Source organism: Schistocerca gregaria, chromosome 3 (genome assembly GCF_023897955.1).
Source record: "Schistocerca gregaria isolate iqSchGreg1 chromosome 3, iqSchGreg1.2, whole genome shotgun sequence".
Lineage (NCBI taxonomy): Eukaryota > Metazoa > Arthropoda > Insecta > Orthoptera > Acrididae > Schistocerca > Schistocerca gregaria.
The window spans coordinates 249,620,223-250,116,916 of NC_064922.1; the positions used below are offsets into that span (position 1 = coordinate 249,620,223).

The 496,694-nt window shown below is 41.2% G+C and overlaps 2 protein-coding genes, 1 non-coding gene and 2 pseudogenes across 5 annotated transcripts in view; 3 read left to right on the forward strand and 2 right to left on the reverse strand.

The window, feature by feature from the left end:
- The window catches only part of LOC126353806 (uncharacterized), a 155,212-nt gene extending 84,514 nt beyond the window's left edge, over positions 1 to 70,698 (forward strand). Inside the window, exons 6-10 of one of the 2 annotated variants that reach the window (XM_050002903.1) lie at positions 6,389 to 6,510; positions 26,925 to 27,049; positions 49,033 to 49,319; positions 53,386 to 53,568; positions 70,108 to 70,698. In XM_050002903.1, the coding sequence (XP_049858860.1) occupies positions 6,389 to 6,510; positions 26,925 to 27,049; positions 49,033 to 49,319; positions 53,386 to 53,568; positions 70,108 to 70,167 (777 nt within the window). In that variant the 3' untranslated portion in view covers positions 70,168 to 70,698. Of the gene's footprint in view, positions 1 to 6,388; positions 6,511 to 26,924; positions 27,050 to 49,032; positions 49,320 to 53,385; positions 53,569 to 70,107 lie in introns of those variants that run through there. The other variant, XR_007565208.1, reaches the window with a different exon arrangement.
- A 48,241-nt stretch (positions 70,699 to 118,939) lies between these two features.
- LOC126353808 (uncharacterized) lies at positions 118,940 to 460,672 on the reverse strand. 2 transcript variants are annotated; one of them, XM_050002905.1, is made up of 15 exons: positions 460,453 to 460,672; positions 409,704 to 409,894; positions 381,422 to 381,590; positions 323,534 to 323,785; positions 292,558 to 292,682; positions 259,858 to 260,071; positions 236,948 to 237,223; positions 199,455 to 199,772; positions 189,478 to 189,801; positions 174,226 to 174,486; positions 156,089 to 156,406; positions 142,272 to 142,550; positions 121,569 to 121,883; positions 121,322 to 121,482; positions 118,940 to 119,632 (listed from the first exon to the last, which is right to left on the reverse strand). In XM_050002905.1, the coding sequence occupies exons 2-15, from the start codon at positions 409,764 to 409,766 to the stop codon at positions 119,552 to 119,554; spliced, it is 3,156 nt and encodes a 1,051-aa protein (XP_049858862.1). In that variant the 5' UTR covers positions 409,767 to 409,894; positions 460,453 to 460,672; the 3' UTR covers positions 118,940 to 119,551. The 2 variants fall into 2 exon arrangements, with proteins under 2 accessions (XP_049858862.1, XP_049858863.1); XM_050002906.1 differs by lacking the exon at positions 409,704 to 409,894 and having other exon boundaries at positions 119,050 to 119,632; positions 460,453 to 460,596.
- On the forward strand, positions 127,046 to 127,163 carry LOC126357208 (5S ribosomal RNA; annotated as a pseudogene).
- On the reverse strand, positions 202,810 to 202,886 carry Trnas-cga (transfer RNA serine (anticodon CGA)). The gene has a single exon. It is a non-coding gene; the product is annotated as a tRNA-Ser (tRNA).
- On the forward strand, positions 301,100 to 301,217 carry LOC126357026 (5S ribosomal RNA; annotated as a pseudogene).
- Positions 460,673 to 496,694: the final 36,022 nt, after the last annotated feature.

Consider the following 496,694-nt stretch of genomic DNA (forward strand, 5'->3'; position numbering starts at 1 on the left):
AAGTGAGCATAGTGTGAGGCCTGTTTTATAATTAAGTGCCATTTTGAAATACAAATAAAACAAGTAGACTTTTCTTAGCAATGTTATTTTTACATGAAAGGGTGTATTTAAATTAATTTTCCACCAATATTCAGAATGTTTATATTTGTGTGCAAGTATTTGAAATGACTCCTTCAAATGAGAATTCTGCTGACTGTGAAATGCACCCTGTGATTCATTTTCTTATTGCTGAAGGCATAAAAGTCGCTGAAATTCATCATCAGATCAGTGAAGTGTATGGAGATAATGTTATGAGCTATGGGATGGTGTGGGAATGGATGAGAGCTTGTAAAGATAATCATACAAGTGTGCATGATGAGGAGCAAAGTGGCAACCTTCAGTTATTAACAATAATGTAGTGCAGAAAATTAATGAAAAAATGACAGAGAACAGATGCTTTACAGTTTCAGTGTCGTGACGAGTTTCCTCAAGTGTCAAGAAGTATGTTTTTGCAGTTGTTGCCTAATCAGGTGGCAGATTTCTATGAGGATGGTATTTAAAAGCTGGTTGTATGATATGAAAAGTATATTAACGTACAGGCTTTCATGTAAAAATTGCCAAAGTATATTAACATACAGACTTTCATGTAAAAATTACCAAGAAAAGTCTTCTTGTTAAATTTTTATTTCAAAATGGTACTTACTTAAGAAACATGCCTCATATTTGTTGGATGCCTAATGAATACCGCCATTCCAGACAGAAAAAAGTGTGTGGATAGGCAGCTCACATTGTCTTTATTTCAAAGTCTAGTAATAATGTAGGTTGATAGAAATATGCCTTCGACCATGGCCTAAAGCTCATGAAACGAAAATCAGACAGATGCAGGATGTTATGAAGTGCAATACATTTGATTCTCAGATTTTTCTGTTGTGATGATAGATAAATGAGGACCCTAATGGATTTCAGCACTGTTAAACATACGCTACAATATTCCAACACCACACATCACCTTACTCATTAGATTCTGTTCGATGTACCAAGCTGTGGAGTGCATGCTTCCCTCCTCCCCCCCAAAAAAGGTTCCCTTCTCCCATGCACGATTTTATACAACACTTGCAGCATGTATCACTTGTGAAAACATGGTGGAGCTCAGTGCTGCGTGATGGGGCAGAAACTAATCTTCCTGTCTCTCTGTGCAGCCAGATTAATCTGACCACTTCGTATAAAGAAGTTGGTGATGTCACTTTAACCTCACAATCTATTTGTGAGTTTGTACTCCTAATGGAAATGGTAATTGCATGAGCTTCAGCTTCCTCAATTAGTACAAAATTTTATTCTGTATCTGGTCCCAGTAGATATGCACGGCACAAAACGAACCATATCCAGTCAGCAAAAGCCTCACAGTCCCCACCTGGTTTTTGCCATAATGTGGACAGACAGTCCCTGTACTAAGTAGCTCCTCTCTTATGTGAATATTACTCTGCTAACTCTCATTCAGAAACTTTGATCTTTCTGCATGTCTCAAGGTATCTACAGATTCGAAATATGTACAGGCATCCCCTGACAACTTCAACCTGGCTACATTTAATAAGAATCTGTCCAGGCAGGAACAAGTACTTCCCACATCATGGACACTTTGCAAAAAGTTAGTTACATTTTCATTTATCTTCCCCGGAAATAATAGTCACAGTAGGAAAAGTGCTTACAGTAGTAGGAAGAGAGGTCATTGAATTTTTCTAAGATTGAGTCTGTTAATTTCTTGATTCAAAGAAGCAACAGGATCCATGACCATTTCCACCTGCAGCAAGTTCCAGTATTTCTTGTTGTCAGGAATGTAAGTCAGGCGTGTTTACAAATCAGGGAAAGACAGTTACTTAATGATCACTTGAAATACCTTTACAGAGGAAGGTGATGTCAATACAGAAAACAAAATTTATTCCTGTCCACAATGACACTCAAAGGGTGCTCGTGGCAAGGTGACAGCAGAGGATAAGTGCACATTGCTAATGAAACTTACAGTAATTTCAATGTGTGGAGACAATGGTGAATGTGTGGAGATGGTGGTGGTGGCTGCGGTGATGGTGTGGTGTGCCAGTGGCATCTGTAGCAACGGTAGCACATTGACAGCAGGTGTGACACTCAGGACCCATATTGAACAGCTGGTAGGCAATGTGATGCCAACACCCGATGATGGCATGAAGTCCCTTCCAGTTCTGGCAGCAATGACAATTGGCATAGGCTGCAATCCATCAGGTGGTGAGGCGGTGTGGCATGCAGCTTGGACAGCATCCTTTCAGTGATTGTTTGGCTCTAAGAATCTGCCAGGGACATAGGGAAGGGCCAAGTGTGGCTGAACGCATCTCAGCACAGGTGGCACTGCAACCCATGTGTGTATTCACACAGTCTGAGGCACAAAAGCACATCTTATGCCAGGAACAGAAGGGAAAATATTTCATGGGAAAGTCAGGTCCCAATCCGTTGCACTAACTGTAGCAACCAAGTTTAACTGCAGGCTAAAATGATGTGCAGACAGTAGCTCTCAGCTGAGGATTTTTATGCTGCAACAATCTGGAACAAGTGAATAGTCTGAGTACCAGTTCAAACTGTGCAAACTATCCCACTTCTGACAACAGTTGTGCAAGTTGGTCAATGAAAACGTGGTCATGATCTCTGGGGATTCGTTTGTAAGAATGATTGGATAAAAACAAATGTATCCATTGCAAAACTACTCATTTCTCCAGCCTTATTCCTAACAATTAAGGGATACATCAGTGCCTAGGGAGGCCACTGAAAAAGTGAATATACATGATGTCCAAGAGGTTAGGAAATGGGTGTCTATTCAGGTGAAGAGCTGGCTGGTAAGGAAGGTAGAGCTATAGCCTCCAATACACTCCCCAGTCTGCACCCAGACCTCATATGACCATTTCCTACACTTTGATTGCTGGACTGCTTCTACCAACGCTTGTTCTGGGAGTGTTACCCTTGTAAGCATTGCTTAGGCAATGCACCACCTTGTCATATCGCCGATTGTGCTAGTGGAGTTTGCCCAGATACGTGAACAAGATGTAGATTGGTGCTGGCATCTGGCAAGTATCCTGTAGCAGCCAGCCCAAGTCAGTCATGCCTGACAAGGAAACATAATTGCTCCCAACGATGAATAAAAATTTTGTTTAAAAAACACGCAGTATGTACTGTTGTTACTGGGTGATCTGTATGGGAAATATGAATAGATTCTATTGGTCATTACCATCTGGGACACATTCTATGTATGATGTGTTCCATTTGTTGGTATCAGAATCTCTGTTTTATTGAGTATGGTTTCCTCTGTGTCAATTCTCTACTGAATATTAATTTAATTGCTTATGAAGTCACAACTACTGGTCTCAGTGTTGTACGAGGGTTGAATGAAAAGTAATGCCTCCACCTTCTTTAATTGGGTTTGGATGGGAATATTTTAATAAATTGTGATGCTTAATTACCAATATTCACTTTTCCACTTAATCACCAGCCAATTGGATACATATTTGCCACCGACGAACAAGTTTTCTGAAGCTGTCATGGAAGAAGTCGACACACTGTTTCTGCAACCACAGTCTCACAGTTCTCTCAACGTCTTCATCAGAAGCATTATGATGTCCCCATGGATTGTCTTTCATTATCGAGAACTTGCAATTTCTCTCTGAGTGTTGCGACACTCATCCTAAATCAATCTCTCAACATTTTGCTTGTGAAACTCTGTGTTGCTGTCACAGGACATCCAACTCGTTGTTTGACATGCAGGTCAGATTTTCCCACCTCAACATCTTTAAACTTACTCACCCAATGACACACAATACTCACATCAACACAATCACCATAAATGGTTTTCATTCTCTGATGAATCTCCTTTGGGGTGACACCTTCTGCTTAAATCACATTGACCGACTGTCTGCACAGGGTTCTGTGCTTTACACTGTAAGAACACAACCGTTCAATGATAAGGCTTCCTACCAACTGGAGGTGTAGAGAAGAGGTTATGGAACAACCCAATACCTGCCACATACCAATGGTGCCAACTGTTGAAGAGATAGGAAGGTGGAGGCATTACTTATCAGTCGACCCTCACATACAACTGTTCAATATAAATATCCTGCATCCAATTTATTTCAGGAGCAACGAAAATTTTACTCCGGGTAGGTGACAAGTCAGTATAACAACTCAGAAATATTGTTACAGCACTTGGAATAGAATTGCAGTTTGGGAGGGTCTTTGTGCTTGGCTCCTGTTTGAGCTAGAAACATGTATTAGAAAGTGGTTTACCCAGACTAGTAGCCATTTGTATAGCAATTCGAACACTTGTCTTACTATAGGTGTTTTACAGTACATTAAGCAAGACTTGAACAACAAACCGGAGCTGGTTCCCAGGTAAGTTGTGCAAATGGATTACTTCATTTTGTAAAAGATTGTAAGTGGGCTGAAATTAATGTTCAGCTAATGGCACCAGAGTGGCTCATTAACATTTTACATGCAAAGACAGTCACCCTCATTTTGATTCTGCGTGCAGAAACAGTCACCCTTAAATAACTCCAGACTGTAGTGAGACGAATGGTTCAAATTTCGTACAGTGGTGTATCAGACCTTGGTCTAAGATAACTTTTAAGTGTTTGAAAAATTCTGTACTTTAAACTTGTACAAATCAGCTCAAACTTCACATTAAGGTAGATAAATGGATGAAGTCAAAACGATTTTTATTTTATCCAATAATCTTTATCTGTTGCAATAATCTCTATCTGTTGTCAAGATACAATGGTTTAATGTTTTTCTGGAGTTTTAGAAGTGTGCCACTTCAATACATTAAACTTATATGAATCAGTTCAAACTTTGCACGATGATAGATATACGGATAATGTCAAAACAATTTTTTTTTATCTTAATACATTATTGAGATGTAGTAGTTTAAAGTCAAGCTAATTGTAGCACATAAAATTTATTATTATATGAAATGAATGCACGCCTTTTTTTTTTTTACACACGCGCCACTTCTATGTTACAGACGTGTGGAAATCGCTTCAAATTTTGTAAGAAGGTCAACAAATACATTTAATTAATTGCCACCCTGTTGTTTTGTGAAAGGTTTATCCATTGTCACGATATAAGCAACATGGTTCAAAAGACAGTAAAAAAAAACCTATAGAAGATCAGCCATCATACGAATCAACAGAAATGTACATAAGTTGCCAATTGATGGCAATCTAATATCAAAACTATGGTAGAGTGAAAGTTGAGAACCAGAATGAAAAATGCTCTTTTCATAGGACAAAAATTGGTGAATATGTCTTGGGGAGAGTTAGGAATCTAAAAGAAGGGAAATAGCTTTTTGACTTACGTGGCAGCTTCAAAGACATTTAAACCAAAACATCTTTACATATTTGCATCCTTTTGTGATTTAACCCTACTTCTTCAGCACAGTGAGCCATTTTAGACCCACAGCCTGGTACATATATGGTGAGTGTAAGAACAAATAGACACAAATTTGTGTGTTTCTACAGAGTGGGATGCATTTACAATAGGAAGTTTCTGAGAAAGGGGGTGCATCAGTAATAGGAAGTATCCCAGGGAGATGCATCCATCCTAAACTTTAATGCCACATTGTGTCATATTGCGTTACATGACAAATGTGCTATTGGATAACATGATGGCATGTGTTGTGTCATATGACACTCATCATCTTACTTTATTTCACATGATGCATAATATTACATGATGTGGGTACTAATATTATCAAGTAAAAAAAGTGCGAATATGTCAATATATTTTGATTTAAACGTCTTTGAAGCTGTCAGAAAAGTCGAAAAGCTAGTTCTGTTCCCTTCCTTTACATCCGCGCGCGCGCGTGTGTGTGTGTGTGTGTGTGTGTGTGTGTGTTGGTAATTAATTTTCTTATTGCTTGTTCCTCCTCCCTGCCCCAAGAATTTGGAACCCAAAGCTTGAAATTTAAAATATCTAATATTTGAGAAAGATTATATAAATGGTATGCATTTCTTATGGTGACGATGTATAATTTGGAATAATTTATTCTACGTATTCATTTATAAATATGAAATTACATACATTAAGTGAATTTTAGGATTAAACTGTCAGTCTAAATTGTTGCCTGGAACTATAAAGAAAACATGAACCCTTTCGGTATCAGTTTAATCATTAGTGTTAAATGATGTTTGAATTCACACTACAAAGTAGATATACATTACAACTTGGTTTTAATATACATGGAACAATAGCATCAGATCAAAAGCAATTTGAGTCTGTAAATTTTGCTTGTTTGTGTGTGTTACTTTTCATAACTGAAGTACCATTATTAACTGAGTAGACAGTGTTTTTGCAAGTGCAGAAGGATGAATCATTTCCTTTTTTTCTTTTTTTACTGCAGTATACAAGCTGGAGTCCACAAAACAGGCACATCTACCAACAAGTTGCTGTGCGATTTGTAGTGCAAAATAATTTTGAAACAGTTGTTGAGTTGCAGAAGAACAGCATATGTGATGACCATCAGTGAGTAGCATATGTTTTTTGTTTGTAAAAATTGTCTCATCTTTAGTTTGTTTTAATATGTTACTTTTACTCAATGGAAGATAAAATGTTTAATGGTTTAAATCAGTAAGATATGACATATTACATGCTGTATGAAACATCTGTTTATAGGGTGTCAGTAGGTAAATACACATAAACTAAGCAAAAGATCTTCTCTAGCTTCCAGGACTTGGTAGGAGCTATTATGACAAAAGTTAGGAAAAAGGTAAAAGAAGTAGATAGAAATGATTCTAGGATAATAGCATAAAGAATACATCTACATCTGCAGCCATACTCCTCAAGCCACAGTGTGGTGTGTGGCAGATGGTATCCCGCAATATTATAGAACCCGTCACATACGTGATTTGTAAGAAACCTCCTTTGTAGACTGATTGCACTTCACCAGTATTCTACTAATAAGCCAAAGTCTACCAGTTGCTTTCCCATGACTGAACCTATGTGATCATTCCATTTCATATCCCTACAGTGTTACACCCAGGTATTTGTATGAGTTGGCTAATTCCAACAGTGACTCATTTATATTATAGTCAAATGATACTAAATTTTCTGAAGTGCAAAGTTTTATATTTAGGAACATTTAGAGGAAGTTGCCAACCTCTGCACCACATTGAAATCTTATCAAGATCTGACTGAATATTTATGGAGCTTCTTTCAGATAGTACTTCATTTCTAGATAACTGCACCACCTGCAAAAAGCCTGATTTTACTATTAATACTGTCTGCAAGGTCATTAATACACAACATGAGCAGCTAGGATCCCAACACACTTCTCTGATACACACTCAAAGTTACTTCTACATCTGATGATGACTCTCCATTCAGTATTACATGCTGTATCCTTCGTACTAAGGAGTCCTCAATCCAGTCACAAATTTCACTTGATACCCCAGATGATCATACTTTTGACAATAAGTGTAAGTGTGGCACTAAGTCAAATAACTTTTGGAAACTAAGAAATACTGCACGTACCTGATTGCCATGATCCAAAGCTTTCATTATGTTGTGAGGAAAGTGCAAGTTGGGTTTCACATGATAGATGTTTTTGAAATCCATGCTGGTTGGCATTGAGGAGCTAATCCTGTTCAAGATGTCTCATCATATTTGAGCTCAGAATTTGTTCTAAGATTCTACAACAAATCAATGGTAACAATATTGGACAGTAGTTTTGTAGATCACTTCTACTACCCTTCTTGTAGATGGGTATGACCTGTGCCTTTTTCCAAGAAGTGGGCATTGTTTTTTGTTTGAGGGATCTATGATAGACTGTAGTAGGAAAATAGGGTTAACTCAACTGGAAATCCTGTTTAGAATCTGACAGTGATTTCTTCAGGGCCTGGATATTTGTTCAGTTTCAGTGATTTCAGCTGTTTCTCAACACCACTGACACTAATACCTATTTCATTCATCTTTTCAGTGGTATTAGGATTAAATTGGTGCAGTTATCCTAGGTTCTCCTTTGTAAAGGAGCATTTGAAAACTGAATGAAAAATTTCAGCTTTTGCTTTGCTACCCTCAGTTTCAGTTCTTGTATCATTAACTAACTTTCGTGCCATTAGCAGTGTTTACATATGACCAGTGTTTCGTTGGAATTTGTGAAATGTCATTTGATGATGTTCTGCAATGGTAGTCATTGAAGGCATAACACATTGCTCTCTTGATGTCCAAATGTATTTCATTCAGCATCTCTCTCTCTATTGATAGCCATAAGCTTTGTTTTACACATATTACGCCATACTCTGTTTCTTTAGCAGTTTTTTTACAGTGACTGTATACCGTAGAGGTTCCCTCCCATTATGGCGTTCTGATGGGAACATATCTATCCAGTGTGTGGTCAACAATTTTTTCAAACTTCGGCCAGAGTTCCTCTGTGTGCTACTGACCTGTGCTGAAAGTTTCAAGTTCCTGATTGAGACATGACAGTACTGATTTTTTATGTAGTTTACTGAACATATATATCTTTCTGCTAGTTTTAGTTGTCCTTTGTACTTTGCTAATCATTGTTGCTACAACCACATCATGGTCAATGATGCCAGTTTCGATGTTGAAAGCCTCAAAGAGTTCAGGTCTATTTGTTGCCATTAGATACAATATATTTCCATAATGAGTGGGATTACTAACCATCTGTTCTAGGTAGTTTTCAGAGAAGGCATTTAGTAAAATTTCATAGGATCGGTTACATCAGGAGGTGAGTCTGGTGGATGTCAGAGGGATCTAGTTGTTTTATGCCCACCCCTGATACTGAGTCTTGCCCAAACAATCTCACATGCACCTTAAATTTTTATCTTGCTAGATTTGTGTTTCTTGTCTACTGTGTCAAATACACCACTTCCATTGCCCATTTGCCCATCCTTTCAATATACACTTATATTTTCCCCAAAAACCTCACTTCCATCTATTTCAGCTTTCAACCAGCTTTCTGTACCTAATATGATGTGAGCGTCACTTCTTTTCATGAGCCCTTTAAACTCAGGCACTTTTTTGTTAATGCTTCAGCAGTTTACCATTAGGATTTCAATACTGCCACCTATGGGAGGCATTTCTGTCAATCTTACACTGACGCTTCTGGGTTTCCTACAGCTATCGTTATCTGGATAGGATAAAGAGTTGTCTAATCTAAAAATATCCTCTTGTGCACCCCACAAACACAGTCAGCTACCATAGTAGCAGCCTGTGATGTGCAGTGCACACCTGACCTATTTAGGGCAACTCTACAGTTCTCAACCCTATGGTGCAGGGCCAGGAAGTCTCAGCCGAGCTTGTCACAGAACCTTCGAGGTCTGTGGTCCAATCCTTCTACTTGACTCAGAACCAAAGGGCTATGACAAGTTCTAGGGGCAATGCTGCAAATTGTGAGCTTCATTGAAAGTCCATACACAAGGCTGGTCTTCTTAACCTTCTCTGGTATGACCAAAGAATGTCCTCAGATTCCAGATGACAGGCATCATTTCTTCCAATGTGCACCACAGTCTACAAGCATTTGCACACTGTTCCCTCGGTGGCTGCCAGAATAGCCTCTTGTACAAGTTGAATGAGGCCCCCAGGCATACACACTGAGTGCACCTGGTGTACTTTCATGTCCCTTGCTGCCATTTCCCTAAGGGGTACCATCGTTCGCCATACATCAAACTGCGGATAATTTATAGACCCCTGCCCTTTTGTGTTTGCCTCCTCCTGACACCAGACAAAACAGGTGAAATGAGTCCCAATGGCACAGTTTCTGTTTTAATGAAAGACAGCACTTCAAACTTGTTCATTAGGGGGATCGGTACAATGCATCGAGTCTTCCCTAGCCCCAACCACACTGTACAGGATGCCACTCGCAATCAAGAGGATGAGTAATGAGATCCTGTACTTTCTGCAAAGGAGACAGGAACCACAGGAGAGGATAGTACTTGAGGTACCTCTGGTACAGGTATCACAGTCTGTAAAACACAGGTTGGCTAATCTTGTGTGTTGGCTGGCTGCTATCTGTAGGTGGTGACTGCCGCGGGGGTGGAGCAAATGGAAGAGCATACGATGGCATCACCCAAGTAGCAATTCTTTGGGCAAAGGGCTGTTGTGGAACTGGGAGTGATAAGTGGACACAAAGCAAAGCAAGGCTTGTTAGCATGGATGATGCAAGCTAAGTTTGTCCATTTGCCTCACCATTTGATTGTGGTATAATCGTGCTGATGTGAGATGGTGTATGCTGTTTGCTGTACAGAAGTCTTCAAATTCTGCGGAGACAAATATAGGTCCATTGTCCATGACAAGAAATTCAGGCAGACCTTCGATGCAGAATATGGACTAAAGTGCTTGCAAAGTGGAACAAGATGTTGATGACATGGGAACAACAAAGGGGAATTTACAATATGCATCAACAATTATTAACCAGCGTGTGTTCCAGTAAGGGCCAGTAAAGTCTATGTGCACACACCACCAAGTGCTTCTGCCTTGGGCCACTCAAAAGAACATTGTGAAGGGGCAGTCTGATGTTTCACACATACTTGACACAGTTCAGACATCTTTTCTATTTGCACATCCATGCCAAACCACTTGCAATGTCTGTGCGCTAATTGTTTGTTTGGACAACACCTCAATGACCTTGATGCAAAAGCTGAGTGCACGTGTCGTTGAAGCACTTTTGGTATCACCAAACGTGAATTTCCTGACTCTGTGTGAAGCAAAATGACACAACGGGCAACGGAAAGATCATGTGGATGTGCAAAATATCAATTCACAATGGAGCTTAACAATGTGCTTGATAAAAGAAAGCCATCTGGTATGAATGTATCTGAGAATAAGTGGCTTGTGCTACTTTGCAGTAATCCAGGGGAAACTGTTCGACAGTGTCAGTTTCTTGTGCATCAGTTTGGAAGCACACTATTTAACAAGTGTCGATGTCAGCATCAGGCCCATTAGGTAGATGTGAGAGAGTGTCTGCATTTGCGTGCTTAGAAGTGGACTGCTAAATGATCTTGCACTGGTAGTGGGAGAGAAGAAGAGCCCAGTGTTGCAATTTCTGAGCAGCACAAATAGGAATTGGTTTGACCAGATTGAAGAGTGACTGCAAAGACTTATAAGAACTGGTGAAATTTAATCACACCAAAGATGATAGTGAGAGCTTCCTTTTCTATTTGGGAATAGTTATGCTGTGCTTTGCTCAGAAGCTTGGAAATGATGGTAATAGGTCTGCCTAACAAACCAATCTAGTATGATGAAACAGCAGCAATTTTTTAGGACGAAGTGTCTGTGACAGATTTTTTTGGACTGAAATGATCACTGAGCAAAGACACTTTCAGTTTCTGAAAGGTTGTGTCATAATCTTGGGACCAAATGAAAGGAATATGTTCGCAGTGAAGGCAGTGCAAGGGAGCCGCTATATGTGCTGTGTTAGGGATGAAGTGAATGTAATAATTGAGCTTCCCTAAGGTAGATTGCAATTCTTTGACATTCGGGGGCAAATTGTGATCACATATTGCTTACAAATGTGCCTGTGTTACATGAACACTGCGAGAATTGATAACATGACCTAAATATTCTATTCAGATTTGGAAAAAGACACACTCTTCTTTATTACATTTGAGTCCAGCCTCAGACAAAACTTGAAATAAAGTGCACAAGTTGGCAAAAAGTTCTTCTGATGTGCGGCCAGCAACTACAATATTGTCCAGGTAATTTTTACATGAAGGCACAGAAATAGTCAGCTGTTCTTGGTAGCATTGGAAAATGCAGGTGTTGATGCACTACCGAAAGGCAAAAAAAGGAACTCGAAAAGTTCTAAATGTGTATTGATGACAAACGGATTTTGCAAAGATTCATCAGGAGGAATCTGAAAGTAGGCATTGTGAAGGTCAGTTTTTGAAAAATAGCAACGTGCACCTAAGTGATCCATTGGTTCATCAGGGCAAGGCAGTGGATAAGTATGCACAACTGTCTGTGGATTGGCAGTGGCTTTGAAATCAGCACAAATCCTAATTTTTCCTTGTTGTTTGCGATCATAAACAACGGGGGAGGATCACTGACTTGCAGAGATTGGTGCAGTTATGCCATTTTATTGCCGGTGAGCCAGTTCTTTTGCAACCTGCTCACAATGTGCAATAGGCACTGCATATCCTTTGAAAAAGTGTGGCTGCACATTGTCTTTAAGCGTAAGGTGCACTACAAAGTTATTGGCTTTACCTATGGCAAGAGCAAACAGTTCTTGAAGTTTGTCACAGAGCTTAGCAACTCTGTCACTTGAATTGAAATGAGATGCAGCTAGCACATTGGCCACAGTGTTTAGCCTAAGCAAGTCAAGACAAAAAATAATAACTGATTGTCTACTTTGTAGCACTTGAAAGGAAACTGTCTATTGCAGATTCTGATACATGGCTGCAGTGTTAAGTGTTCCTATCACTGGAATGTTCTGGCCATTGTTTGCTGTAAGTGTATTTGTAGATTGACACAGTTTTGGTTTGCCTAACAGTTCATTTCATAGTTTAACAAGGAAATTCATGCACCTGTATGTAACTGAAGTTTTACTGTATGCTCGGCAATCACTAAAGGTACATAGAATTTATTAGAGAGATGTTGAACAGGGGAAATAGTGTTGTGAATAACTGCACACGACTGTTCTGTGGGAGCAAGTTAACCTTGCACTTGGATAGCAGGGTGCAATTGTTTCACGCTGTGACCTGGGGACATCTGTCTTTTTGAACAAACACTTTGTACATGTCCAGTTCAGTGGCAGGAGTAGTAAGTGGTTTGACATGATGGGCAATGTTCACATTTACATGTCATATAGCATCAGGGGTATGATTTGGTACCACACTGTTGGTGAGCAAAGTGTGGCTTGTGCTTAAGATGCTGATCTGTTACAGCGTTTGTGTGCCATTAAGTGTGGCTGTTTATGAGACCGCGTAGCACTAGAACTATTTCTGCCTTTCCATTCTGCAGCACAAATGTCACCAAACTCCTGGAAACTGTGTACAGCAAACTCATAAGAGTCTTGGTAATCAGTGATCTGCAATACCTGCTCAAGAGTAGGATTAGAATATTTCAGGACCTGATCCTATTGTCTGTCACATTCTGTGTGATTGCATCACTGATCATATAGTCACTGCTGTATTGTCCACATGCACAGCGGTACTTGCATTTCCTTGTTAAACCTTGTAACTCAGTCACCCCCTGGCTGCTTCTTTAAATGAAAAATCTTAAAACTGGCAGCCACAATGTTTTTATGGTCTACATAGTATTTATTTAATGCACTGACTAATGTCTGAAAGGGGACAACTTCAGGCCGTGATACAGAGAAGAATTTTGCAAGAGTCCTATGCATTGATACACAAAAAATGGGAAGGAAGTAAGCCTGTGTCACAGTACCTGATAATTTGGTGGGCTGCTAGGTGGGCACTGTATTGTGCAGTATACTCCATACAGACTTCTATATTTTTGTCGAAGGCACGATACAGTGGCAGTGACTGTGGCATGGAAGCTGAAGGTGCGGCTGCTTACTGTTTGAGCTGTGTGATGAATTGTATCATGATTTCAGTCAGCTTCTGAAGCTTCTGCTTCTGAAAATGAAGGAGCTTATTAAGATCCTGTGGTGATTGGACATCCACATTACATAATGTTTTGGTAGTGCAATTGGCAGATCCTGTGGATTTGGAGCCGGAGTCGGTGCAGACATAGGTTGCGGGATAATGAATTATAAATTGTAGTTGGGTAATGGGTGGGGCTGACATCATAACTAGTTAGTCAATAGCAATGACACAAAAGTAAAAGGTGTGACGTGCATGACGTGCTCCCACAACTGAAACAAAACATGTCACTAATTTGCAGTGTTGGATTAGGAGAAACAAAGCAAATAATAACACTTTAAATTCAAAGCAAAAGTGATGCTAGCCATTGTTGCCACTGCTTCAGGCTTGGGAAGCCACCACCTCATCGCCAGTTTTGTAAACCCTCTTTACCAATTTTCTAAAGGCCTCATTGCTACTGCTGTGCAGCTGGAATTGTCACTGTAGTTACGGTAGGCTGAGCTTGTGGGTTCATGCAATGGCTTCTGGTGCAGTATATCACTAAGACAGTTTCTCCCTGCCACTATTACACACCTGTGCCCCAGGGTCAGGTAACAGGATAGCAGAACGAAGGTTCTACAACACTCCAACAAATTAGCAACTGAGTCACACAAATGAGTTAAAAAGGTTTGCTTAGCTTTGTTACTAGTTGAAATATGAATTCTGCAACACTACTTGTAATGTAACACAAAAAAGGCCCTCAGTGGCGAAGTGCAAATAATTGTAGGTGAACTTCACTGCACATAGCAAATGCAATTTACAATAACTTTCTGTCCACTTCTAAGTGTTCACTAAACAATGTTCCCTGTCAAAGTCAGCCTTGGATGATGATATATAACCAAGAGGGCAAGAGCTGCTTTTCTATCTTCCGAGTAGGCTTCTGTCTGATGTCGTCCAGTCATTAATGGATTGCACTCTGCTGGCAATTGGCCAAAGTGAAGTAGATATCTTCACCCTCAACGCCACCCGTGGCACTGATGGAACTCACACAAGTTGCGAGTCTCTATTGCACTGGTACCAGCTCGCATTTTTGCGCCTGTTGTGCTTTTAGCCCAGTTGTGTCTTGTTTGGACGACACAGCAGTTAGCAAACCCAAAAATAAAGTTAATTTATGATTAATGCATATAATATATAGGGCTACTTCTCTTTAAAGGAAAACTATATGTAACACAATATGTTAGCTAGAAAATGTGCTACAGTAACTAAATCACAAACACTGATTCACTACTGATTTCTCATAGTTTACGCAAAGGACAATGGTAGTGTCTGAAAATTCTCAAAAATTCACATTTAATTGCATTGATGTACAGTGAAATTTAGAAGTGATATATCCTTTGGCTGAACTGTGAACCAAAAACACTGATTTGCTACGAAATAAATTACGTATCCAATACACTCGTGCTGGTAATTCATGAAAATGTAGTTTCATAAGTGTCCGAAAATTCTCAAACTAACCTATTTCTCACATAAATGTAAAATGAAATTAGAGAACATTTTTTTGAATGTGGTTAGGCCTACTATTCTCAAAAATTTTAAAAGAGTACAGTTTAGTTTAAGCCTATAATTGACGATAACAGTACTAGTTTATCGCGGCATCCGCGAATGTTTGAAATTTCCCAATGTGTCACAATACAAATGGGTTTGATACAATCAATACAATTGTGTCCTCTTGGGTAAAATATTCCGGAGGTAAAATAGTCCCCCATTCGGATCTCCGGGCGGGGACTACTCAGGAGGACGTCGTTATCAGGAGAAAGAAAACTGGCATTCTACGGATCGGAGCGTGGAATGTCAGATCCCTTAATCGGGCAGGTAGGTTAGAAAATTTAAAAAGAGAAATGGATAGGTTAAAGTTAGATATAGTGGGAATTAGTGAAGTTCGGTGGCAGGAGGAACAAGATTTTTGGTCAGGTGGATACAGGGTTATAAATACAAAATCAAATAGGGGTAATGCAGGAGTATGTTTAATAATGAATAAAAAAAATAGGAGTGCGGGTAAGCTACTGCAAACAGCATAGTGAACGCATTATTGTGGCCAAGATAGACACAAAGCCCATGCCTACTACAGTAGTACAAGTTTATATGCCAACTAGCTCTGCAGATGATGAAGAAATTGATGAAATGTATGATGAGATAAAAGAAATTATTCAGGTAGTGAAGGGAGATGAAAATTTAATAGTAATGGGTGACTGGAATTCGTCAGTAGGAAAAGGGAGAGAAGGAAACATAGTAGGTGATTATGGATTGGGGCTAAGAAATGAAAGAGGAAGCCGTCTGGTAGAATTTTGCACAGAGCATAACTTAATAATAGCTAACACTTGGTTCAAGAATCATAAAAGAAAGTTGTATACATGGAAGAATCCTGGAGATACTAAAAGGTATCAGATAAATTATATAATGGTAAGACAGAGATTTAGGAATCAGGTTTTAAACTGTAGGACATTTTCAGGGGCAGATGCGGACTCTGACCTGTAGGTTAAAACTGAAGAAACTGCAAAAAGGAGGGAATTTAAGGAGATGGGACCTGGATAAACTGAAAGAACCATAGGTTTTACAGAGTTTCAAGGAGAGCATAAGGGAACAATTGACAGGAATGGGGGAAAGAAATGCAGTAGAAGAAGAATGGGTAGCTTTGAGGGATGAAATAGTGAAGGCAGCAGAGGATCAAGTAGGTAAAAAGACGAGGGCTAGTAGAAATCCTTGGGTAACAGAACAGATACTGAAATTAACTGATGAAACGAGAAAATACAAAAATGCAGTAAATGAAGCAGGCAAAAAGGAATACAAACTTCTCGAAACTGAGATCGACAGGAAGTGCAAAATGCCTAAGCAGGGGTGGCTAGAGGACAAGTGTAAGGATGTAGAGGTTTATCTCATGAGGAGTAAGATAGATACTGTCTACAGGAATATTAAAGAGACCTTTGGAGAGAAGAGAACCATGTGTATGAATATCAAGAGCTCAGATGGCAACCCAGTTCTAAGCAAAGAAGGTAAGGCAGAAAGGTGGAAGGAGTATATAAAGGGTCTATACAAGGGCGATGTACTTAAGGACAATATTATGGAAATGGAAGAGGATGTAGATGAGGACGAAATGGGAGATGAGATACTGCGTGAAGAGTTTGACAGAGCACTGAAAGACCTGAGTCGAAACAAGGCCCCCGGAGTAGACAACATTCCATTAGAACTACTGACGGCCTTGGGAGAGCCAGTCCTGACAAAACTCTACCAGCTGGTGAGCAAGATGTATGAGACAGGCGAAATACCCTCAGACTTCAAGAAGAATATAATGATTCCAATCCCAAAGAAAGCAGGTGCTGACAGATGTGAAAATTACCGAACTATCAGCTTAATAAGTCACAGCTGCAAAATACTAACGAGAATACTTTACAGACGAATGGAAAAACTGGTAGATGCGGAACTCGGGGAGGATCAGTTTGGATTTCGTAGAAATGTTGGAACACGTGAGGCAATACTGACCTTACGACTTAGAAGAAAGATTAAGAAAAGGCAAACCTACGTTCCTAGCATTTGTAGACTTAGAGAAAGCTTTTGACAATGTTGACTGGAATGCTCTCTGTCAAATTCTGAAGGTGGCAGGGCTAAAATACAGGGATCGAAAGGCTATTTACAATTTGTACAGAAACCAGATGGCAGTTATAAGAGTCGAGGGGCATGAAAGGGAAGCAGTGGTTGGGAAAGAAGAGAGACAGGGTTGTAGCCTCTCCCCGATGTTATTCAGTCTGTATATTGAGCAAGCAGTAAGGGAAACAAAAGAAAAATTTGGAGTAGGTATTAAAATTCATGGAGAAGAAGTAAAAACTTTGAGCTTCGCCGATGACATTGTAATTCTGTCAGAGACGGCAAATGACTTGGAAGAGCAGTTGAACGGAATGGACAGTGTCTTGAAAGGAGGATATAAGATGGACATCAACAAAAGCAAATCGAGGATAATGGAATGTAGTCAAATTAAATCGGGTGATGCTGAGGTAATTAGACTAGGAAATGAGACACTTAAGAGTAGTAAAGGAGTTTTGCTATTTAGGAAGTAAAATAACTGATGATGGTCAAAGTAGAGAGGATATAAAATGTAGACTGGCAATGGCAAGGAAAGCGTTTCTGAAGAAGAGAAATTTGTTAACATTGAATATAGATTTATGTATCAGGAAGTCGTTTCTGAAAGTATTTGTGTGGAGTGTAGCCATGTATGGAAGTGAAACATGGAAGATAACTAGTTTAGACAAGAAGAGAATAGAAGCTTTCGAAATGTGGTGCTGCAGAAGAATGCTGAAGATAAGCTGGATAGATCATGTAACTAATGAGGAGGTATTGAATAGGATTGGGGAGAAGAGAAGTTTGTGGCACAACTTGACTAGAAGAAGGGATCGGTTGGTAGGACATGTTTTGAGGAATCAAGGGATCACAAATTTAGCATTGGAGGGCAGCCTGGAGGGTAAAAATCGTAGAGGGAGACCAAGAGATAAATACACTAAGCAGATACAGAAGGATGTAGGTTGCAGAAGGTACTGGGAGATGAAGAGGCTTGCACAGGATAGAGTAGCATGGAGAGCTGCATCAAACCAGTCTCAGGACTGAAGAGAACAACACAATCAATGAAAGAGCAACATGAACACTAAAATATGTGACTTTAGAACTTTTAAATTCACACACGATCTTATACACACAATCTTCAACAAGGGAAAATTCCTGGTTCAGATTTTATACATAAACAAACACACCAAAGAAGAAGACTGCAGCGTAAGTCTATCTCAATCAGCAAACAACTGCGTGTCTGCCAGATCACTTATCGATATAGAAAATAATAGTGGTCCTATCACATGTCGCTGGCCATTCTCGATGATACCCTTATCTTTGATGAATACTCACCATTGAGGACAACGTATTGAGTTCTATTAATTATGAGGTCTTTGAGTCACTCACCTATTTAGGAAATATTCTGTATGCTTGTACCTTTGCTAACAGTCTTCAGTGTCGTACCATGTCAAATGGAAATCTAGAAATATGGAAACTGCCCATTGCTCTTCATCCATTGTTGTTGTTGTGGTCTTCAGTCCTGAGACTGGTTTGATGCAGCTTTCCATGCTAATCTATTTTGCGCAAGCTTCTTCATCTCCCAGTACCTACTGCAACCTACATCCTTCTGAATCTGCTTAGTGTATTTATCTCTTGGTCTCCCTCTACGATTTTTACCCTCCACGCTACCCTCCAATACTAAATTGGTGATCCCTTGATGCCTCAGAACATGTCCTACTAACTGATCCCTTCTTCTGGTCAAGTTGTGCCACAAACTTCTCTTCTCCCCAATCCTATTCAATACTTCCTCATTAGTTATGTGATCTACCCATCTAATCTTCAGCATTCTTCTGTAGCACCATATTTCGAAAGCTTCTATTCTCTTCTTGTCCAAGCTGTTTATCGTCCATGTTTCACTACCATACATGGCTACATTCAATACATATACTTTCAGAAATGACTTTCTGACTCTTAAATCTATAGTCGATGTTAACAAATTTTTCTTCTTCAGAAACGCTTTCCTTGCCATTGCCAGTCTACATTTTATATCCCCTCTACTTCAACCATAATCAGTTATTTTGTTCCCCAAATAGCAAAACTCCTTTAGTACTTTAAGTGTCTCGTTTCCTAATCTAATTCCCTCAGCATCACCCGATTTAATTCGACTACATTCCATTATCCTCGTTTTGCTTTTGTTTATGTTCATCTTATATCCTCCTTTCAAGACACTGTCCATTCCTTTCAACTGCTCTTCCAAGTCCTTTGCTGTCTCTGAGAGAATTACAATATCATCGGCGAACCTCAAAGTTTTTATTTCTTCTCCATGAATTTTAATACCTACTCCGAATTTTTATTTTGTTTCTTTTAAAGCTTGCTCAATATCCAGATGAATAACATCGGGGAGAGGCTACAACCCTGTCTTACTCTCTTCCCAACCACTGCTTCCCTTTCATGTCCCTCCACTCTTATAACTGCCATCTGGTTTCTGTACAAATTGTAAATAGCCTTTCGCTCCCTGTACTTAACCCCTGCCATGTTTAGAATTTGAAAGAGAGTATTCCAGTCAACTCTTCATCCATAGTGTGTATATATCATGTGAGAAAATGATATGCTGAGTTTCATACGAGTGGTTGTTTCATGAATAAGCTTTTTGGTGTCTAGGAAATTTATTATATTCAGACTGAGAATATGTTCTAGAATTCTGCAGCAAACCATTGTTAAGGACTTTGGTTTTGCGAGTCTGTTCTTTTACCCTTCTTGAATACACTGAAGAGTCAAAAAAAAAAAAAAAAAAAAAAAAAAAAAAGTACAAAACTGGTATACCTGCGTAATATCATGTAGACCCCACACGTGCACGCAGAAGTGCCGCAACGTGGCATGGCACGGACTTGACAAATATTTGATGTTGTACTGGAGCTGATTGACACCATGAATGCTGCAGAGCGAGGGGTGGAGATCCCTTCTGAACAGTACATTGCAAGGCATTCCTGATATGCTCAATAATATTCATGTCTGGTGAGTTTGGTGAACAGCGGAAGTGTTTAAACTCAGAAGAATTTTCTTGGAGCCAGTCTGTAGCAATTATGGATGTGTGAGGGGTTGCATTGTCTTGCTGGAATTACCCAAGCCCATCAAAATGCACAGTGGACATGAATGGATTCAGGTGATCAGACAGGATGCTTACATACATGTCACCTGTCAGTGTCATATCTAGCTGTATCAAGGGTCACATATCACTCCAACTGCACATGCCTCACACCATTACAGAGCCTCCACCAGCTTGAACAGTCCCCTATTGACATGATTCTCTTCAGTCATCATTGGTTCAGTTCTTGCAGCATCTTTTTCTGGCTGCAGCCATGTCGGACATGTGATGTTTTACTGGATTCCTGATATTCACAGTAAACTCGTGAAGTGGCCATATGGTAAAATCCCCACTTTCTTGCTACCTTGGAGATGCTGTTTCATATCACTTGCGCGCCGACTATATCACCATGTCACTTAAACCTTGATAACCTGCCATTGCAGCACCAGTAATCGATCTAACAACTGTACCAGACACTTGTTATCTTGTGTAGGCATTGCCGACTGCAGTGCCGTATTCTGCCTGTATACATGTCTCTGCATTTGAACACACATGCCTATACTTGGTGTTACAGTGTACATAAGTTACATGCACTTTTTTTCCAATCCCTTGAGACTTTGTCCTGGGTGAGAGGTTTGCGATAAATGCAAGCTAAGTAAGGGGCCGAAGCTGTAGAGTACTGTTTATAAAACCAAATTGTCTCCATGTTTTAATTATTAGCATATTACGATTGAACGCAGAACACAGAATCATACCGACAATCCTTTCCACGAACAATACAAGACTGGAATAGAAGGGAGAACCGATAGATACTCAGGGTACCCTCCGCCACACACCGTCAGGTGGCTTGCGGAGTATGGATGTAGATGTAGAACTTGACTACACCACCATTTGTGAGCTTTAAGAGTTGGCAATTGGCTCACTAATGGTGTCTTTCTAATCTTAAATAACACCATGCTCTTACATGACCATTCTGTACCATAACTTTATTTTCATTCATTCGCTGTTGATTTTCTATTTTCTCTATCCTTTTCTCAATCAGTTTCTTCTACTTTTTGAAAATATATTCTTTTTATTCATTTTCTTTTTGCTCCAAATGCCTATTTTTGCTCTCACTTTTTATTTTCCAAACTTAATTGTTTCTTAATCTTTCACTTCTTTTACATCTTGTGAGAACCATGTGGGGTGGCAGGAAAAACGGGACTATTGATCATGGCAGTACAGGTTTATCAAATTAAACAGGGATATTGCAGGAGTAGGCCTAATAATGAATAAGAAAGTAGGAATGCAAGTAAGTTACTTTGAACAACACAATTTACAGATTATTGTAGCCAAATAGACATGAAGCCAACACTCACTAAAGTATTTTATGTTTATAAACTAACTAGCTCTGCAGATGATGAAGAAATTGAAATAATGCTTGCTGAGATAAAGGAAATTATTTATATAGTTTAGGGTGACAACAATTTAATTGTGTTGGGTGACTGGAATGTGCTAGTAGGAAAATCAAGGGAACTAAAAACAATAGCAGGACATTGATTGGGAGAAAGGAGTGAAACAGGAGGTCATTTGGCAGAACATTGTACAGAGAATAATTTAATCATAGCTAACACCTGGTTCAAATGGCTCTGAGCACTATGGGACTTAACATCTTAGGTCATCAGTCCCTTAGAACTACTTAAATCTAACTAACCTAAGGACATCACACACACATCCATGCCCAAGACAGGATTCGAACCTGCAACCGTAGTGGTCGCGCGGTTCCAGACTGAAGCACCTAGAACTGCTCGGCCACACTGGCCGGCTAACACCTGGTTTAAGAATCATGAAAGAAGGTTTTATGTGGGAAAGAGACCTGGGTATACTGGAAGGTCATAGATTGGGTTAAAATAACAGTCTAGATCACAAAAATATCTTAATAATGAGCATCTTCAGAAAATGAGGACTATCTGCTGCTGGTGGCTTCTTGGATGTTCACATGGCAACATGGTTGTAAACTGCTATGATTGTGTTGCCACTTAAGTATCTGAAGAGCTGTCAGCAGCAGCCAGATGGTGGTCATTTTTTGAAGATGGCTTCTACATGAAATCAAAACAGGTCATTAATAAAATATTATTGCATTCTAGACTGTTGTTTTAACCCATTTGTATCACCAGATCACTGTTACCCCTCTGAACTGTGTTGACCAAATTTATGAGGTTCCACATTGATTACATAATGGTAGGACAGAAAATTTCAGACCAGGATTTAAATTGTCAGACATTTCCTGGGGCATATGTGAAATCTGACCATAATTTATTGGTTATCTACAGATTGAGACTAATGATGGCCTCTCTCTCACTAATGAGTATGATTGTGTTCTTCAGAACTCAGTTTCTATGGGATCCTAAGTGACTGTAGTAACCAATCCTGGAGATACAGATTTTTCCACATTGTTGATGCACATTTGTTCTGCTGGATGCATAGTGTTACATATCTTCAGGAACTCCCATTGTTTCCTAGAATTACGCTTGTTAGTTTCTGCTTTCTGCCTCAGTTGTTTCAAGCACTGAATTCCTTCCCAAACATTACAATGCCATGCTGAATGATTAAGTGTAGTGGTTTTCCAGTTATCAGTTTCAGTTTGACATCTTTTCATGTTGTCCTTTAATACATCTTTGTACCATTTTTGTGATCTTCTTAGTTTTCATGGAGCATTCTTTAGCAGGGAATACATTATTTGTTTTGGTACACAGGATTTAGAGGCACAAACTAAGTTGCCTATCCAGTGGAGTTGATGCTCGATGATGATGTCTTCAATGCAAGTAGTGTTCGCTTCTTCCAGAATACTAATGTTAGTGCACTTAGTGTCCTTCTCAGCAGCATATATGGTATATTTCCTGAAATATATACTTTGGTTTTAATGTTGATGTTATGGGTATCAAAGATGTACATATACCTGAAGGTGACCAAAAGCTGTACTGGCACATTGGGGGTGGTGTTTGATTTTAGCAACAATATTTACATTTGCTTAAAGGTGGCTGCCAAGGTATGGAAAGTGTTCTATGTTTTGCAGGGCTTTGCCTTGGACTGTGATTGTTGGGCATACAGTGATAAGAGTTAGATTCAGGTTGATGTAGGACCTGCATCTTCTGAACATTAAGGCTTAGCATGATGCTCATGCATACTTCATCAGATGCATTTAGGATTTCTTGTAGATCTTCTTCAGTGTTGGCAAGAATTACATTATTATCTGCATATGGAAGTTCAGTGATGGTTGTAGTAGATACTTTAGACCTGGTTCATAGTCTACTGAGATTGGACAAATTAAGACCAAGCAATAAGACTAAAGGAATTGCTAAAAGATAGTAAATTAAGTAGATGGGACTTGGATGAATTGAAAGAAGCAAAGGTTGTGGAGACTTTCAGAGGGGTCATTAAGCAATGTAAGAAGAAACAGGGGAAATGAATACAATAGAAAGTGAATGAGTATTTAGAGACGAGATAGGTAAAAAAAAAAAAAGTCTGTTGATAACAGAATGAAATTTGATTTAATTGATAGAAGGAAAAAAATATAAAAATGCAGCAAATAAATCAGATGAAGTGAAAGTGAATGTAGATGTCTAAACAATGTTAGAAGAACAGGGGAAAGTAATACAATAGAAGGTGGATGGATAGTTAGAAAGACAAAGTAGGAAAGACAGCAGAGGATTATGTAAGTCAAAAGACAAAGCCTAGTAGAAGTCACTCTGTTACACAGAGAAACTGAATTCAGCTGACAGGAGGAGAACGTATAAAAATGCCGCAAATGAAGCAGGTGAAAGTGAAGACAGATGTCTAAAAATGTGATTGACAGAAAGTGCAAACTGCTTAAACAGAAATGACTAGACAGTAAATGCAAGGATGTAGAAGCATTCATAGCTACAGGAAACAGATGACACCTGTAGAGAAATTTGAGACATATTTGGAGAAAAGAAAAGCAACTGTATGAACATCGAGAGCCAAGATAGCAAGTCACTAATCAGCAAAGAAGGGAAGGCTGAAAGTGGAAAGGAATATAGAGAGTCCGTCACTGCACTATAAGGCACTGCTGGCCGCACATCAGTGTGCTTGTGGCCAGGTGCAGATTGGGTAGACTAACTACAAGGTGGCCCTATTGTACACTTTCTGTGCATATACTAGCCACTTGGCCATGCCTGTCCACTGCTGTGTGCTGTAGTGTGATCACTTACACTACAGTCTGGACACCTCAAGTCATTCATATCAGCTATTTGCCCACCCTGCCCGTGGGTGCTCACTGCCTGCTGGTGGTCATGTGAGCTGCTACAGCATTATGTAGAGAGTCCATATTAGGGAAACAAACTTGACAATGTTATAGAAAAAGAAGAAGAAATAAGTGGAGATGAGGTATGAGATAATACTACTGCAAGAAGAATTTGACAGAGCACTGACAGACCTAAGTGGAAACAAGTCCCTGGGAGCAGACAGCATTCCCTCACAATTATGTAACTCTTAGGTGAGACAGCAGTTACAAAACTATTCCACCTAGTGTACTTGATGTATGAGATAGGCAAGATACATTACAGCTCCCCCCCTCCCCCCTCTCCTCCCCCCTCCCCCCTTCCCAGGTTTTGTGTGTCTCGATGACTGAGATCATTAACACATGCTTCTGCAGAGGTGCTCCACCTGGTGACAAGCCAGTTCAAATCGTGATGGTGGAAATAATTTTCACTGGTAGTACTTGGCCAGCAAGGGGAAGAGAGGTTGTGGTGTAGAATACCTGATCACTAGATTTTCTGCTAATGTCCTGGTTTAAATACCAAACCTCTCTACAGTGTCTCATGAAGTGAGGGCATGTGACACTGTTGACAGTGATCTGTCTGTTGGATGGGGATGTTAAACTTGGTGGCCTCCATAGTGCTATTCGCAAGGAGTAGGCTATGAGCCGGCACTGTGTTTCATCCTCTCCCTTCTTTCATTGAAGAATGTAATAATTCCAGTTCCAAAGCAGCCAGTTGCTTGCAGGTGTGAATACTATTAAATCATCACATTAATAAATTATGATTGCAAAGTAGTGACATGAAACAGTAAAGGACTTGAAAGAGCGGTTGAACATAATGGAGAGCCTCTGGAAAATAGCCTATAAGATGATATCAACAAAAGTAAAGCAAAGGCAATGGAATGCACTCAGATTAAATCAGCCAATGCTGAAGGAATTAAATTAGAAAAATGGGACACAATAGGTAGTAGATGAATTCTAACATTTCAGCAGGAAAATAACTGACAGTGCTGAAGTACACTGGGTGTGAAATGCAGACTGGCTATAGTGAGAAAAACGTTTCTGAAAAAGAGGAATTTGTTAACATTGAATATAAATGTAGATGTTAGGAAGTCTTTTCTGAAGGTGTTTGTCTGGAGTGTGATCTTATATGGAACAGACACATGGGCAACAAACAGTTCATACAGGAAGAGAATAGAAATTTTAGAAATGTAGTTCTATAAAATAATGTTGAAACTTGGATGGGAAGATCAAATACAAATGAGGATCCACACAACTGAATCAAGGAAAAAAGAAATTTATGACAATGTGACTAAAATAAGGGATCAGTTGATAGGACACATCATGAGGCATAAAGGAATTTTGAATTTGGAAGTGGGAGGAAGTATGGAAGTTAAAAATTGTTGGAGAGGTCAAGGCCCCGCGTTAAGCAGGTTCAAACGGTGTAGCATGGAAACTGCATCAGACCAGTCTGCAGATGGAAGACCAGAACAAAAATGACATATTGTGACTATTTTAATTTAGCCTTCATTTTGTCAAATAGTTGGAACCCATTATTAGTTCTTTGGGTCTTGAATTAATACAGTTACTTTATTGTTTTGTCTAATTACAGTCCCGCATCTTTGATGTCCCCTGATTTGAAACTGAGACTAACATTGTCTCCAACAACTGTACACTGTAACCTTTTTCTGCTCCCAATTCCTTCTAGTAACTTGACCTTTAAACTCCATCTTAAATCTTGTTATTACCAGACTTTTTTTCAACTCTCTTGACAAATTATCTTACTCCCTGTTTATTTTTGTTGTTATTGTACAATTTAAAATGAATTTAAGTTTATAACAAGCTTAGTGTGAAGCTTGTTTAAAATTTTTGTGTCTTTAACTATTTCTGCTAAGTTTACAAAGTTTTGTGTAACCTTTTTTTCAAGATTGTGGACATTCTAACACTAATACTCAATCACATACACTGCCTAAATGGATTGTTAGTTAATAACATAGGTATGTCAGAAGGAACTGCAGCAGCCACTCAATGTTTTGCACTTTGGGTGTCGTTTCCTTAACCATTGTACTCAAAATATTTGCAGTATTCTGGTGCTTCATGTTTCACATGACTACCAACAGAAAAGCAAAACATAAGCCGCAAAACTCAGAATTTCAAATCTGAGTTGAGAGATATTCATCTTGTGGTTGAAGCTCACTTTATGCCATATTTACTTTCAAATATGTACTTAACTGAAATATGGTTCCGTCTTGAGCAAACAGAAATTATTCTTTTTAACAAAAGCCTTATGTATGACACAATCCTCATATTCTGTTCATTGTGTTCTCTCTTATTTAATATTTAAATCTATATAGCATGAAAAACCTTTCCTAAAACATGAATTCAGTGAACTGTGTATGCTGTGACTTAGCCTAGATTTTCTTGTAGAATCTGAAATTAAAATATGAAATAACTATTCCAGATCACTGGTTGAACAGTCAATAACAGAAACAGCCAAATACTACAACAGCTTTGAAGTTTACATCCAGACATTAATATCTCAGGCATTGGATTCAAATTTCCTGACTGAAGTTCTGCGGGAACATGGTAAGTTTTACTGTGAATCAGTAGTGACATTAAATTGAAAGATATAATTATGATTGTCATGATGCACAAGTACAGTTTTATATATTCATTATCTCCTCTGCAGCTTTGTGATATGTCAAACAATTGAAAACCAGGTTGGAATATCAACAATATCAGAAAAATGTTAGATTGCTACTGACCACAAAGATGACACATTGAGTTGCAGACAGGCACAGCACATTTAGCTTTCAGCCAAAGCCTTCTTCAGAAAAGAAAATGTGTACATACATTCACTCAAGCAAAGATACCACACACATGCATAACCATTATCTCTGGCTGCTCAGATGAGAATGCAGCTGTCACACTGGACAAAAGCAGCAGATTATAGTCATGTGTACATGAGGTGCGCTTGCCTGTGTGAATGTGTATGTGTTTGCTTTTCTGAAGAAGGCTTTGGATAAAAGCTTTGTGAGATATATTTTATTGGACTGCCATAACTATGTGCTCTTACACATTATTTTAATTTGGTATAGGACAAAACTGGGGAAGAAATACAATGCGCATGATTGACCTTGTACTGGAAAACAACAGATTTTCTCTATGTATTGGAACTGTCACTAAGGCCTTGAAATGATATTTTTTAGTACTCTGAACACCACTGAGATGTTTTCTGTACCCGACCCCATTTCAAAGCATCTGAGGATCTTACTCCACAGGATAAAGGTCCTGTTGATACCCCTAGCCTTATGTTGTCAAGTTGACCATGGAACTACACTCTGCTCACAATGAAAATACAAACACAACTGATTCAAAGCTTAATACACTGCTTACTATTATCTTTGATCACATGTCCGACTTAAGCAGGGAGCATTCTTTCGCCATGCAGACTGCGCAGTTCAAATCTTGATGCCCATTTTAGATTGCTCACTTTTTCTCGTTTCACTTTCTGTTTTCTCGGTTGTACTTAACTTTTGGACAGTAGTAGCATCTTGTAAGGGCATTTTTGCCTTTGAATATTGAGCAATTCTTAGGGTTTAACATGCACTGAGCTTATTGACATCAGCATTTCTTTATCAGATGGAAAGATGCTGTTTTGTTTTTGCGTATACCAATGTAAGGTAAATGGTCTTGTCTCCAATCTTTAATTTTTTTCTAGTAAGCTTTTAGGTTCAATTAGTCTGTGTACTTTGTTTTATTTCCTGATTTAAGAGTCGTAGTTAGACTCATATTTTGTGTATTGTGAGTTACTCATTTAAAAAAATATATGAAAACAGCCACCCAAAGGAAAATCATTCACATATATCTGACCTATTTGTTAATTTATATTCTTGTAAGATCCCTTTTGAACTGTAATTACTGATGAATATAATTTTCCATAAAGTTCATATTAATATACAGTGATGAAAATTATATTGCCTGAAACTTCTGTAAAATATGAGTAGCTTCCAGAAAGTATTCTGTGAAGGAACTATATTGTGTGATTGTAGCATAGAGTGCTGTGAGAAGTATAGCATACATACGTAATTGTTCCACACTGATATTTGTACTAACTAAAGCTGTCATTAACCTAAAGATGTATTTGTCTGTCAAGGTGCTCTTTGAAATGACCATCCAGGTATAAGAGGTTTTAAAGTGTAAGATGAACCCTAAACAACACTGCAGCTTGGCATTTTTCGTAGGGCAGATCATTCCAAGAGGTGGGGGTGATGTGGTATGACTGACTGAGGATTGAATCACAAACATTTTGATTTGGAACCTGATACTTATCAATTAGCAGCCAGCTCACATTGTTCAGTAATTTAAAGTCATAAATGGTATTCTGATTGGTAGGGACACCAAGAGTGGCAAAACCAATACTGGAAAACTTTTAAAATTTTATTTTTGTGGGTATGCGCAGCCTCGATGTGTTTTGAGGATGAAAATATGCTCCAAGTGGGCTTAATCTGTTTATTATCTATGTAACTAGCAGTTTTAACGATGGATCATTTTCAAGCAAAATAGTGAAATCGGTTTATACATTAATTGTCTGCAAGTTCTCGCATTATTTATAGTTCATAAACAAAGTTACTTACATTTTTTAAGCTTCAGTTAACTTCACATTTTACTACATCACTGCTACATGTAGACAGGTATACATTGAATGTCTGTGCATATGTGGTACAAAAACAATACAATAGTGCACATGATTAGGTACAGTAGACAACAAATATAGAAAACTAACATATTGTGGTATAGGCACAGCTGTTATGGTATGACCAAAGTTATTTAGACCATGTCTGTAGGTGGTCAATAACATTAAGTAAGCTACTGGTGCAATACTCACTGGCATATTGTGTTTGTTGTTCTCACATGTGCTGTCTTATTAAAAGTAGAAGATCGAAACTCATACATCATATGTCATGCCATATGTACTCCTTGAATTTATAGAACAAAGTAATAACTACAAAAGATTATGTTGGGCTTCTTAATGAGGCATGCCAATCACTTCATAGTATTGGCCATCACTGGCCCCTATTTTCTCCCATCTTTTGGGCAACATATGAACCCTCGAGTAAAAGAACTGTGTGTCTTTTGAGGATATACATGAATCAATCCCATGTTGCTTTTGTTCATATGACCAGAGGTGCCGATGAGCCAGGTGATGTGCCACTGATTGAAAAAAGTGGTACTAGGGAGGAGCAAAGTCTGGAGAATATGGTGGGTGGGGTAGAACCTCCCATTTTGTTCCCAGTGCATTTTGATGGGCTGTATGTCATAGGGTTGAGCACTGTCATGCTGAAAAATCACCTTTTCATGTCTATCACTGTATTGTGGCCATTTGTCTTTCAATGCGTGGTTCAAACGCATCATTTACTTTCGATAAGAAGGTCCTGTGATCATTTCCGTTGGTTTCAGCAGCTTCAAACGCCTTCTCTCTTCCATCGCCATGCCAGCCTTCAACGTCAGATTACTGTTCTTGAAGCATTGACATCATTCTCTGTACATTCTTTCACTAATAGGTGCCGCACTATAGGTGTTACCCAGTATTTTATGAGCCTCAGTTCTTCATGTTAAAACAGAAGATTAAAATTTCCCACAAATGACAAGACCTGGGCTCATAGGTTGACATATTCAATTGGGAATGACTTTACGATGCAATCACAATTCAACTAATGTGTCGAAGGCATTATGTTTACAAATGCATAACCTTGTTGTATCAAACAATGGAAAATCCAGGATGGAATGTAACAATACCAGAGAAGGAAAGTTGCTACTCACCATATAGCGGAGATGCTGAGCCGCGATAGGCACAATAAAAAGATTCACACAATTAAGGCTTTCGGCCATTAAGGCCTTTGTCAGCAGCAGGCGCGCACACACACACACACACACACACACACACACACACACACACACACACACACACACACACAGTCTCCTCTAGTACTGTAACCTTGTTGTATGTCACTTGTGCCCTGCCACCTGCACCACCATTTAGCACTACTGTCATCTATTGCTAAATAGTAGAAGAAATATATTGCAGTAAAGATGTTGGAACCTACAGGTGTGATGTGAAGGAGACTGAGCCTGTTTTGGATTTTCTGTATGGTCTCTCTAAATTCCTGTACAACTTGATGTGGTATAGATATAGTAGCTACAGTTTTGAGGACAATAGCCTGATTTAAAACTCACAATTTTTAAGTTTTATAGTACTAGCAAAATCACAGTTCGTACATCATAATGTTATGGTACACGTAGAGTTGAAACATTTGTTGTCATGCTAGAAAACTAAAAATATGCCAGCCTTCTTCATGGACAGCTCAATGCAGTCTCGAAGTTGGAGCTATAGTTTTGAGCAAAATGCCTCATTCAGATCTCATACTTTTTAAATCTTACAGTGCTAGTGGATTCACAGCTCATACACCATGTGTCTCCTTGCTTATTTAATTGTAACATTCATTGTCATGTTAAGACCTCTAAAAACATGACAGACTTGTTCCTGAAGCATATTTGCCAGTCTATAAACTGACTCTTTGTTAGTGACTTATTAACCGGGCAAACAGAATACTTTAAATTGTATTGTTTTTGTGCCACATACACACAGAAATACAATGTATACTTGTCCACATGTCTCGGTAATGTAGAAAAATAGGAAATGAAGTGGTGAAGCTTAAAATATGTAACTTGGGATACGAAATATATTTAGATGCGAAATCTTGTTGACAGTTAACGTATAAACCAGTGTCACCATTGTACGAATGTATCACAGGTGCATAAAAATGACTGACTGTCAAAATTGGCTAATTGCACAGTTAATAAGCAGATTACATTCCAATCGGACCATGTTTTCATTTTCACAGTATTGGAAAAAAAAGAGTATTACTAAGTATTTCGTTAGATCATTGAAACTTAAACACTATGAATGTTACAGATGTTTGACTTGCATTTAAACAATGTAAGTCCAGTTGCACATGTCTGCTTATAATGAATAATCACTTTTGAGAATATTCAAAATATTAATAAATAATTTTCACAGGAAATCTTCTTATATTTGGTCAACTTGCTATGTACCATTATAGTTTCTTGACTTATTTTCCATTTCTATTCACAATACTGGTTACAAACAGTCCAGTTAAGAGAAAGATTACATACCCAAAATCAAGAGACAAGTTGAGTTTCTGATTGAGCCAGTTTGAATATGGTTTCATATAATTTCCATATTTGGCTTCAGCTACAAGTCAGTATGACTTTTGTCATAACCGTAGATGATTTCTTACCCTGTGATCATTAAAAATAAGGAAGTCTTCTGTCTGCAAATAGAACAGAAGACTTTAAGCAAACAAAATCTAATAATTAATGTTAAAAACTTCCGCTTTTTGCAGTCATGATTCTGCATTTATGTAGTACATCTATATCTACATAGATACATATTTTGCAAGTTGCCATATGGTGCTTGGTGGAGGATAGCTTGTACCACTACTAGTCATTTCCTTTCCTTTTCCAGTCACAAATAGAGTAAGGGAGAAACAGCTGTACAAATGCCTCTGTACAAGCCCTAATTTTCATCACCTTATCTTCGTGGTCCTTAGCATGCAATGTATGTTGGTAGCAGTAGAATCATTCTGCAATCAGATTATATGCCAGTTCTCTAAATTTTCTTAACCGTCTTTCACAAAAAGAACATCATGTTTCCTTCAGGGAATCCCATTTGAGTTCATGAAACATCTCTATAATACTTGGGTGTTGATCGGACCTACCAGTAACAAATGTAGCAGCCAGCCCTTAAATTGCTTTGATGTCTTCTTTTAATCCTACCCAGTAAGGGAACATTACTGAAGAATAGTTTGTGTTAGTGTTCTGTATGTGGACTCCTTTAGAGATGAACCATGCTTTCGTAAAATATTCCAAATAAAATATAGTTAACCATCCCCCATCTGTTTTTCATACTGTTTTGCAAAGTTATGTTTAGATGTTTAATTGACATGACTGTGTAACGCAGCATACTACTAATGCTGTATTTGAATGAAATGAGATTGTCTTTCTTACTCATCTGCAATAACTTGCATTTTTCTACATTTAGAGCAAGCTGCCATTCAACACACCAACTAGAAATTTTGCCTAAGTCATCTTGTATCATCCTACAGTCACTCAACAACACCACCTTCCCATTCTCCACAGCATCATCAGGAAACAGTCATATATCTACGTGTTTTCAATGTTATATTAAAAACAAAGATTCCAAGGCTTACCAAGCGGGAAAGCGCCGGTAGATAGGCACAATGAATAAAACACACACACAGAATTTCGAGCTTTCGCAACCGGCGGCTGCTTCGTCAGGAAAGAGGGAAGGAAAAGGATGTGGGTTTTAAGGGAGAGGGTAAGGAGTCATTCCAATCCCGGGAGCGGAAAGACTTACCTTAGGGGGAAAAAAGGATAGGTATATACTCGCACGCACACACACACACACACACACACACACACACACACACACACACACAAGCAGACATATTTAAAGGCAAAGAGTTTATGTGATACGTGCAGTGAATACATATGATACCAATATAATTCATCTTACTTTTATTCCATTCATAGATCATGACCAGTTAGGATGGCCACTTGTATGTCACATGACACACAATTTCTCTAGTATATGGTCATGCCCATACCAAGTGTGTATGTGGAATGATTAACCATATGCTTTCAGTCACTCTTGGTGAGAGAGTCTCAGAATTTTATGGGAAATCCTTTTCATGATTTCGACCATTCTGCTTGAACAGTGTCTCCTGTGGAGTTTTCATTTGAAGACCTCTATGTAGTGGTCAACATTACTTTATATCTGTGAGGAACTGCTTCCTTTCCTAATATATAATTCTTTTATAGTCATAAAACATTTTTGTTTTCTTTTAACTGTCCTTGCTTACAATTTAAATTTTTGTTTCTTTCAAGCCACTGATTCAACCTCATTTGGGATACGATTCAGTTATGGATATTATTGCTTCTTGAATGGGAGAAGTTCAACTGTAACGATGTTGATTTATATTGCGCAAACGCCACTCTTGAAGTTTCATAATGGATAATAAATATGGCATGTCAGTCACAATTCCATTACTTCCTAGTAGGATTCACTGTGATATTACTATTTTATATATGAACAACTTGGAAAAATCTGGAAGCCAAACTCCATCTAGTACAAATGAGTAAGAAATCAAGTCTACATTGGAGACAGTTTGGAACTACCATGCACTGAAAGGGGATATATAGTACAGCAGGGCAGCTTAACATTGTGTTTTGGTGGATGGGGCTCTTCATGTGGAAATGGAAGGGATTGTTACTGGTGCTCTCTGTTACTGCAGGATGTGATGTATTGAAAACGTGGTTTCACATGCATGGCCTTGTGCAGCTTTCGCTAATAGTACACTGTCACATGCTAACATCAATGGCATGCTTCTACTGGCGCATTCTGGGAGCAACCCTTGAACATTTGTGACATGCTTGGAATGCTGCACTACCTTAATGGCAGAGGCTAAATCTCCAATATTGACACTCACTTGAGTGTGTACCAACATGAACACAACAAGATATAATAACAATGGAAATAATGAATTATTGATAATATAATGTAAATGCCGGCAGACAGGCACATGAACAAAACACACAAACACACACACAGAATTACAAGCTTTCGCAACTGGCAGTTGCTTCGTCAGGAAAGAGGGAAGGAGAGGGAAAAATGAAAGGATGTGGGTTTTAAGGGAGAGGGTAAGGAGTCATTCCAATCCCGGGAGCGGAAAGACTTCCCTTAGGGGAAAAAAAGGACAGGTGTACACTCGCACACACACACACATATCCATCCGCACATACACAGACACAAGCAGACATATTTAAAGGCAAAGAGTTAAGGGCAGAGATGTCATTCGAGGCGGAAGTACAGAGGCAAAGAAGTTGTTGAAAGACAGGTGAGGTATGAGCGGCGGCAACTTGAAATTAGCGGAGGTTGAGGCCTGGCGGATATCGAGAAGAGAGGATATACTGAAGGGCGAGTTCCCATCTCCGGAGTTCGGATAGGTTGGTGTTGGTGGGAAGTATCCAGATAACTCGGACGGTGTAACACTGTGCCAAGATGTGCTGGCCGTGCATCAAGGCATGTTTAGCCACAGGGTGATCCTCATTACCAACAAACACTGTCTGTCTGTGTCCATTCATGCGAATGGACAGTTTGTTGCTGGTCATTCCCACATAGAAAGCATCACAGTGCAGGCAGGTCAGTTGGTAAATCACGTGGGTGCTTTCACATGTGGCTCTCCCTTTGATCGTGTACACCTTCCGGGTTACAGGACTGGAGTAGGTGGTGGTGGGAGGGTGCATAGGACAGGTTTTACACCGGGGGCGGTTGCAAGGGTAGGAGCCAGAGGGTAGGGGAGGTGGTTTGGGGATTTCATATTATCCCTATGAAATCCCCAAACCACCTCCCCTACCCTCTGGCTCCTACCCTTGCAACCGCCCCCGGTGTAAAACCTGTCCTATGCACCCTCCCACCACCACCTACTCCAGTCCTGTAACCCGGAAGGTGTACACGATCAAAGGGAGAGCCACATGTGAAAGCACCCACGTGATTTACCAACTGACCTGCCTGCACTGTGATGCTTTCTATGTGGGAATGACCAGCAACAAACTGTCCATTCGCATGAATGGACACAGACAGACAGTGTTTGTTGGTAATGAGGATCACCCTGTGGCTAAACATGCCTTGATGCACGGCCAGCACATCTTGGCACAGTGTTACACCGTCCGAGTTATCTGGATACTTCCCACCAACACCAACCTATCCGAACTCCGGAGATGGGAACTCGCCCTTCAGTATATCCTCTCTTCTCGATATCCGCCAGGCCTCAACCTCCGCTAATTTCAAGTTGCCGCCGCTCATACCTCACCTGTCTTTCAACAACTTCTTTGCCTCTGTACTTCCGCCTCGAATGACATCTCTGCCCTTAACTCTTTGCCTTTAAATATGTCTGCTTGTGTCTGTGTATGTGCGGATGGATATGTGTGTGTGTGTGCGAGTGTACACCTGTCCTTTTTTTCCCCTAAGGGAAGTCTTTCCGCTCCCGGGATTGGAATGACTCCTTACCCTCTCCCTTAAAACCCACATCCTTTCATTTTTCCCTCTCCTTCCCTCTTTCCTGACGAAGCAACTGCCAGTTGCGAAAGCTTGTAATTCTGTGTGTGTGTTTGTGTGTTTTGTTCATGTGCCTGTCTGCCGGCGCTTTCCCGCTTGGTAAGTCTTGGAATCTTTGTTTTTAATATATTTTTCCCATGTGGAAGTTTCTTTCTGTTTTATTTATATAATGTAAATGAATAGATAAAAAATCTACTCACCAAGCGGCAGCAGAAGAGTTGAAGGGGAAGGAAGATGGATAAAGGAAAAGGACTGGAGAGCTTTAGGGAAAGGGTTACAGTTCAGAAAAGTCATCCAGAATGACGGGTTGGGGGAGACTTACCAGACGGTAAGTACATTTCTGTGTAACAAGGCATGTAACAAGTGGGCCAATGTGGCGGCCATTCTCGGCATTAATTTATGAGAGTACACCACTTCCTAGGAAGGCCAGAAGCTCCTTCATGGACAAGGGGTGAGACATGTACGTAACAGCACAGATGTGATCTGGCACAGGGCGAACCTCACCCTGTGAGACATTGAACCCAAATAAACAATAGAAGGTTTAAAAAACTGAGATTTCATGAGTTTACACTGTAAGGCTACGAACTGTATGACAAAAAACAAAGTGTGCAAATGTTTCAAGTGATCAGCCATGATGGTGAGGCAACAGTATCATCCCGGTAATTAATGCAACCTGTGACAGGCACAGCCAATTGCTCTAAAAATCATTGGAAAATAGCAGAGACACTAAGCATACCAAAAAGGAAGGCACAAATATTGATAGAGACCAAAAGTCATATTCAAAACCAGAACTCACTGAGACTCTCTGTTATCAGGGGCCTGCAGACAAATCAATTTTTGAAAAGTACTGGCCATCTGACATTTTGGCCAACAGTTCCTCCTGGCATGGGAAAGGATGTGTACCCACAATCGGCTGTGCATTAACTGTAGTACTGAAGTTTTTGTGATGGCTTCTGAACTACAGCTAGCCGTAACAGGTTGCAACCACCCCCAGAGACTGAAGTGTGTCCAGTTCTGCTTTCACTAGATCTTTCAGGGAAACAGGAATAAAATGCTCACAACAAAATCAGGCTGAGCTGTGAATTTCAAAGAAATACGAGCACACCCTATACCTTCGTAAAATAAGTCCAAAAACTCCTCACACAGTGTTTCCAATTGAGAATATGTCACCTAATTGGACACAAGGAGAACTACATCGCTTATAGAAAATCCAAATGACTGCAATGCATCCATCCTGAACAAGTTCACATCACCAGCATCACCAGCCACCAAAAATGTAATGGAACAAACCACTGGCATAACAGACAGATGCTGGGCCTGCATGTTTACCTCCGCTACTGCCACCTACTTATGCAAGCTTTCTGTCATCCTAGAGGGCACACCGTGTGTTACTATGCCATATTGCCTGATGCATCAGTTTGGTCAATTGCTGCCTGAGAAACTTCAAAAGATTATGCTTTTTGCATAACTTCTGCTAGTGTGCGGTTTTCACAGAGTAAATCCTTACCCTTCCTTGTCTAGAGTTAAACAGATAATTGCGTTGCACACCATAGAGTTGTTATGGGCACCAGTAACGAATTGACTCTTATGGCTAAGGTCGTGAAGTCCAGCTGCCCAGGCCCTATACGACTGGTTTGGTTTCTTATGGCATTGGTAGAACTGAACTTGTGTTGCTATTACATGCAATGGTAGTTGGACAATAAACTGCACATGTGATCAAAAGTAAGAGCTGCTGGTTCTTGTAAAGGGGCAACTCTGACACAGTAATTGATACATCTTAATAATAAGGATTTGCGCAAATTAAGTCTGTCAAACCAAAAGCCAAAAAATGATGCCCGAGTTTTTTTCGCCAGCATCCCAATCCTTGGTTGAATAATCATACAGAGGAAAAGTGGGTGGATAGACTGGCAGAACATTACTCTGTCTGTTAATGGAAGCCAACAAAATGGTTACTGCCAAAGTAAGCTGTTCAGTCAGGGCTGGTAGCACAGCGACCATAATGACTAAACTTGATGAAACCACACTTAAAGACTGCACAAGCAGAAACCATCCCATCCTCATTGCCAGTTGTGTCATAACCAAGTAATATATGAAACCAATTTAAGTAACACAAATATGGCTTGTTTCATAAACTCTGAACAACATCAGAAATAAACATCTTGTGATTCTACACGTAACAAGACAAAAGAATCATACAGAAAGTGCAACATAAGCAATACACAGAACAACTGATTTATCAGTACAAACCAAAAGAACATAGTGAGCACAAGTCAGCACTGCTGCAAGTGTATATAGGTGCAAATCAACAGCAGACAGCACACAGAGACTGTGCCGTGTCACACTTTCTACTGGTGGCCTCTAGTGGCTGGTGTGCACTGAACCAGTTGGCAGTTGATTTATCACACATGTGTGATGACACTACACTTGGACACTCACAACTCAGGCGCACTAGTACCAGGACACAACACATCCAATCTTTATGATGGTTAACAGAATCCTTGCTTTGTGCCCAGTGATTATCATTTTGCCTGTTTATATCATTTCAGTTACTTCTCTGTTGTTGGTTTCTAATTTTGTATTGGTACAGTATTCTCATTGTGATGGTTCTGCCTTTAGAGTCTTCATTCTGAAAAATTACCTTGCTTCCGTTCTTCAGTTCTCTCAACCACTAAATAAACTTTCTCTGTAGTATATAAAAGCCAGCTTTTCCTGTACAACTAGTGGAATTTGTTTGAATTAATGTGGCTGCAAGTTCATATATTTTTTTTTACTGAGTCATCAAGACAAATTTGTTAAAATACAAATATTTCAGCAAATTATCTGTATCAATCCAATCACTTCATGATAAGGCTTTTTTAAATTTTCTAATGAATTCGCCTTGATGAAATCATGGCTTGTCTTAAATTCATGAAACTGGCATGTGTTCATTCCATTATCCACAATAGAGGTTAAAAATGTGAAAAATAAAATTGTGGTAACTTGTTCCTGTAACTGTTGTTTTTTGACTGCAAGTGAACTGATTTCAACATAACAGTGAAAACCCCCTTTTACACTTTTCAGCACCCTGACCCAAGAAAGTGTAAAACACTGGAAAGTGTAAAATACAGGAAAGTATAGGAAACACAACAATCAGAAATGAATAAATCACTCTTACTGTCATTCTCATTGTATTGTTAAAAATATGAGATTAAAACCATTTAAATTTGGCTATTTAAAAAATCTGAAATAATTAATTATTTTTGTTTCTATCTAACAGCAGTTAGCTCTGTTTGTTTCTCCCCAGTATAAAAAGCATCAGATCTATTATCATCACCTGATGCTCTGCCAATGTAGTGCCTCAAAATGCTAATACTTCCGTAGCTTCTCTAATGCTTGACACAACTGGTTCTTGGTCATCATCATCATCATCATCATCATCATCATCATCATCATCATCTTTACCAGTCACATCTCTCTTCCCTTCTTCAAAATGTTTGGTATTGATGCTATCAACTGTATCACCTCTGAAGCAATGACTCAAACGTAGATGATTTGCCTGTCACAGAAAAATCTTGGACTGTGGTGGTTCCTGAATGTTTTCTGTGAACTTAAATCCTGCTTTCATGAAACAATCAGAAATAGTTCAAAGGAGTCAAATTTGTCTGTACTGTGGCTACATAATACATATCATCCAAAAGTGATATGGTCATAGATTTTGGGTGCATACCATTATTGTGTTAAATACAGCCTTCTGGACAAGAATTTTTCTATATTTCTATTTAAATGAATGAATGATTTCCAGATCTAACAGTTGGAACTCAGTCATACAATTAAGAGGCAGGGACACTTAACTTATTATTCATGAGCTACAGTTGTTAGGATGTGCTGAGACATCTGTCAAGTAGCAGCATTATATTCCTGTTTTTGGTTCTATTTTAGCATTTAGTTGATGTGAAGATAGAATTGGCCGTCCATGCATTGCTGTTGGGATCATAATTAGTGGCCATAGTTCTCACATTTTTGTAACACCTTTCCTTCTGAAATTTAACTGTTATCAGAGGAACTAATTTTTCAGACCAGACAGCGTTGACCATAAGTAAAATGGTTGTCGTCTGCTTACTCGGTTTCCCACCGTGGCATTTCTCACCATTGAAACTCTAGATCTTACTTGATAATGTGTTGTAAAAGGGACCAGTTTCATCAACATTAAAGCTATTTTGCAGTTCTTTTTTTCCATTGGTTCACAGTTCCAGTATTAACACTTACACTTTCACCACACAGTTTGTTGTAAACAATTTTAAAATGGGCTTTTAAATTGATCTAGCTAGCCTTTCGATGCTGTGAAGTTGGCAATACCCATTTTTGCAGTAAACTGAAGTACCTCTTCTCACAATATGTTGGTATCAAGTGGAACTCTCAATGCTCTTACACTAACAAATCCCTCAACAATGAGTTTATCCAAATGATCATATGCTGATGGCTGAATGCATGCACATTTTTTTGTCATGGAACCAGACTGTCTCACAGTGGCTTTGATGTTGGGCTGATTTCTCACAATCATGTTCAGGGTGGAAGCGAAAATTCCTAGGTCCTTTGCTAATGAAGTTCATGATCTGATACATTTCTTTTCTAATTTTTTCACTTGTAGGCAATGGTTCAAGCTACTACAGAACGCAATTTTTACACTACTGTTTGTTTGCTTACTATTACCAATATGGTACTATCTTTTTGGGACGACTGTTAGAATTACAGCTTCGTTTTTGCATTTAGAAAAGCAGTCACTATATGGAAAAGATAGAATATAAATTTTACTGGCTACTATTAGTGAAACTTAATGTATTTGCATATTTTGTTTCAGAATTCATAATTAAATGTGTGGTAATCATTTTTATTTTTAGTGACAAGAAGATTTCTTGTCTAGTTCTTTTTGTGACACATTGGTATGATTTGGACATTTCCTGTCAACTGGCTTCTGTTTTCAGTTATGACAACTTAAACAATTTGACTGTAATGACTCTGGCAGAAACCTTCATTCTGTTTATTGCCTTGTGATACAACAGCTTTAATTTAATTTCATAGTCATTTATACAAATAAACACTAATCTTGAAGACAACCATGTCTGTAATGAATCGTCGTTACTTACGCATGAAATACGTTAATCTGTACTGGGTGTGCAGACTTAGTTTGGTATGAACTGATGTTAGATGTAAACATTCATCCTCAAGATGCTTTGTAACATGAGGACTGTTTCTACCCTCTTTCTCATACGGGACATCCCAGAGCCGAGTGGCCTCCTTGTTGGCAACAAGCTGTAGATTTTATGCCTATTGTTCTCTGTTTAAGAAGACTGTCAAATTGTAGTGTTTTAACCAGTAATGTGTTGCAAGTTTTATTTACTGTAATTTTATAATTATTGTCAATAATAAGTCTCACTTTGAAACATGAATATCTTTTTAATGTGGTTTCACAAAAGATTTCTGCTTCTGTGTTTTATTTTCACCACTGGACGTGATTGGAACAAAGGAAAAAATGCACTGTTGTTTTTGTTAGCACTTAGCCACTGTTCTTGTGTTAATCACAAAGGCAGTGGCTGAGTAATGACACACGCAAACATGCATGCAGGTTTCACTCTTCTTTCCGATCATGTCCAGTGGTTTAAATAAAACAAAGACACAAAAGTCTTTCATGGAACCACATTAGAAAGATATTCATGTTTTATGTGAGATTTATTATTGATAATCATTATAGAAGTATGGCAAATAAAACTTGTAACACACTATTCATTAAAACACTAAAGTTGACAGTCTTTGTAAACAGAGAACAATAGGCACAAAATGTAAAGCTTTTTTGTGGCAAGGAGGTCACTTGATTCAGTGATGTCCTAGGTGAGAAAGAGGGTAGAAATTGTCATCATGTTAAAGAACATCTCGAGTAGGAATGTTTACTCCTGACATCAGTTCGTACCAACCTAAGATTGCATGCCTAGTATGAATTAGCGTAACTCACGTGGAGGTAACAGTGATTTGTGAAAGCCTATTATAAAGGCCACTGTCTTCAAAAATGTATTTATTTGTATAAATGACTGTGAAATTAAATTAAAGCTGTTGTCTCACAGCGGAATGAGCAGAAGGAAGGTTCGTACTAGAATCACTGTCATCAGATAGTGATTATTATTAAGGCAGTGACTCAGCATACTTTCCCACCCTTCCAAAACCATGAACCTGTTATGCAGGTGGCCATTGCCCCAGCTCGCTGATAATGAAAATCTTACTTACTGTGCTAATGCTACATTACATGATCAATAACTTTGCACATTCTGCATTTTTTGCTTTGTTCCAAGGCTGACTTTGAGCAAGAATATGATGCAGTTTTTGCAGAAATCTTTATGAAAATTAGTGTTAACAGTTGTGATAGTGTGAAAGAAAACTTAAAATGTAGGATATGTTCTGACATGGAGTCATTAATGATGGGAAAGCATTCTGTGCAGAGAACAGAACTTCTGTTGGGTCCGACAAGAATGAATGTGAAAATCAAGAAAAGGTAAAATGCAGGAATGTAAAAATGGGATTTTACTGTATTTATTTTCAAGCTCTCTATGTTGTTCTTGTAGTCCAATGACTAATTTATCAGTATGTCTTTATTTATATTACAAATTAGTCATAATGTTGATGTTCTTTTTCTATACTTGACCAACCCCTTCGTCAACATATTTTTGCAGATGAATAGCAAAACTTTTATTTTTATTTGCTTTTTTTTAATTTTCTCATAGTTTGCTGGAACTTCTGACATCATTTTATTTTGCTTAGAAGTAAGTGGGTCTCTGATTCCCATTTTTGTGTTGGCTAACACTTCCTGCAATTTTTTAATATGATTCTTTTGATCCTCAAAATGATTTTCACCATTCAGGGAATTAGTTTCAGCTGCAAATTTCTGTTCCTGACTGTTAGCTTCAATTGACTTCAGAATTCTAAGTAACATATTGTCATTGACCAATCTATTATTCAGTGGTGTGCAGTGACCATGCAGATAGTCAAAGCACTGAATGTTATAATTATACTGTTAATTATCATTGTATTAGCACTGAATATTATAATTATACTATTAATTATTAGTAATTAATTAATTTTTAATATTTGTATTATAAGTTTAGCAGCTCTTGATCTGTAAAAAAAAAAAAAAAAAAATTCTGATACTTTGACCTTCTGGGGAAAGTTTCTGAAATCTAGACCTCTCAAAACATTTTAGAGGTGTCTATACAACATTTGTGTTACATTGCTTGAATCACAGCAGAAGGTCGGTCACATCACATGGGGGGAGGGGGGGGGGGGGGGGGGGGGGGAAGAAGGTTCAAATGGCTCTGAGCACTATGGGACTTAACTTATGAGGTCATCAGTCCCCTAGAACTTAGAACTGCTTAAACCTAACTAACCTGAGGACAACATACACATCCATGCCCGAGGCAGGATTCGAACCTGCGACCATAGCGCTCGCGTGGATCCAGACTCTAGCGCCTAGAACCGCTCGGCCACTCCGGCCGGCTGTCATATCAAATCTCAAAATCTGTAGTGATGATATTTTTCTCCCATCAGAGGTACAGTACAGCATACCAGTACGTACCATCACAAATCAAGCACTAAGTAAGTAAACAGTAGTAAATCAAGAGCTAGTCTTCCCTTGACAACACTCAAAACTGGTAATCTTTTAAATTAAAATAATAAATATTGAAGACTGAAATCAGAACTGTTGATAATTTAAATTGAAAGAATAGATACTGCAATAATTAGACCTGTTATCAGTTTATATTACTGTGAGCAATCTTTAATACAAAACTTGTTTCTGGCTTTAAACCTACCCCTGACACTTCGACAGATCATCTCTGCAAGAAAAAACAACTGAAATTCCATTCTTTGGCTTTAGCAGGCAAGCTTCAATGAAAATAATTCCAAGGTGAGAGGGGTCTCTCTTCTCCAGTAGAATTTTGAGAATAGCTTTTGATTATCTTCGATGCTGAAAATTTCTTTTCTACCGAAGACATAATCACAAAAATTTGTATACAGTAATGGCACTAACATATTACACTGCTGGAAATATTTGTTTAGCATTGAATTGGTGCTCAGTAGTTCTGCGAGTTCACTCATTGCTGTATTTATAAACTATTTTTCCATTAAATAATGTTGAAGAACTTTCCATGTGCATTTTATAGAGTTTGGAAGCAGCTTTTGGGAAACTGGTTAGAATATTGCTCGCAGTTTTCATGTAATGATAAATTTAAAATTTTCTGTTTGGAATAATCTTGAAATTTTAAATCCAGATCGGTATCAGAGTTATCAAACATTTCATTATAGAGGCAATTATAGTTGATATTTTTCCTCTTTGAAGGTTTTCGTACCTGAGACAAGATTTCTTGGAAAACTTATTCACAATAGTCATGTAGCATGGCAGTGGAGTGGCAAGTGTCTTGGATTCTCTGTTCACAATGCAAAATATCTCTTGCTTGGGTCTAAAGGACCTCGGTGAAGGTAGATATTTTTCTTGAATGTCTCCAAGAGAGAAACAAGTTTCAAGTCTTATAAAATTGCCAACAAGCCATTAATGGGGGTTCTGAAATATTGTAATTTCTTCTCTATGTTTTAGCATGACACTAAACACATCACAAACTTTAGTTCTGTTTCTGGACACAGTGTTTACCAGTCTTTATGAGGAATTCCATCATGTTGGACAGGCAAATGGAAGACAACATTGCAAAAATGTAATTCATTTAAGAGCTTATGGGGGAGGGGGAGAAAAAGCTGTAAGTCCATTAAGTGAACTAAAAGGCATTTTACCCTCTGGTATTAGTCTGGTATTTTGAGACAAAAGGAGGTTCATTACATGGGCACAGTGGTGAAAAAGTGGGCCTTGTGACCTCAGGGTGTGTGACTGATTAATGCTTCTACCCGAATCAGATTCCCACCATAGTTACTGCACTGTCAAATGTTTGTGCAGTCAGTTTTTCAGTACATCTGATTTTGATAAGAAATGATAGATAAGTTCTGCAGTAACTAGGCATGTTTGTCACTATTTGTATGACAGAACCCCAAGAATTATTATTTTATCACTCTTTCATATACATAACACTGTGCAATAGAAAGCTGTGCATTATTTTTCACATCTGAAGTTTTACCAGCCATGATGGCTACAAAACAACATCCACAATTTCCCACTTCATAGCTGATAAAATAGTTGAATTCAGCTTGTATTACATCATTTTAGAATTCAATTAGAAATTCCTTTAAACACAGTGGAGGTTTACTATGTGTTCCACTAAAAGAGGATAATAGTCTGCTGTGTACTTCACTTCGGCAGTTTCACATGATTTGCTCCAACAGAATTTTAGGATGTCCTGTTCCACTTGACTGTGTAGAGATTTTCTTTTTTAAGGTGTTCATCAACTGCTGTTTGTATTTTATCTTCCTCGAAAGTGGCTCTAGTAACAGATGATCATAGACAGTCAGAAGAGCATTTGTGCTTAGTTATTGACTTCTCTAGATTTCCCAAATGTATGTACTCAGTTTTGGTGCAACTAATATTTCTTTCCTTTCCAAACAACAGACAATACCAGCAAAACAACACACTTCGGTTACTGCTACCAGCTAACCAGTCACATCTGGTATACATTTCACACTGTTGAACCAAGTCCGATAGTACTGGTGTTGGCCATACATTTTTAATTATTTCCTTTTTTCCTTAGAATTGTATATTATATTACAAGATACTTTCAGACAGCTTCACATAGTTTTGTACACACTTGCCAAATCCATAAACTGAGCAAAGCAATATGGTACTATTGTTGATACACTTTGTCTCTGTGTTATATGCCCATCCAAAGCAAGCATAGGCTGTGGCAGAAAAGCACACACATTGGCTGTGGCAGAAAAGCACACACATTGCCTGTGACAAAGAGGTGCAAGTGCAACTTTCTAGTTGCTCAGCTAAGATACATGGATATTGCTTTGGCTCACAATGGTGTATAAATGAACTTAATAGTTCTGTGTGTTAATAAAAAGTAACAATTTTATCTAGATGTTGTTGAATAACCTTGTGATTATAATTATATTATAGTGTTACAACTGTTGTTACTGAAGCAGTGCTTCAGTTGCTTCCCCTCAATGCACACCACTACTATTACTAGTAGTTGGAGTAATAATCAACATTACTGGTTCCCCAACATTACACTAATGTTTGAAAGTCCTGATTCCTCACTCAATTCTACAGTCTTTATATTGTCTGTAGGTACTTCTTCCCTGTCAAGTTCATCAGCTGCATTTCAATCTTCCTAACAATAGTCATTTTCAAATTGGTAATGTGTAACTGTGTTCCAGTTTATCACATAAAATTTACAGTTAACTGTTTATTAAAATATGCTTTTACTCAATGTTAGCTACACTTAAATAATGAGCCACTATTTGAGTGCTGCAACTCTTACTGAATATTTGAAGTAGGCTTTCTTGTAATCATCACTTTAAGGCCAGTGGCATTTGTTGAGCACAAATAATCTTCTGTACCAACGGATTTGAATTGTCTATTGGTCCACAGAACTGAACAATAATAGTTCTTGATGAATTTAATATAAGCCATAGTTATTTATATTTGCCTGTGATTGAAGTTCACACAACTGGCCTGTGATTTTGGCAGTGTTATGTAAATTCTTTGGTGAAAATTGCACCTTTTTTGCTACACTGCCACAACATTGTGTGGCTGATGTACAGAGAGCATATACCATCTTCCACATAAGAATATAGCTCTAATACCATTCTTCTTGCACTGTGAGTAACTTTTATACCTTTAAACTATTTTCTGTGCCACATTTATAGATACTGTGGATAATTAAGTTAATTATAAGCACTGCATGTCACAACCTGCTGCAGGTGCCTTCTCTGGATGTGGATAAAGTTACACTTGTTGGTAAGTCCATATCTTCCATTTGCACACATTTTGTGGTTACTGAAGGTCTTGTCAGTCAGCTCAGATAACTGGCCTCATCTTCCAGTTATGGAGGTAGGTCATCATTTTGTATGGCTGCAACAGCAACAGCTGTGAGCATCCACCCTGTGTCCATAGCTAATTATTCCTAGCTAAAGTGCAGTACCGAGTTCATTTTGCAGGATCATAACAATTTTCTGTGCACTCTCAAACATTCTGTTGTATAAAATGAAAATGCTCCTTAGAAAAACAAAGCATGCAATGAAAATGACGCCAAGCTGTTACATTACTAACAACTATTCTCCACAGCTGTCTCTCATAACTGATACCTTAGGTAGGAAAGTGATATGAATGATGAATAGAAAAGAATGTGTGACCTAACTCATTATGTAATTGGTTGTTGTTGGAATCTATAAGCAACTATCGGTCAACCACTTTGTTATTGTGATCCAGCTATAACTTCACTCATGATGCCTCATAATTTTCTGTTGATCTGCAGTCCGTTTGTAAAACATACAGGATTCTCTAATTTAGAGTGTGATGAAGGGCCTAAACCAGAGACTTTATCAGTTCTCTGATGCTCTTAGCTGCAGTTACCTTAGCCCTTGATGCAGACTAGAGATTTGTATGGTCAGCTGTGCACTTTCTGGTGGAAACAGGCACAAAAAAGACAGAAAATACTTCATCCACTATGTGTTTCAATGGTTACACTATCATCATGATTGTCATGAGGAAAGAGAGTTATACGCAACTCTTCATAGTGGCAAGCATCAGCAGGATCTGTGGCGGCCAAGAGTTAAGCTGTGACTTGCACTGCTTATAGTTAACTTAATTAACCACAATGTCTATAGATGTATTGTATAAAATACTTTAAAGATATAAAACAATATAAGGAAAAGATAAGTTGCTACTTACCATAAAGATACACATTAAGTTGCAGACAGGCACAATTAAAAGACACTTACAAACAAGCTTCTAGCCACAGCCATCATCAGTAAAAGAAAGAGAAACACACACGTTCATTCACACAAGCAAGCACACCTTACACACACAACCGTCATCTCTGGCTGCTCGGAACAGAATTCTTTTAAGTGCGCCTGTCTGCAACTAAGCATGTCATCTTTATGGTAAGTAGCAATCTACCTTTTCTTTATATTGTTGATATTCCAACCTGGAGAGTCCAGTGTTTAATGATATGAAAGTTACTTGCAGTGCAAGATGACCAGTATTTGTGCTGCATTCTGTTATGGAAAATGTAGTATTCTCACTGTATATCAGTTACACAATGTTGTGGTTGTATAGCAAAAAAATTTACGTAACACATTCATAGCAAACAGAAGATGGATTAGAACACTTACATACATTTCCTGTTTTATTGCGGTTCAGAGGCAGTGAGGATTGTGAATTATATATTTAACAACAGCAGGAACTAGAATGAGATTTTCACTCTGCAGCGGAGTGTGCACTGATATGAAACTTCCTGGCACATTAAAACTGTCTGCTGGACTGAGACTCTAACTCAGGACCTTTGCCTTTTGCAGGCAAGTGCTCTACCATCTGAGCTACCCAAGCACGACTCACGACCCATCCTCACAGCTTCAGTTCTGCCAGTACCTCATCTCCTACTTTCCAAACTTCACAGAAGCTTTTCCTTTCTTCCAGGAGTGCTAGTTCTGTGTGGTTTGCAGAAGAGCTTCTGTGAAGTTTGGAAGGGAGGAGACGAGGTACTGGCAGAATTGAAGCTGTGAGGACGGGTCATGAATTGTGCTTGGGTAGTTCAGATGGTAGAGTACTTGTCTGCAAAAGGCAAAGTTCCTGAGTTCGAGTCATGGTCAGGCACACAGTTTTAATGTGCCAGGAAGTTTCACAAGCAGGAACTGATGAAACTACTTCTAAATGTCACACAATTTCTCTCTGTTACAAAATTTGGCCTGAAAGGAAAGATTAAAAGAATTCGGAGATACTTTGTGTAGAATCACCAATGACTGGTAGATAGAAATTTTAAAGGTGAATCCATGGAGAAAAGATAAAATATTTCTTATGAACAGTTCTCATCTAAATGACTCTATCAATACTGCTACTGAATGTTGCAAGAGGTGTGGCCCACTTCACACACCACTGTCAGCCCCATTGGCTACGATACTCATAGTTTGCAGTTTCAAAGGGCTCCTATTCTGTGTCTCTGTCAATCTCCAAGGATGTAGCAATATTATTCTAGCTAGCGAGTGTAATGTTGGCAAGAAATGTATTTACATGTTTTCATATTATCAGTTCTCTAGTTGATGTAGCTTTTTATACTTACTGGTTAATTAATAATTGCTTCCAATTTTGTTGAGCAACAGTGCATTGTTGAATTGTATACAAGAAACTTGAGGAAAAAAGTCATTTTCTTCTGTCTCTCTGTAGATGATTACTTTTTAACAAACTTAAAGACAGTTGATGAAGTAACAGAAGAGAGAATGGAACATCTCTTAAGGATTGCCAAGTGGCCAAACACTCTAAGAACTAGTGTTGGAACTTGGCCGTGTTTCAATGTAATTGATGAGCCAACAGATGGTGATGGGGAAGGTGCAATGCCCTGCATTGCCTGTGAACACAGTAGTGCCACAGCCCGTGTTCAAATGTATGGCCAGCCATATGACAGAACAACTCTTGAGGGCTGTCCTCCAGACCCCAAGTTGGCATCACAGAAGGTAAGGAGATACGGTGTAAAACTTCTATGTTACAGCCTTGGTGCCCATTGGTGCTTCGTATGCAGTGGAGTGCAGGATTAGCCAAATATGCTTATGTCATTATCAGTGCCTTTAAAAATATGCAGCATCCTGCGCATTTAGTCCAGAAACAGATTTCCTGTATTATCTGTTCTAACACCAACAAACCTGTCACCACTGTGAACCAGTCACTCATCAGCACTCCTATTATGATCCAGTTCCATTGCTGAAGCTGCAGCTACGTGTTATAGTGCCCTGAGATGAGAGGTGTTGTACCCAAAATCCCTCTCATCATCAACCAAAGTACTACATTATCCACCAAACATACACAATATCTTAATCCACCCCAATGCTTTCTCTGCTCCTAGTAATTCATTTCACTGTGGCCGACCCAGGCACAGACCTAAAGTATACCATACACCAGTTCCCGACACAATCAGCATTTCCTGTCTAAGTAAAGGCAGGGCTTCATGTATAGTAACCACATTGTATGCAAACTGTGCTGCAATTACTGTGCATCATTCTGTATGAAGAGAACTAATCAGCTACCTACTCACTTTAATAGGCACTGCAAAACTGTGGCTAATGGCAAAATTGACAGTTCAGTTGCTTAAAATGCTGTACAACACAACACCAGTGACTTAAGGGGACCACACCTTGGTTCAGGTCGAAAAAAATCAATTTTCAGTTTTCATCATATTTCAATAGTTTAAATAGATCAAGGTTTTATTTAAGTACTATGAAAAGGATTTTGCTGAAAAAAATTTTCAAGCATTTAAAGAGCATTTTCCTATCACGTGTGTTTATGTGCCATGCCCACTTTTCTGTCACCCACTTTTCTGCATATATTTTAGATCTTTATACCCCCTACATTGCACATTAGGGATTTTTTTGTTTTTACTCCCAAGTGTGTTGGCGATCCTTGGAATGCAACAGTTGGTACCCTTTTGTTTCTGCTGTTTGTAAGCAACACGCTTTCAAACATGTGGTTAGTTTTGTTCAAGTGTGATTGCGAGTAGTTGTTATACTTACGTTTGCAGTGCTTATTTACGTGTGTTTTGGCATGTTTATTGAAGATGACAAAACGTAAAGGCAATTTCAAGAAATGACCATTTAGAGGAAACGAGTTTAGAAAGCTTTCTGTACAAGAGATTATTCGCCTGGCAACAATGTTTCTATTGTAATTCTTCAACAAGTGCATCATCAAAGAAGCTCTCACCATTTCAAGAGAGTTACAACAAATTTACTGTAAGTGACAAGGGGTGCAGTAACATTATTATAAATTTGAGAATATTATCAGATGTAATTTCTAAATTTGTAGTACAATGTAGACAGTGGTGAGTCACAGTGTGTGAAAATTTGTGAGTGCCAGTTGGAGAAAAGGCCTAGCAATTGCATTGGATTGGATTTAATTAGCTGCAAATGCTCAACTGTGATTTCATTTATGAGTTCTTCAAAACCTGATGCAAGTGACCCTTATGAAATCAATACTAGATCAGTTTATGCCTTACGATCCATTGGCAAGGTCATGGCTGCAGGGAAAACATTTTGTTCAGTGATGAACTTACATCAACCACCAAATAAATTTCAAAAACTGACTGCAATATTAGAGAAAGCTGTACATGAGGTCAATGAGGAAAGCATGAAACTTGCTGCTAGGGAAGCAATAGAAGAAAATTATAGATTTTCAGATATTGCAGTTGCACTTTATGGAAGTTGGCAGAAAAGAGGACATACTTCTCTGAATGAATGGAGTAGTGACTGCCACTAGTGTAGACACTCGTAAAGTGTTGGATTAGGAGATATCATTATCATCATCATCATCATCATCATCATTTAAGACTGATTATGCCTTTCAGCGTTCAGTCTGGAGCATAGCCCCCTTATAAAATTCCTCCATGATCCCTATTCAGTGCTAACATTTGTGCCTCTTCTATAATATCTAAATATGGCAAATGTTGTAAAGTCAATGAACATAAAGAACACAACTGTGTGGCTAATTTTAGAGGAACAAGTGATGGTGTGGAAGTTCATGGAGTACAACAAATATTTCATTGCTCCGTAGAAACAAGAGGCATATGATACACCAAATATTTGGGCGATGGTGACAGTAAGGCATACGACAATGTGGTGGACTCTTAAGCCATATGGAGATGCCATTATTAGCAAAATAGAATGTGTAGGCCATGTTCAAAAACATTTGGGCCATATTCTTCCATAAGTCTTCCACTGATGATAAGCCATGTCATGGATTGTGTCCATCAGGAGAAAATTCGTGGTGCAAATACAATAGGGCTCAGGCAACTGGAGAATCTTATCCTCACCAGCATTCTCTTCCTGCTGCTGTTATTACAGCAATTAAACCTATTTTCAGAGACTTGGCTCATCCTGACCTAAGGAAATGTCTGCATGGGCAGACACAGAATGCAAATGAATGTTTCAACAGCATAATTTGGAACCGCCTTCCTAAAACTGTATTTGTGGGGGTGCATACAATGAAACTAGGATTCATGATGCTGTTATTACATTCAGTTGTGCTAATATTGGAAAGTGTTGGGTGCTGAAAAAGCTGGGAATTAATCCTGGTTAAAATATCATCACTGGGCTGCAATATTGCGATAAAATGAGGATAGCCGATGCAGAAAGGTCTGCATCTAATATGGCCAAGAAAGCAAGACAAACATCCAGGAAGGTGAAAAAGAAGCTGGAAGACCTGCTAGAGGCCAAAGAAGGGCCATCATATGCAGCAGAACAGTTTTATTATCTGTAAGTAACAAATCTCAAGAGTTTTTTTTTCTTTAACTAAAATTTTCAGTACATATGCCCCATTACATCAGAAACTATCGTAGATAAATGAATGAAATTTTCACAGACTCTGCATAAAATAAGAAGCCACCTCTGGTTCTACATTCATTAATATTCCCTCAGTAGGAAGTTAACCCCCCCCCCAAAAAAAAAAATGTTTCCAAAAAACTTAATATTTTTTGTTAATAAATTTAAAAATGTATTTCCTAAAAACTGAAATGGATAAAGTAGATTTTTGTACAGTTGACTCTATTAGCATCATGTAACATACAGTAAAAATATTAAGGTCCTGCATCAAATAGATTTTTCAGAAATGCGTCAAATACTTGCCTAAATTAACATGGGTTAGATAGGCAGGGTGTGGTCCCCTTAAAGAACTATTTAATAACCTTGGCAGTTTGATTCCTTGCTATGCGCCCTCACATCTCTTTGCCTATTGTAAATCTATGAAAATTCCCAACCCATGCAATAGCTGTATCCTCTCTTTCTCTCCTGTCACTTTCCACACCATATCTCTCTTGACCAAACCTTTCTCCCCAAACCTCCCCTCCCTCTCAGTCTTGTGAATGTGTATTAACCTCCCTATGAGCTCCTTACCCAGTAAATCTTATTCTCTCTCAGTTGCTACACACCTTCACTCAATCCAGTCAGCTCGAACAATCACTCCGACAACCAGTCCCTCCATAGGTGGATGCTCTATTGTGTCACTGTCACTGTCACTGTCACTGTGTGTGTGTGTGTGTGTGTGTGTGTGTGTGTGTGTGTGTGTGTGTGTGTGTGTGTGTGTAATCTAAAAAAAAGTTGTAGCTTGAAATCTAGTGCCATCTCTATGCTGTTTTGTGTTTCTGTGTACCATGAATCAGTCAGTTACCAATGAATGGCTGAATTTCATCAGCATTTTTGTTTCCCCTTTGTTTTTATCTGGAATTTCTGTTATTGTAAAATTAGTATGGGAGTCTGTATTTAATGCTGCAGATTCATAATATGTGCTCTTGACCTTTTGTAAAAGACATTATTTGCTTTAAAAGTCTCCATGTCTTTAGCAACCTGTTATATTTTTATGGAATATGGAATTTTGAAAATACCAAACATCAGGCTAGGGAGCCACTTCAATAATTAATGTATAGAAAAATCTGTTAACTCCCCTCAGACAACTGTGCAACAGTGAATGTGGTTTACATTTATCAATTAAATGTAATCTAAAATGTGTTAGAATTTACTTACATAATTTTGGCCTTTACAGGATTTCCTCCTTTGCAAAGTGTGTGTGTCACGTGTTGAGCTGTATAATAAGGTAGCTCACCAAAAATACCATATGTATGTAGAGTGTGCAAAGAGAGTTGCAGACAAGCGCTCTTCCAACCCAAGCAAAGACAGTATGGAAATCCTCAATGAGCTACTAGCTGACGAGCTGTGGTTAAGAGAGGTAATTATTTATGCTTTTAATCTGTGGAAATGCACTGTATGTCAGGTTTATTTGTGAATGCTGGAGAAGTTATGATGTCTGCTTATTAGTTTTAGTGTTTTGCTGTGTGTTAGTGATCCGTGGAAAAACTGAAGAAACTTTTCATAGTAAGGAAGACTCTGTATGTAATGAATATAGTACAATGAACTGTGGGTGATGTATCTCTAGCAAGCAGGAGATTAAAAATGTTGTCTTGACATTTTACCTGCTTATGACAGTGTCGTGTGCTGCACAATTACTTTGCAAACAAATATATAATGTCGAACTGTTCTGCTATGAATAATTTCAGTTATGAAATAATCAGCTGAAATGATAACACTTATTGTATGTGTTTGAGAGCCAGTGAAGCAATTAAAGGCAGAGCCATAAGTAACTGTAGTTATAACACTTATTGTATTTGTTCAAGGTCCAATGTAACAGTTAAAGACAGAGCCATTATTCAAATTTGAAGGTAAATACACACCACCAAAACAATCATGTCCACTAAAGCTTGCTGGCATTCAGACAAGTCTCCATGTTGACAATTCTTTTACTGTACTTATTATTTTTCTTGATTTTCTTCAGTTAGTGGCAGCCATGTAATTTGTGATTGAATCTCACACACTGAACTATTGGATATTGTTTTTGCTGTGGCCCATAGAACATTTACAATGATGCTGCTATCACTGTAACTATAAACATGCATAAATGAAGTACTTGTAAATTATATGTGGTCCAGTTACTTATATGTGACCTCTTGTCAAAAGATTGTCTATCCGCCTTTTGCAGTGGTTACCTCTGTGAGAAGTGCAGGAAGATAGTGAGTGAGGTACTGGTAGATGTGGACCCATGCTGACTCCAGTGCCGTGGCAAACTGTGCTAGGTTTCTCAGCTTAGGATCTATGGCATGAACAGCTCGATCATAGTGGTTGCCGATTGGGTTTGAATCTGGGGAGGGAGGGGGGTATGGTGTAAACTCTCCTGGTGCTCTTCGAGCTATGCGAGCTGTGTTGTCCTGCACAGGTAAGTGCCATTGTGCCGAAGGAAAACAAACTGCATAAAAGGGTGGACATGGTCCCCAAGAATAGATGCATACCTTGTTGATCTATTGTGTCTTTCAGTGCCACAAAAACAAATTCCCCACACCATAATGCTCTGTCCTCTGGTCTGAACACTCCTGGCAATCATTGCAAGAGGATTGCTTTCAGACATTTCATGCCATACATCGTCTGTCATCTGAAAGTGTCACCTGTCACCACTCAGTGGACATTCAGTTGCAGCACTGGCATACAAATGCCAGCTTTCATTGTTGATGAACCGCATTCAGCATGGGTGCGCGAACCAGGCACCTGCTGCAGAGGCCCATATGCAGCAATATTCGTTGAATGGTCATTGAGGAGACACTGTTGGTAGTCCCTTGTTTCTTCTGGGAGGTCTGTTGCTTAACAGTTACATGTCTATTCATCTGTACACATCTCTGCAGCCATCACCCCTGTTATCTATGATTCATGGTGCACTACATTGTGCAGACTTCGAATAGCAACATTTTGCCATGAATGGTATACTTTAAACAAAGCAGCATGCAAATAGTCTTTTTGAAAATGCTTCCACCCTTGGCCTGGAAGCCAATGGTCATGCTCTGCTCTAATGACAACGACTGCACTGTTTCTGCAACCCTGCCCCTCTTCCTCACAGGCTAGACACTTCATATACCCACCAGTGCTAGTGTTGCCACCTGTTGTCTGTGAGTGGTTATTGCATGTGGACCTTGGACATGGGTTGTGTCTTACGGGACATTAAAATTATGAGAGGCATATAAATAAAAAGTTTCCCTGTTACCACCTCAGAAACTACTCAAACTTAGGTACACAGCCTTACAACCAAAGTTTCTAGCTCAGTAGTGAGAAATAATGTGAGAATCTTAAAAATTGTGGAGCCATGTAGGAGTGAACATTTTGAATATTTGCAAGAAAATGGAAATATATTGACAAAAGCACCTTCTCACAGAATTCCTACAACCTGTGTACAAGGAGTATTCAGAAATAATTTACAATAGTATTTCACATGTTAAACATTTTGCAGCTGAGATGTCTTAATATACTTTCCATGAATTTCAGTGCAAAGTTGTGACTGGCATTTTGCCTTCATTGCCATTTCATAGTGCTGTTCTTTAATGGCAGTGCTGAAACACTCATAGCTGACCACAGGGTTTATCACAGTCTGGGAATCTTTGACTGTATAGTTTAGCAAATCTCATTAACATTGTCCGCTACAACATTGCTGAATATTTCATAATAATTGCTGCCTCTGTTAGTAGTATACATGGAAAGTCCCAAAAGATACTATCCATGCAAGTGCCTCTGTACACCTTGAACAGCACAAAATTTCTTTAACTGTGTGAAGTTACTGCATGTGCTTCAGAATTTCTTCTCCCCTTTAATGTAATAATTCACAAAAAGTCATCAGTATCTCAAAAAATCTAGATTTTGCAGAAATATTCACAGTATTTAATATATGTTTCTTAGCAAGGTTTGTTGGTGTTACATTAAATTCTAAACTTACTTTCTTTTTTTCTGTGACCCATCAAGTCCCACGGCCCTGAACCTGTACTCATATTTTGAGAATGTATTTGATATTTGCATTATCTTGAGTGTTATTTATTCTACAATCATAGTAAAAACTGCTCAGTAGAATAATGTAGAGTGATCCAGAATCAAAGTCCATGTATAATCTGTAATACAAGCACTGCCCATAATAGCAACAGCAGTTGAGGAATTTAATACTACTCTGTAATTGCAGTCACTAGTCATGTGGTCTTTGCTGCAATACCACCAGGATTGTCATCTTCATTGCTACATGATTGGTTTTGTCATTATCTATCAATATAGCATAGTTCCCCACTGAAATGGACACACAGCATAATATAATGCCTTGGTTTGTGCTGGGTTTCATTGAAGAAGCAGTGTTGAGCTGTCAGTCCATTGATGAGATGGGATTTTGTTGGTCATGGTGACTGTAGTGTAACTGTTCAAACAATTACTTTTGTTTAATAAGGATAGAAGCTGAAGTAAAGAAATAAAATTGGGGCCAAGGCTGGTGCTTGAACCCAGGCATCCTGCTTACAAGGCAGATGTGCTAACCACTGCACCATCATGCCATTGTGGCTCACACAGCTGTACAGATTACCCTAGTCCAATGCTCTCCCTAACACAAACATCAATTTATGCACTCTGCCCATTTGGCATTAGCACAAATTTTAATTTATTACTTCAGCTTCTATCCATATCAAAGATAAAGTTGATTCTCGTATGTTTCCAGGAAAATGTAATTTCATCAAACCAATGACTTTTGTATAAGTTGGCTTTAGCAGCATCTTGATCTTGATCTTGATTCCAATGATAGGCCAACCTATGGGTGGGAGTTACAGAAGCATGAACATACAGGGTTTTCATAAGGTTGTTCAGGCATGGGAGTAAGTTAAGCAGTTGTAAAGTTAAGGTGCTGTTGGCTGTCCGTGTACAATGAATAGGAGTGGTGTCATTGGTGCTGTATTTTTGGCCGTGTCAACTGGTCATTCCCTGTTGGTGGCAGGGATGGCGGTTGGCAGGACCAACATGGGTGGATCTGTTTCCAGTTTCATTGAAGGGTGACCTTGCTCGCGGACACTGGTGTTCAGATGTTCCTCAAGAGACATCTGTAAGGATGCTGGCATCTAGGCATGGCACCTTCCGAACAATGTGGCTTAGAATGCTGTTCGTTGATGGAAGCAAGGTCTATGATTTGTCCTTCACTGATGGCTGTGTGGTAACTCCTCTATACATTTTTTGTGGTATGGCACAGTTCTGTAGGAGTTAATAAAAATACTTAGTGCAATTTGTGATGATGTATTAGCTGTTAAATTTGCGTTCCATATGTGCTTGAAATTCTGATGAATTTTTCCACTTTGCAATTCCTTTGGAGATAAATAAAAGTACAAATTTTCAGTGGAGTGTGTCAGTTTGTTAATAAAATTGCTGAATTTTGTGGGCCTATTCTTCAGTGTAACTCTGATAATGTGCCATAATTACATAGCTCAGTGTATAGAAACTGTTTGTGATGTAAATACAACTGAAAACAAATCTGCGACCATGGAAAGACAATGCTACGGACCGTACATACATCAATGCTTTATTAATTAAGATAAATCTACTTGATGATGGAGGTATAACCCTCCAGAAAATGTAATATAATAAATGGAACTGGTTACACAATTTGCATTTTCAGTTGATATTTATAACAAAGAAGGCCAAGCTTAATCTGAAATGTTCACATTTAATGCTACAATAACCTTGTCATCACTTAATGAAAAAGTTATTGCCAGAACATCCAACAAGGTTTCCTCATAGGTGGAATGCTCATCAACTGCTCCAAATAATTTTCAGAAAATACCATATTTACCTGAATATAAGATGATCCTGATTATAAGACAACCCCCTTTTTTTCTCAAGAGGCTTCTTGAGAAAAATTTGTTTTAAATATATGACTAATCAAAATTATAAACTAAAATAGAAAGAAACTTCCACATGGGAAAAATATATTAAAAACAAAGATTCCAAGACTTACCAAGTGGGAAAGCGCCGGCAGACAGGCACAATGAACAAAACACACAAACACACACACAGAATTACTAGCTTTCGCAACTGATGGTTGCTTCTTCAGGAAGGAGAGGGAAAGACGAAAGGATGTGGGTTTTAAGGGAGAGGGTAAGGAGTCAATCCAATCGCGGGAGCGGAAAGACTTCCCTTAGGGGGAAAAAAAGGATAGGTGTACACTCGCACGCACGCACACACACACACACACACACACACACACACACACACACACACCCTTCCGCACATACACAGACACAAGCAGACTTCCCTAATTGTCTCTGTTGCATTTCGAAATCTTCTCTATCATCTTTCTTTCTCTTTTCGTTGGTCTGCTTGTGTCTTGTATGTGCGGATGGATATGTGTGTGTGTGTGTGTGTGTGTGTGTGTGTGTGTGTGTACACCTGTCCTTTTTTTTCCCCCTAAGGGAAGTCTTTCCGCTCCCGGGATTGGATTGACTCCTTACCCTCTCCCTTAAAACCCACATCCTTTCGTCTTTCCCTCTCCTTCCTGAAGAAGCAACCATCGGTTGCGAAAGCTAGTAATTCTGTGTGTGTGTTTGTGTGTTTTGTTCATTGTGCCTGTCTGCCGGCGCTTTCCCGCTTGGTAAGTCTTGGAATCTTTGTTTTAATATACAAAATTATAAACTGTTTTATTGACATAAAGTACCTGTCTAAAAAGTTAACTTATTCTAAATTTATGCAATTTTTTGGTTGTCTACATTATGATAAAACAAGGAGAAATAAAATAATCAAAAAGAAATGGTTTACGTTAATTTGTGGACTATTTTTTCTACTTTTTTCACTTACTAACTCATCTATGGTGTGAGTATTTTTAATAATAATAGTAATAATAATAATAGTAATAATAATAATAATAATAATAATAATAATAATAATGGCACAGCTGTGAAATTTATGTTCTTGTTGTCACAAATATTTGGCTGTTTCTTCTGAATATTTCGCAATTCATGAAGTGGCTGTTGCTGTGGGACCTGAGAACACAGATGTTTTTATCCAAATACATATTGGATTTTGCTTCTATACTGATCTGAGAATTTTACTCTGTCACATGCTTCCAAACATATCGTCTGCCTACTGCTCTCTCATTGGTAGTGTAGAAATAACAGCTGACACACCCTCTTTTGTTCCTGTCAAACATCACAGTGAGCTTTGACAACATGCGCAAAAAATATGTAAGTACACCACTAATCCCTGTCTAGACTTTTATTGTCTCATGCAGAAATGAATACTACAGTTCAGTATTTGTCCAATTTTAAAGTCAATTAAATTCCATCCACAAATGGATGCTGGCAAACTGCAGTTTAAATCTGGTAGCTGTTCCTAAAAGGCCAGAGTACACATTATACATTCCAATGGTTGGCAACATGGTGTAATTTATGCCTGCTCACTAATTCCCTCCCGCCATCCCACTAGTTCTCAGCCAAGCTGGTAACATTATCCCCCTCCAATCCTTCTATAGCTCTGTGCTTGAGCAACTATGAAACACAGACTGCACTATCTTCTAGTGCGCAAGTCATATGTAGCAACAGCAATGAATACATAAATAAAAGATCGCAATCACAATTTAGTCCAATTCTTGAACTTCCGCCTGTCCCATGATCTACTGATGTCTGTTGGCACTATCTCCACGACAGGTCTTGCCATTGCAATAGTTCCCTGCAAGAATTACAGTCAGTTTAATATGAATGATTTCATTTATTAGACATTTCATTCTGGATTAATTTTCCTTCGTCTGTCATCTAAATGTCACCATCATGCTCTACAGCTGATCAAAAGATGATAATATTTTTACCTGGTATTCTGATACATGAACAGTGATCAGATTTCTCATTTGCAACTTGCTTAATAAATCAATACATTCTCTCATAATCAAACAACATAGTGATCTGGATTCAAAATCAAGTACTGTTTTTTGGACAATATAGCCACTTTTGAATGTTACCTTCACTTAAAAAGTGATGTTAATGTTTGTAGATGTATCCATACATTATGAGAACTTTCATTGCAAACCTGTTCAGATTCAACAACAGTCTGTAAAATGATACAGTTTAGTGCTATTTCCTCCTATGTTTCAAAAGATTACAAAATTTTAGGCAGAGCAATAGATTGTTGCAGTGGTTAGTTTATAGTTTCTCACATATACCTTGCACTAATGCAGCACGAGTCAAATGTGGCGTGATAGTTTGAGGAACATCAGTACTGTATAAATCACTTTGGCATATTAGGAAATCTTCAAGCTGTTTGAATGCAAAGCTGTTCATTTGCCCAGTCCTTCCCTTTTCAAATTGTTTAATGAATGCCATTCCTACATACTCAAGCAAACAATGTAAAAACATTAACCTTGGCAGTAGTAGTTTAATTTGCGAATATAAGATGACCCTGTATTTTTCAAATGGTGAATTTCGGAAAAACCTCATCTTATAATTGGGTAAGTATGGTACATTTAGTATAGTGTCACAAGACTCTTTGTCCCTATCTCTCATTCTGAAAGGATGCATCTCCCAGTCTGTAGGCGGTAGATAGAAATTACTCCCTATCACTATGGCATGGTCACCAACTTCATCCACCACTGTCTGACATTCACTCTCCTACTCACAAGACAAACTGTCCTGATCAAATACTTTGGGAGGCACAGCAACTTTAAGGTTATCAAATGATGGGTATGGCATGAGATGTGCCACAGCTATTGCCTAAGAGATCACATCACTGCTACAGCCCTGAGCAGTAGTCTGAAGCTTGTGGACCATATCCAGTGTGCAGTTTTTACTTGTTTTTGGACTGTGACAGAGTCCCCTTGTATCTGTATATGTAAAGCACAGTTCCAAGGCATATTTTACTACTAAATAGATCTAATTAAATATGTTAAAGAACTAAAAGGATCTAAAGCTGTGATGTCTGAACGGCCAAAAAAACTGAGGCAACAATTGTGGCTAAAGCTACCTGAACTGGTGTGTGCTACTAGGATCACATGACACTAATGTACATAAAATATATGAACACTTACTTGCTTGAAACTTCCTGGCAGATTAAAACTGTGTGTCGGACTGAGACTCGAACTCGGGACCTTTGCCTTTCGCGGGCAAGTGCTCTACCAACTGAGCTACACAAGCACGACCCACGCCCCGTCCTCACAGCTTTACTTCTGCCAGTGAGGACGGGGCGTGAGTCATGCTTGTGTAGCTCAGTTGGTAGAGCACTTGCCCGCAAAAGGCAAATGTCCTGAGTTCGAGTCTCGGTCTGGCACACAGTTTTAATCTGCCAGAAAGTTTCATAGCAGCACACACTTCACTGCAGAGTGAAAATCTCATTCTGGAAACTTACTTGCTTGTTTGTGTACTTACCCAGTGTTCATCAAACTTGAGGTTCATGTGCCAACCTTGCAATCTGCTTCCAGTGACCGCACTTGTGAACTGTTCACATCCTGTATGACTCAACTCCCATCTGATGTAGGCCTCTCATGATTTCACCCCTTCATTGGTTTCTGTGTCTGCCTAATAGTAGTGTTCCTTCAGGACTTCCCACCAGATCTGGGTTTGCTTCACTGTGGTAAGGTCTGCAAGCCAGATTTGCTGGAGAGTGTTTGACTGCAACATCAATTCATATAATTCTTGTGGTTCCTCCTTTTTCTCTGCACCAAAGACTTTCTTCAAGAGTTTCTCAACATCCACCCTTGTGGAACAGACGGTTTCTGTTTCATGTAACATCACTGGAACTATTCTTGCTGTAAATGCTTTGAGTTTGGTTTTGTCACAGAGTGTATGTGATGTCATTATCTTTTTCATGTTGAAGTATATTTTGGATTAATTAATAACAAGTTGTTTTACATCCAGCTTTGAATTTCTGGGGTTGTTAAACCAAATGCCAAGTTAAGAAGCTTTTTAATGTAAGGCCTGGCCTGGCCAAACAGAATGCGGACTGCCAGAGCGGATCATGCCATAGTGGATGGCCTGTGTGTACAGCAACAAGGGACGTCACACAGGCAAGAGCAGCTGGCTGTAACAGCTGCTGTTGCTGCATCAGTTGTCATGCTGTGGAAATGGCTGGAACCTCATTAGTAGTTTGCACATGTAGCATGGTGCAACAGAGTTGCCTCCTATCACTGCCAAGGCAGTTCCAGCACGTTACATTTTGTCTAGCCATGCCTTTAGCCACACACAGCTCTTCGGCTTGAATGGGGCCCTTTGCCCTGCTGCTCAGGATATGACTTATCACATTCTTCTCCTCACCACTGATTATGAGACTGGCTTTGCTTGTATTCTGAGCTAGGTCCTTCACTGTCTTCATCATTGTGGTTTTTACTATGCCAGGCTGCAATCATCAACATTAGCACCTTTGTCATCACTGCTCATTTCTTGTATGACTCACTCAAGCACCATGTTAAATAATATGGGTGAAATAGTTTGACTTTATACCAAACCGCTTTATGTGTTTATAGATATGTGGTGTCTGTCTGGCATAAATTTTCAAATTTCCACATTGATTTACATTAATGCCCACTCACAGCCAATGTCTGTAATTCAGTTGTGTCCTTGTATATTTAACTCCCCCAGATATCTCTTCTTTTTGTTTCACCTACTCTCTTGTCTCTACATGCTCTCCCTGTGCCCACTAATTTCCTTGGTACCCCACTTTCCTCAAGGATGTTGTACACTTTCAGCATGTGGACAATATTACACTGAGGTGACAAGATTATGGGATAGCAATATGAAAATATGCAGATACAAGGTATAAAAAGGCCAGAGTATAGGTGGAGGTGTCGTTTTTTTACTGATGTGATGCGTGTGAAAAGGTGTCCAACGTGCTTTTGGGTACACGGCGGTACTTAAGAGACTTTGAATGTGGAATGGTAGTTCGAGCTAGGCGCATGGGACATTCCATTTCAGAAATCGGTTGGAAATTCAATTTTCCCAGATCCAGAGAGTTAAGAATGTGCTAAGAATACCAAATTTCAGACATTTCCTCTCACCACAGAGAATGCAGTAGCCACCAACCTTCACTTAATGATTGAGTAGTTGTCAGTGTTGACAGACAAGCTACACTGTATGAAACAACCACAGAAATCAATGTAAGACTTACGACAAGTCTATCCCTTATGACAGTACAGTGAAATTTGGCATTAATTGGCTATGGCAGCGGACATCCAATGTGAATGCCTGAGGTAAGCAGTATGACATCACCTGCAGTGCCTCTCCTGTCCTGGTGACCATATTGGTTGGACCCCAAATAATTGGAAAACTTTGGCCCTGTCAGATGAGTCCCAATTTCAGTTGGTAAAAGCTGGTGGTGGTTTTTGAGTGTGGTGCAGACACCATGAAGCCATGGACACAAGTTGTCAGCAGGCAGTGTGCAAGCTGATGGTGGCTGTGTTTACATGGCATGGACTGGCTCCTCTGGTGCACTTGAACTGATCATTGACTGGAAATGATCGTATTCGGCTACTTGGAGACCATTTGCAGCAATTCGTGGTCTTCTTGTTCCTAAACAGGTCACTGGGTAATAACCATTTGCAATTGGTTTGAAGAACATCCTGGACAATTGGAGTGAATGATTTGGCCACACAGATCACCCGACATGAATCTCATCAAACATTTATGGGACATAATCAAGGGGTCATTTTGTGCACAAAATCCTGCACCAACAACACTTTTGCAATTATGGATGGCTATAGACACAGCATGGCTCAGTATTTCTCCAGGGGACCTCTGGGGACTTCTTGTACCCATGCTGTTTCCATTTGCTGCACTATGCCATGCAAAGAGAGGTCCTACACATTAGTAGGAGGTATTCCATGACATGTATCACCTCAGTGTGGATCGCTTGGAATAATGTGTAAATATTGTCAGAGTCAGCCTGTTGAATTCCAGTGCTCTCCCAGCCAGATAATTTATCTGTAGTTGAGCTGTTCTGTGAAACCCTTCTTCATAGTTCCCAACCATCTTTTCAGTCAACAATTTTAATTTATCTGTCATAAAGAGCAAAGAAGAATTTGTATGGCACACTCAGCTGTAATATCCCTCTGTTGTTGTTGTTGTTGTTGTTGTTGTTGTTACAGTCCCTTTTGCTATCCCCCCCAATTTGTTGGAATAATTACAGATAATATTGTATTGTGTGGAATTTCTATGCAGCTCCACATTCATTGGATGAGATTATATAGTGCTCTATGCAAAGATTTTTCCTCCTGCCTTCAGTATCTCTGCAGTATCACTGGGGTCCTTCCTGTTATATAATTTTCTAATTGCAGCTCTCACAGTGTCCTCAGTGACTTCCACAGTTTTCATGCCCTAATCTCAGCTTACAGCAACTGCTCAAAATATTAACACCACTTGTCTAATATCTTCTCATAACTTGTGAGCATATACACATCTTGATTGTTAATTATCAGCAGTTCATACTTTTATCTATTCTTTTTCTGCCTCATGTTCTGGAAATGATCTATGCAGACTAAGTCCTGCTGCTTGCTACTGCCCACTGGTTAGCATCTAGACCTCTGCTGACTTTCAGTATTCACAAAGTCAAACCTTTTCATGTAACAGTAGCTCTAGGGATGGCATGAACCTACATTACAAAGTTGGTTCATGTGACAGTAATACTTGGAAAATACCCAATCATTGTTGTTGTTGTTGTTGTTGTGGTCTTCAGTCCTGAAACTGATTTGATGGAGCTCTCCATGCTACTCTATCCTGTGCAAGCTGCTTCATCTCCCAGTACCTACTGCAACCTACATCCTTCTGAATCTGCTTAGTGTAGTCATCTCTTGGTCTCCCTCTACGATTTTTACCCTCCACGCTGCCCTCCAATACTAAATTGGTGATCCCTTGATGCCTCAGAACATGCCCTACCAACCGATCCCTTCTTCTGGTCAAGTTGTGCCACAAACTTCTCTCCTCCCCAATCCGATTCAATACTTCCTCATTAGTTATGTGATCTACCCATCTAATCTTCAGCATTCTTCTGTAGCACCACATTTCGAAAGCTTCTATTCTCTTCTTGTCCAAACTATTTATCGTCCATGATTCACTTCCATACATGGCTACACTCCATACAAATACTTTCAGAAATGACTTCCTGACACTTAAATCTATACTCGATGTTAACAAACTTCTCTTCTTCAGAAACGCTATCCTTGCCATTGCCAGTCTACATTTAATATCCTCTCTACTTCGACCATCATCAGTTATTTTGCTCCCCAAATAGCAAAACTCCTTTACTACTTTAAGTGTCTCACTTCCTAAGCTAATTCCCGCAGCATCACCCGACTTTATTCAACTACATTCCATTATCCTCGTTTTGCTTTTGTTGTTGGTCATCTTATATCCTCCTTTCAAGACACTATCCATTCCGTTCAACTGCTCTTCCAAGTCCGTTGCTGTCTCTGACAGAATTACAATGTCATCGACGAACCTCAAAGTTTTTATTTCTTCTCCATGGACTTTAATACCTACTCCGAATTTTTCTTTTGTTTCCTTCACTGCTTGCTCAATATACAGATTGAATAACATCGGGGATAGACTACAACCCTGTCTCACTCCCTTCCCAACCACTGCTTCCCTTTCATGCCCCTAGACTCTTATAACTGCCACTTGGTTTCTGTACCAATTGTAAATAGCTTTTCGCTCCCTGTATTTTACCCCTGCCACCTTCAGAATTTGAAAGAGAGTATTCCAGTCAACATTGTCAAAAGCTTTCTCTAAGTCTACAAATGCTAGAACCGTAGGTTTGCCCTTCCTTGATCTAGCTTCTAAGATAAGTCGTAGGGTCAGAATTGCCTCACGTGTTCCAACATTTCTACGAAATCCAAACTGATCTTCCCTGAGGTTGGCTTCTACTAGTTTTTCCATTCGTCTGTAACAAATTAGTGTTAGTATTTTGCAGCTGTGACTTATTAAACTGATAGTTCGGTAATATTCACATCTGTCAACACCAGCTTTCTTTGGGATTGGAATTATTATATTCTTCTTGAAGTCTGAGAGTATTTCGCCTGTCTCATACATCTTGCTCACCAGATGGTAGAGTTTTGTCAGGACTGGCTCTCCCAAGGCCATCAGTAGTTCCAATGGAATGTTGTCTACTCCCGGGGCCTTGTTTCGACTCAGGTCTTTCAGTGCTCTGTCAAACTCTTCATGCAGTATCATATCTCCCATTTTATCTTCATCTACATCCTCTTCCATTTCCATAATATTGTCCTCAAGTACATCGCCCTTGTATAAACCCTCTATATACTCCTTCCACCTTTCTGCTTTCCCTTCTTTGGTTAGAACTGGGGTTCCATCTGAGCTCTTAATATTCATACAAGTGGTCCTTTTTTCTCCAAAGGTCTCTTTAATTTTCCTATAGGCAGTATCTATCTTACCCCTAGTGAAATAAGCCTCTACATCCTTATATTTGTCCTCTAGCCATCCCTGCTTAGCCATTTTGCACTTCCTGTCGATCTCATTTTTGAGACGTTTGTATTTCTTTTTGCCTGCTTCATTTACTGCATTTTTATATTTTCTCCTTTCATCAATTAAATTCAATATTTCTTCTGTTACCCAAGGATTTCTACTAGCCCACGTCTTTTTACCTACTTGATCCTCTGCTGCCTTCACTACTTCATGCCTCAAAGCTACCCATTCTTCTTCTATTGTATTTCTTTCCCCCATTCCTGTCAATTGCTCCCTTATGCTCTCCTTGAAACTCTGTACAATCTCTGGTTCTTTTAGTTTATCCAGGTCCCATCTCCTTAAATTCCCACCTTTTTGCAGTTTCTTAAGTTTTAATCTACAGGTCATAACCAACAGATTGTGGTCAGAGTCCACATCTGCCCCTGCAAATGTCTTACAATTTAAAACCTGGTTCCTAAATCTCTGTCTTACCATTATATAATCTATCTGAAACCTGTCAGTATCCCCAGGCTTCTTCCATATATACAGCCTTCTTTTATGATTCTTGAACCAAGTGTTACCTACGATTAAGTTGTGCTCTGTGCAAAATTCTACCAGGCGGCTTCCTCTTTCATTTCTTTGCCCCATTCCATATTCACCTACTACGTTTCCTTCTCTCCCTTTTCCTACTGCCGAATTCCAGTCACCCATTACTATTAAATTTTCGTCTCCCTTCACTATCTGAATAATTTCTTTTATTTCATCGTACATTTCTTCAATTTCTTCATCATCTGTAGAGCTAGTTGGCATATAAACTTGTACTACTGTAGTAGGTGTGGGCTTCGTATCTATCTTGGCCACAATAATGCGTTCAATATGTTGTTTGTAGTAGCTTACCCGCATTCCTATTTTCCTATTCATTATTAATCCTACTCCTGCATTACCCTTATTTGATTTTGTGTTTATAACCCTGTAGTCACCTGACCAGAAGTCTTGTTCCTCCTGCCACCGAACTTCACTAATTCCCACTATATCTAACTTTAACCTATCCATTTCCCTTTTTAAATTTTCTAACCTACCTGCCCGATTAAGGCATCTGACATTCGACGCTCCGACCCGTGGAATGCCAGTATTCTTTCTCCTGATAACGACATCCTTTTGAGTAGTCCCCACCCGGAGATCTGAATGGGGGTCTATTTTACCTCCGGAATATTTTACCCAAGAGGATGCCATCATCATTTATTCATACAGTAAAGCTGCATGCCCTCGGGAAAAATTATGGCTGTAGTTTTCCCTTGCTTTCAGCCGTTCGCAGTTCCAGCACAGCAAGGCTGTTTTGGTTATTGTTACAAGGCCAGATCAGTCAATCACCCGGACTGTTGCCCCTGCAACTACTGAAAAGGCTGCTGCCCCTCTTCAGGAACCACACGTTTGTCTGGCCCCTCAACAGATACCCCTCCGTTGTGGTTGCACCTACGGTACGGCTATCTGTATCGCTGAGGCACGCAAGCCTTCCCACCAACGGCAAGGTCCATGGTTCATGGGAGAGGACACAATCAATTAAAAAAATTAAAAAAAGCAGAAGTTAACACAGTCAAATAAACACATACTGCCTATTTCTAATAGAAGCACTTAATCGAACAACTGAACTAAAACTATCTACATGTACTAAGCACTGTTGCTGCTTGCTACTATTTTTTTCAGAGAACCATTTTCATCACAATGTGGACTCATTTCTTCATCAGTTCTTAGTGAATATAAGGTGGTTGCTGTGTTGGAGATAGAGAGAGTTTCTGTTGCCAATAAAGAACAGTATGGTTTGCTGTATGACATGGTTGGCATGTCATCAAATCTCTTATTGGGTGCCAGCTTGCTTTCTAGTGGAGGATGGGCAAGATGCATAGTATCCGTTGTGGCCAGGTCAGCAACTGGAACATTACCTTTTTCCATGCTTCAACAATGCTCTGACTGTGACATTGTACTCCATAGTCAGACGGTGCTGTTTGGCCCTTGGAGTAATCTAGAAGTGTTGTCGGAATGGGTTTGCTGAATTCCAATACTCTCCCAGCTAAATATTTGATCTATAGTTGACCTTCCTGTATCGAGCCCCTCCAGTTGTTTTCAAGCATTGTACGGGCAATTGGTCTCCTCACTATGCCCCATCTGTCGACTGTAACACTCCATTATAAACAACAGAAATACCTTTAATCAAATTTTTTAAGAGTAAAAATGATCAGTCATAAGCTGCACAAATTTTTCTTAAATTAACTTTTTTACTAGTTTTGGCAAATTAATTTGCTCGCCTCAGAGGATCATAAAATTAAGCTAACATCGGAAAGCAATCATCAAGCAAACTCCTACAAAAAATGGGTATAGAATAAGAATTTAGTTATTACATGGATTGTATCACAATTAACAGCAGATTAATAACAATAAATGTAGAGTAATAAAACAGATTATACGTGTACCTACATTAAAATTTTTACATAGTACTGTCAAGCAGTTAAAAAGTAACATAAAAAATGTGAAAATATGGTGACAAAGAAACTCCATATCTTAAGTATAATATTAAAAAAAACCACAAGATATGTGATGATTTGGACCAGCAGACCGAGTGTTTGACCATAAAATATTTCGCGTATGTAAAAAGCAACAAGCGCTAGTGTACCTAAAAACTTATGAAGATATAAGCACAGTGAGGGTGTTTGTATCTGTAACATAAGTCAAACAAAACTGATCATCAGTCCTAAAGAAGTCAAAACGCCTTGATGATTGTTTTCAGATGTAAGCTTAATTCTATGATCTTCTGAGGGTGCAGATTAATTTGCTGAAACTATTCAAGAAGGTAATTTAATAAAAATTTGTGCAACTGATGACTGACTATTTCTGTTCATAAAACATGCTCCACAGTTGCTGATTGACAGTCACGAATAAAATTTTAATGAAATGTTGCAGGTGATAGAAGCTAATGCTGGCAATGACAGTTTTTCCTGAATTCATGTACTTATGACAAACATTTCAGAATACATCAAGTGGAAAGCCCAATGCTGCATGACCTCAGAGATGAATTGTACTATGTAGCAGGTGGTCACAACCTGGCCATGATCGAAGTGCACTGATGATGTTGCGTGCCGTACACCCCCCCCCCCTTCCCCCTTCCTCCTCCTCCATTTCCCATGTATGTCAGTCTGACACTCATTCATGTGATATATCAAACTGTTCCATTCACTGTGATGATGGAAGTGCTCTCTCTCCAACAAAGAAGTCATATCATATTTAGTTGTTCAGTTATGTGCTTTTGTGTATATATTGAACTTGGAAAAGAGGAAGTATTTTATTGCAGTAATTAGTTTGTTTCAAAAGCCAACTATGAGACTGAGGGCCTCAACATCTTTGCAATATTTGCTTCAATGTCACCAGAAACATTTTGTGGCTTTCTTGTAGGCTTCTCTTTTGATTTGATTTTCTGTGACTTTCTAATTTTTTTTCTTTTCTTTTTTCTCTTCCAGCTGTTCCTAACAGTGCGACACGTGTGGGCAGCAATTGATACATTGGACAACATGGCCTGAAATAATGACAGAAAGTCTTATAATTATACATTGAAACTGTAAGGTGTGTTCTATCTTCCTAAAGGGCTTTTAATAAATGTTAAAGTTTGTGAAATATAAAATGTGCATACTTTCATTGTACCTATGTGATGTACAGGCAGCTTTGATTTTGGTGTTAAGAGTAATTAATGAGCTATTGATGTGTCCAGTATTTCAAAATATTTGCATGTAGGCCCAATATAAAAAAAAATTCAAATTCTGTTTTGCTGAACTAAATAAATGCACTAGTAGCCAATGTTGCTGTGACTATTCAAATTGATCATTGTTGTATTTAGTACAATTTTAATTGTGTCTCAGAAAGAAATATTAGTATAATGTTTAAAGATATTGGTGTCTTTATTTATTAGTCAGTTAAATAACATTTTAATCTGGACATAGCACACAGTGTATTACCAAAAGAGGAAGCTGAAAGAATGTGCTGTAGAGTAAAGACTTATAACTTGTTATATTTTCAAGATATTTTTAAATAAAATGACTTAACAGTTTTCAGTACATTGCTGTCTTATTATTTACACACCAACACCAAGTTTTCGCTTCAAGAACATTTTTTGGGGATAAATCTGTTTGCTATAGTTGAACAGTCAACAATGAAAAAGAATTTTAAAGTGTATACATTGCCATTGATTTTGATGGAAATCATGATCAAATTTTATGACAGACACACACTGTCCTTTTTTTTTTTTTGCAATAATTTTGTGTTATCTGTTCAGTACAAGTTCTTTGCCCGAAAGCGACGAAGTATGAGTTTCTTTGTGGAAAGGAGCGAACTTGTATTTTTATTGTTTATAAAAGAGAATTTTTTGGGGATAAATGGAAGACAAACTGAGAAGGTATCATGGGTCTCTGCTTCATCAAATGATCTGGTCTACAAGTGTTCATTGAATTTAATTGTGGTCCTAGAAGCACAAGTTATGCAAAAGCTGTGAGACATCAAGTGGGGGTTGCAAAAACATGGTTAACAAAATTCATGTTATGTAGAACATATGAGGGAAGAGCCACATTCTAAACATTACAAATTAATCATTGTTTAATATACTACATGCAGAGTACCTAAAAATTCATGACATCCATAGTAAACAGCAACTAGGCTTCCAAAAACATTGCTTTAAGAAAACTACATTAATCAAAGTGACTGACAACATCAAACATGCCTTGGAGAGATGAGAAGTAATGAGTTTAAGACTTTTTGATTCCAGGAGGTTTTTCGTATGTAACTTTGAAAGGAAGAATTTCTCAAAAAGCATAATACTGTGGTTCAACAGGTGACTTAAAAACAGATATCAACAAATTTTCCATCGGTTGGAATAATCATTGTGGGAACATATGCTTTCAGGAGTCTCCAGGTTGGTTGGTTGGTTGGTTGGTTGGTTGGTTGGTTTGGAGGATTAAAGGTACCAGACTGCTACGGTCATCGGTCCCTTGGTCCAAAATTTCAAACACTCATGCAGAATAAAAAGGGACAAGTGAACCACACCCAAAAAGCAATGTGTCCCTACCACAACAAGAACTTCGCCGGCAAGATAAAGCTGCGGCTCAGGGTGAACTGTTCGTTGCTAGCAGAAATGCATAACGCAGGTCTTGGCAGCTGAAAACTGGATGCTATGTGTGACAGCCCAAGACTGTTCTTCCCGAAGACCCCAACCATGAAGTGTAGAGAGGATGTGATGGCGCCATGTCGTATCGCACGCCTTCCGCTTGTCGAAAAAGATAGCGACAAGGTGCTGACGACAGGCAAAGGCCGTACGGATGTCTGACTCCAGGCTCACCAGATTGTCGGCGGCAGTGCGGCCTTTACGGAACCCACTCTGAGACAGAGCTAGAAGCCCTGAGACTCAAGTACCCAACTCAACTGCGCTCACCATGCGTTTGAGTAACTTGCACAGAACGTTGGTGAGGCTAATGGGGTGGTAGCTGTCCACCTCCAATGGCTTTTTGCCAGGTTTTAAAACGGGGATAACAATACTTTCCCGCCATTGCGACAGAAACTCCTCCTCGACACAAATACGGTTGTAAAGGTCGAGGAGGCGTCACTGGCAATCCACTGAGAGGTGTTGCAGCATCTGACAGTGGATGCGATCTAGCCCAGGAACTGTATCAGGGCAAGCGGCTAGGGCACTGTGGAATTCCCACTCAGTGAATGGGGCATTGTAGGATTCAGGATGGTGCATGTGAAATGAAAGGCTCTGATGTTCCAACCGCTCTTTAATGGAGCGGAAAGCCAATGGGTAATGCAGAGATGTGGAACTGAGAGCAAAATGGTCTGCTAAGCGGTTGGCAATTATGTCGGAGTCAGTACAAACTGCCCCATTCGGTGAGAGTGCATGGATGCTGACAGGGGTCCGATAGCCATAGAGGCATCTAATCTTTGCCCAGACCTGCGATGGAGAGACATGGTTGCCAATCGTGGAAACATACCATTCGCAGCACTCCTCCTTGTGTTGGAGAATGATGTGGCGGGCCTGCGCATGGAACCGTTTAAAGGCGATGAGGTTTTCGAAAGATGGATGCCGCTTGTGACGCTGGAGCGCCTGCCTGCGATCTTTAATCACCTCGGCAATCACTGGCGACCACCAAGGCACAGTCCTCCGCTGAGGGGACCCAGAAGAACTGGGAATGGCAGATTCTGTGGCAGTAACGATGCTGGTGGTGACTTAGTGAACCACCACATCAATGGCTTCATGAGAAACAGGTTCAATAGCGGCAGTGAAGGAGAACCAATCAGCCTTTTTCGTAGCCCACCTGCAAGGGTGCCCAGAAGACTGACGCTGTGGCAGTGACAGAAAGATTGGAAAGTGGTCACTACCACACAGGTCGTCATGCACACTCCATTGAACATAGGGTAAGAGGCTAGGGCTGCAGATCGAAAGGTCGATGGCAGAGTATGTGCCCTGTGCCACACTGAAATGTGTGAAGGCACCATCATTTAAAAGGGAGAGGTTGATCTGTGCCAATACGTTCTCTACAGTGGCGCCTCGACCTGTTGCCACTGACCCACCCCACAGAGGGTTATGGCCGTTGAAGTCACCCAGTAACAGGAAAGGTGGCGGCAATTGGGCTATCAGTGCCGCCAGGACATGCTGTGGAACATCATCATCCAGTGGAAGATAGAGACTGCAGACAGTAACAGCCTGTGCCGTCCACACCCTAACAGCGACAGCCTCTAAAGGAGTCTCCAGAGATCTGTTCTTAGATCACTGTTTTTATCAATGATATTTCATCTTTGCTACACTCTTAAGTGTAACTAACTCACTGATTATGTCTTAAACTATACTGTAAGACCTTGCTGTCATGTGCCTACCGGGAGACTAGGAGGGAGGGGAGGTCACTCTGGGCCTCTGGTAAAGAGCGGCCACCAAATCTCGAGGTCCTCAAAATTTAGAGGCCCCCAGTACATACCATTTTTATTAAAATTAAATCCCAACAATACCAAAACATGTTCAGTAAATAAGAGGCAGTTTGGAGTCTGAGGCTCTATACATATGTGAAATGTAAACATAGGTACCTGCTTACCTATTATCAGGCCATGGGAACTGTCAATGAGTGTGTTCAGAATTTTTAGAATTTTTTGTAAAACATTACATGAAACTTTAAAACTGTAGAATTATAATCAGTTGTCTGCTAGATGCAATTGTTCTACTTGAAATGTTTTTTGATTCCTATGCTGTCTGCACAGGTGTACTGTAAGCACAGTTTAAAAATACGTGCATAAGTGCAGTGAAGAGATTACTAGTGATTTATTAATATCTTAACTCAAGTATTACAGTCTAAAAATTATTTTTTCAAAGTTTATATCTAATTATTATTAAATTTATTTAATGAGTATGAAAACTCAACTAGATGAACTAGAGTCATTTAGATTTAATCAAAGGTTCTTACCAACTGTAGACATTAAGAGCAATATTAGAGTCATCCAGACTTCACAGGCAGAAACTAATCCAATGTCACATAAATCACTGTTTATAGTCAATACCCGAAGAGGGAACACCCCGCTCACTCTAAAGCAAAAAAGGAAAGCAAAGAGTGAAGAAGCTAAGTCACTCACTGGACCGGTATTCAAGTAACTTTCCGCTTGTGGAGATAGCGAAGGGAAGGGAAGAGAAGAGAAGAGTAATCAATGCATTGAATGTGGGTCCTGCATACAGATAATTTTTGGTGTTGAGACTACAAACAAGGGGAAAAGTCTACAGCATGTGATTTTTATGAAGACTTTGATGCAAAGTGATATGGGAGGGAGGGGGGGGGGGGGGGGGGGCGTGATAAAGATAGTAGTAACAAGGGACTTTCTGTGAATGCACATATTTCTGTCGCACCTAACTTTGACTCCTCTTCATCAATTGATACTGTACATAGGCCAATATCTGTCGCACAGCATATCAGAATTGCGGTAACTGAAAGGGGTAGTGAAGTGTATAAAAATAATGAAGAACCTTCCAAATCTAGAAAAAGACCAGGTGAACCCACTAAAAGAATACATCATTGTTTAACTTCGTTGTGATTTTAGTCTCATTTGAGCAAGACTAAATATTTAAGGAAATATATTCTATGCTCACTATCAACAAAGAACCTGTACTGTTTTTGCTGCTGATTATTTGCTTCTGAGGGCAATACCAACAAGAATAATTTTTTCAAGCTTCTCTCAGAAATCAAATCCAAAGATATCTAAGCATGAATTGTTACCTGAACAACTATCAAATTTAAAAATATGGAAAACACTCACTGTGGGCGTGAAAGTTAATGAAATCATTGACAAGATAATCAGAAGATTGTTAATGATGAGACCTAGAAATGTACCCTGCCTTTTACAAATTACACTACTGTTAGCATAACAACACTGTGCTCTTCATGATCATTGTGAAGACGTTTCATTGGAAAGCAGGGGAAATTTTTTAGAAGGGTGCAATTAATGGTGAAATATGATCCAGTATTGAAACAGCATTGTTTAAAATTAGAAGAATGGTATCTTGATGGGTCAAAGAGAGAACTTCCTTATTTGTCAAGAGGAATACAAAATGAATTTATTTTAATTTCAGGCAAACATGTTACATGTTAAGGGAAAAAAATATTGCAGGTGTAAGAAATGCTGAATATTATGGAAAAATTTCTGAAATCACTGCTGATGAAAGTAGAACTGACCAAATGAGTCAAATAATTAGACATGGCCTTTCAGAAGGCAACACTGAGGAATTCGCTGCATGGAATTAGCTGAGCGGTCTAAGGCGCAGCAGTCGTAGACTGTGTAGCTGGTCCCAGCGGAGGTTCGAGTCCTCCCTCGGGCATGAATGTGTGTGCTTGTCCTTAGGATAATTTAGGTTAAGTAGTATGTAAGCCTAGGGACTGATGACCTTAGCAGTTAAGTCCCATAAGATTTCACACACATTTGAACATTTTTTTGAGGAATTCAAGAATCCTCCTTGAGGTGTTTTTGTGAGGAAAGAGTGCAGGGGATATGTCAAAACACATTCAGCAGCAGCTGGAAAAAAGATGGTCAGAATATTGCAATGTGCAGGGCTGAAGATAGTGTCAATGCCATGTCAATGTCAAATGTACAAAGAAAATGAGAACAAAAAATTTGAGAAGTCAATCCATAAGCTCAGTTCAGTCATTATGTTAATCGTTCTTTAAATCTTTGTCGAGTTTGACCATTCTCGTGTGATTCTTTTAGCACTGCCTCATTTACAACTGTAGAAAAGTTATATTCATTCATCTCATCTTCTACATGTTAATAGGAATTACTTGCAGAAAAAAAAAGTTTGAAACAATTGTCTCATACTAACAGGAGCACTAATTACAATTCAGTCAAAAATCATAAAATAAAATGTGAAAACAATTGTGAGCACTTTGGAAGATATGCAAGATCCATCCAAGGCAAACCTTGACATTAGATCTTCAGTTTTCTTGCTCCTTCCTGCTACATGTGATTTAACTATTTTGATGTACACCAACTTTGGCCATGGTACTGGAGGGAAGTAAATTTAGTCCAACAATATCTATAGTCCCCAAAAATAACTTTGCATACAGGATTCACCAAATTAAAAACTTGAATGAGTTTTTAGTGATGGAATGATTTACAGTTATGAAAAGTGCTGTTACATTCAGGAACAAAAAATAGTATAATATGGATATTAAGATTGACCAGTGAGGAAGAAGGTAAATGAAACCACATTGAAGGGACTAGCTCATAGTGCAGGATAATTGATTCAAGATGTTTATTCCTCAGTGTTTGAATGTGCAGACTGGTTTATACAAGAACTGCCACAACAATACATGGTCATGAAGGAAATTTTCCAAATTGTTAGTACAAAATTTATGCTCCTAGTTTCCAGTTACATTCTGGCTGTAGCAATGGAGAATCTGGTAGAAATTTACAGTGAGTCTGGTAAGAAGCAGGTGCTGCAGGAAATAAAAAAGGATCATAGGCATCTATGTGCAACTGATACAAGTGTGGACATTGTATCTAGATGGACTGCCCGAGAAATCCTTCAATTTGTGATTAAATGGGACTTCAGTGAAACATTACTGTGTACATCACTTATAATCCAATACTTGAACATCTGTGTCTGTCACATCAGGCAAAAGAATTTTTTCTAAACTGAAAATAATAATAATAATAATAATAATAATAATAATCTTTGCCCTATGATGAACAGAAAACAACTAGCCATTTTGTCCATTTTAGGACCTGAAAGAAAAATTTCAAATGAAATAATTCTCAGTGGCATTATTGAGAATTTCAGTGAAATAAAGGCAGGAAAAATATACTATAATAATATCAACATTAACTAGCATCTCATACGAAGGTTACTCCAAAAGAAAGGCAAATTATTTTTTTAAAAATCCATCTTTTATTCTACATGTTTGAAAGTTTTACAATGTGTAGATACATCCTTTAGGAACAATATTTTCATTTCTCCACATAATTTCCATCCCTCTCAACTGCCTTATGCCATCTTTGAACCAGCACCTGTATATCTGCACATTAAAATTCTGGACCAACCAGTTGGAGTCACTGTTTGGCAGTGTGCACAAAGGAGTAGTCGTCTTCAAACCTTGTTCCATGAAGAGAGTCTTTCAGTTTCCCACAGAGATGATAGGTCAGAACTGTAAGGCAGGTGTTTCAGTGTTGTCCATCCAAGTTTTGTGACCGCTTCCATGGTTTTTTTGACTGAAATGTGGCCAGCATTGTTGTGCAACAGCAAAACATCCTGTTTTTGTCAATGTGGTCGAACACAACTCAGTCGAGCTTGAAGTTTCTTCAGTGCCATCACATATGCATCAGAATTTATGGTGGTTCCACGTGGCATGATGCCCACAAGCAAGAGTCATTTGGAATCAAAAACCACCATAGCCATAACTTTTCCAGCAGAATGTGTGGTTCTGAATTTTTTTTCTTGGGTGAATCTGCATGATGCCACTCCATTGATTGCCTCTTCATCTCTGGTGAAAAATGATGGAGCTATGTTTCATCACCTGTCACAATTCTTCCAAGAAATTCATCTCCTCTATTCTCATACTGTTCCAAAAGTTTGCTGCATACTGTTTTTCTTGTATCTTTGTGAGCCACTGCCAACATCCTGGGAACCTACCTGGCACAAACCATTTTTTAACACCAACACTTTCAGTATTCTGCAAACACTTCCTTCCCCTATCCCAATGTTCCATGATAGTTCATTCACTGTGATGCGTCTGTCAGCAGTCATCAATTCGTTAACTCTCTGCACATTGTCTGGAGTGTGTGCAGTATGAGGACTGCCGCTGCAAGGACAATCTTCCGTATTGCCATGCGCGCTTTCATCACGTAACCTGCTTGCCCACCGACTAACTGTACTCTGCGATCGACAGCAGCATCTCCATACACCTTTTTCAACCTCTTGTGGATGTTTCCCACTGTCTCGTTATCACAGCACAGGAATTCTATGACAGCACATTGCTTCTGACGAATGCCAAGTGTAGCAGCCACCTTGAAGACATGCTGTGATGGCGCCACTCATGGGAACAGGTTGAACTAAGTTTGAAAACAAGCGGGAAGGATGTATCTACACAATGTAAGACTTTCACATATGCAGAATGAAAACTGTATTTTTACAAAAATAGTGTGCATTTCTTTTGGAGTGACCCTCGTACTAATGCTATTAAGCCAACTGATATTGTAATTGTATAAACCATCAGTACTTTCATAAAGTTTGTGTGTAACATTCAGTTGTCTGATCATGTCAGCCTTTTCAAAGCTCAGTATGGTTGTAAATAGAGATATAACATGAGTTTTGTTGAAGTTCACACTTACTAACACTCTTTATTCCTTACTCACTGGATAGACAAGTGGGGAATGAGAAATACAGAGTCACACAATCCAAGTGTAATCCAGTCTGAGATGGTAGTTATCGTCACAAAGCAACTGGTGTAATATGCGGCTCACACAGAACACCAAGAATAACTGCTATTGCCAGTGAAGTGCCTGCTTGTGTCAGGAAGGTCAGCCACAGGATCCTGCTAGGTGACACGGCGATCGCCTTGAGGGCATGGCATTTGTTTAGTGGTCGGTTGATTTTGGACATTTAGATCAACCCTCCCTCCCCCCTCCCCCAAAGAAGGCATACATGGACAGAAGAGGCCCCTATGGTACTAACTGGGACGAGGGAGTGGCGGATCAGCAGTGGGCGCGAGGACCGTGAGTGTCCCCAGTGGGGTTAAGATTGGGATAGGTTGCATCTGTGTGTTGACAGTTCCAGGACTGTCAGGAGCAGGCATGGCCACAAATGGAGCAGCCACTGGAGGTGGGGCCTCTTCTGCTGGAACTGTTACAGAGACAGATGGGGTACTGGGCTCCGCTCCATGATCCCCATGGTACTGAGGGCCTGGCTGGGATGAAGCAAAGCTGGTGGTTGGAGAGGTGGGGAAGGATGAGGTAGGAAGGTGTCCAGGGCTGTGGCACCAACTGTGGTGATCTGGGGCATAGCTGGTTCTGGTGGCAGCACCAGAGATGGCCTCTAGTGCAGACATCATACAACAGGTGATTGTGAGAGCTGTGGACTGTAACAGGAACACAGGATGGACAGCAACTGAACCATCGCATCCAGACCGAGGTGCTGAGCCAGAACCAGTGATGGGTTCGAGACAGGAGGTTGAGGTCCTGGTGGAGACAGCAGTGTAAGGAGAATCCATCCTCTCCAGGGGACACCACCTTCACGAAGCACTGTCAGTGCAGGTGGAGAGGCTTGTGTATCCACATGAAGATGAGAGCTATGCCGAAGGATGAGGACCTACTGCCAGAAATGCCTCATTCGATGGCTCAGACCAAGAGTGTCTCCCTAATCCAACCCAATTCCCTTTCCCAACCCAAGGCATGATGCGATCTGTACTGAGGGGTTTGTGGCACAAGGGAAGATGTGTCATAAATGGAGCCTCGGGTATACCAGGCAACCTCCCTGAGTAAGTAGCCGTAAACCACTTGGGGTATTCATGGCGTGGACCATGTAGATCCCCGAATCTCGTGGGACCAATATGGACATGGTTAAAGAAAATAAAGAAAAACAAACTGAGGGGCAAATTGAGAACTCAGACACACAAACACCGGGGGCTGGACCATTGGAAGGCATTCCAACTACTGAATCAGGGTCTAGATCTGAGCCAGAAGTGGGAACTGTAACTGAGAAGTTAGACAAGACTAAGATCAAAATCTTGTCTGGGGCCCAGAGGAAAAAAACGACTCAGGGAACAGAGAAAAAAGAAAGGGAAAGAATGGCTTCCTAAAGACAAATGGAGAGAATTAAAGGGACTTGAACCTAAGACCCCCAGGAAAAAATTGTCTCAGGTTGAAGGGGATAAGCAGACCCCCACAATGTAAAAAAACAGGTAGCAAGAGGACAAAGGAGGAGTGTAAGACTCTCTCTTCCTTGGATAAACGTGTCCAGAAAAAACTAAGGCAAGAAATGGGGAAACAGACCTATAGTACTACAGTCTTGGTTTTTAGGATGGCAGTTATCCAGGAAGGCTATCCACTGGTGGCCATCACCTTGCAGCAGTAGGAATTGGTACAGATGACCCTCTTTGAAAAGACTGGGGGGGGGGGGGGGGGGGGGGGAGGGAGTGGGGGCCGCCGGTCCTGGATCCAACTTCAGGAGGGTCTATCTAGATCATGGTGCCCTCATTTTAGACTGTGAGGGGGTGCACACAGTGGAATGGCTTAAGGACAAGGTGCCCATGATATCCCCATGGGAAGATACAAAGCTGCTGGTCTAGATGGCAGTGGAGCTTCTTAAGACCGCAAAGCTGTCAATATGGGTACCAAAGATCCTTAAGGAAGTCTTGTCTAAGGCTCTGTTTGAGAAAATAGGGGCACAGAACCCAAAAGTCTCAACAGAAGACTGGAGAGTGATCAACCAGAAGGTTGTACTGGAAGGACGAACCCTGGTGGAGAGGTCACGATGCCAATGCCAGCAACCTAGTGTGGGGCAGCAAGTACATCAACAGTAGAGGTGAGTACCTTCTTAAATTTCTTTTAGCTAACAACATGGAGGTCTGGAATAGGAGTAATGAACCTACATCCAGGAATGGCAGAAGGGAAGAAGTAATTGACATAATCGTTGGTTCCATGATGGTGGGCAGCTATGTCAAACAATGGCATGTGGTGTTACAGCCATCCTCATCAGACCACATTTACATTAAATTCAAGGCTGAAGTGGGAATCAGACAGATCATGACCTATAGAATCCCAGGAACACAGACTGGGAGACATATAAGAGGGACCTTGACTTACGCTTTTCGGAAATTAAAACCTCAATAAGGAATCCAGTAGAGTTTGAGTAAGTATCAGAGGCTGTTATCTGTGCCATAGTGACCTCATGTCAGGACAAGTGCACAGTCACCAAGAAGTGCACAAATAGGAGTGTGCATTGATGGACTAACAACTTGGAAATGCAAAGAAAACAGGTACAGAGACTGTTTAACATTGCAAGACGTAAAGGACAAAGAGCTGAATATCGTGAGGCCCTTGTCAATTACAACCAAGCAGTCAGACAAGCAAAGAAGGCATCCTGGAATGCATTCTGTGAGGGAGTAGAGAGCATGACTGCTCAAGCCAGACTTCACAGAATTCCTATTACAGTACCAACCAATCCAGGACGTACATTGAGGAAGGAGGATGGAGAATATACAAAGACAGCACGTGAGATGCTTGAACTGCTCCTCAAAACTCACTTTCCTCAATATGCTCTGCCAGACAACACTGACCAGAATGTGATCCCAGAGAGACGATGATTCTCAGGCACATGAAGAGAGGACTGTGAAACAGCCAAGGAGTGTGTGGCCTTTAATAAAATCCAATGGGTAGTGGGAACATTCCAACTGTTCAAGTTACCTGGCCCAGATAGAATTTTTCCAGTTCTCCTGCAACAGGCAGGAGAGAAGCTCATAAGAGTCCTATGCAGGTTATTCACGGTTAGCTTAGCAGTAGGAATCACTCCCAATGCTTGGAGGGCAGTGAAAGTTGTCTTCATTCCAAATCCAGGGAGAACTGATAATACCAAGGCCAAGGATATGAGACCAATCAGTCTGTCCTTCATTCTCAAAACATGGGAAAAACTGGTTAATGTATTTAGGGCCCCTCTATGTTCAAACCAACAGGCATATCAACCAGGTAAATCATGTGAGACAGCTCTCCATCAACTTCTTGTGAGGGCAGAGAAAGCATCTTCCTGGACATTGAGAGGGCCTTCAGTAACAAGACTTTCGATTCCATGGTAAGGGCAGCATAGGTGCATGACCTAGGGACCAATATATGTAGATGGATGAGGGCCATGTTTAGCGGAAGGAAGGTAGAGGCTACCATGATGAATGAAAATATGGTAATTAACACCACTAGAAGCTGCCCACAAGGAGGATTTCTGTCCCCTTTATTGTGGAATCTAGTGGTGAATTAACTAATTGAGAAACTAAATTGCAGACAATGCTTCTGCCAAGGATGCACAGATGACCTTGTCATAGTAATACTAGGCAGATTTACTGCCACAGTTAGAAATATGACACAGTTAGAAATATGACACAGTTAGAAATATGACACAGTTAGAAATATGACACAGTTAGAAATATGACACAGTTAGAAATATGACACAGTTAGAAATATGACACAGTTAGAAATATGACACAGTTAGAAATATGACACAGTTAGAAATATGACACAGTTAGAAATATGACACAGTTAGAAATATGACACAGTTAGAAATATGACACAGTTAGAAATATGACACAGTTAGAAATATGACACAGTTAGAAATATGACACAGTTAGAAATATGACACAGTTAGAAATATGACACAGTTAGAAATATGACACAGTTAGAAATATGACACAGTTAGAAATATGACACAGTTAGAAATATGACACAGTTAGAAATATGACACAGTTAGAAATATGACACAGTTAGAAATATGACACAGTTAGAAATATGACACAGTTAGAAATATGACACAGTTAGAAATATGACACAAGGAGAATTGGAAATTGCACAAAATTGGTGCATTAAACAGGATAATCCTAAGAAGACTGTTGTGGTGCCATTTACAAAGAGACATATCCAACACTCAAGTAGGAGTCTACATCTCTTCAATGAATCTCTACCTATGAAGGGGACAGTGACATATCTAGGGGTAATCTTAGATGAGACACTAACATAGACCCTTCACATTAAGAGTATCTGCTCCAAGGCAAAAATACTCTAGTTACTACCAGAAGGGCTTGTGGTAAAAACTGAGGCCTAAGCCCCAGATGTATGCACTGGATATACAACACAGTGGTTAGACCCAGGATTACCTATGGTGCCGTGGTATGGTGGAAGAAGGAAGAACAGTGGTTACAGCTAAGGAGATTGCTAAGGTGCAGAGACTGGCCTGCTTAGCCATAACAGTCGGAATTAGCAGCACACCAACCGCTGGAATGGAAGCCATGCTGGACATGCCTCCACTACACCTTTGGGTCAAGATGGAGACTGCAGCTGAGAGCTGAGGCATACATACTTAAAACTGGCAAAAACAGGGTCTCAGATATACAGAATCACACACTAACATGGTGAGTGAGGTAAATACAGGAATGGCTGGGGAAATGCCTGCTGACTACATAGTAACTCCCAACTGCTTCAACAAGCCTTACAATATAATAATTGGAAGCAAGGAGCAGTAAGAAAAAATGGTTCGACACCATATGTGGGACATCATTTGGTTCACCGATGGGCTGAAATCAGACCAAGGAGTTGTGGCAGGGGTGTCTGGGGTTCACCTAAGACTGGAGGGCATCATCTGTCCAGGAAAACTGGCCTCTATATTCCAAGCTGAAATAACTGCAATCAGAGCATGTGTGAGGGAGAATGTGTGTAGGTGCTACAATGATCGTACCATCTACATCTATTCAGACAGCCAAGCAGCCCTGAAATCATTGGCAGCTTCTGCAACAAGATCTAAGATTGTTGCAGAATGCCACAGGGTTCTGGTGGAGCTAGGAAGGAGCAATAGGGTAGATCTAGTGAGGGTCCTTGGCCACTAAGGGATCTGTGGCAATGAACAAGCTCACAGATTGACCAGGATGGGGGCAATGACTCCATTTATTGGACTGGAACCTGTCCTGACAATCACCAAGGCTATGATTAAACTAGAACTATGGAACTGGCTTAGGAAAGAGCACAGAGTATTGGACCAAGGTCCATAAACAGAAACATGGTGGTAAGGTAATGAAGTCCAAGCCATGTTTAAAGGAAGCTCTGTAATCCTGGAATTGAACTGGAAAGAGATCAAACTCATAACTGGACTGATGACAGGCCATGGGAATTTCAAACAATACATACACACAATGGGTATAACAGAAGAAGACCCTAAATGTAGGATCTGTGATGAAGGTGAAGAAACTGCACCACGTCTAATATATGAATGCATGGCATTGGAGAGCAAAAGATACAGAATCTTTAGGACAACTTGACCTGAAGAAGTGGTGTCTAACTAAAAACTGGTAGAGGGACTCCTTGCACTATTTAAGGCATTGGTTGGCTTTACGAGATATACAGGGAGTGATACCGCACAATAAACTCAGTTTCAGTGCGGGCATTGATGGGTTAGACCTAAGGTGTTTTAGCTTCCCTGTTAAAATCAAATCTAGGAGAACCCATGGCGGCTGCCAAATACCAACTCAACTGGACTCTTCTCAGAGATTGGAGTGGCCTGATAGGCTGCCAAAAACAGTGTGAGGGCCTAGTCCGTGGTAGCAAAGTGTGCAATGGCTGACATCATCTCTCCTAAAGTCTGTGTCGTTAGTTCAGCCTCCCTGTTGAATTACTGGTGGAATGGGGTAGTGAGCAGGTGTGTAATCCCATGGAGCTCTCAAAACAAAACATTAGAATTGTGTCGAGGTAAACTGGGGACCGATGTCAGAGATGACAGTCGACAGGAGACCCTCAACAGCAAAGAAGTGAGATGAACCCTTAACTAATATGTCATATGTGGTTTATTCATCTCATTACATACAATTTTCAAATCATTTGATTTGATGTACAGGAGACATGTCAAGGTTTACAAAAGAAACTTTTTTCAATTTTTTAAGAGAAATACAAAAGTTTACATTGTATCTTACATTTCTAAGTTACATGTACATAAAATAATAAATGTAACACAATCCCTGTGTTCAGATTGTGAAGCTGTCCTCAATGAATTCATTGACAGAATCATAACACTTTTCCAACAGAAGAGTAAAGAGCAATCTTTTCAGTGAACCAATTTCCATTTTAAATATATTACTGCCTTTTATTTTATTGAAAATATTTAACCCCATATACTCTGGCGTTTGGGCATAAAGTTTTAAACGAGGTGTTGGAAGTTTGAAGTTCTCTCTGTGGCGAGTGCTGTAGTTGTGGTCAAAATGGAAAGTGTCTAGTGTATGTTGATTTCTATATAGGAACACCACCATCTCATATATGTAAAGTGAGGGGATAGATAGTATTTTTAAATTTTTTAACAGTGGTCGACAGGATTCCCATTTTTTTGCAACACACATGTTTCTAATTACTTTCTTTTGTAATACAAGGAGCCTAGTGACATTTGCTGAATTTCCCCAGAAGATTGTGCCATAATGAATAACTGGCTCAAAGTAGCAGTGATAAACTATCTTTCTGGTATCCATGTTTGTGGCACCTGACAAAATACACATTGCAAATGCTAAGTAATCTATGTGTACCTTCCAATTTAAATTTTTGTCAAGATTTAGGCCTAAGAACTTCATGTGGTTTGCTTCTGTGATATCCTGATCATTGCAAGTTATCTTTATTTCTCTCCTTTCTACTGATTTAGCTTCAAATTGCATCATTTGGGTTTTAGTGACATTTAGTTTTAGTCCATTTTGATAGCACCAAGATTCAAGTTTTTCTAAAGTATTTTTGGCTTTTTCTGGAATATTTTCAGATACCTCATTTTCAATCAGAACTGATGTATCATCAGCAAATAAGACTGAATGAATATCAATAGCAAGTGGTAGGTCATTTACGTAAAAAAGAAACAGATAGGGACCCAACAGGTACCTGACAGGTAAGAGCTAAACCATTTTAAAGCAGTGTCTCTGATTCCATAAATCTGTAATTTGTGGAGGAGTAATGCATGGTTCACTGAATCAAAAGCTTTAGTCAGATCACAGAATATACCTGTGACCTTTCAACCTTTATCTAACGTGGAGCATATTTTTTGGATAAACTCATTTATAGCATTCACAGTGCACTTACCCTTTTGGAATCTGAACTGGTTTTTAAAAATTATATCATTTATAGTAAGAAAGTTATTGATTTGTTTTGCTGCAATCTTTTCAAACACTTTAGAGAAGATCGGCAAGAGAGAGATAGGGCGGTAATTCCCCATATCGTTGGTCGATCCTTTCTTGAATAGAGGTTTGATCTCACCATATTTCAATATCTCTGGAAAGCATCCCTTTTCAAAAGATTGATTTATAATAGTTGGCAGTGGTTGGGAAATAATATCGTACACATACTTGATAACAGATGTTGTTATTTCATCCAACTCATGTGAGGTTTCGTGTTTTAGAGACAATATTTCCTTTTCCACATCCCTTTGGGTGATTTTTTCAAATTGTTTAAAAGATGTGTTCTGGCTGTTTTCCAAATTTGTGATGCCATGATAGAATGTCATATCCACATCCGATCTTACTACATTTAGTAATAATTCATTGAAACAACTTGACATCTGAACAGGGTTTACTATAATTTCATTTTCATGTCTAATTTTCAAAATCTCATGAATTTTTGGTTTGTCTCCTAGTTTGGACTGAACAACTGACCACACTGCTTTTGTCTTATTTCTTTGTTCTCGTATGAATTTATTATTTGCCATTTTTTTAGCTGCCACTACAACTTTCCTAAATACAGCTTCATACTGTTTGACATAAACAATAAAATCTGGATTTCTGTTTGATTTTAACTCATTGTGGAGCTCTCTCTTTCTGGCACTAGAGATTTTTATTCCTGTTGTAATCCATTTGAGCTTACTATTAACTTTCTTTTGCTTATATCTATGAGGAAATTATTCATTAAATACCTCTAAGAAATAATTTAAGAATTTGTCATAGTTTACCAAACTTGAACTATTGTAGTCTCCAGGCCAGCTTATTATACTTAATTTACTGCGGAATAAATCCATTTTACTTTTACTAAGATCCCTTTTCATACACACTTCTGGAGGCCTTAGGTTTTTTCCTTTGGGAGCTCAATAAACAGAGCTGAGTGATCTGAAATACCCAAGTCTAAGCAGTATTTGTGCTTATTTCCACTGTCAAATTTGTAGTTAGTAATAATATTATCAATGCAGGTCACTGATCTGCTGTTTTCCCTAGTGCCTTCAGAAAAATTGAACTTGAAACCAGATTTCTAAATTAAGTCATGAACTTTTGTGGAATCATTGCTTTCAACTAAGACATTTAAGTTGAAGTCTGCTGCTATAACAACTTTTTTCTTACTTACTTTCTGGAGTTTTTCCAGGAGGCATTCGAATCTGGCTAAAAACACTTTTGTTACCGCACATCCAGGAATTCTGTAGATTGCTATAACCAGTGTATTCAGATCACTTAGTTCTACAGAGCAACTTTCAAACATGTTCTTTTCATTTAAATAATTAAAACTATCTCTTACTGTATAACTTAAGAAAGAATTGACAAGAATGCAGGAGCCTCCACGAGATTTGCTTATTCTACAAAAGCTAGCAGCTACCTTAAAATTATTAACACTATTTAGTACTTTTATACTATCTTCTGTTAACCAGTGTTCATTTAGGCAGATTATTTTAATATTTACGGATTTTGAAAGCAGAATTTTTAGTTCATCGATTTTTGAGAATTTACGATTTGGTAGTTCTGCCCCTAAGCCATTTATATTCCAGTGCATCAATAGATCACTTTTGCTTTTAGTTGTCTCACGTGCATCCTCTGTTTGGTACCTAAACTTTTTATTTTCAGTTTGAATTTTTTCTTTGTCACCCCTATCAGAATGAATTAGTTTCCCTTGTTTCTTAGGACTTTACACATGTCTATGAACATTTTACTAAGGTTCACAGAGCCTAATCTATTCAAGTGCAGGCCATCTTTTCCCAGACACTTGCAGTTTAAGAATTTGTTTGGGTCAATGAATACTGCACCAAGTCTGTTGCACTGTTACATAATGCCGGTATTTATCCTGTTGATGTAAGTCTCACTTACCAATCTTCGATGAATAATTCCACTAATTACCAGCCTGGATGTTGGGTATAAAGTTTTTGCCGATCTAATCAGATTCCATGTTTCATTCACGATTTCTTCCTCACTATTACTGCGGATGGAGTTTGTGCTCACGTGGATTAAGACACCTCTGTAATCGTCGGTACTTAAAGTTTTGTTACCAGTTTCGCCCCGTGTTTCTTTTCGTGGACAATACATTCTTAAAATGTTTGTTGAGTTGATGTGATTGGATTCCAGGTCGTACATCGACCTTGCAGTCCGGCACAATAACATTTTTTAATATAGAATCACCTATTAACAGAAAATCGTTTTTGTCATCATCTTTGTTCTTTGCACTTTTATGTGTGTCCTTATTATATGAAACTGTTTTCCATTTATACTTATCACTTGTTTCACTGACAGAGTTCTATGTGGTATTATTTGCCGTATTACACATATGCAGATGTTTGCCACTTTGTTCTGATGCGGCAGTGGGGAGTGTGTGGACATAAGGAAACTTGGAGAATGAGTCTACCATTATGAGCCACATCTGGTGTATAAAACTGGTGACAAAGTTAATGTGAAGATATTCCCAGGAGGGCCTGCCTGGGGCCAGGGCAGAGAAATCTGGAAAGGGGTCGGAAGGGGGGGGGGGAGCTGGGTGCTGGCAGGTGCAAGTACCTTGCATGGAGTTAGATGCTTGCAGGTGCAAGTGATACAGGAGTGGACCATCAATTTGATACACCTCTTGATGTTTGGCCAATAAGTGTGCTGACAGGCCAAGTGCTTCATATGTGAAACACCCCAGTGTCCAGCATGTGGGAGATGAAGGACATTGGCAGAATAATGACCCAAGGCCAGTCTTGTTCTGTCTGGAGGAGAACAACTCTGTCATAGAGGAAGAGTTTGGGCCAGATGGTGGAGCATGTCTTTAGGGGGCCATGAGTGTCCAGGGTCAATCTCTCAGGCCAACCTGTCGAATCCATGGTGTGTGGCGGCCATCCATGCAACTTCTGTGCATCGAGGTGGAACTCCTGAAGGGCGAATGATGGACCAGTGTAGTGGAAAAATGATGAATTCTTGAGAGCTGATAGTTAAACTCAGGATCTGTGTCAGCTGGCAGTTAAGCCTGTAGGTTTGTGGACCAGAAGAATTGTAGAGGATATCATACATGTATGTGGACACAAACAATGTCAATCTCTGATGCTTTTGTGCTATTTTGTTCAAGAGTCGAGACTGAGGACCAAACAGTGAGAGTAATGGCTTGTGGTCTGTGATCAGCCAAAAGTTAATGCCATACAGACAGGTATGGAACTTCTTCACTGCATAGACAACAGGTAATGCCTCTTTCTCTATTTGGGAGTTGTTGTGCTGAGCCTTGGTGAGAGTTTTGGAAATGAAAGCAATTGGGTGTTCACAGCTATTGGGGTCTTAGTGGGAGAGCACTGCACTGGCTCCGTGCTGTGTGGCATCACTAATGAGAAGGAAGGGCTTTCCTGGTGAGTACAGGACCAGACCCAGTGCCCAATGTAGAGCCTGCTTTAGTGTGAGAAATACTGATTCACACACAGATGATCACGTGAACCAAGTCCCCTACTTATGCAGGGTGTTGAGTGGGGCAGTGAGCTTGGTGGTCTGGGGGATAAAACAAATGTAGTAGCTAATCTTCCCCAGAAAATAATGTTGTTCTTTCAGAATTGGGGGCAGGGCATGTTGTTGATGGCCTGCACATGGTCCCTGGTCAGACAGACGCCTTGTTTTCAGAGGTCAAAACCAAGGTACTCCAACGAGTGCTGGAAAACTTACACATACTGAGATAACATTACAGGCCCTCAGTCAATGAACAAGAAAACATGGAACACAAATTCTACAGGTGTTCGACTGTAGATGCGCCTGTCATGATGGTGTCATGTAAATGATTGCCATATGAGGGAATGCCCTGAGTCAGCCATTCCAAGAATCTCTGAAAAATGGCTGAGGCACTAGAGATTCCAAATGAAAGCCATTTATACTACCCAAAGGGCATGTTAAGGACCAGCAGGTTGAAGGAATCTGGTTGTAATGGCAGCCATAGAAATGTGCCCAGCAGGTCTCTCTGCATGTAACAGACTTGTTCTCTAGGCTCTTCTGGTTGTGGAAAAGGAGAAGGATCTATGGTCAACTGGTTGATCACAACTTTAAAATCGCCACATGTCCTGAGAGAGCCACATGGTGTTTTGACAACAATGGATAGAGAAGCCCACTGACTGGAAGAATCTGGGGTGACTACATAAGGGGTGACCAACCTGTCCATTCCACCTTACTGCATCACAGATGATGTGAGGAAATGGGCACACCCATGAGAAACACAAGATTCAACTGACTTCAAGTGAAGGCATATCTTGACAGATGTCGCCTGACACAAACCTAGAATGGAATATACACCAAATGCACATTCCTAGAAACAGGAAACCCAAATTGCTTGAAGGCATCTAACCCAAAAATGTTTTGTGCAATGCCAGAAGAAATCACCAAAAATGAATGTGTGTTTTAAATGTAACCTCTACTGAAAACATGTCTGCACTGTATTTTCATGACTGCCATAGGTCATGACCATCCTGTGAAAAGTGGACATTAGAGGAGAGCCCAGAATCACATTGGTAGAACTACTGAACAGAGAAGAGGATGCACCAGTATCCACCTGGAAAGGTATTGCTCCTCCCATCCCACACAGTGAGAGTAGTAACTTTGACTGGTTTCTCTGATGCCATGTTAAGCACAGTGTCAATACCACTAAAACATCAGCTGGAGAAGATTAGGCTGTGTGCATGACTGCAACATGCATAAGCTACTGCTTGGGTTTGACACGGCACATGGAGGAAATGGGTCTGCAAACACCACAGGCAAAACAGGTAGCTGACCAGCACGGGCATGTAGCATGAATGCCGAGAGGAACATTGAGGGCATGTGCTTGCCAGAAAGGGAAGGAGACACTACTTCTGAAGAGGAACTATGACTGGGAAAACCCTAAGTGCTGCTGTCCAACTCAGAACAACTGCAGGAACACATTTTTTACAAGGAGCTGCAGCATGACCCAATTTTCATGGTGCATGCTGTCAATGTTTGTATTGCTGGTCCAGCTGTCACACATGACATGGTAAAAATAATACTCCTCTCCATAGTTTAAGTCCTGTGTGAGTTCAAAAGCCATAGTGATTTTAAGAATTTCATCCAAGGAAGGATCTGCAAGGAGCATAGCTTTTTGGGCACTTCCTTATCCAGTGCAAATTGAAGAACAGAATCCTGGGTCATAGACTCAGCATATGATCTTCAACAAGCATCTGCCAAATGTGTGAAAGCACAATGACAACTAAGGCTGCAAAGCTCGGTGACCTAATCCTTACATGGTTCTGATGGCAGCTTCCACTGTTGATATAGGGTGTTTCAAAAATGACCGGTATATTTGTGCACTATATCATTAGCAAATGTTTCTCGTGCAGCAATGGTAGCAGCGCTGAGGGGTTGCCGTGTTTGAATTTGGTATGGATAGAGGTGTAAACTCTGGCGCATGAGACGATACGTGGACGTTGGCGTCATTTGGACCGCAGCTGCAACACGGCGAACGGAAACCCAAGGTCGCTGTTGGATCACCTGCTGCGCTAGCTGCGCGTTGCCCTCTGTGGTTGCCGTACGCGGTCGCCCTACTTTCCAGCACGTTCATCCGTCACGTTCCCAGTCCGTTGAAATTTTTCAAACAGATCCTTTATTGTATCGCTTTTCGGTCCTTTGGTTACATTAAACCTCCGTTGAAAACTTCGTCTTGTTGCAACAACACTGTGTTCTATGCGGTGGAATTCCAACACCAGAAAAATCCTCTGTTCTAAGGAATAAACCATGTTGTCCACAGCACACTTCCACATTGTGAACAGCACACACTTACAGCAGAAAGACGACGTACAGAATGGCGCACCCACAGACTGCGTTGTCTTCTATATCTTTCACATCACTTGCAGCGCCATCTGTTGTTGAAAATTGTAACTACTGTAATTTCAAAAGTTTGTCTGCCTGAAAATGTACTGTTGTCCCAAGTATATTGCAACAAACGGTGTATTTCTGTTGCTGCTCGTTTAGTTTGTATTGCCGTTTCAAATATACCGGTCATTTTTGAAACACCCTGTAGAATTCCAACCAAGCACATGCCATCTGAGACTGGCTTCTGCAGTGGTCTGATAATACAGCACAAATACTGGGATATGACAAAGTATCAGGATTCACAGTAGGAGTCATCTTGGGGAGCAAAGCTAACAAATTGTGAGAGGTCCATGACAGAGAAAAAGGACCGCTTCCAGTTTGTGTTGGTTAGCTGGTACATCACAAAGCAAGCATGGAATGATTCTGAACATTTGTGGTAACTCAAGGTTTCTGCCTGAGTCAATTACATCAAGTTTCACACAATCAGTTGTTCTTGTTTCCTAGTAATTATTGTTCTTAACACTTAACCCGATATAACTTGTTTTCCTCCTGCAACCACTCATTCTCTCTCTGATATGTATCTGTTCTCCTCAGTAGTGAAATAATTGCATTAAAAAGCATGGCACATTGTGCCACATTCTGCTCCTTAGAAGGTTCTCTGACTGATGTGTTACTTAGCTCAGTTCCTTTAATTCCAATGTGTGTAGTATGAAGAGCAACAGAACAAGAGTCCCTATTATTGCAAGATAAAATATAGATAAATCTTATTACCCATCATTTCATACATGAAGTACCTTTTATGATTAATTTAAAATAAACTTAACAAAATATAGCAGATGAGTAAGCACTCACCTCAAATTCACCAATTCTACTTCAGTGTCTACAGGATCACACTAAAATCTACACTGAATACAGTTAGTTCATTTGGAGGGAAGCCTCAAAGTAGTTGTCAGAAAAATACATCTGACCAGGCAAAAGTACCCCTGTTGTTTGATCCACCAATATAAGTTTTCTATTACTGATCTAGAAATACACTACATTTGTCTGTACCGTATTCTTGTAATCCTGTTCAATATATCAATGGATGATGCAATGCTATCAATACAGCTCACTACACTTTTGTCAAATGAGGTCACTGCAAGCAATGAATGACACAGGGCATCTCTGGTCGGTAGGTCATGCAAGTTCAGCTGCTGGCTGATATAATCCTCAGGAACATTATTAATAAATAGAAAGCACTAGATTGGAGTGAATAAATTCTACGCTTTTCCTTCACAGAAATAAGTTTCATTCTGTTATTGACCCGAAACCTTTGTTCTCTTTGTTTTGCCCAAAGTCTAAATTGCCAAATGAGCAAGTCACCATCATCACTATTTGGTCTTGTACTTATCCAATTACCAGTACTCCATACATTACTGCAATTCCCATCAACATTCTAATGTAGATGCCATTTCCAGACTCTTTATGGACCTAGATATGGAATTTGACAGACTGGAAACTGTCTGTTTTCCTTTGACTCCAAGGCTGATCAGTTATGGAGGGCTTCACTATAAATCCTAGGGACGTCAAAGCACCATCATGGAAAGATCCTCTATTGCGGATTATTTTACACTCTTTTCTACAATTGAAGTGCTTATTGTCATTGTTAAGTATTAATGTGTAGGCTTTTAATAATCCAACGTTTTTTGAATAAGAAAAACTTGCATTGTTTCTAAACAATGAAACAGGTTATGGGTCCAGGTGCTGCTATGTAATACAAAGTGAATTAAAGAAATGCAAATTGCAAGTTTAGTACATAAATGAAGTGTTAATTTTGAAATTGCTGTATTGCAACTTTTGTATATCAGAGTAACTTTTGGAGTCAGTTTGTGAATTTCAGCTGTGAATTTGACAAGAGTGATAAGCATTGGTTTACTGGAAGGGCAACCAAGCTGGTATACATGGAAATACATGGTAAATATCCGTATATTTGGTACTCCTGGACCACTCAATGTTATTGGAGATAGTTTAGTTAAACCTGTATAAACAGCAGATGATGCTACTGTTCAACTAAAAGAAACATAGAAGAACACACTAAATAATTCTCTTAAGGCTGACAGCAATGCTTTAATCATATTGGCTCTGAATATGACAGCAGACACATTGCAGGAAATAATATGTCATAATACATCTCAAGAAGTATGGGCAGAATTGATAAATTATTTGACAGTGTTCCTGAAGATAAAGTTTATGACCTCTGTTTATGATTTTTTTGGATTTGTGAGACATTTTAATGATGATGTCGCAACTCATATATTAAAGCTGAAAATTGTATGGAATGATTTGAAGCAAGAACTGGCCAAAGATGTAGAAAATAATCCAGAATTTCGCAATTTATTTTTAATTTGTAAAACATTAGACATACTACCACATGAATATTTTTCATTCACATCAAGTTGGATGCTTACACCAAAAAGTGATTGGACTGTTGATAACTTGACAACTTAACTCTGTGCATATGAGAGAACTTTCTAAGTAAAGGAGGATATTCTACACCCCAGGAGTCACTGAAACAACTCTCTAAACAACCACAGTGGAAAAAGAAAATTATTGTTTGTCATCATCTTAAAAAGCCAAACGATGTGATCAAGAAATTCCAAGTGTGGACTGTAGACGGTCAATCACAAAAGAATCAGAAAAGTGATGTGTCGGAAGCTGCTGACACTCCAAATATAAACATTGTACGCTTCACTGAAACATCTCTCGTTATGTCATCTGAATAATGGAAAATCCGGGATGGAGTGTTATACTGGTAGTTGGTTTGTAGGTAATGGTAAGTCATATTATCAATACTGACCATTTTTTCAAGACATTTGAACCATTTTCTACAACACATTGAGTTACATCAGTGAGTGGTGGTACTGTTGATGTTTTTGGCAAGGACGCCATAAATACGGAAGCAGCAGTAAATGTAAAGTGGCACAAAATCACTTTGAGTGATGGTATGTACCAAAAATTTAAAAAATACCCATTTCCTATCTGAGCAGCACATGATAAAAATCCAGAAAGGACATTTCTATCCACAACAGAAAGGTGTTATTTTAAATTGGCAAAGTCTCAGAGCTAGTTGGCAACCATGGTCATTATTGAGGACTATTTAGTTAATGATGAGAAGCAATAAATCTCCCATTGCTGCGGAAGTAAATGAAATCAGTCAATAAAACTTATGAGAATTATATCATAAAAGATTTGAACATACGAATAAGTGACATGTCAAGGTGTTAATCTCCAAGATCTTAGGCACCAATGTAAAGGCTGTATTTATGGTAAATTTTAGGGTAAAGCACATCGTCTTCCAAATGGCACCCAGAAGAGAGCTTCTGAATTGAGAGCACTGATTTGTACAGATGTTTGTGGTCCTTTTCAAATGTTGCAGATTGGGTATCACTACTTACTTTTATTCAAAGATAATTACAGTAAATTTCTGTTTACTTTGTTAAGGAAACATCAGAAGTTCCAAATAAACTACAACAATTTATAAAAAATCAAAAACCGCTGTGAATATAATAAAAAACCTCTTAAGTGATAATGGAGGGGAGTTCAACAGTAAACAGAGAAAACAAACTGAGAGCAAAGTGAAATTTAGTTTTGCAAGAGAAAATCAGTTCTATAGTTAGGATGATTTGCAGGATGAAACTGAAGAGAAATTAGAACAATAAGATGATGAAAGGATTAGGCCACAGCTGGGTGAATGTTAAATGCTAAAATTTTCAAAAAGATTTCAAGATTACATAATATAGTTAATCATTTTTGAGGAACCAGAATCTTATTGTGATGCCATGAAACTGAGTCAGTGAGACAGTTCAAAAACAGGAATGGATCAAGAAATGATGGCACCTCACAAAAATGGAACTTGGACTTTGGAAGTTTACCTCCTGGAAAAAGGGCAATTCCATATAAGCAGATTTACAAACTGGAGAAAATACTGATGGATCAATTTACAGATTCAAAGTAAGATTGTTTATCGAAGGATTTTGTCAAAAGAAAGGGAATGATTATCAACAATCTTACAGCTCTGTGTTGAAGATGTCAACTACTTGAACATTACTTGGTATTACAGCCAAGGAGATGAACATTGCAGAAATAAATGTGACTACTGCTTTTCTTTATAGCGGCCTGAAGAAAACAAGAGATGCAAAGCTGATCCTTGCCTCTTTATGATATAGAAAGGTCCTTACATGATTTTCTTTATGTCTGGTCAGTCAGACTCACTACACCAACTACACCATGAAGGTTTTGGAGCATGTAATGGATCATATTTTTTTACTTGTTCTTTCCTTTTCGTTTTTTTGAAACATGTAAGGTATTTTGTGCCAAAGATAATATTTTCAAAGAGTAGAGCTACCCACTCTTCAATTGATTAATTTCTGATAGTCACTATGTGTGGCAGTGAGTGGGCATCTGACGAGGTTCACCAACTTTGTATTGTTCAAGGATGTATATTATAGTTGTACATTCACGTGAGGCAATACTGACCTTACGACTTATCTTAGAAGAAAGATTAAGGAAAGGCAAACCTAAATTTCTAGCATTTGTAGACTTAGAGAAAGCTTTTGACAATGTTGACTGAAATACTCTCTTTCAAATTCTAAAGGTGGCAGGGGTAAAATACAGGGAGCAAATGGCTATTTACAATTTGTACAGAAACCAGATGGCAGTTATAAGAGTTGAGGGGCCATGAAAGGGAAGCAGTGGTTGAGAAGGGAGTAAGACAGGGTTTTAGCCTCTCCCTGATGTTATTCAATTTGTATATTGAGCAAGCAGTAAACGAAACAAAAGAAAAATTTGGAGTAGGTGTTAAAATTCATGGAGAAGAAGTAAAAACTTTGAGGTTAGCCGATGGAATTGTAATTCTGTCAGAGACAGCAAAAGACTTGGAAGAGCAGTTGAATGGGATGGACAATGTCTCGAAAGGAGGATATAAGATGAACACTAACAAAAGCAAAACAAGGATAATGGAATGTAGTCGAATTAAGTCGGGTGATGCTGAGGCAATTAGATTAGGAAACGAGACACTTAAAGTAGTGAAGGAGTTTTGCTATTTGGGGAGCAAAATAACTGCTGATGGTCGAAGTAGAGATGACATAAAATGTAGACTGGCAATGGCAAGGGTAGCGTTTCTGAAGAAGAGAAATTTGTTAATATCGAGTATATATTTAAGTGTCATGAAGTCATTTCTGAAAGTATTTGTATGGAGTGTAGCCATGTATGGAAGTGAAACATGGACGATAAATAGTTTGGACAAGAAGAGAATAGAAGCTTTCAAAATGTGGTGCTACAGAAGAATGCTGAAGATTAGATGGGTAGATCACATAACTAATGAGGAAGTATTGAATAGGATGGCGAGAAGAGAAGTTTGTGGCACAACTTGACCAGAAGAAGGGATCGGTTGGTAGGACATGTTCTGAGGCGTCAAGGGATCACCAATTTAGTATTGCAGGGCAGCGTGAAGGGTAAAAATCGTATAGGGAGACCAAGAGAGGAATACACTAAGCACATTCAGAAGGATGTAGGTTGCAGTAGATACTGGGAGATGAAGTGTGCACAGGATAGAGTAGCATGGAGAGCTGCATCAAACCAGTCCCAGGACTGAAGACAACAACAACAGCAACAGTTGTACATTAAAGAAGTGTTACAAAAGTTATTAGGGAGATGGAGATTACATATGAGTAGTTATATAACCATCTGTTCATTTTGTCTGTGCTGGGAATCTTGCATCAAGAGGATTGAAACAGACAAGAGGAATTTGTGTGAGCTGCAGAGAGGTGATCTGATAACAGCATTTTTATAACCAGCTCTATGCACAATGGAACAAATGAAATACTGCACTAGTTACATATTTTTCATGCTTAGTGCTGTTTTTTGAGAATTTTTTCTTGTTGTCAAATGCAAATCTGTAAATAAGTATTTAGTATGGTGGTTGAATATGTGTTATTCTGCATCTCTTGCACTGTAGTAGTCCTTTTCAATAGACTGTGTAACATCACAAATAATAAATACGTAAATACTGAACTTGACAATGAGAATAAATGCATGAAACATGATTTGCTTAGCATGAATGAAATATGTATCCGGCACTGTGTTTACACTAAAAAGATTTGAGCAACTCAAAGTGATTGATGGTATCAACTAGCACTCCAAGTGGCCGTATACCAAAACGCACTCAATATGGTTCAACAAAAGTGTCACAATGATCACAACAACTGCTTTTGTGCAGTAGAGACAGTTTATGAATGGTTGTGATTGGTCATGATATCGTCTTTCAAATGAACCTAGTTACTCATATCAGCCACCACGCCAAGTAGAGCTTGGCAGAGGCTGGAGGTACAGCACGAATTGTTCCTACTTTTATACTCATTTACTGGTTCAAATCTGCTGAGTGGGCTGCCCTCGTGTCAGTAAACTTACCCATGTAATATTTGTAAATGCTACTGGACACTCAACATTATGCCAGTGTCATTTATTCTCCACAAACATTTTTTTGTAATGCGTAAATCATGTGAAAATTGTAAATATGTTGATGCAAAATTAGGTGCAAATTAACATTGTGGGTATAGGAAATTTGACAAGACTGATAAAAAATGTCATAAATGGTGGGACAACGTTAATTTCAGGAACATAAAAGTGGTGTTATACTGTACTTTAATTGAAAAGTACCAATACAAACAAAATTTCATTTTTCATAATTCTGTTAAACATTGTTCAGAACAGAGTCAAAGGAAATAGCCACTGTTGAAAACTCATTACAAAATACAATACACCAAGATGTCAGAAATCTGAGCTTGGCAACAGCTGAAAGTAATGCTGAAAGTAATGTGTTCTGATAACAGAACGCAGCATGTCATTCTCAATGGAGAGAAGTCTTCCGAAGTAAGAGTGATTCCAGGTGTGCCGCAGGAGAGTGTCATAGGACCATTGCTATTCACAATATACATAAATGACCTGGTGGATGACATCAGAAGTTCACTGAGGCTTTTTGCAGATGATGCTGTGGTGTATCGAGAGGTTGTAACAATGGAAAATTGTACTGAAATGCAGGAGGATCTGCAGCGAATTGACGCATGGTGCAGGGAATGGCAATGGAATCTCAATGTAGACAAGTGTAATGTGCTGCGAATACATAGAAAGATAGATCCCTTATCATTTAGCTACAAAATAGCAGGTCAGCAACTGGAAGCAGTTAATTCCATAAATTATCTGGGAGTACGCATTAGGAGTGATTTAAAATGTAATGATCATATAAAGTTGATCGTCAGTAAAGCAGATGCCAGACTGAGATTCATTGGAAGAATCCTAAGGAAATGCAATCCGACAACAAAGGAAGTAGGTTACAATACGCTTGTTCGCCCACTGCTTGAATACTGCTCAGCAGTCTGGAATCCGCACCAGATAGGGTTGATAGAAGAGATAGAGAAGATCCAACAGAGAGTAGCACGCTTCGTTACAGGATCATTTAGTAATTGCGAAAGCGTTACGGAGATGATAGATAAACTCCAGTGGAAGACTCTGCAGGAGAGACGCTCAGTAGCTCGGTACGGGCTTTTGTTAAAGCTCCGAGAACATACCTTCACCGAAGAGTCAAGCAGTATATTGCTCCCTCCTACGTATATCTCGCGAAGAGACCATGAGGATAAAATCAGAGAGGTTAGAGCCCACACAGAAGCATAGTGACAATCCTTCTTTCCATGTACAATACCAGACTGGAATAGAAGGGAGAACCGATAGAGGTACTCAGGGTACCCTCCACCACACACCGTCAGGTAGCTTGCGGAGTATGGATGTAAATGTAGAACTTGTGAACTGGCCAATGGCTACAAAAGCAACAAGGTTGACATCCCACTATTACAAAATGATGACACTGGTGATATAAATAATCATGATATCACTTTTATGATGCTAAATGAGACAATTTCTCAGTTCTTACCAGGAAACATTTTTTCCAAATAGTAAAACTGAAGCACACAACAGCAGATCTTCCTCTGTCTATTTGCTCATGATGTCGCGAATGCAAGAAACAGTTTGAAAAAGCAGTGTAAATACCAGTGACACCCACAACTTGACAACTCATGCAACTAATAACACAAAAGTTTACAAAACAATAGAAATTTCAGCAAAATGTAACAACAGCTTAAGGGTGTAACACAGCAGTCCACAAGACATCAGGAAAATATAGGACAAAAGTATACACAGCAAAATTGGGTATTTAATGATTTCAAGAATAGTATTAGCCAACAGTTCAGTGAGGTGAGGTGAACAAAACTATATGCACTGAATTATCTGACGAACTATCTGGGAAGTTGACAGAGCTAGGTTAACAACTAACACAAGGAATAATCACCACCATGTCCCACAGTATAAATGTGTTAATGGAAAAGGTATCATTAGTTGATACCAGGAAAAACTTGCAGGTGAGTTACAAAACCACAGTGAGGCATATTCTGAAATTCAGGAGATGCTATCCCAAGTGGATGCATCAATAAAAATTGTGACGGATGCAGTCAGCGAGCAGCAAGATGTGTGCAAAAACATACCTACAGAAGTACAAAAGTTAAGTCTAAGAGTAGACCAGTTAAGTTTAGAGTCCAAATTTGCCAAAAAACAAGAGAGAGAAGTTATGTGCCGATGCAAGGGAAATAACTGAAAAAGGTGAAGTGGAGATGCAAACATTTCTGAAAAGGTAGTGTCAGAGTGCAAAATTTATGTAGATACTGTAGAAGAAGAAAGAAAGGCAACTTATAGCTAAAGGAAGCAGAGGAAAGGATATGAGACAGTATTGCTATAACTGCCAACATTTCAAAACAGCATTTGACAGAAAACAAACTCATGTTTTTAGAAAGGTTAGATACTTTCACTGGATACCCACAATAAGGGGCTAGCACATTGAAGGAAAATAGTGAAGGTTGCAGAATGCAGCAACACAACTATCGAGCAAGCGCAGTTGCCATGCGCTACGCCACAAGCAAAAATAAACACTCCTGTCACTGACAGCATGGCATGTTTGACAATATTACTTGCAGACGAGGAATTACTTAGGCATCGACAATTTATGGTATTTACCTCTGAAGGGAAAAGAACACATCCCATGGTCTTTATTATATTGTTTCAAAATGTTTTACCTCATACCTGGACCAAAGCCCAGAAAATTAGTTTTGTTACTGGATACATCAAGGCTGACTTTCTGCTATGGGCTACAGACATGTCAGAACATTGCCACTACTATGGACAGTTTGAGGGAGCTTTCTGGATTGATATTGGTCTGAGGCCACACAAGAGAGGCTCAGATGTGAAGTATTCAACCCAGCTCCATTCATCAGCAAACATGGAAGCTTAAGCGGCTACTTTTAAAAGTATTTGAATAAAACCAGATGAACCTTGTATCTCAAGTAGATGTGATGAAAATTTTAAAGAGCCAACTTCCTGCACACATTAGGGAAAAACTCATTACCATTCTGGAACATGACATCAGATACTATCTATCTGTACTACTCAATAGATTTCATATGCAAAGAGAAACCTGTGCAGCCCAAGCCTGTTAATACACTGATAGTGCCAGAGAGATCTGCGGACCAACAAGTAAACAACAGATTCATAGTACAACATGGATGGCAACGTTACCCCACACAAACCTATGGTAATGGTAACAGTAATCACAATCTCAATGGAGAAAGCAGTAAATTCAAAGGTGGATATAAAAGAAATGGGCAAAAGTGTAGCAAAAACAACTACAACAGGCGAGTAGCGTATGGCCAGCCTGCACAATATTTACAGACACAAGCCACCGGCAATAATCAGACAATTGCTTGGCAAACACAAAACAATACCAGATAGCCGAATAACCCACAGAAAGTGGGATTCAGCCAGAAAAATAATGCACATATGCTGAATAATGCCCAGAGGCAAAGAGAATATCAGTTGAGAGCTGCACAGGATACTAATTGGTGTAATCAAACACATACTGTCCATATAGTGGAAATTACGCCTAACACAGACACCGTTGCTGCCCTGACACCGGAATACTTGACATGATCACTGTAGGGCCCTGTTCTGTGACCTTGGAGGAGAGTGGGGGTATGAGCTTGATCAACAATTGCTTTATCAGATATGATCATGGTAGTGATGTGAAAGATGAGCTATATCAAAGTAATGAGGATACACACAAAAACTTGACCAAAAACAAGGTATAAGCCACCATTAAACCCAAAATATTTGACCTTGATGTACCCATTACACTCGACAGGTGCTGCGTCTAATTTGATGTCACAGGGATTCTTTCAAGAACTGAAGAAACATGGGCATATACCCACATTGCCAGTGCAAAACTGCAAGGTACAAACTGCAACTGGTCATAAATCAAAATGAGTCAAGATACAAGCCTTAATTCCTGTACAATTAGGACAGTTTTCTGTACAACACAATTTTTTGATAGTAGAAAAATTAATAGTTGATTGTTTAATCAGTATGGATACATTTAGGACATACCAAGTACAAATTGATATAGGAAAAGGCCAATGTCATTTCACTGTAAGCAGCCAATTATTTGTAATAGACCTAATAAAGGGAATACTAATAGATGTAAAACTGAAGTTACTCATGACTTCGAAGTTCAGTTGGTAAATCCCATGGTTATGTTTGTCAACACACACAATAATGAACAGTTGGCAGCAGCAGAAGTAAATGTCGACACAATAAGCAAAAAGGTAAGTGAATCAAATTGCTTGTGTCAAGAACAGCAAGTGGAACTTAGGGAACTGACACTTGCTTATACACATGTATTTGAAAACAGACCAGGTATCATTAAGAATTTTGTGTATGAAATGGAAGTATATCCTTACAATACTTTTTGTTCGACCTCATACCCTATACCATGGAAAAGGAGTAACAGAAGAGATTAACAGAATGCTTGAATGGGGCAAAACAGAACCATCATTTTCCCCTTATTGTAGCCCTATATTGGCTGTGAGTAAGCCAGATGGCAAGGTGCACTTGGTTCTTGACACACATAACATTAACAAGATTATTGTACCAGTCGGAACACGTCTAGACAATTTAGAGGAGCAGCTTATGAAATTCCATAATGCTAAATTTCTTACTCTAATTGACCTGCAGTCTCCATATTGGCAAATAAAACTACGTGAAGAAAGTCAGAAGTATACCTCCTTCATATATGGGGACAGAAGCTTTGAATTTCAAGTATTACCATTTGGATTGAACTTAAGTGTAGGTGTATTTATCTCTGCACTTGACAGAGTGCTAGGTCCCAAACTTTTGAGTAAGGTAATATTATACATGGATAACCTTTCAGTCTCTACACCCTCTTGGGTAGAACATTTAAGATTAACTGAACAAGTACTGAACCACTTTTCCAAATATGGAGCAACAGCAAATTTCTAAGAAATCTAATTTTGGACAAGAAAAAGTCAATTTTTTTGGACACATTATCTCTTTGAAAGGCGTACTGCCAGATCCTAAAAAGCTTGATGCCATTAGGAACTACCCTACTCCTCAAAACAAGAAAAATTAAAGGTATACTTATGCCTAGTGTCATTTTTCAGGAAATTCATCCCTAACCAACTTATGAACAACGATGCTTTACTCAATCATCTCTGGAAAAACAGATCTTGGTTATGGGACAAGCAATATCAAATTGACTTTGAGAACATCAATCAGGCCTTATCAAATGCTAATATTTTATCTCAACTATACATGAAGAAAGATTTTCTCAGTCTGGGTGCATGTCTTTTTCAAATGGTAAAAGAAGAGGGAAATCTCGTCCCTTTAGTAAGTAGCTTCACCAGTCAGACCTTATCTGAAGCTGAACATTCATATTCAGTCATGGAGTAGGAGGGTTTGGCTGTAATTTGGTCCTTTAAAAAGTCTGAAAATTTCCTTTGGTGTAGACACACCAAGTATACTGGGACCATAACCATTTTGTTATCTTGTAAATTGCTACATCAACGAATAGCCCGATTTTGTATTTATCTTCAAGAATTCAATTTTGAAATGGTATACATAAAAGGAAAGCAGAACGTAATAGCTGATACTCTTTCTTGATTACCACAAGGCCTAGAGGAATTCAACAATCTTTTAGAGTAGGAAGGTGAAACAAGAGATATGTTGATGGAGGACAAAACACTCCGACCATACTATGTCCACATGTGTAAACACATGGAGAAATTACAGCAGGAAGACACACATTGGAGTAAGGTAAGAGCAAAATGTACACATAACAGTGACGAAAAGTTAAAAAGATTTTTCACTATTCACAAAGGTGTTCTGTTCCATAGGAACCTTCCCAAACTAGAACAACGACTTGTGTGTTTGCCAGAGGAATATGTGGGCGATTTTATCTTATACACACACAATACTTGAGTCCATTATGGCACTGCTAAATGCACTGACAAAAAGGGTAAATATTGTTATTGCCCCAACCTTAGACGAAGACTACAACAGGTAGTAAGAAATGGTATTGTTTGCCAGAAAGCAAAACATTCTGATATCTCCAAATAGATAGAATTAAATCCCATTGTGGCTAAGAAACCTCTAGAAAAGGTATCATTACATGTGGCTGGACCCTATCCAAGAGGTAAAGCGGCAGTAAAATATATAACAGGCTTGTATGATATTTTCACAACATAACGTAAAACTATATGCTGTAGACAATGTTATAGCTAGTTCAATTGTAAGACAGATTAAAGAGGATTATTTTGTGAGAGTGGGAAAATCAGAAATCATGCAAACAGATAATACTTCATATTTTGTGGATGTAAACAGAGTTTGAAGATTCCAACACAATCAAACACATTTTAGTATCCAAATTTCACCCCGAAGCATCCCCCATAGAAAGAGTGTCTGAGGAATTCAACAGGTTTTTGAGGACCTATATACTTCAGAAACATACCAAATGGACTGAATGTCACTCCTTTCTTACAAGTTGTTAACAATGTTCCCCATAAATCAACTGGATTTACACCAAATGAGCTGATATTCAATTGCAACAAGTAGACGAGTGGGAAAAACATTTGCCCAAGATACTGATACTGGAATTATCACTGTATGATAAAATATGACAAGCATTAATCAATCTTGAAACCTGGGCAAAATATAGGAAAGGAATTTATGACAGAAAGCTGAAACATAGAACACATTCCAAATCCACAAAAATTGGAAAACTGAACTGTAAGTGGCAACTAATATACACTGGACCATAGATAATTACTAAAATATCCTACCCTGGAGCATACACGTTGGTGCACATGAACACATGTAAGTTACAAGGGCCTTTACCCACATCAAGACTAAAGAATGTTTATACATTGATGAAGGGCTATATTATACTCTCAAACGGCCAAAGAGACACAGCTGAAAATGCTGGAGCACCCAAAACAAACAAACCCTATGAGCTACAGCCTGCAAAAGCATTTATAAAGCCTATTGCATGAACAGGAATATAAAAAATTAATTGAGAGTCTATAGTACAACTACGACAATCTACATAATACACACAAATGAGATATTTACTATATACATTATATCTATATAAGTATAAAATATAAAAATTTAAATATAGAAAGTACATGCACTAATTATATTTCATGAACCATAAAGGTCTTGCTGCAAGTAAACAAGCGAGTACAATATTAGTGGCAAACTCAGTAACAGGTTGCACTCCAACTATAATACACTTTATCTTTCAGATTTATAAGATAAGTAGATACACAGACATGACATTAAATAAGTTTTGTGATAGCACACTGAAGTGAATGAATACATGGTTGAATATATGAAAAAGGTATTAGTAGCCATTGTGCCACTGTACACTTATCTATGAAGATTTAGTCTTTAGTAAGTATTAAATTTCTTTTCCAGGAAACGATGCATTGACATGTCCTAAAGTGAAGAAAGATAAATGCTTGTGGAGTGCTAGGTACCATATAAAACAAGAAGGTCCACACTGCAAGACAAATATAGTTATAAGTTTATGGTATGATTGAATGTGATAGTGTGAAAGTATGTGAAGAGGCAAACAGTTGCAGTACGTCACATACCATTGAATCAAGGTTGAGCTCTACCAAATAATCAAGAGGTCAAAACTACTGTGAGTGTCAACTACCCATGAAAACATCAAACACCTTATTTACATTGAACTTTTTTTTTGCACATTTGTTACCTATGTAAACACAATTTATTCTCAAAGTACATAAAATATAGTATTGTTGATACAACTCTGTATACCTCAGTATATGATATAAATAAAATAGAAAGAAACTTCCACATGGGAAAAATATATTAAAAACAAAGATTCCAAGACTTACCAAGCGGGAAAGCGCCGGCAGACAGGAACATGAACAAAACACACAAACACACACACAGAATTACTAGCTTTCGCAACCGATGGTTGCTTCTTCAGGAAGGAGAGGGAAAGACGAAAGGATGTGGGTTTTAAGGGAGAGGGTAAGGAGTCATTCCAATCCCGGGAGCGGAAAGACTTGCCTTCGGGGAAAAAAAGGACAGGTGTACGCGCGCGCCCAACCCCCCCCCCCCCCCACACACACACCCATATATCCATCCGTGTGTGTGTGTGTGTGTGTGTGTGTGTGTGTGTGTGTGTGTGTGTGTGGGCGCGCGCGCGAGTGTACACCTGTCCTTTTTTTCCCCGAAGGCAAGTCTTTCCGCTCCCGGGATTGGAATGACTCCTTACCCTCTCCCTTAAAACCCACATCCTTTGTCTTTCCCTCTCCTTCCTGAAGAAGCAACCATCGGTTGCGAAAGCTAGTAATTCTGTGTGTGTGTTTGTGTGTTTTGTTCATGTGCCTGTCTGCCGGCACTTTCCCACTTGGTAAGTCTTGGAATCTTTGTTTTCAGTATATGATATGGTTATCATATACCAGTAATGAGACGTAACTGAGCACATAAATGCCTTTCTGTGAAATTACCTCAACCCTGTAGTATGTATATCCTTCCTGGATAATGCTAGAGAGGCAAGTCAATGCGTAGTTATTTGAGCAGCATGTAGAAACTATTATAGTGACTATTGTTTACTTCTTTAATTCATTGCAATTGATAAATATTCTCAGACAAGAAGTCAGTGTGAATGGAAATGAAATGTATGTCAATTTATGTCACAAAGGAAAATGGCATCTATTGTATGAATGTTATGTAAAGAATGCAAAACCAAATAAGAGTAAAAAGTGTAGTCATATAATTGGAATTTAACATTGTAACGAAATTATAATTTAACAAAATGTTCTAAAACAAAATGACAATCAGACTATAATGTATATAAGCAATGATAATGGTATGTCAGCAAATGAATAGGATAATTTTAGTTTTGTAATTGTATTTTTGTTATGTGTGTAATATGTGGAAAAGAACTACAGAAAGTTTTTTATGCATCTTTCATACCGTTGCCTTACACAAAGTACTGAAACATACAAAATCTGCCTGCAAAGAGTGTGTGTGTGTGTGTGTGTGTGTGTGTGTGTGTGTGTGTGTGTGTGTGTGTGTGAGTGAGTGAGTGAGTGAGTGAGAGAGAGAGAGAGAGAGAGAGAGATAGCTTTGCTCAACAATTTCATAAAAACATGAACTTTCTGTGCTCAACAACATCGTAAAAGTGGCAAGAAACGTACCTTTTTGACAGATGTTGGTTGTATGGTTGGTGTCGACATGAAATAAATTCCTTGGGCTGCTGATATGGAAACCAGTTGTCACCACATTGAAGATTTCACAAAGGATCATGTCTCTGAACATGAGCTTCACGAATTTGTGCAGTGAAGGCCACTGAATGCAAGACATGGACACACTGGCTTTGTATTAAACATGTGAGAGAGAGCTAGGATGGTAACAGATGAGTTGTGTGCCCATGCTTCACAAGCTAAACACTGGGCAGATACTGACTGACAATAAAGGGACTATGCGGTTACAACAAGTACTTTGTTATGAAAGATAACTTATGTATGTATGTGTTAAAAGAAGCTGACATGCTAATACAAAATGACCACCATACAGGATAATTCCAATGGCCAAAAATAAAGGCTATGCCCATACCAGCCAGGGTTATCAACCATCAAAAAGAGAATTAAGCTCAGATGCTGTGCATCTCTGTATGACTTAAGTGCACAGTGAGGGAGGGGGGGGGGGGGGGGCAATTGTAATGGATCATATTATTTTTTCTCTCGTTCTTTTCCTTGTTTTTATACATATAAGATATTTTGTGGCAAAGATAATATTTTCAAAGAACAGAGGTACACTCTTGAATTTAATTTCTGTATCCTCACCTGATTGTCTCTATGAGTGTTAGTGGGCAGACATGTGAAAAGTTCCACTGTGTTAGTATTGTTCAAAAATGTATATTCTAACCGTACATTAAAGAAGTGCTATAAAAGTTATTAGGGAGATGAAGTTAATAGATGGATAGTTATATTAATAATCCCTTCTGTTCATCATTTCACCCAGATCAAGAATCCTGTATCAAGAGGAATTTGCACAAGCTGCGGAGGGACGATCTGGAAACAGCATTTTCATAACCAGTTCTATGCACAAGGGAACTATTTCTAAAGAAGTACATAAATTTAAATGATGAATATTGATAAAAAAGTATTGTCTTTGAGGGTCTGTCAGTATTATTGCCAGTTTAAGGTCACCCAGGATATGTTACCTTCCAATTTGTTTCAATTATTCTTTCCAACTAAGTTTTTTAATTATTCAAGCAGCAATTACTAATCAGTTTCCATTATATTATACATATAGATGTATATAGATGTTGAAAACTTTTACTTGAAACAGCTCACATCATTGCAGCTTGCAGCATTTTCCTACACAAAATTGTAGAAAAGGATATACACTCAGTCATATGGTTAGATGAAATCTGGGTCAACACTGGAGAATCAGTTGATAAATGCTGGACAGATGATACTCTGAATAGCAGTGGTCATCAGCCAACAGGAAGAGGATCCTGATTAATTGTGGCCGATGCAGGTTCTTCAAACGGTTTTGTGCATGAAGGACTTTTAGTTTTTTGATTGACAAAAACCAGTGACTATTATGAAGATGTGGACCACCCACAGTTCTGCAGTGGTTTAAAAATTCATTGTTCCAGTTTAGTGTTCTGACAGTGTTTGTGGTAGACAATGTGCCTTAGCATTCTGTGATTTTAGACAAAACTTCTACCACTGGTGACCAAAAAGAAATCATGGTATAGTGTTTCGAGGCGAGAGACATTGCTGAGGACATCAGCATGACAAAGCTGTTGTTATATTCAGTTTTGAAACAAAATAAGACTGTGACACCTAAATATGTTGTAGATGAAATTGCAAGGGAACAGGGTCACATGGTAATTAGGCTACAGCCTTATTACTACCATTTTAATCTAATTGAACTGGTTTGGAGTGATGTCAATGTGGACATTAGAAATAACAAGACTTTTACAATAACAGAAGTTGAAAGACTGCTACAGGAAGTTCTTGCTACTGTAGAGGCCACCTCATGGAGGAAGAAAGTATACCATGTTACTAAACTCTTAAGAGAAGCACAGACGAGAGAGAGAATTGTAAATGGGAATGAACAATTAATCATTTCTCTTGATGATGATGATGATGATGATGATGATGATGGTTTTGGCACTGATTCTAATGACAGTGAAGGAGAACAGGATGGAACTGTGCCAATGACATCGTAAATTGGTGAGTGTAAATGTAGATTGAATTAATTCTTTCTCTCTGCAACCAAGTAGGCTATGTATGTTTTGTTTATTTTGTTCTACGAGTGTGGATAGCACGTTATTTAGCATCCTTTGGTTTAAATTATTGTATGACATTTTATATGCAGCTATTATGGTAACAATTTTGAATGACTTTTCACAGATATTATCATTAACTTTGAGTGTTTTTATTTCCGGGTTTCATATACTGTCAAATGCTTTGTATCCATGCCATTCTTTCAGTTGTTCGGAAAACATACTTTGTTGTACTTATGTATAAATGTTGATTGTAACTTAACTTACATTTAAAAAATGTGCCTTCGGGCTTTGGGCATGTACGGTGGCAGCTATTACAGCTTCACAGTCGCGGTATAGCATGAGCTATCAAGTGATTTGTTTCACCAGCCTGGGTATAGAGCTGCTACCACTTCAATTATCAAGGACAACAGCATGGAAGAGAACCCTATCAACATCAAATATCCTTATGGGCAAGCAGTTGGATCTTTGATGTACCTGACATTTGGGACAAGACCAAACATATCATATGCTGATTGAGTAATATGTAGAAGTATTCAAAATCCAACAGAATGTGATGTAATAAGGGTAAAAAAAAATTTTCACGCTTTGAGATGCACATATGACTACAGATTTATTTAAAAAACAGATGAAGACAAAGGCATTCCTGATTGCTATAGTAATGCCAATCATAGACGTGATTTAGGGACCTGCCTGTCTTTGGTGCATCTGTAAGTTGCACAAGTCAATGAGAAACTTCAGTTGAGGTCTCTGCTCCAGAAGTTGAAGTTGTAGCAAATAGTGAAGCAGCATGAGAGCATGAGAAATTGCTTGGGTCAAGAGAGTTATAACTGAACTTTGCCAGCTGAAGGATTTGAAACTTTGCCTACAAGTGGACAATGAAGCTGCTGTTCAGCTCATAGAGAATCCTGGATTTCACCTATGGACAAAAGATTTTCATCTCATACATTTCTTTGTTTGAGAGTTAATTACAGATCGTGAAATTACTACTTCAAGAGTAAATACAGAAATCAGCTTGCGGATATACTAAAAAAAATTATTTGTTGTCTGACTATGACAGTTGTACAATAATATGAGTGTGTTTAAGTTATTAAAGAAGGGAGAGAGTTAAAGATTTCTGTTGTGGACAGCCTTATTTAAATAACCTAAAGGACATATAAATATCTCTGTCTTATCGGATACAGATTCTTTTACACTCTTTCATTATCATTGTATGTGTTAATGTGTAGACTTTTAATAAACCAATGATTTCAAATGAAGAAAAACTTGAGTTGTCCCTAAATAATCAAGTAAGCACTGCAATGCCTTCATTGTTTTTCTGCATGTTGCCACCATCTCCAGATTTACTAAGGTGTCCTGCTGCTGAGATAGGACAATGACAGTTGTCAGCTGATGGTGCCTGTGTCTTTGTTGCAACAGGTGCTACAGCTCCTCCTCCAGTCTCACTGAGGGGCATCCCACATGAAACAGCTCACTTGCAACTATGTGTACTGGCCATGTGGCTGATGATGTCACATGGATGGTGGATGGTTGTTAGGGCTGCCAGGCACACCATCTACCACTTCTGCAATCATATTCCCCTTTTCAGGAACTCACTTGGTTATGGGTGCCTCCTGCAAGGAGATTATTCCAGATCTCTCATGGATGTCATGTGACTCATTTTTGTTAATTATTTTTCCCATTTTCCCCATACTGTTATGTTGCAGCTTATGATAATGGCTACGTTTCTAGCATTTGTAGACTTAGAGAAAGCTTTTGACAATGTTGATTGGAATACTCTCTTTCAAATTCTAAAGGTGGCAGGGGTAAAATACAGGGAGCGTAAGGCTATTTACAATTTGTACAGAAACCAGATGGCAGTTATAAGAGTCGAGGGGCATGAAAGGGAAGCAGTGGTTGGGAAGGGAGTGAGACAGGGTTGCAGCCTCTCCCCAATGTTATTCAATCTGTATATTGAGCAAGGAGTAAAGGAAACAAAAGAAAAATTTGGAGTAGGTATTAAAATTCACGGAGAAGAAATAAAAACTATGAGGTTCACTGATGACATTGTAGTTCTGTCAGAGACAGCAAAGGACTTGGAAGAGCAGTTGAACGGAATGGACAGTGTCTTAAAAGGAGGATATAAGATGAACATCAACAAAATCAAAACGAGGATAATGGAATGTAGTCAAATTAAATCGGGGGATGCTGAGGGAATTAGATTAGGAAATGAGACACTTAAAGTAGTAGAGGAGTTTTGCTATTTAGGGAGTAAAATAACTGATGATGGTCGAAGTAGAGAGGATATAAAATGTAGACTGGCAATGGCAAGGAAAGCGTTTCTGAAGAAGAGAAATTTGTTAACATCGAGTATAGATTTAATGGTCAGGAAGTCGTTTCTGAAAGTATTTGTATGGAGTGTAGCCATGTATGGAAGTGAAACATGGACAATAACTAGTTTGGACAAGAAGAGAATAGAAGCTTTCGAAAAGTGGTGCTACAGAATAATGCCGAAGATTAGATGGGTAGATCACATAACTAATGAGGAGGTATTGAATAGAATTGGAGAGAAGAGGAGTTTGTGGCTCAACTTGACAAAAAGAAGGGACCAGTTGGTAGGACATGTTTTGAGGCATCAAGGGATCACCAATTTAGCATTGGAGGGCAGCGTGGAGGGTAAAAATCGTAGAGGGAGACCAAGAGATGAATACACTAAGCAGATTTAGAAGGATGTAGGTTGTAGCAAGTACTGGATAGAGTAGCATGGAGAGCTGCAACAAACCAGTCTCAGGACTGAAGACCACAACAACAACAATGACAATGGCTACTACTACTACTACTACTACTACTATTAGAGCACTCAACAAACTTTTTTGTCAAAGGTATTTCTGCACCCTAATGGCCCAAAGCTAATGCGACTGCCTTCTGGCTATTCTAAACTCATTGTGGCATCAAAGACCAGAACTCTTCCACTTCATTCTGCCTCCAATTACCTGGAAGAATATTTTGTCTGCATTTATGACCCAAATGTCAAAAGCCACTAAGACAGCCATATCTGAATTAGCTCTCAATGCTTTTCTAGTTTCTCACAGAGTGCTGCCCATCACCAGCCACAATACAACAAAGCTGCTACAGGGGTGATTGCTTGGTTGCTCAGTTTGTAGTGAAAGGACCAAACTGCAAGGTCATCAGGCCCTCATTCATTAAGTGGCAAACGAGGAGTGGTTGTCAAAGGTAGGAGGTGAAAGAAAATTCCTGGAAAGCCCTAGTGTAACTAAAATAATAATAATAATAATAATAATAATAATAATAATAATAATAATAATAAAAAGAAAAAACAGAAACAAAAGCCCAGAAAAAGACAGCACAGACAAGTTGTTAAACAATCAATCAAGACAAGGCATTAAAACCGAGAAATGAAAAAGAATGAAGAGAATAAAAAGGTGGAATGGATAGAGGCCAGGCTGGGCACCAAGCAAGTGCCCCCAAGGGACCCTGCACTAGGGAGGGTAGGGGGGGGGGGGGGGGGCAGTAGAGAGGTGCCCCATCAACCACCACTCCGGTGGTCAATAGGGCCAAAAAAGCCATACCTTTACAGAGAGGAACAGAAACCACCTTTGCAGGCAAAATGTAACACCAGGTTCAGGAAGATTAAGATGTCACCTCAAAGCAGCCAAATTAAGGCAGTCTATGAGAAAGTGGGCCACCATCAGGTAGGTTCCACATCTGCAGTGAGAGTGATCCTCAAATTGGAAAGTGTTGCCATGGATCAGCCAAGTGTGGCCAACATGCAGTCGACAGAGGATGGTGGATTCCCTGTGAGAAGCATGCAGGGAAGACAGCCAAGTGGTCATGGTCTCCTTAATTGTCCTCAGTTTGTTTGGGGAGATCAGGCCAGACCATTCTGTGTTCCAGACTTCTAGCAATCAATGGCGTACACATGACCAAAGGTCCAGTTCTGGGACCCTCATTTTCAGACTACTCATCCTGCTGACCAGCTTGCCCAACTGGTCAGCTCATTCATTTCCTTAAATCCCAACATGAGTGGGGGTCCAAATAAAAATGAGTGGCTGTCCAGCTTGATGGAGGTCAGATATAAGATTCAGGATAGCTCTAACCAGTGTGTGAGGAGAGTAGCACTGGTCTACAGCCTGAAGGCTGCTAAGGGAATCACTACTGATTAGGATGCTCTTGCCAGTGCAAGAATGAACATAGCTAAGGGCTAGTTAAATGGCCATCAATTCAGGAGTGAAGAAACTGCAGCCATTTGGCAGAGAGTGGAGTTCATTGCACTGTGCATGTGTGCATGCAAAGCCTGTTCATCCATCAACCGTTGAGTCATCAGTGTCTACCACTTCCAAATCCAGGTATGTCTCAAAGACAACCAAGAGCAAACAGCAAGAAATTGTTGGGTCAATGAAATCTTTTGCTCAAAGAAGACTGAGACAAATTTGAGGTCAGGGCATAAGCCATGGGGGTGGATACGATATTTCCCTGACCAGAGGTAACAGTGGAGGCACTTTCAGTTCCAAACAGACACACTGCAATTGTAAAACCAGTTCTGGGTCACTGTTTTGGGAGGTGGAGCTCCCTTCTAGAGAAAATGACACAGTAGTTGGGATATTCAGGGAAGCTAAAAATGTGTAACGTGTAATTCAGTAGCTGTTGGCACCCAGTAGGTAATGGATTCCAGAATCAACTAATAAGCTTTTCACAGGGATAGTTCAAAAGGCTCTTGTTGCAAGGCAGACTCCACAATGAGGAATGGAGTCCAGTATTTACTATGTTGAGGGTGACGATGAACCAAATGCAAGACTCCTGTAGTCAAGATAGGACAGAATCACAACTTTGAAGAGCTGCAAAATAGTAGTGATCTACACCCCAGCTAGTGTCACTCAGACAGCAAAGTGTATTGAGGTTTCGTCAGCACTTTCACTTAAGTTAAAGGTGGGGAAGCTATGTCAACTGAGAATCGAAGACCAGTCCCAAGAGTCTTGGCAGCTGAAAACTGAAAGCTGTGGACGAGAACCCACAACTGCACCTTTCATGTGGCACCTTGCAGGTGATGCTCAGCAACCGCCATACTAGAGGAGCCATAATACAAGCAAAAAGTATCAGCACATAAAAAGGGTGATACCGAAGACCCAACAGCTACTGTGAGACCATTGATGGTCACCAGAAAGAAAAGGACACTCCGTACAGAGTCCTGGAGTCCTCCAGGACCCTGTTACTGTGGATATGGGGCATACTGAGTGAAGTATCCACTTGAACCTGGAACATACGGTGTGAAACGAAGTTCTTGACAAGAATCTTGAGTGAACCATGGAGACCTAACTAATTTGACATTGTAAGGAAGTGGTGATGCTATGCCATGTCATAAGCATTCTGTAGGTCAAAAAAGACAAAAATGAGATGCTGATGATGTGTGAAGGCCAAGTGTGGACTCCAGATGAACCAAATTATTGGCAGTGGAGCAGCCTTTGTGAGAACCACCCTGGTGGATAGTAAGAGATAAGCACATATGCTTCACCTGCTGTTTCACGAGTTGAAAGGTAGGGCAGTAGTTCTCAGATACAGACACATGAGCATAATGATCAGCAAAATATTTGGTGACAGAATTTGGATCAGTATAAATGGCACCACATGAGGAGATAAATACCTGCTGGGGATTGGATGCCATAGAGGTGTCTGACCTTTGCCCATACCTGTGATAGAAAGCTATGTGATTCAATGGTGAAAATTTACCATTCCCTGGATTCTTGCTTTCATTATTTTATGAGGTAGTGGGCACAGGCACAGAGCTGTTTAAGGGCAATAAGGTGCTCCAGAGAAGGGTGCTGCTTGTTGTACTGGAGAGCCCACCTTTCAATGGGGGACTCCTAAAGAAGAGGAGATGGCTTGGTTGGCTGCCAAAAGAATAGCTGGCATGGTATGCTGAACAACCACATTGATATTGCCTTGCGATTGAGAGCTAAGGATGACAGCAGAGGTGGACCCATCCTAGTTAGCATTACAGAGAACCCATCTGGGCAGGAATCCAGGGGAGCACCACTAAGGTAGGGACAGCAAGATTGGGAAATGGGCTGCCAGGCAGGCCATTGTGGAGTCTCCAGTGGATAGATGGCGGAAGACCAGGGCTGCAAAAGGAAAGATGAATGGCCAACTAAGTTCTGTGTGCCACACTGAAGTGTGTGGGGTGCCAGAGTTCAAGAGGCACAGATCAATCTGTGCCACGAAAGTTTTGATTTATTTACCATGGCCAGTGATCATTATTCCACCTCACAAAGGATTATGGGCATTGAAGTTGCCCAAGACAAGAAAAGGAGGGGGGAGCTGACAGAGTAATGCAGACAGTGTATCCTGGGACATAACATCATTGGAAGGAGATAAATGTTACAGATGTTAAAATACTGATGTGTCCTAACCCAAATAGCCTCGGCCTCCAGAGGTGTATCAAGAGGCACAATGTCACTACATATAGAGGCCAGAACATATGTACAAACTCCACCCCATATCCCCTCATAGTCAGTTTAATTCTTAAAATAATCTTGGTAGTCACAAATGGTAGAGGTCTGAGTTGGTGGAAATTATGTTCCCTGGGTGGCAATACAGAATGCAGGGTAAGTGCTTACAAGCTGCCATAGCTCAGCCATGTGTTGGATAAATCCATTACAATTCCACTTCACCTTAGAAGATGAGGACTGAAAAGGTTTCCCTAAACTGGATCCAGGGACAGAGGAAGAATGATGAGTCTGATGGCCAGCAGCCTGTGGTTCTTTCAGCCATCAACTGGTGTCTGGCTATGAACTAGCAGAAACTGTGGGAGGGAGAGTCCTGAGAGGAGCCAGTGGAAGATGAGATGCCTCTATGTGGGGGATGGGGACTGGATACATGAGCTTGTCTAGGATCTTATATTCCTGGAGTTTCTTCTCTCACTTAAGAATGGAGCATTCTGGTGAACAGGGAGCATGGAACTCATCAAAGTTTACACAGATGGGGGACGGAGGGGGGAGGGGAGAGTGGAACATTCAACAATCCCTGCAGACAGGGGTAGTGGTGCAACGAAAAGTCATTTGTCTGAACTTCATACACTTGAAGCATCTAATAGAAAGTGGAATATAGGGTTTCACATCACACTGGTGGATCATCACCTTGACATTCTCATTCTCATGCAACATGTCGCGCTCAAAAGCCAGGATGAAAGCCCTGGTAGGAACTTTATTTTCATTTGGACCCTTTTGGACAACAGATGAAGTACACACCCTGTTGCTCTAAGTTGGCCCACAGCTCATTGTCAGATTGAAAAAGAAGATCACAGTGAAAGATGATGCCTGGAACAATTGAGACTTTTGTGGGGGAATGACAGTCCCTGGAATGTCACCCAACTTTTCACAATAGAGCAGTACCTGTGGATGAGCAGGGGATGACATTTTAATCAGCAGGTAAATGATCATCTTAGAGATGGCTGCAACTTCCCCATTTTTGTCTTCAATATGTTTGACAAAAACATAGAGGCTTTTTAGCCAAAAAGGTCTCCACATTAGTCCTAGTACAGATTAAGTATTGGGGGAGTATTTTCCTCCTTGTCGTCTGTTCCTACATTCCACCAACAGTGAGGCCAGGGAAGAGAACATGGTGGGTAAGTATTTTATTGCTTCATACAAGGCCTTTCCATTCAAAGAGACTGCTGGGGCTTTGTGACCACCAGCTGAAGAAAGTTCGTGTGTGAACCATCTGCCATGGTGCTACCCACTCTAAATGGGGGCTCTCCCCATGGGTGCCATCGAGCCTCAGCAATGGCTACTTGGCCAGTAATCCACTGCTGGTACTCCCCATGTCCTAGTCACGATGGGCACGTACTTCAAGGCATACATGGGGAGTGTGCGCCGCCCGCCCGCACGCCCGCCCGCCCCCCCCCCCCCCCCCCCCCGCCCACCCCCGCCCCCCCCCGCCCCCCGCCCCCCCTGCCCCCCCCCTACTATGGGATTGCTTCTGTGCTTGGTTTTGGGCATACTACAACAACAGGAAGGAAGGGTGCCAAGATGGAAGGGCACAGAAGCAGAGGATACACCACAGTGGGTGACTTTCCCAGCATGACACACACTTCTGTAAAATTTGGAAAAGATGGCAGGTCAAACCCAGTAAATGGGCCCATATTACTGTTAATGGAGTGTGAAGATAGTGCCAGGAGTGAAACTGGAAATTAAGACCAAAGTCATGAACCAAGTCTAAGAAGGGTCTACACCAAAATGACCATCCAATGGGAAGTCAGAGGAGGTAAACAACAGTTGAAGTGTAGGTTTGAAGCACAGGAAGAGGGAGAATGCTGCAAAGACTGGGGCCCCTTGGAAGCCAAGCACATACTCACCAAAGTGTGGTGAGCAGCCATGGGGTGCTACATGGGTGACCCCACTGCACATGGGTCTACCTTTTACCACTGGTGCTGGCTCGAGTTGAAGAAAAAGCAATGCCTTTTCATATGGGCACTCCCATCAGAGCACACATCTTTGGGCAGACCCTTTGATAGTGATGGGGCATGATTTCAGTGCAACCAGGCCATGAAGTGGTTCTGGTGACAACTGACAGGGTTGGTCTGTAGGCATTGAAATCAACTTTGGTTTTGGTGTCCTAACCAGAAGTCACCACCATCTGAGTGGATATTGTAGCAGTAGCCACCTCTGCACTATAATCTGCAGCATCTCACAGGGGACAACAGATGTTTAGTCCTTTCATGTCTTTCATGCCAGCTGCTGCAGATATCTTTGGTCTTTAACGTTGTTCCATTGCCAGTGGAGTCACCAGTACCACCAGAATCTCAATCTGTGCAGCCAGCTTCTGCTTCTTCACCTTCTCTTCTGTGTCAGAGCTCTGACCCCTTGGGAGTGTCAGCCAGCATGCTACTGCCACACTGTCCTTTCACCACACTGACCAGGTTAGTTTTGACCCTACATGCTTACTCAGGTGAGGAGATGTATTGACACTACAAGCAGTGAATAATGCAGCATCTCCCAGCATCCATGTGATGTCATAAATAATCTAGACTGATTCAAATGGCTCTGAGCACTATGTGGTCATCAGTCCCCTAGAACTTAGAACTACTTAAATCTAACTAACCTAAGGACATCACACACATCCATGCTTGAGGCAGGATTCGAACTGCGACCGTAGCATCCACACGGTTCCAGACTGAAGTGCCTAGAACCGCACACCTACACCGGCCGGCTCTAGACTCTGGAAACATTTGTTTAATATGAGGAATGACCCCAGACATGGTTGCACAAGCAACAGTATATAAGTAGCTTGCAAATAATATAATTTGAAAATCAGTTACTTTTATTGTTCTTTTTTTCTTATTTACAATAACTGATAATAAAAATTACTTGTTATGAGAATCAATGTACAGTACTAAAATTACTTCTAGATTCAATAATTTTCACATATTTTCACCATAAAATGCAAGTATGTTTGTGGTGCTTTTGCACATAATACTGTGACATGATATTCAATCCTACAATTACAGTACATATACATGTTTATGTTTAAGTTTAAACTCTCTTATTATATACCTTTCTTTTATATAAAATAAATAAATAAATAATGGAGATGTTATGATTTGGTTCAATTTGGAGCCACAATTATTTAAAGACAAGCAGCACATATTTTTAAGAAAAATATAAACTCTGTTAATTTGGACACAGGAAGAATTGCATAATAATAATGCTGAAGGCTGTAAGACATGAAAAGTCTAGAAAAGACCTTTACCCAGAAGTGGATGTGGAATGACCAATGATAATAATAATAATAATAATAATAATAATAATACTGAAAATAACAATAATAATAATATCCTTAACAGGAATTGAGGTATTCAGTACAAAATTTAGATAGCATGACAAAGCTGTAGTTATGTGCTAACTCACTGAATTAAATGTGTGTCAAACTCATTCTTTTAGGTGTTTCACTTTGTGAACTGCTGTCGCTGGATAAATATGAGCCTGTATCAGACTGAAAAAGAAAGGCAGTATTAATTCCATATTACATTACTTGTGACATCTAATTTTTTTGATTGAACATTGACTTATAAATAGATAAAAACTAACAAGGAAAAATTTGTTATATTGCACAATTACTAAGAAAGACTATTTGACTGGTACTGCTTATGTATCACATATTATCCATATTTTGTTAGTTCATAGAATTGATTATGGACTTCTCAACAGCAGTATACAATGAACAAATTAATTGTCTTTAAACTGAAGTTCCTGCACCACTGATGACTAGTAAGAAAATATATAACAAAAGACTAAAGGTGAAAGCACATACTCATACTTGGCTTAAAGGCAAGCCAGTATGTACAACAGACACCAGATCTATTTGCAGAAAAATGATGTGTTATTTACAGAACATATAAAGGTAAAACTGCATCAATGGATGAGCCTGCTTGACCCTAATTTGTCAGATTTTAGGGAAGAAAATATAAAAGCCAAAATTTTTACTTTTAGGCATAGACTATTCGAGGTCTCTCTTATCATCTTGTAAAGAAAATCACTCTGCAAAGAGCCATGTTGATTGCACTCAGAGAAATAAGCAAAAGAAAACATTATATATGTAAGCAAATGAATTTGGATTGTGTGTCCAACTGCAATGTGTAGTATGGTGTTCACATGTGAATTTCTGAAATGTTTTGTTACACTGATAGTAAAGGAGTTTTGATTTTTCAACAGCTTTCCTTCTGCACTGCTCTCTTAACATCAATAAACATATACTGCAATGATGACTATTTTTAATGAGAGGTGTGCCATGTAGACTATCAGATATGGCTAGCTTAGCAAACAATGCCTTGAAGGGTACCTGGTGGCACTTACAATATATGAGAATGCTGTTACCACAAACTTGGCAGCAAAATTCAAAATAATTAAACAGTTAATATTGCTCCCTTGACTGAGCAGCATGCAATTTATTACTGAGTAGGAAAAGTATACCAAGATATGACAAAAATACGTTTTCAACTTACAATCAGAAAAAAACCATTTCAGCACTTTTGCTACAGATAAAGAACCAGTATCTCCCAGACAAAGAAAAATGAAGCACTGAATCTGAATAATGATCAAGGCACAAACAAAATGCTCTGAATTTAAGAATTTGCAATTCTACTCTAATCTTTATGGGTTCCAGTGTACTCACACAAGTATAAAATCTGTGGGTTTTGTTAACTGTCTGTAACACTACATCATGGGAAAAACTCCATATAACAGTCTTGTAAGTAGCAGACAGTTTTAAATGGGTTTAGCTGCGTCTGATTTTCTGTAATTGATATCATTTAATATAACATTAAGCATGGGTGAATAGAGATAGAACATGAGCTCAAGTGATTTTCAAACCCAGAAGGTGCTTAATAAATTACTGAACACACAATATTAAGAGTAAACAATATTTTCTTGAGGAACTTCACAGGTTTAACAAAATAATAAGATGACTCTGAATGCTAGAAAGGTATGAAAAATAAGGGAACAGCTTTGAATTTTGCCCCACACATTATTTTGATCTGTCAGGAAGCTTTGCAACAGCTTCACTATGATATTACTTTTGATAAAAGTTAGCATGAGAAAATGATGCAGAGAAATGATACTCTATAACATAATTTTGAGAGGGTTCTACTTGTTATCTATGAACATTCTGAATGATGTTACTTACTTGTGAGACAGACTCTCTAAGTTCTGAGAAAACAATGGGAGGCACAGGCTGTTTAGAACGCTTGTAATGTCTTTTTACACACCATACAGCCCCAGCAGACCCCACAATTAGACTGACAGCTACAGCTACAACTATAATGCTCACAGAAGCAACAGATGTCTCTGAAAATTAAATCATATGACATATAGTTAAAGAATCACTGAGTACTATAGTTCAAAAGTTTTATTAAATTTTCCACATAACTTACCACTAATGTTGATTTGTATGATGTCAGTGGCTTCAGATCTATCGTCTTGTAATTCTGCTGCACATGTCCATTTACCAATATCTTCATTCTGTAGATTATTGATCTGCAGACCACATATGCCACTTTCCAGTCCATCACCATAATATATATATTTTTCTTCCATTACTCCAGGGATTGCAGGTATATTTGTACCATCTGGCCGTATGAATCTGCAGTAAGACAGACTTGAGCCCTGAGGTACTGAGAGGCATGTAATGTAAGCTGTAACTCCTGGGGAGACTAACAAACTGTTTTCTTCTGCTGATAATCTTGTTCCTGCATAAAGAATTTCTCAGGTTTATTATTTTTCAAATGTGAACCTCAATTATTGCACCTAACTGTATATCTTTCTTCCATTTGTTGTAAAATGAATTATTACGTTAGGCATCATAAACCAAGGTTGGCAGCAATTAAAACTATAGTAATTGGGTGAGATTATTTTAATGTAAGTCAGAACGCTTCTTTTCTCATCATGGATTAACTTGAGTAAGATCCGTACATAGTTGTTACCTGTTAACCACAGGAAGGCGTCTAAGCAATGATTACAACTCTTTCTTTTGCGAGCTCCTTTGGGTTTACCATTTCATCAAACAGAGAATGACTACATATGCCTGTGCATGAAGTGAACTATGGATGCATGATGGCTGTGAAGTCAGGTAAATATACTTATGGTAAAACTACAAAATGTAGTTATTAAAGCTTTGAAATAATCAAATCTTTGCTAGTTCTTTTATGATTAAGCGCAAATCTGATATTTTAGTTTTACAATATATGTAGAACATTTATAAAATAAAGAACTGAAATATTTAATTCTTCCTATTTTATTTTACATTTCTTTTTGTAGTGGAATATGTCACACTTGTCAGCCAACATCATTTTCACAAGGAGGGGTGGGTCCTTCACACATGTGATGAGTGACGCTACTGAGCAGTGCAAACATTTGGTCAAGTGCACTGTGAACGATAGACAGTGCACCATATCCTTACATTGGTGGGGTCCTGTTCATTATAAGGCTCAGTGCCTAGTGCCAGGTAGACTCCACACAGCAAAGAATATTACAGATGAGTTATTCAATGCAGCGGTTGTGAGACCATCAGACAATACATCTGTGTCAGAAAAGGAAGGTCTCCGAATATGTAAGGACTATTGTTCACTAAATGCACACACAGTTCCAAACAGGTACTTTATTCTCAACATTCCGAATTTTTCCTAAGCTTTGGCAGGGGCATGTGTCTTCAGTGTAATCGATTACAAGAGGGCTTACCTTTAGATCCCCATGCAACAGGAGGGCATATCTAAGACATATGTTATTACTCCATTGGATTATATCAGTGTCTTTTAAGGCCTTATGGACTCAACAATACCACACAGACCAAGCAGCATTTTACTGATAAAATGTGATGAGATGTTCCTTTTTCTTATTCATACCTCAATGACATTTTTTTTTTAAAACCAAATCCATGAGATCATGAGGTACACCTGTGTTCTGTATTAGATATGCTTTATCACCATGCATGGAAATCAATATGGAAAAATGCAAACTGGGCCAGGACACAGTCATGTTCTGAGGGCATACAATTAGTGCATGAGGACTCTCTTCCCAACTGCATAGAAAACAGCACTGTTTCAAGCACTCCACAGTCACAAAAGTGTGAAGAATTAAGGCAGTTCCTGGGAACCATCAACTTCTATAGGCAGCATATGCTGCAGGCTGCAGCTATACAAGCACTGCTAACAGACTCTCTGGCAGGGAAAAACAAATACGTTAGGAAACTGCTGATATGGACTTTGCAAATGCTCAAGGTATTCAATAACATCTCAAACTATTCCTCTGAGAACCTGTGACTTTAGTTCACCCAATAACCAATGCCCTATTATTTATCATCACTGAAATGAGTGGCATAGCCATAGGCACTGTACTCCAGATATTAATAGATGGGGTTCAACAACCATTATGATTCTTTTCTCAGAAACTGAGTCACAGTGGAAATGGTCTGCATCTGACAGAGGACTGTTAGCAGTGTAAGAGGTGGTACATCATTTCAAATCAGGAGTGGAAGGTGGGCCCTTCACTATTTTTGTGGATCCATTAGCATAGTACATTCAGAATCCTGGGAAAGACCACCCATCAAGTCACTTTCACTATTTGGAATATATGAGTCAATATACAAAAGATGAGCAACATATTCAAGGGCCTACAATGCAGTGGCACACTTCCTCTCGAGAATCAATGTTTTTTCAGTGTGTAGTAATTATAATGAACTTGCTTCAGCAGAGGAGATGGATGCTCATGTCAAAGATATACTACAGAACTCCTCAACAAGGCTGAAGTTTGAGTGCTGTCCCTTCCCTGTTTCACTCAGACAAGCTTAGTGCAATATCTCCACAGGGAAAATCAGGCCACTGGTTCCATCTCAGATGAGAGGACTTGTATTTGATAACCTTCCCAATTTTCTCATCTTGGCATGCATCCCATGGCTAAACTTGTAACAGACACTTTGTTTGACTGGACATTAAATACAACTGTAAATGCTGGACCCATACCTGGATTGCACGTCAATACTACAAAACAGGCAAGTATGCTATCCCAGAACTTGGCCATTATGACATTCTGGTGGGTAGCTTGCAGCACACACATTTGGCTTCAGTAAGTCCCTTCCAGATTCTGGTGGTTACGAGTATATTCTGTCAGATGTTGACAGATTAACATGGTGGGTCAAAACAATGAAAGCAATAAAAGAAGAGTTTTGGAGCACTGAATGATAGTACATAGCTCACATGTGAATATGCACATCACTACTTGTCTGGCAAACAATACTTCCTTTTATGTATTTTGATGAAAGTGAAAGTTGTTGGAGGTCTTAAAATAATCTTGGCATACTTTTCCTGAATTAGTCTCAGATCATTAGTTCTAGACAATGGTAAAATAAGCACTTGTATTAAGGAAAATATTTTGGAAAACAGCACTTCTCCGCACTGTGGCAACATTTCAGAATTTAATCTTTTCTCTATCATTGGGACAGGTCTATTATTCAAAAAGAAAGGACTATTCAGACAGAATCAAGTGGATTAGCTGGGCTTGAAAGCGTACTGTAAGGTTTTTACTCTGCAGTAGCAATACATTATGTACATGGGTAACAGGAAGATTGTAGTAGGCGATAGCTATAGTCTACAAGAAGTAGTTTGTTCAATGTTGGATTGCATGTTAGTACCATACAATTGTCAACTGAAATATGCAAAAAGTCATATGAAGTTTAAAATATCACTTATTGTAGAATGAACAAAATTAACAAAGTGTGTTAGTAAAAATTCAACATCGAACTGTAATTCAGTAGTGTTTAAACAAATGTGTATTGAATAAATGTGGATGAAAGCAGAGTGACAAAAGCAATAAAATTTATCAACCTGTTAATTCTCATCATAGCAGGGAAATGAATTGTTTCTATGTGTGTGAACTGTGATCTGTGAAAAGTACAAACAGGGCTCCAAATTTAAGTGGAATCTACACGCACCATTTACCAGACATGTTATCGACTATTGTGGGTGGATCCCACCTTATTCATTAAACAATTACAAGTGGGGCCAAATTTTTTGGATGGATTAGTAGATACAGTGAAGCAATAGCACATATGTGAAATGGAAGGCCACATGACAAAAGACAGTGATAATCACATATTTGCAAATAGATGTTACAGCGTATTAGAGAAGAATGTCTACTTGTTAATTTAATTAAAGGGGTGAATAGGAAATTGGACTGTGCAGGTATTTACAAGTTAGCCTTCCAATAACCATAGCCTTTAACTCATTTAGAAAATTTGGGATAAAAAACATGATAATTTTTGTTTATGGCACACATCTGTATCAGTAGTGTGCATGCTGATTTTACTGAGAAATGAGTGTGAATGTGGGTAAAAGACATAAAATATTTTAGGTAAAAGTGCAGAAATTGGTTCTAAAACACACACACACACACACACACACACACACACACACACACACACACACACACACACTAAGTGGAACATAAATATAAGAAAAATGTAAAAATATAAACTCCAGTTATTAATAAAACATGTATTAATAGGGAAGAGATAAAACAGTGAATTACATATGTTATCTAGATGGCCATTTAGAAAGTCAGAGCAGATGAGAGTGTTTCTCTGTCCATTGCACTCTTTAGGATTGCATAGAGCTCTATGTTAAAGATAGAAAATTTGTCTATAAGCAGACTCTACATCAGAGGAAACTTCTGAGCAACAACAGTTTGTTCCTGCTTAAAACAATTAGTATAGATAAACTTTAACTTTTAGTGCTCATCTAAAAACATGTCAAATTCTTGTTTCAAAATATAATCTGGTGTACAAAATTTCCTGAAGTCTGTCAGATTTAAAAACAGCATTACCCTCCTACTAATAGGGGTGGATACTAGCTTCAAACCTTGTGTTGAAACATTCCTATCCATCAAGCTAAGATCTGTTAGATGTCCCTTTGCTCCCATATTAATTGGTCTTCTCAATCTGTTGTAAATTACATACATTTATTGTGGTTATAATCAGACTAGAAGATTAAAGGCTAGAGTCTTGGGGACTGATTGACCATGTTGTGCCTTTGCAAACTTATTGTGGATGTTGAAGCCAGTTCCCAAGCCTCAGCAAAGAGGTTATGTATAAAGCTTTTTCTGAAGGCCCTTGTTGCCTGCCTAATGCCCTCATTGTGAATGGGGTTCAAGATCTGTAGATTGGATGGCTGTGTAGAACCATATACACTATGGCTATAGTCCTGCCACAACTGAGCATAAAAGGATCTGTGCACATCCCCATTTCCCTTCCCTCCTCCTAATATGTACTGCTAATGCACTTAAATCTATGAAATATTTAGTAGCTTTAGAACTTTAAATGCAGCTGCTCTAGCTGACTTTTAAAATAGTATGCAATATGGAGAATTAGTGTACTGCCTGGTATGTGGGTATTTCTTGAATCAATAGTTTGGCTTTTCTGCTTTTGGCATTAACCAATAATTTTCAGTAGACAATTGGCTCTTTTGATTACCAATCTGAAAATTTTAGATTTTGATTAATTTTTTTAATTAGTTATCACAACTGGCAAATTAGTAGTATCTAATAAAAATACACAAGTATGTGAGACTACATTGTTTATGTCATACAAATTCTAAAATTTTTCCTAAAATATAACTTCAAAAGGAAAACCAAAATTGGTGACAGTTTTACAATGATGTTAAATCACTGTACTGATGTGGGTGAATACTGTATCCCGATATTATCAATATAAAATGAAATTGGTAATCAAAACAAATCCTAAATTTAAATTTTTTTTAAATCTATAAAAGGCATTTTATGAAGGAAAAACATGTGTATTAAAGTTAAAGAATCAAGCTAAGAAAATTTAGCATGATAAATTATGGAAGATGCATTATATAATGGCAACGGCCTTGCCGCAGTGGATACACCGGTTCCCGTGAGATCACCAAAGTTGAGCACTGTTGGGCATGGTCAGCACTTGGATGGGCAACCATCAGGGCCGCCATGCACTGTTGCCATTTTTTGGGGTGCACTAGGCCTCGTGATGCCAACTGAGGAGCTACTCAACTGATTAGTAGCCGTTTCAGTCAAGAATACCATCATAACGACCAGGGGAGCGGTGTGCTGACCCCACGCCCCTCCTATCTGCATCCTCCACCGAGGATACCACGGCAGTCGAATGGTCTCGGTAGGCCACTCATGGCCTGAAGACAGAGTGCATTATATAATAACAACAATAATTGTGATGAATTTTATAACAGCGAAAAACTATGATCCAACTGTTGTACATATATAACTGTGTGAGTGACAGATGTCTTGAGTTATTTCACATTTGATCTTTTGGTGTACTGATTCTATTGTGACTTTGTAGTAATTTTGTTTGGCTTACTTATTAACATATTGATTTTTTGCACATAAGTCAACCCCAACGCCATTACATCTCACATCCTGAGGTAATATAATTTGACGGAGCAGATAAATGATAGAAGCACTTTCCTCGAGATGCTTCAGGTGTAGCAACCAAGGGAGTTTAGCATCAAAGAGGAGGCCCAGGAATTTTACTGATATCTTGAAACTAAGAATTGTGTTTCTCAGTTGCAGTTTGGTTTGATTAACCACATGACTTATACAATTACAATAGACACATACACATTCATCTGGGGAAAAAACTGAAGACTGATAACTAGAAGGTGAATACAATAATGAAAAAATCACCAACAAAAAGAGAGCAGCAGACTAGGCTTCCAACTGTGGACACTACACTGTTATCAGCTGTTCCAGAAAGAACAGCAGTTAACACATTCCCCCAAGGAATACAAATCTCAGTATGTCAGTCTAAAAGTGCATTGCCAACTGGACCTGAAAAAACACCATGAAATGTAGGACCTCACTATAATGGAAAGACAATCCCAGAAGTGACATAACTACATTTTTTGGCTGATACTGTATCTCTAAGTAGTATCATAGACAAAAATCAAACAATAGAAAATCCAGGATGGAATGTAACAATATTATGAAAAGGACAGTTACTCCTCACAGCAGAGGTCCTGAGTAACAGACAGGCACAACAAAAAAGACTGTCAAGAGTGAGGTTTCAGCCAATAAGGCATTCATCAGAAATAGACAACATACACACAAACACTCACATAAATGAACATCACACGCACATGACCACAGTCTCTGGCTGTTACGGCAAAAGTGCGAGCAATAGCCGCACATGATGGGAGAACCAATCAAGTGTTACGAGTAAGGAGGAGGCTGGGGCAAGGAGAGAGAGGGATAGCAGGGTAGGTGTGGGGTTAGTAAAGTGCTGCTTATGGGAGCATACAGGGATGAGGTGATGAGAGGGTAGGGAAGCTATGTGCAGTTGGGAGGATAGATTGAGAGAGGTGTAGCAGAAAATTTGGTAGAAAGAGGGCAATTAGTGCTGGAATGGGAACAGAGAAAGGGCTGGATGGGTAAGACAATGACTAACAAACGTTGAGGCCAGGAAGATTATGGGAACATAGAATATATTGCAGGGAAAATTTCCGTCTACTCAGTTTAGAATTGCTGGTGTTAGTGGGGAAGATCCAGATGGCACAGGCTGGCAAGCAATCATTGAAATAAAGCATGTTGTATTGGGCAGCATGTTCAGCAACAGGGTGGTCCAGCTATTTCTTGGCCACAGCTTGTCAGTGGCCATTCATGCAGACAGACTGCTTGTTGAAACTTCCTGGCACATTAAAACTGTGTGCCGGAGAGAGACTCGAACTCAGGACCTTTGCCTTTCACAGGAAAGTGCTCTACATCTACATCTACATCTACATCTACATCCATACTCCGCAAGCCACATGACGGTGTGTGGCAGAGGGTACCTTAAGTACCTCTATCAGTTCTCCCTTCTATTCCAGTCTCGTATTGTTCGTGAAAAGAAGGATTGTTGGTATGCTTCTGCGTCGGCTCTAATCTCTCTGATTTTATCATCATGGTCTCTTTTCAAGATATACGTTGGAGGGAGCAATATACTGCTTGACTCTTCGGTGAAGGTACGTTCTCGAAACTTCAACAAAAGCCCGTACCAAGCTACTGAGCGTCTCTCCTGCAGACTCTTCCACTGGAGCTTATCTATCATCTCCGTAACGCTTTCGTGATTACTAAATGATCCTTTAACAAAGTGTGCTGCTCTCCGTTGGATCTTCTCTATCTCTTCTATCAACCCTATCTGGTACGGATCCTACACTGCTGAGCAGAATTCAAGCAGTGGCGAACAAATGTACTGTAACCTACTTCCTTTGTTTTCGGATTGCATTTCCTTAGGATTCTTCCAATGAATCTCAGTCTGGCATCTGCTTTATCAACGATCAACTTTATATGATCGTTCCATTTTAAATCACTCCTAATGCGTATTCCCAGATAATTTATGGAACTAACTGCTTCAAGTTGCTGACCTGCTATACTGTAGGTAAATGATAGGGGATCTATCTTTCTATGTATTCGCAGCACATTACACTTGTCTACATTGAGATTCAATTGCCATTCCCTGCACCATGCGTCAATTCACTGCAGATCCTCCTGCATTTCAGTACCATTTTCCAAAGTTACAACCTGTCGATATACCATAGCATTATCCGCAAAAAGCCTCGGTGAACTTCCAATGTCATCCACAAGGTCATTTATGTATATTGTGAATAGCAACGGTCCTACGGCACTCCCGTGCAGCACACCTGAAATCACTCTTACTTCGGAAGACTTCTCTCCATTGAGAATGACATGCTGCGTTCTGTTATCTAAGAACTCTTCAATCCAATCAAGCAATTGGTCTGATAGTCCATATGCTCTTACTCTGTTCATTAAACGACTGTGGGGAACTGTATCGAACACCTTGCGGAAGTCAAGAAACATGGCATCTACCTGTGAAACCGTGTCTATGGCCCTCTGAGTCTCATGGACAAATAGAGCAAGCTGCGTTTCACATGGTTGTCCTGCGACACGCATGCTGATTCCTACAGTACAGATTTCTAGTCTCCAGAAAAGTCATTATACTCGAACATAATACGTGTTCCAAAATTCTACAACTGATCGACATTAGAGATATAGGTCTATAATTCTGCACATCTGTTCAACATCCCTTCTTAAAAACGGGGATGACCTGTGCCCTTAACCAATCCTTTGGAATGCTATGCTCTTCTAGAGACCTACGATATACTGCTGCAAGAAGGGGGCAAGTTCCTTCACGTACTCTATGTAAAATTGAACTGGTATCCCATCAGGTCCAGCGGACTTTCTTTTATGAGCGATTTTAATTGTTTCTCTATCCCCCTGTCATCCATTTCGATATCTACCATTTTGTCATCTGTGTGACAATCTAGAGAAGGAACTACAGTGCAGTCTTCCTCTGTGAAACAGCTTTGGAAAAAGACATTTAGTATTTTGGCCTTTAGTCTGTCAATCTCTGTTTCAGTACCATTTTGGTCACAGAGCGTCTGGACATTTTGTTTTGATCCACCTATCGCTTTGACATAAGACAAAAATTTCTTAGGATTTTCTGCCAAGTCAGTACATAGAACTTTACTTTCGAATTCATTGAACGCCTCTCGCATAGCCCTCCTCACACTACATTTTGCTTCTCTTAATTTTTGTTTGTCAGCAGGGTTTTGGCTATGTTTATGTTGGCTGTGAAGTTCCCTTTGCTTCTGCAGCAGTTTTCTAATTTTTTTGTTGTACCACAGTGGCTCTTTTCCATCTATTATGATCTTGCTTGGCACATACTCATCTAACGCATATTGTACGATGGTTTTGAACTTTGTCCACTGATCCTCAACACTATCTGTACTGGAGACAAAACTGTAATCTGTTTTTTGTCACTTTTGCTAAACAGATAAATCTTCCTAACTTTTTTAATATTTTTATTTGCAGCTGAAATCATCGATGCAGTAACCACTTTATGATTGCTGGTTCACTGTTCTGTGTTAACTGTTTCAAATAGTTCGGGTCTGTTTGTCACCAGAAGGTCTAATATGTTATTGCCACAAGTCGATTCTCTGTTTAACTGCTCAAGGTAATTTCCAGATAAAGCACTTACAAAAATTTCTACTGGATTCTTCGTCCCTGCCACCTGTTATGAACGTTTGAGTCTCCCAGTCTATACCCGGCAAATTAAAATCTCCACTCAGATCTATAACATGGTAGGGAAATCTACTCGAAATATTTTCCAATTTATCCTTCAGGTGCTCAGCCATAACAGCTGCTGAGCCAGTGGGCCTATAGAGACATGCAATTACCATGTCTCAGCCTGCTTTAACTGCGACCTTCACCCAAATTATTTCACATTTCGGATCTCTGTCAATTTCCTTCGATAGTATTGCACTTCTTATCGCTATAAACATGCCTCCCCCTTCACTGTACAGCCTGTCTCTGTGGTATACATTCCAATCTGAGTTTAGGATTTCATTACTGTTTATGTCTGGTTTCAGCCAACTTTATTACCCTAGTACTATATGGGCACTGTGACCGTTTATTAACGAGAGCAGTTCTGGGACCTTTCTATAGACGCTCCTGCAGTTTATTATTAGCACATTAATATTGTTATTCCCTGTTGCATTTTGCCTACTCCTACCTTGCCAAGTCACAGGAGGCATCTTGTCGGGCCTAGGGAGGAAATTCTCTAACCTAAAAAACCCACATTTGCACTCCGCACGTACTCCACTACCCTTGTAGCCGCTTCCTGCATGTAGTGCACGCCTGACCTGTTCAGGGGGACCCTACATTTCTCCACCTGATAGCGGAGGTCAAGAAATTTGCACCCCAGATCTCCGCAGAATCATCCGAGCCTCTGGTCTAAGCCTTCTACTCAGGTCCAAACCAGGGGACATCGATCGGTTCTGGGAATGATACTACAAATAGTTAGCTCAGATTCCACCTCGCAATTGAGGATTTCCACCTTCACCAATTACGCCAACCGCCTGTACGAAGTGAGGATGACCTCTGAAACCATACGGCAGGAATCATTGGTGCCGACATGAGCAACAATTTGCAGTCGGGTGCACCCAGTGCTCTGTATCACTGCCGGCAGGGCCTCCTCAGTATCTCGGATGAGACTCCCCGGCAAGCAGACAGAGTGAACACTGGCCTTCTTCCCCGACCTTTCCGCTATTTCCCTAAGGGGCTACATCACCTGCCTAACGTTGGAGTTCCCAATAACTAATAAACCCCTCCCCCCGTGTGCCCCGTGTGCCTGCTCGGACCTTGCTGAAGGAGCCGCCACATGTCCACTCACAGGCAGAGTGGGCAATGCCACATGGCCAGCTTCCACATTGACCCTCCGTCTCGTGCACCATGAACGCCGCTGAACCTGCCACTCCCCTTGGGGAGAGGGTGGCCCAACTGTGCCCGGTACCCGCGAAGATGTCTCGGCAGCACGGACAGTGGGTGAAGCATGTAACACCTGGGGTGTACCATGTGATGCACCAGACTCTCCACTGCTGCTACACTCCGAGGCAGCAGCCTGAAGATGGCTGACCATGGCCATCAACACGTTGAGCTGTTTGAGCTACCCAAGCACGACTCATACCCTATCCTCACAGCTTTACTTCTGCCAGTACCTCGTCTCCTACCTTCCAAGCTTTACAGAAGCTCTCCTGCAAACCTTGCAGAACTAGCACTCCTGAAAAAGGATAGTACGGAGACATGGCTTAGCCACAGCCTGGGGGATGTTTCCAGAATGAGATTTTCACTCTTTCTTTCAGGAGTGCTAGTTCTGCGAGGTTTGCAGGAGAACTTCTGTGAAGTTTGGAAGGCAGGAGATGAGGTACTCGCAGAAGTAAAGCTGTGAGGATGGTGTGCGAGTTGTGCTTGGGTAGCTCAGATGGCAGACACTTGCCTGTGAAAGGCAAAGGTCCTGAGTTCAAGTCTCAGTCCAGCACACAGTTTTAATCTGCCAAAAAGTTTCATATCGATGCACACTCCACTGCAGAGTGGAAATCTCATTCTGGAGACTGCTTGTTCTTTGTCATGCCCACATAGAGCGCAGAGAAGTGGTTGCACCTTAGCTTGTAGATCACATGGCTGGTTTCACAGGTAGCCCTGCCTTTGATGGGATAGGTGATGCTTTGACCAGATTGCAGTAGGGGTGGTGGGAGCATGTATGGAACAGTTATTGTATCTAAGGCTGTTACAGATATAGGAGCTATGAGGCAAGGGGTTGGGAGCAGGGGTTGTGTAAGGATGGGCAAGGATACTGTGTAGGATCAGTGGCCACCAGTACACCAGTGTGGGAGGGATGAGGAAGCAACACTTTATTGTCCCCCACCCCTACCCTGCTATCCCTCCCCATCCCTGCCCAAACCACCACCTTAACATCTGTCCCCCCCCCCCCCCCCCCTACAGATCACACACACTGTTGCTTCTCTCATCATCCACTTCTGCTTGCAGCCTGGCCCCAACAGCCAGAGATTGTGTTCATGTATATGTGAACTGTGTTTGCATGAGTGTGTATGTATATATTGTCTATTTCTGATGAATGCCTTGTTGGCTGAAAGCTGCTCACTTTGATGGTTTTTTCATTGTGACTGTCAGCAACCCAGCACCTCTGCTATATGGTGAGTAGCAGCTACCCTTTTCATAATATAGTTACATAGTTTCACAGGCAATTTCAATGTAAAAAAATATTCGTAACATTTGCTGCCTACACAGAAAACGATTTGGTATCACCGCATCCAGGAGTATTAGGTTTTCATGTGTAGAAAGGTACTGATAGAAACTACAATGAAGGTGACTGAAATTTTTCTGGTTTCTTCAGTTTGTACTAAAGAGCTCTTGATCATTAGTGCTAGTGTCTTCTCTACATAACAGGATGTGCTACACTGTGATAACTACATGGGTTGGTGCATTATCCTTCCCAGGTTTTGGGAGAAGGGTGATGATTGCTTCCCTCCAAGAGTAAAGATATTGTCTCTTAGACTATACCCTGTTAAAAGCATCAGGAGAGATTTTTTGATCACTATTCAAATTTTTTGACATATCATAGTGCATTTCATCTTTCCCTGATGATGTATTGTGAGCTACAGATAGTACATTCTTTTTATTTCCCCATACATGCTAGGTGGTTGTACTCTTCAATGTCATTGGAGCTAAATTATAATCACCCATTCCCAGTTTTCTCCCATTCGTATTTGTATGCAACACCTTGACTGGCAATAGATGCCATTTTTTCAAAGTATTTTGCCATTCTCTATTCTACTGCTTCTGCTGTAGTGCTTAGGGCACTGCTATGCTGTATGGTCACTGCTGTGCATGAATTACCTTTCCCATTGCTCCTTACGATTGGCTCATACATTTTTACTGATGCTATGAAACAGTTAACATATTGTGAAAATCCATGCCATAGCTGATTTTTGCTCTCTATGATAATGCACCAAGCTTTTCCAGAAAAATGTGAAAGGCTACTAGATCACTAACAGATAGATTATAATGGAACATTTGCAGCACTGCCCATTGGCTGCTATATGGCACTCCTTGCCCCATCATAATACTGGTTGTCTGCCACGCATAACAGGTAACATTGGGACTAACACATCAGTCACTCTGTTGATGATGATGATGATGATGATGATGATGATGATGATGATGATATTAACGTGTTCTACAATAGCCTTGATGCTGAAATACAGACAGGTTACTGTAAAGCATCCAGATGCTTTTGTTTAACATCCATTTAGGTGGCAAGTGTTTATGTACCTAGCAGGTTGATTCAATCAGGAAAATGCTCGTTAGAATCCAAGACCTCCACTGCTTGCCAAAGGACATGCTTTCCTTGTGTTGATGAAGTAGACATTACTCGAGAAGAGGAACCTTTACACTATTTGCCCCCCTGGGACAAGTGGATGTAGAGATGTATAGCATGTGATACGCACTGGAATTTCCAAGGCGGAAGGGCAGGGCAGTTTGTAGATGATGCCCTCAAGGGCTTCATTATCCATGTATTCATGAGGTGGAAAATACCAGCAGCACATTAGGGTGTCCAAACATTAGCAGTTACTAACTGAAGGTGGGCAATGGGGAAAACAAGTACAGAATGTAATGTCTTAGGGATAAATACTGCCACTTCATCCTTTGTCCTCTCACTTACTAATGTCATCCTTTCTGTTGATGATGTAACCTTTAAATATAGGGTTCTCTAAAGGCTTCACTGTGTATCTTGTATGTGTTGGCACAAGAGCCTATACTATCTTTACTTCTTTCACATATATTCCTAAACCTTTTACATTCCATTTCAGTTTAAGAATCATTATTTACATGGACTTTTCTTTAGCCTCATCTCTCCTCTTTGGTGACATGTTGCAAGTAGGATGACCTTCCACTTTATCAGTGTGTGTATTCAGTCTCACTTCAGTGTAAGCTTAATTAGCTAATGCTGACCACCTGTTATCATATGATTTCATGACAGGTTTTTTGTCTTTTGTAGTAGCACTGCAAGCTATTTAGAAAAGACTGAACTGCTCTGTGCTTCTCTCTTATGCTGCAGGTTGTCTAATCAGTTTGGTAGTGACCTTTGCTGAAACTAGTTTAGAAATAGCTGCAGACTCAGGAGTGTCGGTATCATTGCATGTAAATTGTGCCAATATCTGTTGCCTTTGTTTGTGTGGCAGCAGAGAATGTCAAGAAAACAGGAGGCTGGATGACCTTATACTCTTTCCTGCATCCGTGTAAAAAATTTTCTTGGTCACTTTAATTTGAAATTTCTTTTCTTTTAAAAATGCCACACTATTCCTGTTCCAAGTAGGGTGATTACTGAGAGTTTACACAGAAATGTGCCTCTGAATGTGATGCCCCTACTTTGTGGGCAAATTTCCCTCACATTCCATGTGATGTCTTACCATTACATTCTTCTGTGGAGTGACAGTATCTTCGACATTCATAACACCATACGAGATTGGGCATGTAACATCTTATCTTCAGTCAAATAAATCCAGAGTTCATCAGCTCAAGGAGGATATGCAGATTGAAAGTTAGGATGAAAGCAGCATTCTCCAGCTCACCATTCATTCACTCTGTTGTGTTTACTACTACTTTTTTGGTTTCCATTTCCTATTCTTTTTGGACTTCAGGCAGTGTCTATGTCCATGACCATGTCCATGATGTCTCCACAATTTATGAAGCCATTACTTAAGTTGAGAGTATTATGTTTCTCAAATGCTACAGCATGTTGACGAACTTTGAAGTGTGTTTACTTGTATGAGATGTAAAAGTTTCAACCAGAAGCATTCCGTAGCAAAGGTGTTAGATTGTCTTCATACTTCCAGAAATACTTCAAAGTTTAGTTGATTTAGAAGGGATATACTTTCTCAAAAGACACCTCCTCTGTTTTTACCACAATAAAGATGTTCTGGCACTGTTGTACTCTTATCATGATGACAGTCCAGTTTTCCTAAAGGATTTCCAGAGGGACTATTGTGTTCAGCCTTCTTAATAGTTTCAGTGTTGGTGATCTCTAATGGTCCACCAATTCCACTGAGGGAGATGATTTTGTGTTAGTAAGGTTCCAAGCAGGTTACCACTAAGTATTCTTTTGCCTGAACAGCCATCCATCCTAATAGCATTCACGATACCCTAAGACTGAAGTTTTTCTATAGACGGTGTAACATCCTCGCAATCGTGCAGTTAAGCCAAATCTACCACTCTCCAAAACACTCACAATGTCCCTCTGTCATCCCCAGTGGTGTTTGTTCATGCATATTCAAAAATACTGGTAATATGAGACTGGCTGCACTTACCAGCACACAGCTCAGAAACTCTGGGCCTGCTATGCCTGTGCCCATCATTGCCTGAAGTTAGACTTCCAGAATGGAAAGAGACATGGTTCCGAAAAGGTTCAGGGTCCCATTTTCCAGAGACCTGATGAATTAATCATGTTTATTTATTATGTATTTCTGCACCAGGAAACAATGTGCCTTGTATTAAATTTTTTTATGTGTGTGATGTGGTCGATAAATTTCATTTTCCTATGATGCTTTACACCCCCCCCCCCCCCCCCCCCCCCAACATAGAACTTGCCGTTGGTGGGGAAACTTGCGTGCCTCAGCGATACAGATACCCATACCGTAGGTACAACCGCAATGGAAGGGTATCTGTTGAGAGGCCAGACAAATGTGTGGTTCCTGAAGAGAGGCAGCAGCCTTTTCAGTAGTTGCAAGAGCAACAGTCTGGATGATTGACTGATCTGGCCTTGTAGCAGTAACCAAAACGGCCTTGCTGTGCTAGTACCGCGAACGGCTGAAAGCAAGGGGTAACTACGGCCGTAATTTTTCCCCAGGGCATGCACCTTTACTGCATGATTAAATGATGATGGCCTCCTCTTGGGTAAAATATTCCGGAGGTAAAATAGTCCCCCATTCGGATCTCCGGGCGGGGACTACTCAAGAGGATGTCGTTATCAGGAGAAAGAAAACTGGCGTTCTACGGATTGGAGCGTGGAATGTCAGATCCCTTAATCGGGCAGGTAGGTTAGAAAATTTAAAAAGGGAAATGGATAGGTTGTGGGAATTAGTGAAGTTCGGTGGCAGGATGAACAAGACTTTTGGACAGGCGAATACAGGGTTATAAATACAAAATCGAATAGGGGTAATGTGGGAGTAGGTTTAATAATGAATAGGAAAATAGGAATGCAGGTAAGCTACTACAAACAGCATAGTGAACGCATTATTGTGGCCAAGATAGATACAAAGCCCACACCTACTACAGAAGTAGAAGTTTATATGCCAACTAGCTCTGCAAAGGACGAAGAAATTGAAGAAATGTATGATGAAATAAAAGAAATTATTCAGATAGTGAAGGGAGATGAAAATTTAATAGTCATGGGTGACTGGAATTCAAGTGTAGGAAAAGGGAGACAAGGAAACATAGTAGGTGAATATGGATTGGGGCTAAGAAATGAAAGAGGAAGCCGCCTGGTAGAATTTTGCACAGAGCACAACTTAATCATAGATAACACTTGGTTTAAGAATCATGAAAGAACGTTGTATACATGGAAGAACCCTGGAGATACTAAAAGGTATCAGATAGATTATATAATGGTAAGACAGAGATTTAGGAACAAGGTTTTAAACTGTAAGACATTTCCAGGGGCAGATGTGGTCTCTGACCACAACCTATTGGTTATGACCTGTAGATTAAAACTGTAGAAACTGCAAAAAGGTGGGAATTTAAGGAGATGGGACCTGGATAAACCGAAAGAACCAGAGGTTGTACAGAGTTTCAGGGAGAGCATAAGGGAACAATTGACAGGAATGGGGGAAAGAAATACAGTAGAAGAAGAATGGGTAGCTTTGAGGGATGAAATAGTGAAGGCAGCAGAGGATCAAGTAGGTACAAAGACGAGGGCTAGTAAAAATCCTTGGGTAACAGAAAGAATACTGAATTTAATTGATGAAAGGAGAAAATATAAAAATGCAGTAAATGAAGCAGGCAAAAACGAATACAAACGTCTCAAAAATGAGATCGACAAGAAGTGCAAAATGGCCAAGCACGGATGGCTAGAGGACAAATGTAAGGATGTAGAGGTTTATCTCATGAGGATTAAGATAGATACTGCCTACAGGAAAATTAAAGAGACCTTTGGAGAAAATAGAACCACTTGTATGAACATCAAGAGCTCAGATGGAAACCCAGTTCTAAGCAAAGAAGGGGAAGCAGAAAGGTGGAAGGAGTATATAAAGGGTCTATACAAGGGCGATGTACTTGAGGACAATATTATGGAAATGGAAGAGGATGTAGGTGAAGATGAAATGGAAGATAAGATACTGCGTGAAGAATTTGACAGAGCACTGAAAGACCTGAGTCGAAACAAGGCCCCGGGAGTAGACAACATTCCATTGGAACTACTGACGACATTGGGAGAGCCAGTCCTGACAAAACTCTACCATCTGGTGAACATGATATACGAGACAGGCGAAATACCCTCAGACCAAGAAGAATATAATAATTCCAATCCCAAAGAAAGCAAGTGTTGGCAGATGTGAAAATTACCGAACTATCAGTTTAATAAGCCACTGCTGCAAAATACTAACACGAATTCTTTACAGACAAATGGAAAAACTAGTAGAAGCCGACCTCGGGGAAGATCAGTTAGGATTCTGTAGAAATACTGGAACACGTGAGGCAATACTGACCTTACGACTTATCTTAGAAGAAAGATTAAGGAAAGGCAAACCTACGTTTCTAGCATTTGTAGACTTAGAGAAAGCTTTTGACATTGTTGATTGGGATACACTCTTTCAAATTCTGAAGGTGGCAGGGGTAAAATACAGGGAGCAAAAGGCTATTTACAATTTGTACAGAAACCGGATGAATGTTATAAGACTCGAGGGGCATGAAAGGGAGGCAGTGGTTGGTAAGGGAGTGAGACAGGGTTGTAGCCTCTCCCCAATGTTATTCAATCTGTATATTGAGCAAGCAGTAAAGGAAACAAAAGAAAAATTCGGAGTAGGTATTAAAGTCCATGGAGAAGAAATAAAAACTTTGAGGTTCGCCGATGACATTGTAATTCTGTCAGAGACAGCAAAGGACTTGGAAGAGCAGTTGAATGGAATGGACAGTGTCTTGAAAGGAGGATACAAGATGAACATCAATAAAAGCAAAACGAGGATAATGGAATGTAGTCGAATTAAGTAGGGTGATGCTGAGGGAATTAGATTAGGAAGTGAGACACTTAAAGTAGTAAAGGAGTTTTGCTATTTGGGGAGCAAAATAACTGATGATGGTCGAAGTAGAGAGGATATAAAATTTACACTGGCAATGGCAAGGAAAGCGTTTCTGAAGAAGAGAAATTTGTTAACATTGAGTATTGATTTAAATGTGAGGATGTCATTTCTGAAAGTATATGTATTGAGTGTAGCCATGTATGGAAGTGAAACATGGACGATAAACAGCTTGGACAAGAAGAGAATAGAAGCTTTCGAAATATGGTGCTACAGAAGAATGCTGAAGATTAGATGGGTAGATCACATAACTAATGAGGAAGTATTGAATAGGATTGGGGAGAAGAAAAGTTTGTGGCACAACTTGACCAGAAGAAGGCATCGGTTGGTAGGACATGTTCTGAGGCATCAAGGGATCAGCAATTTAGTATTGGAGGGCAGTGTGGAGGGTAAAAATCATAGAGGGAGACCAAGAGGTGAATACACCAAGCAGATTCAGAAGGATGTAGGTTGCAGTAGGTACTGTGAGATGAAGAAGCTTGCACAGGATAGAGAAGCATGGAGAGCTGCATCAAACCAGTCTCAGGACTGAAGACCACAACACAACATGATACTTTACAAGTCCATATTACCTACTTTAACCAACTTAACAGTAATTGATACTGAGTTGTAACTGACCTATTGGGACAGCTAATTAATGAAATACATGATACTCAATTCATATAGGAATATATGCTTCTAGTGAAATATGTGATACACTGTAACTTTTATTATATTATTTTGTATTTATGATTATGTTTCTTTCTGGTATACATAATTATCATTATTCAACAACATTTGAAGTAATTTAATGACCTATATAAAATAAATTTTATCACCTCATTTCTTATACAAAGTTATGAGTCTGTACAAGTTAAAATTTTGTGTATGTATGTATTTCCTCTGTCAGTTCAATAATTTCAAATCCAGGAACACAGAAATTTATTAATGTAACACAATTTCTGCATAAAATAAAAAGGCTCTGCAAACAGTTTCTAGTAAACAATGTAAAATATCATTGTCAAACATTAAAAATGTAAATATTTAGATAATTAAAAACCTTTAATCTGATTTTAAACATATTTCTTCATGTAAATTAATAAATCAGTAACATTCATACATTGGAACACATAGGAAACTAAAATATTTAATACATATAATTGAAATTTGAAAATTTCAAAAACAATTATTGTTTATGAAGAGTACATTATAAACTTAAAATTCATGAATTATTTAATACCTCATTGAAAATGAAGACTCATTAGAATAGTAATAAAAAATTCTGATCATTAATTGTTATTCATTAAGGCCAGGGTGGAGTCAGTCAGTCAGTCACTAGATTAGACATTGATTAGTGGTTAAGAAGTTGTCAATTTGTATCAGTTATTTGGCAGATTTGTTTGCAACAAATATTAATCATTCTTCAAAAGGGCATGTTAAATTTTGTCATTGTTTTAAATGATAAGTCAGTACATAATTATGTGACATAAAAAAATGTTTCATTCCATAGTTTAAATCTGAACAATTTCTCATCAACCTTCAACATGTTGAATTTACCACATAACTATTTACTAAGAGTCAATATAAATACCTCCTCTAACACTACTTGCAAATGTAATTGTTTTATAGTGGTTGCAACTGTATAACTGGTTATAGATACGTTGGTATGTTAGAACATTTTTTTGAACAGTTTTGCAGTACTTTCCTTTTACATCAAACAACAATTCTCAGGGAGTCATTTAATCCCTCCATAATACAAATGCAGAAGAGTAATTACAGTTGCAACACAAATTCTTAAAAAACAGTATAAAGCCCATATTGCTTATGACCAATAAATATGGATCATGAGCTTTACTGCATGGATGAAAGAGTAAGTCCTATTATTTATAGTGAAAAACTACCTAAAAGCGAGATTCAGGTTGTGTGGCAGTTTTCACACCTGCATATCCCTCATCCACGTGAGAGCCAAATCAAATCAAACAAAGCAGTTTTCAAGTAAAGGAACAGTGTATATATAGGAAACTTTTAAAAGACCTACAACTGCAAGTGTGAATATAAAATTGCAGTGGTTTCAGGAGACTATCATGAAAAAGTTTTCATTTCATTGTGAAGATGTCTAGATGGCAGATTAAGTAATGTATTGAACACTGTGCTCTTCTGCTTTCTTGTACTTAAAGTTACCAAACTGAATCACACAAAAATGTAATTCATCCATACTATATCGTCAGTGTAATGTGCGATATTGTAAGTAGCTATTGAGGTCTTCTAAATTATTCAAATATAAGCATATGGAGTCTACACAGGTCAGAAATGCACATGAAATACAATTTCCATTATGGAACAGCACTGCAATTTCTCTCTAAAATAAATGAAGATTTTTGTTAATATAATATGATATATTAGAGTATTTACCTGAAATGGAAACAGATCTTGAGATTACAATCTCATCACCAGCAGAATATGTGCCTCCCATATGACACTCCCAGATACCAGAGTCAGAATAATTAGTAGATTCAACAGATATTTTGCACATTCCCACTGAAAGTAAATCATCCTCCTGCTCAGGCACTATCTGGGATCCACTGGGGTGGCGCATCCAGCAATATGCAAGACTTATGTTTGCTTGGCAACTAACTTCTAGTTTTGAACCAAAAACAGCCAGAATTTCTTTTTTGTTGTCTGACACAGTTTCTGAAATCCAGACTCAAATCAGCTTTGATACTGTTCAGACGTAAAGGGACAGTATAAGTACATAGGAAACATAGCTCTAATTTGACTGTAACATTGCTTTCAGAGTACTTTAAGCTGACTTAATTACACAGATTATAATCTTGTAAAGTGAGAGCACATCTTTTAAATACAACAGGAAAAACTATCTATCATTAGGTTATCGTTTTATGTCAGACTTATCTAAAAATTTCTCTAGCGACTGTCTTGTAGTGTTACAACATCATGTCTCCTTGTAGCCACTTAAAACATGATAATGTTTATACTCCATTCTGTATGTAGGAAGATACTGCACATTCCACATTCTTGTGACTCACTCCTAATTATTTTATGGCAATTCATCTGAGTTACAATTTCATAGTGTGTTTAAGACCATTCTAAATTACTCAGGGTTCTCTCTCATCATGAAGTCTAGGGAAACATTAAATAAATGAACCCTACCTACTTATGTGTTTTTGTAACTATAAACTGTCTTGTGACATGAAAATGTAAATGTATTTGTAGTGAACAGCAAATTTTATGTTCCCTGCAACACAGAAGAATTCCATATTATGTGTAGTAATTAAGTTGATGGCTAGGGTGTGGATTTTATGTAATTACATATTCTGTTCCTTCATATGTAGTCATAAAAATAACTATAACTTCTATGAATTACATTGAAAGAACCCCTATTTCAAAATTAAAACTACATGATTTAAAGATTTTGAGATATAATACATATTTCACACTATACTACACAATTTTTCATATTTTAATACCATTACTGAATTATTATACATTTTAGCAAGCCCCATACATTTTCACTAAATAGTAACAATGAAGAAAAAATTAAGTTTTAGCATTATGTTTCTAACACTGAAAGCTACATTGCACAAGTGATTCAACAATGATTCATTTTAAATGATTTACATCCTTATCGACACTACACTAGGTGAATGGCAGAGGATACGTCCCATTGTACCAGTTATTTGGGTTTCTTCTTGTTCCATTGACATATGAACCAAGGGAAGAATGATAATTTGAATGCCTCTGTTTGTGCAGTAATTATTCTAATCTTTTCCTCATGATCCCTATGTGAGTGATACATAGGGGGTTGTTGTATAGTCCTAGAGTAATTGTTTAAAGATAATTCTTGACACTGTTAATGGATCTTCTCAGGATAGTTTACACATATTTTCATGATTCTTCCAGTTCAGTCCCTTCAGTATCTGTGGCAGTCACCCATGGATTAAACAAACCTGTGACCATTCATGCTGCCCTTGTCTGTGTATGTTCAATGGCCCTGTTAGTCCTGTCTGATACAGGTTCCTCACTCTTGATCAATATTCTAGAAGTGATCACATGAGTGATTTGTAAGTAAACTTCTTTGTAGATTGATTGCACTTCCCCAGATATTTGTATAAGTTGGCCAATTCCAACAGTGACTCACTGATATTATAGTCTTAAGATACTATGTTTCTTTGTTTTGTTAAGTGAAAAATTTTACATTTCTGAACATTTAGAGCAAGTTGCCAATTTCCACACCACTTTGAAATCTATCAGAGTCTGACTGAATATTTTTTGCAGCTTCTGCCAGATAGTACTTCGTTACAGATAACTGCATCATCTGCAAAAAGCTTGATTTTGTTAGTAAAATTGCCTGCAAGTTCATTAATCTACAACATGAACAGCAAGGGTCCAAAAACACTTTCCTGGGGAAAACCTAAAGTTTCTTCTACATCTGATAATGGCTCTCCATCTGAGATAACATGCTGTATCCGTCCTATCAAAAAGTCCCCAGTCCAGTCACAAATTTCACATGACACATCATATGATCATACTTTTCACAATAAGCATAGGTGTGGTACTGAGTGAAATGTTTTATGGAAATCAAGAAATAGTGCATCTATCTGGTTGCCTTGATTCAAAGCTTTCCGTATGTCATGTGAGAAAAGAGTGAGAGTTGGGTTTCACATCATTGATGTTATCAAAGTCCATGCTGGTTGGCATTGGTGAGATCATTCTGTTCAAGATATCTCATTATGTTCAATCTCAGAATATTTTCTAAGACTTGATAGCAAATCAATGTCAAAGATATTGAGGGTAGTTTCGTGGATCTCTTCTACTATCCTCCTCCTAGATGGGTGTGACCTGTGACTTTTCCCAAGAAATGGGCATGGTTTTTTTTGTTCAAGGATTTGATGATAGATTATAGTTTCAAGAGGGGCTAACTCAGCCACAATTGCAGTATAGAATATGAGAGAAGTTCCACTGTGTCCTGTGCAGTTTTAATGATTTCAGTTGTTTCTCAACAGCACTGGTACTAATACTTGTTTCATTCATCTTTTCAGTGATATGAGGCTAAATTGGGGCAATTCTCCTGGGTTTTCATTTGTAAAGGAACATTTTAAAATGGAGTTAAGAACTTCAGATTTTGTTTTGCTATCCTCTATTTCACTTCCTGCATCATTCACTATGGACTGGACACTAACTTTGGAGCCGCTAACAGTTTTTACATACGACCAGAATTTCCTTGGATTTTGTGAAAAATCACTTGATAATATTCTGCTACGGTTGTCATTCAAGGCATTACACATTGCTCTCTTGACAGGCAAATGTGTTTCAATCTGTATGTCTCTGTATGTTGCCCTTTGCTTTGTTTTACACCTATTATGCAGTAATCTCTGTTTCTTCAGAAGTTTCTTTACACTGAATGTAAACAGTGGAGGGTCCCTCACATTATGAACTGTTCTACTTGGTACATATCTATCCAGTCCATGGTCAATTAGTCTTTTAAACTTGAGCCAGTGTTCCTCTACATCCTCCTGCCCTGTGCTGAAAGTTTCAGGTTCCTAATTGAGATCTTTCACTACTAATTTTTTTATCTAGTTTACTGGACATATATATCTTTCTGCTTGTTTTAGTTGTCCTTTGTAGTTTGGTAATCATTGTTGCCACAACCACGTCATGGTCACCGATACCAGATCTGATGTGGACATCCTGAAAGAGGTCGGATCTATTTGTTGCCATTAGATCCAATATATTTCCATTATGAATGGGGTTCCTAACTACCTGTTTTAGGTAATTTACAGAGAAGACATTTGGTAAGGTTTCACAGTATGTCTCATCATGCACACCACTAATAAAACTTAATTTTCCCAATTAACTGCTGGATGATTAAAATCTCCACAGAAGATACAGTACGATTGGGGAACTTACATACAAGTGAACTCAGGTTTCTGGTTACATCATGAGATGAATCTGGCAGATGATAAAAGGATTGAATTATTTTATGCTCAACCCTGATACTCAGTCTTGCCCAAAAAATCTCATTTGCATCTTCAATTTTTATCTCGATGGCTTTGAGTTTCTTGTCAACTTCAACAAATATACCACCTCCATTTCCTATTTGCCTATCTGATGCAGATAGTGGAGGTTAGCTAAGAGTGATTAATAAAGCTATGTATGAACTTATTTTTTAATTAAAATAACTGGCTTTCTTTACAATGGGAGATTTTTCACATGCAAAATAAATTACAAAGAATACTACTACTGCAGACAAGAGAAAGGTAAACTGCTGCACTCAAATAGATAAACTCTATGCACTAACAGTCAGAATGTGAGCATAAACAGGACAAGAACTGCAAACACATGCAAATGAAAACATGAAAAATTATGAAAAATCTTTCCAATACTCCCACTGTTTAAGTGATTGCATTTACCAACTAACAACATTGAGCACAAATATACAAATTTTTCTTTGCTTAATGTTTGGTTAACAAATCAGCAAGTTGTCCTGTGGTACACACATAAACCACTTCTATCACTTTTTCATGTAAGAAATGATAGTATACATCTATATGTTTGGTGCATTTGTGATATTCAGGATATTTTGGTAACTTTATTGTGCCCTGGTTGTCAATTTGTAATGTAGTTGGTTCATTACACTTTATTCCCAGACCACATAGTAATTTTCTCAGTCAAATTGTGTCCTTAGTAGCAGTAGCAGCAGCTACATATTTGGATTCCGTTGTACTTAGAGTAACAACCTTTTTCCTCTAAAGTCCAGTTTACAGGACCACCAGCCAAAAGTAAAACAAATCCTGTTATAGATTTTTATGATGTAAGATCACCTGCGTAGTAAGCATCAGAAAAACCAACCAGTTGCATTTTGCTCCCACTGTTTGTGTACTCTATACCATAATCTGGTGTATCAATTAAGTACCTGTAAATTCTTTTTACTGCTTGCCAATGTGCATTAGTAGTTTAGGAACAAACTAAATAGGGCATTGTAAGGTAACAGGGGATAATACGGAGCTCTTCCAAGTAGTTCATAATTTGAATTTAAAGCACAGCAGCAGAAATGATAGTTAGTTAGTTATATTACTTGTTCCATGGATCATGAACACGATTCTTTCGTAATGATGTGGAATGTGTCAAAGTACACAAGATTCATTTATCCCAAATAATCATTGTTAGTCTTATATATGGTACAATTGTTAATGCTTACTGTATTTCTTTGGCCTATGTCTAAAAATTCATCTATGGAGTAGAAGGAGTTGTCATTCAGGAATTCCCTTAACTTACTTTTGAATGTCGATTGGTTGTCTGTCAGACTTTTGATATTGTTTGGCAATTGACCAAAAATCTTTGTGGCAGTATAATTCATCCCCTTTTGTGCCAATGTCAAATTCAATGAATGGTAGTGAAGGTCACCCTGTCTCCTAGTATTGTAGCTGTGGACTGTGCTATTAATTCTGAAGTGATCTGGGTTACTAACAACAAATTTCATTAGGCTGTATATATATTGTGAAGCTACTGGCAATATCCCTAATTCTTTAAATAATTGTCTACAAGATGATCTTGGATGAGCCCCAGACATTATTCTGATAACACGTTTTTGTGCAATAAATACCTTCTTTCTTAGTGATGAATTGCCCCAAAAGATGATTCCATAAGAAAGCAACGAATGAAAATATGCATGGCAAGCTAACTTACTGATGTGCTTGTCTCCAAAATTTGCAATGACACTAATAGCATATGTTGGTCTGGCGTACTTTTCTGGATTTGGCATCAAACTTGTTGTGAAATTGTTTGGGTACATGAGGAAAGGCAGCTGACCCAAACACATGAAGATGTCCAACATATGGTTTTTTGCATTACACAACTCATATGGCATTTACTCCAAATTGTGTTTCATTGTAACTCTATTTACTATGTACACAGCAGTGTTAACAGCCCCTTCCCATAAAAAATTCAGAAGGTTTTTCCACTTCCAAAATCATGTGTGCACTTTTAACAATTGTGTGACTGTCCCTCTCAGGATGACTGTTCTGTTCTGTTCTGTTCTGGCATAAATGGAGCAGTTGTTTCTAACTGAATTCCATGGTTGCTCAGAAACTGCTTCATACCATAATTCATGTATTCAGTGCCATTGTCCACATGTAATGTTTTGACATTCTGACCAAACTTGTTCAATACAAGATTACTGAATTCATGAAACTGATCAATGATATCTGATTTGTGTCTTAGAAAATACATAACTCTGTATCCAGTTGCATCAGCATTGAATGTGACGAAAAGCTTTGCACCACCAATTGATTCAACTGACATTGGCCCACACACATCCGAATGCATAAATTCTCCTGGTTTCATTGAACAATTTGTGGCCTTGTTGCTGAACTTCAGCCAATGTGCCTTGCCTAGCTGGCATGATTCACAGAAAAAAATCTTCCTGCTTTTTCACATTTAGTCCTTCAACCACCTCTTTTGCTGACATCTGTCGAATTGCTCATGTACTGACACGTTCTTGCTACTGTTTCAGGTCAGTCACTGCAACATTAAATTCACTCCCTACTGTGGATTCTGTCATGAAACACATGTTATAAATATTGTTCTCTTCCTTCACGTATTCAGCTATGGTCTCTCTGTCATGTATTAGTACAACTTGATCTTTTTTGAAAGCTGCAGTTATTTTCTTCGACATGCATACACGGACACTAAACAAGTTCTTTCTGTTAGCTGGTACATAAAAAACATTTTTGACACGTGCCTCACTCCATTTGCCACTAACTTCTTTGCTGACAATAACAGTACCAACACTAGCAACTTGGAATTTCGTTATCATTACCCAGTAACACATGCTCCCCAGTCACTGGATGGAACTTCGAAAACCAAGAAAGTGGGACACAGAAGTACTAAGGAACGAAGAGACGTGCTTGACGTTCTCTGAGGTTAAAGATGAATGATGAATAGCCCAATAAGCAGTTCAGTTGAAGAGGAGGGGACATCTCTAGAAATAGCAATCCAGAAGTTGGAAAGAAAACTATAGATACAAGGAAAATAACCACAAAGGAACCACAGATAAGAAAAGAAATACTTCAGTTGATGAACGAAAGAAGGAAGTACAAAAATGATCTGGGAAATTCAGGAATTCAGAAATACAAGTCATTTAGGAACAAAATAAATAGGGCATTGTAAGGTAACAGGGGATAATATGGAGCTCTTCCAAGTAGTTCATAATTTAAATTTAACGCACAGCAGCAGAAATAATATGTTGGGCTGGTGCACTTCAATCAAAACACTTCATAGTAGAATCAAGTTATAAAGATGTTTAGAACAACTGCAAAGTAAGTCGTCATTTTATTGAGAAGTCACCATTCAGTTGCGATCTTTGTAGTGCCAGACAAGTATTCGTATGTCTCATATTTTGTGTAAAGATGCCATTAAATGAAGCGAGAGGGGTAAAGCTGTGCCAAAACATGGAATTATTCCGAATTATGTAGTCTGATAGTATGTCATAAATTAGTTCTGATTTTAATTTTCTGTGGTTGAGAATAAAATTATGTATTAAATGCAGAGTGAAATTAGTGTAATGCTAAATGGACATGAAAATACTTGTTGTGTGTTTTGATGAGCATTAAAGTTCCATTGCATATATTTTTTTTTAATTGCAACAAATTATGAAATTATGTGGTGATAAATGTGTGTAAAATTATATAATGTATTTAGGTTTAAGTATTTAAATCTTATAAAAATTTTAAACAAATTGTGGCCATGTTTAGGAATTATTTTGATTAATGTAGTGTCATGTGACCTGACTCAGGATGGGGGAAAGGAGATCTTTGGTCATTATCCATTGTGGTGGTAAGTTCAGAGCGGCAAAGTGCCACAAAGCGTAAGCATGGACGCCAGTGTATGTGAATAAACTGTGAAGGAACAAGGTGAAAGTGTGTAGGTGTAAAACAATAAACCATGTGTATGAACTGCACCTATTATTATTATTATTATTATTATTATTATTATTATATTATTTATTCAGATCCGATTTGTGAACTTAAATGTCCATGGGCACAAAGTTAGAAGTGTTTTTTTTTTTTTTTTATTTTTTTTTTTTTTTTTTTTTTTTTATAAATAAGTTTCAATCTGAACTTGTAAGGTGTATCTCATTTTGCGCAAGGTTGTGGTGTGGACAACTGTGTATTCAATTCACTGCTGTTCTAAGGCTAGCCAATATATGACTCAGTATTAGGGGTGCAAATGCAACTGTCACTACTAACCCCCTTTGCAGATGAACCGCGTGAAAAATAGGTAGTGAACGCACCCGAATACAGTTGCAATTGGTGGCTCATCCAGGATAGGACTTCCTTATCCATTCCATAGTATTTCAGGATAGGGTGTCTGTCTGATGTTTAGGCTTTTGAACAGTGAGTGTGGGGGCTCTGAGCTAAATCGGTGCATTAGCAGTAGCGGCGTGTTTGTGCTGGACAAGATACGCACTGACCCTTGGTTACACCAATATAAGGCCACCACAATTTTGTGAGAGTCATTTACACAGCCAGGTGAGTCTACTAAGTATTGCCATGGGTAAAACTGTTATCCGTGCCATGTCCATGTGTTGCCGTGGGTAAAACTTTCATCCGTGCCATGTCCATGTGTTGCTGTGGGTGAAACCATCATCTGTGTCATGTCCATGTGTTGCTGCAGGTAAAGCAGTCAAAGCTGTATCCACATGCTGCTGCTGATCAGCGCCATATTCTGTGCCAATGACTAACATGTCTACATGCTGCCAAGGGCCAACCCAACGTTTTCTTCCTCCTCATTGAGTTTGCTGCATGTCCACACCACCGACTATGAATTATTGAATAGCTGTGCTGCCAGCACTAACTGCAGATGTCGCATCACATAAGGATATAAAAGATAAGTACAGCCAGTAGCTACATTGCAAAATTGTGCCCTTTCATTAGCCATGGCTGATGAGACATGTGAATCTCAAAGTGAAGGCAAATCAGTGGATGTTAGGAGTAACTGATGGTTGGATTCCAGGAAGTGACCTGAGAGCATTTTTTGTAAAACTTACTAGTAAATTAGGAGAAATAGATTCAAAAATAGGGAATATAAAAACTGAAATAGTTGGAGATATGGATTCAAAAATAGGGGATATGGAATTGAGGCTTAGTGATAAAATAAAGACAGTGAGTGAAAACTTTGATCCGCTAGATCTCAAATTCACTCAAAGTACAGATAAAGTCGAAAACACAGTTAAAATTTTTGAGGGAATTATTGAGAGTGTTGATGAGGTTGAAAAAGAACTAGTAGTCAAGGTGGACACTGTGCAAAGTGATCTTGTGGGGCAGATTCAGGCACAGGAATGGAAGTGCACATTATTTCAAAAACAGAGGCAGACATTGAATCCATTAAGATACGAGTGCTGGATTGCTGACAATAAGAAGGAATTAGAAGGAGGTAATAAAAGTCTTGAGGGAAATAGTTAATACTGAAGCAGCAGGGAATGGAAATTCATTGTTGATATATCCTATGGGGCATGGATTTCAATCAAAACCTTTTAGTGGGGAGAGTAAAAACAATGCAGTTGACTTTTTAGCTGTATGTAAGGATAACTTTGTGACGGGGATTAGTGAGCAGGCAAAAATTAAATATATTAAGAGGCAGTTGGAAGGGGGAGCTCAGACATGGGCTAACCAATATGATAATAAATTTTGTGATTTTCAAACCTTTCAAAACCTGTTCTTGAACAAATACTGGGGTCCGGCAAAACAACATTGCAAAATGATTTTTTGAATTGACCCAGTTACAAGAGTGGAAAAAAAGTATGAGAGAGTTCTGTGTCAGAGAACTGAATAAATTATATCTGGATAGGCCACTGGGTGTATTAACAGAAATATCAACACTAAGGAGAAGATTACCAGAACATTTGCAATGGGATTTGATTCACAGTGCAACAGATTCAGTGGAAGAATTTCTTAATTTTGCGGATAATATGGACAGGGCATTATGTTACAGACCTAAATACATGGAACAGAGGGAGAGTGGAATGTATCATGAAACGAGTAACAGTATTAATTATGAGTACAATAATAACCATAACAGGTGGAAAGAAGATAGAAGTGATTAGAATAATCAGGATAGAGATTGGAGAAGCAGGCCACAAAGATATAACAGAAATTTTGGGGGGAGAAGAGACAATTTTGATCACAGGAGGAATGATAGAGAAGGTGTGAGAATAGAGGGAATGCCTGATACAAATGCACAGGGTAGGCAGTAAAAAAACTAATTGATACCTCACTTAAGGTCTGCAGGGGTGCTGGTAATTGTGTGAATAGGGCCAAACAAGGACATGATGGGATGGATAATAAAGTCAGCATAAAAAATAGGGAAATTGGAATGTCATTTGGATACTGTCTTCGGGAAAAATAGATCAAGGCTAATATCAGCAATGAATAGTGTGAGTTTAACATTGATGACATGTTTAAGAGGGTAGAGAAATTACAAGCAGAGGAGGACAATATTGGTTTGTGTGCAGCAAAATTCATTGAAAGATCAGAGACAGAGGTAGTTTCATCAAAAGGAGAAACAAAAGTGGATATGCAACTAATGGGCAATGTTCACAGTAATAATGGATGTGATGAACAGGCAGAGATGTTTATTGGAAATAGTATGGAGAATTGTAGAAAAGGTGAGGAGAGGATTATTCAGTGTGATGTAAAGATTAATATGAGTGGTGTATTTGACAATGTAGAAAATGCTGGTAAATTACTTACTGATAATGTTACTGTGCTTGTGGGTGCAGGTCATAACTGTGGTAGGGATAATGCATTCAATGTGGATATGGAAATGTGTAATGATATGTAGAATGTTGCTGTAGGTTGCCCAGAAGATAAAATTGAAACCTATGTTTTCTTAACTGATGATGATGATGATGCAAGCCTGACAGATGTTAATTGTGGATGATTAGGAAAGGAGGAAACTGATCATGATTTGAGTGACTGGGTGTCCTATGCAAAATTACATAAAGCTTTGTTGCCTGAGAATGAGGTAAAATAAAATTGGAAGAATTAAGTGAAGAAGAGAATGGTGAGTTTGCTATTATGGATCTGTTTGAAGGGGATACTGATGTATGTTTTGGAGAAAGACCTAAAGATATTTGCATTATGCAAGAGGAAAGCAGGTGTCAAATAGAAAGTGATTTATTACAGGAATCAGGGTTGAACAGAGTAAAAATAGTGGTGATACACCCAATAATTTATATCAATGTGGGAGGAATTACAGATATAGCATTATTAGACTCTGGTTCAAGTTTATCTGCATGTGAATAAACTGTGAAGGAACAATGTGAAAGTGTGTAGATGTGAGACAATAAACCATGTGTATGAATTGCACCTATTATTATTATTATTATTATTATTATTATTATTATTATTATTATTACCTGTGAAACCAGTCATGTGGTATACTAGCTAAGCTGCAACAACTGTGCTTTATTCTGCATAGGTGTGACAACCAACAAGCTGTCTGTCCACACGAGTGGCCACCGACAAACTGTGGCCAAGGAACAAGTGGACCACCTTGTTGCTGAATACGCTGCCAAACATTATATCCTTCATTTCAGTGACTGCTTCACAGCCTGTGCCATATGCATCCTTCCCATCAACACCAGCTTTTCTGAATTTTGCAGGTGGGAACTTTCCCTGCAATACACTGTACGTTCCTGTAACCCTCTTGTCCTCAACCTTCGTTAGTTGCTGTCCTCATCCATCCAGCCTCTTCCCTGCTTCCATTCCAGCACTACACAGCCGTCATTCCACCACCACACCCAGACTGTTTCATTTATTTTATTTCATTATTTTTTTATTTATTTCTCTCCTTTTCCGCTACCTCCCCCCCCCCCCCCCCCCAATTACCACAATACCACATCTCCCCTGCCCACTGCCCAACCTGCAGCACTTCACTGTCCACCATCCGCACTATACTATCCCTCCCATTTCCTGCCCCAGCCTCCTCCTTTCACCCGCCCAGTCACCATTCCTATCAAGCACTGGTGCTGCTGCTCGCAGTGTGGTTTCGGTTGCTGAGACTGCTGTCTCAGTTGCGTTTGTGTGAGTATGTTTGTGTGCATTTGTGTGTCTATTGTTGACAAAGGCCATTGGCTGAAAGCTTTAAGTGTGAAAATCTTTTTGTTGTGCCTTTCTGCAACTCAGCGTCTCTACTATATGATGAGTAGCAACTTTCCTTTTCATAATATTGTTACATTCCATCCTGGATTTTTCATTGTAAGAACTAACATTGATATTTGACTAGCCTAGTGTGAACTTATATTTTCTAAAAAAAAAATACAATTAACATTTCATTATAATTGTTTTGTTACATATTTATTTACATATTTCAGCAATTTTGGTTACACATTTGTGTGTATATATCTTAATTACATAAAATCCAGGTGCTGCTCATGACAACTGGTACTTTCATTGAAAATTTTTCAAATGAGAAATGTAGATGCTTTTTCATAGTTAAGATCTTTGGAACAAAATGACATATCATTGCAATTTTGCATGGTAGCATATTCCATTGTTTTCTCAACAGAACTTGATATGGTTTTTCCAGCAGATGAGAGTGCAGCAATGAATGAAGTGAGATTGTCATTTGTGCATTGCAAGGCTGTGTTACTGGAAGTTCAAAAACATCAAAGAGGTATAACAGCAATGGAGTAATGTGTACAGAACTCAGACATCAACATGTACAACAATATCATATTCTGGATAAATTTGAAGCCAATGGTACTGTTCAGGGTGTGTGTAAGGAAAGGCCTGGCTGAGCAAAAACATCAAGTCCACTTTCCAGCACTGCTGTTTTTTGCAACATTTTACAAGATCAAGTCAAAATCTTTGAAGCAGGATGCACATGCAAGCGAGGTAAGCCGATCAAGCATTCTGAAGGCTGCAAAGTTCAAAGTGTACATTCCAAGATTGCTGCATGCAATGAAAGAGGATGACCCAAATCAAATGATAGAGTACTGCAAGGGGTTTCAAGGCATGCTTCCCGAGGATGAACAGTTTGCAAGGTTGGTTACCTGGTCTGATGAAGTGCAGTTCAAACTGAACAATACTGTAAACCACCACTACTGTCTGTACTGAGCTCCTGAATATCCTTACATTTGTGTTGATAAACATGTTAAACTACCGGGTGTGAATGTGTGATGTGGTATGTTGTTGTACGATTTGATTTGCCCCATTCTTCTTTGAAGGTATCATAAATGATGAGGTGTATCTTCATATGGTGCAAACATCAGTTTTACCTGCCATCTGAGAGATGTCTGGAAATGAAAGATTCTACCTACAAGAAGGCGGTGCTCTGCCTCACTACCACAGATATGTCAAACCAAAATCTACCTGGATGATGGATGGTTGAAGAGGAACACATGAGTCCCACCATGGTCTCCAGACCTTACATCTGTTGAGTTCCACCCACATAGGACACTGGAAGATGAAGTTTATCAACAGAAGCTAGCTACACTGAATGAGCTATGAGAAACCATCGAGGCATCCTGTGCAGCTCTCATGCCGGCAATACTGACAGACAGAGTTTGGTCAACAGTTCAGTGCCACACCATTGTTTGGGTGCTAATGGGGGTCACAAAATAACCTTCTGCATCTGCAAGATTTGTAATAATATGTCATTTTGTTCCCCTAATATTGACTACCAAAGAGTGTCTACATTTTCATTTTAAATAACTATTCTTAGTACCTTCTTGATATTAATATCAAGTCAATGGAGCCTTCATTAACACATATCTATTGCAATTTGCAGTTGCGCCTGCACGTGTGTATTAGTTCTGAAGAAGGATCTGTCCAAAAATAATCAAACTTTTCAAACAAACTGATATGCCTGTCAATGATTAGCACCTCAAATATTTGGTGAGTTGTTATCTTTTCTCCTTAATCATCGGTTATAAATTTCAGAACTGCAATATTGGAGTAAGAACTCAAGCACAAGTGATAAACTGTATCAATGAGAAGGCAGAGCATGGAAAGATGAAACCATGAATAAAAACAAATGAAATGTTTTCATCTGAAGAATAGTAAATTTTAAGGTGCATATTCAAAATTATTGTCATTGTATGTAAGATTGTAGTCCAATGTCATTAACAAAATGATATAATAGTATACATTCCAAAATTTGTGATGCACTTCTTAATTAAAGTGTGTTGGTTTCATGTATGCACTTACCATTGGCAGAATTTCCCAGTCCAATAATAACAGAGGCATAGTGTAAGGAGCCCTCTTCTTGCCAACCCACTGAACATTGCCAAGGGCCAATGTCAAAATCACTGATGCTTTTTATATACAGACCACAATCACCATGATTGAGTCCAGCTCCAACATAGCTGTAGTTTCCTGTGATCACACCAGGAGACAGTACAAATGCTGAATCATTATAAGGTGGTTTGAAGCGACAGAATGTGAGGCTCCTGGGAATGGTGCAGTGCATACTAACACTACCAGACACTGTGGCATCACCTTGGACCATTGCTGAGAGTTGTGGATCTGTAATTCAATGAGATTATGACTATTAATAAATGGCAAATAAAAATGTTATTTGTGTTGTTATCTATCAGACTTAATACAAACAGAAATAGTATATATTTTCTACCCACTTGTGTAATAGTATTATAGCATGCACTGTTACATTTTGGTAAGGATCTTTAAAAAATAGCATGTTTAGCCTGAGAAATTTTTGTGCATTGATAGTGGGAAAGGTCTTATGATGTGTGCAAGTAATTACCTACAACAGGTTATTGTACTCAAGTCACACTATAATTAAACAAGTGTACATTTTGGAAGAATATGATTTATTTCTTTTGGAGTCTTGATGCAATCTTAATGGCATTTTCAGGACTTCCTGAACAAATATTCTCATTGATTCAGATGTTTTATATTCTTGAATATATGTTATAGCGTACTAACACTTAATAAAGTTTTTCAATATTATGAGAAGGAAAGTTGCTACTCACCATATAATAGAGATGCTGAGTCACAGATAGGCACAACAAAAATATTCTCACAATTATAGCTTTTGGCCATTAAGGCTTTCTTCAATAATAGACACACATATGCAGATGCACACACACTCATGCAAGCGCAACTCACACACTCAACTGCAGTCTCAGCAACTGAGTGGGTGGCGGTGAGGAGGAGGCTGGGGTGGGAGGGGGAGGAATAGTACGGTGGGGTGGTGGACAGTGAAGTGCATGTTCGATGGCGGTCAGGGGAGAAGTGAGGAGGGTGGAATGACAGCTGTCTAGCGCTGGAATGGGAACAGAGAACGGACTGTATGGGTGAGGACAGTGACTAACAAAGTTTGGGGCCAAGAGGGTTACAGGAATGTAGGATGTACTGCAGAGAAAGTTCCCACCTGCGCAGTTCAGAAAAGCTGGTGTTGGTGGGATGGATCCATAAGGCATAGGCTGTGAAGCAGTCATTGAAATGAATGATATCATGTTTGGCCTTCATCATTTCTGTACCATGAGGTTTGCCATGTTGTTTTGCTTATCTCCATAATGTCCTCACCTTCTCATAAATGCCACAATTTCACCAGCAGCATCTTACCCAGGTTTTTGAACATTTCGCTATTTATGGTATCATCTTAAATGTGTTGAAGTGTGTGGTTGGTCAACCAGGGGTGACTTTCTTGGGACATCAAATTTCATCAGCAGGCTCATTCCCACCACCAGAGAAAGTTGAGGCTGTGTTAAACTTCCCATGACTGGCTACTTCAAAAGAGTTGCGCAGATTCCTTGGCATGCTCAGTTTTTACCAATGTCATTTGCGACATGCCACTGAAGTGTAGGAACAACTCATGCTTGCATTGTCAGGCCCCAAGCCAAAGGGAAAAGCATTACTGCAATGGTTCCCAACAATGATCAACACATTCAAGGCAGCCAAGAAGACTCTTACCAATACTGCACTCCTTGCACACCATATCAAAGAAAGGCCCCTGGCTTTAGTTGTAGACGTCAAACAGCAATCAGATCTGCACTTCAGCAACATGTAGACGACACATGGCAAGCTCTCGCCTTCTTTTTGCATAAGCTGACAAGCACAGCAAAGATGGAGTGTGTATAATCTCAAGCTGTTAGCCATGTATGGAGCAGTAAAGTACTTCCACTTCCAATGGGAGCAAGAAGCTTTACCGCACACACCAATCATAAGATGTTTACATATGTCTTCCAGAAAAACAATGACAAGTGTTTGTGATGGCAGTTTAGCCACCTCAAATACATAGCGCAATTCTAGACTGACATACAAAGCATCTCAATCCTTGGAGCCTCGAGAACATAGTGGTTGAGAGCTTGTCTCGGGTTAGCACAGTCATGAATATTGTCAATCTCTCACACCTATGTGACACACAACAGACTGGTCAGGAACTCTGTAACCTTCTGCACAGCACATACGCTGGCCTACATGCCAGTGGGACAGCACAAGTTGGTTTTCCATGGTCTTCATAATGTCTGTCACGGAGGCATCAGAGTGTTGGCAAAACTCATTGCCTCCCATTACCTTTGGCCAGGTATCCAAAAGAATTGCTGGCAGTGGGCCCACTCTTGCACAGAATGCCAATAAAGCAAGGTTATACAGCATGTAAACGTGCCCATTGGCAGCTTTCCGGAGGTCACTGAGAGATTCGCCCACATTCACCTGGACATCATGGGACTCCTGCCATCATCAGGAAGACAGCAATACCTATTAACAACTGCTACTGATAGATTAACGTGGTCTGAAGGAATACCGGTCAACAACACCTCTGCTGAGTTACTTCCAATAGCATTAATGGCACAATGGGTTGCTTCATTTGGTTGTCAGCTATTCATAAAAACTCATAGAGGATGCCAGTTTGAATCTGAACTTTTCACACAGAGATGAAAATTATGTGGAGCAACATGGCACTAACCAGAAGCTTCCACCCAGGCAGAACAGGATGGTGAAGGCCTAGCACCACTACTTCAAGTAGTGTGCACATGCTACTATACAAATTGTGCCGTGGCCTTACCCCTCGCACTTCTCAGCCTATGAACAATACAAAAGCCAGACCTTTATGCAACACTGGCAGAGCTCACTTCTGGAGAGACACTTAGTCTATCAGGGGAAACTGTTAAGTCAAGAGCATTATGTCAACCATAATTAATAACTCAACTCAGAGAATACATTGCTCAAATGTGACCTCAACTGGCACCATGACACAGTTCATGTTCTTCATTTGGTCATAATGAATTAACAGACAGCAGTCATGTCATGCTTCAACAGGATGGAGTTAAGCACCTCTCATATCACCATATATCAGCCCTCATGATGGCCTCACTCATATTGATAAAACAATGGACATCCTGCTAAAGGGCAAGTGCAGCACCATCTCAATTGATTGTGTCAAGCCAGTGTTTGTATTTGATGACTATTTTGATGCACCTCTGCCTTCTACAACCAGCCAACTGCCTTCCCCATCTTCTACGATCAAACCACCATCCGACGAATGGCAGGTGCCCATTTTCCATCAAGATTTCTCAATGGTGTTAGGGCTGAAGGAAGCAGATGCTGTTCTGCTTCTCCACGGCGGGCTGAATTGGCGATGGCAGAGACGGTGCATTCTACAGCATTATCAGCTGATTGCCAAGTTACCTCAAAGAAGTTCACATGCTCACTGCCTAGGGCACTGATGTATGTGTTTATTCTATGCCTAAGAAGAAACATTATTGAACTGTGTGGTTTTAGTTTTTAATTGTTATCTGTCATAATGACAAGTCTACTTATCCACTTTGCTTCCAAAAAATGTTACTGTTCTCAACATACATGACTTTCCTTGATGTAGTTGAGAGTAGAGAATTTAAAAAAATAAATAAATAGATAAATAAATAAAATAATGGGAGAAAGAGTAATTCTCACATTTGCTGTGTATAGTATGCCCAGGTGTATCACACAATTTAGAGGCTGTCTTATAGCCCTATAAGATTATCTTCAAACTATTTCTATAAGAATCACTTAACATTTGTAAATTTGGTCACATAAAATGTTTGCATAATCATTGGCCATAATCCACCCTTCAATTGTAACATCAATATGAACAGTATGCTAAAAAAGTTTGTCTCATGTCATCACAAATCAACATGCATGTTTAATTTATGAAATAGGCCACATAATGTACAACCTTACATGGTTGCCAAATGCACAGAGCCCTGACTGATGTTAGAAACAAGGTGAAAGATTCTTTCCAAGCATTGTTTTTCCATATTATGTGGTCTCAAAGCAGGACATAATTGTGTCAAAACAATACTATTATGTTACCTAGGATGACAACATTTGGTAAACAATAAGAAAATACAGTTAATAGAGTATGGTCTGATTCTCATAGTAAAATGAAATAAATAGATAATAATAATGATCATTATACTCAAAGTGCCTGCCTCAATCAGCAGTTATGTGGAGCAGACAGCTAGACCCATCTAGCTATGATGACATGAAGGCAGAAGCTAAGGTTTCCATGGTGATGTCATCCAAAGGTGTTGTCTCCAGCCAGCAGGTATATTGGTTAATCATTGTAAGGAGATATTGCTGGCGATTTGATGGGGAAAGTGACCCACTACATCAAGGTGTAATTGAGCTAAATGAGAGGTTGTGTGTGGAAAGTTACCTCCTGGCATACGTACATAATGGGACACGTTGCAACGCTGGCATTGAAGGTATGTCAACATTCACTGCCAGCAGTCCCTCTCCATACCTAGCCAAACAAAGCACTGTGACATGAGGCAAAAAGGGGGATGGGCTCCGAGGTAGCTTAGACTGTGGACCCCATCAGAGACTTGTTGGAATGGTGATGGGAGAAATGGATGAAGTCTTCCTCAAGACCCATCACAATATAGTCTGCCATCTTCTCCTGGAATATCAACAAGTTGCAGCTGCAACGCTGATGTGGCATCGTAAAGAACATTCAGAGCTCTTGGTCTTCCTGTTGTGCATGTGCCAGTTCTGAAAAGTCAATAGGGCTCACTATATAGCTGACGCCGGAGAGTCAGCCAGGACATTATCAATTCTGAAAATGTGCCTCAAGTCGGTTCTAAATGGCCTTATAAACTCTACATAATTGAACTGGCAGGGAGAGCAGATGACACTATTCATTTGAACACACAGAACAGTGATCTGTGCCCATCATGAACATCCTCACCTCTAGTTACGGATGAAAGTATTTAACTGACTCATACATAGCAGGAGTTCTTGGTCACATTCTCTCCACTTATGCTGTGATGGCAACAATTTGCAGGCTGAATATGCAAGCAGTTGCCATGAATCTTCTGGCCATTGTTGGAGTACCACACCTACAAACATTTGACTTGCACTTACCACTAAAGCCAAAGGGAGTGCTGCATTTGATGTGCTGTTTTTCACAGCCTCAGAAGCGGAGCACACTGTTGCATTGCAGTGCCATCTCAGACCTTGAAGCCAGAAAGTGCTTTGTTCAACGGCTCTTGCAGTTTGGCTGCATCAGGCAAGTGTCGGTGGTAATAGATTAGCATGCCTAAAAATCAGGTAAATTTGGGACTGCACCTTAAATTTACATGGGATTTTACCAATGTCAATGTTATGGAGCTGATAATAGGAGGTGATTTTCTGGCACACTGCCATCTATCACTAGATGTAGCTAATGCCAAACTGGTCAACAGTGTTACGCGACTGATGACTGGTGGCTTTCACAACACCACCTCAGTGCAGAGTGCCAATCCAGCACAAGCACGTGACAAGGACAGCACTGCGCTGCTGGGGCAAAATCCAACCTCAACCAGGCTACAAGGCACACCTATGCACATGGTATACAACACGGTACACCATATAGAAATCACAGATGGTCCACCAGTGTCTTGTAGATCCAGGAGATTGGCATCTGATTGTCCATTGCTTAAGTGGAATTCCATGCGATGCTTAAGGAGGGCCATCAGTTAGCCTGTGGTCGTCAACACTGCACATTGGCAAGAAGAAAGGAGTTGCCTAGCACCTGCGCAGTGACTATCATCCATTCAGTACAAGAACATTGCCTGACTGATATCCTGTGCCTTTGTTGTGTGACTATCATTACATCCTGCATGGCTCAGCAATATTCAATGTTTTTGATTGCACCAAAGCATATACACAGATACCTGTGGCAGAAGAGGACAACAATGTTGCATTTGAAAGTTTCATTGGAACAAAATTATTTATTTCAGCAACCACATCCACAAAACAAATTGGACAAATGGTTACACTCTAAGTTGGGTACACATCTGAACTTTTAGTTCACAGGTGAAACATTCTGAATGAGCAGATAACACAGGAAGAGGTGAGTCAGAAAAACAGTTGTTGATACTGTATCCCTAAGTGACTGAATGAAGAACAGAACATAAAAACACATGGAACACAAAAAAATCATATAAAAATTCATATGTCACAGAATAAACAATACAAGAGAACATGAAATGCAGCACCTCTGGAGGTCAGCACAGAAGCTGTTTCACTGCTGTAACTGAATTTTTTAATCACAGATCACACATACTCACAACACTGCATCGTTGAACACAGTGACATTGCCAGGTGGTGTAAACTTCATAGCAGACACTACAAAGTATTTGTTTAAACTGATATTGCAAAGGAGACAGGGTGATTGGGGGAAAAGAAACAAAGCCAAAACTCAGAAAAATGAAAGACCATACAACATGATTGTAACAGATAAAAAGTAGGAAGCTATGTTGGGCCATGATGGTTAGGTTGAGTAGAAGAATGTAGTGTCAGACATCAGACAATGATGGTGGGAACAAGAAGTACAAATAGGATAACTGGGTTATTAAGAGTGGATGTGGATAGAGGTCTACTGCACATCAACGTAGTACGTATACGAGATGATTCTATACAAGTACCTCATAAATGTGCATGGCTTACGGTACACAAATATATGGTACTATGAACAAATTAAATACTTCAACTAGTACTCAATAGTGGAGAGAATTTCATATTTACAACACAGATCACAGAAAAAATTCTGTTATGCATAAATTCCACAAAGAGAAAATTACACAGCAACAATTAACGCAGTTCAGCCATCAATGAAAGTCATCATGCTCAAAAAAAAGTTGTTCCAGTGACAATGATTGTTTGAACCTCCAACCATGCACAGTAAAATTCCATCAAATATTAGAAGAAAGATTAAGGAAAGAAACCTACGTTTCTAGCATTTGTAGACTTAGAGAAAGCTTTTGACAATATTGACTGGAATACTCTCTTTGATATTCTAAAGGTGGCAGGGGTAAAATGCAGGGAGCGGAAGTCTATTTACAATTTGTACGGAAACCGGATGGCAGTTATAAGAGTTGAGGGGCATGAAAGGGAAGCAGTGGTTGGGAAGGGACTGAGACAGGGTTGCAGCCTCTCCCCGATGTTATTCAATCTGTATATTGAGCAAGCAGTAAAGGAACCAAAAGAAAAATTTGGAGTAGGTATTAAAATCCATGGAGAAGAAATAAAAACTTTGAGGTTCGCCAATGACATTGTAATTCTATCAGAGACAGCAAAGGACTTGGAAGAGCTGTTGAATGGAATGAACAGTGTCTTGAAAGAAGGATATAAGATGAACATCAACAAAAGCAAAACGATGATAATGGAATGTAGTCAAATTAAGTCGGGTGATGCCGAGGGAATAAGATTAGGAAATGAGACACAAAGTAGCAAAGGAGTTTTGCTATTGGGGGGGGGGGGGGGGGGGGGGGAGCAAAATAACTGATGATGGTCGATGTAGAGAAGATATAAAGTACAGACTGGCAATGGCACGGAAAGCATTTCCGAAGAAGAGAAATTTGTTAACATCGAGTATAGATTTAAGCGTCAGGAAGTCGTTTCTGAAAGTATCTGTATGGAGTGTAGCCATGTATGGAAGTGAAACATGGATGATAAATAGTTTGGACGAGAAGAGAATAGAGGCTTTCAAAATGTGGTGCTACAGAAGAATGCTGAAGATTAGATGGGTATATCACATAACTAATGATGAAGTATTGAATAGAATTGGGGAGAAGAGGAGTATGTGGCACAACTTGACAAAAAGAAGGGACCAGTTAGTAGGACATGTTCTGAGGCATCAAGGTATCACAAATTTAGCATTGGAGGCCAGTGTGGAGGGTAAAAATCGTAGAGGGAGACCAAGAGATGAATACACTAAGCAGATTCAGAAGGATGTGGGTTGCAGTACGTACTGGGAGACGAAGAAGCTTGCACAGGATAGTGTAGCATCGAGAGCTGCATCAAACCAGTCTCAGGACTGAAGACAACAACAACAACATTCCCAGTGTTGAATTAAAGGATACACATGTAAGTTATTATGCACCAACATTACCGAGTTTTTGTGAATGCCAGTATTCATATTTTAACAAAAATACAGAGGCACTGACCAGTACTTACCTCAGCTCAGTACAGCCCATAGATTCACAAAACAGAACAGAAAATGTTCTGTTCCATTTAATGTTCTGTTTTGTGAATCTATTGGCTGTACTGAGCTGAGGTTAGTACTAGCCAGCACCTGTATCTCTTTGTTAGTATTTGTTTCACATCTCAATATGATATTTTCCATTAATCATTTAGTATCCATATTTTTTCACATAGATGGTTACTTGCTGGTCGCCAACTGACTACTTTAAGTGATATGTGACTACTTAAGGACTGGCATATGAACAAATTGTTATTTTGGAAACTACACAATCATTTGAAAAACCGGACCTTACTATGGACTGTATAATGATACAGCCTTCCGCAAGAATCATTAATCATATGAAATGTCTGATACTACCTTCTTCTTCTTCTTCTTCTTCTTCTTCTTCTTTTTTTTCCCCGCATCGGTATGGTTACCGAATGAGTCAGTGCTTCCTAGGGACTTATATGTTAAGACACACATATATCATTCAGTCCAATTGCCTAAAACACTTGATATTCATTGTGAAAGTATCTGGAATGTTCTGGAAGGATATATATTATCATGATTGTCAGGGGATTGTTGTCATTAAAAAAATTATGTACAGGCGCTGAGTTGGATTTTAATCAAGAAATTTAAGTGTTAAATATCTGGTTGCAAATATTAAGAGACTGTGGAAATGTTGGCATAAGTGGTTGACACCTCTAATTACCTTAATTACAGTTCATTGGTGGGTTGACACAGAGAACAACACTATCTCTAGAGAAATGGCTTAAAAGTTGTTGCCAAGCAATGTATTTTCATTTGTTATTTATTTTTATGTCCTCTGTAATTACTATCTTTTGTAATTACACTTCTAATTAACTTTCCAATTGTTTACATCACACAACTTTCCTATTTTCAGAATTTTTCATATGTAGATGGATAAAGCATGAGATTTGTACTGTCATTGAATTTTAGAAACAAATCCGAACTGTAATTCAATATGTAACTAAAATAAAACAAGAGACATTATTGTAATTAAAGTTCAGATCAATTTTCATATTTAAAACTAGTGATGATACTATAAAAATTATCTGAATTAATATTGTATTTTATACCTTATTCAGCTGTAATACCAGTTTATTTGTTTTGTAAATTTTAATTGTAACATGAAAATTGTATAAAATTAACAATGGGTTATTTTGAAATTTATTGTTAAAATTTTATATAAAGAAAAGCAGCTAAACTGTGGGAGAGTTAGTTGTTGAGTTGTTGTTTTGTCAGTCAGTCAAAGAGATCTGTGAAGCATGTCAGTCAGTGTTTTGTTAACATGAAGAGTATGCAGTTCAGTTGTCAATAAATTTTGTGAAGTTGGAAACTGATATGTTCTTTCATCAAATGAACTCCAGGTAATAGAAAGTTAAATGTAACAATCCGAGAGGAATGTTATAACTGTCAATATTGGTATAAATTTAGTTTGTGAAATATATGGTGGTCTAGGAATTCAGAAAAGTTAAAAAAATGGCTCTGAGCTCTATGGCAAATTATGAAAAAATCTTAATTAATGGCTTAATTAATGAAATGTGCAACTTTGAGCATAAATATTAGGTTAATAAGAGTATAGTGGTTTGGAAATTGACATACACAAAGGCAAAATCTCAAAATCTACAATGGAAAATGTGGCCACTTTTGAATTTTAGCGTTATTTATTTTGTAAGATACTTAGTTGCCCAGGATTTTAGCTATGTTGGTGAAAAGTGAGAATGCCAGTCTTTACAATGAGTGGTGTTATCTTTATCAAATCGATCTATTATCTCAAATTGTTTTCAGCATTACGTAAAGTATTAGAATTTTTAATTAGATGTAATTGCTCATAAACATGGTTTAAATGAAACATCATATTTTTGCAATCAAATAATCTGAGACTAAAACTGTAGTAATGAAACAGAATGAAAACTGATAAGTCTAAAAAATGAACACATTCATGCCTTTGTCACAGTGTTACAGAAAATCAGAACCAAACAACACTTAGATACAGAAAAGAAGAAAGAAATAACTATTATTGTTGGACTGTAACTAAAGCAAATGGGAAATGCCAGACTGCCTTGTGTCAAAATTGATTTGTTGTGAAAAGAATTTACCTTAATACCTAAATACTCAGAGATATTCTTCTATCATGGCTGGAAAAGTTTAAATGTGGATATAGTTCTGGAGGCAGACCACTACAAGAGAGAGCATACTGCCAATGCAGGTATACATCCAACAGATGTAAACATCAAGCTGAATGTTGAGTTGCTGATGACAACATAGAGAGTGTCTCCATTCTGCCTTTAGTTCCTGCACTATTGAACCGTAGACAAGAGCATAATGTTAATCATCATTTGTCCCATAGGATGTGCTAGTGGCACCAAGGGATCTGCACGGTTTGGCTCATCTAGGACCAAATATAAGACTGTCCAGAATCAGCTACAGGTACTTTGTGTTTCGTTCTTGCCATACTCCCTGTACCTTTGCACAGTGTTGTTGACATTTCTGTATCTGAAGCTTCAAGTGATCCTGGCCAGAGAAATTACTCAAGATTGTATGAGAGACCTTGTATGATGGATTACATCACGAAATTCCACATTAATTTCTGGGGAGAATAGATCCACCTAATCTGAGACTATACGTCCTTGCTGGCAATATCTTAGTTGTGCAATTGCCTACCGGAACAGACAGCACAGTGCATCCATTGATGAACCTTGCTTCTCAATAGCTACACTACTAGATTTACTACAAGTCTACAATTAAAATTTTAATTTTGATGTGTTATTCCACCAGCCCAAGAGTAATGGACTGTGTTTGAAACAGAGCAGAGGTCTACTTTCAGACTGATTCATTAGCTCATGATGCTGTGTAAAACTTTTCTACAACAACCACTAGGATAACTTATGAAACAGGACAGCACTCAATGCTTCAGTACATCCTGCACTGGCTTCATCAAAGCTGGTCTCTCAAGTTACCAGTGCAGACCTCCTCTCAATTGAAAGAACACCTTTTGGTTGTTGAAACTACTTCTGTGTAGTTATTTCACATCGTCTGCACTGGGGCCATTGGGGAATGACCTGCATAAATGTAACATGCTGACATATATATTGGCCACACATTGATAGACATTGAAGAGCTAGTCCACGTATGCACCAGGACTGATGAACATCAAGGAGCTATGCCACAAATCTTCACACTGTGGTTGGCACCTTTCTTAAATTCAATGAGGCTCCTAGTGACTGGCACATTGTTGAACCACTCATATATGGTTAATATGATGTCCACCATCACAGAGGTCACTATGTGGGTACTGACAGAGTAGTGGGAATAGAATGCTGCACCACACCACAGCAATGGACAATGGCCTCCAATCTATGAGGGTAATCCCAAAAGCAAGGTCTTCTATTTTTTTATAAGTACATAGACCCGTTTATTTGTACAATAGTTTACATCAGTTCACAGCTTGAACATTTAGCTGTTGTTAGACATAATTACCATTTCTGTCGATGCATTTTTGTAGATGCTGTGGCAGTTTTTGTATGCCCATGTCATACCAACTGGCCACCATTCTGTTCAGAAAGTTATGAACCTCTTCTTTCACCTCGTCGTCAGAGCTGAATCACTTTCTAGCCAAACATTCTTTTAACTTAGGGAACAGGTGATAGTCACTGGGTGCCATAGGACTATAAGGTGAGTGGGTGGGTGATTATGTTACACTGAAACTGTTGCAGGAGAGCAACAGTTTGCCGAGCGATGTGTAGGTGAGCGTTGTCATGGAGCATGTGTACACCTTTGCTCAACACTCCTCTTCACTGGTTCTCAATTGTCCATTTGAGTTTTTTCAGAGTCTCAAAGTACCTTTCAGCGTTAATTGTGGTCTCAGTGGGCATGAAGTTGACCAACTATACCCCTTAGTGATCCCAAAAACCAGTTGTAATGACGTTACCTCCAGACTGTGTTTGTTTTAATTTCTGTAGTTTTGGTGAAGAAGGATGCTGCCACTGGCATGATTGTTACTTGATCTCAGGTGTAAAGTGGTATGCCCAGGTTTTGTCACCCATGACAATCGAGTCCAGAAAGTTGTCCTGTTCGGCTGCAAGGCAGTGAAGAAATGCGCAGGAAGCATCAACTTATTGCCGCATGTGGTCCTCAGTCAGCATGTGTGGCACCCATCTTGCGCACACTTTCTGGTAGTTCAATGTTTCCATTAAAATTCTGTGAGTGGGGCTTTGGGAAACCTCAGGAAACAACATGCAGAGATCATCCAGGGTGATCCGACGACCTTCATGCATGCTTTGCTCAACCTTCAATACTATCTCCTCAGAAATTGATGGTCTCCTGCTCCTTTGCTTGTCATGAATTTTGGTCCGACCACCTGCAAACTCTCTACACCACTTAAGAACAGTTTTGACATCCATGCATGACTCACCATAAACTTCCGTGAATTGGTAATGAATTTCAATTGGCACAGCACCCTTTGCATTCAAAAACCAAATAACTGCACGCAATTCATACTTGGAGGTAACATCCAATGGGAGCTCCATTCTCAACGGCTGCCAAGCCAAGACTGAGCACCTCAGTGAGGCGTGTGCATGTTTACACACAGTGCGTAAAGCACTCTTCATTACAGTGTGACCACATGCCACACAAACAGAATTCTGTACTTATAAAAAAATAGGAGACCCTACTTTCAGTATTACCCTTGTACATTAACAATATTCACAGAATTCTGCTCCCAGAATGGCATATCACACTTCACAGTGGCGCCTTTCCACCCAGACAAATGTCAAAGGCCACAGGAGAAAAGCCAACAGAGGCAGGCCTAACATTATTTCTTAGCACTTGCATGACAATGCCAGTCAACAATCACAGCCATGCTGAAGTACTCCTTGGTTATCAACTTGCACCCTCGTGCACTTGCTCTCACCATCCCCAAGGGTGGTCACAGGGAAACAAATCATGTCTCTGGGCCACTACATGGAGGCCAAAGAGTGGGTCCATGCACTCAGGTGTCATCACAAGTGGATTCCAATGTCAATCATCTGATGTCAGTTGCACCACATGTATGTTGTTTCCACTAAGGTTGGTGAGATGCTACACCATCATGACCATTGTAGCCTGGGACTTGCGTGCCACATAAGTGGCTCCATCTTCCTCACCTGGATGTCACCAGGCATCAGCACCACCTACCATCCCAACAACCACACACAAGCTACCACAGGCAATATGGAGATCACTCTTCAAGTACCAGTGGAACAAACCCAGGACCAGTTCCTGATGACAAAGACTACACACTCATTACCAACCCCTGCCATGAGAGGGGTCCCCTGAAACTACTTCAACACCATCATCCCCAAGATGCAGGCACCTTGCTGGCCATAATCAGCCATAGACACCAATTAAGTCCACTTGAGAACAGAATATGTGGATATAGAGCTAGTTCAAGTGACAGACCACAACAACAAACAAGGAACCACTGGTGGCAGCATTTTGACTTGGACTCTGCTTACAGATTAACTTTCAGACTTACAAGTGATTGCTGCCCCAGATAGCTCTACAGATTCTTTTTATGGGCAAACTATCTATCTTACTGAGTGAATGCTGCCTCTGAACTCTGCTCCAGATCATCACCAGTAACAATATGCAATCCATCTATGCACTGTAGTGTGTGTGTGTGTGTGTGTGTGTGTGTGTGTGTGTGTGTGTGTGTGTGTGTGTGTGTGTGTGTGTGTAATAAATACATGTTGTAACTGAAAATGTATATACATTCATGTTCTTATAATAAAAGATCTTCAAGATCCATGAAGCATGAGGAACTGCAATAATCTTTAAGTACTTCCTTGTATGAAATTATTGAGCTAAAAGCAGATCAGTCACCAGTACAGCAAACCTGGTACTGCAAAAATTGCTGAGTCATCACATACATATAGAAACATATGCTACACTTCAGTTAAAAAAAAAATGATGAAGTAATCAATTCCATTCAATAATCATAAGCTCAAGGAAACCACAAGTCAATACATGTATAAGGGATACAATCTAAAGGTAGGTTCTCAAATATGGCATGTAACAAGTTAGATGGTTCTTTGCTTTACTGTGCCTCTATACAGTGTGCTTGGACATAGAGTTGCATCATAAGACCCAATCCCAATGTTGGTGGGTCACTGTTGTAATACATTATTGTTGAGACTTAGGTTTTAACTAACAAACAAGCAAGATCTCAGGAGGTTTGGTTTATGTATTATATCTTGAATCTGAGCAAGATGCAATATTTCCATTCTCCATACATACAAAGATGATACATATGGGCAGAAATACTGAGCTTACACTTACTACTGTAAAAAGGTGAGAGTTGGATAAAAATATCCCCATTAGCTATGGGCTACTCCTGCAGTATTCTGAGCTCCTTTTTGACACTGAGTAGTAACTACACACTTATACATCATGTGATCAGGCTTTTCACATCCCATTTCAGATAATGATGATCAATAGTATCTCCCACACCAACATTTGGTACACAGTTACTACTCAACATTGTCATCATCAACAGCAGTAGCTGTCTCTATCAAAGAATGATGTGTTCTCTACAGGTACTGAGCTCAGTTATGTCTGAAAATTGTTCTCCTATTAGGAATGGTCCTTTCAGTCAGTGACTCCAGTGATCTTTCACAGATAGTTGTCCAGTCAGTCTTGTGGTCGTCCTCGAGGTATGCCTCCGATACTGGTACTCCATTCCAGCATCACCTTTGTCCAGTCATCATTCCTTCTATGAACAATGCCGCCCATAGCCAATTTGTAGTGGCTGTTCTCTGCAGGATGATCCTGATATGATGTCCACTGGCCTTTCTTGATCTTTCCTTGTTAATTCCAAGATAGAGGTTCCATGCTTAGGTGTGCAGTTCCAAGTTTCCAGCTTGTATATTCATAAAGTGTCTAGGCACCTCACATCAGTAACTCAAAATGGGGATGACACATTTATCAAATACTATTTTATTCAGTTTTATTAACATATTTGACCTTAAGACAACTGAATGTCTTCCAAATGCTTGCCAGGTGAGTTCAGTGCACTGAAAGATTTCTAGTCTTATGCCTATCATATTTACAAGCTGTCCAAAATAAATGTATTTCCTGAGAGTGGCCACTAAGTGTTTTTGAGTTGTTTTTTCCTATCATGCTTCATTTATTGGGTATGACTTTTGTCTTGGTAAAGTTTGTGTTTGATTCCACTGCTTGGCAGTCTCAGACAAGATCTGACATCAATGTCTATAGCTCATCAAAATCATTTGTCAATGATACAATGTCATCTCTAAATCTCATGTTATTAACTCTCTTTCCATTGATTCTAATCCTAACATTATGCCACTTCAGATGAGACTACTTGCACCATCATATTTTCTCCTTTCCAAAATATGGTGATGACAAACTCTTTATCCTACCTTTATGAACTACTTTGCTGCCCATTCTCCAAGTGAGGATCAAAGAAAATAGACTTTGATTTCATGAAGAAGATTTTTTTTTTCTGAGAACTGTAATATACCTTCTTTTAAATTTGCAAACTGAAAACTTACATAAAATCTTAAGAGACACACGTGATTTAGTTCTATCTGTTTTGCTTTATTATGACAAAAAAGTGAAAGATGAATGGTTTATTCTTTCTTATCAACCAATCCTTTCTTGTAATCAAGTTGTACCACAAATTTCTTTTCCCCCCTCAGTTTTATTCAATACCTCCTGATTTACCCATCTAACCTTCAGAATTCTTCTGTAGCAACACATCTCAAAAGCCTTTATTTTCTTCTTCTCTGAACTGCTTGTTGTCCAGGGTTCTGTCCATACAAGACTACATTCTGGGCAAATATCTTCAGAAAAGAATCCATAACACTTAAATTGATATTCAACGTAAACAAATTTTTCTTCTTCAAAAATGCTTTTCTTGCCATTGCCAGTCTGTATTTTATATACTCTTGCTTTGGTCATCATTTATTATTTTACTACCCAAATAGAAAAACTCGTCTACTGGCTTTAATGTCTCATTTTCTGATCTAGTCCTCTCAGCATCAGCTGATTTAATTTGGTGACATTGAATTACCCTTGTTTTACTTTTGTGGATTTTCACCGTGTAACCTCCTTTCAAGACACAATCTCTTCCATTCAGCTGCTCTTCCAAGTCCTTTACTGTTTCTGACAAAATAACAATGTCATCAGAAAATGCCACAGTTTTTATTTCTTCTCCCTGAAATTTAATTTTGTCTCCAAATTTTTTATTTTTATTTTCTTTATTGATTGCTCTATGACAGAGTGAATATCAGGGATAGGCTACAAAACCTGTCCAGTGCCTAGTCAACCACTGCTCCCCTTTCATGTACTTCAACTTTTATACTTGTCCTCTGATTTCTATACAAGTTGCAAATTTTTCCATGCTATCTTCAAAATTTTGAACACTGTATTTCAGTCCACACTGTCAAAAGCTTTCTCCAAGATTACAAATAATATAAGCACAGGTTTGCCTTTCCTTAATCTATCTTCCAAGAAAAGTCAAGTGTCTGTATTGCCCCAAACATTCCTACATTTCTTTAGAATCAAAACTGATCTACCCAAGATTGGCTTCTGCTAGTTTTTTCCATTCTTCTGTAAATAAATTGCAACAGTATTTTGTAGCCATGAGTTATTAAACTGATAGTTTGGTATTATTCATGCCTACCAGCACCTGCTTTCTTTGGGATTGGAATAATCTCATTCTTCCTGAAATCTCAGGGTATCTCACCTGTTTCATTTATTTCGCACACCATGAGGAATAGTTCTGTCATAGCTGGCTCTCCTAAGCACATCAGCAGTTTTGTTTCAATATAATATCAGTTAGAAAATAAGCCTATAGTACATTTCAGGAATGCTTCTGTATCCACCATATAGGCATCTCCTTTACTAAGAATATATTGATATTTATTTTTGAGCAAATCTTACCAATGTGGTTTTCTCACATCACATGTTTGTTCACATCTGTCCTCAGAAATCTATTATAGTCCACTCTCTCTAGAACTGCATCCCCAATGCTTAGAATACAATCCTCTGAGTTGTCCATTCTGTTTGTTTAAAATTTTGGACTTGGTATTTTCCTCCTGTTCATTAATGTATTATTTTCAGTATGATATCTTTCTGACATGTGCATGTTCTCAGTGGCTCTCTTCTCCAGATCCTTTACTGAGTAGCTATATACTAGTAAAGTTGTGTTGTCAGCATAAATAACCAGCTTTCCAATTATTGCAATGGGTATGATATTTATATACGAAATAAAGCACAGAGATGTTAGTACTGAACTCTGAAATACTTCATGGTTTGTCTATGTAGTATGAAAGTAGACATTTTTTAAGTATTTCCATATTTATCTTTTACTTGCATGCACTGCTACCTGTTTCCAACAAATGTCTTTACAATGTCCACAGCTATTCCACTGGTGATGTGAGAGATGTGAATGCAACAGGCTTTGGTTTTCCTGATACAATACTGTGGAATACTATCCAAAAATGTGTTTAACACAATCTTATTGCACAGAAGAGCATGGGATTAAAGCCCATTTTTTTGTACTTGTAAAAACTCTACCTTTCTTCTTACAGGTTACATAGTAGTATAATTTAAGTTCATATCCATTTGAATGTACCAGTTCAATTTCAATGATTTCCATGTAATGTAGTGATTTGTACAACACATCTTCTGACATTCCCTCAGCTCTTTCATTTTCCTGTGTGGAACTACACATTTTGCGGCCCTTTTATTGACCACTAACTTAATTTATGGACACTTTTTCCATTTTATCTTCATCATTGTATAAATAAGTTTATCCTTCATTCACCATTTAATGGAAATCATAAGAGAAGAAATATTCACTTACCTAAGTTGGTTACAGTAATAACTTCTTGTATTTCTTTTGTTGTGTGTGGTAGGCCAATTGTACAAGTCCAGATCCCTAAATGTAGTTTTGCTACTGGAGACAGTAAAATTTCACACGAGGTCAATATTCCAGTTGCAATTTCTGGCCTTGGTCCTTGAAACACACAATAATCTTTGCTAATGTTGTCTCCACAGGTAAGTGTTAGGTTGCTTCCTAGTTGCACTTCAACTACTTTTGAAGCATTTTTCATTTCTGTGGAAGCTGAGGAACAGAATTAATTCAACCATAAAAAAGAAGTCAAATGAAACTATATGGTTCCAGAGACTTTTTCAAGTTTCAAACACTTTTGAAGTATATATGCGGATTGAAGTACAGGCCAGGATTGAAATGCAGGTCTTCTGCTCACTAGGCAGATGTGCTAACCACTACCCCTCACTGGCTCAGTTGCTTTGCACAACTGCATGGACTACCCTAGCATGCCTCACTTCTCAATCCAAATTCACATTCATGTCTCAGCCCACTTTGATGGTCCCTAACTTTGAACAGCATTGCAGAGGTTCTACAAGTGTATTGGAATAACGTATCAGCATAAAACAAAACATTCTGTTGAGGTACTATTCCAATATTCCAATACAGGTAGAGAGCCTCTGCATTGCTGTTTGGGTTCAGGGGCAATAGCAAGTGGAATGAGATACGAATGGGAATTTGGATTGAGAAGTGAGGTGTCCTAGGATAGTCAATGGAGTTGGAAAGCCACTGTAGCATGGAGGCTTAGTGGGTAGCACATCAGCCTAATGAGTAGGAGACTCAGGTTTAAATCCCAGCCTTGGTAAAAATGTTAATTCATCACTTCAGCCTGCGTATATATACATTATAAAAGAACTAGTATAGTTTAAATTTCAATCAACTCAACTGAAGTTAAATTACACACAGTGTTTAAAAAGCAATGCATAAATATGTGTCCCTAAAAAAAAATCAACAAACATTTACAATGGAAATGTTGCATGCAAAAAACAAATCGTTTCACTGCACAAAACATCCACACTCAGTTAAAATCAAATAACGTATATAGTGAGAGCCCTAGTGTTGCCTCCACATGAAGCCAGCCTTCAGGAGAGATTACTGAAACTGGTGGCGTTTTATTTATTTATTTATTTATTTTTAAATACAAGATTTCAAACTTTTTCAAGACTTTCAAACATTTTTACAAAACTTTTACACCTATTTTACAAGAGCTTAGCTTCAATTAATTGCTTTGCAGGTGAACATAATACATTAAAAAGTATGCATTTTATTCACATATATTTTAGCTAGAACCTTGTGCATGTAAAAATATTTGCTCACACACACACACACACACACACACACACACACACACACACACACACACACACACACACACGCACGCGAGAGAGAGAGAGAGAGAGAGAGAGAGAGAGAGAGAGAGAGAGAGAGAGAGAGAGAGAGAGAGGAGAGTGTGTGTTTTTCTCAATGCCCAGTGACCATTTGTCTCTGTCTAATCAGGCTCAGCTGTCACCTGTGACACTCCAGCATAGGAGCAAGGAGCAAGTTACTTATTTAGCTTTTTCTGTCTTTGTCTTAGCATAATTCTTAAATTTCTTGTGTGCTTTTGAATTTAAGAGATGTAATCTTGCATTTTAGTAACTGTAAAGTGTAGATTCATGCAGTCTTCAGCACAGTTGTCATCTCTCTCTTGAACAGCCAGCTACACTGCTCTGATAGGTATCAGCCTTTGTTGGTGACACTTCAGGAGGGTAGTGAGTTACATATTTAGCTTTCTCTATGTGCTTTTATAGTTCATTCTTAAGTTGGTAGTATTAGGATGGATAGGACGTGTTCATGCTGTTTGCAGATGCAGGAGGAGCTAGCCACAGTTTTTGAACAGCTGCAAAAGCTTTTGGCCACAGTTAGCTATCTTTAGGCTGTTGCCTTTATGTGCAGTGGTGGCAGAAAATATTCTACACTGTACAGGACACCTCAGGTGTTGCTTGTTTTTCTCACAGGCTCTGCTGCTGAGGCAACTTGCAGTGCACCTGATGTGGGAATCTGCCCTCACCACACAGTGAATGGAGATTGAGAATACAGGGAGTCAAACAGATGCTGGCCAGCTGGCCTCACCTATCCACCATGTGAGTGTACAGGTGGCTGCTCCTTCAGCAGAATCCCAGCAGACACACAGGAGAAGAGGTTAGCTAGTTACTGGGAGTTCCAGTGATGCGTGCATTATGGAACTCCATCTAGGGTGAGGAAGAAATCCAACATGTGCTCGGCATGTTTGCTGGAGGGATCTCATCTGAGATCTGGAGAAGGCCCTACCTGCAGCTATCATGTGTGTAGGGTGCAAATTGTGGTTCACATCTGTTCTTGAGTTCTGTTCTCATTTCATAATGGCAGCTGGTGGAGATGATGAAAAATGCTGGTCTTGTTCAAAGGGTGCATGCAGAGCTCACAGTCTGCAGCATCATTCCCAGAATTGATTGGGGTCCTTTGGTCTGAAGCCAAGAGGAGGGTATCTACCAAAGGCTCTATTGATTCTGTGATCTTCACCACAGATTTATGGACCCATGTAATGGGATGGAGAATTGTGCGACTGTCTGCACTACACAAACAAAGCTGCTTGGGTGGCAGAGTACTTGTGGAGTGCACATGGCAGACCATGTACAAAGTAAAGATACTTCAGCTGTCAAAATTTTAACAATAAATTGTTGAATTAATCATAACGATTTTCTGAAATATTTAGTTAGGCAAGCAATGTGAAACAAAAAGGAAGATTAGATGCCATACTAGGGAAAGTATTCACTGCAGTCAAGGAAAGTATAAAGCCTATCAAGGCCAACATTGATTTTGGCTGAGAAGTTACTTGGATGAATGTAAGAGATCTAAGTGAACTGAAATTAATTATCAGATATCTTTAACAACTACCCAATTTTGCTGTGACAGTTTTAGGACCATTCAAAGAAAGTCTACATTCAGTAGTGCATACATTCCTTGAATGGTATCATCCATCAAGGCAACTTCAAACTGAAACAACATGCCAGACTCACCTCAAAAATTATCCCACCTTCTGCTAAACTACCCCAACAGTGGTGTTTCCCTTCCTGTCCTTCCGGTCGTACTCCCTCTGCAAGCTCCCTAAACAGCCACACCATCAACAGCCACTCCTCTCCTACTAATGGAGCTTGGCCAACCTCCTTAACATCCCACAGCCTTCATGATTGCCTCCAAGACCAAGAATAACTCATAAACACAAGAACCAGTCACAACAGTGTCCTTAACCTCTCATCTAAATCACTCTCCCCTCCTGAATTATCTGTATTATCTAAGGGTCTCACTTTCAGTCTTAAACCTGCATTTGATATGCTGCATTGGTGAAGGACCTACTTTTCACACATAATATCCAATAGAAATATCACTTTGCAACCCAGTCCCAAAATCTATTCAACAGCAAACCCAACACTGAATCCTGCTTTGAATGGTGAAGACCACAATCCCAACTTGATTCCCCACCACTGATTCTAAATCATCCCTTGCAAGAATTCCTCACATCCAGCATTGCTTCACAACCATTCCTCAGGTCCCTACAACATGACCCTAACCTGTCCTCTGTAGAACTCCTGGCTCTACATTACCTAAAAGCTAATGACTCCATCATTATCCTCCCAGTAGATAAAGGATCTACCCCTATAGTACTTGAGCAAAAGGAGTACATTAGTTAAAATCTACACCAGCTCTGACACCTCTATAATTAGCACCTGCCATCAAGACCCTATCCCCCTGATTCAAACTAACCTGCTGTGCCCCCTTAAAACCTCACAAGGACTAACACCTCAATCCATAGAACTTCTCGCCCCACCCAAATCATGTACCCCACCTTTTACCTTCTTCCTAAGATCCACAGACACAATCATCCTGGCCATCCTATAGTTGCTGGGTTCAAAGCTCCCACTGAACATATATCTGCCTTCATTGATCAAAACCTGCAACCCATAGTACAAAAACTGCCCTCCTACATCAAAGATACCAACCACTTCCTACATCATCTGAAATCCATGCCCATTCCACTCCCACCACACACCTTGTTTGTCACCACTGATGCCACCTCCCTCTATACCAACATCCCCCACATACATGGTCTGTCTGCTGCTGAACATTCCCCCAGTCAGCACCTGCCTGATTCCAAACCTATGACATCCTTCCTACTCATCTAATCAATTTTATACTTACCAACAACTACTTCACCTTTGAGAGGCAAACATACAAACAGATCAGGGGTACGGCCATGGGAACCAGGTTGGTGCCTTCCTATGTCAACCTTTTCATGGTCACTTTGAAGGTGCTTTCCTGGGATCAGTAAGTCTTAAACCCCTGGTTTGGTTTAGATACATGATGACATCTTTACCATATGGACTTCTGGTGAGGCTGACCTGCTAAAATTCATAGAATCTCCAAATACCTTCACCAAAAAAGATTTCATATGGTCCTATTCTGAATCCCATGTCACTTTCCTTGATGTTGATCTCGTCCTCACCAAGGGCCAGTTATACACTTCTGTTCATGTGAAACTTACCAACACACACAATACTTACATTCTGACAGCTGCCATCCTTTCCATGTCAAACACTCCCTCCGATACAGCCTGGCATTTGTTCGGATGAAAACTCTTCAAAGCAATACACACCAACACACCCCAGTCTTCACTGCATGTAATTACCCCACCAGCCTAATTAAAAAGCAGATTTCCCAGGCCTTCACATCCAATCCTGGTACTGCTGATCCTTCAAAAAAAACAACTTCAGAACACACCATTGGTGACTCAGTACTATCCTGGTATGGAATGTGTTAATCAGCTACTATGACAGGGCCTTGACTTCCTGAAATCATGTCTTGAAATGAGATCCATTCTGTCTGAAATTTTGCCCACTGCCCATAAATAGTTTTCTGTTGCCCTCCCAATCTCCATAATATTCTTGTCAGACCCTATGTTCCTTCTGCACCCATCTTCCAACCCTATGTATCCCACCCCTGTGGATGTTCTGCCGCAAGACTTGTTCTATGCACCCTCCTACCACCACCTACAGCAGTCCTTTTATACTATCAAAGGGAGAGCCACCTGTGAAACAACACACATCATACCAGCTGTTATGTAAACATTGTTTGACCTTCTACATCGGCATGACTACCACCAAATTATCAATTAGGATAAACAAGCATAAGCAGAGGGTTTATACTGGCAACTTGCAATATCCTGTTGCAAGGCATGCTCTACAACATGACAATCATGACCTCAGTGCATGCTTCACCACAAATACTCTCTGGAGTCTTCCCCCAGACGCCAGTTTCTCAGAACTCCACAGGTGGGAACTAGCACTACAACATGTCCTTGTTTCTTACCACCAACCTGGCCTTAATTTATGTTAATTTCTTCCATCTCAGCATTTCTTCACAGTAATTACTATCTGCTTCTTTCTGTTTTAGTTTTCTACATCTTTCATTGTCTTACCTGTCTATTTCCCCCCCCCCCCCCCCTCTCTCTTTTGTACAATGCACTTAACTTTTCACTATTATTAACTGATGCATGATGTTTAAGCAGAAATCTCTGTTGCATATTACCCTGTCTGCCACCTCTAAGCTCTCAGGTTTTCAAATCTCATCCAATGCAGTCCCCAAGACTCAGTCTTTCCTTCTCATCCCGGGCAGTAAGTGTTATCTGACCTGCAGTTCTGGGTGACTTTCTTGAAATCTACCTCTTTTCCTAGACCTCTCCTGTTGTTTTCCTTCACCCCTCTTCCTTCCCCTTCAACACTTCTATTGGAAGAAGCAGCCACTGTCTCTGAAACCTTGCCAATCACAACCATCTGTTATATGTATGTTCTGCTACCACTTGTTGAATAAATTTTTTTCTATCCAGTTAAATTATTTTGAAGTATAAACTAGGACATCTATGGATTGACTGCAGATCATGTGGACAGGCAGTCTTGTGAACTATTTTTGGACATGTTTTCTGAAAATTGTGTTGAGCAGATGGTTTGACAGTCCACATGCAATGGAAGTATTTATAGACCTTATAGCCACAAACATGTCAGACATCATTGGTGTCAGTATAGAGACAGGAATATTATCTTAGTGGTAAAGGTTACTAATGTTGATAAATCCATCAAGAAAGCTAAGAGAATTTTTGCTGAAAAATGCAGATAAGCAGCTGTTGGTTTCCCATTTAGGCAATGTACAGAGATCAGTTAGTTCCACTATGATGGAAATAGAGAAATTGTGGACAAAGTTTAAATGAATTATAAACTGCACTATGGAGAAAAGTGTGCTGAGTAAGTGGATTAAGGATGAGAAAGGCCCACTATGGTTTAATAACAAAACTGGAAATTGCTAGGAAACAGAGACTGTTGGACTCCTGGATCAAAAAAGAATGTGCAAATGATCCAAAGTTAGTGGAAATTCACGTATCTGTAAAAAGATCGATGTATGAATCGTACAACTACCACTGTTATACCTTAGTAAAAAAATCTTGCTGAGAACCTGAGAAAATTCTAATCCTACATAAAATTGACAATTGTGTTAAAGACTCCTTCACTTGGTGACCAATACAGTGTGGCAATAGAAGACAACAAAAGGAAAGCTGAAATTTTAAATGTTGTGTTTAAGATATCATTCACACAGGAAGATCATACAAACATCCAATTCTCTCTCACATAGACTCTTGTATGGAAGACATAGTAATAGGCATCACTGGCATACAGAAGCACCCATGAAGAATTGAAAACAAGTCAGTCACAAAATCTTGGTAGTATCCCAACTCAGTTTTGCAGAGAACACCTTATGGTAAGTATCTCTTGCTTGCATTTATTGCAAATCTCTCTCCAAGCACAAAGTCTCAAGTGACTAGAAAGAAGAGCAGGTGATTCATGCATACAGGGTGAAACACTAACTATTGCTACCTAGAATAACTCCGAAAGCATGATAGGAGCTGAAAAGTTTGTGGGACAAAATTTTCATAGGACAACAGAGGCCATAATATGACATTAGTTTTCTGTTGCTAGGTGGGATCTCTTCAGAAAATGAAGGTAAACTTTGTTTTTTTTTTAAATGGGATGCTATAGTTAGGTACTTATTTTCCGATAGCAGCTATTGAGATGAATTCAATGATGTGTAACAGTAAGATCTTTGTAGGTCAACGAAGGTCACAGAGGTGGCATGAACCTCGATTTACAGAAGGTGTTTGAAGTGATTACCATTGGTATCAATGCAGTACTGCCGCCTCTTATCATGGATTAAGTGGTATTCCTTATCACTTCGCCTCTTATTGAAGCACATGCTCTGACAGTCCTCTCCCGTATATTGTGCAAATAGTAACTATTTGCCAAATACGGTGTATCCATCTAATGTGCCATTGACATGTATACACCACTTAACAGTTTCACAATACAACACTAATAAATGGTAAGACTAGTAGCATTGAATCAATTGAATGTGAATGATGTATTCCTTCCGTTGTTGTTGTTGTTCTTGTTGTTGTTGTTGTTGTTGTTGTTGTTCTTGTTGTCTTCAGTACAGAGACTGGTTTGATGCAGCTCTAGATGCTACTCTATCCTCTGCAAGCTGCTTCATCTCCCAGTACCTCCTGCAACCTATATCCTTCTGAATCTGCTTAGTGTATTCATCTCTTGGTCTCCCTCTACGATTTTTACCCTCCACGCTGCCCTCCAATACTAAATTGGTGATCTCTTGATGCCTCAGGACATGTCCTGCCAACCGATCCCATCTTGTAGTCAAGTTGTGCCACAAATTTATCTTCTCCCCAATTCTATTCAATACCTTCTCATTAGTTATGTGATCTACCCATCTAATCTTCAGAATTCTTCTGTAGCACCATGTTTCAAAAGCTTCTAGTTTCTTCTTGTCCAAACTATTTATCATCCATGCTTCACTTCCATACATGGCTACACTCCAGTCAAATAATTTCAGAAACGGCTTCCTGACACTTAAATCTATACTCGATGTTAACAAATTTCTCTTCTTCAGAAATGCTTTCCTTGCCATTGCCAGTCTACATTTTATATCCTCTCTACTTCGACCATCATCAGTTATTTTGCTCCCCAAATAGCAAAACTCCTTTACTACTTTAATTGTCTCATTTCCTAATCTAATTCCCTCATCATCACCCGAGTTAATTTGACTACATTCCATTATCCTCATTTTGCTTTTGTTGATGTTCATCTTATATCCTCCTTTCAAAACACCATCCATTCCATTCATTCACCTGCTCTTCCATGTCCTTTGCTGTCTCTGAGAGAATTAAAATGTCATAAGCAAGCCTCAAAGTTTTTATTTCTTCTCCATGGATTTTAATACCTACTCCAAATTTTTCTTTTGTTTCCTTTACTCCTTGCTCAATATACAGATTGAATAACATCAGGGATAGGCTACAACCCTGTCTCACTCCCTTACCAATCACTGCTTCCCTTTCATGCCCCTCAACTCTTATAACTGCTACCTGATTTCTGTACAAATTTTAAATAGTCTTTTGCTCCCTGTATTTTTAAATTTTCTAACCTACCTGCCCGATTAAGGGATATGACATTCCATGTTCCAATCTGTAGAATGCCAGTTTTCTTTCTCCTATTCAAACTTCAATGTAAATAGCTTTGTAGTATTCTTTTGGGGTTTTGAAAGTGTATGGTGAGCTGTCTTCATTGTTTTCATACTTCTTTGGTATACTTCAGTTCTGAGGAAGCAAAAGATCATCAACTTCTGAAGGTTTCACTTTTAAACACAATCCCCAAAACTATCATGCTTTTCATTCAATATACAAATATATAAATCAAACCCTCATATATTTTTTCCAAATCAGCAACACTTAGATGAGGACATTGAATGTTTTCATTGACATCCTCTACTGTGTTCATTGCATGGCAATAAAGACATAAGAAGAAATAAGTCTTGAATTGTAACATTGACTCAATGTGTCCTGCACATATGTAACCTGCCTCTGTTTTGTCCTCTGCAGAAAATGTTTCACAAATCTCTAGAAGTTCTTTAAAGTTTTTCAATATTCTCAAGAAGCTCACATAGTCCATCGAGTCAGGCAAAGGGGTTGTAGACCAGCTTGGTCATTGGTGCTCACACAGTGCATACTTATGAAAAGTTTCATCCTTTTGTTGGCTCCCCTTATGGTGTTTTTTAAGTCCTTGGCTAAAGCCATAATATCCCTCATAAACATAAGATAGTGGAGACAGTCTACAACTGTCAAGTCTAAACTGTGAGCAGAGCAGTGCAGTGCACATAATGTGCTTTTGGTTGTACATCCAAAATTAACTTTTTTTAGTCGTTTGAACTTACCTCTCATATTCAAGGCACCATCATAGACTGTCCTCTTAAGTTATCCATTGACAAATCAGGATGAGCAAATATGTCTTTTAAAATACTAAGCAGAGTTTGTGGTTCAGTACTGGGGGTCTTGTATAAACCAATGAAGTCTCCATTATGATTAAGAAATCATTGACAGCATGAATACAAAGTAACACGTGTTTGTGAATCAAAGAATCACTTGTTTTGTCAACATAATAGAAAAATGTTCAGTCTTCTTGGTTGAAGCCAATACCTTTCTCGACACAGAGTTTCCTAGTAGATCAAAGATCTTGTTTTGAATATTGTGGGACATCCACTTATACCCTGAATGCCCTAACTAATCTTTAAACTCAGGTACGTCATTCTTTTGGAGTTCCGACAATTGAAAAAAAATTGAGTTTACATCTTCATGCCGTCTAATTGATAGTCCTTGTTGGCATAGAAATTGCACAATACTTAAAATTGTCTCAAGAGCTAAACAACCTTTCTTCATATCACTATCTAACTGTTCACTCAATTGGGACACCACACTTTAGTTAGTGATAGAATTTAGTTTCAGAACACCTTCTTTATGTGTAAACATATTTTCATGAAGATGGATTTTTTTCAGAGCCTTTTTCCAGTTAGAAAACCCTACAGAAGTAAATGCATCTTCTTTTTCTTAAGAAAACTGTAATAGATTTTTAGCATCTGCCTGTTTGCAGATTTTGCAAAAAAACTTTTTCAGTAGATGATTCATATTCTAGCCATGTATACTTTATCAACCAAGACTTCTGAAATGATTTTCCCTTACTGGATTGTCCAGGTTTCAGCTGTGAATGGATCTCACCTCAAGGTGATGAAGCAATTGATGACAACAACTGCTGGGTGTTGACTTGCAGTCTCATCAACTTCCAAGCACACCTCTTTGGTAACAAATTTATCCATTGCAAACTTAATTCATAATGCACTAAGAGACTAAAGTAAATGATTAAAATGTAGTTATATAAAATAGTCCACTAGACACTAAACTTAGAACACTAAACACATCTGCAGCATGCACTGAACGAAACTATCCACACTGAATGACTGTGACAACAGGGTGGCTAATTATATAGCAGTGGCATCATAATGTCTCAAAGTGTCAAGGCAACGTGAGGTGGAGGGTTCCAGGTGCTTCTGCTCCAGTCCTTTTGATGTCACCGTGGCAGTAGTGCTGGCCCTCAGCACCAGACTTTACCCAAAGGTTCACATACTGAGACAAATTGTAAGTGTGCCCGCAGCACTGTAACACTATCATGATTCACGCCAATCATTTTCAGTTAACCTGCTTACTAACATAATAATTATTTGTTTTAATATATTACTGAATATATTTTAAAAAGTAACTATCATCGAACAAGGAAAATAAAAACTTCCAACATAATTTTATGATTTTACATAGCATAATATAACCAATAATTTTCTTGTTCAAATAACTTAGAGGTTTGCTACCAGGTGACATTGCTGATCACCACTGATATTTTGACAGGAGCACACCCTGCCATTCTCAAGGCACAACTGCAATGAGGAAGGAAAGTGCAAGGGAATTTAATACCTCGGTTCACAGAGGAAAAATAAGGAAGATACCACACATGGAACAAGTAACCATAGGGTCAACACACAACCAAAGATAAGCAACATCAGAAATATCAATAGTGACTATTAATCAACAGGTGAGGTAGCACTAGGCACTAATTCTGTACCTCTGTTTTTCAGATCCAGATTCCAAGCAGCATTTAAACAAAATCCACCATCTCTGTTTATAAGGTTGCTTGATAGTTTGATTTCAACAGCTTCCTTAATAACACTATCCCAATAGATGATTGTGCAATCCAGAATCTCTTTGTTATTGTATTCCATAGGATGACCAGTGTCAAGGCAACGTCCTGCTTATGTTCAATACACCTGTCATCCACAGTTCTGATTGTCTGACCACTATATGACATGCCACAACTGCAAGGAATACGATATACACCAGCATTACGCAAACCAAGATCATCTTTTACGGATGCGTCACACACGCTTACAACAGCTGAGCAAATCCACTATTGCAGAACATTGCCTTGACACCTGTCATCCTATGGAATACAACATGGAGATTCTGGCTTGCACATCCAGCTTTGGGATAGTGTTATTAAGGAAGCTGTTGAAATGAAACTATCAAGTAACCTTATAAACAGAGATGGTAGATTTTGTTTAAATGCTGCTTGGAATCAAGTTCTGTCTCTCATCAAAAAACAGAGGTACACAATTAGTCCTACCTCACCTGTTGATTAATAGTCACTATTGATATTTCTGATGTTGGTTATCTTTGGTTGTGTGTTGACTCTGCGGTTACTTGTTTGGCGTGTAGTATCTGCCTTTTTTTTACCTCTGTGAACGGAGGTATTAAATTCCTTTGCACACTGCTTCCTCCTCGCAGTTGTGCCTTGAGAATGGTTGGGTGTGCTTCTGTCGAAATGTCAGCAGTAGTCAACGACATCACCCGGCAGCCAACCCGTAAGTTATTTGAACATTCAATTCGCCAGGAAAAGTTAAGGTCTCACAATGATTTTCTTAAATTATTGGGGGGCTTCACCCCCACAAACGAATTTTTGAGGGGGCTCATGTCCCCTCAGGCACCAGGGAGGTGGTACCTGTGCCCATATAAGTGACTCAAAGACTTCTTAACTAACAGAACCCAATATGGTGTCCTCAACAGCAAGAGACGAGGGTACCATCAGGAGTGGCCCAGGGAGTGTGGGATAGAATCAATCTTTTTCTCTATAAATGATCCAATGGGTGGTGGTGGTGGTGGTGGTGGTGGTGGTGGTGGTGGTGGTGGTGGTGGTGGTGACGACGACGACGGGTTTTCGGGATGCTCAACTGCATGGTCATCCTCTCCCGTACACATTCCCAGTCTGTACACAGTCTAATCTAGCCACTTTCATGAATGATGATGTAATGATGAGAACAACACAAACACCCAGTCCCCAGGCAGAGAAAATCCCCAACCTGGTCAGGAACTGAACCCAGGACCTATGATCTAAAGATAGCAACACTAGCCACTAGACCATGAGCTGCGGACTGATCTGATGGAGAGTGTGACCAGCAATCCATGGTTTTTGCTGATGATGCTGAGGTTTATGGGAAGGAGTTATTGTTGAATGACTGCAGGAGGACACAAGATGACTTAGAATTTCTGTTTGGTATGATGGATGGCAGTTTGCTCCAAATGTAGAGTAATATACATTAATGTTGGAGAAACAATTTTGTAATGTTCAAATACAGCATTAGTAGTGTGCTGCATGACACAGTCACATCAATTGAATATATAGTTATAACATTATAAAGGTGAAAAACCTGGCAGATACAGTCATCCAGTACATTCCACTCCAATCCCATCATAGCCTTGTTCTATCCATCAAGGCAGGGAAGCCTGTCAAACCACTCATGTCATATATCATCTCTGCTGCAGTTTCTGAGCAGAATTTTATATTGACTGAACTACCAATAAGCTGTCTATCCAAATGAAATTTTAACCAGTTCAAGGGACTCATTCTGACAGGCCACTCTGTTTCAGCTGGCCATCGTGTCTTCCTCTGCTCTTGATGTCATTTGGATGCTGTATGGAGAGACAGGGGTCAGCACAACACTCACTCTTTGAGCACCTACCTCTCACCCAATTATCTCCTCAACTGGCATCACAAAACTGAGACTAGCTCACTGCAATACTCTGCCAAAGAAAAATCCTTGGCAGTAACAGGAACTGAACACGGGTCCTCCGCAATGCACTCAGACATGCATGCTGAACACTTAAGATGTGGATGTGCATCTGATTGCATAGTCACCACCAAATGGTGGCCAAGAGCAGTATTAACCACCCAATGATGGAACACGCTGTTCAGCACAGAATGCTCCACTCGAATGGCTACTTCTTAGTCTTTACACTGACGTGACAAAAGTCGTGGGATACCTCCTAATACCGTGTCAGATCTCTTTTCACTTGGCGTAGTGCAGAAACTAAATATGATATCAAGTCCACAATTTGTTGAAAGTTCTCTGCAGAAATATTGATCCATGCTGTGTCTAGCTATCTGTAACTGCGAAAGTGTTGGCAGTGCAGCATTTTGTGCACGAACTGGCCTCTCAATTCTGTCACGTTTGGTGATCTGGGTGGACAAATTGCTTGCTTGAATTGTCCAGAATGCTCTTCAGATCAATCATGGACAATTGTGGCCTAGTGTCATGGCACTTTGTCATCCATAGAAATTCCATTGTTTGGGAAAATGAAATCCATGAATGGCTGCAAATGGTCTCAAAGTAGCTGAACATAACAATTTCCAATCAATGATCAGTTCAGTTGGACCAGACCTACCAGTCCATTCCATGTAAACACAGCTCACACCACTATGAAGCCACCACCACACTTGAATCCTATCATCAGCCCTTACCAACTGAAATAGGGATTCATCTGACTGGGCTATGGTATTCTTGTCACCTAGGGTCCAACCGATATGGTAACGAGTCCAGAAGAGGCACTGGAGACAATGTTGTGCAAATAGGAAAGGCACTCACTCTAGTTGTCTGCTGCCATAGTCCATTAACACCAGATTCACCACACTGTCCTAATGCATACATTAACTGAATGTCCAACACTGATTTCTGTGGTTACTTCGTGCAGTGTTACTTATCTGTTAGCACTAACAACTCTACTCAAATGCCACTGCTCTTGGTCATTAAGTGAAGGGCTCTGGCTATTGTGTTGCCCATGGTGAGGGGTAATGCCTGAAATATGGTATTCTCAGCACATTTTGACACTGAGGATCTTGGAATATTGAATTCCCTAATGATTTCTGAAACGGAATGTCCCATGCATCTATCTCCAACTACCATGCCACATTTAAAACTTGTTAATTCCAGTTATGCAGTCAATCATTTGGATACCTTTTCACATGAATAAAATGAGTAAAAATGACAGCTCCATCACTGCACTGCCCTTTTATACCTTGTGTACACGTTACTATCAACATTTGTTTATGTGCATGTCACAATCCCATGGCTTTTGTCACCTCAATGTATATTACTTTAAATTAGTTATATTGCCAAATGGGTCCTTTCCATCCTATATATCACACCATTCATATTGTGTTATTGGTTCAAGTCTTACATCCATTTTACCTCTGTCTTATTGTCCAGCTGCATAATCCCCTGTGTCTTCAATCTCACATTTCTTATGCACACGATTTACCAGCCCTAACAGTGTGGTCATGTACGACTTTTCTGCCACACAGTAGCACCAGCAGGAGCTTCTTCAGCTAAAGTGGCTGTTATCCACCTACACACCCAACCATTGGATTACAGATCAACATTATTTAAATAGCAAGTTACTGCATTTTTTGTCCAAATTTATCCGGTCCTGCTCATCATTTTGCTCCTACCATCATTACACCTCTGGAACTTATTATCATGTGTGTGACAATTGCAAATACTTGAACAAATATCTTCATAACACTTGTCCCACACTGTGCTCCTTCCCTTACTCACTGGATGGGATGCAAAGGAAAGACTTCTTTCCTTCTCATACCATCCAATAAGTCTTCCCTGACCCAGAGTTCTGGGTGACTTTTCTGAACTGTGCCCCTTTCCCTAAACCTCTCCAGTCATTTTCTTTCACCCTTCTTCCCTACCTTTCAACTCTTCTGCCAGAAGAAGGAGCCACTGGCTCCAAAAGTTTGTAGAAATTAAACCATTGTGTGTGTGTGTGTGTGTGTGTGTGTGTGTGTGTTTTCCCCTGCCACCACTTGGTGAGTAGATTTTTTTCTATTCATTTACATTGTATAACGAAATTAATTTGTTATACAGTTAGCTTACCTGACACAGAAACAAAAGCAAGTCCCTCAGCACTATTACCATCTGAGCTATTTGCAGACAGATGCCACATCTCAAAAGTGCCTGTTGGTGAAAGGCCATGGAGACAGACTCCACAGTCTCCAGACTCTAGTCCTATTCCACAATACTCTGCCCGTACATCAGCATCAACTTGGAAATGCTGATTTGGTTGAAGATCCACAGTATTCCCACTGGGTGTTATGAGATCACATTTATTTACACTTTCCATACAGTGTAATAGTTTTAGTACCACCACATTCCCCTCTACACTTTCTAGGTAGCTGGGAAAAATTCCTGTACTGAAATCTGAAATAACACATATTCCGCAATAAATTATTGACATGTTTTGGAAACAAAGTTTTCTGGATTAACAGCAACAAAAACAAAACAGTCAGATTTATAGTGATGAATGGTTTGTACAAATGTGTCATGGTCCTGCTACAAGATTCATTAATTACCAATATAAATTTTTTGAAAAATCATGAATTTTTATGTAAATATAATTAAATATTGTGATTATGTCTAGAGTATATACACTCCTGGAAATGGAAAAAAGAACACATTGACACCGGTGTGTCAGACCCACCATACTTGCTCCGGACACTGCGAGAGGGCTGTACAAGCAATGATCACACGCACGGCACAGCGGACACACCAGGAACCGCGGTGTTGGCCGTCGAATGGCGCTAGCTGCACAGCATTTGTGCACCGCCGCCGTCAGTGTCAGCCAGTTTGCCGTGGCATACGGAGCTCCATCGCGGTCTTTAACACTGGTAGCATGTCGCGACAGCGTGGACGTGAACCGTATGTGCAGTTGACGGACTTTGAGCAAGGGCGTATAGTGGGCATGCGGGAGGCCGGGTGGACGTACCGCCGAAATGCTCAACACGTGGGGCGTGAGGTCTCCACAGTACATCAATGTTGTCGCCAGTGGGCAGCGGAAGGTGCACGTGCCCGTCGACCTGGGACTGGACCGCAGCGACGCACGGATGCACACCAAGACCGTAGGATCCTACGCAGTGCCGTAGGGGACCGCACTGCCACTTCCCAGCAAATTAGGGACACTGTTGCTCCTGGGGTATCGGCGAGGACCATTCGCAACCGTCTCCATGAAGCTGGGCTACGGTCCCGCACACCGTTAGGCCATCTTCCGCTCACGCCCCAACATCGTGCAGCCCGCCTCCAGTGGTGTCGCGACAGGCGTGAATGGAGGGACGAATGGAGACGTGTCGTCTTCAGCCATGAGAGTCGCTTCTGCCTTGGTGCCAATGATGGTCGTATGCGTGTTTGGCACCGTGCAGGTGAGCGCCACAATCAGGACTGCATACGACCGAGGCACACAGGGCCAACACTCGGCATCATGGTGTGGGGAGCAATCTCCTACACTGGCCGCACACCTCTGCTGATCGTCGAGGGGACACTGAATAGTGCACAGTACATCCAAACCGTCATCGAACCCATCGTTCTACCATTCCTAGACCGGCAAGGGAACTTGCTGTTCCAACAGGACAATGCACGTCCGCATGTATCCCGTGCCACCCAACGTCCTCTAGAAGATGTAAGTCAACTACCCTGGCCAGCAAGATCTCCGGATCTGTCCCCCATTGAGCATGTTTGGGACTGGATGAAGCGTCGTCTCATGTGGTCTGCACGTCCAGCACGAACGCTGGTCCAACTGAGGCGCCAGGTGGAAATGGCATGGCAAGCCGTTCCACAGGACTACATCCAGCATCTCTACGATCGTCTCCATGGGAGAATAGCAGCCTGCATTGCTGCGAAAGGGGGATATACACTGTACTAGTGCCGACATTGTGCATGCTCTGTTGCCTGTGTTTATGTGCCTGTGGTTCTGTCAGTGTGATCATGTGATGTATCTGACCCCAGGAATGTGTCAATAAAGTTTCCCCTTCCTGGGACAATGAATTCACGGTGTTCTTATTTCAATTTCCAGCAGTGTAGTTAGTTGCCATGTAATACAACTGTACATATGTAACTTACTATTATGTAAATTGCATCTTATTGACACCAAAACTATGCCGTGAATAAAGGTCAGAACACAGCTTTGATTTTCATCCCTTAGGTAAAGAAGTTAGTTCAAGTCAAGTTTCAGTCAGTAAAGAATATTCAATGCAGTGTTCATAATATTGCTGAGGAACATTTACAGCATGAAATACAGTTTGCTTTATCACATCTGTAGCATCATTTAACTGTGGTGAAGCTTAAGATTTGAAGACAACGAATTTACCACAATTTTGTTTGTATAATATTGATGGTGTGGTATGTTATGGACAACACTATTTGCACAATTATTACATGCATTGCTGATGTGTAGATACTTTGAATATACTTTTGGGAATTTTCTTTGGCTGTAATTGACCAGTATTTCAGTATCATCAAGAATGACATTTAGTAAGCATCTGTAACCTTCTTTCAGTGACAAATTTATTGCTGATAAGCCATTCCAATGCAGTAGATGAAGTAAATCTCCAGTATCTTTTCCACAGACCAAATAAATCTTCTTCTTACCAAATTTTCTTATTGTAGTCTCAAAAGGTTCCGAAAACATTTTCAAACAGATTTGTTTAATTCAGCACATCCTGACATTCTCCTATTATTACTTGTTTGGAAATCATCTTTTCTTTCAACTTTTTCTTACTTTATACCCATAACATCTTTTGGTTTTTGCACAAGAAACTTTGTCAAGAAAATTCCACTTCCATCTTTCAGATGCAGAACTTAGTGCTTAATATTTTATAGCTTGTCATTCTTAAATAAATTCCCCCATACCTCATTTATGATTTCTTTTCTGATCAGTTTGTTTCTGCTTAGCTTTGTAGATGTTTTTACTCCATCTCTCATGATTCTATGGACAGCTGAAATCTGATTTAGTTTAAGATCATCACAGATTGTGCAATTTCTTATTATTTGACACACAATATTCAGTTCAGTTTTAGTTACATTTGGTCCATGCAAAGTCAATTTTCTTTTTATTTTGTTTTGCAAGAACAGATACGTTTTTCTCATTAGGGGCTTTTACACCTCAATACGACTTCTGCCTCCTCCTCCCCATCTCCTCCACCCCCCACCCCCCATCTTCCCCCTGTCCCCACCCCCCTACCTATGGACATAGTTACAGTGGGGTGGCTTTATTTATTTATTTATTTATTTATTTACTTACTTACTTATTTACTTATTTACATGTCAAGTTAGGACCCGATTGAGGAGCCAATCTCCAAGATCATGGAACGTGTCAGTACATGAAATTACAACACAAAAGTAATAACAGATAAAAATAAAATGTTTATGAACCCAGAAGTAGTCAAGCCATAAGTTTAAGTAAACACAACCAACAATATAACAGAGTCAGCTCAAGTTTTCAAGGAACTCCTCAGCAGAATAAGAAGGTGTGACCAATGAGGAAACACTTTAGTTTTAATTTGAAAGCACATGGATTACTATTAAGATTTTTGAATCCTTGTTATAACTTCTTAAAAATGGCTGCAGCAGTATACTGCATACCTTCCTCCTCAAGAGTTGCAGGTTGGATTTCTGCCAAGTATTATGTGAGTGAAAGCTGCATATTCTTCGGAATAAGCTGATATTGTCAACAAGGAATGAAAGTAAGAATATATATATTGAGAGGCCAATGTCAAAATGCCAAGACTAGTGAACAGGGGTCAATAAGAGGTTCATGAACTTACACCACTTATTGCCCAAACCACTCGTTTCTGAGAAACAAATGTCCTTTTAGAATGGGAAGAGTTACCCCAAAATATTATACCATATGACATAAGTGAATGAAAATAAGCAAAGTAGACAAATTTTCACTTACTTCAGACACTGTTTGAATAATAAAAATGGCAGCATTAAGACTGAATAACATCCTGAACATGGGCTTTCCATGGCAGTTTACTAGCAATCTGAACACTGAGAAATTTGAACTGTTCAATTTCAGGCTTCTGTGCCTTAATAATACAGATAGCTGTAACACATTTGCCACTACATCAGAGGGGTATTTGTGGAGAGGCCAGGCTAATATATGATTCATGATGAAGAACAGCAACTGTTTTCATATTCACAGGAGAAAGAACTTGGATGATTGAATGATCTGCTCTTGTAACATTAGCCACAATGGCTGTCCTGTGTTGGTAGTGTGGGAGAGCTGAAAGCAAGGAGAAACACAGCTATTTTATTTCTCAAGTACATAAAGCTGTGCTGTATGGTGAAACGAAAGTGGCATCCTCCTGGATGAACTTTTCTGGACGTAAAATGGTCCATTACTCAAGAATCTGGTCAGGAAAAACTCAGAAGGATGCTGTGAACAAGGGAAAGAAAGTCTGTTGTTATACTTGTTGGAATGTTAGATCCTTTAATTGTATAGGTAGGTTAGAGAACTTGAAATGGATAGGCTGAAGTTACATATAGTGAGAATTGGTGGTCAGTTGAGAACAGGGTTATAAATAAAATCAGAAGAGATTTAGAAACCAGAATTTATTCCACACCTTTATAAGAGCAGGTGTTTTCTCTGAACAAAATTTCTTATGAAAAGCAGATTACAATGAAGGAAACTGCAGAAAGGTAGGAAATTAAGCAGACTTGGCTTGGGTAAGTTGATATTGGTAGATCCTGCTGAAAGTTTTCAGGGTAGCATTAGGCAGCAACTGACCAAAACAGATGAAATAAATACAATAGTGGATGAATGGGTAGCTTTGAGAGGTGAAAAAATGAAGGTAGAAGAGGATCCGGTGGACAAATATTAGTGAGAATTATTGGATAACACATGAGATGTCAAAGTTAACTGGGGAATGGAGAAACATAAAAATGAAAGAAATAAAACAGGCAAAAGGAAACTGATATTAAAAAATGTGAAAATGGGAATAAAAGAATGGTGAGAGGGCAAATGCAAAGTTGTAGATACATACAAATGTAGCCCATAAGAAAATTAAAGAAACATTTTGGAGAAAGAGAAGAAGCTGGATAAACATTAAGAGCTCAGATGGAAAGTCAATACTATGCAAAGAAGAGAAGGCTACTGAAGGACAGAAAGAATATATAGAAGAAAATAAGCTTGAAGACAACATTAAGGAAAGGAAAGAAGAAGTAGATGAAGATAAGATGAGGGGTGTAAGAAGAATTTTCACAGAGAGCTGTTGAAACAAGGCACCTGGAGTAAATAGTAGTTCTTCAGAATTATTACGATTGTTATGAGAACCAACCATCATTGAACAGTCCACCTGCTGTGTGTTATCTGGGTTTATATGAAACAGGTAAAAAAAACACTAAGATTTCAGTAAGAGTGTAATAGCCCTAATGCCAAAGAAGTAAAATCTAGTATCCTGACCTGTGACTTTGAAAACCCACCAGAAAGCATTGAAATCAACTGGCTGACAGGTGGCACTGTTAAAGCTACAACTGCTGGCAACACCTACTGCTGCACTGGTCTTAATGTGCTACAAGGCCATGCCCATCTTTCCAGGCTATCAATGCTCACCATAGCACTATAAAGCTCGTCACATCACAGCTCCATTTTCAGTGGATTTTTTGCCTTGAACTCATACTACCAGCCATAACACACCATTATTCGTTTAAAAAATCAGTTTTTGAGAATATAATGTAACTGAATAGATAAAAAAGCTACTCAGCAAGTGGTGGCAGAACACACATACAAAGTTATTGAAATTTGCTCGCTTTCAGAGCCAGTGGCTTGTTGTTCTGTCAGAAGTGTTAAAGATGAAAGAAGAGGGGTGAAAGAAAAGATCTAGTGGGATTTAGGAAATGGGAATAGTTTGAAAAAGTCACCCAGAACCCATGTCAGAGGAGACATTCCGGACATGATGAGAAGGAAAGGTTGACTGTTCAAGATGGCACTTGATAAGATTTGAAAACCTGAAAGCTATTATGCATGTGGTGGGCAAAATGTTGGACAGAATGGACCTCATGTTAGGGCATGAGTTTAGGAATTCATAGCCTTGTTGAAGTAGTTGAGTAATACATTGAAGACCAGGATAATACTGAGTGACAAGAGGTGTACTCCTATGTTGTTGTTTGGAGGGATCAGAAGCCTCAGGATTGGATTTAATGACCTGAGAAATCTGATTTTGGAATAGGCTGGTGTGGTAATTACATCCAGTGAAGTTTAGGTGAGGAAAGTGGTGTATTGCTGTCAAGAATCTGCATCTGAATAAATATGTCCACCTCAAATGCCAAGACTGTATGGGAGGGAAACTTTGACATAGAAATGACAGCAACTGTCAATATGTAAGTACCATTGTTCATTAGTAGATTTAATGTGAACAGAAGTGTGTAGCTGGTCATCTGTCAGAATGAGATCAAAATCATGGAAAGTAGCATGGGATTAAAAATAGGACCATCTGAAATTTAATTGGGAGAATGTATTAAGATATTTCAAAACTTTTTAAAATGTCGCCCCACCACAAGTCCACATGTCAAAGATATCATCAATGAGTCTAAACCAAACCAGGGGCTGAAGGCTTATGGGTCTACCACCACTGTTTGGTGAACAGATTTTTTATCTATCCAATTATATTACACCATTGTTTTTGTTTTTCTGGTTTGGTACAGCTTGGTTACCCTCTCTGGATTACTTGCTGTACTTGTTTCTTTCTTGTGTCATCTTCACCTATCCATTTTCAATCCACTGATGATAACTCCAGCCAGCCTCTGTGGGTACATTGAGACATTTCCAATCTTTTCTAGATAAATGGTGATGAGGTAAAAGGTTATCAGCATGCCATGGATGCTAAGATTGTGAAAATCTTGGTATTGCAGCAGTTGTTACAACAGCAGTTCCAACAACACTGGCAGCAGCAAAATGAGTTGCTATGTCACAAGAAATTCAGATTTTGAAGGATACACTGCAGATTCAGGGTACCCCACCTCCCAGGTGGAGAATGGTCCACCCACATTTCTGATTTTTAATGATGGCAAAGATGACTGGGACATGTATTTATAGTAGCTAAAACAGCACTTCATCACGTTTCAGGCCAGAGGTGATTCTCTCCAATGGCTGCTTTCACTTTGTTGATCTTCCTCAGAGATATTTTTCTTAATGAAGAAGCTGGCTCCCCTCTCAAATGTGGTTGCACTTACATTGAATGATATGTGAATGTTGCTTTCAAATTATATTTGAAACAATTCCATGAGGCCACAACATGGGTCAAATTTCATCAATATCATAAGAAGCTTGGTCAATCTTATCACAAATTCTATAATTCAAGATGATGTGATCCAACTGGCAAAACATAGTTGCGTATCTGTTTGGATGAGGAATCACAAAGCATCATAGTTATCAACACTCCAGATCTCTTCCACTCCAGCAATCTCCCACAGATATCTAGAACAGTTAACTATATCCATCCCTGTTTGCACAAATTGTGTTGACCTCTTAATTGTAATTTGTACTCTACCCACTATGTCACATGGCGCAGGGCTTGTGTTCTGCTTAGACAAATGCCAGATTATCAAGAGAAAGTGGAATACCAATTGCTCAACAAAGAAGGGATTCAGTCCACTGACCACAACATCAATGCTATTGACTTTCTACCCCTCACTCCACACCAAACTTACAGGGGCTACAAACTGTTTTGGGAAAGGTGAATTATTATTCTAAGTTGCTTCCACAAGTGGCCCATATTATGGATCTGCTAAACCAGTTGTGGAATAAAGATGATCAGTACAGATGCACAGCTACCTGTGAACAACTCTCAAGGAGTTGTAGCATATGCTGCATACAGGATCTTGCTTCAGCCATTTTCTCAACCATGAACACTTGTATTGGTTCTGGGAGCCTCTCCATATGGCACTGGTGTAGTGATAGTGCATAGGAATGATGATGGTACTGAGCAACTGATTGCCTTTGTGTCAAAGATGCTGAAACCTACTCAAAGGGACAACTTGCAGATAGAGAAGGAAGCTTTGCTGATTGTTTTTGCAATTAAGAAGTTCCATGTCTACCTACTTGTAAATAAAGTTCACTTTAATCATGGAAGATGAAAGAAGATTGGAGGCACTAGAGATGTGGATATGGAGAAGAATGGAAAAAGTGAAATGGGAAGACCGAGTAAGGAATGAAGAAGTATTAAGAAGAGTTGGAGAAGAAGAAAACAAGCTGAAAGTCATCAGAAAGAGGAAACAGAACTGGATTGGACATTGTTTGAGGAGGGACTATTTATTGAAGGACAGAATAGAAGGAATGGTGGAGGGAAAAAGGGGAAGAGGAAGAAGAAGATTTCAACTGCTGGACAGTATCAAAGGAGGCAAAATTCAGAAATGATAAGACTGGCTATGGACAGCCAAAGTGAAAAAGGCCTGCCATAAGGCAGAATACCATACTAATAATAAATCATGGACCAGAAACCACTAGTAGCATTATTTGGGCTGTATTGATGTTTTCCAAAATGCATGGCACAATGGCTCCTGTGTTTGGCATGTTTCCTCAGCTTCTATATTAATACCAATAAATACAATCCCACAGCACAAAACACAAATATGGATCTTGTATAGGATGAGAAGGAAAGGTTGACATGTGTTTTGATCAGCAGGAAATCTCACACCAGTCCCACTGCCACAAAGGTATAACTTGCACTCCAAACCATCAGCAGCAATTCCTGTGGTTATGAGCATGGAAGTGGAAATCTCCACACAGTCTCAGCAATCTCAGCTAATATTGTGACATTGCCCATCCCAGCACAATGTCAGATGCTACTAATTTGTAGCAGCAGCTGGTTGGCTTAAGTACCAAGACAACAACCATGCCATCTCTTCACCTCCTGAAGCATCATCCAGGACATTTTCTACCATATGTGTCCATTTCAAGAAAATGGAAAAATGGGGAGGGGGAGTGGGAGGGGGAGGGGGAGTGGGAGGGGGAGGGGGAGTGGGAGGTCAGGAACTGGTATACTGACCCAGTGACTTTGCAAGCTCACTGGTAGGCATGGAACTCTATCTTAGACGATAGGCAGCACTGTTAAAGCTATGAGCACTAGAATCAGTGCCTGTTGTGCTGGTCTCAATGTACTGCAAAGTCACATCCATCTCATTAGCCAAATAATGCTCAACACAGTACCACAAAGCTTAGGGCACTGCTGTTCAACTTTCATTTATGTATTTGCCTTCCAGTCATATTACTAGCCATAATGCACTGTTGTTCTTTGTTTCCCACTTTTCTATGATTTGGTTAATCTGCCATTTTTCATTGTTATCTTCTATCTGCACTTGGTGGTCTACTCATGAAAGCTCTAGGCCATTTGGCCAGTCTCTGAGGGTTCTTTGAGTCTTTTTTGATCTTTGTCAGATTCTGGTCACAATAGAAGGTTCTGGCAAGCAAACTGTTGAATCGGCCACCTACGGGTACTAACAGCCTTATGGCATGGACTAGGGCATTCTTCAGTTGATTTCTTATGACAGTGCATTAAAGGATACAGTTGTAAATTTACTATAAACATTTTGAGACCAATACCGCGTGTGTCTAGAACAATTATTTTCTTGAGCAGTCTCATTTTTTAATTAACTGATCTGTTCTGTTTTAGATATCTTCCAATTTCATATCATTTACATTCCACCATTAAATCTGTATAAATTAAATCATATTTTGTTTAATCCATGGCTGTTACAACCAATAATATTTAGATATATTGAAATAAAAATGAGTTTTTCCTGCACTTACAGTTAAATAAACTTACACTGCCATAAAAATTTCGTTTTATGAGTGTTCAATGGTTCAGTGACTGATTTGGATAACATGAGAATAAACTCTGACAGCAAGAATATTAGATTAAATGTGCAGAATATGAGGAAATTCAAGTCATTGTAAATTAAAAAAAAAAGCAATGATTTATCAATAAATGTAAAGGATGCAGGGAACAACATTTGTAAATTTATCTAAAATGAGTATCTTTACAATATTAATTTACATTTATAATGGCTGTTTAGAATTTTACCAGAAACATTGAGACTTATACTGCTTTCAGCTTTCACTTCATATTCTTCTTCTTCAAGGGCAACCATACATTTCCACAAGCCAATATGTTGTGGACCAACATGTTTTATTTCAATGCCACATTCGCCATACTCAGTACCAGCTCCATAATAACTGTAAGTCTCTAAAAGATCATCCCTGGTATTAATCAATGAGCCACTAGGATCTTTAAACCAACAATATGAAAAACTTGTCTCTTTCAGCAAACTGTTGCACGACATGACTGCCCTTTCTCCTAGAGGTGCATACACTGCTGACTCCACAGGTGCCACAAAATTCGCTGAAACATATAAAACACAGATCTAAATACTATTATCATTATTTATGTAGGTTTTTTGTTGCCAGCTTTAATAATAAAAGCATTTCAAAATTAAACACACTTGATTAGGACAGAAAAATGGATTCTTATAGAACTACATGCACAATAAATGCCAGCAAATGTAACATAACTGTTGATCAGTTTAGCTATTATTGTGTTCGACATTGTTTTATGAAACAAACAATATGATATGGAAGCTAGTCACACTAGGCGTCAGATATTGTATATGTTTTATTTCTGCATGCAAAAGAAACTGCTCTTTCAGTACACAAATCGTATTACATGGATCCTGCAAAGGTGGCCCCTTGGTTATGGGAATAACTCAAAGAAAAAAACATGCTATGAACATGTGACCAGAAATGGACTGTGTGGATGCAAAAACAACAAATTGTCCTGGAACACAGTACAGAACTGCAACATATCCATGTCACAACATACAGGGTGTTTCAAAAATGACAGGTATATTTGAAACGGCAGTAAAAACTAAACGAGCAGCGATAGAAATACACCGTTTGTTGCAATAAGCTTGGGACAACAGTACATTTTCAGGCGGTCAAACTTTTGAAATTACAGTAGTTACAATTTTCAACAACAGACGGCGCTGCAAGTGATGTGAAAGATATAGAAGACAATGCAGTCTGTGGGTGCGCCATTCTGTACGTCGTCTTTCTGCTGTAAGCGTGTGTTGTTCACAACGTGCAAGTGCGCTGTGGACAACATGGTTTATTCCTTAGAACAGAGGATTTTTATGGTGTTGGAATTCCACCGCCTAGAACACAGTGTTGTTGCAACAAGACGAAGGTTTAATGTAACCAAACGGAGGTTTAATGTAACCAAAGGACCGAAAAGCGATACAATAAAGGATCTGTTTGAAAAATTTCAACGGACTGGGAACGTGACGGATGAACATGCTGGAAAGGTAGGGCGACCACGAACAGCAACCACAGAGGGCAACGCGCAGCTAGTGCAGCAGGTGATCCAACAGCGGCCTCGGGTTTCCGTTCGCCGTGTTGCAGCTGCGGTCCAAATGACGCCGATGTCCATGTATCGTCTCATGCACCAGAGTTTACACCTCTATCCATACAAAATTCAAATGCGGCAACCCCTCAGCGCCACTACCATTGCTGCACGAGACACATTCGCTAACGATATAGTGCACAGGATTGATGACTGCGATATGCATGGGGGCAGCATTTGGTTTACTGACGAAGCTTATTTTTACTTGAACGGCTTCGTCAATAAACAGAACTGGCGCATATGGGGAACCGAAAAGCCCCATGTTGCAGTCCCATCGTCCCTGCATCCTCAAAAAGTACTGGTCTGGGCCGCCATTTCTTCCAAAGGAATCATTGGCCCATTTTTCAGATCCGAAACGATTACTGCATCACGCTATCTGGACATCCTTCGTGAATTTGTGGCGGTACAAACTGCCTTAGACGACACTGCGAACACCTCGTGGCTTATGCAAGATGGTGCCCGGCCACATCGCACGGCCGACGTCTTTAATTTCCTGAACGAATATTTCGATGATCGTGTGATTGCTTTGGGCTATCCGAAACATACAGGAGGCGGCGTGGATTGGCCTCCCTATTCGCCAGACATGAACCCCTGTGACTTCTTTCTGTGGGGACACTTGAAAGACCAGGTGTACCGCCAGAATCCAGAAACAATTGAACAGCTGAAGTAGTACATCTCATCTGCATGTGAAGCCATTCCGCCAGACACATTGTCAAAGGTTTCGGGTAATTTCATTCAGAGACTACGCCATATTATTGCTACGCATGGTGGATATGTGGAAAATATCGTACTATAGAGTTTCCCAGACCACAGCGCCATCTGTTGTTGACAACTGTAACTACTGTAATTTCGAAAGTTTGTCTGCCTGAAAATGTACTGTTGTCCCAAGCATATTGCAACAAACGGTGTATTTCTATCGCTGCTCGTTTAGTTTGTATTGCCGTTTCAAATATACCGGTCATTTTTGAAACACCCTGTATGTTCAAAATAGCCTCCATGTGATTGAAGGTGATAGGGGTAGTAATGATTGTCATGCAGGATACACATAATGATACTTTGGCTTACACCAGCTGGTTGGCAACTTGTTTGGAACTAGTACTAGGGTTTGTCTCAGTATTCTGTAGCGCCTCATCCTCCAGGCCTGGTGTATGCACAGACTGCTGCCTCCCTGGATGTTCACATCTGAACAGACCCATGATCACAGGAACACCCAAAAAAGATTTGATAAAGGTTGTGAAATGGTGTAAATGTGGTTGGTTTTTGTGAGGGTACGTGTTTTGGTATAGCCGTGCTGCCTCATGACCTTTCCCATCTGCCTAGCTGTACACAGACGCTACCTCAGTTTGTTTGCGACATGAATACCGACCATTCTGCTGCTTACAGTTTGCTACATCAATCACACAGCCTGCAATATACAGGGAACACATGGCACACAGTCAGAGGACCTGTCATTTGTCAGTACTATCCACCTTGGCAATAACGCATTTCCAGACTCATAATCATGGGACCTTTTTTTTCTCTATTTCCAGTCAGGAACCCATCTCTGCAGTTCATCATTTTATTAATGTTCATCCAGTATATGCAGAAAACTCTTGTCAAAAAACTGTTTTCTAAAGGTCATTGCAGGATTTTTTTTGGAAACAACACCACATATAATTCGTACATCAAACTACTTTATGCTGAAGATATGATCCCTATTAATTGAGTTCCCCACATGTCACATTTTGGGATGGACCTAAGACTTTGAGAAACTGTTTGAGGTCATGTTGGACTTCTGGGACAGGATCATGGTTCTGAGGTTTGTATGCAGAGATGTCAGAAATTTAGTGGAAACCCTCTGCCACTTAGTATCTATGATTCATGACCACCATGTTGGAACCTTTGTCTGGGGGGCAATGATTATAAGGTCTAGATTCCAGAATGAGATTTTCAGTCTGCAGCGGAGTGTGCACTGATATGAAACTTCCTGGCAGATTAAAACTGCGTGCCCGACCGAGACTCGAACTCGGGACCTTTGCCTTTCGAGGGCAAGTGCTCTACCATCTGAGCTACCGAAGCACGACTCACGGTCGCAGGAGAGCTCGTGTAAAGTTTGGAAGGTAGGAGACGAGATACTGGCAGAAGTAAAGCTGTGAGTGCCGGACATGAGTCGTGCTTCGGTAGCTCAGATGGTTGAGCACTTGCCCGCAAAAGGCAAAGGTCCCGAGTTCGAGTCTCGGTCGGGCACGCAGTTTTAATCTGCCAGGAAGTTTCAAGGTCTAGATTGTTTTTCAGACTACAGATAGCATTGCATTCCATAGGAGTGATGTTGGATTCATCAGGGAGGGATTTAGGAAAGGAAGGTCAGACCAGGTTAAAAGGGAGGAGTTCCTAAAGATTACTAGGGGATGACTGGGTGGAAGGGGAGGGGGATCGTGGTTGGAGGGAGGTTGGAACTGTTGTGAAGAAGGTTCTATGTTGGTTTTAGTTGGCTGTTGTCAGTGAAGTGTGTGATGAAAAAATGTTTCCACTGCAAAGACCAAGTTAAGAAAAGAAGATCTTTTATAAGTCCAGCATGGTTCAAATTAGATTTGGGGCATAAGATAAGGTCTTTAAGAAGGTAATCTTCTGATCAGATGCTGCATGTTAAGAAACCCTGTCTTAGGAATTTGATTGGGCAAATCACAACTTTCTTTAGGGGAAAGTTCATGGATTTTGAGGTTTGATGAGTAAATGGTTTAATTAATATTTAACTGATAGGTAACACAAAGTTACAATAGATAGCTCATGCTGCTTTTATAATATCCTGGTCAAATCTGCACTAGGCTGAGATATTTTATTCGTTTATCTTTTTAAAGCTGGCCCAAACAGATGACAGATCATTAAACCTCCTACTGTTAAAGCTACAATTGATAAAATACATCGAGTCAGTGCATTTTACCTGTGAGAGGGATGTGTTAGCTTCAAGAAACAGAGAGAGAGAGATCTGAGATTTTATCATTGTGAACGTATGTGAGAATATATGGAAATTCTATAAAAGATCGTTCAATTGAGCTCAGTTATTTTCAAAAGTGAATTTTGAGTACATGAATTGTTCTAAGCTTCTATAGGAGCTTAAGAGACATTTAGTTGATAATGTTTGCTGGTGGATCTGCAAGTACTGTCAAGGGAATTTTGAAGTGTTTCCTGTTATTAATAGAAATCTGCAAATGGCTACACATCATATATCCAAACGTGGACTGAGTCGTACAGAATCAGTATCTGATGATTCTATACAAGTTCCTATTTATGAACAGTAAAAGTTTTACAGGCCAGTGTAGGATATCAGCAGTTGCTTCTGCTCTACAAAATCAATGAGATTTCACAACAACAGATTTATTTCTAGGTTACAATCTTAATGCCAAACATTTTTGATGAAACTAAATGATGTTTGTTCATGTTGTGTAAGACAGTGTAGGTACAAAAAGAATGGTAATTTGTGCTCTAGTAACTGAGACTTTCAGGTGTTAGCAAGAGAGTTTCTGCTTATTTGTGACACAAACTGTGTCACTTTAGAGCAATACACAGAGATTTAGAAAGTGGCGCGTCTCTTAACTCCAAGTGCTCCAAGTGAAAATTACTTCAAGTTTAACCTTTTTTTTCATGATTAAATGCGCAATCATTAAGATACAGGATGAGCACACAATCTTGCCCTGATAACAACAATCTATTACAGAATCAACATTTTACAGAATAATTTACATTTCATGCTGTTACATAGGCTAGTGTTGCTAGCTTTTTTTAAGACCACTTATATTAGTAAATTTAAGGAGAAGGGACCTGGGTAAACTGACTAAACCAGAGGCTGTACACAGCTGCAGCGAGAGTATAAGGGAACGATTGACAGGAATGGGGGAAAGAAACACAGTAGAAGAAGAATGGGTACCTTTGAAGGATGAAGTAGCAAAGGCAGCAGAGGATCAAGTAGGTAAAAAGACAAAACTAGTAGAAATACTTGGGTAACAGAAGATATATTGAATTTAATTGATGAAAGGAGAAAATATAAAAATGCAGTAAATGAAGCAGGCAAAAACAAATACAAGCGTCTCAAAAATGAGATCGACAGGAAGTGCAAAATGGCTAAGCACGGATGGCTAGAGGACAAATGTAAGGATGTAGAGGCTTACCTCACTAGGGCTAAGATAGATACTGCCTACAGGAAAATTAAAGAGACCTTTGGAGGGAAGAGAACCGCTTGTATGAATATGAAGAGCTCAGATGGAAACCCAGTTCTAAGCAAAGAACAGCAAGCAGAAAGGTGGAGGGAGTATACAGAGGGTCTATACGAGGGCGATGTGCTTGAGGACAATATTATGGAAATGGAAGAGGATGTAGATGAAGATGAAATGGGAGATACGGTACTTTGTGAAGAGTTTGACAGAGCACTGAAAGACCTGAGTCAGAACAAGCCCCCAGGAGTAGACAACATTCTATTGGAACTACTAACAGCCTTGGGAGAGCCAGTCCTGACAAAACTCTACCGTATAGTGAGCAAGATGTATGAGACAGGCGAAATAACCTCAGACTTCAAGAAGAATATAATAATTCTGATCCCAAAGAAAGCAGGTGTTGACAGATGTGAAAATTACAGAACTATCAGTTTAATAAGTCACAGCTGCAAAATAATAACGCGAATTCTCTACAGACGAATGGAAAAACTGGTAGAAGCTGACATCAGGGAAGATCAGTTTGGATTCCGTAGAAATGTTGGAACACGTGAGGCAATACTGGCCCTACGACTCACCTTAAAAGAAAGATTAAGGAAAGGCAAACCTACATTTCTAGCATTTGTAGACTTAGAGAAAGCTTTTAACAGCTTTGAGTGGAATACTCTCTTTCAAATTTTGAAAGTGGCAGGGGTAAAATAAAGGGAGCGAAAGGCTATTTACAATTTGTACAGAAACCAGATGGCATAAGAGTCAAGGGGCATGAAAGGGAAGAAGTGGTTGGTAAGGGAGTGAGACAGGGTTGTAGCCTCTCCCCGATTCTTTTCAATCTGTATATGGACCAAGCAGTGAAGGAAATAAAAGAAAAATTTGGAATAGCTATTAAAATCCATGGAGAAGGGATAAAAACTATGAGGTTCACTGATGACATTGTAAGCCTGTCAGAGACAGCAAAGGACTTGGAAGAGCAGTTGAACGGAATGGACAGTGTCTCGAAAGGAGGGTATATGATGAACATCAACAAAAGCAAAACAAGGATAATGGAATGTAGTCGAATTAAGTCAGGTGATGCTGAGGGAATTAGATTAGGAAATGAGACTTTTTAAATAGTAAAGGAGTTTTGCTATTTGGGGAGCAAAATAACTTTTGATGGTTGAAGTACAGAGAATATAAAATGTAGACTGGCAGTGCCAAGGAAAGCGTTTGTGAAGAAGAGAAATTTTTTAACATCTAGTATAGATTTAATGTCAGGAAGTCGTTTCTGAAAGTATTTGTATGGATTGTTGCCATGTATAGAAGGCAAACATGGACGATAACTAGTCTGAAGAAGAAGAGAATAGAAGCCCTCGAAATATGGTGCTACAGAAGAATGCTGAAGATTAGATGGGTAGATCACATAACTAATGAGGAGGTATTGAACATAATTGGGGAGAAGAGGAGTTTGTGTCACAAGATGACAAGAAGAAGCGATCAGCTGGTAGGACATCATCTAAGGCATCAAGGGATCACGAATTTAGTATTGGAGGACAGTGAGGAGGGTAAAAATTGTAGAGGGAGACCAAGAGATGACTACACTAAGCAGATTCAGAAGGATGTAGGTTGCAGTAGGTACTGGGAGATGAAGAAGGTTGCACAGGATAGAGTAGCATAGAGAGCTGCATCAAACCACTACCAGGACTGAAGACACCACCACCACCACCACCACCACCACCACCACCAACAACAACAACAACAACAACAACAACATTAGTAAACCTCAATGTGTGCTCCATTGATAGGCCAGAGAATGTCAAGGCAGTATTCCAGTTCCTGCCAGGTGTTTCGTAATGTGTTCTGTTACAGTGCACACAGCAGCTTGTATCCTAGGCTTCAGTTCGTCAAATTCGGCAACTGGTGAGATGATGACCCTGTCCTTGATATAGACCCAGAAAAAAAAAGTCAAGGGCCATAATGTCTGGAGAGCTGGGTGGCTAGTCTGTTGGATGATTCCTTCCAATCCATCGGTCTGGGAATGTTTCATCCACGAAATTATACACTATCAAAGCCCAGTGTGGGGCGGGGGGCTGCTCCATCTTGCTGGAAAATTATCCATGGTTGATATTCTTCTAACTGTGGAGCAATGAACTGTTGGAAAACGTCTTAGTAAATGTTAGTGGTAATGGATTTTTTCCGTGAAGAAAAAAGGTCCAAAAACCTTGTTATGCACGAGGCTGCACCAAACATTCACTTTCTTGCTGTCTCACTGTAACTGTACAGTAGCATGTGGAGACTCTGAACCCAATATATGGACATTATGCCTATTTATCAATGATTCCACCTTTCATGTCAGTGGAATGGTAAGGTATATGTGATTTAAGTTATCATTAGTGCCATCAATCCTGTTGAGAATCTCAGTTGCAATTTAGCATGTGTCAGCAAATACGTTCACTTGCAAGGCCTGCATGATTTTCACTTTGTAAGCATGCAACCTAAACCTTTCATGAAGAATCTTCACCACACTTGCTTGCAGAATTTGAAGTTGACATGATGCTTGACAAGTTGATTTTTTGTCCATTGAAACGATTGCCGAACATGATCAACAGTTGCATCACTCACACGAGGCCTACCACTTCGAGGACGATCTTCAATGCTGCCTGTTTCATTAAATTTTGCATACCATCACTTTATTGCTTTAATGTCAGGAGGGCTGTGTCCATAAGTAGCCAGAAATTTATACTGAACACTGATGAGCGATTTCATTTCATGAAACCAAAGCACACATAGTGCTTTCTCCTGCTTCATCGCCATGACCTAACAGAGCGTGTCGATGTTGTGGAGCACTAGCACATCTATTGGTCACTACTAGTAACACTAACCTATGGCATCAACTGTAACTTATTAAGTCAAATGGTTATTCTGTTATAAATTTTTATAATCAGGGCAAGACTTTGTGCTCACCCCATATATCTGCACATCATACAGCAATACAGGGTTTTACAAAAAGGTACGGCAAAATTTTCAGGAAACATTCCACACACACAAATAAAGAGAAGATGTTATGTGGAGATGTGTCTGGAAATGCTTAGTTTCCATGTTAGAGCTCATTTTAGTTTCGTCAGTATGTACTGTATTTCCTCAATTCACCCCCAATTCGCACAATTGAAGGAAGGTAATGTAGACTTCGGTGCTTGTGTTGATATGCGACTCATTGCTCTACAGTACTAGCATCAAGCACATCAGTACGTAGCATCAACAGGTTAGTGTTCATCACAAATGTGGTTTTGCAGTCAGTGCAATGTTTACAAATGCGGAGTTGGCAGTTGCCCATTTGATGTATGGATTAGCACGGGGCAATAGCTGAGGCGTGGTTCGTTTGTATCAAGGCAGATTTCCAGAACGAAGGTGTCCCGACAGGAAGACATTCAAAGCAATTGATCAGCGCCTTAGGGAGCACTGAACATTCCAGCCTATGACTTGCGACTTGGGAAGACCTAGAACAATGAGCACACCCGCAATGGACCAGGCAATTCTTTGTGCAGTTGACGATAACCCTAATGTCAGCACCAGAGAAGTTGCTGCTGTACAAGGCAATGCTGACCACGTCACTGTATGGAGAGTGCTATGGGAGAACCAGCTTTTTCCATACCATGTACAGTGTGTACACTATCAGCAGCTGATTGGCCTCCACGGGCACACTTCTGCGAATGGGTCATCCAAGAATGTGTCAATCATCATTTCAGTGGAAACGTTCTCTTTAGAGATGACACTTCATTCCAACATGATCAAATTGTAAATTTTCACAATCACCATGTGAGGGCTGACGAGAATCCACACGCAATTGTGTTATCACATCATCAACACAGAGTTTCTGTTAACGTTTGGGCACGCATTGTTGGTGATGTCTTAATTGGGCCCCATGTTCTTCCACCTACGCTGAATAGAGCACGTTATCATGATTTCATACAGGATACTCTACCTGTGCTGTTAGAACATGTGCCTTTACAAGTACGACACTACATGTGGTTCATGCATGATGGAGCTCCTGCACATTACAGTCGAAGTGTTCGTACGCTTCTCAACAACAGATTCGGTGACCGATGGATTGGTAGAGGTGGACCAATTCCATGGCATCCACGCTCTCCTGACCTCAACCCTCTTGACTTTCATTTATGGGGGCATTTGAAAGCTCTTGTCTACGCAACCCCGGTACGAAATGTAGAGACTCTTCGTGCTCGTATTGTGGACGGCTGTGATACAATACGCCATTCTCCAGTGCTGCATCAGCGCATCAGGGATTCCATGCAATGGAGGGTGGATGCATGTATCCTCACTAACGGAGGACAATTTGGAACATTTTTTGTAACAAATTGTTTGAAGTCATGCTGGTACGTTCTGTTGCTGTGTGTTTACATTCCATGATTAATGTGATTTGAAGAGAACTAATAAAATGAGCTCTAACATGGAAAGTAAGCGTTTCCGGATACATGTCCACATAACATATTTTCTTTCTATGTGTGTGAGGAATGTTTCCTGAAAGTTTGGCGGAACCTTTTTGTAACACCTGGTATACACAAACATAATAAGGGATATACGTAAGTGGCTTAGATGTGCCAGGACTAGAAGTAGTCAGTTTCTATTTTTACATTCATAAATTATTTTATTTATTATAGTATCGTAATACTTGCTGGACATTGTTATGGTTAGTGTATAATGCATGCATAGTCCATGTATTAATACTTGTCTTTGTACAATTTCATGTATTAGTGGTGGAGATCTGCTAATTCTGTGTAAGCTTCATCCGAGTCATACAGTCGATTATGACAATGCAAGTCTATCACAAATGAATTTCACATTGATAAAATTAGATTAGATTTATACTGGTTCCATGGATCATGAATACGGTATTTCGTAATGTGGAACAAGTCAAATTTTCCAATACATGACATAATTAAGTTAATGTAACAACTTTTCTATTTCTTTTTATTTTTTTATAATTTTTTTTATTTTTTTCTTAATTTATAACTAAAAATTCCTCCATGAAGTAAAAGGAGTTGTCATTCAGGAATTCTTTTAATTTCTTCTTAAATACTTGTTGGTTATCTGTCAGATTTTTGATACTATTTGGTAAGTGACCAAAGACTTTAGTGGCAGTATAATTCACCCCTTTCTGTGCCAAAGTTAGATTTAATCTTGAATAGTGAAGATCATCCAAATATGAAGTTAAAGCAAGCACAAGAATGAATTCTAGCTTATTGTGTTCACCAATCTGGTCTTTGTAGAGAATTTTTCTGCAACTTGAAGTAGATTGAAATTTCTGCTTTTAATGATTTGTTATAAAGGTGATATCTGTAGATAAAGTTTTGTCAGTCATGACAGTTTTGTCATCAGAAAATATGGTGAAGTGTGTTTTTTGTGTCATACAGCAAAAGAAGGAACTTTTGTGTGTTATAGTGGGGATGAGATAATTTTCTTAAATGCAGAAGGATCAAGAAGCTAATGGCCAGATGACTGGTGAAGAGCCAAACTTAGTGCAAGCAGCAGGGATGAGGCTACAGTGACAAATTTAGCTATGGAACAGTTGAATAAGTCAGCTACACAGGCAAATATTTCAACAACTGTGACAAATTTGGGTGCTGAATAGACATGATTATTATTCACAAAGCACATTAGTGAATTAATGTACTGAGATTGCTTGGTGAGGATTCTGAGTTGGCATATGTAGTAGTAATAGTGAACAACATAGCCAAGAAGCAAATGAACATTGTGGCTGCAATGGTGAGTTTATCAGCCATGGTGGATAATTTAGTATCAAAACAAGTAGAGTTGTCTACTAAAGTGAAGAATTTGCCGGAAAATATATGAAGGAAAACTTTTGTCAAATAATTAGATGAATTTAATACTCTGACTGATGAACAAGTGGAAATGAAGAGGGAGACAATGAGCTTGAAGAAAACTTAAGAAAAGTTTCTGATAGAGATGAATAGGATAAACAAGGAATTTGAAACCGTTCAGGGAAGACAACAGATGATGGAGGCTGAAGTGCATAATCTTCCCTTAATGGCACAGGACATAGCTTCAGGATGCAAAGGGCTAATGGAACAAAAGTTCCAAGTGCATAACAAGAAATTTAATCATCAGTTAGGAGACTGAGTGTCAAATAAGGGGCAGCAAGTTTTGCTTTCTGTAGATAAAGAAATCAAAGAAGCCTTGGAGAATATAGTATATGAAGGCTCACCCACACCTAGTAAAATGGATGGTCCCGGCAGAGGTTCGAGTCCTTCCTCAGGTGTGTGTGTGTGTGTGTGTGTGTGTGTGTGTGTGTGTGTGTGTGTGTGTGTGTGTGAGAGAGAGAGGCAGTATGTAACCAATCAGGGACTGAATCAGATAAATGGAAAAGAGGCATGTACACAAGGTTTGGAGGAAATGTGAGGGGCAATTAGGGAAGGTAGAAATGAAATTAACCCAGAATGGGGACCACAAGCCTCGAAAAGTGTGTCATCATTTAATGATTAAACAAAATCAATTTTGGAAAGATATTAAAACACAGGCAATTTCAGAGTAGGAGATTTAAGGGTTGGTTACTACAAGCATGCTCAGACCAGCAAAAAAACTGAATATGTAGCAGGCTACATCCAAGGAGACAGGAGTTTATGCGTGACAGATGTGATAAGTGTTGAACATATGAAGAATTTGAGTTGTTCTTAAATTGTTTTTGGTCAAGAGGGAGTCAAGAGAGGTTGAAAAAGAAGGCTCATAATCCACAGCCACTCTCATATAAAGATGGCAGCCTAAGAAGGTATTTTGAGAAATATTTGAACGAGGCATCATACTGGAATGAACCAATTGTTCACAAAATTGTTATAATGATCATTATATCCTATCTCCCAATGGAGACATAGGAGAAGTCATTACTTGTATCTTGAGGACAGTTTGGAAGACTTTAAACAGCAGTGGATTCAATGGAAAATGGAAATACTGTGTGGCTAGGGCCTCTTGTCGGGTAGACTGTTTGCCTGGTGCAAGTCTTCTGAATTGATGCCACTTCAGCGACTTGCGTGTCGACGGGGACAGAATTATGATTAGGGCGACACAAAACCCAATCTGAGTGGAGAAAATCTCTGAGCCAGCTGGGAATCGAACCCGGGCCATTAGGTATAACATTCTGTTGCGCTGACCACTCAGTTACCAGTGACAGACAGAGATCAATAGATCTGTTGCACAAAGGGTAAACCATAATGGATTTCACCCACAAGAGAATAGGCAAGTCAATTGTAATGGTGGTAATGTAAGAAACAATGGATGGGAGGGGAATACCACTGATAGGGTCAAAAGAAATAATGGTTGTGTTAATGGACTGAATAAGAGCCCAAGAACATTAGGGTGACGAAAACAGTTTCAGATTCAATAGCAACAGACAGAGAAGATACAACATAAGATATAATCCAGTATATAATGCTAACCATAATCAGGCACAAAGTAACCAAATTTTTCCATAGCCAAGACCTACAAATAACTCATCGTGAAGGGAGCAGGCCCCTATCATAACTGAAGCAGAAAATGACCACAGCCCAAATAGACACAGAAATTTAAACTGAATATGACTGGGTCATGCCCCAGACATTTGGTCAATGAAGAAATAATGAGGGGTGAACCACAACTTGTAAACAGTTTTAGGTACAACAATGGTCTGACTATTATAGAAGAGTTAACTGAGGACTGGAATACATGTGAGCCAATTTGTCATACAGAACCAGTCTCAGCTATACATGCAGAAATCTTGGAGATCCCCATTAAAGTAATACTGGTACTGGAGCTTCAGTAAATGCCATATCCCATAATTTGTTTAAAACAGAGATACCAACATTTCCAGTACACGACAGTAAGATAATTGTTGCTATAGGTACCCTCTCACAAACTGTTTTGATGCAGATCTGTTATAAATGAACAAAGGATATGGAGTGATTATGTTCATATTCCTGCTGATTCACAAATTAATTGACAGCTGTGTCACTGGATCTGAAACAATGAGGGAAAAGGACTTGAAAATAGACTTCTGAGACAGTAAAATCAGTTTTTGTGATCAATGGAAAGTAACACAATTGGATCTTGTCATGGAGGAATGAAGTCAAGAAGAGTACTGTCCTGGGTGTCGAAGTAAGCTTATCTGAGAGGAAAGGCATCAGAAGCGTCCAGAAGAAGGAAAGGAAATAAAAATACTTGGGATATATGAACAGGTAGAAGAGAAGGCAGAGGAAGCTGATGGAATAGAGACCAAACAAAGAGAACAGCTATCAACAATTCTGGAAAAATATAGTCTGGTTTTTGAAGACCTGGAATTATCTGCGAATTTATGTGCCATTTAGAAGTGCTTCCACACAATAAATATTTTAACAAATTGTATCCAATTCTGTGGAAACTAAAGATATTGATAATGAAGAAATTGATAATGAAGAAATAAATACACTCCTGGAAATGGAAAAAAGAACACATTGACACCGGTGTGTCAGACCCACCATACTTGCTCCGGACACTGCGAGAGGGCTGTACAAGCAATGATCACACGCACGGCACAGCGGACACACCAGGAACCGTGGTGTTGGACGTCGAATGGCGCTAGCTGCGCAGCATTTGTGCACCGCCGCCGTCAGTGTCAGCCAGTTTGCCGAGGCATACGGAGCTCCATCGCAGTCTTTAACACTGGTAGCATGCCGCGACAGCGTGGACGTGAACCGTATGTGTAGTTGACGGACTTTGAGCGAGGGCGTATAGTGGGCATGCGGGAGGCCGGGTGGACGTACCACCGAATTGCTCAACACGTGGGGCGTGAGGTCTTCACAGTACATCGATGTTGTCGCCAGTGGTCGGCGGAAGGTGCACGTGCCCATCGACCTGGGACCGGACCGCAGCGACGCACGGATGCACGCCAAGACCGTAGGATCCTACGCAGAGCCGTAGGGGACCGCACCGCCACTTCCCAGCAAATTAGGGACACTGTTGCTCCTGGGGTATCGGCGAGGACCATTAGCAACCGTCTCCATGAAGCTGGGCTATGGTCCCGCACACTGTTAGGCCGTCTTCCGCTCACGCCCCAACATCGTGTAGCCCACCTCCAGTGGTGTCGCGACAGGCGTGAATGGAGGGACGAATGGAGACGTGTCGTCTTCAGCGATGAGAGTCACTTCTGCCTTGGTGCCAATGATGGACGTATGAGTGTTTGGCACCGTGCAGGTGAGCGCCACAATCATAACTGCATACGACAGAGGCACACAGGGCCAACACCCGGCATCATGGTGTGGGGAGCGATCTCCTACACTGGCCGTACACCTCTGGTGATCGTCGAGGGGACACTGAATAGTGCACGGTACGTCCAAACCGTCATCGAACCCATCGTTCTACCATTCCTAGACCGGCAAGGGAACTTGCTGTTCCAACAGGACAATGCACGTCCGCATGTATCCCGTGCCACCCAACGTGCTCTAGAAGGTGTAAGTCAACTACCCTGGCCAGCAAGATCTCCGGATCTGTCCCCCATTGAGCATGTTTGGGACTGGATGAAGCGTCGTCTCACGCGGTCTGCACGTCCAGCACGAACGCTGGTCCAACTGAGGCGCCAGGTGGAAATGGCATGGCAAGCCGTTCCACAGGACTACATCCAGCATCTCTACGATCGTCTCCATGGGAGAATAGCAGCCTGCATTGCTGCGAAAGGTGGATATACACTGTACTAGTGCCGACATTGTGCATGCTCTGTTACCTGTGTCTATGTGCCTGTGGTTCTGTCAGTGTGATCATGTGATGTATCTGACCCCAGGAATGTGTCAATAAAGTTTGCCCTTCCTGGGACAATGAATTCACGGTGTTCTTATTTCAATTTCCAGGAGTGTAGAATGATGGATGGGGACCTAATCAAACTATCAGTTGGTCCTTATTGTAGTCCATTATCAGTTGTATCAAAACCAGGAAAGAAAGTAAGGCTGGTATTAGATGTGTGGGTCATAAATACAATTCTTACATCAGTGAGAACCCATCCAGAGAACATAGCCTGTCTGATACAAAAGTTTCAGGGGGCAAAGTATTTCACACGTATAGACCTGTCACCCTCACACTGGCAGATCCAATTACACCAATAATCAAAGAAATACACAGCCTTAATAAATGCCAAAAGAATCTGTCAATTTAAAGTAATGCCTTTCAGGCTGAACATAAGTTCAGGGATATTTATAATGGCATTGGATGTATTTTGGGGGCAGGCTTGTAAAGTTGGCTAATACAGTTTGTAGATAATACACTATTGGCCATTAAAACTGCTACACCAAGAAGAAATGCAGATGATAAATGGGTATTCATTGGATAAATATATTATACTAGAAATAACATGTGATTACATTTTCATTCAATTTGGGTGCATAGATTCTGAGAAATCAGTACCCAGAACAACCACCTCTGGCCATAATAATGGCCTTGATATGCCTGGGCATTGAGCCAAACAGAGCTTGGATGGCATGTACAGGTACAGCTGCCCATGCAGCTTCAACACGGTACCACAGTTCATCAAGAGTAGTGACTGGCGTATTGCGACGAGCCAGTTGTTCGGCTACCATTGACCTGACATTATCAATTGGTGAGAGATTTGGAGAATGTGCTGGCCAGGGCAGCAGTCTAACATTTTCTGTATCCAGAAAGGCCTGTACAGGACCTACAATATGTAGTCATGCATTATCCTGCTGAAATGTAGGGTTTCGCAGGGATCGAATGAAGGGTATAGCCATGGGTTGTAACACATCTGAAATGTAACATCCACTGTTCAAAGTGCCATCAATATGCTCAAGAGGTGACCGAGACGTGTAACCAATGGCACCCCATACCATCACACCGGGTGATAGCCAGTATGGCGATGACGAATACACGCTTCCAATGTGCATTCACTACGATGTCGCCAAACACGGATGCGACCATCATGATGCTGTAAACAGAACCTGGATTCATCCAAAAAAAAAAATGACGTTTTGCCATTCGTGCACCCAGGTTTGTCGTTGAGTACACCATTGCAGGTGCTCCTGTCTGTGATGCAGCGTCAAGGCTAACCACAGCCATGGTCTCCAAGCTGATAGTCCATGCTGCTGCAAACGTCATCGAACTGTTCATGAAGATGGCTGTTGTCTTGCAAACATCCCCATCTGTTGACTCAGGGATCGAGATGTGGCTGCATGATCCGTTACAGCCATGTGGATAAGATGCCTGTCATCTCGACTGCTAATGATACAAGGCCTTTGGGATCCTGCATGGCGTTCCGTATTACCCTCCTGAACCCACCGATTCCATATTCTGCTAACAGTCATTGGATCTCGACCAACACGAGCAGCAATGTCACAATACGATAAAGCACAATTGCAATAGGCTACAATCCAACCTTTATCAAAGTCAGAAACATGATGGTACGAATTTCTCCTCCTTACATGAGGTATCACAACAACGTTTCACCAGGCAACGCCAACCTTGTGTTAATGGTCTGAAAAGCTAATCATTTGAATATCACTGCATCTTCTTCCTGTTGGTTAAATATCACATCTGTAGCATTTCATCTTCGTGGTGTAGCAATTTTAATGGCCAGTAGTGTGTAATAATACATATAGCAATGTGGGAACAGCATGTGAACTTGTTACTACAGTAGTTGGAAGCTTTTGTAGATGTGGAATAACAGCTAATTTACAAAAACCACATTTTCAAATGAAAAGGATACGATTTTTGAGCTACATGATAGGCAAAAAAGGAGTTTTACCTGACAGCATAAAGATAAGTGCTATTAAGAATTTTGCCACACCCAGGAATAAGAAAGAGCTCAAAGGATTTTTAGGCCTAGGCTTTATTTTCTGTTGGTTTATAGAAGACCAAGTTATAAATGCAGAGCCTTTAATCTGTCTGTTGAGAAAGAAAGTTTCTTGGAAATGGACAACTGAATGGCAGAATACATTTTAGGCAATTAAATATGTTTTGGCAAATGCAAAATTACTACATCACCTGGATATAGAGCTTGAATTTCACCCAATAACCAATTCCTCGAATATAGGGTTAGGAAACTGTTTGTTTCAAATTAAGACAACTGAGGGATAAACAATATTCTGTCCTACAGACTTTACAAGCAGTGCATTATCAAGTTTTAAAAGGTCATATACGACTGTCAAAATAGAACCTTTACCATCTGTTTGGTCTTTTAAGAAGTTCCATTATTATTTATATGGAGCACCAACATGAGGGAGTCACAGATATTTTATTTGTTTATCTTTTAAATCTGGCCCAGTCAGCTGACGGGTGAATGAACCTTCTGTTATTAAAGCTAAAATCGATAAAATACACCAAGTCAGTGCATTTCACATGTGGGAGGGATGTGTTTACTCTGAGAAATAGAGTTGCTCTGTGCTGTGTGTCTGCTATGGTAACAATGTCGCAATTGGAAAGGGCTCACTATAGAGAAGCATTAATGTATGGATCTATGGGACTCAGATGCACATAATTGTTGATTGTTGAGCATTTTGTAGAAAATGAACTGATGCAAAGTTATATAAAGAAAGAGAGAGAGATCTGAGATTTTATCATTGTAAATGTATGTGAGAATATGTTATTTGATGTTGTGGTCTTCAGTCCTGAGACTGGTTTGATGCAGCTCTCCATGCTACTCTATCCTGTGCAAGCTTCTTGATCTCCCATTACATACTGCAACTTACATCCTTCTGAATCTGCTTAGTGTATTCATCTCTTGCTCTCCCTCTACGATTTTTACCCTCCACACTGCCCTCCAATACTAAATTGGTGATCCCTTGATGTCTCAAAATATTTCCTACCAACTAATCCCTTCTTATAGTCAAGTTGTGCCAAAAACTTCTCTTCACCCAAATCCTATTCAATACCTCCTCATTAGTCATGTGATCTACCCATCTAATCTTCAGCATTCTTCTATAGCACCACATTTCGAAAGCTTCTATTCTCTTCTTGTCCAAACTATTTATCATCCATGTTTCACTTCCATACGTGGCTACACTCCATACAAATATTTTCAGAAATGACTTCCAGACACCTAAGTCTATACTTGATATTAACAAATTTCTCTTCTTCAGAAACAGTTTCCTTGCCATTGCCAGTCTACATTTTATATCCTCCCTACTTCAACCATCATCAGTTATTTTGCTCCCCAAAAATTAAAACTCCTTTGCTACTTTAAGTGTCTCATTTCCTAATCTAATTCCCTCAGCATCACCCAACATAATTCAACTACATTCCATTATCCTTGTTTTGCTTTTGTTGATGTTCAACATATATCCTCCTTTCAAGACACTATCTATTCCATTCAATTGTTCTTCCAAGTCCTTTGCTGTCTCTGACAGGCTTACAATGTCATCAGTGAACCTCAAAGTTTTTCATTCTTCTCCATCGATTTTAATACCTACTCCGAATTTTTCTTTTGTTTCCTTCACTGCTTGCTCAATATATACTGCTTTCCTTAACCTAGCTTCTAAGGTAAGTCGTAGGGTCAGTATTGCCTCACGTATTCCAATATTTCTATGGAATCCAATCTGACCTTCCCCGAGGTTGGCTTTACTAGTTTTTCTATTAATCTGTAAAGAATTCATGTTAGTATTTTGCAACCATGACTTATTAAACTGATAGTTCGGTAATTTTCACATCTGTCAACACCTGCTTTCTTTAGGATTGTATTTATTATCTTTTTCTTGAAGTCTGAGGGTATTTTGCCTGTCTCATACATCTTGCTCACCAGATGGTAGAGTTTTGTCAGAACCTGCACTCCCAAGGCTGTCAGTAGTTCTAATGGAATGTTGTCCTCTGTCAAACTCTTCACGCAGTATCATATCTCCCATTTCATTTTTATCTACATCCTCTTTCATTTCCATAATATTGTCCTCAAGTACATCACCCTTGTATAGACCCTCTATATACTCCCTCCACCTTTCTGCTTGCTGTTCTTTGCTTAGAACTGGGTTTACATCTGAGCTCTTAATATTCATACAAGTGGTTCTCTTTTCTCCAAAGATCTCTTTAATTTTCCTGTAGGCAGTATCTATCTTACCCCTAGTGAGATAAGCCTCTACATCCTTACATTTGTCCTCTAGCCATCCCTGCTTAGCCATTTTGCACTTCCTGTCTATCTCATTTTTGAGACGTTTGTATTCATTTTTGCCTGCTTCATTTACTACATTTTTATATTGTCTCCTTCAATCAATTAAATTCAATATATAATTCTGTTACCCAAGGATTTTTATTAGCCTTGTCTTTTTACCTACTTGATCCTCTGCTGCCTTTGCCACTTCATCCTTCAAAGCTACCCATTCTTCTTCTACAGTATTTCTTTCCCCCATTCCTGTCAATCTTTCCTTTATCCTCTGCATGAAACTCTGTGATAATATACGAAAATTCTATAAAAGGTAATTCAATTGGGTTCAGTTACTTTCTTAAGTGAATTTTGAGGAAGTAAATTGTGCTAAGCTTCTATAGGAACTTGAGACTTTTGGCTGATGAAATTTTCTGGTGGGACTGCAAGCACTGTCAAGGGAATTTAGAAGTGGTTCCTGTTATTAACAGAAATCTGTGAATGACTGCACATGATAGAACCAAATGTGGTCTGAATCATACAGAATGTGTGCCTGAGGATCCTATAAAGTTATGAAAAATAGAAGTTTTACAGGTGACCAGATGAGATCAGCAGTTACTACTGCTCTACGAGATCAAGTGGATTTCACCACTACAGATTTATTATTGTTTCTAGGTCAAAATCTTAATGCTGGACATTTTTTGATGAAGACTGAATGACATATGGTTACGTTCTGTGAGACTGTGAAGGAACAACAAGAACAGTAATTAAGCTCTAGTAGTTGAGACCTTCAAGAAATAAGCAAGACTGGTTTTGATCATACCTAGCAAATAGGTTACAGAGAGTAGAGATAACACATACTTCAAATAGATCTAAACATTTATTAAAACATTTATCAGAACCAAAATACATTAATATAGGTGTTCCACAAGGTATTATACTAGTACCAATATTATTCGTGATATACAGCAATGATTTTCCCAGTAGTGTTACTTGTGGTGAAAAAATACTCTTTGATGATGATAGCAATATTATAGTCACTGAGGATACAAGAGAACTCATTGCAGAGAAAGCAAATGAAACACTCAAGGAAGTTTATGATCGGCCAATAAGCAATAAAGTTACACTGAACATGAAGATAACTAATGCCATCAAATTCAGTTTGAAGAGGAAAAATGACAATGTTTAATTAAAGGTAGATGGCACCTCTATAGACTGTGAAACAAATGCAAAATTTCTAGGAATGAATATTAATTGATTGTAGTGGTGTGAACACACAAAGGTACTTGCAAACAGAATTGTATCAGTATGTTATGCCCCCTAGAATCCTATCACCAGTGTGTAACATGTGGTGTCTTTTAGTTACATACTATTCATATATACACAGGCGCTGACTATGGGGCCTGAGGGGGCCCAAGCCCTGTCAAAACATAGTTTGGTGGGGGTGGAGCCACCCCATAATTTAAGAAAATGCTTAGTTATGTTATGTTTGCAAAATCACAAAATTATGTTGGAATTTTTTATTTTCCTTGTTCAATGACAGTTACCTTTTAAAATACATTCAGTAATGAGTTAAAACATATAATTATTATGGTAGTAAGCAGGTTAACTGAAAATGATTGGTGTTAATCATGATAGTGTTATGGTGCTGCAGGCACAGTTAGAATCTGTCCCGATGCACAAACCTTCGGGAAAGTCTGGCACCGACAGGCCAGTGCTGCAGCCCCAGCGACATCAAAAGGCCTGTAGCAGAAGCACCTGGAACCCTCATTTATGAACAGTTTATGAAGTCTTGGTTGATCAAATATACATGGCTAGACTATGAAGCATCTACTGAAAAAGTTTTTTGCAAAACCTGCAAAGAGGCAGATGTTAAAAATCTATTACAATATTCTCTAAAAAAAAAAAAAAAAAAATAAAAAAAATAAAAAATATGCATTTACATCTGTAGGGTTTTCTAACTGGGAAAAGGCTTTGGAAAAAAATTTTGTCTTCATGAAAATATGTTTATGCATAAAGAAGGTGATCTGAAACTAAATTCTATTACTTACTGAAGTGTGGCCTCCCAATTGAATGACCAGTTAGATAGTGATATGAAGAAAGGCTGTGTAGCTCTCGAGACAATTTTTACTACCACGCAATTTCTATTCCAACAAGGGGTAGCAATTAGAGGGCATGAAGGTGTAAACTCAATTTTTTTTCTTCAATTGTTGGAACTCAGAAAGAATGACATACTTGAGTTTAAAGATTGGTGGTGGTGCTTAGTGTTTAACGTCCCGTTGACAACGGGGTCATTAGAGACTGAGCGCAAGCTCGGGTTAGGGAAGGATTGGTAAGGAAATCGGCTGTGCCCTTTCAAAGGAACCATCCCGGCATTTGCCTGAAGTGATTTAGGGAAATCACGGAAAACCTAAATCAGGATGGCCGGTGACGGGATCGAACCGTCGTCCTCCCGAATGCGAGTCCAGTGTGCTAACCACTGCGCCACCTCGCTCGGTGTTTAAAGATTGGTTAGGGTGTCCGGGGAATAAGTGGACACCCCGTGATATTCAAAACAAGATCATTAATCTACTAGGAAAGTCTATGGTGAGAAAGGAATTGACTTCAACGAAGAAGACTGAACATTTTTCTATTATGGTTAACAAAACAAGTGATTCTTTGATTCACAAACAAGTGTCATTTTGTATTCATACTGTCGATGATTTCTTAATCACACCAGAGACTTTATTGGCTTATACGAGACCCCCAAACACTGAATCACAAATTCTGTTTAATATTTTAAAAGACGTTTTTACTCATCTTCATTTGTCAGTGGATAATTAAGAGGACAGTGCTATGATGGTGCCTCGAATATCAGAGGTAATTTAAAAGGACTAAAAGCGTTAGGTTTGGATATACAACCAAACTTTTCAGAAGCATACGCTGTTTGAGCTCCAACAACCAAGCTGGTCTACAACCTCTTTACCCGACTCTATAGACTATTGGAGTTATCTTGAGAATATTGAAAAACTTTGAAGAACTTCTAGAGTTTTTTGAAACAGTTTCTGCATATGACAAACCAGATGCAGGTTACAAATGTGCAGGCTACATCTGCATCTACATCTATCTCTACATCTGTATTTACATCTCCATAGTTACTCCACAATTCAGACTTGAGTGCCTGGCAGAGGGTTCATTGAACCATTTTCATACTACTACCCTACAATTCTACTCTTTAATGGCACATGGGAAAAAGGAACACCTAGATCTTTCCGTTCAGGCTCTGATTTCTCTTATTTTATTATGATGACCATTTCTCCGCACATAGGTGGTTGTCAACAAAACATTTTCACATTCGTAAGAGAAAGTTGTTGACTGAAAAAGATCTCCCCACAAAGAAAACCACCTTTACTTCAGTGACTGCTACTCCAACCTGCGTACCATATCAGTGACACACTCACCACTATTGTGCGATAACATGCAATGAGCTGCCCTTCTTTGCAGTTTCTCAATCTCCTCTGTCAATCCTACCTGGTAAGGATACCACACCAAGCAACAATATTCCAGCAGAGGACAGACAAGTGTAATGTAGGCTGTGTCTTTAGTGGGTTGGTCGCATCTTCTAAGTGTTCTGCCAACAAAGCACAGCCTCTGTTTCATCCTCCCCACAATATTATCTATGTGGTCTTTCCCATGTAAGTTGCTCGTAATTGTAATTCCTAGGTATTTAGATGAATTGACAACCCTTAGATTTGTATGATTTATCATATACCCAAAATTTATTGGACAGTGAATTACAGCATCATCTTTCATCAGTCTAAGGGGGCTGCTCAGATTATCACCTAGATCATTTATGTAAATCAGAAACAGCAGAGGGCCTACGACACTACCTTGAGGAATGCCAGATATCACTTCTGTTCTACTTGATGATTTACCATCTATCACTATGAACGGTGACCTCTCAGGGAGGAAATCATGAATCCAGTCACACAACTGAGACGATACTCCATATGCACACAATTTGATTAACAGTCACTTGTGAGGAACGGTATCAAAAGCCTTCTCAAAATATAGGAATATGGAATTGATCTGAGATCCCTTGTCAACAGCACTCATTAGTTCATGGGAATAAAGAGCTAGCTGCATTGCACACGAATGCTATTTTCTGAATCCTTGTTGGTTATGTATCAATAAGTCATTTTCTTCAGAGTGATTCATAATGTTTAACTACAGCATATGCTCCAAAATCCTACTGCAAATTGAGGTCAGTGATATGGGTCTGTAATTTAATGAGTTACTCCTACTTCCTTTCTTGAATATTGGTGTGAACTGTGCTGCTTTCCGGTCTTTAGAAACAGACCTTACGTCCAGTGAGCAGTTGTATATGATTGCTAAGAAAGCAGCTACTGTGTCTGCATACTCTGAAAGGTACCTGATTGGTATACCATCTGGACTGGAAGACTTGCCTTTCTTAAGTGATTTGAACTGTTTCACAACCCCTAAGATATCTACTTTTATGTCACTCATGCTAACAACTGTTCTGGTTTACAATTCTGGAATATTTATGAAAAACTGTATGTAGTAACTCCACTTTAGTGGCACCGTCATTGGTAACATTTCCATTGCTATCATGCAGTGAAGGTATTGGCTGTTTCTTGCCACTGGTGTACTTTACATAAAACCTGAATCTCTTCGGGCTTTTACCATATTTTGAGACAATGTTTCATTGTGGAAACTTTTAGAAGCATCTCGCATTGATGTTCACACTAAATTTTGAGCTTCTGTGAAACTTAGCCAGTCTTGGGGATTTTGGTTTCTTCTGAATTTGACATGCTTTTTACGTTGCTTCTGCAACAGTGTTCTGACATATTTTGTGTACCATGCTGGATCAGTCGCATCTCTTATTAACTTATGCAGTATGAATCTATCTATTGCTGTTGATACTGTATATTTGAATTTGAGCCATATCTGGTCTACACATACATAATTAGCTTGGAAGGAATGGAGACTATCTCTTAGGAAGGCATCAAGTGAATTTTTATCTATTGTTTTAAATAGATATATTTTGCATTTATTTTTAGTGTTCACTAATCCCTGTATCCATCATGACGCTGTCTATTAGATCAGGATTATTTGCAGCTAAGAGGTCAACGGTGTTCTTGCAACCATTTACAATTCAAGTGGGCTCATGAACTAATTGTTCAAAGCAGTTCTCAGAGAAAGCCTTTAGTACAATTTCGGAAGATGTTTTCTGTCTACCACTGGCTTTGAACATGTATTTTCGCCAACAAATCGAGGGTAGATTGAAGTCTCCACCAATTATAACTGTATGAGTAGGGTACTTGCGTCGATGTTACAATTCAAGACTTATTTCCTTTTACGTCTTTATTTCCATGCAAGGAACCCAGTAAAGGATGTAAATGGAAAAATTCCATGACCTCATGTAGTTGTTGCTGATCTGGAAATAATATATGAGGGCTTGATTTGTATATTGAATGGAAGGCTTGATAGTTCCAAGTAGTTCCAATCACGACAGCAACAGCAGAACAGTCATTTCGCGCTCTCAGACATCTGAAGTCGTATCTTTGATAATCAATGGGGCAGAAGCGATTGAACAACTTGACTGTTCTTCATGCCTACCAAGATGTTTTGGATGAATTGGATATCTGATCAGTCATCAACAACTTCATATTCAGTAATCGAGTCAGACGGTCAACATTTACACCTTTCTAAAGACACAATAGCCCTAATAATGGCATTTAGAGCAATATTAAAAATCTTTATAAAATCGATAACTAAATACACACATAAAGTTAAATTTTCAGTTTTGAAATATTAGTAATAGTTTAGTACTGTATTACTATAGTATTGTATTAGTTATTTTTGAATACTTAAATGTTTCTAGGGTGTAAGACCCAATTAAAACCCTCTATTCACATACTTTTTGTATTAGGTGCACTGTATTAACTTTATTAGCTGTATCAAAGCATTAACTTTGAGACATTGTTTTTATTTAATGAATTCTGAGCCTTATTCAGAATAAGCTTAAATTAGTTATTTCAGATATTAATCAAAGTGCTATTACTGTGCAACAGCAATATTTTGTGTTTCATTCTTTTAATAAGAGTTTAGGATTTATTTAAATATAATTTCAGCCTTTTCAGAGCTATATATTAACTGTTCTGGAATAGTCTGTAAACATGATTATTACTGTAAATTAAATTAGATTTTTACAAAAATACTGTATGTGTTTATGTTTTATTTCTTTTTTAAAAGCCAAAAGATGTGTTAGGCATGTCACGTGTCACGTTATTGAGAGTCCCGTTTTCCGTGTTCTAATGTTGAGCAAAATTACTCTAAAAAGCTTAAAAAACTTTAAAACTCACTATTTTTCATCTAAAATTTCATGTAGAAAATTTCCCTGGTAAAGACCCCCAGTATGTCACCCACCCAATATTTTTTATAAGTCAGTACCCCTGCATATGTACACTCGGTTCTTAGCTATGGCATTCTTTTTTGGGGAACAAATGCACAAAATATGAACACCATTTTCAAACTCCAGAAAAGAACTATAAGAATAAAACCAAAACTAGAAGTCATGCTCATAGTAAAGAACTGTTCAAAACACTGGGTATTTTAACTGCACTGTGTGAATACATTTACCAGTCAGTTGTACACATCAAAAATAACATTGGTAATTACTGCACAAACAGCTCGGTCCATGTCCATGAAACAAGAGCTAGACTCAACTTACATTTACCAAGAAAAAATAAACTCAAAACAGCATTTACTACCAAGGAATAAAACTGTACAATAAATTACCAAAAGAGATAAAAGAAATTACAAAAATATACTTATTTAAAAAGGCAGCTAAAAAGTACCTGTTACGCAATACATTTTATACATGAAGGATTACTTAGATAAAACATAGTAGGGATTTGGTAAAAAAATCTTTTTCAAATAAATAATAATAATGATTATAAAAGATCCAACATTCCACATAACACTTCACACACTGTTTTTTTCGTTCTTTTTTCTTTTTCTAGAAATATTTACCCCCCCCTCCCCCCCCAAGCTATGCATAGCACGATATTAACACCTCTTCCTTTTTCTGAGCTCAACATCTCACTCATTATAGAGGGATGCTGACTCAGTTTTTCAAGATAGCAAATGAGAAGTTGCAGTACAGAAAATGGCCCAGAGGTCAACAGTGTGTGTGTGTGTGTGTGTGTGTGTGTGTGTGTGTGTGTGTGTGTGTGTAGTGAGTGAAAAAATGTGTGTATAGTGTGTGCAGTGACAGAGAGAGAGAGAGAGAGAGAGAGAGAGAGAGAGAGAGAGAGAGAGAGAGAGAGAGAGAGAGAGAGAGAGAGAGAGAGAGAGAGAGAGAGAGATATATGGGGGAACAGTGTGACATTACATTATTTAATAGGTCATTTGTAAAAAAAAAAAAAAAAAAAAAAAAAAAAAAAAAAAAAAAAAAAAAAAAAAAAAAAAAAAAAAAAAACAACGTGTATTGTATACCAGGAGTAAATCTATTGATTGTCTCTAACAATCAGTCTGTAAATGAACGTGTATACGAATTAGATTATTTTAAGTTGATATAAGCTTGTAAATACTTCAACATGTCCTGCATCCTTGTAAAAAGATATATACGGATGAATAAAGTTACTACTACTACTACTACTACTACTACTACTACTGCTAGTAGTAGTAGTAGTAGTTGTTGTTGTTGTTTTTGCTTATTTATGACAAAACTCTCAGCATAGAGCACCAGACACAGATTCAGACATTGGTGCACCTTTATTAGCTTCAAGTTACAATTACTTCAAGTTTAATTGTTTCCTTTTCATGATTAATTGCACCTTCACTACAATATATCTGCACATACATACAACAATTTACAAACATAATAAGGAATATACTGTACTGTCATAATGAATCTTCTTATGAATGAGCACAAATACTACTGCTATTGAAGAGGGTTCTACTCTGGAACCATTTTCTTGCTATGTGTTAGGTGAACATTAATAGCCCCAACAAACTGCAGAGACGTACTCCTGACTGGAAATGGGGGGAGAAAAGGTCCTATGAAAATGTGTCCAGAATACATCACTGCTACAGTAAATGGCAATAATGAATGATAGTTCCTCTGACCACATACTGTGTGTTCCTTGCAAGCTGCAGGCTGTGTGACTGATGCATTGTACTATAAGCAGCATAATGGGCTGGTATTGATGTGGGAAACAAGCCAAGATGGTGTTTGTGTGCAGTCAAGCAGATTAAAACTGTCAAGAGGGAATGTGGCTATACCAAAACAAGTACCCACACAGACTACAGTCACATCACACAACAATTCAAGTCCATTTTGGGAGTTTGTGTGATCATGGGTCTTTTCAGGCAGACAAATGTGTGGACAGGTGGTGGGCTATTCATTCACCAGATATGGAGGCCCGAGTTCTACACGATATTGGGATTAACCCTAGAACAACCTCTATGCAAGTGGCCCACCAGCATGGTGTATCCTGCAAGACAATCCCTACTATGCCAGCCACCTGCAATCCCATGGAGGCCAGTTTGAACATCTGTTGTGATGTGAATGCAATGCAGCCCTGCACCGTTCGGGACAATTTATTGTCATTGCATGCACACTGTCCCTTTCTGGACAAATGTTTGCAGGATCTTTTTTCCTCCATTTCAAGTCAGGAGTACATCCATGCAGCCATTTTGTTAATGGTCACCCTGTGTAAATTACCTCCCATCTTGTTCTGGTAAAGCAGAAGTAGGTCTCATTGCTTGTGATGCAAGCATCATAATCATGCCCAGCAGATTTGCAAAAACAGAAGGAGCAATAAACAGAATATTCAAAAGTATTATTCACTGGTTCTTGGTAAATGATCTGTCACTTAATTTAGAAAAAAATGCCAGCTCTGTGTACCATCATCAATAACAATACAGCATGAGATTGTTCAAAATTCCTGGATTTGCATATTGGTCAAACTTGAACAGATAATCCCATATTACACATTGTCTTAAATGCTGGAGTTCAGCAACATTTGCTCTACATGCAGCTGCCAATTTTGATGATGAAAAAATTGGAAAATTAGTGTATTTTGGATACTTGTATTGATTGATGTCATGAGGAACAACAATCCAAAACTTCCTTTTATGCCATAATGACTTCCATCACATATTATATTGTGTCATTTCAAAAATATGCTTTTGCACTATCTTCACTAAGGTCTCACATTCCATTTCTTGAAACCTGAGCCAACCCCTTTTACAGTTTCAAATACATAAATCTCTTGGACATACCTGGCTGAATCTGTAGCCTATATACCTCATTTGCTAATTTACCTAAATGGTCATGTGTGAATAAGGAAATTCACAGAATTAATTCGAAACTTAAAAGTAGTTGTAGGCTACTCAGCAATGTGAAATTAATTGACTCAAGCACATTTGACAGAGAATGTTTTACAAAACATGGGCTTCACCTTAACAGAAATGGCAGGGCCAGGTTAGGAAACTTAATAAGGGAAGCAGTTGAATGCAATTACAAAGTGACAGCCACTGAACTGGGATGGTATAAATCTCCAATAGCAGAAACACCAGCACAAACAGGAGCACCACACAAATGGACCATCCTAAAAACAGTAACAACAGAGGAACCTACTATTGAACCAACATTAGCAGCAGCAGAACTAACAACAGAAGCAATAGTTACAGCACCAAAAACCAACCAACCAGAATCATTAGCAATCACAGCAACATCAGAAGCAGTAGTTCCAACATCAATAACCAAGCAACCAGAATCACTGGCATTCACTGCTACAGCACACAGCAACAGCAGTGGTAATAGGAGCAGTCATCACACCAGAAGAAGGCAGCCACCCTTGAGAAGCCAGGATTTTTGCTGGGGCAAAACAGTGAACAACAGCACATAACAGGGAAAGAGATAAATGCTTGCAAGCAGAGGAATCTACAAGGTGGTATGATATCTTGTTAACAGTGTAAGAGAAAATTCATCAACAGAGTGTAAAGTCACAGGTCAGTCGGATTGTTCAAATCAGCCAAGAATTATGAGTCTGAACATTCAGTGTCTTAAAAATAAGTACCTTGAACTTGAGGTGGCAGTAAATAGTGGCCCTATTGATTGTTTATGTGTTATGAAACATTGGTGCAGGGACAGTGCACTAAAAAGCATAAACTTAAGCCAATATAAACTTGCCAGTCAGTAATGTAGTCAAAATGCCAAAGGTGGTGGTGTATGCATTTATCTAAATCTCAAGCTTAAATTTAAGTTAAGATAAGATACAAGGCTAAACCATTAATCATAGAAAAGGATTTTGAGGGAGTAGCCATTCAGTTATATTGTTTAAAAAAGAAAATAATTGTTGCAGCAATTTACAGATCACCATCTGGAGATACTGAAGTCTTTCTAAAGAATTTGGGAGAAATGCTCAACATTTTCTCAAATGAAAACTCTACCATAATTCTTTGTGGTGACTTTAATATTAATCTATTGGTCCAGAGCCCAGTAAAAAACATGTTTTTAGACATACTAAAAAGCTTCAACATGTTCCCCCACATATCAGCTCCCACTAGAACAACAGATTCTAGTGAAAGCCTAATAGATAACATCTTCTCAAATGTAGTCACACATGAAGTTGTAGTTACAAATGTGAATATAGGATTATCAGATCATAATGCACTAACCTTACCACAAAGTAATAGCAAAAGCAAAATTATTAAGTAATGGTAGATAAATACGGCAGGCTAGTAACAAGTCCAGAATGATGTGGAAAATGGTAAATAAAGAAAGAAACTGGAGGTCAAACTAAAGAACAGGAAATAAATCTTAAAAATAATGAAAATATTCCCATAGAAACTATGTAAACAATTATTTTGTAAATATTCCCCTTACTTTAAATAGTAAATTTAAGCAACAACCAACAGTGACGACTCCAATGGTAAATACCAGCATGACAGCAATCCCAACAGATGAGCATGAAGTTCTAAAAGTCATTAAATGCTTGAAATCCAAAATGTCCTCTGGGTTGGATGATGTACCTGTATCAATAATTAAGAAAATTGCTCCATGTGTTGTCAAATCTATAGTGCACATAGCAAACTTGCCCCTTAGTGAAGTGGTATTTCCAGATAAACTTAAAATCTCTGAAGTGATACCTCTATACAAAAATGGTGACAGACATAAAATAGCAAATTACCGACCTATATCTCTCCTCCCAGCCTTCTCCAAAATACTTGAGGAATTAATGAAAATCAGGGTTACAAAATATCTAGAAAAACATAAACTAATAAATAACAGTCAACATGGCTTTCGAGCAGGGTACAGTACAGAAACAGCCATATTGGACTACACAACAGAAATAGTAAGAAATTTGGATTCAAATAAACAGGTTGTTGGAATTAATCTTGATTTATCCCAAGCCTTCGATACTGTGAACCATGTAATATTACTAGAGAAACTTGAAGCAATAGGCATCAGGGGCACTGTTAAAAAATGGTTTGAATCTTATCTGCAAAACAGGTCACAAGTTGTTGAGCTGAGGTCATCCAACAATCTTCACAACTTTAAACTCATATCTGAACCGAAACAAATTGAAATAGGTGTTCCACAGGGCAGCATTCTGGGCCCACTGTCATTTCTAATTTATATTAATGATATACAGGCTCCAGACAGCTCAGCAAAAATTCTACTATTTGCAGATGACACGAGTATCATAATTAGTGATATAAATAAATCATTGTGTACTACAGCAGAAAAAATGCTCTCGTACATACAGTCATGGTTTTGTTCAAATAAGCTGACATTAAATACAAACAAAACAAACTATATACAGTATGGAAGCAAGTGTCAAGGGGAAAATATGTGCCTTATGCTGGATAGCAAACAAATAGAAAAAGTGTGCACCACAAAGTTTCTGGGAATGCGAATTGACCAAGATTTAAAATGGAATGAATACAGTGTATATCTTACTCAGAAACTTAGCTCAGCATGTTTTGCCTTAAGAATAATATCCAAGGTATGTAGCAAAGAATGTATTAGAGCGGTGTACGTTAGTTATTTCCAATCAGTTGCAAGCTATGGCATAAGTTTTTTGGGGAAAAACCAGGTCAAGACTAAATGACATTTTTATTATGCAAAAAAGAGCTATTCGTATCATGACACACAGCCCACTACAAACTCACTGTATACCCTTATTCAAACAACTAAGGATACTTACAATACCATCAATATATATTTTTAAATGCCTGGAAATGATCAGTAAAAGTAACTGCGATCTCCAAACCAACTCAAGCTACCATGATCACAATACAAGGCATTGTAAAGACTTCCACATTCCCTATGTAGCAAAAACTAGAAGTCAGAAACATGTTAGCCGTTTAGGAATAAAGCTTTTAAATGCACTTACATTTCAAATTAAAGGATTGAAAGGCAAAAATAATTTCAAGTGTGAAGTAAAAAATTACTTGATGGGAAAAATGCTACCACAGTGTAAATGAATACCTGTCTCAGAGTGTGGATTGAAACCTGTACTTACTTTTTTAAAAAATTCAGACTAATTTAATTATGTTTTCAATTTCCTAATTATGGTACCTAGGAAAAAACTGTTAAATATCTGTAATATGTTTTGAGTATGAGACGTAGTGAATGATCTATAATTGTTTATCATGAGCACGTACATTGTTTTTGGGTAATAATTTCTTGTACACTACTTATGTACTATGTGTATGTAATTTGTTTGCTGTTTGTATATTTTGTCAATTTATTATGTGTATGTGTTGTTATGTGTTACGTGTAATCAAATGACAAATCCTATATCACATGTGTGATCTATTGGATGCTAAATAAATAAATAAATAAATAAATAAATAAATAAACTCCCCCAGACTTCTCTACTTCAATAAAATTCTCCCATTACCTTCCCCTCCACAGATGGCATCATCTGCAAAGCCAAAGCTGTAACAACAGGCCAGACTTCACCTCAAAAAGCTATCCTACCTTTTCCTAAACTGCCATGACTGTTGTGTTCTCAACCCTGTCCAACACCAGCTACCTGAGTAGCAACACCGTCGAACACTGCTCCTCTACAACAGAGCAAGCCTGGCCAACCTTCTTAACATCCCCAAGCCTTGACCACTCTCTCCCAGAGCAATGAAAACTCAAGATCTCAAGAATCATTAACAACAGTTCAGTATTCTTAACATCTCATCTAAGGCCCACTCCTGTTCTGACTTACCTGTACTATCCAAGGATCTCACAGTCATCCATAAACCCACATTTAATCATGCAGCTTTGATTAAGAACCTATTTTCCTTCAAGCATAATGCCAGCTAGCAGTATCACTTCACATCCGAATCTCAATCTTTCCAACAGCAAAACCTGACATTGAACCCTGCCTTGAACAGTTTTGACCATAATTCCAACTTGACCCACCACCACTATCTCAAAATCACCCATTCCAAATTTTCCAAGAATTCCTAACATCCAGCATCACTTCACCACGCTTTTTTTTTTTTTTTTTTGAGTCCCTGCAACATGATCCTGACTTCCCCACAGACTTCCAGGCACTTCATTCCCTAAACTCCGATGATATCATTTCTTCCAGGCAGACAACGGATCTACCACTGTGGAACTTGACAAATGGAAGTATGCAAATGAGTTTCTATGTGAGCTTTCTGACACTTCTACAGACAGTATCTGACATCAAGAACCCACCCTTTTGGTACAAACTGACCTACAGTCCCTCCTTAACCTCAGGTTCCTCACAAAGACTTACACCTCAGTCCACAGAACTTCTTATCCCATCAAAACCACACACACTCCCACCTTGGCCATCTTCATAAGATCCACAAAGCTGATCACCATGGCCATCACATAGCTGATGGCTTCAAACCAGTCCTCTAACATATCTCTGCCTCGATTGATCAACACCTGCAATCTCTCGTACAAAGCCTTCCATATTAAAGACCAATCATTACCCAGATCATCTGAAATTTGTGCATGTCCAACTCCCACCACAAACTTGCTCATCATAAGTGATGCCACCTTCATCTATACCAACATCTCTCATGCTGCTGAACATTACCTTAACCAGCACCCATCTGATTCTTTACCTATGACTTCCTTCCTGATCACCTCAATCAACTTTATACTTATGAACTACTACTTTACATGATGGCTCCTACCTAAGCCAACCTTGGAAGGGGCTTTCTTAGGAACCATAAACCTTCAGCACCTTGTTTGATTTAGATACTTTTATGATATTTTTGCCATATGGACTCATGGTGAGGCAGACCAGTTGAAATTTTTGGAATCTCTAAATACATTCTCTCAGTTAACTTTCACAAGGTCCCTATTGAAAATCTCATGCTGTTTTCCTTGATGTTGACCTCGTCCGCACTGGGTGCCAGCTACACACTTCTGTTCACATTAAATCTACAAACTAACAATAGTAGCAACATTCTGACTTGTCCCATCCTTTTCATGTGAAATGTTTCCTCCCACACAGAGATGACAGTCAAAGAAAACGTATTTGTTTGGATGCAGGCTCTTTACAGCAGGAGAGCTCAAGAATTTCACTTGCGGATCATGCCCTGGCATGAATGACATAGGCCTCAAGATAGATGGGCACATGCCCAGGGGTGCTTTTAAGTGAAATGCCAAATGGTCAATTCTTTCAAGGTCACAATGAATTCTTCAGACCTCACCTTTTCATTAATGCCAGTAGGCTTAGGGGACTGACTGTGTTTCAGAATGTGCATCTTCTGTGGCTCAATTTTCTTTTCAAATGCATCAGCATCAAATCAAAATTCGGTTATTTCTAGCCTTGCAGTGTTTTATTGTGGGCAGTGTGCAATTAAATCCACTTAAAATTCAATGGCTACAATCAATTCCAGATGTTCTAATTTTTGTTTATGCACTTGTCTTTCATTCATAAATTCAACAATAGCAAATTTTAAATTGGAAAATCATTCCAGGCCATCTCCTTGGCTTAATCAACATACTTTGCATGCATGCATGTATGTACGAAGTCTCCATACTCTTTGTTCAGTTCCATCGAAACCTGTAGCAACTGAGAGTGGAATAATGTGTGCCACATCATAAATTTTACTATTTGTAGCACCAATTTCTTTATGTGCTCCATACCCACAATCTTAGCACACAGTGCTTCTTGATAAACAACGAATCCCATCTGTTGATCACTGTAAGTTTTTCCTCTTTCATTGCCAACTAAATCTTCCAATTCTTTCTGCAAGGTATTGCAATGTCATTTGATAGCAAATAAGTGGTATCTATCTCTTATGCAACTGCATAATATGTATTGAGAATTATCATCCTTCTCTTCTGTCATTCCCATTCATTTTTAAAGACTTGTGACTATAGATCACTAGATTGCCTCTTTCTGAACAAACAACCACTGGACCTGTGAATGTCTTTCATACCACAAATAAATAGAAAAGAGTAAATAGTGCTGACAACACAGTTCTACCAAACTGAAGATCGTTGTGCCAACTAAAAAATGGCACACTGTAATACTTCATGTGTATTGCAGTGTTAGCCCACACAGCCTGCATGTGTGATGTCTGGCTGGCACACAATAGCCAGCCCTGCTTTTCAGCCATACACCTCAGCCTTCATTGTATATAGTTATCCTACCAGCTGAGTTCAAAAGCAGATTTCCTCACATTCAATCCTGGTGTGGCATATCACAAAAAAATAGACTATGACTTCCTAAAATCATTCCCTGAAATGCGGTCCATTCTGTCTGACATTTTGCACACCACACCTAGAACAGCTTTTCATCTCCACAATATCATGGTCAGACCCTATGCTCCTTCTGCACCCATTTTCCTACAATATGTCTCCTACCCCAGTGACTGTTCCCACTGTGAGACTTGCCCAATGAACACACCTACCACTGCCTGCACCAGCCCTGTAACTGGCACTATGAATGGTATCATAGATAGCCTACTGTGAAACAATACATGTCATGTACCAGCTGTTATGTAAACACTGTTTGGCCTTTTACATTGGTATGACTAGCACCAAGTTATCAATTAGAATGAATGGGCATAGATAGTGAGGATGTACTGGTAACACACAGTATTCTGTTGCAGAGCATGTTCTACAGTGTGATTGTAGTGACCTTGGTGCCTGTATCATTAGACATGCCATCTGACTTCACCTACCCCCCCCCCCCAATCCTATCCCCACAAACAGCAATGTATCAGAACACTACTGGCATTATGACATGTCTTTGGTTCTTCCCATTACCTGGTCTTAATATACATTTATTTCTTTGGCCGCTACTTTTTCTTTCTATAACTATTCTTTTCTTTGCTCCCTTTTAGTTACTATATCTTCTATTTTCTGACTTGTCCATTAACACTGCCCCCGCCCCCCCCCCCCCTCCTCCTCCATCCTCCTCCCACCAACCTCACAGGTCTACCATGTATAATGCTCTTAACTTTCCATTCTTACCAGCTCAGGCACAATCTTTCATCAGTAATCTCCACATTGCTTATTACCCTATCTTTCACCTTTATGATCTGAGGTGTTCAAATCTCTTGCAATGCAGTCTCCAACATTCATCCTCTTTTCTCAGCTCATTCATTAAGTCTCACTTGACCTGGAGTTCTGGGTGACTTTTCCGTAACTCACACTAAACCTCACCAGTCCTTTTCCTTCATACCGCTTCCTTCCCTTTTAACCTTCTGCCACAAGGAGCAGCCACAGTCTCTAAAAGATAGTGCATTTCTATATCTTTTATGTGTGTTCCTCTTGCCATTGCTTGATGAGTTTTGAACCATGCTATTATATTATATGTTTAAAAAAAATTAGGCATACTAACAAAAGCCACAAAATACATTTACTCTTTTATAAAGTTTTCTGTGAAGTACCAGACATGATTTGAAAATAGTAGTAGCCTTGTGAATTAAGCGTATTGGCAGATAGTGAAAGTTGTAAAAGCAAATTCAAATCATTTCTGTTCTATGACTTCTTATACTCTGTAGATGAAATTATGGATAGGTAGAATGTTAGTATAGCTGGGTTAATTTTACCAAATTTTGTTACAGATACATTTAAAAAAATCTCATGATGTAAACAGCCAGCATGTACTAATGTTATCAAAGAGATAATGTACTGTCTTTTAAATCTACTGGCAAGCTCATCATCATCATTAATTGTCATGTACATGATCCATAGAACATACAGAAATGTAAAGTAAATTGAACTCTTAACTGACAGGACAGCATTAGAGGAGGCTAGACAGTTATTATTCTGCATAGTAGGTTAATATGTTGTGACCATGCCCTTTCAGAAGGCATTAGTTGTTGTATGATAGGTAGTTATGGAGACTGGTTTCATTTACACTCTGACTTTTTATGTTTGGAAATATTTTTGCCAAGAAATGAGGAATATAAAGTGCACAGGAAAAAATTTTCAATGTCAATTACAATAACAATTACGAACTGTTACTCACAGATGGAGGTAAATTTCTCTTGATGGTAGTGAAGGGAAAAGAGGATGAAGTGAAATTTATGAAATGTCCAATGATTTAATAACTTCACTAAAAAGGTGATGAATATTTAGAATCATTATATATCTTTGGAACTCTAAAAAAATACTAAGCATTCATGATTAAAATAACACAAAGTCTTATCCCTATCAACAATTTTGGTCTCTTCAGCTTCCAGTAAACATAATCAGTTATTCCACAAGCCAAATTGATCATTCAATGTTACAGTAAGTTTCTTTCATATTTTGAATGATGTGTGCATTTTAAGGGATATATTCACAAGCTTTCTTCATAGTGTCCCCTTCGACTAGGGAAGACATGAGTACTTACTGGTGACAATAACATTAACTGTTTCTGTAATGCCTTGCATATCTGTGTCTAGTGTCATGAAACATTTCCATTCACCATTATGTTCCTCTTTCATCTCTATAACTGGAGACACACACTTCCCTGAATGAACATAACTAACATCACCAGTAAAAAGTTCTCCAGTTGGTGAAAGAAGTGTACAGCTCCTAAGGTTCCTATCAACCTTGCAGAAAATGGTTGCATTCCTTCCAAAAATATGTGTAATAGTCCTTATATCATGTGCAACATTTTTTAGACCTGAAATATAAATAAGAAATTTTAGTGTCACTAAGACCTAATCTCATTATCGACATACATTTTATAAATTAACAAGTTCATACTTCCATGTTAATACATTTTATACAATAATTCATTTACTGCATGGTTACCATTAAGTACTTTCAAAGGCCATGTTAATTATTACTGATAAAAACTATTGGTTAATAATGAATAACATCTCATAACTGGAACCAGCATTCATCTAATTCCAGATGACAACACCCTGTAAGGATATCTTAGGCCTTCAGGAGCTCCTCAATCAAGTGGGATCAATCACACATGAATGTAACTTATGTAGCATCCCTCACACTGTCATACCTCACAATGCATAGTCTACAATAGAATGTTTCTGGTAAAAGATTAATTGTACAACTAATGTCAAAAAGTATTCAGGCAATCCTATCTGTATAATACTTACATTTTCCAATATTTCACTAGGCTTTTATTAGATCACTTCTTTAGAAGACATAACTATTGACACAGTTGTGACAATCTGTTGACACAAAAAGATGGTAGCTTCGACAACATAAAGGGTAAGACTCGCAGTAAATTTGGACTTTTCTACCAGAACATAAGAAGCTAGTTAAATAAAAGTGTGAGCTCTGCATGGAACCACAGAAAATTGAAAAGTGCAAAGGTATTTTACGGATGTCAAATGTATAACAGAACATAATTTGGAAGTCACAGAAATTGAACCGATACACCTAGATGGATATGAGTTAGCATCACAGTACTGTAGGCATAATATAAGGAAAGGGGAAGTGCCTATACATGCAAAATATGGTATGAAAACCCACACTATAGACATAAATGAGTACTGTGTTAATTAGCTCTTTGGATGCTCAGCTTTGGTAACATTCAAGACAGTGGTTCTGGCAGTGTACAGGTGCCAAACAGCAAATGTTTTAAACTTAGTTACACAGATCAGGTCCCGAAGAAACTTACTAAGAACACCAGTGAAGTAATTATGTCTTGAATTTTCCTATTGATTCCATCCCTGATAGTGCTGATCAAGGGTATCTAGTGTTACTGATAATGAACTTTTGTTTGATTCCCATAGTATCACACTTGCAACAAGAATAGTAGGACATAGTGCAACAGAAATAAATGATTTATTTTTAAATTCAAAGGCCCCAATGGTTCATCTGACAGTGGTGATCAAATGTGAGCAATAAAGTATCCACACCAACCAGATTCCACTAAGGAGAAAAATATATGCCATGTGGCTAGAGCCTCCCGGCGGGTAGACCGTTCGCCTGATACAAGTCTTTAGAGTTGACACCACTTTGGCAAATTGTGTGCCAATGGGAATGAAATGATGATGAGTAGGACCACATAACACCCAGTCCCTGAGCAGAAAAAAAATCTCTAACTCAGCCAGGAAACAAACCCGGGCCATTAGGTATGACATTACGACACATCACGGTGACCACTCAGTTACCATGGGCGGATAGAAAAATATATGATTTCACACGATTATCAACACTGATCCTATTACATTGTTCAGAGGGAATGTAAGGGATGAACAATGGGAAGAAGTTTCCCAAGGGCACACAGCAGATGACAAATTTAATTCTTATCTAAAAATATTCGTACATCACTATGAATCCATTTCTCCTTTACAGCCAGTCATAAACCATTATTGCGAAATCTGAGGGAAAGGATAGGTAACATGTGGGATTGAAGTATCTTGTGCCAAAAGCAGAGAGAGCTTTATTTATTCCAGATATACTATTCTAATCAAGAATTAAAGGCTACTATAAGCAGTATTGCAAAATTTTTCATTGTATTATCTAAAATCACCATGCACAAAAACTTCAAAATTCCAAGAATAAAGTAATTTGAAGCATTATTGTGAATGAAATGAATAAATTTTAAGATAAATTATTTCCATATCCACAATCATAGAAGCAGTGAGATAAATGATATTTCATTCAAATTATTGACTAGTAATTCATTGAGTTATTCCTGATAATGGCTGAAAACAAGGGGACACAAATGGACTATCAGAAGCAGATCCCATCAACTTATTTAGAAGAGCATTCCATATTCTACCACTCAACATCAGTTTTGCAAATTGTCTATTAGAAAGATTACAAAAATAATTGGGACACTGAAGAAAGCAAGTCATCTGATTATGATAGTATTTTAGTCAAAGTATTAAAATCTTATTCCAGCTATGTAGTGCCCCCATTGAGTTACCACTATGACCAATCAATGAGGCAAAACGGATTTCCTAAAAGACTGACATATTTAGTAGTAATATATATGGTACTTATAAAAGAGGACATAAGCAACTGACCTCTCATAGACGTCCATAAAGATTTGTCTACTGCCAAAACAATATGTGCTCTAATAAACGCAGTTTTGGTAGAACTAAATGAGACAAATTATCCTGTTTGTATTTTCTGTGATCTTTCCTAGGTCTTTAACTGTGTAACTATCAGGTAACATTCCAAAAGCCTTAACAAAAATCATAGCTAAACTGAAGCTTGGGAAACCAGCAAATATAGCTGTTAGTTATCATCCAGTTGACCTCTTGAGCTTCTGCTACAAGCTGTTAGAACGACTCATCTTTAACAGAATCAGTCCAGAGATCCATGAAGGTACTCCCTTCAAACAAGCATGATTCAGACCCAACAGAAGCTGTATAAACCAAGTGCACAGCTTAACCACAGACACAGAAGCTGGGTTCCAATAATGACTTAAAAAATCAATAACTTTTGTTGATCTTACAGCTGCCTATGGCACAACATGGGAACATGGTCTCCTATACAAACTCACAGGTGTTATACTATGCCAAACCCTACCTAGCCTCATAAACAACATGTTATCTGAGAGATAATTCCAAGTTGTCATTGGCAATCCATTACGCAGACACAAGAAATTAAGTAATGGTCTTCTTTAGGGTTCAGTTTTGTCACCAGTTACATTCAATTAATATTCACCTGATCTCTCTGAAACACAATTGAAGAAGTTCATATGTGTAGAAAATTTGCTTTTGGCCACTCAACAAAGAAGTATTGAAGATGGTGAACAGATTCTCCCTGCAGATCTATTTACAATGCATGATTACTTCAGAAAGTGGAGATTAAACACTAAATCAAATGCAGACCAAAGTTAGCTCTTTCATCTTAACAATAGAATGCAAATGCAAAGTTACATGTCAGTTTTAATGGTCAAGTCCTTCACCACCAAGACTTCCCAGAATATCTAGGAATAACTCTTGACAGAACCTTGTTGTACAAGAAACACATGCAGGGGACTGGTAAAATAATGTGAACAACTGTACTTACATGGGAATGATTTACTAATAAGGGGCTGGACCACCATTTGCTCATAATAAAACTGTGAGTCTTCTTAGAATACTGGTTTATAATGATTGAACAGTCTCCAGCGAAATGTTATGTCACTCTTCAATCAGAACCTGTTCTAACTCCTGTAGTGACAAGGGAAGTGGAAATTTGCTCTAAAGACTGCACCCCAATACCTACCATAAGGTTTCAATAATGTCCAAGTTTGGGTCTGTGCTGGCCAGAGAAGACACTGCAGATCAGTTACATGCTCCTCTTACAACTGGCTGTGTGAATGGGTGCACTATCACCTGAAATATGCCATCATTGTTTGGGAACAACATCTAAATAATGTGGTGCACCTGATGACCTAAAATGTTCACATAACCATTGGCTGTAACACGGCCTTTGAGCGTAATGATGGGACCAGTAGAATACTCTGATATGGCTGACCACACCATCAAACTTTCACGTCCAAGCTTAACCACTGGAATCAAGCAATTAGGATTTTAGGTTTCTTTTGGCATTCTCCACATGTAAACCTGGTCTGATGTTGGAAATAAAAAAATTGCTGACTCGTCAGACCATATGACATGTTTCTACTGCTAAGCTGTCCACAATTTATGATCCTGACACCATGTTTTATGCTTTCTGTGTTTGTTTTCATCGATAATGGTTTAGCACAGTAGCTCATCCATGAATATTCACTTTATGGAATTCTTGTTGGACAGTGTAAATAGATATGGAGTCTCTCAGATGGCTACTGAGCTCTGAAGTCACATTAGCGACAATAGTTTTGTGTTGCTTTGACACAGTTTATGTTAGCATATGACAGTCTCTGTCATTTAGTTTTGATTTCTGCCCATTATTATGTTTACATGATGATGTCTTTCCAAATTTTGTGTGGGCTGCCATGACTGTTGAAACAGTTGCACTTGAAACATTCAGTAAGTTGGCTCTCTGGGTTCATGATGCTCCATCTAACTGGGCCCCCACTATTAGTCCTCTTTGAACTCTGTTAGGTCTTTCATTCCACATCAACCTCATCCTCTGAATGCAGATACAAAGTTTGTACTACTGATAAACAACCTGCACTGATGCCTCGTCCATACTGAACACACACAGTCCAGCACAACACATGTTTTACCTGTTTTGTTGACCATCAGACACAACCATCCCATTACTACCACTGTTCATATTATTTTGCTGATCCCCTGTAGTAAACACCACAGTAAATATGAGTTCACATTATGCAGAAGCTGAGTGGTATCTCATGGTATGCAAAAACTACATACCACATTGTGATGTTCTTCCTTAGAACTCATCTACTCTGCTGCAAAATACTGTGCCCCAGTGTGGCTTAATAATCCATACGTGAGAAAAAACAATGTACAGCTAAAATCAGCTATGAAGACAATCACAGGCTCCATAATATCAACTCCTCTTTACTGGTTACCACTTCTAAGCCATATTGTGCCACCATATCTTCAAAGATGGAATTCCTTTCTCAAAGAGTATGAAAAATTAATTAAGATTCTTCAGCTCCCAATCCACTCTCGTGTACCTACACTTTGACTGAGCCAATTAAAATCTAGGCAGTTACCTATGATATTGACAGAATCACTGCAAGCAGTGGATTTCAACATGAGCAGAAAGTAGTCAGATATGCAGAATAAGATTACCCATGAGAAATATCAGACTCTCGTAAGACCTGGCACAAGACCCAACTGGCATGGAATTACCACAATGCACTTGGAAAACAATTATGAGAATTCGTACAGACCATGGAATCTGTGAAGAAAGCTTCCCCCCAATGGGAAAGGCTTCATCTTCTCAGTGTGTCTGTAGCAATGAACATCAAACCATCAAACCTGTTTTAACAAGCTGTAGCAAACTTGCTTACACTAGAAGTTCAGAAGATTTATTCAAAGTGACACAAGCAGCTCTTGAATAAATTGAAAATTTAAACATTATTTTGTAGTTTTAGTTGTTTAATTCCATTTATTTTCCAAAATTATTAAATTCATTAACGTTAGTTGCAGATCAGTTTGTATTGCCATATGATAGATAAATAATGATAAAATTTTAACACAGAACTTAGAATTCTTTTTCTCCTAGCACGGATTGAGTCATAGCTTAACAACAGGAAACAGGCTGCCACATTAGGAAATCGTAACACAGGAATAAGACTACATTTGGTGGGTAAACATTAAGACTGAGGTCTGATGCTTGGTCCTATCCATTCTTCACCTATATAAATGATTTATGTGGAACAGTGGAGGACTCTTGAAAACATGTGACGTTTGCTGGCAACAGTGAATCACAGCTTAAACGCATAAATGCAAGAGACAGCTAGAGAATAATTTCACAGGTTTACAGCTGGTTCATAGCAAACAGTTTAATCTCATGAAGAGTCACATTATGAACTACCAAAAAAAAGCAAAATTATTTGCATATACCAGATAACGGAAAGTCCAGACTGGAATATCAACAATGTTGTGAAAAGGACAGATTGCTACTTACTATAAGGATGGCATGTTAAGTTGTTGTTGTTGTCTTCAATCCTGAGACTGTTTTGATGCAGCTCTCCATGCTACTCTAGCCTGTGCAAGCTTCTTCATCTCTTAGTACTTACTGCAACCTACATCCTTCTGAATCTTCTTAGTGTATTCATATCTTGGTCTCCCTCTATGATTTTTACCCTCCACACTGCCTTCCAATGCTAAATTTGTGTTCCGTTGATGCCTCAGAACATGTCCTACCAACCTATCCGTTCTTCTGGTCAAGTTGTGCCACAAACTTCTGTTCTCCCCAATCCTATTCAGTACCTCCTCATTAGTTATGTAATCTACCCATCTAATCTTCAGCATTCTTCTGTAGCACCACATTTCGAAAGCTTCTATTCTTTTCTTGTCCAAACTATTTATCATCCATGTTTCACTTCCATACATGGCTACACTCCATACAAATACTTTCAGAAATGACTTCCTGACACTTAAATCTATACTCGATGTTAACAAATTTCTCTTATTCAGAAACGCTTTCCTTGCCATTGCCAGACTACACTTTATATCATCTCTTCTTCTACCATCATCAGTTATGTTGCTCCCCAAGTAGCAAAACTCCTTCACTGCTTTAAGTGTCTCATTTCCTAATCTAATTCCCTCAGCATCACCTGACTTAATTCGACTACATTCCATTATCCTTGTTTTGCTCTTGTTGATGTTCATCTTATATCCTCCTTTCAAGACACTGTCCATTCCGTTCAACTGCTCTTCCAAGTCTTTTGCTGTCTCTGACAGAATTACAATGTCATCAGTGAACCTCAAAGTTTTTCCATTCTTCTCCATCGATTTTAATACCTACTCCAAATTTTTCTTTTGTTTCCTTTACTGCTTGCTCAATATACAGATTGAATAACATCAGGGAGAGGCTACAACCCTGTCTCACTCCCTTCCCAACCACTGCTTCTCTTTCTTGTCCCTCGACTCTTATAACTGCCATCTGGTTTCTGTACAAATTGTAAATAGCCTTTCGCTCCCTGTATTTTACCCCTGCCACCTTTAGAAATTGAAAGAAAGTATTCCAGTCAACATCGTCAAAAGCTTTCTCTAAGTCTACAAAGGCTAGAAATGTAGGTTTGCCTTTCCTTAACCTAGCTTTTAAGGTAAGTCATAGGGTCAGTATTGCCTCATTTATTCCAATATTTCTACAGAATCCAAACTGATCTTCCCCGAGGTTGGCTTCTACTAGTTTCTCTATTAATCTGTAAAGAATTCATGTTAGTATTTTGCAACCATGACTTATTAAACTGATTGTTCAGTAATTTTCACATCTGTCAACACCTGCTTTCTTTGGGATTGGAATTATTATATGCTTCTTGAAGTCTGAGGGTATTTTGCCTGTCTCATACATCTTGCTCACCAGATGCTAGAGTTTTGTCAGGACTGGCTCTCCCAAGGCTGTCAGTAGTTCTCATGGAATGTTATCTACTCCTGGGGCCTTGTTTCGACTCAGGTCTATCAGTGCTCTGTCAAACTCTTCACGCAGTATCATATCTCCCATTTCATCTTCATCTACATCCTCTTGCATTTCCATAATATTGTCCTCTAGTACATCGTCCTTGTATAGACCCTCTATATACTCCCTCCACCTTTCTGCTTGCCCATCTTTGCTTAGATCTGGGTTTGCATCTGAGCTCTTAATATTCATACAAGTGGTTCTCCTTTTCTCCAAGCGTCTCTTTAATTTTCCTGTAGGCAGTATCTATCTTACCCCTAGTGAGATAAGCCTCTACATCCTTACATTTGTCCTCTAGCCATCCCTGCTTAACCATTTTGCACTTCCTGTCGATCTCATTTTTGAGACGTTTGTATTCCTTTTTGCCTGCTTCATTTACTGCATTTTTATATTTTCTCCTTTCATCAATCCAATTCAATATTTCTTCTGTTACCCAAGGATTTCTAGCAGCCCTCGTCTTTTTACCTACTTGATCCTCTGCTGCTTTCACTACTTCCTCCCCCAGAGCTACCCATTCTTCTTCTACTATATCTCTTTCCCCCTCTCCTGTCAATCGTTCCCTAATGCTCTCCCTGAAACTCTCTACAACCTCTGGTTCTGTTCATTTATCTGGTCCCATCCCCTTAAATACCCACCTTTTTGCAGTTTCTTCAGTTTTAATCTACACTTCATAACCAATAGATTGTGGTCAGACTCGACCTCTGCCCCTGGAAGTGTCTTACAATTTAAAATCATGTTTCTAAATCTCTGTCTTACCATTATATAATCTGATACCTTCTAGTATCTCCAGAATTCTTCTATGTATACAGGCACAAAAAAGGCTGTTACATAAACACTTTTGGCCAAAGTCTACATCAAAAAAGAAAAACATACACACATTCACAGAAGCAAGCACACCTCACTGACATATGACCAGTATCTCCAGCCTGTGCAGCTATAATGCAAATGAAATGTATTGAATGCGAGCAACAACCCAGAGTGGGGGAAAGGGGTAGGGGTGCAGAGTCCCAGCTGGTGGGACAAGAATCAGCACTGCCTGGCAGAGTGTGCAGGGACTAGAGGTGGCAGGGAAAGGCTGCCAAGCACAGTGTTGAGATGCTATGGTGAAGTGAGGGGGGTGGGGGAGGGGTGGGGGAGGGGTGGAAGAAATAATGGAGCAGAAAGAAAAGGACAAATTAGCAGAGAAGGATAGAAGACTAGCTGGTATGCTGGCAGAGACTAGCACACAATGAGGGTGAGAGGACATTAACTGGAAGAATGTGACAGGATGGAGGGGGGCATAAACAACTGGGTGGAGAGTGGAGACAGTAGGTTTAAACTGGGACGATTTTAGGAGTGAAGAACATGTTGTAAGGAAAACATTTCTCTGAGCAGTGCAGAAAAGCTGGTGGTGGAGGGGAGGATCCAGATAAACTGCGTTGCGATATAGCCATTGAAATAAAGCATGTTATGCTCAGCTCCATGTTGAATTACGGGTGGTCCAATTTGCTCTTGGTCAAAGTTTGTTGGTCCACTCTGCTCATGACCACAGTTTTTTGGTGGCCATTCACATTGGTGGACAGATGGTTGGTTGTCGTACTAATATAAATAGCTAAGCAATCATTGCAGCAGAAGTGGTATATGATACACTTACTTTCACAGGTGATCCTGCTTCTGATGGGGTAGGATAAGCCTGTGACATGACTGCAACAAGAAGTGCTTTGTTGATGGACTGGGCAGGACTTGCACTTGGGTCTTCCACAAGGATGTAATCTCTGTGGCAAGGGGTTGGGACTGGGAGTGGCATTGGGATGGACCAGGAGGTCATGAAGATTGGGTGCGTGATGGAACGCCACTCTAAGTGATGTGGGTAGGATGTTGTGTAAGATGTTACTAATTTCAGAACATGATGATGCAGTGTGGGGTGACTGGGTGACGGTGTCAGTGCTCCTTTGTCGATGATTCTTGAGTATGGTGGGAGGATTGGTTTGTATGAGGATGTGGCACAAGACATATGTTCTCAAACCTCTGGTCTGGTTCAGGTTAACTGATGACATCTTAAGAATCTGGAATTAGAGCAGGATACCCTATCCTCATTTCTTCCACAACCTCAACACCTTCTCTCCCATCCAATTCACTTGGTTCTCCTCAACACAGTGTTCCACTTTCCTGGATGTTGACATCCTCCTCTCTGATGGCTCCATCCACAATTCTGTCCTTATTAAACCCATCAACCACCAACAGCCGCCATACCTTCCACACCAAAAAACCATTACATGGCATATCTGCAATGGTGGGAGCTTCCTTGTCCAGCAAGTCGAAGGCCTCTAAAAGGCCTTCATAGTCAGACAATTACTCCCCCCCCCCCCCTTTTTCCCACAAACCTAGACTACAAACAGATATACCATGTCACAGTCTCTCATACCACCAATCCTACCACCACCCTGAAGAATCAGCTGCAGAGGGGCACTCCCTTTGCCACCCAACACCATCCCAGACTGGAACTGCTCAACCACCTCCTTTGTCAGGGCTTTGATCATGTAACATCATGCCCTGAAATTAGGGACACTCTAATCAAGTTCATTCCCACCTCTTCTAAAGTGGCATTCTGCCACCCATCGAATCTCCATAACTTCCTAGCCCATGACAATGCCACTTCCAGTCCTGACGGCTTGCTCCAGGGATCATATCCCTGTGGAAGCAATATTGATCAATCCACCCACACAGCATTTCCTGGCGCAGTCCTGTCACAGGTGTATACTAATCGATCAGAGGCTGGGCCACCTGTGAAAGCAGTCATGTCATATACTACCTCTGCTGGAATCACTGCTTAGCTTTTCATATTGGTGTGACTACCAACGAACCATCCACCAGGATGAATGGTCACTGACAAACTGTCCTCAGAAGCATAGTGGACTGACAAACTGTGGCAAAGAGCAAAGTGAGGCACAACATGGAGCTGAGCATAACATGCTTTACTTCAATGACTGCTTCACAATCTTGGGTAACTGGAGCCTCACCTACACCACCAGCTGTTGTGAACTGCTCAGATGGGAATTATCCTTGGAATGCATGCTCCACTTGTGAAATCATCCCGTTCTCAGCCTACCGTTCCCCCACTATCAACCCATCTATTTACATCCCTTCTGTACTGTCACTTCTTGCCAATTCTTGTCCCCTCACCCTTATTGGGTGCTGCTCTCTGCCAGCACACCTACCAATCTTCTTCTCTTCTCTGCTCCTTGCTCCTCTTCTTTCCACTTCCAGATTACCCTCCCCTCTCTCTCCCATAACTTCCCAACATTGCACTTGGTAGCCTTTCCAGCCATCTCTAGTCCCTGCACTTTCCACCAGGTAGCACTGCGTCCTCTTCTCCCACCCATTCCTTGCATCCCATGACCTTCCCCATCCCACTCCATATTGTTGCTCTCATTTGATGTGTTTAAGTAGCATTCTGGTCAGAATGGCTGCAGATAATGGTCACATGTGTGTGAGGTGAACCTGTCTGTGTGAATGTGTGTGTGTTTTTCTTTTCTGGAGAAGACTTTGACTAAAAGCTTATATGTAACAGTCTTTTTATTGTGCCTGCCTGCAACTCAACATGTCATCTTTATAATGAATTCAGAAGTAATCAATGAGCACATTCTGGATAAGAAATAAACAAGTCACTAAAGTTAATTAAACATATGCTTGACGTATCAGATTTCTTCTTAAGTATTCTGCTGTGTTTTGGCATCCATTCTGCACTAATTTTAGGATTTAGGAAAGAAGGCTTGCTGTTAATCTTAGATGACTATTTCTGAAATTTGGGTGGCTACTGTTCAGCGACCTCTGATTGGTAGCAGCCATTTTCAGTCATTAAAGCCAAGTTCTTATGGCTCATTGCTGCCGCAATGACTGAATACCCATCCGCATCATGTTGCACACTCAGTATGGCAATCATAGGGTTCCATGCCTGGTGAAGGCCAAATTGGCAATCTGGTTATCAGTTTCCTGTCAAATTGGATTTGCACTGGTTCTTTAACTACAGAGACTGGTGTGGAAGATGAGTGTTTGGGATGTTTCCTGTAATTAGTGACATGGATAGTTTTGACACAGAGTTCTCGAAAGATGGAGTTATGTGCTTGTGGTGATTCTCCTCAAAGGTGAGTACACCTTGCCACTGTACACATTGACACATTGCCGCATTTGTTCCATTTTAGGATTCAACTAATTTTCTTCAATGTATTGCCCATGTACAGAATGTGTATGGTTGTCTTCATTGTCTCCTCCTCATCCTTCTCATCATGATGATGTGTAGGTGCCAGTTACCACAAACGTTTCTTTCTGGTTGTTGTAAAAGTATCTGGGGGCTGCTGATAAGCTTATTTAACTGGAGATACCAAATAATGCAAAATCCAGGATGGAATGTAACAGTATTATGAAAAGGAAAATTGCCAATTAAAACATATAATGGAGATGCTGAGTCGCAGATAGTCACAAAAAAATATAGTCACAAATAAATCTATCAGCCAGAAGCCACACTGTGAGCATCAGCACCAGTGCATGATGGGAGTGGCAACTGGGTGGGGGTAAGGAGAAGGCAGAGGTGGCGAGGGGGAGGTATAATAGCGTAGGGGTGGCAGACAGTGCAGTGCTGCTGGGGAGCATGCAGGGATGATGTGGAGAGAGGGTGGGCAGCTATTTGCAGTTGGGAGGTTAGACGGAGGGAGGGGAGAGATGGTGCGGGGTGGGACAGAGGAAAAGGAGGGAAGTAAAATGACTGGGTGTGATTGTGAAATGAGGAACATGTAGTGCTGCAATGGGAACAGAGAAGGAGCTGCATGGGTGATGAGAATGACTAATAAAGGTTGAGGTCAGGAAGGTTATAGGAATGTAGGATATATTGTAGGGAAGGTTCCCACCTGAGCAATTCAAGAAAGCAGGTGTTTTTGGGAAGGATGTATATGGCACAGGCTGTGAAGCAGGTGTTTTTGGGAAGGATGTATATGGCACAGGCTGTGAAGCAGGTGTTTTTGGGAAGGATGTATATGGCACAGGCTGTGAAGCAGTCATTGAAATGATGGATGTCATGTTTGGCAGCGAGCTCAGCAACAAGGTGGTCCACTTGTTTCTTGCCCACAGTCTCGATTCATGTGGACAGGCAGCTTGTTGGTTGTCATGCTCACATATAATGCAGCACAGTGGATGCAGCTTAGCTTGTAGATCACATGACTGGTTTCACAAGCAGAACTGCCTTTGATGAGATAGGTGATGTTTGTGACTGGACTGGAAAGGTGGTGGAGGCAGGATGTATGGAATAGGTCTTGCATCTAGGTCTATTACAGGTGTATGAGCCATGACATAAGGGGAATGTGCAGGGATGGATGAGTATATTGTGTAGGTCTGGTGGACTGCAGAATACCAGTATGGGAGGGTTGCAAAGGATAGTGGGCAGGGCATTCTCATTTCACAGCACAATAAGAGGTAGTCAAAAACCTGACACCTTCAATCCATTACCCAGAACCTACCCTCCTATATATAAAAGATTTAGAGAATGTAATTCAGTTGCTCCAGTGCTGGGTGGTACCAAGCTGTGAGGGGAATGCTTCTCTGTGGCGAGACGGTGGGACTTTGGGAGGTGATGCGTGACTGGAAACATAAGGCACTGGAGATTTGTTTTTGTACAAGGTCAGGAGGATAATTACGGTCTGTGAAGGGATCAGTGAGAACCCCGCTATATTTTGAGAGAGACCGAGATCACTGCAGATGTGATGACCGTGGGTGGCTAAACTGAATGGAAGAGACTTCTTGGTATGGATAAGGTGACAGCTGTCAAGGTGGAGGTGTAGCTGGTGGTTAGTATGTTTGATATGGATCAAGGTACTGATGTAGCCATCTTTGAAGTGGAGGTCAACACACAGGAAGGTAGCTTGTTGAGTTGATTAGAACCAGGCGAAGCAAATGGGGGAGAAGTAGTTGGGGCTCTGGGGGAATGTGGATAGGGCATCCTCATCCTTGATCCAGATTGCAAAGATGTCATCAGTGAATCTGAACCAGGTGAGGGGTTTAAAATTCTGGGTGTTTAGGAAGGATTCCCCTAGACAGTTCTTGAATAGGTTGGCATAGGATGGTGCCATGCGGGTGCCCACAGCCATACCTTGGAATTGTCTGTAGATAATGCCTTCAAAAGAGATGTAATTTTGCGTGAGGGTATAGTTGGTTATGGCAAATAGGAAGGAGGTGGTTGGTTTGGAATCTGTCATGCACTGGGAATGGTAGTGTTCAATAGCGGTGAGGCCATGGCCATTAGGGATGTTAATATAAAGGGAGGTTTCATCAATAGTTATGAGCAGGGCACTGTGGAGTATAGGGACAGGAACTGTGGAGAATGGGTGGAGGAAATGGTATCTTTTATATAAGGTGGTAGGTTGTGGGTTATAGGTTGAAGGTTTTGGTTTAAAAAAGCAGAGATTCTGTCAGTGGGGGCACAGTAACCAGCCACAATGGGGCATCCTGGGTGGTTGGGTTTATGGACTTTAGGGGGGTGGCGAGGGGTGGCGAGGGGTGGCGAGGGGTGGCGAGGGGTGGCGAGGGGTGGCGAGGGGTGGCGAGGGGTGGCGAGGGGTGGCGAGGGGTGGCGAGGGGTGGCGAGGGGTGGCGAGGGGTGGCGAGGGGTGGCGAGGGGTGGCGAGGGGTGGCGAGGGGTGGCGAGGGGTGGCGAGGGGTGGCGAGTGGTGGCGAGTGGTGGCGAGTGGTGGCGAGTGGTGGCGAGTGGTGGCGAGTGGTGGCGAGTGGTGGCGAGTGGTGGCGAGTGTGGCGAGTGGTGGCGAGTGTGGCGAGTGTGGCGAGTGTGGCGAGTGTGGCGAGTGTGGCGAGTGTGGCGAGTGTGGCGAGTGTGGCGAGTGTGGCGAGTGTGGCGAGTGTGGCGAGTGTGGCGAGTGGTGGAAGTGAGCAGAGAGATGGACTCTTGGTAGAGGTTCTGTGAAGGGCCTAAGGATTTGAGGAGTACTGAAGATCCTGGTGGATTTCTGGAATGGGGTCACTGTAGCAAGGTATGTAGGTGGATGTATCTGACAGCTGGCAGAGTCCTTCTGCCAGCTAATCCTTGCAGTTCAAACAACAATGGTGCAGCCTTTGTCCAAAGGTAGGATTATAAGACCAGGATCAGTTTTTAGATGGTGGACTGTGATTGTTTTTGAGGATGTAAGGTTAGTTTGCACATTGAGGGCTTTGGGAAATGAGGAGGCAAGCTTCACAGCTAAGAAATTCTGGAAAGTTAACAGGGAGTGAATTGGTGGCAGTGGGGGTGGATGGAGCAGTGAACTGAGTTAGGCAGGTTTCAACCTCAGTCTTCGGTTGAGGCTGACTGGTAGGATTGGTGGCAGAAAAGTGTGACAGAAAAGGAGAAAATTCTTTAACAGGTCGTGCATGGCTGAATTTGGGAGTGGGGAAAATGTTGAGGCCTTTGAAAAAGACTGGTATTTCTATGAGGCTATGGCTGGAATCTGTACAGGTGGAGGTCATTGTGGAAGGAGGTGTGGCAGCCAGAGATGGGTAATTTGATGGTAAGGCCATTTCGGGGGGTGGGGGGTGGTGGGATTCCACGAGCCAAGAGACATTATAGGAACATTATGTGGGACTGTGTTCTGGCTAGTAATAAGGAAGCTTTTCTGTATTGATGCAGATGGAAGGAATAAGGATCCAGGGTGATGGAAAACATGCAAAAAATTATGTAAATAGCATATAATTATGTATGAGAAAGTTCACATAAATAAACCTGAATAGATGTAAAAATTCATGAGGATGAAATTCATGCAAAAGGGGGAAACAAGAGGAAACCTGAGGCAGTCAATGATGTGTGGGACACAAGATGCTGCAACAACAATCAGTGTGGTCTTGAGGTCATCTGTTGTGCATGGCCAAGGCAGTTGATACAGTGTGGCTTGAAAGTAGAGTGTGCAGTGCCGTTTGTAAGGCAATAAGAGAAACACAGGAAAGAAGAGAAAGAAGAACAGACACTGAGTATAGTTACACGTTAGAAAATAGTAACAAAGGAAAACACATGCACGTGCACACGGACACGCACGCACGTGCACACGGACACGCACACACGTGCACACGGACACGCACACACGTGCACACGGACACGCACACACGTGCACACGGACACGCACACACGTGCACACGGACACGCACACACGTGCACACGGACACGCACACACGTGCACACGGACACGCACACACGTGCACACGGACACGCACACACGTGCACACGGACACGCACACACGTGCACACGGACACGCACACACGTGCACACGGACACGCACACACGTGCACACGGACACGCACACACGTGCACACGGACACGCACACACGTGCACACGGACACGCACACACGTGCACACGGACACGCACACACGTGCACACGGACACGCACACACGTGCACACGGACACGCACACACGTGCACACGGACACGCACACACGTGCACACGGACATACACGCGCAGTCTCAGACAACTGAAGCCACACTGCAAGCACAAGAACTAGTGCATGATGAGAGGTGCAACTGGGTGGGGGTAAGGAGAAGGCTGAGGTGGGGAGGGGGAGGTATAATAGTGTAGGGGCAGGGCGGTGATGGAAAAGGAGGGAAGTAAAAATAATGGGTGCAGTAGTGGAATTATGGCTGTGTAGCACTGGAATGGGATACAGAAGGGGCCGGATGGGTGAGGACAACGGGTAACTAATGTTGAGGCCAGGAGGGTTACAGTGGCGTAGGGTATATTGCAGGGAAAGATCACTCCTGCAAAATTCAGAAAATCTGGTGTTGACAGGAATGGTCCATTTAGAATCACCCCTCCAACAACCTCCAAATCTCCTCTACATCCTCTCATAGCTGATAAACCCTGTCTCACAGACCTACTACATTTACTCTGGCCTCAAAAACTCCCTCCCACCACCATAAAGAATCCATATACTAAGCAGACCCAAAGTATGGCCATGAACTTCTCCTTCAGAAGCCTTAGCCTCACAGAAATATCACTCTTTTCCAAAGGCCTCACATTTTGCCCCACTCCCAAATTCAATCATGTAGAACTTGTTAAAGACCTTCTCTCCTTCTCTCAGTCCCTACAGTGGATGCACTTTTCTGCCACCAATCCTACCAGTCAGCCTCAACCAAAGACCAAGGTTGAAACCTGCCTAGCTCAGTTCATTACTCCGTCCACTCCCACTGCCACCAAATCACTCCTTGTTAACGTTCCAGAATTTCTTAACTGTGAAACTTGCCTCACCATCATTTACCAAAGCCCTGAATGTGTAAACTAACCTTACATCCACAAAAACAACCACAGTCCACCATCTAAAAACTGATCCTGGTCTTATAATCCTACATTTGGATGAAGACTCCACCATTATTGACTTCAACTGCAAGGATTAACTGGCAGAATTACTCTGCCAGCTGTCAGATACACCCACCTACATACCTTGCCATAGTGACCCTATTCCAGAAATCCAGCAGGATCTCCACTCACTCCTCAAATCTTTAGGCCCATCCCAGAACTTCTCACCAGAGTCCATCTCTCTGCTCATCCCTACCACTCCCCACACTCCTACCTTCTACATGTTCACTAAGGTCCATAAACCCAACCACCCAGGATGCCCCATTGTGGCTGGTTATGGTGCCCCCATTGACAGAATCTCTGCTCTTGTAGACCAACACCTTCAATCCATTACCCAGAACCTACCCTCCTATATAAAAGATTTAAACCATTTCCTCCACCAACTCTCCAGAGTTCCTGTCCATTTATCACACTGTGCCCTGCTTTTCACTGCTGATGTCATCTCCATTTCTACTAACATCCCTAATGCCAATACCCTCACTCCTATTGAACACTATCTTCCCCAATGCCTGATGGATACCAAAACAACAACCTCCTTCATATTTGCCATGACAAACTATATCCTCACCCACAATTAATACTCCTTTGAAAGCATTACCTACAAACAAATACAGGGTACGGCTATGGGCACCCGCAGCCCTATGCCAACCTACTCACGGGCTATCTATAGGAATTCCTAGATTTTGACCTCCACCTCAAAGATGGCTACATCAGCACCTCCATCCATATCAAACTTACGAGCCACCAACAATACCTACACTTCGACAGATGCCACCCACTCCATACCAAGGGTCTCACTGAAGCCTTCAAAGACTGTAATTATCCTCCCAATATTGTACAAAAAACAAACCTCCCATGCCTTGTCTTTCTAGTCTTCCATCACCTCCCAAAGTCCCACTGTCAGGACACAGAGGATCATCCCCTCATAACTAAGTACCACACAAGACTTGAGCAACTGAATTACACTCTCTGCCAGGTTTAAGGCTGCCTATCAGCCTGCCCCAAAATGAGAAATGTCCTGCCTACAATCCTTCCCAACCCTACCTTAGTGAGATTCTGCCATGCACTGAACCTACACAATACACTCATCCATTAGTACACAACCCCTGCTCCCAACCCTTTATCTCATGGCTCATACCACTGCAATAGACTTAGATGCAAACCTGTCCCATACATCTTCCCACAACCATCTACTCTGGTCCAGTAACAAACATCATCTATCCCATCAAAGGCAGGACTACCTGTGAAACCAGTCATGTGATCTACAATCTAAGCTGCATCCACTGTGCTGCATTCTATGTGGGCATGACAAGTGCTTTTTTTCAAAAATGTTCAAGAGTACTCCGACACTGGATATAATGCAGCGAAAATTACTTATAACTGAAGCATGGGATACCACCCATCTGATTTTAGCCATGACGTCATCACTTTCGTCATCCACTGATGTTGAACTCCATGGCATTTCACTCGCACATGAATTATTGACAGTTTTTTGTTTTTTAGATGCAGGAGAACAAGTAAAATAGTTTGTTAGTTTTCTGCTCATCTCTCACCTCCAACTTGACTTACAAGTTGCAATGAAAGAGAGGACATACTGTAAAACTTCCCACAACCGACAAGAATGGAACAGCAAACGCAAACGAATAAAGAAAATCAAAACAATTATGGCAATAAATTGTGAAGGATCATGGTAACGGGACCGTAGAGACATCTATCGCTAGTTCAGCATTTGATCTTACACATATCTGTTTAGCACTAACATGGACCACTATTAGCGGGCGAGGGCACTAAATGCTTGTCGAAATGGCTGCCAGATATCCAGTTGTCGAGAACGGTTGCCGCAGCTTCAAAATGCTTGAAACAGTCAACGACATTGATTTTCCCGCCACAAACTGCACTGGTATCATTCGTATTGCAATTACCAACATGAAAAAATGGAATAAAAAATATAAGTTCATGAAATAAATCTTTGGCACTCTTCCACGTTCTCAATTTAGTGAAAAAATTACTTTGGCGATGAAAAAGTTTAGGGGTATTCATCTCCCAGAAAAACAGCACTGGGCATGACAACCAACAGGCTGTCTGTCCACATGAATCACCACTGACAAACTGTGGCTTAGAAACAAGAGGACCACCCTGTTGCTCAGCATGCTACCAAACATGACATCCTTCATTTCAATGACTGCTTCACAGCCTGTGCCATATGGATCCCTCCCACCAATGCCAGCTTTCTGAATTTTGCAGGTGGGAACTTTATAATATATCCTACATTCCTGTAATCCTCCTAGCCTCAACCTTCGATAGTCATTGTCCTCGCTCATCCAGCCTCTTCCCTATTCCCATTCCAGCACTACACAACCCTCATTCCACCATCGCATCCAGTCATTTTACTTCTCTCCTTTTCTGCAACCTCCCCCCTCCCTGCCTCTCCCATCCCTTTGTCTAACCTCACGACTGCACATAGCTGTCCACTTTCTCCACCTTATCCCTGCACACTCCTAAGCAGCACACTGGACTGTCCACCACCCATACCTTGCCATCCATCCCCCTCCGACTTCAGCAGGTGTGTGTGTGTGTGTGTGTGTGTGTGTGTGTGTGTGTGTGTGTGTGTGTGTGTGTGTGTGTGTGTGTGTGTGTGTGTGTGTGTGTGTGTGTGTGTGTGTGTGTGACAGACTTTTAATCGGAATTAGCTCTTCCCATTTATAATATCGTGTGTCATATATGTGGGGTGGGAATGTGACCATGGCCTTTCCAAAGGGACTACTCAGACATCTGCCCTAAGTGATACAGAAATTTGCAGAAAACCTAAATCTGTTTGACATGGATTTGAATCCTCTCCTGGAAAATCTGAGTCCACTGCCTTAACCACAGTATGAAGGATATATATTAGGGTATTTTCTGTACATGAAGACTACTAACATGTGTTATATAATGCAGCAGGTTTGATGAGAGTGACTAATGATACCTTACTAAAACAGTTGTTTCATCAACAGTCATCTGAAGATGTTAGTGAGTCTATTTCCAAGTATTTATGTGAAACCAAAGTCACAACCTGACAGAAGGCCTGAGAAGAGAACTGGTTATTAGTTTTGAGGATAAATTTCTGATGAATATGCTTGACTGATGATGTATAATTACATACAACTTTAAAACAATATTTCCTTGAGACGCTGTCAAGTTACATTTTAGTAAAGTAGGATTTTGCATTGCATTCCTAAAATTGTTAGTGTGAACTCAGATGCTTGCATGCTTATCTGAATTGCAAAGAATGTATGGTTTGATATAAAAAACAAATTTTCATTGCCCAAATTTACCTGGTAATTGAATTGTAAGGAACTGTTTAAATAAAGGAAAGCTTAACTAAGCTGTCCTAACATGGATCAGAGAAATCAAAATTATTATCCATTAATGGCTGCTACACTACTGTCATTTCACTTATGTTAGCTATGACAGTACGTTAGTAGCATATTCTCCTCTCTTCCACAAATTCAGAATTGGAAACTAAGATGGCAAGAAAAAGTGTACACACTGTATGAAGGATTTCAAGACACTTCATTAGAGCTATTATTCTCCTTGGAATCTACTAAGAATGGGAAAGTCATGAATGGACTGCACACTCTTAGATGCACTAAAATTATAGCTTTGCTCCAGTAAATGAGAGCTAGTATTTCATTTTCCAGCCAAACAGTTTTAGTAAGTATGTGTACTCCTCCCTGTTGATACAAAGGATAAAATTTGAAGCTAACGTTATTGATCTGCATTTGAGGTCAGATACTGATCTTGATGTGGTGTTATTTTCAGTTAACCTTGAACTGATATACATTGAACATTTGATCGATCTCAGAAGGGTCAACAAAGCCTTGAAATAACACTTTCTGCCACATTCAGTACTGGAAAAACTGTGGCCTACATCCGACTAACTCCAAGGTGCCATTTGAAGAAAGTATCTAACTGTTGTCTTTGTGGCAGTATATTGTAAAATTTACCAAGAAATATGCTCTGTCAACAATGAAAGTGCAATCACAATTGAGTCGTCATGAGTTTGATGCACTATTTTTACAGGGTGGTGGCTGCTTTATGAAAGCATTTCCCTGAGGTTTCCAAGCTGAAATTTCAAATTTCTCTGAATTAGTTGTGGCTGTATGCCAGGAGGAATTTTATTTCAGTGGTTGTCATGCCTGCAAATGAAGTTTTCTTGTGTTCTTATGTCACTTATTAGTGACGATTCCAAGTTAACCTAGGACTGAAAACAAGATACATACAAAACTGAAAATTATTTGTTGTTGAAGAAATAATATTCAATTGTAATGCTACACAACACAATTAGTAAAGATAAATTTAAATTGTTTTATTCTAAACTTAATTTTAAATGAGGAAACTCATATTAGATAAACAATCTACTATATTTGTGATTCAGTGTTGTTAAAGTCAGTACAGAATAATTTGCATGTCACAGTATTCATAATTCTCTAATCGTGAATAAGCAATTATATTTTGAAGTCCTCATAACAATTATATATATATCTAAATGGATTGACAATACTTCTATAATACCGTCTCAATTTAAAAAAAAAAAAAATAGTAGAGAGAGAGAGTTAAGATAAATCAGCCGAACTTTAACATTGAAAAGAAAAGGGGTAAAAGAATCGTACAGTACTAAATGACACATGTAACAATGAAAACAACCAATTATTGACAAAATTATTTAATTGTATGGATAAAAAATCTACTTACCAAGTGGCAGCAGAACACACACATAAAAGATGGTTGTCATTCAGAGCCAGTGGCTCCTCCTGCAGGCTGAAGGGTTGAAGGACGAACGAAGAGGGTTGAACGAAGAGGGTTGAACGAAGAGGGTTGAACGAAGAGGGTTGAACGAAGAGGGTTGAACGAAGAGGGTTGAAGGAAGAGGGTTGAAGATGATTTCAGAAAAGTCACCCAGAACTGTGAGTTAGGGGAGACTTACCATATGGGATGAGAAGGAAAGACTGGGTAATATGCAGACAGAGATTACTGCTTAAACTTCTTAAAGGTGGAAGACAGGGTAAGACACAGGCAGAGATTACTGCTTAAACTGTTTAAGCTCCCAGGTTTTCAAAACTCATCTGATGCAGTTCCCAATAATAAGTCTTTCCTTCTCATCCCGTATGGTAGGTGTCCCCTGACCCATGGTTCTGGGTGACTTTCCCAAAAGCTACCCCTTTTCCTAGACCTCCCAAGTCCTTTTCCTTCACCCCTCTTCTGTTGCCTTCAACCCTTCTGCCTGAAAAAGGAGCCACTGGCTCCAAAAGCTTGTCAATTACAACTGTCTTTTATGTGTGTGTTCTGCTACCACTTGGTGAGTAGACTTTTTATCTATCCAATTAAATAACACATACATAATATATAAAGCTTTTCTTTCTCCGATTTATTTGTATTATAGTTTCCACAGAACAGTGTTAATCAAAACTGAGATTTCTCACTATTTGTTTGTAATATGTAGTGGCTGAAGAGGAATTGTTTTAATTTTCTTTTAAACTGTTTGGGACTCCATATACCTTACCTAATGCTGAATCTGAGCTTGCTGAATACCTATCTCCACTTTTAATCCTAGACAAAGTGACAATTATTTTGTGTGTTCTATAGTTTTTATGTACGATCCTTGGCTTTTGCAAGATACATGGTTATCCACTTTACAAACTATTCTTACTGCTCACTTCTGTTGAATAAATGCATTATATATTTTCAATGTATAGCCTAAGAAGGTAATTCTATAATACAGAAAGAAAGAAAAGCTTTATATATGTGTTATTTGGCACTTTATGGTCCTTATTTCCCTGTTCTTTTCAATGCACTAAAATGACATACTTTTTTTAAAAAAAAGTACCAAGAAATGGCACACAAATAGCATTCATACTGTTCAGGTCATATCTATATGAAGAAAATTTAAAAATCGTACCTTTTGGAGATGTCGAATTTTCTTTTTCTACTGTAATAAAGGATGTCATAAGTTTTTCATCATGGCTAGATGTGATGATGAGCATGCATTGCCAAGATCCATAATCTACATCTTCAGGTTTAAAAATAGTTATACCACACTCATTATTCTTTATACCATCTCCAAAATAAACATATTTGTTATTTCCAACCCCTTCTGTCATTCTGTAGCCAGCCTGTAAATTAACAGGAAAAAGGGCAAATTAATAATATAAAGAGACTGATACCAGATTTGTATTGGAACTATTGGATACAGTTTCAGATTCATAGTTCACAATAAATTTTTACTGATGAATCATTTTATAGATCTAGACCATGGTTGCCACAACAGTGTTTAATTCGAGAATAGTATATTCAATTTTTTTTATTTTTTTTTCATACGTAGATATAACATTTTGTAATTAAAGTCCAAAAAATTTTTCTTCAGCTTTTCCAATAAATAAACAATATCAGGAATAAATGAGTCATACCTGAGTTAACTACAATTGGCTTTTCTTTTATAACTTCCATTAATAAAGACTGAGAACTTCAAAATTGGTGAAGACAAACAAAATTCCCTTTGAAAGGCTAAAAATTATAATTTATTGTTCATTGTCTTGTATTAATTTTGTTTATTGCAGTCAAACAGGAAACTTCAATAAAAATAATTCATGAAATGTAACAGTCTTGAAAAAAGGACATAAACAAAATTAGAACATCTCAATTCTTCCATTTTAAATGAATTTTAACTCAAGAAAATAAAACTATACTCTTGCTACATTTAAATTGTCGCTTCAAAACAGAGTCACTGATCAGCCAGAACATTATGACCACATACCTAATAGCCGGTACATCCATCATTGGCGCAGAAAATGGTGGGTTGCATTGCGGCATGGAAGCACTGAGGCCTTGGTAGTTTTCTGGAGAGAGTTGGCACCATATCTGCACACACAAGTTACCTAATTCCCATCAATTCTGGGGAGGAAGGCATTGAGTTCTGATGTCACATTCAACCATACCGCACATGTGTTCGATTGGGTACAGATCTGGCGAGTTGGCGGGGCAACGCATCAAGTGGAAGTAGCCACTGTGTCCCCTGAACCACTCTATCACTCTCCTGGCCTTGTGACATGGTGCATTATATTGTTGAAAAATGCCACTGCCCTCGGGAAACATGAATGTCAAGAAGGGACATAGATGGTCTGCAACCAGTGTACAATACTTCTTGACTACTATGGTGCCTTGCACGAGTTCCACCGTACCCATGGTTGCCCATGTGAATGTTCCCCAGAGTTTAATGGAGCCACAGCCAGCTTGTCTCCATCCCATAGAGCAGATGCCAAGGAACTGTTCTCCAGGAAGATAATAGATCTGTGTCCTCCCACCAGCAAGACAGACAAGGTATTGGGATTCATCAGAACATGCATTGCACTGTTACTGTGCTAGTGTCCAGTGCCAATGGTCATGTGCCCATTTCAGTTATAGTTGCCAATGTCCTGTTAACACTGGCACATGCATGGGTTATTGGCTGCAAAGGCCCTTTGTTTCGAGTGAATGGTGCACTGTGTGTGTGTGTGTGTGTGTGTGTGTGTGTGTGTGTGTGTGTGTGTGTGTGTGTGTGTGTGTGTGTGTGTGTGCGCAGACACACTTGTACTCTGATGCTAGTTTGCTAGTTTCATCAAACTTCACTGCCTATCCTGTTTTAGCAGTCTGCTGAACCTTTGACATTCAACATTTGTAATGGGGGGGGGGGGGGGGGGGGGGGTGATGTCTGGAGTCTGGATAGTCACAATGTCACTCCTCAAACATTCAATAAGTCATGAGTATCTGAAATGCTCATGCCAAGTATCCAAGTATCTGGGCCATCAAAATTTGTCCTTGGTCAAACTCAGACAGATCGCATGCCTTTCCCACTCTTCACATGGACAGCACACTTACTGATACTACATGCACTATATGTATGTTTGACTAGCAGTCATACCTCGCCAGGTGATGCTGCTATTTCCTGGATGTATTTATGTCAATAGTCAGTCAGTGGTCATAATGTTCTGGCTGATCAGTGTATTTTCACTATAAATTTGTTTTGTTTAGAAACTAGTCTGTAATTCAAGAAGACTGTTTTTATAGAAAATTCTGGCACCAAAATTGTAGCACCTTAAGTGTGGATGAGATGGAAATTGTTACACAGTTATCTCAGTTTTTTCACAGCATTCAAAAATGTTAGTTGTACACTGACTGTTTCGAACACAGTATATCTTTCTGAGGTCTTTTGTTACAATGTCATAATGAGAAAGAAGTATTTTGTCATGTGTTATCTTTTGAAAAAGAAGTATTACTGGTCTGTGAAGTTTTATAGATGTCACCAAATGCAGAAACAATAAATGAAATATTCAGAAAACAATGTCTTAATTAACTCACATAAAGACATGGGAATCCCTACACCGAAACAACATCAACAGGCCTATAAACAAACTTCAAGTGGCCATCACTGCAGATAAGTACCAGACCTTACATCACTATATCACACACTTCCTAATTTATCTCTTCACGTGCTAAAATATCTGTAACTAATGCTACAGAACTCCATCAGTTTTTGAAAGTGTATCACATTTGAAATTTTGAGAACACACACCACACACCTCTCATAAATGTATTCCTCGTTTATAATTATTCCTCATTTCTAATTATTATTAATATAACAATAACAAATTCCAGGATGTAACCACTATAAATCGATAATATCAGGTATGTACACTACGTCTGTGATAATTTTAACATCAAGATGGTGGTGGTGGTGGTCGTTGTTGGGATGTTTAAGGGGGACTAAACAGCTAAGATCATCAGTCCCCCATTCCAAAAACAGGCGAGACAAAAATTTACGGAGCAGGTAAAACCCCAAGGGGGGAGGAGACGCCCCTCCCCCCAGTCACTGAAAGAACACAGATCTGGCAGCGAACACTAGAGACAAGAAGAGTACAGACGAACACCGGACAGAAAGAAACAGAAGAAAAGGAGAGGGCCGGAGACTGGTTGACTGACCATGAGAACAAAAAAAAGGGAAAGAGTCAACCATCCGAATACACACTAAAATCTGCAACCAATGAGAGACTCGAGGACAAGAGACACAGAAAGGGAAAGGGGCAGGACCCCCCTAAATGGAACCATTAAAAGAACTACCATGGATAAAATTTAAAACGTCGTCAGCCATGGAGGCATCGTCGCATAAAACCAAAGGCAACGTGCCCGGGAGATTAAAAGTCTGCCAGAGGGTGCGCAGGCGGGGACACTCCAACAAAATGTGGGCGACCGTCAACCGGGACCCACACTGACACAGGGGGAAATCCTCCTGACGCAAAAGATGTCCGTGCATCAGGTAGGTATGACCGATGCGGAGCCGACACAGGATAACAGAGTCCCTGCGAGAAGCCCGCAGGGAGGACCGCCACACATCGGTCGTCTCCTTAACAGCCCGCAGTTTATTCAGCGAAGTCAGGCTACGCCACTCGTCATGCCACATCCAAAGCACCTTATGGCGCAACGCCAGCTGCAGATCACGAGCCAGGAGGCCGATCTCCAAAGTGGGGGCGTCGATCGCCCCTTTGGCCAGCCTGTCGACACGTTCGTTCCCCGGGATGCCAATGTGACCTGGCGTCCAAACAAATACCACCAAATGACCAGAGCAGATAATGGCAAAAACAGACGCCTGAATAAAGGATACCAGAGGAGAAGAGGTATAGCAGCGGTCAATAGCCTGGAGGCTGCTCAGGGAGTCACTGCAGATGACGATGGACATACCTGAGCAGGAACGCATATGCTCAAGAGCGCGCAATATGGCCACCAGCTCTGCAGTAAAAACACTGCAGCCAGCCGGCAAGGAGCGCTGTTCAACATGGGCAGCATGAGCAAAAGTGTAGGCAGTATGACCATCTACCAGGGAACCATCAGTGTAGACAGGCTCACAGCCTGAAAATGAGGTGAGGAGCGCAAGGAAACTGCGACGGAGGGCCACAGATGGAACTGAGTCCTTGGGTTCCCATGCCAAGTCCAGGCGGATGGACGGCCAGGGCATACACCAGAGAGGCGTGGGTGCATGGACCCGGAAGGGTGTCAGAAGAGGGAATGACCCCAGTTCCGACAGCAGGGACTGGATGCGGACAGCAATGGAAAGCCCAGACCTAGGTCGCCGGTCAGGCAGAGGAAGGACTCTGGCAGGGAAAAGCAGGCGATGATTAGGATGGCCCGGTGAGCAATGCACGTGGACAGCATAGTTGGCGAGCAGTCGGTGGTGGTGAATCCGCAGCGGGGGAACCCCGGCCTCCACCAGTAGACTATCCACGGGGCTCATACGGAAAGCGCCAGTTGCAAGCCGAACCCCACAGTGGTGTATGGGGTCCAACAACGTCAACACTGAGGGTGATGCAGACCCATAGGCCAGGCTCCCATAATCAAGCCTGGACTGCACAAGGGCTCTGTACAATCGCAACAGCGTGCAATGATCTGCACCCCAAGACGTGTGGCTCAGGCAGCGGAGAGCGTTGAGGTGCCGCGAGCACTTTTGCATCAGCTGAGTAATATGAGGATCCCATGTGAGCCGGGCATCAAAGACGAGTCCTAAGAAGCGGCTAGTGTTCACCACTTCAAGTAGGTGGCCATCGAGGTAAAGTTCCGGATGAGGGTAGACCATCCGATGCCTGCAGAAGTGCATAACTCGAGTCTTGGCTGCAGAGAACTGAAATCCATGAGTCAGAGCCCATGATGCTGCCTTGTGAATGGCTGCTTGCAGCCTGCATTCGGCGACTCCCGTAGTCGTTGAGCTAAATGAGATGCAGAAGTCGTCGGCATACAAAGAAGGAGACACCGACGACCCCATGCCTTCAGCCAGACCATTAATGGCCACTAGAAATAAGGAAACGCTCAATAACATCAAGAAGAATACATGTGATAGAAATTAACTTTATACCACAAGTTGGCTACTCAGCAGTATACAATTGCTTGGAAATACGGCACTTTGACTGTGTCTTTGATAATTATGTATGGCATGAACATGTCACATGTTACAATCTGTGTGTGTCTGTATGATGGCTTGAAATCAATGAGAGAGCAATTTTTTTCCTTGGGAATATATGTCTGAACAGTTTTTATATGAGCTGAAATCTAACTGCTCCAGCCAGATTATAATGTCGTATGCAATCAAAGTAATTAGTATAGCACCCTACACACACACATTTTTTGATTTATATTATTTCTTTTCAGGAGTTTTGGAATTGTCATATTTTGAGTAGATAATCAACAATTTTATTGCTTATTAGATGATTTTTGCTTTCTCTATAATTAGATTGATTAATTGGCAAAGTTAATAATGTCAGATAAGAATACAATAGTATGGGTCACTTCATTAGTCATGTAATATAAAGATGCAATTTTTAAAGTTTGATGTTTTATTAAAAAGTAATATCCTGATTCTGAATTTACCTTGATGTTAAATTACCTTATTACTGTATGAAAATATTAAAGCCTTAGAAAATTTAAAAATTATAGTCAAAGGAGAAAAAACTTACATTTATGTTAGTAAAAAGAAACACCCATAAAATGTATCTTAAAACATATCAACTGCAACTGATATTCTAATAAAGAAATGAAAAGTAGCTATTATTTAGAAATCATAAGTATGTCAGTGGCAGTGACCATGATGTATTTGGATTTTTGTTGTTTATAAGGTAGGGACTGTATGTTAAAGCATAAATTGTATGAAACAATATTTTGTTTCTTCAACCTTGGACCAATTCAGTTGGCTACCAGAGAAAGTATTTCAGTTTTTTTTCTTAGGATTACTGCCTCTGTTACTGGGGTTGTGCACAGCTTTTGTTCTATGAAAAACCACTATACTGTATTAATTATATCTAAAATTATTATTTTGTATATGTTTTGATAGAGTAGCAATGTTAAAGCATCCACAAAATATCAGTAGTGTTTGCTGGAAGAATGTGAAGAGCAAGTTGCCAACCAACCATATTCTAAACACATTTCGTTGACAAGTCGGGTGAATGTGGAGGCTAGCACAGCAGTGGTATCAGTCATCCTTTGCAGAAGGTTTGTGTGCTCTTTAACATATGCAGCACTGTCCTGCTGAAACAGAGTATCCTCAAGAAGAAATATGGTGTCAGGCTCAAGAACTTCCATGGTGTGAACATCGAGATCACATGTTAAATCCATCTTCAGAGCTCATATTGTTCGAGTCACTCTTTCTAGATGCTGCAATGTTTGCATGCACTAACGTAAGTGAAACACCTGCTAAACCCACTGAGCAACACAGGTGATTAGGATTGCAGAAAAGGCCAAATAAGGTTGGGGTCAGTTTCACCTTAAAATTGCAATATATTGTAATTTAATAACACATTTACAACCAAAGTAGCATATAGCCGAACTTGTACAACTTTGATTTTCAACTACTAATCTTTCACGGCCTTCAAACAAGAAATCTTAAAAATCAACAAGGTAAATTTCAAGCGAGTGAAAATACGCAGTTGCAGTTACAATTACAAATAGAATAATTAAAATATATGTATGTCAGCTAGGCTGAAAGCCTCAAGGCAAGGGTGGATGGACAAACATGAGGTATATGACTTGTGATAATTTGTCACATATATGTGCAGTGTGTCCTTGCCAAGTGAATTTACTACCCACCACGAACCCCAGAAGTTTCTCAGTTCTGCACTTTTAGGTATCCTTTTTCACTAGGCTACACACCAATCTTCGAGTTTTTGCTTCATTTATTTTCATTTTGTTTATAGCAAACCATTCCTTTGTAGCATTAAATAAAGCATCTACTACTTCTTGAGCCTTGCTGGCATCAATGCCTTTTTAGCAAAGAGTTTTGTCATCTGTGAACTGCAAGTAATGTCCATGAGAGCTTAATTCATATACAAATACTAGAAACGGTGGGAGGGGGGGGGGGAGGGGGGGGGGGAGGGGGGGAGGAGGGGGGGGGGGTATTACTGATCCCTGTGGCACACCATATTCCAACTTCTGGTCGCATAATAATATTCCATGGACTAATACAATATGCCTTTTATTTTCCAAATAAGATCTGAGGGTTGCCAGAACAGTGCCTCCAACTCCATATTTACTGAGTTTGTTAAGAAGTGCTTTATGAGGAATACAGTCAAATGGCTTACTAAGGTTGAAAAGTGCCAGTGCTACAGACTCTTTGTTCTCAAAACAATGATTTATCCTAGTAACCAGATCTAGTGCTGCAGTAGTCATAGACTTGCCTTTCCAGAAATCATGTTGTGCATCTGTGTTAATTTCAAAGTAATTTGATACTTGGTATTTCATTACAGTTTTAATGACTTTAATAAGGACTGGAATGTTTGAGATTGGTCTGAAGATTGTTACCATCGCTGTCACTCTTTCTGAAAATGGGTATTGTCTGTGCAAGTTTCAGAAAGTCTGGAAGTACACCATCAGTAAAACATTCATTAATTTACCACAGTTAATGTGTCAGCAATTTCACAGGGAGTTTTCTTGAGGACATAAGTAGACATTTTGTATATATATCCTGACCGTCAGAAGGTTTATAAGGTTTTATAACCTTTATTATATCATTTTTTTGTAATTCCCTTCAATTCACCATGGTACATCTTTTGTCATTTACTACAGCAGCTGCAAGCTCTATATTGTGGTCCGGGATTGTACTTACAGTGTTTTCCACAATGTCAATAAACCAACTACTAAAGTCTTCTGGACTACAAGAGCTTAAGAGGGAGGTGGTTTTCTTCTTGTGTGCATTGATCAGGTCCCAGGCTGCCTTTCATGAGATGTGAGCTCTTTCAATGAGGTTACCATTGTTTTTCTTTCTGGTTTCTTCTACACCCTTTCTATAATGCCTTTTTGCTTGTAAATATCTGCCGTAGGACACTTTCCTTGCACTGGGATGTATTGCTGTTTTGTAGTGTTCATGTAATAGCAGTGTGATGCATTTAAATTTTTTCAATTAATCAGTAGACCATGTTTTTTCTTTCACACTGTGGCCATGTTTTGACATGCTCACAGGCCATTTTTTGGTCTTCTGTGGATAGATATAGTCAAATTTGGCTTTGATGATCTGGAAAAGCTCTTTAAATGCATCAGTCATTGCCATTTCCTGCAATTTGAGCTGCCACGTTTCTGCAGATACTGCTGTCTGGAAAGCATTTTAGGTTTCCTTATTTATGACACTCTTTTTGAATACATAATTAGAAAGGCAGATAACAGTTCGTTGATTTTTAGCTCTTTTTGTATATAGTCCCATAACTAATTTATTGTGATCAGAGATTATTGAGTCAGTTACAGTCATCTCATATTCCCAAGTAGTATTTAGATTTGTGATCACAGTGTAAAATCAGGCATCACCTCTGATGGCAGATGGTTTTCTACAAATAGCCCATAACTGGCTACTAGGGTCACATACAGAACACAAATCTCCTCCATCCACTGTCTCTGTCACCTCCTCCTTCCACAATTCCCTGCCCACAATTCAACCACAGTGTATCTTTCATAAACAGCATTTTTACCAAAATTGGCTAAAATCCTTCAAGTGGTTTAGGAAGAGCTGTGGAACAGATGTACATGATCATACACAACCTTTTATCTGAGGGCCATTCAAAAAGTATCAGACTTTATAAATAAAAGTCAATCATTAATCAGAAAAAGCTGTTTGACACAAGCCCCCAAAAAAGTAGTCTCCTTCAACTTACATACACCACTTCCAACACTGCTGGGAGCACCACTGGAAAGCCTTTATGGTACAGTGCAGAGCTGTTCCATTGAATTCTGACTAAAGCCTTCCCTGTTCTGAAATCTGTTCCTTTCAGAGTCGTTTTTAGTTTAGCTACAAGCCACTCAGTGCTGGGTTAGGGGAATAGGAAAACTGAAAAATTACAGTGGTGTTGCGTTTGGTCAAAATATCTGAATTAATTGAGAACAATGAACACATGATTTACCATAGTGGAGGTGCCAACTGCCCGTTGCCCTCACCCTCAAGTCTGACCATTTGCATGTCACTGCTTAATGAATGGGATGGAAGACCTTTGGTAATATTCCTTATTGACAGTAGCACCTTCTGGGATACAGTCATCATGAACCTGCCTCACTTTTTTGTGCCCTGGGGATGATGGATGCTTCCATTGTGATGACTGGAACTTTATTTCTGGGTCATACCCATAAACCCAGGACTCATCATCAGTGTTCATGATGCTTAGATAGTTGGGATTACTGTTCACAGTACCCACCACGTCCTGTGCGGTCTCCTGATGAAGTTGCTTCTGCTCAGTTGCAAGCAATTTTGGGGCAAATTTTTCTGAGACCCTGGTGAGGTCCAAATGTTCCATTAAATGGAATTACTGGATCCAATAGTAATTAGAACCTCATCTGCATGTTATTTGATCATGATTTGTCTATCCTGCATTGGAAAAGTCCTTACATGATCAATAACAACCTTGTTGACAGATGTTTAGAGCCTATCTGAATGTGTTTCACTCTTCACTGATGAGCAGCCATCTTTGAAGTGGTTGTACCACTCCTTTATCTGTATGGTACCCACTGCTTCATCCCCAAACTGTTGTCAGATCTTGCAGATTATTTCAACTTTATAATCACCAAGCTTAATATCTACTCCTAGCTGGTGCTGTTTTATCACATTTTTTATAGAGCATAACACCACAGTCTACTAAAAGCATCTTTCAACAACCTACACCTATCCATTTACATATAAAGAATTATAATTTTGGACTTGTATAATATTTTGAGATATTAATTTATAACTCACTCTTATGATATTATAAATTATGCTGGAATAATGGAAAAGAAATGCTGGGTCCAGTTATGAAAGGACTAAGCAGCTCTATGCCATGACAACTTATAGGAGTTTCTTTGGACCAATTACTATTCCTCTATCAAAACAAAAAGTGAGCTGATGAGTTTTAACTATTTCTTAATTGGATATCTTCCTTGCCAGTTGAGTGAGCAAATCAACTCTTGGAAATACCTTTGTCCCAACCACCCACTCTGTGTTACATCCATCCATTTTCTAAATGTGCAGCATATGACATTACCAACATAATTATGACTATGCAAATACAGAGGCCTAAGGCTGATGATATAGTCAGTGACAGGTCAAAAATAGTTTATCTACCATATATGGATAAGGTCCTGACCTCTCAGCTGAATGGCCACCCTTCTTCCCTCAAAACACATCAGTGTTTATAACAAAGGCTGGAGAAATTATGCAAACACTTCAGGTTGTCAGGTCATCTGGACTGAACAGGGTCTTATTTACTATGTAGATGATCAAAGGTATTATCATCTCTCAATATCCAAGTCGTACAGATGGAAAACAACATTCACCAAATGAACAAAATGCAGAAAGTGGTTGAGCTACAGCAATGTGGAACTTGACTGACCTTTTTTCTGAGTACCAGCTGAACAAGGCAATGAACAATATACATACATGGACCTTTTTGCAAATGTCCCAGTGCACAATGAACTTTTTTTTTACATGCCCCTGATTCCCAAAGGCTATAATATCACTGAATTTAAAATGAGGAGATGTAATGCATAGAAAGAAGAGTGGGAAGAAATATGACAGCACCAAGCTGACATCATTATAATTTTGCAACCAGTTCTCTCCCAAAGATCATGGAAATTTCTCAAGTTACCTCCATGGAATACACATCACAGACTCCCCAGTTTGTTCAAGTGAATCAACATAAGAAACTTATTTAAATCAAATATTTTTTCAGTCTCAGTGGCATCATAGTCAACAGGTCAGTATATGCAACACATTCCAACAAAGTCAGGAGGTGGAAGTTAGTGCCAGCCAATTGCATCTCTTTCTTGAACATCAAGCACACGCTGTAACATCTGTTTGGTAAGTGTATGTCGAGCCTTGTCAAGTCGAGCTTGTTACATGCACAGAATAGTGCCCTGAGTCTCTGCAAATTGCTGACCACAAAGATATTTAGTCGGGCAAGCAAGCCATAAGCAAGTTTTCCCTCTTGAATAACCACTATCCAAATATCAAAATAAATAAAAATTTACATAATTACCATAGGAAAGACAGATTGATATTTACTGTAAAGAAGACACATCAAGTTGCAGACAGGCACAATTAAACGATACTCACATATAACTTTCAGCCATAAAACAATAAATGTTTTGAAATATTTGGAAACTGTATTTTCTTGTATTCTCTTTATTTTTTATTATAGATAATACCTGGCAAAGAGAAGATGCAGATTAAGACATAAATTCTGTCTTCAAAGGTTTCTGAAAGGTGATCAGCATTGCACCACAACCTTGATTAATAAATGAAATATGATCATATGGAATATCTTAACAGATATACAGTTAGTTTGATGAATTTGGGACTAGCGGAATCCAGCCTACACTTAGATTTACTACAGCCTTTCCACGTGGGAAAAATATATCTAGAAACAAAGTTGATGTGACTTACCAAACAAAAGTGCTGGCAGGTCGATAGATACACAAACATACACACAAAATTCAAGCTTTTGCAACCAACGGTTGCTTCTTCAGGAAAGAGGGAAGGAGATGGAAAGACGAAAGGATGTATATTTGAAGGGAGAGAGTAAGGAGTCATATCCAGACGTGGGCGCGCGCGGCATGTGGGCGCGTGTGTGCGCGCATGGATACCTGTCCTTTTTTCCCCTTAAGGTAAGTCTTTCCGCTCCCGGGATTGGAATGACTCCTTACCCTCTCCCTTAAAACCCACATCCTTTCATCTTTCCCTCTCCTTCCCTCTTTCCTGAAGAAGCAACCATTGGTCTGTTTGCAGATTAAAACTGTGTGAAATTATGTCACAGAAAGCTACTATCCTCACAGATCCAACAGTTGAAGAGGTCTGTCTCATTAGCATCATAGATAGGGTCTGGCCAGAGGCACCATCCTCCAGGGAGCATACTCTTAAGACCCGCAGCCTGAGGCTTGCTAGGGGACAGGCACACAAAATTCAAACATGATGCTAACTCACATAAAAAATCTTCCACTTGATTATGATCAGCACCCCCACCAATTAGGAACAGTGCTCATAAGTTTACACAAAAATTTGTAGCAAACCCTAAATAGAAGACATGGAAAAAAAAACTTTGCACACAAGCCAAAATTTAGTCACACTTGTACATTAATATTTCTCTTTTTTCTACACTGGCCATGTTAGCTCACCGTACACTATGTGAACGACCAGCAAGTATACTGTAAATAAATTTTTGCCCAGAAAGTCCATGCAATAATAGTACGTTTTCCATGTGAAAAACTTTTTTGTTATTTCGGGAAAAAATCATGATGTTTTGTGTGCTTCTTATGTAACACCTGGCTCCTCCTCCGGTTTGTTCACCCCCCCCCCCCACACACACACACACACTATCTTCCTCCTCCCTCCCCCCTTTAACCACATCCTCCTCCCCATCTCTTTTTCCACCTTCGCCTCTTCCATTTCCACCTGCCCACCACTTCCCTACGCCTTCCACTTCCGTCATAAATCTCCCCCTTCCCCTTTCTATATCTATTTCCTCCTCGCACTTGTTCTGTTAACCTCTTCCTCTATCCATCTCAATCTGTCCCCTACCATGCTCGTTGTCACACATAACCCCTGCAATACAATTCAACAAAGCAATCCGATACTACTGCCAGAACACACCTCTGATTGATTGAGGGATTCAAATCATTTATTTGCTCCTCTCATACAGGCCACCATGCAAAGCAGGTCAATAAAGCAGGCCAATATAACTACAACATAACATGACTGACATGCACGGCAACCTACATGTTGGGACCCAGAAACCTATTTCTTGTCCCCGACACATACGCCTCCCTGCAAAGCAAATTGATTTAGCAAGTCGAGACTGTTCCCACACAACATGCCTGTCATGCAGGGCAGCCTGTAGTCCATGGGATGAAAAACACCCATTTTTCCCCATACCTCCACTTCCATTGGAGCTAGGAGGATATACACCGCATAATGCTTATACTTGTGAGGCCTGATGTTTCCATGCCAAATTTGGTTAAAATCGATCCAGGTGTTTTGGAGGATATCCCTGACATGCACACATACACACTACTTTATACTGTGTATCTCTCCTCTGGACCATCATTTGCATTTTCTGTGGTAGTTCAGCAGATATTTTAATTTTGGTTTTGCAATGTGTAACTGGAGTCAGCCCAAACAAACATTGCTCATCATGTCTATCATATGAAACCCAGCATCGATGGAAAGCATTGGTTTGCTCCCATTACAATCAAAATAATATTTAAATCAGGATTTTATGTGTCCATTTGATAGAGAGGTTCCAAATTAGAATAATGGATTATTTCTTTTATTGATATGAGTTAACAGGAACACTAAAACATAAAGAATAATCAGTACTTCAGTAGCGACTGAGTAGCACTTTTGCATGGCAGTAACAGTCACTGTGGGCCAGAGCGGTGCTGTCATTTCTGAACTACTGAATATTCATGTTTTACTGTCCAGGCAATACACATAGATAAAATGAATATCCCAATAGACTAATGTGGAACTGATCTGTCAAATGGCAATGTAAAATTGCACTTTCAAAAGGAAACAAACTGACACTTTTCATTAGCACTTGGCATCACATGGGATGGTGACAAGCAATATTTGTTTGGGTTGATTCCATTTGCATATTGCGAAAACTAAATTACAAATATGCCCTGAAACACCACAGAAAAGGCACACGACGACTCTTAGGAGTGACTTTATGTATGCATGTATGTATAACAGATTATTTTTCCAGACTGACTGAATGTTGACAAGCCTTATGAAATTTAAATTTGATCTTGAAGGATGATTCTGATATGAGATGGTCATTAAAATTCATTTGAAGTTTTATACACTGAGCTACTGCAAATAATGAAAAATACAACTGCAGAAGGAGCTGATGGAAAGTGCACATTTATACCAGGTTCTGTACCTTCAGCTAAAATCATTTTAAAAATACTTAATTTTAATTTATTTGTTATATGACATCACCTCCCTGGACATACTGACACATTAATTGCATTTACTAGAAAAAAATCATTTTCACTGAGCTTGCATCAAAATAACTTGCAGGGTCTCATGTATTTTTTGAATGATTTCAGAAAAGAATCAAATAGAGCTGTGTATAGATTCAGTAAAACAAAAAAAAAAAAAATCAAGCAGGTGAGCTATTAGTAGACACATAATTCTCAGAAAAGTGTAAATCAAAGATTAGAACAACGTTTAAGGGATGGGCCAAGGATGATGTGGTCATAATGACTTCACTTCAAAAGTTTAAATTAAGCTTCAGAGTGCACCAGACACACTTATTTAGCAATGTGATGGAGATTTTGAGGTTTAGCTGTTGTAGCTTCTAATTGTGGTTTCATGACAGGACTTTGTTATGTGAAACCTCTTTTGGAGAACTAACAAATTCCGCAGCCGATCTCACATTAAAATAAAAAGTGATTTAAGTGCCAATGAGTTATGCTTAGAGACTGAAAGCTTTAAACGCTAATAAAATAATTATTGCTTTATTTAAGAAATGAAGATTACATTGCTCTTCTCAACTGCAATGAAGAATATTACTTAGTAAACAGTTATCCCAATGAATGAATTGCACTTATACTAACAATGATGCTACCTGTCACTTCTGCCAGCTGAAAAATTAATAAAATACTATTTCCGAATGAACATTGGTAAACAATGTTGGAGTACTCCACTAAACTATGCGGCTCAATCACATTAACATGGTCACCTGTTAAAACCTTGAATAACCACCTTTCACAGCATAGATATGCAGGAAAAGAGTCAATGAGATTCTGGCTGTTTCTTATAGGGATGTGGAGCCATACTGACTCCAGTGGCATGACCAGCAGTGCTAGATTTCTCAGCTGAGGATCCATGGAGCAAAGCCATGAGCAGCCCAATTGAGGTGGCCCTACAGATTCTCAATTAGATCTAAATGTGGGGAGTCTGGTGGCCACAGGAGTATGTTAAACTCTTTCTGGTGCTCTACACACCATTCACATACACTGCAAACTGTGTGACATGTTGCATTGTCCTGCTGGTAGATGCCACTGTGGCGAGGAAAAAACAAACAAGCTGTTTGGGTGGACATGGTCCCCAAGGATAGACACATACTTGGGTTGATCCATTGTGCTTCTGAGAATGACAAGATCACCCAGGGAATGGCATGAAAACATTCCCCAGACCATAACACTGCCTCTTCTGGCCTGAACCCTTCCAAAGGCTGTTGCAGTGCCTCACACACCAATGGCCATCTGTCCTATGGCGTGTAAGACATGATTCATCTGAAAAGGCCACCTGGAAGAATTCAGTGGATGTCCAGTTGAGGTACCGGCATGCAAAGTCCAGCCTTTTTTTTATTAATGAACAGCAGTTACCTTGGTTGCATGAGCCAGGCACCTGTTGCAGAGGCAAATACACAGCAATGTTTACAGAATAGTCATTGAGGAGACACCATTGGCAGCCCCTCAGTTCATCTGCCTGGTCAGCTTTTATTTATTTACATTTTCTTTGTGTGAAGCCATCGTAATGATGGCTTTTGCAAATGTCAGACTTAATACTATGGTTATATTTAAACTTATGAAATACACTATATTCTGTAGATGTTGCTTCTTATATCTATTTTTTACATTTTTCACGTTACAACTGATATGCTAATGCCTCATGTTACAATCACTGTCTTAAAATTCATTGAAAGAATATAAACATTTTTCTATTAGAAAAGATTTAAATTTTGTTTTAAAAACATTCCCGTGTATGTTCTTAGAGAGTTTGGTAGCTTGTTATACCAAATCAAATCACTGATTTATGGACTTCTATCAGTAATTTTTAACGTTGGTCTGTTACAGAAATAGTTACACTTTGTTCTAGTGTTGTGATCATGTACATCACTGCCCTTGATAGATTCTGTTGGTTGACTTATAAAAAATACAACTATTTTGAAGATGTACAGAGAATATATTGTCAGATATTCATGCTGCCCAAAAACTTCACGACATGAATCTCTATGTCCCATCCCATGCATAAGTCTTATTGCTTTTTTCTGGAGTAGTAGTATTCTTTGTAAATGTAAATGAGCTCCACAGCCCCATAGTTCAATTCCATAATTGAGAAAGTAGTCACATGTCTATTCACACTCATATCTCTGCAGCTATCTTTCACCTTTGCCATCTATGACCCATGGTGCACCATCGTTACCTTAGCACAGGATTTGAGTATAGGGCCATTGTGTCACACATGGTACACATTAACCATGACAGCATGTGTACAGTTTACAAACTTAGCAGTTTCAGAAATGTTTTCACAGTTGGCCTGAAAGCCAAAGCTGATGTTCTTTTGGACACCAGATAAGTCACTCTGTTTCTGCACATGACAGCAACTGCACTGCTTTCTCCATCCCCCCAGACACACTTCATATACCCTCCACTACTGCTTGTGAGTGGCTGTTGCTGTTGAGTTTAACAATGGTGATGGTTGGACAATATATCAGCTGAGTATGAGATTGCAAAAAGTTTTAATGTAAACCATATCACTGACACATTGTCCTAAAAAAAAGCCAGAAAAGTAGCGTCTAAGAGATTTCATAATGCTTACATGAACAAGAACATATTGTACAGCTTCCCTTCCTACATAACAATAAGTCACAAATAATTTATGCTTAAATGTATATATAACTTAAATGACACTTTCAAAGTTATTGTGTTGTTTCTCTCTCAAGAAAATTAGTCTGGGGGGCACAAAATTCAAAGTTTGCCAACAGCACTCATGACCCCCCAGCTATTACACTGCCTCTCAAACACCATGTACCAGTGATCCCAACCAATTTTCCTATCCAGTTTATGGTGTTGAAAGCTTCATTTGCTGTCATAATAAACAAGTCTTAAGGTTGATTCTTCAAATATGTAGGAATTGTTTTACAATCAAAGTGTTTTTACCAAGGTCCATTTAATGCCCTTTCACTAGTTCTTAACACATTTTAGTCTAAAATGTGTAAACCAACATTACTCATATACTTCTCTGCAACAGAAGAATCCAAATTTTCTAGTTGTATATATAAATATATCAGACATAAGTTAAATATAGCAAATTATTCTCAATACTTATTTTCCCTTTTTGTGTATTTTGTGCCCTTCACCATTTGTCTTTTGTTATGCCTGTTGTCAAAAAAAAAAAAAAAAAAAAAATCTGCACATCCACAAAGTCAGAATATCTACACAGTTGCCTAAAAATTTCTTTTCTATGATATTGAATATCATTCCTTCCTCCTACTCAAAGTTATTCATTTGTATATTTTTTATGTTATGTGGAAGATCAGTGTCTCTAATAAAACTTTTTCCTTGAATATTCTGAATATTCCACTGAATAAAATATATGGCACTACTATTTTTGACCTTACTTTTTATGGAAATTACTAATATCTTCCTTTGCCTTTATTTTCTTTTTTACACTTTCAGTAATAAATTGTTACAACAAAATTAATCACTATCTATTCTTTTCTTCCATTTTGATTTGGATTTACTTTTCTCAAAGGCTGTAATGAAGCTTATATATTTCAACAACTATATAATAACAATAATAAGTTATGGCAATATTTTTTATTATTTATTTGACAAAAGACAGGTTTTTATTCTTCAATAAAGTCAGCTACACATTGGCTAAAAAACTAAATAAATAAATAAAAAATGTAAAAGGGCATCACCAGTTTGTTCCTGACATTTAATCAACAAGCAAATCTACTCCATCTCAGATGTAGGAGAGGAGCTAACTATTTCTATTACCCATTGTGGCGTCTTCTGTCATAGACCAGCGCCATGACCTGCTCGGGTGTTTGAAAGTAGGTGCTGCAAAACTTCCCGCTGGATGCCAGAGACGCTATACACAAGAAACATTTGTTCTGTGTTTTATTCTTTGATTGTTGATTTCTGTTCGACGGTGTACTCTGTGGTGAAAGAGTGAATCAAAGTGTGTTAGATATGGAATAATTTACCGTACAGAACTTTTCTCAACACTTTCGCATGAGTTATCAGTTCCAGTGTAATATTGTATGTTCCGACTGAAGGGTTTCATAAATAAATTATTCCATCAAGCTGAGATGAGCCTACTTCTCTTATTCAGTGTACAAGCACATGCACATGTACACTCCTGGAAATGGAAAAAAGAACACATTGACACCGATGTGTCAGACCCACCATACTTGCTCCGTACACTGTGAGAGGGCAGTACAAGCAATGATCACACGCACGGCACAGCGGACACACCAGAAACCGCGGTGTTGGCCGTCGAATGGCGCTAGCTGCGCAGCATTTGTGCACCGCCGCCGTCAGTGTCTGCCAGTTTGCCGTGGCATACGGAGCTCCATCGCAGTCTTTAACACTGGTAGCATGCCGCTACAGCGTGGACGTGAACCGTATGTGCAGTTGATGGACTTTGAGCGAGGGCGTATAGTGGGCATGAGGGAGGCCGGGTGGACGCACCGCCGAATTGCTCAACACGTGGGGCGTGAGGTCTCCACAGTAGGTCGATGTTGTCCCCAGTGGTCGGCGGAAGGTGCACATGCCTGTCGACCTGGGACTGGACTGCAGCGACGCACGGATGCACGCCAAGACCGTAGGATCCTACGCAGTGCCGTAGGGAACCGCACCGCCACTTCCCAACAAATTAGGGACACTGTTGCTCCTGGGGTATCGGCGAGGACCATTCGCAACCGTCTCCATGAAGCTGGGCTACGGTCCAGCACACCGTTAGGCTGTCTTCCGGTCATTCCCCAACATTGTGCAGCCCGCCTCCAGTGGTGTCGCGGCAGGCGTGAATGGAGGGACGAATGGAGACGTGTCGTCTTCAGCGATGAGAGTCGCTTCTGCCTTGGTGCCAATGATGGTCGTATGCGTGTTTGGCGCCGTGCAGGTGAGCGCAACAATCAGGACTGCATACGACCGAGGCACACAGGGCCAACATCCGGCCTCATGGTGTGGGGAGCGATCTCCTACACTGGCCGTACACCTCTAGTGATTGTCGAGGGGACACTGAATAGTGCACGGTACATCCAAACCGTCATCGAACCCATTGTTCTACCATTCCTAGACCGGCAAGGGAACTTGCTGTTCCAACAGGACAATGCACGTCCGCATGTATCCCGTGCCACCCAACGTGCTCTAGAAGGTGTAAGTCAACTACCCTGGCCAGCAAGATCTCCGGATCTGTCCCCCATTGAGCATGTTTGGGACTGGATGAAGCGTCGTCTCACACGGTCTGCATGTCCAACACGAACGCTGGTCCAACTGAGGTGCCAGGTGGAAATGGCATGGCAAGCCGTTCCACAGGACTACATCCAGCATCTCTACGATCGTCTCCATGGGAGAATAGCAGCCTGCATTGCTGCGAAAGGTGGATATACACTGTACTAGGGTCGACATTGTGCATGCTCTGTTGCCTGTGTCTATGTGCCTGTGGTTCTGTCAGTGTGATCATGTGATGTATCTGACCCCAGGAATGTGTCAATAAAGTTTCCCCTTCCTGGGACAATGAATTCACGGTGTTCTTATTTCAATTTCCAGGAGTGTAAAACCATCAATTGACGTAATTCAGACTGATACAGACAAGGTGGTGACCCCGACGTGATCTCCTGCATGCACGCTGAATTTACAAGAAGTCCTTGCAAGAAATTGAGAAGGCGAATCCACCAGAGCCAACAAATACTTTTGTGGCATGTCTAGTGGTGCGACTACCACCCTTCTGGCCACACAATCCATCCCTGTGGTTTGCGCAAGTTGAAGCAAATTTTTCCTATGCGGGTATCACAGTCGACGCCATGAAATTCACACTGGTGGTCAGCCACCTAGATCACCAGTATGCCGCTGAGATTCAAGACATCATAATTAGCCCACCGGGAATGAACAGCTCTGGCCGACTGAAAGCAGAACTAATTTGGCGCGTGTCCGCTTTGCAAGAAGAACAAGTCTGGCAGGTGCTTACCCAAGAGGACACCGTCGATAAGAAACCTTCTCAGTATCTGCATTATCTGCGGAGTAAAGTATACGTACGTACAGTCCCGGACAGCTTACTGTGCACTATCTGGAGCAGTCGTTTACCATCACCAGTGAAGGCAATCATGGTGTCACAGACTGACACGTCTTTAGATGCCACGGCCGATTTAGCCAATAAGATCCAAGAGGCAATGACGCCGTCAATAGTTAGCTCCACCACCATGGCGTGTGCCTGCGTGGCAACAGCTGTCTCGCATGTGGATTATGATGTTGTTGCCAGCAAAGTGGACTTATTATCATGGCAAATCAGCGAGCTGTTACACTGCCGCGACACAGACAACAGGAGCCGACATCGATTCCGTCATCGCTCATGCAGCAGATCATCAACAGCCTCGACTACCACAGGGACAGAACAAACAGTCTGTTGGTACCATCAAAAGTTTGGCGAGCAAGCATGTAAGTGTATGATGCCCTGTGCCTACCCAAATGGCAGCGGCGATCGGAAATGAGAGCCTCCTCCAGTTGCTGTACGACATCAAGGCGCCTGTTTGTAAATAACCGACGTTCCACCTGTAAGTACTTAGTAGACACTGGTTCCAATTTGTCAATCTTTCCTCGAACCATGCTACATCAGAAGCGACCATCTACACCCATATGCCTCAAAGCTGCTAATAACTCCCGGATGACGACGTATGGCACAATGCGCTGGGAGCTCGATCTCGGGTTGCGGTGCGCTTTCGCGTGGGACTTTACCATTGCGGACGTTGCTGAACCAATCATTGGAGCTGACTTCCTCGCCCACTACAACCTGCTGCCTGACATAAGGAACTCTCTCCTGGTCAAAACACCACTGGCCTAACAACTTCCGGATTCCATCGAGATGCCACTGTCCATACTGCCACGGTAATTCAGGTAATGGATGGCGAGTAAGCAGAGCTGCTGCGAGGATTTCCAGCCCTGATGCGACCGCCCGGAGCACCTAAGGAGGTAAGGTATGATACCGTCCATTATATTGAGACTACTGACAGACCCCCTACCTCTTGTAGGCCGCGATGTTTAGCCCCAGATTGCCTCAAAATAGCAAAGGCAGAATTTGACTGTATGTTGCGCGAAGGTGTAATCCGGCCTTCCAACAGCCCTTGGTCCTCACCATTACATCTAGTGCCAAAGAAGGAGGGTGCATGGAGACCGTGCAGCGATTACAGAGCCCTGAATGTCCGGACAATACCCGATCGTTATCCCGTACCCTTGTTGTGCAATTACAATTACGCATTGAGTGGCTCAGTAGTGTTCACTGTGTAAGACTGTGCAAAGGTCTACACACAGACACCTGTAGCTGAACATGACGTTCCAAAGACAGCCATCATCACTCCTTTCGGTTTATTCGAGAGCATGTTCATTACTTTTGGACTGAGTAATGCCGCACAGACATGGCAGCGCTTCATAAATTCTGTGCTACAGGGTTTACCTTTTGTGTTTGCATACCTGGACGACATTTTGGATTTTTTTGTCGTCACCTGAGGAACATCGCCAGCATCTAACTGAAGTATTCAAGCAGTTGGAACACTACAGAATCGTGCTCAATACCTCAAAATGTGTCTTTTGTCAACCTGAAGTAGACTTTCTCAGACACAGAATTTCTGCGGCAGGATTGCTACCACTATCTCAGAAGGTGGAATCCATTTCACGCATTCCGAGACCCACTACAGCCAAAGAACTATGGCGTTTCCTTGGGATGTTAAATTTTTACTGCCTTACCACACTACTGAGCTACAGGAACCTTTAGTCACAGCACTAACTGGTCCGAAAGCCAAGGATAACGCGCCCATACCTTGGACTCAAGAAATAGCTGTTGCATTTGAAGCGGCCAAGAAAAGCATCACCAACGCAGCCCTGCTGGCACATCCAGATCCTACTGCCACGTTAGCACTGGTAGTCAACGTTAGCCAGACTGCAGTTGGCGCTGTGTTGCAGCAACAATGTAGTGACACGTGGCAGCCACTCGCATTTTTTTCACTCAAGTTGATAACCTCACACAGACTTTGGAGTGCATACGACGGAGAACTTCTGGCCATTTACGAATCTATCAAGTACTGCAACTAGAAGCACGTGACTTATTTTTACAGATCACAAGCCACTAACATATGCATTCTGTCAGAACAACATGAACTGTTCCCCAGACAAAACAACCGGCTCATGTGTATTTCTCAGTTTATCACTGATATACGTCATGTGTCTGGGTTTGACAATGTAGTGGCCGATTGTTTGTTTAGAGTTAGCAGCATTGGCAATACGATTGATTACACCAACCTTGCAGCAGCACGGCAAGCTGATGCAGAATTACAAGCAATTCTTCAAATAGTGAATCAGCGCTGTACCTGCACCTGGTAGGCATTCCTGGAAGTGATGTAAAGCTATATTGTGACATGTCCACATCAAAGCTGAGACCCTTCCTACCTCTGGAATTTCGGAAGGACGCTTTCCATTCACTGCACAACTTATGTCATCAGGCATAAGAGCTACGACACGCTTAGTAACAACACGTTATGTGTGGCCTGGAATACAACTGGACTGCCAAAAATGGGTGAAATGCTGCTTGAAATGCCAGCATAGCAAGATAAACTGCTACGTCCACTCACCAGTAAACGACGAGCTATCACCCTGCCAGCAATGGTTTAATAGAGTGATGGCACTGTACCCTAAAAGTTGCCCCAATGTGTCATGACACCACATGAATTTCGGAAGGACGCTTTCCATTCACTGCACAACTTATGTCATCAGGCATAAGAGCTACGACACGCTTAGTAACAACACGTTATGTGTGGCCTGGAATACAACTGGACTGCCAAAAATGGGTGAAATGCTGCTTGAAATGCCAGCATAGCAAGATAAACTGCTACGTCCACTCACCAGTAAACGACGAGCTATCACCCTGCCAGCAATGGTTTAATAGAGTGATGGCACTGTACCCTAAAAGTTGCCCCAATGTGTCATGACACCACATGAACCAAAGCACTTCCTGTGGTATTACTTGGACTCCGAAGCACATTCAAGCCAGACCTGGATGCTTCTTCAGCCGAATTGGTTTATGGCGCAGCCTGCCAGGAGAATTTGTGGCTACAGACACCCTGCCGAACCCTACAGGTGACCAGCCGGAATTTCTGCGACAACATGTGGCTCAACATGTGGCTCAACATGTGGCTCAACATGTGGCTCAACATGTGGCTCAACATGTGGCTCAACATGTGGCTCAACATGTGGCTCAACATGTGGCTCAACATGTGGCTCAACATGTGGCTCAACATGTGGCTCAACATGTGGCTCAACATGTGGCTCAACATGTGGCTCAACATGTGGCTCAGTTCTGCCCACAGCATTCTCACAGACACGTGACTCCTGCTACGTTTGTCCATCGTGACCTATCCTCCTGCTCACACGTCACGTTACAAACAGAAGGTATTAAACCCTGCCTCCAACCAACATATTCCAGCCCAAGGAGGAAGCAAGGCCGTGGACATCTTGATCAATGGGAAACTCACTACGGTCTCCATTGACCACGTGAAACTGGTGTACGTCTTTCCGGAAGCAACAACACCTGACCTTCCACAGCTGCCGCCTCACTCTGCAACATCGTTGCCGATGCAGCCGGGAGCCGCCGTTGACCCACCACCACGCACCTCAAGATACGGATGACATGTCAATTTTCCAGCACGCTATTTGGAATGACGCTCCGCTTCCACGATGGGGGCTGATGTGGCGTCTTCTGTCATCATCCAGTGCCGTGACATGCTCGGGTGTTTGGAAGTACAGTGCTGCAAAACTTGCCCGCTGGACGCCAGAGACACTATACCCAAGCAAAATTTTTTCTATGTTTTATTCTTTGATTGTTGACTTCGGTTCGGCATTCTACTCCATGGTGAAAGATTTACTCTACTGAACTTTTCTCGTGCATGTGCATGAGTTATCGGTTGCAGTGTAATATTGTCTGTTGCAACTGCAGGGTTTCATAAATAAATTATTCCATCAAGCTGAGACAAGCCTACTTCTCTTATTCAGCCTACAAGCACATGCAGATGTTAAACCATTGATCGCGGTAATTCAAACCGGTACCGACACCCATTATGTATTAGAGTGTTAGTTGGGTACTCGACACAAGTTACCTAGAAGTGAATAGCAGCTCTAAACACCACACAAATCAATAATTCCTTATGGCAAATGATATATAGAATTCAAGTCAATTACTTTTGTCATATTCAGGCCAAACAGGACTTGGTAACAAATCTGCAGTTCTGGTAAAATCAGCATAGTTTCTGCTAACACAATATTAAACACCTGAGTCATACCAGTAACCAGATCTGTACAGTACTAGCTCTGTACATGATTGCTTCAACAGTTCTGAACAAAATCCAAATGTAAACCAATTCCAAAAATACTCAAACACGAACCACAACACTAAATGATGTACCATACAATAATCTGGTTAATATCTCTTAGGCATAAACCAATCTATTTTGGCCCATTAAGAAGAATTCAAATCCAGTGCAACACTAAATAAAATCTGATACACATCATCAAATATCCATTTAAAAAAAATACCCTTCAAATTACTACATTCACATGTAGTCAAGCTTCTATGCCAACTTAGCAAATCTCATAACATTGATTTTGGTCAGGCCATCGGAGAGTTGTCTGCTGATGAGTATCAATTTGACCTGGCCACAGCTGAGTTAAACTGCCATTAAAACCATATATTAACTTTTCATGAAACATTAAATTTTAACCAACAAAGAGCACTACCACCACTCCTTAACAATTTCATATTGTGTTTTTTGGCTGTTGGCGAATTTCTTACTGGCCAGCTGAATCTCAGAATAAACACCCTGCCACTCCAGTTGCTGTTCAGCAGGAAACATTGAAATACCATAGCTCACACTACCTTTCTACTTTCCTTCCGGTTATAGGTATAACAATTTACATAAATATGTCACAGTTACAACCATGTTTTATCTTACAGTTAGAATATAGTTATTGTGTGTATAAGTTACTTATTTTTGTCATAGTCCCAGGGACAACATATTTTGACCCATCACACAGGGATACCTAAGATACAGGCATATATCCAATTCTCACACATATTTAGCAATTGTGAAGCATTGCCAGGTTTGTTAGTATCTGAATGAAGCAAGTTGTGTTTCACATAGGTGGCTTTTCCTGAATTTGTGCTGCTCCTTTGAGAAAATTATTTTCCTCCAGGAATATTATAAAGTTTGAGTTTCAGATAACTTCTAGGATCTTGCACTAGGAAGATGTCAGAAATATTAGAAGAAATTCTGTGCACCCATTGTTTTACCCTTTTGGTAAACAATCACCTGCACTCTTTCCCTACTATGCAGAACAGTTGCTGAGCAGGAGATTCTAAATATAAGCTGGAAAAGGAGATACTTGCAAAATTATTCAGTGCCAAATCAAAATGGAATTATGTGAGGGTCTGGTGGCTTGTTCATTTTAAATAGTCTTCATCTTTGTTCTATAACAGGGCTGTATACACCAGTATCTCTCGTCACAAGATGAACAATGAACAAGTGAGCAACGACAAAAACATGAGACCTCTCACTGAGTGTGTAGTCAGCAAGTGTCTGCTCAGATCATATTTTGCCACATTTTGTGTTAGCGCACATAAGGTGAAGTAGTGAGTGGAAATTTGTGAAAAACTGAGTGAAAATAATGCAATAAATAGCAGCTTATTGAGACACCAACTGGATGGAAACTGTAAGTACAGAAACATAAATAATCTCTATCCCCTCTCCACAAATATGCAATAATTTTCTTCATGGCTAGTTTGCAGATGACATGCTGCAAAAAAAAAAAAAAAAAAAAAAAAAAAAAAAAAAAAAAAAAAAAAAAAAAAAACTTTGAAATTCAATGTATAATAATACAGTTCAGTTAAAGATGCAATTATTTTAAGTGAGTGTCTAAACAAAACAAAGCAAATTGCCAAAATTGTATTTCATAGGCCTACAGCAGTTAAATTATTATAAATGTGATATTTTACTTTACAGGAATAAAAAATTTGACCCACAGAAGATGACACATTGTTGTCAAAACATGTTTGGGTAAATATAAAAATAAACTAATTGTGTTAGCATAAGGCTGACTTCCAAAACAACCTAGTTTTTAAATCACAAACATGGAAGAACACAAAGAGGAGCTTCAAACCTTAGTAAAATGAGTGTCATTTTTGAGTCTGTGGAATGGCGAAATATTTCATGGTAGTGTCCAGATGTGTAAACACATTTTTAAATGCAGAATTTAACATTTCTGTGTACTATCTGCTTTTTGCAGTTTCAACTCTAGCCTGATACACAAGAAACAGAATGGAATGTTTCTAACAATTTATGACAGGTCTTTCATCAGGATCTGATGGCAGAAATTTTCTGCAGAGTCCACACACAACTCTTCTTATTAGTGCACAAATTGTTATTACATATACTTCAGCAGTTTCCACATAGACTGTTTTGTAGCAAGGGTTTAGAAGAGTCTCTTTTTGTGACATATGGGATTCTGGATATGGATCGTAATATTCATAATATACAGTTTCCATGTTTTCTATACACACACACTCTGAATGGAACCATTAAAGTAAGATGGATCTTTACTAACTTACTTGATGTTTATCTATTTAATCTGTCTAGGCCATGGTTTTATAATGTCTTTGAGCTCAATATTTAACAAGATATTCTCAGTTAATCTTCTAAGTACATTGTTAGTGACTGTATATCATTTCAACCAAACACAAATAATTGTCAGCTTTCTTGATGACATTTTTGCCTTTGGTGATCAACATTTCTCTAATAGACTCACAGAGGAATACGTTTTCTCTGGAGCAATGGTTTACTAGTTATTCATGAAAAATGTACAAAAGCTATCTTCAAATCACCCCCACCCCCACACACATCCCTCTCTAATCAGGATTTCTAGTATGTTGTTCGTGGCACTCCCTCCAACTGCTATATTGGTCTCTATTGGCTGGGTTATTGTGCCACCAGCATAGTCTTTAAATGTGTCTGTGGAAGAAAAAAAACTTTTGTAAATGTTACACTAAAACCAATTGCACACCCTTACAAGCACAGTAGTTTCATAGTCAGAAGACATAATGATACAACATAACTGTTTATTTTGTTTTATTTTATTCTGTCAAAATTCAAAAAATTTTTAGGTACAAATCATCAATTTTACAGTTTGTAAGTGGTCAACTATGCCAGTGGCACAATAAGGGCTGTCAATGAAGACCAAAATAGGTCGAATGTGGGAAATAATTCGTGCAGTTGCAAATCTTTGTACAATGGTAGGAAGAAATGCCATGAACAGCTTACTAGAAATCTTGACCAATGTGTGGGAATGGGGGAGCATCGATAGTTAGCTTTCATACATTTTTCTCTAATAACTCAATAAGTGGTTCATGTAATGTTAATACAACAGCTGATTCCTCAAACTGGGGGGCTATCAAGCACGGGGTCCCACAGGGTTTGGTCTTAGGTCCTTTACTGTTCTTGATATACATTAATGACTTACCATTCCATATTGATGAAGATCCAAAGTTAGTTCTTTTTGCTGATGATACAAGTATAGTAATAACATCCAAAAACCAAGAACTAAGTGATGTAATTGTAAATGATGTTTTTCACAAAATTATTAAGTGGTTCTCAGCAAATGGACTCTCTTTAAATTTTGATAAAACACAGTATATACAGTTCCGTACAGTAAATGGCACAACTCCAGTAATAAATACAGACTTCGAACAGAAGTCTGTAGCTAAGGTAGAATTTTCAAAATTTTTAGGTGTGTCCATTGATGAGAGGTTAAACTGGAAGAAACACATTGATGGTCTACTGAAACGTCTGAGTTTGGCTACGTATGCTATTAGGGTTATTGCAAATTTTGGTGATAAGAATCTCAGTAAATTAGCTTACTATGCCTACTTTCATTCACTGCTTTCGTATGGTATCATATTCTGGGGTAATTCATCGTTGAGTAGAAAGGTATTCATTGCTCAAAAACGTGTAATCAGAATAATTGCTGGAGCCCACCCACAGTTATCCTGCAGACATCTATTTAAGGATCTAGGGATCCTCACAGTATATATATATATATATATATATATATATATATATATATATATATATATATATATATATATATATATTCACTTATGAAATTTGTTGTTAATAATCCAACCCAGTTCAAAAGTAATAGCAGTGTGCATAGCTAGAACACCAGGAGAAAGGATGATCTTCACTATGCAGGTTTTAAGTCTTACTTTGGCACAGAAAGGGGTAAATTATGCTGCCACAAAAGTCTTTGGTCACCTACCAAACAGCATCAAAAGCCTGACAGATAGTCAACCAACATTTAAAAATAAATTAAAAGAATTTCTAGATGACAACTCCTTCTACTCATTGGCTGAAGTTTTAGATATAAATTAAGGGAGGGAAAAAAACTTAAGCATTAGTGTCATGCAATATTTTGTGTAATGTAATATCTTGTACAGACATCTTTCATTAACCTGACACGTTCCACATCATTACGAAGTGTAGTATTCATGATCTATGGAACAAGTATTAATCTAATCTAATCTAATCTAATCTAATCTAATCTAATCTAATCTAATCTAATCTAATCTAATCTAATCTAATCTAATCTAATCTAATCTAATCTAATCTAATCTACTGCTGCCTCCAGCAAAAATGTATCCCAGTACAACATTTAACTACATCACATTTCCTGCAAAATGATCCTGTTCATTTTTTCTGTAGGACTAACAGTTGGCACTTTGTGGGCAACAGATGAAAATCTTGAGGCATCATTTTTTAAGGCAAGATAGAACATTGCATGTTGCATAAAATGACATTGGTAGGGGCAGCTGAATCACCCTATATGTACAATGTACTTGGTACTGGATGGCACTGAGAGGGAATGTGAGGCATTCCATTATGCGTGTCCTTTCTCAGAAGCCACTGTGCAAAGTGCTGAGTTATGTTGTGTGTAATGTACATGTGTAACAAAAACAATATTAGCTTTGCAGTAACCATTGCAGTAGGCAGTAAATCTGATTTTGCATTGTTCGGATTCCTTCTTTCAAAATTTGTGATAATGTAAAACTGTGCCAATCACTGCACCTTTTTGCAATAAATGACAGAATTCTTACCAATAATTGCTAACATTTCTAATGAGAATGTCAATAAGATAATTTCACAAATCATTTATGCATTTGTTACTTTCGCATGTTACTTCTACTTTCAGGCTGATGCTCAGTAGGTAACTCTCAGAACGAATACAGAGACAGCACTGCCTAAGGCTGGTGGGACTCGTTTCTCCAACATCACTTATCTCCTACCAGTAGTCTTTACTTTGGCTACAGCTTGCTTTCTGCATTCTCTGCTAAATGTTTTGACTTTAAATGGTAAATGTGACAACTTGAAGAACTCATCTTATGATCATTATCAGGAGCCGTGACAAAGTAACCAACGATGTGTGTTTTGGGTTGTGGGTTGGAGATAAGGAGAAGCAATGAGAGCAGTAGGTACAATTTCCATACCCTCCAGTGAACAATGCAGCATACCACAACTACTGCTTACTGAAGGATTAACAAAAGAGTCAACGCAGTCCCGTACTTAACAGAAGAGTGGAGAGGAGCAGATGCAGGAATCCTGCATCACCATTCTAGGCACTGCACTAATTTAGGTGGTCTACCATTGACTTCCTTGGACTTATTACAAATTGTCATGGGTGTGTGTATGTATGTATGTATGTATGTATTTCTTGTATCTGTGTCATGTGGATTCTTCGAGGCAATATCCTAGTGGAGGTGGTCTGCCAGTGAATTCTTTCTATCTTCTATGAGGTGATGTGTGTCTGTGTCATGTGGATGGCTGTGATGAATACCTTTACAGTGCAGTATCAGGTTTATGTTGCTATGGATAGGAATAATTTCATGCAGCATAATTGCCTGTTGTAGGTCTTCCAATTGGGAGCCACTTCAGTTAACTGTGTGTCCCTAACCAACCCCAGTTATCCAACCAGGGAAAATGACCTACATTTTAATGTGGAATCTGAACCATGTGCCATTTCTGGTGACTCCTCACACCACTGAAAGGTGAAGGGTAGGTTAAAACACAGACTGAAAAATCCGTGGGGCGATCGGGATTTTAAAGGGAAGGAGGAGGATGAAACCCTGTGCTTGCACATAGCCTACTCCTCTTAAATAGCAACAATGAGACCTTTGAGCTTAGAGTCCCCATCCAACAGACAGACTACCAACATAAGTGTCATATGTGTTCACTTCATGAGCCAATGTGGAGAGGTTTGGAGTTTAATCCAGGACAATGGAAATAGATGGTGACCAGGAATTTTGTGCCACCAGTCCACTGACCCCATTTCCTTGCCAGCAAAATACTGGCAGTGAAGATGTACTATCATCAGTATTTGAAATGGTATATTTCTGTGTTGAGTGCCATCGCACAAGTGCCCATTAGTAACCTCGGCTATGGAGGCAGGTGACAAAATTTACTGCAAAATTTAAACAACATTTCCTTAAGAAAGACTATTAGGAAATAACACATTGGTGATTGTGACCTACAAGTGTACGAAATTTACTCTGATATTTCCAACAGTGTCAACAATGGTTTGAATGGATCTGCAGTACTACACTGCTTCCCCCCCCCCCCCCCCCCCCCCATCCCCCTCCCACACGTTGGGTGCAGAAGTTTCTTCAGATGAGTTATATAAATTTATTGGTGTTTTTGGATATTCTGATGTAATGAACAATGAGAACTTCAGTGAATCCATTACTACAGACAATATTCTCAGTTACTACATTATCTGCTTCAACAATATAGAAATTAGAGCAGATTTTTGAAGTATTCCAAAAATAAGTTTTCTGATCTGCATCTACATCACATTCAAGTGCCTGGCAGAGGATTCATCAAACAGCTTCACAATAATTCCCTGTTATTCCACTCTTGAACAGTGAATGGAAAAGTGAAGCCCTACATTTTCCCCACATGAACTCTGATTTCCATTATTTTATTATGATGATCATTTCTCCCTATTTTGTTGGTGTCAACAAAATATTTTTGCATTCGAAGGAGAGAACTGGTGACTGAAATTCCATGAGAAGATCCCACCGCAGTGAAAAATTCCCTTGTTTTAATGATGTCCACCCCGAGTCCTGTTCTATGTCCATGACACTCTCTCCACTATTGCTTGATAGTACAAAATGTGTTGCCCTTCTTTGAACTTTCTTGATGCACTCGCAATCCTGTCTGGTAAGGAACCCACACTATACAGCAGTACTCCTAAAGAGAATTAAGAAGCATAGGGTAAGAAGTCTCTCTAGTAGATCTGTTGCATCTTCTAAGTGTTCTGCCAATAAAACACAGTCTTTAGTTCACCTTCCCCACTACATTTTCTGTGTGTTATTTCCATTTTAAATTGTTTGTAATTGTGATGTCTAGGCATACACTCGTATTTATGGGATTAAGATTTGATTGGTTTATCATGTAACTGAAGTTTAATGGATTCCTTTTAACACTCATGTCTATGATCTCACACTTTATTATTTAGGGACAACTGTAAACTTTTGCAGCATACAGGCATTTTTTTCTAAATTGTTTTTCAATTTGTTTTGATCTTCTGATGCCTTTACTAGAAGTTGAACACCATGTTCATCTGCAACCAACCTAAGAAAGCTGCTTAGATTGTCTCTTAAATTGTTTGTGCAGATAAGAAACATCAGAGGACCTATAACATTAACTTGGGGAATGCCATAAATCGCTTCTGTTTTATTTGATGACTACAAATTGTGACCCCTCTGACACAATATCATGACTCCAGTCACATAACTGAGATGATGTTCCATAAGCATATAATTTGATTACAAGCCACTTGTGTGGTGCAGTGTCAAAATCCTTCTGGAAATCTGGAATCAATTTGAAATCCCCTGCTGATAGCATTCAACACTTCATATGAGTAAAGAGCTAGTTGTGTTTCACAAGAATAATATTTTTTAAATCCATATTGACAATGTGTCAATAGACTGCTCTCTTCAAGGAAATTCATAATGTTCAAACACAATATATGCTCCAAAATCTTGCTGCATATTGATGTTAATGATGTGGGCCTATAGTTTAGGGGATTACTCCTATTGTCTTTCTTGAATATTTGAGCGACCTGTGAAAAATTCCAATTTTTGGGTACAGATCTTTCCCTGAGAGAGTGGTTGTATATGACTTAAGTATGAAGCTGTTTCATCAGCATTCTCTGAAAGGAACCTAACTGGTGCATAGCCTGGATTGGAAAACTTGTTTTATTAAGTGATATGAGTTGGTTCATAACTCAGAGAATATCTACGTCTAAGTTACTCATATGGGCATGGAGTGTATGGTTTTCTGGAGGAGACTGTATGCATTCTTCTTTGTAGCTAACAGTTTCTTAGCTGAATGCTGAGAATGAAATTAGTTTAAGACTTACTGCTGCAAAAGTTCCATAACCACCACTGCAGTAAAAGTTGCTATGGTACTGACTTCTATTTTTTATTGAGAAATAAAACAACAGAAATGAAGCAAAGTAACGTGCAACAAACCTTATCACCGGGTCTTATGAAACGACATGCAGTCACACTATAGAAAGAACTTTTCAGGTTGCAGAACAAGTTTATAGCACCATTATTTGATGTATCTACCACCAATCCACTCTCCAGTGATAATTCTGAAATAAATCAACAAAACATATAATTTATCTTTGAAAACTACTAGAACTGTTACTAAAGTCAATATTTATAGGCGCTTAGTTTCAGAAAAGTAATGTGCTCCGAGTCAGATGTCATTACTCTTAAAATTGTTATCAAATGTTACTTTAATTTAATAAATTTTATGGATTTTTATGGACATAAATTAAGTAAAACTATTATATCTAAGAATGAAGCACCAAGACTATGAAACGAAAGCTTTACATTAAAAGAATTATTTTTGTGTGAAATGCATCATTTCCTTCGAGTTAAAATAAAGTTGTCATGAACGTGATGCTTAATCTGAACACTAAGCTAATTTGAACACTATAGCACTTTACTAGGCATGGTCCTATTGCAGTTGGTATGCTATTGCCTTCCTACAACCTTTTAACTGACGTATAGGCGGCCCTGTAGCTATTGTGGCCTCTGAACCACACTGCAACACGGCATTTTTAACATATAAAAATCATTGACAAAAGTGCAAGAAGTGATAATTTACACACAATAATGCTACTGCTGAGGGAAAATTGAGCATAATTCAAGGTTTCTTGAATTATGGTCAGACACCTAATCAGTACCCATGCCACACAGTTCCTAGAAAAAAAGTAACAAAATTAGAGCAATATCTGATCAGAATTATAACAGATAGCAAGAATGGCTAAGAGTCAAAATGAAAGTTCATATCAGTGGTACACAATGTACAATACATGAATGTTGACTATCACATTTCAGTCTAAAAGAAGCACATTGCTGTACATCACAGACTATCAGCTTATTTTGGTGCACTAAGCAGCCCATGCATTGGAGTAAGGGTAAAATTAGTCCATGTTATGGTTTTTAACATTGCAGTGCTTCTGTTAAGCAACTGTTACTGGAGGTAACACATTGTTATGTTATTTCGACTTGTCTTTCTTATTTGGAAGATTTCTTTTTGAATATGAAAAGTCTGATTAAATGGAAGGCAGGGTGAGGAATGTCAATATTTGCTGTAATGGCCGATTATAGTTACACAAAAGAGGTATTTTTTTTTATATTTAAACCGTCTTGGTATATACACTGAAGGGAAAAAATTACAACATCAAAAAATAATTAATGTAGAGCAATGAAATTTCAGGAATACACTGCAAGATGACAGGTTGATGTAAGTGCAAGGTAAGCCATTGTAAAAGTGAGATGCTGTTACATTAGTAACAGACAATGCAAGTACGCACACATATATGCATTGTGTAGTACAGGTGCCAGATGACAGATGTCAGCTTGTGGGTCAGAGATCCATGCCTGTTGGACTCTGTCGGTCAATACAGGGATGGTTAATGCTGTTTGTGGATAACACTTGAGTTGTCATCCGATGATGTCCCATATGTGTTCGATTAGAAACAGATCTTCTGATGAAACATGCCAGGGCAACATGTTGACATTCTGTAGAGCATGTAGGGTTACAACAGTGGTATGTGGATGAGCATTATCCTGTTGGTAAACATCCCCTGGAATGCTGTTTATGAATGGCAACACAGCAGATTGGATCACCAGATTGACGTTCAGTCTTGCAGTGAGGGTGCACATGATAACCACAAGAGTGCCCCTGCTGTCATGCGAAATTGCACGTCAGACCAAAACTCCAGGTGTAGGTCCAATGTGTCTAGCATACAGACAGGTTGGTTGCATATCCTCAAAATTGGCCGCCTCCTAACCAACACAGGGCCATCATTGGCACCGAGGCTGAACCAACTTTCATCTGTCTTCCCCTGAGCTCTTGCTTGTCACTACTGAAGTTGCCAATGGCAGCAGTTTTGGGTCAGTAGAATGCACACTACAGGAAGTCTCTCTCGGAACTGCCCTTGAAGTAACTGCTTTGCAAGAGTTTGTTGTGTCATGGTTGTGCCAACTGCTGCTCAAACTGCTGCTGCAGACGCAGTATGATGCGACAGTGTCATACACTAAACATGATGGTCTTTCCTTTCGGTACTGCCAAATGGGTGTCTGGACCAAGTATTCTTGTGATCGTACATTCTCATGACCACCACCGCCAGCAATAATGTACACTGTGTACATTCCTGCCAACCTTTTCACAATATTGCAGTCTCTTGTACCCCTTTTACACAACCTCGTTAAATCTCAGTGAGGTGTTGATAGTGGCATCTTTCTAGCATTAAAACCATTCCTAACATCAACTTCCCATGTCGAATTTCAAAGGTAACTAACGTTCATGGCCGCTGCTACGCGTATTTAAAGCAAAACTGATTTGTGTCTTCATAGTGATGCTACTAACGCCACTCTTACGCAAATGGCACAAACTGTGAATAGACAACATCTCTCAGATGTACAAACATGCCTAAAAACATTCATTTTTGTCACACAACTCATCCCTGATGTTGCAATTTTTTCAATCAGTGTATTTTTTCAACAATTTCAGTTGTGGCTATGCATCTCAGACCCGGATCTAGGGGCAACAAAAAGGTGGCACCAAATGCACATTCTTGAAGAAAAAGAAGCTTTGTTTTAAAGCAGGTAGCATCAAGGGCATGTTGGTCTATTGGTTATTCATATACACTCCTGGAAATGGAAAAAAGAACACATTGACACCGGTGTGTCAGACCCACCATACTTGCTCCGGACACTGCGAGAGGGCTGTACAAGCAATGATCACACGCATGGCACAGCGGACACACCAGGAACCGCGGTGTTGGCCATCGAATGGCGCTAGCTGCGCAGCATTTGTGCACCGCCGCCGTCAGTGTATGCCAGTTTGCCGTGGCATACGGAGCTCCATCGCAGTCTTTAACACTGGTAGCATACTGCGACAGTGTGGACGTGAACCGTATGTGCAGTTAACGGACTTTGAGCGAGGGCGTATAGTGGGCATGCGGGAGGCCGGGTGGACGTACCGCCAAATTGCTCAACACGTGGGGCGTGAGGTCTTCACAGTACATCGATGTTGTCGCCAGTGGTCGGCGGAAGGTGCACGTGCCCGTCGACCTGGGACCGGACCGCAGCGACGCACGGATGCACGCCAAGACCGTAGGATCCTACGCAGTGCCGTAGGGGACCGCACCGCCACTTCCCAGCAAATTAGGGACACTGTTGCTCCTGGGGTATCGGCGAGGAAGATTCGCAACCGTCTCCATGAAGCTGGACTACGGTCCCGCACACCGTTAGGCTGTCTTCCGCTCATGCCCCAACATTGTGCAGCCCGCCTCCAGTGGTGTCGCGGCAGGCGTGAATGGAGGGACGAATGGAGACGTGTCGTCTTCAGCGATGAGAGTCGCTTCTGCCTTGGTGCCAATGATGGTCGTATGCGTGTTTGGCACCGTGCAGGTGAGCGCCACACTCAGGACTGCATATGACCGAGGCACACAGGGCCAACACCTGGCGTCATGGTGTGGGGAGCGATCTCCTACACTGGCCGTACACCTCTGGTGATCGTCGAGGGGACACTGAATAGTGCATGGTACATCCAAACCATCATCGAACCCATCGTTCTACCATTCCTAGACCGGCAAGGGAACTTGCTGTTCCAACAGGACAATGCACGTCCGCATGTATCCCGTGCCACCCAACGTGCTCTAGAAGGTGTAAGTCAACTACCCTGGCCAGCAAGATCTCCGGATCTGTCCCCCATTGAGCATGTTTGGGACTGGATGAAGCGTCGTCTCACGCGGTCTGCACGTCCAACACGAACGCTGGTCCATCTGAGGCGCCAGGTGGAAATGGCATGGCAAGCCGTTCCACAGGACTACATCCAGCATCTCTACGATCATCTCCATGGGAGAATAGCAGCCTGCATTGCTGCGAAAGGTGGATATACACTGTACTAGGGTCGACATTGTGCATTCTATGTGCCTGTGTCTATGTGCCTGTGGTTCTGTCAGTGTGATCATGTGAGGTATCTGACCCCAGGAATGTCTCAAAGTTTCCCCTTCCTGGGACAATGAATTCACGGTGTTCTTATTTCAATTTCCAGGAGTGTATTTTGAAACACACCCCAACTGGTTTTCGAGCAGTTTAGAACAAATTCTAAGTTGATTTCTGAGGGAATCATAAGTTGATTTTTGAATGTGTAGTGTACGTGATGTCGCTACCAGGGGAATCCCCAATGCATCTAGAAATAAAAAACATTCCCACAGGCAAAAAGGGATGGGCTATAGGAGCTAAGCCAAATAAACCTGAATGTATGAATGCCAATAGCTGTATGTTTATGTGGTTGATTGGATGTGTGAATGATCAGCGTTGTTATAATTATTAGTGAAATCCATAGATTCAGATAACTAGAATGGAAATAAACAACTAACGAGAATGATTAGCCTACATATTATCTTCTCGTTGTATCCAAGAAAATGAAATTTTGGCAGAAAAATTTTTGTGAGATCGCTTCACTACCAGTTGTACAGTCCTGGGTTAGCAGCTGCTTTAAGTTCTATTCTCGGAACAGAGCAGAAAACACGTTGTACGAACATGTAGTAATGCCTAACTGGAGAATGAATGCGGGGTAATTGTACTTGTGATTCTGACAGTATTAGTCAAGTTAACTAGAAGATAAGTTTTGACAGTGACAGGAATAGTTAGATAGACAAGATTGATTGTTAGAATGAGTAAGGAGAAGAATCGAGGACACGACACAAATTATATGGCAGAATACGACGAGTCCAAATTTATATGAAAGTTTCGTGCAACTGCTTTTCAATCTCATGCTTGAGAAACTGGAGCATATGAATGAAACGTGAAACAATTTCCTAATATAAAACAACTCTTTGCTTGTAGTAGGCATAATAGGCATTTGATATTGGTAGTTCGTGAATTGTGTTCTGTTGTGTAATTTGTGTAGATGAGGTACATAAAAATGATCAGTTCTGCCAAAACAATCTCTTTTATTTCACATGTGCTACAATTCTTCCAATATTACAAAGGCCTGTTTTGTTTTATCTAGCAGACCATAATGAAATAGATGTAATGGAATTGAGAAACCACACTGGTCTTGGGGTACCATTTGTATTGACAGCTTTTTCAGTATTAGACAACGATATTTTGATTTTTCGCACAGCAAAATGATTGACAAATGTTGATGAGGTAATAGATGCTTTTGCAGAAGGGAAAGCACATCCTGTATAGCTGTAGCATGATTAGACCAACAGAAAATGCTGGGACCTTAAGGTTTGAAAAAATTTGTACTGTCTTGCTTGTCTCATGTCTTTAATGGTTTTATGTTTCCTGCATTTAGTTTTATGTCACATAAAAGAGAAAGTTATTAGCTAATACACAATAAAGAGAGCAAATTTTCTAAAGAGGTCTTATTCTCCCAGTCACAAATAATGCCACACAGCGTTAATTGTGAGTTAAAAAAAATAATAAATAAAAAGAAAGAGGCATAGGATGCCCAGCTTGTCAACTGAAAGCAGGAGAGACACCAAAGGACATTTTAATTTACCAAATTTAATTTCCTCTGTCCTGAATATAGGTTTGATGACTTCCTTTACAAAATGTACATCTTTGAACACCACAGAGTAAAATACAATGACATGGGATGGAAGAATGCTGTGTGAAGAGGCGTTGCACTGCACTTTGGCACACACGACTGAATAACCTGTCTTAAATTTCCTGGAACATCTATGTTTTATATATCATACTATTCAGAAAGATGTGAGCTATAAAATGATCATATTTTTGAAAAATCGAATATTTAAAATTGTTGACATCCTATCTCAAACACTCGATGGGTGGTGGGGGGTGGGGTACTATCAAATTTTTTCCCCGGTTCCAAAATATCATAGATCCGGGGCTGTTCATACTTGCCAAACACACTACTAATCCGCGGGCATTTAAGATGTTAAAAGCGCCAATTTTGAAAGCCACATTGGCTCGTCAGCTACATGCTACACTCCTGTAACTTCTCAGCAACAGCTATTAACAGTGCACACGCATCCCATTGCAAAGGCCATCCCCTTTCTCACTTCTGATAAAGAGGTGGGGGGAGGTTGTGGAGCAGTTAAAGGCAGTTGATAATCGTGTGGTGCCTTCTACACAAATGTGTATTTTTTTTTTTTCCTTCTTCGCGTGCTGCAGTGCTGAAAGCATTCAGATATAAATCAGGATACATACTTCAGTGTTTAGTAACGTATTGGTACATATTTTTTATTCACATGTAGTTTTAGTGAACAGGTATATTTTTTAATTATTTTAAACTGAGTTTCTACATAAGAGTGAAGAGGGGTTGCTGAAGCAATATGGACAAAGTTGTGGGCTCCTCAAGAGATACAAACATATCAGTGTACTGGAAAGTCTGTGGAAGCATCCATTTGGAGGGCTTAGTTATGAGGGGAAAAGTAATGTTGTCAGACAGGTATGGCCTACACCACATTTTCCACTTTTAAATACAGTAACTGAAATTTATGTCAGACACTTTCAAGAACCTAAAAATTGTACAGTTGGCCATGTGTTTTGTTTTCTTCCAGTGTGTTGTGGGCAAAAAATGGTGAGAGTGACAAGAATAATTCCAACAACTTAATGAAACAGCATGAGAATTCCAAGGATTATATTTAACATCTGTATGGATACTCATTAAATTTGGCAGTACAAGGACATATTTTCCTTTGAACAATGCTTGGATATTAAATGTTCAGAAGCATAACGAACATCTGAAGAAAAACAGACATATTGTGAGCTGTTTAATTGATGTCACATGCTTCCAAGCTGCAGAAGTACTTCCTTTCTGAGTATAAGATCAAACAGAGGACAGTGATAATCAGAGCAATTATGTTGAACTGTTACAATTAATAGCACAAAAACACAAATGTTTGTCAAATCATTTGCAGACTTCAATTGTTTTTCAAGATATTTCACATGATATGCAGAATGACTGCATCGATTCCATTGCTGAAGTCATTGGTACAGAAATTTCAAAAGAACTAAAAGAAATGCCATTTGTTGTAGGGTTTATTATGGATAACACAGTAGTTCCTACTTTCAATTGTTCTGTGATATTATTATTCACTGGTGAAGTCCATGAGAGATTTTTGGGGTTTGTTCAAGTTAGTGAAAATCGAAGTGCTGCTAGCTGAGAGGAACGATGTTTGGCCGCATAAGTGAATTTGATAGTGGTAGAAAACTTGTAGATGTGTCTGTGCCATCATGACTGAGTACCACAATGTGGCACAAAAAGTTGTGAGAGGTGTCTGCCCTCTTAGCTGAGTGGTTAGTACATCTAACTACAATGCAGTCAGTCTGGGTTGGATTCCTGGCTGGGTAGGAGATTTTCTTCACTTTGGGATGAGGTATTGTGTTATCATCATCATTTCATCTTCAAGACAAGCAAGTAACCAGTGTGGAGTCAACTGAAAAGACTTACAGCTTGGTGGCCAAACTTTCCAAGGTATTTAATTTTTTAATTGAGAGAGGCAAATACCCTTGAGTTTTCTTCATACATTGCTATGCTTATAAACTGAATTTAGTACTGAAACAGTGCATTGAACACATATTTGCGAATAAAATATTTTTCCATCGAATTTCTGGTTTTGAATCTTTTTTTTCTCTAGATCGTCTAAAAGAACCAGTGCTTCGGATGAATTGATCAAACGATGTTTCCCTTCAGTATCCAATATCAGATGGTTATGTAACAGCAGATTAACTGAGCTCGTGCTGAACTATAACTCAAAGTCTATGAAAGATGAACATAATGCATGAGACAGTGTGTGTCAACGACTTTTACCTGGCACTTAAGCAAATTAATTTCAACTTCTTGCTTAATGTTTTTTGTGCACACTATGCAAGTCAGCAGCTCTTTTCAAATTACTGCAAATTGAACTCTTTGATATTGAGTATTATTTGAAGAAAGTTTGCCAGTTTAAGACTGAGTTACAGTAACTTCACAGTAAATTCAAAGTGTGTGGTGTAAAAATGAGCCAGAAGAAAGGAACACTAAACCTTCAAGAAAGAAGCAATGGGATGGTGTGGCTGACTGATAAATATCATACTGTGATTCATTTTGGGAAATTGTTGATACTGACTCATGTATAGACAATGACAGTATCAATGATAGTTACAACAATAATGTTACCTTTAACAATTTTTTAAAAAGCGATTACAGTTATGAATACTTCACGCCTTTACCACGGGTATTAATAAACATCTGAAGCTAAATTCTGAGTACATATTTTGCTTGTTACGATCTCACATTTAATTCTCGGATTCACAACACTGTTGCATAGAATTAATTGTTTGTGCAAGTTGGTGGATAATATTCTCTCACATACAGTTTCTACTATATGAATGAGAGGAACAAATGAAACGATAAAAATTACTTTTATTTCTTCTTTGCTCTACTTTATAGGACATGCAGTCCAAATTATGTGTGTGTGTGGCCTGCAGTTCTCAGCTGTATTTTATAATGTGCTTCTAGCAACTAGGCAATGGCCTTGCCACAGTGGGTACACCAGTTCCTGTCAGATCACTGAAGTTAAGCACTGCCGGGTGTGGCCGGCACTTGGATGGGTGACCATTAGGGCTGCCATGTGCTGTTGCCATCTTTCGGGGTGCACTCAGCCTCGTGATGCCAATTGAGGAGCTACTCGATCAAATACTAGTGGCTCCGGTCCTAGAAAGCCATCATAACGACCCGGAGAGAGGTGTGCTGACCCCACGCCCCTCCCATCCGCATCCTCAGCTGAGGATGATGCGGTGGTCAGATGGTTGCGATGGGCTACTTGTGGCCTGAAGCCAGAGTGCTTTAGCAAATAACAGTAGACTCCAAAACGTCAACTAAGAGCTTCTTAAGTGTTTTTTCTTTTTTCTCAGTAGCAAACAAAAATACTTTTGAGACTGTCATGTTTTGAGATGTGCTCAATTTTACGTCTCATTGATGAGTTAAGCAAAGTTTTCTGCTAATGTTGGATCCAGAGTCATATGTACTGTGGTCACTATGGGGTTAGTACAAGTGAGAAGTAGAGTATTTTATTGTCTTTCACTGCTGACAACTCACAAGCCTGCACAACTAGCACTAATCATGTGCTGAAGTATAAATGTCAAACAGAGTAACATGGATTTGTGAATGTGTATTATGGAGACAATCATCTTCAAATGTGGTACATGTTTGTAGCAACTAATATGAAAACAAATTAATGCTATTGTATAAGTTGTGATCAAAAAGTTTCCATTCAAATGTCACACTAAACCATTGCCCACAAGCCAGTGCATATATACCCATATCGAAGTCTCACTGGATTGCATATATATGTTGCAGCAACGCCCTTCAGCGAATCATTTTGATTGCCCCTTATAATACTATGCAATGAGTAAAAGAAATATGACATTTAAAACATTTAGTTAACATTCATGATTGTGCCTCATATTACAATTACTTTAATTAATATAACATGCTAATTCATGTAGGTTTCAAATTAATAGTATGATAAGTTCAGGAAGGTGTGGTAAACCAATCAGGACAGCGAAAAGTGGTGACTGCATACTCTTTTGCCCTGAACAGCGGTGCTTCCTGCTGAGAAATGGTCAGACTAGTCCTAATTTACACTGAGGTGACAAAATTCATGGCATGCCTCCTAATATCGTGTTAGACCTCCTTTTCCATGGAATACAGCAATAACTCGATGTGGAATGGAGTCAACAAGTTGTCAGAAGTCGCTTGCAGAAATATTGAGCCATGTTGCCTCTAAAATTGTCCATAACTACAAAAGTGTGGCTGGTGCAGGATTTCGTGCATAACTCACCTCTCAATTATGTACCATAAATGTTCGATGGGATTCACGTTGGGTGATCTCTGTAGCCAAATCACTCACTTGGAGAGCCCAGAATTTTCTTCAAACCTGTTGTGAACTACTGTGGTTCAGTAACATGGCATATCATTGTTTGGGAACATGAAGTCCATGAATGATTGTAAATGGGCTCCAAGTAGCCGAACATAATCATTTCCAGCTAGAGATCAATTCAAGTGGACCAGAGGACCCAGTTTACCCCATGTAAATAAAACCCAAAACATTATAGAGCCACCACCAATTTGCACAGGGCCTTGCTGACAACCCAAGTCCATGGCTTCATGGGAACTATGCCACACTCGAAACCTACCATCTACTCTTGCCAACTGATATCAAGCCTCATCTGACCGTCCAGCATTCCGCCTGTACAGCCAGCAACCCAACTGGCACAACAACATCACTGCGTGCCTACATGCCAAGCAACTGCTCCGCATCTGAAAACAGTTTTGCAGCAGTTCCACTTGGTGGCCATAGGAGCGCCACCAGGGGTCACAGACCAGGGGGGCCTATTTGCATCTGTAACACACACGACCTAAAACAGTTCCTGCAATATCCTGCCATATGGTCATATTTAGGTCTATGAAATGCTGCGCAGAGTGAATTCACATTGAGCCAGAGCTACAGACAGACATCAACTCGATTGCGACACTGCTGCCTGGTGCCAACCAGCTGTCTCCTTGACAGACACTGCCTAGCCTCTGCAGTTCCAGTGACAGTCCAGTCTCTGTGGTAGGATGTTGCAACCTGGTTCACAAACTCTGGCAGAACATTGAGGGTATTATGTTTTTCCACTGCGAATGTACTAAAAGTAAACTCCTTTGGAACTTGGTTTCTGTGTGTAGCAGTACAACTTTGTAAAGATTAGTTTGCAGAAAATTTGACCAATTATGAGACTTTGATTTTTTGAACAAAGCCCTTCAGCCAGTCAGTCATTTTTGAGTGTTAATTGTGTTTAGTTTATTGGAGGAGTTGAGCATACTACTTTTTTCCAGAAACTATATTTGTGGAAAATTAGTGATTTTAGTTTGGTCTATGGCGGATTCTTTAGTGACAAAGAGGTATGTTTACACTTTTCATGTATGCCAATAGTGCTGGTTGGAAACTCATGAGTGCCCTCCTCGAAAAAATACCACATGTATTCAATGGCTGAAAATGGATATGACTTAACAGGTACTGCTCACCCTGCAACACATAGAGCAGACTTTTCAAGCAATGATGGACAGGGTGACCATGTTGTCTGCAGTTACACCAGAGATCTCTAATCGACTCTCCTACATAGACACCATGGTGAAGAAATTCTGCACTTCAGCTACATCGTTCCCTCTGTTTGACCACTAACTCAACAGTGGGCCAACTACATTGTGTGGATGGAGCAACACTTCTTGGTTCATGGCATCTCTGGTAATGAGCAGCGGTGCACATTCTTGTTGACTTGGGTCAGACTTGAGATCTATGAGCTGGCATAACAACTGAACATGAAGGATGAAACCCACACTCTTCCTTATGACGAGGTCAAGTACAGTTTGTGGGCTTGTTGCTATAGCCTATGATAAATGGATTTCCAGATGCTGTTGTACATTAATGGCATTTCCTGTTTTTCAGGCCAGTTCACAGCTACCATCCAGTATTATGCTCACTCCAACACATGAATCCTAATGGTGGCCTGTCCAGGGGCAGTAAATTTATTGGGGATGGATCTGTTCAGCATGTTGTGCCTTGAGATCCACAATTCCATCCTTGCTGCCCATTCCCTTGGTGTGTCTAGTCACCTGGACGATTTTTTTTTATCTGTTTTAGTTTGATGTTTTTGCTGCCTGTCTCAGGCACCAAAGGCTTTGAGGCCCATATCACCCTGATTCCTTCTGCTGCCCCCAAATTTTTCAAAGTGCATAATGTGCCCTTCGTCCTATGTGACAAACTGTGCCTTGAACTCCAGCATTTGCAAGACAAATGGTTCCTTATCCCAGTCTTGAATAGTCAATGGGCACCACCTATCATCCTGGTTGAGAAGCCAAATGGCGCCTTGTGTATCTGTGGGGATTTCTCAAACACAATCAACTCCCAGTCCATGATTGACTCCTACCCCATCTCCAAAGTCAATGACAATGACAATGAACTACACAAACCCAGCTGTCCAAGCTTACTGGCACTGGTGATATGGGTTGTCTACTTTGTGTGGTATCCCCCTTCTACAGGACGAGAACCACCACACACTGGTGGTGGTTCTGGCATCTGTGCAGCAATGGGTGTTGGCCTTTCTCCATGAAGGGCCAGGACAGGGGGGGGGGGGGGGGAGGAGGGAGGGAGGGAGGGAGGAAGGGAGGAAGGGAGGGAGGGAGGGGAGTAAGTGCTCTCCAAGTGTTTGGATCATCAGCAAGTCCACTGGCAGGGTAGCTGTACAGCAGTCATTTGCCTGGTGGCCACATGTGCCATTTGCTTGAGGAAGTAAGCTACACTGCCCCACCATTTCGGCCAAATGCTTCAGCTCCTTGGTCTCGCATCTACCTAGATTTCGCCAGACCATTCCTGGGTCATACTTGGTTCATAGTGGTGGAGGCTGGTGTGGAGTTCCCTATGTCTCCTGCATGTCCAGTATCTTCTCCAATCATACCATTTGGACATTGACCACAATTTGGTCACTGAACTTTGGTCACTGACAGTGGCCCTCAATTTACCTCAATCGAATTTCGCTCCTTTTGTGAAATGAATGGCATTCAGTTACTTCATACTGCCCCTCTCCATCCAGCCTCCAACATCCTGGCAGAAGGTTTCATTTGCATGGTTAAGACACAATTAGCAAAGCTGCTTACCCATCACCCCCTGGACGAGAGCCTAAGATTATTCCTTGACTCCGGTCATTCCATGGCTCAGGATGGACCCTCCACAGCTGAGAAATTTCATGGATGGCCTAACTGGTCCAAATCCTCCATAGCTCCTCCACCAGTCTCTCCCCCATGATCCCACAAACCTCTTCACCTTTGGTATGCTCTCTGGAATCCTGTTTAGGCCCTTGTTTTGTTTTTGGGGATATCAGAAATGGCTCCCAATGACAGTGATAGAACTTCTCAGCTGGACCATGTTGGAGGTCACCCTCTCCACTGCCATGGTCTACCTCAAGCATGTAACTATTACAGCCCCATGCAAGCACCATTCCTCATATAGAAGACTTTTTGCCTGCCCGTTCCAGATTTTGGAGGCTCTGCACAACCACCACGGGGCATCTGGCAGTCCTCTCATGGGCTACCAGTGCCTAGTCCTGGAGTCCTGCCCACATTCCAGGAACTGACTCCCATGGACGTTGTTCAACCCCCCTCGCTGCCTGCTGGCAATGTCCCAGAACCATCAGATAATGTCCATCTGTTACCATGATCAAATGAATCATTAATATCTAAACTAAAATTAAGACGGCATCCACAAAAAACAGAAGGTCCGTACAGCAAAGCTTGAGCAGCAACAGACTTGACTGGTATACAGTTTTTCTTGTCTACAGGTGTTGTAGCAAATTCGATGTTCTCGATGGTTTTGTAGACTGTCTGTCTGGAACGACGATCATCTGCCCCAGTCTGAGGTGATGTTCCACCTGTACAGCCAGCAAAACATCTGGCACAACAACATTGTGAGGTGTTTACATGTCATGCAACTGTTCTTCAGCAGAAAACAGCTTTTGCAGCAGTTACTCTGGGCAGCCCTAGCAGCACCACCACAGGTCGCACATGGGGGGTGGGGGGGGGGGGGGTTGGACCTATTCGCATTCATGACCCACATGGCCTGAAATAGTTCCTGTGACAGCCTGCTGTGTGACCATATTTAAGCCTGGACACCACTGAGCAGATCGAGTTGACATTGAGCCAGGGCTACAGGTGGATATCTACTCCACAACATTGTAGCTGGCTGCTGCTGACCAGCTGCCTTCTCGACAGACACTGCCTGGCCTCTGCAGCCCTGATGATGGTATAGTGTCTAAGGTTTGATGCCGTAACAAGGTTCACAAGCTTTGATACATCATTGGCTGTATTAATTTTTCTTAGGTCTATATCATAGTGCACATACTAAACGTAAACTCTTTTGAAACTTGGTTTCCATGTGCAGCAGAATGACATTGTAAAGATAAGTTTGTGGAAAATTCGACTGAGTATGAAATTCTCAGCTGTTGAACAAAGGCCTTCAACCTGTCAGTCATGCTTGAGCATTAGTTGTGTTTGGTTTGTCGGAGCTGATGACAATACTATTTTTTCTCAGTAAACTATATTTGTGGAAAATTAGTGACTTTAGTTCCCCCTAAAGCGATATTTACAACCGATACCGTCACAAGCCCAGCAGAGGTGCTGCAGGTGATGACGTGCTGTTAGCAAAGGCACTTGGGTCGATCATCTGCTGCCATAGCAGATACATGCCAAAATTCACCACACTTTCCTCATACATTCCTGGAAATGGAAAAAAGAACACATTGACACCAGTGTGTCAGACCCACCATACTTGCTCCGGACACTGCGAGAGGGCTGTACAAGCAATGATCACACACACGGCACAGCGGACACAGCTGGGACCGCGGTGTTGGCCGTTGAATGGCGCTAGCTGCGCAGCATTTGTGCACCGCCGCCGTCAGTGTCAGCCAATTTGCTGTGGCATACAGAGCCCCATCGCAGTCTTTAACACTGGTAGCATGCCGCGACAGTGTGTCGTGAACCGTATGTGCAGTTGACGGACTTTGCGTATAGTGGGCATGCGGGAGGCCGCGTGGATGTACCGCCGAATTGCTCAACACGTGGGGGGTGAGGTCTCCACAGTACATCAATGTTGTCGCCAGTGGTCGGCGGAAGGTGCACGTGCCCGTCGACCTGGGACCGGACCGCAGCGACGCACGGATGCACGCCAAGACCGTAGGATCCTACGCAGTGCCGTAGGGGACCGCACTGCCACTTCCCAGCAAATTAGGGACACTGTTGCTCATGGGGTATCGGCGAGGACCATTTGCAACCGTCTCCATGAAGCTGGGCTACGGTCCCGCACACCATTAGGCTGTCTTCCGCTCACGCCCCAACATCATGCAGCCCGCCTCCAGTGGTGTCGCGACAGGCGTGAATGGAGGGACGAATGGAGACGTGTCGTCTTCAGCGATGAGAGTCACTTCTGCCTTGGTGCCAATGATGGTCGTATGCGTCTTTGGCGCCGTGCAGGTGAGCGCCACACTCAGGACTGCATACGACCGAGGCACACAGGGCCAACACCCGGCATCATGGTGTGGGGAGCGATCTCCTACACTGGCCGTACACCTCTGGTGATCGTTGAGGGGACACTGAATAGTGCACGGTACATCCAAACCGTCATCGAACCCATCGTTCTACCATTCCTAGACCGGCAAGGGAACTTGCTGTTCCAACAGGACAATGCGCGTCCGCATGTATCCCGTGTCACCCAATGTGCTCTAGAAGGTGTAAGTCAACTACCCTGGCCAGCAAGATCTCAAGATCTGTCCCCCATTGAGCATGTTTGGGACTGGATGAAGCGTTGTCTCACGCGGTCTGCACGTCCAGCACGAACGCTGGTCCAACTGAGGCGCCAGGTGGAAATGGCATGGCAAGCCGTTCCACAGGACTACATCCAGCATTTCTACGATCGTCTCCATGGGAGAATAGCAGCCTGCATTGCTGCGAAAGGTGGATATACACTGTACTAGTGCCGACATTGTGCATGCCCTGTTGCCTGTGTCTATGTGCCTGTGGTTCTGTCAGTGTGATCATGTGATGTATCTGACCCCAGGAATGTGTCAATAAAGTTTCCCCTTCCTGGGACAATGAATTCACGGTGTTCTTATTTCAATTTCCACGAGTGTACATTCATCGTACGTTCTATTTTGCTTTTGTAGTAATTTCACACAGCCTTGCTTGTTTGTTAACACTGATGACTCTAAGCAAATGTCTCTACTTTTGGTCATTAAGTGAAGGCCGTTGGCCACTGGGTTGTCTGTGGTCAGAAGTAAAGCTGAAATTTGGTATTCTCGGCACTCTCCTGACACTGAGGAACCTTGAATACTCAATTCTCTAACAGTTTCCACAATGGAAAACCCCATGCGTCTGGCTCCAACTACCATTCCACATTCAAAGTCTGTTAATTCCCGTTGTGTCGCAATAGTCACATGAAACAGCTGCGTACAGATGACAGCTCCACCAATGCACTGTCCTTTTATACCACATGTATTCGATACTAACACCACCTGTATATGATCATATTGCTACCCCATGACTCTGTCACCTGTGTCCATCCCATTGCTGTCAGTGTGACTGACAGAGGAATCATGCTCTCTTATTTCTCGATAAAATCCTTTTTTTTTTTTTGTTTTTAGTCGGGTGGTTTAAGATAAGTCACTTATATTATTCTTGTTACCTCACTGGAATGGAGACTAGTAATTGTTTACAATGTCAGTCTTTAAACATGATCTTTTGGCTTACACCCCAAGAAATGTCTCGACTTATACCCCTATAAGAATCACTTCCAACAAACACGCATAATACAACAGATAAAACCTGCTTCTAACCTTTCTTTACATACAAAGCTATCATTTACCATTCTATCTCTTTGTGACAACTTTGAATTAAGATGTATTATTTAAAACTGCCTCTATTCCATTGTACTTAAGTCTGACTGAAAACGCCTGCTGCAGCCACCTGGTATTATTCTACGTACTAGGGCTTGATGATATCTTGAACATGTGCTCAGAAATCAGAAAAACGTCATGGCGCCCTGTTGGGATGTCTCTGGCCACTGTATGGCTAGGTACAGAAAATTGGTAATTACGTAAGCCTTCAGAAAACTGGATGGAGTTTCAGTATATTATTTTCTTTTTCACTTCAAAATATTTGGTGTGATATCTCGTAATATGCTGACTTAAAATGTGTAATTGTTAAACTTCTATCAACAATTATAGTTTGTGAAAACTAAATTTCTGCATGAGTGACCACATTACTCTCTTCCTCCCCAGCTCCTATGAGCCTGCAATGTCAATATTGGCTCTTAAACAAAAAAGTTTGACTCCCACATTTCTAGCATTCTTACAGGCAGTACCAAATGGGTGGCAAGATAGCTCCCCCCACGGAAGGTGCTGGTGACGGGTGTGTGTGGCATGGGCCTAGGGGCAGCACCTTAAGAGGGTCGGCATTTTTTGCTCTGTACTAATTTTAACCATTAACATTTTCAAGTAACTGAGCTTGCAATCGACAAAAGTTTTTAATATTGTTAAACAACATGCAGTTTAAATACACCTTAAGAACGAAATGCGACAATACAAGCTTGGAAATATTCATAGTTTACTTGGTGACTGAATGGAAATTTAACATTGTGTTTCTGTCTGGTATGTGTTTCATGATTGTTCAAAATATTTTGAAGTAAGCTGTGAGGATGGCAGTCTACAATACAATATTTAAAATGTTGTTATTCCGAGAATGTTGTCAGCTTCTACTTCATCCAATCATATTTCCCCTGTGAAAATACATGTGTGTGCCTCAGTATGTAAAACCCGACTCTACTTAAATTCCTTGTAGAAATTAAGATGGAGTATCAAGTCAGCTCTCCATTACTGTAATTAAGATGAAAGCTCTGTGGTCTTCAATATCTGAGCTTTGATTTAATGACACCAGTTTAACAAAAGATGTTGATACTGGGAATTTTCACACATGTTTTATGAAGAGAACATAAGCAGAATATCTTATAATGTGTGAAATACACTTCACAACAGATTAAAAATTTTACTTACTTTCTTTGGTGAAAAAAGAAGAAGAAACCAACTTTTGTTTGTCTCATTTATTGTGCTGCAGCATGCAAGATATCAAAGTTCCCACTCTGTGCAACTGAATAGTACGTGGCATTGCAAATTTTATAGTAAACTTCTTAACTAAGTTTTTTTTTTTCTTCAAGGAAAGGTTATTTTTATTTTATGTTGGAACACAAGGGGCATCTGTGTGTAGACAGCAGTATTCACACAAATGACAACACACCACATCAACTGCCAACTAGACTGCTTAAACTTTGTAGTCTGTCTTCTCTGCCTACAGAAACCGCTAAAATGTTATAAGAATAACTGGGATAAGAGTTGATCCAGCACGCCTCACTGCAAGAAATTGCAAAAATTATATGCTTTTTAAATTAGAAAGACAGTGTCAATAATATTCAAAACATATCTGCATCCCAGCTAAAATTATGGTGACGCGGGAAACAGGAGCCAAAAAAGGAACTGTCCCGTTTTCTTTAAGAGACAAATTCCAGCCGGCAGATGTGCTATTGTTCACCGAGAACAGAGGAACAGGTGAAAAATTAAATTACTCTGCATATCATTCTTTCATAGCACAGTTATGTCGAGTAGTGCGAGTTGATCAGTTCATCACCCCAAATTTCAAGGAAAAATCTTTGTGCTCATGTGCCGTGTTTGAAGTAAAAAGCTTTGTGCTCATTGCAGTGTAATACAATTGGAACTGGATACAATCTTTCTTTCTTTCCTCTTACAATCTTTTTCTTTTGTTTTGACCTTCAACCATAAATAAATCTATAGTCGAAGATTTGACTGTTGGTTGGCAATTTTGTAAGTGCCTTAACATGGATAACGGTGAAAAAAGCAAATGTGCAAAATTAAGTGGGGCAGCATTTCAGAAATTATCAAGGCAAAGGCGAGAACGAGAAGGCAATATTCTAAAAATGCCTTGCAGAGTAGATAAATTTTTCGCAAAAAATGTAGCTGGTTCGACTTCGAGTTCAAGTAGTATGGATGATATTTCTGGTACTGCAGCTGTTGTAAAAGACATAAATACAGACGAAACAAAAGTTAAAAATGAAAAAAGTAAATTGTTCCTGATTTTGAGTTTAAATTAAAAACTAAGTGTTGAGTCAGACATTACAAAAAAGAAATAACCTTGTTAGTGATGATCCTGCAGAATGGTATATCAATGAATCAACAACTGACATTCATTCTCTTACAGCGTGGCATTAATCAAAATTGTAATGGTGATTTTTCTAATTCAAGAAGATCAATAGGCAATAAAACCAGATATTTGAACAAAAATGTATTTTACCGTAAACTTTTAAATGGTGAATCAACTATGCGTGATTTTCTAGTATACTACTGTTGTTTTTTGTGCACCATGTAAATTGTTCGGAGGTAAGGCTGTGATTGCTACTAATGGTATTGCAGATTGGAAAAATATTTCTAATATTTTATCTCATCATGAGGATTCACTTGAACACAAAAATTCTGAGTTATAACTCTTAACAAGAAAAGAGTCACTTGGAATAATAAATAACCATTTTGAGTCATGTTCAGGACAGAAAAAAATGTACTGGTGCAGTGTGTTGAAAAGGGTGTTTGCAACAGTGAAGATGCTAACAAGTCGTGGACTTCCCCAATGTGGATGTGTTGAAAGATTCCATTCATTATATAATGGTCAATTTATGATATCTCTTGAACTTATAGCTGAGTTTGATCCTTTTCTCGCAGAGCATATTGAACGATATGGAAATCCAGGGCAGGGACATACAAGTTATCTTTCTTCAACAACCTGTGATGAAATAATAGAGCTTCTTTCTGAATGAATAAAAAGAATTATCATAAGTGAAATAAAACAGGCCAAATATTTCTCTATAATAGTTTGATTCTACTGCGGGCATTTCACATACTGATCAATTATCTTTCATATTAAGATACGTGAATGAGAAGATCTCTGCAAGCTGCCAAACTTCCAAAAGAACAGTCTCTTGGTTAGACATCTGTAAGATTCTCACAGTTCATAGCTGAATATTAATTTTCTGAATGTGGTACTAAACTCACTTTGGCTTTCAAATTTTTCTTAACTTCGTATGTTTTGGCTGCATCTTGTAGGAGGAGCTTAATAATTGTTTACGGTCCACTTTGAGTCAAACATGACACTCTAGTTTGGAAATTTTGTCAATCAAAAATGGTGTAGCTAAAGGTATTGATTTTGATTACCTATTTTCAAAATTAGTGGGAAAAAGGTTATATACTTTGGTTACTTAAACCTTTGTACTGAAAATTACTTCCCCCAAAAACATTATTTGATGTTTTTGTGGTATTGCATGAATAGAGAATTAAAAGTTTAAATGTGGCACTAGATGCCAAACTACCAATCAACAACGTTAGCTCTGTGTATCCGGCAATACACACATGTAAGTGAACAGTTTTGTTCAGAAACTAATCGAAAGGCTTGACACAATGGCGTCACCTGGTGTGAGCAGGTGCAAATCCAGGGTTCAGTTCTGGAGAGTGTCGTAGTTTATTAGTCTCTTCCCATGAACACTCTCTCCCTCCACCCAGTTCTAAGCTGCCATCACTGTCACTTCTAACAAGCCACATATGCTTTTGTTCATAAAAACAGTCTTCTTCTATCTGTATTCTATCTTCTTCTACATCTTATTCCACATGTTTATTCTATATTGTATCTTCTACTTCAATTCTTCTCCTTCTTCTTCCCACCTTCTTGTATATGTTTAAGAACTATGATTACAGTAAAATATCACAACTCTGACAATATATATAGTGTCTCTAAAAGAATGCCTTAGTTAGAATGGTGTATTGTAACAATTAGTTCAGACAATTTTTTCAACAAATCGTACATCGAACAGAAGGCAAACTAACCCAGTTTTTCTTTCAAATCTGTAATATGTGCACCTTTAATTATACAGTACACATCCAACCTAAAAATCCAATTCTTCCCACAATTTGGTTAACAAATTCAGAGCAATGGAAGCAATACTGTCTTCAGCTCTGTATCTCAACTGTGGAAAATCATTAAGTAAAGTTGGAATGCAGACATAAGCTTTTATAAACCCCCAAAGGAAACAGATCTCATGGTGCAGGATCATGTGACTGTGAAGACCAGAACAAAAGAGCTCTGTCTTATTGACCATTATGACCAATCCAGTGGTCATGGTCTCCTCTCATACAAAGAGATTTCAATGGGAAGGGGATTCAGGTCCATTCTTGGAACATATTCAGATAAGCCACTCCTGTTACGGTAGCTTCAGTGAAGAAAAAAAAGAATGGCCTGTGCTCTTGATGTCAGGCCAGACTGCAGGAAACATTTAACTTTGGGGAGTCTCTTTGATATTGCACAAGTTTTTTCCATATGTAGGATCACAGTTCACCTTAGTGAAACACAATTTAACTGATATTACAGGTTCACTTTTAGCAAACCGCAGAACATAAAACACTCTACATTCAGGAACTGCCATTTTGGGTATGTTGTACTGCAAGTGGGAAAACAACAAAGCACTGCTTGACTGCTTGTGCATGCACTTACCTAAAACTGTATGAGTTATTCTTTAACTGTTACCTTGAATCAACACTATACAACACCTGCAGCTGATATTATTAAAAAGTGTGACTGGGACATACTTTTAAGGACATCATGCATTTACAGAATAAACAATTGATGTGTGCATTAATCATTATCAGTATTTCACTTATCATCTACAGCTATACATCACAAACTGTTTCAGTGTGTCGTAGAGAGCACAAATAACACTGTCATCTCCCCCCCCCCCCCCCCCCCCCCCCCCCCCACCAAAGCCCCGCCGTCCCTTACCTATCCATTTGCGAATGATTCATGGGAAGAATGGCTGTTGATAAACATCTGTATGAGCTCTGATTTTCTCATTGCAATCATTTCGTGAGATGTATGTGGTAGGAAGCAATATGGTGGGCGATTTTTAATTGAACATACTCTCCGAGAATTTTAGCAGTGAACTTCTCCAAGATAAGCAACGCCTCTCTTGCAGCAATTGCCACTGGACATTGTCGAGCATCGCTGAAATGCTCTCACACTTGCCACACGATCCTGTGTCAAAATGTGACAATCTTCTTGGGCTCTTCTCTCTCTCTTATATTAATCAAGTTTGGAAAAGGTCCCAGACTAATGAGCGATACTCAAGAATCGGTCTTACAGGCATTTTGTTAACCACTCCATCCGTGAATAAAATGCAATTCCTTAACATTTTTCCAGCGAATGTCAGCCTGGTATTTGTTTTTCCAACACTTTTATGTGGTCATTCCATTTTAGGTTGCTCTGGACAATTACTCCGAGACTTTTTTTTTAGTGTTGTTACTGTTTCCAGAGTATTATTGCCAACAGCGTAATAGGACAGTGGTGGGGTCTCTTGTCCTCTGTGTGTGCAATATGTTACATTAATTTATGTTCAGCATCAGCCACCCGCCCCTTTACCAGTGATCTGTCGTCTGCAGATCTTTCTTCGTTCCTCTACAGTCTTTTGCTAGTGTAACTTTCCTATAGTCAAAGCATGGTGTCCAAATAGCCTCGTGGACCTTCCAAGGGTTACCCACTAGATCAATTATATATATTGTAAACAGTAACAGCCCGTATCACACTTTCTTGGGGCACTCCCGAAATGACATTTACATACAGAGTGATTCTTATTAACGTTTAAAAACTCTCAAGTGGCGTAGATGACAATTAGACTGGTGATTTAAGATGCATGGGATTGTAAATGTCGGGAAATATCCCAAAAATGGATGACGCCAGATGATGTACCTTACCGCAGTTTGAGCCTATCGGTCTGTCACACCTTATCATCCCAATCTAATTCAAGTATTCACATTGATGTGGTACGGGACCCATGCGAGTGACTACCACATGGGGTTCAGGGTTTGATTCTTGCGTCTGGTAGGCTGTATTTTTTTTCCACTATGTTAGACAATTATGTGTTTACATTGAGGTAAGATTTGTTATTTTGTTTACCGGTCTCGCGGTCTCCCCTGGTTTATTGCAAAATACAACAAAAATCTACCTTATTGTGTCCCAATTAAATGAGTAGGAGTTTTCGAATTGCTTCGTTACTCGTAAATGACCTACGTTTTCTTTACTAAAAAATGTCTGTAAACTAAAAAAAGGAAAGAAAAACAACATTAATAACTTCGTTTACCTGTTTACAGTGAGAACAATTATTTTATTACTTCGTTTTCAACAGATCACATTCACAAAAGGTGATCGAAATTTGCACCGTTTACTTGAATGCAAGCATTTCCTCGCTCAGTCGTCCCTTCACGCCCCAACCGACCGCTGCTCGTGCGGCAAGATAAGTCATCAGGGGTGACGTCACGTGTTCAACATTTCTCGTCCATTTCTGGGGTATTTCCCGACATTTGTGACGTCATGTGTCTTATATTAAAATTCATGTTTCAGCGTCATCTGCATCGCTTGGGGGATTTTAAACGTATCAAAGGCGCCCAGATTGATACTGCGTTCCTTGACTTATGTTTAATGTTTAAACTGCAGACTTAACGAGTAATGGACCGAAACTGATATACAGGGTGAATTATTAACGTTTTATACACAAAGTCAGAGAGTGGATCGAAGTATAATTATAACCAATCGCTGAATGACAATACTGGCACCGAAACTGAAGATGGCAGAGAAGTATTCGTTCTTCATAATTTGTTTCACTGCAAAACATCGTAATACGATTCTTCTATTCAGTAATATCCAAAGGCACAGGCACTGCAGCGACTACAACCGTTATGAAATATATGAACTGTAATCACAGCTGCGAATGTGGACAACATCAGCTGTATAATAGAATGCTGGCCGGGATGGCCGAGCAGTTCTAGGCGCTACAGCCTGGAACCGCGCGACCGCTAAGATCGCAGGTTCGAATCTTACCTCGGGCATGGATGTGTATGACGTCCTAGGGTTAGTTAGGTTTCAGTTGTTCTGAGTTCTAGGGGACTGATGACCTCAGAAGTTAAGTCCCATAGTGCTCAGAGCCATTTTTGTATAATGGAATGACAATGAAAATTTGTCCAGACTGGGCACAGGCTTGACGACATATAAAAGTTTGGGCCTAGCCGTCACTCATGCTCGGATAGCCTAATGGTAAAAGTGACCGCTTGTGATAAGTGGAAAATCTAGGTTAGAATACCAGTCTGGCACAAATGTTCATTGTCGTCCTTCTGTTATACAGCTGATGGTTGAACATATCCGCAACTGTGAATACATTTCACGATACATCACGTTTATCATCCTGTGTCCTTGTGTGTTACTTCTCGTGCCACAGTATTAAGATGCCATTTTCCAACAAGAAAATGCTCATCCACTCATGCCACTTGTCTCTAAGAACTGTCTGCGTGATTCAGAGATACTCCCATGCCTAACAAGCTTCCATGATCTGTTCCTGATAGAACACGTATGGAGCCAGTTTGGACATTAACTCATCCCAGTGCTGGAATCCGTGATATCAAGGAGCAGTGCTTAATTTGGGGAGGCACACACTGGTACTCCATACCGGTACCTCTGACAAAAAAGAATTAGAATCACATATTTTGAGATGTGGTAGTAGAATTACGTTTTCTACCAGTACAAATGTTGTAACTCTATGGGCTTTCCCAGCGATCTAATGACATGTTGGGTTGTCGGGTGTTCTGCCAGATATCAGCGTCATACTTGCACGATATTTTGGTCATGTAGCTCGTAACCATCAGGTGCGACCTGAGACTGCTCCTCGAGTGGACCTGGTCCAGTATTTATGCCTATGGCCTTCCCCCTCCACCAACGGCCGCTGGCGCTTCCTCTGTGGTCCGCGCCCATTCCCTGCGACCTGCTGGAGCGTCGCTGCTCCGTTTTCCGTCCGCTGCGGTTCTAGGTGTTCCCTCTGCGGTCCGCGCCCACCAGACCCGCTCGTGGGGGTTTCATCTATGGTCTGGGGTACCCAGCGTTCCGCCTGCGGTCCGCGCCCGCTCACCACGACCTGTTGGAGCATTGCCGCTCCGTTTTTTGTCCGCTGCAGCTCTGGATGTTCCCTCTGCGGTCCGCGCCCATCAGTCCCACTTCTGGGTGTTCTATCTTTGGTCTGGTGAGCCTAGCAGTCCGACAGGGGCTCGTTTTCTATTTCCATGTCTCTGGTTCTTCTGTTTGTGTAGTGTTGCAACTGGCCCCGTTGCTCCTTTAACAATTCCAGAGCCGGATCCCAGGCTCTGCTTAGCTGGTACCCTGTGTCACAGTTCATAAGATCGTCAGCCATTTTTATTTCTATCGATTCTCTTATAACACTGTCCCAAAATCTGGGTGTTTGTGTTAGAATCTTGGTATCCTCATACTTCATGGCATGATCTAGTTCTGGACAGTGTTCAGCTATGACTGACTTAGTCACCTGTCTTAATCTAGTGTGCCTATGATGTTCTTTGCACGTGATCTCCACAGTTCTTGTTATCTGCCCAATGTAGAACATGCCACATTGACAAGGTATTTCGTTAATCTCTGGTTTTCGTAACTCCCAGGTCGTCTTTGACACTCCCCAGTAGTCCCCCGATCTTGTTGGATGGACAGAAAACACACTTGATATTGTGTTTACAGAGGATCCTACTGATTCTGGCAGAAATAGAGCCAGTGTAGGGCAGATATGCCACCTTCTTTGCTTCATCTTGGTCTTCTTCAGTAACCTTTGGTATAGTGGCTGGATGGAGTGCCCTCTCAATTTGTCTGTCCGTGTATCCATTCTTGGAGAAAACTGTTTTGAGACGTTCTATCTCTATAGGTAGATTCTCTTGGTCTGATAGGGCAGGTGCTCTGTGGACCAATGTCTTCAGAACCCTATTCTTCTGTGCAAGGTGGTGACAGCTGCTGGCCTGCAGATATAAGTCAGTGTGTGTTGGTTTTCGGTACACACTATGGCCAGTTGATCCATCTGCTTTCCTCTGGATTAGTACATCCAGAAATGGCAGCTGGCCATTCTTCTCCAGTTCGATGGTGAACTTGATATTAGGGTGGCATGAGTTAAGATGTTCAAGAAACTCATCGAGCCTGTCCATCCCATGTGGCCAGATCACAAAGGTGTCATCCACATACCTAAAATAGCATGTGGGTTTAAATGTGGCTGTCTCCAATGCCCTCTCCTCAAAACTCTCCATAAACATGTTGGCAACCACAGGGGACAGTAGGCTGCCCATAGCTACACCTTCAGTTTGCTCGTAATATTGGTTTCTGTATGTGGATGTCAGTGTGTGACTGAACAGGTCCAACAGAGCACCGTCAAATTTCTCTGCAATCAGTTCTAGTGAGTCCTTCAGTGGGACCCTGGTGAACAGCGATACCACATCAAAACTAGCCATGATGTCCGAATCTGTGATGTGCAGTTGCTTGAGGCGTTGCAGGAAATCATCTGAATTGCGGATGTGGTGAATACATTTCCCCACATACAGGAGACCTTTCAAGTACCTGGCTGTTGTGTACGTAGGTGCCCCAATATTACTGACAATTGGACGTAGGGGCACGCCCTCCTTGTGTATTTTAGGCAGACCACACAGTCTAGGTGGCACTGCAACACTACAGAAACGGAAGAACCAGAGACATGGAGATGGAAAACGAGCCCCTATCGGACTGCCAGGTGCACCAGACCGAAGATGGAACACCCAGAAGTGGGACTGGTGGGCGCGGACCGCAGAGGGAACATCCAGAGCTGCAGCGGACAAAAAACGGAGCGGCAACGCTCCAACAGGTCGTGGTGAGCGGGCGCGGACCGCAGGCGGAACGCTTGGTACCCCAAACCGCAGATGAAACCACCAGGAGCGGGTTTGGTGGGCGCGGACTGCAGAGGGAACACCTAGAACCGCAGCGGACGAAAAACAGAGCAGCAACGCTCCAGCAGGTCACAGGGAATGGGCGCGGACCACAGAGGAAGCGCCAGCAGCCATTGGTGGAGGGGGAAGGCCATAGGCATAAATACTGGACCAGGTCCACTCGAGGAGCAGTCTCAGGTCGCACCTGATGAAGGTTACGCGCTACGTGACCAAAATATCGTGCAAGTATGACACTGGTATCCAGCAGAACACCCGACAACCCAAGATGTCAGTACAAATGCTGTATTTGAACTTTTAAAATGCGCAGATTTTTTTTTTTTTTACAAATCAGGCATGGTCAATGGTCAATAACCATTTACAACAGTCGTGGATCAGCTTACCTCAGGGAAGTATTTAACTGTTTGACATCCTTCCCAGCTGAATCCAGGTCAGAGAGACTGCAGTGTCATACTGGTAAGGAAGCTCATATTGCAATGATCTTTGTTAATTTGACTCCATTATGCAATAACTGAAATAATGTCACATACCCTCTCACCCCACGCTTTTTCATTTCATGCCCTAGTTGTCTTCTGGTAGTGTCACTTTTTTTTTAACACACAGTATGTTTCGTTAAGGCGTTAAACATTTTACTCGAGTATAGCTACACGTCCAAAATGTCACAATACCCGAAATGAAAATGAAATAGAAATGAAACACAGGAAAGTTACTTCGTTAAAGAGTTTTTTCCCATGCTAGTAAATTTCCGTACAGATTTAGAAAGTCAGTGTATGTCTTATTTTTATTACAGGGGAATCTTTCCTTTCTCTTTCGCCTTGTTCAACTGCCTGCAGTTTTTTTTAGATCCTATCTGGGAAACTAGTAGCTATGTCAGATTTGTTATCGGTAGCTTGTACGGACAGTCTGTGAATTAAAGCCTTTGCATAGCTGGAATGTCTGTACAGGTCACCTGGAAAGAGTCCGCCCCTGGTAGCTGAGTGGTCAGCGCAACGGAATGTTATGCCTAACGACCCGGGTTCGATTCCTGGCTGGGTCGGAGATTTTCTCCAGTCAGAGAGTGGGTGGTGTGTTGTCCTTATCATCATCATCATTTCATCCCCATCGACATGCAAGTCGCCCAAGTGGCGTCATCTCTAAAGACTTGCACCAGGTGAACGGTCTACCCGACGGGAGGCCCTAGCCACACAGCATTTCCATTTACCTGGACAGAAGCCCATCCATGTAGGCAAGAAGCTGAAGTGTTCTGTATTGAGCAGAGACTATCTGATCATCTATTAGGGCACATTAATAAGGGGTGTATACACCATTCGTCTCTATGACGACTTGGACACTGCCGAGAGCACTTTCAATGAACTGTTAGAATATCCGCAGAGAAGTGGCAGCCCTCTAAACTAAACAAGGTAGTGATGTTGGACCCTGGGGTCTGCAGTATAGTCGACATTTTAACTCATGCCAGAGGTGTTCCACTGGGTTCAGATTGGGATTCTGAGCATGTTTCCACACATTCTAATTTATACTCTTTCTTTAATAACAGGGTCCTAGTTTACAGAATTGTGAGACAAATTTCAGTTTCATCAAATATTATTCAGTATTTATTTGTGACCGTATGCTCAGCAATTGTTGATTTCTCGAGTTATCGGTTTTGATTGTGTCTTTGCTATTCTGAATAGAGGTCGGTAATAGCGCGCGCGCACACACACACACACACACACACACACACACACACACACTGACTGATGTAGTTACTTCAGCACTAAAATGAATCTTGTAAATTGCAGGGATTCTGAGGCCGAGTCTGACCTTAACCAGGGGCAATATTTCCTTTATCTCTTTAGGTGGCCAGAAATGAGGACTTATGTACTTTCTTCTCAGGACCCTACCAATGTTGCTAGATGTAGCACCATAGCAAGGTAGAAGCACAAGTTGTCGCCAACACACCAGTCGACAAATATGTAGCGCGAATATCTATTAGAAGGCACCGGATCAAGTGGACCTATCATGAGAGAGACCAGACACACCCACAAGCAACACGTCGCCTGCGCCCTCTCATCAGCATGTATTTAAGCTACCGCCGCTGACTGGTTCATGTAAATAAAGAACCGTATTAACCCACGTGTGCATTTGTGTTGTAGAAAGATACTGGCCGCACATAACCACTTCCCCTCCCTTGCTTCCTTGTGGTACTTAAGTCCCATAGTGCTCAGAGCCATTTTAACCTTGTGGTACAAGACTCTGCAATAGGTACATCACGTGATTGTTCAAATGAACAGAATAATATTACATGCAACTAAAATATTGCCCCACGTTTCTGCATACCGGGATTCAGCTATGAAAGAAGAAATAGAAATTACTATGTACAACAACTACTGTAACCGAGATAACAGGTATAACCTCTGGGTGCGTGGAAGCGAGCCCTCAGCGCTGAGAAGAGACAGGCTGATGCGCTGCATTGTTTGCGTCCATACGATAGAAGTGGCGCTACAGGTGAAGACATGGGCAAAATCTCTGATAACATGACGTAGTGTTGTACACCGACCAATCACAAGCCCCATAAATGCTATAAATGGTCACACAACAGCAGCCACGACAGTCAGTAGTTGTTGGAGACGATGGAAATTTTGTACAGATATGACCCGGCAAGGAAATAACAGATGTCGTGGAGAGAAATTTCGATGTAATTTCTCTATTATTTACTTGTACTGAGCTGAAGCATTAATACCGAATTACGTCATGTTTAAAGAGTTATGTCTTTAAATTATCATTTAACAAACTATATAATGAATCCCAATGTTAATTGGAAAATTGGAATAATAATTCCCATTTATAAGAAAGGGGACAGAACAACATGTGAAAACTATAGAGGTAAAACACTCCTAAGCACAGCTTTTAAGATCTTAAGTATATTAAACGAAAGGATACAGAAGTGTGCAAAAGGAATACTAGGGGAATATCAGTGTGGCTTTCGACCAGACACAAAAACAACCGATCAAATATTTGTGATAAGACAAATGATGGAAAAGTTCTATGAATATGATATAGATCCGCATTTCCTATTCATCGACTTCAAACAAGCTTTTGACAGCATAAATCGGCAAGAACTATACAGAGTACTGAAAGAAGTTGGTATATGTGCTAAACTAATAAGACTAATCAGAATGACAATGACAGAGACAAGAACAAAAGTAAAGGTCCTTAGCAGAACAAGTGAAAGCTTTGACTTTAATAAAGGTGTGAAGCAAGGTGATAGTCTCTCCACTGTTCTATTCAATATAGCCCAGCATAGTGTAGTAAATAAAATCAACAAACCATATTATGAAACTAGCCAGGTATGTGCATACGCTGATGACATTGCTATAGTAGGAAGAAATACCAATATACTCCTAGAAACATACCGGGGAATGGAAACAGAAGCCTTAAAAATTGGCCTCATAGAAAGTAAAAACAAAACAAAATATGGTAATGTCACAATCTCAGACCAGGAGAACCCCTAAAAACCTAAACATCAATGGGAAATGCTTCAAAGGAGTGTCCTCTTAACTACTTGGGAGCCCTAATAACAAATGATAACAGTATTGGAAAGGCTATAAGGGAAAGAATACAAGCAGGGAACAGAGCTTACTTTGCAAATATGCAACTTTTCAAAAATAGCCTTGTTACAAGAAAAACTAAACTGCTAATATATAATTCCCTAGTCCTCCCAGTGTCTGCCCTATGTCACATACAGGTCAGAGGTATGGACGTTGACAGAACACGATAAAAATGCACTAGAACCATTGAGCGGAAAATACTACGCAAAATCTATGGGCCATTAAGGGAGGAAGAAGGCTGGAGAATACGCTGCAATGCCGAATTACAAGAGTTAAAACAAGGAAGGAACATAGTAAAATGTGTGAAATCACAGAGATTACGATGGCTAGGACACTTTGAGAGAATGGCAGAGGATAGCATTCCAAAGAAAATGATGAAAGGTGTGATCCATTCAGTTAGACGAAAACTGAGACCTGGGAGAAGATGGATCGACATGGTAATAATGGATATCACCAGTATGGGAGTCCCGGGGTGGAAAAGAACAGCAAATAACCGAGAAGTGTGGAGGAAGATTGTTGAAGAAGCCAAGGCTCACCAAGGGCTGTACCGCTACTGAAGAAGAAGAAGAAGAAGAAGAAGAAGAAGAATGTTAAGTGAAGCAGTCATAGTGTCATTTCGTCAATCAGTGTGCTGAAGCAGCCTCATCTAAATAACATCATCCATCTCCATAATGTAAGGCTGTCTATTGAATGTGAGATAGTGTAAAACGTGTAGGCTGGGAAATGTGTTTTACTGAGAAACTCTCTTGCCACTTTCCTAATAGGAGTACCATGTGACATGCTAGGTTATCAAATAGTGAGAGTAAAGGAACCGCTGATATATAAACTAATTTGCTATGAAATACTCAGGCGCCATTATTAATAAGTATCATTAAAAGATAATTAATTATAGAAATTACCTTCAATTTCCACGTTTACTGTCACCTCTACCTCTTCCATTTTGCCATCGAAGCCTAGTGAAACAGTCCATGCACCAGCGTCGCCATAATAAGCTGTATCTATGTCCACTTTGCAGTAACCAGCAAATATTTCATAATAAGGAGTTCCGTCTGGCTTCTTTATGCTGCAGTAAGAAGCTCCATCGACCATAGAATCCCATGATAAACGGCTTCCAGCGCTTACTTTCACGTTTTTATCTTCAGGAGCAATATCTGAGAAAATACGAAAAAGTTTCTTAAATTTCCAAAAATGCAAAGGATAATTTCAAATTAATGTAGAATATATCGACGCAGTAATGACCTTGTAGAGATACGTCTTCAAATAACCTTAGCTGACGTCGAGTTGAGACTTTATAACTGGTGCAGATGTGAAGCGTATCAGCCATATCACTGGAAACCTACAGGATTTTTAGCAATTCCTCGTCTTCTAGAGGTCGTTGAGGGGTCTTAGTAGATAAAGTTTTGACAAGGAAACCAAGTTCCGAAGTGTACTGTATCGATACAAAATGAGTTTGAAGATCAAATCACATTCAAATCTCTCGCTTCACGGTACGCACACACGCTGAGAAGATGGCGACGTCGTCAGTCCACGTTGTAATTATGACGTCATATACAATTTTCGTCCGACTACAACAAATGCTGCGGGAAACTACGTTCGAAACTAGGAGGATTGACTAGTCCTGCTTGGATGTGGAAAACTGTCCTTTGAAGCGGACGTACTTCGTCATGTAGAAGAGAACCTGACGAAGAGCTGAATCCAGGATTTTCGTCGGGAGGAGGTCGGAGCTCACAGAAATTTTGTATCTGCCGTTTCCAAATTCTCTAGAGTAATCGAAGATGTTGCCTTAATCTAATGTAATAACTACAGTAGCGAGAAAATTTTCGAGATTGTCTGGTGTAAAAGCTATGTTGCAAAGAATCTCTCTCTCTCTCTTTCTTTCTTTCGATTAAGAAGGAACAGGTGTAGTTTTGGGAGAATTGCAGTCCCCAAAGAACCCCACACTCCCCTGGATTTGTCTTTGCTCCAAACATTACCGATGTAATGGACTTCTGCAGAACATACAAGTCAGGGCTTAGTGTCTCCGCTGTGTGCATATTGTGAAGCAGGAGACTTGAAACTGTATTTCGCGACACGGGTTCCTTACCAAAACTCATCTACTAAGCCCTGTCTAGGAGCTTGGCGCAGGAATTATAAAACACCCTGTATACTCGTTTATTCAGATTCTTGAGTAAGTAAGGTTCTCATCTAGTGCTTAGCTTATTTTACCACTTGCCTTGACTTTATGGACTTTATTCTACCTGCCATATATTGGGAATAAAACCTGGTCCATTTCCAGTAAACGAAAAATCCAGATCTTATCAATGATTTTTTTCGTAGGAATCCGGAAGACAGTTGGAGGGAAGGAACATTACATCGTCCTTGGGGTGTGACCCGAAATAAAAAAAATGGGACGAAATATAGCATACCTGGCACTTTAGTGTAATAAACCATACACGTACCTTTTTTGTCCGTGCACATTGCAAGAAGAAAGTTTGAAACCCAACCAATATGCACACTGACTTAATAAAAACGTGGAGTAACGCACCTTCTATTTTAAATTGCCAGAATGCTTCTTTTCTTTGAAATGACCTTTCAAGGAAAATATGAAACTTTTAATGTCAACATATGTGAGAGAATAGCTCCAAAACAGAGCATCTACAAAACCGCCCATAAGAAAGACAACTACTTCAGTTTCGAAGCAACATTCAGTCAAAATTTCAATGAGTTAAGGAAGTTCAATATTTTGAGTTAAGAAATCATTCCTTTAAACTCTATATCTCCCTCAATTTCCTAACATTTGTCCCACAGTACGGGGACCCCAGTTTTCATGATTTGGTGCATTTATTTATTTTTAACCCTGTGGTCAGATGTCCTTCCTGTCATTATAGTGATCACTTAACTCAAGGGGGGGAAGTCGTCACGGTAGAAGATACAGCCAGGTACGAGGCATCACCTAATGCAGATTAACATGCCGACCCCACCAATATACAGGTTAAGAGCAGGAGAAAGAAGAATGACTGATTTTTATGAGGAGTTCTGCGTTCGGTCTGTGCCGGCCATTGGGTGAGATTATGGTAGCTAGTGTCCAGCACAGTTACATGACAGCGTGTTCCTTGTACAACCGTTCAGCAGCAATAACACTTGTTTTTAGTGCAGTACTTCTATCATTAAGTTGTGACAGATGGAAAGAGATACAACTAGCAAAATTTCAAGAAGGGTAAGTAAGGATTTCTGGAGTTATTGCATGCTTCTCGATGTTTGGTTATGATTGGCAGAGAATTAACACAGAAAGTTCAGTTTTGGCAAAAGCATGTAATGTGATTTACAAAACTCTTACGTTAGGTTGATACATTATTTTCAGTATAAATGAATAATTTCAGTAAAAATTAATGACAGCAAACGTTAGTAAAATCAGTGTAGATTAACTATCTCTAGGTTATAGTCTTGAAATTTTACTATGCGTCCGCTGTACAATCAAGGAATTAATGACGCATTGTGCCTTTTGATTATGTATTGTGACTTTTGATTATCTATTGTAAATACACTGCTGTAAAAAATTAGTACACTTGGAAAGACGATGTCGATTTTAATGTGACGACGGCATTTACCACCTGAAAGATATGTTTTAACGTCGTCTGCCAACTGATGTAGTAGTGGTTAGTTGCCAGAGCGCCATCTGTGTCTATACTAGGGAATGTTCACAGCCAGAAGGTTCAATGTTGCGGATACGTGTGAAGCCAGTCGGCAATCATGTCACGGAGACACACTTGCGCTTCCTAAGCGAGTAGGAGAGGGTTAAAATTTTGGCCTTCCGAGTGGCAGGATGGTCCCTTTGGAGAAATGCCACAAGCTGGCCGTGCTGTGTCAGTTTACAACGAAGCTGGCCTCAGTGGTGACGTGAACATTCTCTCACCCGTAGAAGTCCACAAAGCGCAGACTCCCGCCATGATCGTCGTATTGCAAGTGCAGCAGTGTGTGTCTTATATAGGCACCAAATAAATAAATATATATGTATAGTACCCTGAAAGATGTGACAAATTTTTAATTTTAAAGGGGATCACTTAAGACTATTTCCATGGGTTCGCCCCTCAAATTTCTCCCTCATATCACAAAATTGTCGTCTGAAAAAATAAATTCCTTTTAAAGCACAGTTTCGTATATAATTTATATTCAAAACCTTACACCTGTGTCACAGAAGAAAGCCTATATCGAGAATACTTTACACAAGTTTAAGGGAAGGAATGCTTCCGATAATTATTACATTTAAAGAATATCAAAATATGAACAGGCTGAAATGAACAAACAGTACGTGAGACTATGTTTATTCAACTGTAGAAAGCTAAGGAGCATATTATTAGCAAAATGAGAAAGTGAAATGCCAAAATGAGCACTTCTCAACTGGGAGTAAATCAAAACAATCAGAATTGCTGAGAGAGAGCACAATAACATGAGCCATAAACGAATAAGAGCTAAGCATCTAAGCAAATAAGAGAATAGGCAAAAATGAGATGGCACCAAAATGAGAGCTGACCGAACTCCGTCGGCACTTACTTACGGTTGCGCTCGTGGCGGCATCTCGCGCGCCGTACGCAACACGCGCGCCTGCGATCGCAGTGCACTCTTAGCGCTCGCGGCGGCGTCTAGCGGCCTGTACGCAAGTTGTACGATTGCTGTCGCAGGTCGACCCTTAATCTGTGACGTTACAAGTGGCAGGTCGTCTATCGCAGCACGGATGAGAGGGCATATGTGTCAACACGAACTGTTGTGAACCATTTATTAGGATTGGGACTACGGGCACACGCACGTCAAACCAGTCTTCCACTGATACCACAGCACTGACGTGCACGGCTCGGCTGGTGCCGTCAGAGGATGACTTGAAAGATGAAATGGCATGTCGTGGTCTTCAGCGATGAAAGCAAGTCTGCCTGCACGCAAGTGATGGTCGTTTGCGCGTACGATGTAGCCCTGGTGAGTGATGTCTCAGAGACACATTCGTCCCGCCCCATGCGTTATGGTCTGGGGTGCGAAAAGCTACAGCTCTCGTTCACCTTTGGTGTTTCTAGAGGGGCGGCTAAGCAGAGATGGGTATATGTAGAGTGTTGTTAGACCTATTATTTTGCCCTTCTTGCAACAGGAAGGTGCTGTTTTGTCCCAATACGACAATGCCCACTCACACACTGCCACAAAAACTAAACGTGCTGTGCAAGACATGCTGCAACTTCCCTGGCCAGCATGATTTCCGGACTTGTCAACAATCGAGCACTTGTGAGGGGACGAGATGTGACTCGTGCAACTCATCAGCCGACAACATAACTACGTGAACACGTCGAGCGGGCGTGGCATAACATATTCCAGGACAATATTCGCCATCTGTACGATCGACTGGATGCCAGTGTGTTTCAGCATAGGTCGGTACCTGGTACCTCAAAACTACTAGTGCTACTGATATGTAAATATAATAATCCCCTGTATTCCATATGTACTGTTGCAACACTAAATCTTGCGTGAATTGGAAACCTCTAAAAGGGTTCACTTTTTTTTTTTTTTTGCAGTGTTTCTCAGCCACAATCCACTTTTTAAAGAGCATGCAGGTGTTAGCGTCATATCTTTAAGAATTATTTGTAACATTTCAAATAACATAGTTCTTATATAGGAAAACAGCGATCTGTAATTACTGTCAATAAATTAGAAGCAGCCGTGATCGCATAACTTTTTTAATGTGGTGATCAGTTTCGATCTTTGTATAAGATCATCTTCAGACTTACAACAAACAGAAACTGATATAAACATAAAAAGGACGAAATCATATATTCATGAAACAGTAAACAGGCGATGATTTACCATGAATGTCTGTCGGAGGTTGTGGCGCATGGCAACCCTCTTGCTTGTGGCTAGTGGTGCACTGCAACGTGAAGAACACCAGCCGCTAATTAAATACATGAATCCCCGCCCACCATCCCCGGCAAAACGTCATGGATAGCCAATCACGTAAGTTGCATTTCTGCCGCTTAAGATTGTAACGTGGTAGTTACTATAAGTCATTATTACCATCTATAAGACTCATAAAACATGTTAAATCTTATAGCTTATAAAATGCAGAGTAAAAAGGTAATTACTACGACCTAAACAGTGTGGCCCTCTATCATGTACTGTTATCGACCAAAGTAAAGGGATGGCAAGGACGCCACGGTAATAACTATCGATACCTACTCGTCTTACTAGGGCCAAAGAGGCTACCTGTGGAGAAAGCATCTTGGTCGCTCTAAGGTTGGCAGGGAGAACCAACGAAGGTCGATCAGTACATAATATGATTAAGTGATATGCACATGAGTTACTGTTACCATTACAATTTTAATTAAAAGACATCTCGTCAAAATAACTTCAAAAATGTTACGTCTGATATGCGATATCAGTAGCGGAATGTTACAGAAATTTTATAAAGAAGGAGCTGTATTATGGTTACGGTAGTTGGTCTGAATAGGATCCAACGTGATGGCTATCATGAGCGTAAAATTAATGAACTTGTGCCAATAAAGAACAGATAAAACCACCGTCAGGACGGTCACGTCAGGGGGCGGCCGAAATAATGTCTACAATAACCATAATCTTATATTGCAATATAATGTCAATAAATACACCAATAACCGCCGGCATAGCAGGGCAGGGTGGAAAGCATCCCTTGTCAAACAGTAAAACACAGGATAAGTGGCATAAGGCAAGAAAATCGACTGGTTCGACCACGCAGTCAGTTGTATACTAGTGTTGGTCTGGTCCTTATTTACCCAGTCTACACGCGCTTGCATTTATGTGTTATTTCTTCACCCTGCAGCGCTTTCATACTTTTGTGTTTTGATTGGCTGCACTTTCCGACACACTGCTTGCGAGTCAGATTGACACTCGGTGGTTGCCCATGGGCACCGCGTATCGTGGTACTCCCTGCTGATTCTGAGAGCTTACAAAATGGTGCCATCTCGCTACTTGCCGACGAGAACTTGCTTCTCGCAAGTACATTAGTTTTCATGTTAGGCGTTGTATATTGTGGCCTCCATGTATCCACCTTTTTTGGAATGTTGGAGGAAACAAACGCAACTGCAGGAGTAACAGCTGAAACATGTAATATTATCATAACCCTCATCAAAGAAAACAGTCCACGATATTTCCTAGCATTACAAAATTTAATTTATAATACTTTTTCTGTATTTGAAATATATTTTTAAATTACGCTGAACAATGATATCTGTTGTAACGTCCCCTTAGAAAAATTGTAAATGACTGTGCTTAAACTGACACACAATGTTTTTAGCGCAACGCAATCTGACTTTCAAAAATCCCTACAAAAGAATGGCCCCGACTAACAATAACCTATACCTTTCACGGATCACTTACCTCACAAAAATTTTCGTTTCTCAAACTACTGCAATACAGCGTGCGCCAATACTGCCAGCTGAATAAAAGACTAGCTACCGATAGGCGCTAACTACCAGGCACTAACTACTGATAGGCATAGTTAGCAAATGAAAGATTTTGATATAGAACAAACAATGTATTTACCTTAATAGTATTCAAAAGTCATAATATATACATCAGTTCATGACATCCACTCTTACAAATTTACTGTCTCTGACGGACACACGTCCAGACCATCCGCTCTCAAAACTCCGGCATCTCTCTCCCCACATCCACCACTGCTGGCGGCTCACCTCCAACTGCGCAACGCCACGCGCTGTTCATATCCAACTGCCCAGCACTACAATGGCGAATATTCCAACAATGCAAACCAGCCACAGACTGCACACAGCACAGCCAGTGATTTTCATACAGAGTGCTACGTGGCGTTACCAATATAAAAACCTAAACAGCCAGCTTACACTGTATCGGTGCGACTTTGAAAGTGTTAAGTTGCTAATATACATTAAAAAAAAACGATGGAATTGTACAAATCGGACGGAAATTGGCAGATGTAGATGTGACGTATATGTAGAGATAAACAAATGACCATGATCTCAGAAAAAAATGGATGATTTATTGAAGAGGAAGAGCACCACAAATTGAGCAATTCAATAATGCATTGGTCCACCTCTGGTCCTTATGCAAGCAGTTATTCGGCTTGGGATTGATAGAATTGTTGGATGTCCTTCTGAGGGATATCATGCCAAATTCTGTCCAATTGGCACTTAAGGTAGTCGAAACCCCGAGCTGGTTGGAGGGCACCACCCTTAATGCTCGATACGTTCTCAACTGGAGAGAGAACCAACGACCTTGCAGGCCAAGGTAGGGTTTGGCAAGCACGAAGACAAGCGGTAGAAACTCTCGTGTGTGGACGGGTATCATCTTGCTGAAACGTAAGCCCAAGATGGTTTGTCATAAAGGACAACGAAATGTCTAGAATATGGTCGACAAGCCGCTGTGCCGTAAGGATGCAGCGGATTACAGCCAAATGGGTCCTGCTATGAAAATAATACGTCACTCAGGATGATACGTAGCCGCTGTCTGGAGCATTTCCAGACACCTTTTCGTAGCCAATTGGGGCCTGGAATCTCATTGACTGGAGTAGAACTACTTTAGTGATGAATCCCACCTCGAACCGAGCTCTAATGACCAGCGAAGACGTGTCTAGAGACGGCCTAGGAAACTGTGAGGTACCAACCTGACTGTCACTCGTCACAAGACCCAACATTCAGGAGTAATGGATTGCGTGCCATTTCTTTTCATAGCAGGACCTCTTTGGTAGTCATCCGCGGCACCCTTGCGGCACAGCGGTATGTCAACGACATTCTACGCCTCGATTTGTTGACGTTCATGGCAAGTCATCCTGTGCTTACATTTCAGCAACAAAATATATCTCTCTCCACTGCTGATCTTCATGCTCGTGAAACCCCAACTTTTCCAACAAGGTCGCTGAATCTCCCCCCAATTGAGAACGTTTGGTACATTATAGGCAAGGCCCACCAACCATTTCGAGATTTTGACGTCTAACGCGCCAGTCGGACAGAATTTGGTATGATATCCCTCAAGAAGAGATGCAACAACTTCTAACAACCCTATCACAACAACGGTCAAAAATTAATTATGATTGTAGTGTTGCTCACGCTGCTAAATATTGCATTTTCGGGCAACAACAAAGTTATATTATGTGGCAGGTGTCATAAGAGCACAGTTAATACAGTCATTTCATGAAATAATGGATAAACTAGGCACTCATATTTTCGTGTTTCCCACGCTGGTCTCGTTGTGAGCTCATGGCTCAATCGTCGCAAATATAGGTAGTGATGATTCCAAGCTCGGATGCTAAGTGGCCTATGTGTTATTCTGTGATATTCAAAAGTTTTATAGATGTGTTTCATAAACCATTCTTGAAGATTAAACTTTTGCAAGTTAGGGCAATGGTGATGTAAAAAAGTAATCAGCACTCTGAATTTAAGTTACACTTTTTTATTAGTTTTGTTGCGACATCACTTCACAATATAAAACATACATGAAAATATCTTCCTCACCGTTAAAGTTCACATTTCATAAACTGACTACAATTTGCGTCTTTTCAGCATGACGACCAAGACTTGACTCCCTAATTGCCGCTTACGTCAGAGATCATAGTGACAAAAGAAAGAATACACATAAGAATAATCTCATTGCAATATAAACATATCGATGTATCAAAGTACCTCTACATTAATGAAATCAAATCTGAATGTTGTCACAGAAATATGTTAACTATTTTACAGAAAAACAGTAGAATATTGCTGGTATCGAGAGGTTGAGGTGAGGTGTCGTAATGGTTACGTAATTCAAGTATCATTACAAACTCTAGCAATCAATCCCAAGCTGAATAACTGCTTGCATAAGGGCAAGAGGTGGGCCAACGCGTTTCTGACTTCCTCAGTTTGTGAAGCTCTTTCTCTTCAATAAATCATCCCATTTCTTTCTGGAATCGTGTGTGTGTGTGTGTGTGTGTGTGTGTGTGTGTGTGTGTGTGTGTGTGTGTGTGTGTGTGTACGACACAATTATCGATCTCCGTCCCATTGGGATAATTCCTTCGTGGTGTCTCATCTTTTATCTCAGAGCGTATGAGTACTGGTTGCGCACAGGTATTTTGACTTATTTCTGAAATAGCATTGACAGCAAAATCTTAAACTTTTGTAGTCCTATCGTTCTCAGTTGTGTATATCACGGTATGTTGATTATTAGGATGCTTGGGGACCGTCTATTAAGTGTGAAAACGAAATTTCAAGTGTCAGTTATCAGACGAAGAACAGCTGTACGAAAGAAACAAGAACACATGTAGATCAGCATCCACGAAATTTGTAAGTAGAACTTTAAATTATCACTACATCATAGAAAAGCAAAAAGTGCCAGAACTGTTCATAACCTATACATACAATGCCCTAAATATAAACCAAAAGTATCAACAAAACCATGTACATATTCCAGGTCGCTGAAGATGCCTTGCAAAAAATAGAGGTGAAAAGCATATGGCACAAAAATTATGCTTTACTCTGTTGTAATCAGTCGGTTCCAAAGTAATAATTATCAGTATACCGTAATATAGTGTGTGTAGTGGTCGGGTGGCATGTTTACTCCAACGTACTACTGTGTTAAAATGTGTACTGTATGAAGCATATCTGAAAAAAAGGTATTTGTTTTTTAATCTGTACATCAACACGAATTCCTGAAAGGCTGGCTTGCGATATGTCTCGGGTTGCTGTTGAAAATAAAAGCAATAATGAAATACAGTGTGCCGATGCGACATTTTCAAGTTTCGAGTATGTTGACCTAGGCGGAGAAACATAGGACGACAACGCCAGGTATGCTGAAAAAGGTAACGAGATGTTATACATAGTACCCCTTGAGCGTAGTAGTTGGTTAGCACATGGGTCCACAAAACTTTGATACGGAAGAAATGCTTAGAATTTTTCATAGATGTTGCTATTACTATCGTGTTAAATGCGGTCACTGTTGCCTTGCTTGGAAATTCTAAACTTTATTACTTGTATGGGGCTATTAGTGTGCCTTTATTAATTCTTAATCATTATTTATTTATTTATTTATTGGAATCGTTTCTTAAGAGAGAGTAGGTCCGAGTTTAATGTTTAGTGGTACTGAGATTAACACTTGCTAATTACATTGCAGTTAAGATTAAAAACGTTATGTTTATGTGACAGAACAAAGTTACTTCTGTGGTATTAGAATTTGTAGAGGTAAAGACCTGGTACTATAGAAACGGCAACCAGACTACATGGGGAAACGGTGAGCACATTTTTTCAGGAGAAAGAAATTTCGTATACGTAGGAGAAATATTTTGTCGGTGTATTGTAATTCTCTTCTATTCCGTTTATGTTGGGGACACCATAGAAACGATTTGACTATGATATTGGTTTTGTGGCTGTTCTTGGGCTGGATTTGAAACTTATGGATATTTCGTGTAAATATATGAGAGATACTTATGTCAATGCATTATTTGTGAATTGTTTAGGACCATTTTATCTGACGGTGGTATACATTTTGAGGGTATGGCACTGCATTAGTATAAAAATACGTCTGAGGCTTGGGAAATCTAAATAGAAGCAAAGAAGATGACTCTTGTGATCTTTGTAGCGTGGATGATGAAATCTTTGATAAAAATATGGTAGCCAACAAAGAAGACATTCCAAAAGGTGGAAAGAATGGAGGTGGGGAGTCCAGGATTACGCAGTTTCTAATGGATTTGAAGGAGTGGTTAAATGATAACGGAAGATGATGGGAAGAACTTGGTAAGAAAAATCAGGAATTCTGTAACGTATTGGTTTAAAAAATCAGACGAGTTAACTGTGGAGAGCGACAAAAAATACTGCACATTAAATAAAAAGTTGGGAAAGCTGAAAGAGAAATTAATAACAGTCAGGAAGAATTCAAACAGGAGTTAAAAGAGAGATTTAAAATGTTGTGGATGATTAAATACAGTGCTATAGAATAGAAACAGATCATAGAGTTACCAAAGTGGAAGAGGCAATGCGTGGGATTGTGAATTCCAAGATTAAATTAGTTGAATCTATTTCGGGGAAGGAGATAGCTGAGATAGCGAAGAAAGTGGCAGAAGGTAACAAATCATTAGCAAGGGACCTGGCAAATGCACTTGTAAAATTGAATGGGATGGACAGGGAAATTAAATGTGCTGTGGGTGAAATGATTGGGTATAAAGACAAGATAAACCGCGCCAATAAAGAGGTGGGCGTGAAGACTGTAGATAAGGACGAAATAAGGTAAATTCTCCAACGGATGACATGAAATGACGCGATTGCTGATTTAGGAGAAAATGTAGGACCTGTTAATTTTAAGTTCAAGCCAGATGTGCACCCAGTAACTTTTGTGAAAGCTCTAAGGGAACTGACAAGTTGGTCAGAAAAGGAGAAAATTATTTACATGGAAAGGTTACTAGAGGAGAAGTCTCTCTTCGAGAACTAAATAGGCAGGAGAGCGTAAAACACTTAAGGAATTTGTCAGTTTAGGAATGAGCCAAGCTATAAAGGGATTAAGGGGGGGGGGGGGGGGGAGGTGCCAGAGGATTCCGTGAGGAAATGCTCTACAAATTAGAGTGTATGAATGACACTATCGAGGAAGGGGAAATAACAGAAGTGCTAAAACTGAAGGTGGCATATAGCACGAGACAGAGAAATTGCTGGTAATGTGAGAGATCCCGTCAACATGAGCAGCACACAGGGAAAACCAGAGACTTCTCGTTGAAAAACTTACTTCTCCATGTGGGAACTACAGTTTGTGCTAACTGCTGCACCTGACAGAGTTCCAAGACCCAGTAGGATTCAGTATTTCATGCTACAAGCGTGAAGGCGAAATATGTCCTCCTATGCAGCTTTAGCGAATTATGGGCTGAAGGCAACTATCTGGATTCATAGTAGAAAACGATGATGACACAACGTATCAAGTCATGGAAGGACAAGGTGTCTCCAGGCAGCCACAGGAGTTTTGTGCTGACGAGCTGTCTTGGAGAGACCCTTGAGCGGATGATAAACTGACGCCCAGTGGGAACTCTCGAAACCAAGGGATTGATCAGCCGTTTCCAATCTGGGTTTCAGAAATACCATTTCACACCTGGAAGTTTACTGCACTCAACAAGGGCGATGCAACAGCCATTCCTATGCAAACGGCAACTTATTGGTATCTTCTTCGATCTGGAGAAGTCATACTATACCACCAGGAGACGTAACATTGTCCCTCAAGCGCATGCATGGGTATATCGTGAGCAGCTCCCCATACTGCTGCGTACCTTCCTCGCAGAACAATATTTCTGGTGTTGAGTCGGTGACACGTACCGCAACCGTTTCTCACAACAGAATGGTTTTCCACAGGATAGCGTCCTGAGCATCACCCATTTTACCTTAACAATCAATACTCTTCTACGATAAAAAACCCAGTGAAATATTTCTGATCTGTAAACGGCTATGCTGGATTCTGTTATTCCTCCAGTCTCACCAATACTATACATCAACTACAGACGATACTTTAAAGGTCTGAGGATTGGGCTGATACGACTGGCTTCAGATTCGCTACAGAAAAAAAAGTGTGTATTTCAAGCGTTCGTGTCAGTCTTTTACCTAATCGGAATGTCGGATGAGGTGGAGTGAGCCGTGTCGGCACACTTTCCTTTTACAAACTGCTCAACTTGTCTGCACGAGTTAGCGGCAACGTTATGGACTGCACTATTCGCTTAGGAGGCGTGGTGGCGGTGTCGCGATCGGAGAAGCGAGGCGTTGCCATGGGGAGTATTGAGCTGAAACCGCTGATGCTTCGGCGGCGACGTCCTCCTCTATCAGAGTCAAGTGGAACCCGAAGCTGGAATTTGTGGCGAGGCATACTGACTTTGGGTACTGGGAAGTTTGTGTGTATACAACGGCTTTCTGAGGTTATGTCCTTTCTTAGAATAGTGCTCACTTGAGTCTTCCTGAATTGATTAATTTGTCGTGTAGTAATCTAGTTACCCATGGTAGCTGATTCGGCCACAGATATAAGCTCCCTTGTTGCTTCTTCGCCTAGTGTGAATTTTAGCTCTGAGAAACCCACTTCTTGTCTGAAAGTGTAGATCAGACTTTTGCAGGTTAGCGTGGTAGTTCCAGCCATATAGGAGTCTCCTTGTCCCGAATTTGCTTTTTTCGGGTTGATAAACATTTCATTTTTATCTGTTAGTACTTTTATGTTGTAATTTCATGTACTGACACGTTCCATGAACTAGGAGATCAGCTCCACAATTTGGTCCTACGGAACTTGACGTGTAAACAAATAAATAAATACCAGGATACGGTGCTATCTTCAAAAATGGTTCAAATGGCTCTGAGAACTATGGGACTTAACATCTGAGGTCATCACTCCCCTAGACTTAGAACTACTTAAACCTAACTAACCTAAGGACATCACACACATCCATGCCTGAGGCAGGACTCGAACCTACGACCGTAGCAGCAGCGCGGTTCCTGACTAAGCAAAACTAGAGCCTAGGAATGGTTTTCACGTTTCAAAAGTGGAGAAATGCTAATTGAAGACCAACCCCGTTCAAGACGCCCCTCAACGTCAAGAAGTGACGAAAGCGTCGACAGAGTCAGTGCCCTCGTTCGTGAACACCGTCGCCATGACACAGACGCACACCTGTGCAGCGAGATACTAGATTGTGATCTGTCGATAACCTCGAATGGGAATGTCCGCACGTTCTTACATCGCAGGAGTCACAGCTGTGTGCGGCCCATCGGGACGCGAGAGATCTGATAGGTCAGCACGATCTTTTGCGATCATGACATGCCTCGGCCATCGACTAACCTGCTTTTCTTTATACTTTTCCTCACTGCCAGGTCTCAGTAGACATTCCCAAGCCCCTATGAATATGTGAAATGCTCTGGTTTTCCCTCAAAAGAACTTAGTGACAGCTCCCTGCCTGGAACGCACTTCCGTTACAGACACCTTTTTGAAGGCTACTTAGAGCGAAGCTCCCTATCGGAACATCATGAAACTATAGGGACTAAAGCGGGATATTCCACGATCTCCCACAAATAATTCCGCAGTTTTAACTAAAATTGGTCGAGAAATAAAATAAGTTGCATTACTTATTCACTGCCCCTCGTATGTTTTCCGTGTTTCCCCTGCATCACTTTAGCCTAATTCCCGGTTTACTTGCCCATGTTTGTACCGCCAAGACAGAGTCCCATTTCTACTAATCTCTATGTTGTAGCGACTTCAAATAGTAAACTTAAAGTATGTCAAAGAGAAACATTACAATAAACCAGGGGTCTCCAAACTACGGCCCAGAGCTGGCCGGACATCCCCTGCATCCGGCCCGCCGTACCTATACTGCCAACAACTGAGTTTCGAGGCCTATCGCGACCAATACACCGCGACATTGTCGGAGCTCTATCTTTACACAGCGGAAGGTCATGGTTAAACTTGTGGCTATCCAAATAATACACATTGGTTTGTTGCTTGACTCCATCACGAAACATTGATATCCCCACTGCTCTTTAAAATTCTACATTCACTGTCAACCTTTCGTTTCTTTTCCATATTTGCACAGAACTTCACGAAAGATTGTAACCTGAAAATAAAATTGTGTTATAATACTAACAAAACTAGGGAGTAGTCTGCCTAAACAAACTGCAATGAATTTATTTTTAAGGTACATTAATTACTAAATTAAATACAATTACACTGTAGTTCCACTAAAAATACAGTGAAAAAGTGCTCAAGTTGTGCTATACGTATTTCGATTTTCAGATTTTCCTGGTGTCTTCGAACTGTCCCACACTTCGTGGTCTCACCTACTAGTAGAGCGCATAAAACACTAAAAAAACTCTTGAGGCACTCGCAACATGGACACAATCACGCAACAGAACTAGCAAATATATGCTCTGGCTCTGCTACTCGCTACGAGACTACATAACTGAACTTATTGTTGCGCCGCTTGAAATAACAATGGGTTGACATACACTACCTCTGTTACGTCTTGCAGTTATAGTGTTGCTAACAATGATTTTGAGATTTCGTTAACTTTGCAGGACGCTTTCGTGAAGAAGGTGCAATGACATACTTTTTTGTCGGTGAAATTCGCCAGAATAATATACGCCAGAATTTCGGTCAGGTACGTCCACCAATCAAAATTATGTATCATCATCATTTAAGACTGATTATGCCTTTCAGCGTTCAGTCTGGAGCATAGCCCCCTTATAAAATTCCTCCATGATCCCCTATTCAGTACTAACATTGGTGCCTCTTCTGATGTTAAACCTATTACTTCAAAAACCTTCTTAACCGAATACAGGTACCTTCTCCTTGGTCTGCCCCGACTCTTCCTACCCTCTACTGCTGAACCCATGAGTCTCTTGCGTAACCTTGCTTCTACCATGCGTGTAACATGACCCCCCCCCCCCCTCCCCCCATATAAGCCTGTTCATCCTGACTGCTACTTCTGCAGAGTTCATTCCCAGTTTTTCTTTGATTTCCTCATTGTGGACACCCACCTGCCATTGTTCCCATCTACTAGTACCTGCAATCATCCTAGCTACTTTCATATCCGTAACCTCAACCTTGTTGATAAGGTAACCTGAATCCACCCAGCTTTCGCTCCCATACAACAAAGTTGGTCGAAAGATTGAACGGTGCACAGATAACTTTTATGTAATTAAATAAAAATCGCAGTTCGTTTTACTGCTAAGTATTCCCACAACCTTAGATTTTTGCGGTGTCATCTTTCCTTTAGCCTTACATTACGGTGATCATAGAGTGCTAGGGTGCTTTAATCCCACTAGGTAGATCTTGGCCCTTATGACTTCGTGGAGGAGTCAATGTGAACCGTGGACTAAAGTTTGGAGACCTCTGCAATAAATTAACAGTGTTGTTAAGTGGAACGCCAGCGACAGTGAGAACAGCATCTGTAAGGAAATGGAGAATGTATGCTTAATTAGAATTGTGCTCTACATATTTTCTCCACGAAAATGATTCACGTTACGAGTAGTATCAAGCTTCCCGATAAACTGATTTTTATGATGTTCCAAAAACAAATCGTCTGCGTTACAGCCAATGTCATAGCAGCTCAATACGTTCTTACACGTTCCTACCGAGATTCACACTAAACCAGCTGTCTAGTATACATGACGAGTTGAGGTCCAATTCGTGCCTATTCAATCGGACTCAAATTCCTTGTTTAGCATTCAAAAACTGAGGCCGAATGTTAGAACAAGTGTGTCAAAATTGACCAAAATCATTTACTTCTTCCACTTATCTTCTAACTTAAAAGCGCGCCTGGTAACATGACTGTCAGTGAGATGTTCATGTATAACAAAATAAAATGACCTATGCGCTCATTCTTTGCTTTTATCAAAGCAAAAAGCAAATTTATATTAGATGACTGCTTGTCTTTCCATTAAACAAGTCAGTTAACCGAAATCTTCACACTTTCGGTGCATGCTTTGAAGCTGGATAAGCTGCATATACTTCAACCAAAATTAGCCTTTAGAAGCTGCGAGAAATCTCTGAAGCCTTATCTCGCGTTATCAGATATTGATATTCGTTCACAACTGTTTACACGTGTGCATTATCTTGGAATATTCCATGTGTTGGGGTTCTCACGAACTTTGGTGTGTTTCAAGGACTTCGGTAAGTTTTAAACACTAGCAGACAACTATATCTGTACTATCAAACCATTATAAAGCAACCGAGAACCCAAGAAATGTGTTGTCCTATGTAAAATCACTAAACGGGTCGAAGGCTTCTCTAGAGTCACTTGTTGACTAATCTGGTGTGGCAGTAGAAGATAGCACTAATAAATGCGAGGATTTAAATTTCGTATTTACGAAATTCTTCACGCTGAAGAATCGTACAGACATAGCGTCGTTTGACCATCGCACAAACTTTAGTATGAAGCACGTAGTAGCTAATAATAGCTAATAAGCATCCATGGAGTAGAGAAAGAGTTAAAAGCAAATAAATCGACAGGTCTGGATGGAAGCCCAATTCGGTCTTACAAAGATTACTCTTCAGCTTTGGCCCCCCTACTTGGCTCGCATTTATCGCTAATCTCTCCTCCAGCGCAAAGCTCCAACCGACTAGGAAAAAGCGCAGGTGACTCCTGTATGTAAAAAGGGTAAAAGATCGGACCCGCAAACTTACAAACCAATACCTCTGACATCGATTTGCTGCAGAATCCTCTAAAATATTCTCAGTTCGAATGTATTGTAATAAATTTCCTTGAGAGGGAAATCTTAGGCCCACATTTCAGCACGGTTTAAGTAAGCATCGCTCGTGCAAAACTCAGTTTGCCCTTTTCTCACATGAGATCCTGCGAATCATGGATGAAGGGCAAACAAGCGGATTCCATATTCCTAGATTCGCGAAGAGCACTTGAAATGGTGCCATATTGTCGACTGTTAACGAAGGTACAAGTATACGGGACAGGTATCCAGATATGTGAGTGGCTCGAAGACTTCTGAAGCAGTACGTTGTCCTCGGAGGCGAGTGTTCATCAGAGACAACGGTACAGTCAGAGGTGCCCCAGGGGAGTGTGATAGGACCGCTGTTATTTTCTACATACACATTATCCCAGGGATAAGATAAGCAGTAGTCTGCGTTTTTTTGCTGATGATGCTGTAGTATATGGGAAGGACTCGTCGTTGAGTGACTGTAGGAGAATACAAAATGACTTAGGCAAATTTTCTAGTTGGTGTGATGAGTGGCAGCAAGCTCTAAGTGTAGAAAAAATTTACTTCAGTGCAGATGAGTGGGGAAAACAAACCCGTCAAGTTCGAGTACAGCTTTGGCAGTGTCCTGCTTGACAGAGTCGCGCCGATTAAATATCTATGCGTAACATTACAAAACCACATGAAATGGAACGAACATTTAAGGACTGTAGTACGGAACGCTAATGGTCGACTTTGGCTTACTGGGAGAATTTTATGATAGTATGGTTCGCCTGTAAAGGAGACAGTACACAGGACACATTCTTTAGTGCTGCTCGATCGTTTGGGATCCACACCAGGTAGGACTGAAGAAAGACATCGAAGCAGTTCAGAGGCAGGCTGACAGATTTGTTACCAGTAGGTTCTCCCCGATGTTATTCAATCTGTATATTGAGCAAGCAGTAAAGGAAACAAAAGAAAAATTCGGAGAAGGTATTAAAATCCATGGAGAAGAAATAAAAACTTTGAGGTTTGCCGATGACATCGCAATTATGTCAGAGACAGCAAAGGACTTGGAAGAGCAGTTGAACGGAATGGACAGTGTCTTGAAAGGAGGGTATAAGATGAACATCAACAAAAGCAAAACGATGATAATGGAATGTAGTCGAATTAAGTCGAGTGATGCTGAGGGAATTAGATTAGGAAATGAGACACTTAAAGTAGTGAAGGAGTTTTGCTATTTGGGGAGCAATATAACTGATGATGGTCGAAGTAGAGAGGATATAAAATGTAGACTGCCAATGACAAGGAAAGCGTTTCTGAAGAAGAGAAATTTGTTAACATCGAATATAGATTTGTGTGTCAGGAAGTCGTTTCTGAAAGTATTTGTGTGGAGTGTAGCCATGTATGGAAGTGAAACATGGAAGATAACTAGTTTAGACAAGAAGAGAATAGAAGCTTTCGAAATGTGGTGCTACAGAAGAATGCTCAAGATTAAATGGGTGGATCACATAACTAATGAAGTATTGAATAGGATTGGGGAGAAGAGAAGTTTGTGGCACAACTTGAACAGAAGAAGGGATCGGTTGGTAGGACATGTTCTGAGGCATCAAGGGATCACCAGTTTTGCATTGGAGGGCAGCGTGGAGGGTAAAATCGTAGAGGGAGGCCAAGAGATGAATACACTAAGCAGATTCAGAAGGATGTAGGTTGCAGAAGGTACTGGGAGATAAAGAAGCTTGCACAGGATAGAGTTGCATGGAAAGCTGCATCAAACCAGTCTCAGGACTGAAGACCACAACAACAACAACAACAACAACAACAACAACAACAACAACAGGTCCGATAACACGCACGTATAGCGGAGATGCTTTTGGAGCTCAAATGGGAAACCCTGCAAGGTAATGTTCCTTTCGAGAAACACTATTGAGAAAATTTAGAGAACCAGTATATGAAGCTGACTGCAGAACGATTCTACTGCCTCCAACATACATTTCGTGCAAGGACCACAAAGATTAGGAAATAAGGATTCGTACGGAGACACATGGACAGTCGACTTTCCCTTGCTCTGTTTGGAATTGGAGCAGGAAACGCTATGATTGGCTCTAAGCACTATGGGACTTAACATCTGAGGTCATGAGTTCCCTGGAACTTAGAACTACTTAAATCTAACTAACCGAAGGACATCACATATATCCATGCCCGAGGCAGGATTCGAACCTGCGACCGATGCGGTGACGCGGTTCCTGACTGAAGCGCCTAGAACCGCTCGGCCACACTGGCCGAGCTGATATGAGTAGTCATGGGACAGGGTACCCTTCACCACGCACCATACGGTGTCTTGGAGTATGTATGTAGATGTAGAAGGCAGTATGCTCCGAATGCAACAGAAGTGCAATAGTGGAGGCAGCCAAGGGGAAACTGGAAAGAGAACTAAAGTTTAGGGTTGAGAAATAATAAAAAAAATGAGGTTTGTCAGTTATTTATTTAATCGTATGGCCAGGGGCCCCCTGTCGGGCAGACCGTTCGCCAGGTGCTGGTCTTTCAATTTAACACCATTGCGGTGACCTGCAGTCGATGAAGATGATAGGATGATGATGATGATGATGACTGCACAACACCCAGTCCCTGGGCGGAGAAAATTCTCCGACCCAGCCAGGAATCGAACCGGGGCCGGGAGGATTGACAATCCGACACGCTGACTTTTTTTTTGCATTTTGTTCGTTGTGTTTGGTCGTTGCGGACGTCACATGACATACGGTCAAGTTCGTTTGTTGATCCTTCCACTCAGTTTTTTTTTTTTTTATTGCAGAAGCCAATCATCTGTCTGACCGAACACCCTGAGCTACCGCGCCGGCGCCATTCAGCTTCCGGGGGCAGACTAGGTTTGCCAGGGAGACTGTAATTCTTTCAGAGACGGCTAAAGACCTGGAAAATCAGTTGAACGGAATGCAAAGACTACAGCCTCTTCGACAAAAGTGAAACAAGTATAATGGAAGTATACGAGATAGGTAAGACGATGCTGAGGAAGTTACAGTAATGTGAAAAGTCATCAGATACCTCCTAACATCTTTTCGGGCCTCCTTTTGCCGGGTTTAGTGCAGCAACTCGACGGGAAATGGACCCAACAAGTCGTTGAAAGTCCACTGCAGAAATATTGAGTCCTACTGCCTCTATAGCCGTTATAATTGCAAAAATGATGACGGAGCAGGATTTTGTGCACGAACTGACCACACGATTACGTCCCACAAATGTTCAATGGGATTCATGTCCGGCGATGAGGGTGGCCAATTCATGCGCTCGAACTGTCCAGAATGTTCTGCAGACCAGTCACGAACAATTGTGGCGCAGGGACATGGCGCATTGTCGTGCATAAAAATTCCATCGTTGTTTGAAAGCATGAAATCCATGAATCGCTGAAAATGGTCTCCAAGCAGCCGCCCATAACCGAGGACCCAGTCCATTTCATGTAAACACAGCCACACCACTACAGAGCAACCACCAGTTGGTACAGTGCCTTGTTAACAACTTGGGTCCATGGCGTCGCGGGATCTATGCAATAATCTAACCCTTCCATTCGCTCTTCCCAACTGAAATAAGGAGTCACTTGACCAGGCCACGGTTTTCCAGTGAACTAGGGTCCAACCGGTACAGTCACGAGCCCACAAGAGGTACTGCAGGCGATGTGCTGTTAGGTAAGGCAATCGAGTCAGTGCTCTGCTACTACAGTCCATTAACGCCAAATTTCGCCGTACTATCCTTACTGAAGAGAAAGCAGAAAGGTGGAAGGAGTATATAGAGGGTCTATACAAGGGCGATATACTTGAGCACAATATTATAGAAATGGAAGAGGATGTATATGAAGATGAAATGTGAGATACGATACTGCGTGAAGACTTTGACAGAACACTGAAAGACCTGAGTCGAAACAAGGCCCCAGAGTAGACAACATTCCATTGGAACTACTGACGGCCTTGGGAGAGCCAGGCATGACAAAACTCTACCATCTGGTGAGCAAGATGTACGAGACAGGCGAAATACCCTCACACTTCAAGAAGAATATAATAATTACAATCCCAAAGAAAGCAGGTGTTGACAGATGTGAAAATTCTAAAGGTTGCAGGGGTAAAATACAGGGAGCGAAAGGCTATTTACAATTTGTACAGAAACCAGATGGCAGTTATAAGAGTCGAGGGACATGAAAGGGAAGCAGCGGTTGGAAAGGGAGTGAGTCAGGGTTGTAGCCTCTCCCCGATGTTATTCAATATGTATATTGAGCAAGCAGTAAAGGAAACAAAAGAAAAATTCGGAGAAGGTATTAAAATCCATGGAGAAGAAATAAAAACTTTTGAGGTTCGCCGATGACATTGTAATTCTGTCAGAGACAGCAAAGGACTTGGAAGAGCAGTTGAACGGAATGGATGGTGTCTTGAAGGGAGGATATAAGATGAACATCAACAAAAGCAAAACTAGGATAATGGAATGTAGTCGAATTAAATTCGATGATGCTGCGGGAATTAGATTAGGAAATGAGACACTTAAAGTAGTAAAGGAGTTTTGCTATTTGGGGAGCAAAATAACTGATGATGGTCGAAGTAGAGAGGATATAAAATGTAGACTGCCAATGGCAAGGAAAGCGTTTCTGAAGAAGAGAATTTTTTTTTAACATCGAGTATAGATTTAAGTGTCAGGAACTCGTTTCTAAAAGTATTTGTATGGAGTGTAGCCACATATGGAAGTGAAACATGGATGATAAATAGTTTGGACAAGAAGAGAATAGGAGCTATCGAAATGTGGTGCTACAGAAGAATGCTGAAGATTAGATGGGTAGACCACATAACTAATGAGGAAGTGTTGAATAGGATTGGGGAGAAGAGAAGTTTGTGGCACAAATTGACCAGAAGAAGGGATCGGTTGGTATGACATGTTCTGAGGCATCAAGGGATCACCAATTTAGTATAGGAGGGCAGCGTGGATGGTGAAAATCGTGGAGGGAGACCAAGGGATGAACACACTAAGCAGATTCAGAAGGATGTAGGTTGCAGTAGGTACTGCGAGATGAAGGAGCTTGCACAGGATAGAATAGCATGGAGAGCTGCATCAAACCAATCTCAGGACTGAAGACCACAACAACAACACCCTTACTGATACGTTCTTCGTACGTCCCACATTGATTTCTGCTGCTACTTCTCGCAGTGATGATTGTCCTGTGGTGAGTGGTAATGACTGAAACTTGATATTCTCGGCGCACTCTTCACACTATCGATGTTAGAATATTGAATTCCCAAGCGATTTCTGAAACAGTCAGTCCCCTGTGTCTAGATCCAACCACGATTCGACGTCGGGCGGCCATATCACGTTGGAAACTTTTTTACATGAATCACCTGAGTATCAACGACAGCTCCACCAATGCACTGCCCTTTTATATCTTCTGTTCACGATTCTGTATATGTGCATCTCGCTATCCTATGATTTGTCACCTCAGTGTATATTAGGAAATAAAACACAAAGAGTAGACAAGTTTTGCTGTTTGGGTAGCAAAATAACTGACGACGGCCGAAGTGGAGATAATATAAAATGCAGAATGGCAATAGTAAAAAAAATCATTTCTGAAAAACTTAAGTTTGTTAACACTGACTATAAATTTCAGAATTATGAATTCTTTTCTGAAGGTATTTGTTTGGAATGTATCTTTGTACAGACGTGAAACCTGAACAGTTCTGACGAAAAAGAAGCTTTTTAAACGTAGTGCTACAGAGGTATACTGAAGATCAGCTGCCTAGACCGAACAACTAATGAGAATGCGCTGAATCAAACTAGGGAAGGAAGAAATTTAAGACACAATTTGACTAAATCAAGATATCGGTTCGCAGTTCACATACTGAGGCACCAAGGAATTGTCTATTTCGTAATGGAAGGAAGTATGGGGTTAAAAACTGTAGAGGAAGACCAAGGCTTGGCTAGACAACCTGAGTCCAAATCGATGTTGGTTTCAGTAGTTACGAAGATGTGACGACGATTACACAGGCTATACTAACACTGAGAGCTCCATCAAACCATTCTCTGTACTGAAGCCAACAACAACTACTGCTTGCTGTTTCACTGAAAGCATTTTGCTTTTAAGTCACAAACATGTAAGACGGAAGGCGACAATTCGCTACAACATTTAGCCAGGCAACTACTGTATAATCAATGCGGTGATTGGCGCAGGAAAACACTGGTTTATAAAACGGACCTTCGTTTTGTGTACATTATGAAAACTGCCTCAATTTATCTGATCACTTCGCTCAGGTGTTAGGAATGTGGTAGATCCAGCACTCCATCTTCTGGTTATCACAAGAAACTTAACATTCTGGTGCGTGGTGGTTTGAATCGATGTAAGGGCGCCGTGCTGATTACATCCTTCCCTGTCACCACGTCCCCTTCTCGTCTCTGGATCAGGCAACTAGCAGGCAGACCATTATGTGGAACACTGTACCAGTTTGATTGATTGACAGAAGTGAAACTCAGAAAACTAACACTCGGAGTGACTTGGCCTTAATATTACGGGAACAAATACTTAGTGATGTCTGCCATACCCGTAATACACTGTCAGACAAAGGAAGGGCTCACCACGAAGGATTTGCTGAAAACGACGAAAATCTGTAGGTGTGACTTGCATGTACTGACAATTCCAGCTACAGTTCCACGATAATTGGATGATTTACTCAAGGGAAAGAGCTTCACAAATTTAGCAAGTCAATAACCCGTTGATCTACCTCTGGCCCTTATGCAGGTAATTACTCGGCTTGCCAGAGTTGTTGGGGGTCCTTCTGGGGGCTATCGTGCTAAATTCTGCCCTACTGACGCATTAGATCGTCAAAGTCCCGAGCTGGTTGGAGGATCCTACCCATAAAGCTCCAAACGTTCTCAATTGAGGAGAGACCGGCCAACTTGCTGGCCAAGATAGGGTTTGGCAATCATGAAGACAAGCAGTAGAAACTCTCGCTGTGTGCAGGTGGGCATTATCTTGCCGAAACTTGAGCCCATAATGGCTTCCCATGAAGGGCAACAAATCTGGGCATACAATACCGTCGACGTACCGCTGTGCCGTAAGGGTGCCGCAGATGGCACCCAAAATGGTCCTGCTATGGAAAGAAATGGCAACCCAGAACATCACACCTGGCTGCTTGGCCGTGTGGCGGGTGACAGTCGGGTTGGTAGCCCACTGTTGTCCAGAGCGTCTCCAGACGCGTTTTCACTGGTCGTAAGGGCCTGGAATATTATTGACTCGAGTAAAATTGTCTTCATTGGTGATTCCCGCTTCGAACGAAGACCCCCATCCAATGACCAGCGAAGCGTGTATACAGATTGGAAACTCGAAGTCTGGAAGCAATTCCGTGTACTGCTATGACACATCAGAGTCCTTGTCTGAAGACTCATGTAGGTATGCAGTTGATGGAAACTCAGTCTGAAACAGTTCTACATGTTCATATGACTTCCACTCTAATGCGTAGAGTTTTGCAACAGGGAATTAACGTGTGTACAGAGCTGATTTCTTCTGCTGCTCTGATATTTTTGTCCCAAGTATATGAACTTTGCTACTTATAAGTTCCAACTTCGATACATTCCCACAACACTATCAGGACATCTACAAACTGTAGATTTTCTCTTATCTTAGTAACAAGTTATTCATTAGTTGACAGTGTGTCGACTGTACTTAACATCCTGGAACATGAGAGTTTCCCTTCTCTGTACCTACAGAGTGCGTCTCCCTAGCAGCATAACTCATAGACAAACAGTTAGCAAATAATGCATTCGAACCACAACCGTCTGCCGTTGATGTCTCTGCACTCATACATATAGAGACTATGCGTGCATATTACCAATCGCGATGTCTCGATTTCAACTACTTGTACTTTATTTTAGACTGTCCTACAGCCCTACAAATAGCGAAAAATTCTTTGCAAAACGATTCTGTAGGGGATGTAAGCACATTTAAATTCATTCCGATAAAGAGAATAACATCTTCGATGCGAGTTATATTATCGATATTTCGTTACAACATTGTCTGGAGTCTGCAGTAATAACAACAAACAAAGGAATCCTGTTGCGCCTATCACACCACTTTTATGCTCTTAAAGATCCACAATGACAGCACTTGATCATCCCAGTTCCGCTATTTTGTGTGCAAGTGTCCGTTGGATGGAGGGAGATAGTCCTTCCTGAGTATTATTTTTATGTACAAGATAGAAGAGCACATTAGTCAGACGATATAGTATAGCACTGCACTCAAATGCACCCAGTCACTTACAAACATATATTCTACAGATGCAGAGCGTTTGCTCTATTTTTCCGAGTCACATCACCAACAGAGCTGTTTAAATGTCCTGATGAATCCGTTACTCAGGTGACATCCAATGACAAATTTACGTTCGAAGTCACCTCTCATGTTCTGTTACTGCTTCTCTGCTGACATCACAATACTACCTGCCTCATTTTATACTGGCTGTTCCACCTCTCATGACATCTGGTGGTCAATTCAGCATTAATAGGGGTACCCAGATACCTTTGATAAGTTAGTATACCATAATAAAGTCAAGTACAGCACTTCTATCAATATTATCAGTTTTGTCGCCTGACGATGGGAAGTTGACTATCCATACACCTCTGTGAGAGTGTTTCGTGAAAACACAATAACTTTTTAAAGTCTCCCGTTCACATTAATTTCTGTTACACTTAAGATGATATAGATGAAGATGAAATGGGGGATACTATACTGCGTGAAGAGTTTGATAGAGCACTGAAAGACCTGAGTCGAAAGAAGGCCCCGGGAGTAGACAACATTCCATTGGAACTACTGATGGCCTTGGTAGAGCCAGTCCTGACAAAACTCTACCATCTGGTGAGCAAGATGTACGAGACAAGGCGAAATACCCTCACATTTCAAGAAGAATATAATAATTCCAATCCCAAAGAAAGCAGGTGTTGACAGATGTGAAAATTACCGAACTACATCTACATCTACAACCATACTCCGCAAGCCACCTGACGGTGTGTGGCGGAGGGTACACTGAGTACCTCTATCGGTTCTCCCTTCTGTTCCAGTCTCGTATTGTACGTGGAAAGAAGGATTGTTGGTATGCTTCTGTGTGGGCTCTAACCCCTCTGATTTTATCCTCATGGTCTCTTCGCGAGATATACGTAGGAGGGAGCAATATACTGCTTGACTCTTCGGTGAAGGTATGTTCTCGGAGCTTTAACAAAAGCCCGTACCGAGCTACTGAGCGTCTCTCCTGCAGAGTCTTCCACTGGAGTTTATCTATCATCTCCGTAACGCTTTCGCAATTACTAAATGATCCTGTAACGAAGCGCGCTGCTCTCCGTTGGATCTTCTCTATCTCTTCTATCAACCCTATCTGGTGCGGATTCCAGACTGCTGAGCAGTATTCAAGCAGTGGGCGAACAAGCGTACTGTAACCTACTTCCTTTGTTGTCGGATTGCATTTCCTTAGGATTCTTCCAATGAATCTCAGTCTGGCATCTGCTTTACCGACGATCAACTTTATATGATCATTCCATTTTAAATCACTACTAATGCGTACTCCCAGATAATTTATGGAATTAACTGCTTCCAGTTGCTGACCTGCTATTTTGTAGCTAAATGATAAGGGACCTATCGTTCTATGTATTCGTATCACATTACACTTGTCTACATTGAGATTCAATTGCCATTCCGTGCACCATGCGTCAATTCGCTGCAGATCCTCCTGCATTTCAGTACAATTTTCCATTGTTGCAACCTCTCGATACACCACAGCATCATCTGCAAAAAGCCTCAGTGAACTTCCGATGTCATCCACCAGGTCATTTATGTATATTGTGAATAGCAACGGTCCTATGACACTCCCCTGCGGCACACCTGAAATCACTCTTACTTCGGAAGACTTCTCTCCATTGAGAATAACATGCTGCGTTCTGTTATCAAGCAACTCCTCAATCCAATCACACAATTGATCTGATAGTCCGTATGCTCTTACTTTGTTCATTAAACGACTGTGGGGAACTGTGTCAAACGCCTTGCGGAAGTCAAGGAACACGGCATCTACCTGTGAACCCGTGTCTAAGGCCCTCTGAGTCTCGTGGACGAATAGCGCGAGCCGGGTTTCACACGACCGTCTTTTTCGAAACCTATGCTGATTCCTACAGAGTAGATTTCTAGTCTCCAGAAAAGACATTATACTCCAACATAATACGTGTTCCAAAATTCTACAACTATCAGTTTAATAAGTCACAGCTGCAAAATACTAACGCGAATTATTTAGACGAATGTAAAGAAACTCGTAGAAGCCGACCTCGGGGAAGATCAGTTTGGATTGCGTAGAAAAACTGGAAAACGTGAGGCAATACTGACCTTACGACTTATCTTAGAAGAAAGATTAAGGAAAGGCAAACCTATGTTTCTAGCATTTGTAGACTTAGACAAAGCTTTTGACAATGTTGACTGGAATACTCTCTTTCAAATTCTAAAGGTGGCAGGGGTAAAATACAGGCAGCGAAAGGCTGTTTATAATTTGTACAGAAACCAGATGGCAGTTATAAGAGCCGAGGGGCATGAAAGGGAAGCAGTTGTTGGGGAGGGAGTGAGACAGGGTTGTAGACTCTCCCCGATGTTATTCAATCTGTATATTGAGCAGGTAGTAAAGGAAACAAGGGAAAAATTCGGAGTAGGTATTAAAATCCATGGAGAAGAAATAAAAACTTTGAGGTTCGCCGATGACATTGTAATTCTGTCGGAGACAGCAAAGGACTTGGAAGAGCCGTTGAACGGAATGGACAGTGTATTGAAACGAGAGTATAAAATGAACATCAACAAAAGCAAAACGAGGATAATGGAATGTAGCCAAATTAAGTCGGGTGATGCTGAGAGAATTAGATTAGGGAATGAGACACTTAAAGTAGTAAAGGAGTTTTGCTATTTGGGGAGCAAAATAACTGATGATGGTCGAAGTAGAGAGGATATAAAATGTAGACTGGCAATGGCAAGGAAAGCGTTTCTGAAGAAGAGAAATTTGTTAAGATCGAGTATAGATTTAAGTGTCAGGAAGTCGTTCCTGGAAGTATTTGTATGGAGTGTAGCCATGTATGGAAGTGAAACATGGACAATAAATTGTTTGGACAAGAAAAGAATAGAAGCTTTCGAAATGTGGTGCTACAGAAGAATGCTGGAGATTAGATGGGTAGGTCACGTAACTAATGAGGAGGTATTGAATAGGATTGGTGAGAAGATAAGTTTGTGGCACAACTTGACTAGAAGAAGGGATCGGTTGGTAGGACATGTCCTGAGGCATCAAGGGATCACAAATTTAGCATTGGAGGGCAGTATGGAAGGTGAAAATCGTGGAGGGAGACCAAGAGATGAACACACTAAACAGATTCAGAAGGATGTAGGTTGCAGTAGGTACTAGGAGATGAGGGAGCTTGCACATGATAGATTGGCGTGGAGAGCTGCATCAAACCAGTCTCAGGACTGAAGACCATAACAACAACAACACTTGCATGTGTCCTATACCGGCATGTTACAACTTGAGCGGCACGTCCAGAAACCGTTCGTTGTCTGCTGCTGTGCCTTCTTGATGTTGAGCCCAAAAGCTGAAGTTGCCACTCTGGCGTCTTGGAAAAAAGCATTCCTGGCCTTATGAAGTCTACTAGTACTACATATACGCCTTAATTTGCGGAAGAAGTTTCTGAGACTGTACGTTTGGAGCACAGCATTGCAGTCAGTAGACTGATGTGGATGATGACTAAAAAATAAAGTTTGCAATTTAGTTAAGAGATCATCTGCACTTTCCCAGAAACTTTCCAATAAATTTAAGTCTCACATTCGCTTCAGATCTACTACCGGTACCCATACAGCTAATGTCTGTATTTTGACGTTCTCTCTTTGCCGATCTTCACTAGTGTCACCTTGTTTCACAGTATGGGCAACACTAGGTTCACATTTCCTACAAACGTGACGTCACTTTGACGTAAAGCGCAATATCGACGACTGCACGAACTGCTATCGACTTTCGTTGGCTTTCGATGTAGGCCTCTCTTGCATTAGTAACAGCTCACCCATTTCCTTAACGGCAGAAGTATACTAAGTGGAAATGTCATTGGTTTGCAGGAGTACATTGTAAGATGACATAACTGCGAAATATTTGTGACTAGAACCAAAACGAATGTTATTACTCATCGTTTCACTCGCAGCAATTTAAATCGTCGTCTTAGGTTCCTGTCTAACCACACACTCTAAGACCGCCACATATTCGGAAATAAACAGCCAAATATTTATTTCATCTTTCTAGACAGAAATGTTATATAACACCGAACATTTCATAAATACTGCTATTACATTAATAAGAAAGGCCCAGAATGTGTTAACACTAAAACAAAAAAGAAGTATTGGGATGTTATGAGATGCGAACCTCTGTCCAGCAATTCCATAATCCACTACCTTATTCATCATGCTACAGCCTACTGTTTTTTATTCACCAACAGATATCACAAAACTTTTACACTGGCCGTGAACACAATATTTAAATTAGATGTTAAGTGGTAAGAACTCTCTTTCCCATTTATTGTTGAGAATTTGTTGTGTTTCGTTCTTCAAGTGTTGTTTCAGGTCATATATAGGCTTTACTCCCTCGTTGAAGATGTAGTTTATAAAACGATATATAAACCATGTGAATATTATTGCCTTGGATTTGGTAACCCTTTTACATCCATATACATTATTTGCTTGGTGTTTATTTTGTTAACAGTGGTTGACAGTAAACTTGCTGATTTAAACTTCATCCATTTGCATAGTCCTGCAATTCTGGAGCAACCTACTGCTCGGCGTGTGGCCGTGTCAACCATTCCACAATACTGGCAGTATGGATGACTCGTTAGTTTTTTTCTGTGGCATCGCACAGCTGTTGGGATCAGATCATTCATAAATGTGTAAACTGCTAGGAGCAACTTTGAACTTAAGGATTTGTCTGCAAAATTAGGCTACACCGTCTTCCACTTTGAGCCATTGTGTTTTATCTGGTTTGTTGGGGGGGAGGGGGGGGAGAGCAAGGGGGGGGGGGGTACTGAGCTTTCTTTCCCCTATGGTTTCCATTGTTTTCATTGTCATATAGACTCTCAAATTTGGCGTCTTCTCTAAAAGATATGTTGCAGTTTGCAAGGCACGAATTATATTTGTTGGCATCCTCCTGTCATCTCTATTTTCTGTCACAATAGGAACTGAACATTTTGCCTCACACACTGTTAAAGCTATCCATTAAGTGGCTTTGTCAGCTGATCCCTGGCTAAGCGAAACAACGTACTTTCCCAAGTACACCAGCCATTATTCTTTTTAATTTGTGCGATATATTTTCTGCCGTTGGATATGCTTCGAGCAAATACCACATTCTGGATAGAGCCAGTTTATTTACATGTTTAGCACTTTGAATATCGTTTAATTTTCTTGTATTACTCGCTATAAGTGTATCTCTTTTTCTACTTCTTTGGACTTGGCATCAATTAACTCGTCTATGTTTTTCACTAATTTCAGTCTCAGCACTTTCATTTGAACACATTCGAGGAAGGGGTGTGGCATGGGATGAGCACTTTTATTTAGCTAGAGCATCTGTGTTTTATCATTGTTTGTCATTGCCCATTCTGTCCCTTTAGAAACAACCATTTCTGACATTTTTATGGTTCTGTAATCATAATGGTAACATCAATGTAGGCGTTTACAGTGAAATGTTGCGCATCAATATGTAATCCTTATATTGGGATGCTGCCTGTACAGACTAATTGCTCTGAAGGGATGATAAAAAGTATCACTGATAAGAGAGAAACCTGTCAGACAGAAATGGACTGGAAATGCCGGCATCAAATATCAGTTGATATGCACCTTGGAAACCGGTTGGTACTGGTTTGATAACAGTGGAAGTCTGAAATGATAAAAACACACCTTAGGTACTGATGACTGACTTAACCGAAGGCTTTCTCTAAATGGTGTTCACTAGCCCTTGTGTTTGTTCCTGATGCTTCCAAGAGTAGGAGGTCGTATCTCTTAAGGAGCAGATTCATCTATAACAATTTTGTTAGGTATGCTACGTGTCTGTTCCGGCCAATTGGTGTCTGATAGGGTTTGCTTGAATCTTGCCACAATGGCACAAGAAATTATTTTCGATTATGTGCGCAACAACTTAATCGGCCGCAAATCCGCTATTCTTCGAGAGTTTGGTTTCTTAGGAATCAATACGATAATTACAGGTTCTTTTTCGGATTATAGGTGGAACAATTACATATTTCCGACTGTTACAATAAATCACCCTACACCATCTTGAATGAATAGCAAATAATCCATTTTTCCAAAATTTCAAGGGATAATTGTTTAATAGCTTTTATAAATAGCACGTGTGAATTTTTGCCATATAATTACATGTTATTTTTCAGTAGAGAAAGACATACCTCACCCTGTTTACATGGAGCTCCTAAAACCGGATTTCATTATCCGATTTCCCAATACCACTTCTGGGTGGTCATGTAAACACTTCAAATTAGATTCTGGATATCTACTTCTAGATGCCACTTATCCAATTCCGCAATCGATTTTTATTCCCATGTAAATGCAACTGGTTTTGAAACGTGTTGGGTTTTTCAAATTACCGGAAGGTGTTGTTTTCAGAATATCAGTTAATATGGTCTTTTTGTGCAGTGATGGAGAAATAGAAGTATTACACTGAGCATGAATTTTTCTACCTGTGATGTTTAAACGAAGAGAGGCAATGATTGTGTTGACTGAATTAGAAACTGGATCAGTTTTTTCCAGACGACATATTTACCTGGGCTGGCAAACCCGCTTCAGATATTAACATGTAAAGGCGCGAAAAAAGGTTTCCGAAATTCGGGTTTCGTCTTCCGGGAGATGTGTCGCTTAGTGGATGTCGCCATTGTTATTACAAGAGATGAACAAAGAGACACACTGCCCAAACACAAACACTTTGACATGAGTGAGCTCAATACAAAAATGGAGAAATGGAGGGACTACTCAGGTGTCTTTGCCTAGAAAACTGTGACGCTCTTTGGTGGAGTCGTCCTATCATAACGGGGCAGTAGTACTTCGTGTCGTTGTTCTGCTTGTGACTTTAAAGTGATTATTTTTTTTAACGAACATGGTCGAGATTTGTGTTGCATACAGATGCAGTAGTCGATGGACAACAGAAGGTGGTATTCAATTCCACCTTTAAGCTACATATGCTTTAATATATGGTAAAGGAAATAGAGTCTGAGAAATTCGTATACTGTAAAAAGATATCCAAAATCTTTTCAGTTTCTCTCACTTGCGTCCTAAACTTTTAAAGAAATAGGTACATTCGAAGGAAATATTGGACTCCATGGAAACAATGTCATCTGTAACGCTAGTTTTATAAAAGATAGCTACATGGTTCGACTACGAGCTGACAGCTACTAAAAGGATGACGCTATACCAAGTTTATTCAGTTCAGATGAGAATCTTAACTGGAAAATTCATATTTTGGATCTCCTAAAGCGACTAGGCTCAGCAACTTTTGCAATCAGAATAATTGCTAATTTTGAGGATATAGAAATTAGTAAGCTAACATACTTTGCACACTTCCACTCTCTGATGTCATACGGAATAATATTCTGGGGCAACTCAACACTTAGGCAAAAGGTATTCACTGCTCAAAAGAAATAGAATAATGTGTTGGGCTCAAAGTCGCACATCTTGTAGGCATCTGTTTAAAAGGTTAGGAATTCATACAACTGCTTCACAGTACATTTACTCAGTAGTGAAATTTTTTCTCAACGACATGGAGCAGTTTAAAATCAACAACGACATTCATGATTACAATACCAGAAAAAGAAAGACCTACACTATCCTTTACGTAACCTATCTTTGGCACAGAAAGGGGTAAATATGCTGCTATAAAACTTTCTCATAAATTACCAGATGAAATAAAACGTCTGACAGACAGCAGTAATAGTTTCAACAACAAATTGAAATCATACCTCCTTGACAACTCCTCCTATACCATAGATGAATTCTTGAATATGAGTAAATAAAACTGGAGATATAATATATGCATATTGTGCCATTTAAGGGAATGGGATATATAATAGAAATATTTTGGTATAAAACTATAATGCAAAAAAAAATTGTTTCCTGTGTGCATTTCTTGTGCATTTGACATGCTCCACATCATAAAGGTTTTTCCGTGCTATTGATAAATGGGACACGTAACTAACACTTTCCATGTCATTTGAAAGTGAAAATCAATTTGTGAAGGCAACTTGTCTGGAACAAAACCGTCTCTTTCTGAGGTAATACCATGCTTTTGCCGGCCGCGGTGGTCTCGCGGTTCTAGGCGCGCAGTAAGGAACCGTGCGACTGCTATGTTCGCAGGTTCGAATCCTGCCTCGGGCATGGATGTGTGTGATGTCCTTAGGTTAGTTAGGTTTAAGTAGTTCTAAGTTCTAGGGGACTGATGACCACAGCAGTTGAGTCCCATAGCGCTCAGAGCCATTTGAACCATGCTTTTAACTAGCAACAAAGACACACATTGCTGTTAATATATCTTTCTGAATTTTTAGCAGCTCGTAATTGTTGCTTATGGATTTTTAAATTTTGTTTCAGTAAACGAATGAGACCCAAACGAGTAATACGTTGTGTGAATCCGATGGCAATTGTGAGAAGTAAGATGCAAGTGTTCAGCCTGATGTGTCTCTTAGAAATGTGACCCTTAGGGAAAAAGTGATATTATAGCAGATGAAACTGAAGCGGCGTGACGTGGTCACAGGGGCAGAATTGATCACAGTGCTGAAAAAAAGAAATTTTGTAAATGACAACACGAAAAGTGTTCTTCAGGAACAGCTTCGTGGTTTTCCTTTAGACATTATTGTTACCCAGTTGAAAAATAATGGTGCAAAAAAGCAAACCAGGCGATTCTGTGAACTACCCAAACAACTTTTCCACCCAGCACAAAAGACCGGGGTGCTTAGAACACTCTTACACCGAGCCCAGACACTGTCTGACACTGACAGCCTGGTAGGGGAACTTGAACATCTTGAAAAAGTGTTTGCTAACAACGGATTCTCATCCAGGGACATCCGCAGAGCTCTACATCCCACCAGACCTCAGGACACACCAGAGAACGAGCAAGAAGAAGAAATCAAGAAACTGGCATTTTTACCATATGCCGGGCCTGTCTGCCAAGATCAGCAGAATACTAATTAAACATAGCATCAAGAGTGTCTTCTGCCCACCTAGCAAAATCAGGGCTTTACTTGGAACAGTCAAAGATGACCTGGGCTTAAGGAAGCCTGGCATTTACAATATTCCTTGTGAATGCGGTATGTCCTACATTGGCCAAACGACTAGAACGGTGGAAATCAGATGTAAGGAACACCAGCGACATACCAGGCTAAGGCAGGCCACAAAATCAGCAGTAGCAGAACACTGCCTAGAATTGGAACATTCCATGGATTATGATAACACCAAGGTCATGGTCCAGACCCCCAGGTTCTGGGATAGTGTCATGACTGGATCTATAGAGATAAAGATGGCACAAAACTTGATTAACCCGGAAGCAGGATACCAGCTAAGCACTGCATGGAACCCGGCATTTGAACTGCTGAAACAATGCCGGAGAAAATATGTTTCCAACACCAACAACGAGCCTCAGACATCCGCACACTGCGGGCATGAACCAAGAAGGGAACACCAGGAAGCCTCGCTCGCTCGCTCGCAAATTCACAGAGCTTCATGCTCTGGTGTGTCCAGCCGCAGTCGGAGACGGCCAGAGCGGGAGCGGACGGAATAGGGAACGTACAGAGCGGCATTGGAACGCCACTCGCGGGTGCGGACCGAGAAGGGAACACCATGAGGCCATCGTCGTCGTCGTCGTCGTGCGTGACAACTCGTGCATTCACTGCACGTTTTGGGCAGGTTAAGCAGGGCCTGCTGTTCCTGCGTCAGAGATCGCAATTTGTCGTTGTGGTCCTCACGTTTTGTTCGTCTTCACGTCTTCACGCTTCGTAATTTTTCTTCTCTTGCTGCTTGGATTACTCCAGCAGCAGGTCTGGCCATCTGGTCGCTGGGCGCCAGTGGGGTTGGTTTCCCAGCCCCCTGACCAGCGGGTTTTCGGAGGTCCTCGTCAACTCATAAAATGGTGTAGCGAGCGCGCGGAAGCGGCGCTCCAACATCTGGACTCCAGCGGCGTCGTGCAGCCTGCGTGTGCCGTAGTCCCTCGGCAGGTGTAGAGCCAGCCGGAGGGCTTTATTCTGCACACGCTGAAGCGTCTGGATGTGCATTTCTGCCGCGTTTCCCCACACCACGGCCGCGTACTCTAGCACTGGCCTGATGAGTGCTAGGTACAGCGAGAGGCCGCAGTGGGGGGGCAGTGTCGTCGTTGGGTTGAGGAGCGGGTACAGCAGGCGCAACCTGCCGAGCGCTCGGCCCCTCAGCTCCCGGATGTGTGGACCCCACGTCAGGCGTCGATCGAGGGTGACGCCGAGGTATTTTCCTGTGCGCGACCACGGGATGGGGCCTCCCATGATCCGCACTTGCAGCAGCGCGTCGGGAATGCGGCGGCGCGTGAATATCACCGGTTGGCTTTTCCCGGCGTTGAACTTGAGCCGCCATTTGGTGGCCCAGGCTCCAATCTCGTTGCAGGAGAGCTGCAGCCGGCGGCGCATTAGCTGCGCGTCCTTGCTGCGAGTGTAGATGGCGGTGTCGTCCGCGTAGAGCGCCAGGTGCACCCTCGGCGTCGTCTTTGGCACGTCGGCGGTGTACAGAGAGTACAGCAGTGGGCCAAGCACGGACCCCTGCGGTACTCCTGCTCGGATGTGGCGCGCCGTTGACACGCCACCGTCAGCGCGCACATGGAAGGTGCGCCCGCGCAGGTTCGACTGGAGAAGGCGGACGTGCGACACAGGAACCCCCTGTACCAGCAGCTTGTACAGGAGGCCGTCGTGCCACACGCTATCGAAGGCCCTAGAAACATCAAGGAAAACCGCCCCGAGGTACTCGCGATGTTCCAGGGCCCCCATTGCCTGCTCCACCAGTCGTAGTAGCTGATGCTGCGTAGCATGACCGCGGCGGAATCCGAACTGCTCGTCAGGAAGCAGGCCTTCTTCACTGACGTGGCGCTGCAGTCGGATCGAGTAAATCCTCTCGAAGGTTTTCGAGAGGGAAGGCAGGAGGCTTATTGGGCGATAGCTTTGCGCCAGCCTAGGATCTTTGCCAGCCTTCGGGATGGCGACCACCTCTGCGTGTTTCCACGCAGCAGGGTAGACGCCAGTGCGAAGGATGGCGTTGAATATCGCTGTGACGACACGCACTGCTTCCGGCGGCAGCTTCTTCAGCAGTGCGTTACCCATCTTGTCACATCCCCCTGCCTTCCTGGGCTGCAGGAAGTTGAGGTGATGTTGGACCTCTTCTTCTGTTGTCTCTGTGAGGATGTCGTCCTCTTCCTGCTGGGTCAGGTACAGTGGGAGGCGCTCGTCCACCTCGCGGATCATGTCGTCATCGACGACGTCGTCCACCGGTGTAAAGTTTTCCGCGAAGGCGTCCGCAAGGACGCTCGCCTTGGCATCTGGTTCCGCGACGACGTCTCTGCCAACTTGCAGCGGCGGGATGCGTTGGCCCTTCCTCAGGAAGCTCTTAGTTACGGCCCAGGCGCTTCCGTCATCGATTCTGAGCGTGGCTATTTTGCCAGCCCAGTCCCGATTTCGGTGGTGGCTGACGGCCACCGATATCTCGCGGCGCAGGCGATTTAGCAGGCGTTTGGTGGCGGGGCTTCTCGTGATCTGCCACTCACGGAAGACCCGGTTCTTCTCACGGATGGACATCAAGATATCCGGCGGAAGCTGCTTGGATTTATCCATCGGCTTCCTTGGTCGCTGTGGCGCCGCCGCATCTGCCGCAGCGAGTGTGTAGTGGGTGAACGCAGCTAGCGCGGCGTCCACCCCCTCCACGTCCGGATCGGGTGTGGCGGTGACCGTCTCTGCTAGGTGCTGTTGGAAGTGCGCCCAATTGGTGTTGAGGCGGGCGCTGCGGTGCTCAGGTGGGGCCATCCCGTCTGTGTCAATGTCAAAGATCACTGGCAGGTGATCTGAGGACAGGGCACAGCGCGTGGTCGCGATCGCGTTGTGAGCTGCCCCTTTCACGATCGCGATGTCTAGAACATCGGGACGGCCACGCTTCGGGTAGTGCGTGGGGTCGAAGGGACCCAGCACTATGGCGTCGTGGAGGTTTGCGACCCGGAGTAGTCGTCTGCCGCTGATGGTGGTGACCCTGGAGTTCCACTCCGGGTGTTTAGCATTGAGATCGCCGCCGATGAAGAGGTGCCCGCGCATCGACAGCAGCGTCTCGATGTCCCTGGATTGCAGGTGTCCCGACGGTTGTCGGTACGCTGCCACGAACGTGACGTGGCCTGCGGAAGTGCAGACGACGACGCCCGTGGTTTCCAGAGTCGGCGTCTCTGGGAGTAGAACCTGGTGATGGCGCAACGACGTTTTGACGTACACCGCCGTTCCGCCTCCATGGGTTGCCCGGTCCGTGCGGTAGCAGCGGAAATTTGCAGCCCTCACATCCACGCCTGGCTTCAGCCAGGTCTCGGTGACGAGGCAAACGTCCACGTGCTCATCACGCAGGAACTGGCGGAATTCTCCCGCTTGGGTTCTGATGCTGTTCGCATTCCACACACAAACGGTTAGGCCCTGGATGTGCCTATCCATGTTTCAGCCGCAGTCGGAGACGGCCAGAGCGGGAGCGGACGGAATAGTGAACGTCCAGAGCGGCATTGGAGCGCCACTCGCGGGTGCGGACCGAGAAGGGAACACCAGGAGGCCACGACCGCAGTTGGAGACAGGCCAGAGCAGGCGCGGACGGAATAGAAAGCCTCAGCCGCAGTCAGAGACGGCCAGAGCGGGAGCGGACGGAATAGGGAACGTCCAGAGCGGCATTGGAGCGCCACTCGCGGGTGCGGACCGAGAAGGGAACACCAGGAGGCCACGACCGCAGTTGGAGACAGGCCAGAGCAGGCGCGGACGGAATAGAAAGCCTCAGCCGCAGTCAGAGACGGCCAGAGCGGGAGCGGACGGAATAGGGAACGTCCAGAGCGGCATTGGAGCGCCACTCGCGGGTGCGGACCGAGAAGGGAACACCAGGAGGCCACGACCGCAGTTGGAGACAGGCCAGAGCAGGCGCGGACGGAATAGAAAGCCTCAGCCGCAGTCAGAGACGGCCAGAGCGGGAGCGGACGGAATAGGGAACGTCCAGAGCGGCATTGGAGCGCCACTCGCGGGTGCGGACCGAGAAGGGAACACCAGGAGGCCACGACCGCAGTTGGAGACAGGCCAGAGCAGGCGCGGACGGAATAGAAAGCCTCAGCCGCATTCAGAGACGGCCAGAGCGGGAGCGGACGGAATAGGGAACGTCCAGACCGGCATTGGAGCGCCACTCGCGGGTGCGGACCGAGAAGGGAACACCATGAGGCCACGACCGCAGTTGGAGACGGCCAGAGCGGGCGCGGACGGAATAGAGAACACCTACAGCGGCAGGATAGCGCGACTAGCGGGCGCGGACCGACTAGGAAGTCGAGATCACGATGTCTGACCGAGATGACGTGCGTCTCCGCGCTCGTGATGCTGGTACACGTGTGCCAGCATCGCCCGTGCCGGCCGGCCGCGGTTCGACGGGGCTTGCTCCGTCGGCCGCCCCGCCATCAGCCGGCACGACTATGACGACCCGACCCGGCGCGGGGGGAAGAATTAGTACCCTCGCGTCGGAGCAGCCTCTGGACCAGGATATGGACTGCACGCCGGACCTGCCAGCAGCAGAAGAAGAAGAGGAACCGCCTCACGCTTCTGCAGCATTGAGCACGGCAAATCGTGACAGAAGAGAAGCACGAAGCCGCTCAGAAGAGGGACGGAGCGAACACAGAAACACAGCCGCGCATGAATTTCAAATGCCGCCGCGTAAGAAACAAGCGCGGCTTCAACCAATGGTAGTGGCGAGAGAACTTGATATCTCGAACCGATATCAACCCCTACAAGGGACGGGGGTAACAATAGACGCTGCAAATGCAAATCTTGCGAATAAACAGCAGCAAAGAATGGAGCAGCAGCGGCAGTCAAACGCGCCTGCTAGCACCAGCAATGATGACGAAATGGACACCCAACCACCGGACGTGACATCTCCAGGCCACCGGAAGATACCAGCCATCACATTAAGATATAAGGACTCATACAAGAAGCTACATACCTTCCTCAAATCGACCTGCAAGGCGTCCTTCACAGTCCGTCAGACCGGCGCCGAAACACGAACTCCTGCTCAACACCACTGAAGATTATGTTACCGTCGCCGGCAAACTGGGCGAAGAGGGTATTCCCATGTTCACCACACCGGCAGTCAGACCACCAACTATCAAGACTCTTATCAAAGGCATTCCAACCTCCGTGACACATGCAGAAGTGAAAGAAGAGCTGGAAGAACTCGGGTTCGTCGCTACTGTGATCGAACACCACCGCATGCCAGGAACTAACCAACCGACAGGACATCGCACAGTTATCTTATTGGACACACCGGAACACCGCCATATCTTTCAGCTCACCCGATTCTACAACCTCTCTATTAAAGTTGAGAGGCTCCGACGATCCCGTGGACACATTCAATGTTTTCGATGCCAGGGATTCAATCATGTTGCCCGCTACTGCACCATGCCGCCGGTGTGTGTGAAATGTGGTGGCAACCACGATAGTCGGGAATGCACGCGACCCAAAGAAGAAACACCAACATGCGGGCTTTGCGGAGGTGCACATCCCGCTAATTACAGAACCTGTCCAAAGCACAAAGAAGCAAGCCGCCGATTCCGTGGCCTTCCACCACTACGACCGCAACCACGCCGACAACGCCAGCCGCCACCTCAACCAGCGCCGATTGCAGATCAAACCTCCTGGCCGACGCCGATGCAGCATCGCGCCAATCGGCTGCGCGCCGACTTGACGGCAGCGGAAGCTCTCAAACAAGGGCTACCACAGACAACACCAACATCAGCAGCAACATCACAGCACCAGACACCGCCGCAAACACGACAGCAACCGACATCGACGCAGCGACCGATGCCGCCACCAAGACAGGAACAGCAAGATCTTTACGCTCTGCTCACTCAAATCGCGTCCACGCTCGCGGAGGTGAGTAGAACAATAGCGCAGCTCCTGCAAACCATCGTCACCACCATTGAGACGACGATTCGCAGCACAATGACGACAGCAAGAGACTTTTCCGTGCAACATCATGACTAGAGTACCACGAATTGACGAATTACGTATAATGACATATAACGCCAATAATCTGACGCATGACATACCGGAACTGCAACAATTTATTATAGACCACAACATTGATATTTGTATGGTTAATGAGACATTTTTAAAGCCAGGTATTAGATCGAACATTCCAAATTATCGGTGTTACAGAACAGATAGACAGACGCATGGGGGCGGTACCGCCATTTTCATTCGACGCTCAATTATCCATCATGAAGCACCTCCGCCAATGACAAAACACATTGAAACAACTGCCGTCATTGTAGAAACGCAGAGCGGACCAATCACGTTCATCGCCGTGTACCGCAGCCCAAGCCGACTCCTTGACATTGACGACGCAAGATTGTTACTACGAATGCGCGGAAAACTTTTTATAGCGGGTGATCTTAATTCAAAACACGCGGCATGGAATTCTAATGTAACTAATATGAGTGGCCGGCTTCTATTGCAGGCCACGGAAGAGGCAAATGCTTACGTTTGTGGCCCTGAAGAGCCGACATGCTATTCGTCGCGCGGCCGCCCGGACGTCATAGACATTGCAATCACCAAAAGAATACCACATTTCATGACTGCAGACGTTATTCACGCATTAAATTCAGATCATCTGCCTGTCATCTTTCATCTCCACATCACTCCAGAACATTATCCCGACCGTCTTAATCTCCGTCGCACTAATTGGAACACCTTCCGCGAACATGTAGCACATTCCATAGACGCACAACAGGACGACGATGACATCACAGAGGCATCACTTACTGCGCTCACTGACTCCATCCAAGAAGCTCTAACTTTCTCTACGCCGCCACCAAAACCGCAGCATCTTCCGACACCCGGACTACCACCAGATATACTCGCCTCCATACGAAGACGCAACAGATTATGTCGCGAATGGCGCCTCACGCGTGATCCGCGCATCAAACAACAAATCAATCAGCTCAGAAGAGAGATAAAAGCCGCAATCATCACTCACCGTAATCAGCAATGGGCAGCAAAACTCAGAGCATTTACGCCTGATCCAATGAATTGGCACATGATTCGCTTTTTCACCAACCGCAGAACGAACATTCCGCCGCTAGAACATCACGACCGCACTGTCTATCGCCCGGAAGACAAAGCCAATACGCTTGCCGACATCTTCGAAGCGAATTTTCAGCCGCTCAACGACCGTGTCGACCCTCACCGCATCGCATATATCGAGACGGAAGCCGACGCAATCCTACGAATGAACGACGACGCCAACGCAGAAGACGACGCAGAAGCCGACGCAGAAGACGACGACGAAGAACATCAAATACCACCGATCAGCGCACGGGAGGTACAAGCTGGAATAAGAATGTTACCACCTAATAAGGCTCCTGGCGTGGACGAGATACAAGGTCGCGTCTTGAAACAACTACCGTGGGCAGCAATGGTACGACTTGCAGCAATATTTAACTGGATCATCCGCACAGCCACCTATCCATCGCAATGGAAACACTCAATAGTTGTTGCAGTTCCTAAACCTGGCAAAGATCGTCATCATCCACATAATTACCGACCAATCAGCCTACTGCCGCACATCAGTAAATTATTCGAACGCCTCTTCCTCACCAGACTACAGAATATCATCTCCAGACATGAAGCACTACCGCAAGAACAATTTGGATTCCGCTCCGGCCACAGTACAACCCAACAAATTCTCCGAGTCGTTCACTACATCACTGAAGCCTTCAACAAAAAAGAATTTTGTGGCGCAGTTCTCCTCGATGTTACAAAAGCATTTGACACAGTTTGGCATAAAGGACTCATCTACAAGCTTCATCACATGCACTTTCCGCTACAATACATCAAGCTACTAGCCTCTTATCTGGAAGATCGTACCTTTGCTGTCCGCATTGACGACGCCTTGTCCACGCCACGACGAATTCAAGCAGGAGTACCGCAAGGATCGGTCCTTGGGCCGATCCTGTACTCGCTATTCACGACCGACCTACCGTCGCAGCCGCGCGTCGAGAGAGCCATTTACGCCGACGACACGATGATTTTTACTCGAAGTCGCTGGAGAGAAGTGCTTGTACCCCGACTTCAAAGCGCACTAAACGCACTTGAACAATGGGCTGCAAAATGGCGCATTAGCTTCAATCCATCCAAGACGCAAGCGGTCATCTTTACAAAGAAGAAAACCATGCCAGTCCGTAATCTCCGCCTCTACGACACCCAGCTGCCATGGGACACGTCCGCAAAATACCTCGGCGTCATATTGGACAAGAAACTTACATGGAAACAACACGTTGAAGAAGTAAGAACGAAAATCAACCAGCGCATTGGGGCTCTTTACCCATTAATCAATGAAGATTCGGACTTATCTGTTGAGAATGGGCTGCTAATATTCCGAATGTATGTTCGGCCCATTATGGATTATGCATGTGAAGTGTGGGGTTGCGCAGCACGCACCCACATTATGAGACTTCAATCACTACAAAACAAGATCCTCCGACGCATATTTCATGTGCACTCCCAATTTCCGCATCACTTTTTACAAGAAGCCGCCGCAGAACAAGAGGAACTCAACCGCCATCAGGACATCGCCCGACGCTTCTACGAAAAAACTCGAGACGCAGAAAACCCTCTCATCAGAGCATTGTCAGAACCGCAGAACCCAAGAGACAAGTACAGACGGCCAATAGTACTACTGGAACGATGACGAAAAAAGAAGACTAAACTTTTTCCCCCTCAGCCTTACAAAGGCTCTTAAGACAAAATAGCTCCAGAAGATAAAAATGCGCACCGCAACAATGCAAATAAGTTCACACCCCCGTCCCACAAACACATTAGACACAAAAAATAAAGAAGAACAGACCCTACACTCTAACCCCAAGAAGCCGCAGGCAATGCTCACCGAGTAAATCCTGCTTAAAATAGCTGTAAATAGCCTTAAGATAGTGGTAGGCGGACCGACTAGGGAACGGCAAACAGAACACCAGGCACCGGGCAGGCATAAATATGCGACCTGGTCCAGCACGCAGCCAGTCTCAGGGAACTCCTGATGAAGACGTTAAGTAATGACGTCGAAATATCGTGTTTGGAAGACGCTGATATCCGGCAGAAAACCCGATTTCCACGAGATGTCAACTTTTCCTCAGTCTGCATTTCTGTTCCACTAGGGCATACAGATTTGTAAGCTCTATGTTTCTTTTGCCCCAAACCAGTATTCTTTGTGGATGGGTATAACCAGTAAATTGTGAACCTGGCTATCTACAAAAAGTTTTCCACTATCTAAAACATAATACCAGTGACAAACGATACCTTAAATAGTGTGCACTTATTTTTGATAGTATTTCAATTAGAAGGCAGCCTGTTTGGAACAACAAAGAAGTTTACCCTTGATTTTGGTGCCATTGTAAATATAGATGCATAAGAACTGGCTGCAGAAGCCTTACTTTTCCTGATAATGCCGTATACTGTAACGTTTAAATACCTAATTGCATATTTCTTTGTTAATGAATTCTCATCAGATGCAATGGTGCAATGGCTGAAATTGCGATAGTTTGTACACAAACTCTTTTCTGTGTGTGTCTTTTGTGAGGTCAGTGACATGTGATGGTGTTGCTGTCAACATTCAGACACTGAAGAACGTTAGGCTCTCATTAAATCTGGAAAAATTTGGCTTTACGTCAAGCATCCTGCCAATTACAGTGATGTCCACACAATATTTGATCTGTGCCATATGCTGAAATTAGTTCATAATACTTTAGCTCAAAAGAGAATTATTAACTGTGAAGATGGAGATGTGAAGAGGAACTTTATTTTGAAGTTATAGTACCTGCAAGAGTGTGAATGTTTAAAATGTGCCATTCTCTCTCTGGTTCACATGTGAATTTCTATAATAAGAAAATGAATGTCTCTTTGGCAGCCCAGACAATGAGCTCCAGTGTTGTTGATGCCACTGAATTTTTGGAGAGTTCCTAGTATCTAGATTTTCAGTATGTCTCTGCCACTGTAGAAGTCATCAGAATAATTCATAACCTGGTTGATGGGCAAAACTCTAGGAAGTTTCATGCTAAGGGCCTTAAACAACCATTGAGAACTGAAAATGTAAATTATTGGGCTGAATTTCTTTGTTGTATAGAATACTTACTTCAAACATTAAGGACTGAGTGTGTGTATGCATTAGCCCGTCTCAGGAGTTTCTGTTTTGGTATACTGAACCTCTAAAGTATTTTTTAACATACAAACTGTCACAAGATCATCCACAACTCTTTTTTTCTTGCATCAGAGCTAGGTTTGGTTGGAATAATAAGCCCACAGCTTTACAGTTCCAGTCTGTTCTGAGAACAGTGTTGATCAAGAACAATGTTACTGCAAGTGAAAAGAGTAATGTAGATGACAGAGAGAAAGTTCTTTCTGTGGTTGAATTCATGTGCTATAAGAAGTGAAGTTGTAAGTTAACTGATGATAGTGAAGATACTAGTTACTTTAAGGCTCTTGACTAAACACTACTCAGTGAATACCAGTAGATTATTTATTATATATTGGGATACATTGTGAGAAAGATTATGCAAATCTTAAGATGTGGAGGGTGGAAAGAACTTATTATTGTTTCCTATGTGTGCCCCAAATGACCACACTTACCGCAAGACTCCTGTGACAAATCCAGCTGCCATTACTACTGTATGAAGGCTGACAGAGGTGGTTAACTTCACCCTCCTGTAGCAGTGTTCGAAATATCGCAGCATAGGAAAAAATGCTTTTGTTCTGCTCTAGGGAGATATTTTAAACTCAAAGCATTTTTGTGGCAGGCTTATAATTCAGTTTTTTGTTTCCTTTGTGAACAAGCCAATGTATTTGGAAAAGCACATATGCTAGTCCATACCATTGACTGTGAAGATACACATGAGTCACAGTTAATATGACATATTCCCATTATGTACCTCCAGATTAGATCAAAAACACACACAAATCAGTAACAGCTGCTACACAGGGTAACTATTGTGGCATGAACCATTGGCTGGGGAAGCTAATTACATTTGGCAATTATGACATGTGAATATATGCTGAACAAGCAAAACAATAAATAAAAATTATAATTTGACCACCTCCTTCCTTTCCCAAAATTTTTGCCTGTAAATTGTCAACAAACTGTAAAGTGATTCATATTAAAAATAATGATTTTTCTAATATTAGTCGCTGAAATTGCAACATAACAAAGACTTAGCAGTTTTGTTGCCCGAGGATGTGTACAGAACTTTTCTCGTTAGGTTTAGAGAGAAATACGCTTTGCATCATTGCGCTATTGTTTGAAAGTTCGCCAAATATCTAATGAGGTAACTAAAATAAGAACTTTTTCATGTCAATGTTTTGGTCATTTTGTATAACTATTTAGTTTCGCCATTTAGAAAATAAAATGTGAAAAGTGAAAGAAGAAATCTGTTGCACAGAGGTAAGATTTTTGAGAAACATAATTTGACAGCAGCCTTAGCGACAGTACAGAAATTACTTATGTAGACAGAGCAGAATAATTGCGAAATTGATCTTGCAGGGAAGAGTTAGAAGGTACAAGGCAATAACTAACAGTGCACGATAAACTGAACCCATGCAGTATCATATAATTTACATAAATGGTAATTGCATATTTTCTGTCTAACAGAACAATCTGACATCTCCCGGTTTAACATGGCGACACTGTGACGTCACGTGTCACTGCTTTGCTTCGTGTAGTGATCTCTCCAGTTTAGTACTGAGCTCACTGTGGACGTAACTTTAGCTATTCTCTTGGAATATTTACGTTTTGTAAAGCATACCTGTGGCTAAGTGTGTGAAGTGCAGTGACATTAACAATAGTGTGTGCACCAACAACCAACCATGGGATACCAAAAATTTTAAGTAATGCAACAATCAGATCTCGTAAAGTGAATAATTCTCGCCACACTCAGTGCTTACATGTTTCGCTAATACATGTTGCCAGGGCTATACATATCCCACAATGTTGCAGCAAACAGTCTATAAATATATAACAGCTGATGACGAATCGCTAGGCGGTTCGAAACAGGTAATGAGGTAATAAAAATTGCAGAACAAAACAATAGGCGACTAGTTGCAGTAATTTCAAGAAAGTTTTGTTTATAAATATATTTATCAATATTTTCTAGAGCGATCAGAAAATGTTTTTATCGCCTAATCATGTATCTGAAGTCTCACAATCAACGCATCTCTTGAAGGTTGATGTGTTATTAACTGACATTTAATGACAAGGTTACCGTGTTTGTGATACATTTCCAGTGCACCGTTGCCTAGAAACAGCATACTGCAAGCTGTAATATAAAACAGCTAAATATGCCCAAATAAATATGGCTCCTGCCGAATCGATTGATGATATTGTGGCGGGCCTGATATTGTGCGTGAGGTCAAAATGACATCACGTCTGCAGGAAGTGTTGTGAGACGAGTGTTACCCCTCAATGACCGCATCCCGCTCATGGGGACTTTTACAATTCCATATAACACGCCACTTTTGTTCAGCTGACGAATAACTCGGGTGAAAGCGGCTCTTCTGCAGATGAATAGCAGCGCGTTAGCACAGACTGTTAACTTCGGGAAAACAAGTCAGTCAGCGTTGTGATATGTCTGGACTATAGAATGCATGATGTAACACCTCGCAACTAGATTCATGTAGATTTTTGTTATGAAACGCGTTGAGCGGACGAATGTTGTCGAGGTGAATCAACCCAGCCTCAAGCAGTTGAGTTCAGTTTTTTTTGCATTCCTGTTTCATTGTTTAGTTAATTCGCGATAATACATTCCTGTGTCACTTTATGTGGAACACTGTCTGAAATACTGATTTCCTGTTAATCATAATCTAAGATGATTATGTGTTTGACCTTTGATCTAACTCGACGAAATTCTTTTGGTCCTGTGGACGACCTTCCCTTGTTTAACTCATTTCTCAGAATAAGTACTCGTACCTTCAGAAGATTCCTCACATTTTCGAGGATCTTCAAGACTATCTGCCCCAAGTTTCGCACTTCGTTCATCTGTTGTTCTCGGCCTTCCTGCTCTCGACTCTTTGCTTTGTGAAAGTTGTTCGAGTATAAACAATTATCTCCACAGGATTTTCAGTAATATCTCGATTAAGTGCCGATAAATTCCAGTCTTAGAAAGCAATTAGTAGATGATTCGGCCTGTCTAAACAGTAAAGTCTAGAAGTTATGCCACTGCATCTTAAAACGTAATACAACCAAACAGAAACTAGTATGAAAAATATATGTATGTATGTGCGTGCGCTTTTTGGGGTTAAGCTAATCGATGGATAATTGTTCTCAGAGAGCGTGGTTTTGTCACGCTTCAAAATTAGTACAGGATGGGCAAAATGACACAGGTTTCGAAAATACACAAAAAAGAAAAAGAAAAACGTCACACAACGAAGGAATTATCCGAGTGGGGCGGAAATCGTTAGATGTATTGCATATGTGCAAACAAACATATCATTACAACTTCAGAAAAACATGGATGTATTATTCAAGAGAAAGAGCTTCACAAATTGGGCAAGTCAAAAATGCGTTCGTCCATCTCCGACCCTCGTGCACGCAGTTGTTTGTGTTGGCACAGACTGATAAAATTGTCGGATGTCCTGATGGTTATCGTGCCAAATTCTGTCCAATTGGCACGTTGATGGTCAAAATCTCGATGTCCTTGGAGGGCCCTGACCATAATGCTCTAAACGTTCTCAGTTGGGGAAAGAGCCAGCAATCTTTGTGGTCAAGGTACGGTTTGACAAAACGGTGACAAGCAGTAGGAACTCTCTCCTGTTCATGCTGACTTTACTGCACAATTCGACGCTAATAGATTGGAAACTTCACGATAATCTACGTAGAGGCCTTCAGTAACGATAATTCCATAAATTTTGGCTGGGGAAGAACATCGATTCATGCACCTCAAATTCACCCATATTTGAGCACTTGGGAATATGTATGGTCACTGAAACAACACAATACTTCCAGCAATTTTTGTTCTTGCTCGTTTGAACAGGACTAAAGTAATAGACAAGGAAAGCGAAGTGGCCGTCTCTGCTTTTTCTAACTTTAATTGCTTCAGATACTTCTTTGGACTACCAGGGGACCGATTTGGGTTTAGAGAGAGCAGATTAGAGAGGTACAGTAGCTTTTGCAACTTTTAAAATAATATTCATAGCGTTTTGCTCTGTTCAATCAATTTCTTTCGTTTGTTACGGGATGACATGTATATTGATGCTGCCTCTTCGGTGCTCACACATTGGTGTCATGGACAAGCGCTGACGAAACAAACCCACTGACGTGGAGAACACAAGCGCCATAACTCGATTCTCCAGAAAGTTTGCTCACTGGAAAACGAGTCGAAATATGCGAACACTTCTCGGCTGTTTTTAATAAACCGACCATCACAGCTTTCGACGTACTTGAAATGCCTTTAATGGGCAACATGCTCAGCCCAGGTGGTGGCATAAGAATCTAGCGTCGCGCTCTGTCACTTTTGTGTGCTGTGTTCAAAATCCGATCATCGTTTTTATTTATTATATTTTATTTATCTACCCACCTCCGTACAAGGTTGTTGCACGAATATTTCTTATTGAGCTAGGGAATATAACAATATTATATTAATTGTAAAATTACAATTAGGATGAACAATAAGTGTCATACATTTATTATATAATATATGAGTGCATGGTGCTTTCAAAGGTTCCAATCTTTTTAAATTCTCATATTATTAGTATTCATTCTTATATCAATTCTTAATTATGTTTTATTCTTATGTTTATTCTTCAGGAATTTTTATGCATTCCCTAGATGATAACGATCGTAGAAACATTCGAAACAGATATTCCGAACACCATGAGCAGGCAGGCTTGCCATAGCGACAATTCTTCGCATAAATCTCACTCGGAAAATAAAATTCGTTAACATTGTCGTAGATTTCACGAGTTGACAATTATTTCGTGCCAAACAGCTCATAATGGGTCACTTTTCTGAAAACTGGCGCTTGCATTTCATTCTACACAGGGAAGACTACAGGAACTTCAAATAGGTTTTCCATTCATTTATTGTTTTTTTTTTTTAATTAATCCAGCAGGCGTAGAATTAGTGGGCGAATAAACAACGTTATTTCAATATACAGTGGAAAACATTCATTTAGTAATCTTCCATGGACACTGGTGAATACATGAAATACAAAAATAGAAATCAGGTTTCGAACACAGAGCAGAAGTATGAAGCCGCGACGCTAGCCACCGTATCACCACTTCGGTTGGACTGTTTACTCACTAAAAAGAGCATAAAGTACCACGAGAACTTCGGCCGTTGTTTTCTCAGAAACGGCCAAATATTACGGATTAGCCGAGACACGTTTTTGCTTATTTTTACCCCTCTTCCAACGAGCAAAGTTTCTGGGAAACCGGGTAATGACACTTGCCGTATTCTCTTCGTGAGCCCTGTCAGCGAACTTAACCTGTGGCATTACTGCTCGCTCTGACGCGCCCTAGCAGGGGTATCCAGCTGGATTGTGTTTCAAGCAGCGACCATTGCAATCATTCCTGAATCTGCTGTTATGATTGGCTACTTCAAGGTACCGTCCTTTGGAGAGCTGCTTTTTGTCTACGCAGCTTTTTAGGTATCATGCACCTAAACCTACATTCGTACTCTGCAAACCACTGGGCAGGGCATGGTACACGAAACCTCCCATTCTACGACATATTCCCGATTTTTTCCGCTCTGTTTACGTATGGAGCGCGAAAAAAATTACTGCTTCAACTCGAATGTGCACTCTGTAATTAGTCTAATTTTGTCTACGAGGTCCTTGCGAGACCGATACATAGGAGTATGTATATTTTCTTGTTGATTTTATGATCTTCAGTCCGAAGACTGGTTTGATGCATGTATCTGTACTAGTCTAACCTGCGCAAGCCTCTTCATCTCTGAATAACTCCTGCAACCTATATCCATTCGAACCTACTTACTGGCCTCCGTCTACAGTTTTTGCACACTTCGCTTTGTTACCAAATTGGTTAATCTTTGATGCCCAGGATCAGTCCTATCAACCAACCTCTTCTTTAAGGCAGGTTATACCGTAAATTTGTTTCCCCCAATTCGTCCCATTATCTTCTCATTAGTTATTCGATACAACCACCTAATCGCCAGCATCATTCTGTAGCACCACATTTCAAAACCCTCTTCTTTTTTAAACAATTTATCGTCCGTGTTTCACTTCTAAGGCTATACTCCAGACAAATACCTTCCGGAAAGGACTTCCTAACACTTACATTTTTATTAGATATTAATAAAATTTCACGTTTTAAAGTGGTTTTCTTGTTACTGCCAGTCTGTATTTTATGTCCTCTCTGCTTCGGCCATCTCCCCTTATTTTTCTGCCCAAGTAACTGAATTCCTCTACAACTTTTAGTGTCTTACTTCCAAATCTAATTCTCTCATCATCGTGTGATTTAAATGGACTACATTCCATTACCATTGTTCTACTGTTGTTGAATTTCATGTTACAATCACTTTTCAAGTCAGTATTCATTCTGTTCAGCAGCTTTCCCAAGTCCTTTGCAGTCTCTGTCAAAATTATTACCCTGGTGCATAAGTTAGTTTCTTTTTTTGTTTTGTATTTTGGTGTTCGGTTGCTATGGGTTCATTTACCAATTGTCATTTCTTATTTGTAGTTCACTGTTACTGTTTGAGTTTACATATTGTCATTTCGTTATTTGAGGACACTGATTGGCCAAGCGGTTCTAGGCACTTCAGTCCAGAACCGCGCTGCTGCTACGGTCGCAGGTTCAAATCCTTCCTCGGGCATGGATGTGTGTGATGTCCTTGGGTTGGTTAGGTGTAAGTGGATCTAAGTCTAGGGGAGTGATGACCTAAGATGTTAAGTCCCATCGAGTTCAGAGCCATATGAACTGTTTGGTTGGAGCTATGGACGCTAGAAAATGGAATGAAAAGTGGAGTAATCGGGACATTTCCGACATATTCTTCTGTTTGAGTTCGGTAGATGGGCGAGAGCAGCGGAGGCAGCCAGAATCATTTGCGCCGTGTATAGGGATAATGCCACTGGACAGAGCACAGCAAGAAAATGGTTTTCTCGCATCGATCATCCCTATCCAATGTTGTTACTGGTGAGGAGAAATGATGCCTTTATGCTAACAAACGTAAAGGAGTGATTGTGCCCAAACAAAGCATTAAATCCCCTGTAAAGATCTGCGCGCATCCACAAAAGGTAACGTTATGCATCTGGTGAAACAGTGACTGTGGTGCGCTACGAATTGCTTCTCCGAGGTGCAACCATCACTGCTGACTTATTGTCAACAACTGAGACGTCTTGCAGAAGATCAGGGAAGACTGCGCGAAGTTGATACTCCACAATAACGCTCGCCTGCATTCTGCTAGACTGACAAAAAACACTATAATGGAGATGGGCTGGGAAGTCATTCGTCTGATCTTGCGCCCTCAGGTTTTAACCTTTTCCGCTCTCTGTCGAAGAACCTCCAAGGAAATTCCTTTCCGGATGAAAATGGACTCCGAAGACCGTTCGACGTATTCTTCGTCTCAAAAACCACTTGATTTCTACAGTAGCGAAATTGAGAAGTTACCCTAGCATTGGCAGACTTGTAAACAGAGAAGGAGAAAATATTTTTGTTGACAAAGCCTCTGTTGTGTCTGCTGTCTTTATTAAACTTATGAAAAAAACGCAACGAACTTATGCACCAACCTAATGCAATGGAATCGGTAAACTACAATGTTTCGATTTCTTCTCTCTCAACTTTAATTCCTTTTACAAATTCCTCCTGGGTGTCCTTCACTGACTGATCAACGTACAGATAGAATAACATTGGGGATAGGCTGAAACCCTGTCTCATTCCCTTCTCAACCGCTTCTTCTATGCATGTCCGTAGACTTTTATAACTGCAGTCTTGTTTCTGTACAATCTTCATATCACCCTTTGCTCCTTGTATTTTATCCACATTACTTTCAAAATTTCAAACAGTTTAGTCCATTCAACAATTGACAAGTTCTGCGAAACACTATAACTGCTGTAAATGTAGATTTGCCTTTCTTCAAGCCGTCTTCGAAGATAAGGTGTAGGGTTAGTATTGCCTAATGTGTTTCTACACTTTTCCGGATCCGAAACTCATCGTCCCCGATGTTGGCTTCTACGAGTTTTACCTTTCTTCTATAAATAATTCAAGTTAATATTTTGCAAACATTACTTATTAAACAGAGTTCTGTAGTATTAACATCTGTTCCACATATCTTGCTTACCAGGTGGAGAAGTTGTGTGTTGTCTGGTTCCCCCAAGAATGTCAATAAAGGCGAGGGAATATAGTCTACTGCAGGGACCATGTTTCCACTTAGGTTTTTCAGTGCTCTGTCAAGTTCTCGTCGCAGTATCACGTCTCTCAACTCATTTTAACCTACTTCCTCTTCTCTTTCTATAATATTGTCTTCAAGTTTGTTTCCGTTATATAAGCTCGCTATATATTCCTTTCAGCTTTCCCTTCTTTGCTTAGTACTGGCTTACCAACTGAACTCTCTATATTCACACAAGCGCCTGCTTTTCTCCGAAGGTGCCTTTAAATTTTCTATAGGCAGCATCTACACTACTGCCCATTATAATTGCTACTCCACGATGACGTGCTACAGACGCGAAATTTAACCGACAGGAAGAAGATGCTGTGATATACAAATGATTAGCTTTTCAGAGCATTCATACACGGTTGGCGCGGGTGGCGACACCTACAACTTGCTGACATAACGAAAGTTAACAACCGATTTCTCATACAAAAACAGCCGTTGAACGGCGTTGCCTGGTGCAACGTTGTTGTGATGCCTCGTGTGAGGAGGAGAAATGCGTCCCATCACGTTTCCGACTTTGATAAAGGTCGGATTGTAGCCTATCGCGATTGCGGTTCATCATATCGCGACATTGCTGCTCGCATTGTTCGAGATTCAAAGCTGTTACCAAAATATGGAATCGGTGGTTTCAGGAAGGTAGTACGGAACGCCGTGCTGGACCCAAACAGCCTCGTATCACTAGCAGTCGAGATGGCAGGCATCTTATCCGCATGGTTGTACCGGTCTATGGTTTGCACCTTGCTGCCTTCCAGCTGGAAGCATACAGCTGGCTGACTTCATCTGGCTCCAAGATACCACCCAGTGGTCCTTGGTTCACCGTCTGTGCTTTTGGGCACCTCGTTCCTGATCTACTGTCCCCGCCTGTTGACGTCCAGTGCTTCTGTGCCTTAGGCTATTGGCAAGCCACAGGTGCTGCGTTGGCCACAAAGCTGCTGATACAAGCGACGTTAACTGCTGGCATCTGTGCACAGAGAGCACGTCATTGGCATTGTGCTGACGTGCACTTGGCTACCTGAAGGCATTGCAAGCCATCGACACGACGCCTCCGCCTGTTAATTAAGCGTGTTATTATCACTGTCTGCATGGTTCCTCGACGGTCGAGAAGTTTGTTCATTGCACCTGCTCTCCGGTCTTCCACCTGCACCAAAATAGTGGCCTCTCACGAAGTCAGCTACACCCAGGACCGTCCTGACCCTGCTACACAACTAACATAAAAAGGACTGTTTGGGAATTTATGGATATCAAGTTGAATTAATATGCATGGATATGGAATTACTTCGTCTCATTTTACAAACACCATCACAAAATTTATTAGCAGCAATAAAATGCTGTCAAAATATGGCACTGATACTACTGGCTTACACTGCCAGAAAAAAAAATTAGTACTTTTATCTAAGAGGTTTCCGATTTACCTTAGATTTATTATTACAACAGTGCATATGGAGTACAGTAAGTGAAATGTTTACATGTACAGATCAATAGCAGACGCAGTTCTCGGGTACCAGGTGTCGACCTATGCTGAAACGTATTAGAACGTGGTGTATCCTCCCCGTGTGACAACGTAGACACTGACTCTGGCATCCAGTCGATCGTACAGATGGCGGATACTGTCCTGGGATATGTTTTGCCATGCCTGCTCGACCTGTTCACGTAGTTCTACAAGAGTTGCTGGTAGACGAGTGACATGAGTCGCTTCTCGTCTCATCATCCCCCCACATGAGCTCGATTGGAGACAATACCGGAGATACTGCTGGCCAGGGAAGTTGCTGCACGTCTTGCAGAAGACGTTGAATTTCATGGGCTGTGTGTGGGCGGGCATTATCCTGTTTAACAGAGCATCAATTTCCTGTTGAAAGAACAGCAAAATGACGGGTCTAAAAACTACCTGCACACACCGTGCGCTGTTTAATGTCCTCTCCAGAAACACCAGAAGTGAACGAGAGTTGTAGCTTTTCGCATACAAGACCTTAAGACCTGGGCCGGACCTACGTATCTTGAAAAAATGCACTCTACGAGACGGCGCTCACCAGTAGTCGTAAGCGCAAACGACGATCACTTTCATACAGGCAGAATCTGCTATCATCGCTGAAGACCATGGTGCGCCATTCCGTCTTCTAAGTGATCCTCTGACGGAACCAGTCAATCCGTGCAGGTCGATTTTGTGGCATGTCTGTAGTCTCAGTGTTAGTAACCAGTTCGCGATAGTTCCTGCTAACGCATCTGAGTTGACTCTCCATCTTATCTGTACTGTGGTATCTATACAAATACTATTGCTGCCTTTACGATACGACGATCCTGACTACCATCGGTGCTGCGTGGACATCCACAGCCTCAACAACGTGCGTGAGAATGGTCATGTGGCCACTGATACTAATATCACTGCGCAACTGACAAGGCACATCCAACTTGTGAGGCAAGTCTCTGAAAGGATCATCCAGTCACTCAGATGGCGACAATTCGACCCCTTTCAAACTCACTCAGTTGGCTGCAGAAGTGCATCTCTGCTGCATGGTTGCCTGCTTGCTTCACACGCTTGCACCACACTGAGCCTTTTGCCTGTGAGCATTCCCTATTACAAGGTAGACAAAGATGGTACTCTGGCAGATATGCCACTTTGCTACCTACTGTCGGACGACACAAATCATTATCACTATATCTGCTATGCCCCAGGTGGCAATCATCGGATCAAAATCAACGTAGTCTTTCCAACTGTGCTAATTTTTTCGTGCAGTGTATAAAAAAGCTTCAAATCTGGTTTTTCTCCACATGTGCGAAATTTCGTACAGTTCCGACAGATAGCACTGCCGTAGCTAACAATCATAATGGCGTCCACTTAAGACACTCATTACAAGCTATGTGCTATAATTGATTTCTTAGTTACTGAAAAGTAAACCATTTGAACATTCATAAATGTTTGTTTGCATTATAAGGTTATGATGCTGTAATAGACGTACTGGTGGATGGAGTTAAAGCGTCAAGAAGTGAGAAACTGAGCTCCATGATTACTCACGTTGGAGACATCCTGTCACAGCCTCTGCTCCGAAATGATGGATTGCGCGGACGCCGTTATTCGTACAGATCGGTGCATCAACTGAAGTTATCGTGTAGCATTGAAAGCGCAAGTGCGATGTTTTACAATCTTGCGTATCCAAAGGTGTGTTCGAGATGCCTTCCACGAATACTCACGACAGACTACAACGTACGAAGGAAGTTCATTTCCCATGATGAATAAATCCCCTCCAGTTGTACAAGACTAATCCTTTATTTGGATAAAATCGTACACACGACCCGACTTTCATTATGTAAATCCCAATTTCAGGCGCGTGATTTCGTACGAGAATATCGTACCAGTCATGTAAACGTTCTAGCAAATTTATCAAGTAGCATGCGAAATCTTGTGTGGGTGAGGCATGGAAAGATTCTCTGAGTCAGCCAGTACCGCACCGGGTAAATGGGTCCATATAACTGCTCAGCTTGCCACATGTAATGGAAATCCAGCAAGACCGGTCAACAGACTACTGCGTGAACCACAGTGAGACTCCTGTGTGTACATAGGACAGAGGGTGGCCGCCATTAGGACTAATATCGAGGGCTGCTTGAGGATTATCGACATGGAACCCACTTTAAGATTATGAGAGCGTGATCCGTGAAGTGAAAACGGTGGTGTGAGTACAATAAAAGAGCGTTTACCGACAGCGAACATATATGCTTACATATTACTCGGGGTTATTTTCTGTGACGGCTATTCTCTGACGAATATATGTACACAGGGGTCTCAATGCAACTCGCGCGGCAGTATGTTGACCGGGCCATCTACGATATACGATAGTCTGGGCACTTACATGGCCCAGTTTACACTGTGTGTTACTGGTTGACTCAGAGAACCTTTTCATGCTTCGCCCGCACGGTATCTCGCATGCTGTTTGATAAATCTGCTGGATATTTTAGACGACTGATATGACATTCTCTTAAGCAATCAAACGCCCGTGAAGATTGGGTTTACAGCTTGAAACCCGGATCGTGTGTACGATTTTATCCAAATAAAGGACGTCAAGTACAACTGGAGCGGATTTATTCATCATAAAAATTATTAGCAACAGTTGTGGATGTCCCACAAGAGTATCTTATACCAAATTTTGTCTGAAGTGTTGGAGCAGTCCGAAGTCAATGGAGAGGCCTTTCTGTTACGAATCTTTACAGGAGACGAAATCTGGGTGCATCGCTTTGAACCGGAAATAAAAAGACAGTCACAGGAGTAGCCCAACCACAATCCCAAACAGAAAAGAAATTCAAGGCAGCTTCAAATTCTCGCTGACTGTATTTTGCAGTAGTGAAGGTGTCGCTCTCAGGGACGTGTTGCTAAAAGGGTTGACCACGAACTGTTTCAGATGCCTATGTGAAGACTTTGAGCAAACTCAGCGTTTCCAACATGTTTGATCGGACAAGAATGCGAAAGAAATCTTGCTCCCATATGGCAATGTACGCCCGAATACAAATTTCAGAACCCGGGAACACACTGTCAAATTGTGTCGAACATCATTGACTCATCCTCCATATAGCCCAATTCTGTCGTCCTCGGATGTTTACCTGTTTGGGTCGCTTAATAATTTTCTAAGCGGGGCACGCTTTGAAGATTAGAGCGTCATTCGTGCAGTGAAAACATAGCTATGAACACAGTACAAGGGCGTTTACCAACAGGGAATACATGTTCATACACAACACTAACGTAAGGCTATAGAACTTAATGGAGACTAGGAAAACACTTCGTGTAAAAGAAAGGTTGATTGATATTGTGACTAAATTCTAACTCTTAATAATAAATACGTTCTGAGGAAACGACCCTCGTAACGATGTAAGTGGTAATAAGTCTTGAATTATACTCTCCTTATTCCATGTTGCAGAGTTAGATATGGAATACAATTTCATAGTCTAATTTTTCGAAGAATACTCACATTTTAACTTTACTTCTGTAGATTCACAATAGTTTCCATTCGTTTGTATACTAATTAGGCTCCAAGACCCAGCATCACTCATCGAGACATTTCTTATACGAACGCCGCAGTCACCCGCTGTGAAATTACCCCAGAAGGCCACATTCTCTTGCGATGACGCCTTTTCATACTGCAGAAATAAAAAACATTTTGTTATACAGACTAAATGAATGATTACAATGTATTGGCTTCGCTTATGAAGACAATGCCCTTATCGTTTTATCTATCCAGACATAAATCACGACTCGCCCTCACAGCTTCATTATAGAAACGATATTCTAGGCTATGACTAAGACAATTTCTCTGAAGTTTGCAAAGTAGGACCGAAGTTCTGACAGAAATGACTGTCAGGGTTGGATACGAGAGTCGGCAAGAGCATTGACCACGAAATACAAGGTTGCGAGTTTGAGTCCCAGACCAGTACACAGTTTCAATTTGACACTAAGTACCAATACGGACTGAAAGAATCATTCATTATAAGAACATACTGCAAGGTGTTAAGCTACTGAACAAGTGAAAGCTGATGTATTATAGAGTGTTACTTTATGATGTTACTCACAATGTTGCCAACAGAGTAAAATTAAAAGAATTATTGTAATGTGCTAGCTATAAATCCACAATACTATGCTCAAGTATCTATACAGTCACAGATTAAAATATTTCAGATGGAACATAGATCAATAAAGAGATTGTAATAGTGGAAGTGCTCAGTAAGACAAAAACAAAAAAAAGGACACCACGAACTAGTTATCCGGAAGGGACGGAAATTTGTAGATATGATGTACATGTACAGACAAACAAGTGACGACACTTTCTGAAAAACTGAGTTATCTATTGAAGACAAAGAGCTCCACAAATTGAGCAAGTCAGTAAAGGGTGGCTCCACCTCTGGTCCTTAGCCAAACTGTTACTCAGTTTGACATTGATTGACAGAGCTGTCGAATGTTCTCCTGAGGAATATCGTGCCAAATTATGTCCATTGGTGCGTTAGATCGTCAAGATCCCGAGATGGTTGTAGGGCTTGCTGATAATGCTCCAAACTCACTCAGTTGGAGAGAGATCCAGGAACCTTTTTGACCAAGGTAGGGTATGGCAAGCACGAAGACAAACAGCAGGAATTCTCGACGTGATCGGGTGGCCATTTTCTTTGCTAAATGGCTCAGGGTGGTTTGCCATGAAGGCAACGAAACGGGGCGTAGAATATCTCGACAAACCGCTGTGATGTAACGGTGCAACTGATGAAAGGCAAAGGCTTCCTCTTATGAAAAGAAATGGCACCCCAGACCAACACTGCTGATTGTTGGGCCGTGTGACGGGTGACATCAGGTTGGTATCCCACCGCTGTCTGGGACCTTTCCAGACACGTCTTCGGTCTGGAATCTCGCTGATTGGAGTCGACCTGTCTTCAGAAATGAGTCCCGCTTCGAACTGAGCCTCGTTGAGGAATCAAAACGTGTCTGGAGGCGCTCCAAACAGTGGTGCAATACCTACCTGTTACCCACGATATGCTCCGACAAGCAAGAGTTATGGTCTAAGATGCTATTTCTTTTCGTAGCAGGACCCATTTGGTTGTCACCCGCGGCCTCTTACACCACAGCGATAAGCCGACGATATGCTATGCCCGATTTGTTGTCCCGCATGGCAAGCTGTCCTCTGCTTACATTCCAGCACGATAATGTCCGTTCGCACATGGCGAGAGTTTCTAGTGCTTGTTTTGCTGCTTGTCAACCACGCTCTTCCCAACTGAGGAAGTTTGGAGCATTACGGGCAGTGCCCTCCAACCAGCTCGTGATTTTGACGATCAGGTGTTCCAGTTGGATGGAATTTTTCACGATATCCATCAGGAGGACATCCGGCGACTCCAACAATCAATACCAAGCCGAAGAATTGTATGCATTAGGGCCTTAGGTGGACCAACACGTTATTGAGTTGATCAATTTGTGAGGCTCTTTCTCTTCAATATATCATCCAACGAGGTTGTACTCAGTTATTTGTCTGTACATGTACATCACATCCGTCCCATTCAAATAATTCCTTCGTGCTCTGCCGTTCTTTTTTCTTGTCTTAGAGTGTATGTTGACTGTACATGCACTTTTTTATTTCGCCCTCTTGAAGTAATAACTCTAGGTGGTTCGTTGTAAACGTCTGCTATGTGATGGACGAGGGGCGCCAGATGGGAAAAATCCTTTTATTAATGTTCGTGAAAAATATATTTCATGTTCAAAGAGGGTACGAGACGACACGGTCTCAGGAGTACGAAACACCGCTGACCAACGTGGAGGCGCGAGGTCAATCAAGGAGCAAGCAATGCTATACAGTCCACCTGCCGGTGTTTTCTGGCGAGCCAGGAACGGTATGTGAATCTTTTAGTCAGCATTGTGTCCATTTCTGACTGAAATAATACCTTTAGCTGCCCCGGGCCAGAGCAATTGATATTAAACTTAATGTTGTTTGATTTATATGAAGCAAGTTATATAGAGGCTCAGTGAAAGTGATTGTTTTTAAGAATATAGTCAAGATTTGTTTGTTCTACATTTCATTGTTCTCTTTTACGTGATGAGAGTATTTGAATGACTGTGTGGTGACTTACATTTCATTAATTACAATACGATGCAATTTACTTTCTTTAAAATGTCTTGCAGCTATGGAAATCCTGTGTGGCTAGGGTTCCCCTCATGGTAGTCCGTTCGCCTGGTGCAAGTCTTTCGAGTTGACGCCACTTCGGCGACTTGTGTGTCGATGGTGATGAAATGGTAAGGACAACACAATACCCAAAATCTCCGACCCTGTCGGGAATCGAACCCGGGCCATTAGGCATGACATTCCGTCACGCTTCCCACTTTTTTTCGTTTTGTTCGATATAGTGCGTTGCGTTTGGTCGCAGCGGATGTCACAAGACATTCGTTCAAATTGATCGTTGGTTCCTCGACTCAGTTTTTTTTTTTAATTATTATTACAGACAGCACACAGCCCTCTGACCGAACATGCTGAGCTACCGTACCGGCTGTCCACTCAGCTACCAGGGGCGGACGTCTTGCAGGTAGAGATAATTATTGGTTCCTGGGGACTGTTGTACGCTGGGAGCGGGGAATATAGTTTATTATAAGAATTACCTATGTTTAGCCACTTAGTAGCAAATTTTGGGCCCTATTAAGATTTAAGTAAAGGATCCGTTGCACATAATCGGAGTTTTTATGCTAGGCCCGTTTTATAGACAGTCCAGCTCAGTCATACTCGCAGAACTGATATTATATAGGAAATTAGTGCTCGTGAACTTTAAGTGGACAGCTGATTTGAAATCCAACCATCGAGGTCATTAAGCACAAGAACTACCAGAAGTACTTTGTGAGAACTTGTTATATTTCATGACTTGATCATTTAATGTTACAGCGACAATTAAGATTTCTAAACAACTCCTTCACATTAGTTGGCTTTCCTTTTTGGTGCCATTCGACTTCTCTTATAATCCAGCAAAACACACTGCACCCAGATTTGACCATGCTTGCAACGTTGTTCTTTCAAAAACACGAGATTTGTAATTTGTTACGTTTAAATCGTTTGTTACTACTATTATAGCTTTTAATCTTGCGGGTAGATAGGACGGTCTCCAGTAACTTGAGATACAACGAGCGAGGAACTCGTCCTTTTCGAAGAATTATAAAGAGTTGTTGTCCATATTTTGAAGAAATTCATCTGGCTCACAACCGACACTCCGGTTCATGTGATAAATTTTAAATACGTCTGAGGCATTGAGTAGTCCATTCGAGCAAATATATTTGATTTCGTTTGCTTTATGGAGAGAAGCAGTCTCGCGCATGTACAATACAGGTGAGATTTCAAACTTTCCACGGCGTGGGAAAGATACATGAGGACTTTCTACATACAAACCCTAAGTTTATGGGATACATTCACCTGCTCCAGTTTACCGACGACACCACCACCACTGGCTTCCACTCAGCCGACCCAACAGTCCTTCCAGGTCCATCCCTATAATGTCAGCTCCTGGAGTAATCTCTGCTGCTATTACAGTCTTCCTAATTATCATCTTACAACTCTTAACCGTCCCGGCCTGATGTAAAGTTGTACACATCTCTCTGTCAAAACTTTCCTCTTCCAGGAAACTCTACATTTAATGTCCTGTGTCTATGACACTGAGTGTCAACATATACTGTCTTATCAAGAGTGTCCAGGCACCTATTAGTGGAAATTAATATGGGGTGCGTCCATCCTTCGCCTTTATGACTTTAACTCTCTGGGGACACTTTCAGTGAGCTCTCTGAATGTCTGTGGAGGAAGGCTAGCCCTTGTGCCTCAAGAGCCGAAACCAAAGATGATGTGATGTTGGACACTTTAGTCAGAAAGATGTTGCATTGCTTCAGACCCTGACTCTGAATAGGCTGCCCCATTTGAGAAATATTGTTCACAAATCATTGCCTTATTGAAGCTGCTTTAGGACAGTGTGCATTGCCATGCTGATACAATCAGTCATCGTCTTTGAACTGTTCCTCTACTGTAAGCAGCACATAATCAAGTAAAATGTGTTCATATCATTCCGCATTTAGCTCTTTCTTAAGCGCAATAAGGGGACTACAACCTAACCACGAAAATTCCCCCTATGTCATAACATCATCTCCTCCATATTTCCCTATAGCACCCCAGAATGATATTCTGGGCAGATCTGAAAAATTTGTAAAGTTTTTCCTGCCTTGTTACAGCACCTGAGTTTTAGCCATGATATGCTAGTAAGTAATATCTAGGCTGGAGTGCCAACAACGGATATGGGTGCACCACCGAGTTAATTGCCACACACCACCCAAGCTGGATGATCCATGTGCCACCGCACCAGAGTAACCTCACGGAGAAGGGATCTTGACTTAATTTTGTCAAACATGTACAGTGATATAACAACACGTAAGTGGTATGCAAGAAAGACTTTTCCATTAATAACGTAATTAGCATAGAATGACTGGTTCAAATATGCTGACTTTCAAAGGCATGTTTTCAGTTTACACGCAAGGAGCTCTGATGTGGGGCTTGTAACGCACCATCCGGAATCTGCCATGATGAATTCAGTGTACGATGCATTAGCCACCTTGGTCGAAAGGAATTGTCTGGAATGGGCTGCTGTCAACCCATCTCCACTGATGAGAAGGCTTGGGTGCCACCTACTGCCAGGGACCAGGAGGTGTAGGTGACAGTTCCTGGTGGGCTCCCAAATTATTGTCATCCTACAGGAATACAGTGCGTGCCACTCCTCAGACAGTGTCCGTGAACAAACACCGACATTGCAGGCTGTCTCACGTTCAGGGGCCATGATGAAAAAGGCCACCTAGTGCAGAGCTGTTGGCTGCCTTCCAGTGGCAATATCTATGACATTAGTGGTAGTGCTCTGATAAACTGCTAGCTTTGCTGCTGGCCGCTGGGACACGCAGGTGCCGTCCATGGTGTGTTCAGTCAGCAACTTCTTGTTATGAAACTTCCTGGCAGATTAAAACTGTGTGCCCGACCGAGACTCGAACTCGGGACCTTTGCCTTTCGCGGGCAAGTGCTCTACCATCTGAGCCACCGAAGCACGACTCACGCCCGGTACTCACAGCTTTACTTCTGCCAGTATCTCGTCTCCTACCTTCCAAACTTTACAGTAGCTCTCCTGCGAACCTACAGCAGGGTAGGAGACGAGATACAGGCAGAAGTAAAGCTGTGAGTACCGGGCGTGCGTCGTGCTTCGGAAGCTCAGTTGGTAGAGCACTTGCCCGCGAAAGGCAAAGGTCCCGAGTTCGAGTCTCGGTCGGGCACACAGTTTTAATCTGCCAGGAAGTTTCATATCAGCGCACACTCCGCTGCAGAGCGAAAATTCATTCTGGAAACATCCCCCAGGCTGTGGCTAAACCATGTCTCCACAATATTCTTTTTTTTTTCAGGAGTGCTAGTTCTGCAAGGTTCGCAGGAGAGCTTCTGTAAAGTTTAGAATGTAGGAGACGATATACTGGCAGTAGTAAAGCTGTGAGTACCGGGCGTGAGTCGTGCTTCGATAGCTCAGATGGTAGAGCACTTGCCCGCGAAAGGCAAAGGTCCCAAGTTCGTGTCTCGGTCGGGCACACAGTTTTAATCTGCCAGGAAGTTTCATATCAGCGCACATTCCGCTGCAGAGCGAAAATCTCATTCTGGAAACTTCTTGTTAAGTAGCTGCCTGCTGTGCGTGCCCCATCACTGCAGCAACTGGGACTGTGAGACATGCAGGCATCGGTGCCTACTGGTTTTGTGTGAGCTGTACCTGCTCATCAGGCTCCTGGCTGCCATGAAAGAAGGCACCTATGTATTCTTGAGTAATAAATGTGTATTCTGTTAACAATGTCGTATTAGCACCACCTGACATTCGCCAGATCCCCACCACCACACTCCGCATCATCATGCCATCCTAGCAATCCGAGAGACCATAGCTACAGCCCTCTATATTTGGTGTCAGAAGTCTGTATTTGCTACTGGAAGTGGCTACCGTCCACAGAGACGTCGACACCTGGTATCACACCACACACATACAGCCCATATTTGGTACTGGGAGTGGCTGCAATTCATAGACACATCAACAACTGGTATCACACCCACACAGGTATCACACCCACACATGTACTGCCTCAACAACCAATGTCCCGGTCCAGCACGTTACCAAACTTGACTGCTGCCGCTTGCACTTAGCCATTATGCTTTGTGGTGAATGACAGTCTTTTGTTAGTCTTTCTTGTTTCTGTTTTGTTTGTGGCCTTGGGGATGCCCACAGGAATTTGAAGGTTATGTTTGTTAATCTGTAGGAGCCTGTGGATCTCTCTGTGTCGCAGAAATTTTAGGGCTACCTGTAGCCACTGCAGTGTCAGTTTTGTAATTTGTCTCGGCATGAGTTGCCATGTACTAAGGCGGTTCCAGTTACATTAAGAGTAGAAGGTTTTTCCACGAGGCTCAGAAGTGCACACAGTCCTATTGGGCTATGATTCGGTTTAATGATTAATACAGTTTTTCTTATTTTGCGATTCCTCATTTTTTCTAGTATTACAGCAGATGAAGGTTACACAAATGCCAGAAATGTGTGTAGCTACTTTGCACAAGACAGTTGAAATTTTGAAAGGGCATATAGTTGATTTGTTGGGAATTAATGTTGAACAGAAAGAGTAACGATGCATTACAAAGGTAAGCCACTAGTGGGCAAGTACAATACGACGCAGGAGACTCGACCACTTTGTTGAAAATAACATTCCTCCCTTTGAGCCTATAGCAGCTAACCCAGTACTTTTTTCGAGGAGAACAAACAAGAAAGTGCCTGTATTTCTTAGTGGTGTAAGAACTATTTCAAAATTTGGCAACTAGTCAGACTGCAATTTTTTAAAAATATGGCTGAGTTACAGTTAGTGGTTGACCAGAAGACATACATTATGTGCCACGAGACTCTTAGAAAAGCGCAGACGATCGACCAGTTGGCTAATGGTCTTGTTAAGCTTTATCACAAGCGGAATAGGCCGAGCTTTTTAGGGAGAAACTCAGTGGATTGTCATGTAAGCAAAATGGGTCAGTGGAATCGATCTCGGACATGATTAGGAAAGTACACACACACACACACACACACACACACACACACACACACACTTATGAGCTAATGCGCAATTCAGAGACTGACAGTCATTGAACGTGAGGTGGAAGACAGAGCTTAAAACGTGTCTGTGAGGATTATTTCACTGACATGTTGAGAAGCGTCAGAGTGGAAAATCTAAGTGATTTTTCCGCGGTCATTAGGACTGTCACGCAGCTGGAGGAAATTAACATTTCTACTCAGGGACACAACAATCATAGTGTCTTCTCCGCTGAGGTGAAGTGTTGTAGATGTGCACATAAAGGCCACGTCAAAAAGCGACATCTCCAGTCAGAATGTTATAAGTGTGAAGAAGCAGGACATGTCGCACTTGATCGCTAATGAATAAAAGAAGGTAAACAGTGACTGGGTAAGTGTTCGTTAAATGCAGGAGGGGGCACCTCAATCATGGGTCGGAATTACCAATAGAACAAAGTACTGAAAAAACGAATGCAGGGTTGTAATGCTGCTTGCTGGGCATAATGAACGGCAGGAAACAAATTTTTGTGCGCACGGGTACTCATGACGGGTACTCTAGACTTGAGACTGAAGTCCTCACTGTGTATGTTACTTGGGGTTGGTGGCAATGACGTGATGTCATTGTGAACAGCACTGCACAGCTTGGGCTTTGGAGCTAAAAGTTTTCAGGAGCATATGGGAATGTTGTCGTATGTACATGGAGGCTACTGTGCTATCCTAGGCCTCGACTTTCTTGATAAATATCAAACAAAAATTGACCTTTCGTTATATACATAGGAATTTGCTGGGACATTGTTTCGACTGGGCACAACGACTGCAAGTAATACAATGTCACAAGCTCCACTGATCATGAATATGGTACCAAATGAACAGAAGATATGTACGCTATAGACTAATTTGCATGGTAACATACTGCAAGGCACAGGGACGTTAGTCTACGTTAGTGTAGGTAAAGATTTACCAAAGTAGGTATTATGTATTATACAACCATTATAAAGCAATGATGAGTTGTGTAAGTCACATCGTTTTTTGTGCAGAAGTGTAGAATGCGTCAGGGAAGCACATGGAGATTTTATAGTTCTAGTTATTCATAATAATTTTGACATGACGAGGTGAGAATGTCAAAGGGCTTACTGATTGATAATTTAGATCTACTAGAGGAAGATGATATAGGTAAGTCAAATGAGAAACTTTGCCAGAAGCAAACTGTTGATGCAACTTTATTGTGTGAGAACGTGAAGCACTTCCAGGGAAACAATAGGAAAGCAAGGGAAGCCTTGTAATTTATAGTTACTTAATGCAAGTGGTTCATGACCAGCAATACAAGTCACGCATCACAGAATACCAACAGGCAATAACATTCCAGTATATAGGAAAACATACAGGGTCCCAAGATGTCTCCAACTGTTAGTGGAAGAGTTTATTAATCACCAGGTTCAAATGGCTCTGAGCACTATGGGACTTAACATCTGTGGTCATCAGTCCCCTAGAACTTAGAACTAATTAAACCTATCTAACCTAAGGACATCACACACACCCATGCCCGAGGCAGGATTCGAACCTGCAACCGTAGCAGTCACGCGGTTCCGGACTGAGCGCCTAGAACCGCGAGACCACCGCGGCCGGCAATCATCAGGTGGCTGATTGGATTATTGAACAAAGTAACAATTCGTGGGATGCAGCCATGGTACCTGTCCCCAAAGTCATCAGATGCCATTAGAAAGTACAGTTTTTGCTGTAACTATGAATACTTTAACGCAAGAACTGTTGGCAATGCATGCCCTCTAGTGAATCTAACAGAGACTCGGACAACTGTGGTCAATGTAAATATGTTTAGGCAATGGATTTGTAGAGTGGCCATAACCAGCTGCAAGTAGTGCTGGAGAACCAGCTAAATACCACTCTTCTCATCCCATGGGATCGTTACCGGTACTGCCGAATGCTGTTCGGACTAAAATGTGCACCAGCTAGTTTTCAGAGACTATTGGATTGAGTAATTAGGGGGCTAAAACCAAAAATACGCATCATCTATCTAGATGACTTTATAGTATTTTTAAAGGTCACGGAGGAACATGTACGATGATTGGAGAAGGTGTTCAAGAGACCGCGAACAGCAGGTAAACAGTGAATATTGACAAATGTCATTTTGCAGCAACATAAGTAAACTATATCATGCCCATGATCAGTCATAAAAGCGTAAAAAATGATACATCATTAGTGTTGTCAGTTTCTATTTCTTGCTGTAGCATACAGCAAAAGATTTACTATCTTTGTAAGCATTTTCAGTAATTATGAAAAATTCGTAGAAAAGTTTGCTGAAATTGCCGAGTCTTTGAACAATTTGTTAAAGAAATGAACAAAATTTGAAAGTTCTCAGACAGTATTTGACACCTCGAAACAGGCACTGATGTCAGATCCAGTGCTAGCATTTTTTAGTTTGAAGAGGAATTCGTTTTGTTCTGTGATGCGACTATTATCGCGAGCAGATGCATTCTCAAGCAGAGTATGGATAATAGCATACACTCTGTCGCATATGCTTCCAGACAACTGAATACAGTTGAGTGGAATTATTCCACTATGGAGAAGAAAATGTTAGCAGTTATGTGGCGTTTCTTACTTCTTATTTTTATGGACAAAAGTTTAAAGTAGTGGTTAATCATGCCACATAGTGATTTTTTATGTTTGATAGACCCATCCAGTAGAATGACACACTGGACAATAAAGACGAGTGAATTCAGTTATGAGGTAGTGCACAAACTAGGGAAAAAGCATTGTAACACCGATAGTTTAAGCAGAAAAATAATTAGAGTTTTAGGGGTACTGGGAAAGAACATTGTTGAATTGCAGGGAGCACAGAGAGCTGAAGCTGACCGTCAGGAATTAAGATCACAGTCGTAGTTCATTTCGCATCGTACCTTTTTGTGCAGAATGATAAAGTGCACACCACATGTGGTGGTACCTGTGGCGTCTAGGGAGAAAGTTCTGAAACACGCATATGACCACGTGTTGGCAAGTCACAGAGCAACTGACCGAAAGGTAGCTGGAAAGTTTTGGTGGAGGACTAGGAAACAAGACGTTGATCAAAAAGTTAGGAACTGTGTACCTTCTACGCAAAGAACTGACTTTAGTCACTGAAACATTCCGTTACAGAGACTACCAGGACTGTCTAAACGGTCATAAATGATAAGACTAGTTAATTTAGGTCCATATAATTGACTGCCAGCAGGTAATCGTTACATATTGATTTTTCATGGTTTGTAGTGATGATTGCAATTCCTGATCAGCAAACAAGTACTGTAGCACAAGCATTCGTGAGTAACTGGTTACTCACATTTGCTGTTCCAGATACCCTAATCATGCATCAGGGCGCTAACTTTATGTCCAGTATGATGAAACAGTTGTGTTTATTTCTTTGCATTTGCAAGCTTCGAAAAAGTCCTTTCCACAGTCAGTGAATGGGAGAATGGTGAGATACATCACACAATTTCTAAAATATTAAGCTATTATGGAACAGTAATCGTGACAACTGGAATGTGTATCTAGAGTCATTGATGCAGCATTCAATTCTAAGGTACTACAGCTTCAGGCCTTTCATTGCATGTGGCAGCATACGGCAGGGAAATGCCTTTGCCTTTTGAATGATAAAACTAAGGCTTGGAACAAACGGTGAACCCGTAAAAAAAAATGCAGAAATGTTGCGAGAGATTTGGAAACACAAAAGCTTTAGAATGTCAAGAATGGAAGAGAAAACGTGTGGGGAAGTTGGCACAGAGTAGGACTGGTGAATTAGTTTTGGTCACGAAGCTGTACAAACCTGAATGTATAACGAAAAAAATTCCTAACCTGATACCAGGATCCATACCAAGTTATGTAAATGACATTGCCTGTCAAAGTTTAGATGCAAGCGCTGACGAAAACTCCTGTTATTCATGTAGAACGCGTTAAGTCATTCAGTGTAGCTATGGATGCTTTACACAAATTACGTTATTGTCTTCAGTAAAGAATTCTGAGTCTAAAATAATCCAAAAACGACCAGACAATAATCAAGTGCACAAAGGATGCCATACGCACTTAGAACAGGCCAATGAGTAGTAATATGGCCGAATTTTTAGATTGTTATTGAAGGTTATTATGTTCTAGATTACAAAGAATTATTATGAGTTTATTTTTGTGTTATGTATCGTTTATTTTGGGGTTTGGTTTCCTTTTCATTCCTTGATGGTAAACTATGTTGGTAGGTAGCACAAAAGGTAGTTTTTATGGTTTATTGTGATTGTGTGTTTGAGCCATGTAGATACGTCTTTAGAAGGAGGGAGAAGAAGTGGAAAATTATAGGAAAATGGGTACAGGTGCAAATCTGAGGTATATTAGTAATTTCAGAGCAAAGGGAAGCTTTCCTTCTACAGTTGTTGGAACGCTTTCGGGGATGTCAGAGGGAAACAATTATAGTATGCCAAGCTAAGATGGTTCACACTGTTGCGAGGCATGTGAGATGCAATTGTTCTCAGGAAAACCATAAACAATTGAATGTTGAAGGAAAGTGTTATGCCTGCACCTCGAGATCAGAGAGTGGGCACGCATTTTGTCTACTCTTTTTTTGCCAGAAGTGGTGATAGTAAATTATTATGAAAATGTTAAGCCGAAGGGCATGACAGCAATGGAATTATGGAACAGCACAATGCTAATAAGCGATATGACTTGTGACACAGAGGTCATGATGACCCGTCTCCCAGGTATGAACACTGGTACGACTATGCTCAAGTGAACATAACCTTCGTTGTATGGCCTGCAAAAGCCGTTAGATGTGCTACCAGTTCGAAACCTAACTTTTCTGAATAGAGCCCTGTACACAGACCTCCTACACTCAGTAGATGAACTCGTAGAGATACAAAAAGGACGAATCACAGCGGAACAAATGTGTCAACATGTGCGACAGTATCATTACAGTGTTACAGTATTATGACAATAAGTGTTACAATATCCAATGTTGCAATCGTTCTGATATCGATTTGTGTAATCTACTTTTGTTTTATACGAAGATCTGTACTGAGTTACCTGCAAACCTTATACTCGTGGATTGCTTTACCAATAAAACTAGGAATTAATAAGTGAGACTTAAGATTAAACTAGTAGACGAGATTGTGAATTTATGATAGATTGTACTGGACTACAAAAGAAAAACTGGAGACGATATACGGGTTTAAACGATAAGTTGATTGGAGTAAATGTGAAACATAGCTTTAGAGGATTAAGGGACAGTTCCATGCGAGCATGATGACAACCAAAATATGCTGTGCAACTGTTCATGTAAATCATGTATGACGAGATTGTTCCACGAATATTACTAGCAAAAGTTCGAGGGGAATTTTCTATGGGAATGGGAAGTGGTGCTTCCCAGAACAATATTCTGGACAGATATGAAGGATTTTTAAAGTGTTCCCTGGCTGGCTAGTACCCAATATCTACACTGGAACCTCAACAATAAAGAACAGTCGATACTGCATATAGCATGGGCACACCGCCGAGTTCATTGCCACACGCCACCTGAGCTGGATGAGCATGGTGCCAAAGCACCAAAGTGAACTCGTGGAAAATAGAGCATAATGTCATTCTGTCGGCCGCACACAGTGAAGCAACAACTCGTAAATTGTATGCAAGAGTGCCTTTGCAGTGCTCAGCATGATGCAGTGGTGTGATGATGAGTCCAGAAAACTAGGTAACAATCCGTCACCCTTGCCACACGATGAAGTCATCAGCATACTGATACAAGTACACAGACTTCCAAAGCCCAATCCTCAGTTTGTAGCTAAGCATTTCCAGGATGGAACATTTTAAGCACCATACATGATCTGCCCAGATGACTCCGATCTATGATGCAACAGCCAGCATGGTTTGCAGCTGTCGGCTGTTGCCGCCGTGTCTCTGCCTTTGCGTGTCTCCTACCACCAGGGACCTAACAGGCCTACATGATGGTCTATGGTGAGCTGCCAAACTACTAGTAGCTGCAGTAACTGCCGTCCCCTCAGGCTGTGTTTATGAACAGACAGTGGCGTCGCTGGCTATCTCTCACTGAGAGGATGGAGTGTAAGTATGTTTGTGGCCATCTCGTGCAGAGCCGCTAGTGGAGAATCATCTGTAATATCTACGAGACCCTTGTAATCTGCTAGCCGTGCTGCTGGCCACCAGGACATGTGGATAATATCCACAGTGCATTGGATCAGCAACCTCTTGTGATGCCAGTGGCCAACACTGCGAGACATACAGGCGTCAGTGCATACTAGCATTGCAGGAGCTCTACCTTCTCCCCGAGCCACTGGTGGCCCTGAAAGAAGCCAGTTGTGTATCCATGACAAATATGTATTCTGTATTGGAAAGTAGGAATAAAGTAAGAAGTCATGATGTTAACAAAAATGACCAATATGTAAAAATAGGTACTTTCCATAAATTTGCTACTGAGAAAAAGGGGCACCGTGTCAGGAATCATAAAAAGACAGATGGGAATGTTTTGAAATCTTCATGTCAAGTAACTGGTTTGCCAGAAAAAAACAATGAAAGGTAACTGCTGTGAGGATGTAAAATAACAAAAACCATGACAAAGTAAACAACGTCCCCACAAATGAGATTGAAAGACACGGCGACGGTTTTTCTAGGAAAGGAATATGTTGCAAATAACGGCGTTCACATTTTCATGGCTGTATACAAAACAATAACTGTGATAAAACATAAGAGACAATATAACGATTGCGACATAGAAGATCTTGAAAGATGTTCAGATTTTCATCATAACACGATGTAACGATGATGACAGAACACGTACAGATAAAGGGTAAGGAATAAGGACTGTGAATAAAGAGAATTAACAAGTTTAGTGGGAGGATTGACGTGGGTAGTACTGAAACAGCAGTGATCATTGGAATCAGCAGCAAGTTAAATGCCATTGTAAAAGGAGGATTTCATGAGCAATTAATAGGTAAAGAGAGAGTCTGCAGAGATTTGACGTCACAAATGCCATTAGAACAAGGAGACAAGTATTAGCAGAAATGAGAAATGAAGAAAAAATATTGATAATTATTGACATGGCGATACCAGATCGACGCATGAGTTTTATTATAGGAAGGGACCTCATGGTACACCATGCAGAAGTTGTGGATTTTGAAAAGGGCATTGTGACCACTACTGTGAACGGTGCAGAAAATAATACAGCGTATGCAAATATAAAGGGTCCTTGCGAAGGAGCACAACATCGATGCTACATGACGATGAGTAGTGAATGTTTTCAGTACGAATCCAGTAAAAATGAAATTACAGACAAAGAGAAACGAATAGTCGGAACTTTTTTTGAAACACAAGAGACAATGAAATACAAACATCGTTGTTTGCTAACAGCCCCAGTCTGTGTCGCCTGGCCACCAAGAGCTGATGCATAACGATTTGAAACACGGATACAGTTATATGGCTCCTTTCGTGTATAGCGATTTTACGACTATGACGTATGGGGCCAGAAGATGGCATCAATGTAATGCCGAAACTGGTAGCACATAAGAAGTTCATAAAATAAATTTCTACAATATGTACGGCTGTTGGTAAATTTTTGCATCAGGAAATACATGCCAGTTGTTGTCCCACGGTCCTCAATGGATCAACGAAGAACCTCTTTGCAGCTGACGTTCACTCCTGTCATCCTTGGCCCATGGTGCGCAACAGTGGCCTCGTCCCAGATTTTGGAAATCGCCATTTTCCCATGCAGTTTACAAACTTAGCCGTTTCGGTAATCTTCCATCGTTCGCTTGGAAGCCAATGATCACACCCTATTAGATGTCAGATAAATCGCTTCGTTTCTTTATTACGACAACGGTTGGTGTGTTTGCAATACAAGGAAATATCATCGAACACATATTTTAACCTACAAAACGCCACTAAAAGACAATAAAACAAAAACCATCCACACCTATCAACAACAATAATAGAAACTACACTACCAAAATCTTTTGTAACCTTGTTTGGCTCCGAAATGGCATAGATGATGGGTGGTATCCCCTGCTTCAACTGACCCAATTTTTAATACAGAGGTAAATTTATTTCTATGAAACTACAGTGTACCTTACATTAATAGCATTAAAACAGTTTCCAAACTGACTTTAGTTCATGGCTGCTGTAGTCTTCACGCCTTCTTACTTTACTCTTTCTATCAGTAGCAAGATGTCTACCTTTCATGAACCTTGGACTGGAACAACATCAGTGGAGGACCAACCTAAATCGTAAAAAAATTACTTTGTCGACGAAAAATGGGGTACGCATCCCCCAGCATTCCCCCAGAAAAACAGCACTGGTTCCTGCACAAAATACTGCACCGGCAACACTTTCACAATTATGGACGACTGTAGAGGTGGTTTGGCTCAATATTTCTGCAGGAGACTTCCAACAATTCGTTGAGTCTATGCTACTTCGCGCTGCTGCACTAAGCTGGGCAAATGGAGGTCCGACACAATATTATAGGGTATTCCATGAGCTTTGGTATCTCAGTGTATACATTCGTTGCGGCCCGCCATCGATCTGAGGCGCTGCCCCATTAGCTGTCTGATACAGCTAGCTCTTTATTCGCACGAAGTAATGGCCGCTATCGACAGGGGATCTCAAGTTGATTCCGTATTTCTAGATTTCCGGAAAGCTTTTGACACCGTTCCTCACAAGCGACTTCTAATCAAGCTGCGGAGCTATGGGGTATCGTCTCAGTTGTGCGACTGGATTCGTGATTTCCTGTCAGGAAGGTCGCAGTTCGTAGTAATAGACGGCAAATCATCGAGTAAAACTGAAGTGGTGTCAGGTGTTCCCCAGCAAAGCGTCCTGGGACCTCTAGCGTTCCTGATCTATATAAATGACCTGGGTGACAATCTGAGCAGTTCTCTTAGGTTGTTCGCAGATGATGCTGTAATTTACCGTCTAGTAAGGTCATCCGAAGACCAGTATCAGCTGCAAAGCGATTTAGAAAAGATTGCTGTATGGTGTGTCAGATGGCAGTTGACGCTAAATAACGAAAAGTGTGAGATGATCCACATGACTTCGAAAAGAAATCAGTTGGAATTCGATTACTCGATAAATAGTACAATTCTCAAGGCTGTCAATTCAACTAAGTACCTGGGTGTTAAAATTACGAACAACTTCAGTTGGAAGGACCACATAGATAATATTGTCGGGAAGGCGAGCCAAAGGTTGCGTTTCATTGGCAGGACACTTAGAAGATGCAACAAGTCCACTAAAGAGACAGCTTACACTACACTCGTTCGTCCTCTGTTAGAATACTGCTGCGCGGTGTGGGATCCTTACCAGGTGGGATTGACGGAGGACATCGAGAGGGTGCAAAGAAGGGCAGCTCGTTTTGTATTATCGCGTTATAGGGGAGAGAGTGTGGCAGATATGATACACGAGTTGGGATGGAAGTCATTACAGCATAGACGTTTTTCGTTGCGGCGAGAGGTTTTTACGAAATTTCAGTCACCAACTTTCTCTTCCGAATGCGAAAATATTTTGTTGAGCCCAACCTACATAGGTAGGAATGATCATCAAAATAAAATAAGAGAAATCAGAGCTCGAACAGAAAGGTTTAGGTGTTCGTTTTTCCCGCTCGCTGTTCGGGAGTGGAATAGTAGAGAGATAGTATGATTGTGGTTCGATGAACCCTCTGCCAAGCACTTAAATGTGAATTGCAGAGTAGTCATGTAGATGTAGATGTAGATACCCACTGACGTCGCCCAATCTAACACAACGTGGTTCGACCTATCGCTCACACTTCCTGCCTGCACATCCACTGGTTGAGCCGTCTCCACCACGGGGCAAGCTCATTTTCTGCTCATTATCAGTGCACCCCAGACACTGCCAATTCCTTGGTGCAGCCTACCCTTGGCTGCCCAGCCTGAGATTTCCGAGTAGAACACTAGGGCTTCTCTTCCTTACTGCAGCCATCAGCTGACGCTGGGTCCACGCTGAAACCGCGTGGGTTCCATGTGCCAATGGCTCAAACTGCTGTGTGTCGCGTCGTGTCGTGCTGCATCTCGATAAACAGTCTACTATGAAACTTTCTAACTGCTTTGAGTACACGTAGATAACACTTGATAAGAGTAATTAGCAACTCTCAATCTAACAGTCCACAGGTGTACTGTCGGTCCATAGTGTCTAACGGGCACAATACTTCGGCGGTCAGACACGTCGCCATCGTCAGGTACGCTGACGAACTGACCTCCTGAGGGCGGGTGGCCGTCTTAAATTCCCTCCCCCCGCCAGGAGTTCTCTCCGCGGTTCGCGCCCGCGCTTCAGCGCTCGACGAGACGCTGCCGTCGGCGTCTGTGGTGGCGTCGGTGTAATTGCCTCGTCCGCCCTAGGCGCCCGTTCGTTTCCTTTGCTGAGTGTCTTTTTAATTAGGCTCCATGGTGGTTCCTATGCCCTGCTGATGTTGTAGCCACAATCTCGGTTGATGAATCTGCACCTGGTACGAATTTCGATAGCCTCTCTAACGACGCTGCCCCAGTATTTACATGTCTGTGCCAAGACCCTGGTATGTTGGTAGTCCTTTTCGTGATTTTCGGACAGACAGTGCTCTGCGACCGCCGACTTGTTGGGGTACCCAAGTCAAGTGTGCCTCTGATGTTCTCGGCAACGATCTTCGATGGTGCACACTGTCTGTCCAATACAAGTCTTCCCACATTGACCTGGAATCTGGTGTATGCCGGCCTTCCGCAAACTGAGGTCGTCTTTGACACTTCCTTATAATGCTCTCGTTTTATTTGGTGGGCAAGACAGTTCCTACTCGATGTTTTCTCAATATTCGTCCTATTTTACCCGATAGTGCGCCAGTATACGGTATATAGGCAGTGGCTATCTCTTTCTCCGTGACCTCTGCCGTCTCCACACGCTGTACTGTAGAGGTGGGGCGGAGAGCGCGTCTGATCTGCCATTCTGAGGACCCGTTTTACCGGAATACAGTTTTGAGGTGTTCCAGCTCTTGGGGCAGACACTCTGCATCAGAAATGGTGCGCGCCCTGTGTATCAGCGTTTTAGCACCCCATTCCTCTGCACAGGGTGGTGGCAGCTATCCACTTGCAAGTACAGGTAGGTGTTCGTTTTCTTCCTGTATACCCCGTGGTCCAGGGCGTCATCCGCTTTTCTTTTGACCATGACGTCCAGGAATGGTAATCTCCCCTATATATCCTGTTCTTTCGGACATGTCCGAAAGAACAGATACATCGTTAGAATGCAATTACAATGAGATGACAACCCTTAGCTGCTTACAGGCGTTGACATACGTCAACGGGGACAGATGAAAATGTGTGCCCTGACCGGGACTCGAACCCGGGATCTCCTGCGTACATGGTAGGCGCTCTATCCACCTGAGGCACTGAGGACACAGAGGATAGTGCGACAGAAGGGACGTATCTCGGGCACGCCTCCCGCGGCACTCTCATTCTAAACGTATTGTCCCGCACTACATTCGTAGTGCCCCCGCCCATTATACTCATTACTCGCGGCGCGTTGCCGATTCCCATAAGAGTTCGAACACTGTTTGTGCATCCGCAGAGAAGAAGAAGAAGAAGAAGAAGATGGTCAAGTGGCCGGTGAGCCTGTCCGAAAGAACAGATGCCATCTCTTACGGGAATCGGCAACGCGCCGCGAGTAATGAGTTAATGAGTATGGATGGGCGGGGCCACTACGAATATAGTGCGGGACAATGCGTTGAGAATGTGGGTGTCGCGGGAGGCGTGCCCGAGATAAGTCCCTGCAGTCGCACTATCCTTTGTGTCCCGGGTTCGAGTCCTGGTCGGGGTACACACTTTCATCTGTCCCCGTTGACGTATGTCAACGCCTGTAAGGAGCTAAGGGTTGTCATTTCATTGTAATTTCAATCTCCCTTCTGATTCAGTCTCCATAGTGAATTTGATGCTTGGATGTATGGAGTTCAGGTGTGTAAGGAAGTCTAGGAGTTTACCCCTTCCATGGGACTAAATCACGAACGTCTCATTAACGTAGAAAATAAGTAGGTTTCCATTTGGATGACGCCAAAGGTTCCTCCTCGAAGCACTCCATATAGAAATTCGCGACCACAGACGAGAGTGGACTCCCCATTGCGACTACTACTGTTCGTTCATAGTATTCTCCATTAAAGAGAAAATACGTGGAGGTCAGAACGTGCTTGAAAAAGTCGGTCGTCTTCAAGTCAAATTTCTGTGCAATAAGCTCAACTGACTCTCGAAGAGGCACCCTGGTGAATAATGAAACAAGGCCATAACTCACCAGGATATGAGTCTTTCAGCTTGAAGTTGTCGAGACGTTTTACGAAATCCACAGAATTATGAACGTGATGAGGGCATTTACCCACATAAGGGCTTAGTAATTTTGCCAGGTATTTGGCCAGCAAATATGTAGGTGCCTTAAAGTTGCTGACAATTGGGCGTAACGGCACCCCTTCTTTGTGGACTTCAGGGAGTCCGTAAAGTCTTGGCGGTACAAGTCCTTGAGGTGTCAGTTTCTTGGCGAGCCTATGCTAAATCTACGTCCTTGAGAAGAGCTCTAGTCTTGTTCTCCACCTTCTTTGTGGGGTCAGCGTTGATCTTCCTGCGAGATTCGTCATTCTTAATGTAGCCCTTATGGGAAAGAACAAACCGTAGCATTGCCTTTGTCAGCCGGAAAGACAACAATCTCAGGGCTCTGTCTCAGGTCTCAAATTGCTGCCCTCTACCTGCTGGTAATATTCGACTTGATCGATTTAGTTCTCGTCAGAGCACGACAGGTTTCCCGGCGTACTTCTTCAGCCGCTCACCCTCAGGAGCTCAGTTCATCAGGGCACCTGACGATGGTGACATGTCTGATCGCCGAAATATTGTGCCCGTTGGACGCTATGGACCGGCAGTACAGCCGTGGACTGTTCGAGCAAGAAATACACGGGGAGAAACTGAAGAATCACAACTCTCAAATAGATGAACGTTTTCAAGCAAGGAACCTGTTTACAAAAATGATTTACGTATGCAAACCACCTCTGATGGGGCTGCTATTTATACTCAACCCACCCTCTTTCACTGTGTCACGATCTAATTTTGTGAGCAGTTTCGTTGCAGTGAAATTTATTCCGTTTTTATTGAGGAATGCCGCTGAAAATGTGTTCACTTTCCTATAAAACATCAGCAATGTTGGTCATATTTGCTTGTGACCAGAGGTTTTTTTTTGTTGTTGCTGAAAATGGCACACCTAGAGTTATCGAGTGATGAACGCACTTTAAGAAATACAGAAAGTGCGAGATATTCGCCGAGGAGTTATCGGAAAGGTATTCCGACAATTCCGACAAAAGGAGCATGAGCTATTATCAGTATAAATTATCCACCCTTAGGCAAAGGCAAGGAGAAGATTTTGAGGCATTTGAGGATAGAATTCATAAGATCTCGTATCGTACCTGCGTCTTGGGGGAAGATGGAAGACAGAATGATGTCCTCTCAGAAGGGGCTGAGGCGCGAGCCGTTGGTGTGTTTATCCACTGCATAAATCCGCAAATCAGAGATGAGGTTAAAATGTCTCACCTTCATCTTTGCATATTGCAGTCTGTCTCACGCTATTGCATGAGGAAACTGGGCAATATGGACCCTCACTGTTTTCACAGACGGGACACATTACAGGAGATGTAAGTGGCTGGGTCACACTTTCGACATGTGCCATGTCCCCTGCTGCATCCTTTGTAAAGAAATTGATAACTGGGGAGTTCTTTGTCGCTGGTCGTACGGAAGATCAAGTCGAAGCAAGAAAGGGTTTCAAAACTGATAGATTAATGCACACGTGGCCTAGGAGCAGCGTCTTTGAAAAGGAATCAAAACGTTTACGGTCCCGGCTCGAACCCCATATCGCTCAAAATTTATATGGAAATAATCGCAATGGCGGTCGAAAACTTCCAACATACGAAGTCGCTCTTATTCTGCCAACGGCCTTGTTCAAAGAGGGTGAAGGAACGGACAAAGGTTCGGGTCACACTCTTACCCTTCAGGTCGGAAACTGTCCATAAAAGGCGGGAGAATCAGAAGTGATCAACGGTGTGAGGATGCAGAAGGCAATGGAAACCATTAGATTAAAGACACATAATGGGTACTCACAAGACACGTGGCCTCTAACTGAAAGAGTGCCAAATAATCTCTTCATTGGCAAAAAAAATTCCGGAATAGTCCCCTATTCGGATCTCCAGGAGGGGACTATCAAGGGGCGGGACCGTTAGAAAAGATCGAGTAACCAACGGAAGGATAACGCTCCACGAGTCGGGTGTGGAAGGGAAGCTAGAAAATAAGAAAGGGGAATGTTAAGAATACATCTAGATATAGTGGCCGTCAGTGAAGTCATATGAAAAGACAAGGATTTCTAGTCAGACGGATATAGGATAAAATCAATAGCAGCGGAAACGGTGTAACAGGAGTAGGATTCGCCATGAATAGGAAGATAGGACTGAAAGTGAGTTAGTGTAAACAGTTCAGTGACCGGGTTGTTACCGTTAGAATCATCAGCAACACAATATCGAGAATAGTTCAAGTATACGTATCGACGCCGCAAGCACAAGATGAAGAGACAGAGAAAATATATGATACTGAAAGCGTAATTCAATACGTAAAGGGAGATGAAAATCTAGTATTTATGGGGAATTGGAATGTTGTTGTCGGGGAAGGAGTAGAAGAAAGTTACGGGAGAATATGGGCTTGGTAGTAGGAGAAAGATAATTGAATTCTGCAGTAAATTTCAGATGATGATAATGGACACTGTTCAGGAATCACAAGAGGACAGTGTATACTTTGGAAGGGCTGGGAGATACAGGAGGATTTCAGTTTGATTACATCACGGTCAGGCAGAGATTTCAAAATCAGATATTTGGCTGTAAGGCAAAACAGTGAGAGATATACACTCAGATCACAATTTGGTAATGATGAAGAGTAGGCTGAAGTTTAAGAGAGTAGGCAGCAAGAATCAATGTGCAACGAGATGGGATATGGAAGTTCTTCAGAATGAGAGGAAGGGCTTGAAGTTTTCTGAGGCTGTGGATGTTGCGATAATGAATAGCTCTAACGCAGCTTAGTTGAAGAGGAGTGGGCGTCTCTAAGAAGGATAATCGCAGGAACCAGAAAGAAAAACGTAGATATAATGAAAGTAAATACAAAGACACCATAGGTAACAGAAGAAATACTTCAGCTGATGAACGAAAGAAGGAAGTGCAGGCAAGCTAATGTGAAGAAACTGAAAAAGAAATGATTGTCGGAAAGACTGGCTCAGAATATAGAAAAGTCAAATAACCTTCCGTGAAATTAAAAGTAACGGCGGTAACATTAAGGGTGCAACGGGAATTTTTCTGTTAAATACAAAGGAGAGAGCGTATAGGTGGAAAGAGTATATTGAAGGCCTCTATTGAGTGTGAGGATTTGCCTGAGGGCGTGATATAAGAAGAAACAGGCGCCGATAGGGAAGAGATGGGGGATCTAGTATTAGAATCAGGATTTACAAGAGCCTTGGAGGGCTTAAAATTAAATGAGGCAGTAGGGATAGATAACTTTCCAACGGAATTTCTAAAATATTTGGGTGAAGTGGCAACAAAACGATTATTCACGTTGGTGTGTAGAATGAATGATACTGGCGATACACCCTGAGATTATCGAAAAGAACATCATCCACAAAGATTTCAAGAGCCGACAAGAGCCACAGTTACCTCACAATCGGTTTAACAGCTGATGCATTCAAGTTGCTGACAAGAATAATACACAGAAGAATGGAAAGAAAATTGAGGATCTGTTAGATGGCGATAAGTTTGGTTATATGAAAGGTAAAGGCACCAAGAGAGGCACTTCTGACGTTGCGGTTGATAACGGAAGCAAGACTGAAGAAAAATCAAGATATGTTCATAGGATCTATCGACCTGGAAAAAGCGTCGGACAATGTAAAATGGTGCAAGATGTTCGAAATCCCGGTAAAAATAGGGGTAAGGAATAGTTAAAGACGGGTAACATACAATACGTACAAGAATCAAGAGTGAACAATAAGAGTGGAAGACCGAGAACTAAGTGCATGGATTAGAAAGGATATGAAGCAGAGATGTAGTCATTCGACCTGCTGTTCAAATTATACACGAAGAAGCAATGACGGAAATAAAAGGATGGTTCAAGAGTGGGGATTAATATTCGAATTGAAAGGATATCGTTGCTAAGATTCGCTGAGGACACTGCTGTCCTCAATGTAAGGGAAGAAAAATTACTGAATCTGTTGAATGAACAGTCTACTGAGACCAGAATGCGGACTGAGGGCAATAAAAACACGAAAGTAATGAGAAGTAGCAAAAATGAGAACAGCGAGAACTTATTAGGATTTGTGGTCACTAAGTAAACGATGGTAAGGGACAAGTTGGTTCTGTTGAGAAACTACTCACTATAGTTTCAGAAAACTTCATAAATAAGATATTTCAGTCATACGCAATGTAATTTTTTTTCCAGAAAACTCATTCTTTTCAATTATATCTGCAATAACGACATATTTTTAAAACAGTAAATTCTACATAAAATTTTATTCTTAAGAATTTGTTGATGGGGACTTAACATTGTGTGACATATATCTTACGAAATATTATAACATTCGCCTTACCGCTAGTGTTGACCAGAGATTTCATAACGACACAGAGAAGTCGTAGGTGCGGAATATGAATCCTTGTCAATACTAACATGACTCACTGGTCACTAAATAATATTATAAAATTACTTACGCCCACTGCTAAACTCCATTCATTTGTAGTTTTTTTGAGGATTATAGTCGACGTAGAAAAAGGGTGTCTATATACAGCGTGGTCCATTGATAGTGGCCGGGCCAAACATTTCACGAAATAAACATCAAACGAAAAAACTACAAAGAACGAAACTCGTCTAGCTTTAAGGGGCAAACAAGATAGCGCTGCTATAGGTCAAACGTATATCAAGTACGTTTTTTAAAATAAGAACCACATTTTATTACATATTCGTGTGGTACGTAAAGAAATATGAATGTTTTACTTGAACCACCTTTTTCGCTTTTGGATAGGTGGCGCTGTAATAGCCACAAACGTTTAAGTACTTGGTATCACGTAACATTCCGCCAGTGCGCACGGTATTTGCTTCGTGATACGTTACCCGTGTTAAAATGGACCGTTTACCAATTGCGGAAAACGTCGATATCATGTTGATGTATGGCTATAGTGATCAAAGTGGCCAACGGGAGTGTGCTATGTGTGCTGCTCAGTATACTGGACATCATCCAAGTGTCGGGACCGTTCTCCGGATAGTTACGTTATTTAAGGAAACAGGAAGTGTTCGGCCACATGTGAAACGTTAGCCACGACCTGCAACAAATGATGATGCCCAAATAGGTGTTTTACCTGCTGTCGCGGCTAATCCGCACATCAGTAGCAGACAAACTGCACGAGAATCGGGAATCTCGAAAACGTCGGGGTTGAGAATGCTACATCAACATCGATTGCACCCGTACCATATTTCTATGCATCAGGAATTGCATAGCGACAACTTTGAACGTCGTGTACAGTTCTGCCACTGGGCATAAGAGATATTACGGGACGATGACAGATTTTTTGCACGCGTTCTATTTAGCGACGAAAAGTCATTCACCAACAGCGGTAACGTAAACCAGCATAATATGCACTACTGGGCAACCGAAATTCCACGATGGCTTCGACAAGTGAAAGATCAGCGACCTTGGCGGGTTGATGTATGGTGTGGTATTATGGGAGGAAGGGTAGTAGGCCCCCATTTTATCGACGGCAATCTAAATGGTGCAATGTATGCTGATTTCCTACGTAATGTTCTACCGATGTTACTACAAGATGTTTCACTGCATGACAGAATGTTGATATACTTCCAACATAGTACATAGCTCGCGTGCGGTTGAAGCGGTATTGAATAGCATGTTTCATGACAGGTGGATTGGTCGTCGAAGCACCATACCACGGTCCGTACGTTCACCGGATCTGACCTCCCCGGATTTCTTTCTGTGGGGAAAGTTGAAGGATATTTGCTATCGTGATCCACCGACAACGCCTGACAACATGCGTCAGCGCGTTGTCAGTGCATGTGCGAACATTACAGAAGGTGAACGACTTCTTGTTGAGAGGAATATCGTTACACGTATTACCAAATGCATTGAGGTTGGCGGACATCATTTTGAGCATTTATTACATTAATGTGGTATTTACAGGTAATCACTCTGTAATAGCATGTGTTCTCAGAAATAAGTTTACAAAGGTACATGTATCACACTGGAACAACCGACATAAAATGCTCAAACGTACCTAGGTTCTGTATTTTAATTAAAAAACCTACCTGTTAGCAACTGTTCGTCTAAAATTGTGAGCCATGTTTGTGACTATTACAGCGCCATCTATCACACAGCGAAAAGAGTGGTCCAGCTAAAACATTTGTATTTCTTTACATACTACACGAATACATAATAAAAATGGGGTTCCTATTTAAAAAACGCAGTTGATATCCGTTTGACCGATGGCAGCGCCATCTAGCGGGTCAAACATAGCGCTATCTGGTTTCCCCCTTCAAGCTAGACAAGTTTCGTTCTTTGTACTTCTTACGTTTGACGCTTAGTTCGTGTGATATTTGGCCCGGTCTCAATCAATGGATCACCCTGCAGTTTACTGCAGGAAAAATATGAACTAATCAAATAATGTACCAAGTACATTTCGTTATCACATTCCTTTCAGTTCAGAGATATCAGCAGTTGAATGAATTTTCAGTCATTGATGAGATTTTAGAATAATTTCGGAAACAATACTATATAACCGAATTAGACCTTATCATGGAACGGCAGTTACATGAGGCAAGAATCTTAACGTCATATCAGTTACGATGAACGAATAAACTGTTGACTTATCCATGAATTTCAAAGATACTTTTTATGTTCATATTCTAAAGAATTAAGTTCCTAATTAGCCGTGTGCCACCAAATGGGGCAAGCGAAATTGATATCAGTTCTTTCGGCAGCAAGTACCTAAGATTCGATTACAATTGATTATTTGCGAACAGAAAGCACGTAACGTGATTAGCATTAACTTTCCACGATATCCTTTTTGGACAAATTAATGTATTACTGCAAAATATCGCAACAATAGCAATCTAAAATGTCCAATTTTTTCAGCTTTTGCTACTAAGATTTGTATTAACGATTTTTACAATAATAAAGCATTAAAATTTCAAAAAATATTCTAGATACATCACACTATAAAATTCATTTTAGCAAGCACCTCACTACAGTACTTAAGCAGTATTAAGGATAACTTGACATTTGTATCATCATCCTGTCATGTAAATTCGTATGATGTACGGTAAGGAATACAGCTTGCGTTAATAAGTATTGATCTGGTATATGACTAGCAACAAATTTCGGTGTGCATTTTTGTCCATGAACGTAAACAGGATCTTTATTTGAGTTCTAGTTATCCATTTCATCATGAGGTTCATATCAGTTGACCCTGAAAAGCATTTATTTGTTATGAATATTGCACACCTTACTACTACTCGCAGCCTTCCTTTTGGCACTGATCAGTGTTTACATGCACACATCCTGACTAAGTTTCCATTGGCAAGCATCTGAAATTCGAGACAGAACTTCTATCTCTCGGTGGAACCGTGAACTAATTTGAATAAAGCATACACTTAACATTTTGTACATACAATAACTCAGTCGGTTATCGACTGTCCCATGCCATTGTTTACTGTCGAGATCTTCAGTTGCGTATTTGTTTTATTATTCCTTCAATTTTTGTGTGTTTGTCTTGAGGTAATTAAATACTGATATTTTGTAATAATCTAATGCTTGTATTTTTAAGACTTTGTACTCTTACAGAATCTGTTCTTATATTGAATGTTTATTTCTGCCCTCTTTCCTATTGCAAACCAGGACCAGTTTGAAAATGTTTTAGTGGTACGATTTCTTCACAGTGCTGAGAAGATGGGACCACGGCTGTCCAGGATGCCAATCTGCACTGTATTTTTATATTTACTGTCGACTGCTGTGCGACACTGTTCAGCTAATTTTGAGCCCTCCCTGTTCATTATCACCCTCTTCCGATGCAACTGATGTTGTTCTGTCTTCTATCTTTTGAAGGGGAAAGATAGGTCAAGCTGAAGGAGGATAGTTCAGGCTTAATCCTTCTGGCAGTACTCGTTATTCTACCTCCTCTTCCCACCAATTAATGCCTCTTTTTAGGCTCTGCCATCAGATGTGATCTTCCTTGCCTTGCCCCTATACATAGGCAACGAATTTATATTTTGTATTCAGCATGTGAGATTCAATTAATACCAACGTTTTTAGGTGAAATGCCCGTTTATTTTGAAAACCTCCCTTCCGACTCTACTACTGATGCCCATGCGGTTATAATTCTTAATTGCGTAAATATTAAGGATGACTAAAAACGAGCGTCAATGGTGCGTTAGAGTCTTAAACGACTTGCAGAGACCGAGGATAGTAAACACACTACTCATACTTCTGTTCTAAAGCAGTAAGTAATCATTCAAGAGATGCTAAGCGAAAGGTTCAAAGTCAAGAAGAAAGCGATTATGACAAAACCAACAGAGTAAATGAATTTTTAAAAAATACCTCTTCAGTATCATTGGGAAATGTCCAGTTCCTTTTGGGTGACATTATAAAACATGATTCCATGCCCGGAAATCTTTCACTTAATCGTATTAAGGCTTCTTCATTCTGCACTACTTCTATAGGCTGTGATTTCGAACAAGATAGGCCACGTACTACACCATTCTCCTCCACTTCATTTAAAAAAGTGCATCCTGTAAGAGAGAAAAATAATAATTCATTAATAATTACAACGAATATGTAACTAATTGTAAGTCTGTTAGGAAAGAAAAATGGTGCTGCTAACTGAAGTCCATTGTACCCACATATAACGTAGACGCTGTAACATCTCAATGGAAGTGGCTGAAATATTAAGAATATTCCTCAGTCGCCAGCCACACCGAGCTCACAAAATGGGTACGATGGCTTGTTGAAATGTCAATGTATTGCAACACGGCCACCTATCAGATAACTAGAGTGTAGCTTACGCTGGGAAAATTGACATTCACATATTGCCACTCATCTCGAAAGAAGGCAACTGCATGTCCACGGAAAATCTTCACAGTAGTCTTTCTTGATTACTTGCGAGAAACAAATTCATCCTTTTATATTTATATTCGGTGGGATCATTGATGGCCATGCTATTGCGAATCTTAAAAACAACCTCGTCCTCAAAGTAGAAGTATACTGGCATTGAGGCGTAGTACTATTACATTCTAATAGTTCAATCTATACGTCGGTCCATGGTCATCATGATGAGTATTTTCCAGCGATTATTATGCAACCATACCCAGGAGGGGGGGGGGGGGGGGACAAGTTGATGTTTCCTCTCTGTCCAGTGCAATGGCGACTGGTGGCCTGTGACTTGGGGAGGGTTGATCTTCGAGGTAGAAATGGGAGTTAGGAGATGTAGTTACATTTAAGCCAGATAAAATGAGACTCTCAAAATTTTTGTGCATTATTTGCAGGAAAGAAATTTTACTTAAATTATATTTATAACAACAAAAAAATTCTTAAAATCAGATTCTTATCCCTTATTTATACAGTAACTGAAAAAGTCGTTTCACTGGATATTTTTTCCCTTTGTGTCTAAACTATAATAAAATCTGCAGTTGATCATCTCATTCGTAGGGCACCTGACTACTTCAAAGTTTATAGTTGTAAACTACATTGTGGTTGAGATTTAGAATAGGTTTTGTATTTTGTCCAACTAGCAAATAGCTGTAAGAGTAAGAAACATGTTTCTTTTAAATTCACTCCTCAACATTTGAATGTTTGTCCTTGTGACTTATTGAGGGCCGTACTATACGCTAAATTTACCACGTACTGAAGCCTTTTCAGTAGGAATGATAAACCAGTTGAAACCTGTGGAAATCGTGGTTGAATGCTATTTTGCCTTTGCAGTTAAAATTTACGTTTCTATGATGTATAAAAGCTGCTTTGCGATGATATATCGGGAACATTGAGCAAATGCAGGAATTCTGTTGGGAAATGTACGCTTTCGTCTTGGTTCTCCAGTCTATCAGTAGATTTAAATATTGTTGTTCCTCTGGTATCATATTCTGTATTCACTGATTTGTTTACTGAATTACTGCCAGAATTCTTGGCGCAGGCTTGCAGTTTTGGTTTCTGTTGCGTAAAATTGCTCTAAATTAAGCTTTATAAGAGAGATAAAGGCAAGGAAAATAGTTAAAAAAGACTGTTTTGTTAATAAAATAGTCTGGGGTGGGGCTGATACTATTTTTCCTCCTGTAGAGGGGCCTAGAGGAGAACAGTTTGATAACCACTGGCTTGGATGATTTTGGTTGGCATCAATGTGGTACGTGTCGATTCCAAGTTGTATTCTAAAATATTCTAGAATAATCTAGAAAACACGAAAAGAATCATCCACATTGGAGAATATTCTGTAAAACCTCGAAAATATTATACACTGAAGCACCGAAGAAAAGCGGTATAGGCATGTGCATTCAAATACACGCAGATAACTGGGCTGCGGTTGGCAACGCCTATATGAGACAAGTGTTTGGCACAGTTGTTAGATCGATTATTGCTGCTACAGTGGCAGGTTATTAAGATGTGAGTTTGAACGTGGTGTTACAGTCGGAGCACGAGCGATGCGACCCTGCATCTCCGAGGTAGCGATGAAGTAGCGATATTCCCGTACGACCATTTCACGAGTGTACCGTAAATATCAGGAATCCGGTAAAACAAGAACAGGACCAACGACTGAAGAGAATTGTTCAACGTGACAAAAGTGCAACCCTTGTACAAATTGCTGTAGATTTCAGTGCTGGGCCATTAACAAGTGTCAGCGTGCGAACCATTCAACGAAATATCATCGATAGGGGCTTTCGGAGCCGAAGGCCTACTCGTGTACCCTTGGTGACTGCACGACACAAAGCTTCACGCCTCGCCTGGGCCCGCCAACACCGACGTTGGACGGTTGATGACTGGAAACACATTGTCTGGTCGGAGGAGTCTCGTTTCAAATTTGTACCGAGCGGATGGACGTGTACGGGTGTGGAGACAATTTCATGAATCCATGGACTACTTGCAAGCAGGGGACTTTTCAAGCTGGTGGATGCAATGTAATAGTGTGGGGCGTGTGCAAGTTGGAGTGATATGGGGACCTCTAATACGTCTAGATACTAATCTGACAGGTGACACGTCCGTAAACATCCTGTCTCATCACGTGCATCCATTCATGTCCATTGTGCATTCCGACGCACTCGGATAGTTCCAGTAGGGCAATGCAACACCCGACACGTCCAGAAATGCTACAGAATGGCTCCAGAAACAAAACACTGTTCTGAGTTTAAACACTTTCCCTGACACCACACTCCTCAGACATGAAAAATATTGAGCATATCTGGGATGCCTTGCAACGTGCTGTTCAGAAGATATCTCCACTCCTCCGTACTTTTTATGAACAACCCTGCAGGATTCATGGTGTTCAGTTCCCTCCAGAATTACTTCAGACATCAATCGAGTCCATGCCACATCGTGTTGCGGCACTTCTGCGTGCTAGCGGGAGCCCTGTACATATTAGGCAGGTGTACCAGTTTCTTTGTCTCTTCAGTGTAGAACAATCTTGAATTTAATAACTTTGAAAAATACGTTGTTTCAAAGGAGACAGAAAATCTACTCATGAGCACTTCAAACACTCATGTCTCCACAATTAGAACAGGTACTATTGCACTACCATTGTAGTGCACAACAAAAACCAGTGATTGGCATTGGGAGGTTTTGGTACCTTCAACTTCACCCACCGCCACTTCAATTTTTATGTGTGTAAACTGTTTGAACGCGACAGCGAAATTCCATGCATTGTACAGGCGCAGTCCTGACCAAGACCTCATGTAACAGTGTTAACAGGAACAGCACACAAGCGCATTATGACGTGTGTCTTTGAATTTTACGTTATCGTTTGAATCATTCAAGCCAGCATTATGCCTTGGCTCTCAGGTTCACCTCCCAATGCTTGGTGGTCGCTGAATCGAGTATACTGGAGCATTGTAGCTTATAATATTTCATTACCTTCTTCGTCAGCAGGCTTTTATTGACGTTTCACAGTGCAGATGAGTAGATATCAGTATTAGAGGCTGTCATTTTATTTTGTTCAATGCCGCAGTTTTAACTATTACGTACTCATTTTAATATTCTTATTTTAGTTCACCGTGAAAACACAAAAGTTTATGCAGCGTTTTCACCGTGAAATAAAACAAAAATATAAGATTTCGTACGTAGCAGTTGAAACAGCGATAGTAAACAAAGTAAGTTTTTATAGTAGTATAATTTTAATCATTCTGTGGGTCACTTTTCCAAGAATACTGGACGTCTCATGTTATTACAGTTTAAGATCATTAAAAATGACATAACTTATATCACAGGCATTTACATTCTTGCGTGTCTGGTTTGACAAGGATGGGATCTCATAGTAGGAGCCACTTGCCTGAAGTAATTTGGCGAAACCACGTAAAACCTAAACCAGGATGGCCGGTTGAAGATCGGATCCTCCATCCTTTCGAGTACAATGTCAGTCTAAAACAGTGCAACCTTATTCAGTTTATTCCTAGCGTACAACACTTTTGTAAATTATGTATTTAACATTGCTACACCGTTCCTTCATTACTCGCCATCAGTCATTGTAAACATTATACACACATTATTACATCACGTAGCATTACACACAGTCTCAGCTGACAGCAGAGTCACAGCAACGACGATTTACATTGTATATGCTAGAAATACCCATCTTTCAGTCTGAAATATTGAGTCCGAATTCGTCTATAAACAGTTATGTTGAGCTCAGAAAGGGGATAGGGTATTAGTATTATGCATTGTAGATTTGGCGGAAAGAGGTGTTCCAGAAGTATGAGAGTTATGTTAAATGATAAATGTTTTATTATTATTTACGTGTCTTAGTTTTTTTTCCAAACCACTCTGTGTTACCCAAGTAATACTTCAGTGTGTAGAATGTATTGTTTAGTAGTTACTTTTTAACTGAAATAACACTTCTTCTAAAACGGCAAACAAGGATACAACACCAGAAACTATAACTTGCTGTATAAACACGCTGACTGATTTCCGAGAGGCAGAGTAATTTTAAAAATCGTGTACGTACCGTAGCTCTTATACTTCTGGAACATGTATGGGGAAAGAAAAATAAATGAATCTTATCTTGTATAAAGCGAAAATTCCGCTAGTTTCTTTCCAAGCTTGGAAATTAAGAAGACTTGCAATATCCAAGATGATTATTATAACTGTGTGTTTAGCGAATACAATGATATAAGTAAAATATATATATTTCTGTGTCGGAAATTCTTATATGTGATTCCAATAACTAATGAGACGTATCTATGGCCAGACAGCAGTTAACACAGAACTCCGGACGGCACGAACACAGCCGTAATAGAATAACGAAACTTATAATTTCGAAGTTCGAGATAACTTGTAACAACTCGTCTCAAGGCAATCGCAGTGACAAAAAGTAAATTCTTATCAGAAGCCGGTCGTGGTGGCCGAGCGGTTCTAGGCGCTTCAGTCCGGAACCGCGCGACTGCTACGGTCGCAGGTTCGAATCCAGCCTCGGGGATGGATGTGTGTGATGTCCTTGGGTTAGTTAGGTTTAAGCAGTTCTGAGTTCTAGGGGGACTGATGACCTCAGACGCTAAGTCCCATAGTGCTCAGAGCCATTTGAATCTTGTCAGAAATAGATGCTAGATTTTGATATAGATATACGTGTTAATCAGTTTGGTATGAGGTTCAACCGCCAAAATTTCGTTTGATATGTGATGTGTAACTTCAGTTTGAGTGCGTCAGCAGATATGGTATGGAATGGTGGTCGTGAGAACTTAAAGAGCTTCGCTTACGCTTATTATCATATCGACGATTTTAATAAAAACAGTTGTTTCTATTTGTTATATCTCAATCAAGTTGTTAATATGTAATGTATCCGAGAGGTCCACGTACCTCTAGGTTAAATCAATATGTTTCCTATTTGAGTGCTTGCTTCGATACTTTTTCAGCATTTTTGCATAAGCTTCAGTAGTCTCGTACCGACGGTGAAACACATTGACTTTATTATTCCCCTCAATGAGTAATCAAATGTAAGGACCGAGCATTTCAGTGGGGCTAGAGACGTTGCCGAATTCGCCCGCTTCCAGTGGCCTATAAAATGCTGTAATCGTACATGATTCATGGCTCCCAAAGTCTTCATACTAAGACGTTCACCATGTAACTCTCATGTCAAAGTAAGAATTTCCGTTCACATATCGTTCAAACAATTATGGTAAAAAGCGATGTAGCTATATCATCTTGGCCCGTATCATAACACGAATCGCAGGCCTATCCAATTGTCACATGTCACGGGCATTTCCTTATACCAGAAAACCACATTCCTCCGTATAAACTGCTAAACAGCCGCCCCTACTGATTTCGTTTCATGCAACCCGCAGTGTTTTGTTTGCCTTCAGAAACAAGCGCGAGATTTTGATATCCTCCCGCTCGTTACACGCAAACTATTAGTCCCAAAGAAAAAAATGATCACTACCTTTTCAGGGAAAATTTAATGTAGTTAAATGTTGTACTGGATATGTTTTCGCTGGAGACCACGGTTCTCGAGTTATTCGAGAAAAACATACAAAAAATGACATTCAAACGCACCTGCAACGGTACACTCGTCTCTCACCCGTCAGGATTACTAATATTTTGCTCGTGAGGCACTCTCCTACCACTGTACAAAAAATTTCCGTCGTTGTTGTTGTTGTTGCTGTTGTGGTCTTCAGCCCTGAGACTAGTTTGATGCAGTTCTCCATGCTACTGTATCCTGTGCAAGCTTCATCATCTCCCAGTACCTACTGCAACCTACATCCTTTTGAATCTGCTTAGTGTATTCATCTCTTGGTCTCCCTCTACGATTTTTACCCTCCACGCTACCCTCCAATACTAAGTTGGTGATTCCTTGATGCCTCAGAAAATGTCCTACCAACCGATCCCTTCTTCTAGTCAAGTTGTGCCACAAATTTCTCTTCTCCCCAATCCTATTCAATACTTCCTCATTAGTTATGTGATCTACCCATCTAATCTTCAGCATTCTTCTGCAGCACCACATTTCGAAAGCTTCTATTCTCTTCTTGTCCAAACTATTTATCGTCCATGTTTCACTACCATACATGGCTACAGTCCATACAAATACTTCCAGAAATGACTTGCTGACACTTAAATCTATACCCGATGTTAACAGATTTTTCTTCAGAAACGCTGTCCTTGCCATTGCCAGTCTACATTTTATATCCTCTCTGCTTCGACCATATTTTGCTCCCCAAATAGCAAAACTCCTTCACTACTTTAAGTGTCTCATTTCCTAATCTCATTCCCTCAGCATCACCTGACTTAATTCGACTACATTCCATTATCCTCGTTTTGCTTTTGTCAATGTTCATCTTATATCCTCCTTTCAAGACACTATTCATTCCGTTCAACTGCTCTTCCAACTCCTTTGCTGTCTCTGACAGACTTACGATGTCATCGACGAACCTCAAAGTTTTTATTTCTTCTCCATGAATTTTAATACCTACTCCGAACTGTTCTTTTGTTTCCTTTACTGCTTGCTAAATATGCAGATTGAATAGCATTGGGGAGAGGCTACAACCCTGTCTCTCTCACTTTCCAACCACTGTTTTCCTTTCGTGTCCCTCGACTCTTGTAATTGCCATCTGGTTTCTGTACAAATTGTAAATAGCCTTTCGCTCCCTGTCTACACGAACTATTTCCGATATTCAACAGGAACATATTCGCATTTTTTGTGCTCCAATAGGAGCATTTTTCCGCTGGTTTCCCTTTTCCTAGCTACAGCAGAGCACGTTACACGTTTGAACAGAAATGTACTGGCTAGCAAAATTTTGATAAATTACTTATATGAAATTGAACTAAAGCAACAATAGTTTTACTCTTCAAGCCGTATTTTACATTTTGCATGTGCTTCAGTTTTACAACAGAACCCTTCTGATGATAACGGAGTCACTTTACAGCATATTTCTCAGTGCTGCGTCACGGCTGATTTTAGATGCGTATTTTACGTGTACAGATGGGGTAACTTTGAACCTCTGTATCTCTGAAACGCATAAATATGTGAAGAAAATGTTCAAGATTGTTCGAGATCGGGATCTCAGGAACACATCTTTAAAATTTCAGCCGTTTCCTGTGCATAGTAGTCTTGGAACCCGCGGCTCGGTTTTTCTACAAAAAAATGGTAAAAAACTTCGATGGTTTTCTAACGAGGGAACCTCCCCATCGCACCCCCCTCAGATTTAGTTATAAGTTGGCACAGTGGATAGGCCTTGAAAAACTGAACACAGATCAATCGAGAAAACAGGAAGAAGTTGTGTGGAACTATGAAAAAATAAGCAAAATATACAAACTGAGTAGTTGATGCGTAATATATGCAACATCTAAGACACTATGAGCTCATGAGCGCTAAGGTTCCCTGGTTAGCGTGAGCAACTGTGGAACGAGAGGTCCTTGGTTCAAGTCTTCAATCGAGTGAAAAGATTTAATTTATTTTCAGTTTATGTGACAAACTCTTATGTTTTCATCACTGTTTTGGGAGTGATTATCACATCCACAAGAAAAACTAAATCGGGCAAGGTAGTAGAATCTTTTTACCTATTCGCCAAGTGTACAAGTTAGGTGGGTCGACAACATATTCCTGTCATGTGGCGCACATGCCGTCACCAGTGTGGGATAGAATATATCAGACGTGTTTTCCTGTGAAGGAATCGGTGACCTATGACCTTGCGATCAAATGTTTTCGGTTCCCATTGGAGAGGCACGTATTTTCGTCTACTAATCGCACGTCAATGAATGAACGGACAGATCACAACTTTGCAAAAATAAAACTTTTCACTCGAGGAAAGACTTGCACCAATGACCTCTCGTTCCGCAGCTACTCACCCTAACCACGGGACCACGGCGCTCTTGAGCTCACGCTATCCTTGATGTTGCGTATCTTGAGCATGGACTAGTCAGTTTGTATATTTTGCTTATTATTTCATAGTTCCTCACAACTACTTCCTGTTTTCTCGATCGATCTGTGTTCAGTTTTTCAATGCCTATCCACTGAGCCAGCTTATAACTAAATCTCAGGAGGGTGCGATGGGGAGGTTCCCTTGTAAGTAACAGCCCATGAACCAGGGTGACTACTTAAGCACGTTAAAGTCCACTATGGACGCGTCAAAGATAAGGCGAACCAATCGATTTGATTCCTAGCAGGAAAAAAGAGCCTAATATCTATACTTTGACCCTTTATTATAGTCTAACGACACTAAGAAGATCTTTTTGTTGGGTCTGCAAATGGTCCCTAACCCAAAGGCTATCCAAAACACTTGACCCTGTTTTTCTATAAATAATAAACCTGAGGTATGAGTCCCAAAAGAATCCCGTTTTTATACTCGGGGTTTTGGAACATATTAGGTAACACATACCGTCGTCTGTGTACCGATACCTCTGAGGATGCCACCCTCAACCAAAATTTCCATTCGCACCTCAGCCCACATGGTATTCCCTCCAAACTCGAGCAGCATTGCAGAGACTCTCCAACTGTAATGGAGCAGTGAGTGGAATGGGGGATCCTGCCTGAAATACAGGCGTAGGTACTTAAATCAAATGAAACTATATATTTCCAGAGACTTTTTCAACTTTTAAGCATCTATCATGTACATATGCAGACTGAAGTGACGATTAAAATTTGTACCAAGGCCAGAATTCGAACTGGGTCTCCTGCTTACAAGGCAGATGCGCTAACCACCACGCAAACCTAGCACAGTAGCTTTCCGCAACTACCTGGACCATCCTAACACGGCTCTCTCGTTATTCCAAATTCCTATTCACGACTCAGCCCGATTGGTATTCCCCATAAACTCAAACAGCATTGCATAGGCTCTTCAGCTGTATTGGAATAGCACCTTAGCATCCAACGAAACATGGGATCCCGAATGGAACCCAAGCATACTACATGGTTCAAGAGATCTGGTCGAGTTTAGGGGGTATACCTTGTGGGCTGAGGCGTAAATGAGAACCTGGGCTGAGGAGCGAGGCATGCAGTTAAGCCAATCCACTGCGCCGGAGTGGCATAGTGGGCAAAGTGAGTTGGAGAGTTGGGTTTGAATCCCAGCCATGGTACACATTTTCATTTGTTGGTTCAGTCTGCGTATATAAATTATCGATGTCTGAGACTTGAAAAGGTCTCCCGAACCGTATCGTTTCATTGTATTGAAATATGTTCACCGCTAACAGCTCCTGTCACCGCCTTTAAATGTTTACTAGCAATTCCCGCCGCCAATAACACCAACGGACAGGTCCTGATGGGATGCCATTTCGGTTTTACAGAGTACTCTACTACATTGGCTCCTCAGTTAGCTTGCATTTATAGCTAATCTCTTGCCCAACGTAAAGTCCCTAGCGACTGGGAAAAAAAGCGCAGGTTACGCCTGTATATAAGAAGGGTAGAAGGACGGATCCTCAAATTACAGACCAATATCCTTAACATTGGTTTGTTGCAGGATTCTCGAACGCATTCTCAGTTCGAATACAATGAATTTCCTTGAGACAGAGAAGTTGCTGTCCATGCATTAGCACGGCCTTAAAAAGCATCGCTCCTGTGAAACGCAACTCGCCCTTTTCTCGCATGATATCTTGCGAACCATGGATGAAGGGTAAGAGACAGATGCCATATTCCTTGACTTCCGGAAAGCATTTGACTCGGTGCCCCACTGCAGACTCTTAACTAAGGTACGCGCATATGGGATTGGTTCCCAAGTATGTGAGTGCCTCGAAGACTTCTTAAGTAATAGAACCCAATACGTTGTCCTCGATGGTGAGTGTTCGTCGGAGGTGAGGGTATCACCTGGAGTGCCCCAGGGAAGTGTGGTAGGTCAGCTGTTTTCTATCTACATAAATGATCTTTTGGATAGAGTGGATAGCAATGTGCGGCTGTTTACTGATGATTCTATGGTGTACGGGAAGGTGTCGTCGTCGAGTGACTGTAGGATGATACAAGATGACTTGGACAGGATTTGTGATTGGTGTAAGGAATGGAAGCTAACTCTAAATATAGATAAATGTAAATTAATGCAGATGAATAGGAAAAAGAATCCCGTAATGTTTGAATACTCCATTAGTAGTGTAGCGTCTCACACAGTAACGTCGTTTAAATATTTGGGCGTAACATTGCAGAGCGATATGAAGTGGGACAAGCATGTAATGGCAATTGTGGGGAAGGCGGATAGTCGTCTTCGGTTCATTGGTACAATTTTGGGAAGATGTGGTTCATCTGTAAAGGAGACCGCTTATAAAACACCAATACGATCTATTCTTGAGTACTGCTCGAGCGTTTGGGATCCCTATCAGATCGGATTGAGAGAGGACATATAGAAGCAATTCACAGGCGGGCTGCTTGATTTGTTATTGGTAGGTTTGATCATCTCCGCGAGTGTTACGGAAATGCTTCAGGAACTCGGGCGGGAGTCTCTGGAGGAAAGGAGGCGTTCTTTTCGTGTATCGCTATTAAGGAAATGTAGAGAACCAGAATTTGAGGCTGACTGCAGTACAGTTTTACTGCCGCCAACTTATATTACCGGAAAGACCACAAAGATAAGAGAGATTAGGGCTCGTACAGAGGGATATAGGCAGTCGTTTTTCCTTCGTTCTGTTTGGGAGTGGAACAGGGAGAGAAGATGCTAGTTGTGATACGAGGTACCCTGCGCCACGCACCGTATGGTGGATTGTGGAGTATGTATGTGGATGTAGGAATGCAATTCTACACAAGTTACACAAACACCACACTCAAATTTTCACGGAAACAAATGGCAATTTTGGTATCGATTAACCCTCGCCAAGTTCATCACTTTTATCCAGTACCAGCCTACAGCTAGCTCTGCTCTAGGTTACCTGTTTTTACTGAAGAAAATCACGTTCACTGAGAAAAACAAAATTACCTAAGTAGAATTCGACAATCGTACATGGGTGCACAGTTTCGAATGCTTTTTAGGCCTTCCGTACCGCAAACGTGACCTCGCTGACCGTGAGAATCACATAGAAACAAATTCTACCCGAGAGGGCCCACGAATTGCCACCTAAACCGCTGGAGATCTGCCAGCCGTCTCCTCGGTTTACCACCTTCTGACCACTACACGACATTATTTAACAATTAAGTCTGTAAGCCAGTCACGATCGGGTGCAGAATGCAGGCATTCTCATTGGCCTTTTCCTTCTCCTGCTTACAGCGCTTCTGTAAGGTGCTGCCATTTGGCAAAACTTTAAGAACTATTTTTGTGACAAATGTTGGAAACACTGTCCGACATGAAGAAATTACTCGCCCTTAAAATCAGCGAAGTCGGTTCCGACCGCTACCCATTTAGGATTAGAGACATCCCGGCCCATCAACTTCATGCGGAACAAAAGCTCCCTTCTCTCTGAAAGCGGAAACTGACAGCAGTCAGACTGGAGTCATCGTCCACCATACTGACATGGGTCTTCAGATTTCAACACCACAACGTTAATCGATGCGACGACAGTAGATAACAGGGCTAGCACACAATGGTGTCCAGGAAATGATACGGTACAAGATGAGACAAAGAATCATCCCCTGATTCCTAGTAGTAGTTCAGAGGCATAACACGCCAGATCCCGGGTGATACCGAGCCGGACTGGTATGGAAAACGAGAGCACATCTTCAAACTTTTCTGACTTTCTATATGCATCGGAAATGGTACTGAAACATGAAGAGAGAAATCAGTGCGGTAAAGGATGGTTTTAGTTTGACTCCCGTTAAGATCTATGTCACGAGCACGAGGAGCAGGCAATGATCACAGAAAGGATGATTCTGGTATTCACTTCGAATGTTTAAGGAAACAACGCTTGGCTATCATTTGCACAGCTGGAAATGGATTAGTCCATCTACAACCAGCGGCTCCTAAAAAGAAAAAAAATTGTGCCTGTAGTGCGTAACATCACTTCACGGCGTCGTATGTAGTCAACAGAAGACTTTCAACAGAACGTGAATTGTTTTTGTTTACGATCAGGCAATGATCATCTTTTGCTGATAAAATGCCGTTTGTTGTTCTGTGCCAAATTGAAAAAGAAATTACGACGAAGGCTCAAAATTAATGTATTTAAATTTCTCGGGTATGAAATAATGAAGAAGAAGAAATGATTACCAAGAGTTTATAGGAATAAATTTACTCCCTGAGGTTCAATGGCGAGCTTTTGTTTTGTTAAGGGGGGTAGGACGTCAAACGGGCAGTCAGGACTTTCATCTATCTCTATTGCAGGGATATGAGCCATGAGGCAAGTGGTTGAGAGTAGGGGTTATGGAGGGATGGATGAGGATTTTGTGTAGGTAATATGTATTGTAAACATTGAAAGAATTAATTATTGTGGCATAATTGGACGTTAACACAAACAAGTAAGATATTAACTGAAATTTTAAAAGCTACATCATCCTCGAAAAATTATTACGGTACGGTACCTATATGACAAAAAATAGAAAAGTAAATTTACGTTTCTCTACTCAGAATATTCCAAATTTGGGTACTTGTGAATTACGCCAAGCTCAACAAACTGTAGGTGTTACTAATAAATATAAAAAATGAAATGAAGGTGCCGGACGATTAAGTGACGTAGCTACCTCATGTATATACGGTGCAATTCGGCAAAACGTAACGAAGTACGAAATACTGGGCACGTAACGCTCGCCGTAAGGGTGTTTCCTGCAGTACTTGCAGCTTCTCTCTCTCGTCTGAAGCGGCCATACTGTAATAAAAGAAGCAGCATAGGCCCACTCGGGACACGGGTACTCCATACTGGGCGATACCATGCAACTGGATTTAAAGTAAGAATTCTAAAAAAAAAAGTCATTATATTCAACTCTGTACAATTGGTCAAATTTACTTTCGTTGCACTGCGTTGTACGGACTTAAAATAGTAGTATTCTACAATTACGTTCTGTAACAAATGCGAACAACTGATTAAAGTGCAATTGACGTTGAAGCTCGTCATAGTGGCTGAAAAGCGGTAATTGCTGAAAATATTACTCGTATGAAATTGTTAATAGCAGGCAAACAATTCAGTGAGAGAATAGGGTTTACGACAGGACCAATAGAAAACAACATAAACTATGGGAAAACGTCAAATCTGGGAATGTATAAAAGATTTGTCTGTAATGTTTATAAGACTGACCAGGTACGAAAAGTGCACAGTAGAAACTAGCAGGAGAAAATGATAAGCAGATAACAATGTTGTCAGAATTTTTGAATCATTTGTGTTAGGGGACCGGCGTGAAAATGCTCGCGCGATTCTGCATATAACTTTCTACCTTGTTTATTATTATTTCTTTCCATTCTCAGACGTTATGTCTCGTTAAAAATGGAAAGTGACGCGGACCTTGATCAAGCGTGACTTCCTTTTAACTATACTGTATATGTTACATTGCATTTAGGAACTTTCGGGTAACTGAGCATGTATCAATAATTACAGATTCTGTAGTTGTATATATACATTTGGATGTAGCTGTATTGCGTTGACGTACTGGTGGATATTGTGTGGTATGACTCCTGTAGTTGATAGTATAATTGGTATGTCAACTTTATCCTGGTGCCACATGTCCTCGACTTCCTCAGCCAGCTGGATGTATTTTCAGTTTTTTCTCCTGTTTTCTTCTGTATATTTGTTGTATTGGGTATGGATATTTCGATTAGTTGTGTTAATTTCTTCTTTTATTGGTGAGTATGATGTCAGGTTTGTTATGTGGTGGTGTTTTGTCTGTTATAATTGTTCTGTTCCAGTATACATTGTATTCATCATTCTCCAGTACATTTTGTGGTGCACACTTGTATGTGGGAACGTATTTTATTAGTTTATGTTCTATGGCAAGTTGATGTATTATTTTGCTACATTGTCATGTCTTCTGGTGTATTCTGTATTTGCTAGTATTGTACATCTGCTTGTTATGTGGTCTGTTTCTATTTGTTGTTTGCAAAGTCTGCATTTATCTGTTGTGGTATTGGGATCTTTAATAATATGCTTGCTGTAATATTTGGTATTTATTGTTTGATCATGTATTGCAATAATGAATCCTTCCATCTCACTGTATATATTGCCTTTTCTTAGCCATGTGTTGGATGTGTCTTGATCGATGTGTGGCTGTGTTAGATGATAAAGGTGCCTGCCATGTAATGTTTTCTTTTTTCAATTTACTTTCTTTGTATCTGTTGATGTTATGTGATCTAAAGGGTTGTAGAAGTGGTTATGAAATTGTCTACCTGTCCATAATGTAGGTTTTTTATGTCGATAAATCCCTTTCCTCTTTCCTTTCTGCTTAATGTGAATCTTTCTGTGTCTGAATGTATGTGATGTATTCTATATTTGTGGCATTGTGATTGTGTTAGTGTATTGAGTGCTTATAGTTCTGTGTTACTCCATTTCACTACTCCAGATGAATAGGTCAATATTGGTATAGCATAAGTACTTATAGCCTTTGTCTTGTTTCATGCTGTCAATTCTGTTTTCAGTTTTTTGTTAGTCTTTGTCTATATTTTTCTTTTAGTTCATCTTTAGTATTTGTATTATCTATTCCATTTTTGTCTGTATCCTAGGTATTTATAGGCATCTGTTTTTTCCATAGCTTCTATGCAGTCACTGTGGTTATCCAATATGTAATAATCTTGTTTAGTGTGTATTCTCTTGACTATGTTATTTTTCTTACATTTGTCTGTTCCAAAAGCCATATTTATATCATTGCTGAATACTTCTGTTATCTTTAGTGATTGGTTGAGTTGTTGATTTGTTGCTGCCAGTAGTTTTAGATCATCCATGTATAGCAAATGTGTTATTTCGTATGTTCCAGTAATATTGTATCCATAATTTGTATTATTTAGCATGTTGGATAGTGGGTTCAGAGCAAGGCAGAACCAGAAAGGACTTAATGAGTCTTCTTGGTATATTCCACACTTAATCTGTATTGGCTGTGATGTGATATTATTTGAGTTTGTTTGGATATTGAGTATGGTTTTCCAATTTTTCATTACTATGTTTAGGAACTCTATCAATTTAGGATCTACATTGTATATTTCCAATATCTGTAGTAACCATGAGTGAGGTACTCTATCAAAAGCACTTTGGTAATCAATGTATGCGTAGTGTAGCGACCTTCGTTTAGTTTTAGCTTGATATGTCACCTCTGCATCTATTATCAGTTTCTCTTTACATCCTCATGCTCCTTTGCAGCAGCCTTTTTGTTCATTTATAATTTTGTTCTGTGTTGTAGGTGTCATTAATTTCTGTGTAATGACTTAAGTCAATATTTTGTATATTGCTGTGTCTGCTTGATCTTTAGGTTTCAGGTAAGTTATTCCTTGTGTAAGTGTATCAGGGACTGTGTATGGGTTTGCAACATAACAAATAATTTAGTTAGATGTGAATGTGTTGAGGTGAACTACTTTAGCCAGAAATTTGCTATTTTATCTTTTCCAGGGGCTTTCCAATTGTGAATAGAATTAATTGCTCGGATAACTTCATGTTGCAAAATTATCACTTCAGGCATTTGTGGTATCATCTTGTATGTGTCTGTTTCTGCTTCTATCCACTGTGCATGTCTTATGTTGTACCGGGTTTGACCATATGTTGCTCTAGTAGTGTTCCATGTCTTATGTTTGGTGGATTACCTATTCTAATGTGTGTTTTATCTATTGTCTGGTAAAATTTCTTTTGGTTTGTGTTGAATGTTTGGTTTTGTTTCCTTCTATTTTCACTTTTTTTTGCATCTTCTAAGTCATTTGGCCAATGCTTGTAATTTCCGCTTATTTCATCTAATTGCTCTATAGCTTCTTGTTGTGTGATTTTACCTAACCTTTTTCGTTTTTGTCTGATATTTAATTTTTTATAAATTGTGTTACCTGTCCGATGTCTCTTCTCAGTTTTTCTATTCTGACTGTAGCCTGTGTTGCTATGCTGGTGTTGTGGGTTTCTTCTGTGTGTTGGTTTGTTCTGATCTCTGCCTAGTGTGTATATGTAGTGTAGTGAGTGCTCCTGTATAAACCAGTAGTTGTAACTCTTCCATAGTTGTATTTCCATTTATTTTGTTGTGTATGATTGTGTTGATAGTAGTTGTTGTTTCGGCTTGTGTGTTATTTGGTGGTCTGTGCAAGAATGGTCTAATGTCTGTGTTTGTGTCTTTGTATTCTTTATACGTCAGCTGAAATTTTTCTTCTATATCTAACATGTGTGTCACTTCGTGTTCTATTTATGTTTGTTCTGGTGGCTGTCTTAAGATTTCGTTTTCCTCTGATTGTTTAATTGATGCGTGCTGTTCTTTGTTTGTTTGCTTTGGGACGTTTGAGTCCATTACTGTATTTTCTTCTTCTTCTTCTTGCACATTATTTTGTTCCAGTATTTGTTGTACTTGTTGTTTGATGTTTTCTAATTCTGACTGGGGTATCCTGTTATTTTTGATTATCACACAGATCAGATCAGCTATTCGTTGTTCTGTTCCAAATTTTAATTCTGGGTATCTGGTAATAAATGTATTGTACACTTGTGATCTGTATCCAAATGTGTTGGTTCCTACGTTTGTTGCTTGGTAATAACAGAACATGAGGTGTCGGTTAACTTCATCTGACCATCTCATCCTCTGTCTGTTTTCCTTCTAGGGTGGTTACAGGAAGCATACCCTGCAAAACACCTCTGTTTGGATTTAAATCATTTTTCTGTGTGGCTAGCAGTGTCGTTACCATTGTGGACCGGTATAGGGTTCAAGCGTCGTCCCCAACCATGACAGCGCTTGTCCGAGGCTTCATTAGTTCTGTCCTGAACCAACTAATCACACTAAAAGGGGGCTAGCTCTATTAGTGGTTTGTTCTTTTCGTCGCCTTTTACGACTGGCAGAACATACCGGAGGCCTACTCTTTTCCAGGGCTTCCAGGGGGTTTATTATTATCATTATTATTATTCGCTGGTACGGTATTTAACAGGAGAGAGGGGATTTTTGGCAGTACAATACTGGATGCTCCGCGTTTGTTTCAAAATTTGAAGCTAGTTTCCGCAAAATCAATCAATAACTTTAACATCCAGTTATCATTTTCCCTAGACGTGCTTCTTTGGTCGGCGTGACAATAACGCTTGTTTCATCTACAAGAAGGACCAACTGTTACTGATGCAGACAGAAATCGCGTATTATTGCAATAGAGCATGGGCACATGGTCAATGTCTGCTGAACACCCACTGATTCCTCCCTGAAAATGATGTGCTCGCTCTCTTTCAATTACTCAGCATCGTAATATAACTTCTCACATCCTATTTCTTAAATAGGAACGCAATTGGGTTTCTGCTGAAGCATAATAGCACAAAAATTTAACGTATCTAACAGAATATTACGACTGGCGTATTAAAAAATCTTCAGAAAGTTGTAGATCTCAACTGATGATATTTTATACCGCAAAACTTATCTACTCAGAGAAAGTGATAACAGCTGCCTTGGTAGAGTAGCCCTTTTGAAATCCGAACTGTGATTGACTAAATATCGCCTTAGTATTCAGGTGGGTGACAACCCTCAAGTGGGGTACGTAACTTTCTCAAACTTTGTAGAAAATGACGTGAAGTGTGACTTGTAAATACTGACAGCAATAAAAAGTCACATTTCTTATATAGTGTCCTTACAATTGCCTATTTCCATGTCCGAGAAATTACCTGAACTAATGATAAATTATATAGGTCATCGAATACACTGTATGTTATAGGACAACTGGTTAGTGCATTATTGGAGATACTACCAACTTCATACAAACTTGTACTATTCAGGATCACTCCATTAAATTTTCTCTATACTCTACATCTAAATCTACAACTACATGGATACTCTGCAAATCACACTTAAGGTGCACCTTCACAATAATTCTTTATCATCACACACTGGAACAGCGCGCGGGAAAACTGAACACCTATATTTTTCCGAGCGGGCTCTGATTTGCCTTGTTATACACATATCTAAAAAAGTTTTGGCTCACCTCGATTCCGAGAGTTCCGGAACCTGTACAGAAAATAGTAATAGAGATCAACCATTAACACCATTTCCGCCCTTTTTATTGCTCAGGGAAAACCACACATTGCATGCTGCACCACCACACAGCGAGACATTCGGAGGTGGACTCTTCCATTGTCGTCAGCCCTTCCTGGCACAAACAATGCGGACGCAATCTAACCGCGGTGTTGACCGTCTAGGCACGGTTGAATTACAGACAACACGAGCCGTGTACTTCCTTCCTGGTGGAACGATTGGAACTGGTCAGCTGTCGGGCCCCCTCCGTCTAGTAGGCATGTTTGTTTACATCTTTGGGTGGGCTTAGTGACATCACTGAACAGTCAAAGGAACTGTGTCTGTGATACAATATCCACAATCACCGTCTATCTTCAGGAGTTCTGGGAACCGGGATGATGCAAAACTTTTTTGTGTGTGTATTAGCACGGGTCTAGCAGTGTTTCTGTATGAAACAAGTGCCTGTATATCGAAGTTTTCACTCACAAACTACCTGCCTATCAATCAAGCAGTTAACTTGAGTCTGAAGAACATTTGTTACAGCCGTTGGATTCGCATAATGCTACTGGTTCTACTACAGCTTTTCCAGTACAGGAACATAATTCGTTTTCAACAGGGAAGTCGAGTGGACCGGACTGCAGAAGAAGAAGTTACCGCAAAGTGAGTGAACTGTAGGACGACCACACACTAACCGCGACGTAGCACTACAAAGGAAACTGCATACAAAGCACTCCTGCAATCAATCCTCGAACATGATTCAAGTTTTGTGGGATCTGCGCCAAATACGACGGGACGTTGAACATGTACAAAGAATGGTAGCACGAATGGGCACAGGTTTGTTTGCCTTGTGGGAAACACGCACGGAGATTGCGAAAGAAATGAACTGGCAGACACACGAGTATAGACGTAAACTGTCCCGTGAAAGCCTACGTAAGAAGTTTGAAGTAGTAGCTTTTTAACTGATTAAATTAGAATTATCCTACTACTACCTGTGTCGCTTCCACAAGTATCGCGAAGACTGGTTAGACCACTTACAGCATGCACACGGCTGTTTCAGGACTCATTCTTTCAGCGCTCCATAGTGCGTGAATGGAATGAAACAAAAGAAAAACTAATTAGTGATGCAGTGGGGAAGTCCATTCTGCCACGGACTTGACAGTGGTATGCAGAGTATATATAGAAATACACAAGCAGTGACTTTCTGTGGCAATAAGACTATTGAGAAAGAGGTTTGCCATGATGATAAAAATTCAAAGCATAATTTTCAGGGGATGCAAAATTTGGTTTGATTAATTCAGGTTAACTCGAATAACGTTCCGCCATAAAACTGTTTTTAACTGTTTTCCGCCAACAGGAATTCATCAGATACAAAACGGATTCTTTTTATTCCTTGTCTTGCAAAGGTCAAAACTAAGTAGCTAGGATGAACACTAACAAAATCTCGTAAAACGAAATCAGTTACGTAAATTTAAAATAAGAAGTCATTGTTTTACAAATTACAGTTCTCTCGTGCATATACCTCAAGTTGTCATTCTAAGTAAAACAAAATTCATATCAGGCGCGTAGCCGAGATTCGCCGCAAAAACACTTCATAAGCAGCAAATATTTTTAATAGTTAGTTTTTGAAAGAAGATGAGAGAATTGTTTAGAGAAATTCAGAACTGAAAGCAAAACAGAACACCGAAGAAGGAAAGTTTCGTACCCAAAAACTGAAATGTTGTACAGGTCACATCAGTTTCAAGAAAGACAGCAGTTGCCCACTAAATTACATGCCCATATCATTAACGTCGATATGCAGCAAGAGTTTGAAACAGATACTGTGTTCAAACATTATGAATTTTCTCGAAGAGAGCGGCCTATTGATATACACTCAACACGGAATTAGGAAACATTGTTTTTGTGAAACACAGTTCTTTACTCACACGAAGTGTTAAGTGCTATCGACAAGGGATTTCAGGTTGATTCCGTATTTCTAGATTTCCAGAAGGCTTTTGACACCGTACGTCACAAGCGGATTGTAATCATATTGCGTACTTATGGACTGTCGTCTCAGTTAAGCGACTGGATTCGTGATTTCCTGTCAGAGAGGACACAGTTCGTAGTATCTGACGGAAAGACATCGACTAAAACAAGTGATTTCTTGCGTTCCTCAGGGTAGTGTTGTAGGCTCTCTGCTGGACGTTATCTATATAAGCCGATTTGGAGACAATCTAGGCAGGCACCTCAGGTTCTTTGCAGATGACGCTGTTGTTTATCGACTAATAAAGTCATCAGAAGATCAAAACAAGTTGTAAAAAGATTTAGAGAAGGTATGTGTATGGTTGATCCTAAATAATGAAAAGTGTGGGGTCATCCACATGAGTTCTTAAAGGAATCCGTTAAACTCCGGTTACACAATAAATCAATCAAATCTAAAGGCCGTCAATTCAACTTAATACCTAGGAATTACAATTACGAACAACTTAAATTGGAAAGAACACACAGAAAATGTCGTGGGAAAGGCGAACTAAAGACTGCTTTTTATTGGCGAATACTTAGTAGGTGCAAAAGATCTACTAAAGAGACTGCCTACACTACGCTTGTTCGGCTTCTTTTGGAGTTCTGCTGGAGGTTGAGAGATCAACACCTTGCAGGATTAGCAAATTACATCGAGAATGTTCAAAGAAGAGCAGCATGTTTTGTATTATCGAGAAATTGGGGAGAGGATGTCACGGACAAAATACAGGATTTGGGATGGATATAATTACAACGAAGGCGTTTCTCGTTGCAGTGGGACCTTCTCACAAAATTTCGTTCACCAACTTGCTCCTCCACATGCGAAAATATTTTTTTGCTGACGGCGATCTATATAGGGAGCAACGATCGTCATGCACACACAAAAGTTTTACATCACCCCAGTTCCCAGAACTTCTGAAGATTGACATTGACTGTGGATATTGCATCACAGATACAGCCCCTTTGACTGTTCAGAGATGTCACTAAACCCGCCCAAAGATGTAAACAACCATGCATGAGTAGCACCTATTAGACAGAGGGGGTCAGGCAGCCAATCAATTTCAGTCATTCCACCAGGAAGGAGGTACACGGTTCGTGTCGTCAACAAAGGAAGTGTCCAGGCGTCTCGGAGTGAACCAAAGCGATGATGTTCGAACATGAGGAAATAGGAACTGTCGATGACATGCCTCGCTCAGGCCGCCCAAGGGCCACTACTGCAGTGGATGACCGCTACCTATGGATTACGGCTCGGAGGAAACTTGACAGCAGCGCCATCGTGTTGAATAATGCATTTCGTGTAGCCACAGGACGTCGTCTTATGACTCAAACTGTGCGCAATAGGCTGCACAATGTGCAGCTTCACTCCCGACGTCCATGGCGAGGTCCATCTTTGCAACCATGACACCATGCAGAGTGGTACAGATGGGTCCAACAACACGGCAAATGGACCGCTCAGGATTGGCATCAAGTTCTCTTCACTGATGAGTGTTGCATATGCCTTCAACCAATCGTCGGGGACGTGTTTGGCGGCAACCCGGTCAGGCTGAACGCCTTAGACACACTATCCAGCGAGTGCAGCTAGGTGGAGGTTGCCCGCAAAGTGAGTGAACTGTAGGACGACCACACATTAACCGCGACGTAGCACTACAAAGGAAACTGCATACAAAGCACTCCTGCAATCAATCCTCGAACATGATTCAAGTTTTGTGGGATCTGCGCCAAATACGACGGGACGTTGAACATGTACAAAGATGTATAACATGCCAAGCGGATTTTTGTTAACCTAAATTAGAATTTACATATTAAAATCGAAATTTCGTGTGCTCGTGTGCTCGTGTGCTCGTGTGCTCGTGTGCTCGTGTGCTCGTGTGCTCGTGTGCTCGTGTGCTCGTGTGCTCGTGTGCTCGTGTGCTCGTGTGCTCGTGTGCTCGTGTGCTCGTGTGCTCGTGTGCTCGTGTGCTCGTGTGCTCGTGTGCTCGTGTGCTCGTGTGCTCGTGTGCTCGTGTGCTCGTGTGCTCGTGTGCTCGTGTGCTCGTGTGCTCGTGTGTTCATTTTTCTCACACGTTTGCATTCACTTTGCATCCCTCTGCGGTCAAGTTTTAAGTATTATTCTGCAAAATTATCACACCTATTCAGAGCTCCTTATATCCGTATCCGAACAGAATGATTGTTGAAGTTCGAAGTGACTAAGACTTAACAAAATAATTCTTTCGCGCACAAATTACGCGCGACGTACGGTCCTCTCATCTTCATACTCACCAATTAGTATTCAGCCGCGCAATCATCCCGCGTCTCTTACATTTGACCAGTCGCAACGTAATAGCTTTTATGAACAATTTACTAAATGAATAAATTTAGAAACTCCACAAATATCAAAATAGCTTCCTCTTTAAATAACAGAATTATCCTTAAAAATGTTCCTGGTTTTCCGAGTCCCGTAAACCGGCTAGTTGTATATTACAAAACTCCCCTGAGAGTAGAATTAATTTTCTCTCTACAATCCCAATTCTCACTCTAAACCCGCCAGGTTAGCCGAGAGCGCTAATGCGCTGCTTCCTGGACTCGGGTAGGCGCGCCGGCCCCGGATCGAATCCGCTCGGCAGATGAACGACGGCCGGTGTGCTGGCCAGCTGGATGTGGTTTTTAGGCGGTTTTCCACATACCCTTAGGTGAATACCGGGCTAATCCCCACATCCCGCCTCAGTTACATGGGTCGCAGACATTTGAACAATTTCGCACTAATCCATGGGTTACACTAGTCGCAGACAGTTGGGGTACACTTATTCCGTCCCAGGGGGTACAGGGTGGTGGCAGGAGAGGCATCCACCAATGTTAGTTTAAACTAACATTGCCAAATCCGATTAAACATGCCTAACCGCGGGAAAAGGCACAAATGAAAGAAAGAACGAAGGAAAGAATCACAATTCTCACGCTAAGGTGTACTCAGTTAACAAGCAAAACAATATTCATTTAATATCTTACCCTCTAACTACATAATCATTCTTATTAATAAACAAATTAACAACACTGAATCACTGTCGCAATAACTATTACATGATATTTTCATTGACAGTAAGAATCTGACGCTTTCAGATAAAGCAGTAACAACTTGCAGCTAGCTACTGGATCATAGTGCATCTGTCATGCGACAACCAATACTCATTGCACGAGCCGTCTGCCCACTAACGTCTCTTACTGAAAATAGGCGCGATATGAAGCCCTACGCCTCAGTATACTACTGATTTTCCCGGGTATTCTACCAATCAATCGCATTCAGGCACCACAATTACCCACGACTGAGCCTACATGTTCGTTCCATTTCAGAACCTTACAAATAGTTTCACCTAAGTGTTTCCATGAGTTGACCGACTCCAATTGTGACACTGCTAATGTACTCATAGTATGTCAGGTTTTTTCTTTTTTTGAATTGCAAAATTTTGCGTTTCTGAACATTTAAAGCATGTTTTGCACCACTTCGAAATCTTATCAAGATCAGAGAATGTTTGTGCGCCTTTTTCCGTCAGTATTTCATTATAGATGACTGCCTCCTCTGCAAGAAGTCTGAGGTTTCTATTAATATTGTCTGCAGAGTTTTTTATATTCAACATCAAGAGCAAGTGTCCCAACACACTTCCGCGGGCCACATCGGAATTTAATACTGTTTATCCTCCGCACCAAGAAACCCTCAACCCAGTCACAAGTCTCGCTAAATGTCCCATACGATCGTACTTTCGATAATAAGCGTATGTTTGGTACTAAGTCAAACGGTTTTCGGAAGCCAAGAAACACAGCATCGAGCTGGATGCTTTGAGAGTGACTTTGAGGATGTCATGCGAGAGAAGTGCTAGTTGGGTTTCACATGATCTATGTTTTCGGAATCCATGCCATCTAAAGTTGATTCTGCATGTCATCCAAGATACCACGCTGTCCTCCCCACCAAGAAATTCTCAGTCCAGGCAGAAGTCTCGTTTGATACCTCTTACTATAGTACTTTCGATAATAAGCGTATATCAGGTACTGAATTAAACAGCTTTCGAAAGTCTAGAAACACTGCATCTACCTGACTGCGTAGACATATTACGAGGGTGAGTCAAATGAAAACCTTAAATTTGCAATAACATATCTGAATTTCGCGCCGTTATCCCGTAAGTTGGTATGTGTGCTACAAACAGCGTAGAGAATGGTTGTAGGTGGCAGCATAGTGCAGATTCATACATGCCGTCGCAGTATCAGTATATAGATGGCTGCCCACTTGCGACTTGCACCAGGGAAGAACAGCGTTCTGTTATTCGGTTTTTTGCGTAGTGAAGGTGTGAAACCTATTGAAATTCATCGACGAATGAAAGTTCAGTATGGTGATGCATGTTTGCTACAGAAGAAAGTCTACTAATGGAATAGAAAGTTCGCAACTGGTGTGACTTCAGTGGAAGATGCTCCTCGTCCAGGTCAGGCACGACGAGTTGTGACTCCACAGAACATTGCAGCAGTTGAAGCTATACTGAAGGAAAACCGCCGAGTGAAACTGAATGATATGGCAGCATGTTTACAGATTAGTCATGGGTCAGCACACCACACTGTGCATGATATGCTCCAGTTTCACAAAGTGTCTGCAAGGTGGGTGCCACGGCAGCAGACTCCTGAAATGAGAGAACGACGTGTTAATGCTTGTGAAGAACTACGTCAGCGTGTTGAACGAGAAGGTGATGGCTTCCTTGCAAGAATCGTTACTGGGGACGAAACCTGGGTTCATTTCCACCAACTGGAAACTAAGAGAGCGAGCAACGAATGGCGCCATTCCTTATCACCAATACCAAAGAAGTTTCGAACGGAACCATCAGTAGTAAAGGTTATGCTGACTCACTCCTGGGACAAAAAGGCGTCATTTTGGAGTATTACATGCCTAGAGGGACCACTGTCACCAGTGCACCATCCGCAGATCTCCTAAAAAAATTATCTGCGGCCTGCAATAAAATCAAAGCGACGTGTATTTGCTGTCAGCAGGTGTCCTTTTGCAAGATGACAATGCAAGGCCCCACACTGCCCATATAACACAGACCTGCATTTTGAGTGCCTTCCTCATCCACCATACTCACCAGACCTTGCCCCCAAGTGATTTCCATATGTTTGGACCACTCAAAGACGCAATGGGAGGAAAGATTATGGAGAGATATGCCACGCAGTGCATGAGTGGTTGCGCGGACTACCAAAAGAATTTTTCCTAAAGGAATTTATGCTCTTTGTAAGCGCTGGAGGACTTGCATTGAGCGTGGGGGAGCTTATGTTGAAAAGTGATACAGCTTTGTACCACTTATGCACAATAAATAATAATTTAAAAAATATTTAAGGTTTTCATTTGAGTCACCCTCGTACTTTCAGGACGAGATGTGAGATAAATGCGATTTGTATCTCATATGATCAATGTTTTTCGGAACTCAGTCTGGCTGGTAAGGAGGTGGTCGTCATGTTATAGATACTTCATTATAAACAAGCTCGGAATAAGTTCTAAGATTCTACAACAACTAGATGACAAAATGTTTGACGGCAGTTTTATGAATCATTTCTGCTGCCCTTCTCCTAGGCAGGTGAAACCTGTGTTTTCTTTCAACAACTGGATACGGTTTTTTGTTCGAAGGTTAACTCAACCGCAAATACCGTTTACATGCTGATAGGGATCCGGTCAGACCGTAAGGCTCTGTTTAATTTTAACAATTTCAGTTGTTTCTCAACGCCATGACGCTAGCATGTATTTCTCTCGTCTTTGCAGAGGTACGAGAATTAAATTAGGACAATACTTTTGGGTTTCCGTTTGTAAAGGAACATTTGCAATGGAGTTCAACGTTTCGGATTTTGCTTTGGTATCCTCAATTTCAGTTTCTGTCTCGTCCGTTAGTGTCTGGACATAACCTTGGTGCCACGAACAGCGTTTATATTAGACCAGAACTACTCCGTAATTTGTGCGCGATTTTTCGAAAATACTTTGCTACGACATTCGTGGAAAGCTCATTGCATTGCCTTTTTGACAGCCAAACGCGTTTCATTCAGAATTTCTCTGTCTATAGCCCTATGCATTGTTTTACACCTCTTATACAGTAGTGTGTTTCTTTACAGTGACTGTATACCATGGAGGGTTCTGTCCACCACGAGCTGTTCTGCTAGACACATATCTGTCCACCTTATAGGCAACTATTCTTTTAAGCTTGAGACTTTGTTCCTCTACATGCCGTGTCCTGAGCCAAAATTTCAAGTTCCTCTTTGAGATATAACTCTACTGCTTATTTACCTATTTTACTGAACTTATAAATCTTACTGTCTGTTGTCCTTCGTATTTCGATAATCGTTGTTGCTACAACTGCCTCATATCACTGGTACCAAATTCATTGAGAACATCCTCAGAGACGTCAGACAAATTCTGTTGCAATTATATCCAATATTTTTCTTCATGAAGATGGAATAATGGAGGCAAAGTAAACCTAGAAAGCACTTCAGTAAAGTGCTCTTTTAAATCCACAACATGCCTCGAAAGGCTTTCAGGCTTTGTCGCATTGTCACTCTACTGCCAAAAAGGTTGTCAGTGTGAGAAATCTGTTGCAAAATTGGTGTGCACGACAGCAACATCCTTCGAACATTCAACTACTATCTTGAGAAACGGGACACTGAAAATCTGTGTCGCAGCGGTCTTTTGCACCAGCAGGTGATCTATATACAGATTATTCACGACGTCTTATCTGTTTTCAGGTTGGCATCGGGAAAGGAAGGAGCAAGCTCTACTTACCGAAGCCCAACAAACCCCCTTTGGTTCGTTTTATTCTCGAAAATGTTAGGGCTGTTTCGAGAATAAAACGAACCGAAAGGGGTATAGCGATGCGGTTTTCGGTGAAAATGGTGGTGAGTCTCAGATAATGAATGCGACTTGGCTATGTTGCCTCCAGGCGGTACCACAAAGAAGCGTATTTCGATCGTAGTGCATTTTGGTGTCGCATCGAGATTCAAGATGCGGTGGTTAATCGAGCATAGGCAGTCAAATTTTGCGTTAAACTAAAAAATCGGGCTCTTAGACAGTAGGTCTGATACGTGAAGCATTCGAGAGAGCCCTGTCCCAGTCGAGAATTTAACGAGTGGTATAAGATGTTACGGAGAGGCCGAGAAGACTCAAAACAAAGAGCACTTTGTGCGTCCATCAACGTCCCAAACGCAAGAAAATGTTAGAAAGTGCAAAAAATGATAAACGAGTATTGACACCCGAGCTGAGAAAGACACCACAGGATTGTTAACACGCCAAAATCGAATGTTTATCGCATTTTGAGACGCGAACTGGGGATGAGGAAAGTAAAGGCAAAAATTGTCCCAAAGGTAGGACCGCCGTCGAAGACGGGGCAGGCTTGACCAGAATTTAGCAACTGCTAAGCAGCCAGCACGACCGACAGGGTCTAAGTGTGTGACAATGCACGGAATGAAGCAACATGGTACACGGTACTGAACATTACCTAGACACAGATTTTTATTTTACAGATGTGCCCTTTCGAATAGACTGCCTTAATTCCGATTGTAGTTTCGTATTTATTTCATAGTAATGCTGTTTTGTAGTTTTTAAGGCTTATTCTTTCATTACCTTCTTTCTCTGAATCTATGCCCACACACGTTCGCAGATATGCAAGCGGTAAAAAACTACACTGATGAAAAAAAAAAAAAAAATCGGAACACGAAGGAGGAGTTGTGTGACAACGAAAGCTGGTAGGTGTTTTTCTACTTCTGAAAAATGATGTCTATACAAATTTCGCGTTAGACGCGCCACTATGAGGAGGCAAATCAGATTCGCTGTAGATACACGCTTAACGGTCGAGAGAGTTAATTACCTTTGAGATTGTACATGGTGAGATGATCTTAAAATCCGATTAAAATTACTTGATAGTTGACACTTAACGCGTTGGAGCTAAACACACACACACACACACACACACACACACACACACACACCTTTCATATGCAACACTAACGAAACTCTACTGGATACTTCCGTACAAGACAAGATTCAGCTCACATATAGAGTTATCATATTCACAGAGAGCAGCTTACCATTAGATAAGCTTCATACGTCGTCACCTGAAGCCGAATTTTTGAAGGCCATAATTCGTCGTCGTGACTGAGTCACTACATTCATAAACATAACAAATAAAGTCTTGTGGTGTAATGGTTGGAGCATTAACCTGGCATCTGGAAGGTAGTAGTTTCGAAGCTCAACAAATACACTTAATTTTTTATTTCTGAATCTAATAAAAAAAGCTTTATAACGTGGTAGAATAAATGGTTATTTTTTCACCTTACATAAGAGTTTTATACATCGTGAAGGTGAATATGACACCTAACTTACTTTGGCAGTAATGAGCAGATTTGCTTATAAGTAATGCTAAAGGGATGACATTCAATCGACGGTATTAACACACCGCTCCTATTACATGCATGTCAGTTTGTGGTGGTTGTTGGGATGTTTAAGGGGACTAAACAGCTAAGGTCATCAGTCCCCCATTCCAAAAAAACCGGCGAAACAAAATTTACGGAACAGGTAAAACCCCAAGGGGGGAGGAGACGCCCCTCCCCCCAGTCACTGAAAGAACACCAATGTGGCAGCGAACACTAGAGACAAGAAGAGTACAGATGAACACCGGACAGAAAGAAACTGAAGAAAAGAAGAGGGTCGGAGACTGGTTGACTGACCATGGGAACAAAAATTGGGAAAGAGTCAACCATCCGAATACACACATTAAAATCTGCAACCAATGAGACACTCCTGGACAAGATACACAGAAAGGGAAAGGGACAGGGGCCCCTAAATGGAACCATAAAAAGGACTACCACGGATAAAATTTAAAACGTCGTCAGCCATGGAGGCATCGTCGCATAAAACCAAAGGCAACGTGCCCGGGAGATTAAAAGTCTGCCGGAGGGTGCGCAGGTGGGGACACTCCAACAAAATGTTGGCGACCGTCAACCGGGACCCACACTGACACAGGGGGGGATCCTGCTGACGCAAAAGATGTCCGTGCGTCAGGTAGGTATGGCCGATGCGGAGCCGACACAGGATGACAGAGTCCCTGCGATAAGCCCGCAGGGAGGACCGCCACACATCGGTCGTCTCCTTAACAGCCCGCAGTTTATTCGGCGAAGTCAGGCTACGCCACTCGTCACGCCACATCTGAAGCACCTTACGGCGCAACGCCAGCTGCAAATCACGAGCCGGGAGGCCGATCGCCAAAGTGGGGGCGTCGACCGCCCCTTTGGCCAGCCTGTCGACACGTTCATTCCCCGGTATGCCAACGTGACCTGGCGTCCAAACAAAGACCACCGAACGACCAGAGCGGGTAATGGCAAAAACAGACTCCTGAATAAAGGATACCAGAGGAGAAGAGGTATAGCAGCGTTCGATAGCCTGGAGGCTGCTCAGGGAGTCACTGCAGATGACGATGGACGTACCTGAGCAGGAACGCATATGCTCAAGAGCGCGCAATATGCCCACCAGCTCTGCAGTAAAAGTGCTGCAGCCAGCCGGCAAGGAGCGCTGTTCAACATGGGCAGCGTGAGCAAAAGCGTAGGCAGTACGACGGTCTACCAGGGAACCATCAGTGTAGACAGGCTCACAGCCTGAAAATGAGGCGAGGAGCGCAAGAAAACGGTGACGGAGGGCCACATGCGGGACCGAGTCCTTGGGTTCCCGTGCCAAGTCCAGGTGGACGGACGGACGGGTCATACACCAGGGAGGCGTGGGTGCACGGACCCAGAAGGGTGGCAGAAGAGGGAACGACCCCAGTTCCGACTGCAGGGACTGGACGCGGACAGCAATGGAAAGCCCAGACCTAGGTCGCCGGTCGGGCAGAGGGAGGACCCTGGCAGGGAAAAGCAGGCGATGATTGGGATGGCCCGGTGAGCAATGCACGTGGACAGCATAGTCGGCGAGCAGTCGGTGGCGGCGAATCCGCAGCGGGGGAACCCCGGCCTCCACCAGCAGACTATCCACGGGGCTCATACGGAAAGCGCCAGTTGCAAGCCGAACCCCACAGTGGTGTATGGGGTCCAACAACGTCAACACTGAGGGCGATGCAGACCCATAGGCCAGGCTCCCATAATCAAGCCTGGACTGCACAAGGGTTGGGTTGGGTGTGGGATTGAAGGGACCAGACTGCTAAGGTCATCGGTCCCTTGTTCCACGATAAAATCACACGAAATAAAAACTGTCAGTCGTTAAAAACGGAGAACTGAGAGAAGGGACGACACAATACAAGAAAGGCAGACAAAGACCAGACAAACGGAACTAAAATCGCACCGAGTGTGAAGGTGGTTGGCCGACCATGAAAATAAGGAAAAGCCAACCACCAAATGACATTAAAACCCACAGTTTAAAACCACAGGCCAAAGGCCCAAGTCAATACACGAAATAAAAGGACAAACACTCAAATCATACGATAAAAACCCCTGCCCGAATAAAACTCAACACGAGGTCCGCCATAGCATCGTCATCACATAAAAGGGCAGGAAGGGTATCAGGCAGTGCAAACGTCTGCCTGAGTCCTGTTAAAAGCGGGCAGTCCACCAAAATGTGGACCACCGTCAGAGCTGCCCCGCAGCGACATAGCGGTGGGTCCTCCCGGCGCAACAAATGGCCGTGCGTCAGCCACGTGTGGCCAACGCGCAGCCGGCAGAGGACGACAGAGTCCTTCTGAGAGGCCCGCATGGAGGAGCGCCACACACGGGTCGTCTCCTTCACCGCCCGAAGTTTGTTGGGCGTGGGCAGGGTGCGCCACTCGTCACCCCAGGCACCAAGCACTTTCTGGCGCAAAAGCGACAGGAGATCACACTCCATAAGGCCGAGTTCCAGAGCCGGTGAACTCACTGCCTGTTTAGCCAGCGTGTCAACCCACTCATTGCCCGGGATGCCGACATGACCTGGGGTCCAAACAAAGACCACGGAGCGGCCGCAACGGGCAAGAGCATGGAGCGACTCGTGGATGGCCATCACCAGACGGGAACGAGGAAAGCACTGGTCAAGAGCTCGTAAACCACTCAGGGAGTCACTACAGATGACAAAGGACTCACCTGAGCGGGAGCGGATATACTCTAGGGCGCGATAGATGGCAACCAACTCGGCAGTGTATACACTGTTCCCGGGTGCCAGCGACCGTTGCTCACAATGATCCTCTAGAGTAAGAGTGTAACCAGTGCGACCAGAGACCATCGAACCGTCGGTATAGGTCACGGCAGATCCGGGAAACTCGGCAAGGAGAGCAACAAAGCGGCGGCGGAGGGCCGGAGGAGGGACCGAGTCTTTTGGACCCTGTGCCAAATCCAGCCGAATGCATGGTCGGCGCACACACCAAGGGGGCAGACGGAGATTGGCCCAGAAAACAGGCGGGAGAGGAAAAAACTCAATCCCACACAGTAGAGCACGGATGCGAACCGCGATCGTACACCCTGATCGGGGCCGCCTGTCTGGAAGATGGACGATCGAGTGCGGGAACAGGAGACGGTAGTTGGGATGCCCTGGCAAGCTACAAACGTGGTCAGCATAAGCGGCCAGAAGTCGGTCGCGCCGGATCCGCAATGGAGGAACACCAGCCTCCACAAGTAAGCTGTCAACAGGGCTTGTCCGAAATGCTCCTGTGGCGAGTCGGATCCCGCAGTGATGGATGGGATCCAGCAATTGCAACGCTGATGGCGACGCCGAACCATAAGCCACACACCCATAATCAAGGCGGGACTGGATCAGCGCTTGATACAGCCGGAGAAGGGTGGACCGATCGGCACCCCATCCGGTGTGGCTAAGGCAACGGAGAGCGTTTAAATGCCGCCAGCATGTTTGTTTAAGCTGCCTAATATGAGGCAGCCAAGTCAACCGGGCATCAAATACCAGTCCCAAGAACTGATGCGTCTCTACCACAGCAAGAGGTTCACCGTCAAGGTAAAGGCGTGGCTCAAAAGGGTGAACTGTGCGACGCCGGCAGAAATGCACAACGCAGGTCTTAGCGGCCGAAAACTGGAAGCCGTGCGCTACAGCCCACGACTGCGCCTTGCGGATAGCGCCCTACAGCTGGCGCTCAGCAACTGCAATGCCAGCGGAGCTGTAGTAGAGGCAGAAATCGTCTGCATACAACGAAGCTGCGACGGACGATCCCACCGCCTCAGCGAGCCCATTGATCGCAATTAAAAACAGGGAGACACTGGGGACAGACCCCTGTGGGACCCCGTTCTCCTGGACCCGGGAGGAACTATGGGACGCAGCAACTTGCACGCGGAAGGAACGAGACGACAGAAAATTCTGAATAAAAATCGGAAGCGGGCCCCTAAGACCCCACCCATGAAGTGTGGCCAGGATGTGATATCGCCAAGTCGTATCGTACGCCTTCCGCATGTCGAAGAAGACGGCAACCAGATGTTGGCGGCGTGCAAAGGCTGTACGGACGGCAGACTCTAGGGAGACCAGATTATCGACGGCAGAGCGGCCTTTGCGGAACCCACCCTGAGATGGAGCCAGAAGGCCTCGAGACTCGAGGAGCCAACTCAACCTCCGGCTCACCATACGTTCTAGCAACTTGCAAAGAACGTTGGTGAGGCTTATGGGGCGGTAGCTGTCCACCTCCAGCGGGTTCTTGCCAGGTTTCAACACGGGGAGGACGATGCTTTCTCGCCATTGAGACGGGAACACACCCTCAACCCAGATGCGGTTGAAAACATCTAGGAGGTGTCGCTCGCAATTCACAGAGAGGTGTTTCAGCATCTGGCTGTGGATGCGGTCTGGCCCAGGAGCCGTATCAGGGCAAGCAGATAGGGCACTCTGGAATTCCCAGTCGCTGAAAGGAGCATTGTACGACTCCGCGTGGCGCGTGTGAAAGGAAAGCCTCCAACTTTCCAACCGCTCTTTCCGGGAGCGGAAGGCCAGTGGGTAATTCGTAGATGCGGAACACTGAGCAAAATGCGCTGCTAACCGGTCCGCAATCGTGTCGGAGTCAGTACACACCACTCCATTCAGCGAAAGCACAGGGACAGAGACAGGCGGCCGATAGCCATGGAGTCGCCTAATCTTAGCCCAAACCTGCGATGCAGAGGTACGGACGCCAATGGTGGAAACATACCGTTCCCAGCACTCCTGCTTCCGTTGGCGAATAAGGCGTCGGGCACGGGCACGGAGCTGTTTAAAAACGATGAGGTTCTCCAAGGACGGGTGCCGCTTATGGCGTTGAAGAGCCCGCCGGCGATCTCTAATCGCCTCTGCGATCTCGGGCGCCCACCAAGGCACAGTCCTCCTCCGAGGGGACCCGGATGAACAGGGAATCGCAGATGCCGCCGCAGAAACGATGCCGGTGGTGACCGACTGAACCACCGCATCAATGGTGTCAGGGGAAGGAGGTGCGATAGTGGCGAGAGAGGAGAACAAGCCCCAATCAGCCTTATTCAGAGCCCATCTGGAGGGGCGTTCAGAAGAGTGACGCTGTGGTAGTGACAGAAAGATGGGGAAATGGTCACTACCACATAAGTCGTCATGGACACTCCAGTGGATGGATGGTGAAAGTCCGGGGCTGCAGATAGAAAGGTCGATGGCCGAAAATGTGCCATGGACGACGCTGAAATGTGTCGGCTCTCCCGTGTTTAAGAGGCAGAGGTCAAGCTGCGAGAGAAGAGTCTCGACATCTCTACCCCGGCCAGTAATCGCGGCGCTACCCCACAGGGGGTTATGGGCGTTAAAGTCGCCCAGTAACACAAAAGGAGGAGGCAGTTGTGCTATCAATGCAGCCAACACATGACGCGAGACATCACCATCTGGCAGAAGATACAAACTGCAGACAGTAATAGGCTGAGGCGACCACATCCTTACAGCGACAGCCTCTAAAGGCGTGTGAAGAGGTACACATTCGCTGTAGACAGAGTTAAGGATGAAGACGCAGACTCCACCAGATACCCTATCATAAGCTGCCCGGTTCTTGTAATAACCCCGATACCCACGTAGGGCAGGGGTCCGCATTGCCGGAAACCAAGTTTCCTGTAGGGCAATGCAGAGGAAAGGGTGACTGCTGATGAGTTGGCGAAGCTCAGCAAGGTGGTGGAAAAAAGCGCTGCAGTTCCACTGGAGTATTGCTTTGTCCATGTCCGAAAAAGGCGTGAAGGGGCCGAGGAGGCAGATCACGCCACTGGGTCACCTGCTGCCACCGATGGAGGACCAGTACAATCTGCTTCCATGGCGTCTGAGGGTCCGGCGAGATCCAGGTCCTCAGCGGACGCCCGGATCTCCACCTTATCCCCGGACGCAGAGCCTGTAGGGAGCAGTGGGGTGGATGCCACCGCGTGGTCCTTGGCCTTAGAGGTCTTCTTCTTCGTCTTGTCTCTCTGGTCCTTGGGTTTCATTGGCTGGGAGGGCTCCAGCGAGTCAGTCTCCGGGACGGAGGAGGAGCGGGAAGCCCTGCGATCAGCCGCTGGTCTGCTTTTCTTCCATTGGCTGACGTCACCCTTCCCAGAGGCGGAAACCTGGGAAGGAAGGGACCCAAGGGACCCTTTCCGTGCTATTCGAGCAGGGGAAGTTTGAGGCTTCCCCAGCTTAGAAGTGGGGACTGATGTCCCCGATGGTTGGGGGGTTGCTGCTCCTGAGGCAGGTAGTGCAGGAGCAGCAGGGAGTGAAGTGCCCCCCACCATCAAGGGGGCAGGTGTAGCATTCCGGCTCTGAGAGGTGGCAGTCTGAGGGAGAGCCAATGGGGCCATAACAGTAGTAGCCGCGGCGTAAGAGGCAGTCATTCGAACAGGATGGAGGCGTTCGAACTTCTGCCTGGCCTCAGTGTATGTCAGGCGGTCCAGGGTCTTATACTCCATGATTTTGCGCTCTTTCTGGTAGATCCTGTAGTCCGGCGAGCAAGGTGAGTGGTGCTCTCCGCAGTTTACACAGATGGGAGGCGGAGCACATGGAGTATTGGGATGTGATGGGCGTCCACAATCTCGACATGTGAGGCTGGAAGTACAGCAGGAAGACATATGCCCGAACTTCCAGCACTTAAAGCACCGCATCAGGGGAGGGATATAGGGCTTGACGTCACAACGATAGACCATCACCTTGACCTTCTCAGGTAAAGTATCACCCTCGAAGGCCAAGATGAAGGCACCGGTGGCAACCTGCTTATCCCTTGGACCACGATGTACGCGCCGGACGAAGTGAACACCTCGCCGCTCTAAATTGGCGCGAAGCTCGTCATCGGACTGCAATAGAAGGTCCCGATGGAATATTATGCCCTGGACCATATTAAGACTCTTATGGGGCGTGATTGTAACCGGAACATCCCCCAGCTTGTTACAATCGAGTAACCGGTGGGACTGGGCGGAGGACGCCGATTTGATCAAAACCGAGCCCGAGCGCATTTTGGACAAGCCCTCCACCTCCCCGAACTTGTCCTCTAAGTGCTCGACGAAGAACTGAGGCTTCATGGATATAAAGGATTCACCATCAGCTCTCGTACACACCAGGTAGCGGGGCGAGTATGGTTCGCTGGCATCCTTAGTCTTTCGTTCCTCCCATGGTGTAGCCAGGGAGGGGAACGATTTGGGGTCATATGTAGTTGCGTTGTATTGAGCCCTGGAACGCTTAGAGACTGCTGGCGGCTGGCCACCAGCAAGAGATGATGTACCACGCTTCATTGCGGGTCATCCGCCCTGATGCCACCTACTCCGACCAAGGGCCCTCCCCACAGGCGCCACCCAGCCTCAGCAACGACCACCTGGCAGGATGGCCATTGCCAGGAGTCCCAATGCCCCAAGGAGATAGGCATCTACTCCTTGGCATACGTGTGGAGTTAACGGCGCTGGCATCAGCAGAGCGATCCCTGTGTAGTCAGGGGGCTACAACCAACAGGGTACATGGCGGCCCCACCACAACGGACTGGCTACCGTGCTGGATTTTAGGTGATGTAGTCCAATATCGTCATTGGCGCATAAAGCGACACAGCATAGCAGACTGCAAGAAACCGCACCCAAGAACAAATCCACGCCCAAGAGATGGTAGGTGAGCGGGACTGCTAAGCGATGACGACAAACCTGGCTAGAGATGGTAATGCTTGATGGACACATCGCTCCTTGTAAGGCGCCCTTCCCCAATCGGCTCGCTCTTCGGAAAATTTAGAAGGATGGAGGTCAAACCCGTTAGGGGACCATCTCACAAGGCCAAAACGTTTGAGACTCCTTTTAGTCGCCTCTTACGACAGGCAGGAATACCGTGGGCCTATTCTTACCCCCGAACCCACAGGGGGGGGACTGCACAAGGGCTCTGTACAATCGCAACAGCGTGCTGCGATCTGCACCCCAAGATGCATGGCTCAGGCAGCGGAGGGCGTTGAGGTGCCGCCAGCACTTTTGCTTCAGCTGAGTAATATGAGGAACCCATGTGAGCCTGGCATCAAAGACGAGTCCTAAGAAGCGGCTAGTGTACACCACTCCAAGCAGGTGACCGTCGAGGTAAAGTTCCGGATGAAGGTGGACCGTCCGACGCCTGCAGAAGTGCATAACTCAAGTCTTGGCCGCAGAGAACTGAAATCCATGAGTCAGAGCCCATGATGCCGCCTTGCGAACGGCTGCTTGCAGCCTGTGTTCGGCGACTCCTGTAGTCGTTGAGCTGAATGAGATGCAGAAGTCGTCGGCATACAAAGAAGGAGACACCGACAACCCCACGGCTGCAGCCAGACCATTAATGGCCACTAGAAATAAGGAAACGCTCAACACCGAGCCCTGCGGGACCCCATTTTCCTGTATATAAGATGAACTAGAGGCGGCACCGACTTGCACCCGGAAAGAGCGGCGCAATAAAAAGTTTTGAAGAAAAGCTGGGAGCTGACCACGAAGACCCCACTCGCGCAACATAGCAAGAATGTGATGCCTCCATGTTGTGTCATATGCCTTCCGCAGATCAAAAAATACAGCAACGAGATGCTGACGGCGGGAAAAGGCCGTACGGATAGCAGATTCCAGGCGCACCAAATTGTCCGCAGCAGACCGGCCCTGACGGAAGCCACCCTGGGATGGAGCGAGGAGACCGCGCGACTCAAGGAACCAACACAAACGCCGCCCCACCATACGTTCGAGCAATTTGCACAAAACGTTGGTGAGGGTAATGGGACGATAGCTGTCCACCGCCAGAGGGTCCGCACCGGGCTTCAAGATGGGGATGATAACACCCTCTCGCCATTGCGACGGGAACACGCCCTCGCTCCAAATGCGGTTAAAGATGGTGAGGATGCGTCTCTGGCAGTCCCTGGAGAGATGCTTCAGCATCTGCGCGTGGACACAGTCCGGTCCTGGTGCTGTATCAGGGCAATCGGCGAGGGCAGCGAGGAATTCCCTCTCGCTGAAAGGAGCATTGTATGTTTCAGAACGACGTGTGTGGAATGACAACTGCGTCCGCTCGGCGCGCTCCTTTAGAGAGCGAAAGGCAGGAGGGTAAGTTGCAGTCGCAGAGCTCGTAGCAAAGTGCGTGGCAAGGTGGTCAGCAATGGTGGCGGCGTCCGTGCAGACAGCGCCGTCCAGGGAGATTCCAGGGACACCCATAGGGGTCTGGTATCGATAAATCCGCCGGATGCGGGACCACACGAGCGACGGGGAGACACGGGGCATGTCAGTTGAGCAGAAGGTGAAACAAGCGGCGAGAGAAACGTTTTGTGTGCAAGCAGACAAGAGCAGAAGCAGAGGCCGCACCAAGGGAGGCACCACGGAAAGATCTTAGGGTGCGTCCCATGGCGGAAGTCAGCCACTGGACAGGTGACGCATACTGGAGACCAAATAGCGGGCCACCGGAGGTAAGACAGAAAGACGCTTTAGAATGCATTTCAGAATTCCAAATGGATACGAACAAAACCATTGATGCAGTTGATCATATGAACAGTGAATGGTACACATGTGCTGTACGCATGTAACTTTTAAGCATTTTGAGCGGGCAAAAAATGGTCCGATTGGCGGAAACGAACTAGGAAGGAGTAAAGTGGCAACACCGTAGCGGCCAGTGACACGCGTCAACTGTCCACTAATTTTAATCGGACTGTGGTAAAGAATGCCTTTAGGGTTATAAAGAAGCCTTATCCAAACCTCACTGAGTTTTAATGAGGTCATGTAGGAAGACTACAAGAGAGTGAATGTTCCTTTTGAGATTGTCCAGAAAGACTTGGCAGGAATGTCCCCACTGTACATGATTGGTGGGTTAGATGGTCACGGGTATGTTCGGACAGTCACGTGGCACTACTCAGAGTGCAGACCATCGTGTTCGGCTTATGGCTTTGGCGCCATTTCTCATTTGCAAGGGCTTGTCTCGCACTTACATTAACCTGAAATCGTGCAGCGTTAACCACTGAAATATGTTACCTAAGCAAATGTGTTCCCGAAATTTCATTACTTTACGTTAATTATTTTTGATGTTCCGGTTTCTTTCTGTCAGTGTATTTGAGGAATTTTGGTGATACTTGTATTATGCCCACAAGGCCGTGGTGCTGGGCATATTTCTCTGCCTTACTTTTCGTCTTCCAATGCTAGAGACATGATCCGAGGCGACAACGACTCACAAAGCAGGTAGAATCTCAAACTCAGCAAGCCGAACTGTTATGCGTATCGAGCCCGACCACCTGCAGCGCCGCTGAAAGGTCTTGTAAAGCGAGCTCGTGACCCAGCTGGGGGTCAGCTTTGCATCTTCTAATACATGTAAACAGTCATCGACGGCCACCAGGGACCTCACCTGGGCCACAAGAGGTCGTGGTGTACTCGGACCTAGTTTCTTCCGCACAACACGTGACTGAAAATAGTGCGCAATGTAGCATGGAGTGGATGTGCTGTATAGCCACTCGCCGAGGCTCGGAAGACGTTGATTTTGATCCGATGACGGCATGTGTCGCCTGGGGGATAGAAGACGTTCTGATCTACATCTGCATGGATACTCTGCAAATCACATTTAAGTGCCTGGGAGTGGGTTCAAGGAACCACCTTCACAATTCTCTATTATTCCAATCTCGTATAGCGCGCGGAAAGAATGAACACCTATATCTTTCCGTACGCGCTCTGATTTCCCGTATTTTATCGTGGTGATCGCTCTGCCCTGTGTAGGTCGGTGTCAACAAAATATTTTCGCATTCTGAGGAGAAAGTTGGTGATTGGAATTTCGTGAGAAGATTCCGTCGCAACGAAAAACGCCTCTGTCTTAATGATTTCCAGCCCAAATCCTGTATCATTTCTGTGACTCACTCTCCCATATTTCGGGATAATACAAAACGTGCTGCCTTTCTTTGATTTTTTTTCGATGTACTCAGTCAGTCCTACTTGTTAAGGATCCCACACCGTGCAGCAGTATTCTAAAAGAGGACAGACAAGCGTAATGTATGCAGTCTCCTTAGCAGGTCTGTTACATTTTCTGTGTCCCGCCAATAAAAAGCAACCTTTGGTTAGCCTTCCCCACAACACTTTCCATGTTTTCTTTCCAGTTTAAGTTGTTCGTAATTGTAATACCTAGGTATTTAGTTGAATTTACGGCTTTTAGATTAGACTGATTTATCGTGTAACCGAAGTTTCATGAGTTCCTTTTAGCACTCATGTGGATGACGTCACACTTTTCGTTATTTACGGTCAAACTGCCACTTTTCGCGCCATTCAGATATTTTTTTTCTAAATCGTTTTGCAGTTTGTTTTGATATTTCGATGACTTTATTAGTCGATAAACGACAGCGTCATCTGCAAACAACCGTAGATGGCTGCTCAGATTGTCTCCCAAATCGTTTATATAGATAAGGAACAACAAAGGGCCTATAACACTACATTGGGGGACGCCTGAAATCACTTCTGTTTTACTCGATGACTTTCCGTCAATTGCTACGGACTGTGACCCCTCTGACAGGAAATCGCAAATCCAGTCACATAACAGACTACACAGGGTGTTACAAAAAGGTACGGCCAAACTTACAGGAAACATTCCTCACAGACAAATAAAGAAAAGATGTTATGTGGACGTGTGTCCGGAAACGCTTAATTTCCATGTTAGAGCTCATTTTAGTTTCGTCCACCTACGCTCAATGGAGCACGTTATCATGATTTCATACGGGATACTCTATCTGTGCTGGTAGAGCATGTGCCTTTACAAGTACGACACAACATGTGGTTCATGCACGATGGAGCTCCTGCACATTCCAGTGGAAGTGTTCGTACGCTTCTCAACAACAGATTCGGTGACCGATGGATTGGTAGAGGCGGACCAATTCCATGGCCTCCACGCTCTCCTCAACCCTCTTCCATTTATGAGGGCATTTGAAACCTCTTGTCTACGTAACCCCGGTACGCAATGCATCGACTCTTCGTGCTCGTATTGTGGACGGCTGTGATACAATACGCCATTCTCCAGGGCTGCATCAGGGATTCCATGCGACGGAGGGTGGATGCATGTATCTACGCTGACGGAGGACATTTTGAACATTTCCTGTAACAAAGTGTTTGGAGTCACGCTGGTCCGTTCTGTTGCTGTGTGTTTCAATTCCATGATTAATGTGATTTGAAAGGAAGTAATAAAATGAGCTCTAACATGGAAAGTAAGCGTTTCCGAACACATGTCCACATAAGATATTTTCTTTCTTTGTGTGTGAGGAATGTTTCCTGAACGTTTGGCCGTACCTTATTGTAACACCCTGTATTCCATAAATTCCATTAGCACGCAATCTCACTATGATAATGATTCCTACGTTGTCCGCCAACAGATATTGTGGTGGCATAGCTACTAGAGCGCCATTTGTGTCTGCTCTTTAATAAGGAATTCTCACAGCCAGAAGGTTCAGTGTGGTGCGTGGGACGCAAGCAGGCAACCATACCATGGGGACGCACTCATGTTTCCTACAGCGAACTATACGGTTTTTCAGGGGGTCTAAATTGTGGCCTTCCGAGTGGCCGGATGGTCTTTTCGGAGAATTGGTGAAGAAGTTGTATCTGGTGCCTCAGTTGTGCGATGATGCTAGTATCAGTGGTCACGTGAACATTCTCACACACGTAGACGAGATTCTGGACGTCCACACAGCAAAGACGCTCGCCAGGATCGTCGTATTGTAAGGGCAGTACTGGCATATCGTACAACTACCACAGCACAGATAAAATGGTTTGTGAGTCCACATGTCTCAACACCAACTGTTGCGAACTGGTTATTTGCAGTGGGGCTGGCAAGCATAACTCTAGCCAGTCTTCCCATCACGCCACAGCATCGACGAGTACGGCTAGACTGGTACCGTCAGATGGTCATTTGGAAGATGGAACAGCGCGTCGTAGTCTTCAGCGATGAAATAATTTTCTGCTTGCCACTCACGTGACGGTCGTTTGCGCGTACGACAGACCTGCTGAGCGCTCTCTCATGGAGTGCATTTGTTCAAGACACACTGGCCCCCCAACAGGCATTAAGGTCTGGGTTACGATAAGCTACAGCTCTTGTTCATCTTTGTTGTTACTGGAGGGGACGTTAAGCAGCGCTCGGCACTTGCAGAGTGTTGTTAGACCCGTTATTTTGCTGTTCTTGGAACAATAAGGTGATGTATAGTTCCAAAAATATAATGCTCTCCCACGCGCTGCCCGTGAAACTCAAAGTGCTTTGCTAGACGTGCAGCAACTTCCCTAGCCAGCACGACCTACGGACTGGTCTCCAATCGAGCACATGTAGGCTACGGTGGGACGAGAAGTGACTCGAGCGACCCGTCAACCAACTCTTAGAGAGCTACGTGACGTGAACAGGTCGAACAGGCGTGGCATAACGTACCTAAAGACAGCATTCACCATCTGTACGACCGACTGGATGCTGGAGTCAGCACCTGCATTGTCGCCCGCAGAGGCTACACCACTTACTAGTATAGGGCAAAAAGTTAATTACTTTTGAATACGTCGTGAAGGAAGGTGTCGTCGTTGACTGACAGGAGGAGGATACAAGACGACTTGGACAGGATTTGTCATTGGTGTAAAGAATGGCAGCTAACTCTAAATATAGATAAATGTAAATTAATGCAGATGAATAGGAAAAATAATCCTGTAAAGTTTGAATACTCCATTAGCAGTGTAGCGCTTGAACAGTCACGTCGATTAAATTTTTGGGCGTGACATTGTAGAGCGATATGAAGTGGGACAAGCATGTAATGGCAGTTGTGGAGAAGGAGGATAGTCGTCTTCGGTTCATTGGTAGAATTTTGGGAAGATGTGGTTCATCTATAAAGGAGACCGCTTATAAAACAGTAATACGACCTATTCTTGAGTACTGCTCGAGCGTTTGGGATCCCTATCAAATCGGATTGAGAGAGGACATATAGAAGCAATTCACAGGCAGGCTGCTAGATTTGTTATTGGTAGGTTTGATCATCTCCGCGAGTGTTACGGAAATGCTTCAGGAACTCGGGCGGGAGTCTCTGGAGGAAAGGAGGCGTTCTTTTCGTGTATCGCTATTAAGGAAATGTAGAGAACCAGAATTTGAGGCTGACTGCAGTACAACTTTACTGCCGCCAACTTATATTACCGGAAAGACCACAAAGATAAGAGAGATTAGGGCTCGTACAGAGGCATATAGGCAGTCGTTTTTCCCTCGTTCTGTTTGGGAGTGGAACAAGGAGAGAAGATGCTAGTCGTGGTACGAGGTACCCTCCGCCACTCTCCGTATGGTGGATTGCGGAGTATGTATGTAGATGTAGGTGTTTCAGCATACGTCGATACCTGGTACATCAGTACCGATTGTACTGTTGATTTGTAAATGTTGTCATTTCATGTACTCCAAATTCACTGTTGCAACAATAAACCTTGGATGAATTGGAAACCTCTAAAAGGATGTACTAACTTTTATCCGGCAGTGTCCAACCTCTCAGGTACACCTATAAATAAGAAAAACGTCAAATATGGCATGTTAGCTTCAATGTGGTGGCCCCTTCTAGCGCTAATCGGCGATGAGAGAAGGAAAGTGGCGTCTACATCTACATCTACATGACTACTCTGCAATTCACATTTAAGTGCTTGGCAGAGGGTTCATCGAACCACAATCATACTATCTCTCTACTATTCCACTCCCGAACAGCGAGCGGGAAAAACGAACACCTAAACCTTTCTGTTCGAGCTCTGATTTCTCTTATTTTATTTTGATGATCATTCCTACCTATGTAGGTTGGGCTCAACAAAATATTTTCGCATTCGGAAGAGAAAGTTGGTGACTGAAATTCCGTAAAAAGGTCTCGCCGCGACGAAAAACGTCTATGCTGTAATGACTTCCATCCCAACTCGTGTATCATATCTGCCACACTCTCTCCCCTATAACGCGATAATACAAAACGAGCTGCCCTTCTTTGCACCCTCTCGATGTCCTCCGTCAATCCCACCTGGTAAGGATCCCACACCGCGCAGCAATATTCTAACAGAGGACGAACGAGTGTAGTGTAAGCTGTCTCTTTAGTGGACTTGTTGCATCTTCTAAGTGTCCTGCCAATGAAACGCAACCTTTGGCTCGCCTTCCCGACAATATTATCTATGTGGTCCTTCCAACTGAAGTTGTTTGTAATTTTAACACCCAGGTACTTAGTTGAATTGACAGCCTTGAGAATTGTACTATTTATCGAGTAATCGAATTCCAACGGATTTCTTTTGGAACTCATGTGGATCATCTCACACTTTTCGTTATTTAGCGTCAACTGCCACCTGACACACCATACAGCAATCTTTTCTAAATCGCTTTGCAGCTGATACTGGTCTTCGGATGACCTTACTAGACGGTAAATTACAGCATCATCTGCGAACAACCTAAGAGAACTGCTCAGATTGTCACCCAGGTCATTTATATAGATCAGGAACAGTAGAGGTCCCAGGACGCTTCCCTGGGGAACACCTGATATCACTTCAGTTTTACTCGATGATTTGCCGTCTATTACTACGAACTGCGACCTTCCTGACAGGAAATCACGAATCCAGTCGCACAACTGAGACGATACCCCATAGCTCCGCAGCTTGATTAGAAGTCGCTTGTGAGGAACGGTGTCAAAAGCTTTCCGGAAATCTAGAAATACGGAATCAACTTGAGATCCCCTGTCGATAGCGGCCATTACTTCGTGCGAATAAAGAGCTAGCTGCGTTGCACAAGAGCGATGTTTTCTGAAGCCATGCTGATTACGTGTCAATAGATCGTTCCCTTCGAGGTGATTCATAATGTTTGAATACAGTATATGCTCCAAAACCCTACTGCAAACCGACGTCAATGATATAGGTCTGTAGTTAAATGGATTACTCCTACTACCCTTCTTGAACACTGGTGCGACCTGCGCAATTTTCCAATCTGTAGGTACAGATCTATCGGTGAGCGAGCGGTTGTATATGAGTGCTAAGTAGGGAGCTATAGTATCAGCGTAATCTGAAAGGAACCTAATCGGTATACAATCTGGACCTGAAGACTTGCCCGTATCAAGCGATTTGAGTTGCTTCGCAACCCCTAAGGTATCTACTTCTAAGAAACTCATGCTAGCAGATGTTCGTGTTTCAAATTCTGGAATATTCCATTCGTCTTCCCTGGTGAAGGAATTTCGGAAAACTGCGTTCAATAACTCCGCTTTAGCGGCGCAGTCGTCGATAACAGTACCATCGGCACTGCGCAGCGAAGGTATTGACTGCGTCTTGCCGCTTGTGTACTTTACATACGACCAGAATTTCTTCGGATTTTCTACCAAATTTCGAGACAATGTTTCGTTGTGGAACCTATTAAAGGCATCTCGCATCGAAGTACGTGCCAAATTTCGCGCGTCTGTAAATTTTAGCCCATCTTCAGGATTTCGCGTTCTTCTGAACTTCGCATGCTTTTTCCGTTGCCTCTGCAACAGCGTTCGGACCTTTTTTGTGTACCACGGGGGATCCGTTCCATCTCTTACCAATTTATGAGGTATGAATATCTCAATTGCTGTTGCTACTATTTCTTTGAATTTGAGCCACATCTCGTCTACATTCGCATAGTCAGTTCGGAAGGAATGGAAATTGTCTTTTAGGAAGGCTTCTAGTGGTACTTTATCCGCTTTTTTAAATAAAATTATTTTGCGTTTGTTTCTGATGGATTTGGAAGAAATGGTATTGAGCCTAGCTACAATGACCTTGTGATCACTAATCCCTGTATCAGTCATGATGCTCTCTATCAGCTCTGGATTGTTTGTGGCCAAGAGGTCAAGTGTGTTTTCGCAACCATTTACAATTCGCGTGGGTTCGTGGACTAACTGCTCTAAATAATTTTCGGAGAATGCATTTAGGACAATCTCGGAAGACGTTTTGTGCCTACCACCGGTTTTGAACAAGTATTTTTGCCAACATACCGAGGGTAGGTTGAAGTCCCCACCAACTATAACCGTATGAGTGGGGTATTTATTTGTTACGAGACTCAAACTTTCTCTGAACTGTTCCGCAACTGTATCATCGGAGTCTGGGGGTCGGTAGAAGGAGCCAATTATTAACTTAATTCGGCTGTTAAGTATAACCTCCACCCACACCAATTCGCACAGAGTATCTACTTCGACTTCACTACAAGATAAACCACTACTGACAGACACCAACACTCCACCACCAATTCTGCCTAATCTATCTTTCCTGAACACCGTCTGAGACTTCAGAAAAATTTCTGCAGAACTTATTTCAGGCTTTAGCCAGCTTTCTGTACCTATAACGATATCAGCTTCTGTGCTTTCTATTAGCGCTTGAAGCTCAGGGACTTTTCCAGCGCAACTACAACAATTTACAACTATAATTCCGACTGTTCCTTGATCCAAGCACGTCCTGTAATTGCCAAGCACCCTTTGACATTGCAGCCCATCCCGCACTTTCCCGAGGCCTTCTAACCTAAAAAACCGCCCAGTCCACGCCACACAGCCTCCGCTACCCGTGTAGCCGCCAGCTGAGTGTAGTGAACTCCTGACCTATTCAGCGGAACCCGAAACCCCACCACCCTATGGCGCAAGTCAAGGAATCTGCAGCCAATACGGTCGCAAAACCGTCTGAGCCTCTGATTCAGACCCTCCACCCGGCTCTGCACCAAAGGTCCGCAGTCGGTTCTGTCAACGATGCTGCAGATGGTGAGCTCTGCCTTCATCTCGTAAGCAAGACCGGCAGCCTTCACCAAATCAGATAGCCGCTGGAATCCAGAGAGAATTTCCTCAGATCCAAAGCGACACACGTCATTAGTGCCGACATGTGCCACCACCTGCAGCTGGCTGCACCCTGTGCTCTTCATGGCATCCGGAAGGACCCTTTCGACATCAGGAATGACTCCTCCCGGAATGCACACGGAGTGCACACTGGATTTCTTCCCCTCCTTAGCCGCCATATCCCTAAGGGGCCCCATTACGCGCCTAACATTGGAGCTCCCAACTACCAGTAAGCCCAACCTCTGCGATTGCCCGGACCTTGAAGGCTGAGAATGATCCTCTGAAACAGGGCAGGCAGCTGCATCTGGCTCAGCCAGAGACAGTGCCTGAAACCGGTTTGTCAGACGCACCGGGGAGGCTTTCTGGTCAGCTTCCGGGGACGCCTTTCGCTGCCTGCCACGCCTTGGAACGACCTCCCAATCAACCACAGGCGAGGGCTCAGCCCCACTGCGGGCAGCAACCGGGGCAACCACAGCGGCAGACCGATCTGGGGACAGACGGGATGAGGTTGACATCCCCGTGATACCCGAGTCCGGCTCCCCACAGTGGTGCCCATTGGCAACAGCCTCAAGCTGCGCGACCGAAGTCAGCGCCGATTGCAGCTGTGAGCGAAGGGATGCCAAGTAAGCCCTCATCCGAACACAGCAATCGCAGTCCCTGTCCATTCTAATCGATGTTTAACAACAGTTACTGAAACACGAGTCGGTGCCTAGATAACGCAAGCGGAACACGCAAAGAATGTATCAACTAACCTGTACAAATGCCTAACGACTGCGCTACAATCTGCTGAATTTACGATTACAGTAACTAAAACTCGAAATTGCACCTCCTATACGAAACACACACGCAATTTGAATAAGAATCTACGAAGTAAACACTAAAGCGCGATGCTACAACCCTCAAATACTATAATACGCCCGAAATATATGAATTAAACAATGCAAGTACCCAAAAACACGCAAAGAAATTAATTAAACTATGTAACAAATAAGTAAGCTAGGGTTATACGACTTGCTGCTGCAGCTGCTTATCCAACGGCGGCAGGGAGCACACGAAATTAAGGCATTTTTAACTTTCATAGCATGCGCTCGCCCCTTATCTCATTTGTAAAACGCGTCTAGTAATCCCAATAACGGAAGACAGAGTGAACAGTACTTGCCACGTTCTTGTTTAGACAGATGTAGCTCATTTCCATGCGTTCAGCTTCTTTTTCTAGCAAGCGCTGCACTGCAGCACTCGCAGAGGAATTGTGGTATCCGTCCCACGCTTGGAGGTTAAATTATAACCTACTTCACATATAGAACAAATTCTAACAATCTAACCTCCTTGACCCCACCAGGAGCTGGCGCAGGAGACCGAACGCAGCTTGATCAAGTTGTCGGACTATGTATGCATCTTAAGTTCGCGGACTCCCGCCGATTTGTGTTATAGAATTTTATTTAATACTAACAATCAAGTTTACTAATCGCAGTCCTTACACTTTTCTGTTAAATACGATAGTGAACTTTTTCTTAACCCACTTTTCTTTTCTCATCGCCTGTTAGCGTCATAAGTGGCCGCAACCTTTGGACCTAACATGCCGTATTCTATTGTTTTTGTGTTTATGAACTTCTATGGCTTCTCTGTACGTCCTAGCATAGTGATCACTAAATCTTAATAAAACTATGGTACCAGAGAAACAAATTTGGTGTTTCCCTGGTCCCGCTGCATAACCTACCACAGTATTTACCCGTGTTGCTAGCCGCCAATTGCACTTGTGTTCCTTAACGCGGGTTTTAAGTTTCTTTTTGTAGTTCCTATGTACATTTGACCCCATATCCAAGTGATTTTATATACTCTAGGTGTGACAAACGACGGTCGTCGAACCTATGCATTGGAGACACAACGTAAGACATAAATATTCCTTGGCCCACGGCCCGGTACCCATAAAAAGCAAATAACTGCCGTGAAGGTACGCATTGTATTTTTGGGCAGCATTTTTTTTAGTGAAACTCACACGATATGGCTATCTGAAAAGCTTGATAGACTTACACAGCACGTGCCAACATAAAAACAAAATTGTTTGATATCAATTCCTCTTTGAGTGGCAGATAGTTGTTAGCCTTGCTTCGTATAAATATACAACTGAATTTGGGGATACTTCATCGTGCGCACTATATGGTATCTAGGATAGATATCACTGCTGCATTTACTGATAGTCTTTTCTGGTTGCCATCTCTTCGATCACAAATATTACTGACAGTATTCAAGAAACAGACTATAAGTGAAGCAATTGCTGGAGGAATCTACCCATCTGTTTCATGCAACCCGCTCTACGTTTGAATCAGGAATGGTATCCATACAGGCGACAGCCACGTAATCGTTGTTTAAGTTCTCTCACAGAGTTTTGAGCGACTGTCAGCAATCGGAATCATACTGTAAAAAAAAAAAAGAAAGAAACAAGTGAAGACTGGCAATGAATTACACGGTATTTTTGGACCAAGATATGCTTTACTTCTTCAATACTTATCCAACTGTCTCCAGTATCTCTTTGTGTAATTGGCGGTGTAGTCATACAGATTTTGGATGTCGCTGTAAGTTTATTCCGTTTATAGTACTGAATCTTTCGTAAATGGTTCAGAAGCACTGTCTTGCAAAGAGTGTTTCACTATCGGAAACATGCAAATTAACGGGAGATATAAAAATAGGAAGCATGGAAATAACTTTCCGGTATATAGCCCGATGAAAAGATCAATATATGACGCACCCCGTTAATGTGGTAAAGTATTTTCATAAACAAAATTTGTACAATAGGTCTAAATATCTTCGTATAATTTACCAGTTATCTGCGACAGTTCTACAAAGGTCTTAGCATTTGTAGAGTGAACTGGGCAACAACATTATTATTTCATGTGAGGATGCATAACATCGATAGGCGCAGCTTAACACCTTGTACATTAATCTTTTCATTTTGTTATATACGTGGAAGTTGCTACTTCCACGCTTTATATTTTGATATTACCTGTTAATTTCTCTGTTTCCTATGGCGAAACACTTTATAAGGTAACGTTTCTGAACCTTTTACGAAATATTAAGTACTGTAAACGGAATAAACTTACAGAGACATCCAAAAGTTATATGTATACACCACTAATTACACAAAGTAAGATGGGAGAAAATTGGATAAGTATGACTTAATATCCAAAACTACTGTGCAACGCATGGCTAGTCCTCACTTGTACTTTTTATAGTATGATTCCTTTTATCAACAGTCGCCAAAAGCTCTGAGAGGGAACTTATATCTGTTAGGTGGCTGTCGCCCGTCTGAATACCGTTCCTGATACAGAATGGGGGTTGCATAAAACGGATCGGTAGGGACAGCTGATCACCATGTATGTCATTAAGTAGCTAAAAAGTTGCACAACATTGTTGCATGTTGCCTATCTAACGGTTTCCAGAGGCAGAAACAACTTTATTTCAGTATTTCATAAAATTGACCGAATTTATAATATAAAATATAACTATTAAGAAAAGTAATCTTATGTTCAAAGTTTAACAGAATAAGTCAATTGATAAATTTTGCAGCTTTTGTTAAATTTTATTTTTAAATTTTCTTTCATTATCTTTGTCCTAATACGTAAGAACCCTGACGTGTCACAAACTTCGCAAAAACAGACAATGTCTGATGGGATACTGCAATCACTGGTTATACATTGTAATAGTAGGAATAAATTTGAGGATCAGGTGTATATAAGATCAAGTGTGATGACTGCTGTAAACAATACATAGCGCAGACTGGTAGGAATTTTGAAACCAGATTCAGGGAGCACATCTACTCTCAAAACAAAACAGCGTTTGAGGCGCGTATGGCTACCTTAAAGTACTCAGTCATGAACACTGAACAAAACTTGGACATCCTACATGGAGCTCGTAAAGGACGGTTTCTTAACATTTTGGAAGTAGTTGAAATATACCCTCAAAAAGAAAGACCCGTATTTAATCCTCAACGAGCAAAGCGAGTTCGATCATAACGCCTATATTAGTATTTATGACGACTTACTGAAATGATCGCTGTTGCTTATAGAAGTCCAAGCCGAAGGATGAGAGATGGTGCACGGTGAAACAGCTGGAAGATGCGTGCAGTACCTAACGTCGTTGACGGGGCCCTCTGCACTGCCCTCTTACCCACGGCGATGGACATTAGACGACTGAACGGCTCGCGGCACAACACCAAAATAGCGGGAACCACGCAAGCAGACCATGGAGGAAAACAAGACTACACCAGCGCCATGGATATAGAAATCGCCCTTTGTTTTCGATCGTACAAAAATTATAATTTTATTGTGTATTTTAATTTTGACAAGTACAGATTTTAACCTTGGCAACTACAGATTTCAATTAACAAGGGGACCCTCCATACTATAAATCACCGAATTTGATGCACTTAAAATATGTTGCAGAGGCACTTTCCCTGAGTACCTGGCTATCCGGATTTTTAGCGATGTGCCTTGGTTATTTAGAAAATCGATTTTGAAGTTCATTGTGCGCCTTGTATATCCGTAACATTACATGTATTCCCAGGAAGCCAGCGCACCGCAGTGGTAAAAGTACCCGGCTACCACACTGGAGGTACCATGTTCGAATCCTGCTCGTCCAGTTTATTTTTTTTTCTTTTCTTTTTTTTTTAAATCGACAAAATTTTTCACTTTTATTTCAAAGAATATAAACAGTGTAAGGTGTGCGAAATTATAAAGATATTTTCAGTTGTTAATTTTTTCTGTCATACAATATTACAAAATCTTATTTTTCATCGTCCGCATTGCTTCATGTGCCAGAACAATATTTTGGGTGAAACTTACCATAGAAACAATCGAAGCACCAATTTTCGGAGCACCACGCTCATTTTATGAAAGAAACCATCTTGCAAGAGCACGATTTTGTCACGAGCGATACCGGGAAACACAATTATTTTTCATTCAAAAAGATTTCTCTTTCACGAGTTAATTTCAATGCGAACCATTCGTATCTAATCACGCTTTCAAAATTATTTGCGGCGAATTGATGTAGGATTAGCGAATGTAATTTTATCGAATCTCCCTTGAAGCGATCTCTCTATTGTCTTTCATTAAGTCGGGAGCATGCTGAATAATTTTCGTAAAGGTTTTCACCTGTCGGTAAAAATAATCATCGCACGGGTGGCAGTAAGGAGTGCACTTTGGTGGGACTACTTTTAGGGTGCAGGTTCTCGCTTTCCTTTCATCAGTGAATAGATGATCGTATAAAATTTAATCGATTTGCCCTCCTCACGAATCGATAATGAACAAAAAAATTTTCTGGCCCATATCCGAAAGAATTACAGAACGCAAAAATTTTTCGTACACCAGTTTCGTGAACTTCCGGGATTTCGTGCAGGACACGACTACATTTCTGTATTTCCCAGTTAATTCTTCTACTCGTTTTTGAACATTAGGCCCAAATTTTCCGGATGGTTCTTCCAAACATAAAAAAATATATGGGAACAGGAGTCGAACTTGGTACCTATAGCGCGGTAACCGTGAACCTTTACCGCTGCGATACGCTAACTTGCTCGGAATATATGTTATGTTACTGGCATACAAAGCCCCCAATGAACTTCAGAATCGATTTTCTCAAAAACCAAGGCCCGTCGCTAAAAAAATCGGATAGCCAGGTACTCACGGTAAGAGCCTCCACAACATATTTGAAGCGCATCAAAATCCGTGATTTACAATATGGATGACCCCCTTGTAAGTATTTTTAGAGATAAAAGCAAATTAGAAAAATCTACTTAATACAGTATGTGCATATGTAATGTAACAAATGGACGAGACGCCACCTGTCGGTAAGAGTTTTATAATAGGTATAAATCACGTGCATTCTGCGAACCAATTTAATGTGACGCTGCATGTGAAGGTTGCTGTGTGGGGACGGGTTAGCCCGGTAACCAAAATTGCAGGTACGTTCTGGTACATTTGATGTTGATCGGATAGGATGAAATAGGTTTGCATTTGTGAAACAGTAAATTAGTATCATTGTCATTTCAGATCTGAAGATGGTTGTAGTAGAAGCAAAACCGGTCATGTGAATAAACATTTTTGCAAACAAGACTAATTATAAGTAACATTATAAAACCAATTGTTAAAGTTAGAAACTGCATGTATGTTTGAGGCAGTATAGCCACAGCGCATCATTTATTAAGACTATATCCATCCTATATATTAGAACGAGAGTGCCTAGCGACTTCCAGCAACTTTACACGTGTCAAACCTCTTCGATAGTTTTTCTCGCTGACGCGTTCCACAGAGTAACGAAAGGAAGCTAGTTTGTTGCTTACATTTTCTCTGTCCGTGAAGTAGAGCTTCAGCATCAGGCTTGATGTATTAGTTCTTTGCCGGCCGGACTGGCCGAGCGGTTCTAGGCGCTACAGTCTGGAACCGCGCTGCCGCTACGGTTGCAGGTTCGAATCCTGCCTCGGGCATGGATGTGTGTGATGTCCTTAGGTTAGTTAGGTTTAAGTAGTTCTAAGTTCTAGGGGACTGATGACCACAGATGTTAAGTCCCATGGTGCTCAGAGCCATTTACTAATTCTCTACTTCTACATCTACTCGTAAAACACAATACCCACATATACTACTTAATGTACCTGCAAAATTATATCATAGTTCAGGAGGTACGAAATATACAGAGAGATCCGTGAAAAATTCTCTTTTCTTAAAAGAGAGTGCAAGTTACCCAGACTATAATCAGGCAGTGTTTCATGAGGCCACTTAGCGACTTTCAACAAACTGTAAAACAGAATTTCAGGTTTTTCTTCTCTTGCGTTCTTAACGTCAAATATTTATCACAGTAACTCATTCAAAAGGAATCAAACATTTGAAGCTATGTTATACATTGGTGGTCGATTTTTTAAAGAATCGGAGTCGGGAGTATACTGATTGGAGTCTAGCTTCTCTTTTCCATTGAGAATTCGCACATGGAGCCCCAGGAGGTATGGTCAGTATTCAGAGATATGCCAGGAGCGATCATTCGAAATAATGTCAAGTAAACATGGGCTCTAAAATGCATACCTTAATAGCTATGAGCACTTCATCTACGATACTGTGAAACAAATCTCTCCTACTGCAATCTTTACTTTCCATTCTAAAGGTTGTTGTATGGACTGAGAGAAGGAAAAAAATGCCCAGTAAACACGGGCTGTGAAAATGTTAATGTGAAAAACATATCTTCTACTGATAAAGTGCTACTACCTCTTAGTCTAAATTTCGGAGCCAATGTTTACGAGAGAATCTTTTTTCTTTTTTTGGTCCATACTATCTTCTCCCAAACTACGCAAAGCATAGAACTTGTAGTAGAAGAGATTTGTTTCAGTATCGTATCTTGGGAGCTATGAGAATTTCTTCATCTCCGGATGAAGAATTTTTTAAATTCTTCCGACTGCCATTTCTTCGATCACAAACATTACTGACACTATTCGAAAAACATGCTATACGAGACTGGTAATTGCTGGTGGAATCTACAGGGTGAGTCTGATACCCATACCCATCTGTTTCATGCAACTCGGTTTTTTTAACTTTCTCGGGCTCTGCACCTCCAGTTCTCATCTTTTTATTTTGTTGTACACTTGTTTCCAATATATGTTTTTAGATGTTTTGAATATTTAATTTATAGTTGACAATGGAAAATATTGTACGTGTTTTAGAGTGCTCGGCGAGTTTTTGCTTTCGAAAAAGGTGGGTCAAAGAATCAGCATTAAAATTTACTTGAAAAAAAAATGGAATAAAGTTAATAAAGTGCAGCACCTCAGTTGAAAGGTTGACTGTGGCTTCTGGTGAATCTCCTATGAGTAAGACCAGAGTTTGAGTGGTATAAACGTTCCAAAGAGGGTCGAGAAGACTTTGAAGACGACGACCGCCGTAGGCGCCCTAGTACATCAGTGTGGAAGGAGTACATCTACATCTACATGACTACTCTGCAATTCACATTTAAGTGCTTGGCAGAGGGTTCATCGAACCACAATCATACTACTCTCCACTATTCCACTCCCGAACAGCGAGCGGGAAAAACGAACACCTAAACCTTTCTGTTCGACTCTGATTTCTCTTACTTTATTTTGATGATCATTCCTACCTATGTAGGTTGGGCTCAACAAAATATTTTCGCATTCGGAAGAGAAAGTTGGTGACTGAAATTTCGTAAAAGGGTCTCGCCGCGACGATTCGTGATTTTTTGGCAAAAAAAGAAAACATTGTCACCTCAGACACCGTATTTCCTGAACACCCTGCAACTTTTCTATTCCCGAGGCTGAAGAGACCCATGTAAGGATGTTTACTTGCCACCATTGATGAGATAAAAACAGAATCTCTGAAGGAGGTGAACAAAAAGTTAGTTCCAGAATTGCTTCCAGAATTGGAAAAAGCCATAACTAAGAGGGCTTACTTTGAAGGGGACAAAGTTGTTGATGAATAAATAAAATTTTGTTTAAGAAAAACAGAAAATACCCGTTACTTTCTGATAAAACCTCATATACGGAACAGCAGATAATTCAGGAAGAAAAAGGAATCAGCTCTTGTCCATAATAAATGCTCGCTACGAAACTTCCTGGCAAATTAAAACTGTGTGTCCGACCGAGACGAACTCAGGACCTTTGCCTTTCGCAGGCAAGTGCTCTACCATCTTTTTTTTAAAGAAATCTCATGCTGTTCGCTTTCATTCGTTGTATCTGCTCAGGGCGGACGTCGTAAGACATCCGTTTTAGTTCGTTGTTGATCGATTAACTCAGTTTTTTTTATTACAGAGGGCACATAACCTTCTGACCGAAAACGCTGAGCTACAGTGCCGGCTGAAATGATGATGAGTACAACGCAACACCCAGTCCACGAGCGGAGAAAATCTCCAGCTCGGCCGGGAATCGAACCCGAGCCCGCCGTTACCACCCAGCTAAGCAGGCAGACACGTCCTACCTTCCAAACTTTACAGAAGCTCTCCTTCGGTAGCTCAGATGGTAGAGCACTTGCCTACGAAAGGCAAAGGTCCCGAGCTCGAGCCTCGGTCGGGCACACACTTTTAATCTGCCAGGAATTTTCAAATCAGCGCACACTCTTCTGCAGAGTGAAAATCTCATTCTGAAATTTCTATCTACGTTTGTTTAATAACTAAGTGCAATTCTAAGGATGATGTTTAATGTAAGTCAATATTACTTGCAAATGACTACTGGGTCTGTCTAGCAGCAAATAATTTTGTGGACATGGGCAGCTCATGATAGGAATTCCAGTCGATTTATTGGTAGTAGCCTATCTCTGTCCATGAGACAACTTCGGGCATACGTTAGTTTATTATGAATCGTACACTTATACAATAACTTTTGATCAAACTAAGAAAATGTTTGTTAGCCGTGTTGGGATGTATATATTTTATCTGGATCAGGCTTGGTAATTATTACAGCCACTGAAATGCATACAGATGAAAAATGTTTGCGAAACGATGGCAATGCCAAGAAAGAATCAGTCACTAGATAATTGCACGAGAAGCTTCTATCAAGCAAATAAATATTTCTTTACAAAAAGTTATAAAATTAGTGCTTACCGTTGTTGATATAAAGTAGAAAAATCATTCCCCCTAAAAATGAATATGAAGCGCTAAGACGTCGCATTACTGGCGGGAACAATGTCAGGGATCGGTAAACCAGCACACAAAAACTTGGCAGTCACTACTGAAGTGAAACACCTCAGTGTCAATGGATTAGACGAATGTACTCGAAAATGTCAGTGTTAATCATGATAGCATACAACAGGTACTCTCATCTCGTCGAATGATTGTTCAAATACTTAAGTCTAGTGCGATAAAATCGCTGGTGAGATTTGCGGCGCGACAGACAGAATTATCGGCTCTTGCAGCAGTATATCAATCAGATAAAAAAACTGCTAAGAGGATACTTCACCTATAATGTAAAAACCTCAGTAGCCGATTTGTCAACCTTGATATTTGTTTCAGAGACTGGATGCTTGTTTTCATTCTTCGAACAGATATATAGTACAGTTAGTTAATACATTACATACAAATGTTCTGATCAGTACTTTATGCAAAGTTACCTAACTACACAGAAAGTAACTAAGTATTTTTGTGCGATTTGAAATTGTACATGATCATTTTGATACAGCTGGTCGTATTAAGGAATTTCCTTGCTTCGATTCTGCGGAATCGTCGAGATAATTGTGACCGTTTTGACTGAGGTTACAGAATTTTAAAAATACTGATAAAAATTTAAAAATTGAACGAACTGAGAAGTCGATTTTTGATTGTAGATGTAACTGTCTAACACAGTTCAGAGTAAGGTTCCAGGCTGCCATCAAGAATTCCTGCACAAGAAAAGTATCCCAAAAAGACTTCTTTTGACTTAGATCAGAAAAAAGAAATCACTTGTCGCTCGAATTTTCAGTTCTGCTGAAAGTCCATTGAAATGGGACTCGCAGAATATTTTGAAATTTTCTGGCAGTTGCTAAAGTGTAAAGATCCTTTTCTGACAAGCGTTCACTATAAGGCAGTACATCTACAGGAATTGAAGCTTCAGAATTTCGAGACGACTGAACGTAGGTCTGCACGAAATTCAAGAACTGACACCATAAATCGATCTAACATTTGATGTCTCAAATAAAAATGCTCTTTGTGAAAATGGCAGAACTATCTCAAACGACAGTACTACTGCAGATAGCAGACTCATAAAATAAACGTAAACAAACTTTCAGGCTTTCAGACCTAGCGGCATTGCAGATTATTCCAGGACTGAAGGCAGTGGCGCTTCACTTCTGCTGAAGAATCTGGATGTAATACGCCCAAGACAGCTCCTCAAATATCTTAAATACTAAGAATTTGAAATACTGATAAAAATGTAAAAATTAAAGGAACTAAAAAATTGGTGATTTTCGGCAGAATATTGCATTACATTATTATATCGTCTTGTAAATGAATAAGCTGCTACTACTAGGTTTTCATCAGTTAGTCTGTTCTCTGTAATCGACAAATTGATGTAACTTACAGTTATATTACCTAAATGATTGACCTTACGTTCCGCTCTTTCACACAGGCACCGCGCACACTTACACGGATGGTGGTGGTGGTGTGGTGTAAAAGAAAGACGCACCACGAAGGAATTATCCGAATTGGGCGGAAATCGGTAGTTGCGGCGTACATGTACAGACGAACAAATTACTATAATTTCACAAAAAATCGGCGATTTATCGGAGAGATCTTCCCAAATCAAGGAAGTCAATAACGCGTCGGACCACTTCTGGTCCTTACGCAAGCTTGGCAGTGATTGACAGAGTTGTCCGATGTTCTCATGTGGGATATCGTGCCAAATTCTGTCCAATTGTCATGTTAGATCGTCAAAATCCCGAGGGTCTACCTATAATGCTGAACACGTGAGGCAATGCTGACCCTGCGACTTACCTTAGAAGCTAGATTAAGACTTCAAGAGCCCGCATCTCGTGGTCGTGCGGTAGCGTTCTCGCTTCCCACGCCCGGGTTCCCGGGTTCGATTCCCGGCGGGATCAGGGATTTTCTCTGCCTCGTGATGGCTGGGTGTTGTGTGATATCCTTAGGTTAGTTAGGTTTAAGTAGTTCTAAGTTCTAGGGGACTGATGACCTAAGATGTTAAGTCCCATAGTGCTCAGAGCCATTTGAACATTTTTTGAACAAGACTTCAAGAAGAATGTAATAATTCCAATCCCAAAGAAATCAGGTGTCGGCAGATGTGAAAATTACCGAACTATCAGTTTAATAAGTCACAGCTGCAAAATACTAACGCGAATTCTTTACAGACGAATGGAAAAACTGGTAGAAGCCGACCTCGGGGAAGATCAGTTTGGATTCCGTAGTAACACTGAAACACGTGAGGGAATACTGACCTTACGACTTACCTTAGAAGAAAGATTAAGGAAAGGCAAACCTATGTTTCTAGCATTTGTAGACTTAGACAAAGCTTTTGACAATGTTGACTGGAATACTCTCTCTCAAATTCTAAAGCTGGCAGGTCTAAAATACAGGGAGCGAAAGACCATTTACAATTTGTACAGAAACCAGATGGCAGTTATAAGAGTAGATGGGCATGAAAGGGAAGCAGCGGTTGGGAAGGGAGTGAGACAGGGTTGTAGCCCCTCCATGATGTTATTCAATCTGTATATTGAGCAAGCAGTAAAGGAAACGAAAGAAAAATTCGGAGTAGGTATTAAAATCCATGGAGAAGAAATAAAAACTTTAAGGTTCGTCGATGACATTGTAATTCTGTCAGAGACAGCAAAGGACTTGGAAGAGCATTTGAACGGAATGGACAGTGCCTTGAAAGAAGGATATAAGATGAACATCAACAAAAGCAAAACGAAGATAATGGAATGTAGTCGAATTAAGTCGGGTGATGCTGAGGGAATTAAATAAGGCAATGAGACACTTAAAGTAGTAAATGAGTTTTGCTATTTGGGGAGCAAAATAACTGATGATGGGCGAAGTAGAAAGGATATAAAATGTAGATTGGCATTGGCAAGGAAAGCGTTTCTGAACAAGAGAAATTTGTTAACATCGAGTATAGATTTAAGTGTCAGGAAGTCGTTTCTGAAAGTATTTGTATGGAGTGTAGCAATGTATGGAAGTGAAACATGGACGATAAGTAGTTCTGACAAGAAGAGAATAGAAGCTTTTGAAATGTGATGCTACAGAGGAATGCTGAAGATTAGATGGGTAGATCACAGAACAAATGAGGAGGTATTGAATAGAATTGGGGAGAAGAGGAGCTTGTGGCACAACTTGACAAGAGGAAGGGACCAGTTGGTAGAACATCTTCTGAGACATCAAGGCATCACAAATTTCGCATTGGAGGTCAGCGTAGAGGGTAAAAATCGTAGAAGGAGACCAAGAGATGAATACGCTAAGCAAATTCAGAAGGATATAGGTTCCAGTAAGTACTGGGAGATGAAGAAACTTGCACAGGATAGAGTAGCATGGAGTGCTGCATCAAACCAGTCTCAGGACTTAAGGCCACAAGCACAACAACCACAACCTATAATGCTACAAATGTCCTCGATTGGGGAGAGATTCGGCGACCTTGCTATCCAAGTTAGTGTTTCGCAAGCTTGAAGATGAGCCGTAGAAACTGTGGTCGCATCTTGCTGAAATGTGACTTACCAAGCAGAGCAACAAAACGGGATGCAGAATATCGTCGACGTGCGGCTAGCTGTGAGGATGCCGCGTATGACAACCAAAGGGGTCCTGCTATGAAAACAAATGACGCACCAGATCATTGCTCCTGGTTGTCAGTTTATATGGCGGCCGACAGTCAGGTTGGTATCCAGACGCTCTCCAGAGCGTCATAAGACACGTCTTCGGCCCGAAATCTCATTGACTCGAATTGAACTCTCTTCAGTCCCGATGCGAACTGAGCCCTGATGACCAGTGAAGATGTGTCTACAGGTGTTCCGGACAGCAGTCGGAAAGCAAACTGGCTGCCGCCTGTCATAAACTAATCTAAAAACTCCGTCCGAAAAGGCTTTGGAAGGCCCAACACAGGCGCCATTGGTTGCGAATATCGAGGGCATGTGGTCACCACACCGCTCTCCCGGCCATATTCAGTTTACGAGACTGGAGCCGCTGCTTCTGTCGCCTGCCATGTTTGTTGTTGTTGTGGACTTCAGTCCTGAGACTGGTTTGATGCAGCTCTCCATGCTACTCTACCCTGTGCAAGCTTCCCCATCTCCCAGTACGTACTGCAACCTACATCCTTCTGAATCTACATCTACATGATTACTCTGCAATTCACATTTAAATGCTTGGCAGAGGGTTCATCGAACCACAATCATACTGTCTCCCTACCATTCCACTCGCGAACAGCGCGCGGGAAAAACGAACACCTAAACCTTTCTGTTCGAGCTCTAATTTCTCTTATTTTATTTTGATGATCATTCCTACCTTTGTAGGTTGGGCTCAACAAAATATTTTCGCATTCGGAAGAGAAAGTTGGTGACTGAAATTTCGCAAATAGATATCGCCGCAACGAAAAACGTCTTTACTTTAATGACTTCCACCCCAACTCGCGTACCATATCTGCCACACTCTCTCCCTATTGCGTGATAGTACAAAATGAGGTGCCCTTTTTTGCACCCTTCCGATGTCCTACGTCAATCCCACCTGGTAAGGATCCCACACCGAGCAGCAATATTCTAACAGAGGACGAATGAGTGTAGTGTAAGCTGTCTCTTTAGTGGACTTGTTGCATCTTCTAAGTGTCCTGCCAATGAAACGCAACCTTTGGCACGCCTTCCCCACAATATTATCTATGTGGTCTTTCCAACTGAAGTTGTTCGTAATTTTTACACCCAGGTACTTAGTTGAATTGACAGCCTTGGTATTGTACAATTTATCGAGTAATCGAATTCCAACGGATTTCTTTTGGAACTCATGTAGATCACCACACACTTTTCGTTATTTAGCGTCAACTACCATCTGACACACCATACAGCAATCTTTTCTAAATCGCTTTGCAACTGATACTGGTCTTCGGATGACCTTACTAGACGGTAAATTATAGCATCATCTGCGAACAACCTAAGAGAACTGCTCAGATTGTCACCCAGGTCATTTATATAGATCAGGAACACTAGAGGTCCCAGGACGCTTTCCTGGGGAACACCTGACATCACTTCAGTTTTACTCGATGATTTGCCGTCTATTACTACAAACTGCGACCTTCCTGACAGGAAATCACGAATCCATCGCACAACTGAGACGATACCTCATAGGCCCGCAGCTTGATTAGAGGTCGCTTGTGAGGAACGGTGTCAAAAGCTTTCCGGAAATCTAGAAATACGGAATCAACTTGAGATCCCCTGCCGATAGCGGCCATTACTTCGTGCGAATAAAGAGCTAGCTGCGTTGCACAAAAACGATGTTTTCTGAAACCATGCTGATTACGTATCAATAGATCATCTTCGAGGTGATTCATAATGTTTGAATACAGTATATGCTCTGCTTAGTGTATTCATCTCTTGGTCTCCCTCTACGATTTTTACCCTCCACGCTGACCTCCAATGCTAAATTTGTGATCCCTTGATGCCCCAGAACATGTCCTCATGTCCTACCAACCGGTCCCTTCTACTTGTCAAGTTGTGCCACAAACTCCTCCTCTATTCTATTCAATACCTCCTCATTAGTTATGTGATCTACCCATCTAATCTTCAGCATTCTTCTGTAGCACCACATTTCGAAAGCTTCTATTCTCTTCTTGTCCAAACTATTTATCGTCCATGTTTCTCTTCCATACATGGCTACACTCAATACAAACACTTTCAGAAACGACTTCTTGACACTTACAAATTTCTTCAGAAACGCTTTCCTTGCCATAGCCAGTCTACATTTTATATCCTCTCTACTTCAGCCATCATAAGTTATTTTACTCCCCTAATAGCAAAACTCTTTTACTACTTTAAGTGTCTCATTTCCTAATCTAATTCCCTCGGCATCACCCTGTATTTTGCCTGCCGTAGGACCCGACAATTATGAGTTATGATCTGGGGTGCCATTTTATTTTATAGTAGGACCCCTTCGTTTGTCATCCGCAGCATCCTTCCAAGACACTGCTATGTCGACGATATTTTACTCTTCTACTCCATGTTGCCCTTGAGGGAAAGTCATCCTCGGCTTACATTTCAGCAAGATAGTGCCCGCCTGCACATGGAGAGAGTTTCTACTGCTTGTTTTCATGCTTGCCAAACTTTACCTTGGCCAGCAAGGTCGTTGGATCTTTCCTAACCTGAGAATCTTTGAAGCATTATGGGCGAGGCCCTCCAACCAGCTCGGGATTTTAATGATCTAACGGCTCAATAGGGCAGAATTTAGTACCATATCCCTCAGGAGGACATGCAACAATGCAGTGTCAAGTCGAATAACTGCTTGCATAAGACTAGATGTTGACCAACGAATTGATGAAGCTCTTTCTCTTGAATGTAATCATTTGTTTGACTCTACATGTACATCACATCTACCAAAGAATGCCTTTAAGGCTACAAGGACGTCATTATTAACACCTCACTGAGTTTGAACGAGGTCATGTAATAGCGCTACCAGAAGTCGGATGTTCCTTCTGCGATATTTGCAAAAATACTTTATAGGAATGTCGCCACTGTACATGGCAGGTGGCAGTGGTGGTGACGAGAATGTACAGTCGCTAGATCAGGTTCCGACGGCCACGTGACATCACCAAGAGGGAAGACCATCGTGTTTAGTGTACGGCTCTGGCGCTACAACTGCAGCAGCAATGTGGGTAGCAGTTGGGACCACAGTCACACAACGAAATGTTACAAATAGCTTACTTTAAGGACAGATCCAGATGCCCTGAAGCGTGCATTGCACGGACCGCAAAACACAACCACTGGTGACTTCAGGTGTGTCAAGCGAGACTCATTGGAGGGCAGAGTGGAGATCTGTTGTGTTTTCTGATGAAAGCTGGTTCTGCCTCGGTACCGCGCGACCGCTACGGCCGTAGGTTCGAATCCTGCCTCGAGCGTGGATGTGTGTGGTGCCCTTAGGTTAGTTAGGTTTTAGTAGTTCAAAGTTCTGTGGGACTGATGACCTCAGATGTTAAGTGTCATAGTGCTCAGAGCCATTTGAATCCTTTTTCTGCCGCGGTGCCAGCCATGTGTTGGTTGGATGGGGGTCAGTTGAGGATTATAGCAAACCTCTTTGAGTGGTAGACACACTAGAGCTACACCTGGAGTTATGATCTAGTGTGCGATTTCATATTACAGCCGGAGGACTCGTGGTTGTCCCACGCACCCTGGATGCAAAACTGTGTGTAAGTCTGGTGTTTCTACCTGTTGTGCTGTCATTCATGAAGAGCATTCCAGGGGATGTTTCAACAGGATAACGATCGTCCACATACTTCTGTTGTGACCAAACGTGCTCTACAGTGTGTTGGCATGTTGCCTCGGCCTGCTATATCACAAGATGTGTCTCCAGTCGAGCGCTTATGGGGCATCATCAACTTCAGCATCATCCACAAACAGCATTAATTGTCCCTGTATTGACCGATCATGTGCAATAGGCGTGAAACCCCATCCAACGATCTGGCTTCCAGCCACCATACAACACAATGCTTGGAAGTTGGCATTCAATATTCTGGCTGTTACACCGGTTATTAGCGGTAATGTACCAACGTTTCACGTCTTCAGTGGCTTATCTGGCTCTTAAAGTAAGCTGTCACCTTGCAATGTTAACGAGTTAAATATATTACCTAGACAAATTTGTTCCCGAAATTTCGGTACTCTATATTAGTCATTTTTTAATGTTGTGATTTATGATGTCATAAGATTACGAACACCATTAGATACCTACGCTCAGATCGCACAATTCCCGGTAATTATTGCTCGTGGTCTGTGGGTGCAGAGCCGGAGCCCGATAACGTCTCAGGTGTTTTCCATCGGATTGAGATAGGAATAATATGATGGCTAAGACATCAGCGTGAGTTCACTATGGTGCTTCTCAGATTTCTGTGTCGCTGGCAGTTGCCATGCTGAAAGATGAAATCGCCATCAGGGAAGACTTCAGTCAATCGCCATCAGGGAAGACTTCAGTCATGAAGGGATGCAAGTGGTCTGCAGTAACGTTCCCACTGTCTACAGTTGTCACGATGCCTTCGATTACTATCACAGGTCCAATGGAAGCCCAGGTGAATATCTTCAATAAGATAAAACTACCACTATCTGTCTGCATCCATGGCCTGGGGCATGTTTCGTGCAGCCATTCGCCTTGATGATGGAGTATCCGGGGACTATCGTCGACCTGGTGTAGGCCTAACAAGAAACGTGAATCATTTGAGCATGCGTCACCTTTCCATTGATTCACGGTCCAATTTAGATGACCCTTTGTCAATTGCGACTGTAATGGACGATGCCATTGCATCAACGTGGGAACACGTAGGAGCCTTCTGCCGCGGGGCCCTAAGTTCAACAATGTGCTCCCAAACACAAATAGCTGTTTCATACGCATACAATGAGAGATGCCTCCCTGACTGTTGCGGAACGTCGTTAGTATAAATGTATTAAAGAGTTGAGCCCATAACGGATTCTTGTGGTACATCAGCTTTAACTTACCTCATTTGGCTTTTGAACTTCTTACAAAAAATGGTCTCGTTTCAAAAATGATGATACGATATCCGATAAATGATGGGGCAGATGAGTCCTCGATGCCACACTTTATTAAATGCTTTTTCGATGTGAAAGAAAGCAGCTTCCCTGCTGTGTTTGATTTGCCGGACTGATCAGATGTATTCAACAAATCCCACTGTTTGCACTTTTCACGGAGATTAAACTGATGTTAAATGGAAATTTTTCTAGTGTGGTGTCGTCTGCAGAATGCAAACGTTGGTACCTCAAAACGGCCCAATAATTAAGGACAGTCGCTACAAGACGCAGCAAGGAATCGCAGATGTCGACGTCGACGTTGACACGCAAACGGAAAGCTGTTTGTTCCCGAGCGCAGTGCCGCTCAGCCCGTCTCTATGCAATCGTCATCGTCCAGTCTGTATGTAGTCATTAGAGACCGGATTATATGCATTTGCATGATGCATATGGATTTGCATATTTGGCTCCTTTTCACCGGTTATTGCATATTTTAACTAAAAGCTAGTGATGATGCATATTTTTGCTCTATGTTTACAATATTTTAAAAATTTAGACGGGCGATCTCTAGCTTTGATCTAGTTTTGATGTTTCACAGATTGGCCGCGACCAAGAACTGCATGCAATCGCTGAGGCCACTACCTAGCGAAATCATTACAGAAGAGGAACAGGAACAGACAAACAGTGAATACTCCTACGCCCGCGCCTCTCGTTAATGCCCTGCGCTGTCATACCGTCGGCACCAATTAAACTACGCAAGCTTTTACTCGCACATCCAGTTTAGCTTTCTATTTACTTGTAAACACTTGAACGTGTTTAGGACGTATAGCGTGTGCGCAATGCCACCCGAAAAAATAAATGCCGTTTCGTGTCTAGCTGACCATCCTGGAACATTTACATACGGCGAAATTGTTTTTTATTGTCGAGAGTGCGAGAAAAACGTTTTGTGCAAAAAAAGTTTCAAGTAGACCAGCATGTTAAGGGAAGTCTTCATATCGCAGGAATTCAGAAGAAAGGACAACAACAACAATTTCTGACAACAGCAAGTTGCAGTAGCAAGAATTTGACCAAAGGTAACCAAAAAATTCGGATTGACATGGATCTATGTGAAGCATTCATTGCATCCAATATTCCTCTTCACAAACTTACAAACTCTATTCTCAAACGCTTCCTGCGCAAATATTGTTTAAATCAAAGTAGACCAGATTAATCAAAATCGCATAAAAATTACATACCGACAATTTACGTAAATGCTCCGGAAGAAATACGCAATGAACTCGTACAGCATTATCTGGATTTCAGTTGACGGAACTACAGACACTTGCGGCCGTCACATTGGAAATTTAATTGTTGGTGCTTTAAGAGAAGTCTTCTACTTCTTATTTAGTGGCCTGTGATTAACTTGAAAAAGTAAACCATTCTTCTATCGCCAGATTTGTGAATGAAGGCATGAGAAAAATATTGCCAGAATCTTCTACAGATGACAGGGTGTTCGTGTTTATTTCAGATGCTGTCCCTATATGATCAAAGCAGGAAAAGCCCTCCGAGTATTTTATTAAAATTTGATTCATGTGACATGCTTTGCTCGTGGAGTACATCGCCTTGCTGAAGTACGTTCCTCGTTTGTGAACGTAAATAAACTGATTTCACCCACAAAGAAAGTGTTTCTAAAGATTCCTGTTCGCATCAAGACATACAAAGAAACACTACTAAATGTGTCTTTAACTCCCGAACCAGTGGTAACTCGTTGGTATGTGGGTCGAAATAGTGTTGTTTTACAATGAACATTTCAAGGTCATTAGAAGGGTAGTAAACGACTTCCATAGTGCCGAAGCTTTAGCAGCTTGCCAGCGCAGTAATTTATGTATTAAAAAAGACATTGCTGTGATTAGCACTCGTTTTTCCCATATACCTGCAACTATTAAAATCTTGAAACTCAAGGTTTGACGTTGAATGAGTGTATTCAGTTAATGAATAAAATTATTCTAGTGAACTCCTTATTGCCGGAAGTATTCCCAAGAAAACTTAGATAAAAGTTTGAAAACATTATAAACAATAACCCAGGCTTTGAACCCCTGTGAAAAATTGATATTTTTAGTAACGAGATGGGTGAACTTTTACCAGAAACAGTAAGTGCCAACATATTACCCAAATTCAAATACTGCCCGGTTACTTAAGTTGATGTAGGACGGTCCTTTTCTGTTTATAAAAATGTTTTGAATGATCGAAGACACAATAACTACTGAATATTTGGAACAGTAGGCCTACTTGGTCGTTTATGTTTACATTTGTAGAAAAATCTAAAATAAACTATAAAGGATGCTTTAGTCCAATAGTGTTAATTAAAAGTTAATGCTTTCAAATAATTTCATGATTGTAAGTTTTTTTTAAATAAAATAATACGGAGTTTTTGAGCGTGCCCCTCTACGTGCGATATATCTCGAAGTTGGTCCTGTACATATCGATCTTTCGCTGCCACTCGCCTCGCATCCACTTGTTACCGATAATAATAACAAAGAAGAAAGAATTCTTGAAATACGGTATGCGTCCCCATTTTGCAAATTTTTAGAAAATAGTCTCAGAAAGGCCCCCTTTCTAACCTCTACCAGAAAGCATTCAGAAAATGAAATTAGCATTGTATACGTACCGATTTTTCGCGTGGCCGGCGCTCTTCCTCGTAATTGATATGCACAGGTTCGACTTTTGAGATATAATGCACGCAGTAACTATTATGTCTTTTTATTATTCGATCTTGCATATTTCGGCACTTTTCATGCATTTAAGCATTTTCATGCATATTTGCATGCATATTTTGAGGATTTTATGGTGCATATAATCTGGTCTTTTGCAATCATCGCTAACGACGACACTATTGTCGTATCACAGGTCCGGGTGTGTGCGAATAGATCAGTTACCCTGAACTATATATCATATTATTGACAATTGCACTCTGATGTGGCTCAATCAATCTGCAAAGAACGACGTGCTAAATAGTTATCTACGACAGCACTCAGTACATGCCATTAGAGTGGACAATAATTGTTTACAAAGCTAACTAAGTACCTACCATTCTCAAGTATTAATAAATTACTAATAATGTGTGTGTGTGTGTTGTAGTATTAACTCCACATGAAGTACTTTAGTTGCTACAATACGTCACATCTAGAGAGTAGGAAAATGCAGGAAAATAGCAGTGCAGTTTTTGACAGATGAGAAAGAGAAATTGCCAATTATGGAAACAGGTGATTTGTAGGTTTATGTATGTAGTTCAAACCAAAAAGTTCTTAGGACTCACCAAGGATAACTATTTGCCATGGAAAGTGCACACTGGTGTCCTGATAAGCTAATTAGGGTCAGTTATATTTGTTCCAAGAAACATAAAACCGCTTGTAACAGATGATGCTATTCGAATGGTGTGTCTCATATTTTAGTGCTGTCATGACCTGTAGAATAGAAATATGGGGTAGGTTTAGTGATGCAATAAAAAAAAATACGCTGCAAGAAGTAATGAGAATTGAGAATAACTGCTAATGCAAAAAGAACAGATAGCTGTAGGCCACTATTCATAAAACTTTCACATGCAACATTTCATATACACTCCTGGAAATTGAAATAAGAACACCGTGAATTCATTGTCCCAGGAAGGGGAAACTTTATTGACACATTCCTGGGGTCAGATACATCACATGATCACACTGACAGAACCACAGGCACATAGACACAGGCAACAGAGCATGCACAATGTCGGCACTAGTACAGTGTATATCCACCTTTCGCAGCAATGCAGGCTGCTATTCTCCCATGGAGACGATCGTAGAGATGCTGGATGTAGTCCTATGGAACGGCTTGCCATGCCATTTCCACCTGGCGCCTCAGTTGGACCAGCCTTCGTGCTGGACATGCAGACCGCGTGAGACGACGCTTCATCCAGTCCCAGACATGCTCGATGGGGGACAGATCCGGAGAACTTGCTGGCCAGGGAAGTTGACTTACACCTTCTAGAGCACGTTGGGTGGCTCGGGATACATGCGGACGTGCATTGTCCTGTTGGAACAGCAAGTTCCCTTGCCGGTCTAGGAATGGTAGAACGATGGGTTCGATGACGGTTTGGATGTACCGTGCACTATTCAGTGTCCCCTCGACGATCACCAGAGGTGTACGGCCAGTGTAGGAGATCGCTCCCCACACAATGATGCCGGGTGTTGGCCCTGTGTGCCTCGGTCGTATGCAGTCCTGATTGTGGCGCTCAACTGCACGGCGCCAAACACGCTTACGACCATCATTGGCACCAAGGCAGAAGCGACTCTCATCGCTGAAGACGACACGTCTCCATTCGTCCATCTATTCACGCCTGTCGCGACACCACTGGAGGCGGGCTGCACGATGTTGGGGCGTGAGCGGAAAACGGCCTAACGGTGTGCGGGACCGTAGCCCAGCTTCATGGAGACGGTTGCGAATGGTCCTCGCCGATACCCCAGGAGAAGCAGTGTCCCTAATTTGCTGGGAAGTGGCGGTGCGGTCCCCTACGGCACTGTGTAGGATCCTACGGTCTTGGCGTGCATCCGTGCGTCGCTGCGGTCCGGTCCCAGGTCAACGGGCACGTGCACCTTCCGCCGACCACTGGCGACAACATCGATGTACTGTGGAGACCTCACGCCCCACGTGTTGAGCAATTCGGCGGTACGTCCACCCGGCCTCCCGCATGCCCACTATACGCCCTCGCTCAGAGTCCGTCAACTGCGCATACGGTTCACGTCCACGCTGTCGCGGCATGCTACCAGTGTTAAAGACTGCGATGGAGCTCCGTATGCCACGGCAAACTGGCTGACACTGACGGCGGCGGTGCACAAATGCTGCGCAGCTAGCGCCATTCGACGGCCAACACCGCGGTTCCTGGTGTGTCCGCTGTGCCGTGCGTGTGATCATTGCTTGTACAGCCCTCTCGCAGTGTCCGGAGCAAGTATGGTGGGTCTGACACACCGGTGTCAATATGTTCTTTTTTCCATTTCCAGGAGTGTATATCTTTCGCAACACAATACAGCTGAATTATAAAGAAGTAGTGCTTGAAAGAAATACATAATAAATGCAGAAAATTGGAAATAGTCATACAGAGTAATGGAACAAAAATGTGTCCTCATGTATGGCAGAGTAGAAGTAAAATATATGCAAATAGATTGTACAGTAGATACAAAATGTACAGTTATCTATGATACTACTGCATTTAAAAATGATGCACCTTGATAATTAAGTAGAGTATATGATCACTACTGTGTCGAACTGACAATGCAAACATGTACTACGATGTAATCCATACAAAACATCCAACACTGCTAAGTAAATAAAAATTAATACTAATTTAGCAAGTTACCATGGTCTTTAGAAGAAAAGCATATGAAGATATGTGCTGTAAATATTTATGTGGAAGTCGATACTTCTTGAGGATAGATGCTTCAGTTGTCGTGATGTAATGTTATCAGTTCCTGGAACTACCCTTGTTTGTCAGGGCTTTAGTGTATTCACGCAAAGTGGCTGAGGTGATTTGTGGAAATGAAGTTGTAAATAGGGCTGTAAACGGTCTTGTAACTGATCTGATGATCGTCTCCTTATGATCATGATTCTGTCTGTGTCGTTGGTGTTCTGTGTAGTAAACAGTAGCTTAAAGGAGTGTGCCATAGCGTCCGCTGTATCAAAGGGATCGTAATATGAGCCGTATTGTTCTTGGAGAGATTTGACTGCAGATACGGTACATGTTGCTGTGTTGCATTTGTTATTCACTACAATTTTTGCGTTCTGTTCCGCATCACAATGTGATTCTCTCCATATCCGACTTTTGTGTTGTTATAATTGATTTCTTATGTGTCTGCATAGTTTGTCAAAAAAAAAAAAAAAAGGGCTCTGAGCACTATGGGACTTAACATCTATGGTCATCAGTCCCCTAGAACTTAGAACTACTTAAACCTAACTAACCTAAGGACATCACACTTCACACAACACCTAGTCTTCACGAGGCAGAGAATCGAGCCCGGGAACCCGGGCGTGGGAAGCGAGAACGCTACCGCACGACCACGAGCTGCGGACCATAGTCTGTCCATCGCGATAATTTCGCAAGCGTCGACTTTATTGTCTTTGACGGCAGGGACACTGAAAGCATAGAATCTACATACAAAACTCGTCGCACTGTGCGTGCATAACTTAACGGTTTGCAACGCACACGAGAACATACGCATACAACCCCTATCTTCTCTCACTGAAACAGTTTCTAAGGTTTACATGAAAAATTGTATCGTGTATGGTTCATTACACATTTCTTACTACCTACACTCCTGGAAATGAAAAAAAGAACACATTGACACCGGTGTGTCAGACCCACCATACTTGCTCCGGACACTGCGAGAGGGCTGTACAAGCAATGATCACACGCACGGCACAGCGGACACGCCAGGAACCACGGTGTTGGCCGTCGAATGGCGCAAGCTGCGCAGCATTTGTGCACCGCCGCCGTCAGTGTCAGCCAGTTTGCCGTGGCATACGGAGCTCCATCGCAGTCTTTAACACTGGTAGCATGCCGCGACAGCGTGGACGTGAACCGTATGTGCAGTTGACGGACTTTGAGCGAGGGCGTATAGTGGGCATGCGGGAGGCCGGGTGGACGTACCGCCGAATTGCTCAACACGTGGGGCGTGAGGTCTCCACAGTACATCGATGTTGTCGCCAGTGGTCGGCGGAAAGTGCACGTGCCCGTCGACCTGGGACCGGACCGCAGCGACGCACGGATGCACGCCAAGACCGTAGGATCCTACGCAGTGCCGTAGGGGACCGCACCGCCACTTCCCAGCAAATTAGGGACACTGTTGCTCCTGGGGTATCGGCGAGGACCATTCGCAACCGTCTCCATGAAGCTGGGCTACGGTCCCGCACACCATTAGGCCGTCTTCCGCTCACGCCCCAACATCGTGCAGCCCGCCTCCAGTGGTGTCGTGACAGGCGTGAATGGAGGGACGAATGGAGACGTGTCGTCTTCAGCGATGAGAGTCGCTTCTGCCTTGGTGCCAATGATGGTCGTATGCGTGCAGGTGAGCGCCACAATCAGGACTGCATACGACCGAGGCACACAGGGCCAACACCCGGCATCATGGTGTGGGGAGCGGTCTCCTATACTGGCCGTACACCTCTGGTGATCGTCGAGGGGACACTGAATAGTGCACGGTACATCCAAACCGTCATCGAACCCATCGTTCTACCATTCCTAGACCGGCAAGGGAACTTGCTGTTCCAACAGGACAATGCACGTCCGCATGTATCCCGTGCCACCCAACGTGCTCTAGAAGGTGTAAGTCAACTACCCTGGCCAGCAAGATCTCCGGATCTGTCCCCCATTGAGCGTGTTTGGGACTGGATGAAGCGTCGTCTCACGCGGTGTGCACGTCCAGCACGAACGCTGGTCCAAGTGAGGCGCCAGGTGTAAATGGCATGGCAAGCCGTTCCACAGGACTACATCCAGCATCTCTACGATCGTCTCCATGGGAGAATAGCAGCCCGCATTGCTGCGAAAGGTGGATATACACTGTACTAGTGCCGACATTGTGCATGCTCTGTTGCCTGTGTCTATGTGCCTGTGGTTCTGTCAGTGTGATCATGTGATGTATCTGACCCCAGGAATGTGTCAATAAAGTTTCCCCTTCCTGGGACAATGAATTCACGGTGTTCTTATTTCAATTTCCAGGAGTGTATGTAGGGAGCAAAAAATGTTACATGGTGAACAATCTCTTTCAAAAATTAAAAATAATCGATAGTGAAATAAGTGTGTGCTCGGATCAAACAAAACTGAACTACGTCATCAGTATTGAACATACACCGAAGAGCCAAAGAAACTGGTACACCTGTATAACGTCATGTAGGGCCACCGCGAGCTTGCAGAAGTGCCCCAACTCGACGTGGCATGGACTCAACTAATGTCTGAAGTAGTGCTGGAGGGAATTGACACTAAGATTGCTACAGGGCTGTCCATAAATCCGTAGGAGTACGAGGGATGGAGATTTCTTCTCAACAGCACATTGCAAGGCATCCCAGATATGCTCAGTAACGTTCATGTCTGGTGAGTTCGGGGGCTGAAAGAAACGTTTAAACTCAGAAGAGTGTTCCTGGAGCCACTCTGTAGCAATACTGGACTTATGAGGTGTCGCATTGTCCTGCTGGACTTGCCCAAGTCCATCGGAATGCACAATGGACATGAATTAGCTGATCAGGCAGGATGCTTACGTACGTGTCACCTGTCAGTCAAATTTAAACGTATCAGGGGTCCCGTATCACTCCAACTGCACACGCCCCACACCATTACAGAGCCTCCACCTGCGACATGCAGGGTTCATGGATTCATAAGGTTGTCTCCATACCCATACACGTCCATTCACTCCAAACAATTTGAAACGAGACTTGTCCGACCAGGCATCAACAGTCCAATGTTGGTGTTGACGGGTACAGGCGAGGCGTGAAGCCTTGTGCCGTGCGGTCACCAAGGGTTCACGACTGGGCCTTCGGCTCCGAAAGCCCATATCTATGATGTTTCATTGAATGGTTTGCACGCTGACACTTGTTTATTGACCCAGCATTGAAATCTGCAACAATTTGCGGAAGGGTTGCATTTCTGTCACTTTAAACGATTCTCTTTTGTCTTCGTTGGTCCCGTTCTTGCTGGATGTTTTCCGGCTGCAGCGATGTCGTAGATTTCATGTTTTACCGGACTCCTGATATTCACAGTACACTCGTGAAATGGTCATACGAAAAAATCCCCACTTCATCGCTACCTCAGAGACGCTGTGGACGCTGTGTCCCATCGCTCTTGTGCCGACTATAACACCATGTTCAAACTCACTTAAATCTTAGTAACCTGCCATTGTAGCAGCAGTAATCGATCTAAAAAAGTGGAACAAAAAAAAAAGATGGGGCCCCTCCATGCCCACACCAACTTGGTGACCAAACAAAAAGTTCACCTCCGCATAACGTGTTAGTTTTTGAATCAGGCGTCACAGGATGCGGGCTGTGATGTTATCCATGCGTCTGGGTAAGGTTACTCATTAACATGGTCCATCAGGAGATAGAAGTGGTCGAAACGATCGAAGGGTAGTGGTTATAAGGGCAGAGGAAAAAAAGTGCCAAGGCAAGCGCCAAGGGAAAAAACCTCTGCGACAGTAGGACGGGTAGTAAGGGCAGTAACGGCTTGCTATCTGCGACAGAGCATGCAAGGTGAGGTAAGGGTAGTGTGAGGTATCGTGCATCGTTACCTGTGTGCTGCATGTTCGTTAACCGGGTCCGTCCTGGTGCTGCGGCTGGGCTCGCGTGTAGTCTCCTGGGCCGGCCGCAGTGGCTTCCTCCCTGTAACAGAGAAATTCGGCGTGGCAACGCATGCGTTGCTGTTACGCCCTCTGCTGCGCCTTGTCGTCAGTGACTTGGTGCAGCTTCATCAGGCGTCCTCCTCTACTGCTCGGCGCAGGCCCTCTGCACTGTAGCTTCAAGCAGCTCTGTTTGTTCAGAGAGCTGCGTCGCTTCAGCGTCGGAGAAATGCAGGTCGTTCGCTCGCGCTCGTGCGATGAAGGCTGCCTTTTAGTCTTCTCGGTCCCTTGCGGGGGCCGCTCCCGCAGCGGTCGGCGTCGCCACCGGTTCCGCCGGGGCGGCGGTTTTCTTCTTTGCACCTTTCACCTGCGGTGCTACTGGGGCAGCCGCTGGGACAGGCGCGCGAACGTCCATCTGCGAGGTCGCAGGTACTAAAGCACTGAGGCCTTGGGCGAAGACTGCACACAGTTGCCTCGAGGCCCTTCTCTGCAGCCACGGCGGCTGTGAAGGCAGCCCTCTCTGCCGCCATGACGGCTTTGAGGGCTGCAGTGGCCTCCTTCACGGCGGTGCCGAGTTCGAGGCCACATTTCTTCTCGGGACCTCGAGTTGCATCCTGACTGCCCGTTTCAGGGCGGTCGTCCCTGCCCCTGGCAGGTGGAGCTGCTACTGCGTCGTCCCTCGGCCTACGTCGTTGCTACGCCGTCTTCTCTTCCTCCGCTGCGTCGGTGCGGCCGCGGCCGCCTCGCCGCCTTCGGCACGGATGCGGCTCGAGAAAGCCGTGCAACGGCGCCAACTGGCGACGTGCGGGCCGCCACACCGGACACAAGTCAGCAGATCGTTGCTGCCGCGGTCGAAGGCGCGGCTGTCGTGCTCGCCTGAGCACTTGACGCACCGCGTCGCGTTGCGGCAATACTTCGCAACATGGCCCTCGCCCTGGCACCTGAAGCACTGGGGCTGGGGGTTCGTGGCGGTCGGGAGAGCCTCTGAAGCCACCGGGAAGCCCAGCAGCTTCCGCAAGTCGAAGATGTCGCTCCCGCCGCCGACCGTTTGCACGGTCACGGCATAGAGCGGCGCCCTCTTCCTGTTGGTCTGGTTGTGCAACCTTGCTGTTGCATTACCAAACCCGGCTCGCAGCAGCCCTTCCCGGACCGCTGCCTCGTCACATCACCGAGGTAACCCCCTGAGGAGTGCCTCGGTCGTCTTCATCCTTCCTACGGAAGGTGCCTTCTCACGCGCCGGCGGCCCGCGTCGACGATGTGGTCGGCCAGTGCGACCTTGATCGCCTTGTGGTCGGCCACGCTTGCAGCTCGAACGCAGATCAGCCAGTCTGCGTCGACAGACTCGTAGACCACCTCGCTCCTAGCGCAATTCGTCATGGTGTCGAATAGCGCTGTCCACCTGCCTTTGCACTTGACGTACAAAGGGGGGACGGGCCGTGACTCATCTTCTCGGGAATTCCTACCATGGTCGGCAGACTCAGTGAGTTGCACACAGGGCCGGATCCAGGGGGGGGAGGGGGGGGGGGGGGAATGCCCCCATTGCCCTTGTTGAGCTCTCTGGTGCGTGAGCGATCTTTTTTTTCCGCCTGCTTTAGGGGCTGATTACGTCAGCCTATCTAGTATGTTTTACTTGAAGTCGAAGATGTAAACAATGGCACGCAGTTTGATGCAACAATTCAAAAAGAGACCTTGAAGTCTCTTCAATTTAGCGAATAAACTACAGAAGAAAGAACTATACTTACGAATAAAATGATAATATTCGCTGAGGCATGAGCGATCTGTGTCCCTTTCCCTGCAATGCGCATATAAGATTTTGTTTCTAGTGGCAATTTGCAAAGAGATGGAGTTGATAATCAAGCAATGAACACCGAAGGAATACTTGAAAATATTCTCATTAGTTGCAAATAGTGAGAACCTTACGACAGTCCCTTTTATTCTGCAATTGCACGTTTTTGATCTGGATGAACGCTTCTCCCCCATTTTGGCTTTCTTCTCACTTTTGATGCGGAATGTGAACAAACATTAATTAGCCAAATGTAATAATGTACACGAAAATAACGTCTGTGGATTCATTCACAATCCATTCTCTCATACAGTAAGAATATAAATGTTACGGTCAGCAGATTCAAACAGGAATCCAGACTGAAATCCAGAAAACTCAGATTCATTTCTCTTTCTTAAAGTGCAAAAGGCAACTCTGCCAAAGACTGAGGAAGATGCGTTTTCTTTTTCAATATAATTTATTCTGCGGTACTAAGCTTTTGCTTTTACCGCAATCTGAAAAAAAGCATGAATTTCATAACACTCTTAGAACTTAGAGTTGTAGCTTTGCTCTAAACTATCTGCTTATTTCGGAAGTCAAATCTTGAAGAAACAAATTGGTGTTTGCAAATAGCCAAGGAAATTGCCGGAGTAGAAGGAATAATCTGCTCTCGAGCTTACTAACTGTATTTAAAGAAAAAATGAGCTCCTGTTGCTAGTCCTGCTTCTGAATCCTATAATGCCATCATTCCCCACCTGCTTTCCTCCCACATGATTTTATTGATAATATATATTTCGCCACCAGTTCATAAGTATTTCACAGGGCTCTGAAAACCCAATTGGTGCTCGGTGGCTGTAGCGGAACAGCTTTAGGCGTCGTCCTGAACCGCGCGTACTCGAAGACTGGGTTCGTGTCCCCCTCCCCCCCCCCCCCCCCCCCCCTGGGTATCGGTGTTAGTGAAGTCTGTAGATTAAGCTACTATAAGTTAGCACTAAGCTGTCTCAAATGACCATATTGTCAACAGGACCCAAAACAACGTAAAAAAATCGTAGGCTTCGCATTTTTTGCTTCTCAAATTCAGTGAAACACGATAGTGATAACGTAATGGCGGCAAAATCTACCATTCCGTGGACACAGAGATGATGGACAGATATTTCATAAACAGGCAAATTCCGGGAGCTCCATTTTTGCTGTGAACGAAGGAAATTTTAGAGAGCTGCTAAGATTTAGAGTGTCTGCTGACGATAAAAAACTGGAGCAACTCCTGCAGTCAGCTTCGTCAAAAAATGCTCTCATTTCATGCTGTGGGAAAGAGATTTGAGAGCAAATTTTGAGTAGCGTACGCTCATCACAATATTATTCAATACTTTTTGACGAGACAACAGATGCTTCTCACTCATCTCAGCTGAGCCTTACGTTACGATAGTACTTAACGGTAATATCCGTGAGGATTTCATTAGTTTCGTTGATGCGTTTGTAGAACTTAGTCATACGAATTTCAAAGATAACTATCAGTCTGATGAAGAAGATTGAAAAGAATCCAGGAAGCTAGTTAACACAGAAGAGAAGGTAGGTGGAACTTCCACAGCTAAGGAGTTATCGTTATCTGGTAAGGTCATTGGTAAAATTGTCCTGTACCAGCTGAAGAATAGGCTCAAACTTCCATTGGAACGTTGTGTTGGCATTGGAACGGACAGATGTGCTGTTATGCTTTCCGAAGTTCGAGGTGCTGCCACTGAAGTACAGAAGGGGGCCAAGAACGCTGTTAAGACACCATGCTATAGCCACAGACTAAATAACTCTTTATCCTGTAGTTCCTAGGTACCTGCTGTTCGGGACGCTATATCAGTAATGAAAGAGGTCATTAATTTCTTTAAGACACACCCTAAAAGAAAAAGTGTCGTAATGAACACCTTGGGTTGTGCACTCACATCACTGTGTGAGACCCGATAGGGTAGAGAGTCATGACAATGTACTTCAGTTTTTAGCGGATGTTGTAAAAATTGTGGAGACTCTCGGAAAGATCGCTGAGTGGCATGACCCGAGCACAGCTGGTAAGGCTGCTTCTCTGGTGTTAAATTTGTGCAGCTCACAATTTGTGTTGTCATTACTGTGTCTGAGCGATGTGCTATCTCTAAGGCAGTCTCTAAGCAAACCTTATATTGATCTCAATGACAGTGCTACACATGTCAAGAACATTATCGCTATTCTTGTCAGTCGTCGAGAACATTTGGTCACTAGCTTCAGTAACGTCTGGAAGCGTGCAGAGAAACTTGCGGATCAACTAGGCATCGAGCTCAATATTCGTCGCATACCTCGCCACTGTCGACGCCAAATTTATCGTGACAACCCTCAAACAAATTCCGCAGAAGAATATTACAGAGTAACAGTCTATGCTCACCTACTGGACTTCATTGTAACGGATTAACGAGAAAGATTCTCTGCTGAAACTTTGGATGTGTTCAACCTTTCTTGTGAAGATCTCTGCAGGTGAAACAAAAAATTGCCGAGTCCCTCACCAACCGCTTCGGTTTGTTGGTTGACGTGGACAAAGGCATTGCTTCTCTTATGTTACGGGATGAAATGTTATTGTGGCGAGAGAAATGGAATCAAGAAAAGGAGCGACAAAAAGAGCTTCCAACCATCGCCCTTGACATATTGGCTACATGTGATTAAGGATGCATATCCTATAATACGTAAGTTTCTATTGGTACTGGCAACGCTTCCAGTGACAACTGCATCTGCTGAAAGATCGTTTTCGTCGTTGCGGCGCCTGAACACTTATTTAAGAACATCGGTGAATGAAAACCGCTTCCTTGGTCTTGCACTTATGCATATTGACTACCAGATTCCTGTAGACGTAGAAAAAGTAATTACAAGATTTTTAAAAAGTGGGCGTAAAGGAGATTAGAATTTAATATTTAAGAGCAGTATTGTGAATATACGTATTTAATATTAAATTTCATTTTATTTATACTTTTGCATTTTTATTTTACTTTTTTTTACAAAAAGAAAGAAAGTAATTTCTTATTATTAATATTTACATTCATGAGGAAAAACAGCTTATTATGAGCATAAAATGACGTACTTAACAATATAAGATGATTTCCTGAAAACAGGCAAATACCCTATTATAACTTTTCGCAGTCGTATCGTCATTGCTGCGTATAAACACATGCGCGAATTCGATGGCAACATTCTGTCAAATGAAAGCAATTGGTGAACTAATTTCGAAAATTTAAGAATGGAAACAAATGAACATTAGCATTTTTATAGATTATTTTACACTAGCAGACGAACGCAGAGTTTTTCAAGTGCACGTGTCGTATTTTAAGAATATTTTTTAGGTAATGCAGTAAGTTATTTCATTAAACACACTTAACACATAGCGATACACAATTAAACTGTGTGTGTGTGTGTGTGTGTGTGTGTGTGTGTGAGTGTGAGACAGAGAGAGAGAGAGAGAGAGAGAGAGAGCGAGTGAGAGAGTGAGAGAGTGCGCGTATAGAGTATTAATGGTTTTATTTGGAATTAATTTTTTGGAAGGCAGGTACCAAAAAATTTGCCCCCTCCCCCCCTGGCCGAGGTCCTGGATCCGCCCCTGGTTGCACAACCGAAGGACTCTTCGTAGCGGCAGGTTTCCTCTGCGCGCCCTTCTTTCCTATGCTGCAAGGCGCGGAACACGACAATCTGCGGGCGCTGTAAAAACAACACACGACAATTTGCTTTCCGCGGCGCCCAGAGCACAGAAACCTCTTCTCAAGCTCTCAACGGCTGGCTCGCCTCGCTAGGGCCGCTGAGACCCTTGTTATCTTATGTAGGCGTTGCCGACAGCAGCGCCGTGTTCTGTCTGTTTACGTAACTCTGTACTTGAATATGCATGCCTGGCGCTTCAGTGTAAGATGCTGAGGAGAATGGACATTCCAAAGATAACGAATGAGTCTTCGATTGCTAGGTCACGTAAATGCATTGTTTGAGTCTAACTAAAATCTGCTGAATACATGAGTTGTTGGAATTAATGCACACACAAGATGATTTTGCTTATTGCGGACAAACTATGGGAAACGCCTGATGTTAAGAAGAATTTCGCTAACAACTGGTGAAATTGTTGTTTTATTGAAACACAACGGCCGTATCATCAGTGAAACGTACATGGTAAAGAGTAATATACAGTGGCTCATCTTCGTGGGTATTAAAATTTATAAAAGTAATATCTAAAATACACTCCCAGTGTTAAAAAGGTCATAGATGTACCCAGTGCTCCTACCCAAGACATGTTATTCAGTGAATATTATCTACATTGCATTGGTGAACGATGGGTGATAAGGACTTGATTCATTAATTACGTAAAAATTTCTGGTGGGTGGATCATGTAGTTGCAGGGCAATGTTTCAAAATTTGCCTGCATCTAAAAGAAGAAAAAATATATTTGAGAGAACACGAAAAATTTTTTAAAAGAAAAAGCTGTGAGAAATAAATATCTGCACACTGCATCACACGCAATGATTGCCCTAGGAAATATCTCGGGCAAACTTATTTCGAAAAATATTTCAGGAACACCTTAACTTAAATGATCCCCGATCCGCATTAACAATGCAATTACGCGAATAGGGACACAGCATCACAAGCCCTTCAGAAAATTTAAAAATACTTCATAAAAGAGCCATAGAATTTTCTAGCTGATTTTGATTGTTTTTAAGATAAAGTATCAGTATGTAATAAAATTCAGAATTATTCACACTTGCAAAGAGAAGTCCCAGCGGTTCTATTCATGAGTACACGTCACACTGTCCACGTTTAAAGGGTGAACATTAACACAACCGATAAATCACAGGGACATATCCCTGACTGGAAATAAAGGAAAGAAGGTCCTATGAATATGTGTCTGGAAATGCATTATTGCCATGGTAGATTGCACTGACGAATGAAAATTCATGTGACCACGCGCTGTGGTGCCGTGTTTTCCTTGTGTATTGCTGGCTGTGTGATACTTTAAGCAGAAGAATGGTTCAGTATTCATGTCGGGGACATGATGAGGTGGTGTTTGTGTACAACCAAGTAGATGGAAATGGTCGACAGGCGGCACGGCTATTCCAAAACAAGTACCCCCACAGATACCAAACACATCACGAACCATTTCAAGCCCTTTTTGGCCTTTTGTGTGATCATGGATCCTTTCAGACAGACAAACGAGCAGTGCGGTGGCGGCGGCTGTGCATACACCAGATTTGGAGGACTGGGTGCTTACAAGGTACTGAAACGAACCCCAGAACAAGCTCCAGGCAAGTGGCCAATCGTCATAGTGTAAGCCAAAGTACGATTATATCCATCCTGGATGACAACCGCTACTATTCCTGTCACCTGCAACGAATGCAAGAATTATCAGCAGCAGATTTCCCTCTACGAGAATGATTTTGTCAATGGTTTCTGGACCAGATCATCACAATTACAGACTTTCTGTCGGCAGCCCTCTTTACAATCGTCTGGAAATGGTTGAGGCGTCTCATCAGTATCACTTCGGCATCTGTGTGTGGGCATGGATTCTTGACGGCCACATACTTGGTTGGACCAGTTATTATTTCACAACGCCTCGATGGGGGAACTTACCTCGACGTCCTGCGAACATTTTGCCTAGGCTGCTTTGCAATATGCCTTGGGCATGAGGGAGCACCACCTCACTCCCGCATTACATTTCGCTGACACCTCAACATCTTCCCTGGACTTTGGGTAGGATGTGGAGGTCATGTAGAATGGCCTACTAGATCACCCGACTTAAACGCCCTGTATTTTTACCTTTTGGGGTATCTGAAACACGTTTTGTATGCTGAACCAGTTCCTGACGTGCAGACCCTTCAAAGGCATCTTCACAACACCTGTGTTGCTATTTGGAGAGAGACCGGAACTTGAAATCTATGATAGGATGTAAAAAAATGCATCCCGTGGAGGCCTCTTTTAGCATTTGTTATGATGTGGATGCGATCCAGCTCTGTACTGTGCTCTGAGACGATTTCTTGTCATTGTACGCACACTGTCCATTTCTGGAACATGTTCATTGGACCTTTTCTCCTTCATTTTCACTCAGGAATTCCTCTCAGCAGTTTGTTGGCTTTATTAATATTCAACCTGCATAGCTTACATTCCGCTAGCCTCTTAGTCCGTTTTATTTATTTATTTATTTATTTATTGAGTCCTTTATCCTTTATTTGACAGTCGATTGTGCGACCGCTTCTGCTCTGCCCAACACCATATCACTCTGCTCTTCCAACACCGGATTGCCGTGCCATCACACCGGTAAGAAAATTCCACCTTGAATCATTTCACTCAGTACCTTCCATTGTACGCCGACTTATGTTAGTAGTGACAATTTTTATTGCCAGTCCGGTCTTTAAAAATCTTTTTCGCCTCCTCTCACTACTAAATATGTTTTCTACTTTTAGATACAGGTAAATTTTAAAACATTGCTCTATAATTACATGATCCACCCACTAGCAATTTTTACGAAATTAATGGAGTACCAGTGCGTCCTTGCCACCCTTCGTTCACCAATGCCATGTAGACAATATTCACTGAGTAATATATCTTGACTAGGAGAAATGGGTGCACCTGTGACCTTTTTACATTGTGAGTGTATTTTAGATATTACTTAAATTTTTATATCCACATAGTTGAGACACTTACTCTTTAACATTCATGTTGCACCTGATGATGTGACTTTAGGTCGCGAAACAGGTTCTTTTTTTCAATAAAAAAGAAAAAAACTATTTTACCACCTGTTTGCAAAATTTTCTAAACATCACGTTTTTCAACTGCTGCAGATGGCCAAGTATAAAATACTTTGTGTAGAAAACGATCCCTGAGAAAATGAGGAGCAAAATAGATCATACGGATATATGGCCAGAAATGTGTTCCAAGCAGTGACCGCTGTATACAGGGTGTAACTACATTTCAATTACAGACGTTGAGAATGTGTAGTGGGGCACCAAGTTTCGGAACTCACGTTCAGAAATGTATCGTTTTCCCCCTACGTGCAAAATACCACAACACATGTTCAAAACTCTCTCATTTTTGGCGCCAGTGACTAGGTTATTAGATAAGTAATTCATGTATCACTTGATGTCCCATACGTGCTACAAATTTGTTTACACGACTTTCGGTTGAGTTTGTGATTTGCATTGGAGGAAAACCTACGGGCGCGAGTTATGGCTGTGGTGGATGCTGGAGGACTACAGACTGATGATCATGTGTACTGGAACAACGTATGGAGGTACCATATCTGTGTTGAGGTCAGTGTTTGTCACATCAGGCCCTGCTTATATGTGGACCCAAATGACAAGAAGCAGCAGTCAGAGAGCAACATTGTGTGTGCAGGGTGAAAACGTTATGTTTCCGGACATGAGTTCCTGCTATAAACTTAACTATCTTAGTCCATATTACAAGTCTTCAAAGTCTGTAAAGGGAATTTAACTATGCCTCATACAGAAGTCAGGGGTTCCAAGCAAGGAAAACACACTGGAAGTTGGAGATAAAAAATCTTTCACATAGTAGGGTTCAGCGGTTGAAAGCGAATATGAGAACACACCAGACATGTAGGAATGTTCTGTCTATACAAGTGCTTTAGTGGTATGGTGTCGGTCAACGATCAGTACTGGTTTATACTCAATGTGTAGTTGAGTAGAATCTCTACATGCCTCCGCATCTTGGAAAGGCAAAAGTGAGCTTTAGCATCATTGTGTAGTAACCACATTACCTTTTGTATCACCTGAGGAACGACTTCCAGTTGCCAAGTGCTGATGTGCCTGATGTGATCAACAGTAATCCCCATGCACACATCGAGGCTGAACTGTTGCTGATACTTCGTGCCATCATCATAACGCTAAAATACTACTACAGACAGAATATTACCACTTGCCTGGTATGTTCTCATGTGTACTTTCAATCATTGAAACCTACACTATCAAAGATCTTTTACCTCCAGCTTCAAGTGCATATAACTCCCTTGGAATGCATTTCCAGCCGTATGATCTTTTCTGCTTCTCTTCCTCTCAGAAAATTGGATCAGTTACTCTCCAAAATTTTTAATTTCTCAGGGATTGAAAATACCTAATGATAGCAATTCTTGTATCCAAGGTAGGAATAACGGCTCTTTACAGCCTGAAGAAAATCCAAAGAATGCAAGAAGAACTATTGATAAAGGACAAAAAGTAGAACTCAGCAAAAGGATAAAAACAGATGAAGAATGGGAACATTTAATGTAACAACCTTGACAGGGAAGAATGAAGAGGATGTAGACATGATGAAAAGAAAGAGTCATATCCTCGGAATGAGTGAGTTGAAATGGAAGTGAAAGGATTCAAAACTGCTGAGAAGTGGATACAAATTATACTGCCATGATAACAATAAAGAGGCAAAGAATGGAGTGGGCCTTGTGCTTCACAAAGGAATTGACCCTGTTACAGTTGTGAGCTTCATAAGTGAAAAAATATTTAAAGAGTGAGTGAACATGGGAAAGAATAGTTTCATTATACAAAATTTTAAACATGGTTGAAGCGGCAACTTTTGAAAATCTTCATGGTAAATAACAGCCAAACAGTTGCAGGACAAAGATTTACTGAAATACTTGACCACGGTTTCGGTACATCTAAGTATATCTTCATCAGAAGCAAAGATACACCTGCCAGGAAGACACCTCATTATCAAAAAACTTAGCAACATTACTGAGACCAAATAAAAACACACCTATAGCTTTAAGTAACCATGAAACGTACCAAAGTATTACAAGCAGAAAAACTTTGTCACTTACTAAAATCACATCCTGCAGTGGAGATGTATAAAAAAATCATGCCAAAGCCATCATCAGTAGTTAAAATTAAAATATCACCTCCATCTGTACAACATAATTATGAAGAGATGGTCAATGCGAGCATGGAATATTATCAGTGCTTAGCCTGTGAACTAACATGAAGAGGGCGCGGAAGCACTAGAGCAGACAATTTCACCGAGAGACGACACTTGTGGTATGTGCGAGACACTTGCACACAATAAGACCCAGGGATACATACTCGTGCACATCAAAATTTTAAAGGTTGTGCTAATTCAAACCCTCTGTCTTAATAAATAAAACATACCAGAACCATTTCAAACACCTACGTAGAATAGAAAAAAATGAACACCAATTTGCCTGTGTCCTAGTGTCAAGCAGGTGAAGCTTGCACTAAGGAACACATCGAAGGAGTGAGGGCACTAGTGTTATGTGAGAGAATATTGTGCAAATTAAAGACAAGGACACATACTAGTGGAAATGAACAAAATGTTGTAGTAAATCGAAACCATCTGTCATCATGAATAAAAAACATAAGAGAATCATTTAAACCACACATACACATTGAGAAAGGTGAACAATAATCATTAAAAATCCATAAAATCCCAACAAGACAGGAAAGGAGCATCTCACCAGCATCAACAGACAAGAAAAATAGCTTCTAGTCAACCAAACTATATTATATTAGAGCAAGAAGGGGTTTGAAACAATTAAAAAAAATTGTTTCTAAGCTGCACCTGTTCATTAAGAATAAATCCATCTTTCTGTGATAGATGTTTGAAAATTTATAATTCCTTGAACAGGTCCAGTTTGTAGCCCTTAAGCCTAGTTTACATCACGACACTGGGTTGTGCCACTCGTTGTGTGGAATAAGTTGCACGCTAAGTTGTGTCATATATGACTGTAGACATGGCGACGCCAGTATACACTTCAGTTTTGTCGTTTAGTGGGTCCCTGAGTCGTGTCTGAAATGGAACTTTTGGCAGTTGAATGTCACACAAGTTGTGATGGAGTTAAAGCTGCTTCAATCCAGTTTCTCAATTCAGGGAGGTCTGCTGGTAGTGGAGGCACATACACACGGTCCTTGATGAAGCCCCTAAGGAAAAAGGTCAGGTGAATGTGGAGACCATGCAAAGCAATCCCTGTCACTGGGCCCCATGTGGTCTATCCAGCACTTGGGTACAGTGAAGTTCAACCAATGACATAGTTCGCTACACCAGTACTCACATTGAACATTTATAAGGTTCTTCATAAAACTGTTTGAGTTGCTCTTTCATTTGACATATCATTTATAACTGTAAGTTTAATGTAATAAATATTATAAAGTGTTAAAACCCTAATATTCATTTAAAAACACACTGTATATATACTAAGTGATTGTGTCTTTGTCTTGTCAACAAGCATTGTGTTCATGAGGTCTTTTTTCATGAGTCAGTTGTAGGATGATGCACTCAGGATTCAGTTTTTATCAGTTGTAGTAGCAATTTGGAAACACTGTGTTAAGGTAAAAGTGCATTGTGGCAATAAGTGTTTTGAAAAATATACAGTCCTGCAAAGACTTATTATTCACTTATGTGTGCAACAGAATACATGGAGACCTTCTTAGCAGCCACTGCAGAAAGGAATTATCTATTAAGACTAGTGTGCCACAATTTCCCCACATCGAACATTAGTACCTTACGAAACAGTAATATTAAACAAATTACTATTTATAAGCTACTGTGTAATTATTATTATTCAAACTGTTCACAGTGTAATGCTATTTTGTGTTTAAACCATTGTGAAGTTACTAATTTTAACCAGTTATAAGAAAGCAGTGTACACATAAAACAGTGATGTTATGTCAATTGTCTTTTCAAATGAGAATTACCACTTTAAGAAAAAATTGGTAGATTGGTTTTAATTATCCTTTCTCACCTTTCTGAATGCTGGTTACTACATATATAAGATTACCACATTGTATGACTCTTGGGAAAATAGGGTTTTCATAGCTCAAAACCATTTTATTTTAATAGACTGATTAACACAGTATTTCTCTTATTTTAATTGAGTCATAGAAATGAAATTTTGGCTATTTTAACTAAGTTGGAGACAGTTCATTTATTGATACAGTGATCAAGCACCATCAGCTTTCTACTGTTATCTGTTTGTTTACTGAAAGGTGAATCTGCACTTTTAGTGTGAAGTCTGTAAATCATTTTCAAAACACTTTTCTGT

Coding starts and splice junctions, on each gene's coding strand:
- LOC126353808 (XM_050002905.1), bottom strand. CDS start 409,766: ATGGAATCATGTTTTATAATGTCACCCAAAAGGAACTGGACATTTCCC. Junction 292,683..323,533: donor AGTAAACGTGGAAATTGAAG/GTAATTTCTATA, acceptor GATTTATTTCAG/AATTATCACTGGAGAGTGGA. Junction 199,773..236,947: donor AGTTAATGTTATTGTCACCA/GTAAGTACTCAT, acceptor TATATGTTTCAG/CGAATTTTGTGGCACCTGTG.